General features: G+C 42.6%; 1 protein-coding gene and 1 pseudogene across 10 annotated transcripts; both read right to left on the minus strand.

Annotated features, from left to right (window-relative positions):
* Positions 1–17206: 17206 nt before the first annotated feature.
* On the minus strand, positions 17207–17615 carry LOC133090941 (small ribosomal subunit protein eS17-like; annotated as a pseudogene).
* Positions 17616–36276: 18661 nt separating this feature from the next.
* Positions 36277–476497, minus strand: PLPP4 (phospholipid phosphatase 4). Of its 10 annotated transcripts, none has more exons than XM_061192616.1 (9): positions 476409–476497; positions 471408–471642; positions 329279–329337; positions 203158–203266; positions 194237–194327; positions 189408–189471; positions 186965–187089; positions 141255–141425; positions 127544–129033 (listed from the first exon to the last, which is right to left on the minus strand). In XM_061192616.1, exons 4-9 carry the CDS (start codon positions 203161–203163, stop codon positions 128834–128836), a joined length of 657 nt encoding a protein of 218 aa, XP_061048599.1. In that variant the 5' UTR covers positions 203164–203266; positions 329279–329337; positions 471408–471642; positions 476409–476497; the 3' UTR covers positions 127544–128833. The 10 variants fall into 10 exon arrangements, with proteins under 10 accessions (XP_061048660.1, XP_061048599.1, XP_061048606.1 ...); XM_061192623.1 differs by having other exon boundaries at positions 471404–471642; XM_061192632.1 differs by lacking the exons at positions 471408–471642; positions 476409–476497 and adding an exon at positions 335027–335089.
* Between the last annotated feature and the right edge of the window lie 100219 nt (positions 476498–576716).

Here is a 576716-nt window from a genome sequence, read left to right on the forward strand (position 1 = left end):
GGTGGGACACCTCTTAACCCAGGTGAGGCAAAACTGAGCTAAATTCAGTCCAATTTCTTTTCAGCCTCTTCCATTAAGGTTTAAAAGATCTTGGGGTTCATTCTCTCCTAAAGTCTCCCAGTTTCAGTAGGCACTGTCATGCCCATTTTACAGATAAGAAAACAGAGGCTCTGAGAAGTTAAGGACTTGGTCAAGGCCATACCTCAATAAGTGCCAGAAATTTCCACCATTCCTACAAATTCAGAATTCCTAAAATAAAAATCATCCCGACCTACCCCTCCAACGAGACAGGAACAGCTGGACTCGACCCTCACCCTGTCTCAGCACACGACTCACCCTTCAGTCTCACCTAAATGAACGTTGACTCTTCTCTCCAAATTGCAGAGGGAGGCCTCAAATAAATTTCCAATCATCCTCTCAGTACGCAGAAACTACATAAGTTATATTTAATAGCATTAACCTACTTTATAATGACTCTCCAAAGCAGGAAACATATCCATGGAGACTAATTCTATTTGAATAGATTTTTAGAAAACACCACTAGATAAAAGAACAGACTCCAGTTTAGACAATACAGGAGATGAAAGAAAAAAAAAAGAATAAACTATCCCCTAATGAAGGGGGTGAGGATGGGGAAATGGAGAAGAAATAAAGATTGGAAATGTTTACTGTGCATAATGCTGATTTTAGATTTGGACAGGATCACCGATGTAACCATGTTATAAAACATCCCCCCAAACAAAACAGCCACGTTGACACAGCTGTGTCACAATGTCGTGCTTTGGATTAGGGACTGATTAGAAAGCAGAGGGTGAGATGGTTCAAGGGGCTGATTCGGGACACAAAGGATGAATGAGGTGAGCACTGGGGGGCTTGTTTGGATCGCGTGCTAGTTAATTGCTTGTCCTGGGGCTGCTGGCCAGACGCTTGGCCAGCGGGACAAGAGGACGTGCCTATATTTGATCTGGGTCCTTTCTAGTACTGAGTCAGGGCATGTAGCAGGTGCACAATGAATGCTTATCACGTGATTGCATTTCAAGCTCGGTAAAAGGGTACTTATTTCCCTTATCAGTTGTAACTAATAGTTCTACCCTCTTCTTCATGGTATAAGTTATAATCAGTTAGAGTATTAATAGCAAAGGATGAGCACAGAGAGTAAATAAGCATGAACATGATGGGCAGAGGGTACATTAGATTTAATTTTCTTTAATTAATTATATGTGCTTATGGGATACATAGTTCATTCTTTAGAGGGAGAAAAGGAGGAAGAGAGAGAGAATACGAATGAGAAAGAAAGTGAATTGCTAGGAGTGGCCTGTCTTGCCGTTCCCCAGAGCGTTTTCCAGTAAGAAGGAGCTGGGCTGGGCGGGAGCGCTGCAGAGCGTCAGGAGCGGGGGTGACAGTGGGCGTGACAGTCTCTACACTCAAGAAGGTCTCAGACTGGCTCACCAGCTCTAAGGGGGATGAAACTACCAGCCCTGTGGGTGGGATGATGTTAGGCCCCAACTCCATCCACGCAGAGCTGAAAGCAGGTCCAGGACACGGAGGTGATGGCCACCCAAGGTCATGCATGATCACTGGTCCATCCCATCACACCCTTCCCCAAGTGCAGGGACCCAGTCTTGCTCATCCATCTACCTTCCAGCCCCACACACAGCTTGGCTCAATGTAGAAGCCCATAAACATTTGTTGAATAAACAGATGAACAAGTGAATGAATGAATGAATGAACTGTTTGTTCTTACATCTGTGGTTAGTAGAAACCGCTCTTTTTACTTTAGGAGCCATTCTCTCTTGTTGTTTCTTTGAATCGTTTCCTCTGTGTTTTGTGACGTTGCAATGCACAACCGCCCTCACACCTTACATTCAAATCCAGCCTGAAATCCTTGTGCTGGGGAACAAACACAAAAACATTTTGAAAAACACTCCAACCCTAGGCCAACTGAAGTCCACCCATCGCGCGGCATGGCGGGAATGTATGTGGGAGGGAATTGATGTTTATTTATGCATCTACAATGTAAGTGGTTTATAACCTGGTTTATCCTCAGAAGTTTCTGGCTAAACTCTATCTTTCACGATATTCCCAGCCACAGAAATTCCCCCTTCACACACAGATATTTTGAACTCCTGCCCTGACCAGCTTTATGGATTTGGCATCCTTATAGCCAGACAGCACTTCTAAAGGGCAACGGAAAGAACACAGTGGATCTTGACCACCTGTCCTGCAGAGGAAGCTTTGATGAAACCAATCCAAGGGCGTGCTGGGGCTGAGAAATTTTCTTTGGGGCCAGAAGCCCATCTCCAGCCCTCTCTTGATAATGACATCTGGCGAGCGGTGAGAGGTGAGTTTATCCACTAGTGAGGCAGTGTAAAATGTCAGCTGGCCAGTCTGAACCTATTAAATAAGCTAACCCATGTCACATAACATCGGCTATATGCTAGAACTCTTCTAAATGCTTTGCACATATTAATGTATTATCTCATTTAATCCTCAGGATCCAATGGGCTTGTTCCCACCATCACACTCATGTTACCTGGAAGACACTGGGACCAGGAGCACTTGAGTCCATGTTCCTGTGCTATGGGTTGTAGGCAGTGGGGCCGGGAGGGGGACTGAGTTAGGTCACGGCAAGTTTGCATTGCTTCTCGTCAAAGGCTGTGTTGCCTTTCCAGCTACGACCTCTGGGCATGAGACTTCACCTCTAATATCCATTACTTCTGTTACATGGGGGATAATTCGACAATAATATCTATTTCACTAGGTTGTGATAAAGATGAAAATTAATCACAACTAGTGATGCTTGGCCCATAGTTTCTGTTTGAAAAATGGAGTCATTTTTATTAGGCTAAAGGTTGAAAATGGGATAAACATGAATTCCAACTTCTATTAAGTTTAATTTGCTTTATATATAAATACAGGTTGGACTAACTAAAAACAGAAACCTGCTTATATTGATTTTCCTTTAAAAATCATTTTTATAAAGTAAATGTCACAGAGCTATTTCTTATGACATATAGCTCCCAGACAGCTTTGAGTTTCCAAAACTATTAGTTTCAACATGTCAATACATCTAGCCCACGGGCAGGGAGGGTTAGTACTAAACTTGGTAGTCAGGTCTCTCTGTGGGGCTCTTTGGATTTTTTGTACAAAAAAAATCAAATTTCCTTCCTCCTTCCACATAAGAGGCTATTCCACTTATTGATTATCTAACGTGTCTCAGGAAAGCTCCTTTTCCCTAGTATTGGATGTGCTCCCCATCACAGCCTTGTGAGGAAGGCATTATTAATCCCATTTCATGGAGGGGAAGCCTGAGTCTCCATGTGGTTCCGTGACCTACTCAAGGTCACACAGCTAGTGAATGGTGGTGCTGGGGTCCCAGCTCCCTGCCAGCGCCCAAGTCTGTGATTCCTAAAATGTATCCTGTGCACTAGGCCAGGCTTTCTATAGCTTTGGGTTCTGAAAAATTGTAAAATCTTTGATGTTTAAGCCCCTTTCTGGACAAAAGATTTGGAAAATTAAAAATTACACACTTTCCTATCCTGTAATAGTAAATAGGCCAAACACGAACCATTGCTTCATGATCCAAGTTTATCATTATGAACTGTCATCATCCTATCTCACCATATAGAGGTGGGGAGGACCCACTTCTTCTATACACAATGCCTCAATTGCTATGATTTGGAATATTTTTGCCTTTATATTTACTTTATCATTTTTTGCTGGATTATTGTAAACTACAGACAATATGATGTATTACCCTTAAATATTTCAGTACATCCTTCTAAAAAATAAGGACCTTTTCCCATCTAACCATACCACCATAATTATAGCTGACAAAATGAATGTCATCCTACAGTCCATCTATATATTCAGATTTCCCCAGTCGTCCCAGAAATAGCTGGTCAAATTCTCTCTTGAAATTATTACCCATGAGAGAAAATAGCTGATCTTGTCTGAAAACTGGCATTTGGAGGCATGCCCCCATGCAGCGGGTCAGAAGAGGTTTGGATGACTCCAGGGAAAGCTCCTCGCTGAAACACAACAAAACCAAACCTCTTGGCCAGATAGAAGATGCACCTACAATCAGGCAGTGTCATGTGTACAAGTTAAATTTAATATTTAGAACTCAGTGGTGGTTTTCCCGGGGCTTGTTACCTATTGTAGCTGATGCTGACGTGTCTAACCTCTCCCGCTGCTGGAGGCATGACTCATCTTCCCCTCCGGTGGACACTCAAGGTCACAGTGAGGTGTCAACCAGGAAAGCGGGCAACCCCCTCCCAGCTCAGACTGCCCGCAGGGAGAAGTTCAAGGGCTGCCAGTGTTGAATCGCAGCGCTCTAGGTAGGAGGTACAGATGCTGCAGAAACCTCATCTGTTCTTCCAGCAGAGTGACCAGCCATCGGGTTTCCCTGAGGTTTAGTGGACGTGGGACTTTTGAAACAGACCAGGACCCTGTGGGGCTCCTGGGCACAAAAGCCCTTCTGTGTCCCCCATTTCTTGATTACAGGAAATAGGCTTCATTCAGCTTCCATGACCTTCCCTGAGCTCCAAAGGGCAGGTTCAAACAGTTGCTAATTAGGGAAGAGAGGGGAAGCAGACACAAGGGAGGAACAGTCAAGAAACAATAGTGCAGCCCTGGGGCAGGGTCCTGGTTCCCCCTCAAGGGATACACATCACAGTACCTTTGAGCTGTTTTGCAGATACTGAAACGCCCTCCAGGTGGGAGAAGTTGACCGTACGCTGCCGACCTCGGTCTGGTTTCTCAGACCCCTTGGAACCGGAAGGTTTATCATGCTGACTCTCACTTACCTCACCACCAACCAATCAGAGGAACGCCCACGAGCTGATCACGCCCTCTTTGAACCATTACTACAAAACTCCTCACTACGCCCTCCAGGTCAGGACACACAGTTTTGAGGGCATTAGCCTGCTGTGGCCCCCTTTGCCTGGCAAAGCAATAAAGCTATTCTTTTCTACTTCACCCAAAACTCCTGTCTCAGATTTAATGCGGTGTTGGGGTATAGAGGCCGGATTTGGCTTTAACACTTTCAGTTTTAAAACTGGGACAAGTTGGCCACTCTACTCGTGAGGGCCCTCTGTTGGTCTCTTGTGGTGAAGCTCTTCCCTTTTACTTGGGCTGACACTTCCATCAACCAGCAGTAGTTACTGACCCCTCTTTCACGTCTAGCAGAGTATTGGGGTGGGCTGTACAAAGAAGGGCGATGGGAACTGGCATTACCGACAACCAACTGTGTGGCCAGCGCTTCACAAAACCAACCGGTTCACCCGGTTCACCCCAGGTGTTACCTCTAGGGGGAGGGGAGTGGAGGTGCTTCTCTCCTGGTCTCCAGCCAGTCTCCTGCCTGGACGTTAGAATCACTTGGGCAGCTTTTAAAACAACGATTCCAACATCTCATCCCCCAAGAGTGGGGTGAAGGCCTAAAAAATGCTTCTAGTTGATCCGGGATACTCTTTTTCATGGATCCCAGACCAGACCTATAGGTTTCTCAATGCAAAACTCTAGGCAGCCAATCTAGTTGGCATGTACGAGAAACATGATTTGCCCAACTGACCTGCAAGATGGCTCCCTTCGAACAGAACCAGTATGAGAGCAGTCTTGCCAGTGAGGGACAAGCTCACGGTGGGGTCCAGGCACTCTGGGCTGAGATGCCAGCTCTTTGCAGGTTGCCCAGACTCCTTCCCCCACCAGAGAAATGGGGAACTCCTGGTCCAGCTGGCTCGTTATTGAGCCAACCCTAGGTGAGTTCCTGTGGTCATTCGCAGACAAGCCAGCTTGTTGCCCCACCCTGTCTTGTATGAAGAAGTGAAAGTCACGGGCTTCCCTGGTGGCGCAGTGGTTAAGAATCCACCTGCCAGTGCAGGGGACATGGGTTCGAGCCCTAGTCCGGGAAGATCCCACATGCCGCAGAGCAACTAAGCGCATGTGCCACAACCACTGAGCCTGCGCTCCAGAGCCCGCGAGCCACAACTACTGAGCCTGTGTGCCACAACTACTGAAGCCCACGCGCCTAGCGCCCGTGCTCCACAACAAGAGAAGCCACCGTGAGGAGAAGCCTGCGCACCGCAATGAAGAGCAGACCCCGCTCGCCGCAACCAGAGAAAAGCCCACGCGCAGCAGCGAAGACCCAACGCAGCCAAAAAATAAAATAAATAAAATAGATAAATTAAAAAAAAAAAAGAAGTGAAAGTCACAGTGAGTGCCTGTTACATAATACCCACACCCATGTCTCGAATAAAAGTTGGTAAAATATGACAGGGTCTCATGAGAATATAATCAATAAGGTCAGAGAGACAATAAACGATGTAGGAGTGAAGAAGCACAACAGAGTCCTTAGGGCTGGGGTGGGTCTGGAAGGCTTCGTGGAGGAGGTGGTGTGGACAGGAGAAGACAGGTCCTGCTCAGAAGAGGATGGATTTCCCCATCATAACAGAAATTCATTTGGAGGAAAAAATAGGAGTGTCACTTCATTTTCAGACTTGCATTTTAAGGTCACTGACATTACCAGTGAATATAAAACTTAAAAATTAAGAACATAAACCCCTGAGTTGAGCTACCTGTGTCTAAGTCTGGGTTTCTGGTTATGGAACCATGGGCAAGATACAAGCCTTGTCTATAAAACTGGAATAACAATAACAATAAAATCTGCTTAATACGATTGTGGTGGTGGTGATCAGATAATGCACACGGTGTGTGCAGTACAGAGCCTGGGACATAATAAACTCCCAGTAAGTGCTGGTGCTGATTACTGCTATCATTATTAATCAAGTGCTTAACAAGTTGCTATAATAACCTGGGTCCCATATCATCTCTCAAAATATTAAGGAACATTCTCGGTGAAGTCATTACTCACAGAAGATGGCTCTCCGTTAGGGTGATGGGGACATAGCTGACACTGACATTCTCCCCACGTTTTGAGAATCATCAGCTTAACTCGAGATCTAGCTGATGTTTTAGTTTGCCAAGGGGAAGAATAAAATAGCACAGATTGGGTGACCTAAACCAAAAAAATTTATTTTCTCTTAGTTCTGGAGGCTGGAAATTTAAGATCAAGGTGTTGGCAGGTTTGGTTTCTCCTGAGGCCTCTCTCTTTGACTTGTAGACAGCTGCCTTCTCACTGCGGTCTTCCCTGTGTGTGTCCATGTCTTAATCTCTTCTCATAAAAACACCAGTAGGATTAGAGCAGAGCCCACCGTAATGGCTTCATTTTAACTTAATTAACTCTTTAAAGACCCTATCTCCCAATACAATGACATGCTGAGGTACTGGGGGTTAGGGCGTCAACAAATGAATTGGGCGGGGGGTATATATAATCAGCCCATAATGGCTGAGTTCTGGTTTCCATTCTACTTCTATCGATACAGAGCAAAGGGAGGTTCCAGTGGCTTTTTTATTGCCTGATTGGGAGAAAATCTGGAATCCTTCAAGCACACCTAACACATGGTTCCATATGCCCACTCAGCCTGGTGAGTCTGTCTGAAACACTCAAGAGCCACAAACCAGCAACAGTTTCCAGCATAAACAAAGTAGTCACTTCCAAAGTGCTTCTGAGAAGTGAAAATGAGTTTTTAAATATGAATCATTTGTTGAACACAGCTGCTAATATGTGCAGCCTATACTTCTCATTAATGGATGGGCTGAAAAACGAATTTATAGCCAGTCTTGCATAATGAAATAAGTGTACTCTTTATAATTACTAATGATTTAGAACAGATCATTCCCTTGCTTAGTAAATGGTATTTTCATATTTTTATCTTAAGTAAAATAAAATCATGTTAATGATATTCAACCAAAAGGAAAAGCAAAATAAAGTTGGGCTTTTTTTTAAGGTTTTGGGTGCACATGTGTGTTTTTAACATGCTTTCTCAACTTTTATATTGCTGACAACCTGCGAAATTTTATAATAAATTGTTGGCTTGTGGTGTTCAAATGTAGAAGAGCTATCCCAAATTATTGAGTTACTAAAATTTGGTCTTGCAGGCTCTTTTAAAGGTTTGTTTTTTTTTTTTTTAAGGTACTTGGATCTTCAAAATGTTTAATTTACGTGGCTGTTTTCTCCAAGGCAGCATAAAAAAGAAAATGAAATTCATTAAAAAAAATTTTCTACCCTAATAGCCTGGAGTATTCACTTTATCGTCACCAACACACACACACACACACACACACACACACACACACACACACAGAGCTCCTCTTAAAAAGTAATTAAGAGCTTAGAAAGCCTAGAAAGTGAGGTTTGATTCCAGGGTTATTTTGGAGATTCTCTTATGTTCTTTTGCTGGCTTGAAAATGTTGCCCCAGTGAGGACCAAATGGTGCACATTAGGCCTTTGGGTATCCTGATTTACTTATGAAAAGTATTCACCATTGATTATTTTATTCTTTTATCCAATTTTCCTTTTTGGGAAGATCTCTGATGTAGATTTTAAGTGTACCGTTTACCGGAATCTAATTTATGGCCAGCCGTGAAGATTGGTATCTGCAAAAAAAAAAAAGCTTTGTGATACAGGCTTAATTTACATGGCTTTATTGAGTTATAAAGTATAGATTAGACCTTAAAGCATAAATCTCCCCAGTGATGGGATGGCCATAAAGAATTGCTGTGCTCATAAAAGTCATGATATTCCCTTTGTCTCATTTATATTATGTAAATCATTTTATGCTATCGCACCATTGAATACACACACACTAAAATGTTGTTGGGATATTTAATCAGTAACTCCCTATTTTATTTGGCTAACATAATTCTAGTCTGACTTGCACTAGAGAGGCAGAGAGAGTGGTGGGAGCAGCAGTGTGGTGCTGGGCTCTGGGGCTGAGCCATGTTAGGTGGATGCTTTGATATTGCATCACTGCTGGTGACCTTTCAGGAGCTCCAGCTTCCATGAACTTGCTGACTTTTAATGAGTCTGCAGTTGCCCTCTCAAGTCACCAGAATGATGCAGTCTATCGATCAGCCACCTTCATAAAGGTCACCTGTCATGGGGGAGACTGTGTAGGGATGTGTAAGTGAAAGGTGGGGTTTCCCAGGGGCGGTTCAGAGGTAACAGGACAGAATGGTAGTCTCAGACCCAAGCCCTGGCATCTGACAGATCGTCTTTGAGCTAGGACCACCTTGGAGGGATTAAGAAATTCATCCAAAGCCACACAGATAGTAGATACCTACTGCACAAGGTAGTGAGGATTAAATGCCACCAATTGTCAGTTCCTGGCACATTCAGTAACGTTGGCTGTTATCGTCCTTAATACTGTGATGTTTACAAGGGCACAGCTCTATGGAAACTTAGCCATCATTTGACATCAGAAACATCTATAGACAAGTTAGTGAGACCAACTGGTTTGTGATCAGTTTGATTCTCTCTTGCCAAATTTCCACTTCATTTTGTGCTGGGTAGATACACTTAAGCACGAAGAATTGGAGATACTATAATTTCTAGCGTCTGCAAGCTGTTCCAAGCCTTTCAGAAAACTTGTGATTGCCAGTATTCACCAATTAAGCATCCTGCTCTGATGCCCATGATCTGAAGAGTTTCACTTCTTGGCAAAAGTAGCCAGTCTGTGATTTGCGGGACCAATGTCCACCTGCTGATCAATGCAGGGGAAACATCTCTGACCAGGCAGCCTTTGCTGCTCTGAAGGCTGGACTGGAATCTTGGTCCTTTACAGTTGGACCAGCTCTAGATTTTAGGGCTTCCCTCTCGCCTGGTCTCCCAGTAAGAAAAAGCTATTTTCCTTCCACAGTGAGGGGTGACTAAAACAGAGAAATAAGTTCCTTCTCTATGTACAGATGTCGGGACAAATCATGAAAGGGAAATGTGGAGAGCTGCGGGCATGAAAGCCGAGGGGTCCCCCAGCAGGCAACTCAGCAGTTCCCTCTAGCTGGGTCCTGCGTGGAGCCTGTGCAGTGTTTCCGTGGGGTCCCACAGAGCATCATTTATCAAGGCCAAGGCTGCAGACCTGCTTCTCCCTGCTGTGATGCTGCCTCCCCGCAGCTGCCTCCGGAGTCTCAGCCCCTGTAGCATTTCTCTCTGCTACAGTGTCTCAGGGTTCAGACAACTCAGCCATACTCTGTAGAGGCTATCTCTGTGGTTGGAGTGACTGCAGCTCACAGCTCATGACACAGTTCCTGCTGAGGGTCCAGGGGCAGCTCTGGTGCCTCACAGCTCCTTCAAAGAACCAGGCATAGCTTCCTAGGCAGCTATACAGCATCGTCAACACACCTCTTCCTGCCATTCCTTCTTGCTCTGCCCTGAAGCCTCACTGACTTGGTTAAGACATTCCTCTTCTGTTCCCTCCCTTGCCCCACCCCTGGGGGCTCCTAAGGGAATTTGATTTCCAGCCCTCATGTACTTTGTCAGGCCACTGGGAGCAGTGCATCTGGGGAGATGGAGAAAAAGTCAACTTTTTATCATTTTTCTTGGCAGTCTACTTGTATGTGCTGGAGATTACCCCGGGACCAAGGGTAAGAAGCAGGAAGGCCAGAGCAAGAGTGGGAGATAGGAGCGGGCCCTAAGGGCATGTTTCTGACTGCAAGGAGTAGAGTACCTGAAAGCAGACTAAGTGCAGTTTGAGCAGCAAGGGCTTTCTCCCCCTACATCGTAAGAAATCCAAAAGGAGCTGATTTGGGGGGGTTTGTTCAGCAACTCAGGGGTGTCTGAGGTGGTGCCTCTGCTCTTTTCTGAGTCCAAACGTCCAGAAGTAAGAGTAGGGTGAAGCTTCCTCTCTCGGGGAGGGAAATCTTTCCAAGAAGACTCTCAGTATATTTCCTCTGAAGTCTCTGGACCAAATTAGGTCCCATGACTGCCAGTGGATCAAGAGCAGCTGGAAAGTGAGTTTCTGGCATATTCAGCCTAGTTTATCATTGATCCACCAGCAAGAAAATACAGTGGGGGCTGGCGACTGGGGAGGCGACAGACAGCATTGGTGCTGGACACTGTCATTTATGAGGGCTTGAGTGGTGGCATCATATTTCTGCCCCTCTACCCCAATACACTCTAAGAATATTTTTGCAAATGTCTATATATCTTTCTCCCTATCCGCTCACTAGGGACACTATATTAAATCTTGCAGCACAGCTCCGTGTGTGCATGTATGAAAATTCTGTGTAAGATGTGGGTTATATACACATACAAGAATTAGCTTCATTTTCAAAGAAGAAACAAAATAGCATACCTAACTAGTGGTAGAAAATAAACACCCTTATCCCTTTATTGAATCAGAGGATTTGGACCTGGGATCTGCTATGAATTTAAATGCTTTAGCAAATTAGTAACCACAGTGGTGAGAAAGCCTAGCATCTCTTCCTGATTCCTTTCACCACCAGGCAAGGAGCCCAGCTTAAGATGGAGATGTGCTGCTATCATGTGAGCCAGAAAATGTCTGAAAGGAAATATAGAAATGTGTGAACCATAGAAAGTATTTTCTAAGATGTTATAAACCATACCACCGAATTAAAAATACCTAAGGTTATCCAAGGAAGGAGAAAGGAACATACTTGGTGACCATTTTACAGATAAACTAACTGAAACTCCTTGGTGGTAAGTACTTAGCCTAAGAGCTAGCATGTTGATCTGTCTGGTCCCAAGTACTGTTTTTTTTAATCACATCACCCAACGAAAACCTACCACTCTAAGGATTAACAGAGATTTTCTTTAAATTCTTCAAGTGTGTAGTGAATGTTCTATTTTACGTAAATTATATTTGAAAATTAGACCCAGTAGCACCTGTCGTTCTTTTTATTTTTTTATTTTTGCACATGAGATGTAGTTTGATATTTATGCAGTATGCAAATGACAAGGCACTTTATGCAGTATGCAAATGACAAGGCACGTCAGTGCTTGGCAACTGTGTCTCAGTCTGCATGATGGCTTCCTGGACTGTTCAGCCAGGCTCAAGCAGCTGCAGCTACCTTGGGACAGAAAAGCACTCAGTCTTACCCACCAGAAAGGGGATGGACTCAAAGGAGGCTAACTCATCTGCAAAGTTGCCAATTTTCACTTGATAAACCAGGCATAAATGTGCTGGATAATAACACCCACCTGCTCATGGCCAAAGTCACAATTTGAGAGCTCTTCTATTCACTCCAAATTTCTAAAACTCAAAACATCTATCTGTCACTTTTTTTGTTTATTATTTCTGAGGCAAGATGCATATAGTTGTTCACAAAATGTGTGATTTTTCTACAGAAAATCATCTGGCTGGGCAGGTAAAAGCTTTTTGGAGTGGGTGACAATCTATTGCTTGTAGTAAGTGAAATTTTCACCTTCTAAAAGAATAGGGTTGTTCTAAGAAAGGCCCTTCTGTAGCACCTATTTGAATTCCCTTGCTTTGAAGCTAAAGGCGCTAAGGCAGTGAAGGTGAAAAATGAACATTAAAAGCACACACAAAGCTAGTACTTAAATTGTCCTCAGAATTCTCATAACAAAATTATGTATTACCCAAGATATTGTAACTTCATTGTAGAAAAATTTAATATGCAGAAAGAAGAAAAATAAACTCACCTCTAACTGCTCCACTCTTAAGTAATTATTTAGAATGTTTTTCTTGCAATCTTTTTTTTTTTCTATTTTTACTGTCAGGTTTTCCAAGACTCCTAATTCCTATGATATATTCTTACTTAGGTACCAGGATCATTAAATAAAAGGATATGTAAAGTAGCTACTAAAATGTACTATAAATAGAATGATTTTTTAAATTTAATTTTTATTTTATATCGGAGTATAGTTGAGTTACAATGTTGTATTAGTTTCAGGTGTACAGCAAAGTGATTCAGTTATACGTATACATATATCCATTCCTTTTCAGATTCTTTTCCCCTATAGGTATTACAGAATACTGAGTAGAGTTCCCTGTGCTATATAGTAGGTCCTTGTTGGTTATCTATAAATGGAATGATTTTTACTGGAATAGTATTGTGTTCCTAAGGTTCTCTCTCTGCCTGTTGTAGATGGACTTTTGAAAATGCTTTCTCCAAATCAATTAAACATAGTTGGGTATTAGCATGTCAGCAGGACTTATTTTAACACGTCGACTCAATCCAAGGGCACAGGGTCGAGAGGCTGTACTCATAATTAGAGTCTGCATTGTTCTTTCTGAAGCACATCCAAATCCATCACGTCATTTAGTCCTTTCACAGACACTCTGAGCCAGGTACTGTTGTGACCTTTTTCCTGAAGAAGGACCTGAGACTCAGGGAGCAAGAGTTGAAAACTCATGAATGTCTGGAGGCCACGCCTTTGGACTCCGAGGCATGACCTTTACGAGCATTAAGGGGGTTGTCAATTGGACCTGAGGTTCTCGTTCTTGGAACCCTCCCAGCAGAGGTGAGGCTAGGGGGCAGCAGGAGGTTTCCTGTATTCCTGTATTTCCTGTAATGGGAGGTTAAACTAGATTATCTCTCATGTGCCTTCATCCTCTGAAAGCCTATAATTGTGTGTTCTCACCCCGTCTAATTAGTCCCAGTGCCGGGATGATAGATGGGCACTGAGTGTTCAACAAACAAGATGTTCTGTTCATAAAACTAGGTCCCATGTGGCCCAGTTTCAGAGAAAGAACTGCAGCCTTGTAGGGGATTTGAGTTTGTTTAGGTCTCTCTCAACCACTCATGGCAAAGTGGCAAAATCCACAACTTTTTATAACTTCTCCGTGTCCTTCTCTCCTCTGCTACCCCCAAATGCTCAGGGCTTTCTCACTCTCCTGCGTCAAGAGTGCCCTCACCCCACGCATGCAGTCCTGTTCCTGCAACGCCACGTGTTTGTCCCCCAGTCATGACCCATTTGACCAATCACATCCTTTCTGTCCCCTTGAAGCTACCTGGGGGGTACGTTCTGTCTGATCTCTTTTCTTAGGAGGCTCTGCATAGATTTTGCCCTCTCTGCTCTCAGAAATCAGGGAGAGGGGTGAGGACAGAAAAAGCCATGCTGGCAATTCTGAAATTGTTATAGGTAGGGGAAGGATGAAGTCTGAAAATCCCCACACATTAAAAATTGTGTGCCCTCTCACACAAAGGGAGGTATTGTCCCCGTGGTCGGTGTCATGCACGAAATGTCTAGCACCCTGAGTGCCCATGGTACCCCAGAGCCATCAATCTGCCATCATCCGCACAGCGAGGACCTTCCAAATGGGCTGCCCCTGCAGTGATATTACAAATGGAAGAGAAATGGGGGCGGGGAGCCCACGTGGGTGAAATGGAAGTCGCTTTGACCTCCGAGGCTGGCATCTGCAGTCCAATCGATGGTAGTAGCACTGACGCAACTTTGACGTGAGGAAGACAAGCACGTCTGCAGTAAGGCTGCATCTGTAACCACAGGGATGAGGATGGCATCTAACTGCTCAGCTCCCGTAGCAGCGTGAGTGGACTCTGAAAGTCTTCATTAACCGAGGCATTAAGATAATGGAAAAATAATGACACACACAAGACAATTGCTTTCATTATAATGTAGGAATTAAATCAGAACATCTTTTTTCCCACCACCCCCCCCCATGTGTAGTTCAGAGAAGACTCTTTCAGCTCTCTCTCAGAATGAGGAATGTTTAACTAAATTCTATAACTTTAGTTCATTATCTACGAAAGCTTAGAACTTTTTTTTTTTTTTTTGGCCACGTGGTTTGTGGAATCTCTGTTCCCCCACCAGGGATCGAACCCGGGCCCTCGGCAGCGAAAGCACGGGGTCCTCACCACTGGATCGCCAGGGAATTCCCAAAGCTTAGAACTTTATAGATGTGGCAAGATGGGTTAGCTTCCCTCTCTGCCCCTTTTCTGCCAACCTGCATCACTCCTGGCAGAGTTCCTGGGAGTCTCTCACAAGATTAATAAAAAGATGGAAAACTTTTTTTTGGTGGCGGTGGGGTGGGCAGCATAAAAGCACATTAGAATTAAGCAGGTGCATTTATTTGTCCTCTAAAAGATCCAGTCTGAAAAATCAAAAGGAGCCAAAGCTTCCCACAGCTAAGTGCTTGCCACCTCCTCTGCAGAATGGAGCCTAGAGCGATGCTCAGAGCCTGAGGACTCAACTTACAAATCTGGGATGCAGCCAGGAGCCCTAGGGTGAGAAAGGACCGCGGGTGATCATGGTGGTGAGACAGAGAAGGAGCCTGGAAAGAAAAGGAAAGTCCAGGTGTGCACCAGGTTGAAGTGTTTGCACTGCCCTTTGGACACCGAGTGGGTAGTTAGCCAAATGTAAGGGGGTGGTTCAAGTAATGCATGTACCTAGGGCCCTAAATAGCCTTATAACTAAGTATGTTACAAGCACTCAGTTGCATAAAGTTTTACTCCATCAAAATGTTAAACTAGAAGAGCAATAGTTTCCCTTGAAAGGGGCAGGGGAGATAGGATTAATATTTTAACAGCCACATTGTTGGTGGTGGTCCAGTTTTGCTTTTGTGATCCAGCCACAAATCTTTGATGACAGCTCTGGCTCTGCATTAGTTGACTTTATGACCTCTCGTGGGTCAATTGTATCCTCCCCCAAAAGATATATTTATGCCTTAACCCCTGGTACCTGTGAATAAGACTTTATTTGGAAACAGGGTCTTTATAGATGTAATCAAGTTAAGATGGGCGTCATACTAGATTAAGGTGAACCCTAAATCCAATGGCTGGCGTCTTTATAAGGAGAGGGAGATTTGGAGTCGGGGACACATACAGGAATGAAGGCCATGTGATGACGGAGGCAGAGACTGGAGTGATGCAAGCCAAGGACTGCTGGCCATCACCAAAAGCTGTGAAGAGGCCAACAAGGATTCTTCCCTAGAGGCTTCAGAAGGAGCACGGCCTTGCTGACTCTTTGATTTCAGACTTCTGGCCTCCTCAACTGTCAGAGAATAAATTCCTGTTGTTTTAAGCCATACAGTCTGTGGTGATTTGTTATGGCAGCCCCAGGACACTGACACATGACCTTAAGGTAATTGCTTAACTTTTCTGATCGCCTTCCTCAAGTCTGTATTAGGATGGTTCCCTCTTTTCTACATTCTCATAGCTTCCTCTGTGAACTTCCCTTGAAGCCACATGCAGCATTCAGCAGCCTTTCTGTTCTTATGTGTCTAGTTCTCTTTCCAGAATCAGTCAATAGCTCTGTGAACGCTGGGCTAATGTATTGATCTCATTTATTCCTCTGTTCCTGTGGCCATCCCAATGCCAGGAACACACTAAATGGTTGGGGGTAAATATTTGGAGGGGTTTGTATAAACATTAATAGCAATGCATAAGAGTGTGTTGTAAGGATAGTAGCAGAACACACCTGGCTAGTGATTGTTTTATAAGTAAGGCTAAACTAGGACATTGGGCTGTTACTTAACCCTGGGTGGTGGCTGAAACGAAGAGAGGAAAAGGAGGGCAGCAATCAGCGAGCTGTTGGGGTGTGTATGGAGGTTGTTCAGGCTGAAGACTCCAGAGGCTGATACAGAATGTCCTCTGGGAGCAAAGGAGCGGCCAAGCGTTAGTAGCTCGGCCAGTTTTATCTCCACAAGGCCACACATTGTCAGGCGTCTTCACAAATGATTCACCTCCCCAGGCCTTTAGCTTACGCAACCCACTCAAGGATCTTAGGAAAGTGCCCTGAGGACATTGGTCATTAGAGGACCTTCACCCCAAGAGTAAAACTCTCCCAACTCTGCCATACATCAGTTTTACTAAACACAGATTGATGAAAAGATATGTTGGAAAGAAAGTAGAGAGCTATGGGACAAGCAGAGGGGTCTAGTCAAGACTCTTGGATAGTATGAAAAGGTCCAAGAAGGTAGAAAGTGGTCCACCTTGAACAGGTTATATTATCTGGCTATTGTCCATGCAGGAAGATGAGACAGGGGGGCGGTTAGGATAAGGTACTATGTCCCAAGCCTTTCTCCTTTAACTCTTGCATTGGTTGAAATGTTTCCTCATTTTATTTTACAACGGTAGGGAGAGAATTTAGGCACAGAATCCATTCTCTTAGCCGTGTTATTTCAACCTGGTTTCTGACAGTGAAAGAGTGTTTTGGTTCCTGGGACAAGAATCTATTTCGTCTTTGCCCCCAGTTGCTGGCGCAGAGCTAAAATTCTTGGATTCCCTGAGTGTTAGGGGGGAGAGGAGTGTCTTCTGTTATTCATAATAAGCCCCTTTTAACCATATCTGAGTTTATGTTAATGAGGTGACTCTTTGTTTTTTTTTTTGTCCGATGTTTATTCAAAATAATACAGCGCAGTAGAAAGAGTCAAACGGCTCCACGTGGTGTTTTGAAATTCATCCCACCTGTTGGCTGAGTGACCTGCAGGTTGGACAGACTGCCAAAGTCTAAGAACTTCAGCATTTTCTCAGTGTCAGGTTCTACTTCAATGATTTCTTGATCCAGGGCTGAGACCTCAGGCACGTAATCAATCTCTCCTCTCTCTCACCTCCTCCTGCAGCTTGATGGAGATAACGTCTCACTGGACCTCTCTGAATCTGCTTCATCAGATGTGTGACATAGCCTGCGATCTTGCTGCAGAGCTTCTTGCTGGGAATCATGCGATCTCCTCGCACATGAGCTTGTTGGTGTGGAAGGCATTGCCCAGGCATGTGTAGTACTTCTCGACAACGACCCGGGCCGCCTTCTTCATGGTTTTGGCGTGAGAGCCGCCCATGTTGGTGGGTCCTTGGTAGAAGAGCAATGAGGTGACTCTTTATGGACCCCTAGATGGTTTCAGGGTGGAACTGGCTGCCAGAGGAACCAAGCACGCGGTTAGAAGGTTGGAACTTGCAGCCCACCCTCCCCTCCAATTCTGTGAGGGGAGAGGAGTTAGACATGGTGGTCAGTCACCGATGGTCAATGATTTAACCAACCATGCCTGTGCACTGGAGCCTTCATAAAAATCCCTAGGTGATGGGGTGTGGAGAGCTTCTAGGTTGGTGAACATGTCGGAAGTTCTGGGAGGGCGGTGCACCCAGAGGGGGCATGGAAGCCCTGTGTCCCTATAGACCTTGGCCTAGGCATCTCTTCTAAATGGCAGTTCCTGAGTTATGTCCTTTCATAACAAACCAGTAATAGTAAATAAACTGTTTCCCTGAGTTCTGCAGGCCATCCTAGCAAATTGTGGAACCTGAGGAGGGGGTCGTTGGAACCCCTGAATTACAGCCAGTTGGTCAGAAGTATGGAAACTGGCGTCTGAAGTGAAGGCAGTCTTGTGAGACTGAACCTTTAACCTTTGGGTCTCTGCTTACTCTGGGTAGTTAGTGACAGAATTGAATTCAATTATAGGACTACCAGCTGGTATCTGGAGAACAACGGACTAGGTCGTTGTGGGAATAAACCCCACCCATTTGGTGCCAGAAGGTTTGTGAGTACAAACAGTTCAGAGTTTCTGACAACAAAGTGTTCTTATCATCATTATTATGTACTATTATTAATAAATAGTATTTGTAAAGTTTTTTTATAGTTTACAAAATATGTCTAAACAAACAATATCATTTGATGCTTACAACACAGTAAGGTTGTATTATTAGTACCCGTTAGTATTATTGCTTTCATCTCCATTCTCCAGGCTCAGGGTTGTAAAGCTCATTTAGTCCAGGGTTTGTGACCCTAAATCTATTATTCTTCTCCTAGTGCCTCTCGCAATATTACCCCAACACCTAGTGGCTAATCCACTACTTCTACTAAACTGCAGGTGTTAGTTCAGTTCTTCCAAATGCCAAGACCAAGATGGGATTAGCTGTGCCTGACCACCTGTGAAGGGGAGGTAGCTGGGAGACCCATAAGTTGCCTTCTTGGGTCTGACACCCGTGAATGAGGTGGGAAGGAAGAAAGGTAGGGTGGCAGAGTCTTAGACGACACTGCAGTCCCAAGAGAGTTTTAGTAAGACAGTGGGGTGTTCTCAAGCTCAAGTGTGTGTGAGAGGAGTCCTGCATCTTGCAGGAACGGGTCTGTCTTGGTTGTCCCCGACATGCTCGTTGGCTGGGAGCAGCCTGAGAGAAGTGAAGTGTGGCTTCAACAAACTCGGGGCCAGATTCAGGGCCAGCAGCTGGGGCTGAGTCGATTTTGCTTCCAAAGAAGGAGATCTGAGGGGCCTTCTCTGGGCTACTATGTTCTGCTCTATGAGAGTGAGGTAAAAGTGTTGCTGTGCGGACTTCCCTGGTGGCGCAGTGGTTAAGAATCCGCCTGCCAATGCAGGGGACACGGGTTTGATCCCTGGTCCGGGAGGATCCCACATGCTGCGGAGCAACTAAGTCCACGCGTCACAACTACTGAGCCTGTGCTCTAGAGCCTGTGAGCCACAACTACTGAAGCCCGAGTGCCTAGAGCCTGTGCTCCGCAACAAGAGAAGCCACTGCAGTGAGAAGCCCGCACAACGAAGAGTAGCCGCCGCTCGCTGCAACGAGAGAAAGCCCGCGGGCAGCAACAAAGACCCAATGCAGCCAAAAATAAATAATTAAAATAAATAAATTCATTAAAAAAAAAAAGTGCTGCTATGATATTCATCCAGGAGAGGCACATGAGAAAAGTCAAGCAGGAGGAAAGAGGATCTTTCTTTGCAGTTCTCAGCAAAGAATGCAGTCCTAAGGGAGGAATCGAGTTTTCCCCTCCCAATCAAATCTGTGAACACCTTCAGGCTGAAGGACAAAAGTCTCCCCCTCACTTGCCAGAGATTTGAGTGGAGTTCATGTTTGTTGTTGGACCCTACGTTGCAGCTCTTGGAATCAACTCAGCAGTTTTGCTGATTTTCTCTCGATGAAAATTTATAAAGAAGATCCTGAGTGGTTTCCCTTTTTCTTCCTGGTAATAGCCTTGAGCAGTGGGAAGGAAGAGGCTGCAGACGTCTGAGTGTGGGACTAACTGAAAGTATCCGCTGCAACTAATGACACGAATGGGGATGGAATAGGAATCTCAGAATTCTCAGAAGTTTGGCCAAACTTTTTAAAATAGGGGTTTACACCCGCTGCCTCTGCTTTTTTGCTATACACTCACTTCTCAACTCCTTTTACTCTGTCTTGGATTTCTGAATTACTCTACTGAATTACTCCCTGGATGTCACAGACGACTTCCTGCGCACCAATAGGAACAACTTTTATGTCTATTACTGATACAAGTGTTATTATTATCATTGTGATTTTCTTGTTGTTCCCAAGGGGGAAACACCTCTTTCCCCCCCGCCCCCTCCTCCTCCTTCTCCTCATGGCCAAAGCCACGATTCTGCTCCAAACTTCAGGAGAGCCAGGCTCTGGCAGCCAAATGAAGCACAAAAAGCATTATTCAATGAAGAAATGCAGGGCTTTTTTGTACTGCATATGTTTTGTGATGGGCGGGGGGGATGGTCAGTTTGTGTTCAGATGTATTTATCTCCAAGCTCTCTGGGATGATTGAAAGAGCTCAGCAGGGAGCTGAGTTGAGTCAGACTCAGACACCAGTTCCTACTCCCGTCCCATCACTTCCTTCCATTGTGCTGTCTTGGGACATTCTTCAACTTTTCTGAATCAATATTTCTTTAGTTGCAAAATAGGGGTGATTCCCAACTCACAGAGGTCTTAGGGAGATTTGATATAATAATATTATGTGATGACATGATACTATGTACTGCAAACATGGGAGGCACCCAACAGCCAGGACTGTTGTGTACAGCTGCACAGGTTGTGCACTGTGCAATGACAAGGGTGCCATTTACACAGTTTCTGCATCACCATTTGCAGCAGCCCCATCCCCTAATGTCAGTTCCCTTCATCTCCTTTCCTCTAAGTCGGAGTAAAGATATAGTGAAAAGATTACAGGGCAACTTTATAACTATACAGCCAGAACAGATGCATTAAAACAAAAAGTGATGCTCTTCTGCTTCCTTTACTTGACAAAAGGGAGTCCATTCATTTATTGGCTCAACATTCAATGATCACTTACTAAGTGCTAGGCAGGCTAGACCCACAATAGGGGTTTCTGTTTCATTTCTGTAGAGTTTTTTATACCCTTTCCCCGCTGTATCCTCACCCCAGAATGAAAGCAAAAGCTGTTTCCATCCAAGACCATGTTACTTGTTCTGGGGTGGGGGGGTCTCTTCCCAAACTCAGTCTGTGTCTCTTCTCTCACCAAGAGATCTCACACCAAGCCCCCCACTGTGTGCCTGGTCTGTCGGTCCTCAGGGGACAGAGAGATTCGGGGTCACTGAGGTATTCAGTGCTATAGAAACTGAGCACTAGGAAAGCCTGCAGAATTCCACACGGCTTTGACTTTCTGTCTCTTATGAGCCTGGCCATCTGCACTTACTCATGTTTCTTCCTAAAGCTGTCAAGAGATGCTTGCAGTCAGGACCTTCTTTTCAGACATTAGTCAAATGTGTGAAAGCTGAAAATAAATAATATGTTTTGGAAGAGGGCTTCTGTTCTCTGAGAGATAAAGTATGAAATTTCTACTTAGACCTGCATTTTAGGCATGGAAAAATATAGGCAATATTTTTCCTCCATTTTGTACATGCTCTTCAAAATCAAATATATATTGCTTTCTATCTTTGTCTCAATTGCAATACACTTATAAGATCAATAATTCTTACCATTAATATCAGACCTTTAGTTTTTCATTTCCACTAATTTTTTAACTTTTTATTTTATTGAAGTTTAGCTGATTTACAATGTTGTGTTAATTTCTGCTGGACAGCAAAGTGATTCAGCTATACATATATATGTATCTATATTCTATTTCATATTCTTTTTCATTATGATTTATCACAGGATATTGAATATAGTTCCCTGTGCTATACAGTAGGGCCTTTTTGTTTCTCTATCCTATGCATAATAGTTTGCATCTGCTAATCCCAGACTCCCAATTCATCCTTCCCCAACCCCTCCTCCCCCTTGGCAACCACAAATCTGTTCTCTGTGTCTGCGAGTCTGTTTCTGTTTTGTAGATAAGTTCATTTGTGTCATATTTTAGATTCCACATATAAGTGATATCACATGGTGTTTGTCTTTCCCTTTCTGACTTACTTCACTTAGTATGATAATCTCTAGGTCCATCCATGTTGCTGCAAATGGCATTATTTCATTCTTTTTTATGGCTGAGTAGTATTCCATTATATATATGTACCACACCTTCTTTATCCATTCATCTGTCAGTGAGCATTTAGATTGTTTCCACTAATTTTTATATAACAATTTAAAAATGCAATTAGGTGCATAAGTACACACGGATGTAGAAAGACAGCACCCAAACCCTGCTGGAGCTTGGCAGGTAGTGCCACCATGCTCAGTCCTACCTGGTAATTTATCAAACACTCATGTGATGGAATATTATACAGCCATTAAGAAAGATGAAAAGATGTGCATGCATTTATACAGAAAAACATGTACAATACACTATTAAATAAAAAGCTGGCTATAAAACAGCATATACAATAAAATCCCATTTTAATTGTATACTGTTATATAGGATATAAATAGCTAATATTTATTGAACGCTTACTAGGTACCAGGCACTGATTTAAGATTTTACTCATGTTATCTCATTGGATCCTCCTAAAACACTGTAAGGAAGATACTGTTTTTATCCCAATTATACAGATGAGAAAATTGAATCAAAGTTTGAGTGAATTGTCCAGATCACAGAGTCAGTAAGTAATGGAGCGCTGACTCTGGACCCACATATGCTCTTAGCCACCAGGCTATACTATATAAACCTCCTCAAAGTTGAAAGCAAGATTAACAGTGGCTATTTCTTGCTTTAAACCCATTCTTGAAACGGGTCATTTTCTTCTTTAAGCTTATCTGTTTATATAAAACCCATTTTATCTTATATAAAATCCATATCTTATATAAAATTCATATATATACAGATAGAATTATATATGTACATAACATATTTATATATAAATATTTGTATATATTTATATATAAATATGTTTGTACATAACATATTTGTATATAACATATAACATATGAATGTCTTACACTGGAAAAATAACCAGTTAATAAGAATTAGAAAAAAGAATACAATCTGTGAAAGGACTTTTATAAATCTTTATTTCTGTCTATTGAGCTCTAGATGTATTTCAGGGCCACTTTGCAGCATTATTCATCTGCCTGTAATCTTTTTAAATACTCCAAGGCCTAATTGTTTAGTTGCTTAATGAAAGAGATTCCCTTTGAGATTCTCTAACAAGCTTAATAATGCCTTTCAAAAAGAGCTGAGTAACCAGTTAAATGGAATTATATAGGCATGACTATTGGCTGTTTTAAGTCAATTCTGGTATTTTCTGACTTTGTAATTGGTTGTGCCTTTTCTGACTCTGGGGCAAATGAACATGTCATACTTCTCAGTTTGTCAGCACAAAAGAAAATCGTTGTAAAGCTTTGCTTCCTTATATATATTTCATTGTGAGATATTAGAAAACATGCCCTTTCAAATGCTGAACAGACACTTTTACAAAAGGTCATGCTGACCATTGGAAAATTAGCTGGTGAATATAATTCCATTTGCCTTAGTAGTTCAATTAATCTTACAGTTTTAGGGTATGTGAGTACGGTGGAGGGGAGCAAAATCAACACGATGCCTGGAGTACAATCTCTGAATTTGAAGCAGCACAGGTTTCCTTAGGATCAGAGGAAAATGTCTAGTGAATGTACCAGAGCTGTGGCTTTATGGAATGTTATCACTCGGGAGGTCTGTCCAGGGCCATTACCCAATAGCTAGTTATCTCTGTTCAAGCTTAGAGCTTAGATCTAGGAGTCTGGCATCATCCTTTGGCAGGTTACACTTGGAGACAGAGAATTCTCATTCCCTGGTCCCAGCTTTAGCTCATTTATCTTTAAGGTTTATTGACAGAGATAAAGGACAATTGCATATTTTTAAAGAGGATTTTGGGGCATGAAAATACAAGGTTCTCAGTATTGATGTTTTTTATCACAGCAATTGCTTTCTTAATGCTGGAGGAGATGTGGGTATCAGCTGGGTTCCCCAAGCGAGAAGCCTGCCCAATAGTAATAGCTGCATTTATACTTCCGCCATAGAAGTCATCACAGACTGCCTGGTATTCGCTGTGTGTATGTATAGAACACAGCTTTAATAATAGTAATAAGAGCAGCTGTAATGATTTCCTGCTACGTGACGCTCGCTAATAAGCTCTTTACATACGTTTGTTTCGTTAATTTCATCCCATCACCTGATGAGGCAGATCCTCCTTATTATCCCCATTTGTTCATGAGGACATGGGGGCTCTGAGAGGCGAAGCCACTTGTCCAAGGTTACAAAGCTGCTGCAGAGGAGCAGAGTCGAGGCTCATAACCACGTGTGCCCAACTCCAAAGCCCCTGTGTGTTAAATCTCTGTGCCACACTGATGTGGAGGACACCCAGGTGGGGTATACTGCAGCATGGCTAGTGCCAGGGGTTGATGAGGTGGGTGGGAGAAGAAGGGGTCATTGTAGCAGCAAACCTGGGAAGTTTGTTTCCAATTTATTGTTCCCCGCCCCCGACTCCTAACAACCCAATACAGTTCTGGGGAGAAGCCAGGGACCGACAGTCACCCTTGACTGTCAGAGAAAAGTCCTGCTGCCATCTGTAGGAGAGGAATTCAAGCAAATTGTAAGCTATTGTTGCAAATTCTACCACAGGTGTCATTTCATTATTTAAAAGATTGCAATCCAAGAGGAAGGTATAACAATTGTAAATATTTATGCACCCAACATAGGAGCACCTCAATACATAAGGCAAATACTAACAGCCATAAAAGGGGAAATCGACAGTAACACAATCATAGTAGGGGACTTTAACACCCCACTTTCACCAATGGACAGATCATCCAAAATGAAAATAAATAAGGAAACACAAGCTTTAAATGATACATTAAACAAGATGGACTTAATTGATATTTATAGGACATTCCACCCAAAAACAACAGAATACACATTTTTCTCAAGTGCTCATGGAACATTCTCCAGGATAGATCATATCTTGGGTCACAAATCAAGCCTTGGTAAATTTTAAAAAATTGAAATCGTATCAAGTATCTTTTCCGACCACAACGCTATGAGACTAGATATCAATTACAGGAAAAGATCTGTAAAAAATACAAACACATGGAGGCTACACAATACACTACTTAATAACGAAGTGATCACTGAAGAAATCAAAGGGGAAATCAAAAAATACCTAGAAACAAATGACAATGGAGACACGACGATCCAAAACCTATGGGATGCAGCAAAAGCAGTTCTAAGAGGGAAGTTTATAGCAATACAAGCCTACCTCAAGAAACAGGAAACATCTCGAATAAACAACCTAACCTTGCACCTAAAGCAATTAGAGAAAGAAGAACAAAAAAACCCCAAAGCTAGCAGAAGGAAAGAAATCATAAAGATCAGATCAGAAATCAATGAAAAAGAAATGAAGGAAACAATAGCAAAAATCAATGAAACTAAAAGCTGGTTCTTTGAGAAGATAAACAAAATTGATAAACCATTAGCCAGACTCATCAAGAGAAAAAAGGAGAAGACTCAAATTAATAGAATTAGAAATGAAAAAGGAGAAGTAACCACTGACACTGCAGAAATACAAACGATCATGAGAGATTACTACAAGCAACTCTATGCTAATAAAATGGACAACCTGGAAGAAATGGACAGATTCTTAGAAATGCACAACCTGCCGAGACTGAACCAGGAAGAAATAGAAAATATGAACAGACCAATCACAAGCACTGAAATTGAAACTGTGATTAAAAATCTTCCAACACACAAAAGCCCAGGACCAGATGGCTTCACAGGCGAATTCTATCAAACATTTAGAGAAGAGCTAACACCTATCCTTCTCAAACTCTTCCAAAATATTGCAGAGGGAGGAACACTCCCCAACTCATTCTACGAGGCCACCATCACCCTGATACCAAAACCAGGCAAAGATGTCACAAAGAAAGAAAACTACAGGCCAATATCACTGATGAACATAGATGCAAAAATCCTCAACAAAATACTAGCAAACAGAATCCAACAGCACATTAAAAGGATCATACACCATGATCAAGTGGGGTTTATTCCAGGAATGCAAGGATTCTTCAATATACGCAAATCAATCAACGTGATACATCATATTAACAAATTGAAGGAGAAAAACCATATGATCATCTCAATAGATGCAGAGAAAGCTTTCGACAAAATTCAACACCCATTTATGATAAAAGTCCTGCAGAAAGTAGGCATAGAGGGAACTTTCCTCAACATAATAAAGGCCGTATATGACAAACCCACAGCCAACATTGTCCTCAATGGTGAAACACTGAAACCATTTCCACTAAGATCAGGAACAAGACAAGGTTGCCCACTCTCACCACTATTATTCAACATAGTTTTGGAAGTGTTAGCCACAGCAATCAGAGACGAAAAAGAAATAAAAGGAATCCAAATCGGAAAAGAAGAAGTAAAGCTGTCACTGTTTGCAGATGACATGATACTATACATAGAGAATCCAAAAGATGCTACCAGAAAACTACTAGAGCTAATCAATGAATTTGGTAAAGTAGCAGGATACAAAATTAATGCACAGAAATCTCTTGCATTCCTGTATACTAATGATGAAAAATCTGAAAGTGAAATTAAGAAAACACTCCCGTTTACCATTGCAACAAAAAGAATAAAATACCTAGGAATAAACCTACCTAAGGAGACAAAAGACCTGTATGCAGAAAATTATAGGACACTGATGAAAGAAATTAAAGATGATACAAATAGATGGAGAGATATACCATGTTCTTGGATTGGAAGAATAAACATTGTGAAAATGACTCTGCTACCCAAAGCAATCTACAGATTCAATGCAATCCCTATCAAACTACCACTGGCATTTTTCACAGAACTAGAACAAAAAATTTCACAATTTGTATGGAAACACAAAAGACCCCGAATAGCCAAAGCAATCTTGAGAACGAAAAATGGAGCTGGAGGAATCAGGCTCCCTGACTTCAGACTATATTACAAAGCTACAGTAATCAAGACAGTTTGGTACTGGCACAAAAACAGAAATATAGATCAATGGAACAGGATAGAAAGCCCAGAGATAAGCCCACGCACATATGGTCACCTTATCTTTGATAAAGGAGGCAAGCATATACAGTGGAGAAAAGACAGCCTCTTCAATAAGTGGTGCTGGGAAAATTGGACAGGTACATGTAAAAGTATGAAATTAGAACACTCCCTAACACCATACACAAAAATAAACTCAAAATGGATTAAAGACCTAAGTGGAAGGCCAGACACTATCAAACTCTTAGAGGAAAACATAGGCAGAACACTGTATGACATAAGTCACAGCAAGATCCTTTTTGACCCAGGTCCTAGAGAAATGGAAATAAAAACACAAATAAACAAATGGGACCTAATGAAACTTAAAAGCTTTTGCACAGCAAAGGAAACCATAAACAAGACCAAAAGACAACCCTCAGAATGGGAGAAAATATTTGCAAATGAAGCAACGGACAAAGGATTAATCTCCAAGATTTACAAGCAGCTCATGCAGCTCAATAACAAAAAAACAAACAACCCAATCCAAAAATGGGCAGAAGACCTAAATAGACATTTCTCCAAAGAAGAGATACAGATTGCCAACAGACACATGAAAGAATGCTCAACATCATTAATCATTAGAGAAATGCAAATCAAAACTACAATGAGGTATCATCTCACACCGGTCAGAATGGCCATCATCAAAAAATCTAGAAACAATAAATGCTGGAGAGGGTGTGGAGAAAAGGGAACACTCTTGCACTGTTGGTGGGAATGTAAATTGATACAGCCACTATGGAGAACAGTATGGAGGTTCCTTAAAAAACTAAAAATAGAACTACCATATGACCCAGCAATCCCACTACTGGGCATATACCCTGAGAAAACCATAATTCAGAAAGAGTCATGTACCAAAATATTCATTGCAGCTCTGTTTACAATAGCCAGGACATGGAAGCAACCTAGGTGTCCATCATCGGATGAATGGATAAAGAAGATGTGGCACATATATACAATGGAATATTACTCAGCCATAAAAAGAAATGAAATGGAGGTGTTTGTAATGAGGTGGATGGAGTTAGAGTCTGTCATACAGAGTGAAGTAAGTCAGAAAGAGAAAAACAAATACAGTATGCTAACACATATATATGGAATCTAAGGGAAAAAAAAAAAAAAAAAAAGAGGTCATGAAGAACCTAGTGGCAAGATGGGAATAAAGACACAGACCTACTAGAGAATGGACTTGAGGATATGGGGAGGGGGAGGGGTGAGATGTGACAGGGTGAGAGAGTGTCATGGACATATATACACTACCAAATGTAAAATAGGTAACTAGTGGGAAGCAGCCGCATAGCACAGGGAGATCAGCTCGGTGCTTTGTGACCACCTAGAGGGGTGGGATAGGGAGGGTGGGAGGGAGGGAGATGCAAGAGGGAAGAGATATGGCAACATATGTATATGTGTAACTGATTCACTTTGTTGTAAAGCAGAAGCTAGCACACCATTGTAAAGCAATTATACTTCAATAAAGATGTTTAAAAAAATAAATAAATAAAAAATAAATAAATAAAAGATTGCATTTGTTTTCAGCGGTACAATTGGTATTTCTAATAGACAATGGCCCTTGCTCAGTCAGCCTGAGTCTGCCTCCAGGTCTCACAGAAAATTCAGAAAGAAATAAGCATAGTGGCTGTATCAATTTACATTCTCACCAACACTGCAAGAGGGTTCCTTTTTCTCCACACCCTCTCCAGCATTTATTGTTTGTAGATTTTTTGATGATGGCCGTTCTGACCGGTGTGAGGTGATACCTCACTGTAGTTTTGATTTGCGTTTCTCTAATGATTAGTGATGTTGAGCAACCTTTCATGTGTTGGTTGGCAATCTGTATCTCTTCTTTGGAGAAATGTCTATTTAGGTCTTCTGCCCATTTTTGGATTGGGTTGTTTGTTTTTTTGATATTGAGCTGCATGAGCTGCTTGTAAATTTTGGAGATTAATCCTTTGTCAGTTGCTTCATTTGCAAGTATTTTCTCCCATTCTGAGGGTTGTCTTTTGGTCTTGTTTATGTTTTCCTTTCCTGTGCAAAAGCTTTTAAGTTTCACTAGGTCCCATTTGAAAAAGAAAAAAAGAAAGAAAGAAGCAGACCCAGGGTCTGGTTAGAGAAGAATGAAACCAGTGGGAGGGGTCCTAGCCAGGCTAGGAAATCTGAATAGATTTCTCCAAAGTAAGCTTTCCTTTTTCTGTATGCATTTGCTCTGTATGATTTTAAGTGTTATGAATTGCTTTATAGTAACCACTATGGTTTTCCATATTTTTTATGATTAGTCTACACTACAAACTTCTGTTTGGTTTGATGGTTTGGATACACACACACACACACACACACGTACACACATAGAGTTTCTCATATTTAAACAGGGATAATAATTATCTTACAAATAGTGGTTAGGATGGGAAAAAAATATAGATCAAGTTCTCTAGCATAATGGGTGACACATAATTGTTACACAATTCCAAATTTTCTACAGGAACTAAATAGTATTTTATAATTAACAGAAAATAAATGCAAACTTTTAATTTAAATTTCTTCAGTTATTCCACAATTGAGAATTCAACTAATGGGTCTGTGTGTATGTGTCCCAAACGTGTACACACATACACACACACACACACACACACGTATATTGCTTGAAAGCATAAAAAGTATATTTTCTAAGAGCTGCTATTTAAGAGCTATCAAAGCTCCAAGAAAAGAGATCACCTTTTTATAAGTATTTCAACTTATCATGGTTACTTGCATAAAATATTTGTTTTTTAATGGATTTCCTGGGATTGACCAGCACTTAATTAACTTACTCCATCACAGAAGAGCATAAGGAGAGAGTGTTTGTCATTTTCCTGGGGATCTGTCACAGTTTTGTTGAGTTTCTTTTGGTGGCAAATATCAGAAACTCGCTTCAAATTAGCTTAAGTGCAGAGTGGAATTTACTGGAAGACACTGAGGTAGTAACTCCTGAAATCAAAGAAAAGGCCAAGTAACCCAGAGGTCAGGAGAGGAGGAGTGAAGGAGGAACCTCTAAACCCCAGTTTGTGGGCTTTCCTTCTGGAGCCTCATCATCCTCATCATTCAGCCCTCTTTTCCCATTTGCATTGTTTCTTGATTTCAGTGCTTGAGAGAGAGGAGCTGAGTGGTCCAGCTTGGGTCGGGTGTCCACGCCTACTCCCATCACCTGTGACCGGGAAAGCAGGGTCTCACTGTAGAACCATGGCTGCTGGGGGCCCATGCCCGTGTATGTGTGTACATGTTTTTGTGTAGGCGTGTTTAGGTATGTGTGACCAGGGGTGCCATGGTGGAGGGGGTGGTCCTCAGGGATCTGGGACTGGACTGACACCCCCAAATGTCTTCTCCACACACAGTTATTGCTCTAGAGGGGTAGAAACTTCCATTCCTCTTATATTTTAATAATATTGCTCCTAGGTCACCTCCCCTCTCTGGATCTTGGTATCCTAACCGGAAGTCGCATAGGCGATACCTAAGCACCCTTTGAGCTTTAACAAAGCTCACTAATAGTACTTCATCCAGCACCTGGGGAGTCTCTCTCAATGGAACATTCGGCTGGCCAGGGTGGGTGACGGGTTCCACTTGGAAATACCTACTGCCTTTTGTAAAGGGACTGCCAAGAATGAATCATGTTACAAATACGTCCTTTTAAAAGAATAATCTTTGCCATAGCATGCCTGTGATTGCCTGCATGCCTGTGCCCTGTCATCTTTGCCGAAGTCCACTTCCTGCAGTTAGCTAATCACCTGCCTGCAATGGGCTGGAAGGAGATGAAAGAGACTTACCCTTTGGCTGGGAGTCAGGGGCCTAGGTGTTGACCCTGCGTCTGCCTTTATTACGGATGGAGACTTGGTTACTTAGTATCAACTGGCAGGACTTTGATTTCCTCATCTGCAAACTGGGATCAGAATCTCCATCTTACCCAAGGAGTTGGGAGAAGGAATAATATATGTGAACATACCTTTGACATCCTAAAACTCTATGTAAATGTTAAGTCTATTCTCCATTTAAAAATCTGCCAACCCGTTATCTCTTGGGTGTGTTAAACCACATGCATCTGTGCTTCCAATCAACCAGAGACCCTACTTTCTCTGGGCCATGTGGCAGAGGAACAAAATCTGTGATTATTTTCTTTGAACTACTCTTTCATTTTAGAAACTGCGACATCTTCAGAGAAAATAAATATTCTGTGATATTCACAGCTGTACCCCTATGAGAGTAATTAAGAGACTCTCAGAGGCAAAGTTATATATAAAATATCCCCAGCAGATTCATTTTTCCACTGAACTATTCCATAAAGATGAGAATCACTCCTCACACTCCCACCCGCCCCTACCTTGTTCCCGTTCCCTGAAGACACAAAATCCTTGAAGTATTATTGAGGTTATTTATATTTCTTTTCAAATATGAAACTTAGTTATCTAGGCTCTTAAGATTTAATATTTACACGTAAAGGGTCACCACAAATAATTAAATATCATTCAGAAAAGGTGAATAATTTGTTTTCCTGCAAAAAATAGCCTTAAACCTGTAAAAGATCCTTCCCACTCTGAAAATAATTCATACCTCTTGACCCTCAGAAATTTCTGGCCATGGACTTGGGGTACATCCTTGAGTGATGGACCCATCTGTCCGGAACCGGCCCATCTCACAGGACTTGTGAATGATCATGCAAATCTGCTTCACAAGCCTCATTGGCGGGCAGCTGAAATTCCAAAGACAAGATCATTGGTAGCATCAACAGCTACAGAGGTGTTAAGGACAAGGATTAGAAAGGGCTTTTGTTTAGAGAGGAGGCAGCCATTGGTGACTTCAGAGACATCAGTCTATGTTGGCAGAATGACAGGGCACAGAAGCCAGAATGCAAGGACTTAAAGCAGGTTGGGATGTTGAGGAAATGGAAGCAGAGGTACCCATTTGCTTGATAGATACATTAGCAATGAAAGGAAGAAGAATAATAGAACAGTGGCTCAAAGGAGGTGAGGCATGTATTTTCTTAGTTACTTATAGCCAAAACATGCCCATGCTTCAAGGTCAAGGAGAAGGAGCTAGTGAGATCCACCAGCTGTAAGTTGTGCAATCTTGGACAAGATACCTGACTTTTCTGAACCTAAAAATCTTCTTCCATAAAATAGGGGTAATGATACTGCATATTGATACTATATATTCCATTGGTAATGAGGTAGTTTGTGGATACTTAGCTTTACATTGTACGTGGCACCCTTTAAGTGGTCAACAAATAAGAAGATGATTAACAAAGGGAAGGAGGTAGAGGAGGAAGAAGAAGAAGCAGCCAAGGCAGCAACAGAGAGGGAAGAGGAGGGGAAGGAGACTGTATTGGAGAAGCTGGAAAGGGACCACTGCAATCAGATGGGAAAAGGATGGATGGCTGTGTAGACAGAGATGCTCTCTGGCAAAGAGGGGCACAGGTTGGGAGGCTCCTGAGGGACATTCCCAATTTCCTCAACAAAGGACGCATGGTTTTCTTTGAAACAATAGCAAGAAGGGGACAATTAGGGGAGAGAAGAAAAGGTTCGGGATTACCTAAGTGAAGCACATACTCAGACTCCACAGAGGTGAACAAGGAGCTTATAGAGTAGCCACAAGAGTCCATTTGAATAAGAAGAAAAGTCCACATCAGAAGTGCAGGTAAGGGCAGAGCAGAAGGTCAAGGGAGAGGGGATAACGGAGTGGAGGTGAGGACAAGTCTGTCTTTCCTTCCCTTTTTTTGTCTTTTCTTCTTCCCTCTTTCCCTCTCCCTTCATCTCCATCCTTTCATTCTTTCTTTCCTTCTCCCTTAAGGGGTAATATACACAGTAGAAAGAGTTCTTAATTGTTCCTTCTTCTGTGTTTTCTATCTTCTTGTGAAACTTAAAGGATCGATATTCAGTCTGTAGGTTCTTGTGAACATACTGAGCTCTTTGGAAAAAGGAGCTATAAAAAGGGGAAATAATAGCAAAATTAATGTTGAAAGTCTTAGAGTATTAGCATTATAACATGCAGCCTGAAAATGGATCCCAGAGCCCGAGAAGCTTAGGTATGACAAAGAAAAATGTAAGCTTAATTGGAAATCTCTCCCAGACTCATATCTTCATGCACTATTTACTCTGTTTGGGGGCTTTCCTTGTGATTAGGCTATTAAAATGCAATAACTCTCCCTTTTCAGGCTACTGAGGCAATATCTTTTTTCTCAAGCAAAACATAAAAATAAAAGCTAGAATTAGAAACATGACTTTACATATCATCTAAAATATCTTTGAATGAATCTACCAATTTATTGAGGAAATGTTTTAGTGAGAACTGGCTATGTGCTAGGCATTGTGCATTTAATGGGGGGATAAGCCTCATGGTTCCTATAATCATGGGCACTCATCACCTTTAGAAGAGATTCCAATTCTGGACACCATGGCAAATTAACATAAGCCAAACCTTACTCTGGAGATTTTAAGGAAAAAAATCAAAAGACATGTGGATGGTTCCCAGCACTTAACATCAAAACCATGGAAAACCCACGAGAAGACAGAAGGTGGATGAGTCCTTGTGTGGAAGAAAAGTGACAGCCCAGATCAGGAGGATCCCAGGGATGTAGGTGGGAGATGTGCTTGGGAGGGCTGACGGAGTGTACCTTTTCCTTCTCCCACCTTGATCTCAGTGGACTATTGACGCTTGATGCTTTCGTGGCAAATCACCTCCCCAGCCCAGCACTTATCAGAGGTAGTGATAAGTGACATTGGGGCAGAGCTGGAGCCCCTCTGTGGTGATAACAAACATGGCAAGGCTGGTCATCCCCTGAATATTTCCTCCTCACATCCCCCAATCCCAAAGCAAAGAGAAACAGTCTTTGGGAAAGAGCAGTTCCCAAGGTTCTCTGAGGGTGCGGTCCCTGGGGGGTATGAGGGTGAGGAATAGGAAGGAAGAGGAGAAGCACACTGCGAGTGGCTGCTTCCTAATTGCAGAATCCGCCAGAGTCTGTCCAGGACCACCCCCTACCTCACAGCCTAAGCCTTTGCCTCTCCCTCAGGTACACATTACGTCAACCGAAATTCCCAAGGCAAGACACATAGTCGGGGAGAAATAACGAGACCTCTGCAGAGCACACGTACCCCGAAAGGCAACATACTGAAAACCTCTACTGGAGAATTTTAAATAAGCCTGATAAATATCATTTAAAAAAAGGAAGGAAGGATATTTGAAACACAAAGTAAGAACACGCAGTTGTGAATAAAAAGAGATGGGAGATCTTGAGCATGAAAAATGAAAGTGTAGAAGTGAAGAACCTAATAAATGAGTTGGAGAGCTGAATGGATACATCCAAAGAAGAGAGACTGATTCAGGAGAGAGAAATTAGGTGTGGGAAGTATGGGTGGGTAAAGGAATTAACTCATTTTATTTTTGTTTAGATATGCAATGACCTCCTATTACTTCTCCCATAGAAACCAAAGCATAGCCATGACAACCAAAACAAAGATTCTAGATGAGACCAACAAGACAAGGGGGAAGTAATGCAAGATGGATGAAAGTGTGTGAATGTTCTTCTAAGGGGAAAAAAACCACCAATAATAATAAAGCAAATAGCAGATAAAATCTAATTAATAAATTATATAATAAAAATAATGCATTTTGGTAGGGGGAGGGGAGATGGAATGAAGAGTGAATGGGAAGGAGCTGTTGCCTTATTAATCTTTGGGGTAAAAAAATACATTCTCAAGTGTATATAAACCATGTAAATCATTGCGAATGTGTCCCTTTGGATCAAATGAGCCTCCTCTGGGACCTAATTTCTGAAATCCATGTTCAATTTAAGGTCTTATTTCCAATGGCTCCCCCTCAAAATTGGACCCTTCCATACTCAAGTCACACTTTAGGGATCGCTGAATGCAAATTATAAAGACATTCTTGGGATATCATTTCCACTATTTTTTTCCAAATCTTCTCCTGGACCATTAGATTTTGGATTACAAACCATCCTAGGGAAGTTTCCATGCCTTTGGTTTCTGAGCCCGGTTCATTGAATAAGAGGATGATTCATAACTAGAATGATATAACTTCCACTCTGAAGGACCACTTGCTCCCATTTCTCCAGTTACCTGCCTTTTTCTCCACAATGGCTTTTATCACAGCTTTTCATCTGAATTCAGTTCATTGGTCATCCTCTAATTAGCCAAAAGTGTCTCATTATCAGCTCATGCCTGGTCAATTATCTGGTTACCTGCAGTATCAATCAACAAGACATCTCCTCTGATTTAATTTGTAGGCTCACAGCACTGAGACAGCATGGGGTCCTTTGCTGTCAGAGATTTATTAGGGCGAGAGGATTTATTGCCCTCTCAGCGATATTTCCTTCATGGTTACCAGCTTCTCATTAGAGTTGGTTAAACTGCCTTTGTGATGCACCCTGTAGCCTGGGTTTCCACTTGGAAAGGTATTTTTTACTCCAGGGGGACTTGGTGATAGCACCAGCCTGCAAGCAATAACTTCAGGAATCACATGGGAGAACACTCACCATAACAGCCTGGGGAAGGGCGATGGGAGGCCTGGAATCTCCTTTATGCTTTGGGGTAACTGAATTGAATGATTGATGCTTAGAAGGATCAAAATTAGACCTTGAATTAAGGTTTCTCTACAAAAGTGACATCAAATTTCTTGAGACTCACAATATTTTTTGTGGAGGCAGTAATTGGATAGGATTGAATCTTAAAGGACAGGCTTTTTAACAAATTGTGTTTCTCCGTTTGGGTAAATTTCTCCTCAACTCAAGGTTATAAGAACTTCTTTATGCATTCAGCTTTTACTGAGCACCTATTATATGCAAGATTTATGCTATGTATTGGGGATATTTGGCAAAGTATCTTGGTTTGTTTATCTGAAAAAGGACAGTAATAGAATTCTCCGAAGCTCTTCTAATAGGTAAGATCTTTGATTCTGACCATGCTCTGAGAAAGAATCAAATCAAAGCTGTACCTTCTCTTAGAAAAATTCCCTGAACAGATACAGTGCTGAATTTCTCAGGATATGCTTTTTGCTTATCTTACCCCATCACAACTAGGGAGTACCAGGGAGTGCTTAATTCAGACCTGGAATGGAATATATTATTTGAACTCTCTTTTTCTCAGCAGAGGTACAGGGAGCAAATCAGCCAAGCCCATGAAAGAATCTACAGTTGACCCTTGAACAATGTTGGAGTCAGGGGTACTCACCTTCTGCACAGTAGAAAATCCGCTTGTAGTTTACGGTTGGTCTCTCCGTATTTGCTCTGCATGCGAAGATTCAACCAACCCTGGATCGTGTAGTGCTGTAGTATTTCCTATGGAAAAAAATCCGTGTATAAGTGGACTCATGCAGTTCAACTGTGTTGTTCAAGGGTCAAGCGTATAGAACTATTTTAGGCAATCCGTTTTCTATTTATTTTTTGCTATGAACCTACTTCTGTATTTACAACTTTAGATTGAAAAGCATGTATATAATAGCTATTAAATTGCCCTTCTGCCTTTCCAAATTGGACAAATGATACTTTGACTAAAAAAAATAATGTGTGATGCTTTTCCATCCTCTGGGGGGCAGGGAGTGGGCCGGGGTGGGGGGGAAGCGGAAGTTAAATTCTAATAACAAGATACCAAAGGTCACATTTCCAGGCATGAGGCAAGCTCCAAGGACTAGCTCCCTGTCTGCAAGTAATGCACATTATTGTGAGGTCCTGCAGTTAGGATTTTAGGTGCCTTTACATGTTCCAAATCCACCAATGGTGGGACTGTGAATAGGTACGTCCTCTTTGGAAAAAAGTTTGGCATTCCTGTTACATTTGAAGATACACCTACTGAATGATCCAGAAACCTTATCATGAGACAAATACCCTAGAGAAACTTCTGCACGAGGATTCCAATGTACAGGAGCAAGAACGAGTTTAGCAGCAAAATGTAAACAGCCCGAATGTCCCTCAGCTCAGGGATGATAGAATGGATACATCACGTCATGGTTACATAATGTCCTACGACAGCAATCAGAAGAATAAACCTCAATTATGCACATCTGTGTGAATGAATTTCACGAGCATCATGTTGTTCACATATGGTAGGACGCCATTCATACAAAGTTCCAAACGAGAAAACTAAGCTATATTGTTCAGTGTTAAAAATATGAAGAAGGCCAACAAAATGATTACTATGAAAATCAACATTCTAGTTGTGATTAGGAAAGAGCACAGGGGTTTGGGGAGGCTAGGCAGGCAATATGTATTGTTTCTTGGCCTGGGTAGTAGTGGCAAAGGTACTTCACTGATTACTATTAAATTGTGTATATGTTTTTATGCACTTTTCTGTATGTCTGTTATATTTCAAATAAAGAAAAAGTATCTCCCTTTCTTGGAACTGTCTTCCAGTGCTTTTGACTTATGCCTGTCAGGGTTTTGTCAGACGTGCTTCCCTCTACCCCAGATGCCTGGGTATCTTCACACTGTCAGCCAGGGGCTGCTGCTGCGTTTAGCTGTGCCGCAGAAGGCAGAAACGATTAGCTGATGATGTCCTTCCTGTCATCAGCAGAGCTCACATTTTTCCTCGTGTCAGTGCCTCAAAGGATCCACGTTTCTCAGGAGGATCACTGTCCTGCACAGCCTGCAGCCCACTGACAGCTTCCAGGGCTCTGCCGACAAGGCGATGGTGCCCATACGCATATGAAACTATGGGGCGTAGAAATGCCGTGGGGAGAAGAGTAGGGTTCGACTGAAGGAGAAGAAGAACTAGGGGAGGGAGCTGCTGATTCCCCGCCCCGCCCCCCCACACTGCCATATGCTGCCAAACACTCCCAGGTGAAGAAACACATCAGAACTAACACAAAGGTGTGGTGAAGTTAATTGAGTTCATTCATTCATTCAGCAAGTATGACTGATTCACTACTGGTGCTCAGAACAGACCCAGCTGTTGGAGAGATTTAGAAACACAAACCATACCCTGGGGAAGTCAAAGACAAAATATAGACAGGCGAGCAGCTGCATCTTCTGATGCGCGTGATGAGAAACACAAGCAGGGGGTACTAACGGGAGATGGGGTGTATCTAACGGGAGGTGGGGTGTATCTAACGGGAGGTGGGGTGTATCTAACGGGAGATGGGGTGTATCTAATGGGAGGTGGGGTGTATCTAACGGGAGGTGGGGTGTATCTAACGGGAGATGGGGTGTATCTAACGGGAGATGGGGTGTATCTAACGGGAGGAAGGGAACGTGGAGGGGGCGCAGCTATTTGGTTGGTCCACAGACAGTTTGAACTCACTGTGGCCAAATCTTAAATCATCATCTTCTATCCCATAACCCCCTCCTCCCCCTGTATTCCCAACCCAGGGTAAGGCGTCCCCATCTTTCCTCATGAGAACTCAGGAGTGGGAAAAACCAAGCAGAAACTAGGAGTCATGTTTAGATGTGGTCTCTCGCCTGCTGTCTCCTTCAACAATCGCTAACGTTGGGCTTCAAGGACTGCCATTCGATAACATTCTTCTGGACCAGAGGTCTGAAGAAATGGAGAGCTAAAACAAAGAGTAGCAGATGGCAGTAGCACCAAAATCTCCTCTAGGGAGCGGCTCAGTAGAAGACATGAGGCTTTAGATCTGTGGACCAAAGAGACTTGCAAACACTGAACCTCACAATTTGTTAGGGTCACCCACTCAGTCACAGCAGTGGGGCAGGATATCCCACATGGATTGCCTGTCCAGGTAAGAAGACCAAGGGCATGGAGAAGCAGAGAAAATCTTGCGTTCCTAGTGCACAGGCTCACTCCCAAGGGAGAAGGGCTGAGCTGAGCTGAACTGAGCATGCCCAGTTCTTCCCAAATTCACCCATTAAATGTCACTCTACCTCCCTGCAGAAGGAATAGAATGCAAAAGGTGTGAGTCCAGGAATGTGCTAGGGAACCCCTTTCTCATGGAAACCCAGAGTGTAGAAAATTGAGTCCTATTTTGTGAAGGTCTCATGACTTTGTCTGCTTTTCTCCAAACCCACTGTTAAAACAACTGCCTTAATCCAGACTTTCTTTAGTTACTTGCCTGAATGACTACTTCCTGCCCAAGTTGATTCCTGAATCAATGTTGCAGACTAAACAATCTTTATAAACACCAACCCAGTCTCATCCTTTTCTACCTGAAAATACTTCCTTGGCTCACCTCTGTTTTCAAGATCAAGCTCAAAGTCATTTGCTTGAGACATAAGGTTTTCCTTTAATTATATTTTGCCAACCTGCCCAGATTCATTGTCTGGACACTTTGCCTGCATGTATACTTCATTCCAGCCAGTCCAAACTACTGGCAGTTCCTGAGACAAACTTTGCCCTTTCGTGCCTCCATCCCTCCTCCATCCTTCTGTCTGAAATGATGTCTTCTCCCTTCTCTGCTTCAGTAGGTGCTTACTTAGCCTTTAGAATAGTGCCACTCCCATTGACTGTCACTCAGCACCCTCTATCTGAATTAAGTTATCCTTTTTCTAAGCCCCACAGCGCCTTGTGTGTGCCTCTGTCATAGTAGATGTCTCACTAGTGCATTTTTTACTTGTTATTCTCTCCCTTTGAACTGTGAACTCATTGAGGAAGAAAACAACACTTATTTCTTGTATAACCAGTGCTTAGCCCCAAGTCTGACACAGATTTGATGCACAGAAAATGTGTGCTGAAATAAATGAATGAACATAATCTCTACCGGTCATTCTTGTTTTGATGTTCCATGATTTAATGAACCTCAGGCATCCTAGGAAATGAACAGAACAGCTACTAACGATGACCAGCTGGGAAAAAAAAATAACTGACGTCTGCACATCCCTTTCTAGTTGACAGAACCTTTTTTATTTCCTCCCTTCCCTGTTCCCTCTGAACAATCTTACCCTAAATTCAGGAGCCATAGAAAAGGGCAGAGAGAAAAATGGAGACAGTAAGTTTAACAAATGCTAATCACCTACGCCTGCTGACCAAGCGGCCTAGAGTCTGAGCACTTCTGTTTCCCAGCCAGAGCTCCTTCCACGCTGTGATGGCAACTAGCAGGAAGGTGGGGCAAGGTGGCTTCATGAACCGGTGGGTTCTCCACGCTGGGCATAACACGATAGCCAGGAGACAGGACCCTCGAGGACACTGTCCCCATCCAGCCCCAGGATGGCCCTTTTCCTACATGATTCCAGCCGATGTCCTGTAGACAAGTCCCTCCCAATTTTCATCCTCTTTTTCCCACACGGAGCTCTCACAATCGTGTGATGTATGATTACTATGGACCTCATTTTTTGTGTTTTATTTTTCGTGGAATAAAAAAATTGGAAGGAGACCCATGTACTCAGGGGAACCAGGAGTGGGACCCTCTACTCCGCACGGCTGGCTTCTTCCCTCCTTCAATCGTTCCCTAGTCTCCGTCTCTTTATGTCTGTGTCTCCCAATCTCACACCGAATGTTCCATATTCCTTTATAGGCTGTGTTTCTATCCATAAAACATAAACTACAAAACATCCTCAGTGCATTTACCTCTGGAAGCTCTCTTACCAAATATATTATATATGCTTAATTCTTAACCTATACATTCCACTGTTTTAACACAATAAATTCTCTTCTCATCAACATTATACCTAACTTTTGAATATACATGATCTCATTTAATCTGCTTAACAACCCAGCCTTGTTGGTCTTACTATTATTGCCATTTACAAATTTGAAACAAACTCAAGCTCTGAGGGAGTAACGGCTTTGTTTAAAGTCTCTGAACAGATAAGGCGTCAAAATGAAACTAAAACGGCAACAACCAAAGCAACAATTATGTATTGAGTGGCTTCTATGGGCCAGGCATTGTTCTAGGCACTTGAGATACATCAGTAAACAAAATAGATAATGCATAATATTGGGGAAAAGAGAATGTATTGTATTAAAATATTGGAATTTATAGGGTAAGAATCACATATATATATAATGCATTTGATAAGAGATTTTCTAGATCCCATCGCAGTTAAGAATTAAATACATGTAATGCATTTGATAAGAGATTTTCTAGATTCCATTTGTTTCTATTCAGACAACAAACATAAAGAAATTGTAGAGAGATTTAGAAGGCGATAGAGTAGGGCAAAGGGAGTGTGAAGTATGGGGGGTGGAGGCGGATTGTAATTTCAATCAGGGTGGTCAGAGTGGGTCTCATTGAGAAGGTGATATTGGAGCAAAATCTTGAATATCGAAAGGAAGAGTGCTCCAGGCAGAGGAAATAAGAGGTGCAAAGTGCCGAAGGCAGTACCAGGACTTTTGGGTTCGATGGAGGGGCGAGGCCGGTGGGCCGGAGCAGAGAGAGCAAGGGAGAAAGTTGCAAGAGATAAAGTTGGAGAAGTCATATGGGGTGATGACTACATAAGGGCTTGTGTCTCAGGCCTCTGACTCCAAGTCCAGAATTATTTTCACCATTTAACCAGAAGAAATCAGAAGGAGCTCTACGCATCAAGAAAGAGTTATTACAGTTGAATATAAAGATGGAGTCCAAGGTTTATCCTGGACCATCTATTCATCCACATGAGAAAGTCTGGATGCCATTTGGATTCTAATTACTTTCATATTCCATCAGGTTAAAGCAATTTATGCATTGTGGATAAAGCACTAGTCACTTCTGCATAACTTTTAATGAGTTTGACCTAGCATCAGCATGTATTTCCCCCTAGAGTGAACACAGTTTAAATCTTAAGGGAAAAGTAGGAAATATTTTGAAGTTTCTCCACCAGTCATTACAAGAGTTTATTGGGACCTTCAGTTTTCTTGCCTGTGCATTACTGATTTGAACCAATTCCTTCCTACGTTGCAGAAGAGCAAGAAGCATCGTCTAACCAGAGCTCGAATTTGGGATGTCCCTGACCTTCACTTCAATTTCATTTCCCCAGGGAAAGAATTGGGAGGTACAAAACTTACTTTACCATGGTGATCATAAATTGGCAGGAAGATTCTAGCTCCTAATGACAGCTGAATAAAATGATGTGCTTGTGTCTGTTGGAGAGAAATGCCTTTATGCACAGGCCCCAACGAGAAAGACAAACGCAAATTCACTCAGAGTGGATACCTGGGGAAAGTGGTTGCCTCCCAGCTCTAATAAGTTTTACTTTGCTGCAGGGCAGCCCCAGTATAGCCACCACACGGGAAGTCTTTAAATAAGCATTTGCACACAAGGCACACTGAGCCGTTGCCTTCAGTATTGACTTAGAGGTTTATGACAGTCTTAAAGGCGAGTCACAGCACACAAACTCCAAGTTACTCTGTTGAAAAGGGAAATTTAGAGGACAAGACACAGGCAGGATGGGGATATTTTTTAAAGCTTACTCTCAAGTATAAATAATTTATAAACTTCATCCTATGTAAAAGTATAATCTTTTCTTCTGTGGGCATGGGCTCTGAGGTCAGACTTGGGTTCAAATCCCAGCTCCATCTTTATCGGTAAAGAAGTCAGAACAGTGGTGACCTCCAAGAGGTGAATGACTGAGAAGGACCACAGGCACCTTTCTGGGGGGATGGAAGGGTTCTATCTGGGTCATCTATGCATGGATTCCTGCAAATGTTTACAGTTATTGAGTTGTACACTTAAGAATCGTGTAACTTACTTTATGGAAGTTATATCTCAATTAAAAGGAAAAGAGGGAGAGGAGGAGGTGGAGGAAAGAAATGGAATGAGCTTCCCAGAGCTAAAAGTGTTCAAGCAGAATATGGATGACTATTAGGAATACTATAAAGGTCTCTTTGCATTAAGACTTTAGGATTTAAAGATCCACGTTGGGCTCCTCACCTTGGTAAACATATAGAGGATATTCGGATTAGAGCAGCGCTTCGGGAAGAATGGTGTAATGCTGGCTGTTTTGTAAGGCAGAACTCGAGAGAGATTGACTGAGCAGGAGATTTCTGTAATGGTCTAGAGATTTCTGTAATAGTCTAGAACAGGGTTTCTTAGCCTCAGCTTTATTGCCATTTTGGACCAGAAAATTCTCTGTTGTGCAGGACTGCTTGTGCATTACATGATGTTTAACAGCATCCCTGACCTCCACCCACTAGATGCCAGTATCACCCCTGCAGTCATAACAGTAAAAAATGTCCCCAAACATTTCCAAGTGCCACCTCCCAAGGAGTGGGGAGCAAAACTGCCCTTGGTTGAGACCATTGTTCTAGAAGATCAGTAACTCCTAATTAACAGGGGGCAGTTGGGGAGGAGAACACCTGAATCCCCAAGAGGGTCTTTAAAACTAAAGATGTTCCCCCTCCAAGCCAGATACCAGGGTCAGCCAACTTGATTCTCAATCCCTTTCTCTGTGATCCAGCTTTAGCCAATAAGATATAAATGGCAATCTTTCTACAGGTGCTTTTCTTTTTTTCCACTGAAGTATAAACGTGATGGCTGGAACTTCAGCAGCCATCCTGCAACCATGAAATCAAAGTCAAGAGAATTCTAGATACTTTGGTGCTGACATTGTGAGTGACTGGATCCAGTGCCAGCTATCACCCATCTGCAGACTTTTCAGAATGAACAAAAAATAAGTAAATAAACCTGTTTTGGTTTACATCACTCTCGTCAGGATTTTTGTTATTTGTAGTCAAGAGCATTTGTGATCAATACCGTTTTTTTTCAGTCCTTCTCCACTTTCACCATGAGGATCACTGAGGTGATCCACAGTTACAGATAAGAATGTGTTATATGTCTCAGGAATGGAGAAAATCTTGGTCTAGTTTGGAGACTCCTAGCCCTAGCTGCAATCAGAATCTCCTTGGAAGCTAAAAATAATGATGATGATGATGATGATGATGCCCAGGTCCCACCCCAGACAAATTAACTCAGTCCACGTGGGTGAGATTCATTTACCATTGTGTTCAGCATCTGTTAGCTACATCCTTCTATCCAGATGATGGAGGGTCCAAGTGGAGTGATGATTCAGTCTCGATGTCAAGCTGAGGCCTGTTTCCCACATTCCCAGCCCCACTAGGCAATATGATGCTTCAGCTGGTCCACGCTCTCCTTCTCAGCTGCCATATCCCCCTCTTCTCCCTCTTACTGCACTGGCTGCAATCTTCTTAGTGTCAGGGTAACATCCTCCTGTGTGTCTGCTCCTGTGGGAGTGTGTCTTTACTGCATTCACCATCATTTCCTGTCCTGCAGAACACAGCATCTCACTGAGAGTGATCAGGAACCAGGTACCAAAGTTTGGATCTCTCTTCACAACCACTGCTTTTAGCCCCAAAGAAAGATGCTCAGAAGGGAGCCCCTTGGCACAAGTGATGTTCGCATGAACCCTGACTACAGGGACCTTATTTCTGCATCCCAGCCGTGATGGTCTGACATCTCAGAAAGAGGGGCAGGAGAGCAGGGTGCTTACGGGCAGGGCATGTCCGGATCCTGCTGTGAGCAGGAAATAGTGGTTAAGAGAAGAAGGTGAGATTGGGCAGCTCTGATTTCAAATCCTTCCTTTTTGTCCTGGAACAATTTACTCAACCCGTCTAAGCCTCACATGCCAAAAGGGAATAGATTACATAAACAATGCATGTCAGGGTCAGGTATATAGTAAGGACCTAGGGCACTATCACTCCCAAGGGCTGAAAATTCGGTCTTGGAGGGCACAGATCTTAGAGGTTACAAGGATCTGTGGTCCACCAAAGGGTCACAGTACATAAACAACAATTTAGCACATCTGTGGGATTAAATTTCATGGGGGGGGCAGTTAGGAAAATGCTATCATAAAAGGCTCCTTAAGGTGCGGGGGACGATAATGGAAAAAAGGCCCAGCAACACTGGATCAGAGCCTGTTGATTAATGTGTCTTTGGTTCCGAACCCTGCATCCTGCTGCTACCCACACCCCCCTCGCCGCCGTCCTGATGCAGGCAGGTTGCTGGCAGCGTGCTGGAGCGCTGAGCTGTGTCGGGCACCAGGTTCCATATCTCTCTTTGTTTCTTGTTTTACAAGCTGATGACCCATGAACCAGCAGAAAAAGCACTTACTTTGAACCTGATGGACTGTAGCTTTTCTAGGATTTATTTCCAGTCCTTCATCCGCATCCTTCACTTTATCTCGTATTAAGTTCTTTAGCTTGTACACTTCCCATGTGTTTTTTTTTTCTCCTGAAACCTCTTTTGATTGTCCTTAAAATGGCCTTTAAAAAATCCACAAGGATTTATTCCTCTCTTTGGGGAGCAGTCCCCAGAGCTCTGTGAAGTTAAGGAGATTGTTCAACTCTTACTTCTCCAGCATGCTACCGCAATTCGTAGGTGGAGGTCTAGTGAGTTTAGAAGTACAAGCTCTTTCCAAAGCATGGCCCCCAGGAAAATTACCTTGAGTCAGAAAAGCAGAAATCAAACGATACCCAGAAATCAAGAAGGGTAGATATCACACTGGACAAAACGCTTGCCCTTTCTTTGATAGGAATATGTACATTTACTACAGAGTTACAAATCCGCTCATCCAACAGCTCTATTCCATTTTCACGCTACTGCATGGCTTCATTTCCCTATTTGTTGCTTTTCCTAAGGGTTTTTTTTTTTGTACTTAACAAATCACATTTATCTAAGCACCTTATCATCTCCCAGGTTCTCACTCTCACCTTGCTGGGAAGATGCTAGCTATCTTCCCATGTTGATATTTTAAAATTCAGCATTAATTACAGTAATTCCTTCTTCCCATCCATATGGGCACATGCAGAAAGAAGCAAAAAGTTTGTTTTCTTTCCTCCATGAAAAGCCTAAAGAGCGTTTTTTGGTAGTTAACCTTGGCTAACTACCAAATTAGCCAAGATTGGATTTAATTTCTTGATTTGGGAGATTGCCTCAGTGCAAGAATATCTGTCTACAAGTTAAGGGAGTAAATAAGAGTAAATGTAGCATGCTTAAACATTCAGAATGACAGAGTTCTCTTTGTTGTTATTCGAACCAAAACCCAAAAACAAAACAACAACAACAAAAAACAAAGGAGGGAGGAAAGTGGTAGAACCATCACCCATTAGCTCTGTCCTAGTCCCAGAGATTCAAGCGCCAGAGTAAACATTAAATTCTGGAATAATGCAGTATGTTCTTTTTTCTTTATAGGCCATCGATGGAGGGCTCTGAAGATGCTCATTTCTAGAAAAAGAAATAGCTACTATCGACTTAGAACCATCAGTGTGCACCATCAGTGCTAGGCTCTCTGCTAAGCACTTTGTATGAATGATCACATTGCACTATAGCCGTGCTGTGTATGGCATAAATTCTGTTCTTATCTCCGCTTTAAAGATGAGGAAACCGAAGCTTAGAGAGGCTAAGGACGACCTTGCAGATAGCTGAAGGGATCAGGTCTTAATTACAAAGCCTGGATTGCAGCTAATGGTTTGTTCTCAAAGGCCAGGGCTGATGGTGATGATGGGGAGGTGTCCCCTCCCTCTCCCGCCTCCCGCACACCTTACCCTTTCCCCCCTGCTTGGGCAGCCCAGCGTAACCCGGGAGAACAGCACAACCCCCGGCAAACAGACACGTCACTGCAGTGCTGTCCAGACCAAGCAGGACCTGCAGTACAACTAGTCCAAGCTTTCACGTCTCAGATCCCCCTTCTGACCCCGCCCTAAGCTCCGGACTGCACACCCCACTCCCTTTCTCATTAAGAAAAAGGAGGTGATCAGGGAGGGACTCCTCCTGCCTGTTGCTCCACACCTGCCAACGAACCCAGGCTGCTGCCACACTCAAGGCTCCAGGACACAATGGTGACACGACTGTCCTTCACTCGGCTTCTGAGAGCCACGTCCCACATCCCAACAGTCACCTCGCTCTGCGGATCCCGTCTCAAAGATCCCCACCCCGTCCCCACCCTTCCCCGTCGCACGTCTGTAATTCAGGCCCTTGTCCACTCTAGGCTGGACCACCGTCTCACGCGGCACACGGGAGTACTCCCCTGGCCTCTCCTTGCACGACACCGTTATCTTTCTTCAACTCAGCTCTGGTCCCACCACTTCACTGCTTACACCCCGGCGGCGCCTTGGAGAGGAGGCATCCAGGAGACCTGTGGAGAAATAATCCCCGTACCTAGAAGGACCGCTTTGATAAATGGAAAATCTCTCCTCTGTCCGCTAGATGGCGCATCTAAATTTACAAAGCAAACCTCAGAGCAAGCCCTTAACTCAAAGCACGTATTGTCTACATTTTCTTTATAGTGATTACAGAATTTGTCACACACCACTCACTACAATGCAAACACTAATCATAAGAACACTTATTCAGAATGTCAATTCATATATACAGTCGGTGGTCAAGGATCCATAAGATCAATTTTAAGATCTGAGCCGGCAATAGGTCCCCCTACTCCATCCATCACCACACCATTTCTTTTGGTCCTGGGAGATACATTTCTTAGCTCTCAGCCTGCAGATGCCCAAAGTTCAGCCAATTTTGTAACCAGTTCTAAGCAAAAAAATTGGAACCAGTAATGGCTCTGCTTGACCCAAACTGTGGAGTAGATTGGTGTGACCTTGACATTCCCCAGGTCTCTTCTCTGATCCTGAACTTCCCCTCCCTCCATTCTAAGACCAAAAGCCTTTGTCTTTAGGGAGTCAATAAACTCCCATGCTGGGGCAGGTACAACTGTTTTTACTGCATAGTAAGTGGCGTTTATAGAAATATACTAATATGGTGTTCCAAGCCAAAAATCTTTTAAAATGATAATGAGACTATTTCTTTGTAGGTGGAGATGCATATATGACTCACTTCCATGAATTCTGGTCTGACTGTATCTTATTCCTTTCATTTTGTTTTGGTGCCTGCAAGAATGTCATCTGAATTCACTCTTAGTCTCAGTTCACTACATAATTCACTCAATTCACTACATAAACGTGAGCGCTTCTTTATGGTCACTTGAGGAGAGAAAGGTGCACCATTCACACTTTAAAGGCAGGCATGGTCCACTGTAGAAACTTCACACATTAAATAAGCCAGGTTTGCCACCATCAGCCCTAAGACATTAGCAACAGAGAAGCCCCGTGCAGTCAACAGACTATTGAAGGACGTTCTCAGACAAGACATCAATTTTCTTCAGCCATCACAGGGCTGGAGTTCACGGTGAGGTCAGTCCATCAACCAGGTTTTGCCATATGCCCCTGGAAGGTCACAAAGCTTATGCATAGTATTATAGGATAATACTGTAAATAGTATTTAGCTATTACTATAAGCTATTACCTAAAATTAGTATTTGTTTTTCTTTAAGACTCAACTTAGATGCCAGTAAATGTTTCCTCAGCACAGTTCAATTATCTACTACTACACTTAATGCAGTGGATCATAATTGTTTATGAGGTTGGTTAACCTCCGGAGGGCAAGGATTGTGCATTATTCCTCCAATTACCCAGCATAATGCCTGGAACATAGAAGGAAGTACAGTAAGCAAATGGATGAATTATTCAAGTAATAGGTAAAAAAAATAAACTGTACATTTTCTGGGGGAGAGGATCTGAGTCCCCATTTTTGTGGGTTGGGACATTTCCCAACTTTTATTTCACAGCTGATTTGTGTTTATAGGTTAAAGAAACTATTGGATTCCATCTATGTGACAAGAAATAACCAGATGACTTACTTAGTCAGTTTAATCAATGGCTGAGCAAAAAAGTAAAAATCATTCTATAAGGTCTCAAAAATTAATACATGATAACTTACATGACATTTTAAGTTACAAAATGGTCTCAAATATATATATATTGGCCATGCCAGACGGCGTGCAGGATCTTAGTTCTCCAACTGGGGATCAAACCTGTGCCCCCTGCAGTGGAAGTGCAGAGTCTTAACCCCTGGACCGCCAGGGAAGTCCCACAAATGTATTATTTCTTTCCATCTTACAACAACTCTATTGAATGGGTTAGTTCAGGGGTCATTTTACAGATGAAGGAATTGAGACTCAGAGACGTTAACTGACTTGAGTTAGTGAAAGGTGGAGTCAAGACAAGATCTTCTGATTCCAAATCAATGTCTGTCCTGTGACACCACTGAGCTCATTGACACCCCACCCCACCCCAGCCTTTCAGGTCTTGACCACTGGCTACTTGACTACTTTGGCCAGTGGACTGGCTGATTTGATCAGTTAGTGTGACAGTTCCAGGCAAATAAATTTGTTCTCCTCTTGGCTTAGCCATTTACAAGCTGTCAGACCTTGAGCAAGTCATCAAAATTTTGTCTAAGCCTCCAGTTTCCTGAAGTCGGGATGAAAGGGTAAAGTCAAGGTAAATGTATTACCTAACTCTCAGGTGGTTAGAGAGAGGGTTTAGCATCTTCCCTATCATCATTATAATAACAGCAATAGCTGCCATTTATTCCATTCCGACTGTGTACCCTCACTTGTTTTAGCCCCTGACATGTCGTAACTCATTTCACCCTCAAAACAACCAAAAGTAACGTAGGTACTACTATCGTACCCACTTTACAGATGTAGAAACTGAGGCATGATAAGGTTAAGTAACTTCACCACAGTTACACATCAAGTCAGTAGAGAAGGAAGGATTAAAGCTCACATAGTTTGAATTCAGAGTTTGTGTCCTATTGCATGCCAAGCACTTAGGCAAACCTAACCAGTTTTTTAGGGGAAGGCCTGTACCATTCTCATATTCATTGCAAAGGGGGCTTAGAGTTCATTTATCTGGAAAGATGAAAATTTGGGGGCCTCTTGTGGAAGCTGAGCCCTCATCCAAGTACACCCAAGCCTGAAGCTTAAGGGCACAAAGTGATAATTCCTGCCACTGCTGCAAAGCCATGCAAGCAATTAGTTCATATCAAGCTGTTATTAAGAAGTTATTTTTGTAACAAAAATACTGTCTTCCTTTAATTTCTATGTAAATGCAAGGAAGCCGACGCAAGTATAGTTTATTTAAAGATGTTCTTGTAGGAATTTAATTTATCCTTTTGAAGAAGCTACAAAAAGGAAAAGTATAGAGATGAGCCAGACAACTTGGACATGTTCTGAGCTACTGACAAAGAAAGGGCAGCTTCTTTCTCCCTTTGGATTCAACACCAAACACTCCTCTCACCTTGACCAAGGACAGAGCACACAAGTCTATGGTGGCCAGTGACACTTGGAGATAATACCCCAGGCATCCGTCCACATGGTACAGAGTTACCATAAAGTAAATCCCAGCACAAAACCAGTTGCCCTGAAATATTAGAACAGCAACTGCAAACGACAGTGCATGCCAGTGTGTTTAGAGTACCCTAGACTGGGGCTTGTTAAAACTAACGGGCAAAGAAATACTCAAGCACAAGGTTTGGAGAAGCAATATGGTATAGAAGAAAGAACATTGTACTTGGGGGGCAGAAAACCAGAGCCTGAGCCCAGGTCCACACTTAGAGATTGTGTCCCCTGGCTGTGTCATTAGCTTCCTTGAGCCTCAGTCTCTCTCAGAAAATAGAAATCATCTTAACTATTTCTTAGAGTTACTCTTTCTTTTGAAAAACATGAAATAGAGGGCATGAAAACTCTTGGCAAACTATAAAATACTGTTCAAATTGCAAGACATCTTTCATTCACTCCTCATAAAAAAAAGGAATCCCCTATATGAAGTGTCAGAACACCTGGAGGGAGCAGTACACTGACGATTATATGAATCCTGCTGTCCTTTATGTAGGTATCATTTCGTTCTTGTTATAGTGATTGGACCATGTACTTGAAGTTACATTCAAGTTATGCCACGCAAGTTATAGTCAGGGACGAATGTGTTGAGCAGAAAACTGTGTGGTTTAGTATTTACTGTGTAACAGATCTAAATTGGCAGTGAATATCTGGGGGGGCTGATTTAGGCTATTACGAGATAGCAGTGAAAAATGATTCAATCCCGTTGTAGTTCTGGAAGAAAAAGGCGAACTTCAAACATTCGTTTCTTAATGGCTTTTGATGAAGGCCTGATCACTGTTGACTGATTTTGATGCAAATCATTGACTGCTTAAAGGTTAAGCTGTATTATGCATCAACTTTACAATAATTTGTCATATATAATGCTATGCAGAATCAGGATCACCTTGGATACTCCTTTGAAAAGGCAAGGAGTCAGAAGTTATCAAGATCAGGTGAGCACTGGATATGAGTGATTCCTCCTCACTCACCAGCATGGTTTTTTTTGGGGGGCGATCAGCTGTACCTGGCTGAAATACACATGGGTTATGAAAATAAACATGCATGTGGGCAAACATGATCCACTGCAGATGAAAGATTTATCAGCTTGCCTCTCATGACCCATCTGGCAGCAAAATTCATGGCTGTTTAGAAGCTATAAATTTAGAAAAACCCTTTGTAGATGGGGACTCCTATTTACCCAGGCTGTATGTTAAGTGGCCTATGAAACTGCTGAACCATTGAGAAGCATCCTTTCCTGACTCTAATTTGTACACAGTGGCCCTACTTACTTGGAAACCCTCTTTATTTTCTGAGAAATAAATCCGTTGCGATACTTCAATAAACAAACAAACAAAAAATACTATTTAGATCCTGCAAGATGAACCAAATCGCACAGTGCCAGTTCCTGGGAAATGTTTACAGGAAAGGGACTTACTTCCTGTGTAAAGGGCCACAGGGGCCTCTGAAGAGCTCTCATGGCCAAGCTAGAACAATTTGAGAAACAAAAAAAGTAGTATTAGATTATAGCCCAAAGCATTAAACAAATATCCACAAGTCCATGTTGATAGAAGTAAATGATTCAATAAATAAATAAATGGGAGAGAATTTATTCCTTCTTTCCAAAGCACAGAGTGTGAAAAGGTGGGAAAAGAGTAACTTAACATTGGAGGAACCTGATAAACTTTTCCTTGGCCAGGCGATCAAGGTCAACATCAAGGTGACGTCATGTTGATAGTCTGTACCCTTGATACGATGTAATGAAAATGGCACGTTACCTCTGTGGTCTTCATCCACTGATGCATCCACCTCCATGTAGAACTTCCAGAGTGCCCATAAAAGGGAGGGCATCGAGACATCCTTCCTGTTCAATGCCTCAGATTGGAAGTGACACCTGTTATTCCCTCTTAGGGCCCAAACTAGCCACATGGTCCCAACCTACCTACACAGGAAGTGGGGACTGCCAGGGAGCTCATGGAGACTCCCGCAAATAGTACTGCTTCTGCATCTTTGGGTTTTGGAAGCAGAAGAAGTGGATCTTGTGTGTGACCATCTTATAAAACTGGCACATTCAAGCCAAATACAATAAGTTTAAATATTTATGGCTTCAGGTATCTCTGGGGAACAGCACTAAATCGGCCTGATAGATTTCTTTAATCCACCAAGCTGCAAAATGTTTGCCACTTCTTCACTTCCTATTCTCCTGGCACTGATGTATGTCTTGCCACCAAGTAACAGTTGCCTGCAGGAGTATATTACTAATGATGTAATTTGAAGCTTAAATTTTTATTCAAATGCTTACATACCTATGCTCTGGTATTTTTCAGAGAGATCCTGATAATTCTGAAACAGGATTTATTTCCTTTGAAATGAAAATCCACTTTTAAAACGGATTGAAGTTTGATCCTAAAATAATGTTTTGTCAATCAGCAAATAGCAAACATCACTCTCATATTTCCGTTTAAGCTGCATTTTCAAAATGTTTGAGAGCCATAGATAGCTAAAATTTAGTGCTTTCAATACCTTTTAAAAAATGATTGATCTTCTTCCATCCCTCTCTTCCTTCATCCCTTTCTTCTAGAATAATTCACTCTAAAAGTCAGGAGGGTCAGGGGACCACACAATGTGCTCTGGGTGCACCTTCAGAGCCTAGGTGAAAGATCAAAAACACTATTAGAATTCAACATGTTAGTGGTTGGAAAGTCTAATCAATCACCAAGTTGCAGCAGTTAGACCTGAAATAAAAGACTCAAGGTTTCCTTTAAGGTATTATTTCACTGAGGTCCAGGAAGCCACAGGATGGATCCACAGCCACAAGGTTCCTTTTGTAATTGGTGGATGTGGGAATAGAGACTGGGGTCTGGTCTTCCAGGCTGATGCTCTCTTGACTCTGCCACTGCTACCCTAAGAAGGCTCAAGGAGTGGGACAAAAGGACCATTTCCGAAACCCAGTGGGAGAGAGACTGTGCTGACTTAACTAACTCAAGTCATAGGCAAACAATGACTCAGGCACGAATTTCTCTTTATTTCTCTTGCTGTCAGACAAAAAACAAATCCAGACTTAGGTAAGGAAAGACTGTGTTTCAAACGATTATAGCAAAGAGAAGAGGGCTAGTGTTGTAGGAAAAGGGAAGCTATGGCATTAGGGGACCCCTACTGATAAGAGTAGATCTACAAGCAATAGCTCTACAAGCATCTCAAAGGCCATCTAGTAAAGACTTTCCTTTTTTTTTTTTTTTAACATCTTTATTGGAGTATAATTGCTTTACAATGGTGTGTTAGTTTCTGCTTTATAACAAAGTCAATCAGTTATACATATACATATGTTCCCATATCTCTTCCCTCTTGCATCTCCCTCCCTCCCACCCTCTCTATCCCACCCCTCTAGGTGGTCACAAAGCACTGAGCTGATCTCCCTGTGCTATGCGGCTGCTTCCCAGTGGCACATATATACAATGGAATATTACTCCGCCATAAAAAGAAACGAAATTGAGTTATTTGTAGTGAGGTGGATGGAGTTAGAGTCTGTCATACAGAGTGAAGTAAGTCAGAAAGAGAAAAATAAATACAGTATGCTAACACATATATATGGAATCTAAGGGAAAAAAAAAAAAAGGTCATGAAGAACCTAGTGGTAAGACGGGAATAAAGACACAGACCTACTAGAGAATGGACTTGAGGATATGGGGAGGGGGAAGGGTAAGCTGGGACAAAGTGAGAGAGTGGCATGGACATATATACACTACCGGACTTTCCTTTTATGGGGAGGAATAAGCAAGTCTAGAAAGAACCAGGTGTGGGGCAGTGGGATGAGCAGAGGTGAAGTCACTAGATCAGAGGATATTCTACCCTGAGGTCAGCCTATTCCTCAGGACGGGCCATTAAGGAGGGTGGTATGCTGGCTCAGGATGAGGGTGTGGCCGAATTCAGGGCCTTAGGGTACCAAGGGAATCAACCAAAATTTGGTTAATAAGCATTTTGTTCAGATTGATCACAGATAGTTCCGTTAACAATTATGAAGCAAAGAATAGAAATTTGGAGGGTCTCTGTCTAGTCCTGTTCTAGGTAAACAAGGCGGGCATCTGTGAGTATTATCTAAGCCCTATGGGGAGGCAAGGTTCCTGGCAGGAAGCCAGTTCTGGAACACAAAGGAGTGGGGAATTTCTTAACCATCTCTGTTTTCTGGGATTGCAGGGTACCAGTAAAGTCAATATTGTCAGAGCAAAATGGGGCATTTACTGGCACCATTTCTAAAGATTAACCCTCACTTCCCTGTCCCACAGCCCTTTCTGTGAAAAGTCCTTTGTTTTAAGAAGAGGAATTTATTTTGCAAGATTCCGCATATTAAACCAAGTCTAAAAGTGGGTCAGGAGGCTGCAGTGTCCCTCCTGGTAACTGAGACAGGATATTGATTTCAAAATATTGAGACCCAACCAATCGCATCCACCACTTCTCTCAAGTGACTCTTTTTAAATCTATTTTTTTCATGCTGCCCTCTTCTCTGACCTATGGATAAAAAGACTCTACTATGACAAAGCTAGAGGCAGAGTCTCCTAAATCTTGTGCCACTGAAGACCAATTACGTGGGACCTAGCAGTCCTTACCCAGGTATCAGCTAGTGCCTCCCTACCTCTCAGGGATTCTGTTTACTTGATTTAAACCCTCGATTTCACAACTCACGTGAGCCCTGATACTTCCCCTGTCCCGGTTTTTGCAAATTCTCAGAGCCTTCTCCCTCACAGACATTTGTCCTTTCCCAGGCAAAATCTGGACTCAAAACTCTGTGCATTCAAGACTCCCGTGAAAGCCTCACGGGCATGATGCATTGTGCTGGCCTCACAATTTTAATGAAGATTGAGGGGTACAATATACATCACACAGTCTTCCCCCAACTTGCTGTTTCTCAGTCAGGGAAAACTGTTTGTCCCACACCCAGATTTCTGTTTATTTCTTACTTTTCACAGAAAAAAAGTGCCAGCTTATTCTTTCCAAATGACTCACGGTTATACCAGATTTATTGGGGTGAAGCATGGCCAACTGATTGCATACATTTCCAAATATACACTAAAGCTTTGTTCTTCAGTGTGGTCCAGACCACCAGCATCAGCATCACTTGGAATCTTGTAGAAGTGCAGATTCTCAGCTACAGCCCAGAACTACTGAATCAGAGTCGGCATGTTAACAACATCCCCAGGTGATTATAGGCACATTCAAATCTGAGAAGTGCTGGTCTAGAGTCTGAGGTAATTTGGATCAATTCCTGTTACCAAGGAGTCAGCTGGTGTAGTGAGTAGAACTGTGTCCCCCGCAAACTGATGTCCACCTGGAACCTCACAACGTGACCTTACTTGGAATAAGGGTATTTGCAGATGTCGTTAAGGATCTTGAGATGAGATCATCCTAGATTTAGGGTGGCCCCTAAATCCAGCAACTGGTGTCCTTATAGGAGAAGAGAAAGGGAGGTTTGAGATACAGAGGAGGAGGTCATGGGAGAAGGAAAGTGGAGATTGGAGTGACGCATCTGCAAGCCAAGGAAAGCCAGGGCTTGCTGACTGCCGCTGGAAGTTAGGAGAGAGCTGTGCAACGGAGTCTCCTTCCAGAAGGAACCAACCTTACCGACACCTTGATTTGGGGCTTCTCACCTCTGGAACTGAGACAATAAATTTCCATTGTTGTTAAGCGTCCCTGTTTGTGGTCTTTTGTTACAATAGCCACAGGAAACCAACACCTGGTGAAACCAGGGCTTTACTTATGTGCCTCAGTCTGGGTTTTCTTTTCCACGGGGTGGGTCATCTCAGCCCCTTATTCTCCTCATCAGTTCTGAGCTGGTGCAAGCTTCCGGGTCTCCTGTAAGTGTGGTCTCACTGTGCTCACATACTCCCCTGCCCAACTTGACCACCAGCCTTTTCTCTCCTAGAGCCTCTTCCATTTTCTGACACTTTGTTTCTCCTCTTGGTCCTCAGCTTGGGTTACATCTCTCCCTGCTGCTTCTGCGTTCTCTGTCACTGAGCTTTCGTTTTCCCTGCATTTCTGTGCGGGTCTGTTAGAATCTGCCCCAGCCTGCATCCTTTCTATGTTACCTATTCTGGGTTGTTGTTGTTTTACAGAACTTTATTCATTTCCTTTGTGGATTTAAGTGTTTATCCAGAAAATCTTGTCCATTAGGCTGGAAAATATTGGACTTGAGCCAATTCCCTTATTCACACCGCCCATGTTTTTGTTTTTGTTTTTGTTTTTCTTTTTGGCTACACGGTGTGGCATGAGGAACTTCCCCAACCAGGGATTGAACCCATGCCCCCTGCAATGGAAGCACGGAGTCATAACCCCTGGACCACCAGGGAAGTCCTCACCTCCCCTGTTTGAGTCAGGGACAGGGAATCCTTTCTCTCTGGTACTTCTGCTTCTTTAAGCACCTCTAGACTGCACCACACACACACACACACACACACACACACGCACGCACACGTACACGCACACATATACACAGTAACTCCAAAGCCTTCCTTCTGAGATGAACAGTAGTCCATTCATCTTAATTCTTTATTTCTCTGCCATATGGGACATATTCAGAGTAAGCAAAGAGCAGTTTTTAGCTCATTTGTATTCTTTTGTTGGAAGATATTTTCTTGTTACCAAGACAATATTTTGTCTGGCCATATAAAAGTTCAAACAGTGCAAATTCACTTCTAAGATTAAGCAATTGAATATGGATTTATCCTGGTATCTTGTAATGCTTTTTGCTTTGGAGTTTATTGAAGAGTTCACACTCAGTCATCTTGCTTCACTGAGAAGTTCCATATTTGATCTTGATGAATTGATCCTCTTATCAGCAAGAATTGTCCCTCTTTATATTTGCTAATACTCTTTTTCTTAAAGTCTGCTTAATCTGATATTAACATAACCACACCAGATTTCCTAGGTTTAGTGTTTGCATAATATATTTTTCCAGCTTTTTAATAGTAATTGAAATGTGTTTACTGTTAACAGCATACAACTGAGTCTATTATTTTTTAATCCATTTGACAATTTATGTTTTTTAACTGGAATATTTAGTCCATTTGCATTTAATGTAATTATTGATATGGTTGGGTTTAAGTCTCCCATCTCAGTACTGGTTTGTAAGGCAGAAATAGAGACAAAGATGTAGAGAACAAACGTATGGACACCAAGGGGGGAAAGGGAGGGTGGGATGAATTAGGAGATTGGGACTGACATATATACACTAATATGTAAAACAGATAACTAACGAGAAACTGCCATATAGCGCAGGGAACTCCACTTCACTGTACAGTAGAAACTAACACAACATTGTAAAACAACTATACTCCAATTAAAAAAAAAAACTTGTTTTAATATGTATATAATTTATTTGTAGGTGGAATTTTTTAAAGTATTCACTTCTATTAAGCTTCAGTGTAAGCGTCACATTAATTATCAGGCCTTGAGAAACTGTAAAATCTTAGAGTCATAAATGATCCTTAAGATCATCTAGTGTTACTTCAGTTGGGAGAAGAGTCATACAGGGATATATCAAAATTTACAACTCAAATTTTACTGTATCAGAAATGACAAAATTGGATCCAACTTCTCTCTCTGGGTTGAGCTTACTCATTTTCTCTTGAAATAAGCAAAAAGAAGGAAATTCCATGACACCAGGAGAGCCGGAGAGCCACCAAAGGATTATTCTGCTGCTCGTGTCTTCTTAATAAAACAATATAATCCAATATCTAGAGATATCTGCACAGATTTCAGCCCTGTGATAGTGAGGCAAATATTTTCACATGTCCCAGCAGAACTGGACTCATTCATGTTTTTAGGGGACGGACAGAGGGTCAGAGTGCTACTGGACAGCATGACACAAACAACAACTCTATCACCTCATCCAAGACAGATAAAGGGCAGGTCCTGCTCCATCTTTCCTGGAAAACAGCTGGCACAGCTTTGCAAAGATTTCTCGTAGGAACTTTGCAAGCATCATGTGAACCATTTGGTGCAATAATGAGAAATTTATACTTCAGAGAAAGGTGGGCACAGGGCCTGATGGGACTTCCGAAAAACTATACAACCAGTCACAATTTACTGCTTCAATTTGTCTCTCATTAGCAAGGAAAACTCATCAATTTTATGATGTGTGTTAGGAGGGCTATAAAGTGGATTGACCATGGTCTCCTGCATTCACTTTCATTTTAACAGAAATGTGAACTCCCAGCCTTGTTCATTGCTCTCTGATACTAAATGGTCACTTCCCTTTTTACTGTCTTTGGCTTTCAGGCTTGGGTGAAGTTGGAAGAGTACCCAGACTTACTCTTAAACCTTGACAGGTGAGTGCAACTGTGGACCCGCCACCTGATCCCATGTGGTAATTGCACAGACCTTCTGGTAACTTATGGAAACATTTCACTGACGGGCTCCCGGGCCCCAGGGCCTTGAATGTCTGAGCTGCTGGCAACGGGACCGGTCTGCAGACCCCATGCACATCACTCATGCAACAAGATCAGCCTGTTCTTTGCTTTCTCCTGGTGAACATTTGTCATTTCACTCTTGACTACTGTTGGGTTTTGATGCCATTTCTTTCCCCCTTTTGCAAGTCCCAGATTTCCAATTTCCTAAGGATAAAAATCTGACCTAACAAATGCTAAATTGCCTAGAGTGTTTCTACCATGGAATCATAAACAAAGTTCTACTTCTTCAAGGACTTTCAAGAGCTGGAAGCTTCCAGATCATGTCGACTTGAGCCGCTTAAGGGTAGGGACAGGGTCTTGCTCAATTATGCATCCTTCACAACCTCCTTGCTTAAGGTTGAGGCTCACAACAAGTTTTCTGAATCAGATTTAGTACCATAATCCCAGCTGATAAAGGAGGATATTGGGGCTCAAAAAATCAACAGACTTTTCAGCAGATCAGTGATGGGAAAGTGCATTCAGGGTCCTGCCTGCTAGGGACGACTTTCATTCCAAGATTCAGCTGAAGTTCCACAGCCTCTGAGAAGTGTCCACAGCTTCTCCCATGAAAGGAACTTTGCAGCTTCTCCTCAGAGGAATGTTTTCAGCTGTAAAACGCAGCATTTGCTAAGCTGATGGTTACCAACTCTTCTTTGTCTTTTGCAATAGTCTTTTCTCCTTCCTGCTAATTCAGCAAATTCTCATTAAAAGGGAAGACTCTCTCCCCCGTTTCAGATTTTTGACCTCTCACCACCTTCCTTTTCGTGCCACATGCTAAGGATTATTCTCCCAGGCCAAGGAATCCTGTCTCTTCTGGAACAGAGGGTGGGCTGCCTTCTTGCCCACCACAAGCCTCTTGTTCAGATTCGATACTCCGGAGTTGGCATCTCTTTTAAGCAATCTCTGTGTCTCTCATTCCCTGCGGGCTGGCTTATCACACCAGTCAGCTCAAGGCTCTCGTCGACCTTCATGTTTGTTTTCCCACAACACAGTTCTTTGCTCTTAACTCTGTCCACAGCAAGCCGGCTGCTCTCGGGGGAGGCTTGATTCTCCCCTGCTCTGCTTCCTGTGAGGCCAGGGACTGTTTGGGCAGAAAGCTTCCTGTCTTAAAGCAGGAGTTTTCCACCTCAGCACAGGTGGCACGTTGAGTGGATCATCCTTGGCTGTGCGGAGCTGTCCTGCGCATCTGCGTATCGTCGGATGTTTAGCTACATCCATGGTCTCTACACACCAGAGGCCAGGAGCACCTGCCCACCAGAAAGGTCTCCAGACGTTGCCAACTGTCCCTAGGGGCAAATTTGCCCCTGGTTGAAAACCACCGCTTGAATGGAACGTGTCAGCTGCTCATTAAACGCAAATAAATACAGAAGACAGAGCTCTGTGATTTCCTACCTGTGTGGGAAGGACTGGGAACCAACCACCCGAGTCATGTCAGAAGAATAAGGCTCTGTGTTCAGGAAATCCACACGCACGTGTAACCTCTTTGTGTGGAAACACCAGTGTATTTTCTTGAAAACCAAAAAAAAAATCTTTTGTTAGTGTCTTAGCCCACACAGAAGCATGCTGAAGAAGAGGGCCTGACTCTGTGGCATAATAATAATAAGCTTTTGCGTGTAAATGGTATTTTAGAGCTTAATACAGCCTTCCACATGTATTAGCTCATTTTGGCATGGATCTTTGAGGTACTAAAGGGAAAATTATGATGACGATGGTGATGATGATGACGATTACACTGCTTTGTTAAAACCATCCTCTGGAAATTGAATTCAGCCAGTTTTAAAAACTTCTGGGACTTCCCTGGCGGTCCAGAGGTTGGGACTCCGAGCTTCCACTGCAGGGGCACAGGTTTGATCCCTGGTCGGGGAACTAAGATCCCGCCAGCCGTGGGGTGCGGCCAAAAAAAAAACCAAACCAGAAAAAAAAAAACCAAAAAAAACTTCTCCACTGGATTTATTTCCTTGCTAGACAAATTAAGAGCACATACATATTTTCTTTAATCATAAACTATGCAAAATAGAAATAACTTCATGAAATATTTGCAGACTCTATGAGGTTAGATCCTAATTGTTTCCCACTCTCTCTCCTTTTCCTATCCCAAATGGAAAAAATAATTTAATTACCTTTTGTTGGTGGAAAAAAATCCCCTTAGCAGAGTTATGAGCAGGAAGTGTGTTTTGCAATTCCAGAAGTTGCTTGGTAAGCATTTTGCATCCTTAAGGCCTCTTGATAATCAGTCTACAAAACAGCAAGTGTCCCAACAGCCTGGCACTTCCAGAGCTCTCTTATTATATTCCTAGGCTTCTTGATCTTACAAGCTCATCACTGATGTCCAGTTGTATTTTAATGTGTTCTCTTCCCCACTGCTTTCTACTCCCTTAATTAGACTAAGTGATGGGCTTGATTTGACGCTTCTCACCCAGGAGGGGATGTTGATCACAACCGTAGGTATTCTGAAATGGCCTTATCTTTGGCCCAGTGGGCCCATCTGCTACCTATAGCCTAGAGCATTGGTGAGATGATGGGTTAGGCCTCCCCAGAGAGCTGTGTGTCATCAAGTTCCCTCTGAATTTAGGAGGTACGCCTTGGGGGAAAATGGCTTGCTCTGTACTAGGAGTTGGTTGAGGTCACAAGCAGAATCATAATGGGGCTCTAATGGACTCAAAGCTATGCTTGGGAAAAAAACTGTTTTAATTGGCCATGTAACTGTGATGGGCGTAGGCTGAGCATCTGTAATTTGGAACTTGGAAGATCAAATTGGGCTGGCTGGTACAGATACGAGGGCACTCAAGAGAAGATGCTAAATGTGTGTTGGGAGGTTATGTGAAGGATGTGAGAACCTGGAATTTGACACAAATTTGCCCATGATGGGGCCTATCTTCTTGACACTGTGGGCACTGAAAGCTTTACTTATAACCAGAGGCAGTGGGACTGTAATGAAAATGTCCACCCTCAATTTATTCCCACATATTCTAGCTGCCCCAGAGGGTCCAGTCAACAACGAGTAGGGCAGAAGGACACATCCCGACCATCTGATGGAACTACAGACACCACGATAATCTAGCATGTACTCTGGGTGGCAGGTAAGGTGGAGTTCACTGTCAGAACCTGCTTTTGGAATCTGCAAAAACTTTCAGCCTTAGACATTCCAGAAATAATTTTTAAATTCCTTGGATGGCTGAGGAATCAGTCATGAATCTACTTCTTTCTTTTCAACAAACTGAATTCCCAGAAACCAGCTGTCCTAACATGGGGTTAATTTTCATTTCCTTTACTGTATTTTCAACCAAGTGGTTGTGAGGAGACTTGGAACAACCAACAATCCAGGAAGCTCCTCCAGATGGTCTTAAAGCTTCCATGACCCCCAGGCTCCAAGCCATTGCTGATATGCAGTGGACAGTCGTATCACATGATGAACAGACAGCTATCTACTTGAAATTGACTGTCAGGGAAGCAACAGTGTTTAGGGTGAAAGGAAATCAATTTTGAGAGCTCACAAAAATGCCAAACTACAAAAAAAAAACCCCAAAACAAGAAAACTATAAGTGAGCTGCTGCTTTCTTTGCACTGTAGTCCAAGCTGGAGGAAGGAGGGGTCCTAGTACTTCTCGAAGAAATTACTTCTCATCAGAGCTTTCCATCAATCATGCTGCCTGCAGTCAGAAGCCCGGCTGCAGTGGAGGAGTACAAAGTCTGCCTGAAACACAGAGAATCTTACAACTTGGGAATGTGCCCTCGGAGCTATGGATGCCAAAAACAATCATCCTTCACATTTACAAAGCCTGGTTTGGTTTGCAGAGAGCATCCTGGAACACTCCATCATTTAAAATGTAATCTGGGGAGCTGGGTTCGATGGAATCGCTGGTAAATGAATGGACATCCAAAGAGGGGGATTGTGCGCCTCTGCCTCTCTGAGGGAGAGATGCAGACAGCTGAGGCGTCTGAAGTGTGGATGGATTAGACTCATTAGCGGCTTCTGCTCCAAGGCGCAGCGTAAGTGTGAGTTGCCTGTGATTTCCATCCCTGTCTGCTGGAGGCCACTTAGCTTTTAGCTGCAAGAGGATTTTCACCAGGTGGGAGCTGGTGCTTCACTGCAGGGCTTTCTGAGGTCACCAGGTAAAGCTGGGAGCAGCTGCATGGCAGGCTTCCTGCTCTAAGTCCCAAGCAATCCCACTGCCCTAAAAGGAAAGCGTGCCCACGGGCGGATACTAAACACACTTGGAGCCAAATGCTGGGTGCCATGTGTGGATTTTTACACTGATTCAGTAGTGGATTCGGCGTGGGTCCTCACCACTGAGGGAGGTTGGTCCCATCCCCACCCCACCTAGCCTGCAGAGTGTGTAGTGGGGCGTGAGTTCTTCCTAAAGCAGGCGGGAAGCACAGAACGCCATATTAGACCTGGGTAGTAAGACAGGCCTGATGTGGCTGCCAGAGACTCAGTGGGTCCTTTTCTTCACCAGCAGAAATGCAGAGTTCCCAAAGCAAAGGACATTAATCCACCGGAAGCAGTCACCCTGCAGGACATTAGCCTAGCTTCCTGAATCCTCTCCTGAAAAGATGTGTGGGAGACACAGAAAAAAAGGAGGAGGTATTATAAGGCTATCTTCTCTTCTAATGGCTAATATATATGTTTATCTGGTCTTATTTCTTCCATTTTATCTTACAACTAAAGGAAGCTCACCATGGAAAAGTTTAAAAAAATACAGAAAAGTCAAAAGGGAAGAAGAATCTGCTAGGCTGCTCCCTATAGAAAACACAGCTGGATTTCATTTCTGTCTTTTCTCTATATATTTATATTTTATATAAACATTATATTCATATCCTGTCTTTTCTCTATGTGCATATGTTTATATATTTCAGAAATGCTCTCATAGGACACATGCTCATTTAACCTTGTTCTTTACAGTTTATAAATCTTGAGTATCTCTCCATGTCATTAACTTTAACGTAATGTATAAAGCTGGATGATATCTTAAGAGATTAATTTCTGTTTCTCCTCCCTATATTTCCCCATCCTTTCCTCCCTACCCTGGTCCCACCCCCTCTTAAAGCAGAGAGAAAGCTCTGTGTTTCATCCCAGTAAGAGTCTACAGCCAGAGAGAAAGAAGTTGCCATCAGAAATCTCCTGTCCTGGAATTTGCTTCTGAAAATGTCAGCCCACTGAAGGTGATAAGTGAGATGAGTCAGAGGGACACATCAGGTGAAAGGAGAGTCAGGGAGAGAACAACAGAGAGAAGAAGGGGTGGATATTAAGAGGCCTTTGGGACCTGTGGGAGCAGAGCCTGAGGAGGTGGCCAGAGCTGAGAGGGAATGGTCTTATGATGTGTTCAAAAAGACAGAATCTGGAGACAGGCTCCCAGCATCAGCAAAGAGACCTCATCCCTGGGTGGACCAAGGTCAGTCAGGAGCCTCTCACCTGAGGGGGCTGGTGTTCAGGGTAGAGGATGCTCAGTGGTCACCAGTGTGAAAAGACGATTGTAATTACAGCCGTCACCCTCCTGTTACCTCGCCAGCCATGGCACTGAAGACGATTCGGAGCTTCACCATGACCAGGGGGCAGAGTGGGCGGAGTCTTCAAAACAACTGAGGGACTTGAATCCAAAATTTAGGTTGAGTTAGAGTCAATAAAGGAAACGAGAATTCCTGTAGAGCTGGACTTTGAAAGCAGAGTCAGGCTCATTCTATGAACTTAACCCACCCATCCCATAATGTTCAGCACAAAGCGTAATTTTAATTTTCCCACCATTTGATCTCCTTAGTCTTATTTTGTTATCTAATTAATATCTTTATAAAATTTCTGGGACGAAGTGAGAGAGTAGCATTGACATATATACACTACCAAATGTAAAATAGCTAGTGGGAAGCAGCCGCATAGCACAGGGAGATCAGCTCGGGGCTTTGTGACCACCTAGAGGGGTGGAATAGGGAGGGTGGGAAGGAGACGCAAGAGGGAGGGGATATGGGGATATATGTATATGTATAGCTGATTCACTTTGTTATACAGCAGAAACTAACAGAACATTATAAAGCAATTATACTCCAATAAAGATGTTAAAAAAAATTTCACTTATCATTTTTTTCTTTCTAATTTCTCGTTCTAATTTTATGTGTTTAATCTTAACATTTCGTATCTGTATCCAGCCTGTATATACGGCAAGTGGGAAGTGTCCGCACCAGGCGGCCACAGTGAGGTTGGTCTGTGACCTGAGCAAGCCAGCCAAGGTCTCGTCCTCCCTCCAGCTGACCCTGCAGTGACCATCCCAGCCTCCGGCAGCAGGTCATGTTCTCTGCAGAGAGGAACGGAGAGGAGAGGCTGCCTGAATCACTGGCGAATCAGGCCAGTCCAGGCAAAGCCCAGATCAGAGTTCTCCCTGACAATTAACCCCAGGTCCTTCTTCCATTTCACCAGAAACCTCAGCCAGGAGACAGCGACTCCTCCCGCACCAGTAGCTTGGGATGACCGCAGGCTGCTGCACAGGCTGTAGAATGACTCTGATGGTGGCGCCTGGGTCAGCGAGGGCCCCAGCAGCTCCCTGGTGGCGGAAGCGTCCTATAGCAGCTGTCATGTCGCTGAGCGGGACTCCCACTACATCATGCTGGTTGGGTCGAAGGAGCAAAAACAAAACAACAGCAAACAACAGCAAAAAGGTCCAGTCCAGTGGCGTGTTTTCACATTTCCAGCTATTTAGACCAGTGATGAGAATATATATGATCCCCGGTACCCTTGGTATTTTCCCTGTCCGTCCACTGTACCTGGACTTGTGCTGGTCCCTAGCAGTGGATGTTCAGAAATCTCAGTCAGGGACAAGCTCTCCCCTGGGTGGGGGCAGGGAGGGGTCACAAGAGCCAACTTTTATTGAGAACCATGTCATGGGAGTAGCAGTCAGACCACCGTGGAGGCTGGAGAAGCAAAGACTTCTCTTTGGGGAAGTTGCGAGAGAGATTGGGCGGTAATTGCAGCAGACACGGTTCAAGAGAGGATTTACTTGGAATAAGAGTTTCAAAGCATTTCTAGGCTGAGAGGAAGCAACATAGGCAGAGAGAAATGTTGAAGCTACAAGGTCAGGGGAGGTCTGAGCAGCGAGGTGCTGGGGAGAATGTGAGAAAAACGGATCAAGAAACCCATTTTTCAGAGTCATCCTTGAGTCTTTCTTATCTGGTGGCTGCTGGCTACTTGGGTCACTTTCTAATATCTGTCACTTATTAAGAACATCATAATGAAGAGGGCAAAATAAAATTTAAAAGTCAAGACAGAATAAAAACCTACCTCTCCTCTTGTTTTGGATTGTGGTTATACGGATATATATGATTGTCAAAGCTCATTGAACTGAATACTTATAGTTGGTTCATTTTATTTTATGTATCCCAACGTAAAAATAAAAACAAACCTACCTCTCCTAGGAGCTATAGAAATATTAATTAGGAGTTCTATTGACAAACACGATTACAATAGTTTAGGGACAGTCAGAATTATAAGGTGTGAAAGCAAGAGTGATACAATGTTTTTATTTCCCAAGTATGATTCTAAAAATGCATATAGAAGCTGGAAAATCACCATTAATTCTGCCCTTATTGGTGTAAATTAGACAGGAATCTCTCAGTGCATGCTGAATCAATGTGTAATTTGCATTTTGTGATCAATAATACTGACAGCTAACGTTATAATGCTAGCTAACACTATTTACCATTTCTATAAGCCAGGAGTTTCAGGAGTATGATCTCATTTCATCCTCATTATGAGCCTCTGAAGTAATGGCATTTTTGTAATGGCATTTTCCCAATGAGGAACCTGCAGCTCAGAATGGCTATATTATTTGCTTGAGGAAATAACAGATCTAGGGTTCAAGCCCATCTCCGCCTGTGTCCAGAGCTCAAGATTTGAACCACTATGTGGCACTGAAATAAAAACTTCTGAAATTTTATTTTAAATGTAACTGAGGGAGGGAGGGAGACATGATATTCAAAGAAACCAAATGAGTAGTATTTTGGGTAAAATGAAAGACTTTGTAATGTGATGAATCAGATCATCTGTTGCATAAGTTAATACCTTTGCATCTGTCCATTTTCTCATGATGGGGCATATGCTCATGTGGCCAGGGCTAAGGGGAGGAATGGCATCTGTCCTCGCCCCGGGGCCTTTCCTTAATGAGGCAGAGATATGAATACTCAAGAGAGAATTTATTCTTTCAATAAACTTTAGTAATAAATCTACCTACAACTTCTGCTCATATCTCATTGGTTAGAACTGTGGCACATGGCAAAGGAAGTAGGGAAATATCACTTTTTGGAGCATATACTGTCACACCCAATTACATCAGTTGTTCTTTAAGCAGAAGGATACTGAGAACCTAGCTAGAAGTCCACGCCAGAGAGAAAGAGAAGGCAGGATTACGGGAAACCAGAGCACAGACTTGGGAGAAGGCACAGTGACAAGATGGCAGGCAGAGGGTCTGGGGTGTTAGGGCAGGAAGAACTCCTCGACCATCTGCCCTGGGTGCCAGCGCTGAAATGGAAGCTCTTGGCTGGCTCTGCCTGTCCTGGCATCACTTAGATCAAGATGTGGAGGCTGGGAAAGGAGTCCAAGTAGCCAAGTGTAGATAAGGAGGCTGTTCCAGGCTTAGACAGACAGCACTTGATGGGCCCACCAAAGTAGGTCTACATGAGTGTGGAGGGGAAAGCCTTCCTCCTCCAAAACAAATCCATGGTACCATTAGGAAGGAGGATGATGCCAAGAGGCCAGAAACCACATATATTCACACCCATTGTACACCTGTTTTGCTGGTGCATCGGGGTTGGAGGGTGTGTGTTTGTGCTCTGATGGTTGCATGGGTGAGTCTATTGGGGGAGCCAAGACCCTTCTTCTTAGGAGGTCAACAGGGTTGTAGCTCCTGCCCTGTGATGCTGCTCTCAGGTGGGTTGAATTGAATGGACTCAAACTGAATTTAATTGAGGACTACTGGTTTCAAAAAGAGGCAAAGCAAATACACTGTAGCATCTATCAAAGTGTGGTCAGTGGACAATTGCATCCGAATCACCTGGAAGTCTTGTTTAAAAACATTCATTTATTTATTCATTCATTGAACAAACAGATATTGATTTCATGTATGTGACAGGCATAGTGTGAGGAGCTGAGAACAAAACAGTAAACAAGGCAGACATCATCCCTGACCTACTGGAATATTCAGTTTAGTGAGGAAAAGAGTGAAAAGTAAAAGCTGTCATAATCAAAAAGTAAATAAAGCAACTGCACATTGTGACGTTGCTGTGAAAGAAGCAAATCCTGGTGGTGACCACACGGGACAGAAATCTACAGGCTGTCTTCTATTTTCCAGGCGCCAAGTCCCTGAGACCCTGTTAAGCCCTGGGGAAGGGAATGATCTTAACACAAACCGAGGTCACTTATCTCACCACCATGGATACCTTAGAGTCAATGTTAATTTGATTTACAAAACTAAAGGGACTTTTTTTTTTTAACATGATACATAAACTTCCCGTGTTTATCTCCTCTCACTAAATCCCACTAAACTCACTAAATTGCTGGTAGTAAACCACAAGTTCTGAGAGACTGGGAAAGAGGAAATAGCTTTTGAAAGATTTCAGTGTGTTTTTGGAAGATAGAACGCAGATGAAATAATGATAGCAGAGGGCAGGAAGTTACCACCTGTGTGTGTATGTTTTTCATGGAAGACGTACAGAGAGGGGAGGATGCTCATGATAAGAGAGTCAGATCATCCTACAGAACCTCAAGAAGCTCAAGCTTGGCACCACAGACTATGGGAAGCAGAGGGAGGACGTGGATCCAAAAGAGGGTGGTTGGTTGTCTTTGCACAGTGCAATTGTCCCCACACCTCCCACCACAAACTCCTCTCTGTCATCCCACACAGCCACAAACTAGCTCCACCTGTCTTCCTTCTATAGAAAATGGACTGCTTAGTATTTGGAGAAATGTATCCAGAAATCTCCAAGCTCAGGCACATCAGGAGGGAAGGAAGGAAGCATAGGGATACAAATAGGATGGAGTAAGTTAAGTCAAGGTCTGCATTCTGAACATTGGAATTCCCAGCCCGCCTGCCTAATTCTGCTCCCCTGACCCTAAATCAAAATATATACTTTCCTAAGCTGGAGATTGGCATATTAATTTAAGAAAACACTTACTGGTCCCAGAGAAAACACTTTAACATACCACCATTCTGAGTTCCCCCAGGGATAGCGGACTGACCACCCACATTGGAACCTACAAATTAATCAGCCCTCTGCCCCCAATCTAAGGCAAACAGAGATCTAAGTGAGTGTTTTTAGAGCTTATCCCTTAAGAAAAAGTGGGAAAATAGCAATTTGAGAAAAATGAAAGATGAAAGAAAACAGTCTGAGAAAAATAAAGGTGGAAGGAAACAGAGATGAAGCAGAAACAAGAGAAAAAAAATTTAGTTGAAGTATACTTGATTTAGGAAAGTTGATTTTTTTTTTTTTAAATACAGTTATTACTTTACTGTCCTCAGGGAGATGAAGAAGCTATCCTACCGATAAAACAAGAATAAATTGCTTTTAGAAAATAACAAATAGAAAATGAGATAAAACTCTTAAAAATGCAAATACATTAACCTAAAGTTTTTAAAAATCTGAGAAGGGTTTGAAGATAGTTTTAAAGAATAACCCAGAAGTCACCTAGGAAAATAAAACCAAAATATGAATAAAGGAAGAGAGGGGAAATGCAACGAGAGGATATATCTGTGAGGGTCTATGCAGTAGGAGTTCTGTTAAGAGTGAGGTCAGAGAAAACAGACAGGAAGAAATCATTAAGGAAATAACACAAGAAAATATCTCAGAACTAAATTTGGGTCTCCTGACTGCAAAGGTTTGTTGAGTGTCCAGGCCTATGGACAGCACAACACCCATAACAAGACTCATCATGATGATATTTCTGAATACTAGAATAAAAAGAAAACACTAAAAACATCCAGGGAGGAAAAATAACAGTCTGTATGCAAAGAAGCAGGAGTCAGAATGTTATCAGACCTTCCAGTAGCAATTCTGGGTGCTAGACAATGGTGAGAAATTCCTTTAAAAGATGATGAGGGGAGATTATTTTCAGCCTATAAGTCTACACTGACTCAAGGTTGAATGTAGAATAAAAACTTTTTTTGATGTGTAAGGATTCAAAGATTTACCTAAAGTGCACATTTCTTTAGAAAGCTGCTAGAGAATGTGCTTTCACAAAATGAGAGAGCAAACCAAAGAAAACACTGGAAGCAGAAATTCCAGTCCAGGGGAAGGAGAAGGGCAGTCTAGGAACAACCGGACAGAGTCCTAGAGAACAATCCATGGACGTTGGGACAAGAACATAGAGAGTTGTGGAAAAAGGTCCCCAGCAAAAACTGGGACTGACAGATTTTTGTTAGGGACTGAATGTTTTTGTCCCCTCCCCCAAATGTCACATGTTGAAGTCTTAGTCTCCAATGCGATGGCGTTAGGAGGTGGGGGCCTTCGGGAGCTGTTTGGGTCATGAGGATGGAGCCCTCATGAATGGGATTAGTGCCCTTATAAAAGGGACCCCAAAGGAGCTCTTTTACCCTCTCTCTGCCATGTGAGGACACCATGAGAAGTCGGCAGTCTGTAACTTGAAAGAAGACCTTCACCAGAACTGGATCATCCTGACACCTGTCTCAGACTTCCAGCCTCCAGAACTATGAGAAATAAATTTCTGTTGTTTATAAGCCACCAGTCTCTGATACTTTGTTATAGCAGCTCAAACTAAGACAATTATCCAATGTGTATGTGTATTTTTTTTTAATATGACACACCGTTAGGTGAGTTAGGAGTGAATTGGCAATAGAATAATAGAAAATTATGCAAATTATCAACTCCAAGGAAGACAGAACTCTATATAAGAGAGTAAACAGTCATCATGTCATTACTTGGTGCAGTAGTAAGCAATGCAGATGATCACAATTTAGGCATTTTAAATTTACGATATTTACCAGGAAGTGTGAAACAATTCTATTGGGACAACTGGAGGTGGTGAATTGCTAGTGATGGTAAAAGAGCTAATAGTCAATGACTACAGTAGAAAGTCAGTAAGTATTGCCTAACACGGATAACTGAGGAAATAGTACTGTAAATAAATTCCTGAATGTCATATCATGTAAATGCATTGCAGGCTTAACTCTTTGGTAAGTGTCATCACCTGAAGAAGATAGCTGATGTTAAATTTGTATTCAATATCTTTAAGCAGTAACTGCAAAATGTCAAATTGTGCTTTATTACCATCCCAACTTTCAAGAGCCACAGAATATTGACTACCACTACTTTCCTGAGTTGAAGTGGTGAAATCTAATTTTGCTAGTGTTACGGAACAATTTGCCAAGTGCGTGATAACTATGAAATGGAGATTTTACATTGTCCCCCAAACCAATTTTGCTTTGCCCTATTTGTGTTTCTGGGTATAATTTAAAAGGTTTTAAGTACTGAATCACCCCGTACTATTTTCAGTTCCTATAATATTAAGAAACAGGAGTATATACTTGACTCCCATTTTCCATGTGTTAATTTTTTTTATCGTGAGAAAGCCACACAATCAGAATGAGGACAGACTGAACATTAAGATTCAGCAGACTCAGTTTCAAGAGAAAGGTTGTAACAGAAAGAGGAAATAGAACAAAATTCACCCTGAGATAGCAAATGATCCAGTGCTAACTCTTTCCTCTGGCTGGTTTACTTTTGCAGTCGTCATTCTAGATGCTTTGGCCTAAAGGATCTTGTATGTAATTTAAAAACATCCTCTGTTCTTGGAACTGAGATAACTAATTTTGTATTTTCCATTTTGCAAGCAAAGTAGAAGAAGCTCTGGATGGAAATGAGGTGAATGTTTAGGCAAATATATAATTGCTCAGTTAGAAACACCTTCATCCAGAAAGATAAATCAACGTAATTCATTTTGGTGGCGTCTTCTTGAGCTAAATACATTTCAAAGTAGGGACAGGATAGGATGCAAGCTCTGAAATTGAAATGCAGAGATGTATTTGTATCAAAATCATTTTCTCTCCAGCCCTCTAAAATAGGAAGCTGCTGCCCAGAACAGACCAGAGAGCCCTTTGCCACAGAGCTGATGCAAATAGAAAAATTCAACACTTTGCCTTGGTATTCTGCTGCCAACTCTGACAAGAGGAGAAAAATCCACATTATATCCTAGACCTACCTGTATGAGGACTGCTCCAGGTTATCATTTCCTGGTTACATTTTTGGAGATTTAATTATCATTTTAACTTTTTTCTCCCACTGGGGAAAGGACTTTGTTAATTAAATGTTCTAATGAACTAAATGAAAAGTTTTACTGAAACTAAAATAAAACTATCTTTATTTAGGACTACTTTATTTAATGAAAATAAAATAAAACTAAAATTAAGCTAAAAGTTTTAATGAAAATAACAACTGAAAAACATTTGGGGTTGGGGAGGGATATTTGTCAAAGGCAGGGAAGACCTATGGACAAAGGAAATACTTTTGGCAAAGTCTGAATGCCCTCATATGAACTCAGTGAAAAGGAAAATGGTAATTATTTTACTGCCATTATTGTATTTTTTGGTTGAGAAAAAGTGAATTGCTGGATTTTTGTTCCTGTAATTCAGGAGATGGTTGCCAGCTGACAGGTATTAAGTCTGTAGGTAGCAATCTCAGTCTGGCTAAATTTTGTTGGATATTTGCCGCTGAAAATATTGACTATAAAATATACTACATCAAAGTTGAATAAAAACATCCATCAGTATTTCAGACAGGCATGTTATTGATAGCTTTCCTTCTGGAAAGACCTTGGCCCGAACCCTAGGAGAAACACTGCCTCCCGTGATAAAACAAGGAAGGATTTGACCACATTGCCTCTCAGTGTCCCAAAGAGCCAGGTGCCCAAGCACAAAATACCATGCAGTTGTCTGCCCCGACTTAAGATGGGGAAAGGCATGGACACGCCCGGGACACCCAGGCACTGAAGTGCTAGGATGAGGAGACAAGTTCCAGAGGGGCCCCAGATACCGGCTGAGAACGAGGATTCCAGCATATGTCTGGTGATGGGAACTCCCCTCCTGTCCATTGCGTTCCCAGTGGTGACCTCCAACTTGGCTTAAGGAAGAGACTTCCCCTCCCCACCCAGCCCTACATTTCCTCCCCACCTGCTCTCTCCACAGCCTGTGGTCAAGAGGACTGGCTTTGTACTCAGGGACCTGGGCTCCACTCTGGGTCTGCCAACTGTAGATGTTGTGCCCCAGCAGGTGACTTCAGCTCTCTTATCCCCTATTTCCTCATCTGTATAACAGGGAAGATGATTCTAATACCTACTGCCTGGGGTTAACATGAGAATCAAGGTGATGATGTGTTTAGCACTGAGCCTGGCATACAGTGTGAGGAGTGGCAGTTATTAATTGGTGTTTATCTATTGATGCTTTTAATTTTTGTTGGCCTCCTACTAAGTGGTCATGCCAGGGGACACGGAAATGAATCAGACACTAGTTACCATAGTTACCACGTGGCTCCATGCCTAATACAAGCCCTCTGACTGTTTGGGATGGAGACTTCAGGCACCATTTCAGGGCACGCATACGACTTCCCCCCTCAGGCCTCCACCCACCCTGTGTGTCCCACCCCGATGTCACAGCTGCACATCCCTCTCTATAATTGCTATTTGCTCTCCCAGCTTCAGAAAATCTTTTATCCGAGGGCTTTCTCCCCTCTCAGAGTCCTATGGGAATTATGATAAGTAGGTTCTGGAATTCATATGGTGGGAGAGGGACAGGTTCACAAAGGGAAGGGATGAGAGAGAGACAGAATAGCAGGGACCCACTTCAATAAGCTCTTGGCCAGTGCTCGTTGATTGGATTTAACAAATAGCTCTCAGAGAGGAAGTTTTGTTTCTGACTAATGGCCTTCATCCCATGCCAAAAATAATCAGGACCACAGACACAGTCAGCAATCAAATAGCAAGTAAGTATCCAGCCGCCGTCCACCCCCCTGTGCTGAAGGCATAAAAGGCCGACACCCGAGCGTGCCTCTGGCCGGATGGAAGTGGACCTCAAGCACACCACTCGGGAATTTTGCTGCCCGGTGACAGACCTTCTGAATCCATCCCAGCTTTCAGAGCTAAAGGTCCTCAGGGTCCTCATTATTTTATGCTGCAAAAGTATAAGTGCCCACAGAATAAGAAATGAGCAAAGGAGGCAGGATGGGAGTGAGGAAGATGTGTGCTTGGAGGTGAATGGGGCTAAACGGTTAACATCATTTAACTCTTGGGAGCCAAATGCATTTGGAAGATGGAGCATTTACGTGTCCTGATCTCTCTTCAGGATGCAGGGGGCAGATGGGCATGCTGAATCCACAGAAGCATCCTTTAGCCTTTGAGAGGCACTTGGGTCCAGAAGGCAAGAGTGTTTTCCCTACTGATCTCCATCCTCAATGAACCCACCAAGAGCCATCTCACTGAAGGGGGTCATTGAGGGCTTTCAACAAGCCTGCAGGAAGTCAGCTGCCCCCTCCCTATTCTGCATGCTGAGATTTGCCTGATTACAATTTCCTTCCTTTCTTTTTTAAGGAACTATAGCCCATACATTAACATCCTAGAGAGAAAATGAGCATATTAAAGGCTAAAAAAGTTATAAAGAAGTCTTCTAACTTTATTTAGTATAGTGTTTTTCAAACTTATTTGAACATTTGAACATAGACACGTGTGTGTGTGTGTGTGTAAGGCACCCATGAACACCCCACCTCTAGAGCACTATGATGTCCTGCCTAGGAGTGACAGCCAGAAAAGAGGGCTGTCCATGGTCCCACCACAACTGGTTTGAGCTCACTGTTGGTCACTGTTACATCCACTTCTCTGACCACCACACTGTCTGCTCCCTAAGTACCATCCTGAGCATCACTGAAAATAGTTTGCTGGGCATGGAATCCCACACAACGTACAGTTCTAGCCCCGACGTGATACTTACAGTCCAGCTGATACAACCCAGTAATTGTATAGATGAGAAAACCCCTAGAGAGGGGAAGCTAAGGTATTGGATTCTGCAACTCTTTTTCAAGTATTACGTTGATTGTTCTATTGTTTCTCCCACTTATTCCCCACCTCTTGTCCTCCTTGTCTGGGAGACTGGCAGGCCTGGTTACACAGCTCAGATCATCTGACATCACCAGACTCAATCGAATGCATTGTATATGTGTACCTTGCCATTTCTCCTCCAAACCAGCTCCACTCCCTATTCCAATCCTGGACTCCACTTCCCATTGAACACGACCACCATTCTTTTAATTACTTGTATTTGGAACACAAGAGCCATCTGGGACCCCTCTTATTCCTAAATGCCACATAATCAAAGATACAAAGATGCAAAGAAGTAGAAACATGAGGAGGTTTGCACATTAGGAAGACCACTCAGGCTACAGTAAGAAAATGGCTGGGGCTGGGGCTGGTCTCTCGACAAGAAAGCCTTTCCCCCAGGTACCCGCATGGTTGAATCTCTCACTTTCTTTGAGTCTCTGCTTAAATGTCAACTTGTCATCTTCTCAGTGAGGCCTTTTCTGACTAGATAAAATAGCCATCTCTCCCCATTCCTCTTACCTGGCTTTATTTTTCTAAATGTCACTTATCAGCACCTCCCGTCACATACATTTCTTTGTTCATCTGTCTTTTCTCTACCTGCCTGCGTGACCTTGTAAGCACAGGGCTTTTTCTGTTTTTTATACATTGCCATGTATCTAATGCCTAGAACATACTAGCTGCTCACTAAGTTTGTTGAACAATGATCTAAAAAACATTCTTGTACTTAACCTCTTTTTTAGGGACATCAGGGTTTTTCTAAAGAGTTTGTGAAAATTCAACTTTACTCATGATTTCCAAATTGTTTTCCAATGTGGTTGTATTAAGTCACACGCCTACAGACTGTGTTGCTCATTTCCTGCATCTTTACCAACCATTGATATTCTGTCTTTCTAACTTTCAGCAATAAGGGTAATGATTTTTAGTTATATAGGAAGAATGATTACCAAGTATAGAAAATATATACTATGTAATACTGGAAGGAAATGTAACAAAATGTTAACAAAATAGTAATCTCTGGGAAGTAGTATTATGGGTGACGGCTAGTGGGGCAGAGTTATAGCTCACTGTATAAATTTCCCTGTTTCTATGTGTTTTCCCCATCTCTCTTATCTCCCTGGACCACAAAGGCCATTTTTCCTTACCTCAGGCCATACTGAAGAGGAACAAAGCCTCAAAGGGGCCTCTTAATAAGATATGGAAATAACCCAATGTCCATCAACAAATGAATGGATAAAGAATGTGTGATGTGTACAAAAAAAAAAAGATTTGCAGTTCTTTTGAGTTAGTATTCACAGTTACTCATTAATGGTAAACACAGTGAGGAATCAAACAGGCTTAATTTTATTCTGCCTCATGTTTGTTCAGGCTTATTTAGCATCAGACAGATCAAAGCTAATGGCTACAGCTACGTTAACATCCACACACACGAGTGTACTTAAAATGAACACCACTTCCCTGGTTTGGAAACAGCACAAACCCCAAAGTGTATAACTCCTATGCCTATACAGTTAGCCTTTCAGGGGACTTTACCAAAGCATATATATGTTTTCCAGAGGAACTAGTGGTTCTTCATGTTATTTATTCAAATAACATGGCTTGTCTCATAGATAGAAACGGGCTTGGCATTATGGGAAAACCAAGGCTCATAAAACACAGTCCTTCCCCAAGAAACTTACAGTCTAGGTGGAGGGGAAAAAGCCACTCAGAGATAAGGAGTTAAATAATAACTCAGTGGTTAAAAACTGTACATGATGATGGGCATCATAGGCTCCTTTATAATTGTCTCCTCACATATAGACAAGTGTAAAGACAGTCAGAAAAGAGTGCTGTCATGCATGCTGGGTCATCTGGGGAAGTTTCCAGAAGAAATATGGACCCAACCTGCCCCTTGTTCTTTAATCAAGGTGTAAATTTCTTTTGAAGGTGGAAGTCAAAGACACCTGTAGGATAAGAAAGGGGTGCTGGGCTGTGCTGGAGGGACAGACGTCGGGATGCTAATGATCAGTGTGATCTTGGGCAAACCCTCCAACTCCTTCTTCATCTTTGGAAGAGAGATAAGAATCGTGCCTCTCTCTTGAATTTTGATAGAGGTTAAATGCGATAGCGAACACATGGAAACTCAGGAGCTCAATGCCAGCTACACTAACCACTCAATAAACAGTATTGATGCTGATTAATATTACTTTTCCACACTTAAACAGAGAGACAGAAGAAAGGAAGATTGTTTTTGTACTCTCAAATTCTTCAATTAAGAATGTTTAATTTTTGAGAAAAATGAATGGGAAAATTCCCTGTAGGCTCCACCTTCTTGCTGAAAAGGAATTATGTTAATTAAGCTTAGAGACAGATATAAAAGTTAGAATTTCAAATGCTGACTTCAACTCTTTCTAAGGCCAAGAGTACATTTTAAGTACATTTTTACATATATCATTTAAATATCATTTGTTATAGAAAATAAATGGGTAACTTTTAAAAATCAAAGCTTTGTTCTTGATATGATCATTCTTCTTAGCATTTTTCCTTAGCCACTGAAACGGTTTATTAAAATAAAATAGAGAAAGAAACAATTATGCAACAAAAAAGCAGCAAATTTTAAGAGGACTTGTTAGAGACAAATTAGAACATACTCAGTGGAGGGATCTAGAACCCATGGTATGAGAAATAGTTTCTAAGTTCAAGCATCTAGTGTAAAAAGAGGTGGCTTTAGGGCACTATAATCATCTTCCATTATTGACAAGCTGTTCCTTGGAAGAGGAAGAACGTTTGTTCTGCCTTATCTCAAGAAGCAGAAATTAGACCATTTTTTTTAAGTTTTAAGGAGACAGACTGGACTTAACATTTCTTTCAAAAAAAGGAGAAAAAGAAAGAGAAGGACAAGAACCACCCCCACCCCACTCGCCAAGTTTCTAACAATTACAGACAAATTCCTAGCTTCCCTGATAGACAGTGAAATGCCCTCAAAGAAGCCACTTAAACAGCTGCCAAGGATACTGCTCTGGCCTCCTCACTGGGGTCCCCTCCTCATCCACCCTGCCCTGCCCAACATCCTCTACACGACAGCCAGACTGATCTTTCAAAATGGAAATCAGACGGTTATATGCACTTAAAACATTTTAATCCAGTGGTGCACAAGATTATCTTCACATTAGAATCACGTGACCACCTTTAAAAATTCTGATTTTCAGGCAGTACCCCAGACCAATTAAAATCAGAAGCTCTGGAAGCAGGGTCTTGGACTCAGCATTTTTAAAGCTTGCCAGGTGACACCAATGTGCACCAAAGTTGAGACCCAATGGTTTAATCCAGATGCCCAGATCCTTACATGGTTACAAGACCCTCATGGAATAGCCCCCATTTGCCTTCCAGCTTCCTCTCCCATCCCACTCCCCAACTCTCTCTCCACTGGCTTTCCAGCAACACTAGTTTTCTTTCTGTTTCTCAATTACCAACACCCCTCCCATTACAGGACACTGGTACACGGGGTTTTTCATCCTTCCCTCCCCATTTGACCAGGCCACATTTCAGCTACAGCCCACTCTTCAGAGCTGATCTTAGGGAGGTCTTTCTATGTCCTCCCACTCTAGACTGGACTACCCTCTTCCCCACCTGTTACATGGCCTCAAAGCTCAGAAAGACTTGACCTCAGAGAACAAGTCGTGGTTATTAATATAAATACTTACCTTATGTGTGTAAGTATTTGATCAGTGATTGAATCTCACATTAAAATATAAGCTCCCAGGAGGGGCAGGAGCAGCTATGCATGTTTTGTTTACCCTCAGTCTCCAGCACCTTGTACAGTGCCTGGCATATGGTAGATTAGATGAATGAAGGAATGAGTCCTGTTATGTAATTTCTGCACAGTTTAGCATGACATAATTTTTATTGAAAAATTCTACATTTACATGTCTTTAGTTCTAACTCATGTGGCAATTCCCCCAGCTCTGTCGTCTCAACACCCCATATACAGTCATCCTTCGGTCTTCATGGGGGATTGGTTCCGGGACACCTGCCAATACCAAACTCTTCAAATGCTCAAGTCCCTTATATTAAATGGCAAAGTATTTTCATATAACCTATGCATACCCTCTTGTATACTTTAAATCACCCTTAGGTTACTTATAATAACTTATACAGTGTAAACGCTATGTAAATAATTGGCTGGTGTGAGGCAAATTCAAATTTTGCTTTATGGAACTTCCTGGAAATTTTTTCCCCAGTATTTTAGATCCATGGTTGGTTGAATCTGTGGATGCAGAACCGGCAGATATGGAGTGCCGACTGTTCTTCAAACTGACAAAAGGTTTACGCCAAAGAATTCAGCCTTTGGAGTCAGACCCACATGGGTATTAGTCAGGACTAAGCTACTTATTAGTAATTAGTGATTATAGGCCAGCAACTTACCTTCTCTGAATTTATTTCCTCAAATGTAGAAGAAGGAAATTAATATTCATTTCATAGAGTCATTTATTTAACTGAGTTACTTAGTACAGCGCTTAGCACATGACAGGTGTAGCGTGGATAGTAATAATAATGCTGAGAATAACTATCATTTTCATGTTCTTCCCTTGCTCAGGATTCTTCAAAGGCTCTTCCCTTGAATGCCAGATTGAAACTTACCTCTGACTCAGCTACAGAACCTTTTCATACGTGATCTTTGCTGCTCCTCACCTTGTAGTTTACAAGGGTTAGATGCTAACCTAACTAACTAACCAGCACTAATCGTTCTATCCCTCCCACTGCTTTCTGACTCCCACCCAAACATCCCTCATTCTTCACACTCAGCTCAAAGTCTAGTTTCTTTGTGAAACCTCCCTGGATCCACCCCTTCCCCCAGGAGGGACATTTCTCCTACATTCTTTCCGAACTAAGGCACATGCCACCACTAAGCAATGACCACGCCGTGTTGTTCTTGTTTTAGTGACTGTCTACTCACTGGATTGCAAGATCCCTGAGACTAGGGATCATCTCTGTCCACCATGGTACCCAGAGATCCTTGTGCAAGCTTACACTCTAGGCTCTTGATAAATATGTGTTGATGTAATTATTGCCCCTGATCTCAGGAACCAGAAAACAGTGATGCAGATGGTTCTGGAGAAAGTCATTTTTCTCCCTGACGTCTTTTATGACCCTTTCTAGAAGGGGCATCCTAGGGTCTGTATGTGCTATGAAGAAGTCACTGGCACCAACCGGAGGGTGTGCTGTGGCTCAGGCTTGGGTTGGAGTTGGGGATCTGTGACTCAGCAGACTCTGGAAGGATCAATGCAAATCTCTCCTTGTCCTGGAGAAATAGCACAAAGCCTGTGCCTTCCTAGAGCGTGGTCAATGGAGAGCATCCATCCCTCACGAGTGAATCACTCCAGAGAACCAAGGCAAGCCGAGGGGGGATAATGATATTTTTTCCCTGACATCACTTTTAAATATAACTCCCTTTGCAAATAATCAAATGGAATGAAGCTGCCCCATTTTAAAGCCAGATCTTCTAAAAAGTACTTTGAGAGAAAAACAGCAATTTTCAGACTTTTTCACTTACACACACTGCTCAGATGAAGACTGTATAAAACCTGCCCCAGCATTTACAAGTAAGTAAGAAATGGCTTTCTTGGCCAAGACCTAAGCCTGTGAGGCCTAAGCCTCCGCTGTGCCTACCTCCTAATGGGCTCAGAGGTGGCCATGTTCTAAGAACTCAAAAGAGCACAGATTCACGGTTTGTTGTTGTTGTCGTTTAGTTGTTCTAAAAAGATAATTTCTCCATGTTAAATCCGCATACAGATTTGGGCGATGTTACCATTAAGATTTATTTAGGTTCAGTAATGGAACCAGCTTAGAGTTGAACATATGCCTGCTCTAAAGCAACAATCACCATCTCCATATATCACATTATCAGAGCAGAGAGGACCTACCAGTTCGCCGTAATTTGAAAAATGGCCAAAACATGCATCTGCATTCCGTCTAGTATTTGTTGTCTTGGGTAGGCAAGCCAGAGTGCCTCTCCCCGGATGAATTAGCTCCATCATGGCCACTCCAAGCATTTGCTAGAGCCTTTGGCCTTTTCATCCCAGCAAAGGTGTGGGTCTTTTTGACATGTCGCAGGAAGCTCTGATCGCAATAGCCCAGTGGTTTTCAAACTAGAGCTCGCCTCAGAATCACTGAAGACTTGTTAAAACAACATTGTTGTGACCACCACCAGGGTTTCTGATTTTGTGGGTAGAGTAAGGCCTGAGAATTGGCAGTTCTAGTAAGTTCTCAGGTGAGGACAATGTATTTCTTGCAATCTTCCCAGGTGATTCTGAAGCTGCTGCTCCAATACTTGGAGAGCCACGGTACGCCTGGTACTGCTCAACCCTGACTGTGCATTAGAATCCCCTGCGGAATCTTTAAGATCTGGCAACCCGGAGCTCCTCCCCCTGCGTCTGATTTAATTAGGGCTAAAGGAGACACAGTAACCTGTCCTGACACAGTACCTAAACTGACCTGCTGAAATAGATGCTCGCACCACCTTTAAAAAATAAAAATAGATACAGAGAAGCACGCAAAACAAATGTGTAGCTCAGTGAATTATTAAATGGTGAGTATCCTGGTAACCACCAGACAGGTCAAGAAATTGAACTTGGTCAGCCACCCAGAGACGACCCCTTCCCAGTCACAGCCCCCTCCATCCTGACTTTTACAGTAATCACTTCTTTGGTTTCTTTTTGTTTTGTTTTGTTTTCATACTTATGTATCCCTAGACACTAGTTTCGTCTTGCCATTTCAAAAGTTATTTGATACAGCTTTTAAATCTCTTTTAATCTTCAGAATTACCTCCATCCCTTTCTTTTCCCTATGTTTATGTGTTGAAAAACCCAGGCCATTTAACCTGTGGTTTCCAACAGTCTGGATTTTGTTGGTTGTGTGCTTATCTTGCTGTTAGTATGTCCCTCTTTCCTATATGTTTCTTGAAAATTGCAGCCGGATCCAAAGGCTTGAATGGACTCCAGGTTGATCGCATCAGTAAGACTATAGGCGGGCTATGTTCTTTCATTAGGAGGCCACAGCTAGTGTGTCTCTTTTTGTGATGTTAGCAGTTATTTTTTTTATTTTTAAAATTTATTTTTATTTATTTATTTATTTTTGGCTGTGTTGGGTCTTCGTTTCTGTGTGAGGGCTTTCTCCAGCTGCGGCGAGCGGGGGCCACTCTTCATCGCGGTGCGCGGGCCTCTCACTATCGCGGCCTCTCTTGTTGCGGAGCACAGGCTCCAGACACGCAGGCTCAGTAGTTGTGGCTCACGGCCCATTTGCTCCGCGGCATGTGGGATCTTCCCAGACCAGGGCTCGAACCCGTGTCCCCTGCATTGGCAGGCAGATTCTCAACCACTGCGCCACCAGGGAAGCCCGATGTTAGCAGTTATTAATCCATAATGCCTAGGTCTGTTCATTCCCTGGGGATTTCAAAATGGAGGTATTCTATCATTTCTTTTTTGCTTTTAATTGGAATGTTTTTACAACAGAGATGCTTTCCCTCATTAACTATTTGGTTAGCCAGTAGGACAGTTCATGCAGGAAAAGAAGAATAAATGCATCTTTCTTTCTCTTTATTGACCAGTTTTTAAGATAATGAAAGCCCACGAAGTTAGCCAGTTAGTTTTTGTTAAAACTATTATTGTTAACTCATGGACTTAAAACATATTTGATGGGTTTTAATTCATTTCAATTGTTATCCTTATTAGAGCAAAAATAGTACCACATATGTCAATTGGGAGGCTATTCAGGTTGGCTGATGAATGCTTTTGACGTGACATTAGTGGTCTTTGATAACTTTCTTGCCAACTGGCGTGACAATATATTCCAGGCTTACTGGCCTTTTTTTCTGCCCCAGACTTGGGATCAGTCAAGATCTCTTTTAATAGGGAATGAAATCTCAAGACTACTTGTGGGTAGGTCATGCTTCTAGGCTTTAAGTGGAAAGAGCTTAAATATATATATATATATTTATATAAATAAATATATATATATATTTATATAAATATATATATATATATATATATATATATATATATATATATATATATATATAGGGTTGGCCAAAAAGTTCGTTCAGGTTTTTCCGTAAGATGTTATGGAAAACCTGAACGAACTTCTTGGCTAACCCTATATGTATTTAAAAGATAAAATACTTCAGGAGATGATACAGATATGTCTAATTTAAATGAAGGACTATAGGGTCCTTTTACATGTAGATCTATATCTCTTTTTTTCCACCCTAAGAATCCTGATGAAATCCTCAGAACCAGAGGCTTATTTATTTGCTTCATTTCACAATATACACCCACCAACTTCAGAATACCAATACCAGTACTACAACTCCCAGTATGATTATGAAAAATAATTAAAGAATTTCTTACATATGCTCTTCTCACTCTCTCCCTTTTTAGAATAGTCGTACCATATCTACATTGTCACAGCAGATATATACCTGTAAATACTCTCTCCTTTTTAACCCTCATTTAGTATTCTTTCTACAAATAACTGTATACTCAATGCTCACCACCAGGCTTTATGTAAATGTATCTCTAGTTCCTTTGATGATCTGAAGCTCATTCTCTGGTATATTTTTCAGGAAGGAGCATGTAAACAATATTCACTGAGTTCTTGCATGTTGATAGTACATTGCTAGCTTTCTATTTATTTTATTCCTAAATCTTTCCTGAGTTTGGTGTTTCCTTTTGATTTTTTCCAATTTTACTGTATATTGTTATTTCATGTCATGTATCATTTTCCAAATGTCATTTTGCTCATTTTGAAATAGTGGGTTACAGTTTTCCGGGCTTGCCTTTCTGGCATGCGTTCATCGTCCTTAAGGATCTTATTCTGCTCCTTACTCTCAGTGTTTCTTCTATTAACTCTGAGTGGACTTGACCTTGAATTGTACTTGTTGCTCATTTTTATATGAATTTATTTTCTCCTGAACCTTTAGCAGGAGGCAAGGTTCAGAACGGCTTTTCTCATTTCTCAGAGTTCCTGCTTCTGTTTGTTTGTTTGCTTGTTTTTAAAAAGCGTGCAAACATGTGACAGCTGGTTTCCTGAACTTTCTCGGCGTTTTCCCCTCTTCCACCTCTATCTGGACTTTCTTCTTCCTTTTTCTCTGTTGTCCATATTCTGCTCGATTTTGATTCCACTCCCAGGTGTTTCTCTTCCTTGTGGGTTTCTGTCCTGGAAGGTAGCCCTGATAAATCAATTTCAGATTCATTCAAACTGCCTCATCTCCTTTCAGAATTTGCCAAGGAACTCCCCCATTTACTCACTAACAGTTTTATCCACTGTTCACAAATTGAAAGAATTTCATTTTGCAGCAAATACCCGCCGGGTATTTGGGGTTCTCCTCGTTCAAGACCTTCAGATGCCCCATTGTCTCCTTTCACTTCCTTCGATCATCACAGAAAGTTCTCTTAGAACATAGGAATACTTTTCTTTCCTCTGCTGCTGCACTCAAGAAAATTCATCATGACAGTGCGAATTCTATAATATATCCTTCCCTTGGAAAATATTTTAAAATAAGATTAGGAAGATGGTTACACTATAGGATGACAGCTACATTGTGGGATAGTCATTGAATCTACCTGAATGCTCACCAAGAAATACATAAAAGAAACTAAACCAAACTAAACTAAACTAGACACTAAACCAAAAACTCATGGACAATATTTACAAAAACATTAAGTGATAAGGCATCCCCACACACCCCATAATACAAGTAGATGGGGACAAACCTGAATTAGTCAATACATGCCCATTATTTTTCCAGGAGAAACTTGTTTGTGCTTCACATTTTAGAAGAACTGAAACATTTTAAGAAGCTTCCTTTTCTCAGGGTATATGCCCAGTAATGGGATTGCTGGGTCGTATGGTAGTTCTATTTTTAGTTTTTTAAGGGACCTCCATACTGTTCTCCATAGTGGCTGTATCAATTTACATTCCCACCAACAGTGCAAGAGGGTTCCCTTTTCTCCACACCCTCTCCAGCATTTATTGTTTGTAGATTTTTTGATGATGGCCATTCTGGGCATATACCCTGAGAAAACCATAATTCAAAAACAGTCATGTACCAAAATGTTCATTGCAGCTCTATTTACAATAGCCAGGACATGGAAGCAACCTAAGTGTCCATCAACAGATGAATGGATAAAGAAGATGTGGCACATATATACAATGGAATATTACTCAGCCATAAAAAGGAACAAAACTGAGTTATTTGTAGTGAGGTGGATGGACCTAGAGACTGTCATACAGAGTGAAGTAAGTCAGAAAGAGAAAAACAATTACCGTATGCTAACACATATATATGGAATCTAAAAAAAAAAAAACAATGGTCAGAAGAACGTAGGGGCAAGACGGGAATAAAGACGCAGACCTACTAGAGAATGGACTTGAGGATATGGGGAGGGGGAAGGGTAAGCTGGGACAAAGTGAGAGAGTGGCATGGACATATATACACTACCAAACGTAAAATAGATAGCTAGTGGGAAGCAGCCACATAGCACAGGGAGATCAGCTCGGTGCTTTGTGACCACCTAGAGGGGTGGGATAGGGAGGGTGGGAGGGAGGGAGATGCAAGAGGGAAGAGATATGGGGATATATGCATATGTATAGCTGATTCACTTTGTTATAAAGCAGAAACTAACACACCATTGTAAAGCAATTATACTCCAATAAAGATGTTAAAAAAAAAAAAAAAGAAGCTTCCTTTTAGCTGTGGCCAGAGAAAATTACATTCCACACCCAAATACACACAGCTGGGTATTGGGGTGTAGGGCGGGTAAGAGCTTTAATGGAGTTATTAAAGCTGCAGCATAAAAAATAAAATTCTCAATAGAAATTCTTTTAAGCTCATGAAATTTGAAGGAAACCAAGAATTTAAGACCCGTTTTATTGTTTGATTTCATAAAAATGCCTGGCGTGAAAGCAATTACCCATTCTTAATGCTTCAGAAAAGAAAATATTCACTTACTCATCTCGGATTTGGTGGGAAGAAGGCAGACAGTAGCCAGTAGCATCATAAGTCTTTGAGGGATCTGAACAAGCATCTTCTGAACATTTTAAGAGTTTAATGAGTGCTAAACTTCAGCCCTGAAGAAATGAATCAGAGAACAGTTTCATCTTTTGTAAATCTCGGTTTCCATCTGGAGTTTTTTTGCAGGGGGTAAGTAAACATCATCCTTTTTAAGAGCAGACAAAATCTTAATTGCCCGTTTGACCCTTGCACAGTTTTTCCCCAGGAGCAAAATTTAATGTAGGCTGTTTGGATATTGATAGCTTACTCATGAATATTCTTTGCGATATAAAATCAAGAGAGATCTGTGAACACTTCCGAAAAATTGCAGTCTGTCTTTGGAGAAAGAGAGCAAGCAGTACTACACCAAATACTAGCTGTGTCCCCAAAGTGACACTAAAACTTTTAAAGCTATGTTAATAAGGATGATGGCAAATAATCATATAAAGCCATTTACAACAGAAATCAAGATAGCAAAGGAATCTCTGGTATTTGATATATTTTTTAAAAGATTACAGCCTAGGGAGGACAATATAATCTAGTTTTCTGAGTTGGCTGCACCAGAGAATTGCTTGAAATGGGATCCACTTAGAATCCACATTTCCTGCCACAGATTATTGTCAGGGTGTTGGAGAGCAGTTTCCAATGTGTTCATTCATTTCTGTTTCCTTAGGACCTTGGACAAGGACTATCACATGATTTACAAAATCTTTCTAGAAGCAGAATGATGGTCCAGGGATAAACAATGCTTAAGGCAGAGGAACAAGAACTAGAGAAGTTAGTTAAAGCCACTTGTGATAAATTTGTAAATGATCGTCACGGCCAGATGGAGAAAGACAGTTGGCTTATTAGGATTCAACAGCTACATAGAGGAATCATCAGAAAACTGTGAGAGGTGCTGCAGCATGGTGCTTCAAAGCCTGTGCTTTAGAACTAGATGATTGGGGTAGAATTTTTGATCTACCGCTTGTGTGATCCTAGGGAAGTAACTTAACCTCATCCATCGTATTGGGATAATGATAGTATCTATCTCTTAGTGTGTGTGAGAATTAAAAGAGATGATGCTCATAGATGCTTAGCACTGGGCTAATTTCATATAATTTTTACACATCACTCAATAAACATCAAGGACAACCACGATAATGCCGACGGCACAAGTTGCCATCACAGGCTAGCATTGGATGCAATTCGGTAGGTGAGCTACTCTTATTTGGAAAGTAGAGAACACCCCAAACCCCTAAAACATTGCAATTGAAGAATTGTGAAAGAAATTAGGAAAATAAATTGTCTTATGTATAACAAAACTGATTTTCAGACAAGAACAAGAGAGTGAGTGGAGAACTTGTCTACTTAGTTTCCTAAGAATCAGGGGTCCATTTGACTTTCCCTACATGAAGCAGACTTGTTTGGGGTGTCCACTATTTTTTCCTCCCCTTTCTTCGAGGACACACAAAGGTGGTCATCTTTGTGCCACATCTCCCTGCTCCTCCCTGGCACAGTCATTGAGACCAGTGATGGACCCAACCAAGCACGGACTGGGCCAACCTGATCCTCTTTCCAGGACAAACTTGTCTCATGCCTGGATGCCATTTATCTCAAGCCGTTTTGCAAAACTCATCAGCAATTTCCAAACAAAATTAATTTAGATTTATAACTTTAAAAATACATACTTGGGCTTCCCTGGTGGTGCAGTGGTTAAGAACCCGCCTGCCAATGCAGGGGACATGGGTTTTAGCCCTGGACCGGGAAGATCCCACATGCCGCGGAGCAACTAAGCCTGTGAGCCACAACTACTGAGCCTGCGCTCTAGACCCTGCGAGCCACAACTACTGAAACCCATGCACCTAGAGCCCGAGCTCCGCAACAAGAGAAGCCACCGCACTGAGAAGCCAGAGCACCGCAACGAAGAGCAGCCCCGGCTCGCCGCAACTAGAGAAAGCCCGTGCGCAGCAACGAAGACCCGACGCAGCCAAAAATAAATAAAAAAATAAAAAATAAAAATACATACTTGTAGTAGAATAGTCCTAGGAATGAGAAAGAGGTTGCAACATTAGATCAGGGATAAAGAGTTCTAAAGCTAGAAAACCAATAAACTCAGTGCTGTCATAGGCATCCTGGGGGTGCAAGAGGTAAGAGAATCTGGCTGAGGAGAGCAGAGGAGGCACGAAGTGATGCGTTGCCAAGAGTTAAACTGACTGGTACAAAGAAGAGGTGAGAAATGGAAGCTTTACAGAGAAGTGTTCTAATTTCCCTGTGCTGAGGTCCTTTGCTTATTGTGATGAGTAGCTGGGAATGGCTCTTGGGAACACCCAATGTCTTCTACTCTTCCTGCAATAAACCCCAAAGGAGATTTGCTTATTTTTGTTCTTGGTTCTCCCTTTTCTAAACCTCCGTTGGCTACAGTAGGGAAATATTTTTAACATTTGAAGAAATGAGAAATGGAATTTTCACTTTGACTGAGGAATAACAAACTGTAGAGATTAAATGAAAACTGTAAACACCATTGAAGAGCCAGTCTTCTCCTTTATTGCCTTTTATATTTTTCCTTTCTTCTTCTTAGGCAGCTACAGGACACTCACTTCAGGAGCCAGAAGACTGTGGATGCTAAGCAATCTGGCTCCTTTTCCCTCAGACTCACAGAACTGACCCATTGCATCCTGCTCCCTTTATGAAGCAGGCGAGGGCCTTCACCATGGGGGAGTAGAACCACTCTGCAATGCAGCAGCACAGCCTGAAGGCTCCTGGCAAGATAAGCCATCCTTGTCTCCTTTCTTTCCTTTTGCTGAGTTATGACTCACATTTCATATTCCTTGCTCACCTTTAGCTATTGCTTTGGGCCGGTGATCTTATTATGTTATTAACATTATGACACAATGTCAAGATTTCGCCCTGGTCCTTGTGTTAGCTTAAGAAAAAAAGCTCTGAGCATCCCTTCCTTGGGGAAGTGTGACACACGTAGAATATGAGGGGCAGGAATGAGGACAGGAAAGCTTAGTTATTTACTGAGCGTCCACAAACTCACTGAGCTGGAAATGGCCCAGTTCAGAGAAATATTCAGGTTTATTCATACCCAAATGGAGATCACTAGGCTGTATAAAAGAGACTGAGAGTAGCCAAATGTCAAATTATACCCAACTGCCAAATTCGTGCAAAGACTACATCTATTGAAAAGATATGTGGGGCTTTGGGAATTGTATGATAATTAGTATTGCATAGAAAGAGCACTCAAAGAGCTAAGGTTTGTTCCTACTTACACAATCTCATAGCATCTGCAGTTTTTCCCTCAATTAAATCATGATTGTGCCCACAATGAGAAACCATGACACACATATTAGAATGGCTGAAAGTTTTAAAACTGACCATACCAAGTGTTGACGTGGAGGAACTGGAACTCTCATATACTCCTGGTGGGACTGTAAAAAGAATACAACTACTTTGAAAAACAGACAATTTCTTAAAAAGTTAACCATACACCTGCCATGTGATTCAGCCATTCTACTTGTAGGTATTTACCGAAGAGAAATGAAAGCATATTTCTATATAAAGATTTGTGCATGAATGTTCACAGCAGCTTTAGTTGTAACAGCCAAAAACTGGAAACAATCCAAATGCCTACCAAAGGTGAAAGGATAAACAAATTGTTGTTTGCCCATACAATGGAATTCTACTCAGCAATGAATTATTGATATATTCATCAACATTGATGAAGCTCAAAATAATTATCCTGAGTGAAAGAAGCCAGACAAAATAGCATACATACCATCCGATTCCATTTACGTAAAGTCCTAGAAAATGCAAACTAATCTACAGTGACAAAAAGGGGATCAGTGGTTGCTTAGGTATGTGGAGGAGAAGAGGGACAGGCAGGAGAGATTACAAAGGGGCAAGGAGAAACCTTTGGAGGTGATAGATATGTTCATTACCTTGATTGTGGTGGTGGTGTCACAGGTATATACATGAGTAAAATTTTTATCAGATTGAACACTTTAAATGTGTGCAATTTATTGCATGTCAGTTATATCTCAATTATTCTATTTTCTTTTCATTAAAAAATCATGTGATTATGTTCAACATCTGTCTCTCCTAGAGACATAAGCTCTTTGTGGGTCAGGCCTGGGGTGATCTTATTCACTGCTATATCTGCAGCAACTAGTATAGTGCCTGGCGCACAGTAGGCATACAATAATTATTTGTTAAATGAATTAATGGATGAACTAATTCCTACTTAGTCAAGGATTTGATGTTATTATGTCTTCTATTGTCAAGTCAGAGTTAATGGTCCTAATGATTTTTAAAGAACCGAATTGGTTATTCTCAGTTGGGCATTGAAAGATGGGCAACCTTACAGCTCATAACAAATATATGTTTGAAATCAGGGATCCTGATTTTAAAATAATTTTTGTTTCTGTTTCTGATTATAACATGATTATCATAGAAAGTTTGGGAATATAGAATAATAGAGAAACATTTTAAACTGATGTTGACTTGAAAACAGGATGTAGGACTTTCATTCATACTAGAAAATAAAGTCAAACAAATCACAAAGAATATGACACAGAGGACAGGACCAAGGTAATATCAAGGGTACCAAACAGAACCTCTCCCCATCCAAAAAATCCCCCAAAGAATAGAGAAAAAGATGAAGAATTAAGACCAAACATACAGAAATTACTTAAGTAATTAATTGTAAGTGGTTTAGCTTTACTTTTTAAAAAATACAAATGCGGAATCTAAATTAAACAAATAAACAAACCAAGCTCATAGGTACAGAGAACGGATTGGTGGTTGCTCAGAGATGGGGGTTGGGGTTGGGAGAAATGGGTGAATTGGTTTTGGTTTTGAATTTTTAATTTAAATAAATTGATTTATTTTTAGAAAACTAATTAATTAGTTAAAAATAATTGGATACTAGACTCATACAGAGCTGGGCCATAAGGACAGAGGAGGGACACACACACACACACACACACACACACACACATATCTCCACCCTCCATTTATTTTTCTTCTGTATTTTAAAATTTGACTCCCTTCTATGTGAGCCACATTCCAGAAAACTTCCACAGAAGCAAGTTAGGGTCCAGGAGCCTAAATTAGAGCTTTTCAGTCAAAGCTGTGTGACCTACAGCTGCAAGAAGAGGACTCCAAGTTCCTTTGGACTGAGGTGGGCTTCCTCTACCCCTTGAGCTGCAGGCAAACTTTCGATTCAATAAGTGGTGGTTGAAACCACTTTTTTCTTTCTTTTTTTCTTCCTGCTGAAACTGTACAAGGAGAAAAAAAAATAGTGGAAAAGGGATACCCACTTAAAACCTGGCTCTGAAATCAGCTTGTTATACAAACTCACTGTATGTGTGAGAATAGTCTCATGACCACAGCTGCACAGAAGGAAGGCTGGTCAAAGCAGTCCAGGGCTGGGCATTTGCCTCCCAGGAGTTACTTCATCCTGGGTGGTGTTTGGGGGGAGGGGTGCTTTTTTAATGTTTTCCTGGCCACAGCGCTTAGCTGCTTAGCCCAGGGCAGGGGTTGGGGGCGGGGGCGTGGTGGTGGTGGCTGGCACACTTTAGGAGCGCAGCAACTGAGCAAGAAGCCTCCCCATTAGCAGGCTTGATCGTTGTAAACAAATTATTTATTTAAAGTGAGGTTTCAAACTGTGTCCTGGTAGGAGCTGCATATTCAAGTATAAGGGGTTTGATTACAAGTGCTTCTTGAATGATTTAAGTATTTAAGCATTTGTATTGGTTGTAAAAATTTATATTTTTGTAAAAAGGAAAAATAACTGGCTTCTTCTGTAAGCCTGGGCTCCTCTACGGCCCCCAGGGGAAAAAAGCCCCCCTACAAAGGAGCCACATTGCAGTGACCAGATGGCCAGTCGCCATAAGCATCTCTTGAAGGATGACTTCCAGTGCCTGACCCAGAGAGAACTTCTCTGCTGCCCCCAACCAGCAGGGAGCAATCAGAGTTCTCGTATCTCCAACACCTTCACAGCCTAAAGAAGCCCACCACCCAAGGAGGGACCTTATTTCCCTTCCTTCCCCTGCCGCCTACCTTCCGTGGTCAGTTTAGAGACCCAGGATGACTGAACGTGGGCCTGGGCAGCAGCCCATCACCAGGCATTCCTTTGCTGCAATCACATCTATTTTTATGGGGAGTCACTTTGGGGAAAGGTAAACCATTGGCTGAGGGCAGGTAGACAGGCTCCAAATCCTCTTGCTACAGAATGGTTCTGGAGCCCACCCCAAACCCTCTGTCTGCCTCAGGGGCTCAAAGACAAGTATCCAGAGGGGCCTTCTCTGGGGTATGGTAAGGGGAGGTTTCATATTTATGAGCAGAGCAGGGTGGGGGATGCTTGGGTCACCATCTGGGGGTGGGGGCTCCAGCTGGAAAACATCCCTGTGGTGAAAATGAACCCAGCTGGTCTGGTGGTCAGTGGTGTGTTCTTTACAGACTCAAAACATTTGGCGTTCCACCATGTGTTACTTTTCTATGCTGTGTAACAAAGCAGAGGTATAGAGTAAAATAGAGGTAGTCCCTGTAAAAGAATGCATAGTAACCAAGGGTCCAAGTTTGATTTCAGGTGCCCAGGATCCCTAAATTATCCCCAGGGACTTTGGCCAATAGGGCGAGGATGGGAATGAAACTTCGCTTGGGAGGTAAATTCCTCCGGTAGTGAAAGTATTGAGCCCCATCAGGACCCTTGCAAAGTGCAAAGCCCCACAGTTCTTGAGCACAGGGAGGACTTGGCTTTGTTTTCTTCCTCTCTTCTCCCTCCCAAAAGGAGCTGCCATAGAGCTGGGGCCTTCAAGCAGGGCTGGGTGGAGACGGGCCAGCCCGATCCCTTCTTTTCCCCTTCCTTAAAGGACCAGAACAGAGATTGGCTGGGGCCGTTCTTCCATGCTGCCTGATGAACCCACATACCAGCCCAGGAGAGAAAGAATACATCCCTGCTAGGATGGCCAGGAACACAGCATACACCAAGTAACTCTCAGCCCCGTGCCTTGCTAGATAGCTTTAAACACAGGTGCCTAAAAACGTCTTGCTGGGATTCAAAAGCAGGTAGAAAATGCAGTGTGGAAAGTTAAGCAAGCTGTGGCTGAAATCATCTTCATCCCACACTGCTGTTTGGGGGAGGGATTTACAATGTGAGACTTTATAATATAGGGTTGTCGGCTGCCCTGCTGTAATTTATAACCCGCGTTTAATTTTATAACACTGCCCTCCGCCCCACGCCTTCCCTCCGCTGTTCCACTCTTTCTCGTCTCTGGCTCTTTGTCACTATTTGTTCATGAAATGACATCTGAGATAATAAAAGAGGATTCCTGCAATCTTCCGGGCAGACCGGTGAAGTGTAAAGGGCTCTGGATGGGTGTCAGGAAACCTGAACTCTGGGCCCTGTGACCTTCAGCAATTCACTTAACCTCTTGGGAATTCAATTAACTTTAATAAGGGAGTGGGTTATCTCCAAGATCCCTTGTAGCCCCCAAATCTATAACCCTATGTAGGGGAACAGGAAATGTTTGCAAAGAATAACGGTAGGGAAAACCAAAACTCCATTGTTGTGGAAGAATTAAATGAAGGGTTTGGGTATCCAGGATCACTAAGGAGGAAGTATTTCCCCGCCGAGGCATTCCTTGAGCTGCATGAATTATATTCTGAGAGTCTCCAAGGGCAAGTTCACACTACCATTCACCACCAGTACAATTAAGTCAAATTAGGAATATGCAAAGGTCCAAGGGTAAACTTAATTTTGATAGAGAACAGGAAGTTAATGCTATATGCCCTCCCCACCCACCTGGAAAAAGAAACAGATCCTGTTGTGAATGAACCTCTTGTTACTTTTTATGAGCGGGAATGTGAAGAGTCTTGCTTCTGAGATATTACAAGAGCGCCTCATTTCCTGATGAGGGTGTGTGTGGAAGGCTGATTAGCTCAGATGAATTTCCCCAGGACTGTGTCACGCTCGGCTTCTTCCTGCCTGGGTTACTTTTCTATGAGACTGAGATAGGCTGTCCTGTCTACAGGTTTATCGGGAAGGATGGCAGTAACCCATGTGCTTACGGACCATTAGAACAGCAAGACACCGGCTCTTCTCATTGATAAGTGATCAGTTGTAGAGGTTTAAACCAAGTTCACGCAGTGACTGAGTGTTATACTTGGAGAATCAAATGTCCTGATAGATGTCAAAGAACTTTTCACCCTGAAAAGTGGCGTTGAGATGTTAGTCATTATTTGGGGCCATTCAGTTCAACCCCCTTCTTACAGATGAAGAAAATGAAGCCCAGAGAGGGGACTGTCATCCTGAAGTCAGCAGCAGGAAGACAGCAGAGCCACGCCTGGAAGCTGGGGCTCCAGGGAAAGGCCGGAACCCCAGACCAAGCTCTTTCTCTGTGTAACCACGTAACGATATTGAGGACATTTTATCTTTTCATCAGCTTAAACATTTTGACTTCAAAGAATCTTAAATGCTTTCTTTGTGGTCCTGTGTGTTTTTGGGGAGGTGCAATTAAATTCTAGGAATTAAAACAAGTTAGAAAAGTAAAGCCTTGATTTGCCAGAAATCCTATGGAATGGGGAGTTTGGTCTAATTGAAGTTTATGGCATTTTTAATTTTACAACTAAAAGCTACCATTTTGGAGTACTTCTTTCATGCTAGGAGCGGTAATAGACATTTCACAGGCACTATCTTCACATAATCTTCACACAAACCCTCTGACGGTTAGCATTCCCATCGTACAGCGATGTTCATTCCAAAAATCGATGATCTGGGTTTCGTACCTAGGCCTCTAAGATGGTAGTTCTCCACTGGGAGGACAGCCCCTGCCTTGGGCAGGGGCACTGCCAACCACACTGGCCTCTTCCCTGGATGGTATCAGTGACCAAGGGAGGGCCACCTAATCTGAGCTAAACTACTAGCTCTCTGCCCCAAATCTGGGGCAAAATTACACAAGCAGGAAGCCAGCTGGAGTAAGTCATTCTCAGGGCTGGACCCTCAAAAACAGTCCCTGAGTTCCTACCTCTAGACCCCGGGGCTGGGCCATGGGCTTTGTCCTTCTCAGGACTGTTTGTCCCATTGTCCTTCAATTCCTTCTTTCCAATGATATGAACTCCTACCCCCATCCCTACTTTCGTCTTAAATTTTTTAAATTGGCTTCTTTTACTTGTAAGCAAAGAATCCAAAGTATCTATCACTATTACACAGGAATCCTTTGTTTTGCTTTAAAATATCAATCTTTGTAATAACCTTCTAAAATCTATAGCACCCACATCTCTGCCTTATTACATACAATAGTGAATATGTCAACATAGTATATTACTTAATGGAAAAATTTGGGTCTCCTAAAAATGAACGTAAAAGGCACAGTAAGTTAGGCTGATTCTTCGCTGAGCCCAAGACACAGAGTGGAAGATATTCTTGGGGAGGGGACATTTGTTTCTGTTTTTCTTTTCTGCTAAATCCCTAACATGAAACTTAGTGCTTTGCCCCAGTCCCCTGGGTCTCCTGGGTAGCCCTGGAGCCCCTGCTACAAAGCCCTGGGCAGACCTTCCCCCAGGCCCGGCCCTGTCCCCTGGTGCCCTCTTTGTGTTCTCCAGCTACTGCCAAGAATGACCCGCTTCCTTCCGTTCACACGGCCTCCGTAGCTATTGCTTCTCACCAGGGTCTTCAGCCTCATTGATCCTGGCCTGGAGTGGGGGTGAAGCACGCAGCTTATACAAGGCTGTTTCAGTGCTCTGGAAGCCAGTAGGGAGTTGCACTAACAAATAAGAGGAAAGCTACAGAGGGTCCTGGAGTCTCCTGCACAACCCCTGGTGCCACCGACCGGCCTGTGCAGGATGCATGGTCCTGATTTACCCAGCAGCCTTCACGCACGGCTGAGCCCATTCACTTCCCAGATTTTCACCCCTTTCCCAGCAGGAATTTAGAAGCTGAGTTATCCCAGGGCTGCATGGTGTTTGAGATTTTCCTGCACGTGTGCACACTCTCTCACCTATTCCTCTAGGTGGGCTGGAAGGTAACTCTTGAATCTGAAAAGATGAACCTTTTGCTCCAAGCTTCCTTTGGTGGGGTTGACTACTCAGTAGTACCCGTAGCTGCTCCACACGCCTCGCCTCCACCAGGAGAGGCATCCGGAGGGGCTCACACCTGTTCCAGACATATCCTGAGCACCTGTGCTGAGTGCCAGGTACTGAAGTAAGTACTGACGATGCCGGGGTTGGTAAAACACAGTCCCTGACCTCAAGAACTCCAAGACCAGGAGGCAAGAGAGGGAAATAAGGATTCATTGCATGACTGTGGACCACGTGTCATGTGAGAGAGGTGTTCGGGGGTTCTGACACACAGGCTGCAGAGAGGTAGAGGGGTCTCCTGGAATTCTGGAGAATTCTTCCTCTGCTGCCGTACAGTGTGCCCCATGCACCTGCTCAGGGCCAGCTGTGCTAAGGGGAGAGCTGCCATCCATCATTGATTCCTGTCACTGTTACGGAGTCATGCAAAATGCAGACGAGGATCTCAGCTCTCTGCCATTATGATTAATCAGTTGATGCCTATGTACCAGTCACATGAACATCACTCGCCCTCCCTCTGAGGGGAACCATGGGATGCGAGGCCTCATTTAGCTGATGGGAACATGAGCCCAGCTCTCATCAGGAAGCATCCCCGGCTGCTCTGAAGGAATCACTGGACCTCGTGAGGAGTTGATATGCGGAACACCATTAATTGATTCATTTTCCAGCTGCTTCATTGGTTCCTTTTAAATGCATGAGGCTAATAAAGAGTGCTTGCCATTCGGTGATTTTTCTCGTGGCCCCTTTTTGGCAGCCCACTTGGAGACATCAGTTACACAGCTTCCTCACTTACATCACAATCTAAGGTGGGAACAGATTCTGGAGAGAGGCGGGCTAGAGCTGCCTCTGTGACTGCAGGGCCTCTTCCTGAAAACACATGCGTGTGAGACAATCAGGCAGGGCCCCAGAGAGGCCCTGGGCAGAGGACAGTGAGTTTCCAGTTTCTCTGAGTCCTCTGTGGGAAAGTTCAGAATAATCCTGGTTTCCACAATAGTCCTGCTTTGTTTTCCCGCCTCCTAAAAATGGAATGCCCTCTTCCTCCTCTCTCTCTCAGCTTCCTTCCTCCAGATCTTTGTAAAATCGCTGGTTTAAGGTCAGCTTCCTGCAATAAAATACGAGTTCCAAAAGGGAAGTGTCTCCTTTGCCCTCTGCTGTATCCCCAGCATGTCTGGAAGTGCCTGGCACCTAATAGATACAGACCAAATAGTTGTTGAATGAATGAGTGACTCTTCTTCACTTTTCAACTTCAGCTCTCACCTCTGTGGGGACGACTCCAGCCTCAAACTTTCTCCTAAACAAAATCCCGCATCTCCAGCTGTTTGTCTGCATTTCTTTCTGCTGCCTGCTCACAGGCAACATGCTTGCAACAGAAATCTTTTTCTTTCTCTCCAAGCCAGCATCCCCAAATGACCTTCCTCTTTCTGCCGGCAACACCATCATTCACCCAACAACTCCCATACAAAACTTCAGGGTGGGGCTGCCCCCCCTCTCCTTCTGCGGACCCCAGCTTGTCCTAAAGCCTGCTTACTGGTTCACGGCAAGGTCTCCAGCCGCCTTCCCTTTCTTATCAATCCCAGTCGCATGGTCTAACTCAGAACCTCATTCCCTTAGATTTACCCTCTTACAACTGCCTCCTAACTGGTCTCATTGCTTTCCTCATCCATGGGACAATTTTCCTCCAGATCGGTATCCCCCAAATTCTTCGTTCATCTGCCACTTCTCTAACCTAATCAAAAGTCATCAGCCACTCTCCACTGCCTACTGTTTTGAACCTTGGCATTCAGAGTTCTCCATGGTCACCCTTTAAATCAGCTGTCCCCTACCTTTTGGGCACCAGGGACCGGTTTCATGGAAAACAATTTTTCCACGGACCAGGGTGGCGGGGGGATGGTTCAGGCGGTAATGCGAGTGATGGGGAGCGATGGGGAGCGGCAGATGAAGCTTCACTTGCTCGCTCGCTGGCTGCTCACTTCCTGCTGTGCGGCCCGGTTCCTAACGGACCGTGGACTGGTACCGGGGGTTGGGGACCCCTGCTTTAAATATTTTGTCCAGTCACACCTCCAGTGATTCCCAAGTTAGGGTCTTCCTTTGATCTAGCTTTATTTCCCAAACATGTTTTACATCTTCCCCCATCTGTACTCATGTCCTCTCCTATCCCTCCCCTAGGAGACTCTCTCCTCAACTCAGTCCAGGGAAATCTTACCCAGCCTTCAAGGCCAGCTCAGATCACACCTCCTCCAGGAAGCCTTCCCTCACCAGTTGAGCCCATAGCTGTTTCCCCTTCATCTGAATTCCTATAGCTCATGTACTCTGTACCCTCACTTGATCTTAGCACCCAGAGCTATGTGGACATAGTGAATCAGTAGTAATTTTGTCATGTGTTTTAGTCGTATCTCCCCAGCCAGCTTGTAAACTCCTTTTGAACAGGGCTCACGGCTCATGTTCTCTTATATTCCCTACAGCAGTTATCTCCTTGTTTCCCAAATCAGGACCTTGCACAGAGTAGGAACTCAGTGGGTACTGGTTGATTTTAAAGTAAGATAAGACTGAAATAAATGAACATCAGGATAGGAATCAAACTATGCATATTTAGGAAACGGCTTTCCTGAAGGTATTTTTAAAGCATTTTTCCCTCAATAAAATTGGATAGTTTAAACAGTATCAACAACACATATTAGATGTGAAATACACGAGCTTACCTTGGAATTTATTTCACTGTTACTAATTTATAGAAGAAAGAAAATGAGAGAATGTTTTAAATTCCAGTAACAAAGGTAGGTCATCAGGAAATCTATCTTAATTTTCCATATTTAAATCACCTCGTTTCAGCAATCACATGGTAGATTTAGTAACGATGAAGGGATCACATGGTAACTCTTTTGTAGTGTTTGTTTTAAATCAACACAAAAGTGTTGCTCATCTTGTTCTGATTCAAATAGGTTAAACTACATCAACTTTGGATTTCAGGAAAAATCTCCAATATGGTTCTTGACTCTAAAGCCCAGATTTGGCTCTCCCCCTCTTCCTCCCTCCTCTGGGATGAATGTGTGTGTCCCTCCCACAAATTCATATGATGAAGCCTAATCCCCAAAGCGATGGAATTAGGAAGTGAGGCATTTGGTTGGTGATTAGGTCATGAGGGTGGAACCCCTATAAATGGGATTAGTGCCCTTATAAGAAGAGAGCTCACCCTTCCTCTGCTCTCCACCATGTGTGGATACAAGAAGACAGCTGTTTGCAAACCAGGAAGCAGGTCCTCACCAGACACAGGCTCTGCCAGCACCTTGCTACTTTCATCTTAGACGTCCCAGTCTCCAAAACTGTGAGAAATAAGTGGTTTTTGCTTCAACCACCCAGTCTGTGGTATATTTGTTATAGCAGCCTGAACTAAGACAGTCCCCCTGTCCCCAAGCCTGTCCCCAACCTCTGCCATCTGGGCATCTTCTGACAAATAGTTTCCTGGCTCCGATCCCAGAGCTATAGCTAATAATCTCTTAGATGGGGCCCAGGAACATGCATGTCAAAATACTCCACTGGTGATTCTGATGAGAAATCAGCTTTGGGAATCCCTGATCTTCAGGCATGAAAAGGCTAAGTGGCCTCTAAGAGTCATGAAGTGGCCTACGAGGCTGTGCTGACCTCTGCCCACCAAGGCAGCCTCATTTTGAGCCACTACACTTTCTCAAGAGTGTGCATGCACATACACACGCCCACCTGTCTACTCACACCCCGGTGCCTCTGCTCAGCTCTCCACCTGTCTGGGTTACCCCTTCCCACCTTGCCCATCTACCCAGTCCCTTCAGAGGAAACATCACTCCCTTTGTAAAGTTCTGGAATGCCCTCTAGTGGCTCAGAGCCCTTGCTCCTCTGTGTCACTGCTGCCCTTTTGCACCTCTGAGTGGACATCCTTTATTCGTGTATATGTTCAAAAAGCATCAGTGGAGCGCCAATTGTGTATCAGGCCCTGTACGGGGGCTGGGAATAAGGAGCTAAATAGGACGCCGCCTCTGGGATCAAGGAGATTAACCAGAAAACCCAGGATGAGATTTGCAGGCCTTAATTCCCTCACACAGAGAGAACAGGAGAGAGCAACATTTGGTCAGACTTTGGGGTGAGACTTTCCTTTTTGAAAAGTTGGCTCTTCAGTTGAGGTTTTCTATTGTATTATTTTTTTTGTTTATTTTCATCAAGGGAAACACATAAAGAGTCAAATAGTTTCCAAGATGTGCTATGGAAGGCTTTAGATTCCTGTCCCCCCACCATTTCTTGTTCATCTGAAGAAGGCACATCCACTCCCTTTAGCTAAGTCTTTTCATTTTTAACCTCCATGTCTTTAGATAACATACTTGAATTGCTATCTTGTGATTTTTCAGCTTTTGGCATTTTTTAGTGACTTCACATTAGAGAAGATAAGACTTTAGTCCTAATGCCCATGCGTGCCCCTTGTATCTTCCATCCTCCTGGTAGAGTTCTATTGTGGATTTGATTTGATCAATATCCATTGTTTACAATATTACGATTTTATAGCATAGCTAACTCATGACCTTTTTTCCCCCAGAGTTGGTATTATCCTTTTTCTTCTTTAAAAAATTGCATAATAAAAAATTGCATAATAAGTTATCATCACTAATTTAAGATCAAACTCATAAACAATTGTCTAAATATCTTCCCAAGAAGTCCAGATGCATTCAGCACTTTTTCAAGTCCATCTTCCTAAGGAAGCTCTCTCCCAGGGCCTTCAGCCAGGCTCGAGGCTGGCCTGGTGGTCCTATGTGCCCAGCATCCAACTGTCGTCTTGGATCTCCTTGTATCAGCAACCTCAGGACTCCCTTCCCCTCTGTCATGGGTACCAGTATGGTAAGCATACTGCTTTCTGTATCCCACGTCTTCCTCTGCTTTGATTTATGGCCCCATTTTGGAAGAGCACATTCTCTGGGATCTTCCTAAAAAGGGTGCCTAGAAGGTAAAATTTCTGTGGCTTTGCATGTCTGAAAAAGTCTTTCTTCTAACATGACACTTAGTTGATTGCTTAGCAGTTGGGTCTCCAGCTCTACTTTAAATGGCTCCACTCATGCCATCTTTCACAATCCAAATGCTCCAGTCCTTGGGAAAATATATGTAGGAACTAATTCATAGTAGAGTGATAATTGCAAAATCTTGGGATAACCCAAATGTCCTTTTAACAGGCAACTGTTAAAAAATAATGAAAGATTATTAATCCATTTAGTCATTTCCCCAGCTAATGCTTATTGAGCATCTACCATATGTCAGGCAAGGTTCGATGTGCTAAAGACGTAACATTGAACAAGACAGAAGTTCCTATCAGCAGGTAGCTTACACTATCTGCCTTTTTCTCACTGTTAGGTGTATCTTTCTATATCCTAAGTGGAATCTGATTCTTGAATCTTTTTCAAGTCGAGGCCAACTGGGAAAAAACAAGAGTCAACCTGATTTCCATCTTACAATTGAAAGTTCTACTTAAGCCACATTTCATTTCCATTTATGTAAACATATAATTTCAATAATAAAATACCAAATACTGACATTCTTCACTATCTTTTTATTTATTTATTTACTTATTTATTTATTTATGGCTGTTTTGGGTCTTCGCTTCTGTGCGAGGGCTTTCTCTAGTTGCGGCAAGTGGGGGCCACTCTTCATCGCGGTGCGCGGGCCTCTCACTATCGCGGCCTCTCTTATTGCGGAGCACAGGCTCCAGACGCGCAGGCTCAGTAGTTGTGGCTCACGGGCCCACTTGCTCCGCGGCATGTGGGATCTTCCCGTACCAGGGCTCGAACCCGTGTCCCCTGCATTGGCAGGCAGATTCTCAACCACTGCACCACCAGGGAAGCCCCTTCACTATCTTTTGAAGGTCAATAACCTTTCAATGATTGTTAAAGATTTAAAGATTTAATACATTTTACCTAGTGCTTTTGTGTAGAGTGAATATTCAAATTGTAGACTCAAATTGGAGGTTAATTTATAGTTGAGTTCACAGCATAAAATCTAAGCATCAATTTCAAAATTTTCTTTGTACTTTTAACCTGCAATTTAGCAAGGGGTTACTATAAGTCTGGAAAGATATAAGAAAGAAAGAACTGAAGGAGTATCCTTAGAGGCCACAAGTGTCAGGCTTTTCTTTGGTTTCCCAAATGAAAATGTAGTCTTCTTGCTAAAGGTGAAAGTCCTGCAGTAACAGACATACAGCTCAAAGAGGCACAGAGAGAGACAGGGGTTCAAACACACTGTTCAAAAATATCTGCTAAAATTACTCCTGATTTAAACTTATGCTACCACTTCCTGAATAAATACTTATTTTTGTTTATGCAATGCCTAATTATTATTGTGGCTAATATTGTGAGCCAGGGTTTCTCAGCGTCAGCACTATTGACATTTGGGGCTGGATAATTCTTTGCTGTGAGGCTGTCCTGTGCATTGCAGGATGTTTAGCAGCCCTGCCTCTACCCAGTAGATACGAGAAGCACCCCTACCACTCTCACCGTGACAACCAAAAATGTCTCCAGGCATTGCCAAACGTCCTCTGGGGGAGGAGGACAAAGATAGTTGAGAAACATTGTTCTGAACGAAGACTTTGACTATCATCTGCTTGTTCTTTGCAATTGCATGTCCTGCTGGTAGTTAGAAAATAAGACTGCCATGTATGGTTAGACAGGTTACTCACTGCGTAAGGGCAACTGGCCAAAGATGTAAGGAAAAGCCAAAATCGAGCCCTTGCTCTGCTTGCCATGTCATGAGTCCTAAAATGGGTCTCTGTCCTGGAGGAAGAGACCTCTTTTTTTTTTTTTTTTTTTTTTAATTTTATTTATTTATTTATTTATGGCTGTGTTGGGTCTCCGTTTCTGTGCGAGGGCTCTCTCCAGCTGTGGCAAGCGGGGGCCGCTCTTCATCGCGGTGCGCGGGCCTCTCACCATCGCGGCCTCTCTTGTTGCGGAGCACAGGCTCCAGACGCGCAGGCTCAGCAATTGTGGCTCATGGGCCTAGTCGCTCCGCGGCATGTGGGATCCTCCCAGACCAGGGCTCGAACCCGTGTCCCCTGCATTAGCAGGCAGACTCCCAACCACTGCGCCACCAGGGAAGCCCGAAGAGACCTCTTTAGAACTCATATATAGGTGCCTGTGGGCTATCTTTTATTAGCAAAATTAAAAAAGTAACAGGAAGACTAGAATGTCAGATGCTAAATTCATCTAGCCCAACTCCTTTGGTCTTACAAATTGGAAAACTGAGGCCCAGGGTAATTCTGGAAGGATAACTTTGTGGAATGTATGCAGCCTCTAATTTAGACAGAAAACTTGGGAAAAGAAGGGAGACGCTAATTATACTTTAGGGAGCTTGAATCAAACAGGGAAAAATCTAACGTACATTTTGGAAAAGGGCCCTTGCCCAGGTGCGGGAGGAGGCACAATCCAGTTTACATGCAGGTACAAGACAAAGAAGAGCTAACCCTTTGTATGAAAGATGGTGCAGGCAGGAGGAATGGGATGTAATGGAGCACACAGAAAATGTCCCTGGAGAAGAACGTGCTGATGGCCACTGCTGCACTGAGATCAGTTCAAAACCAAGACCAGGGTCTGATTCATTTTTGTGGCCTTTGGGTTTTCTCCTGGCCCATATTGGCACAGATCGGAAGCACAGCAAAGCACAGTTGTTGACTGTGGAGACCCCTGAGGCAGAAACAGGAAGCCCTCCTGGGGCAAAGGGCAGGCTGTCCAGGAGGAGACAGAGAGTTCCAAGAAGCCACTGCCTCAGTCTCCCTGACCCTCGGAGAGTTCTCCTTTCTGTATAAGAAAGCACGGCTAAATACCACACCCTCTCTCCTCCAGATGATCCACCCACTGAAGGTGATATTGCAAGTTGTATTTTGCCACCATCTGTCCTGGTGAGCCTGGCTGCACCCACCTGCCCCTGGACTCACTAGCTGGAACCAGCCCTCCCCAGGACAAGGAGGGCTCTGGGTCTCTGAGCCCACTGACCTCCTGGAACCTCAGCATGTGGGCATCTGGCCCAAGCACATGCCATTCCCCTTGCTCTTGCAGGTAGGTCGACTTAACCTTGGCCATGGGCTCATCCCCTCGCACAGTCCCAGCGAGAATCCTGACCAAATGCATGATAGGGGTAACGGAAGCTGTAGTGAATGGCACATGCTCTCAGAAGCTGCCATTGACACGTTTCTCCTCTCTGGGCTTCTGGCTGCAACCCCATGGCAGGTGTCCTCCTTCCCTCCAGTCAGGGAACTCACAGCTTCATTGGTTCCTGTCTTTCCTGTTCCTCAGGCGCAATATTCAAATATTTAGGAAACAACTATAATGCACCAACTAATCAGGAGCGGTGCCCATAGGACTCTTGCTCAGTCAGGTGTTAATTCACTAGTGGCTGGATTACATGGAGGTGCTGGGTGCTGGGGACCATCCCCATTAGCACAGGAGTATTTCAGGGTTTTACCCCTGGTAGAGTCTTACCAGTAGCTCTCAGTCTCAGATCTCTCCCTCTTTCTTGGAAGTGCAATTCGGCTCTGCTGGGCTCTTGCAAACTCACAGAGGTATCTGTAGCTTTCAACCGGTCCTCTAAAAGCACTTCAAGCTCTAGAGATTTCACACTCCTTCGGAGGTGATGGAGTCTACAGATGACCCCACCACAATTTCCCCGTGCAAGTTTCCTTCCTACAGAGCACCTGCTATGGCACTTTTTCAGGAAGAGCCCTATAATACAGCCCAGGCTGTTAACTCCTCTTTTCTGCCAAACTTTACAGACATTTCTGCAGGATCTGACTCTGTAACAATCCATAAGGCACTAACTACAGCTATAATTAAATTGGAAAAATCAATCCAGCCACAGCACGCAGCTGGGGAGGGATTCATCTCTTGCAGCGCCCCCAGTGGGCTCTAACCCTCCTCTGGCTGCCATGGCAGGTGGCAGAGGGCACTATGTCAGCAGCACAGAAGCTCAGAGTGCACCTCTGGCTGTTATTTCCACGGTAGAGGTTTGGGAATCAGTCATCTGAGCTGCAGCGACAATGACATGGAAAAATCGTCCATAGGGTAAGTGTCGCCAAGATGAGAGACGCTAAGGCTGGAGCTCGGAGAACTCGGCAGTGAGGGTGTAAGATCTGGTGCCCGAAAGGGACCAGCCAGGGTTGGGTGTGCGACTGGGCAGAGAGGGTGGGAGACCCGGAACCAGGAGAACGAGGGAAGAAAGTGATCCAGGCCAAAGTGGGGGCAGAACCCCCAGCACTTCAGACTGGGGTTGTCATCGGTAGAGACTGCCAACCAGACTAATTAATTAAATCTGCTTGACATTTAAAATTTGCTCCATATCTGCTTAAGTTGTGTATGTGTGGATTATTCTACAATGTAAATTTTATTTTCAATGACTCCATCTGTTATCTTTACAAAATTCTGGAATTAAAAGAAATCTCCTCGGATATTGTGAAGATGAAGTAATAAACTGAATCTGCATTTGGCACAAGTGCTTGGCAGCCTGGACTGGAAACAGCTGGTGACCACTTGCCTCACGTCCACTTTCTCTGTCACCTGGGTTGAACGGTTCACCATCCCCCAGTCCCCCCAGGATATGTCCATCTGGAACCTATGGCGGGTCCTTATTTGGGAAAACAGTCTTTCAAAAGTAATTAAGTTAAGGATCTCAAAATGAGGTCATCCTGGATTAGGATGGCTCCTAAATCCGACGACAAGTATCTTTAGAAGAGATAAGAAAGGGCGAAGCTACGAGTCTACAAGCCATCAGTTGCCAGCAGCCACCAGAAGCTAGAGGAGAAGCATGGGACAAATTCTCCCTCAGAACCAACCCTGCCAATACCTTGACTTCAGACATCTGGCTTGCAGACTGTGAGAGAATAAATGTGTTGTTTTAAGCCACCCAGTTTATGGAAATTTGTTATGGCAACCACAGGAAACTAATATACATGGTAGCTAGTGACATGGTGACATGGGGAGTGGCATCTAATGCTAGTTTTGGAGTCACAATTATCTGAATTTGGATTTTTATTTGTGTCTCTGCCATTTTCTATGTATATGATTTTAGACAGATGATTTCTCAATGTTCCCTTCTGTGCAGTGGGATAGTAAATAGTATTTATGTTACAAGGTTGTAAAAATGAAATGAGATGCAGCCACATAGCACCTGGCACATAGTAAGTACTGGATAAATATTAGGTTATTATCACAAACTTATTATTAGAAGTTGGTTGAACACCCAAGTTAATGACTAGTTAAGGGGAAGACAGGAAAAGATACAAGTTACTTCTGAAGTAGGCATTCCAGAAAGAGGTGATGGCTCCTCTTCCGGGAAGAAGTAGGGAGAGAGGACATTTGGGAGGAAAACTGAAGAAGAGAGTCCATTGGCTGTGTTTGAAAAGAGGAGAGAAAAGAGAAGACAGAGGAGTAGCTGGGAAAGACATGGGGGAAGACTGGTTTTAGAATAAAACAACTATTGCTCTTTTGGAAGATGAATGGAGGGTGTCGCTTTGTGTTTAGGAGGAGGATGGAAATGGAGAAACTATTCTTTTAGAGGACAGAGGGAGAAAGGCTATAATTATGAAGGGGGTACACATATCCTGCATGCTGGGTGATTAAATAAAACATGCTTTATGGAGGGAATGAGTAGGAGAAGCCCAAGGAAGGGTGAGCTTCCTAATCAGGATGCCACCTGGCAACAGCCCATCTCCTGGGCTAGGGGTGATGACAGGTCACAGACAGATCTCCAGGCAACTGCCCAGCATGAGGGAAAGAGCACTGCTTGGGAATTTGTGTTGGGCAGAAATTTAGAACCCACCTCCCCCATAAAAGGATACAAATGTGTTCATCAGGTCTCATCAAGATTGAGCTAGTTCTAGAGGTATATTTTTGACAGCAGAGAGGGTGTAGTGTGTTCTGGAAGAAGAGAACAGGCTGGACAAAGATAGTGAATGAATCAAAAAGGAAGGGGATACAGGAGGAGGGTGCAGGCATGCAGGATGTGTACAGGGGAGTAGCAGGAGAGAAACTGGGGCACCCATCACTTCTGAGCAAGGAGGTACCATGAACAGTGCTCAGGAAGGTCAACTAGGCAGCTCTGTGTAGAAAGAATGGGAGGGGAAGGAACCCTCATAGTGTTTTATTAAAAAGTTTACGTTAGTGTCAATTTTTAAGAATCAAAAAGTTTTCCTTAAAAAGCCAGATTACTGGCATCAAGAGAAATCAGAAGGTCTGACAGTTTTGGGTCCATATTGTGGTCTGGTCTAAGGGAGTTTGAGGCAAGGGGCTGTTGATGCTTTGGAAGGCTCATGCTCTCTTTGCCATGGCCCCATCTTACCCACCACTTCACTCATTTACATGACCTGCTTGGGCCCCACTGGCCAGACACAGAAAATGTAGATGGCATAGCACTAGGGGCAAAGTAGATGTCCTCACCCTCTCTCTCTGCAGGCCCTAGTGCTGAAATGCATCTCTGATTGTGGCAGCTGATTGATAGTGTTATGCAAGCCTTCTTTACCCTTAACTATTTTTGGTTTTGTCTACTGGTTGTATGAATTCTTGAGAAAGGAGTGCTAAAATCTCCAATTATGGTTGTGGACCTATTTCTTTAATTAGTTCTGTGAATTTTTGCTTAGTGGATTTTTTTGAAATTTTGTTACTAGGGGAATAGACATTTAAGACTGATATGTCTTCCTGACAAATCAACCCTCTCATCATTAGTCTGTCTAATATGGACACTCTAGCTTTCTTATAACTATTATTTGCATTATATATATATATATTTTATCCTTTACTTTTAGCCTATCTGCCTTTATATGTAAAGAGAATTTCCTGTAGACTGCACATAACTGAGTCTTACTTTTTAAATCCACTCTGACAATCTCTGCTTTTTAGTTGGAGTGTTTAAAACATCCATAATAATGTAAGTATAGATAAGGTTGGGCTTAAGTCTCCATCTTCCTTCTGTTTTCTACTTGTCCAATATGGCCTTTGTTCCTTGTTTCTAGTTTTCCTGCCTACTTTTCTATTAATAGTATTTTTAGCATTCACTTTTATCTCCTCTATTGGTTTATCAGCTATATCTCTTTTTTAAGTGGTTGCTCTAGGATTTAAAATATGTATCTTTAACTCGTCATAGGCTACCCAAATAGCATTATACCACTTCATGTATAACCTAAGAACTATGTACTTCTATCCCTCTAACCCCTTTGTGTTGTTTGTGCTATTGTGTCACATGTTTCTCCTACATATGTTATAAAACCCACAATATATAATAGTTTGCTTTAAACAAAATGTAACTCAAAATGGGTCACAAATTGCAATGTCAAAACTAAACCCAAAACTTCTAGGAGAAAACATGAGAGAAAATTTTTGCCACCTTGGAGAAGGTAAAGATTTCTTAGAATACAAAAGTATGGTAGAGTACCTACCATAAAGGACAAAAATTGATAAATTCACTTTATTAAAATTAAAAACATTTATTCTTTGATAGACACTGTTAAGAAAATGAAAAGGCAAGCCTCAGACTGGAAGAGATTATTTGTAGTATGTGTACATGAAAAAGGACACATAACCAAAATATATAAAGAACTTCAACAACTCAAGCAGACAAATAAAATTAAAACTCAGCAAAATACTGAGAACACAGACACATTTCACACATACAAATACACACACACACACACACAAACATACAAGAATGGCCAATAAGTAAACAGAAAAATGCTCAGTATCAGTCATGATACTGAAGTACAAATTAACACAATGATATACAAATATGCCCACTAGAATGGCTAAAATTTTAAAGATTGGCAGTACCAAGTGTTGCTGAGGATTCAGAGCAACTGGAATTCTCATACATCAGCAGTAGGGATGCAAAATAGTACAATTTAGAAACCAATTCCAAAGTTTTTTTTAAAATAAAGTCAAACATATACATATCCTGTGACCCAAAAATTCTACTCAATTTGCTCAAGAGAAATAAAAATGTATGTCAACGAAAAACTTAAACACAAATGTTCAGAGAAGCTTTATTTATAGTAGCCTAAAACTGGAAACAACCCAAATGTCAGCAAACAGGTGAATGGATAAATGCATTGTGGTATAGTCCTACAATGGAATACAATCAACCATAAAAAGTAGCAGCAATAAAAGAACTGATGACAATCACAACAACATAGGTGGCCCTCATAAAAGAATGCATGTTATATGATTCCATTTATATGAATTTCTAAAACTGGCAGCACTTAACTATGGCAACAGAAATTGGATCAGTGGTTGCCTGCAGGATAGGGATTGATTTTGAAGAGACACAAGCGACTTTCTGAATGATGAAAATGTTCTATATCTTTATTGGAGCAGTTAGATCTATGCATTTGTCTAAGCTTACAGAACTATATACTTAAAAACTGTTCATTTTATAAGTGTATATTATACCTTAGAAAAGTTGATTTAATAAATGTCCCTCCCATCAGAAGAGCCTACAGCAAAAGTATAGTTGCCAAAGGAAAGACAGATGCAAATGTGTCATGTTCAAACAGCAGACAGCAGGAAAGGGACTTATCCATCCCCTTCCAGCAAGTAACTAGCATCCTGCAGGGCATGTTACAACAGGCAACAACTTCCAAAGAAATGACGTGATAAAAGCATGGTCATTTAGAGGATATGCTTCGAGCAACTGCATAGGCAACATCCTGTGGCCCTAAGGAAAGAAGTGGATATTTCTACAGGGGGAGTGTGGATGGGTCGTGATGGTCTGGGGCATAAGGGAGGCTCCATTTCTGGGGAAAAGAAGAGTCCAGGAGATCCAAACTAATTGTTGTTGTTGGTGGTGGTGGTCGTGTGTGTGTGTGTGTGTGTGTGTGTGTGTTAACCAACTTCTTAGGAAGAAAAAACTGCAGTCAGAAATTAGAGCTCAGAGACACAAAAGACCCCAAATAGCCAAAGCAGTCTTGAGGGGAAAAAACGGAGCTGGAGGAATCAGACTCCCTGACTTCAGACTATACTACAAAGCTACAGTAATCAAGACAATATGGTACTGGCACAAAAACAGAAACACAGATCAATGGAACAACATAGAAAGCCCAGAGATAAACCCACACACCTATGGTCAATTAATTTATGACAAAGGAGGCAAGGATATACAATGGAGAAAAGACAGTCTCTTCAATAAGTGGTGCTGGGAAAACTGGACAGCTACATGTAAAAGAATGAAATTAGAACACTCCCTAACACCATACACAAAAATAAACTCAAAATGGATTAGAGACGTAAATGTAAGACTGGACACTATAAACCTCTTAGAGGAAAACATAGGCAGAACACTCTATGACATAAATCACAGCAAGATCCTTTTTGACCCACCTCCTAGAGAAATGGAAAGAAAAACAAAAATAAACAAATGGGACCTAATGAAACTTCAAAGCTTTGGCACAGCAAAGGAAACCATAAACAAGACGAAAAGACAACCCTCAGAATGGGAGAAAATATTTGCAAATGAATCAACAGACAAAGGATTAATCTCCAAAATATATAAACAGCTCATGCAGCTCAATATTAAAAAAACAAACAACCCAATCCAAAAATGGGCAGAAGACCTAAATAGACATTTCTCCAAAGAAGACATACAGATGGCCAAGAAGTCCATGAAAAGCTGCTCAACATCACTAATTATTAGAGAAATGCAAATCAAAACTACAATGAGGTATCACCTCACACCAGTTAGAATGGGCATCATCAGAAAAATCTACAAACAACAAATGCTGGAGAGGGTGTGGAGAAAAGGGAACCCTCTTGCACTGTTGGTGGGAATGTAAATTGATACAGCCACTATGGAGAACAGTATGCAGGTTCCTTAAAAAGCTAAAAATAGAATTACCATAAGATCCAGCAATCCCACTACTAGGCATATACCCAGAGAAAACCATAATTCAAAAAGACACATGCACCCCAATGTTCATTGCAGCACTATTTACAATAGCCAGGTCATGGAAGCAACCTAAAGGCCCATCCACAGACGAATGGATAAAGAAGATGTGGTACATATATACAATGGAATATTACTCAGCCATAAAAAGGAACGAAATTGGGTCATTTGTAGAGATGTGGATGGATCTAGAGACTGTCATACAGAGTGAGGTAAGTCAGAAAGAGAAAAACAAATATCGTATATTAACGCATTTATGTGGAATCTAGAAAAATGGTACAGATGAGCCGGTTTGCAGGGCAGAAATTGAGACACAGATGTAGAGAACAAACGTATGGACACCAAGGGGGGAAAGCGGAGGGGGGGTGGGGGTGGGGGTGTGATGAATTGGGCGATTGGGACTGACATGTATACACTGACGTGTATAAAATTGATGACTAATAAGGACCTGCTGTATAAAAAAATAAATAAAATAAAATTCAAAAATTTTTTTAAAAAAAAAGAAAGAAATTAGAGCTGAGACACATAGCCTGGCACATAAGTAGTCTCAATAGAACCTGCACCTAGTTCTCCTTCCAGAGTGCAGGTTCAGATGTTCTCCTGGTACCTCCATGATGTCTTTAGTAAGGACCCAAGTATGTAGATACAGCATCTGGGTGGACCCTATTAGTCTTATTAAATCAAGATTCTGAAAGTCATAGCTGCTTAAACCAGGTTAACTGCTACAAATTCTGTCTTAATAAGGCTTCTTTTTTTCTGAGTGGAATACAGGATATAAAGAAAAAATATGGATCTTTTCTGTTTTTTCCGTGGTTTCAAACTCAGGGCAGACATATCTATAGACCACATTAACTGGGTACAAGACTTTGTTCAATACAGGCATCACCCCCAGGGTGATTTTCCCCAGGGAAAGGCTTTGGAAAGCTTTCTTAATGTGAAGATGCTATAACACTCTTCAGCCAGCCTTGGGAATTGCAAATGCAGCCCAGAGATGGAATTGGAATTTACCTTCTTTAAAAAGATGGAATCCCAACACTTGTAGCTGAAACTGCAAAGAACTAACAGTCATCACGCAAGTCCATTTGATGGTAATTAATATTTATTATTTTTACTGCTTTGTGGAATTTCCTCAGACTTGTTTTCATCAGTCAAACAGTGACACTCCAGTCGTCTATCCTCTGACTTGACTAGGAATCAGTTCCAGGAGCAAAATACATGCTGGAAAGAAACACTATATCCCAGCAAGGATCCTGGAACATATGTTATAACGAGATTACAGTGGGGATGGGCTGGAGCTGAGCTTGAAGGCTAGAATATAGGTAGGCAGTGAGGACAGATGTGGTCTTCCTGATTGGGGGTGGGGGAAGGAGTATAGCCTAAGAAAAGCCACCTCTAATGACAATCTCTCCCATTGACCGTCCCTGCGGCATAAAGGCACCATCTTTCATGTGCATCTTATTTAGGCTAAGGGCCCAGGACAAAGACAATACATAGTCCAAATTACCACCTGTTATCACTCCTTAGAAAACAATGACTAGGGAAAGGGTGGGCCAATATTAACAATGGGAAAGAGGAAGAATTTTTTAAGCCAGGCTTAGATGGGTATCAGTGTGGGAGTCCTGGACAGAGAAGATCAGGGCACGGTCAGCCTGTGCGTCTCTACTGTTCTCCCCAACGGTGGAGTTATTTATGACTGTCTTCCCGCTGAGTTATAATCTCCTCCCACTACAGGGTCCTATTTTCCATTCAGCTGCTTATTTTCTGTTGAACTGTTGGGGCAGAAACAGTGCAAAAATGCACCCAGAGACTAGGAAACTGAGAACGTCTATTTCAGGTCATGACAAAGTAACTGGTAGCAGACTTATCTTCCCACCATGAATTACTAGAAAACCAAACAGAATATGTGAAACAACTGTTTTCAGACACTGGATAACAGGCAACATAAGAATGTGATCCCTAGAGAAGGGAGATAAACAAGGTGAACAAGGTAAGCTCTACAATCACCTTGGTTTTCTGCCTGGAGGCACTTTCCAGATCTCAGTACAGGGAGACAGATCCCAAGCAGAACGCAGCAATCTTGCTGAACTGAAGAGACAGAAATCATAGTTCGGGAAGACTGAGGCAGCTTTTCAGGGTAGAGTACTGGAGAGGAAGGAACTATGGAAAGCAAGAGTTCCAGAAGTCTGTCTAGGTATCCCTTTGAGTCTGACTGGATATTAAGCTGTGTGTTTTTAGAGTGAAACTCCACGGGACTGGGTAAGGAACAGCAACCTGTGAGCTGAGATGAACAATTCCCAGAGCTTACATAGGGCTGGGAGACACTTTAGTTCCACCAGCCAGAGTGGAAAGACCACAGTGAATACCCAGGGTATTTAATAGAGATTTTACAAGGGCCACAACACTTAGTAGGTCTAATTAGCCTTCGAATAAAGGCTACTTTAGGATCATTCTAATAAAACTTAAACACAAAGGATCTTCCAAAGGAACAGTTTGCTCTTCAAATAAGTTGACTGCCTGACAGAGCAAAGGCCAACTCTCTTTAAAGGAAGGCGACAAAATGTATATGCTCAACAAGGTAAAATTTACAGTGTCCAGCATACAATTAAAAATTACTAAACAAGTCATGAGGCAAGAATGGTGGCCTATAACCAGGAGAAAAAAAATTAGTTCATAGAAATAGAGAGTAAGAGCCCAAATCCTTTAGGTGTATTTTTGTCTCTTATCCAAATTCTCCTTTTCATAATTAGCAACTTACTTTACTCCTGTCAGACTCTTTAAATACAAAGCCACTCCTGTTTACCTACCATCTGATGTGCTTGACATGTAATTAACTAAAAATTTACAACAAGTCCTCAGAGGCCACCTGATAGCTTCTGCCTTGGAAGAAACAAAGGCTGGGCTTGCATGGGTGAGATAAAGAAAAGTTGCTCACCCCCAGCTGGTGACAATAATAAATACTAGATAAATTCTTTCCAGGGAGGTGATGGGCCAATTTCCTTTTCAGCTTCTCTGGGCTTTGTAAAATGGTCTCCCATTCCCACTTCCCCATCTCCATGCCTACAGTGATTTCAAAGCCAGTGAACGAGAACACACATAGCAAATATTGGCAAGATCCCAAAAGATGAAAGTAGGGAAAAGCAAAATGAGACTCTATTTGGATTGTACCTCAGTTTTCTCTATTATTCTTGGGGAACTGTGCCAAATGATTTCTTTTCTTTAAAAAGTACATTGAAAAGCAACCCAACATTCAATCACTATGATTTTACAAATAGCTACCTAGCACAGCCTGCAGGAAGTGGCAGTCACCAAGTACACAGAATATAGAGTGCGAAGAACAGGAGGGAGAAGGACATTTTCTCCATCTCAGCTTCTATGCGGTAGTTTAGGAACTTAGCTTTTGCTTAGCTTCATTTAACCAAGTAATCAGTTCAAATTTAAGCATTTATTTTAAATGTCATCCACCCCTGACCACCACCACTGGCACACACACAAGGCTCTTGATGTGTAGATTTTGAGTGTGAAAGCAAATCTCTAACTCTCTAACCCTAAGAAGGATGTTTGTCCACTCTTTGAGTGCGCTGGGCACACTGAATTGCAGGGCCATTCAACAGTTCCAAATGTTATTATACTATACATCCTGGAGTTGAAGTGGCTTCTGCTGTGCCTCTTAGTCATGTCACTGTGTGGGTAGCGGGGTTCTGGCCAACAATGACCACACACAGTTTGGGACTGAGTGACTTTTACAGCCATCTCACTGGGTTCTGAGAGCTCTCCGGAGCTGACAGCACAGGCTAATTAGAAAGGCAACTCAAGTAATTGACTAGATAATGAGGGGAAATGCCTGTGATTTAACTTTTACCTACTATTGTTCCCTGTGGGGTTTCTGAAGGGAAGTAATCACCTCCTCATTATTGCAGAGTGTCACTTGATGTGTGTTTTGTGGTTGCTGCCATATTTGTTTCTTCCTCTGAACTCTCCAGGAGCCTGAGTTACAGGCGTACCTCCTTTCATTGCACCTCACAGCTATTGCGTTTTTCACAGATTGAAGGTTTGTGGCAACCCTGCATCCAGCAAGTCTGTCAGCACCATTTTTCGAACAGCATTTGCTCACTTCATGTCTCTGTGTCACATGTCAGTAATTCTCATACTAATTCATACTTTTTCATTATTATTTTTGCTATGATGATCTTTGATCTGTGATCTTTGATGTTATTGCAAAAGATTACAACTCACTGAAGGCTCAGATGATGGTTAGCAGTTTTTAGCAATGACGTATTTTTAAATTAAGGTATGTACCTTGTTTTTTACAGTACACAGTATAGTGTAAACATAATATTTATATGTACTGGGAAACCAAAAAATTTGTGTATTGCAATATTCATTTTATTGCGGGGGTCTGAAATTGAACCCACAGCATATCTGAGGTCTGCCTGTATTTGTTCCCAAAAGGCTTGAGCTTCTCTCAGGTATCCCATTAAGATCACCTCAATTTCCAAGAGTCGAACATGAGACACAGACTCTAAGCAGTAAGCTAGTCTTACATTTTCTCCAGTGAATGAATTCCCTCATAGACACCCCCTGCGTGTGTCTGGTCTCGGCTTGCACATCTCCAGATAAGGAATGCACTACCTCACTTGGAAGCCCATTTCTCTACTAAGAAAGTTCTTAAAATGGAACTGAAGTATCTCTCCTACTTACTGGTTCTAATTCTTCCTTCTCATGCAAGAAACAGTCTACTCAGGTTTCCAAATGATGCCTCTTGTGTTATACTCTGCTCCAACCCCTTCAACCACTCCCCAAACCTGGTCACAGCCCAAGTGTCCTCCCCTCGAGACAGTGACACTGCAATAAAATTCTGACCCTCTCAGTTTCTTTTTCTTTTCCCTTCTTTTTCTGCTTCTTTTGTTTTTCCTCTATTCGTCCTTCCTCTCGTCCTTTTTCCTTCCTTCCGTCCCTCCCTCTTTCCTTCCTTTCTCACTAAAAAACATCAGACAGAGAAAGACAAATGCTGTGTGATATTACTGAAAAATACAACAAACTAGTGAATATAACAAAAAAGGAGCAGACTCACAGATATAGAGAACAAACTAAGGGTTACCAGTGAAGAGAGGGAAGGGTGGAGGGGCAACATAGGGGTAGGAGATTAAGAGGTGTAAACTATTAGGTATAAAATAAGCTACAAGGATATATTGTACAACAAAGGGAATATAGCCAATATTTTACAATAACTACAAGCAGAGTATAACTTTTCAAAATTATGATTCACTATATTGTACACCTGTAACTTCTATAATATTGTACAACTATACTTAAATAAAAATACACACACACACATATAAATACAAATTTGAAACATTGTTCAGAAACACCAATCACATGCCTCTAGTATTCCCCAAGTCTCTTTGGAAGTACTAGACTCAAATCTGCTAATGTGGTAGCTCTCTTGCTCCATAAAAATAGACTCTTGGATCCTATTTACTCAAAGAAGCATGGTGGAAATGTTGCTTTGGGCTCATATTTTTTCCAGAATGTCAGCCTCAAGCCCCCACTTTTCATTTCACTACACATCTCCTGAGCACGAAATAGAGCTGAGAGTCAAGAAATCACTTGGTTCAATTCAGATGACAAAGTTTTGGTCCCATACAGCAGCTGATAGAAGAAAAAGAGTTTTAGAAACATGAGGCCTTCTGATGAGTGTCCTAAGCCTGCACACCATAGCACAATGTGAAGACACGGCCTCTGAGTGCACACCAAGCTCGGTGACTCCTTCACCCACTAAATGGGGTGCTTCTCTTTTCATAAGCATAAACTGAGACCCTAGAAACTCCCCACCTGCCTGCAGGGGGACATGTCATTCACAAATCAAGGCAACTGTCACAACTCTTCATGGAAAACTAACATCATACTTGTAAAAATAATTCTCAAATAGTATTTAATGTGTTTCATCATTGCTTGTGATATTGATGGTGTATTAACTTACTTTCTTCTTGTTTCTTTGGAAAACAAACTACGAGGACTGCCTTTTCTCTTCATATCACATCAAAGTAAGGGTGGATTTAAATGTGTAGTTATGGATTTATATACACATATTTGGAGAAATTGGACAGCCGTATCCCTACATTTTCTAAAAGGACATAGCAGGTATCAGTAACAGGGTAAAATTGTGGCTCTGAGCCATCAGACAGAAATGGAAGTCATGGCCCAGCTGCATGTACACACTCAGGCTGATGAGGGAAGGCTGTGGAATTCTAACCAGCATGCTGAGGTGCTCTGCGTTCAGCCTGCATCACCCAAGACAGAAAACAGCGTGTTGATGAGGGAGAAAGTTGAATGACACAAAGTTCCACTGGACAGGCTCCAGGCATCAGCCAGGAGAACCGAGTGCCATGGCTGGCTTGAGGGCTGAAGCTGAGCCAGAAAAAGGACTAGGAGCAAATGAAACTCATAAAAGAAATGCAAGGCTCAGACAGACTCACACGCAAGAGAAAGGAGACCAGTGGGCAGGGAGGAAGCGGGCACTGTGTTTCAGGGCTTCGCGGTTACTGACCCTTGCTGAAAGCAGTGTCCATTTTGTTTGGTCACCTGGGATGCAGAATGAAACTAAACCTGGCTAAATAGGAAAAGGGAATTCACTGGTTCAAGTGACTAAAAAGCCAGGGGCAGGACTGGTTTCTGGAACAGATGGGTCGAGAGGCCCAGACAATGTCATCCGTTTTACTTTCTCTGTCTTTCGGCTCTGATTTCCTCAGTGTGGGCTCCACCTACAAGCAGATGCCCTCTTCTGCTGCTAAGATGGCTGTAGCTGTTTGAGGCCCCCATTGCATCCTCACAGCAATCTCAAGCAAAAGAGAACTTCTCTTTTTCAGTGGTTCCCACAGAAATCCTGAAACTGAGTCTTGGCAGCTCTGATTGGTCTGCTTCAGGCCACATGTCCATCCCTTAAGCAGCTGCCCTCTAGCAAATTATTTTCTGGGACTAAGATGAGCCAACTTCTTTGTTTCGATGTCTTCTCTGCTCTTCTTTTTCTTTTTCATTTATTTGTCAAATTAGTTACCCAAATTAGTTTGGGGCAATTTTCATTACCTACTGGAAGGCGCAATGTTCCAAAGAAGGGAAGATGTGTTTATGAACTGCGCTGAGAATGCTGCAGTGTACACAACCCAAACCTTGCCTTATCTTCTCCCTGCCATGACTCAGATTGTTGGCTGGTCTCCTGCAAACCCCAGATCCTCCACATTAAAGGATGAAGCCACTGTATTCTTAGTCTAATTTGCAATCATGGCTTTAACCCAGTGTAAGTTGAAGGAAGAGAAGAGACTAAGCCCTATGAGAGACCCATCGTCCTTGGGATTTAGAGAAGGACAGAACTTTAGAAGTCGTCTCGTTCAAAACTTCATGGTGGGTGATCGCTAATAGTCCCTTTCTCCAAGATTAGTCAGTAAGAAAAAGTAAAAATTACAGTCAGCATTTCTCAGGTACTTGTCAGCTGCCAAGGACTTTTACCTACATGCTTTACATGCATTGATTTGCTTAATTCTCATGTAATCTCTCAGATGAATACTATCGTTATCACCATTTTATGGATGAAGAAACTGAAGGTAAGAGAATCTAGGTAACTTGCCCAAGGTCACATGGTACAGGTGGGATATAAATGTATGGGTATGAATCTGTGTTTGAGCTAAGATCTGAATAATTCTAGAGGTGTCACTCTTACCCACTCAGCTATAGTTTTTCAACCAAAACTGAGTAGGACTGAGTTAACAAATATATAGGGAATAACGGACAATATTCTGAAAGACAGAAAGTCACATACCTGTACGACGTCATCGAGCACACACCTTCCACTGAAGTCTGGGTAAGACTTGGAAATTGTGAACTTAAGTGGGCAATAAATGTCAAGTTATTTTATTTTCTTTAACTCAAATTAATTTTGATTCTGAGTCCCCAACCCAATGCTTCTGGCCTGGCAAGGAATCCAGGCTCAGTGAATTGGGGGCTGTCCCTACCACCTCTGGGTAGGGCTCTGGGGGTCTTACACAGAGGAGAATGCTTAGGGGGTCCCATGGTTTCCAGTCCTTGCCAACCCACTCACTGCTCAAACCCATGTGGTTCCTCAGGTAGAGAGATTCTGCTGCCTTCTTACAGCCCTGGTATCCGTCAATCTTGGTTGAGGTTGAGGGCTCCAAGATGTGCGGGTCCCCCCTCTCCAGGCAGATCACACAGCCAAGCCTCCACTTCTCTCCCACATTACCCAGGAGGCTCTCTTCTCATCATTGAGACCATCATTCTCAGTCTCCACCGAATGTGAGCGCCACACGTACAGGAACGTCTGTCTGTTTTGTGTACTGACGTCTCCTCAACGCCGAAGTCAGAGCTCAACACGCAGACTTGTGCTGCTTCTGCCCCCCACCCCGCCCGCCCCCGAAAGCACTTCCTGCCTCCCTGTCCCCCCAGAACACCCAACACTGTCCCCACAGTAAACTAAGGCCATCAAGAGAAACAGGTTCTCGGGACCTGGGGGAGAAAGAAACCCAGAGTACAGAATGATAAAGGCTCTCATTCTTTTTGATTTCCCCTGCAGCAAAGACAGGACCCAAACTAATATCTGAATAAATCACTCTACCCTTCATGGATCAGCCAATGAAATTTCAGCACTGTTTACCTATGCTTTAGCTGTTGGGAAAAAGAAGAAAGACATGAGTGTGAAGACAATTATAAAGATTTCCAAGGTCTTTCTTACTGAAATGACAAAGTTTGAGAAGTTCCTCTCTCCAGCCCCAGGATAATGAGATAGCATTCGTACACTTAAAGGGATTTCTCTCTCTTTGGTGGAACAAAAGAGATCAGCTTTCACTGTGGGGGAGACTGATGAAGTTCTATACAAACTGCCAGGCTCAGCACCGTCAGTGCAGGTGGAGAGAGAGAGAGAGGGAGGAAGAGGTACCTGGCAGAAGGAAAGATAAGTGTAGAAGTCACAGACGTACACCAGTGTACAGAAATGCAGAAAAGACACTCTGAAGTACATAGAGACAGAGGAGAAGGAATCACTAAAAAGAAACTAGCAAGAGTTAGAACACACCAGTGCTGAACTGCAAATTAAATGCTCTATCATTCCCCAGACTTAACTGATTTCACTTTAAAGCAGTAGCTATACCACTTAGGCACCTTGAGAAAAAATGATTTCATTGAATGAGCTGTCTCACTGCAAACCTGCTTCAAGGTTCAGCCACTTAAAGAAATAATATATTTGTTATCCTTTGCCTGCCCTCATTTCCCAGGCACTTCTCCACGTGTACAGGCAGACTTCGGAGATATTGTGGGTTTGGCTCCAGACCACCACAATAAAGCAAATATTGAATACAGTGAGTCACTTCAATTTTTTTGGTTTCCCAGTACGTGTAAAAGTTATGTTTACACTGTTCTGTAGTCTAAGTGTGCAATAGCATTATGTCTAAACAAATGTACATATCTTAATTTTAAAATGCTTTATTGCTAAAAAATTGCTAACCATCAATCACAGATCACCATAAAAATATAATAAAATAATAATAATTTGAAATATTGCAAGAATTACTAAATGTGACATAGAGATACAAAGTGAGCAAATGCTGTTGGAAGAATGGTGCCGATAGACGTGCTCGATGCAGGGTTGCCACAGACCTTCAATGGTGGGAAAAAAAAGCAGAGCTCAATAAAACAAGGCATGCCTGTACTTGGTGTTTTGAATTCGCTCTCTCATAGCCCTTCGGGTATCAAATTAGAAACGACTCTGTCCTCTCCTTTTCTTGTCTTTCTGGCAAATGCCCCTTGGTTTTGTAAAAAATTAATAAACAGAAGCCTCAATTAAATAGAGTTGGGAGACCAGAAGGGGGAGCTATCACACCCTGTGAGGACAGCAGAGCCCAACAAGAAGAAGAAAGACTCTTCTTTCCTGGCAAGGACTCAGCCAGTGGAAAGCCATGACCCTTTGTTTACTGTGGCCCTCCCAATTTCCTTTCCCCCTCTATAAAAGTGTTCTCCTTCCTTTGCCATGGGGGGACTTGCCCGTGGCCTGCTGTGGTTGCAGACCCTGAATTGCAATTCTCTGCTGATCCTAAATAAACCCATCTTTGCTGGAGAAATACCTGGTGGTCTATTTGTTTCAGGTCAACAGTTTACAGGTACGTTTTAATCAATAGGCCTGCAGCTCTAAGTGTGCAATGGACAGCTTCTCGAAAGATCTTTGTAAATCAAATTGTAATATAGCAGCACTATTTACAATAGCCAAGACATGGAAGCAACCTAAGTGTCCATCGACAGATGAATGGATAAAGAAGATGTGGTATATATACATACAATAGAATATTACTCAGCCATAAAAAAAGAATGAAATACTTCCATTTGCAGCAACATAGATAGACCTAAAGATTATCATACTAAGTAAAGTAAGCCAGACAGAGAAAGACAAATATCATATGATATTGCTTAATACAGAATCTTAAAAAAAGGGACACAAATGAACTTATTTAAAAAACAGAAATAGAGTCACAGACATAGAAAACAAACTCATGGTTACCAAAGGGCTGGGGGGGGAAGAGGGATAAATTAGGAGTTTGGGATTAAAATATACACAATACTAAACATAAAATAGATAACCAACAAGGACCTACTGTATAGCACATGGAACTATACTCAATATCTTGTAATAACCTATAATGCAAGAGAATGTAAAAAAAGTATACATTTATATATATGTATAAGTGAATCACTTTACTGTTCACCTGAAACTAACACATTGTAAATCAACTATATTTCAAAAACATTTTTTAAAAATCAAATTTTAATAAATTATATCATATAAGGATGGGTTGGGGTATTAGTGTGATGATCAATACTTAGGTTAAGAAAAGAAGGCTTTTGTTAAGTTGATTGGTTTGCTTTGTTTAATGTAAATAACCTCCTTCAAGGTATCTGGGTTTGGTTGCTATGTTGTTTTGTTGTTATTTTTACTTCTCTCTCCACAGCTCAAATGTGATAGCTTTGAACCTTCTGAAACACTTTCAGGAGAACAAGCATTCTGTATTCTATAAGAAGGGAAGGCTGGTAGATTTTCTTTTATTCAAGCTGGCTCTCAGGGAACTATGGAGTAATTGGAATGACACGGGACTAGGAATCAAGAATTCTCTCGCTTTTAGTTGTGTCACCTCAAATAGGTAACCTAAATTTGATAAGCCAACCTTAGAGGGATAATGGTGAGAAAAAATAAGACGATGTGCCCATTCTTTAATTCAGCAACATACCAAGGGTCTCCTCTGTGCTGGGCCCTGGGGACAGAACTGTGAATGAGACAGAGGGGTGCCTGCTCCCACCAGACCTACACTCTGGTGAGGGCAGAAAGGAAAAAAAAAATGTATTTGTTTGCCAGGGCTGCAGTAACAGAGTACCACAAACTGGGTGCCTTAAACAACAGAAATGTATTGTCTCACAGTTCTGGAGCTAGAAGTCCAAGATCAAAGTGTCAGCAGGGTGGGTTCCTCTGAGGGCTGTGAGGGAAAGGGTCTGTCCCAGGCTTCTCTCCCTGGCTTGTGGATGGCCATCTTCACAGTCCTCCCTCTGTGTAGGTCTATCTCCAAACTTCCCCTTTTTAAAAGGTTATAAGGTCACATCATAAGGTACTGGGGGTTAGGACTTCAACAGATGAATTCTGAGGGATGCAATTCAACCTGTAAGAGTATATGAATAATATAATTGTGACATGAAGGAACTTAATAGGAGAATCTGAGAGAAAAATAATTATGTGTGTGTGTGTGTGTGTCAAGAGGAGTAGAGGACTGGCGTGGTGAGGGATGCTCGGAGGAGGAGGCATCTGAGACCAGAAGAAAAAGAGCCAGGCAAGGAGGAGCCCAGGCAGAGCTGCTGGGTGCAGAGGGCACAGGGATGCAGAGGGAATAAACTGCTCAGCTGGTTTATGAACAGAGCGGGGGGAGCCCGGAGCAGACACGCAATGAGGTGGATGGATCTCAAAAACAGACAGAAGTCAGAAACAAAAACCTTCGTACTGTGTGGTTGTATTTATGACATTCTAGAAAAGGTACAACCTTAACAACAGAAAGCAGATCCATGGTCGCCTGGGGCTAGGGACAGAGGAGGGCATGGCGAGCAGAGGAGAAAAGGAAACTCCCAGGAGGAGGGAGCAGTTCTGTATCTTGCAGTGGTGGTTACACAACCGTGTACAATGATCAAAACTCAAAAAGCTGGATGTTCAAAATAGGTGAGGTGTATTCTACATAAATAATACCCAAATAAAAAAAGAACACACGGTTATGATGTGATTCTTCTGTGTGATACTTACAGGATTTAAGCCATGTTAAGTAGCTCAAAATGGAGTCACAGCGGCCAACGTAAACATCCATGTAGTTGTTTTGAAACGTCTGCTGTAGGACTGCGAGTGTCTTAGAGGGATAAACTAAGAGTGCTATACCGAGATAAGAAGTCTGATGCACCACGGACATCACTGGAACACAAGGAACAACTGGTAGAGCCAAGACCCCTCCCCTGTTGCTCCTTAAAAAGAGACCCCACGCCACGCGGCTGGAAGGCCCTTCTGCTGGAAGGACCTGACTCCAGGCTGCTGGGAGCTGTTCCAGATGGAGCTGCCTAAGGCCCTGTGACCTGTGCCTGACCCGGGACCTTCGCTTGTGCTGAGACGCCTCCTTCCCGGACTTCTCCTAGGAGGGCTCGTTACCCCCTTTTCTATTTTCCCTACTCCGTCTGACCTGTGTTGTGTGCTGATTGGGTGCAATAAACCGTGTGAGTTGTGAATTAAATACTGACTATATTTTGTACATCTCCAGTCCCATGATTCTTTTTTTTTTTTCATGTTCCTACAAAACCTTATTTACAAAAGCAGGCAGTGGGCAGATCTGGCTCATAGGCTCACCCCTGTTATAGATAATTAAGGTGTTTTTCAGGCAACTGGGGTTTTGATAATGGATTTATCACTAACCTATTACTTGACTTTTTGGATAAGTCACTTTTTTTGGAGGCCTTGTTTCACTGTCTCTAAAATAAATTAAATCATTTAATGTGCCAGCTAAAACTTGGCACTTGCCATCTGCCTCTACAAGGATTAAGTCACTAGCCACTGCAGCTGCTGACCTTCAACACAACCTGAAAGGAGTTCAGGGTGGAGATCAGGAATGAGGCACTCTGTGCTCTGGGAAAAAACTGGCAGAATAGGCCTTCAGATAGGTATTTTCAGGAGAAGATTTTATGAGCCTAATTTCTTGTATCTTCTCATATCCAGAAAAGCACTAAAATCATTAACGGTGACATACGTTCCCAGCAACTAGCAGCAAGCCTTTGCCAACATGTGTGCTTGATGACACTATCCCCTTTTGCTAAAATCCTATGTAGACTGACCTGGCCCCTACCTCTTTGGAGCAGTTCCTCAGAGCTATCTGAAATGCTGTCTCCAGGGCTATTGTCCTCATTTTGCCCCCAGTAAAAGTTAACTCACAACTTCCACATTGTGCATTTTTTTTAGTCAACAAATGTGAACGATGAACCAGTGATACTGATACATAGGTTTCATGACGGAGATTGGTCTGTTTTCTTCAGTGCCAAATCTCCTAGAGCCCAGAATAGTGGCTAGCAGGTGAAAAGTGCTCAGATATTGGTTGAACTAATGAATAAGCTAAATGAAATATTAATATATGTATTAGATTTCGAATGTAAGGCCTGACACAAAGTAGCTGCTCTGACATGGAAGGTCGTCTGTATAACTGGCTTCTGGTATTTTCATCTATATGGTCTAAGCAGAGGCATACAGGAATAAAGACACATGTAGAGAATGGACTTGAGGACACGGGGTGTGGGGGAGGGGGAAGCTGGGACGAAGTGAGAGAGTGGCATGGACACACATACACTACCAAATGCAAAACAGACAGCTAGTGGAAAGCTGCCGCACAGCACGGGGAGATCAGCTCGGCGCTTTGTGACCACCTAGAGGGGTGGGATAGGGAGGGTGGGAGGGAGACAAAAGAGGGAGGGGATATGGGGATATATGTATACACATAGCTGATTCACTTTGTTATACAGCAGAAACCAGCCCAACATTGTAAAGCAATTATACTCCAATAAAGAGGTAAAAAAAAAAAATTATATCCGGACAACAGGCCTTAACAGGGACTGTCCCAGCCAAGTTCAGTCGCAGAATCAGCTTATGTCGCAGAATCAGCTTATGTCTATTTATGTTCCAATTTAATTTCTGCATTGCCTCCAAATGCCTTTTTTTTTTTTTTAAGATTTATTTATTATTTATTTATTTTTGGCGGCGGCGTCTTAGTTGCTGCATTCGGGATCTTTTGTTGCGGCACACGGGCTTCTCTCTAGTTGTGGCGTGCAGGTTTTCTCTTCTCTAGTTAAGGCGCAAGAGCTCAGTAGCACTCAGCATGTGGGATTTTAGTTCCCTGACTAGCGATGGAACCGGTGTCCCCTGCATTGTAAGGAGGATTCTTTACCATTGGACCACCAGGGAAGTCCCTCCAAATGCCCTTTTAAACACCACTGAAGCTCTCCAGGCTTTACAGACCCAGGCATTATTTTGAGAAGCACTGTCCTAGTTAGAAGTGAAATCCTCCTTTTTCTGGAACTCTCATACTAGTCACTAGATTGTTCAACTTTGGGGCTTCCTTCAAATGGTGGGATAGAAACAGGACACCTATCCAGCACACAGGTCAATGAATCAGTCTGCACACATCAACATCTGCTTCCTTTTTGACATTCCTGTAACCTGCCTTCACTAATCAAGGTCGTTTTAATTGTTGCTAGCAAAAACTCGCACGCCCTCCAAGCCACACTCAGCCTAAACAAGACGATTGCCGGAGCCGTTTGCCAGGTACTTGGTGTCAGGTCCAGTCCCATGATTCTTACCTGGCCTCAATGCTGGGCCCTCCAACACACACACACATGCAGACACGCACATGAACACAAACATGCACGTGCACACACATGGATACTTTGGCTCCCGAGTGGATCATGGATTGGGGGGCAGAGGTGGACGTGGTGATGCAGGTAGGAGGCATCACAGCAGTTCGGGTGAGAGAGGGTGACCCCTTGGACTAGGGCGGCAACAGCAAAGGAGGGGAGGAGTGGGCAAGTGAGGAGTGGCAGGTGTGAGGTGTATTTTGAAGGTAAAACCAAGAGGAGTTGCTTATGCATCGGACGAAGGGAATTGGGGAAAAGACACCATCAAGGGAGACGCTTGGGACTGGGGCTTCAGCAGATGAGTTGATAGTGGCCCTACAGGACACAGTACGCAGCACTGACTGAAATATCAACCAAAAATAAAACGTGATCGTTTCCGAGATCTTTCCCTCCCAGAGTAGAGGACACCCTAAGAACAGCCCCGTAGCACAGTCCCCTTCTCCCCTATCCTGTCCTCAGGGGAAAAGGGAGGCAGGAGCAGGGCTCCCAGCCACAGCGCCTGAGAATTGCTTGTGAGTCTTCACTACGGATTCTGGGTCCCTCCTTCCCCTCTAACTCAGGAGCTACAGGGTGGCACCAGGAAATCAGTAATTAAGAGAACAAGGAGGGCTTCCCTGGTGGCTCAGTGGTTGGGAATCCGCCTGCCAATGCAGGGGACGGGGGCTTGAGCCCTGGTCTGGGAGGATCCCACGTGCTGCGGAGCAACTAAGCCCGAGCGCCACAACTACTGAAGCCCGCTCACCTAGAGCCCGTGCTCCGCAGCAAGAGAAGCCACCTCAATGGGAAGCCTGTGCACCGCAACGAAGAGTAGCCCCCGCTCACCGCAACTAGAGAAGAGCCCGCACGCAGCAACAAAGACACAACACAGCCAAAAATGAAATAAAATAAAATAAAATAAAATAAAATGAACAAGGAAACCACCCCACCCCCGTGTACAGGTAACCTGAGGACCTGGAGAAAGGGGACAGGGGAAAATGCTGCGGACTCTCTCTTCCAAGCCCCCTTACTTCTGGGCTGGCCACAGGACAGAGGACACAGCGCTGGCCAGTGCAGAGGGACTCGGAGCACGCTCTCTCCGGGAGGGAAGAAGAGTCTCGCGGACCACAGCTTTCAAGCTGGGCTCCGTTTGCACCGTCTGCAACTTGCTTTGCCAGAGCCTGAATTAGTAACCCCTCACATCCAAAACAGACCAGGGGCTGGGGAACAAATGCCTTCATCCTTGGCCGTTTTATTAGTGCCTTGCGATGCTGCATTTCCTTCACCTTAATGGAGCGTGAAATTAAAATACACGGATCCACAAAAACACCTGCCTTTTGTGAACTGGCTCATACTGTTAATTATGTCTCCTAAGGATCCTGCCATACACTTCAGGTTATTACGTCCTTTGTGATTTTAATTACAATTTAATGAACGCATTTACATGGCCTGTCTTAGGACTTTCAACTGAATAATCATCAGCATTAACAACGCTCTGTTCTTTGTTACTTTTCAGAGTCCTTCATTTATCTTTAAATGTAAGTGTTTATATTAAATTTACATTTCATGGTCCAGAATTTTGTCATCATTAACTGAAGTGTAACTCTCTCACTTTCATTCTGCTTGCTATGCAGAGTATGGGGAAAACTGGAATCAAAGAGGTATACGGGCTGCATTGGTGGTTCTTTTTTTAAACAGTAGGTAGCAAAGGCTCCTTTTCCTGCTTTTTTATTTTTGACTTTATTTTGAAAATTACGAAATTTTTAGTTAGATCAGAATATTGTTTAAAATTTTACATGAATTTTGGCTCTGGATTTAAAATGACGTCTCATGAATTGCTATGACTTAGCTTTTAAAGTATCTCACATGTGTTTTCAAAGTTGCTTGTGAGTGTAACTGCTGCAATTTAAAAACATCTGACTTTGGAAGGATGTCACTCCAAGACTTCCCCTCCCCCGACCCCACAACAGGATGGTGGCTCCCTGGCTCAGTGCAGACACAGGTTTGGAAGCACCACAGCTGGAGGGCTGCACTGGGGCTCATTTGATAAGATCTTCACACACTCCCAGGCTGAGCCCGCAGCGGACGTGGCTGATCAAAGACATCCTGATGGTTCCAAGTGGCACACCCAGGGCAGAGCTATGCAGGTGACCACTTCTACAGCCACTCGAGTCTTTCCAAATGCAGTCTGTTCCATGGACTGCTGGAAAGTGACAGTCTTCAGACACCAGAAACGCTTCCCATAGCAGCAGGCCTGGGAATCTGGAGAACCACTTGGTGCGCCTGGTCAGAACTGAACGGCGGGACGCCCGCTGCTTTGAAGAGAACCAGCTGGCCGAGGAGCGGCAGGCTCTGTACTCAGACTAAAGACGGTTCTCGACTGGCCGCTTTTCAACAGTTCGAAGAGCGGAGCAAGAGACAGCATGTTGCTGACTGCTCTGGCGCCTTCTGCCCGCGCCGTCGTGCTGTAACGCCACCTGCCAGAGAGGAGTGGGGACGCGCCGCCACCGCCTGAAGAACCTTTCCAGCACTGGGATCCTACAGGGGAGAAACTCCTACCTGGAGGCTGCTTCTTACTCCATCGTCACCCAGCCGTTCCCTTGAAAGGATACGGCAGCCAGGGCCCTCAGAAAACTGCAGTGACCCCCTCCCCATACTTGGAATCTTTATTTTCATCGTGTTTGGTGGAAGCCTATGTGTGAGCTTATTCATCTCATTTCCTTCTAGATTCAACGATTCAAAAAGCCCTGGAGATACTAAGGCTGTATCTCCAAGTTGCAACTCCATTTCAGAGACATAAGCTGTGGTTGACTGTTCTGAAAGTTCTCAGCCTTTGCCCTCAGGCTCAGCATCTAGAATGACCACAGCCAGAGCTGGCGTTGGGCTGCCTCCTCACCCTGGCGGCGGATGTGAGACTCACTGCGGCCCCGAGTGACTTGTGCACTGAACGGGCAACGCCACGTCTTCCAGGTGGGACATTTTATTATGCTTTACAACCATGAAATCATAGGACGGTGGCTGTGATAGAAAACATTTCAGATGCAGGAATTGACCAAGCTGCGCCCGCCCACCCTTGCAGCCTCCTTCCAAACCCACAGGTCTCTCAGAGAATGTTCCTGGGTCCTTCCCTTGCAAACTCAGGAGAGCTGAAAGTAGACATTTAAAGTAGCAGGAACACCGTCGGCAAAATGGAAGCAGAAGGATAACTTGGAGAAACAATTGATGAGGAACACACTACAGAAAACCTCTTCTACTGTGTTATGATAGGTGGTGGAGCATGGCCTGGGCTCAGCGTCCCTCCTCCGAGGTCCCAGTCATACGGGGCCCTCGGTGATCCCCTCAGGGGGCAGGCTGGGTGCGCTGTCGGCCGTGGGCCTCTCATCTTTCTTCAGCGACGGCGGGACTCGTAGACTGACGTAGGGTTTGTGACAAGCTGTGTTGGCCAGAGGCGGGTAGTGCTGTCTGTAGCAAATGTAGGCAAAAATGAGGCCAATGACTCCACCAACAAAAGAATCTAGGACAGAAGAGCAAAACCGGGAGGAACGCGTTACGATTCATTCAAACGTGGCCAGTTATGTTTTCCAGAAAGCACTTTTCCTACCGGCTGCAATGACTGGTTTGCTGATTGGACCCCCTGAAAGACTAAAGGAAAGAGAAACCTCACTGGATCTATAGATCTTGCGGCTTCCGCAAACTCTTATCATTTTTAGAACTTAAACATCCCTTTTAAGTGTGTACTTGAGTCTTCTCTTTATATAATATGCAGCTGAACACAGCATGAACTCAGATTTGCATTCTTGATTTTGAAAATCAATTCTAAATTCTGGAAGAATTCCGGCCATCTCCATGGGATCTGGATACCCTCGGGGGCTGTCAATTCTTTTCCTTTAGCAAGTTCCCACTGGACTCCTGCAATGCTGCCGGTGCACCACAGAAACCCAGCGGGCACGCTGGCCTCTGCCTCACAGTCAGCGATTTCCCAGGGATGAAATGAAACTCCTGAGTCACAAAGTGAATGAAACATTTTATGATACACCAGGATTGGCAAACTCTACAGTCCCGGCGGGAGGGGCCCAATGCCTCCAAAAAGCTGCAGATTTTATCCAGTTGGAGGGCGCTGGGGGGGCAGACAAGGCAGGAGAGGGTATCTGCAGGTGAAACAGGTCCCTTCACCACCTCTATGGCGGCCCCTTGCCAAAAAGGGCATTCAGCTGGTTCCCAGTAGAGACCCCATGAAAGCAGCCCATCCCAACAATCTTCACTGTGTGTGTTTGTGTGTGTGTGTGCATGTGTGTGTCGTGTGCATGCATGCCCTTTAAACTGACTATGGGTTATTCTTGCCAAAAAGATCCTAAAATAATGGAAGACCTCCCCTGACAAGAGAAACTTTGCACTCTCATGAAGGTCGCAGCCAGGCTGAACTGTCATCCTCCATTTGGGGGTTTCCACTTTCACCTTCATTACCTTGTTGAATCGCCCACACCTGCTATGGGCAGGAAGCATCAGCCCCACTTTACAGAAGAAATTCAGGCTCAGAGAGGCCAACAGAACCTTCCACGGCCCCACCCCTTGTTAATGATGGTACTGGCCTTGAACTCTGGTGTCCCGACTCTGACCTGCACTGCTTCTCGGGGCTGTGCTCGAACCCTGGCAGGTTCATCCCAAGCTTTCTGTTGTCCCAGCTTTCAGAACACAGCAGGCCATGACTGAAGGGCAGTGCACCTGGGTTCAGATGGGGGACAACAGCTTTCCTTTACCAGTGCCGAGGATGTTAAGTCTCCAGACCCTTCCCAGTAAGCAACACACTGTGTACTGACCTCAGTTTAAGTCACAAGCTGACTCTCCTGTGTCCCCTGCAGGGGAATTTGGGGTGGCTATCAAAGAAATATATCTTCCAAGAAAACAAACTGTTCAACGCTTAGATATCTGCACCCCACTTATCAGCCCTTTTGCGATAGGTATTCTGGCTCCATCTAGAATAACTGGGATCATTTTTGAGGAAAAAGACAATATTTTGGTATTTTATTATCTTTTGAAGAATTGCTTCTACCTTCAGCATTTTTACTAGACTAAGAGTAAAATGTTTAAAATCACTATAATAAATAGCTTTAAGCTCTTTTAAATAAATATAGTAATTTAGTGCATGTAATTTTATTTATAAACAGCATCAAAACAGGTAAGGAACACAGGCATTTCTATGATGGCAGAATGAAGGTCCACTGTGTGCAGAACACGTGCCCAGACCCTGCTCTGGCACCTGAGGGTGGACACAGCTGCTAGTGATGGTTTCCCAAGTGCAGATATTGGGTTGGCCAAAAAGTTTGTTTGGGTTTTTCCATAACATCTTATTCCATAACAATAGATGAGGTTGTCCGCCTTATTAGATGCCTTCCCACTGCTCTTAGGGACTTGATTAAGCCCCTACGGCCTTCAAAGCCACATACCTGGTCCTGCCGACCTCCCAGCCATCCCCGTCCCCTCACTCTGCTGCAGCCACTGTCTTCCTTCTGTTTCTCCAATATGTCTGCTTCCTCCCCCTTCTCCCCTTCAATCCTGGGAATCCCTTCCCTTCATCTCACCTATTCAATTTCTACTCATCCTTCCAAGCTCAACTCAACATCCTTGTGCAAGGATGCATCACCTGACCTCCAGACTAGACCCTGTCTCCCAGGGACACACTTTCATTAGCCCCCGGGGGATAAGAATGGCAAATAGTACCGAGCTGTGCAATGATGTAATGTTTAACACTGGACTCTACACTCCACCAGGGCAGGGGCTCTGTCTGGGTCACTGGCTGTTGATTCCTCAGTGCCTGGAACAGCACTTTGCTCACCTTACGCAGAATTAAGTTGGCGGAAGGAAGTGGATGAATGAATACGTGCACAGCAACTGGGGGCTAGATTCTGGTTACTGCCCTGTGGTGTCCTGTGTGGGCCCCGTTCCCCTCTCTGGGCCTCAGTTCCCTCATTAGGAGCAAGTGCGTGGCCACTGAGAGGTCTTCTCATGTGAGTGTCCCAGGAATTTGGTCCCCAGGGTCAGCCTACTGAGACTGCCTTCAGATCATTTGGAAACTGCCAAGGCATATTCAGAAAGTAGGTCCTATCCTTGATTGGGATAACACATCTCTTACAAACAAAGGTCATTCTAACAGGTCAGAGAATGAACAACTGTAGCTACTTCCTCCCCACAGGAGTGCAAACACGGTGCGACTGTGGCCACCACCTGGCAGAAAAGCGAGGAAAACAGATTAGTGGCCACTCAGCCCTGGTGAGTAGCCTCCAAGGTAGGAGGGGAGGAGAGGACCATCGGAGAGACATCAGTGAGACCCAGGGGCCCATCCTTGCTCCCAGAGCAGGCATCTGGGGCCATGGTAAGGTATCCAGCATCTACTCTCACCCCCGGCCTAAGAATCCTCCCAGCTGAGGAATCCTCGACAAAGACACTGCAGTCCTGACCAGGGCAAGTCTCTGCACCTCGGAGCCTCAGTCTCCCTAGCTCTCAAATGCAAATCTCAATATCCACGTCATTGAGTCGTGACAATGATTTAATGAGAACTGCTTCTGAGCAGTATATCCCAGAGCACAACACAAAACAAGACCTTAAAATACATTGTCTAAGAAAACAGTGTCTATCGCTGTTACTCTGTTCCTCTCCGGCACTACTGGGGGCTTTCTACTCCTTCCCCACCCTTCTTCTCACACACCAACTCAGCCGTCTACAGTTGTCATCTCTTCAGCATGGCCAAACTTTCATAGCATTTTAAATAAACACGTGAACTTAAAAAACATTTGTCACCCAAGAAACTGGAAAGTGATGTGTACTATGAATTCCTCAATGGAGTCACGAGGCATAATTAATGCGATTAAATCAAATTCCTTAAATTGAGAAACTCTTCACACAGCCTGTGGCCAGCAGCCTGTGACATGTGCCAGGGCTTTTTCCAGTTCAAGGTCTTAGAGTCACACTATTGTTTCGTTTTTCCAATAGCCCCAGAGAACAGCCCCACAGGGTGTTACTTTTATTAGTATCTGAAATGATCCAGGACAATTGCATTTAAGCCATTGACTACTGAATAGACCACACAGCAAAACCTACAAATAATGCCATTTGACTTCCTATTTTCTGTGACAAGGCATTTTATTAGGTGCATCACTGACCAAAAGACATCATATCATTCTGAGTATATGTTCCCCAGGCTGACTGGTGCGGCAGCAAGCCAGAGAATGGTGATTGCTGCCAATGTTGTTTTCCCATTTAATCAGAGTAAAAAGTGGTATCATAGGTGCCACCACAGTTATCAGAAGTAACCAGGGCAATGAAAGGTCTAGCGAAGGCGCCTTCTCAGCAAAGTCATCCGGGGCTTTGTTTATCACAAAGGTGGTGAACAAGATTTACAAAATGACTTACTTTATGAGAGAGAATGCCACCAAGTGCCACTTGATGAAATCACATTCACATTCTGTAGAGCGTGTGCTGACAGAAAAGCAGGCAGGGGACAAGTGGGCCTTTATTAGGGAAAGAAACTACTTGGGATTGACTTCACCCCAAATATGGTAGCGTGGGACAGGGTGGGGCTGGGATTCAACGGGGGAACATGTGGAGCTCCGTGTCCCCGGGGTACACACGCTGCAGTCTCCTCACTCAGCCTTCATGTCATTCATCCATCACGTATGTTGCATGGGGATCAGGTGTCAGGCGTGATGCCCGGTCCTAGGACACGGGGCTGAACAAAACAGACATGTTCCCAGTCCTAGGGGAAGTGACAGTCTTACCAGTGAGCTGCAGCTATAGTGCACGCCATGAGGGAGAAGGTGGGTCTGTGAGATCAGCCAGCAGAGTGGCCTGGTTTGTCTGGACCAGTGGAGTTTCACTGAGGACAAGACCCACCGGCCAGCCCTGCAGGATAACCACGTGTGAACCCGGGGGTGGCGGAAGTGGAGGCAGGGAGGACAGCGCAGTCTTCTAGGCAGGGGAAGGAAGGGGCGTGGCAAGTTTGAGAAACTGAAGGAAGGTCCATCTTCTCTCAGGGGGTGGTGACATTATAAGTCTATAGGACGTAAGTTGACTAGGCTTCTGGTGTGGGCTGGAAAAGAAGGGTGTTCCACGTCCCCTCAGCCTGGACCAGGGTCCCCACTGGCTCTCTGGGCTGCTGTCTGTGCACCTCTCAGCCCACATCTATCTCTCGGTGTTGACTCCCTCCTTGACTGCCTCACCTTCGTTTCCCCAGAGCCCAGCAAACATTCAGTAAATGTTTGCTGAACTGAGATGCACTGAACAACATTTACAAGATGCACTAAAGAACAGACACCACCAGCCACAAAAGGCCACATATTGTGTGATGCCCGGAATATGCAATGTCCAGAAGAGGGAGATCCAGAGAAAGAAAGTAGATTCATGGCTGCCAGGGGCTGTAGTGGATGGAAGATATGAACATTTTCTGGAATTAGATGGTGGTGATGGTTGCACAACTCTGAAGATACTAAAAACCTTTGAATTGTGCACTTTAAAAGGGAGAATTTATGAATTATGAGTTATGAATTATACCTCAACAAAGCTATTTAAAAGGGGAGGTTAGAATCAACACCTAGTATGCTCCAATGGTAGTAGAAAGAGAGCTAGACTTTGAATCAGGCAACCTGGATTTGAATCCTTACCCATCAAATGGGCATGACCCCAACCCCTTCTCATGAGGTCAAAGGACAGGAAAGGGTCTCATGGAGTCTGGCCTACTGAGGTGCCAGCCCTGTTCACCTGCTCTGACACAAACAAGCAGAAAGGCTTCTGAAGATGTGCTGTCAAGTCCTTGGGAGGAACACATCCCTCTCTGTTGCCACGGCAACATCCAACATCACTCAGCTGGTGTGACTTGGGACCCTGTGTGCCTTGGGCTCTACGACCCAAGACTCTAGGGTAAATATCAGCTCTGGATAACTCAACAACCTCACATGATTGTTTCTGTTCTTTTTATTCTACTACTAATGAAGCGTCCTGTTTTTGTGACTTTGAGTTTCTATAAAAGAACTTACATAGCACAGAGAATGCACAATCCACCTGGTACACTGTAAGCTGGCAGGGCAGTGCCAAGTCTGTCTACCTCAATACTGTGCCTCCATCAGAGAATGCCTGGCATACAGGCAACATAATGAATGAGTGAATGGATGAACTGTAAAGTTCACTTCTTTTGTTCCTTTTTGAAGAGAAAGAACTTGCAAAGAATAATTTTAGTAAAACCAGTGTATAGAAAAAATGATACTAGTAAGAAAGGAATATGATTTAGTCAAAATCATTCATTCATTCATTCCACACATATTTATTGAGCACTGTTATGCATCAAGAATTGTTCCTCCAAAAGATACGCTGAAGTCCTAACCCCCAGTACCTCAGAATATAGCCTTATTTGGATATAGAGTCCGTACAAAGATGAGCAAGTTAAAATCAGATCAGTAGAATGGGCTCTAATCTAATATGACTGGTGTCCTTATAAAAAGGAGAAATTTGGACACAGGGACAGACACACACGGAGGGAAGATGATGTGAAGAAACACAAGGAAAATACCATGTAAAGATGGAGGCAGAGACTGGAATTATGCTTCCATAAGCCAAGAAATATCTGGGGCTAATAAGCTGGAAGAGGCAAGGAAGGCTCTTTCCTGTACAGGTGTCAGAGGGAATGTGGCCGGCCAACACCTTGATTTTCCACTTCTAGCCTCCAGGACCATGAGACGATTTCTATTCTTCCAAGCCTCTCAGTTTGTGGAACTTTGTTACAGCAGCCCTAGGAAACTAACACAAGTACCTACTAAGTGTCATGCCAACAAAAGAGATACAAATCCCTGCACAAAGAGAGAGTATATTCTAGTACAGAGCTCAGCAAACTATGTGCACCATTCATTTACATGCTGTCTATAGCTGCTTTCACGCCACCATTGCCAACTCGAGTAGCTACAACAGAGACTGTATGACCCACATAAAGCCTAAGACATTTACTATCTGACCTTTTACAGAAAAAGTTTGCAGACTCCTACTCAAGTAGATAAGAACAGACAATAATCAATACTAAGAAATGACTTAGTTTGTCAGACAGTGGTAATAAATGAGCAAAGGTGATTGTCAGACGGTGGTAATAAATGAGCAAAGGTGATTGTCAGACGGTGGTAATAAATGAGCAAAGGTGAGAGCCACAGGGAGTGTGGTGGACGGGCTGCGATTTCAGCAGAATGGTCACCTAAGACGGCCTCACTCGAACTAAGATTAGGAGGGGGAAGGGAAGGAGCCACACACACATCTGAGAGAAGAGCATTCCAGGCACGGGAGAGAGCCAGTGCAAAGGTCCTGAGGTGGGAAAGCACTGGCAGGAACAAGGAGGGGCAGTGCAGAATACTAACAGGGAGGCAGGAACTGAGGGACCAGATCTTAATGCCACTGCAGGACCTGGGCTTTGACGCTGACAGCAATGGGGGGTCACCAGGCGCTTTTCGCGGAGGTGAGGCACCACATGTGACAGGGCTTTAAAGGCTCGTTCTGGCTGCAGTGTGAGGGGCAAAGGAGGAAGGAGGGAGAATGGTAGCAGGGCTTCAGCAATAACCCAGGCAACAGGTGAGGGTGGACTACAGTGGGAAGAGGAAGTTGGATTCTGGAACTATTCTGAACATAGAGCCAACGGAAGAAACCAGAGAAAATCACAGAAAACAGAGGGGAGCATTCCCTGGAATAAATGAAGCCAGGTTGTCAATGAGACTTGGGAGCAGCCAAAACCTATCTTCCCTGGGAACTGAGAAATGAGGGACGCCAGGGCAGAGGGCAGAGGGCAGAGGGCCTGGCTGAGAAAGCCTCTCCTGAGGCCCAAAGCTCCCTGTCCAGTGGGTTCTGATTAAAAGGCAGGGGGCGGCCTGGGGCTGCAGACCACTCGAGCCCTCCCTCGGGGATGCCCTGGGTATGAAGGCAGAGATGGGCAGACTCACGGGTAGTCAAGGCTCAGAGGCCCCCAGACCCCAAGCAGCACTTGGCAGCTGAAGACAAATGTGAATGCAGACCCCACCCCCCGGGACAGCTGACTGCAAAGGGAAGATGAGGGGAGATCAGTTCACTCAGGACGGAGGATCTCGGAGTGAGAATCTCAGCGCTCTTGTTCTATGTAAGGCTGGTGGGTTTTGGTGGGAACGATGGTTTCGTTCCAAAGTCTCCTTGTCAAGTCACTTCATTTAGAAAATTTAGAGATTGCTTCTGAGAGCCCAAGGGAGGGAGGCCTGGTGAACAGTGTGTGTCCCTCAACTGTGTGCGTGTGCGCGTGTGCGTGTGTGCGTGCGTGTGCACGCGTGTGTGCTGCATGTGTGCATGTGCTGCGTGTGTGCGCGCACGTGCGTGTGTGTGTGTGTGTGTGTGTGTGTGTGTGTAGGGTGAACGTGGGGGGAGAGGAGGGAGCAGTGTGTCCCTCAACTGTGTGCGTGTGCGCGTGTGCGTGTGTGCGTGCGTGTGCACGCGTGTGTGCTGCATGTGTGCATGTGCTGCGTGTGTGCGCGCACGTGCGTGTGTGTGTGTGTGTGTGTGTGTGTGTAGGGTGAACGTGGGGGAGAGGAGGGAGCAGCCTCTACCTGGCTTTTTAGCGTGGCTCATGTACAGTCGGGCGCAGTGTCCCTGTCCCCAAACACCCCATCTGCAGAGACTGGAAACTACACATAAATTCATCTCACATCACAGACCCTTCACAGCCCAGTCAGAGAAACCTGGCAAAGGCAATGGCACCATCTTGAAATTTTCAGCCCAGTCAAGCATGGTATCTGTGACTGACATGGATGCGTTCCAGCCTCAGGCTGGGTGGAAACAAATGACTGCTTTCTCCCTTGAGACATGGTTTTCTGGATTATATTCAGAGGGAGGTGCTCTTTCTTATGACGAAACACTACACAGGCACTCAGGGCTGCTTAAAATGACCTATGATTAGAGAATCAGTGTTGGTTGGAAGGCTCCCCGAAAGCTGGAGTCACACAAGGAAAGCCTGGACCCAGATACAGGGATTTGAGGGCAGAGGCAGCTCCTTATTATGTCCATTAATGGAGAAAAACAACACACTCCTGCCACTTCCAGCTATAACTGCCCACTGACTGGAAACCACACACACACAAGGCTGTGAGTTGGGGCAGAAGAGGGTTCAATGAGGTGCTCTGTTCTTTCTGTGTGTTTTTCTCTACAGATGTTCTTCCCAGCATGGAAATTCCACAGGTTTTAACTCTGAAAACACACAGTTAATCACAAAGGTAAGCTTCTTTGTGAAGCACTGGCCCTGTGGTCGGCATCACCCATGGACTCTCTAGCTTCTGGTTGACCTGAAAGCCAGCATGTCACAAAGACGTGGAGAATCTTAGCCAGATAAAGATTTCTTATCCAGCCAGTGGTTTTATTTCTGAAGAGGTCCTGCTAAGTGTTTCGGTGCCCCTCCAGACCATGGCCTGTGCCCTCCATTTTCCTCACTTAATAAAACAACAGACTTGTGTGTTTGGAGTGGAGCTGGAAAGGCAGAAAAGACCAGAAGGGCGTCGATAACAGAAAACCACTATGAAAATGAACAGAGCAAAGTGCTTGAGATTATGGGCTATTTACTGTATATGAACATGTAATCGAGTAATTGGATATCCTTCCACATCAGGCGCAGTTGCTTAAATCAAAATTGGAATGGAGTCATAAAAATCTCATAATATTAATGTTGTTAACTAAAGTCTATAATGAGAGGTTCTCAGGTTGTGCTGCTGCCTATGGGTCTCCCCGTGAATTCTCATCATAACAGATGACCCCCGCCCATGGTCACTGGACACCTCAGTCCACCAAAGAACAACAACTTATTAATCTCGGTTGGGCATCCTGCCTCAAACATCCACCTGCACAGCAGTCGAAGGCCTCACTATCCATCCCTTCTCCAAGCTGGAAACCTTGGAAGCCTCTTTGATTACTCCCTTAATAAATGAGTGTTGAATGAATAAAATTTTCCACTCACTGAACATTGTGTCTTCTTAACACGTAATAAGGGAAAGAAAGATGGAGCTGAGATGTGGCTACAGGTCAGGCTTTCTCAATCTCAGCAACAGACATTCGGGGCTGTGGGGAAGGTGCTATCTTGTACACTGTAGGATGTTTAATAGCATCCCTGGCCTCCACCTACTAGATGCCAGTAGCAACCACCACAAACACCACCTCTACTTGTGAAGATGTCTCCAGTCATTGCTAAATGTTCCCTGGGAGGTTCAGTTGCCCCCATTGAGACCACTGGTATAGACAGTGACGGATGGCCTTGTAAAGGGGAATTCAGGTGAAATGAGCCTGACTCAGAGCCCATTAGAGGATCCAAGGAAAGGCACACTCCACTCCTGGCTGACTCCAGGGTACAAACTGAACAGACGATGGCACAGCTGAATGGATAGTTGGGCCACATCCATGACCTGTACCAACTGAGGCACATTCAGTTTTGGCTGCAGGAGTCTACCATGATGCAATTTTGGTTTGCCCCCCCATCCCAAGTATGGGCCTAAACATCACTGATCATAGATTCCCTTGCTTTGCTTTCCCATCAGCCCACAGAGCATTAATATTCTCCCTCTACTGCTCCAAGTTCCTTTCTGTGCCAGTTGGATAGAATGGGTGTGAAGCCCTGTTGCCAGCAGGCCTCGAGTGCACCAGCTGCATCAGAAGTCCAGCATCTCCCCAAAGCCAAGAGCTGTGATCCTTCATCCTTTCATGACGCACCAGCCACAGCTCGGTAATGAGGAACAAAAGAGCATTTAATAGAGGCCAACCTCACGTCTTAGGTTTTCAAGACAAGATCACTACACAAAAGCTCTTACTACCTTCCAAGATGAAGCCAAAATCTCTTCAACTCTAAAACCGTTAATCATTTCTCAGATCCTAAGTGGCTGAATAAAAGTGGAAACCAGGGATTCACAGCTTACAAACAGACCATGTTCCAAAAGCATGTCCACCTCGAAATCAGTGGTTTGGGAAACCCACACACCCTTCTTTAGAAACGATGCACTGAGCAACGACAATACCGATTCACATTTGTGCAATACATTTTCATTTACAAAGTACACTCAGATCCATTATTTCATTCAGTCTGTGAAACGGCTCTGGGAAATATTGGGGGATTATTGTTCCCATGTTCAGAAGAAGAAACTACAGTTTACAAGGATAAATGAGAAGCAGTCCATGAAATGCCATCTAGCCCATTACAGTTCTCATGGGGAAATGCTCTAATCATATGCGCCACAATGATTCTGTTGGAAAATATTCCTAGTTCCAAGGATGCAATGGTTATGCCCTTGTGCTGCTGGCTCAGCGATCCTCTCCCTGCCCCCCTCTCATTATGTGGCCTCATATATCCAGAACTTCATCCAAGTCACTGATAAAAGCAGAGAACAAGGGAGGGCTCAGGGTCCAGCCTATGGGCCTCGAGTGACTGCCCCCATCAGCATGGCCTCAAGACCCCGATCAGTGCTTGATGCCTCCACCTGTCCAGCGCATCAGCCTCCCTTTCCCCCTTCGCCCCCCAGGCTGAAGGTGGAGGCTCATGACACCCAGAGCGTGAGTTCCAGGAGGGTGGAGGGTGGAGCTGAGGCCAGAGAAGGCCGCCGGAGAAGGTGGGGCAAAGGCACCTCCAGCTAGCAGTTCCCTCACCTCTAGCCTCCACTGCCACCTCACTGCTACTGGAACACCAGGGAAGAGGTGAGAAGAGGGCGGTCAGAAAAGGGGGAGGAGGGGAATGGCGCCGGCTGACAGCAGGAGGACAGGAAAGGAAGAGCAGGTGGAGGCCACAGACCAGTCGTGGAGGCCATTCGTCCAGGGAAGCTGGATTAGGCACACTTAATTCAGTGCGTTTGCTGAAAGCTGACACAGTGGAGCTCTCCATGGTAATTCTCAGACTTCATCAGAATGAACAAACTGGCTTGTTAACAATGCAGATTCCTGGCCGCCACTCCAGACCCACCCCCAAGAATCCAGTTCCTAGCTCAGAGTGGCCTGACCCAGGTGATCTGAGGGTCGGCCTTTGGGAGACACAGCCCTAGACCCTGCGCTCCTGGAGGCCACACGTCCTGTGGACATCGCCTCTGCCTCTGCTCCCTTTCTCGCTGTGGCCGATGCTCCTGTGGTCCAGTCAAGCTGAGAGCTGCAGCTGATCTGCAGAGGGGCATGGCACGGTTTAGTTTTATTCCAGGAACAAGCCCCTCACTTGTTCTGTGTTATTTTGACTTTGCACAGATACCCCAGGACTGACACATACAGGAAAGCCTCACTCAGCCTTGCAGTGGCTGCTGGCATCCATCCCTGGGCTGGACATCTCCCTGGGCTGGACACGGTGACAAATACGTCCTTGTGGGATGGATCTGAGATGTGAAAGGAGCCAACCACCACTTGGCGTCGAGTCTGAGATGGAGGCAAGGGATCCAGCAGGGAAGTCCCATCTGAGTCTGTGACTGAGGGCCTGCCATCCTAGCAGGACGTGAGGGGTCTACTTGAGCATGAAGGAGGGGGAGGAGCTCCGATTCTGTCCCCAGCAAGGACAGTATGAAGGCCAGGACTCACCTGAACAGGTGCATTTTCTTTAAAGCTGTGTCTGCTCTGTCATTTCAGCCTACTCTGGCTTCTCACAGTGGGCACTTACCTGTCCCCAGTAGGTGCACATCTCCCCGCTTCCCCGCGGGAGAGAGGCAGACGGCACGAGGACTGGGGGGGCCCCAGGCAGGAACTCACCTTGCCAGTGATGCTTGTAGTCGCACATGCGGGACAGGGCGATCATCATGGCACAGTACAGGGGCAGGATGGCAGCACAGAGCCGCCAGCTCTTCCCCCGCCCACTCTCGGTGAAGCAGTGCAGCTTGCCAGCCAAGTAAAACGTCGTGAAGCCAAGTCCTGAAAAGGCAACTGCCGAAGAGAAACAGCAGGTGTTACTCTAGTAGATGGGAAGCAGCAGGGACACAGGGCACCCTGAGCATTCTGTCTGCCATCTTGCACACTCCCAGGGCCAAGGCCATGTTGGCACCAGGCACCACCTAGGCAATCTGTGCTCTTGCTAGAACCACGTTGGTATGAGAATGAGAATAGGTCAACAAGGATAATGACCTTCCAGGCTTGCATGTGATCAAAATCTATTCTATTTCATTCATTCATTCATTCATTCATTCATTAAACAATGACTTAATGGGTGTCTACTGTGTGCTAGACAGGCACTGATCAAGGTGGGGGGAATAAAAAGGTGCCTGAGTCTATATCTGGTCTCAAGGGCCTCACGGTCTGATTGAAGGTCATGGCCACGCTAATAGAGAGTTTTAATACAATGTGTTGAGTTCTACAAGAAAAAAGAGTGCATGCAAAACAAATGACTGTGATGACAGCATAGCTTTGAAGGGAGAGGGAAAATAAGGAATTTTTGGCTTGGTGGCACTCAGTAAAGCTGGAACAGCAAGTGCTGTGGAGAAGTGAGTTTGACAGAGAAGCCAATAATGACAAATTCCTTATTTTCTCTTACAAATTATGGTTATTAATTTTTAGAATTGCAAAGACAACTCATAGCTGTGCTGAATCCATTGTCAAAAGTGTGGAGTCTGGGGTAGTATGTGAACCCCAAGCTTTCCATCCAGTCAGGTTTAAACCACAGTTGAACTCAGTGAGTAAGGTGGGTCTTCTGTGGGCTTAGAACAACGGTCCTCAACCCCGGCTACACACAGAGTCACCTTTAAAACCTGGGAAGCTTTCAAAACTACTGGTAGCCAGGTCTCATTGTCAGACCTTCTGTTTGCACTGGTCTGGAGTGGACCTTAGTGGTGTGCGTGCGTGCGTGCCTGTGTGTGTGTGGACTCCCCAGGTGATTCTATTTTTTTAAATAATTATTTACTTATTTATTTATTCTTTTTTTTTTTTTTTGGCTGCGTTGGGTCTTCGTTGCTGCACGTGGGCTTTCTCTAGTTGCGGTGAGCAGGGGCTACTCTTCACTGCAGTGCGCGGGTTTCTCATTGTGGTGGCTTCTCTTGTTGTGGAGCACGGGCTCTAGGCGCACGGGCTTCAGTAGTTGTGGCACGTGGGCTCAGTAGTTGTGGCTCGCAGGCTCCAGACGCACAGGCTCAGTAGTTGTGGCACACGGGCTTAGTTGCTCCGCGGCATGTGGGATCTTCCCGGACCAGGGCTCGAAGCCGTGTCCCCTGCATTAGCAGGCAGATTCTGAACCACTGCGCCACCAGGGAAGCCCTCCCCAGGTGAGTCTAATGGCAGCCAGGAGTGAGTTTAGATGCTTTTGTTGAAGGCAGGGGCTACAGCTCCCACCTTCTCTGGACACCAGCCTATTCAAAACTTTCCTCTTGACGAGAAAATACTCCTGAGGCCTGAGGGGCAGAGCTCCTAGGTAACCAGCCCGCACAGTGATTCGGTAGATTTGGTAGACTGGGTCTAATGCCATAACACCAAGGACTTTAAGAGACTGTCTGAAACCTGAGCAGCGGCCTCGGCATCAGTGAGTTTGTCACAAATACAGAATGTCAGACCCACCCCAGACCTACTGAGTTAGAATCCGTATTTCACCAGATCCACAAGCGAGCTGCGTGTGCCCCGAAGTCTGAGAAGGTCTGGCCTACAGTACCTTCATCCTCTTTATACAACATCTCTGAGAGTCCATCTTCAGGAAATAATACAAAACTATGGAGAAATCTAGAAGATATTCTGCTCAAAGTTATTTATAATTACGGGAAAATGTAAAGATAAAGAACTGGGATATTTCCATTCAATGGATTATGATGCAACCATGAAAATTATTGTGATTATGTAGCACTACAGACAATACTTAGGACACAATGTTAAGAGAAAAAAGCAAGAGCCTAAATTGTAGGTTCAAGATGATCATGGTTATAGTACATAAAAATGAATAACCTGCAACTCTAACAAATTATCTCTGATAATGATGTGTCTTCGTAAACGGGATTCCCCAAGCATGAACACAAGCTGATACCAAAGCAGAACGTTTTCAGCATTCAAATTAAACAAGGGAACGGAGTTTTGTTTTTTTTTAAACAGGATATTAAGCCAGGTTTATCTCAGGAATAAAAATGAAGCACTTAAACATTTTTGAAGAATGATTTGTACTCAAACAGGAAAGCACTGCCAACATATATTGAATATTCTGTTTAAAGTAAAACTTTGCGCAAAACTGCATTGCCCAGGCCTGTTCTAGATTGTTTGCTATGATGAAGGGTATTAGATGATTCACAGGGTGCCCAAAGCGGCCCCATTTGGCCACCACCCTCCTAGCAAGTGCAACGGGCTCTTAATTGCCCATCCTCACCCACTTTGCTCTGTTTCTGCTCTCCGTTCACACTCTGCCCTGAGGTAATAGAGTGGGCGAGGGCTGGACACTTGGCTCTGGTGGGTACTGGCCTCATTCTGAGCTCTTACAGGAGGAGTAATGGACTTCGTTCAAATCTGACAGTTTAGCAGCCTACCCACCTAATTACTGCTACTCCATTTATATAAGCGTCTTGAGCATCCATGGATTTTGGTATCTGTGGGGCTCCTGGTACCATTCCCCGAAAGATTTTGAGGGATGACTGTACACTGAATGTGGCGAGCCTAAAAGATGTGCCCTGGGGCTTTGTAGGGTTATGGATGAAAGTTTCCAAGATATGAATCAGAGGAGAGGCAGCCCTGCGTGTTGCCAAGTTGTCATCTCTTGGGAAAACATTAAAAAGAAGGTCAATGAGCGTAGGGTGGATGTTGAGCAGGAATTTGTATGTGTCCCCATAAAAAGTGGTTTGGAGACTTTAAGACATATGAGTCCTGGCTCAGCAGCCAACAGCCTTGAGCCTCTGGGCATAGTCACAAGATGGACAAGAGAAGGGGCCGCTGAAAGCCCTCCAAGGTCAAGTCCTGGGGCAGGTGGTTTGAGGCCAGACCCTCAGCCTCCACCGGGTCACCTGCTTGCCCCCAGGAACTCAAATTTGGCCAGTTCTGACAGTGGAGGCTGTGGCTCATTCTTTGGAGAGCAGGTAAAGCATATTCTCTCCCGCTCAGTGGGACCCGCGCTGCAGTTCCTCCAAAATGGAGAAGCATCTACTTCTTTGAAAAGGAGGAGGGATTCAAAGGCATTTTAAAGGCTGAGTTCAACAGCCTAGATCAGCAGCAGCCAGTCTCACATCCGATTGGGCCTCCGGGCAGCATGTTTAAAGCAGCACTGTGCACCCTTGTCTAGCTGACATGATAGACTCTGATTCCATGCTAAACCTTATGCTTGTCACTTTCTCACTGATACTCCCACAGTTATTGAACCAGCATGATGTCCTTTGGTAAAGGGCTTCTGAGGCACTTCCTTCTGGCCCAGGAGGCAAGTCCCAGCTGTGGGCAGCTCAGGTGCTTTGTCAAAATTCCTGCTTTCCCAAATACCAACTGAATAAGAATTAGGCTCTACCAAACCATCCTGAATTCATAGGATCCCACAGTTTTTATGCCACCTCCTCCTGTGAGGCTGGGGGTTTGGGACCAGGATGTAACCTCCCATGAGCCTTCCAGCTCTGAGATCCTGGGACTTACCAAGGCTCAGATTCAAGTTCAACTGGGAGAAAAAGAAAACAGAAAGGTTTTTAAAGAAATTCGTTCCAATTCTAGCCAAACAACACCCTCTTCTCTTCTCAAAGAAACGTGCATTTGAGACCCTGAGGGGCTGTAGAAGTTTTTATGCTAGTGAGGGGCAGGTGAGATGACATTCGTTCCAAGTGACTGTCTTGCTCCTGAAACACGGTCCTTGCTTCCAGCATGATTAGGAAATAAAACTGAGAATTGAGCAAAGATGCAGGCAGAGCACTGAACATTTTGGAAGATCGGGATTATAAAATAGGATAAATGCATTCATATTTTGCTAACATTATTAACAACAGAAATATGATTAGAACAGTCCCAAGCCAGTGGTGTGAGAGAAAACTGAGAGTCTACCTCTCCAGGGGTAGAACAGAGTTTAGAACACACACACACACACACACACACACACACACACACACACACACACACATATAAGCACTCACAGTGATGGTGGGAAGAGCATATGTCCCTTCCTTTCAGAGCTTGTAGCAGGTTTTCTTGGCTGGAAGCAGCTGATTGTAAATATTTCTATGTTGATCTGGCTGTGAAAAGTAAAGATGCTCTTGGAGCCTCTAAACTAGGAAGCAGATGAAAGAGGGTGGCTTCCCCACCCTGTTTCTGGCATTTTCAGTGCTCACTTGGCTGTCATCAATGAGAGTCAATAAGCAAAGCATCACAATACAAGTTGCTGGTCCAGGTGGTGATGCCAGGCATGTCGCATTAACAGGTCTATCTCCCTGCCCAGTGATTGTGAAAGGAAATCACTGATTCTTCTCTCCAGCTGCATAGATGAATTGTCACAGGTTTACAACATTCCCTTTGCAAAGAAAGGTCTACTTACTGAGACAGCTTAGGTGAAAGAATGTTGTTTTGCTTTTTCCTCCCCAGTTGACTTTTCAACCAAGTGGAAGAGATTTGGACCCCAAGGATTGCAAGAAATAAGAAAACCAGCACCAAAGAAAAAAGTTTTAAAAGCAAACGAGATAAGAATCAGGGGGACAGACCCAGCTTTTTGTGTTGTATTTTTCACTTCTGCTAAGTATAATGAATTTCCCCAGACAAAGTGATTATTCCTGGTACCACAAATGGAATTGTGTTCTAATGACTTTGTACAAATTTTTCATTATATGATGCTCAAAGAGTTAGTATTTTCTTTTCCAAGAGGGAGAAGGGCAATACCAGGTGGTTGAATAACTTTTCATGTTGAAGGGTGTTTTGAGTTTGCCAGTGCATCTCCACAAGACCACCCAAAACCAAGGACGTGGGAACAAGCATGCCTTGTCAGCACCTTGCAGACCCCTGACAAGCAGCAGAGGGCTGTAGGGAGTCAGGGATCCAGGTTCCCACCTTGGCTCTGCCATTAACTGAATGCACGATCTTGGGCAAGTTGCTTTCCCTCTCTGGACTTCAGGTTGCTCTGCAAAATAAGAGGCTGAACCACAAGCAGCCACCACATCACGCCCGGGGGAGCCAGGCAGATGGGAAGCATGAGTAAAGTAGCTGAATGTTGAGTCATTTTTTTTTGCAACAGAAAACCCTCCCAGGTTCTATTGCTAGACGCTCAGATCCAGGAAATACTTCACTTCCAGAAAAAATTAATGGTTCATTTGTGATTATAAATGGCAACTAATACCTGGCCTCGCTGTTGGGAGACATCTGGGAGTAGTGAGGACTGGGGCAAACTAGGGAACATCCGCCTGTTTAAAGGTGCAGCCCCACCTCTGCTCAAGCTGGTGTCTGCCACATGGGCTCAGTGTTCCCAGAAGTTTTGATCTTGTAACAGAAGAAGGAAACCCTGATATTTATGGGAAATGTCTCCATTTTAAATATTAATAACTCATCAAAAATGAATACAGTACAGACCAGATGAACTCATCCACGGGCCAGCAGGGCTGGGGGCTGGGTCTGCAGGCTGCCAATTCGAGAGCTCACCTGCCTTCCGGTGCTAATGCTCCACTGTTTAAATGACCTCCTAAGCTTGCGCTGAACATCATGCACATCAATTCATCCCTTCTCTTCACACTAGAGCAAAGAAGCACTCGATAAGTTTGGGGTGGTTTTGTTTAAACCAGTAACAGCAACAAATTAAGTTACACAGGAGATTTGAGGATTGAATAATCCATTCAACAGGAGGGAGTATTGTGCGCTGTTGAAGAAAGCGGGCTTTTCAGGCAAACCGAGCATATGTGGATTCAACTCTGCCACTTTCTCCCATGTGAGCTCATCTCTGGGGGCCTCAGTTTCCTCACTTGTACAACGGGGTCAGTAGCACTCAACCCACAAAGCCATCTTGAGGATGCGTTCACGAGGAGCTGAGACACGCTTAGCGTCCTTACTCGGCGCCGGGTGACTGCTCTCCTAACGCTGCCGGCTGCCGCAGCGGCTGTGCTCCTGCGGTACCCGGCCGGGTCCCGTAAAGTTCCGTCCTCACAGAAAAGCCTTCACAAGCTCCACTCTTGCAATCTGCAGCTCTTCAGTTACACAACTGCATGCTTGCTTACAGAGACTTCTGGAACCGGGTTCTCAGCCGCTCACAATTCTGCAGCCCCTGTGGCTCTCAGCAGATGTAAAATGATCTTAGCTGGTCAAATGAACAAACTTAAAGCCTCAGTGAGAGGAGCCAGCGGAGATACTGTTCCCACCCCACTCTGCAGACGCCTGAAGCTCTCAGATGAGAGGGTCAGACAACCAGCAGGCCATTCTTATGCTACATGACCCATCACAGAGCTTGTTTCTACGATTCCAAGTTTCACTGTGTTGAAACCTATTTTTATGTCCCTGTGGCCCCAAATCCCTTAAGAGGACTAGTTTCTCATCCATAGTTTCAGTTTCATAGTTTCTCAATGCATAGTTCATTCTAGCTAAGATGCCCGTTCTGTTTTCTTTTTTATGACAAGCTATGTTGATTAACATTCTAAGTTATTAAGAGATTTCACTTTCAAAAAAGGATGAAAGAAGATTGCTACAAATCTTAGAATGCGGGTCCACAGTGCATCTGTAGCCTAACTCATTCAACCGAACAGGAAAGCCAGTTATTGTTCCTCATGAAATGAGTGACAGAAGATCATTAGCATCTGATGTAGCTACTTAACCAGAGTCATAATTTCGAGGGGAAATTCTGATAAAATTACAGAATAGACTCAGTACCCACAGTGATTTTTTTAAGTCTCTCCTTCTCTCTAATCCAGTAGTAATGAGATTGTTTTGCTCTGATGTAGGAGACAAAAAGTCTTTCTTGGCTGGAATGAAGAGAATTCTCAAAATCCCGGAAATCTTCTGAATTTCATGCCAATGATTCCTCTAAAATTTCTTTTAAAAACAAGAGTTCATTGCAATTGATATAATCCAGGGGTGGGGGGTTAAGTTTATTCATCCCTGCAGTAGAGTTGCCTGTGATTCCAGGTAGGTGAGAGTGGCCAACAGCCTCAGGTAGAATGACTTACTCTGGTACCATCAGCCTTAAGATTTAACAAGAGTTAAATCTTTCAGCTGGTGAGGAGCTGGGACAAAGGAGAATGGGTGGGTCCTAAGCTCCTTGGGGAAGGCAGGCAGAGTTTGAGGCTGTTGAAGCCAACACCACTTGACCGCCGATCCAGAGGGATGGAGAGAACCATCTTGGCCCACTGAAGGTAGCCAAGAAGACCTAGTGGATACAACCCCAGAGATGTAAAATGAATTGAGAACCTACAGTGAGGCAGAGGTGGAGTAGGGACTGAGCACAGGTAAGAAGTGCTCTTGTAGCCCAGCTGGATGGACCCAGGTAGGCGACCTGACCCCATCACCTCCTACCTGTGTGACCTAAGGGGAGGAGCTTAACTTCTGAAGCTCAGGCTTGCCATCTACAAGTCAACAGCTGTCCACAGAGCAACTGAGAGAACCAAAGATAGAGTGTCCATGGCACACTGGACAAAGCGCCTGGCACGCCTTAGGCCCTAAGTTAAAATCTGATCTCTTTTCCCTTTCATCTGTTTTTTCTACTTATGCTCTTTCTCAAAACCATGCTACCTCCCCACAGTGAATCTGAGAACATGGAAGAGGAAACAAAACAAATGCACATACAAAGATAACAAGGATGTGAGTTCCATGGACCAGAATGGCTCCATGACCGAGACACCAAGATGGTGTCTGTGTCTGTTGCCATTATATCCCTCACATCAAGAACAGTGCCAGACACATCATTGGTGCTCAATAAAGACAAGTGAATGAACAAATTAATGACATGAAGGGTAATATGAAAACTGGACCAGATGATGTGTACTCTTGGGGGCTCTAAGGAAACACAGTGATGAGCATCCCTTTTCTGCCTAACAAACTCCTACTCACCCTGCAAGTCTCTTTAAATGTCACTTCCTCAGAGGCCTTCCCTGGCCCCACCAGCAGGTGTAACAGGCTCTGACTGCCCTCTGCACCTGTCCTTCATAACACTTAGCACCACTCTTTTCATTTATGTGATTGTCTAGCATCTATCTCCCTTCCACTAGATTCTCAGCTCTGCGAGGGCAGAGGCTGTGTACCCTGTGCCTGCACTCACTAGGTGCTCAATAAATGTACATACTGAATGAATGGCTGAAGACCTGATAATCAGGGGAGGTTCCACAAAGGAAGAAGACAGGGCTGCATCCAATGGAGGAGAAGGGTTAGAGTCAGGCTTGGAACTGCACTGGCTCAGGATAACGTGAGAGAGGGAGGTGAGCTGGGCCTTCATTGAATTCTTCCTTATCACAGCCCACCCTCCAGACATATGGTATGTGTGTGTGTAACACACACACACACACACACAATTCCCTGGGCTCATCCTATGAGGATGACCCCAGAATCCTCCTGGAGCCTTCAGAGCAGGAGTCCCTCTGTTCTGCAGAGACTGACAGCCACCTCCCAGATATCTGGGCTAAATACTGGGGAAAAATTTAAGAAGCTATAGAAAGGGAAGCAACACAAGATTCTAAGGGTCTGAAGGAAGGGCAGGTGGAGTGCTGTTTCAATGAATGAGAAAAGAAGGAAAGTGGAAACTGTTTACCAGGTACCAGGAGTGTTCCATCAGAAGAAGGACAACAAAACCATCAGTCATTGAGAGCTTCCATCTGCCAGACTCTGTGCTAGGAAGCTTTCATTACCTGGCTTCACTGCATCCCTAGAACAACACAATGACGTAGATGTTGGGCCTGTTATATGGGTGAGAAATGGAGGCTCAGGTCAAATTACCTACCGAAGGTTAATGCAGTCCTTAAGAAATTGTGAATTATTTCTAAATAGAGAAAAAAAATCACAGATTTTCCTAGCATAGTTGTAGTTATAGCAATGCTAACTGCCTATTTGTTTTATAGCCCCTGTAGGCATGTGTCTATCAGGGTCACTGTTGAAGCCTTAGGACTCAGCACACTGCCTGGGAGGAGAAGTCAGCAAAACACGGTGACTGAATGAATATATAAATGGTAGAGACTATTTATTCTTTCACAAACATAACTTCACTCAATTAAGTACTCTGGCAAAAGGCCAAGGTCCTTGGGGACAGAAAGACATTATATGGCCATGAAAGGTCATGTCTTCCATTCCCTGTTTCTAGGCAGGGTGATTCTTCAGCCACCTGAGCCAGACGAGATTTCCATCTCATGATGCAAAGGATCGCTCAGCCTTGTTTAAGGAAGGAGCAATGGGGAAAAGGAGAAGGTACCAAAAAGCTCATAATTAGTCTGAAAGCAAATGTCAGAGGCAGGAAATACAAACAGAGTAAAGCAGACTGTAAATTCCTTGCATAACCCCAGTTTGCATCTCCAAAGAGGATTTTGTTCTGAAAAAAAAAAAAAAAGAACCAACTCAGGCACAATGTGCGAAAAGTGCAGAGGAAGCACGAGTGGTAGGGGAAGAAACTGACTTTGGGAGAAGAAGATGGTGGTCCTTTTGTCAAGCCCCGGAAGCACCAATCCTGGGAAGGAGCAAAACATCAGCAGAGGAGGATTAAGGGTTTTTAAATGACAGAAGCCACTTTGGCTCCCTCCATCCACCTTACACTGATCGATGAAAAATTCTTATTAGGAATCATAAATATTACTCCTTGCCCTAGAGAGAGCTAAGAACAGTCACCAAGATGGGATGTGATTTTGCATATCACAACATCCTAATCTACTGAAGGTCTAAATCCCCAGGACAACTTTTGCTTTTTTCAGTCTTGATTATATGCCACAATGACCTGAAACCTAAGAGTAAGCCTTCAAAAGGGAGAAATTACCTTTTCCCATAACACTGTTAGGGGAGCTGATAAAAGCATGGGCAGGATTCAGATAAAGATAACATTTTAATGGAAAATAATTTTATTTTACTTCTGACCAACGGCCTTAGCAGAACATAAATTTGATGGCGAGATTTGAATAGTAAGGTACACATTTGAGAAACAACTAAAAAGGCAGTAGCCATTACTTAGCCCAATATGCTCATCTGATTAGCCTCTCCACGGGGTGTACGGTCTTCAGGAGAAACCCTGGAAGTCTTAATGACTGCTACTGCCTAGCTGTCTTCTAAGGAAGTGGCCTCAATGACATCCGCCTTTTGTGAAATGTTATATCACCTGCAGCATGATTTGTCAGGGAAAACAACCCTTCTAACTTGCTCCTAGCAGCCTTGATTGGGGATCTCAGCCTGAACAGGAAGGGAATGTGTAAAATAATAGAAAAAAATATATATACATATATATATAATATATATTTTGCTCTCTGCCCCTGGTTCCTGGCACAGAGCTCCTAAAACCCTTGTAAATTCCTAAGTGGTAAGAGCACAAGAAGAATCTTTTGTTCTATTGAGGTGACTCTGGGTGGGCTCCTGGAGAGGTGCTGGTCACCAGAAAGACCAAGCCATGATTAGAAGCTTGGAATTTTCATCTCCCGTTCTCCAGACAGGGGAGAGGGACTAGAAGCAGTTCATGATTGATCAGACCTACATGATGAAGCCACCACAAAAATCCCAAAAGTATGGGATTCAGAGAGCTTTCAGGTTGGTGAACATATCCATATACCGGGAGGGTGACCCCAACTCCATGGGGACACAATGTCCTGTGCTCAGGACCCTCCCAGACCTCACCGTATGTATCTTTTTATCTGGATGCTCATCTGCAACCTTTATCAAATCCTTTAATAAAATGGTAAATGTCAGTAAGTGTTTCCCTGAGTTCTGTGAGCTGCTCTAGCAAATTAATCAAACCGGAGGAGGGGGTCATGGGAACCTCAGATTTGTAGCTGATTGATCAGAAACACAAGTGACAACCTGGACTTGTGACTGGAGCCTGAAATGGGGGCAGTCTGGTGGGACTGAGCCCTTCACCTGTGGGATCTGAGGCTCTCTCCAGATAGAGAGTGTTGGAAATGAGTTAAATTGTAGCACGCCCAGCAGAGAATTGCTTGGTGGGGAAACCCCTGCACATCTGGTGTCAGAAGCACTGTGCGTGTGATGGCAGTGTGATGGAAAAGAGAAGAAACACAGGAGGAAGACTGGGTTTTTGACACAGACTGTAAATGGGCTGAGCATTAAGAAGATCTACGAAAAAGTACATCAATCATCTACTTGAAAAAAAAAAAAAAAAAAAAGATCTACCACCTCCAAGGTAGTTGGCTCAAATGCTGACCACCAGGGCAGCCTGTGATGGGTGCTGACCACACAGCCCAATCAAACCTTCCCAATACTGTGTAAATGGAAAAGGGGAAGACAAATGGACTTCACATTTCTGCCCTACGTTAGGCTAGGCCAGTGTTCTGGTTACTGAAGAAAACTGCACCACCAGTCTCAGGACTGAAGCCCCAGGTGACATGGTGGCCGATCAGGTGGCTTCCCAACCTTCCCCCACATCCTTGTTTCTCTGACACCAAACTCCCATCACCAAAGACCAACCAGGCTCATCTCTCACTTACACCCCTAAGGAAACTGATCATAAATAGAACAAGAGCTTTGTTTAGTTGATGTACACAAAGGCTGTCTCCCCCTGTTATTACTTCAAAAAAGATTTGTTTTATGTTCATACGAGAATTGTGGATTTTTTTTAAGTTAGAAAGGCCATTTAAACTTTGGAAAGCAAATATATGGCATTTCATCTCCTGTGATCTTGGCAGCAAGGGACTTCATCCAGAAGCCAGCTTTGGACTCAGAAACTCCGTCAAGGCAGTGTCCAAGTAGCGATTTGCCCCACACAACAAGGTGAAATCCACCTTGGTGGCTTTTAAATCATTTCATCCAGGACAGCACAAAATAGAACAAAAAGAGAACTCTTCTAGGTGTTAGAAGATCTGGGTTTCAGGTCAGGGTGGTGTCCCCCCAAGTGGTCTCATCTGTTCACCAAATGGGGACAACAACATCACCGAACTCTCAAAACACATGGTATTGGTGAAAGTACTTTGTAAACAGAAATTCAAGATACAAATGGAAGGTGTTAGTAAAGCTGAGGAAACAGGTAACTAGAAATACTGAAGCTGATCTCGAGCCCAGATCTGACCGTTTCTAAGCCCAAGTTTAATCCTCTTTTCCCATACAGAAATATCCAGAAATTTCCAAACCCAAGACTTTATTCCCAGTGATGTGGCAGACTATATATCCTGATGGAAATAATTAAATGTTGGATGAAATATAAAACAAAAAAACAAGCTTTTAAACCTATCACTGAGTTGGCATTAAGAGAAGAATTACTGAAAGTAAGGTTTCCCAAAATGAAAGGAAAACAAGGGTCTTAGACACAAGGAAACAGCAAAGCCAGATTGTGCCCTGAGTGTGTCTGTGGAAACCTGCAGACCTTGAGCTTCACTTGGATGTCTCCCTGAGGCACAGGAGTGAAGAAACAAAGTCTCAGGCCTATCCAAGGTGGAAAATATAACAGAAGACCCCTGAATAAACCTTAGATCCTAAAGGCCTTAGATTAAGTAAGAAAGGAAGCTTGATTTTCAGAAAGAAACAGCAAGGAAATTTGGCTGTCTCCATTTTTCCGCTGTGTGGAGAGATTTCATAAATACGACTCTTGTAGGTTTTTGCTGTCCCGTTCATGCTTCTCATATGGTCCCCAAAAAACCTAAAGTGGAGAATTAATTTTGGATGGCCCTGGAGTAGGTAGTGCTCTCTGGAGGAATTCATCTTCAACCCAGACATCAAAATACTCCCCAAAATAAAGTTCTAGGAAAAATTAAAAGCCCAGCATAAGAAAACTCAAAACACAAAAGATTCCAGGGCATATATAGGAAAAACATATTCACAACAAACTTTATAAGGCACAGAATATAAAGTAATTACTTGAAATATGTTTAAGGAAATTATAGGGAAGCATGAAAATAAGGATGAAGAAGAAGCATTATAAAAAATAATGAAGCAGATTTTTAAAAAGACCAAATAGAATTTCTGTAAATTAAAAAAAAAAAGAATTTCTGTAAATAAAAAATGAGTATTGAACTTAAAATAGGATTAAATAATAAATAGATTAAATAGTAGGTGAGACAAAGCTGAATAGAGAATTAGTAAATTGGAAGGTAGGTTCAAAATTTTTCCAGAATGCAGTTGAAGAGGAAGAAGAAGAAGAAGGAGAAGGAGGAGAAGGAGAAGAAGAAGAAGAAGAGGAGGAGGAGGGGAAGGAGGGAGAGTGGAGAGGGGGGAGGGGGAGGGGGAGGGAGAGGAGGATTGAGAGAGAGAGAGGTGAAGAATATGAAGAGAGGCTGAGTGACAAGGATAATATAGTGAAAAAGTTCAGAGAGACATAAACTGTCAAATAAGAATTCCATATTTAGTAAAGTTATCTTTCAACAATGAGGTCAAACAAAGAAAATTTAGAAAAATCAAAAACAGAGCATTTACCACAAAAGATATATCGAAAGAAGGAAATTTAAAGGATATATTTTTGGCAGAAAGCGGAAAGGCTGAGATGGAAAAGAGAATGGTATGTATATGGTTAAACTATGCACAGGTTGGTGGTTTTGTTGGGGGAGAGAGAGGAAGAATCAGGCTAGAATTAAACACCAAAGAAAACTACCAGATATATTAGAATGCATTTATCAGAGCTAAAGCATTTAAAGTCTTTATGTTGCTCAGAAGAAGAAAAACAAAAATATTAATTAATTTGAGACTTTGTTAACTACATGTGTTAACCAAGAGGCTTGGTAGAACTTGCAAACAAAAGGAGGAAAATAATGGAATCAGAAGATGAAAATGGTACAAGGAGGAAGGGGAAACAATACATAATGAATGATATAAATAAATCCTAATATATGAGTAATAACAGCAACTATAATTGAAAACAGCTCCCCAGGTAAAAGTTAAAAAAATACATAGATGAAAAAATAGAGTACAAACAGTTACAGGACAGAAGAAGATACAAGAAGCAAACTTTAACAAATAGAAAGTTGGCCTCTATAATATATATATATATATATATATATATATATATATTTTTTTTTTTTTTTTTTTTTTTTTTTTTTCCCTGCATTGGGTCTTCATTGCTGCACGCGGGCTTTTCTCTAGTTGCAGCGAACGGGGGCTACTCTTCATTGCGGTGCGTGGGCTTCTCATTGCGGTGGCTTCTCTTGTTGTGGAGTACGGGGTCTAGGCATGCAGGCTTCAGTAGTTGTAGCACATGGGCTCAGTAGTTGTGGCACGTGGGCCCTAGAGTGTGCGGACTTCAGTAGCTGCAGTGTGTGGGCTCAGCAGTTGTGGCATGCAGGCTCTAGGGCACGCGGGCTTCAGTAACTGTGGAGTGCAGGCTCAGTAGCTGTGGCTCGCAGGCTCTAGAGCACAGGCTCAGTAGTTGTGGCGTACAGGCTTAGTTGCTCCGTGGCATGTGGGATCTTCCTGGACCAGGGATTGAACCCTTGTCCCCTGCATTGGCAGGCGGATTCTTAACCACTGTGCCATCAGGGAAGTCTCTGGCCTCAATATTAAAGTCAAATGTTCTTTATTGTAAAAAAACAGCACTAGAAATAAAAATGGTCATGGACTTAATTATAAAAGTAGTAGAAAGTATAATAGGAAGTATGACAATTCTAAACTATGTTTACACATCACTTCAAAATATAGGAATCAAAAATGGGCAAAATTACAAAGACTACAGAACTACAACATCTACTCTAACAGTGGAAAATTTTAATGTGCATTTAAATAAATTAAGCATAAATTAATATTAATACTTTAATTGTATAAACTAAGCATTAATTAATCATAAACAGAAAATTTAGAGAGGATATGTAAAATTTGAACAGCACAATTTACAAGCTTAGTCCAATGGACATATATACAACTTTATTTCCAGCAGTTTAAAAATTTACATTCTTTTTAACCATATGGAATACTTATGAAAACTGACCATATGCTAAGCCACAAAGCTAGCCTCAAGATCAAAAGATTGATAATTTTTGCAGATCACATTATCTGACCACAATGTAATTAAACTATAAATCATTTAAAAAATATAACAAGAAAAAAATCATGTTTAGGGTTTTTTTTTAAAAAAAAAAGCTCTTCTAAACAACTTATGAGTCACAGAAGAAAAATCAAAACTAGAAAATTTTCAAAAGTAAATTTAATGAAAACAATATTGATTAAAACTTATAGAACGCAGCTAAAGAAACATTTATAGGGAAATTTATAGCACAAATTGCTTAAGTTAGAAAAAGAAGAAAGACTAGCATTATTAAGCAATGCATTTAAGTTCACTTAATAAATTCACAAAAGAACAGAACACATTTAAAGTTGATGAAGGGAAATAATAAAGATAACAGCAGAAATAATGAAAAATAAAACAAACACGTGGTAAAGAGGCTCATAGCAAAAGTTGGCTCATTGAAAAGACTAATGGATTAACCTCTGGCAAGATTAGCACGAAAAAAATTTAGAGGAGAGAGAGAGACAGTACATATAAGTAATATAGAGATGAATAATGCAGATATAAATTGAAAACAAATGATATTATGAAATACTTTGTCAATACATTTGGAAGTTTATGTGAAAGAACTAAGTTCTAAAAATAAATAGAAATTACCAAAAATGTCTCAAGAAAAAAATTTTAAAACACAAGAATTTTATAACCTTAAGTAAACTGATTCAGTATTTTAAATTCTACGACCAAATATTTTATGGGCATATCTGCCAGACATCCCAAAAGAAAATAAATCATCTTACACAGACTCTTTACAGAGAACTAAAAATGAGGCAACGCTCATTTTAATGAAGCCTGTTAACGGTGCTGTTCAAGTCTTTTATATTTTCCCATTTATGTTTGATTTGTTAGTCACTGAAGTGAATATTTCAAGTTTCCAACCATTTTGGGGAATTCTGTAAGTCTTGTACTTCTTTTTTGTACTTCTGTCTGGTTTGATAATAGTGACTAGCACTAAGTAAAAAGGGGAATACATCTTCATCAAAGTGGGTTAATTACAGAAATTAACACTGGTTTAATATTTTTAAAGTTAATCACCACATTAACACATTAAAGGGAAAAATACCAACTTGTCAGATGCACAAAACTCAAAATTCATTCTTAGCAAACTAGAAATAAAAGGACCTTGATAAAGAATGTCTACCAAAAAAAAGTCATACTTAATGGTAAAATGTTTAAAGCATTCCCTTTGTATCAGTAATAAGACATGGATGCTTGCTATCCCCACTTCCAGAAACTTTTACGGGGAGGTCCTAGCTAATGAAGTGATAAGAAAACTAAATAAAAAGCTTAATAATTGGAAAGGAAAAAATAAATATTTGTAGGTAATATGATTCTCTTTGTAGAAAACCCAAAATCATCTATGAATAAGTAATGAGAATTACTAGGAAAGTTTAGTAAAATTCTGCACCAAAAAATCAATATACCAAAGTCAATTGTATTTCTGGACACTATAAAAAATTCGGATAGAAAATGTAATTTAAAAAATAATTTAAAAAATAAAACTAACAATACCAATAAGAATATAAAGTACCTAAGAATTAATGTAATAAATAATGGGCAAGTTCTTTAAAGGGAGAAGTATAAAATGACTAAAAGATATTATGACCTAAATAGACAAATATACCATGCACTTAGATAGGAAGATATCATTTCTCCCCAAAGTAAACCTTAGACTCAATAAAGCAGCAATCAAAATCTCAATAAGGATTTTCATGGAACTTGACCAGCTGATTCTAAAATACCTACAGAAGAGCAAAGGGCTGAGAAGAGTCAAAATACTACTGAAAAAGAACAAAGTTGGAGAGGGCAGACAATCCTCTAGTTCTAGTTATAGAACAACTATATTCCCTTACACCCTTGAAATTAGGTGTGGTCATGTGACTAGCTCTGCCAATGAAACATGAGGAGAACAGACCTTCTGGGAGGAAGCGTCAAGGGCTGACTCTTCACTCTCTCTTCTCCCCTCTGGAAGCACAGGGTGATACGGCAACGGAGCTTCTGTCTGTCTGGGCCCCGAGTGACTACAATTATACACGTAACATAAGCAAGAAACAACCCTTTTTGGTTTAAGCCACTGAGATTTATATTCAAAGATAGCCCACCTATCCTCGCTAACAGGGAGATTTGCCCTACTAAATTTCAAGTCTTTATAAAGCTATAAGGATAAAAACACTGCAGCATTGGTACAGAAATAAGCAAACTGACCCATGGATCAGAAGAGAGACAGCCAAGTAAAAGACCCATCCTTGTGTGGACACAAGATGCGGTAGATGTTGTGTTATAGATCAATAAATAGTGCTGGGAAAGATGGGTATCCACAGGGAAAATAAAATTGGACCAGTACTGGGCACTATTCACCATCAACAATTCCAGATGGATTACAGACCTAAAAGAGACAACAAAACTGAAAAGCAATTAGAAGATAACACAGTCTTAGGCTTGGGAAACATGTCTCAAAAGCCACAAAAAGTACTAACCATAAAGGAAAGAACGGATGAAATTGACTACACTTAATACGTAAAACTTGTTTCTTCCAAATACACAATAAATCCTGGATTGGATGTTGGCTTGACCACAGCTGTAAAGGATATTGGTGGTCAATGGGGGAAATCTGATGGTTTGCATATGCCATCAGATGAAAATTTACTCAAATGCAAAGATGTAAATTGTTAACTGCACTTTCATTTTGATCACACACACACACACACACACACACAAATGCAACTCAGTAGAACATGAACTAAGATGTTAAGGTTGGTGACCTTTGGGCAGTAGGAATATAAAGTTCTGTTTAAAAAAAAATGTTTGGGCTTCCCTGGTGGTGCAGTGGTTGAGAATCTGCCTGCCAATACAGGGGACACGGGTTCGAGCCCTGGTCTGGGAAGATCCCACATGCCATGGAGCAACTAGGCCCGTGAGCCACAATTACTAAGCCTGCGCGTCTGGAGCCTGTGCTCCGCAACAAGAGAGGCCGCGATAGCGAGAGGCCCGCGCACGGCAATGAAGAGTGGCCCCCGCTTGCCACAACTAGAGAAAGCCCTCGCACAGAAACGAAGACCCAACACAGCCAAAAATAAATAAATAAATAAATAAATTACTGTTTAAAAAAAAAAAAAAGTTTGCTTCTTTGTATATCCTAACTTTCTATAGTATGCATGTTGCCTCTGTAATAATAAAAAGTATTAAAATAAATGAATGAATAAATAAACAAAAGAAAGAATGAATATACAAACTGTGGGAGGCAAAAACCAACAAATAAAGATAATGAAAAAGACAAGCACAGAGAGGGAGAAGATGTTTGCCGCTCACATAACCAACAAATAACTAATATCCAGAATTTTTTTAACCCTGTAAGTCAATGATATAAAGGCACGCAACCTAACTGAAAAATCGGCAAAAACATGAATAGTAATGTCATATAAAGAGGGAAACTAAATTGCATTAAATTTATGAGAAGATGGTCCAGCTCATTAGTCATCAGGAAGATAGATATCACAACCCCCTGGAGCTACTATCAGACCCTCCAGATGGGCAAAAACTAAATTCTGACCATGCCAAGTGCTGACAAGGCTGTGGGTGATGAACACTCTCATAACTTGCTGGCGAGAATATAAAAAAAGTATGGCGTTATTTCTTCAAGCTGAAGATGATAAAATGCCCCAGAAATCTCACTGCCAGGAATACATCTGAGAATTATTTTTGCAAAAAGGAGTTCATAGCAACAATGTTCATAATTTTTCCAAACTGGAGATGACCCAAATTTTCATTAACATAGAATGATTTTTAAAAAACTGTGGTATAGTTATGTCTTAGAATGCCACCATACAGCAATGAACATGAATAAACTCCTGTTATGTACATTAATAAATAGAAGAACCTCAAAAACAACAGTGAGCAAAAGTAGCAAATCACAAAAATATATTCCATGTGACTCCATTTAAGTTCAAAACCAGGCAAAACTAAGCAATATATTACTTGGGAATGTGTGTGTGTGTGTGTGTGTGTGTGTAAAACCATCTAGAAAAGCAAATAAAATATTTTTAAAATTTCAAGACAATGGCTATACTGGGAGTAAGAACAGTAAGCCATGGGGGGGGGCGGTGTGGTTATACAGGATTTCTAAGGGTATAGTTAAATTCTATATTTTAATCCAAGTGGTGGGTACATGAGGGTCTGTTTTCTATTATTGTTTAACATTTATTAATATCATTTAACAGTAATAATATTATTGTATAATATTATTACAGATATTAATTATTACAGATTATGTTTTATGTGTGATTTTGTATATATCTTTCACTGTTAACTAATTATCCCTGTAAAACAACAGCAGGATACCAAGAAATGCATGTGGTCCAGGAGCAAATGCAGAATTAGAACCAGTCACCAAACTGTAATAGTCTCTGTGACAGAGACTATTCAGCCATTCATTTGGTCATCAAGCAAGTCAGGCCATTAAAAAAGGAACAAGTTCAAGTCCCCCAACCCTGGTCTCCTTTCATTGTAAAACTCAATTGTAAAAGCTCCACGATCGCAGGCAGGCGTTCTGCATGCCAAGGCTACGTGCGCTGGCTCAAGCAGCTCACTAGTGAACATGAACTACTGGATTTGGTTTTAGGAGATGCTAAGTGTCATGATTATGCAGGCTTTAAATTGCACTTTTATGATGACAGTGATTGTTTAGCCAGAAAACAGAAGCAATGTTCTTCAAGAAAAAACAACAAAGGAAGCCTACCCAAACATCACCTTATTATTCAAGTGCAATGAACTCCACCTAATACTTAATTATAAGAGACGTGTGGAGGCTCTGAGCAGAATAAGACATGGCACTCTCCCGAGGCACTTGATTGATTTCTCAGATTACAAAATTCAAGCCACTGAGAATTCTGAAAAATTGATTTAGCAAGAGTGAGCCCAGGGAGCACTCAAGGCTTGTAATGGGAATAAATACAGAATAAATGAAACTGGCCAGGCTGCCTGTTACAGATATTACACCATGACGTATTTCAAACTTTGCTGATATTTTATTTTTCCAACGTAGCTATTTCTTAAAGGTGAAAAGGCAGACCTCAACCCTTTTAGTCTTGTTCAGTGCAACACAGGCCTGCAGCTCTGTGCCATTTGTTATGATGTTTTGCATGATTTGCATGGGCTCAGAAATATGCTAAGCCAGGACTTGGATTATTTATTTTCTTTGAAAATTATTATCAAGGAAGCATGCCCCACAAACATGAACATAACATAAAATACTTTTGTTACAAAGTTTTCGAGGAAGGAAACAGCTCCTTCCTGCATGAATCATCAGTTGGAGATCTCTTCACTAATGTCTTGAATTAAACATCAGACAGGTAGATAGGCAAAGTAGCATCTAAGTGCCTGGGTTTGAATCCTAGCTTCACTACTTACTAGCTGTGACCTGGGGCAAGACACTTAACCCTCTGGGTCTCACCTGCAAAATGGGATTAATAAGAATATCTACCTCATGGGTTTTTCCTGAGGATTGAATAGGTTAATGCATGTAGAACATTTGACGCATGCCCAGAATATAGTAAAAGCTCAATAAACAGCTGTATAAAGTCAGTAGAAAGACTCTATGCTTAGTTTAATATGCTCTAAAGGAGACTGAATTTTCTGTGTCCCCACTATTGCAAATGGCAAGCTTAAATTTTATCATGTCCACACCATTTGACATTCTGCCCATGAAATCTGAACACACCTGCATCCACAGATGCTTGGACGAGAAATAGTTTAACTCTTCCCCTCCCACTGTGATTTCCAACATGAGAAAGAGAACAGTTTCTCCCCAGGACAAGAGAGCCCTTTCCCATTTGATGAAAAATTATTTCCAGGAATCTTTGCAAAAGCACGGATAACAGGAAAGGTGCCAGAAGCCTGATGACAGGGAAATATCCTGATCTGTCTTTTAAAAAATGCTTAAAGAAGAAATTAGATTCTGGAAGTTAAAGACTGAAATATCTGATATCAGTCTCTGGAAATATTCACAGAAGGGAGTGTTATTTCCTAACAGTGCTCACCACTTTCCTAAGGCAAAGATGGGTGAAAGTGTTAGTCATGCAAGCCACTAGCCTGCAGAAACAACAGATCCGGGGGTAACTACATCTATAACTTGGTCTCCCAGTACACAGAGCCAGTTACTCTCCTGGAAGAATCCCTCCTTTATTGTCTTTATCACCTTACAAGACCTTGAGGACAAATGCTGTCTTATTCACCTTTGTAGCCTCAACACTTAATTTAGTGCCTGGAACCCAGGAGGCAATCAATAAATATCTGCTGCGTGAATAAATGAGAAGTCAATAACCTGCGCAAGGTCACCGCTGGAAACGATAGATATAAGACTCAAAAGTACATCCATCCATCCGTCCATTCATTCATTCATTCATTCAGGCAAACAGGTACTAGGCTGGTCAGACCTCCCAAGTCCCATGCTCTTTCCGCCTGGCACAACGACACTCGGTGGGTCTTAATTTTAGTGAGGCATTTGCCAAAGCCACACCTGAGAGAGAACTTCACTAGGCTGAGCAACAGAGGGCTGTTCTGGAGTCTCAGTAGTTGACCTAAAAACAAAACTAAGAGTGCTTATGCCAACCTGACCAGGGGCCCTCGGTCTTATTTCCGTCCAAAGTCTTCCTGGACGATTTGGATAAAAGAGATTGAAAAGGGAGGTGCCAAATAAAGTCCCTGTGATGCTGACGAGAAGTCAAAGTTCTTTATACCTAAGCAGTTTCACAAGTCCTGGGTACAATGCAAGGACAATAGAAAATCTGACTCAGACACTAAGGAAAAAAGCCAGTTGGGGCCAGCTCACCATTTGTACGCTTCTACACTTTTCAGGTCAACCATAGTACAAAGTCAGTTTTTTACTCTAACTATGGGAGTAAAAGTTCTTCCATGGAGCTGGGTTTTCCCTTTTCTTCTCTAGAGGCAAAAATAAGTGCTTTGCTATTTGGGTTCTGCTTGGTTTTGGTGTCTCAGGTTTGTTTCTGCCTTACTAGAACTATTCTCCATTCCCTTCCACTCCCACCCCTCAAATTTCACACTCAGTTTAACTACCAGCCTCTGGGAGTTTATCAGCATCCCCAGAACTTCCTGAAGGTAGGGTAGGTTTGAGGGCAGGCAAGGAAGTCATATGCTGCCCAGAGTGGGCAGGCAGAGTTGTCTGCTACGGATCTAGGGGTGGGTAGGTGTTGGGGACACCGAGGGGGATGGCCAAGTCTGGGTCACAGCTCAGGCCACTGCACTGGTCCTCTCAGACCTCTCTCTCCACCTCTGTGATTCTCCAGGAATCTCAGACACCAACAGGCATCAGGAGGCCCCAGGTACACGGAATCCAGGTTGCTGTCAGGGACGGGTAATCTCCTTGACAGCAAAAAGTTACTTAATGTGAGTTCACTCAAAACCAAGAGCAACCTTTTATATTAAATAGTGTAAAAAAGCTTTTGTTGAGATTCAACTAAAAAAATTAAACTAAAACTTATAAAACTAATTTTATCTTATATTTAATAAAATGTGGGTCATAGTTGCAACTAAGCTAATTTTTAGAACAGAATAAGTCAAGTTTTGGGGGGTTTGACATAATTTAAAAAATAAAAGTGTGCAACCACAAAATACAACGTTTTTCCCTCAAAATCACCAGGAAGATCTTTTTAACAAAGATATTAGTAGTATTCACTATTTTTTTCTCAATTACATCTTGTAATCCTTTGACATTCAAATCAGTCTCTTCGGAAGCAACTCTCCTGGCCTCATTCTACTGGATTTGCCCCCTTCCAACTGTTAACTAGTCTAACTGTCTGACCAAGGAGCTCTGCAGCATCACTTTCACTGACTTCATGAAAGCCTGCATCTTTCTCAAGATGTGCAGTTTGACTTTGTCATCAACTTGCAATGTGTTTGCGTTGTACTGTCATATTAAAACACCCAATAAGCAGTGAGAACTGAGCAAGGAGGAAGAAGGAGGAGGAACAGATGTTTGAGAGGAGGTTAATTTGAGAGATGGTTGGTTCATTACTGTGTATTTCCTTTCATGGCATAATGACTTTACCTTCCCCATGCAACCAAGTAACTGCAAAGGATCAGATAATAATTTGAATGTTGAGAATCCCAATGTCCGCACCCTTCTCAAATGCGGTAGAGCTCTGTCTACACTGTATCAGTCATCAGAAGAAGAAAATTTTAGAGGTGGGGTCCCAGCTCCCTTCACTGCAGCATTCAAAGGCTTTTTCCTGCACCGATTCCATCAGCTCCAGCCTTTGTCACTCAGCTCCTTGAAGAGATCTGGAAATCAATGTAGCCGATGTGCCTTTCTAATCACTGATACAAGCCTACAGCTTTGGGGAAACGAGGCTCAGAGGTGAAAGCTGGTTGGTGTTTTGCACTGCTGAAGTAGGTCATGGATTCTGTCAGTTGAGTTAAAAAAAAAAAAAAAGAAGAAGAAGAAAAAAAAAAAGAAGCTGCAGCAGTCACTTGTCAGGACAGTCAAAATGGTCCATCTGGTCCACCAGCCAGACTGCTTTCCTGGGAATGAGCACTAAAGTATGTGCATTTGAAATGCAGGAAATGATGAAGTTCCTGAGACTTCGCAAGATACTCTTTGATGGCCAATGGTGATAGAATGAAGATAGAAAATATCAAAAACCTACAATCAAACCAGATTCCAACTTTCTACTCAGAGGAGGGATGATGCTGTATTGCCCTGATATTGGCTTCAGTGTTTCATCCATTAGATAAAGAAGTGAAAGGTCACTTAACTGTAGGTAGCCAGATATCCGAGTTTAGAGAAAGATGACTTTATTCCCTATGATAATGCAAGTTTTTGTCAATGAATAAGAATTTGGACTGCCAGGATTTTGAAAAAATGTGTGGACTTCATGAGACACACACACATACACATACATTTACTCAAAACAACACCACCTAGGGCGATAAGGTTGAGAGTTTTATAATGAAGCCATTATGTCAACAAATATTTATTCAGTTCCTTCTATGTGCCTGGCCAAGTATTACGCTCAGGTCTGGGGGATAATGAGACAAATTTGGTTCTTGGCCTTATGTAATCTAGAAATAGAAATAATGACAAACTATGTAAAGTGTTAGGAAAGGAACAAACAGGCTTTTGGAAGACAGAATGGCTGATAAGGCCAGGGAGCGGGGCACCACTTTATATAAATCTGAAAGATGAAAAGGAGCTATACAGAGCATTAGTGTGTGTCCAAGGTAGGAAACAGCAGTAGAAGAGGGAGAGCTCAGTACAGTCAAGGAACTGTCAAGTCAGTAGGTTGGAGTGGAGCACGGCTGACATGAAGCTAGAGGATGAGGCAGGGCCTAGATTTTTACAGGGCTTTGTGGAACATGAAAAGTCACCTGAATTTTATTCCAAGAGTTGGATTTTTATGCTAAGACTTTTAAAGAGAAGAGTAGCAGAAAATCAATTGGTTGCTGTGTGAATGACTGGGAAGTGAAATGGAAGACGGAAGACAGAATAAGAGCCCACTGGTCTGGACAACTGTTAACAGCAGACAGCAACTGACCTCAGGTCACCCTGCTATCTCGTAGTGTCATTTCAAATAGTGCTTAAACATAATCACAATTTACAACCTGCTTATTTTTCAAGTTAAAATAAACGCTATGGGAAAGCCTTCATCAATTACCAAGCTGTTCTTAAATATCCTTGAGAGTCACTAATAAAAATGTAGACAGTATGTTAAAGTGTCTGAAAATTTTTCCTATTGGTCAAATTTTTTAAAAATTGAGATTAAATTTATACACAATGAAATGCACAGATCTTAAGTCCTGAAAAACACAGACATTCTTGTAAGCAAAACCCCCCAAAAGATAGTTATAGCCTTTCCCACTCAGTTCTCCCCCAGCTTACAACCTCTCCCCCTACCGGGATCAACCACTCTGCGTTCTACTCCATGGACTAGTTTTGTTCTTAAACTTCATATAAACAGAACACTACAGTATGTATTCTTTGGTGTCTGGCTTCCTCTTCTCCATATGTTTTTGAGATTCATCTATACTGCTATATATATTAGTAGTTTGTTCCGTTTTATTGTTATCCATTCTCCTATTGATAAACATTTGAATTGATTCTGACTTGGGCCTCTTAGTAATAAAACTGCTATTAACATTTTATAGAAGTCCTTTTATGAACATGTGCTTTTCTCTTGGGCAAACACCTAGGAATGGACTTGCTGAGTCATATGGTAAATATATGGTAGATTTTATAAAAAACTGACTACCAGTTTACAAAGTGGTTATACCAATTTCTACTTCCATCAGCAGCACTTCAATCTACATCCATCAACATTCGATGTTGTCAGTCTTTTTCAATTTAGCCATTAGTTAATGGCTGTGAAGTGGTATCTTGTTATGGCTTTAATTTGTATTTCCCTAATAAACAATAGTCAAGCACCTTTTCATGTGCTCACCAGCCACTCATATATCTTCCTTTATGCAGTCTCTGTTCAGCTCTTCTGCCTACATTTTTATTGGGTTGTCTTTTTATTGCTTATCTGTAGGAGTTCTTTATATATTCTGAATATGAGTACACACGTCCTTTGTGAGATATCTGAACTGCAAATATTTTCTTTCAGTCTGTGACTTGCCTTTTTACTTTCCTAATGATATGTTTTTGTTTTTTTAAAATAAATTTATTTATTTATTTTTGGCTGCGTTGGGTCTTCGTTGCCACACGCGGGCTTTCTCTAGTTGCGGCGAGCGGGGGCTACTCCTCATTACGGTGCGCGGGCCTCTCACAGAGGTGGCTTCTCTTGTTGTGGAACACGGGCTCGAGGCGCATGGGCTTCAGTAGTGGCTCGCGGGCTCTAGAGCGCAGGCTCAGTAGTTGTGGCGCGTGGGCTTAGTTGCTCCATGGCATGTGGGATCTTCCTGGACCAGGGCTCGAACCCGTGTCCCCTGCATTGGCAGGCGGATTCTCAACCACTGTGCCACCAGGGAAGCCCCCTAATGATATCTTTTGAAGAACAAAACTTTTAAATTTTGGTGAAGTTCAATTTATCATTTTTTTTGTTGTTGGTGCTTTTGTGTTCCTTCTAAGGATTCTCTATCTCAAAGTACCAAAGACATTCTTCTACATCATCTTCTAGATGATTTATAGATCTAACTTTTAGTATATAATTCATTTTGAATTAATTTTTACATATAGTGTGAGGTAAGGGTCAAAGTTAATTTTTTTCATACTTTTTATTCAGGTTTTCTGGTCCATTCATTTTAATCTTTCCTTTTGCCACTGAATTACCTTGGCACCTTTGTCAAAAAATTTATTCCTATGTATTCATAAGTTGATGCTACTGTAAATGGTACTTTTAAAATATTCATTTTCTAATTGCTTCTTGTTATATAGAAATAAAATTGATTTTTATACTAATCTTGTATCCTATGATCTTCCAAGATCCTATTATTGATTCTAATATATTTTGTAGATTTCTGAGGATTTTCTAAGCAAATAACCATGTAATCTGCAAATAAAAACAACTTTACTTCTTCCTTGCCTTTTACTTCTTTTTTTGCCTAATTGTACTGACCAGGACTACCATCACAATTTTTAATAGATATAGTTTTATATTTATATATATATAAAATACTTAAATGAAAAGTTATAGTAAATGGACATCCCTTTATGTTGTTCCCAATCAAAACGGGAAAGCTTTTGACCATTAAGTAAGTAGCAGTAGGTTTTTCACAGATGCCTTTTATCAAACTGAGGAAGTTCCATTTTATTCCTAGCTTAATGAAAGATTTCATCATGAATGGGTGTTGCCTTTTCTACGTCTATTGATAACATGATTTTTTCCTACATTTTGTTAATTTGATCAATTGCAATGATTGACTTTCAATTTTTAAATCACCTTTGCATTCCTAGGATAAATTCCAATTCCTTTTTATATATTACTGGACTTATGTTGATAATTTACTAAAGAAGTTTTGTGTCCATGTTCATGAGAGATATTGGCCTATAATTTTTCTTCTCTGCAATGTCTTTGTCAGATGCTGTTATCAGAATTATTCTATAACCTTATCTATATAGTCTTACAGAACCAGTTGGGAAGTGTTCCCTCCTCTTCTATTTTTTTTAAAGTTTTGTGTAAGATTGATATTACTTCTTCCTTAAATGTTTGATGAAAGATACCAGTGAAACCATCTGAGCTTGGAGATTTCTTTCTACAAAGGTATTTAATTACAAATTCGATTCCTATTTCATCTTTGTATCAGTTTTGGTGAGCCGTGGTCTGCCAGGAATTTGACCATTCTAAATAAATACACTGTTGAATTTATTGGCATAAAACTGTTCACAATATCCCCTTATTGTTCTTTTAATGGATTTAGAATCTATAGGAGTAGCTCGTCTTTCTTGCCTGATACTGGGAATTTGTGTGTTCTCTCTATTTTTCCCTTGATCTGTCGTGCTAGGAGTTTATCAATTTTATTAACCTTAAAAATAACAATAAGGGCAAGTCTAATACCAGTTTCTCCCTCATGGCCAGAACTGGAAATCCTTTACCTACAAACAACTGCTGGCATTCCAAACAACTGCTGACATCTAAATCAATCCCCCAAAACTAACGCCAATAATCTTGGACCGTATGTACTCATTATCCTTAAATTTAATAAAATGTGACTCAAATTTTAAAATTAGCATATTTTGAAAGTTCAATGATACAATCCTCACAATAATATTATGAAATATTATTGTGTCCATTTCAAAGACCCAAACGTTAGAGAAATTAAGCAATTACCAAAGTCACAAAAGCTATTTTGGATTCACAGTCTTGTCCTTCTGATTCTAACACCCATGAACTTTCAACTCAACCATGAAGTTTCCATGAGCAAGTGATTCAGGATCATATTACCAACACTTGAGCAGCCTGCCTTTGGAAAGGTATCGTACCTCATGAAACAGGGCTAAATGCAGCTGGAAAAAGAAACATAACAAGAAAAAAATGTCCCTCAGTTTTTTTTTCACATGGCCAAGAAGGGTTACATTGTACTGAATAAAATGCTATTGTTGATGGAAATTACAGAAAGCAACATTTTGGCCAAGTTGAAATGAATGTAGCTTTTTTTGACTTATTGATGATCGATCATTCTCTTACTGGGTTTCTTCTCCAAATTGCCAATTGTTTATTTTTTTTAAATACAATTTTCAACCTTCACTTCAAAAATTATGATTGATGAGAATGGGAAATGTCACTGGCAAGCTTATGTCATGCTATATTTGATCAAAATCATGCCATTTCTGTTTATCTAATAATAGGTCCTCATAGAGTTATGCTTTCTCCTTTAATTTCTAGACATTTCTTTGAAAGGCATTTATTTCCTCTTAGTCAAGAAATACTAGAGTTTACACAGATATAGAGACCAGAGCTGTGGTTGCCAAGGGGGAGAGGGGGTGGGGGAGGGAAGGATTGGGAGTTTGGGATTAGCAGATGCAAACTATTATATATAGGATGGATAAACAACAAGGTCCTACTGTATAGCACAGGGAACTGTATTCAATATCATGTGATAAACCATAATGGAAAATATGAAAAAGAATATATATATGTGTAACTGAGTCACTTTGTCGTACAGCTGAAATTAAACACAACATGGTAAATCAATTACACTTCAATAAAAAATTTTTTTTAAAAGTGAGACCTAAAAAAAAAAAAGAAATACTAGGGTAACTAAATACTAATTTCAGTACTTATTGACTGTCCTATTTTAGAAAATGGAGAAAAATAATTTTCCTATCCATTATCTTTGCTCATAACTTTTAAAGATTAAAAAAAGGCAACAATTTCAGGGACAACCATTATAGGATCCATTATATGCTGTCCAGTCTTCCTGAGCTTCAGTTAAATACTGGACTTACATGTTAGACCTATTTATTCCTTGTGAATTTCTGTTATTCATTTCACCTGTTATTCAATGCATATAATGAATTATTTAATGCTAAAAACAATGTCAGAACAGTACTTATTCTTCTTTACATTTGAATTTACAATGGGCAAGAGCTTTCTCGTGTATTCTCTAGCATCATCCACTCTGCAAGAGAAACGAAGTAGACGATATGGAGAAGTGAATGTGGATCTTGATAAGCAGAGATGGCTACCAGGAAGAGTTGGGAAAATGAGTCCAACCTTGAAAGATGAGTAGGTAGGATGTACATTCATTTTCTGAACACTATTCTGTGCCAGGCAGGGTGGACTGTCAGAGAAGGCCCAAGGGGACATTTCCCGGAGGCGAAGAAAATGAACCACTGGCTAAGGCAGTGACTATGGGGTCTTGAGGCTGATTGGTTTGAAGGGTACATGCTGGAAAGGACAGGAACATGCTCTCCCCAAAGAGGGTAGGAGAGTGTGATGGTTAATTTTATGTATCAACCTGACTGGATTACGGAGTGCCCAGATATTTTGCTAAACATTGTTTCTGGGTGTGTCTGTGAGGGTGTTTCTGGATTAGCCTTTAGAATGGGACTCACATCATCGCTCCTGGTTCTCAGGCCTTCAAACTTGAACTGCAATTTCCACCACCAGCTCTCCTGGGTCCAGCTTGCAGATGGCAGATTGTGGGACTTCTCAGCCACCATACTCATGTGAGCCAATTCCTTTTAATAAATCTCATTATATATACACTGTTGGTTCTGTTTCTCTGAAGAACTCACAGTGGTTCAAGCATGGCTTGGGAAAATACCCAGATTAGAATTCCCCAATGAACTGTTAAATTGGTGAGTGACTGCAGTGATACAGATCCTTACATTCTCAAGGTTGGTGTCACAGAGGAACATTTAGGGCTGCTGGTGCCATCATGGATGACAGAACTGAAGAAGACTGTATAGTGAGTTTGGGGACTGAAGAGGTACAGAATCCAGGTCTTCTCAGGAAGGATTTAAATGAAAAACTGTAGGAGAGCCAAGCCTTCATCCCACCCACCTTTAAGCTGCACTGCCACTTCCAGGGCAGAGTGAAGGAAAGAGACAGCATCCCAAGGACCCATCTCTGGGTCTCACGGGCCACAGAGGCTCCAGCTCTTTCCAACACCGGAACTGGCAGGGGGCCACCGGCCAACGACACAGGCAGGGCAGTCTGTGACAGGCAGCTGTGAGGGTGCCAGGGTCACCTGGGCTCCACCCCTCCTCTGCCTCAGCCATCTACAGGCAAGGACAGTGCTGCTTGATCAGGAAGGACATACAGACTGCCTCTGGAAGAAGAAAAACTCCATCCAAGTGAGTGTTGCACATGTGTGGAAGAATTTTTGAAGACTTTGAGAAAAGAAGACATCATTTACCAACAATCAGGGGTCTAACTGTTCCAAATGTCGGGGACGAGAACGAAGCATCATGGACAGTCACTTTGCAGTGGGTTTTGTGGTTCTTGTTACCACATGAAAAGCTTTTACCAGTTAATTTCTCAGCAGCAATTGAAGAATGAGAGCACAGATGGGGTGCATGCATGAAAGGAACTGAATATACTTTTACAAAGTCACGAGGCTTATACAGTTCCTGTGTTGGGCCAAAGGCCTCCAGAAGCACCTCTTTTTTCCTGGGGGAGGTGGCCAGCTCCTCTGCAAGAACTTGCACTGCGATGCCTGTGCTATTCCCAATCCCAACTCTCATAAACAGACTGAAGGAGGCCCAGTAACCAGTGGTTCCCAGGTTGCCTCCAACTTTTTAAAACAACCATCCTAGCTGTACCCAGAGGCTTCCTTTGCCTCCATAAATTGTTATTTGCTTAGAGGACTGACTGGTACTTCTGTTCTTCAGCTTTAGCCACCATCCAACGAGGAAAACAATGGATGAAGCAGCAGGTGATGACTTCCAATCCCACGGTCGAAGGTCAGGCTATGTCTCTGGCAGTTTGTACCTGGGCCCATGCTAGCTGACATTCTGGCTGACCTCACTCTGGGTATCCCCGCCTCTGTGACCTTTCTAAGTGTGGTTACAACTGTTAACCAACCTTCTTGGAAATGAGTCTCCAGCAGGCCTCCCACTTCTAAGCCTGTTGCTGGCAGGCAAGGGCACCATGCTGCGGTCATTGATTTGGCCTTGTCCATAAGCCTAGCTTAAGGGAGGCTCTCTGAAACACACACTGGTTTTCAGGAATAATCTAAGTGGCACGCCATAATTCTTAAATACACAGCAGGCCATGATAAGAGAAAATTTTTTTTCAACTTTTTACTTTTGTTTTGAAAAATTATAAGACAGTGAGTTTCTGAAGTGTACAGATCTGTATGTAGAATCAAATTAATATCATAGGTGTAGACATGAGAACCACCACAAAAAAAATATGTTGACTGAATATATTGCACGACTCTCACAGTAAAACACATACCATGAAGGACATTATTAAGAATCTAATAATCAAACACACACCTTTCGGTAGAGAACTCAACTGGATGCATCTGTAGCCAGCTGTCCTACTGTATTAGAAACAAACGCATTTGCATAGATACATGCGGGGCAGACTTTGTTTCACTCTTGCCCTCCTATCTCCGCCAAAGAGAACAGAGACCAGCCTCTTCCGATCTTTCCCAGAGTCAGAGTTCAAGGGGGAATGGGCACTAAATCATCTCATTTAATTTTCCCCACACCTTAAAAGGTAGAGATTAGAACTCCCATTTTACAGATGAGTAAATTGAGGCAGAAAGTCATGAAGCAACTTGCCCAAGATCACATCATTACTAAGTAATGGAGCCAGGCCAAACTCAGGTCTGTCTGAATCTGAAAATAATTATTCTCTATCATAACCAATATAGAAATGTTCTTAAACATCAAAGTATTTATGTAGAGAAATCTAATGACTATAAAAGCAAATTTATCATTTTTTGCCCCAGGATAGGTCTTAAAATAGCATTCTTTTGACATTCAGCAATACGTAGTTATGAACATATAGAGAAAGAGAAAATAAATGAATGCTCACGGTGATTAGACTAGAAATCCAAAAGTCTTAAAATTATCTAAGTGTCCTGGCTCTCTTCTCCATAGGCACCAGGCAGGGATGCTTGGGGTTCTCCCCGTGAGAAATGTTCTCAGCCCCTCTTCTCTGGTCTTGCCTCACTCTTCCTTCAGAATTAATTGTCCCAGATGCCTCTGATTATGTAAGAGACACCATTTAGTTATTATGTACTTCTCCTACTTGTATATGCAGGCTTGTAATTAGCTACTTGAGTAATGAGTTGTTTAATGTCCATTGCTGTCCATCAGGGCTGCCAAGAATGGTTGTTCAGAATACTCACTGCCCAAGGGTGCCCAGCTGATAAGGGATGCCTGCTTTCTGCTGATGATACCCTGTACCTGGGACTGCATCTGCTGGGAGCAAGAGACACCTTTTCCTAATTGGCATAAGGCACCATATGGCTCACAGTGGCCGTGTCCTGTAAACGCTGCTAGGACAGGGATGGCATCTGTCTCCTCTTATACCACAAGCAGACCTGGCACATAGTAGGTCCACTAAACAAGTGTTGAATAAATGACTGAATCACTAAAGAAATGAGTGAATGAATACTTTCTGAAGCACTTAGAGAGTATTGGGAGTTTTACCTAAGATATCAATACAAAGGCCGGATCGTGAAATACATGGCAGCATCTCACTTGTTCTTATAGCTAAATCCTAATAACAGGAGGAAATGAATCCTCTGACCATAAGACCAAGAAATGGGGAGACACGGGCAGTTCTTCACTGGGCTCCCTGGCTCGAGCCAGTCAGCAAGTGCCAGTCACTTTTCTTCTTTTCCAGAAGGGAATAGTTTTGAAAGAAAATAAATGGAATCTTGTTTTATTTGTAAGATGTGGTAAATAATACCCAGGCCAAAATACTCAAACATTTGACCAAAAGGCCATATTAGTGAAGGACAAAAATATGAGCCGTATTTTTTTACAAAGTTACTAATCACCATGGGATCTGGAGTCTGTCAAGTTTCACCTAGCATCTAGTTAGTAAATGAACCATAAAGAAAACAAGGGTTCTTCCTCCCTTCCTCCCCTTCCTTCCTTCTCTCCTTCCTTCCTTTCTTTTTGATGAAACATTGTAGAGATCCTCATGGCCTAGAAAACTGAGGGAGAAAATCCTATGAGAGACAACCAATTGAAACTGAATCATTTATTGGTGGAAACAAGTACAAAAAGGCTCTCAAAGAAGTTTTAACTTCTGAAAACGTCTGCTTACAAAAGCAGCAAAGACTCTGGAATATCTAAGCTCTGGAGTAAAGAAGCTCGTTGGTCTCTCCTCCCAGAAGTCCCCAGTCCCAAGGTCCCACCCCAGGCTTCCAAGCAGAAAGGACCCTGTCCCATGGTGTCATTTTGGTCTTTGCAGGCATTAGCGGGATCCCCAGCTCTGCTGGAGGGGGCAGAGAGGGGATCCAGTCACAAAGCACCTACTGTGTGCCGGCACAGTACAAGGGGCTTCACAGCCTTTATCCTTTTCAATACTCACAACACCTCTGGGAGGTATTTTTAAACCCTCTTATAAAGCTGATGACAGAGAGGTTGAAAAAGACCCAGAATTCCATCACTCAAAATGAGTTATGAAACCCTATCCCAACTATATCCCTTCATCTTCTAAGAGTAAAAGAGAAGACTGAGCAGTCAAGGGTTTGCCATGAGATTACACTGCTGATTAGCAGGAGAGCTGACCACACTACCCTAACAGCTCAGGTCTCTTTCTTACTCTAGACAAAGGAAGGCAGGGGTGTTCCGAGAACTCAGCGTCGATGGTGAATTTGGGACCCATTTTTTATAGCATAAATGTAGCTTCATTTGAGTCTTTTTTCAATTAAGCTAACAAATCAATTAGTTCAATAAATATTTGGAGGCACCTATAATGAGCCATTCGCTGTGCTAGGTCCTGGGAACACATCAGTGCTGGGGATGATCAAGGTTCCTGCTCTCATGAAGCAGAGGCAGACAAAAAACAGGTAAACAACCAGGATGATGACGGACTCAACTATGTGCTATGACAAAGAATGATGATAGGAGTTTCGGGGTATTCAGGGTGGTTTTCTTAAACAAAGCCACCTTTAGGCTGAAACTCAAGAATAAGCAGGAGCTAGCCATGGTAATGTCTTAGTTTGAGTTCCCTCAGTATGAGACCCTGAGATGGATTCAAGTGCAAGTAGTTTAATAGGAAGATGGTCCCAGGAAACATCAGTGGGGAAGTGAGAGGTATGGGAAGGAAGCCAGCAAAGCGTGTGACATCAAGCAAGTTACCACTGTGGGCAGCAAGGGCTCAGTTCTACTGGGGAACTCTGGGAGACAGTGTAAAACACACACCTCAGACCTGTTCCACCTAAGGGGTAAGGTAGCTGGGGTATTTATACATCATCCCCCAGTAATCATTGGCTGTGGGCTACTAGGGCAGGGGTCCCCAACCCCTGGGCCACGGACCAGTATCGGTTCATAGCCTGTTAGGAACCGGGCCGCACAGAAGGAGGTGAGCAGCAGGCAAGCGAGCGAAGCTTCATCTGTATTTACAGCCGCTCCCCATCGCTTGCATTACGGCCTGAGCTCCGCCTCCTGTCAGCATTATGGTGAGCTGTATAATTATTTCATCATACATTACAAAGTAATTATAATAGAAATAAAGTGCACAATAAATGTAATGCGCTTGAATCATCCTGAAACCATTCCCCCTGCCCCGGGTCCTTGGAAAAATTGTCTTCCATGAAACCGGTCCCTGGTGCCAAAGAGGTTGGGGACCACTGCTCTAGGGGACAGGGTAAGCATTCATTCCCTATGTGCCCAGTCTGTCGTAAGCACAGGCAGAGAGGGTTCTGGCAACCACAGAAGCCCTCAGAGAGAGAAGCAGGTGCTGGTAGTTAGAAATTGATGTGTATTACATAGCAAGTGCTAAAGGAATATGAGTGGGTTCTGACAGCTTGAGTGTGTTCAAGCATTGGCTTGAATCATCCAACAACTGCACACACTTGGCTGCAGAATGATCTGTTTCATTTTCCTTCAGCAGACTTAACTTCTTAATTAAGTTGGCTCCAGCTAACACTCAAATGACTTTGCATTTTCCAAGCAGATGCCAACAGAGGCAAGAGAGATGGCCCCCAGGCCCAGTGGGAGGCATAAGGAAGCAAGTCTGGAATGAAATATGTGCTGTAGAGACCCTCATGGGAATAACGTATGTATGTTTATGAGTTCTACCCGAAAGGGAAAAGAAAACACACTGGTTCTAAGGATATGCACACTAGATATGAATCTGCGAAAACACAAAGAAAGGACCTGGGGTGGTTCTGAACCCAAAAGATAGTATTTCTATGGCAGGTGCCCCAGCTGAGCCTGGGCACCCACCTCAGGACTGGAACAATTTCCAGAGAAGGGGACTGTGGAACAGTGTTGTCTCATGATATCTATCTACCTACTTCCCTTCCTTCCTTCCTCCCATCTATCTATATCCCAGAAGATGTCCATTACAGAAGACATGTGGTCATTTGAATTTCTAGTTTTAGAACACACCTAACATCCTAAATGACTTCTCGGCTGAAATTTGGAAGATTGAGTTAAAAGCCAATGGTTTGAAACAGTGATAAAAGGAACCCACACGAAACAGCTGCCGATCCAACAATTCCTTTACAATTCAAGTCCATTCTATCACCACAGGCCAAGAACAAGATCTCTGATGGGCCTAGGGGCCTCACATCCACAAGAAGTCATTACATGAAATAGGAGGAGAGAGAATGAAGAGCATAGGACATCTCATAATGATAAAAGGGTCAAGATAACAAGAATATATAACAATCATAAATGTGTAAGTGCCTATAAAAAGAGCTCCAAAACATCAGAAGCAAAACCAGCAAAACTAAAAAGAGAAACAGACAAAATCTGTAATCATAGTTGAACATTATCAAACTCTACTCTCAACTGACAGAACGAGACAAAAAGAAGAAAAGAAAGAACCAAAAATCTCTGAATGACACCATCTTAACTTAATTGACACATATAGAATGCCACAGCCAACAAATTCAGAATATGTTTTCAGGTGTGAATGAAAGATCCACCAAGATAAAGTATATACTAGGCAATAAAACAAATCTCCATAAATTTCAAAAGACTGAAATTTTGTATAGTATGTTTTCTAGTCACAATTAAAACTAAATTAAAAATTCGTAACAATGAAATAGCTGGAAAAGCCTTCAATATTCGGAACGTAAAAAAATTCACTTCTAAATAACCCATAGGTCAAAGAAGGAACCACAAGGGATGTTAGAAAATATTTTGAACATAATAACAATAAAAATACAATATAACAAATTTTGTGGGATACAGCTAAAACAGGACTTAAGGGAAATTTATAGCTTTCAATGCTTACATTAGAAAGGAAAAAAGACTTTAAAAACTATTATTTCAATTTCCAACTTAAGACTATGAGCAAATTGAACACAAACTAAAAACAAGGAAGCAATGAAGATAAGAGCCAAAGTCAACAAAGCAGAAAAGACACAAAAATAGAGAAAATAAAGACAAAAGTTGATTGTTTGAAAAGTTTAATAAAATTGATAAACCACGCATAAAGTTAATCAATAAAAAAAAGGAGAGAAAATACAAGTTACTATGTCAGAAATGGAAGAGGGCCTATCACTACTGCACTTTCTAAACAGACATCAAAAAGTCAATAAAGGAATATTATGAACACTTTTATACTAACAAATTCAACAATCTAGATGCATGTACAAACTAGTTTAAAAACACAATTTATCAAAACTGAAATAAGGGAGTTCCACTTCCAGAATGGCACATGAGAAGCTCTGTGGACCCCACTCCCAAGCCAAACTGGAGAAAATTACTAAAAAAATAATTAAGTCTCTGGAAGTGGTCCTAAGAGCATACAGCAAATGAAGAAACATTAATTTAAGAAGATATACTAAAACTCAGTAAGGACAGTGAGAATCTGTGGCATCTGAACCTTGATCCATTCTTCCTCCTTCCCTCCCAGCCTAGGATGATGGAAAGTCCATTCCAGACGGGTACAGCCCAGAACACAGGGCTCCCTCTCCCTCTTCCCACAGCTCCTAGTCAAGGGCAATGTTGTCTTGCTGGGAGAGACAGGCTGTTATCACCTCCCAAGAAGACCAGAAGCTACTGTGCTCCCCTCCATCCAGTGCCCAAGTCCTAGGCATGAGCATCCCTGTCTTCAGCCCCAGAGACAAGGTTCGGGGAGAGGCAGACCTTAAAATAGAGAGTTCTGGAGCTCTTCCCAAAGGAACTGACTTTATCGAAACTTGGTGAAGTTCAAGCCTAAGGGTACTCTCACAAACATTGTATGTAAGGTTGTGATGAAAAGCAATTAAGAGGAGAACAGTAGCTTCACTGGAGATAGAAACTAAATGGTAGGCCAGCTAGTTTACCAGCAAGAACCAGGGAAAGAAGAAGGGGATGTTCATCTTGGGGGATGGACAAATCTCAAACATGACCTCAAAAGCTATCCCTGAAAAGGAGCTTGAATTTAATTGGATGAATCTGTGGAGCAATTTATGTCCCAGAGCACTGTTGAAAACAACAGAGCCATCAATCAGTGGAACCTAGCACTGGGGTGTGGTCAGGGAAAAACACAGTCAAAGAGAACCCTACTAAAACCACTGTCATCCCAGGTGAGTGTGCACATGCCCAAGGCTGCAGCCTCTGAGGAGCCACATCACACTGAGGCTTCCCACAGTGGGGTAAACAGACTTCACTAAAATAATCCAACCAGTCACTAAACAAATAAATAAGCAAACAGCAAAAACAAGCCCCAGAATGAGGAATGACCAGTACCCACAACTGCTCCAATATATTACCCAAACTACCCAATTTCCAGAAACAACAACAACAAAATTATGAGACATGCAAAGAAACAAGAAAGTCTTACCCATCCTCAGGAGGAGAAAGCTTACTGCTCGTAAGAGAAACCAAGAACCCCATTCCCCACCACGACAATGTCACCCCCAAGGGGACAAAAATTGGTTCCTGGGGAGATGAGAAAATCTTAGCTATTACAATTGCTTGTGGTCCTCCAGAGGGCCACAGTACATAAACAGATATACAATATATCTGTGGAATTAATATTTCATGGTAGAGAAGAGAAACTGGGTTGGGGGGGGAAGCCTATAAAATGAGGAAGGGTGATAATGAAAAAAGATTGAGGAACATCATCCTACAAAGACGTCTGATTCTTCTTAAAGCATCATTGCCTCCAAGGGTTGGGCATCCCCAAAGCAAGTCTTTCCAGCATTCAGGGGAGTCTTCATTTGAATGATGAAAAAGCTGCAAAGTGAGTGCAGTTGCTGCCCAGAACCTCGGAAATTGTCTTGGAAGTTTGAGATAAAGGATAATACAAAATTAGGAAAAAAGCCAGGAGAGGCTCTTGCCAAGTTTGATGCGTCCCTTGACATGATAGTGAATCTGGAAGCTTTCATTTCTCAGTTAGAAGACAAACCACACAAATGGAACTGACCTCAGACAAAACCAGCAATTCGTCCTGGTTGAACCAATGACCCAAAGCAGCCCATGCCATTTTATACCATTTTTAAAAGAAGAAGAAGCAGCTTCCCATCTACCAGCAAAAACCCTGGATAGCAATTTCATTTCATTAAATGATGCAAAACAAACAAATCCTGCAATGTCTTCTGCTCTCCTATTTCCTGTTTCTTTATGCAAAAGCCTGCCTAACCACTCCAAAAACCAGCTGGTTTATAATATTAAATATTCATGCTTGATGGAATTAAACCTGGCTGCTTAGCATAGATGATATCTTATGATAATTTCTCAATCCATAGTTACAACCCATTTAGATTTGTTCCACAAAAGCGAACTCCCAGACACTCAGCCTACAAAGACCCTTTGGTGTATGCACCCCACTCTCAAGGACTCCGTCATCAAAGTAACGCTGAGGTTGCATGAGAATCTTCTAACATATGGTGCCCCTGCAACTATTAGGTATCAGAGCATTATGATGGTATTTCTGAATTTAAAATGATAGGGGAAGGAAGGAGCAATAGCGTGATGACTAATTTTATGTGTCAACTTGGCTAGGTCATAGTGCCCAGATGTTTGGTCAAACACCAGTCTGGAAGTTGCTTTGAAGATATTTTTTAGATATGATGAGCATTTACAAGTCGTTGACTTTAAGTAAAGGAGCTCACCCTCCATGATGTAGGTGGGTCTCATCCAATCATTTAAAGGCCTTAGGAACAAAGACTGAGGTTTCCCAAGTGAGAAATTCTACCTCAAGACTACAACAGAGAAATCCTACCCAAATTTCCAGCCTGCCGGCCTGCCTTACAAATTTCAGACTTGCCAGTCCTCACAATCTTGTGAGCCAATTCCTTAAAATAACTATTCCTCTCCCTCTCTATATATACATATACCCTATTGGTTCTGTTTCTCTGGAGGACCCTGACTAATGCAAATAGGGAAACAAATTCTATCTTAAATGGAGCTAGAAGCACCTCAACTGCACCCCACAATACACGAGGATGGGAGGCAGCTGGCAGAGCCGGGGAAAGGCGCACCTCCACGCCTGCAGACAGTGGTGCTCATGAGAAGCGCTAATTCACCAGGCAGGGCCCTGCAAAGCTTTGAGCCGGTACTGCAGGAGGCAGGGGTGAGACGTGGGCTGGACAGCAAAGTAGCTGGGAAGTCCCCAGAGAGCAGTTAAACTCTCCAGGTCCCCACCCCATCCTCAAACCAGGACACTGTCACCTCCTCAACTTTTGAAGGAGGTAGAAGGTTTAACCATTCAAGGCTCTGGGCTGGGAAAAAGCAGGCAAGTAGAAAACAGGGCTGAACAATCAGACCGAAAACAGGGGCCTGAGGGAAGGTCTGCAAGGTGACCTGTGAGAAACCAAGCCCCTGGGCTTGGCTTCCAGAATGCCAGGTTCATGTACACCTGGCCAGAGACAGGGAAGGGGGTGCCTCCTCCAGGGAATGGAACGGCCTTTAAGTAAAGGCCAGATGCTAACACTCAGGGTCAACCAGTTCACTCCCCACCCACCCTTCAGTGAAGCCCACTTAAGGGGTTCCGTCCAGTTAGCTTCAGTGCTCCCACGTTAAATAAGAACATCCAGCCGAAGATCTCCAGATATTTAAGGAAAGCCAGATACCAAAAAACATGCAGATAAAGAGAAGGCGAGAGCAGCTGATACCTGCAGACAAAGAAGAAAGAGACACTGTACTTATGACAAAAGAACCCGACGTTATTTTTTTTTTAAATCAGAGTTCAGCAAAGAGCTTTTGGAAATTAAAAATATAAAAATCATAATAAATTCAGTAGAAGGGCTGGTAAAAAAATTTTTTTAAATCTCCTAGAGAGATGAACAAAAAGGCAAAGACAATAGGAAGTAAAATTAAAAGATAAAATCAACCCAGGAGATTCAGTATCTGCCTAGTACAGGATCCAGAGAAAAGAAATAGGGAATATAGAGGGAGGTACACAAAGTTACAGAATAAAAGGACCCACTGAGAGACCAGAACAGTAAATACAAAGAAAAAAGCCCCAGGAAGGCACATCATTGTGAAACTTCAGATGACCAGAGCTAAAGGCTCCTAAGAGGTTCCAGAGAGAGAAAGAGAAAAGCAAAATGAAAGCAGGGAATGTCATTGGGTCTCTCTGAAGCACACGGTAAACTAGAATCCTGCACAGAACTGATTTTCAACCTAGAATTCTACACTCAGCTAGAAAATAGAATAAAGACACTTCAAGCATAAATGACCCAAAATACCTAGCTCATGCGTACTCTCCTGGGAAATGACAGGAGAACGAGCTTGTCCTCCAGAGGCTTTCCCTGTTCCCCAACTGGAATTCCCAGCTCCCCAATCCCAGAGCACTGTGTTAAAGCACCTTGTATTTGCCCTGGTCCCAAACAGCACATGGCCACGTCTGAGCATCCGGTACCCTCCCCAAGTGCAAGCCTGTACCTACAAAACACTAAGTACTCAACAAGAATCTGTTAAATCACCATCGGCCAGATATGCCCTGAAATTTTGTCTGTCATTTAAAGAATGCATCCCACAAGCACTGATTATCCCATAAATGCCCCCTTTTTATACGATAATGGACTTGTTTTAAAATGAAACATCTATGTGCACAATTCAAGCGCACTGGTCTTGCTTTAGTAAAGCCTTTTTCTTAGACGTTAGTTTATTAGAGCAGTTTTAGGTTCACAGCAAATTTTAAAAGGTACAGAGACTTCCCATAGACCCCCAGCCCCTACACATGCAGAGCCTCCCTCATTAGCAACATCCTCCAGCAGTTGTTACAATTGACGAACCTACACTGACACATCGTAATCACCCAACGTCCACAGTTTATATTAGGCTTCAGTCTTGGGGCTGTACATTCTATGCATTTCAACAAATGTATCATGGCAGGCATCCACCATTACAGTGTCATACAGAGTAGTTTCACTGCCCTAAAAATCCTCTGTGCTCTGCCTATTCATCCCTCCCCCACTGGGACCCCTGTGGTAATGCTTTTCAATACTATTTGTTTGGAGTATGGGCAACATGTTTGCAGTTTTGTGGGCCAGGTCTCTCTGCAACTACTCAACTCTGCCATTGTAAAGTGAAAGCCTCCATAAACAATACATAAATGATGGGCATCTCTGTGTTCCAATAACACTTTATTTACCAAACGGGCAGCCCACATGCTGTCATTTGCCGACCCCTGGACAACAGTATCACTTTATTCATTCCCACCATTTTATAGAAAAGAAGTTTCTTAATAGATTGACTTGGCAATAGTAAGGTTTTTTGTTTTTGTTTTGTTTTTTTCAATTTTTCTCTCTGAAATCTATCCTCTTTCTGGAAGTTGAAACAACACCCAATCAAAAGCTGAGATGGTATGATGAAAGACAATCCCCTTTTCAGAATATCCCTGCTTTAAAGCCACATTGCCTTTCTCCATTTTAAACCCCAAGCTTCTCAAAACTCTGAAGGAAATCACTCGCTCTTTGAAACTGTGATCTCTGCTTTTCCAGCAAGCGTGGCTTAGGCTGCCTCACAGAGCAAGTCCCATAGCATGGCTACCACAGGGACGTGCCGTTTGCTGAAAGTCTGGCACATGAGCCCTTCAGGGCAGTGCCGTTGGACTGCTTATGATAAACTGAGAACAAGATCTTTTGTTTCCAAAAGTAATCAATGTTTGTTCTTGTGTTCAAAGAAAACCAACTGTTCTGCAGGACGACATGTGGACATCGACTACCTTCCAGTCCCCAACTACCTGTGAACAGAACAGAAGCAAACCCATGTTTACCTAGAATGGGGAGTTCGTCTCCGGAGATCCCGTGGTCCAGAACCCCTGTGTCCACTCACCCAAATGCAACCCACGAAGTTGATTTTACTGAAGGGAGAAAGAGTGTGTACACAAAATGGGAGTCCACTGAGGTCACCCCCTCTGAGGTCTGCCACCTCTTGGGAGGAGCAAAGAGTCGCACCAACCACTAGGCTTCCTATTAGCTACAATAAGAAATCCAGAAAACAGCACTGATGGTTTTTCTAAGTGGATGTGGCAGCTCCCTGCAAGGCAATCTCTGACCTGTCATAAAAAAGAGAAAGAGAGCAGATGAAAATACTCCCCAAAGCCTAGAGGCCGGGGAGGATTCTGCGTCTGCCAAGTAGTAAAAATCTGTAACATTATAAGTACATCTTAAGCAAAAGATAGTAATAGCCTCTGTCAAAAAACTTGTCTACCAAAGACGGGACATCAGCCTCGCATTCGACAAGGCAGCTGGTGGGCAGACTTGTCAGGAAACGCATTTGACAGGGGAGGGCGCGCCTCTGAAAGAAACACTTTTGTGGGTCCCAGCCTCTACTCTTTGTGGTCCAGCAGTCTTCTAGCTTGAGTTATTCACATAAGACCTATTTCCCTCCCAAGTTCAAACGCAACAGTAGCTACGAAATTGTGCTGCAGTCCTCAGTTAACCGTTTGAAAGCCAGGATTAAGGTCTTCCCACAGGGTTTCACTTCTTACTGCTTATAATTTTTGAAGCTCAGCACCAAGTCTTTGGGAGAACAGAACATGTCTTAAAACAACAGAGAACCTGAGTGACCCCACAAGGATACAGATGGAGAGCAGACAGAAGCGGACCCCAGGTGAATACCATCCCAGGTACCTCTAAACAATGCCAGCACAGGAATCCCTGACAGTAAGGAGACAGGAAATCAATACTGCAGGCATTCCTCCAGCTGGCACCTACACTGCCTCCGAAACAGACTCACTTAAAACAAAACATGACTTCAGAGAGGAAGAACAAACTTGGACAGCATTCCAAATGGATGCGTGACCTTAAATAACGGGAGTGGCTGGAGCCTAGAAGCACCGTGAACCCTACACCGTCATGCAGGCTGTGCCCCTGGCCATACTAACCTCAGAGGGCATTTTAGGAAGCACGCCCAGGAGCGTGCTTTCTCTCAATCTCCCCCGTGACTCCAAAGCCAAACCCTCTCCATGAACCAATGTGTTCAATCTAAGTCTCCTTTTTCTTTTCTCAGGGCTGCTGTGACAAATTACCACAAATCTGGTGGCTGAAAATAAAAAAAATCTTTCCCTCACAGTTCTGGAAGCCAGAAGTCCAAAATCAAGGTGTTGGCTGGGCCACGGTCCCTCTGAAGGCTCCAGGGGAGGCTCCTTCCCTGCCTCTTCCAGCTTCTGGCGGCTCCAGGTGTTCCTTGGCTTGTGGCTGCATCACTCCATCACTGCCTCTGCCTTCGCATGGCCTTCTTCCCTGCATCTCTAAGTCTCAGTGTTCTTCTGCCTTTCTCGTACAGGGACATCTGTCACTGGACTTCGGGCCCACCCTAAAGCCAGGATGATCTCGTCTTGAGATCCTTAACTTAATTACATCTGCAAAGACTTTTTTCCAAATAAGGTCACATTCACAGGTTCTGTGGGCTAGGACTTGGACGTATCTTTTTGGGGGCCATTATTCAACCCACTAAAGTCTCCAGTAAACTAGAGGAGAAAATGAGTTATTTATTTAAATGAACGTGGGCTGTGAACACCTCGTTGTATTTAATCACCTAAAGCCCAAGACACTACCATGTTAGAGGCTGGCATGAAGGTCAGCTAAGTGTCCTTGAACAAGTTGCTGAGTCTGTCTAAGCTTCACTGTCCCTGTACACAAAATGGGGACAACTGGACCTGGCAGGGCTGTGGCATAGGTTGATGGAGATCCACTTAGAGGGCCGGGCACCTCTACATGGTTGACAGGCCCTAATCTCTAATGACTCTGAGCAAAACGCCCAACAACCACTCTGCAGGAAAGGCCGTCCAGTTATTCCCTGATCCAGCCACTATCAGGGTGTGTATTAGGTACTTAGAAAAAAGAGAAAAGAGTAAGGTAACAGGCTCGCCAAAGCTAAACAACGATCAGACCTGTGGGGAATCAAGGACTCCGGGTCAGGAGAGCAGGCTGTCCTCTCCCAGGCAGTCACCTGTGGGCCTGGTTCCTCTCCAATGATCCCAGAATCGCCAACCTAAATATACAGCCTGCCACTGCCCGTGGACTCCCCAGGACACGAGCTGTGTCTCACTTATCTTTGTGTCCCCAACACCTATCACAGTGCCTGGCACCTCAGTCACTCAGTAAACACTGAGGAAACGAATGAAGACACAAACCAGAATACTCCGGGAACCTCAGCCCTGAGACTAAACAGTGCATGGATGACTGGGGTTTATTTGAAGCATGATACCAAGCACCTGACAGATACTGAATGGACTAAATAAGATAACGTACCTTAACATCTGGGCCTGGCAGACGCTCTAGAAATGTCAGTGACCCTCATCGCTTATTTTAACCCTCACTCCAAGCAATAGCGGAGGCCTTATTCCCACTTTACACAGCAGGCACTGAGGCACAGAGAGGTTAAGTCACAGCGCTAGGACCCGGCAGAGTCAGGATGTGTCACACTTTAAAGACCTGTACGCTTTGCACTATACCACACCGCACCTGGTTCAGGTTATTTATTCTTTGCTTAAGGCTGGTCCCAGCTCACATACCCATAATCAGGCTATATATTGGGGAGGGTGTATGTTCATTTATATATATATACATATATACGCTATATGTTGGTACACACACACACACACACACACACTACCTTCACTGAAGGAGTAAACTAGAGAGAACACTGAGCTGAAAGGCATAAGGTCCCAGGGAACATGGTTAATTCCCTTGCACTGTCAAGTTCTGATTGGTACTGCCAAAGGGTAAAGTGTCACATGTTACACTCTGCCGAGTTCACAAAAGCAACATATACAATGTTTTGTAAACTCCAGAGCCTTGTCCTCAGGCTTATTATTTCCTATTAAATATCTTGTTTCTAAGCCAACCAGTGAAGAAAAATGAACCGAGCTCGACCTCCGTGTATCAACTCTTTTCTCTCCACCTAAACTCCCAAAGAAAGTGATCAGGAGACATGACCCAGGAATTAGAGTGTCCCAGCCACTGAACTTACAGGAGGAATGGATGCTGGGGAAGCTTTTGCGGCCCTCGGACACCAGATCGGGGTCACCTGTGCAGTGCATTTCCGAGTTCATCACTCCATCTGGAAAGCAGCGGTAAAAGAAATCGGGGCGAGGTCTACAAAAGACACCATGGACATTTTCAATATAAAACGCTGCCATCACAAACAAACCCCAAGCTAACCCCGCTGTCCCCAGCTGTCCTAGCTCCTTCTTCTGCCATCAACAGCGCAGCCCGCCCCGCCCCCCCGAAGACACTATGGGCTTAGGCAAAACTCAGGCTTTGGGGTTAGAAAGATCTGGGCTGGAACTCCCACTCTGCCACTTACTAGTTTTATGACCTTGGGAAGGTCATGTAGCCATCCCCCACCCCAGCCTCAGTTTCCACATCTGTAAAAAAGGGAGATCAATACCTACCCAAAGGTGAGGTCCTGCAGGTCAAGTGAGATGACTTCCAGGAGCCACCTAAGCACAGGGCTGGCGGAGTAGAGGGTAGTTCCTGCCTCCACCTATGGGTCCGCTACTCGGAGGCTGCTTCCAGGGCCCAAGCCTCCAGGCTCCTCGTGGCCCTGTATCTTGAATTTGGACGGCCAACTGCCTGCCCTTCCTTAAATAGCAGGTCTCACTTAACCTCACTGAGAGGACCTGAAAGCTCAGCTCCAAGATGCAGAGCACACGGTCGCCAGGTCGGCTCCTGGTCCAGGTTGCGGGGGAGGCTCTACAGGGAAGCAGCTACAAGCCGGCCCCGAGGCCGAGCCTCCTGCCACAATCACGGCTAACATGTACTGAGTACGTACTGCATACCACAACCAGCACTAAGCACCACCCATGGGTGCATGTTTTTTTAAATTTTATTTTCTTTTAAAATTTTTCTTGGAGCATAGTTGCTTTACAATGTTGCGTTAGTGTCTGCTGTACAGTAAAGTGAATCAGTTATATGTATACATAGATTCCCCTCTTTTTTAGATTTCCTTCCCAGTTAGGTCACCACAGATCACTGAGTAGAGCTCCCTGTGCTAAACGGTAGGTTCTCATTAGTTATCTATTTCATACATAGTGGTGTATATAAGTCAATCCCCATCTCCCAATCGTCCCACCCCTCTTTCCCCCTTGGTAACCGTAAGTTTGTTCTCTACATCTGTGACTCTATGTGTCATACGATTCTTATGACAACCCTGGGGCAGGCCCTCGGACCTCCTTCATTTCACAGGTGCGAAAATGAAGGCTCAGAAAGATTACCGTACTGTCCAAGGTCACACACAACCAGTAAGTGGCAAAGACAAGCTCCGAACCCCAGCAATTGGATTCTTGTACCTACACAGCTCACCCCGTGCTTGTCCACCTCACTCAAGTGTGGATTCTCACACAGATGTGTGATGGTGAATTACTTCACATTAATTCAACTAACCTCTGCCGAACGCCTGCCGTGGACAAGGTCTTGCTAGCACTGTCAACACAATCCCCCTTTTCTGTACGTACTGGGTCACAGTTCACACAGACTGACTCACTGGTCCTCCAGCTCTGGGACCTGGGCCCAGTAACAATCTATCGGTATCTGTAACATATCAATTATCAGTAATCTATCAGAAATGCTGGCTTACTGTCTCTCCCCTACGTGGCTAGTGTTTCTCCAAGTGTGGCTATTCACCTACTGAACCAGAACCTCAGAGTGGACACGGCCTGGGAATCGGCATTTTATCAGACCCCACAGCAACTCTAAGCCTGGAAAGTTGCAAGGACACTGCAGCCCCAAGCCACGCACTGCCCGGTCTGTATCCCTCTTCTGCCCCCTCGATGCCTGGCCAGCACCGCGCACCAAGTATTTACATGATCACCGATGCTGAGGTTCCAAGAGGGGAACCAACCTGTCCAAGGCCAACAGCCAGTCAGGGCCAAGGTCAGGTCCTGAATTCGGGTCTTTTGACGGTTCGTCTCTACAGAGATTAGCTCACTTCCAGAGCAGTTGGGGGAGGAGGCAAGATAAATGGAGAAGAGAAATCACTTCCCAGGGGAGTAAGAGAAACGTGCCATGAGCCAAAGCTCAAATGCCAATCCATATTTCTTATTCCAAAGAGAACGATAAATAAGAAAGCTTATTTATTTTTTGGAGGCCGAAACTGGCAAGTGAGTGGGTGTCTGGTGAGGCGCTGGAACATCAGTGGATGGACCAGAGATGCCAGCAGTGGGCTCTGGTCCACAAGGAAGTGCACTCAGTGGACACTGCTTTACTATTGATGCCCTGCTTTCTGAAATACTGAGTTCGGAATTCAAAGGAGAGGAAAGATCTGTGTTGAGGACAGAAATCTCAGAAGGACAACAACTTAAGGGAAAACCAGAAGAGCTCAAATTTGTCCCATCCAGTGTCCTGTGGCCAAGGCTCCTACATAGACAACCTTGAGAATCAAAGTCACTATTTGTTTCTTTTTTGGAACTTACCTTCCCACTATTAATTTAATAGTGTTTGTGCAGACTCCATTCAAAGCAAGAGCCAAGGACACGGCTACAAAACAAAACCAACAGACAGAAAAATAACCAGCGGGCTCGCAAATCAAAACCATCATCATCATCATTATCATCATCATCACCATCACCTCTGTTCCGCCACACTACTATTTAATTTATGACCATAGAAATATGAGCAAATTTAAAAAGGGAGGCAAGTTTGAGCAGCTAAAGGAAAATGTAATTAGAACAGGACTTTGGAGAGTGACTCATAAAATTCCAAGCCCCTGTGACATGAAATTGATCTCTCCTCCTTGACTGAAATTTTCAATATCACTGAGAAGCCCATCTATCATGTTCTGGCCTGATAGGAACAGATTTAATAGGACAGCATGTAGAATCTCTTTTACTGGTAGCAAGAAACATAACTTTTTAATTTCCTTCTGGCAATCTTCTCAGACACAATTCTAATCAGAGCAGCTGCTGGAATCCTACTGCAAGTAGGACGTGCCCACTCAGCCATCACCTCCTTGTTGACCGTCTCCTGCCGACGGCTGTCCACTTGTTATCAAACAAATCACCGTTTCTGAGACGGTGAAGTGTCACCAAAACCTCGTTCGCTTTTGAAAAGATTTGCCCAGGCGGTGCTTCCTGCCACCTAAAACAGTAGGCACTTCTGGATTACATCCTTTAAAAATAGACAGCATGGGGACTTTCTCCCAGCAGCTTGGAAGGACTTTGCTGGATGAAGCACAGATCGTCCAAAGGGTGCAGATGAAATGAGTCATGGAGCTTTCCCTGCAAGGACCCTGCACCTCTCTCCTGTGTTTATCAAGACTGCACAAAAGGCAAGTCAATGCGATGGAAGGCCAAATGCTTTGCATAAGCAATAAAAACCTATTGATGCCCCGTTCCATTGCTTTGTTGAATAATAAAGCATATGAGTTACGATTTCCCTTTGGCAAGTATTAACTGTTCAATACTAGCTGAGATTTACGTAAGAAAATAGCAGTGGAGGGCCATTTTCGGAAAGGAGCTGCCTGGGGCAATTCATGGTCATCAAGGGAGACAAATGTGTTATTCTGCAAACAGAAAGTACTGTGAACAGTCAACAGTCACCAAGGGCACAGGCCACTGAGGTGGAGACAGAACCCACCTGCTTTTAACAAGTCATGGGAAGCAAAGAGAACGGGAGGGACCAGTTCAAATGAACACCTTTGTCAAAGGGAAACTAATCCCCTAAGTGTGGGATGGGCAGCACTGCCATGTCTGACTGTGGCAGCAAAGGAGGGATGGGCCACTGGGGTGGAGAGCAGAGCATGAGTCAGCAGCATGGCACCACCTTTAAAATACTGAGCACGCAACTGGGGTATATAAACTGGAAGCAAGAGTGGGGGGACTTGGAGAGATATGATTACATTCTGCATGCACAGACCCTTCCTTCCTAAAACGCTGGCTTCCCTTCTTTCTCACAAGCTCACAGCACTGCTGAGAGGTCTCCTTTGCAGAGAGGAGGGAAAATGCCCTGGGCCACCTTCACTGCAGAATTCTCCCAGAGCCATGACAATTAACAGGCTGTGAAATAGCCCTGAAATGACAGGGGTCTTCTCTTGTCAGGGCTAGTCTAGCGGGCTCACTGTGTGTTTCCCCAGAGGGGCCAGACTCCCTCTTATCCTGGTCCTAGCATGGCCTCTGCACAGAGAAGGTCTCTGGGAACAAGCATCACTAGCTGACCTCCCAATGCCCTTGGGGAACTTCAGAGACTGCTACATCAATCCAGAACACCATACACGTCCTCAACCTCGGCACCAGCTGGATTTACTGGAGCACAGAGCAGTTCTCTGAAAAGCTTCAAGTAGCTGAGCTAGAAAATGTGTGGATGTGATATAAGCACCAACAGCTGGCAGCTTCACTCTCTGATCCAAAAGCCTGAAGGAGACAGAAGAGAGTGGGGATCTGGAGCGACAATATTTAGGGTGGAAGTCATTGCAGCCTTCCGGAAGTAAAATGAACTGATTATTATGTTCATCTGAATGGCACAACCCCCAGGGGGACCAAGATAGGGGCCCTCTCACTGATACCAGAGGGAAGGCGGGGCTGAGATTAGATGCATGAAAGGCTGGCCAAGCAAGAAATGAATGGCGCCAGTCACGGGGGCAGGGGGTGGCTTGTTGATTAACAATAACCCAGGGGGTCTTGTTCCTAAGGGCTGTGTTTACAGCATCCCACAGCACTGCGGGCTGGAGAGAAGAGTCAGAAAGACAAGCCAGACTGTGTCTGATAAAGAAATTCAAAGCAGTGTGTCATGTGAGTTGGCCTGCAAGTGGCCTATATGGAGGGCACTCCTGCTTATAAGCACCCCCGAGGATTAAGAGGGGCTTTTGTTGTTGGGAATTCAGCACCACAGTCCTTCCAAAACAGGGTTCTCTGTTTTACAGACCTGGCTGTTCTGCAGCCAAATCCCTTAGAGCCCGATGCTGGGTGGGGCAGGCCTCACTTGTCCAAGAGCAGATGCACAAGGGGGCTGCTGGGGACAGGCAGATCAGGGGAGCTCTCGGGGTTCGGGTCTGCTGAAGATGCCTGGGTAAAGAAGGGACTAAACCACCCTCACTGAGAAAGTCCTGCATCCCAGCTAACGGTGGAAAAGCTACACACCTAGTTTTCTGTCCTTGGTTTTTAAAGATCACTCTCCCCAACCCCTACTTCCAAGGCTTCCTAAAAGCAGCAATTTAAAACAAACTGTGTACAATGGGAGGTTCCTCATCATTTTTACAAGGCAGGCTCTCATTTATCTAGGCAAACAGAACATCCAATAACTCCGCCTTCTCTGTTAACATATAGGAGGCCGGGTATGGGGTGCAATTTTGAGATGTCATCCTAAGGGAGATTTAGCTGAGAATGAAAGGTCTAGGGAAAGTAACTGTAAGCTACTCACTGCCATAACAACAGCCCAGCTCCAAAAGCGGGCAGTAAATTATAACCATAACCATGAAAGACAGTTCCTACCCACAGTCACATATCTTGGGACTCCGCGTCAAGGGAGCGACTAGAATAACAAGTGAAGCAGAGGGATTTCCAGGTCAACTGAGAGGGCTCCTAAAGGGACATCTGGGGGACCACAGTGATATCTGTCCAGATGCTCGAGCCACATGTGGGAGGGCACCTACGCCCTTCCTGGAAAACCTGACCTTTCCACCACCTCAGCTGAGGAGACAGAGACCATGTGACGACCAAAGCTTCAAACCACAGTTAAGCAGCCGGGGGTACACACCTGACTTCAGGGAAGGCATCCACAGGCGGGCCAGAGACTCGGGACTTTTGTGTCCAGGCTTGAGAAATGAGTTGAGCCCGAGTCTCCACCTGGGAAGTCTAGACCACGAGATGCAGTGAAACTTCGAGGTGGCACTGGAGCTGAACGGTCATACAGGTGTGGGCCAGGGGCACCCACCACTGCGAGCCCAAACCTCACACAGACCAAAGATGCAGGCAGCAGAAACGACGTCCAGACAGGAGACTGAGGCAGGGAGTGAGAGGAGAGGAAGGGCGCATCGCAGAGAGGAGGGGTCACGAGGTGACAGGGGCGCCGCCACCCCTCGTGGCCTGGATACCTATTCTGTCCCCATGAGGCTCCTATGTCCTTTTTTTCCCTATTCTTGGATGTCTGTGAGATTGCTTGTTATAGCCCTGTAACCAAACCTCTAATTTATTTGATGTAATTTCAGAGGAATTCTGTTCTTTTCAACTAGACAGAGGCTAACCAAAGCCTGATTATGTAAGAACATTCCCTGTCCCTTTACTGCTCTGCATTCCCTAGATCTCACCCTCACCCTCCTTCCCTTACAAAGAACAAGGGAGACCATGTTTCGCTACATTTTCATTTCCTCAAAGCCCAGTAATTAACAAACATAACCTTTACTGAAGAATCTCATATTTCCAGATTTACTACCTAACTGAATGGTGAGCCTATACAACACACCAACAAACACAATGTGTGTGACGGGTTGGGTAAATTTAATGTGTCATGTCAAAAAATAAACCTAATTCAGTTTTCCTAACCATCAAAAAGCTAAAAACCTGGCCTCCAGGTAGTTTATTTTGGTTGCTAAACAAGCCAAATAGTTTTGCTTTCTCTTAATGCTGTCATTTACTCAGTCTTTTGATTAATATGCAGATCAGAAAAAAATGGATTTAACCCTAAAAATGTCAGACTCATGTCACATGAAGATATGGCTCAGCTTGGGGAGAACTGATAACGATGGTGTTATAATCAATGGCAAAGATTGGAGCATTCTTTACATAATAACAGTTGATTAACTGCCAAAATGTCCCCAAACTGAAGATGAGTTATGGAGTTTGTTTCCAATTTATATTATATTTTACATCTGCTTTTGCACATTTTTGCCTCTAGGCAATGGTGATTGGTCAAGGAGTCTGTGGTTGATTTTTGAATTGCCCTTAAATATGGGCCTATTAGCCACAAATGTGGGGTTGGACAGTCAGTGGTGACAAAGTTTCAGATTCACTTTCCCTTACAGCCAAGAGCTGCCCTTGTGGTGTGCCAGGGAAGCACAGAGCTCTGATGGCGAGTCTGACACTCACTTTCAGCACAAGGGACAGCGGCAATGGGCTGACCCTGAAGATAAGGTACTTACCATCCGTGCACTGGTTCTTCTTAGGGATAAAAGTTTACCTTGTCTTGTGTTTCCAAACTTAATTTGACGAAGAGAAAAATCAGCTAGGTGCAACTGAGACTTTCAAAATCTAGTGACCTAAATAATTAAGTTCAGCCCCATGCCTTAAAGCAGGAACTGTGAATACTCTACCTAGGAAGGCTTCCTTAATTTCAGTCTTGTCTGTTCGCCGGATAATTTTCACCACACAAATAACAGCCAGAGGTGTGAGGAAAGAAATTGCCTGGAAGAAATAACAAATAATCCCTTATGAGGATAGCAGTTTGCTATCAGAGGGCTGATTATAATTAGCTCCAGTTAGCTTCGTTTAGACTCACTAGTTGAATGATCTTACTGAACTCCTGACCTCAAACGAAGAAGGATTTATATCTATACTTAGAGACTCCACAGACTTGAAAAGTCAGAGGTCTGATTATGGGTTATAACTGATTTGTAATTGCTGGGAGCCACGTTTAAAGTGGTGGTTTTTTAAACAGAAAAGAACAGTCCATAATTATAATGACTCATCTTTGCCAGTAACCCTCCTCCCATCCTCCCCTGCAGAGGCGTGGAAGAACGCTTGGCCTCCCATCCTCAGCACTCTGGCAACATGGGAGCACATGGGACTTCCTTAGAGTTGATTGATTCATTCCCCTTTGGTGTTCTTTTGTTGAATATTCATTTCCACTGCAAAGCAGAGGTTAGTCCTTCTCCATGAAGTCTCTCCTCTTCCCTTCCTCCATCCCCTTTCTTTCCCTGGACCAAAGCACTCAGGAGTGCAGTAAGTGCTTAATGAACCAAGCTGGTGGGATTCAGATGCAAGCGACACTCACTACTGAACCTTCTATGAGGCAGGAACTACACGTTTGGGTACCGTCAGGTACTGGAGTCTCTTAAATCCTCACGCTGGCTTTGTGACAATTCTTTGCCAGGCTTGGGGACTACAGGATGTGCCCAAGGACACACAGCTGGTGAGTAGCAAGGCCAGGCTCTGGAGGCCAGGTTTTCTGCCTCTCATGTCTAATCTTTACTCAGCATTCTATAATTAGTACATTGTTTTCAACATTCCAACAATCAAGAAAAAGTTATTTATGTTATTTCCTTATGATTATAACGTCTCAGGATAACAAGCAAAAGGGATTATATATCTCACAAATCTACAATCGGCTCACAGATGGTGGGAGCAGTGAGGTGTGTCACTATTAACCAACAGCGTTCCCACTTTGGGAAATCTCCACCTGGGCTCTAATTGGTGTCACTTTTTGGAGAGGGGCTTTCTAACAGGACTAAGGCATGGCTAGAAGATACTCTCCTTTTTTAAAAAACAGAATTCATCCAAATGCACACAGTCTTCCAAAATAATTTCAGATGCCCTGCACACTTGCTACAGCCAGACTGCCAGAGCTCAAAGCATCTTGGGAACTCCTCTTTGGGAGCTGTCTTCAGAGACAGTTCCTGAGACATGAAAACCCTTCTCCTTACTGACTGGTTTCTTTCTGACCACAAACGGTAGTAATCAGCTTGATGAGCCTCCTTATCGGCAGTGGCCCTGAATGACTTGGCTATTAAAATGCCACATCAGTAAGTCCTATCGCCATGGAGGGTATTCAGAAGACTGTGACACACGTCTAAGGGCAGCTGTACAAGAGAAGATTCAGAACTGAAGCAGAGGATTTCCCCAGGGGCGACTCAAAAAGGCAACACTCGCTTGTGAGTTAAGAGTTCCAGCAAGTCTGTGAGTTTCCACGCGTGCCTGGGTGGCTCTCACACCTGAATACCTGCTGGGCTTGTCACAATGCTGCGTCCCTCAAACACTCATATAGGACAGGTCTGGGAATCTACACTGTGTAACAAGCATCTCAAATGATGCCGGGGACTGAGAAACACTGCATCAGTTTTGACTCACACATTCAGTGTTTAGAGAACAATGGCTGAAGCCCCTGCTTATGGAAGTCCAAAGTTACGGTCGAGGTCAAAGAAGTCCTGAGCTTTCTGTCTCCTCCCACTTTGGGCACCACAGACCAGCCACCACCCCCAAACAGGAGAAAGCAGCTCACTGAACAGTGAACAGTGCTGCAATGACCCCACCGACAGTCAAACCTTAAATATGAGAAAGGAGAACTGAAGAAAATACTGTAGGACAATCCCAGCTGGCACAGTCTGAGGTTAGACAGAAACGGAACCCCAGAGAAAATATGATTCGAGAAGACTTTCCCTCCAAGGCTCCAGAGGCCGCCTACAGGAGATGATCCTGAGCAGGACTGTGGTGACCAAACAGGAGATGGGGCACCGCGTGGGAGACCGCGGCTCCAAGCCCGGGAGTTGGAGCCGGAGAAGGCATCAGAGCTGCCCAGTGGCTCTAAGCTCACAGCTTCAAGGCCAAGGGGGTCTCTCTTAGCACTGCTCGCGGCCTCAGCTCTCCTGCTCCTAATTACATCCCCACCCAGACTCGCCCAACCAGACAGCACTTTAACTCTCCTAGGTAGCTGCACATTGGTCTGTCTTCTAGAACCAAGGACAAACTGCTTCCTGGGCCAAGGCTAAGCACCAGGAGGGCCCAGGGCTTCCCATCTCACGAGCTTCGCAGGTGAGGAACTGCAGCCATCAGGCTAGGGTCCCAGCCCCCGCCCAGGCGGCCGCAACAGAAATGTCTGCACGTGACTGTCAGGGGTCTTTCTCTGCTCCTATCATCCTAATGGCATCTCGGTTCTGGTCTCGCTCCTTCTTCCTGGAAACATATCTGCCATATCCTTGGGCAGCGCAGTCCTCAAATCAGGACAGAGACTTACTTACATTTACCACCTGCTCCCCACAACTTTTTATAACCATCTTTCAACTAGAAGTTGGAATTAAGAGATGAGCCCCAGAAGCCAACATGTTAGGAAAACAACTTCCTCCGGGGCAAAAGCACCTCTGAACCGAGTGAAAGAATGAAGAAAAAAGAAGCACCCCACTTTCACTCAGCAAACCGGACTGAGTTAAACCGATGCCCGCCCCTTCCACGTTCTGACAAACACCTTTAGAAGGCACTGTTCTGCTGCCCAAGCCCATGGAGGAGATGAAGATGGACACAGAGACACAGGGATGGGAGTGGTTACTTCTACCTCCAAACAGGTGTGGAGATGGAGGACAGAAAGGGACAGGCAAAATTTCCCCTGGGATTGTTTCCCTTAGATTAATGTTTCCATGGCTTAAAAAAAGTTGGAAAATCCTGGGAATGTCCCAGTGGGAAGACAGTGAATTGTCTGTGCTTATTAAATGGGACCTGAGAGAGACCAGGACAATGAACTCCAGCCACTCACTGCTTCAGGATGCAGGGAACATACTGACCCTTCTCTGTGCTTGAGTTTTCCCCACTAGTTATGAGAACAGGGCTGCTCTTCTGAAAACTCACTAATGACATGGTCTGTTACAGGCACTTCGTGTAAATTAACTCATTCAATCCTCACAGCAACCCTATGAAGCAGGCTCCTTACTTAATGGATAGAAAACTAAGGCACAGAGAGGTTAAGCAACCTGCTAAAAGTCACACAGCTAATAAGTGGTAAAGTGGGAATTTGCACTCAGTCTGTTTAAATCAAGCTCTGTGCTTCTAACCCGTGCTGTAGCCATTCTCACCTCAGAAGCAAGAAGCATTAATAAAGCATGGTAAACACCTTTACTCTGGAGTTGGAGAAGGAAAGAACGGGGCTTGTTTCCAGGAACATGGATAAGTCATAGAAGTGTTAGTGGCAGCTGTCATGAATTAAGCACCTACTATGTATTAGGGCCTTTCCTCACATTGTCTAATCCTCTAGCTACTCCGCTGGGGGAAACATCCTCCTTGTACAGAAAACAAAACTGGAACTCAGGGAGATAAGGGAACACACAAACACATGCAGCTACTGGGACCATGACGCTCCAACCTGGGCTGCCGTGCTACCTGGGTTGGAGTCCTGAATCAGAGTGATCACCTTAGCCCAACAGCCTCATCTTACAGATGGGGAAACTGAGCGTGAGATCATCTTGTATCAAAGAACATCCTGTAAACTGCTAATTAAATGTGCTACACAGCACCCACATATCAAGATAACATACAAAAGTCATTAAGCAGAGCCTGGGATGTGGCTGGTTCTGCACGATGCTCTTCCACAGGCAAGGAAGCCAGAGCTCTGTGGAGCAAAATGAACGTGTGAAGCAAAATGAATATGGGGAACAGACCCAGATCTAGTAGAACCAGGCTCAAGCCCCAGCTCTGACATTTTTAGCTCTGCGACCTTGAGTATGTCACTTAACCTATCCACCTTTGAGTCTCAGTCTCAGTGTCCTCATCTATCAAATGGGTATAGTGATGATATACATAGCAAAGCATGGTTCTAAGGATTTAAATTCACTGAGTTGTTGTTGAATGCTTCTTACAGATCACACCCTAAGTGAAGTGTTGTAAGTCTATCACCCTATTTGAAGCTCCCAACACCCTGGGGAGGGACGAAAGTGTTGTTAAAGCCCCCTTTTACAGATAAGGAAACTGAGGCACTGAGAGGGGAGGTGATTTTCCCAATTCACGAAGCTAGTAATTAGCAAAGCTGGGAGTGGACCGAGGCAGTCCACTCTAGAGCCCCTGCCAACTGTTCACCCATGAGGCCCAGCAGAGAGTTAGTATCCAGGAAATTCTGATTGTTGTTCACCAGGGAAACCAGTGAACAGATGACCAATGCCAGGGTCCTGTGACCAGACATATGGGAATAGAGCGCTTTAAGCTCCAGCCCATCTGTGCAGGGAGGTCAGGCACAGGGAAGAGCCCTATTAGCCCAGGCGCCTTGCTCGTGCCCTACAGGACCAGTGTCTCCAGCAAGGGCCCTGCCTTGTGCATCCACCAATGAAACCAACACAGGAAGTGCCATCCGTCCCGGCCACTGCTACACGCAGACAGTGGGTAAACCTGGGCACTGATACAAGGCACTGTGTGGCCAGCATGCTTCTGGGAATCTGCCAAGCATGGAGCACTGTGTGTGCAGGGAAGGGCATGAATGTGCCAAGCTATTTTAACCACCGAAGGGGCTGAAGCCAGGGCACCTGATGTTAGGGTGCTAGCCAGGGAAGAGCTTGTCTCTGGGGTTCATCCACATCAGACAAAACAGTGGGCCCAAAGTGCCCTAATTCCCAGCACCTGACAGAAAGGTGTGCTGCACGGTGCTTCTAACAACTCAGGACGAGCAGACACCTGGGAAAGGCCCTGCTGTGGGCAAACAATTATAGCCCGTCACAAAGCCGAGAGTGAAGACTTTTCAAAGGTGTCTAAAAATTAAACTATCACAAGCCAGCTTTGTCTCCTTTCCTTCCCTCCTCCCCCCAAATTGACTTTATTTCCATCGTTCTTAGAAGCATCCTATTCCAGAATAGAAACCCCTGTTATCAAATCAACACAATCTCAGTAATATTCTACAGAAGTAAATCTTCTGGACATAACAGTATCATGGCCAGAGCAAAAAGAGGGGCAAAGGACAGGTCTTGGGTACATTTTTTTTTAAGCCAAGGAAAGAAATTGGGAAACACTTACCATTCCTTCAGTTCCCTACCTGAGTCCTGCCTGCCCTTCAAGGGCTTTCCTGTGACGCTGAACCATCTGACTCATGCTTATGTCTGTGTCCCCACTAGACCAGAAACCACACCTTATTCAGCTTCGCACCTCCACTACCCGCCGCTGGGCTTGGCTCAAGGAAGGTGCTTCGTAACTTTCCGCTGAATGAACTACTACTTAACTTACCTGAAGTTGTCCACAATCTGCCTGGATCCCTGCCACCCTCGGCCCCCTGCAGCACACAGCACTCCAAGCAAACGCCTATTCGTGGGGCCCACACGGCCCTGGCTCTGCTGTGCCTGTGCCTTTGCACCTGCTCTTCTGTGTGTGACACGCTGCACTCACCACCTGTCCAGCTCACCCGAGCTCCCAAGGAGGCAGCACAGGCAAGTGGCTCCAAGGCCGTCTGCGCTCTGACTGCTGGCATTCAGATCCTGGTCCAGCCACTGATGGTTGTAAACCCTGGATAAGCTGTTTAACCTCATGACAGTTTCATTTTCTCCACTGAAATGATGGGATAACAAAAGTGCCAACCTCAAAGGATTCTGAGAGAATTCACTAAGATGCTGTTTGTAAAATGATGAGCGCAGTGCCTGCATTCAAGAGATGTTGCCTGTTGTTGTTACTACCATGATGATGAGGAGGAGGAGGATGATAATGATGAGGGTGATGACGAACATCCCTAACAGTTTACCTGAGCCTCTCCTCTGGCTCTTTCCAGATTCCACTCTGCTTTAGAGTACCATGTCCCCCAGGAGCCTGCAGGGGTCAAATCTGATTTGACTTCCCATCACCTGCAGTTCCTATGGCTTTCCTCACCCACATCCAGCTCCTGGAAGTGTTCTCTGGACACACAAAGACACAACTACTACAGACAACAAAGAGGGTACTGAAAAGCAACACCCAACACCAAAGGAGTCTTCCTACACCGAAAAGTAGGCTTTCAAAGATGATCTGATAACCTCCACATGTTCAGAAAGGAAGCATGACCTCTTTTGAATAAGGGAGCAGCTGATGGTTGGGAACATCCAGGAAATGTTAAGTCAAGACTCAGTGTGTGAGAAAAGAGTTCTCAGCCTGCCTCTCTGGTCCACAGGAGCTCAGAGTCATCAAGGGAAACAAGCTCCTAGAATCAAATGGTCCAACCACACCCAAGTTTCATGTTGACAGATATAGTCACCACAGCTGATGGTGCCAAGGACAGAGGAAATGCCAGCCAGGGGCTTCTTGGTGATGTCATTACTCCTCACTTAATTCCCTAACATTCTGATGTTATTTTTGTGACATTTGAACAAGTAGCTCCTTTAAAACACACACACACACACACACACACACACGTGCGCAAATAGGCACAACTCCAGAGACACTGATTTCCCAAATAAAGAAACATCGGGGTTATAGCAGCTGCCTTTAAAAAACACTTTGGTTATTAGAAAGTTAGCAAGTTTGCCTTTATATTAAAACATTCTAAACAGAAGTAGAGGAGATCCCAGGATTCTGTTTATGCATTAAATAATGAAATTTGAGCTTTCTAAGGAAACCAAGCTATTTTTTAAAAACAGTGAAAATATGTTTTCTTACAAATTCTTCTATAAACACCAGAAGGTTTAAAAGGATCAAAAGCAGACAACTGATGTCTTGTATTAAACTCTTAATAAAACCCAGGAGAACAAACCTAATTTATGTGGTGACAAAGCATTTTTCATCTTGTGTTACACATCTTCTAAATGTATCTACTGCTTTCCTTGTGTTATTATGGAATCGTACTAAATCTTGTGACCAAATGAATGAAATTCATCAACTACTATTAACAAAACAAAAGGTTGAACTTATTTCATTAGGAGACTAGAGGCTATGAATCAGTGTTTGTGGCTGAATACCCCTCTATTCTCCAAGAATCACAGCACTGAAGAACTCCTTTACTGCCTCCTTCCCTTCACTGCCAGCATGCAAATGTGCTCCATCCTATTTGTGTCTGTAGCCAGAATATTTGTGGCGTTTTTATCTAGACTTCAAAACAATCCATTGTTCACAAATCTAGGACACAGCCACAAATTTCTCACAAAATCCCAAATGAACATTCACTCCAAATTGGGTTTTACAGCACACGAAATGTGAAATCTTTGAAAACGGAAACAAGTGATCAACAGAAGCTTCCCCTATTAAAACCATGGAGTAAACTAGTTAGACACACACTAGTTACTTTATTTCTAGGATTTATGGAAGATTTGAGTTAGAGCAGAAATGGAAAAAAATCTGATTTTAATACTCAAGTGTAAGGTAATACCCTACTCACAAGCACCCTACATTTTTCAATTTCCCCGATATTTACAAAAATCCAGTTTATTTTCCAGCAGAAAAGTAATTATGAAGAAGCAATTAAAATAATACTGTAATGCTCATGTAGTGTTCCGGGCACTTTGAGATGTTTGCAGACACAAAGATCTTTCCAATCATCACCGATGAACAAGATTTCCTCCACAAAATCAGAGGGATTTCTTTCACAATGCAAAAATATTCCTCATGTTCTCTATAAAAGCTCTGGAACAGTCATTTAAGTTCCCAGAGGCAAGACGCACAATGGCTGCTCAATAGGAATAAGCTTCAAGCTACAAGGCTGCCCATCCAGAAGCTGCATTATTGTTCTGTAACAAGAGGGAGCTTCAAAATCTCCTCTGCTACAGAAAGGCCTGAAGGCAATTCTCCAGGAGCCAGTGAGCTTCAGCCAGGAGTCCTGGACACTCGGCTCCCGACTGCAGGGCAGCCTCCTGGCCGCGAGCAGGGCTCAGAGCTGGCTGCTCGGATGTGAATCGTGGCTCTGCTGCGCTCTAGCTTGTGTGGCTTTGGGCAAGTTCCCTCATCTCTCTGGGATGCAGGTCTGCACCTGCAAAATTCGGGCAATAATGACATCTTCCTCACTGGGATACTGGGTGGGACTAAATGAGATAATCCTTTCTTAAGCTCTCAGCCAAGGGCCCGGCACATAGTAGAGGAAGTGTAAGAGACTGTAATCGACAAGGGGCAGAGCGAAGAGGTAAAAATGTCCCAATATATCCACCAGCTATTTGGGTGCTTGCCCATTTATCCTAGGACCAGAGATGCTGTCAGGGGTGAGTTACACATAGTGGTCTCATCACTGGTCAACTGACCAGCAAAACCCAGAAAAGTGGTTACCTGAGTACAGCTACATTGAGGTTTTTTAAAAAATAGATGGAGCAGGAAACTCTGTTCACTAGTTTCTCATCTTATTTTACTCTAAGTATTTGGAAACAACTCGGGTTTAGCTCAGGTAAGCAGGGCCCTTCTTTTCCAAAGTGTCGGGCAATTGCTTCTCACATGACCAAGCGGCGACCATCCTGATCTGGAATTGAATTTTAATTTGATGGGCAGCTCGCCTCTTTTTTTTTTCAGGCTGCTTGCCATCATCAGCAGGGGTTGGAAATGCAGAAATGAAAGCCCATTTGGTTCATACTTGGGAGAGTGGTCAAATCAGCCATGAAATCATGGTACTTACAAACATGAGGCGGGTAGGTATGTTGTCTGACTGCACCAAAGGATTTTTATAGAGCCAGATCTCCTCCGGCTGGATGACTCTCTGGAATGGATCCAAAAACTCCGTAAAACTGAAACAAAACAAAGAAAGAGGCGTGAGGGCTGAGCACTGGAGAAGGTGGCTCCTGCACACGCTCAGGTGGACGATCCGGCCTCTGGGGGAGCGGGGGGAGGACAGGCTGCCCGGCTGATGGTTCTCGGCCAGTTCCAACTGGGGAAAGAGGGAGGTAGTTACCGAGACTGTAGAATCTTCTGTCACCACCTGCCAGCGAGGACTAATTGTGGGCATAAGAGAACGGCTGTGAGGCTGACATACAAAGACTCTAGAAACCTGGGGATCCAAAGTGAACTGGGAGTTGAAGTCCAGAATGGTGGCTCAGACTGGGGCAAGGCAAGGCCAGCAGCACAGTTTCTGGGAACGAAATGGACTTGAGCTGGAACAAAGGTGAGGGAGCAGCAGGCAGGACTAGAGAAAGAACCGGTGGTGTTCTTCCCTCCACGCTACCCCAGACGGCACCCCGCCACCAGCACCACCACCAGGAGGCAGACTGAGCTTCAAGAGAAGACGGAAGGTAGAGACAGGAGAGAAACACAGAGGAGAGGAAAGAAGGAAGGGAGAGGGGGATGCGGTGTCTCCTGGGGCTGCTTCCAGGAAAGCAGACAGCTCTAAACATCCATCTCCTCAGCTCGCCACCTCCCGACCCCTCATACATCCTGGGAGCCCCAGACACCCAGGCGGATGAAGAGAACTACCACCAAGAGAAAACCTGGGGGGAAGAACAGAGACTGCAGGTCTGCTCTGCAGCTCTTGGCCATCGGGCCGCCTCCCAGCTCTCCAGCTCAGCTCTTGACCTGGTGAGTTCAGTTCAGAATGGCTTGAGATGTGGCGGAGAGAGCACAGGGGCCAGGTGACTCAGGGCTTGAGTGCCAGGCGAAGGAGTTTGGCTTTGGAACCAAGGATGAATTCGGCAGAGAAGTGTAGAATGAAATTTCCAATTCCAGATAGTGGCAAAGATGGGGAACTGGAGCAGAACAGAGAAGGGAAGGCAGAGAGAGTTAGGAGGTTATGGCAGCTGTCCCAGCAAGAGACGGCTGCAGAGTGAAGAAAAGGGCAGGACAGAATGGAAGAACGTGCACATGGGAGGTGGGGTGGTCAAAGCAGATTCCAAGGGCTCTGGCTTGGGCTTCCAGGAAAAGGTACCATTACCAGGATGAGGAGGAGGGGGATTGGGGATGGGGAGGAGTTGGAGGGCAGCTGTCATCTCCTCTAGGAAACCACACCCAGGTGACCAACAGTCTGGGTTTGCCCAGGACTCTCTTGGTTTTAGCACTGAAAATCTTGTGTCCCAGGAAAAGCCCCAGTCTTAGGAAAAACCTAGATGGTGGGTCATCTTAAAGCCATCCCAGCCCTCGGACAGAATCAGGGGTCTCACAGCCTTAGTTTCTACCCTAGACTTAGGCCTTTGTATGATCATGATTTGTTTGTATGTCCAGCTACACTGGGAGGGTGTAGAGGCTGGGGGTCACTCCAGGGCTGTGTCCTCAGAGCCCAGCAGGATGGGACTCTCAGCGACTGCAGAATCTGATGTCTGTTCAGGACCTTGAACAGCTGCCACAGAAAACACCCTCAGTCTGATCAGCCTCACGCTGAATCCTATCATGTACCTACAAGAGACCTAAAATTCAACCTGTCTTTTGTGTCTCTCTATACATATCCCTCCCTCTTTCTCTGTCTCTCTCTCTTCCTCTCCTCCCCTCCCTCTCCCCCCAGTGGAGGCTTTAAGTCCTAAAACTCTGTCCCTCTGTCCGTGTACTTATGTAATTTCAAGAAGAAAGCGGTGTCGGCCCCTGACTGTTTCATTCAGCACTGTGTCCAGAACATTTCTACTGCAGAATCTTACTACAAGTGCCCTGAGATCCCGTCATCGATGTGTAAGGTAACTTCTGCTAACGGCCCTCCAAGCCTCCTCCAAAGTGAGACACGGGGGAGCATGCCGTTTGGGCGCTGGGAAACCTGCTCTTTGCCCGAGCTCTGCCATTAAGCTGCTCTGGGCTTCAGAACAAGCCACTTCTCCTCACTGGGCCTCAGTGTCCTCACCTGCAACACGGGAGGTTGGGCTAAGCCAGAGGTGACAAATGGAGATGGGTCAGAACCACTGGAGACACCCTACCCCAGACCTACAGTCTTGGTATGGACTGGGCCTGGTATGTGGATTTTAAAACACTCCCCAGGTGACCCTGAAGGGCCCAGCACTGAACGGAATGATCCCTAAGGGTCCTGAGCCCTTGTCCTTAAGGAGAGGAGACTTAGAGATTTAGCTCTCCATGTTAACAATTCTTCCATCTGCTGCAGGACAGGCTATGGAGTCAGGCCCATCCACGTTCAAACTCCAGCTCCGGTTGTGTGGCTCTTAGTGAGTTCCTTAACATCTCTGAGCCTCAGTCATCCCACCTATAAAATGGGCACACCTTAAAGTGTGGGAGTAAAAATAAAATGAAAGAATATAAAGTACCTAACAGAGCATGAACAGAAAGCAGCATTTTATCACCCTTATCATTTTACCCTTGCCTCCATCTGCAAGTTTTTACTAGACAGTTTTCAGGCTTTTTTTGGGGGGGTGGGGGGGGTCATTTTGTAACAACCTACTCACTGCACCCCGGTGTTTTTAAAACATTTTAAATATAACTAAGGAAAAAGAATTTTGTTTTAGACTTGTTTTCGAGAATATACTTGTAAAAACCAAAGCTTTCAGAATACTCCAGTTACTCTGGCTGCATAGCAAATTACCCCAAAACTTAATGTCTGAAACCAATCATTTTGTTTTGCTCATGATTTCGTGGATTAGAAAACTGAGAAGGTCCAGCTAGGCAGAGTTCACTTAGAATCTCTCATGTGGTCACAGCAGTTAGATGTCAGCTGGGGCTGCATCACCTGAAGGCTTGACCAGGCTGGACATCAGGATGGCCTGTCACGTGGCCGCCGTGGGTGCCAGCTGTTGGCCAGGAGCTCAGCTGGGGCTGCCGCCTGGAGCACCTCACATACTTCTCCAGCACCGCAGTCTCAGCATAGTCAGAATTCTTCATTCTGCTGGCTTCATCCAGAATGCGGGTTCCAAGAGGACCAGGCAGAAGCTGAATGGCTTTTCTGACCCAGCCTCCAAAGTCTTGTGGCATCACTGGGTTACATAAGGTCAGCCCAGATTCAAGAGAAGGGACCCTACTCTACCTCTTGGCAGGGGTGTAGCAAAGTCCGCATTACAGAAAAGCAGGTAAGATGAGAGAAATGGCTGCAGCCACCTTCCAAATACAATCTGCCACACACAGGCTGTCATCACTGTAATGGTCCTGCAGCTCCCACTCTCAGAGACCCCAGAGCCTTGATTCCTGTGTCCTCCCCACACAGCTGGCCGCAGGGCCAGGGAGCCGGCACACCGCTGAGCACTGTCCTTCCTCACCTCCTTTGTCTCCCCAGGGACACTATCCTCATGGCCATTTTTTAAAGCCTCGTGCACCCAGCCTTTTGCACGATTCCTCACCCCACCCTGAGTGGCTGCAGCCAGAACACATCTGTCAAGCAAATTATATCCTCTGGGAGCAGCAGTACCAAGAAAGATAGATGTCCCTTCTCCAGCCATGCACCAGCCACAGGCGTCAGCTTCTGAGAATCCAGATAGTGAGGCAGCTACGCAGAGGACGTGGGTCTCAAAATGCAAACAGGAGCAGAGGTGGACATGTGGTGGAATGGAAAGCTCTGGAAGGTGTGTTCCTAAGAGAGGGCATGCCAGGCCTGGAAACATCCTGCCATGAGCTCTTTGTAAAGTGATTTGGAAACAAGGAAATGGAAACCCCGCTTCCACATGAGGAGTTCAGGCATGGGCTCTAACTGCCTGCTTGGCAGGGCTCACTACACACTGAGGACCCCCCAGCAGCAGCATGTACGATCAGGGCTTCCCAAATGTTAATGCGCCCGGGAACCACTTGGGGGTCTGGTGACTGAAGATACAGCAGGTCCAGGGATGGGACTGAGGGCTGGCGTCTCCAACAAGCTTCCCGGTGATACTGATGCTGCTGATCTGTGGATCAAACTTGGAGTCGCCAGAGGCCAGGGCATCAGCATCACCTAGGAGGGAGCTTGCTAAAAATGCAGAGTCTTGTGCCCCAGCCAGGATCTACTGACTCAGAATCTTCATTTTTAACAAGACTGGTGTGAGCGCTACAGTGGGAGACACAGAGCTCTCGGGGAAAGCCAGTGCTTCCCAACTTCGGCCATTTAAGAACCAAGTTGGCCGGTTTTGCCTGATCCGCCCTCCACCTGTACTGTGACTTTTCTTCAGACTTTGTAAACTAAAATGAGTTTATTCTAGAAGAAACTTCATGTCACTGCTGAATTATGAAATCAGGATTCCCTCCGTAAACAGCTGGTAAACGTCACAATAAATACAATGAAAACAAAAGCACGCTCTTAAATTCTACCTTGATGCTTTTGCCTCTGGGTGGAGGCCTGCCTTCTCTGTGAGGGTCAACGAGACCTTCCGTGATGGAAGGAGAGGAGGCGGGGCGCATGTGCCCCCTCCATGGTGTCGAGTCAGGTGGGTCACATCCATGTGTAATCTAAATCCACCTTGCAAAGCCCCTACAATTCTCTCCAGCACCACTTGTGTCACAGGAAAGGCAGAAAAAAGATGAAAAACAAAGATGATAACTCAAAAGCACAGCAATCTGGGGCCATTCGGTAGAGAAGAAAATAGCCCCACTGGTCTTAGTAATGCCTACAAGCATCAGCATACCCCAGGCCAGTATAATGACCAATGTCCTTGCGTTTTCAAGAAAAGGCTGAAGAAAGTGTAGCAACTCTTTGACCACTGCGAGGTGTGTAAAACCACTTTGCTTACTTTCATTTCCAATAAATACAATGCAGAGAAAAACATCTCAATGCCCAGAAAGGGTCTGACAGATCCACCGATGCAGAGTTCCTCATAGTCTGAGGCTGAGAATCAAAACTGTCCTCACTGTGAATGGCATTTCTGCATCACTGCAGAGACTCATGGAGAAAAGATTTGGTGTGATGATCAGTACTCCAATGACGTGGCTAACTGGCCCCGTTATCCATTTTCACTCCTGATAGGCTGAAGAGCAGAGAAGATTCCTAAGACATCATCAGACTTGATGACCAAAAGTAAACAGAAAGGAAGGGCTCTATGTGAGAAGGAAATCTAACAGGTCAGAAAGTATCATTTATTAATTGTTCCAAAGAACAGATGCTAGTTAATGAGACCACACAGGTGTGAAAGCAGTGTTTTCTCCATTGTTACTGATAAACTCTGATTCAGCAGCCAGGGCCAGTCCAGCCTCAAAAATAACTGACTTCTTCCCCCATCAAAGGCATTCACTGAATCTTAACTATTGTCAACAATACCACTGCACTTAACTGAAATTCCAAACTAAAATAAAATGTCTAAACTGTATAGTTCAACATGTTTTGATGTGGAAAGCATGGAGTTACTACTAAAGGAAACAGATAATTTTCTTTCGTGAAAATGATAACTGTCTGAAGTCAGGTAACTTGCTGCGGGATTTTGATCCAAGACACGCTCCTTTCAATTTCTTTGCTGTTTTAATTGGACAGTTATCTTAATCTAACATTATCTTCATTTCAAAGTTGGGACAGTGTTACTCCATTTTCTCCTTCGTTTTCTGATGATACAGTTAGAAGAATTTGGAAAACATACACTGAAAGTTCAGACATTCTTCTGACTTGATGCCGAGCAATTCTCTCTTCAATGCATGCATAGTTTATGCACAGTATAGATGCTTTAATCCTCCTTAGACCAGATTCTTATCTACACGCCTCATACACACACACATGCATGTTCACACACACACCAAGCCAGAACGTCAGTGAGCAGAAGGCAAGCAAAAGCAAGCAATTTTCTAAGATCCAGGGAGAGCCCAGCAAAGTCAACTGAAACAGAAAAGAGGCAGAAGGAGATCTGATGTTGACACAGAGTGAAAAGCAGGCAGAAGGCTAAAGGAGGAGTAAAGCCAACGCCAAGCAGATAAAAACATCCTGGTGTTCCAAGTAGGCAGCCAGTTACTCCTCCTCCCCAAATCACAAACACACGGCCTGTCGCCCTTCTGTGGTCCCCTGAACCTCACCAAGGAGAAGCGGATGCAATTCCAGTGTCATGCACTGCACCATGGGAGGCTCTCCAGGCCCAGCCAGGCATCAGATAAAAACATCACTTTGCCCCTTGGAGGATCCCCAGACCAGGGCCAGCTAGGGTAGCATTTAGAGTGGTGACAGATACACACCACGCTCACACACGCTCGCAAACACACATACACATGCACACACACACTCTCCTGGTGGCTAGTCCTGTTTGCATAGCTCACCCTCCCCTTAAGCAGCCTAGGATACATGTCTGCTTATAGAGGAAGGGGTGCAATAGGGACAGACAGTGGACTTCCATCTTTGCCTATTGCTTATTCATTCAACAAACATTTACTGAGTGCCTGTGATGTACCAGGTACCGTCCTGTGAACCCTGGTGTATAAAACACATACAGTCCCACTCTCGTGGAGATCACAGTCAAGGGTTGCTAAGTGCCACCTGATTGAGGAATGAGATGCCAAGGTCTTTAGTTACAGGTATCAGAACTCTGACTACACAGAAGCTCGCCACCCCACTCTACTTTGGGGGGGCCTCACTAGTTAGACCCATGAGATGGCCTCCAACCTGGAACTGCATGTGAGGACGCTGGGCCCCTAGGGATGTTCCAGGGTGTGAATCTATTGCTGTCCACCTGCTGAATGTAGCAAGGGATTCAGCCCAAATCTGGGAACCCAGAGGAATGGCCACTCTTGACATCACAGTATCAGGAACAGCAAGTCCCTGAACAAGCGACCACGATGCTACTGTCCCCTGTGCCTCTTCTGACTCAAAGTCAAGTTCTCAAAGCCCTAGGGTCTCCTCATTATCTAAAGGATAATGGATTCCATAGATTTGTCAATGACCTTTAACTCATGTACCTTGATAATATGCTTTTTTCAAGATAGGTTAACATTTCTGTCACATACTAGACTCAGATTTCAACATCCTTTCCCCCAACCATAAAAAACACAAGATTGTATGGGAATATGAACTAAATCAGACCATTAACTTGGTTCAAATCCCTGATTCGGCATTTGCCAGCTGGGTGACTTGAAAAAAGTCACTTAACCTCTCTGAGATTTAAGATCTCCCTCCTCGTATCCCAGGATGGCCGTATCTCCCAGGGCAGTAATAATACTGCTATCGTCAGCAGTAATAAATGTTAGGATCTGGCACAGCGCCTGGGGCACCAAAGGGCTCAGCCAAAGGTGGCCGCTGTTCTTGCAAACATGAACAAGAAGGATGCTGATGACATGATGACCGGCTCGAAGACGCTCTCCCCTCCCCCCTTCCGCCCCACCCAGGGCAGTGAGGTTGCATGCTGCAGGAAGGCGACTGGACAGCACAGGTGAATGTCAACAACTACCACATCCTTTAGCCATTCTATGAGGAAACAATGGCCCAGAAGGCCACTTTTGAACCTTGTGTGATCCGAATGACGAAAAAACAAGACACGTAATAAAGCTTTCCAGGTGACAGCAAAAAGCAGAGCATGTTTCTTAATTGCACTATTGACTTTTCCTCTCTAGTGGGCCTCTCTCATGCAAGAGGGAAAACACTTACAAACAGTCAGCAGAACAGGCAAGCAGCTCCACTGGCAGGGAGGAGGCATTGGGATTTTCCATTAGTCCTGGGGACAGGCCACTGAAAGAATATACTGATGGATTATCTCTGTGAGCCAGTAAACCGGAGACCAGCCACCGGACAGGACTTACCCTGGGTCAGGGAGCTTGGCCACCCCCAAAGACAAGGGTAACGATTATAATAATAACAATTTAACACATTTATATTATAATAATAAATACTTATCACATTTGGAGCCGTCTTGTGCCAAGTGCTTTACGTGGTGCTTTCCAACATTACTTTGTTTAATCTTCATAAGAACCCCATGAGGTAGAAATTACTGTTACAGTATTCCCATTTTAGAGATGAGGGTACCGAGGCTACAAGACATAGGGTGTCTTACCTAAGTCTGCACAGCTCTATGGGCTATAGGATGTCCACTATTCCATGTCTTCCTCAGCACATAGTCTGGAATTCTAAGGAGGTCAAGGAACATGCATGCACACGCACATGCACACATGCACGCACGCACACACACACACACACACACACACACCCCTCCCACCAATGTAATGGCATCTGCAATTATTTTATTAAGAGATATAATTTTCCACAATTAGAAATACAGCCTCACTCTTGGGAAAATGCAACATGTCGATCTCAATTCTCATGCAGTGTGAACGACTGAGATCAGATTCTTGCAGAGAGCAGTTCGCTGTTTGTTGTGAAAGAGAAAAGGAAAGAATAACATGCCGGGAAGGAGGTGGAAAGAGAAATGAAGACCCCAAGAAGCCACTCCCACCACCTCCCTCCTCCCTGTCATTCAGAAAAGCAGCTTCCCCGCAGCAGTAGACTTAATCAAAGCAACCTGCCCTTCACCAGGATGGAGGAGAATTGCATCCAGGAGACCAGCCGTGGACCAGACAAGGAACATCTCCCAGAGTCACCAGCACCCTCTTGGGATGGTCCCTCTTGCTCTTGCACAATAAATGAAAAGACTGGGGCTTAGCAAGTGTAACTGCCCACCGAGGCAGAGCCTGGATTCACATCCTCCTCCCCAAACTCTAAATCTAACGTCCTTTTCAATTGTGTGGGCACAGACTCCCGAGGGCAGCCTGGGTGAGCTTTCCAATCATCCCTTCCAGCTGTGGGACCTTGGTCAAGGCACTTCACCTCCTGGGCCTAAGTTTCCTCATCTATGAAGCGGTGCTGATAACAGCACCTACCTCAGAGGGTTGGTATGACTAGTAGGTGAATGACTAAGATGAAGTGCTGAGGGGGTGCCTGCATGGAGAGAGTATACTGTAGGTGCATTGTTGTACTACAGCAAAAAGCCGAAAATTAAGGCCTGATATGAGGTCCTCCCTTGACATCTGAAACCACAAAGGCTTCAAATGTCCTAACCACAAGTTCCCTCCCACTCAGCTCCCTCAGCCAAACAACGCTCCTTATCAAGGGGACCAGTTACAGCACCTGCTTATCCCCAAGCAGCAGGTTTCAGTCCGCTGTCAGCCCATGGACTTATTCTAACAAGCCAATCACATCCTCCTAAAGGAAGCAGGGGGCACCCCACCCCCTTGATACTACAAAGCCTGCCTCCCATTGCCCCCGGCTGTTTAGTGTGCTCCTGTGTGACCCTGTGTGACATGCAGTGGGCTGTGAATCTGTAACTAATAAACTGCTTTCAGCCTCATCTGTCCAGTGTTGGCTGTCATGAACGGTCAGGATCCCTATAACTCAACTCCAGGGCAGGAATCCCTCCCTCGACAAGGGGGTAAATAAGAGGTGATTAAAACATGTACTCCTCAGCTATGCCCTCCTAAATATGATGGGGTGGGATGGGGTAAGTGGTGGGACAGTGGAAACGTGTGGGCCAAGCCTGGAGATGTCCCCCATCTATCCAGTGCTCAGGAAAGAAGAGAGAGGACCAGGAACAGGCTGCATGGATAATGCAAAGCTACTGACTCACAGATGCTCTGCTCACACCAACTCTTCTTCAGCTTTTAGAAAAATGGCACTAACCTGCACGCCCTACCTGTGGTCACCAGTGCTGGGATCACAGACCCCTGTGGACCCCTGACACAGGCTATATGGAGCACACAGCATCCCCGTGAAGCATTCTTCCAGACATGTATACTCTGAACCTAATCAGAACTTTGGGCTCAACTGCCAGCTTGTCGGAAATACAGGGGCAAAGGAACAGACAAGCCCAGAAATAAAGTTGTAATGTTCCAGATTACAAGAATTGGAAGAGATAAGACAACCAAGTGTAACCGCTGTGCTCTGACTGGATCTTGGGTCAAAAAAATTTTTTTTCAACTATTTAAAAGAAACTTTGAGGATGACTCAGGAAATTTTGGAACTGGAGAATGAGCTGCATATTAGGTGACAGTAAGGGAATGTTACAATTTCCTTCAATGTGGTCAAAAATGTGGAAGAATGTTTTTTGGAGAAGGAGCTGAAACATTTAGGGTATTTAGGATCATGATCGTCAGCAACTTACTTTCAAATAGTTCAGAAAAGTATATATAGAAACATAAATACAGAGATAAAGCAAATAGGATAAAAGGTTAAGTGCTTAATCTAGGTGGAGTATATGGGGAATTGTTTTGCTCTCTCAATTTTTCTGTATATTTGAAATTTTCCAGGATAAAACATTGGCATAGTGAGGTCCTGGAGCAGGACCCTGAGTAGGGGAAACAGCACAGAAGGTAGTGTTGCCGTGAAAGTGCAATGGTAGCATCCAGAGCTGTGGAGTGACAAGCCTACATTTTACCCTTGCCACTTACTAGCTCTGACCTTGGGCTAGTGACACCTCCTCTCTGAGCCCTCGTTGCCTCCTCGGGGAATGGAGATAACCATACCACCTACCTGGAGGGCCATGATGAGGAATGAATGTGAGGACTTAGCATGGACTCAGCATAAGACCGGGCCGCTCTCTGCTCAGTTGTCACCTCCCCCAGGAGTCATCTCCAACAGCAGTGGCATATTCAAAACTACTTCTGCTTCACAGAAAAAGCAAAACACATTCGGACACGCCTGCGATGGAGCACAGGCATAAATGGAAGCTTACTTTGCAGAAGCACAATGTTCAGAAACCATATGCATCACCCCAGAAGTCCAAACATTTAGAGCAATTATTTCCAAACATTCCTACCGAGGGTGCCTTCCCTTTGGAAGGAAGCAACAGAAGACTGAAAATGTTTTAACTGCCTGCACTCAAACAGAAAATCCTGTTCTACATAAACTCAAGCTGCAAAAGCTAACACATCGGGGCCAGTTGGGGCTTCATGACCTAGGGCAAACTGCTGAATCCCCTTCCACATCTATAAAATGGGCAGAACACCCTGCTGGGATGTAGTGAGAATTTGGTATCATCATCAGGGCCCACAAGAAGCACTCAACAACTGGCACTGACACAGTAATCACTGAAAAATGCCAAATTAAAAAAAATCATTCCTAAAATACTTGCACACCGAGTAACCATGTGTGGACCTTATTTGGATCCTGATTCGAAGAAATCAGTGTTAGTTTTATTGGGTGTTACAAATGGTATTGTTGTTTGGGAGGGGGGCAGGCAATTGAAGGTTTTGCTTATCTTATTTTATTTTTTAGTTCTCACTGGTTAAAGTTACTTTTTGAAGTATTTAGATGTGAAATGATGCCATATTTGGAATTTGCTTTAAAATACTCCACAAAAAGACCAAAAGACAGGGACAGTAGAGGAAAACAAATGAAACAAAAGTGCTGATAACTGGCGGACAGTGTTGTAAAATTCCACAACAAAAAGGATTTTCTTTTCTAATGGCTTCACTCATTGACTATAAAGACACTTACAAAATTGTGTCTTACCAGCCAAAGCAACTGATACTCTTGGAAAGTATTATTAGCTTTGAATGGATTTCAGTAAAGTGTGACAATGGGAAGATTAATGCCAAAAATCAGAAAGAAGAAAGGAGAGAAATGGAGCAGCCTTCAAAAAGCCACATACCTGGACATACCTGGAAATCCTCAGGTTAAAGGTGCCCCAGAGCCTGGGGTGATGAGGAGCCCTCTCCCTGGCTCAGATGCTGCCTTGGAAAGCAGGTGCCTAATAAGTAGGATAATGAGGGGCCTGTGGAAATGAGCCCCGCAGTGGCCAGTGACTAGGGGCAGAGCCAAGCCGCTGCGTTTGGGATTCAGGGAAACCCGGCTGCCAGGACTTCTTGGAGCCCAGATCCCCACCCCAGCACAAGCTCCTCATCTCCCAGCAGGGCCAGTGACACAGAGCCCTCCAGGACTGAATATTCTCTGGGCCAGACACCCTTCCCATCGGAAAATGATGTTTGGTGCAGAGACCACTGTGCTGTATCTGAGCCACAGGCAAACAAAAGCCACTCCAAAGAAAAAACTAGTAAAAGATGCAAGTGGGAGAAAAGTGTATAATTTCTTTGCTAAGAGACCTCAGTCTCCAGTTAATCTTCGACTCTACAATGCCCAGTGAACCGTTCATTCCTGGATTAATTAGGAGTCTTTAGGAATTTAGCCAGAGCGTAAAGCACTCTGGAACATTCTACATACCCATCCCCAGACCAGGTCACAGAAAGATATCCCAGGACACACCACTGAGCAGAGAACTGGGGCAGAAGAAATGCCCCTCAACACTCAGTGCAAATCGCAGTGAAGACAGAACTTAATTTAAGAGGCTTCTGAGCTGTAATTTTAATTAAAATACACCAGCCAGAGAGCACTTGTTTCTAAACAGGAGACTGCGATATGTCTTTGAGATTTCCCCTCCCTTATAACCTCATCTGATTTCCCCTGGTGTCCGTTACCAACAGCGAAGGGCGGCATCGGGTCTTTCTTACCTGAGTCCTTTGCAGAAAGCAGCCAAGTCTTGACCTGGACTAAGCCCCTGACCTTCTCTCCACGACCAATTTTCCCTGGTGGAGGGATAAGGCCATGTTCTCCTAAAACGGTCTTCAGTGAGGCTGGCAGGCGAGAGGAGGCTGATGCGTGAGATGGAACAGCCATGAATCAAAAGGCTGAGGGCTGGGGACAGTAGTGATCAGATGAGAGGCTAATGGCAGGGCCCAGGTCAGGGTTGAGAACAGGAATGGCCAGGCCCGTGGTTTTTAAGCAGATAAAGCCTCGTTTTTGCCCCCAAAGTTTGTTGCTGATGGTGAGCATCACTAAGTGTTTTCGTAGCCACTTGCCCTGCAAACCCTGAGCTCCTCAGTACAGAGTCACATTGAGCCAGGGGCCTGTGGACATGGGCCTGACCTTGGACAGCTGGAGACACCCCCATGCTGGCGTCTGTGGCCCCAACAATGGCCAGCTCCTGAGTCAAGGACCAAGCCATGGCTTCCCCTTGGTATAACCGGGCTCTATGGCTGGGATGAAGCTGCTCACTCGAAATCTTCCGAAGAAGGTGATGAAGATAACCAGGTCCTCATCACAGCTGAAAAGATACAGCAGCACGAGGCAGAGTAAGAGCCACAGTGGAACATCAGTTCCAAGAGGCACCCTGGATTCTTGTCTACATTTTATCAGAGCTGTATTCTCAGGGCTTAGAACAGCACCTGGTATGTAGTAGGTGCTCAATAAATATTTGTTGAGCAAAGGAAACCATCAACAAAACAAAAAGAGAACCTACTGAATGGGACAAAATATTTGTAAACATTATGAACAATAAGGGGTTAATATCCAAAATATATAAATAGCTCACACAACTCAATATCCAAAAAAAAAAAAAAACCAATTAAAAAATAGGCGGAAGACCTGAATAAGTAGTTTTTCCAAAAAAGATATACCAACAGAAGACGGCCAACAGACACATGTAAAGATGCTCAAAATCACTACTCATAGAGAAATGCAAATCAAAACCACAATGAGGTATCACCTCACACCTGTCAGAATGGCTATCATCAAAAAGCCTACAAATAACAAATGCTGGCAAGGATCTGGGGAAAAGGAAGCCCTCGTACACTGCTGGTAGGATTGTAAATTGGTGCAGCCACTAAGGAAAACAGTATGGAGCTTCCTCAAAAAAGCAGAACTACCATATGACCCAGCAATTTCACTCCTGGATATATATATCCAGAGAAAATGAAAGCACTAGTTCATAAAGATACATGCACCCCAACGTTCATGGCAGCATTACTTACAATACCCAAGATATGGAAGCAACCTAAGTGTTCACCAACAGATGAATGGATAAAGAAGATGTGGTATACATACAATGGAATATTACTCGACCATCAAAAAGAATGTAATTCTGCCGTTTGCAACAATGTGGATGGACCTAGAGAGTATTATGCTTAGTAAAGTAAGACAGAGAAAGACAAATATTATCACTTATATGTGGAATCTAAAAAAATAAAACAAACTAATGTATATAACAAAACAGACGCACAGGTATAGAGAACAAACTAGTGGTTACCAGTGGGAAGAGGGAAGCAGAGAGTAGCAAGATGGGGTAGCGGATTAAGAGGCACAAACTACTATGTATAAAATAAATAAGCTACAAGGATATAGTGTACAGCACAGGGAATATAGCCATTATTTTGTAATAACTTTAAATGGAGTATAATCTATAAAAATATTGAATCACTCTGTTGTACACCTGAAGCTACTATAATATCATAAATCAATTATACCTCAATTAAAAATAAATAAATATTTGTTGAATCAAGACTAAACAAATAAATCCAGCTGTTTCAATAAAGAGCCAATCCTTTGCCACATGGAATCTTAAGTCAGAGGAAGGGAGAAAGAGAAGAAGGGAGAGAGAGAACTGAAGGAGGGAAACTGATCACTTTCTCAGCGCTTCCTACCTGCCAGCAGCCTGCCAGGCATGTCTTACACCTTCTCTCAATCATGCCTCACAACTGAAAAGGAGGCACTGTTACCCCATTTTCCAGAGAGAGAAACTGAGACCCAGAGAGTCTTCTTCACCTGCTCAAGGTCATTCAGCCAAACTGGAACCCAAACCCAGATCTTCTAACCATAATCCTGGGCTCTTTCCACTGCCCCCACTTTTGGAAACATGGGCAAGAGCACTCTGAGGGGGGCATGTGGCCACGGGTGGGTTGCAGATAATAACTTGGCTCAGTGGAGGGGACAGTAGGAGGGCCCAGGGCCTGCCCAGGTGGTACAGAGACACAGCCCGGTACTAGTTAGCAGCTCGTTGAACTAGGAATCAAAAGAGCTAACTAGCTCTGACTCTACCACTGATTACTCTGTAATTACAGGAAAGTCACTTGCCCTTCAATGTTGTTACTTCTTTATAGGTAAAATGGAAATTCACTCACTTATTCATCCATTCATTTGCAGTTACAGCAAGGTAGTTAAATGAAAAGCGCAGATTCTGAAAGAACTTCCTTGGGTGTGACCTTGGCCAAATCACTTTACTTCTCTGTGCCTCATCTGCAGAAGGATTATTATAAATGAGATGACTGGCACACAGAAAGCAGGCCCAATACTCATCACCCACTCCTCTCATTCATTCGGCAAGCATTGACATCCCACCCACTGAGTGGGTTTTGTGACCCTGGGCTCCTGGGACACATTCTCTTGTTCTTCCATCCCTCTCCCTGCTCACATTCTCTTTCTCAAGCTCCCTTCCTTCCCTCCAGGCCCTTCATGAATAATGTTGGCCCCGCAAGGCAAAGGCCATCAGGCAGTGGGGACCACATCTGTTCCCATGGCCAAGCTTGGCCCTGACTTCTGGCCTTCCCAAATTGACATCTCCAACCCTGAGTTCTCACTCCCCATCCTGGATTGAATCTCTAGTTGCTTATGAGCTGACAGCCACGGGTTTCCTTTTGGCTTTGGGAACCAGTCCCAGGCAGGCAGTAGCCACCAACACTGGGAGCCAGAACACCTATTTTTGGCTTAGCTGGTAAATCAACTCGAGTAAGTCTTTTCCTCATTTTTCTCATTAAGGAACTGGACTGGATAACTTCAGAGTTTCTGTCCAAATGCTGCAAATCTCCCCTCCCAAACAATGCAGAATTTAACAATTATGGGAACACCTACATTCCAGCTGTGGAATTATGCACTTAACATATATTATTTCATTCAGATGTTACCACACCCTACAAGGTAATTTTTTCCTATTAAGAAACTGAGTTTAGGGCATGCAAATTAAAACCACAATTAAATATCACCTCACACCTATTAGAATGGCTATCATCAAAAAGACAGAAGATAAGTGTTGGCAAGGATATGGACAAAAGGGAATCCCTGGGCACTGTTGGTGGGAATGTAAATTGGTGCAACTACTATGGACAACAGGATGGAAGTTCCTCTACATCTGTGACTCTAAGGGGGGAGGGATAAACTGGGAGATTGGGACTGACATATACACACTACTATATATAAAATAGATAACTAATAAGAACCTGTTCTACAGCACAGGGAACTCTACTCAATACTCTGTAATGGCCTATATGGGAAAAGAATCTAAAAAAAAAGGAGTGGATATATGTATAACTGATTCACTTTGCTGTACACCTGAAACTAACACAACATTCGTAAATCAACTATACTCCAATAAAAACTTTTTTAAAAATAAAACTGGTAAGCAAACAAACAAACAGTATGGAAGTTCCTCAAAAGAATTAAAAAAAAGGACCACCATGTTAACCTGCAATCTCACTGTGGGTATATATCCAAAGGAAATGAAAACAGGCTATCAAAAAGATATCTGTACTCCCATGTTTCGTACAGGATTATAAAGCCAAGATCTGGAAACAACCCTTGTCTGTCAATGAATGGATAAAGAAGATGTGATCTATATACACAATGGAATATTATTCAACCTTGAGAAAGAAGGACATCCTGCCATTTGCAACAACATGGCTGGACCTTGAGGACATTAAGCTAAGTGAAATAAGTCAGACAGAGAAAGACAAATGCTATATGATTTCACCTATATGTGGAATCTAAAAAAGCCAAACACATAGAAACAGAGACTAGAATGGTGGTTACCAGGGGCCAGGGAGGTGGGTGAAATGGGGAGATGTTGGTCAAAGGGTACAAACTTCCAACTATTAAGATGAATAAGTTCTGGGGCTCTAATGTAGAGCATAGTGATTTTTTTTTTTAAACATCTTTATTGAAGTATAATTGCTTTACAATGGTGTGTTAGCTTCTGCTTTATAACAAAGTGAATCAGTTATACATATACATATGTTCCCATATCTCTTCCCTCTTGCATCTCCCTCCCTCCCACCCTCCCTATCCCACCCCTTTAGGTGGTCACAAAGCACCGAGCTGATCTCCCTGTGCTATGCGGCTGCTTCCCACTAGCTATCTATTTTACATTTGGTAGTGTATATATGTCCATGACACTCTCTCACCCTGTCACATCTCACCCCTCCCCCTCCCCGTATCCTCAAGTCCATTCTCTAGTAGGTCTGTGTCTTTATTCCCATCTTGCCACTAGGTTCTTCATGACCTTTTTTTTTTTTCCTTAGATTCCATATATATGTGTTAGCATACTGTATTTCTTTTTCTCTTTCTGACTTAACTTCACTCTGTATGACAGACTCTAACTCCATCCACCTCATTACAAACACCTCCATTTCATTTCTTTTTATGGCTGAGTAATATTCCATTGTATATATGTGCCACATCTTCTTTATCCATTCATCCGATGATGGACACCTAGGTTGCTTCCATGTCCTGGCTATTGTAAACAGAGCTGCAATGAATATTTTGGTACATGACTCTTTCTGAATTATGGTTTTCTCAGGGTATATGCCCAGTAGTGGGATTGCTGGGTCGTATGGTAGTTCTATTTTTAGTTTTTTAAGGAACCTCCATACTGTTCTCCATAGTGGCTGTATCAATTTACATTCCCACCAACAGTGCAAGAGTGTTCCCTTTTCTCCACACCCTCTCCAGCATTTATTGTTTCTAGATTTTTTGATGATGGCCATTCTGACCGGTGTGAGATGATACCTCATTGTAGTTTTGATTTGCATTTCTCTAATGATTAATGATGTTGAGCATTCTTTCATGTGTCTGTTGGCCATCTGTATATCTTCTTTGGAGAAATGTCTATTTAGGTCTTCTGCCCATTTTTGGATTGGGTTGTTTGTTTTTTTGTTATTGAGCTGCATGAGCTGCTTGTAAATCTTGGAGATTAATCCTTTGCCAGTTGCTTCATTTGCAAATATTTTCTCCCATTCTGAGGGTTGTCTTTTGGTCTTGTTTATGGTTTCCTTTGCTGTGCAAAAGCTTTTAAGTTTCATTAGGTCCCATTTGTTTATTTGTGTTTTTATTTCCATTTCTCTAGGACCTGGGTCAAAAAGGATCTTGCTGTGATTTATGTCATAGAGTGTTCTGCCTATGTTTTCCTCTAAGAGTTTGATAGTGTCTGGCCTTACACTTAGGTCTTTAATCCATTTTGAGTTTATTTTTGTGTATGGTGTCAGGGAGTGTTCTAATTTCATACTTTTACATGTACCTGTCCAATTTTCCCAGCACCACTTATTGAAGAGGCTGTCTCTTCTCCACTGTATATGCTTGCCTCCTTTATCAAAGATAAGGTGACCATATGTGCGTGGGCTTATCTCTGGGCTTTCTATCCTGTTCCATTGATCTATATTTCTGTTTTTGTGCCAGTACCAAACTGTCTTGATTACTGTAGCTTTGTAATATAGTCTGAAGTCAGGGAGCCTGATTCCTCCAGCTCCATTTTTCGTTCTCAAGATTGCTTTGGCTATTCGGGGTCTTTTGTGTTTCCATACAAATTGTGAAATTTTTTGTTCTAGTTCTGTGAAAAATGCCAGTGGTAGTTTGATAGGGATTGCATTGAATCTGTAGATTGCTTTGGGTAGCAGAGTCATTTTCACAATGTTGATTCTTCCAATCCAAGAACATGGTATATCTCTCCATCTATTTGTATCATCTTTAATTTCTTTCATCAGTGTCCTATAATTTTCTGCATACAGGTCTTTTGTCTCCTTAGGTAGGTTTATTCCTAGATATTTTATTCTTTTTGTTGCAATGGTAAACGGGAGTGTTTTCTTAATTTCACTTTCAGATTTTTCATCATTAGTATACAGGAATGCAAGAGATTTCTGTGCATTAATTTTGTATCCTGCTACTTTACCAAATTCATTGATTAGCTCTAGTAGTTTTCTGGTAGCATCTTTTGGATTCTCTATGTATAGTATCATGTCATCTGCAAACAGTGACAGCTTTACTTCTTCTTTTCCGATTTGGATTCCTTTTATTTCTTTTTCTTCTCTGATTGCTGTGGCTAACACTTCCAAAACTATGTTGAATAATAGTGGTGAGAGTGGGCAACCTTGTCTTGTTCCTGATCTTAGTGGAAATGGTTTCAGTTTTTCACCATTGAGGACAATGTTGGCTGTGGGTTTGTCATATACGGCCTTTATTATGTTGAGGAAAGTTCCCTCTATGCCTACTTTCTGCAGGACTTTTATCATAAATGGGTGTTGAATTTTGTCGAAAGCTTTCTCTGCATCTATTGAGATGATCATATGGTTTTTCTCCTTCAATTTGTTAATATGATGTATCACATTGATTGATTTGCGTATATTGAAGAATCCTTGCATTCCTGGAATAAACCCCACTTGATCATGGTGTATAATCCTTTTAATGTGCTGTTGGATTCTGTTTGCTAGTATTTTGTTGAGGATTTTTGCATCTATGTTCATCAGTGATATTGGCCTGTAGTTTTCTTTCTTTGTGACATCTTTGTCTGGTTTTGGTATCAGGGTGATGGTGGCCTCGTAGAATGAGTTGGGGAGTGTTCCTCCCTCTGCAATATTTTGGAAGAGTTTGAGAAGGATAGGTGTTAGTTCTTCTCTAAATGTTTGATAGAATTCGCCTGTGAAGCCATCTGGTCCTGGGCTTTTGTGTGTTGGAAGATTTTTAATCACAGTTTCAATTTCAGTGCTTGTGATTGGTCTGTTCATATTTTCTATTTCTTCCTGGTTCAGTCTTGGCAGGTTGTGCATTTCTAAGAATCTGTCCATTTCTTCCAGGTTGTCCATTTTATTGGCATAGAGTTGCTTGTAGTAATCTCTCATGATCGTTTGTATTTCTGCAGTGTCAGTGGTTACTTCTCCTTTTTCATTTCTAATTCTATTAATTTGAGTCTTCTCCCTTTTTCTCTTGATGAGTCTGGCTAATGGTTTATCAATTTTGTTTATCTTCTCAAAGAACCAGCTTTTAGTTTCATTGATTTTTGCTATTGTTTCCTTCATTTCTTTTTCATTGATTTCTGATCTGATCTTTATGATTTCTTTCCTTCTGCTAGCTTTGGGGTTTTTTTGTTCTTCTTTCTCTAATTGCTTTAGGTGCAAGGTTAGGTTGTTTATTCGAGATGTTTCCTGTTTCTTGATGTAGGCTTGTATTGCTATAAACTTCCCTCTTAGAACTGCTTTTGCTGCATCCCATAGGTTTTGGATCGTCGTGTCTCCATTGTCATTTGTTTCTAGGTATTTTTTGATTTCCCCTTTGATTTCTTCAGTGATCACTTCGTTATTAAGTAGTGTATTGTGTAGCCTCCATGTGTTTGTATTTTTTACAGATCTTTTCCTGTAATTGATATCTAGTCTCATAGCGTTGTGGTCGGAAAAGATACTTGATACGATTTCAATTTTTTAAAATTTACCAAGGCTTGATTTGTGACCCAAGATATGATCTATCCTGGAGAATGTTCCATGAACACTTGAGAAAAATGTGTATTCTGTTGTTTTTGGGTGGAATGTCCTATAAATATCAATTAAGTCCATCTTGTTTAATGTATCATTTAAAGCTTGTGTTTCCTTATTTATTTTCATTTTGGATGATCTGTCCATTGGTGAAAGTGGGGTGTTAAAGTCCCCTACTATGATTGTGTTACTGTCGATTTCCCCTTTTATGGCTGTTAGTATTTGCCTTATGTATTGAGGTGCTCCTATGTTGGGTGCATAAATATTTACAATTGTTATACCTTCCTCTTGGATCGATCCCTTGATCATTATATAGTGTCCTTCTTTGTCTCTTGTAATAGTCTTTATTTTAAAGTCTATTTTGTCTGATATGAGAATTGCTACTCCAGCTTTCTTTTGATTTCCATTTGCGTGGAATATCTTTTTCCATCACCTCACTTTCAGTCTGTATGTGTCTCTAGGTCTGAAGTGGGTCTCTTGTAGACAGCATATATATGGGTCTTGTTTTTGTATCCATTCAGCCAGTCTGTGTCTTTTGGTGGGAGCATTTAATCCATTTACATTTAAAGTAATTATCGATATGTATGTTCCTATTCCCATTTTCTTAAATGTTTTGGGTTTGTTATTGTAGGTGTTTTCCTTCTCTTGTGTTTCTTGCCTAGAGAAGTTCCTTTAGCATTTGTTGTAAAGCTGGTTTGGTGGTGCTGAACTCTCTCAGCTTTTGCTTGTCTGTAAAGGTTTTAATTTCTCCATCAAATCTGAATGGGATCCTTGCTGGGTAGAGTAATCTTGGTTGTAGGTTTTTCTCCTTCATCACTTTAAGTATATCCTGCCACTCCCTTCTGGCTTGCAGAGTTTCTGCTGAAAGATCAGCTGCTAACCTTATGGGGATGCCCTTGTGTGTTATTTGTTGTTTTTCCCTTGCTGCTTTTAATATGTTTTCTTTATATTTAATTTTGGATAGTTTGATTAATATGTGTCTTGGTGTGTTTCTCCTTGGCTTTATCCTGTATGGGACTCTCTGTGCTTCCAGGACTTGATTAACTATTTCCTTTCCCATATTAGGGAAGTTTTCAACTATAATCTCTTCAAATATTTTCTCAGTCCCTTTCTTTTTCTCTTCTTCTTCTGGGACCCCTATAATTCGAATGTTGGTGCGTTTAATGTTGTCCCAGAGGTCTCTGAGACTGTCCTCAGTTCTTTTCATTCTTTTTTCTTTATTCTGCTCTGCAGTAGTTATTTCCACTATTTTATCTTCCAGGTCACTTATCCGTTCTTCTGCCTCAGTTATTCTGCTATCGATCCCATCTAGAGTATTTTTAATTTCATTTATTGTGCTTTTCATCGTTGCTTGGTTCCTCTTTAGTTCTTCTACGTCCTTGTTAAATGTTTCTTGCATTTTGTCTATTCTATTTCCAAGATTTTGGATCATCCTTACTATCATTATTCTGAATTCTTTTTCAGGTAGACTACCTATTTCCTCTTCATTTGTTAGGTCTGGTGTGTTTTGACCCTGCTCCTTCATCTGCTGTGTGTTTTTCTGTCTTCTCATTTTGCTTATCTTACTGTGTTTGGGGTCTCCTTTTCACAGGCTGCAGGTTCATAGTTCCCGTTGTTTTTGGTATCTGTCCCCAGTGGCTAAGGTTGGTTCAGTGGGTTGTGTAGGTTTCCTGGTGGAGGGAACTAGTGCCTGTGTTCTGGTGGATGAGGCTGGATGTTGTCTTTCTGGTGGGCTCGTCCACGTCTGGTGGTGTGTTTTGGGGTGTCTGTGGCCTTATTATGATTTTAGGCAGCCTCTCTGTTAATGGATGGGGCTGTGTTCCTGTCTTGCTAGTTGTTTGCCATAGGGTGTCCAGCACTGTAGCTTGCTGGTCGTTGAGTGAAGCTGGGTCTTGATGTTGAGATGGAGATCTCTGAGAGATTTTCGCCGTTTGGTATTACGTGGAGCTGGGAGGTCTCTTGTGGACCAGTGTCCTGAAGTTGGCTCTCCCACCTCAGAGGCACAGCCCTGATGCCTGGCTGGAGCACCAAGAGCCTTTCATCCACACTTTTGGGAGGTCTGACGTCTTCTGCCAGCGTTCAGTGGGTGTTCTGTAGGAGCAGTTCCACGTGTAGATGTATTTCTCATGTATCTGTGGGGAGGAAGGTGATCTCTGCGTCTTACTCTTCCGCCATCTTCTAGTATACTCTCGAGCATAGTGATTTTAGTTAATAATACTGTACTATATACTTGAAATTTGCTAAGAGAGTAGATCTTAAATGTTCTCACCACAAAAAAAGAAATATTAATTATGGGATGTGATGCAGGTATTAGCTAATGCTAATCATTTCACAATATATAAGTATACCAAATCAACACGCTGTACACCTTAAACTTACACAATGTTATATGGCAATTGTATCTCAATAAAGCTGAAAAAAGGAAAAAACCCTGAGTTTAAAGGTTAAGTAATATTGGTAAAAGGAGGCTAATAGTATGCTACTGAATAAATCAGCTATTGCTTCTCGCCTTAAATGACCTCCCAAAGTCCTTTATTTATTTTATCAATGGTATCATGTGCCTTCAAATGGATCAGCACCCAGTGCAACTGGTAATATTACCAACCAGAATGATCCCCTTGCAAAATACCAAAGGTGCGTCTATATCACTCCATGCCCAGTCAGCAGAAGAGTGGGTACCTTCCCACCTGTACGTGTAATTGCTTTGTTTAAAAACATTACAATAAAACTCCATGGCTGCCTCTGAAATATAAAAAATCAAAAGCAGAAGAGTTATACTCACCATTCTCAACCTGTTGGTCAACCTGCTAGACATATGAGAGAGACTTCCCCGGAATCTGCAGTCATTACTGGAAGGTCTTAATTGGCTTTCAAGATTTTGCACAGCCCTGCAAATTTGTATAATCAAGTTTGGGAAAGTGTGTAATCAAGCTGATTTATCCACAATCATCTCCCCCTATTATCCTCCTTGTTACCCCATTCTGCAATTACTTGCATGGAAAATTTTTATGTAATGGAGACACACAGGAGAAGGCAGCAGGTCCCTTCTGAATCCTACAGTGAGGGAGGGGCTCAGCTCTGTCCAAGGAGATTGGGTCCCTACAGGAGACGGCCCTGGGCAGGCTGACCTCAAGACAGGTAGGTTAAATCGGGATAAATGCCCAATGAGCCCTCGCTCCAAAGTGAGGGCTCCTCTCACCCTACACTCGCTTAGAAACTCACAACTACTTCCTCCAAGGGAGGACTCACCATGTCCAGTCAAGGAGTGACCACCACCAGACACAGTCCAAAGCAAGCCAAAAAGCAACAGTGAAAAATGATGTGCCCGTCGATACTTGTTACTGGCTCTGACGCTTGAACTCCCATTCTCTTCCCTATATTAATAGTAATGTAAAACAATAATATTATTTATAACATCTGGCATTCATGTACCACACACTGTTCTGGGCACTCTGAATGTACCATATGTCTTTTCAACCTCACAACCCCTATAGAGTATTTCTAGTACTATCCCCATTTTACAGATGGTCAAACTGAGGCTCTCAGAGGCCACACAGTATTAGTGCAGCTAGATCTCAGAGCCTGTGCTCATATACTCACCAAGTGGTCCTGCCTGATCAAAGGAAGGGTGGAGACAGAGGGGCCATGTTCATATCAAAGCATTAGCAGATCTTGATAAGGAACATTTGGGAAGAAGCAAAAAAAAAGTTTGAAAAACTGAAAGAAAGCCACTCACAGATGGAAGTTGGTGCGATCATCCTGATTTGAGGCTGCTGGCAGCACCAGTTGGATCTATGGAGGGCATGAGAAGTCCACAGACGGAGGCCCTGGTCTTAACTGGGCCACCAAGTGCCTTGTGACTTTGGTTTTTCCATTTGTAAAATGCTTGAATGGCCTCTAAGAAATACCATTTAATGACTTTTAGGGTTTGGAGACCTTCTAACAGGAGAACAGAGCAAAGTTAAGAATGCCCTGGGGCAGTGGTTCTCAACCCCTGCTGCATAGTACACTCACTGGAGGAACTTTAAAAAAATATCACTGCACTTGCCCTGCCCCAGACCAATTAAATCAGACTCTCTGGGCATCCAGGGTGAGGCGCCCCTGCTCTGGAGCCTCCTTACAAAGTGAGGCAGGCAGGAGGCAGCTCGGAAGGTCAACGGGACATATCTCTTCATTCTTTTCACTTTTCCTGTTCTTTTTTCTTTTGTTTGGATTCTCTCTTTGGTTTACCTTTACCTCATTTATTTCACTGCTGAATGAATCAATAATGGTCCTTTAAAAAATGTTACAAGGAATCCACAGTAACCAGCATCAAAAAACATGTGCATGTTTTGAGTTCTGCCCATGAATCCTTCTACATTATGAGGACTCCCCTTCTCAAGGAGGCCCCGTTAGTTGGGAGCTAAGCAAGCAGGCAGTGCTCTCTCCATCCGTGTCACCTGTTATGGGCTGAGACTGGTCTGGCCTGGCAGCAGGTCCCTAAGCCTTGGAGGCCTTTCCCAATGGGCAACACCAAGACTAGAGTTTGGGTTTGGGGAAGAGAATCAAAGGGGCCACGCCAGCCCTAATTCCGAGGGGCAGCTCCTGAGCAGGTGAGAAGAGGTTAGTGGATGTTTGCTGAGCCCGCAGTCTGTGCCAGGCGCTGGGGTCCAGCGTGAATGAGGCACAGCCCCTGCCCTCGGGGAGCTCACAGTCTAGGGGGAGGCACAGGCGTACAAACCGACTGTATTAGCTTCCTATTGCCGATGTAACAAATGACCACAAACTTAGTAGTTTTAAACAACACATGTTCCGGAGGTCAAAAGTCTGATGCAGATCTCACTGGACGAAGATCAAAGCGCTAGCAGGGCTGCATTCCTTTCAGGAAGCTCTGACAGGAAATGCACTTCCTTGCCTTTTCCAGATGCTGCCTGCCTAGGTAAAAGGAGAATCCTGTGTTCTCCCATTTTGTGTTGCTGTTGGTATTTATACGACATGCGAACACGCAAAGGAGAAAAAGAGGGACAAGAAGAAAATCCCCCAAATGTTAACATAGCTGTATCTTCTCAGTTGCTATTACAACACACTGTAAATTTCCACCGCGGCACTTACTACCACGCAAATGTTTGCTTACTTCCGGTGGCCCCGCCAGGCTGGGATCACCATGAGAACACAGCCCTTGCCTGTCTCTCCCCCTCCATCCCGGGGGCCGGAGCAGTGCCAGGCCCATGGTGGTGACCACGGTGGACGCTGACCAAGGATTCACGCCATGCCCAGCACGTCCTGAGTGCTTTATACGCATTAACTGCCTCAGTGCTCATGAGACCCCTCAGAGCACGCCCTGTTAAGTGCCCCTGTTTGCACAAGAGCAAACCACCCTAGCCCGCCTCTCTCAAAGGCACCCTCAGGGCCCTGGAAAGGGTCACTTGGCACTCTCCCCCGCCCCTGCTAACCGAGGCCAGTACTGACTCCGTGGCCTGTCCTCAAACAATAATTTCTCATTTATTCCAATTCTGACCTGGATAAATACTCTTCCCGCAGAACTTCCACAGGGATGAGGCTGAAACCTGGGCAGGAAGCGCCTCACGGGGAGGAGGAGGGAGCGGGTCTCTGTTAATGGTCGGCGCAGTGGACGCCTCTGCAGGACTCGAGCCCCGGGCTGGGGATGGTGCACAGGGAACCAGGAGGATGGCTCTGCAGAGCGGAAGAGTGGAGTTGCCACCAGCCCAGCATGGGGAGGTGCAAGGACGTTGGAACCATGTCAGTCTGGGTTAGAATCCGGGCTCTCCACTCAGAGCTGTGACCCTGGGTATGTCACCTCCCCACCCTGCCTCTTGGTGGAGAACCAGGGCCTCTGGACAGTGGGGATTAGCAGAGACTCACAAGGCAGCCGGACCCAGGGCCCAGGATCCACTGCCCAGTCGGTCTGTGTTGCCATCGTCCTCATTATTCCCTCACTCCATTCTGACCACACTGGCCTCCCTGAGGTTCCTTGAAGCTGCCAAGCAGGCCCGACGTCAGGAATTGTGTCCATGCTGCTCCCTCTACCAGGAATGCTCTTCCCGACACGTGCGCGGCTCACTCCTCACTCCTTCAGCGGCTGCTCAGGGAACATCTCGTCCGCCAGGTTTTCTCACGCATTTCTCCATAAATCAGCAACACCCCATCCCAAATCAGTCCTCTCTCTCCTCCTCACGCATATATTTTTTCTACTTTTCATCACCATCCAACAGACCGTATTTTTACTTGTATACTTATTAATCTGGTACCTTCTCACCAGATTAGGATGTAAACTACATGAGGGCAAGGACTCTGTTTTGTTCACTGCTATATCATCAGGGTCTGGAGCTCTGCCTGATGTCTAACAGGTGTTCCGAAGAATTTGTTGAGGAATGAATGATCCTTCTCTATAATTTCAGAGAAAAAAACCACTCACATATTTACTGATATTTCCTCTAATAAATGGTCTGTAATATTTCTGGCTACAGAAGAGAGATATAAAAAACACCTTGAGGAGACACACACACACACACACACACACACACACACACACACACACACACACACACACACACACACCAGACAACTGCGAAGGCCAACGGCAGTCAGGATGACAAGAGGCAACCCTCCGGGGCAGCACGAAGCCAACAGAGTTCAGCAATCTGATTCTCCCCCTTCCCTCTGCCCTGACACCTACTAGGCAGGGAAAGCTCCACGTGCCACATACACGGTGTGGAAATTTTAAGTCAATTTTGTTTTCCTGGACAGGCTCAGCTTATCCGGACAACAGAGTTCTAGCCACCTCAACCATGAGCAACACAGCTGAGAACCCGACAGCAGATGAGCCATCTTTTGTCAGGGGGCCTCCTGGGTCAAGTGCTTTACGGAACTGGAGATGAATTCTACATTTCACAGCTGAGGTTCAGAGAGATTAACCGATTGGGCCGGGGTCCCACAGCCAGCAAGTGGCAGCGGGGACTGGAACACAGGGCTGTCTGGCTTCCGGGTGTGTGAGGTCTTCCGTCACCCCACAATGCCTCGAGGCCCACAGAAGACCAACATCTGCATGTTAACAGTGCAGCCGAACTTGGCTACTTGCCATTCCCGGGGCGGGGGAGGGGGAAGTCCTACCAGAGTGGGTCATACACCGAGCCAGCGAAGGGTCAGCTGCCGACCCAAAGACATGGACGGAGGAGGTGGGGAGGGACCCTACGAGGCACGCACAACTCCGCGGCCACTGAATTCTACACTTACCAGATCCTGGAGGAGACACTGCTCAACCCCCAGACAGCAGAATCCCAGCATCAGACGCCCTTAGCATGGGAACAGACTTTAGTTATCTGCTACTTACTAGCTGGGTGGCCTGACACAAGGTCCTGGAGTCCTCATCTTCCCAACCGAGAAAAGAGGAGCACCAAACCCCACAGGGAGGCCGTGAGGACTCAGTTAAGCAAACTGCCCGATGCCTGGGGAGGGCCCTGGAGAGGTTAGCTGTTGTTATTATCATTAGCTTTCAACTCCTCCACTGTCAATTTAAAACTCCTCTCCCCAATTCAGCATTCACAGTCGATGGGAGACTCCTACCAAGCAAGCGGTCGTATGCACTTGGACAGCTCCAGTTGTTTTCACGCTTTTCCATTCAAGGAACCAAGGAGTCCCTTCTCCCTGCTGTTCCCTGCACTGCCCTGGAACCCCTGGGATGGTCCACACCCTCCTTTCTTGGCGGTCCACACCTGAGCGTGGTTTGGCTAAGCTGCCACAATTCCATCACCTGTTCCCCACAGGACAAGGTCTGCAAACCTGTCACTACCTGGTGGTAACGGGGGTACGAGATCCAACTGTGTGGAGTCCAAAACCCTAACCCATGTTCCAAAAATGGACATGCCCCCAACCAGGGCATCCACTGGGCATCCGTTGTGTGCCGGTCACAGTGTCACTGCTCGGGATGGAGCGTCCAAGAAGGCAGATACAGTCCCTGCCTTCCAGGAGCCCTGGGTCCAAAGAGGAAGATGGACAATCAGACAGACAATGGCCACGAGGTTTGGGGAGACTGTAATGGGGAAGAAAAGGTGCTATCTGAGCACCCAGGAGAGCCTAACTCACGTTATCTTGCAGACTCAGGGAAGGTTCCTCAGAGAAAGTAGGAGCCCAGCTAGCACCTGAACACCATGTGAGTTGGGTAAAGCTGTGGGGAGAGGGACGGCTGGGAGAAGTGCTCCAGGAAGGAACTGCTATGAGGCAGTATCCTTAGACCTGGAGGTCCTACTGCTGTTAATAGTATGTAAGGCATAATTAGTTTTTAAAATTAGCATCTAGGAAACCCACAGGCCTTACGAGGTCCTCTGCACACAAACTGCCTTCAAGCCAGGCCCCTCCCATCGCTGGCAGCTGTGGCTGGCTCTGCTGAAGTGAGACGCGGGACTTCACATGTAATCCTGTTAGGGCTTACCTTGTTAGTTTCAGACCCATCATTCCTGCCAAGATTTTTATGAATCTTGATTCTATTATCCTATGTATTAGCCTTCCATCCTGGTTTTGTTTCATTCGCAAATTTGATAAGCCTGCTTTCTATGTCTTTATCCAAGTTGCTGATAAAAACCTTGGACAGAGGAGGCCAGATTCAGAGTCCAGAGGCATGGCCCTTGACAGCATCGCCCAGCCATGTCCCAGATGCACAGCCACTGCCAGTATTCTCTGGATACACTACTTGTTCAACATCTAACTACTATATTAGCCATTCTCTCGTTGTACTCAAGGGAGGGACAGACTCAGTAACAAGAATTGCAATACCTCGCTCATAGAACTCAGCTATCAACACCATCCCTCTATAAGAAACAGAAAACAGTCAAAAAAGCCTCTGGGCACACAGAATACCCAAGCACTTAAAAACAGCAGAGCTATTCAGTCCTTCAAGCTAAACCTATTCACTCTTGTTTTATACACTGTTTAAGTAAGGTGACTCTCTCCTTTCAAAGCCTTAGCAGATTAGTAGCACCAAATCAGAAGTGGAAACATAACTTGCTTCAAGTAAGAATACTGTCTACAGCCTTTCAAGAACAGAGAAAAAAATTAAGCCAAAAGAAACAAACCACAGTAATTACAAAACCCAGTTACTGTTTGGGAAAGGGGCCTTATACCTTAGTACACCAAAGGATCCCGGGACCACCTGAGGGCCACTGGTCACCAGCAATGGGTTAAGTTATGTTTGGCATCCTTTGTTTCAGAATAAAGATAACAACTTTTTTAATGCATGATAATACAAGTGTCACTGACCTTGTGGGTAAACATATGTTCATTCAGCAAACTTGTCCTGCACTCCGAGATACACAAGTGTGGTGGAAATGGGTGAATGGTTGAAAGGCACTGCCAAACAGCACTGACCCCCAACAGGCAAGGTCCCTGCACTCACAGAGTGAGTTGCCAATAAACGGGGATGCCAATAAATAATGGACAACATCATTACAGATTAAAATAAGTGCTATTAAAAAATAAAATGGGGTAATATGATAATGTGATAGGATGGGGCATGAGACATTGAACAGAATGTTCAGTGGAGGTTTCTCCAGCAAGAGACATTTGAGCAGGAATGGTGAGGAGAACTAGCAGATCAGGCAGTGCAAGGAGCAACGTTAATTAGTACAAACTTTCTGGAGGGCAAGCTGATGAAAGTAGAGGGAAAAATGCTTTGACCCAGAAATTCCTCATCCAGGCATTAAGCCTAAGAATCTAATCAGAGATGTGCATGGCAAGGCATGAGCCAGGATGTTCAACACAGGGTTGTCTACATCAACTAAAAACCAGAGACAGACCACTAATGTCCAACTCCAGTCTGCTTATTGTATTAGATTATTTGCCTAATTTAATGGACTGTGTTACAGCTGTAGGGGAAGAAAAAACAATTTTCCCTCTACCATTCTGAGTTCTTGGCTGGGACCCCTATAACAAAAGACAAAAAAGTTAACAAGAGAAAAAGAATCAGAAGTTTATTAACATGGATACCTCATATATACACAGGGGATACCCAGGGAAAAATGAGTAACTCGAAGCAGTGGCTTAGAACTCCAGCTTATATAGCATTCCCAATAAACAGCAATGAATTAGTGAAGAAATGACAGGACAAATGAAAGAAGTTTTAGGCTTCTAAGGGCAGCAAACTGTGGGAAATTCAATACATAGACGGAAACTAATGGTAGATAAAGGCTAACTGTGGAGTTTGCTATGTAGACTCCTCTGGTGCTGTCTCCAGTGACCAATCTCTGTCTTTCCTGGTAGAGAGGGGAGGAAGGACACCCTTGAAAGTTAATGCCCTGCTTTTAGGAAAATTAGGGGAGGGCAGGGAGCCTTTCCTGCATCTGCCTCCTCTCAATTGCCCTCTTCCCAAAATAATCTTTATGCCAATTTTGGGGCAGCATATTCTGTCACCATTCACAGCTATTAAAAAAGCAAGTTGGGGAAGAATATTTATTGGTATAGAAAGATGTTGAGGGTGTAATGTCAAGTGAAAAAGGCAGCCTATAAAATTTTATTTCAGATGAGGCATACCTTTTGTGCATAAAAAGTATTATGTCTTACGGCATGAGTGGGGGGTTGGCGGAGCAGGAGAAGACTAAAAGAATACAAACCCAAATGTTAACTCTGGTTTTCTCTGGGTTGTAGGATCATAAATAATTCCATTTTCTTTCAATTTTTTTCTCTCTATTAAGTTTCCTGCACTGAGCCTACATGTGTCTCATAATTTTAAATAATCATTTATTTAAAGTAAAAAGAAAGAAGTCTAGCAAAGATAACTTGTTTAAAAGCTGAGGTCCTGGAAGACCTCAGCTCAGAGGTAATGCAACCACACAAAGCAGCTAACCCCCAAGAAGAGATGGGATGTAATTGAGCATGGGGTCTGCACATGGGGAAACAGGCATGAATCCACTAAGGACCCCTTACGAGAAGGATGTGCAGACAGCTGTGGGCGTGGGCCCTGGACGGGGGGTGGGGGGTTGCCGCAATGGAGACCTGGCAAAGCCTGGTGTGTGTCTGGACATTTAATCAAACGCACACAAGGCCACACTACCCCACTGCCACCTTTGCCACCTCCCTGCTTGTTCCTACAAGAGGGACAATGACAGAGCCCAATGAGGGGTCTGCCATGCTTCCCAGGGAGCTGACACAGTTGCAAACCCACAGGGCATCTCAGTGCAGCTCCTGGCCTTTTCTTCATTGTGTTTCTTCCTGGGGATGAAAAGTTGTCTTCCATTTAGTGACCCATGTTCTCCTGCAACTTTTCTTCCAAGCTTCTCTGTACATCTAAAGAACAAGCCTTGGCTTCTGTCTTCCTGTATGCAGGCCCAGGGGGGTCCCAGCTGGAAGAGCTCCTTCCTCCAGTAGGTGAAAGTGTGACCTGAAGTCACCTCACCACAGTTACGTCATTCACTCAGTTAATATTTCCTGAGCAGCTACTATGTGTCAGGTACATATCAGGGGTGGGAGAGAGACTGGTGAACACAAAAATCGAGGGTCCTCCTCTTGAGAAGCTTGTAGTCAAGTGGGAAAATGCTTTCATAACCCAAGGCCACACAGAGAAATTGCACCTGGACTTATTTATATCTGACATTGATTTGTACTTAGGACTTGACTCCGTTCAGTGTTAAATCGAACCCGGCTCAATCCGGAGTGAGCCCTGCTTTCTGATCTCGTGACGTAAGCAAGGACTTGTGATTTCCAGCATAACCAGCAGAAAAACCCAGAGCGATTTTCAAAACACCTTAGAAACAAACAAAAAAAATTGACAAAGGGAACACTTCTTTCCTGAGCACAATCTTCACAAAGTTCTTTTCCCTTCTTTTTCTCAAACTTGAAATAATTAAACTTAAACCAAAAATTATTCAACATACCTTTAGATTCTCTGAGAAGGAAAAAGAAAACCCTGAGGCAGTAATTGTAAGTGCTGACACAGCAGTGGGGAGATTTTTTTTTTAAAACACTGTTCTCCTGGATTAATTCAAAGCAGGCGGCTCACATTCTTGAGAAAATGAAAACCACAATTCACACTTTAGGCATAAAGTACACAGATAATTAATCAAGCTTCTTCCAAGGCTCCTGATGCTTTTTATGTTGGCTATTCCAAGGCAGGCACTATTTTCCAACAATGCCTGCTGACATCGAGGGAGAGGTTCCACTTGGTCAAGAAAGAAACAGTGATTACGGTGAACTGAGACACATAATTCTTATAAACAAACGTCTCTCTCAGGCAAGATAAGGTCAGGGTGATAAGAGGGCCATTGGAGAAGAGCACAGAAAAAGACATTTTGCTCTGAAGACGGGGCAAGAAGAAGGGAAGGGAAATTTCTAGATGAGCACTTGCGAATATGACGATAGCGGCTTACATCTGTGTTGTGCTCCCTGCATGCCAGGCACCGCTCTGCGAGTATTTATACCCTGTCAGGTTCTGGCAGGTACTATTTCTATCCCCACTTTGCAGATCAGTAAACTGAAGGAGAGGTTAAAGTAACCCAAGCCAAGATGGAGGCAGCACTGGACGTCAGGCAGTCTGGGATCCTCAACCCTGGACTCGGGTGCACTACAGGTTTGTTGTGACCAAGATCCACACCAGGCACGGTGGGCAGAAGGCCGCTGTGTGGGGGGCTCGGGACAAAGTAACCCCCACCCAGCTGTAGCAGCAGAGCAATGGGAACAGAGAGCACAGCCCGGCGGGCCTGACCTCCAATTCCACCACCGCTACCTGTGCGCAAATGACCGCGGACACATCACTCCTCTCCCTGCATTTCACCCCCCAACCCCCGCAAAGTGAAGAAACGGCAGCACCCACATCATGCTGTACGGATGCGATGAGCTAGTTGCCCACAGAGCATAAGAACGCCACCTGGCACAGGGTAAGCACTCAAAAAGAAAGAAGCTGTTGTTTCTCATGGCAAAGCAGTTCCAAGGGCAGGCCCTGGGGCTGAAGAGCCAGGAGCAAGGTCTACCGAGAGGAGGGCACGGCTGGCTGCCGGCAAAGCTGCTCCCTGAGATCCTCCACTCTACTTTGTCACCCCGCTCTGAGCGCTGCCATTCTTCCACCCAAGCCCTCAACCCCAACTGCATCCCCGAACTCCTGGCAAGTCCTCTTGCACTGGTAGGTCCCCAGGCCAGAAAGACTGGTCCGGCTGTATCCCAATATCCACGGGCTCTGCTCTCCACTGGCGACATGACCTGGGCTAGTGAGGCATGTGGCATTCTTCATCTCTGTGTCCAGGGCCTGGCACAATGGGACACAGTCAATGTACCTCTGAGGCTACAGGAGTGAAGGAATGGAGGGGATTTCAACGCTATCTTAAATGAGGGCAGTGGCTCCCTTATATGTCATCCACTCCTGCTCCCAGGACAAGGGAACTGGACCAAAGAAAGCTATGTGTCACCATCTACAGATACTCTGCCCAAGGTACAGATATTCTGAGTGTAACATGTGGTGCCCCCCCAGTTTTTAAAGCTGGACTTTGTAGAGAAAACACCTCCAGAAACACCCACCCCTGAACTTTAGGTTCTGTCCCTTGTCCTGACACTTAGAACAAAGTCCACAGGAAGCCTCAGGACAGGCTGACCACGAGGAGCGGACACCACCCTCAGGCATGGCTGGCTCGTCACCTCATGTTCTTGCGGCCTGGGGACACCTCTCTCTCTCTCGTCCTGTGGAAGTGTGACAAGTACGTGGGAGGGAGCTGTCAGGACTTCTTTTTTCCCAGCTTGATCGAGATATAGTTGACGTCGTGTATGTTTAAGGTGTGCAACGTGCTGGTTTGATAATGCATATACTGCAAAATGCTTACTGCAATAATGCCAATTAACACTTCCATCGTGTCACATAACCACCACTTCCTTTTTGTGAAGAGAACATTTAAGATCTACTCTCTGAGCAACTTTCGAGTATATAGTACAGTATCATTAACTATAATCACCATGCTGTACAGTAGATCCCCAGGATTTATTCATCTTATAACCGGAAGCGGGGGTGGGGTGGGGAGATGTCGGACAAAGATGTTGCTCCTTTTGAGCAACGGTGTGTTTTGATTTAAAAAAAAAAAAAAAAAGCAGCTCCCCCGCTAGCTGCCCCACAGAGGCTGTCGAGAAACACAGCTGCATTCAAATGACCCTGACAGGATGGGGAAAAGACGATCCTAAATGCGCAGGACCTGTGCCTTCTTAGGAATAGAGGAAGTCACACGCTGAGCAGTCCCTGGGGCCACGAGTCAAGAGACTGTGGTTCTAGGTTCACCTCTGCCGCTGAACAAGGAGGGTCTGATTAACGCCCTCTGTTTAAAAAAGAAAAGGAGGGGAAGACAGATGAGACAAGGTCTAGAGACTCTGCCAGGTCAGACACAGGGTAGAATATAATTCACTCTGTGGTGCCTTCTGGTAAAATGTCAGAGTTCCATTTGCTCAGTGTACGTCAATCCCCTTCATGTCCATAACTTCACTGAGGTTGTCAGGGTCATTTAATTACTAGAAAGCCTCACCACCAGTCTCTTCTCTTCCCCTCTCTACCCAAACCTGATGTAAATTGTTCCATCGCATTAAACACTCAATTTCAATGTTTCACTGAAAGCGCTCTCATCCCACTTATTAACAGCGTGACCCTGGGTGAGTTCTTTAACCTCGCTAAGCCTTAGATTTCTCATCCAAAAATATGAAGAATTATAAAATTCCTACCTTATAGTATCGTTTGAAGATTTAAAGAGTAAATTGCCTTAGTACACTGCCTGGCATACAGTAAGTGGTCAATAAATATTAGTTACTGCTATCATCAGCATCATCATCCCTGGAGCCAAACAACCCCAGTTTGCTATTTTTAGGAAACAATAAAAGGATATTTTGCATCAGGAAAAAAATCAAAGCATCTTTGTTTCTTGTGGGTTTTCATAAATAAGGTATTAATATTTTTAAAATCTAATTTAATATGTTCTCATTACATGACTGAAGATATTTTCACTGGTCCACAAGACTGAATTAAAACACAATACATCCATAAAACCAACTATTTCCATCATCAAAGAAAAAAAAAAAAGATATATGTGGGACTTCTATATAACTCTATTATCAGTATTATATACATTTAGTCAGAGCTAATATATTTAGACAAGATAGCACAGAAAAGCAAATTCTGAGCCAAGTCTTGGAAAATAGGTAGGATTTTAGATAGGCAGAAGAGGCCACTTACATGATGACTCAGAAAACCATAAAAATATTCATGTGTGAAAGAATCAATGGATTTTAATATAATATTAAATATAAAAATGCAAACATTGTATCAAAGAAAAATTTGAAAAATGTTTTAAAGAGACATCTAGTTCAAGATGGCTAATTGAACCCATACATTTTGTCTTTCTTCCCTCTCAAAACCTCCCTAAAAAGAATGAAAAACATAAAATCCATAGCTAGGCTGAAGAGCCTCAAGGGGTGCCAATTAGCAAAGCAGAATATGAAAAAAATTAAGGAAAAGATAAAGCATAAAGCATATGGGAAGAAAATAATGGATGATACAAGAAATGAGATACATTCCTGTTAAGGAGTTTAGACAGAGAGGGGTACACAAAATTCCATATACAAATTTCCTTCAAATCATTGGCAAACTCAGAAATTGCAACATGCAGGAGAAGACTACAAGGACCCCAATGGAAAGCAACAGTCACAGTCTAAAGAGTGAAGGAGAGACTTCAGCAGCTAGCTAGTACTAGGAGATAGAGTTTGGAGTTGAAGTTTCCCCAAGATACATTTTCTCCTGAAACCTCAGAAGGGCCAAACCACAGGAGTAAGAAACACATCCTAGGACTAAAGGATGCACCCTAGGATCTAAGGCAAAACCAAGATAGACTTATGCAAACACAGCCTAGAACCAAGGCTCCGAGGATTAAGGTGACCCAACAGTAAATTAACTGCACGCAAGAATAAAATTCAACACTCTTTAGAGGACAACAACAATCAAGCATCTCCACAATGTGTGATTCAGTGTCCAATATACAATTAAAAATTACTACACAAGCAAGGAAGCAGGAAAATGTGACCCATAATCAACAGAAAAAAAAAAAACAAACATAACCATGGATCATCCTAATGCTGGAAATAGCAGAAAAGGACTTTCTACTATAAATATGTTTAATTCTAGGGAAAGATGAAAAGAATAGGTGGACAGGTGGATAACATCACAAAGAAACTAAAACTCTAAAAAAAGAATCTAAGGGAAACTATATAACTGAAAAAAATGAACATTTGAAATAAAACATTTATGACATGGGCTTACCAGAGAAAAAATAGATACAGCAGAATAAAGAATTCGTGAATTTGAAGAAAAGTCAATAGATATTATCTTAAACTAAGTCACAGGGAAGAAAAATTTTTTTTAAAAAATGGAACAGATTATCCAAGGCCTGTGGAACAATATCAAATTGTCTGATACATGTGTAATAGAAGAACCAGAAGGAGAGGAGAGAGAGAGTGGGGCAAAAGAAATATTTGAAAAACTATGTTTTGAGAATAATTAATTGATGAAAGACATCAAACCATAGCTCCAAGAATCTCCATGAACCCAAGTAGGAAAAATACAAATAAGACCAACCTAGACACATCATAGCCAAACTACTTAAAACCAAAAATAAAGTCTTAAAATCAGCCAACAGGAAAAACATGTGGCATTTAGGAAAGTGACAAAAACAGGGGCAGCTGACTTCTCATCAGAAATAATAAAATCTACAAGACAATTCAAAGCCAACTCTGAAGTACTGAAAGAAAACTGTCTATCTAGAATTCTATAACCAACAAAAATATTTCAAAAGTAAAGGCAAAATAAAGACAATTCCAACAAAACCAAAGCCAAGAGAATTCATTCCTGGCAAACCTACCCTACAAGAAATGCTAAAGGAAGTTATCCAGGCTGAAGGAATATAATCCTAAAGGGAAAACCAAATATGAAAGAAGAAATAAAGAGTACTGGAAATGGTAGATATGTAGGTAAATCTATTTTAAAAATTTAATTTCTGTTAAAGCACACTGATTGCTAAAGACAGAATTTAAATATTTTATGGGACTTATACATAAAAGTGAAATCTATGACAATGTACCAAAGACATGGGGGAAAAACTCTTTTGAAAGATTTTTACATTGTATGTGAAATGGTATAATATCGACTTCATGGTGACAAGTAAAAAAAATGCATATTGTAATGTGTAGAGAACCTACTAAAAATTTTTAAGAGGTAAAACTAAAATACAATAAAGGGGATAAAGTGGAATACAGTAAGTCCTCTACATACGAACCTTCAAGGTGCGAACTTTCAAAGATGCGAAGGTGCGTTCCACCAACGTCAGGCGTGAGTGACATTGCATCTTGCCCTCTGTCTCCTATTGCTGACCATCCTTCAGCTATTCCAGCTCCCATCTCCCCTCGCTCCACCAGTCAGTAACTCTTCTTGCCTGTTTACTTGATGCCAGCCCCTATATGCCAGCTGTTGTACTGTACTGCTGTACTTTTCAAGGTACTCTACTGTAAAATTAAAAATGTTTTAATTCTTTGTGTTTGTTTTTATGTATTATTTGTGTGAAAAGTATTATAAACCTATTACAGTACAGTATTATATAGCCGATTGTGTTAGTTGGGTACCTAGGCTAACTTTGTTGGACTTAACGAACAAATTGGACTTAGGAACGCGCTATTGGAATGGAACTCATTTGTATGTAGGGGATTTATTGTAGCAGCAAGTGTTTGATTAGCCTAAAAGAAGAAAGAAAAAGAGGAACAAGAACAGATGGAACCAATAAAAATCAAATAGCAAGGTGGTAGGCTTAAACCCCACCATATCAACTGCATTAATTGTAAATGACTTAACCACTCCAATTAAATGGCAGAGACTGGCCAGACTGGGTAAAACTAAAAGATACAACTAAAAGCTGTTTACAAGAGTCATGCATTAAACATAAAAATACCGATAGGTTGAAAATAAAAGGACTGAAAAATACATTCTGTGCAGACATTAATCTCAAGAAAGATAATGTAGCTATATATTAATATTAGATAAAGTAGACTTTAAGATAAGGAATATTAACACAAAGATAGAAACTTCATAATAATAAAACGTTCAATTCATCAGAAGGAAAGAAAATTTAAGAACACTAACTAGAAATGTAGACGTAGCAATTTGACTTCTAAATCACTAAAGGAAAAAATGGGAGGTAGCAAGGAAAACTTAAGCTATTCAGCTAAAGCAAGAAACAAAAGGGGAAAAAACACAGAAATGAAGCACCACTTAAAGAAAACAGAGAATAAGTTGGCAGCAATACGATGAAATATTAGTTATCTCAAAAAATGTGAAAGCTTTAATTACCCCAGTTTGACAGAGGGAGCATATCTTCACATTAAAAAGAACAAATTAAAAAGAACAAATTTAAAAGAGTCAGGATTTGAATATCACAGCTAACTTGCTTTAATATATTTAGAGGTTTGTACCCACCATACAGAAACTATTCATTATGTTCAAACTATGTAAATTTACAAAAATTTACACTGTATGTAAATTTAAAAATTGACTATGTATGTGGCCATACAGAAAATCATAAATTATAAAACATAGAAATCACGCAAGCCACAGCCTCTGATCTCAATTCAATGAAACTATTTTAGCACTATAATTACCCCCATATTAAGACTAGGGAACTGAAGCACAGAGAGATAAAGCAACCTGCCCAAGTTCACGTAACTAGTAAATAGCAGATTAGTGCTTTGAACTCACTCAGGCATCCTGGCTTTGGATCCTGTAGTCTAAACCACCATCCTATGTCCCTTCTCAGGGAGAGGGGGCCATTTCCCCTCAGATATCTCAATAAACTATAAAACTACAATAATTAAAATGTTATATTGAGCAACCAGGCACACAGATAATCAGAATAGAATTCACTTGCAATCCATGGATATATAGAAGCTTGTATGTGATTAAGATGTCACTGAGAAAACAATGTCTATTTCATAATTGACAAACCACATGCAAGAAAAAAGTTAAAGTCTCTACCTCACTCCATAAATTTTAAAAATTCTCATACATTGAAGAATTAAAATTAAAGAATAAAAGTATACTAAGCAAAACAGAAGAATATTGACTCCCTCTTGCGAGAGCACCAGAATCACAACTGGCTGCGGGACAATCATCAACAGGAAGACACTGGACTTCACCAAGGAGGATACCCCATGTCCAAGGACAGAGGAGAAGCCACAGTGAGACGGTAGGAGGGGCGCAATCAGAGTAAAATCAAATCCCATAACTGCTGGGTGGGTGACTCACAGACTGGCGAGCACTTATACCACAGAAGTCCACCCACTGGAGCGAACGTTCTGAGCCCCACGTCAGGCTTCCCAACCTGGCGGTCCGGCAACGGGAGGAGGAATTCATAGAGAATCAGACTTTGAAGCCTAGTGGGGATTGATTGCAGGACTTCGACAGGACTGGGGGAAACAGAGACCCCACTCTTGGAGGGCGCACACAAAATAGTGTGTGCATCGGGACCCAGGGGAAGGAGCAGTGACCCTGGGGGAGACTGAACCAGACATAACTGCTGGTGTTGGGGGGTCTCTTGCAGAGGCGGGGGCTGGCTCTGTTTCACCGTGGGGACAAGGACACTGGCAGCGGAGGTTCTGGGAAGTACTCCTTGGTGTGAGCCCTCCCAGAGTCTGCCATTAGCCCCACCAAAGAGCCCGGGTAGGCTCCAGTGTTGGGTTGCCTCAGGCAAAACAACCAACAGGGAGGGAACCCAGCCCCACCCATCAACAGTCAAGTGGATTAAAGTTTTACGGAGCTCTGACCGCCACAGCAACAGTCAGCTCTACCCACCTCCAGAGCCTCCCATCAAGCCTCTTAGATAGCCTCAACCACCAGAGGGCAGACAGCAGAAGCAAGAAAAACTACAGTCCTGCAGCCTGTGGAACAAAAACCACATTTACAGAAAGATAGACAAGATAAAAAGGCAGAGGGCTATATACCAGATGAAGGAACAAGAAAAAACCCCAGAAAAACAACTAAATGAAGTGGAGATAGGCAACCTTCCAGAAAAAGAATTCAGAATAATGATAGTGAAGATGATCCAGGACCTTGGAATAAGAATGGAGGCAAAGATTGAGAAGATGCAAGAAATGATTAACAAAGACCTAGAAGAATTAAAGAACAAACAAACAGAGATGACCAATACAATAACTGAAATGAAAACTACACTAGAAGGAATCAATAGTAGAATAACTGAGGTAGAAGAACGGATAAGTGACCTGGAAGACAGAATGGTGGAATTCACTGCTGCGGAACAGACTAAAGAAAAAAGAATGAAAAGAAATGAAGACAGCCTAAGAGACCTCTGGGACAACATTAAACGCAACAACATTCGCATTATAGGGGTCCCAGAAGGAGAAGAGAGAGAGAAAGGACCAGAGAAAATATTTGAAGAGATTATAGTTGAAAACTTCCCTAACATGGGAAAGGAAACAGCCACCCAAGTCCAGGAAGCGCAGAGAGTCCCATACAGGATAAACCCAAGGAGAAGCACGCCGAGACACATAGTAATCAAACTGGCAAAAATTAAAGACAAAGAAAAATTATTGAGAGCAGCAAGGGAAAAACGACAAATAACATACAAGGGAACGCCCATAAGGTTAACAGCTGATTTCTCAGCAGAAACTCTACAAGCCAGAAGGGAGTGGCATGATATACTTAAAGTGATGAAAGGGAAGAACCTACAACCAAGATTACTCTACCTGGTAAGGATCTCATTTAGATTTGATGGAGAAATCAAAAGCTTTACAGACAAGCAAAAGCTAAGAGAATTCAGCACCACCAAACCAGCTCTACAACAAATGTTAAAGGAACTTCTCTAAGTGGGAAACACAAGAGAAGAAAAGGACCTACAAAAACAAACCCAAAACAATTAAGAAAATGGTCATAGGAACATACATATCGATAATTACCTTAAACGTGAATGGATTAAATGCTCCAGCCAAAAGACACAGGATCGCGGAATGGATACAAAAACAAGACCCACATATATGCTGTCTACAAGAGACCCACTTTAGACCTAGGGACACATACAGACTGAAAGTGAGGGGATGGAAAAAGATATTCCATGCAAATGGAAATCAAAAGAAAGCTGGAGTAGCTATACTCATATCAGATAAAATAGACTTTAAAATAAAGAATGTTACAAGAAACAAGGAAGGACACTACATAATGATCAAGGGATCAATCCAAGAAGAAGATATAACAATTATAAATATATATGCACCCAACATAGGAGCACCACATTACATAAGGCAACTGCTAACAGCTATAAAAGCGGAAATTGACAGTAACACAATAATAGTGGGGGACTTTAACACCTCACTTACACCAATGCACAGATCATCCAAAATGAAAATAAATAAGGAAACAGAAGCTTTAAATGACACAATAGACCAGATAGATTTAATTGATATTTATAGGACATTCCATCCAAAAACAGCAGATTACACGTTCTTCTCAAGTGCGCACGGAACATTCTCCAAGATAGATCACACCTTGGGTCACAAATCAAGCCTCAGTAAATTTAAGAAAATTGAAATCATATCAAGCATCTTTTCTGACCACAACGCTATGAGATTAGAAATGAATTACAGGGGGAAAAAAAGGTAAAAAACACAAACACATGGAGGCTAAACAATACGTTACTAAATAACCAAGAGATCACTGAAGAAATCAAAGAGGAAATCAAAAAATACCTAGAGACAAATGACAATGAAAACACGACAACCCAAAACCTATGGGATGCAGCAAAAGCAGTTCTAAGAGGGAAGTTTATAGCTATACAAGCCTACCTAAAGAAACAAGAAAAATCTCAAGTAAACAATCTAACCTTACACCTAAAGAAACTAGAGAAAGAAGAACAAACAAAACCCAAAGTTAGCAGAAGGAAAGAAATCATAAAGATCAGACTGGAAATAAATGAAATAGAAACAAAGAAAACAATAGCAAAGATCAATAAAACTAAAAGCTGATTCTTTGAGAAGATAAACAAAATTGATAAGCCATTAGCCAGACTCATCAAGAAAAAGAGGGAGAGGACTCAAATCAATAAAATCAGAAATGAAAAAGGAGAAGTTACAACAGACACCGCAGAAATACAAGCATCCTAAGAGACTACTACAAGCAACTTTATGCCAATAAAATGGACAACCTGGAAAAAATGGACAAATTCTTAGAAAGGTATAACCTTCCAAGACTGAACCAGGAAGAAGCAGAAAATATGAACAGACCAATCACAAGTAATGAAATTGAAACTGTGATTAAAAATCTTCCAACAAACAAAAGTCCAGGACCAGATGGCTTCACAGGTGAATTCTATCAAACATTTAGAGAAGAGCTAACACCTATCCTTCTCAAACTCTTCCAAAAAATTGCAGAGGAAGGAACACTCCCAAACTCATTCTATGAGGCCACCATCACCCTGATACCAAAACCAGACAAAGACACTACAAAAAAAGAAAATTACAGACCAATATCACTGATGAATATAGATGCAAAAATCCTCAACAAAATACTAGCAAACAGAATCCAAAAACACATTAAAAGGATCATACACCACGATCAAGTGGGATTTATCCCAGGGATGCAAGGATTCTTCAATATACGCAAATCAATCAATGTGATACACCATATTAACAAATTGAAGAATAAAAACCATATGATCATCTCAATAGATGCAGAAAAAGCTTTTGACAAAATTCAACACCCATTTATGATAAAAACTCTCCAGGAAGTGGGCATAGAGGGAACCTACCTCAACATAATAAAGGCCATATATGACAAACCCACAGCAAACATCATTCTCAACGGTGAAAAACTGAAAGCATTTCCTCTAAGATCAGGAACGAGACAAGGATGTCCACTCTCACCACTATTATTCAACATAGTTCTGGAAGTCCTAGCCACGGCAATCAGAGAAGAAAAAGAAATAAAAGGAATACAAATTGGAAAAGAAGAAGTAAAACTGTCACTGTTTGCAGATGGCATGATACTATACATAGAGAATCCTAAAACTGCCACCAGAAAACTGCTAGAGCCAATTAATGAATATGGTAAAGTTGCAGGATACAAAATTAATGCACAGAAATCTCTTGCATTCCTATACACTAATGATGAAAAATCTGAAAGAGAAATTATGGAAACACTCCCATTTACCATTGCAACAAAAAGAATAAAATACCTAGGAATAAACCTACCTAGGGAGACAAAAGACCTGTATGCAGAAAACTATAAGACACTGATGAAAGAAATTAAAGATGATACCAACAGATGGAGAGATATACCATGTTTTTGGATTGGAAGAATCAACATTGTGAAAATGACTATACTACCCAAAGCAATCTACAGATTCAATGCAATCCCTATCAAATTACCCATGGCATTTTTTACGGAGCTAGAACAAATCATCTTAAAATTTGTATGGAGACACAAAAGACCCCGAATAGCCAAAGCAATCTTGAGGGGAAAAAACGGAGCTGGAGGAATCAGACTCCCTGACTTCAGACTATACTACAAAGCTACAGTAATCAAGACAATATGGTACTGGCACAAAAACAGAAACATAGATCAATGGAACAAGATAGAAAGCCCAGAGATAAACCCACACACCTATGGTCAACTAATCTATGACAAAGGAGGCAAAGATATACAATGGAGAAAAGACAGTCTCTTCAATAAGTGGTGCTGGGAAAACTGGACAGCTACATGTAAAAGAATGAAATTAGAATACTCCCTAACACCATACACAAAAATAAACTCAAAATGGATTAGAGACCTAAATGTAAGACTGGACACTATAAAACTCTTAGAGGAAAACATAGGAAGAACACTCTTTGACATAAATCACAGCAAGATCTTTTTTGATCCACCTCCTAGAGTAATGGAAATAAAAACAAAAATAAACAAATGGGACCTAATGAAACTTCAAAGCTTTGGCACAGCAAAGGAAACCATAAACAAGACGAAAAGACAACCCTCAGAATGGGAGAAAATATTTGCAAATGAATCAACGGACAAAGGATTAATCTCCAAAATATATAAACAGCTCATGCAGCTCAATATTAAAGAAACAAACTCCCCAATCCAGAAATGGGCAGAAGACCTAAATAGACATTTCTCCAAAGAAGACATACAGACGGCCAAGAAGCACATGAAAAGCTGCTCAACATCACTAATTACTAGAGAAATGCAAATCAAAACTACAATGAGGTATCACCTCACACCAGTTAGAATGGGCATCATCACAAAATCTATAAACAACAAATGCTGGAGAGGGTGTGGAGAAAAGGGAACCCTCTTGCACTGTTGGTGGGAATGTAAACTGATACAGCCACTATGGAGAACAATATGGAGGTTCCTTAAAAAACTAAAAATAGAATTACCATATGACCCAGCAATCCCACTACTGGGCATATACCCAGAGAAAACCATAATTCAAAAAGACACATGCACCCGAATGTTCATTGCAGCACTATTTACAATAGCCAGGTCATGGAAGCAACCTAAAGGCCCATCAACAGACGAATGGATAAAGAAGTTGTGGTACATATATACAATGGAATATTACTCAGCCATAAAAAGGAACGAAATTGAGTTATTTGTAATGAGGTGGATGGAGTTAGAGTCTGTCATACAGAGTGAAGTAAGTCAGAAAGAGAAAAACAAATATCGTATATTAACGCATGTATGTGGAACCTAGAAAAATGGTACAGATGAGCCAGTTTGCAGGGCAGAAGTTGAGACACAGATGTAGAGAACAGACATATGGACACCAAGGGGGGAAAACTGCAGTGGGGTGGGGATGGTGGTGTGCTGAATTGGGCGATTGGGATTGACATGTATACACTGATGTGTATAAAATTGATGACTAATAAGAACCTGCAGTATAAACAAACAAACAAAACAACTAATACTAAACTTTCATTGGGTTATCTGTATGGAAATATGTTAATATAAATGTTTCAGACATTACATGAAATTTCTAAAAATCTTATATGTTCTGGTATAATGTTATAAGTCATAATCCTAGTTATTACTTTAAAATGTATATCTCAGAAATAACTAATTTTCTTGTCAACTGCATTATTATGAACTTTCATCAAATCTTTAACCGTGGTCATTTTTAAGTCTTTTGTCATTTACAGACAGTTCTGGGTGTACTCTGATGCTTTTGTAAATATGTTCCTATAAAAGGGTTTCATCTTCAGGAAATTCATGGAAAAGACTCTGACAAGTACAGGTTTCTGGTACCTGACTGTACTGCTGAACTGAATGAATAAGCATTTTCAGAACTCTAATGAAAAACTGATGAGCTCGTAAAAGTGCTAACAAAAGATCAAGATGGAAAAAAAAAAATTAATTACATGGGACTGAGTGAACTGATGAGGATGAGTATAATTTTTGTGACTTTCTGTTTGAATTTAAAAAAAGAAAAAATCCCACAAGGACTCAGAGGCAAAGAATATACAAATCAATTTTCACTGCAAAGTAAAGGAGCTGTTACAGTGGAGGATTACTGGACTGAAGGTCAATATTATGACATAGTATGAGCGTGTTTCATGTTTGGTAATTGCAATCGTTGCTTTTGTTGTGGTCATCCATGTACAATGCTTGGTGTCAGTCTATTTATCTCTTGTAAAAATAAAATACAGTGTGTGTGTGTGTGTGTGTGTGTGTGTGTGTGTGTGTGTGTGTGTGAAAAAAAAAAAAAGAATATATGCCCCATGTTTAACCTTAGGGAAGTCCAATGACCTCTAAAAGATGCATGGGCTATGTGTGTACTGAGGGGGATGGAGGGATGCCCAATGTCAGGACAGGTGTCATTGTCCAGGTCCTCACTGGAGTTGTGGGCAGAACATGTATGGCAGTAATAATACTAAGCAGTATTTAGGATAATCTGGAATCTTCCATTTGGACAAATTTTTCAGCAAATAAATCAGATCTGGATGTTAAAAAAAAAAAAAAAGAAAAGAGGCAATAATAATTCAAGTATAACCTTACATGTTAAAATTTTAAATTAAGACTACAATCATGATCAATCTGGATGAGACTTTTATCATTCTGAATTCAAAACCCAGCATCTGCTAGCAATTCTGGATCGGGAGGATTTATAAAGTTTTAGCATTTAATAATGTATATGTACATTTTCCCTGAAAATAGTCTTTTTTTTCCATTATGTTTGGCTTAGACCATAATCTGTTGTTGAATGTCATAACCTCACAATCAGAAAGTGTATATTTTATTGATATTTATAGACTTTTTATGTACGTTTCATCTTACATTTTCTTTTGATCAACGTGATTACTTAAACATGTGTCAGAAAATAAAAAAACAAAAAAAACAAAAAAAAACAGAAGAATATTTCTGTTTTAGATGAGAAAGGACTTTCTAAATAGAAGAGAAACTCTGAAACCATAAAGGAAAAGACTGATATATTTAACTACATCATTAAAATGTGCACAATAACAGAAATTGCAAAGAAACTTAAAAGTCAACCACAGAGGAAAAGTATTTGCAACTTATGAAATAAGAGGTCAATAACTATAAGGAATAAAGCGCTGCTACACATCAGTAAGATAAATTTGAAGATCCAATAAAAGCATGGATAAAGGCAAATACAAGATATTTCACCTAAAAAAATACAAATTTCCAATACATGAGTGAAAAGATATAAATGTTACATTCTCTCCCATGGTATAAATATAAAACATTAATAATATCCAACATTGGCAAGAATGTCAAAAAATAGACACCTTTGAACTATTGGTAGAATGTAAACCAATAGTTTGGGTGGCAATTTGGCAGTGCCCATCAAAATTCAAAATACATGTGGCCTATGACTCAGAAATTTCATTTGCACAAGTTTATGACAATAGTACTTTAACAGGTACATTACAATATATGCACAATTGCCATGCCGTTTGTCATAACAAAAGATGAAAACACCCTATAACTCCTTGTATAGGTTAATCAGGTGAACACCACACAGCCAGCAAAAAGAACAAGTACATCTATAGAGATAGAAAATATCTCCAAGATATCAATACATTAAGTAAAAAAAATAAATTACTATAGATAAAATGTGTTCTCAGTTTTTAAAATATATAAATATGTGTTTAAAAGTTTAACTTTAAAAAGTGAAGGGAATGGAATTAGCAGAGATAAGTGACGGAGTTCAGGAAAACTTACACTTTTTGTACTGTTTTAATATTTAAAACTATTTTATAATCTTAAAATAATGTTCAAGTGAGGAGAAACACATTCATTCCCATCACATTCACTTTGGTGGAATCCTTTCTAATATTTGCCCAAATCAGATATATTTCCAATAGTCTGGAAATAGGATATAGTCTGTATAGTGCTTTAACTGTTACATCATAAAATTTTACCCTGATTTTCAAAATGATTATTTTAATAGCTATATAGTATTTCTTTGTATCCATAATTTATGAAACCATTCTTCAAATGTTGACTATTTGAGTTTTAATTTATTTGTATTTGACAAATATATTTACTTTGCTTTGTATGAAACACAGCAATGAACATCTTTATACATGAGGATTTAGGATTTTGCACTTTTTACATCAGTGTTTCAACATATTTTTTGAGTTCTAAGTCAAAGGACAGGAATAACTTTATGACTGTCTATGCATTGCAATATTGCTCTTCAAAGCGGTTATGTCCTTTTACAATTCCACCTGCAGCATCTGATCATATCCATTTCACCTTGCACATCCTGCATGTTAATTCTTACCTTCTGATTTTCCTTTAAATATTTTAGTTGATATGAAATATAGGAGGGTTAATTTTTGACACATTCCCACTTCAGATATTTCTAAAACAATCACAAAACAATCATCCAGTATCCTATCTAGGATATTTCATTAGCTTCTTTTTTTCCCCATAACAGGAAAAATCTAAATCAATTTTTCTAATTATGTGTGAAAGTAATAAATGTTTACTGTAAAATAATTACACAACAAATGGTATAAAGAAAAAAGCAAATATTACATAATCCCATCAGCCTGAAATAACCACCATTAAGATTTTGTTGTTTATCTTTATAGCTATTTTCTTACAGACATAGATACAAATTGATTTTATTAATTACCACATTACAGTAGCTTTATGCATACTTATGTAACCTGCTTTTTATCACTTAACAGTTTATGGATTTCCTCCAAGCTAACAAATAGTTACCTACATTATCTACAAAACTACTTTCGGTGGCTGCATTCGTTCATTGTAGCCCATAAAAAGCTTGTGCTAATCTATATGCAATGTATTTTATTGTTTTTAGATGCATATTTTGCACTTCTATGGAAATCGAAGATTTAAACAAGATTGGTTATTTGTATTTTTGTTAGTTCCCTGTTCTGTCCACTGTCCTTATTATTATTTTTTTTTGGAAAAGCTCTTTTCTTCTCATACTGATTGGTAAGAGTTCTCTGTATTTGAGAAGCATTAACTCTAAATTCTGGAAATTAGGACAACAGTATCACTTCTTGGGGTGGGGGACTGCAAAGATTAAGTCATCTAGGGTGTGACAAGTGCCTAGTACAAAGCTGGCACCTGTTACTGTTGAAACTTGTTTCCTTTAACCAAGATGGAGAAACAGGTCTATTAAAGGATACCTACACATACACACATACCAACCACTTCTCTTTCTCAATGGCTTCTTGGACAATTATTCAGAACACTTTCCCCAAACTTCCTAAATCCCAGTTCCAGGTTCATCGCTGCTGTGGCGCTGAAAGCTACACTCATTATTATTATTACATTGTGACATTAGATATCTTTTGACCTGTATCTCGGCCTCCCCATAGGAAGGAAGAGAGATGGAGGAAGGAAAGGAGATTGGCTTAAACAACTACCATGTGTCACATATTACATACCTTCATCTTTAAGCCTCCTGGGCAGATATCTTGTCCCCACTTTACAGATGAGGAAGCCGAGGCACATCTTTATCATCAGCAGTCAGGATTTAACTCCAAAGCCCATGAGCTGACTTTGGTGCCATGCTGCCCACCCTGCTGCAGAGTAGGGACCCAGTTCTAGGCATCCTCATGTCATTCACCAGGGCCACCACATACTTTACACAAAGTAACTGATCAACGAATGGAGACTAAAGCAGCATACAGACTGCAGCTCTCTTTCAGAATTTGAGACAGACAAAAAGAAGCCAAATCCTCTTTAAAAACCTCAGATGAGTAACCTAGCATTTCCACTCCTCAGGACATACGCCACAGGAATTACAAATATATTCATTAAAAACAAAAGCAGCATTATGCTTAATAGCCAAAACCATAAATAACCCAAATATCCATAAATGATATCCATAAAATGAGTAAATGAAGAGGTACCGTCATGCAATGACATGCTCTACGGCAAAGAAAATTAACAAACTGCAGCTATGCACGACATGGATGAGTCTCAAAAGAAGCCGGGCACAAAACCCAAAAAAAGCCACAGAAAAAAGTACACACTGCATGATGCCATCTACATGGAGTTCAAAAATGCTGTTAGAAGTCAGAGTGCTGGAGACCCTCAGGGTGGCAGAAGGGGGCTCAGAGGGTGGAAGGTATTCTGGGCAGCTGTACAATTATGAATCATACACTTTTCTTTGTGTATATTATTTTTAGGTTGGACTAAAATGAAATTCCCGTTTCTGTAGGTCAAAACAGTCAAATATCAGCAATTTTATATGTTTCAAACTAATATTTCAATAAAAACACGTTCTAAAAACCCGTTGGAAAAGGAGAAAGAGGTATCTAGCATTGATCAGCAGACTGCGCCCTCTCTGCAAACCAACCTAGAGGCTCTGCAGCTTCTGACCCTGTTTCTTGCTCCTTTGTTTTTGCTGGAGACATAGTAACAACCTGTGCCTCACCTTGGCGGGACAATTTTTCACAGTCACATATTAAAAGACTGTGATGAAGCCGTCCCCGGGCTCCACAGACCCAGCCCCTCCCGGCTTCCTGCTCACCCATCCCGGGCATCTCCAAGTCCTGTACGAATTCACTTCCTCACTGTGAACCAGAGTTTCTAATTCATCCACAGAACACTAAGATTATATGTTTTAAAGAAGCAATATCACTAAGATGATTTTCATATTTAAAAACACAATCACAGAAAAATAGAGGCACGGAGCTTTTCCGAGCCTTGTGTGGGTCATAAAAGGCATAATCTTTATAACTAATTGAGATAACTTTATCCAAAAGCTATGAAACTAATGATCTCCTTTTATGGTGTTATAAGCATTTATCTCCCTGTGGAAAAACATCAACAATTCTCAGAATTCTGGATACAGCCGACTCATTTTACAGTGGCAAATAATATTTCAAACAGAAGGATGCTCCATTTATCAGATAACAAAGCAGACGCCTTCCCGGGCGGGGGAGAAGTGCTGGGCATACTTGGTCCAGCATGCACCAGCTTGGGGTGGAGGGGGTGTCTGATGGAAGAACTGTCTGCACCGGGCTTCTAGCAGAACTCTGTATGATGAACACAGACTCAGAAGTAAATGATATGAACACAGCCTTTTCCTTACACATTATCAAATGCTGTTAGGCTGATAACATTTCTGATTCAATGTCCTAGAATCACTGTTGTAAAAGGCCAGCAATTTGTCACCATTGAGAAGCTACAGGGCTGAGATACCCCCTAACACCTTCCATCAGACAGACAGCAGCCCACGCTGAGAAATGGGGGTACAGCTCACTAAATGAACTCATGGGAAGTTACATACCTCACTTTGGGGGGCTAAAAGGAATCATCTGAAATATATTTAAAGGAGTCTATTATTTTATAGAAATCCTGTAGTAAATCATTTGTAATAAGAGTATCATTAGCTACCTATGGCATTTCTCTTTAGTGTATATTATGGTTTCATCTTAATAAAAGGATAATAATAATAACATCACCATTTGAGACTCTCTCGTTTAATACTCGCGAGGCTTACATCCATGGATGCAGTTAATACTCCTGTCGAACCGATGGAGAAGCACAGACTGAATGAAGCAGGATAAATACTTTGCTAAAAGGCTCACACAGCTAAGTGGAAAACCCAGGATTCAAGCCCCGGTAACCCAATGCCAGAGGCCATGACTGTGACCACTACGCTACACTGCCATCCTTAGACACTACACATAAGTAACAGGAATTCACAAGAGTGGGACGAAGACACCTAGTTGTTGGTATACGTACCGTAGGCACTCACAGCACCTTATTTAATAAAACCCAATGAAGTAGGAACTATTCCCACTTCCCCCATGAAAAAACTGAGGTTCAGAGATTTTAGGCAACTTGCTAGTTAGTGGCAGAGCCAAAGTCCAAACCCAGACCTTCCAGCTCCAAAGCCCAAGGTCTAACATTTACACTTTGCCTCAAACAACTCTCTCTTTCTAGAGAGGGAGCAAAATTATTACAGGTGTATTTAGTTAGATATAATAGAATAGACGTTTGCTACTGGAGCTAATCAGTCCCCAAATGCAAAAAGTTTCCTTCTGTTCCACAGAGCTCACCTCCAATAGCAGCTGTCCTGCTGTTGGCATCTGGCAGCTCTGTCATCTCAACACAGAGCTCTATGCTCGCCATCAACAGAGAAGGACAATGACAGGCCACTGAACGGGAATGATGTTGCCTCAACCTGGAGGTGACACCTGTCACTCTTCCCATGTTCCCTACGGTCCCACCTAAAGGCAGGGGTTTGGGAACGTTAGTCTTCCGTGTAGCCAGAAAGGAGAAAAGAACTAGAGGCGACCCTTGACCACAAGAGGGTCTCAAGCTACTGTAAACTGCACATCAGTAGTTCCCAAACGTGGTGGAGAGAAGGATCACCTGTTGAAAATGCAGATTCCCGGGGCTCCACTCCATAGGTTGATCCAGTTAAGTCTGAACTGAGCCCCAGGTAATCCAGGTGCAGGTGGTCAGCAGACTGCCCTTCAGGAAGCCTTGCTCTGGATAGATGCAGAACACTCAGAGGTCTATAAACACAATCATCGGAAACTGAGTGCCCTCTGGGGAGCTCTCCCGAAGGTGCCAACCACCCAAGGCCCAGGTGGGAGAGTGCGGAAAGCAAAGAAGACAGACATGCAGACTCCAGACGTGTAACCTGCACGGAAGGCGGAATAAACTGTGGGCTCCCAGAGAGCACAGAGGGGCCCAGCAGCGGCGCCAGAGCTGTGCACGGTCACTCCCAGAAGGAAACAGGGCCTAGGTGCCCAAGGGAACTGCCGTTTCCGCTCACTGGGCATGTATCTGATCACGGTGCTTTTTTGTTTCAAACTTCCCAGGGCTCCCCAGTGAGTGCCTACAAGGGAACGTCCACGCTTCCTGACAGGGCACTGAGACCATCCGCGTTCTTGTCCCAGGATCACTTCCTGCCCCTCTTACCACCCACACGTTGTGCTCACACGTGGTGACCTGATCCCACCCAAAATGTGCCTCCAGGCTTCTGCTCCAGGACACTCTGTCTGCAGGAAGGTCCTTGGGCCCAGGCGCTCTGCACCTACCATGCACTGCTCAAGACTCAGGTGAGAGAGGTCAGCTCTAAGCAGCCTTCCCTGGCACCTGTCTCCTCCTTGTCATTCCTCCTAGGACTAATTAATTCCTCCAAGTAAAACTCAGCACTCTGCTCCAACTACCATAACCATCTCCCCACCCCCCAGAGTCTTAAACTGGACTCTGAAGGGTAATGAAGGAAAGACCTGTTAGCTACTGCCGATATCCCAAAAATCCTCCTGACAGCCAGGGCCCTCGAGCAAGTCACCTGAACCGGCTAAAGTGCCAAGTTTCCTTGTGTCTGTTTGGAATTACACATACTAAAGTTTACTAATGATAGAGAAAGAAAATTACTACTACAACTGCAGGCACCTAGAAGAGGCCAAATATGCATCTGCCGACTGGATGGGGAGGCAGGGGGATAACAAATAGTGGCTCCTGGTGTGCTTGCTCTGCCAGGCTTCGAGCTCCTTGGAGGCGCCCGGCCTTCAGTCCCCAACCATCCCCGGCACCTGCACAGGCCTCCTGCATAGGAAGAGCTCAAAGAAGGATGCTGGGTGGATCTGAGGTGAGGCAAACGCTGTTCCCTGAGCAGCCTGGCATCCTAAGCAGACCCCCAGCTCCTGAAAGGACATGCCAGACAGGGAGCCTCCAGGAACCACAGGGAGGGAGAGAGAGAAGGAGGGAGGGAGGGATGGAAGGACAGAGGGAGAGATTGAAGACCCCAGGTCCTGCCTAGAGGCCCCTTTGCTCTTACTTAGGGACTGCGGGCAAGGCAGAGAGAAGGCACACCCACGGGCTCCTTCCATCCTGCTGCCACCCAAGACGTCAGCAGAGGTTCTCTGAGTGTTTCTGCACCTGCTAAAGCCAGCACTGGACCTTTAGGCCCACAAGCCTCACAGCACTAAATTCAGCCTCAAAGCTACACATCATAATTTGATTTTTCCTAAACATTGATTCCTTAAACCAATTTATTTCCTTTTAGGTTAAACTTTACGTGCCAGCCCTAATTTTCGTTACTCGTTACTAATTTTCTTCTCAGTGGTTTGAGCTTCTCAGGCAGGACCAAGTACTTCTCGGGTGCTCTGTGGAGAGCGTCCCATGGAAAGCCTCCTCTTGGAACCCTGAATCATCAAACCTCAGCACTAAACCTCGTCTACAGACAGAGAACCAGTTCCTTAAGAGAACAAGGGAAAGCAGATATCCCTACTACCTATGGATCCAAAAATGCATTGCATTAGCACTAACCTCACATCTCTGGGAGCACGTGGGCACTGGGTGGAAGAAGTCTACTCTTATGCAGAGCAAATCTGATCAGAGAACAGGTGCATCCACAGATGATGTTCCCCCAGAGGCACAAGTTTGCAAAGACGTAAGGTATCCCCCCCCCCAAAAGATTATTCTCTTATCCTGAGAAATAAAGTAGCTATACCAAGCAGAACCAGATAGTATCAGCTAAGTTGGACCCCACAGCAGAGCAACTGGATTCGGCTTGCCCAGAGGGACTTCCTAAGCCTACTGGAGTGAAGCCCTGCTACTGAGACCACCACCTTCATGAGCAGAGGGGAGTTCAAGCCACTGAAGCTTGCCATCAGACCAGCGCCGGCAAAAGGAAGAATAAAACTCCCCGCGAAAGTCAGCCTCTGTCATTTCGCCAGAAGCTTATCTGAGAAAACAAAGGGTCATCTGTATCTGTGTGCTTCAAACCGGTTCTTCCGGAAGTCGTTATCTGCCTGATGATAACAGCATCTGAGCTTCCAAGATTCCCAGGGAGTCTTGCACAGATACCAAAGCTGGTCTTTGCAGGTAAAAGAGCCACAGTTGGACTCACTGTTAATATTTCCAATTTGATATGAAACCAGGGAATCATCCAAAAATGCCATCAGTGCCCAAGAGTATCCCTTTGGGTGATAGCAGATCCCCCAATAAGTAATTAATACAAAGGGGAAGTTTGGAGAAAAGAATATAAACTGCCTGGTTTTTACATAACATCCTTAGAGGAAGCAAGAAGCACATAAAATGATAATTATCAAAAATTCCCAAATCCACTGCATAGACCATTCATTATATATTTGTAAACATCTCGTAAATGTTTGGGGGGATGTTTGAGGGGATATCTGAAAACAACACAAATATTTACATATTATTGGACCCTTTTTTTATCTGACAATTCCCAGCGGCAATCAAAAGAGCCTGCGCCTCACTTTATTTCAGTATTACTCACACAAACATTCACCCAACAAATGGTAAATTCTACTGTGCACTGAACACTATTTTATCATTTCTATCACACAATAATTTAATGGGGCTTAACCTATCTGCCAATTGGAAACTGTCCCCAACTGACCACAAGGCAAGTACTAGTTTTAATGTATATTCCAAAGGTACAAAAATAGATTAAGAGGAGGGAAAAGTGTTTTTTGTTTTCCCAAGTGCATCAGGACCCACCCGAAGTTCTCCTTCCTTCTTCCCACTGAGTAACACTAGTGTTTAGTCAGAAGCTAGGAGAGGGGTCTTTTCTGCATCTGGGGGAGCTCACGGTTTGTTCTGGTGGTGTGAATAAACACTAGATGAATTTAGCCCCTCGTAAAGAAAAACATGCAAGAAAGGGCATTTCTTTGTATGTGTATACCCTGGGCTGCACGGAACAGAAGTCATCTCACAGCCTCCCACCTGCCACCAATGACTCCGTATTCGGGGCAGAAATCCAGAGAGGGGCCTCCTGTTTGGAATAGCTCAGTGGGCTTTAAAAAAAAAAAAAAAAAAAAAGTCAAATCCAGAAAGTTCATGCAACTTAAATATGCAAAATGTGTCTGAAAACAGCCATGGGCGCAGGAGGACAGAGAACCTGACCCCCTAATGGAGGGACAAGTGTAGATGTGGGTGCCTAGGTGACAGGAGATGACAGGAGGCTGTGAAGTGGGTCTGAGCTGGTGTTCTGGGCTTGGATCTGAAAGGCAGAGACACGACAGGGGCCGGGAGGCGGGCGGCGGGCGGCGGGTCCCCGGGGCGCACTGGGGCTCAGATGTCTCTGAGAGAACCTGCTCCAGCGCCCCCTGCGAGACCGCTCTTTCCGGGCACCCGCTGCTCGGGGCCCCACCGGGCATTCCGCTGCTGCCCTAAGCGGATACGGACTCGGCACAGAGCTCCGGGCGTATGAAGCCAGCACCCCAGGCTGCGGCCCCGGACTTCCGAGCCTCTGCAGCAACAGTTTTCCAGCGGGATAACTACGGCAAACGCCTCCAGCGAAAACGCTCACCCGGACCCGCGGCGCCAAAGCCAGGGACGCGCACGCGGCGGGCAATGAGCGATGCGGCTAGGAGCGAAGGCTGCAAACGTCGGGCTCGGAAGATCCCACACAAGGAGAAACTTCCCGAGGACGCCAACGAGGGTCGCGTCTGCGTCCAGGGAAGCAGCGAGAATCCCCCGGCAGGTGGTGCGGAGCCGGTGAAAGGCGCAGGCGAGGGGACCCGAGCGGCGGCCGGAGCTGCTCCCCCGCGCGACGCGGGTGACGGGAACAGGTCTCAGCCTCGCGCACGCGGGTCCCTTCACGCCCAGAGTCCCAGGAGGGAGACGGGGAGCGTCTCTCTTGGTCCCCTAGGACACATCCCTAGCGCGGAGAGGGGCCCTCGAATCCAGGCCCCGGCGGGACGCAAACAAACTTGGGGCGCCGAGACGCTCGGTCCGTGGATCCCCGAGTCCGGGCGCCCCCGCCCGCGGCGCGCCACTACTTACACGAAGACCCCGAAAAGCAGGGCTCGGACCCCGATCTCGATGGCCAGTTCTCGCATGGTGTGGCCGGAGCAGCTCCCGCGGCGGCTGCGGCTGGTGCTGTCCGCGGCTCCCCCGCAGCTCGGCCGGCTCCGGCTCTCCAGACCCGGGGCGGCGAGGGAGGCGCGCTCCAGGCCGCGGGCGGGGGCGGGCGCCCGGAGGGGCGGGCGGGTGGCGGGGAGGGCTCAGCCCAAACCTCCTGCCTCAGGCTCCGGGGCTCAGGGACGCTGCGCTGGCCGCTCCCACGCTCCCGGCCCCGAGCGGAGGACGCCTCGGGGACTCCCCGCTCCCCTGCGCCGGGCACCGCCTCCGCGTTCTGAGCCCTCGCCGTGCGCTCGCGGCCAGGCGAGGGAAAGCCCGGGGAAGCCCGGCCGCCGCCGCCGCCTCCCCTGCGCGCTCCCCGCCAGTGGGCGGCCCCTGGGCTCGGCGCCCGGGCAGCGCGCTCACTGGGCTCTGCCTGCGGCCCCTCTGCGTCTCCTCGCTCGGCCTCTGACTCTCGCTCTCGGGTCTCTCGCTCCCTGGCACACGCACGCACGTGGGCAGGTAGTAGGAGAGCGCTTTGGGAATTCTCTCCGGCTCCAGACAGCCCTGGCACTCACTGTTCGTGCCAGCCAGCGCTCCCTCCCATCCGTTTTCTGCCCTTCCTACATCTTTCTAACCTGGAATCATTTCTTTTTTTCTAGGAAGTTCCCCCGAGATTACTCGCAGGCTTTGCTTTGCCCTCAGGAAGAGCCAGCCAGACTCTAGGGTCCTGGCACAGACTGAGCAAAGGCGAGCCTGACTCCTTGCCATGCCACCAGCGCCAGGCCAGGGGACCCCTCCCGCGCAGCCCCCAGCAGCTTTGGACCGCGCTGTGAAATGTGAAAAGAGACTGGCACAGTCCCTACCCCGGCGATCAGTGTCGCTCACGGCTGACACAGCACTGTCATCAGCACCTGAGGCAGCAGGGGCTGCAAGGAGGACCAGGAGCCTCAACCTCAGGGTTCAGAGTCAAAGGCCAGATCCTCACCGGTGACCTGAGGGTCGGGACCTCAAGCCAGAGCCCAGCGAGGGTTAGGCTTTGCTTTCCCATCACCTGTCAGGACTGTGTATATTTCTCAGAATTTGCACTTGTCTTTATTAATTTAAACCAAATGGACATTCAAGATGCAAAACTCATATTAACCATAACCATTAGGTTGTCTCTGGGGGGCCCAGATCTCTTCTGGGTTTTGTGAGCTGGGAAAATGGATTCGAATGTGGTTCCTGGGGATGAGGAGCCATAGCTCAGCCTCAGACAAGAGGGAGAGTAGGAAGAAAGAAGACCTTAGGAGGAGGCCTTAGGCATCAGCAAAGGGCAAAGAGACCCTACCTCCAAAGGGACATATGATGGATCCAAGATTCCTGAGCCAAGACATCTCAGGGTCTAGGAAAGAGAGGCAGACAGATGAGGAACAATCCTGGCTCTGTGTGGAAGGGACTCCATCCCGGAAGCCCCAGAGGCAGGAACTGTATCTAGTTAGCTTGTCACTGTATACACAATGCCTGGCACACTGTGCTTGGTAAGTATTCGGTGAATGAATGAATGACTATATAAATCAGTCACGTGGGGTGTCAGATGTGGATAGAGTAGGAAGGACTTGGAGGAAGGAGGTGTGGGTCTGTCTCCTCTGTGCCTTGGGCCCTACAACTACCCTGGACACAACTGGACTGGGTTGTGGTGTAGGAGAGCCCATAGTAACTCAGTGAACTCCAATGACCCAGATCCGAGACTGTCAGGTGGCCAGGTTCCAGATTACTAACAAGAGCCCATGATATTAACACATCGCTTACCTATATGCATCAACTGAGCACAGCCTCTGCAAAGCCATGTGTTGGGTGTTAGGATTCATAATCCAAATCTGCCCTCAAGGAGATAGGCAGACAAGGAACCATGAAGAAACATTAAGGAACTATGCAAAGCAGTACCAATCAGTCCCAAAGGAGTGCTTCAGAAAACTGGATCACTCAGAGATCAGGGTTGGAGCCATTCCTTTGGTCTGGGGTGGCCAGAGCACAAAGCCCTGTCAAGGAGAGTTGGTTCTTAAAAGGTAAAGGAAATTCCAAGTGAGGGCAAGAGCACAAGTAGGTGAAGGGGGCAGAAGGTGGAAGGGGTTTGGAGGGCAGAGTGGATTGACCTTGTGGCAGAGCTGAAGGGTGGACCAAGGTTAAATTCATGGTGGAGACCTAATTGTGTTGGTCCTGCCCACCAGGGACTGTTATCAAGATCACAGAATTAGGGACTTCCCTGGTGGTGCAGTGGTTGGGAATCCACCTGCCAATGCAGGGAACATGGGTTCGAGCCCTGGTCTGGGAGGATCCCACATGCTGTGGAGCAACTAAGCCCGTGTGCCACGGCTGGTAAGCCTGCATTCTAGAGCCCGCGAGCCACAACTACTGAGCCCGCATGCCACAACTACTGAAGCCCGTGCACCTAGAGCCCGTGCTCCGCAACAAGAGAAGCCACCACAATGAGAGGTCCGCGCACTGCAGCAAAGAGTAGCCCCTGCTCGATACAACTAGAGAAGGCCCGTGTGCAGCAATGAAGACCCAATGCAACCAAAAGTAAATAAATAAAATTGATTCTTTAAAAAAAAAAAATCACAGAATTAGAATATTTGTGCAACATTTTCTTGATCATTTCTTGCTTTTATTAGAGATGCCTAGAGAAGGAGTTTGAAAAGGTATGTGACCTCACTGCTGCCATCATGAAGAAGTGACTTTGAAACACAGATCTAAAGAGCTGCCCAGTTCAACGCCCCATCTGATGCTTGAACTGATTCTGTGCTCTCCCCACAATGTGGTCATCCTGTACGTATTGGAAATCCTGCCACTGATAAAGAATTCACCCTTGAGGGAGCTTGTACCCTCTTCAGACAGCTCTGTTGAAATCTCTTCCTTATAAGGAATTACAACAAAACGCTGTCCTGTAACTTATATCAGTACATTAGTCCTGCCCCACCTGCTCCCACCCCCTGCCTGCTAGCTGCACAGAACCGATACAGTCAGAACTTCTGGGGTGCCAAGGAACAGATGGCTCAACCCAAATTCATTTAAAAAAAAAAAAAAAGAAGAATTTGAAAGTTCAGGGGAAGATCAGGCTTCAGGCACAGCTGGATTCAGGATCTAAGCAATGTCACCAGGACTTGATTCTTTCTACCTCTGCTCTGTCTGCACTGTATTGGCTTCAGTCTTGGGTTCCTGGTAGTTACAAGATGATTGCCAGAAATCCAGCTTTCCATGCTCTCAGGATCAAATTTAATGGGAAAGACCTCTATCTTGATGCCAGCAGTCCCAACAAAAGTGTCATTGAATGTCATTGGCACTGCCCAGCCCTGAAGCGATCACCATGGTCTGGGTATCATGATGGCTTGATTGTCTCAGGCCTGGGTCACATGCTTCATCCCTAAGCTGGGAGTGGAACCTTCACCCAGAGCCCCTGAGCTGAGAATGGGAGAAAGTGGACCCCCAAATACAGGGCTGATGCTTTGGAGGAGGGAAAATATTTGAGGTAGAGCAAACTAACATAGGCCAGGATACCCCCTTCCATGCCACAACCGTGCAGATTGCAGAAAACTAGCGTGTTTCCCTGAGTTCTTGTCCTGTCCCTCAGTCTTTAACCAGTAGAAGAGTTATCCACGATAAGGCTGCCCTGTCTTTGCTTTGTCATGCAGACTTACAGAACTGCCTTTAAACAAAGCTTCGATGTCACCCAGAGGCTCCTCTTCAGCTGCCCAGTCTCTTCCATCTCCACCCTTTTGGCAACTCTGTCATCTGCTCTAATAATCCCCTTTCTTGTTTACCAAAGTCAGCTGTCAAGGGAAAGCTCTAGCCTTGTTCATTACATAAACCTGGATCAGGATATTCCTTGGTGTGTCTGTCCATCTCTCTCTCTCTCACAGAGAATTTATTATTTAAGCTAGGTCCCTCTTGAAGGGCAGTCCCCATGAAAGGGACTAAAGATGCCATCCTCGGTGTTCCAAATCCCACAAAGCGGGAGGCCACTCCCATGGGTGTGGGGTGGCCAGCTCCAGCAGCTGTCTAGCTGTGAACATGTGCCAAAGGGTAGAGACCTTCGAAGTGCCATGGTGTTGCAGCAGCACATACAGGAGTGGACAAGCGAGTGAAGTAAAGCAGGTTAGATAAAGCAATCCAGCCAGTTGCCCAGCTTGGCAGCCCCTGCTGGGTCTTCAGAAGACTCCCATGGAACGTGATGAGTTCTCTAGAGAAGGAAGCATGGGTCAGAGGCTCTAGCAGTCTCAGAAACGTTCTATCATAAGACATAAACATGCCAATCCCTTACCAAGATAAAGTGAGCACCGTAACTGTAAAATGTGAGATTGATCTTTGAAAAATCACTTCAGAATGTAGACACTCGAATGGGTGCAGCTTCCCTCAATGCCTCTGTGGCTGCACACATTTTCAAAGTGCTACTTGGGGAAAATCTCTCATATTTCATATTGAGCTTGTGGGCATGCCAAGAAAATCACCCTCATCCCTTCGCAGTCATGCCTCTGCTGTTGGATTTTTTCTTTAAATTCCCAAATGGTATTGTCCAGTATGATGATCCCATATTGATCAGATTTTTGGCTATTTCTAAAAACCAAAGCCACTTTCAGAAAACACAAATTTGCAACAATTTCTTATTATGTCATTTCCAAAAGTTATACTTTGTATCTCAATGATACCCACCTAGCTGCTCTAAGAGTGTGGCCTGGAAACAGGTAGCCAGCATGGTGATCCTTCCCTATGGAGACCCACACATTCAGGCTTTCCACTGTGGTTGCCTGGTATGAACTTGCTGATGTGCCTAAAACACCAGGGATCAAAGAGGAATTTCAGAAGAGGTCATCAAGTTCAACTTGGTTCATGAATATCTTCCACAAGGGTCTCAATAAATATCTGTCTGCTTGAACACCTCAAGGGATGAGGAACTCACTCGCTGCTCATTCCATCTCTGGAGAGACCTATTGTCATTGACGTTTGAGTAGAAACAGACTTGCCTGTAGCCTACATCCATGGCTCCAAATTGTGCTTTGGGGACCACACAGAATATAGTCAATGCCTAGTCTTCTATGTTATGGCTCTTTAATTATTCTACAACTGGAAAGGAAGAGAGACAGAGATAAGAATGGAGGGAGAGACAGAGAGGAAGAGAGAGAGTAGGTCTTCTCTTTTCCAAGTTAAATATTCTCAGTTCTTTCACCTTCTGGTAGTAATATTTATAAGACCTCTGAGGATATAGCACTGCAGACCCAACACTGAAGTGCATTAAGCCAAATTCCACATAATAAAAGGTAATTTTCCTACTTCCTGGAAAGAGATAAAGCACACTGAAAGTGATTTAACCCTTTAATATCTTCAGAGTAGTTGTTAGGCCATCAAAGGAGAAAATGTATGAATTAATGAAGTCTTCAGGGAAAAACGTTACTTCAGTTCTTAGAAAGCTTTAAGTTAGAAACTTTCTTTTTTAGCAGGATTTTGCCTCTTATTTTCAAATTCATCATGTGAAAAGTCAGAGTAACACTACCTTTGCTTTGTCCAAAAAGAAATCTTTGTAAGGGAGCCACCAATAGGATTCTCATTGCCATAGATGCTCTGTCACAAATTAGAATCTTGGAATATTAGTGCAAGGGAAAAAAATTAAAGATTAAGAAGTCTTTGTTCTTAGTGCACAGCTAGTTCTGCTCCTTCGCTTGTGGGTGGTCCAGGGCCTTGCCAAGACCCCCCTCAGGGAGTCAGGGGCAGGACCAGGAGCGGAACCAGAACCCAAGTTCCCTCATTCACAGTCCTGTGCTTTTTAATGGCACCTAGCTGCATCTTGGGTGAAATCTGATTGTTATTTTGATTTGTGTTTCCCTGATGGCTAATGATGTTGAGCATCTTTTCATGTGAGTTTTGGCCATTCTTTCATCTTCTTTTGTGAAGTATCTCTGCATGTTTGTTGCCTATTTTTAAATTGGATTTTTGGTTTTTATTATTGATTTGAAGGAGTTTTTAATATATTCTGAACCCTAATCCTTTCTTAGACATACATATTACCAATATCTCCTACCTGTGCCTTAACTTTTCATTTTCTTTACAGTACCTTTCGAAGAGCACTCATTTTTAATTTTGATGAAGTCCAACTTATCAATTTCCTCTTTTATGGTTGTTCATTTGCCTGCTCCACATCTGTGAAGATTTTCCCCTACGTTTTCTTCTAGAAGCTCTATAATGTTAGCTTTTACATTTAGGTCTATGTTATGTCTCAAATTAATTTTTGCATATGGTATAAAGTAGGGGCTGAGGTTCTTTTTTTCATAAGGATATCCGGTTACTCAGTATTGCTTGTTAAGAATACTATCTTTTCAGGTTGAATTACCTTGACAGCTTTGTCAAAAACTGACAATTTGTATTGGTCCCCTCGATTCTTTTCATTTTCTCCACCCATCTCCTCGGGGTCCTGCTCTGTGCTAGCCAACACCAGGGGACTTGTACCAATGTTCATTACAGCTTTATGCATGAGAACCAAATATTGGAACCAGCCAAATGCTTATTAACAGGAAATGGATAAATGGTGGCATAGTCATACAATGAAATACCACTAAGTGATAAAAAGAAATGAGCTACTGATACATGCAAACACATGAATAAATCTGAAAAACATATTCTGAGCAAAAGAAACCAGACATAAAAGAGAACATACCATATGATTCTATTTATATGAGCCTCTAGAACAGGCAAACTGGGCTATGGTGATAGAGAGGGAAACGGTGGTTTCCTCTGGGTGGCGACGAGAAAGTGGCACAGGGGAACTTCCTGAGGTATTAGAAATATTCTGTGCTTAATTGGGATGCTGGTTCCATGGGTACATACATTTGTCAGTATTCATCCAACTGTATATTTTAAATCTATGTATTTAATTGTGTGTAAGTTATATCTTAACTTTTTTTAAAAAGAGGGAAAACAAAGGAAAAAATTAGGTCACAGGATGAGGAGAAAATTCTCAGTGGGATCCCCCAAGCAAACAATGCCAACTCCTCAGTTCGTCCAAGTATTCTGACTGCCATGGGGTCAGACGCACTCAGCACAACTGCCATGGTTGTCTTTCAGAGACCCAAATGGAAAGGTCTCTTCCAGGGAGTATTTAGAAGCTGCTCAAATGCTCCTTGCAAGGAGGCACTCAGATAACAGTAGAGGTTGTTTCCCTGGCTGCTGACCTGATCTGACTGGTGAGCTCAATACTCCAGCCAATTCTTCCCGGGCAACTCTTCCTTTGTTTTGAAATTTTTAGCCTTCATTAGCCGGAAATCTTTCTCCCGGGAGCTGCACGCGCTGGTCACCTTCTTACCTCCAGAAGGAGGAAAGGGCAGCTCCACGCAGCTCCCCACCCATGTTCTTGTCCTGTCAGGAAACTAGGCTGCCCAGTCAGTCCTTTCTCTCAACACCACCTCTTGCCTTGTGAGTGCTGCAAAAATACCCACCAAGGAAAAGAGAAATGTTTTCCTTTATGAACCAGATTCCTCCAGGTCATAACTGCTATCCTGGGGATGAAGTCGGCTGCAGGGCCAGGCCGGGGAGCAGTGCCTTCACTGGATAACTGAGATTTGGCCCTTCAAAACATCAACGCTTGCTAAAGGCTGTTATTTCACCATTATAGCTTCATTTGTGTAGCAAGGAAGTCTTTCCTCTTCAAAGATCCCCTTTTAAAGCATAAATTCTCCGAAGCAGAGTCATACCTCAGGCTGTTTAACAACGGCATCTTCTTTTTCATATGTCAATTTGCTGTTTACAACACACACTCCCATGCATTACCTCCTTTGATCCTCACCACAAGATCACACGTGGAAGAAAAGTTTTTATTATTATTATTATTATCTCCACCACTTTTTTTAGAAGATAAAGCTTGTGGTTATGTGGCTCACCCAGACCACCTAGATGGTCAGTTGTAGAGCCGAACTAAAGGGCAAGTCTTCCAGTAACAGGCTCCGTGTCCTTTCCAGCATGCCAAGGCCCCTGGCCCTCACCATCCAAGTGGGGATTGATGGGATGCTGGGAGAGCAGAAATGGAACACAGGACCGGCGCCTGGCAAAGGCAGGAAGGCTGCCTGGGGCAGGATATTGGAGAGTGAGCAGAGGGGTTGATGATAGGAAGGAAGGGGTGACAAGGCCCACCTTCACCTGCTCTGTAGTTTGGCATATATGTCCTCAGAGAACCTTAAACACACCAGGAACTCAGAACGTGCCTGTAACTGAAACTACTTCACCAAGTCTTCCAGGCCAGCAGGGTGAATCAATTATGATTCCTCTAGTAGCAACTGATAGAAAACCCAACTCAGATTGCCCTGGCCAGTGACCAGAGGGGATGCTGGGTTCAGGCTGTCTTTGCACACCACTCAATAGTACTGCTCTGTTGTCTTCAACTCAGATTTGTTCTCTCCTTGTTGGGCAGCTCCATCTTACAGCCTCCTAGGTTCAAGTTCAGCAAAGAAAAAAAATATGGGTGTGTGTATTTGTTTTCCGTTCTTGCCAAAGTCCTGAGATCTGCTCTGATTAGACCAGCTTGGGTCATGGGTCCATGACGGTGGGGGACTATGCTTGGCGACTGCGATTGGGATAACTCTGGGGCATAAACCCATCCCTTAAACCAAGAGGAACAAGAGTGGAAAGCGGGTAGAACCTTGAGCTAAAGTCAGTTACTATGGCCAAAGAAGGGTGAATGGATATCGAGAAGGCAGATTTCAAATGCCCACCACGCAATAAGATGCCCACCACATAGATCTCACTAGAAGGTAATCTCCAATAGGACAGGATCTTTTCCATGTTCACTGCTATGTCCCCTCGAAAAATACTTGGCACATAGTAGGTACTCAGTAAATAGTGATATTTATCATACAAATGAATAAATGAGCGAAACTCAAGCTTTCAGAGAAGCTGCTAAGTATGGTATCACACGGTTTGGTTTTGCTCATCACTTCCTTGGCCCAAACTAGGATTTCAGGAAAGAGTTGGGTGCAGAGCCACCTCCAGCAGCTATGCCTGTTTGTGTTACGTCCATCTGCCTGAAAGTCCGTTTGCCACTTGAGCTTAAAGCAGACAACACGTGTCTTTTCTATCATGGTGCAAGTGACATTGATGAGTTTCACAAGTTAATATACATATTAAGACTGCATCTTGGAGCCCAACTTCTAAAGAAATCTTTCCACCCTTCGTGTCCTTCGTTCTTCCTCAAAGAGCTTAAGGAGACCCTACTGCAAGGGGATAATGTGTATAGAGCAGCAGTGGACAGATATGCACACATCTTGGCACAGGGGCCCCAAACAGCACTGCCAGTGACCAACAGCACAGGCTTCTGGATTTCCAAAAGCTATTACCCTGTAGGTGTACAGCCTTTGCAGAGATGGAACTGAGAATAAAGGTTGCGTTACCTGACTTGCTACTCACCAACTTCTCCAAATATGACTCCCAAGGCCATGGAGTTCTCTAATCATAATGTATGGGATTTCAAGGATAACATGAAAACCCCATATTGTTTGTAAAGTTTGGAATATGTGTTTATTTTTCTGAGAAGAGGGTCCATAATTTTTATCTGATTCTTGTAAAGCTTCATAGGAAAAAAAATTCAAGAACCTCTGCTTTAGTAATTATCAGATCAAATCACCTATGACCCTGGTAAGCTTTGATCAGCAGCAACTCCAGCCTTGTGCCCCAGAGGCATTAAACAGCTTCTTTTTTAATGATTCCAATGGGATAACAAAGATTTTCTCTCATGGTCAGACTTGGAATCAGGTCCACCTGGGCATCTGATGTACCCAGCCTACATTTGGATAGGTTGAGGGCCCCTGAACATGAGGAAAGAGGAATGAAGTGGCCTGGGGTGGAGCTGTGTGTTCCATCCAGGGTGTCCCTGAAGGCTGACATTTCGAAACTTCTATAACTAGGGCTCTCTTCCCAAAAGGCATGACCCACCTTCACAGGATAGGTGTCCTCAGGGCTTTGTCCTGCGCCATCCACACTTTCTTGCCTAACCTTCTCCATTAAGACCTTAGAGGCATTTATGCAAGATTCCCAAGACTGGGTCAGGATAAGGATAACCAGTCCAAAAGAACTGGCATTTGATGACCAGCTGCCAATGACCACTTTCTGGAAGCCTCCTGACTCAGGGATAGTGGATGCCTGTCGTCTTTCTACCCAGCATCAATCTGTCTTTCTTAGGCGAATAGTCCTTGATTTTCTGGGGGAACAACTGTGGTGTAAGAGCCTAAAATGAAGATCCAATATTATGTGCTGTCTGGACATCTGGTGAAACCAGGAGGGCTTCAAATGGCCTAACTGCTCATTTCCCTCCCTGCTCTGCTCTTGTGGATAAGGCCCCTAGACAATGACCTCCTTGTCACTCAGGAACCAGGCACAGTTTCTGCTTATCCCAAGTGCCAGGTTTCAGATCCCTACCAACCTGCAAAATTATTCCAACAGGCCAATCACATCTTCCCATGGAAACTGGGGGTCACTCCACTTGTTCATGCTATTCCTGGGTGCAACCCTCATGTAGCCCTGTGTGCCATGCAGTCTCCTCCTTCCTGGGACTATGAGTGCATGTCACTACTAAACCACTGTCTACCTCACCTATCCAGTGCCAGGGGTCATGTGTCCTATGTTGGCCATCCCTATAACCCCAGGTCAGGAACACCTCCCTCACCAAAGAGGGGAATAGGAGGTGATTAAGACAATCAGCATCTCCACCCTCACATCTTGTGCTTCCAGTAAAGCTGACCTCACCCTGGCCTCAAAGATGTGCATTTGACTCAGGCCTGGCCAATCAGAATATACATTCTTTCGGCCACAGTGATTGGTCAGGGATGGACACATGACCTGGTTAGAACCAATGAGATACAATGCAACATCTCCTCCCACTGCTGAGAAAGGCACTTTTCTTCTTGCTTCAACTTAGACCTTGGAGGAGGTGGGACTGGAGCTGGCCCCTTTCACCAAAAAGATCCTGAGAATTATGCTAGTATGGAGGAGAAGAGGGATAAGATTTAGAGAAATCAGGCCCCACTGAGATTGTAAGAGGCCCTGGGGGAAGTTAGGCCTAAAGCTACTAATACTTGGACTTCCCACTTCTCTAAGCCACAGCATTCCTGGTTTTGGTTAAGACAGTTTGATTAGGATATTTTTCTGTCATCGAGACCTAACTGAATCATTAAAATCTCTTATATCAATCACAGAGTGTTTGCCAAATATCTACCATGTGTCAAGCACTGTTGAGGGATATGTGGGGGACGAAGAGTTATAGGGGCTACAAAAGTTTAGTGAGCGGGCTTCCCTGGTGGCGCAGTGGTTGAGAATCCGCCTGCTAATGCAGGGGACACGGGTTCGAGCCCTGGTCTGGGAAGGTCCCACATGCCCAGGAGCAACTGGGCCCGTGAGCCACAATTACTGAGCCTGCGCGTCTGGAGCCTGTGCTTTGCAACGAGAGGCCGCGACAGTGAGAGGCCCGCGCACCGTGATGAAGAGTGGCCCCCGCTCGCCACAGCTGGAGAAAGCCCTCGCACAGAAACGAAGACCCAACACAGCCAAAAATAAATAAATAAATTAAAAAAAAAAAAAAAAAAAAAAGTTTAGTGAGCAAGATCAACTCCCATGAAGCAAAAAGCCAATGACTAAGGGTTACATTCAATGGCACCAGCACTGGCAAGGATAGCTGAGAGTGGCTATTCTGTCCATCCATCAGCCGTAGAATAAAATTCCATTCCAGAATGATTCCCCCCTCTCTCCTTAGCCTCTAGCGATCCACGTGCATGACCAGGAATTGTCAGCAAGGGACAGTGGGAGGCAGTGATGTCACCAGGACAAAGCTGGCCCCTTCCCACTTTACCTGAAGCTCATCTCCTTATTCAATTCACAGGTCTGTTTTATAACTTTCCAGGACACAGGATGTTCTGACACTTGAATAATAAGTGATATTTACAAAATGCTTTCCCCTTCCCCACACCAAGGGTGCTAATGAGAATGGGTGCCATATCTCCCTTCTTCCCAGCCTTTGTCCGAGTAGTAAGGTAACAGCCCTCCCTCCCTTTTAAGTTCATCATCAGTAGATCTAGACAACAACAACATCCTTAGTCTACACAGAGAGAAAGCAAAATAGAGATGCCAACAACCCAGAAGAGTTTCTTTGGTTTTGTCCTGGTGAGTTGAAGCAGAAGGTTAATAACAGGACAAAGTCTCAGTGGTCCCACAAGGCAGGGCAGCCAGATATCCCTTTAATCATTATTAACAATATTAACAAATTGAAGGATAAAAACCATATGATAATCTCAATAGATGCAGAAAAAGCTTTCAACAAAATTCAACACCCATTTATGATAAAAACTCTCCAGAAAGTAGGCACAGAGGGAACCTACCTCAATATAATGAAGGCCTTATATGACAAACCCACAGCCAACATCATTCTCAATGGTGAAAAACTGAAAGCATTTCCTCTAAGATCAGGAAAAAGAAAAGGTTGCCCACTCTCACCACTATTATTCAACATAGTTTTGGAAGTTTTAGCCACAGCAATCAGAGAAGAAAAAGAAATAAAAGGAATCCAAATCAGAAAAGAAGAAGTAAAACTGTCACTGTATGCAGATGACATGATACTATACATAGAGAATCCTAAAGATGCTACCAGAAAACTACTAGAGCTAATCAAAGAATTTGGTAGAGTAGCAGGATACAAAATTAATGCACACAAATCTCTTGCATTCCTATACACTAATGATGAAAAATCTGAAAGAGAAATTAAGGACACACTCCCATTTATCACTGCAACAAAAAGAAGAAAATATCCAGGAATAAACCTACCTAAGGAGATGAAAGACCTGTATGCAGAAAACTATAAGACACTGATGAAAGAAATTAAAGATGATACAAAGAGATGGAGAGATATACCATGTTCTTGGGTTGGAAAAATCAACATTGAGAAAATGACTATACTACCCAAAGCAATCTACAGATTCAATGCAATCCCTATCAAACCACCAATGGCATTTTTCACAGAGCTAGAACAAAAAATTTCACAATTTGTATGGAAACACAAAAGACCCTGAATAGCCAAAGCAATCTTGAGAAAGAAAAACGGAGCTGGAGGAATCAGGCTCCCTGACTTCAGACTATACTACAAAGCTACTGTAATCAAGACAGTATGGTACTGGCACAAAAACAGAAACATAGATCAATGGAACAGGATAGAATGCCCAGAGATAAACCCACACACATATGGTCACCTTATCTTTGATAAAGGAGGCAAAAATATACAATGGAGAAAAGACAGCCTCCTCAATAAGTGGTGCTGGGAAGACTGGACAGCTACATGTAAAAGAATGAAATTAAAACACTTCCTAACACCATACACAAAAATAAACTCAAAATGGATTAAAGACCTAAACGTAAGGCCAGACACTATAAAACTCTTAGAGGAAAACATAGGCAGAGCACTCTATGACATAAATCACAGCAAGATCCTTTTTGACCCACCTCCTAGAGAAATGGAAATAAAAACAAAAATAAACAAATGGGACCTAATGAAACTTAAAAGCTTTTGCACAGCAAAGGAAAACATAAACAAGAAAAAAGACAACCCTCAGAATGGGAGAAAATATTTGCAAACGAAGCAACTGACAAAGGATTAATCTCCAAAATATACAAGCAGCTCATGCAGCTCAATATCAAAAAAACAAACAACCCAATCCAAAAATGGCCAGAAGACCTAAATACACATTTCTCCAAAGAAGATATGCAGATTGCCAACAAACACATGAAAAGATGCTCAACATCACTAATCATTAGAGAAATGCAAATCAAAACTAAAATGAGGTATCATCTCACACCGGTCAGAATGGCCATCATCAAAAAATCTACAAACAATGAATGCTGAAGAGGTTGTGGAGAAAAGGGAACCCTCTTGCACTGTTGGTGGGAATGTAAATTGATACAGCCACTATGGAAAACAGTATGGAGGTTCCTTAAAAAACTAAAAATAGAACTACCACATGACCCAGCAATCCCACTACTGGGACTATACCCTGAGAAAACCATAATTCAAAAAGAGTCATGTACCACAATGTTCATTGCAGCTCTGTTTACAATAGCCAGGACATGGAAGCAACCTAAGTGCCCATCGACAGATGAATGGATAAAGAAGATGTGGCACATATATACAATGGAATATTACTCAGCCATAAAAAGAAACGAAATTGAGTTATTTGTAATGAGGTGGATGGACCTAGAGTCTGTCATACAGAGTGAAGTAAGTCAGAAAGAGAAAAATAAATACCATATGCTAACACATATATATGGAATCTAAAAAAAAAAAAAAAAGGTTCTGATGAACCTAGGAGGAGGACAGGAATAAAGACGCAGATGTAGAGCATGGACTTGAGGACGGGGGAGGGAGGGTAAGCTGGGACGAAGTGAGAGAGTGGCATGGACATATACACACTACCAAATGTAAAATAGATAGCTAGTGGGAAGCAGCTGCATAGCACAGGGAGATCAGCTCCTTTGCGACCACCTAGAGGGGTGGGATAGGGAGGCTGGGAGGGAGACGCAAGAGGGAGGGGATACGGGGATACACACATGCATATAGCTGATTCATTTTGTTATACAGCAGAAACTAACACAACATTGTAAAGCAATTATACTCCAATAAAGATGTTAAAAAAAACAAAACAAAACAGAACCTAAGGATGCTATGTGGTTTCTGAAAGACTTCCAATAAGAATCATGAGCGTTGTCCAGGTTTGTGCTTCAAAGAGTCTATTTCAGTGATCTGGATTATCCGTGCCCTGGCAGAGCTGGGTTCCCCATTGCAAAAGTTCTAAGCCAGTGAAATGAGTTTGGAAAAGACGGAGAGAAATGGCTGGAGGGCCAAGGGGATCATTTTGGGAGGAAGGTTGTGCAGCCTCTGGGGTGTAAGCGAGGCCACACTCCAGGAGGAGGAGGGCTGCCAGGACAGGTGCAGCAGCATCTTAGCTGACAGCTCCCACCATCGCTGCGGGGTGGGGATGGAAGGCTGGTTTTAGGGAGAGCCTGCAAGACCAGATTAAATTAAGGGGGAAGCAGCATGAAGAGGAGGCACCCCCTTTTATCCTCAAAGCCCTTTTCAAAAACTGAATTTGAAAACAGCCCGACCTCCCGGGAAGTGCCATAGGGGAGCGCTTCTGCCAGCCAGTTTTAAAGGGAGGAGTGAGGCATAGGCACCCTGAAGGGGCCAGAACCAAGAAAGCGGCATCCTTTAAAGCAGGTGCTCTCGTGTGACCACCCACCACTGCTCCCAAGAGGTCAAGGACTTTGAAAACTGCCTTCAAAGGGAATAGGCTGACGACCATTCCCCACATTCTCCTTGTGGGGAAAAATGTGAGAACTTCTAAATTGACAGACTGCACGAGCAAACTCAGCCTCCAGAGAAATTAGGAAGAGCTTGGCCAGTGATTCTGGGATTTCAGCCATTCACTCAGTGTATCTCAAGTTGAGTGTCACTCAAGCAGCTGCAACCTTGCCAGTTCTGCAATATCAGACCAGACTCACCAGGGGGAGGTGGGAAAGGGTCATTGCTTTTTATTATTAAAATCCCCTGCTGGAGGACTTGTACACCAATGTTTATATCAGCATTATTGGCAATAGCCAAAAGATGGAAACAACTCAAGTGTCCACAGACAGATGAATGGATAAACCAATGGATATACATAAAATGGAATATTATTCAGCCTTAAGAAAGAAAGAAAGGCTGACACTTGCTACAACATGGACGAATCTTGAGGACATTATGCTAAGTGGAATAAGCCAAAACAAGAAGACAAGTATTATATGAATCCACTTACAGTAAGAGGTACCAGGAGTAGTCAAATTCATGGGGAGGAGAATAGCATTGTCTCGGGGTGGGGAGAAGAATCAAACATTAGGGTTTAATGGGTATGGAGTTTTGGTTTGGGAGGATGAAAATATTCTGGAGATGGATGTTGGTGATGGTTATATAACAATGAGAACGCACTGAATGTCACAAAACTGTACACTTAAAAATGGTTTAAATGGTAAATTTTACGTTATACCTATTTTACCACAGTGAAAAAAAAAAAATCCCCCACTGGAAGAATTTCCCATCTTGGTGTTTTTCCATCAACCAAAGAACCATGCACAGCAATGATTCACAGCATCCCTCAAAGCTAATACTATTTACCATTTTGTTCTCATTTCCATTCTCATCTGTGTTTTCAATTCCTCTTTTCTGTGCCTGACAATGTGTTCTTTTTTGGCAACTGACTTTTTCTAAATTGCAAGCGCCATGGAGTACACTTTCCACTGGATGTAAACAAACAAAAAACTGGGTTGTAATATCCTAACCCTCCAGGCTTCCTATTTCAATACTTTGGCACAGAAACTCATATTGGGTTAAACTTTTTAATATAGGATAATAAAAGTATAAAAGCTCTGATTTTTTTATTTTGGCTAAAGATTTTAGGCACACATAACTTTCTGCTTAATAACCTAAGAGCAATTTATCTAATTTTTCATAATATGCAAGGAATGAAAAGGTCAAATGGAGAAAGTGACTTAATGTTTTCAAAGCTCTCTGCACTTTATAAATTCATCCTTCATTTTAATGCCATCACTCATATCTATCTGGCAGCATTTTTTCACTTTCTTCCTTTCAAAAGGGAGGTGGTGCCAGCAAAAAAATTACACAGAAAATTCTAAAGCAATAAAGACAAAGGAACATCCCCCTTTAAAAGGAGACAGAAGGGAATTCCCTAGCAGTCCAGTGGTTAGGACTCCGCGCTCTCACTGCCGAGGGCCCGGGTTCGATCCCTGGTCGGGGAACTAAGATCCCGAAAGCCACAGGGTGTGGCCAAAAAAAGAGAGGCAGAAGCAGGATTTCCGGAAGTATCAGAATCACAAATGTGCTGATTAAAGATGCAGATGCCCTACTGAATGAGAATCTCTGGGAACACTAGCTCTGGATCCACTTTTTATTAAACAAGGTCCCTGGTAACTAAGGGAAGCCTGGACTGAGGCAAGATGGCGGACAAGACGCAGTTGGGTTTTGCTCAGGAGGGCTGCATGTCAAAAGGCTGGCTAATCAGGAGCAGACACGTGGGCCCAGGGCCTGTCTGGCTCCACAGTACCCCCCTGACCTGGGTGCCCATCCCATGTGCCTCATGGCCCCAACACCTCCACTTCCAGTATCCTTAGACACTCCCATTGGTTGGCTTTGAGTGGACAGTGGACCACTGCTCCCTCAGGACCCTTACTTAATGAGGACAAAAAAGTAATGGCCAGTCTGGGCAGGAGCCTCAACTGCCTTCCTTCAGCCTCCCTGACTGGTCTCACCACTGTGGGCATTGCCCTGACCAGAGCTGCTGCCAGGCCACACTTCATTCAACCTGAGCCCCCCTCCAGGCCTGCTGGAGTGGCTGCACCAGGGTGAGCGAAAGGACCTTTGTCTTAAGTGTTGAGTCTCAACTACTGCTTGTGGCCACCTTGCACTTGCAATGCCTGGCGTGGGCTGAGAGGGGCATGGCAGCTTCCGGTTTCTAGCACACCCTCTCTGCCCTTTAATTGCTTTAAGACAATATTTTTCATACCTCTGTGAATTATTTACTCATGTATTTATTTACAAGTACTTATATAGCACTCTCGATGTTCCAGACAATCTTCTAAGTGCTTTATAAATATTAACTCATTCAATTCTTATAAAAACACTGAAGCAGAGACCATTTACCCTTGTTAAAAACTGGGGCAACTGAAGCACAGAGAGGTTCAGAAATTTGCCCACAGTTGGTAACTGGCAGAACCGGTTAAAGCCAAGGCGGTCTGTCTTCACAATCTGTGCCAAGCTGTTTAAATAGGGTATATATGAGTTAAAAATAAAATAAAGCACTTCAGTAAAAACAAACAGTGTATTAAATTCTGGTTACTGTTCCCTGTCTTGAGGCTTTGTTGAAAGAGGAAATTAAAGAGCATTTTTGAGAGGTGTTAAAGGAAAAGGCACAAAACTAAAGCTCTCTCACTGACATCACTGGAACAGAAAGAGAACTGTAAAACAAGTAACTTTCTCATTTTGTGGGTCAGTGCTATTTAATGCCACCAAGGGCACAATTTATGGCACCTTTTAGGGAAACAACCGGCTGATAAATTATTGGTTTGTACTTAGCCCACCTGTGAATGCCAGAGAGCAGTTTCTTTTCTTATAGTTTAAACCTCTTCTTCATAACTATGCATGCTGTGGATTCACTGACAAGACCTTATCTTTTTTGTGCAAACTGACATCTTAGCCCTAGTCACGTGATGAGAATCTCTGCAAGTTGGGTCTAAATTGACAATGCTTTTATAGTTGAACATTTCCAATCAATGCACAGCCACCAGTTGGTCTAGGACAGTGGTTCTCAACACGTGGTCTCTGAACCAGCAGGAACAGCATCACCTGAGAACCTGTTAGAAGTACAAATTCTCTGGCCCACCCCAGATCTACTGAATCAAAAACTGTGGAATAGAGCCCAATGTTCTGTGTTTTAACTAGTCCTCCAAATTTGAGAAAACTGATCTAGAAAAATAATTACCAAATATCATGCATACTTTAATAAAAAATTATGTCAATTTCTTACCATGAGTTAGGTTTCTAAGAGCTTATCTGATATTAAATACTGGCTCTACATTTTACTGCCTATGTGGTTTTAGGCAAGTCATGTAACCTCTGTAAATCTCAGTTTCCTCTTCTGCAAAATGCGAATAATGAGACGATATATAGGGTGTTACCTGGGAAAAAATGCATCCAGAATGCTGACAGCACATAGAATATGACAAATGCTCAAGATATGTTTGTGTTGGTATTATTACTGTTAGCATCTTTATGCATGCAATAGCATTTGTTAAGGAGTATTTTAAAAGGAGAAGGATCGTGGTATGGGTGAGAATTCTCAGAGAGTATCCAGGCAAAGGTTGTAGCCAGATTCCATCTTGTTCAAAATATGTGCCTGCCTGGCCGAACTCTTCTTCCCACTGGCCTGATATTAGCCTGAAGCATCAGCATCCCTGACTTTGAAGATTCCTAGAATGCAGAGATGGTCCTTTCAATAGACAGTTCTAGCCAGACTCTTCTCCTACCAAGGAAGTATTTGAAAACAGTGGGCGGGGAGGGCCACGGGCTGCGAGAAGAACAGGGTAGACAGGGTTGGGGATGAGGAGGAAGATGGGACCATACTGGGCCGAGCCCAGCTCTTCCCCTCCCCCACTCCTCCCAGGGCCCCGCACCTCTGTCTTCCTGCAGCCACCATGGCCCGCCTTTAAAATGTGCTACTCTCCTGTCCCTGGACACAAACCTTTCCCTCCAACCCTCCCACACAGGCAGTAATTTTCCAACCAAAACTGCACTAAATCCCAAGGAGAGAGAAGGAGGTGGGGGAAGGAAAATAAACATGAAGATATCAGAGAAACAAATACAAACCCCAGAAGACCAGTGGTGCTCAGCAAGGACGGGGGTCTGATCCTACAACAACACCTCCACAAGTACCTGTGAATTGATTTTTTCCATTAAACTGGAATCATGGGCCTGTCCCAAGGGAAGTGCCACCAGCCAAGGGGAGCCCATGTTGATTTGCAGGCTTTTGCTCTCACATCTGAATTGCTAACCCTAACCTACATCTCTTCATTCTTCCCACTTGCTCCTTTTGGGCTAAGTTCAACCAACAGCAAGGAAGGTCAGGACATTTGCTGACCAACAGCAGATAAGGTCAGCAAGTTAGGTCAGAGGTGAGTTGACCCACAGCTGAAGGATGAGAAATAGTCCATCAGATGAAGGACAATAATAATGACGACAGCTGAGCACCTACGATGTGCCAGGAACTACGCTGAACACGTTACCTCCACCCCGCCAGTGAAGCCTCCTAACAAATAGACAAAGGCAATAATAACAAGAGCTATTGTGATCGATTGAGCACTCACCGTGTACCAAGCACTGGCCTAGGCACTTTACGTATCTTCATGAATTTAATTCTTATTACAACTGTATAAGCTATAGACCATTACTATGCCCATTCTTCAGATGAGGAATTTGAGACACCAAGAAGTTAAGAATTGGACCCGAAGTCACACAGGAGTAAATAGCAGAGGCTGGAGCTGCACCCAGGGACTGACCAGAAAACCCACCACCCCAAGCACTGAGTTTCTAGGAAGAGGGCGCAGCAGCCATCCAGGGGGAGCCGGGAGTGGTGCTGGCTGGCAGGTTCGCTAAGTGCTGGGCAAGTGTGGTGGTTTTCGCTTCAGGAGATGATTTGCGTGAGATGAAGAAAATCTGTGGAACCTGGGCCCACAGCACGTGCAGAAAAAAGAAAACAGTCTCAGATGAAAACAAAAGAATTGAGAGTGAAGAAGACGAGCTGCTCTCTCAGTAGCTACATCAATCAAGGGCTTCGGTAAAGAAGAGGAAACCAAAGTTCTTAGCAGCAATTCTTTGAATGGATTTTATAACATCGACAGAAAAGACAAAGAACCAGACTCAAAAAACAAAAATAAGCACGAACAAATGAGATCCAAGCAGCAAGAAATACACGGTGCCCACATACCAAAGAACAATCGGTTAGGACTCTATCCGTGGACCCTCAGCTGCACCCTGTTGGCTCTGAGTCACTTCCCAGGGTCCCTCCATCCGTGTATCATACTCTCAGGTGGGGCATCAGAGTGGCTGAGTCTGGACTAGGGACAAACCCTCGTTCAGCTTCTAGAATCTCTGGCAGAATCTTCTCTGCCACCAAGACGCACACAACGCAGGATGCCCTTCCTTTTCCTCCCAAATCCACGCCGTCCACAACAGCTGCCGAGGTCGACTTGTACAGATCCGCCCCATGCCAGGTCGACAGAGATCCTGAAGACCAACAAGCCCAGAATGAAAACAGCTAGCGAGGGGTCCAAGATAGAGGCGAACCAACATGCCTCTTCAGGAGATGGTTCAGCTTTAATGATTCAGACTGCTCTTGAAGCCTTCTTCCTTGGCGCCAGTGTCAACAGCCTTGTGAAAAGGTCCCCTCTACTCAGGAGGGCTTAAGACTTGAGGTTCCAATGCCCTCCAGGTGACAAGGTCCTTATCACAAGTGATGGCTGTGCAGTGGCCAAGGACAATGATCAAATGCTTCTGGAGTCAGTGGGCTGGAAACGTCTCCCCCTGATGACTGCCTTGGGCCCACCGCTCTTCTCTGTGACCAATGCTCAGAGGAACTGCAGCGGGAAAGTGCCCTCTAGAGGGGGACGTTCATGGCCATCTGCTGACCTCCTATCAACAGAAGGAGTCACCATGACCGTGGAATTTTTTTCTCCATCTGTGCAAAGGCTGGCACTGCATCCAAATTCCCCTGCCTCTGCTTGTGCCAACCTGAAAACCATGAACTCTATTGCACAGTGATGAGCTTTCCAAACTCCCAGGGCTCCCGTTATTGGAGATTCCTCTTTTTGCTTATTTCCAGCTTGACACTGCAGGGTCAGACAGCGAATCATTAAGCAGGACTCACGCACACGCCACATGCCTAACAGATCTGGCAACGGAAATCAAGACACAAACATGCATACGGTGGGGAGAGAACAATCACCACCAAGAATGGAACCAAACAGCTGACTGAGGATGACAGCAAAAGAAAACTCTTAATAGGGACATTTAATTTCAAAGGAAAAACTTCCAGAAGATTACAAACGTAATCATTTGATTTAACCATCTGCATTTGAACAGCTATGCATGAGCAATGCATTTAAACATTTATAAAATTAAGATGCTAAAATTAATGTTTAGCTATTATGGAAGTGCTTATAATTGTCTGACGCTCATTTCAAACATTCAGTGAAACAAAGAGAGCGAGGAAGATTTATTAGAGGAAAAGTTTGGGAGCTGTGAGCCCTCTTGTGGCCACAAAGCACAATGCAGCCAAGGCCTGCATCCCCACCCAAGCCCTTGGTCCTGGAGGAGGTCGAGTTGAGGGCCAGAGCGTTGAGTTTAAGGCCTGACTCCTTCACCAGGCCAGGACCTCTGATTCTAAGGAGACTGCTGGGCAGTAAGCAAATGCCCTTCCTTCTTTCTGGTACCATCAAGGACATTAGGAGAGGGCCCAAACCTCCCCACACCTCCACTGTTACCTGGTAACAGCACCTTATGATTATGGAACTTAGAGTTGCATTGATAGACAATATCATTTGATCTGTAAAGAAAGCACCATCATTCCCGCAGGCGCTGAAACTGAGGCTCCAGGAGACGATGTGACTTGCCTGAGGTCTTTTATTCTTCCGACCTGATTTTTATTTTTTTTAATTAATTAATTTATTTATTTATTTTTGGCTGTGTTGGGTCTTCATTGTTGCGCACGGGCTTTCTCCAGTTGCAGCGAGCAGGGGCTACTCTTTGTTGCGGTACACGGGCTTCTCATTGCAGTGGCTTCTCTTGTTGCAGAGCACGGGCTCTAGGCGTGTGGGCTCAGTAGCTGTGACTCGCGGGCTCTAGGGCGCAGGCTCAGCAGTTGTGGCGCACGGGCTTTGTAGCTCCGCAGCATGAGGGATCTTCCCGGACCAGGGCTCGAACCCGTGTCCCCTGCATTGGCAGGCGGATTCTTAACCACTGCGCCACCAGGGAAGTCCCCTGACCTGATTTTAAATGTCACCTCCTCCTGATTTTAAATAGTCACCTGACTTAAATGTCTTCCCTAACTGCCCTGTATAAAGTCACCCTAGCACCACCCACACCAGCTACTGTCAAACACTCCAACCTCTTTGCCTCCACTTCTCCAAATGGGGGTAAATTAACCCATCCACATCCTGGTCACACGCTGGCTATATGCCGCCCACACTAGAGTGGAAACTCCAGTGGGTCCAGATCTGTCTCATTCACCTGTGTGCCAGGGAGTATCCGAGGAAACATGAGTGATGTGATTAGTAAGGCATGTGCTGAAAGACAAGCACAGACCAGCTGACTCCAGACTCCCTGGAGAAACACACTCTCCCTCAGGGCTTGTTGGCTCGGTGCCAGCTCCTGGACACCCCACTGCGGGTCAGCCTGCAGACCCCTCAGGTTCCATGTGTACAAGGTTAAACTCTGCCCTTTGTCGCGCAAACTCAGTCCTCCTCCTTTACCCCACATCTCAGGTTGGAGTCACCACTCTCCACCCAGCTGTACAAACAAAACATCAGGATGTCATCTTGTCTCCTCTGCGTTTGAACAGCTCCTTCATCTCCCACCCGTATCTCACCAACGCCAAGTCCTGCTAATTCTACCTCCCAGCGTGCCCATCTGGATGCAACCACTGCTCTCCAACACGGGCCATGTTCCCTTGCACAGGTCATCATCATGAATCATTCGCATTAGGGCAGAAGCCTGCCGGCTGTCCTTCCCAGCTCCAGGCTGCTGTCCAGGTTGCAGCCAGAGGATGCTTCCCACGAGGCAGAACCGAGCTGGTCCTGTAACTTAGAACCCTCCAGGGCTCCCTATGGTCCAAAACGGCAAATATGCCCCCTTTGGCAGCCTGCTTGATCTAGCTCCTGTTGCTTCCCCATCCTCCTCCCCAACACCCTGCTGCCGCCTTACAGACATTCCCCCAGAGGCTCCTTACTGCCCGCCACTACACTATACCTTTTCAGGGCCGTTACCTTGGTAAATTCTCACAATACCTCTGCAAGGGAGATATTACTAGTCCCACATTTAAAATGAAGCAGCTCAGAGAGGCCAAAGTGACTTGCCTGGGGTCACCAGGCCTCTTTATTTGAAGTACGTTGTATTGTACCTTCCTGTTCCCCATCCTCATTACTGTCATTGACAGTGTTTGTCAAGCACCTACTGTATACAGGACACCATGCAAGATAGACTCCAGGGCACTCTCTCCACTGAGCAAGTCATAAAGCACCCTTGTTCACACATGGCTAGCAAGGCACTAACTGGAAACCACCCGACTCGTACACCTTGAATCTCCAGCATCTAGAACAGTGTGTAGCACACAGTAGTGCGCAATAAATACTTGTTAACTGAAAGATTGTCCATTCTCTTTCCCCTTTTAAAGGGCGTAGTTTGTAGTGTTTCTAGAGCCATCTGTCTTGTAATAAACAAAGCATAAGAAAATATGAGCTTTTCTCCTATTCTTCTCTGGTTCTTCTGGCTCCTATAGGCCTAGGAAAGATTTTTTTCATCTCTCCAGATAGAACATGAATTCTACCATCACACAAGTCTCTCATCCTATTGGCAAGTCCTATGATGACGTGAATAAAAACTGTGGTGAAGATACTAGAAAACGTAAGCATTCACAGAGTTGGCCCCGAGGCTGCCATATGGCAGGGACTTCAGGCGTGGCCTGTTTTGGGGTTGGAATATATACCTGAGCTCTTGCGAAGCCCCAGTAAAGCAATGACTGCAGGGAGGCAAAGGCAGACCCCAGTGGGAGAAATGTTCCAGGCAGCTGCTCATCCGGTTACAGGAGTTGTCCATTTACACTAGTTGCCGTGGCAACCCTGCCCTTTAAATTCAGAAAGTTTCATGAACAAGATCACCCCGGTGTTAAAGATTTCATGAAAAACAAAACGAAAAAACCAGTCTGACTCAACCCCGGGGTTGGGGCAGAGGGGTACACTTTCTTTGGAGGACTTCTCCCCTAAAGCGAGCCGCAAGATAAAAGGACTCTGAAGGCTGGTAAATATGAACAGGAAAACAATGCTAACTGCTTTCTTTTTTATCCCACTTATTAAGGATTTGTGAAAATCGAAAACCTTTGCTCTGGCATGCAGTTGGTTCAAAAACTACATTTGAATATATGAATGAAGAAAGGAATATTTTTAAATATTGACTTGATTAAAATAAAATATTATTTCAATTTATAAAAAGAGAAATATTTTTAATACTGACAATTTAAAATTGACTTCTCTTATTAATAGATATAGGTATAATATAGATATGTTAAAACTGCCTAGAAAAATAAAGTAGCTCTGAAGGTTGGATTTTCTGATGCATTGTAATTTATGATTAGAACATGAACATCGACTGATGGGAAAAGCTTGGGATTTTGGTCTAGGATCATAGTCTAGCAGTAAGCTATTTTTCTCATTTGAGGTGGTCATGATAATACATAAGACAGTATATGCTTAAAAACAGCTTGGAAAATCTACAGTGCTAAACCAATGCTAATAGTTTTTGTTTAATCCCATCTCACCAGACTCGGGTTCTTGCGTTTCTGCTAATTTGGACCCTACTTCTCTTTTACATGGTTATTAAATATTGCTATTCTGTTGCCTTAGGCAATCACCTCCAACCAGAGGGTTAGACCAGTGTGCATTCTGCAGAGGGGGTACCTTTGCGGGCACTTGGCTGCACATGTCTGTGCATGGGTGGACACAGCATCGGGACACCAGTCACTGGGCAGAAACCCCAGGCCATCCTGGCACAGGAAGCAAATACCTGGGGATTGAATTCTGAGCATTCACTGAGTCTGCTTTCGGGCAAACTCAAAATTGGAAATAGGAGGTTTCCGTGAAAACCCTTCCAGGCTCGTCTGGTTGAAATGTCCATTGTCACCTTTTCTGTGCACATGATCCACAAAAATTCCTTCTTCCAGATGCATATCAGTTTCTTGGCAGGTGACCATACCTAGGTGCCATGCATGATCTGAGGGACCTTCAAATCCTAACCAGACTGAAATGTTTACCCCCTCCACTCCCACTCTCCAACTGGCCACGCTCACCTGTTTCTTCTCCAGAGGCTGGAGTGAATGAAAATGGGTAGATGGTACCTACGAGCAAAAGAAGGCCTCTAACCCATTCATATCATCCTTTCTTCACTCATTAATCCATTATGTCACTAATACACTTATTCTATGAAGTTGCCAGATACCTACACAGTGATATGCCCCAGAGTAGGCACTGGGATCCTATAGTGAACAAGACCCAGACCTGAACTCTCACCTTTGCTCTCCATTCTCCCATCCCATGGGCTATGTTCTTACATAGCATGTTCCTGCCCCAGGACATTTGTACTTGCTACTTCCTCTGCCTAAAATGTTCTTCCCCCAACTCTTTGTAGAGCTCATGCCACCCCTATCCATCTAGCCTCAGCTCACAAGTCACCTTTCCAGAGACACCTCCCCTGATCACACCATGTAAGAGAAATTTCCTTTCTCCACCACCCTGCATTTATTTTCTTTATAATCAATGTGAAATTAGTCTGATTTTTCTTTGACAGTTTTGTCTTCTTCCCTGCTAGATCCCCAGCACCTGACACACTGCCTGGCATATAATAAGATGTAATAGATAAAATTTATTTAGCACTCACTATATACCAGTTGCCCTTTAGAGTATGTTATATACTCTCCCAATTAATCATCCGTACAAGCCTATGCAGTGGGTACTAATAGAGGCATAGGGAAGTTATGTACCTTGGTCATACAGTTAGTAAGAAACGAGGTTGGTTTCTGAACCCAGGAAGTCTGAGTCCAATGGCTGGGCTCCTAACCCCTACATCTGACAGGTACTGAATCTGTCACCCAGTGTTTTGAATGAATAAATGAATAAATATAAGAATGAATGAATGAATCTAAGACAAACATTGAACAAATAATTATTTGACATACACATAAGTACAAAAAGTGTATGCTATAATGTGAGTTTCTGATAGAGAGATCAAACCTAGTTTAGTGCATCAGGGGAGACCAGCCAAGGGAAGTGACACTTAGACAGTGTGGAGTACCAGTGGGAGGTAGAGGAAGAAGAGGGTCATTCATCAGGTGATCTGCTGGTGACACTGGAAACAGAAGGCAGCTGAACACAAGTGTCAGACCTCAGGTTCAGAATAATATCTCTCTGTAATGATGTGGAGAAACAGGCAAGGCGTATATCAAGGTAGGAGCAAAAATTGGTTAAGTTTTCTGGAAGGCAATTTGCAGAATCCATGCTATCTATACACAGTTTGCAGACTAAATGATACCCACTTTTCAACCCAGCAATTTCACTTTTAACTAGCTATCCTACCAATATACTTGCCCATCTGTAGAGAGGTGTATGTATAAGGAAGGTAGCCATTTAAATAGCCCAAAATTGAATAATGAAAAACAAATTTTTATCAAGAGGAAAATAGATTAAATATTTTTTGGTAACACCATATCGTGTGGAATATTCTGGAACAATTTTTTAAATGATTTTTGTCAAGATGCAATGGCCCTTTAACATCTACAAGACATAGTGCCAAGTGAAAAAGTCAAGTAACACTTCACCATGTACAGAAGGATCCTATTTATATATTTTTTTAAATACCTAGTAATAAACCTACCTAAGGAGATGAAAGACCTGTATGCAGAAAACTATAAGACACTGATGAAAAAATTAAAGATGATACCAACAGATGGAGAGATATACCATGTTCTTGGATTGGAAGAATCAACATTGTGAAAATGACTATACTACCCAAAGCAATCTACAGATTCAATGCAATCCCTATCAAATTACCAATGGCATTTTTTACGGAACTAGAACAAAAAAATCTTAAAATTTGTATGGAGACACAAAAGACCCCGAATAGCCAAAGTAGTCTTGAGGGAAAAAAATGGAGCTGGAGGAATCAGACTCCCTGACTTCAGACTATACTACAAAGCTACAGTAATCAAGACAATATGGTACTGGCACAAAAACAGAAACATAGATCAATGGAACAAGATAGAAAGCCCAGAGATAAACCCACGCACCTATGGTCAACTAATCTATGACAAAGGAGGCAAGGATATACAGTGGAGAAAAGACAGCCTCTTCAATAAGTGGTGCTGGGAAAACTGGACAGCTACATGTAAAAGAATGAAATTAGAACACTCCCTAGCACCATACACAAAAATAAACTCAAAATGGATTAGAGACCTAAATGTAAGACCAGACACTATAAAACTCTTAGAGGAAAACATAGGAAGAACACTCTTTGACATAAATCACAGCAAGATCTTTTTTGATCCACCTCCTAGAGTAATGGAAATAAAAACAAAAATAAAGAAATGGGACCTAATGAAACTTAAAAGCTTTTGCACAGCAAAGGAAACCACAAACAAGACGAAAAGACAACCCTCAGAACGGGAGAAGATATTTGCAAACGAATCAATGGACAAAGGATTAATCTCCAAAATATACAAGCAGCTCAATATTAAAAGAACAAACAACCCAATCCAAAAATGGGCAGAAGACCTAAATAGACATTTCTCCAAAGAAGACATACAGATGGCCAAGAAGCACATGAAAAGCTGCTCAACATCACTAATTATTAGAGAAATGCAAATCAAAACTACAATGAGGTATCACCTCACACCAGTTAGAATGGGCATCATCAGAAAATCTAGAAACAACAAATGCTGGAGAGGGTGTGGAGAAAAGGGAACCCTCTTGCACTGTTGGTGGGAATGTAAACTGATACAGCCACTATGGAGAACAGTATGGAGGTTCCTTTAAAAACTAAAAATAGAATTACCATATGATCCAGCAATCCCACTACTGGGCATATACCAGAGAAAACCATAATTCAAAAAGACACATGCACCCCAATGTTCATTGCAGCACTATTTACAATAGCCAGGTCATGGAAGCAACCTAAATGCCCATCGACAGACGAATGGATAAAGAAGTTGTGGTACATATATACAATGGAATATTACTCAGCCATAAAAAGGAATGAAATTGAGTTATTTGTAGTGAGGTGGATGGACCTAGAGTCTGTCCTACAGAGTGAAGTAAGTCAGAAAGAGAAAAACAAATATCGTATATTAACGCATATATGTGGAACCTAGAAAAATGGTACAGGAACCAGTTTGCAGGGCAGAAATTGAGACACAGATGTAGAGAATAAACGTATGGACACCAAGGGGGGAAAGTGGCGGGGGGTGGGGTGGTGGTGTGATGAATTGGGAGATTGGGATTGACATGTATACACTGATGTGTATAAAATGGATGACTAATAAGAACGTGCTGTAAAAAAAAAAAGAACCGAAACAGCCAAGACAATTTTGAAGAGGAAGAAGAAGATGTGGTAGTGATAAGGTGTGGAGACTTATTTATGCAATAACAAGACTTTAAAATAAAACTAGTGTAATGTTGGCATGGCAGTGGGCAAGTACTGTATGTCAATGTAACAGTTCAGAGTGCTCAAGAAATGACCCACATATAATGAGAACTTGGTGTTTTTATAAATTGGCATTATACTGATTAATCAGTATATTGTGCTAGATAATTTTGTATGAAAAAAATCAACTTAATTCTATATCTAGGACTCTTCTTGGAGTTTCAGACTCATACTCAAACAATGTATCCCAAACTGAACTGATTGTAACTTGTCAAACTATACCTTTTGTATTCTGTGTATCACTAGCAAAGAAATTTGAGAGCCAGTATTTATTCTTCTGCCTCCTAAATTTATCTCGCACATCCACGCAATAAAATATTTTGTAGAGTTTATCTTCTAAACATCTTGTGTTTTCCCCTTCCTCTTCATTCCTACTATTACTGTTTTAGTTCTGACCTGGGCTGCTGCAACAGCTCTGGCTCATACTTTTCTCCCTCAAATACATCTTACACATAGGCTTCAGAGTGAGCTACCTATGAATTCTAATCAGTCCATGTCATGACTCTACTAAAAATATTCTAAATTACTCCATTACCCCCAGAATAAAGTTCAACCGCTTTAACATAATATTTTACAAAAATGATCTGAATCCTAGCCTCTTCTCCAGTCTTACATCCTGCCTTTCCCTCTGTGTACTGTGGTGTTCTTGATCTATTGCTTTTACTAGCCCTGTCCATCTGCCTTGGAATACCATGTCTTCCTTTGCCCAGGTAATTTTTATTTGTCCTTTAAAACTCTGCTCAGAGTTCTTTCCATATGATAGATGCAGGTTCTTTATCCAGATATATGATTTGCAAATATTTTCTCAGTGGATAGTTTGCATTTTCATTCTCTTTAACAGTGTCTTTGGATGAGCCGGAGTTTTTAAAATTTTGATGAAGTTCAATTTATCAACTTGTTCTTTCGTGTATCGTGCTTTTGGTGTGGCATTGAAGAAACTGTTCCCTCACCCAAGAAGACTTTCTCCTTTGTTTCCTTTTAGAGATTTTAGAGTTTTGGGTTTTACATTTAGCTCTATGATCCATTGTGAGTTAATCCTTATATATGGTGTGAGGTATGATCAAAATTAGATATCTAATTGTTCCACACCATTTGTTGAAAACACTATCCTTTCTCCACTTAATTGCCTTTGCACCTTTGTTAAAAATTTATTGATTATGTATGTGTATTTCTAAGTTCTTATGCTCTATTGATCTATTTCTTTCTTTTGCAATTTCACTCTTATTAAGAAAACAAGCATCCAATTAAAAAGTGGACAAACGATTTGAACGTATATTTAAAATGGTACAAAAAAGAAAGAAATCGAAGCTATGCATGTGTGCACACACTGCACGCACATATACACACAGATATAAATGCATGTTGTGAAACGTTAGGGATGTTTGAAAGAACACTCAGCAAATTCTTATCTGTGATTTCCTGGGAGGAAACAGAAGGAGAAAAAAGATTCTGACTTGAAAAAAATGTAAAGAATCTGAAATGTTTGAATTTTTATAATGAAAATGTAGGCATATATTGCTGTGATTTTTTAAAAATCTCATGTTGAAATGAAAAGATAAAAGCTATTACTATAAACAGAAATTCCCCTGAGAGTATCCCCAGGGGGTTCGATAGAGGTGCCACCCAGCCAAAACCCTCCCAGCCACACAGCTTGATCTGAACCACCTTCCTAGAGTTTCTAGCTTGTCCTGATTTGCTTCCTCATTCACTTGGGTCAGTGGTTCTTGCATTCTGACCACTGGCTTATTCCTGACTCAGCACTTGAGCTTCATCCAGAGTTCAGAACACCTGCCTGTGCATCCACCATACAACTCTGGCCCTGATTTGCACCAGTCAATGTAGTTTCACTTTCCTTGTCCACAGGTTCCTGTACCCTCACCGGGAAGTAAGGTAAAGTGTCCTCCTCAGCCCTTTAGCCTCACAGCTGAAGAGAAAAGAAACTCAGCACATCCATAGATGAGATAAGGGCACATTCATGGCATTACCTGGTGATAAGGTTAAGATTAAGTTTTCCACTGGAATTTCCCCTTTCTCTGCTGTAATGCTAAATTGTCCATGTGGTTTCCATTTTCTTTCCAGATTAGCTCAACATACAAGGAAGCAAAATCATTTTTGGTTGGTTGAATTTTTAGTTGCATTAATAAAGTAACGTCTTAGTGAACTGGACTGCTTGGGCAAAGTAGTGACTACTTCTCAAAGACCTTGCCTTCTTAGAGTTTCTAGTCCAGTTTAGAAGACTGACACAGGAACACATACTATTTGGTAGGTGATGAAAATAGTCGTATGCACAAGAGCTGTGAATACAAACATTAGGGGTCCTTAGCTTAGACAGAAAATTCTGGGAAGGCTTCCTGGAGTAGACAGATGGGTGACGAAGAGTATCTTGGCAGAGAAAGATGAGGAAGCAGAGGGAAAATCATGTGTGAACAACTGGAGATTTGAAATGAACAGACTGACATTGCTCAAACATTGGCAATGACTGATGTGACTGCAGCGGAGATGGCACGGGAGAGAAAGGCAGGGCCCAGGCAATAGAGGGCCTAGAATCCAACTCAGACCATTTCCACTGCACCAGAACACGCCAACTGGCATTTCAGTAGTGACCCTCCAAACCCCTCTGATTTTAGCACCTTTACGTTGAGTCCATATTGTATTCAAATGGGTTGGGGGAGGGAGATGTCATAGTTGTTAAATATTGGTTAAAACTGTATTTGAAATTCTTGTTGACATTCTTTTCTAAAATAAAATAAAATGGTCCACTTCTAGAAAGTTCTAGATAATGAGCACCAGGATGACTGATTTTCAGGGCCAGCCTCCCACATATTGATATGGCTTACAGTCATAAGGAGGTAAATGCAGAGCTTGGTGATGGTGCCAGTCTCAGGACATGCCCTAAAGGATTTCTCTCCATCCTGCTGAATCTTGGGTTTGGAATGTGTTTATGCAGAGGTGATCTGTCTCTCTTTTCAAGTGAGAGAATAAGCACATGTTCCCTGATATTAGGATTCTGAAGTACAGCCTGGATATTGGTACTGTACCATGCTAGAGAATACTGATGCAGTACCAACTTGCCATGGTTAATTCCAAATGCAACACAGCCAGATTTGAAACCCAGATGATTCGGTGCACTACAGTTGTCCCTCGGTATCTGCAGGGGATTGGTTCCCTGACCCCCAGCAGACACCAAAATCCACGGATGCTCAAGTTCCTTATATAAAATGGTGTAGAAGCAATATTTGCATGTAACCTACTTCCTCCCATATACTTTAAATCATCTCTAGATTACTTATAATACATAATAATGTAAATAACGTAAATGTAAATAATGTAAATACTATATAAATAGTTGTAAATACAATGTAAACGCTATGTAAATAGTTGCCTGCATGCAACAAATTCAAGTTTTGCTTTTTTGGAATTTTTTTTCAAATATTTTCAATCTATAGTTGGTTGAATCAAGGATGTGGAACCTGCAGATATGGAGGGGCGACTGCACTGGGTTCAAACAGGCATTCTAAATTACATTACATTACATTACATTATATTATATTACATTACTACTGTGTTTTTTGATACAAAAAAAAGAATAAGAAAAAGACCCTACTGTTTTATTGCCCATAAATTTACTCTATTATCTAAATTTACTTTTACTTTATTTTTTTTAAATTCAGGTTTATTGAGGTATAATTTACATACAGCAAAATTTACCCTTCTGAAATCTAGAAACAATAAATGCTGGAGAGGGTGTGGAGAAAAGGGAACACTCTTGCACTGTTGGTGGGAATGTAAATTGATACAGCCACTATGGAGAACAGTATGGAGGTTCCTTAAAAAACTAAAAATAGAACTACCATACGACCCAGCAATCCCACTACTGGGCATATACCCTGAGAAAACCATAATTCAGAAAGAGACATGTACTACAATGTTCACTGCAGCACTATTTACAATAGCCAGGACATGGAAGCAACCTAGGTGTCCATCATCGGATGAATGGATAAAGAAGACGTGGCACATATATACAATGGAATATTACTCAGCCATAAAAAGAAATGAAATGGAGGTATTTGTAATGAGGTGGATGGAGTTAGAGTCTGTCATACAGAGTGAAGTAAGTCAGAAAGAGAAAAAGAAATACAGTATGCTAACACATATATATGGAATCTAAGGAAAAAAAAAAAAAAAAGGTCATGAAGAACCTAGTGGCAAGACGGGAATAAAGACACAGACCTACTAGAGAATGGACTTGAGGATATGGGGAGGGGGAGGGGTGAGATGTGACAGGGTGAGAGAGTGTCACGGACATATATACACTACCAAATGTAAAACAGATAGCTAGTCTATCTGGAAGCAGCCGCAGAGCACAGGGAGATCAGCTCGGTGCTTTGTGACCACCTAGAGGGGTGGGATAGGGAGGGTGGGAGGGAGGGAGATGCAAGAGGGAAGAGATATGGGAACATATGTATATGTATAACTGATTCACTTTGTTATAAAGCAGAAACTAACACACCATTGTAAAGCAATTATACTTCAATAAAGATGTTTAAAAAAAAAAAAAAATTTACCCTTCCGGGTATACAGTTCAGTGAGTTTGGATAAGGCCAGGTAACCATCACCACAACTGAGATACAGAACATTTTCATTACCCCTAAACATTTTCATTACCTAAAGGAAATGTAGGTCATCTCCTTTCCCCATTTCTGGTCCCTGGAAATCACTAACCCAATTTCTGCCCCTACATTTTTGCCCCAATTCTTAAGAAATAATATAAGAATCAAGTAAGAAATTTCAAATATTATAGAAAGGTATGAAAGGAGAGATAAAGGGTAATTTAAGAAACACTTTCTTCTTTTTTGTGAAAGTACTGGGGTTGGAAGGAAAAGTGGAACCCCATTGTTTTTGTCAGTTACTTTTGCTTTACTGCATAGTGGTTAGAAAATATAATCTTACACTTTTGACCTAATAGAATTTATTGAGATTTTCTCCATGATTATTATATGGTCATTTTTTATAAATATGAAAAGACCACTTGAAAATAAGTGTAGCCTCCATTAGCTGATATGCCAATGTGTATTAAATTGATCTGATTAATTTTAATTCCCAGGTTTTTTTTTTTGTTTTTTTTTTTAAATATTCAGTTTCGGGGTGGGGACCTTTTATCTTTAACAGGGAATGTGGGTGCATTTTTTTTTTTTTTTTTTTTAATATTTTTGGCTGTGTTGGGTCTTCATTTCTGTGCGAGGGCTTTCTCTAGTTGTGGCAAGCGGGGGCCACTCTTCATCGCGGTGCACGGGCCTCTCACTATCGCGGCCTCTCGTTGCAGAGCACAGGCTCCAGACGCGCAGGCTCAGTAGTTGTGGCTCACAGGCCTAGTTGCTCCGCGGCATGTGGGATCTTCCCAGACCAGGGCTTAAACCCGTGTCCCCTGCATTAGCAGGCAGATTCTCAACCACTGTGCCACCAGGGAAGCCCAATTCCCAGGTTTTTTAAATTCTTAAATATATTTTCCTCTATTTTACCTAATTCTTAAACTAGACTACTGTATCAAAAAGACCCCCAAATATACAATGACTCAAATGCACTAGAAGTTTATTTCTCACTCTCATAAAATGTCCTGGTCACAAGGTGGTACTCCTCCAGTCAGTGGTTCAAAAACCCAGCTCTTTCCACCTTGAGACTCCTCCATCACCCAAGGCCTCATCGTTGCCTTGAGGGAAGAGGGAGCAGAGTGAGTTTCTTGAAACTCTTGACCCAGAAATGTCTTACATCACGTTGGCTAGAATTCAGTCACATGGCCATATCTAGCTGCAAAGGAATCTGGGAAATGTAGTCCAGTTGTGTACTTGGGAAGAAGAGCACACAGATTCTGACTAGCAGCTAGCAATCTCTGACCCAATTGTGTATGCTAACAGGAGTGAGTTTAAATCTCTTTTACGTTTCTGTGTATTTCTCACTGTATTCCCTGCCCTTTATTCTTTATATAATTTGATGCTTTGTTATTTGGTACATGTATTAGTTTACTAATTTAGTGGCTTAAACAACACAAATGTATTATCTTACAGTTCTGGAGATCTGAAGACTCACTGGGCTAAAATCAAGGTGTTGGCAGGGCCCTTTGCTTTTAACATTATTAAATCACTTACTTTGAATGTCTTTCATTCAAAAATTGAATTCTTAAAAACCTGAGCCTGAGGTTTTCTTTCTTTAGTGAATGAGTTTGGCTCTTTTACAGTTACTGGTGCTGTTTTGCCTCATTCCATCATCTTCTTTTGTGTGTGTGCTTCTTTTTAAGTTTTCAGTGCTTCTTTTTGCTATATGGGTTATCTTTTCTCAGTCTTATTTAGAGCATTTGCTTTTTCTTTTGATATTTTTAAAGTCTTATTCATCTGCTTTTAGTTCTTCAAGTGGTTATATTTATACATTTATAAGTAAGCTTGAACGTCTCTTATTAGTTGACCTACCAATATGTGATACAACTATTTAATCCTCCCCATGAATAAAAACATTTCTCTCCTTCTTCTCATCTCACACACAAATACAGCCCTAATTTTCATTTACAGTATTACTGCTCTTTTCTCTTCCGGTTTTATTGAGATATAGTTGACACACAATACTGTATGTATTATGTATGTACAGCATAATGATTCAACTTACATACATCATGACATGATGATCACAGTAAGTTCAGTGAACACCCATCATCTCATATAGATACAAAATTAAATAAATAGAAAAAAATTTTTTCCTTGAGATGAGAACTCTTCTTAACAATTTTCGTATATAACATACAGCAGTGTTAATTATATTTGTCATGTTGTACATTATATCCCAAGTACTTATTTACCTTAAACCGGAAATTTGTACCTTTGACTGCCTTCATCCAATCCCCCCTCCCCTCATGCCCTGCCTCTGGTAACCACAAAACTGATCTCTTTTTCTGTTTGTTTGTTTGTTTGTTTTTGAAGTATAATTGACCTACAGTACTGTGTTAGTTCCTGTTAACACAACATGTGATTTGATATTTTTATGCATTTCAAAATGACCACCATGATAATTCTAGTTATGGTCTGTCACCATACAAAGGTATTACACTGTTACCAACTATATTCCACACACTGTACATTTCATGCCTGTGACCCATTTATTTTGCAGCTGGAAGTTTGTACCTCTTAATCTCCTTCACCTATTTCTTTGTTATTCTCATTGTTGCTATCACAGTATTGAGCACATTTTAAAGGTTTACGACATTTGCCCTCTACAATTATGGTATGCAACTTGCTCTTTTTATATGCAGCCACGAGCTCAATGCTCACCCAGCTCTTTTGCCACATTGTCCCCATTTATCTATTTTTGCCCAAGCTCCACCTCAAATGTGACCTGCTTTGCCCCTTAGATACCTGAAGAATTCTTTCTTTCCTTTTGCATTTTATTATCTTTATTGGGATATGTCTTAGTATTGGTCATTCTGTATTTTTTTATTTTTGGCAGTAAAAAAGACACAATGATCATTACTGCCTTTTTATCAGGAGAGGCTTCATTTTAGGAAGAAAATGGGTTTTTTTTTCCCCCAATATATCTTTGAATAATATTTCTGTTCCATTTATTGGATTCTTTGTCAAGGATGCCAATTATTCTGAATTGGATCATTCTGTTTCAATATCTTTGTTTTTATTCTCTGCATTCATTATGATAAGTCAGCTTTTTATTCTAGCTCTTATTTTGTTTTCTTTATTTTGTATTCTTTCTTGCGGGTTCATTATTATTTTAAGTTCAATATCTCCTTTATATATAACCCAATATCTACTACTATGTTTTATCTCTTCTTTAAGCTCTTATTTTATTGAATTTAAGTTCCTCTATATAGCAAAGCATTTGTTAGAAGTATCTTTCATTTCTTTCTCTTCCTTCTTTTGCATGTTTCGTCCTTCCCTCCATTTCCTTCTTCTCTGTAGCGTTATTACATAGTTTTCATGTTGGTTGTTTTTTTGTTGTTGTTGTTCACTCATTATGATTAAGATCTATATTTCAACACAGTGCAAGTGAATCTTTCTCAAGATCTGCTTATTTTCCCCTTAGAGATTCAGTTTGAAGACTGAAAACTTTATGTCTTTTCCTTATTTTTGATTTACTGAGAAGGAAAAGAATTAAGGAGAGCTTCCCCTGGGGCAGGGGGAGCTGTGGTAGGTTACAGCGCTCTGCTCTTCCTCTGCACATTTATTCAAAGTCCTGCCCTGGGGCTCACTTTCTAAAGTAGTTACTAACCCCATGGCTGTGGGGAGAACCTCAGACTTCAGGCACATTCTCTGATTCCAAATGGAGCCTTCAGCTTCCGACAGAGGTAATTAGGTCAGGGTCCACTTTCCACACTACTCCTGCCTTACCTCAGGAGCCATGTCCACTTCACTCTCAGGACTGGGGGTGAGTGTGTGTGTGTGTGTGTGTAGGGGGGAACTAGGCAAAAATGGTGAGTTTGGCCATGGCATTGGTCCACCGTTCACCAGGCAGGAAAGACAACATCTGCCCTCTTTCTATGGGCCTCCACCATTCTGACCCCAAGGGTTTCTCCCCAGGTTCCCAACGCTGAGAACTGAGGGAAATGGTTTTCCCTTCACCTCTCCTAGAGCCCCCGGTGCTTCCCAGGACCCCATGGAGGTCGCCCAACCATGGCTCTCTTCCCAGTGGGAGCCTGAAGCACCACAGCAGAGTCTGCCCCGTGGTGACCCCGAGCCTCTGCCCCCTCGTTCTGAGTGTCCTCTGGACTTGGCTTCAGCAGCAGGCACTGCACTCGGCAGCCTGCCCAGCTTCTGCCTCTAGCCAGGGGCAGCGGTCCCCCCGAGTACACCCATTGCTCTCTGCTGACTGGCTGACCTCGCACTAGCTTCCATACCCTGTCTCCTGAGCTTACTTCCCCAATGGAGACGAGTGGAGTGAGATGATTATTCTCCCCAAAGACACCAGAGCAAATTTTTAACATGTAAATCAGATTATGTCACTCCCTTGCTTAAACTCCTTCAATGGTACCTCCTGTCACATCTTGAATAAAATCCAAAAGCCTTACCATGGCCCACAAGCCCTCCACTGTATAGCCTCTGTCCTCTGCCCCCCATCATCTGTGCCTCTTGAAGGGGATAGGGTTAAACCAGGCCAAAATATGCACTTTGGCACAAAGATGACTTTGAACTGAAGGATTTGAGAATCAACAGATGCAGGAAGAGTTCTCTTACCTCACTTTTCTTCATAAAAGAGGATCATAAATTTCCTTTTGTGAAGGTGCCCTCCCCTCCTATACTTTATTACCGGAGATGGAGAGTCAAGCACCAAGATGAATCTCCATAAACGCACCTTACTAAAATAACCCTTACCTTCTGTTAGCTCCTCCCATACATTTCCTAGTCACTTCTTCACAGTTTATCATCCCTTGAAATGCAAACCCCCTTTCCTTTGTTAAAATGGTATATAAGCCCCTGAATCTTGGTATTTTTTTGAGTTTCATTTCTCTTCTGTATACTTCTGAGCAGGTAAAATATTAACCTGTTAATCTGTCTTTTCAGTTAAATTCACAGGCTCCAGGCACTGAACCTAAGAAGGTAGAAGAAAGTCTTCCTTCCCTGACACTCTCCTTGTTGCCTGCTCTAACCCAGGCAGGCCTGCCTTCCCCAGCTCCTGGAATGCAAGGAGCTCTTCTTGGCTTCTGCACAAATCCATCCCTCCCTCCTCATCTCCACCCAGTTCATCTCCAGGTTTCAGCTTAAACATAATAAGTAAGCCTCCTCTGCTGATCTCCATCACGACACAGTTTGTTTCCTCAGCACTTCTCAAAATGTGTTTTCGTGCTCAGTAATTGTCCCATTAGAATGCAGGCTTCCGAAGGGCAGGAACCAGGCCTGGCATGCTGACCACCAAATCGCACCAGCACCCAGCACCGCGCTAGGCAGGTGCTCAGAAACATTTGTTGATGAACGAATGCATTGCCCTAAGGAAATGATTCAGGGTAACAAGCCCCATCCACTCCCCAGGGCTGCCTTTGATGATTCCGCCATTTAAAGACCCACAATCCCAGAACCAAGTACACAGTTTCACAGACGCAACATATCTTTACCATTCTGTCACTGGAAGACATTTCTCCCAGAAAATCAGAGTGATAGCGATCTGCTTCCTCTTCCTCCACCTAGCACACCCCCCAGGGCCAGGGGTAGCTGCACGGTCCACCAGGACAATTTCCACTTCCCCTAAATGACAGGGCTAAAACGTCTTAGAGATTCTGAACACTGCCACCTAAAAGCCCTTCCTCGTGTAACTTTCCAGAGAAACTCAGAAAGAAATGTTACATTTTAAAGACATGGCATTTGCTGCCACAAGAGGATTCATAAAGTGAATTATTTAGCTATTTTCTGTAAAGCAGCCTAGAAATACCTTTGAGGCATCTGTGTTTAATTCTGCTAAGGATTAGCAGCCTGCCTAATTTCTCCCTTTCGTATTTTACTAACTTTTCCTTCTCTATTTATTCCATTAAAGCCTATAACAACATAAAAGATGAAAGAATGCATTCAATTGTTTTAAAATGTTAATTTCACCAAGCCTGTGGTGGCTGTTCAAGGTGATTTCTCCCTTAATGAGGAGATGAGTTGGTAAATTTCTGACTCCCAATGCAAACTGTTCAGTGTTCAGTTAGCAGCCTTGCTCATCTATGTGCTAATTTGATCAAGAGCAGTTTACATCACAAACCTACAAAACCTGGATTTCCTTCACTGTTGGCGACAACAAGGAAACCACTTGGTGTATGTAAATCAAGCATTTACTCCACTCTGAAAGGCAGAGTGTAGCAATCATAGGTGATGTGAGACAGTAGAAAGTCCATGCGCACAGAAGCTATGAGGATAGAAAGACATTCACAGTAGTAGTAAAAATAGGCAGAAAGTATCATTACCATGAGGGTTGAACTCCAGAAAAGGGAACAGTGAATGGCCACCTTGAGTGGGGGGATTAAGAATGTGACCTTGAGAATGACACTGGAATCCAAATGGCTTCCTGGTCCCCCTAGGAGGCCCAGCTCTACCACTGATTTATCTTTCTAATTGGGAAGTATACTTATAATCATGCACATTATTGGGTGTAACCTGAATGGTCCTGGAAAGTGAAAGATCCAAGCCAATGTCATGGTTCCATGAGGAGATCAGGTGGTAGGTACAGCTGGCTCAGGGCACACCTACCAATACTGGGAAGAAAAACACTCAAACGAAGGTTCAGCTAAGGGAGGGAGGGTAGCCTGTCTCTGAAGGTAAAAGAGAGCATATTTCAATGGTCATCCTGGAGAACAGTCTTCATTACGCGTTCAACAAGTAGCATCAGGCATGGGATTGGCAGGGCCACATGTATGACCCCACACACTGTGCAAAGACACAGCCCCACCTCCACATGCTGCTGGGAGCAGAGCAGTGACAGTGCAGAGTCCCTGGCCTCATGGAGCTTACATTCTAATGGGGGTCACAGGAAACAAACAAGTAAACAAACAAAAAAATCATAAATGTTACTGATCAGATTGTGATCAGTGCTGGGGAGAAGATAACACAGGATAAAGGTTCATGGCGGGTGTATTTCTTTCCTAGTGCTGTTGTAACAAATTGCTACACACTTAGTGCCTTAAATGAACACAGATTTATTCTCTTACATTTCTGAGGGGCAAAAGCCCTAAATTCAAGATGTTGGCAAAGCTGTATTCCTTCCAGAGGCTCTAGGGCAGAATCCATTTCTTTGCATTTCCAGCTTCTACAGGCTGACTGTACTCCTTGGCTCCTGACCCCATTCTCCATCTCCAAAGCCGGCAGCATAGCACCTCTCTCTCTCTCTCTCTCTCTCTCTCTCTCTCTCCTTTCCCTCTCCCTCTCTATCTCTCTCTTGTTATATTGCCTTTTCTCGCTCTGATCCTCCTGCCTTAAAAGGGTTACATAGTGATTACATTGGCCATCCATTTCAGGATAATATCTCCATGTCAAGATCATTAATTGAATTACAAAAGTCTCTTTTTGCCATGTAAGATAAATATTCACAGGTTCTGGGGATTAGGATATGCCATCTTTAATGAACCATTATTCCTTCTATCACAGAGCGGTCACCTTTCTGAGGAGGTAACACTCAGGCAGAGATTTAATTTATGCCAAGGACTCAGCCATAGGAAGGCACAGAGGTGGAGAATTTGAAGCAGAGGGTCTGAGGCAGAAGCAGATTGGCATGTTCAAGAGCAAAGACACGTGTTACTGGAGCTTGGGTGACAGGGAGAGGGCATGAGACAGGGTCAGAGAGGCAGAGGGGACCGTGGTGAGATGCTTGGATTTGACAGACAACTATCCAAGGATATTCAGCAAGAAAGTCACATGATTTGATTTATGCACTTTAAAGATCAAGACCATCTGGCTGCTCCAGGTAGAATAGACCACATGGGGCACAAACAGCAGAGAGGAGTTGAGAGCCCATCACAGTGTTACAGGCTCGAGATGAAGGTGGCTTAGGCTGGGGCGGTGACCGTGAAGGTGGTAAGAACCAAGTGGGTTTGGGACACAGTTTGAAGACAGAAGACCCTGAGCAAAGATTTAGGTGCAAGTAGTTAACTCGGGAGGTGGATCTTATGAAGCACAGTGAGAGCCTGGGAAAGTAAGACATGGAAGGGATGGAAGTCAACAGAGGCTGTGTTGATGGCTGTGGACATGGGGCTCAGTCCAGCCAGGGACTCCTCGAATCAGAACTGCTTCACGGAGGGTGAGGAGCTGGAGCATTTATCCTCTCACTCCTGCCCCCTACTGACCAAGGGCTACTGGGCCCTTCCACATCGTCCCCACACTCATGGCCAAAGAACAGCCTTGGGGACTGTTGGCAGGTTAGAGCACTGTTCCCCATGGCTTCCAGCCCAGGGTGGGCTGAGGGGAACGGGCGGGACACCCACAGCCCCTGTTACGCTCACAGGTCTTGCACTTTCCAGAAGAGCTGGGCTACTGCCCTGGTGGAGTAGCTGCCTTAGACGGTAACATGAGCTCTTCCGTTGTCACCGACGACGGGAGGGACAACACAGAGGAGTCGGGCTGGCAGATAGGAGAAGATGGGAGGTTCTCGTCTGTATTCTCAGTGACATGAGAACAGCTAAGGGAGTGGACAGGGAAAGGTGTTGGAGGCTTGAGGAAAGCACAGGTGTGAAATGGTCATCAAATAGCGTAGGGAGGTGCATCTACCTAGATCAAGAAGCAACGTGGGTCAGGATGGTGCCGAGAGCCATTCTGAGGTCAGAAACTGCCATCCCAGTTATGTGTCTTCTTCCAGCGACACTCAGGTGGCAGTAAACAGGAAGTCTGGTTTAATCAGGGCTGGAACACTGTCAGGTGTGTGTGAAGGGGGGTTGGGGGGCGGGACCAGAGAGTTAAGGCTTAGGCTTTGGCATTAGGAGGAATCCAGGTTTGGGGGGGCCTGAAATGTAGATGTTTTGGGTGCCCTCTTTAAGAGAAAGTTTACGAAATCACAAATATGAAATTAAATACAAAAGTGAATTTTTTTAGAATGAGAAAATAATAAGTTTGAGACTCAATACTTACTACAGACATCACAAAAATCCAGAAAAATAACATGATTTTTTATTAGCTGTCTAATAAAAGCTTGTATTACTTTGTATTACAACTTTGTATTACTTTCTTTCCTGTCCTCTTTTGCCTATTCATGTGACAATAATCTTAGAGAACAGAAAGATAAGTCAGTCTTTCCTCTAACAAGGTTGATTGATATCTGTTTTTTTTCTTATGAGGGTTGCAGAAATAAAACATGTGACTTCACACAGATATACTTACTGTGTGTAATACTGCTATAGGTTTTATGCTACAAATACAGAAAAAGTGATTCTATTATATATATCATGCCCATCAAAAAAATAGTGGATTTATAAGTGTTTTTGGTTTTTTTTTGCCTTAAAGTTTTATTTATTTTTAAGAAATCCTCTTCAATTACGACTATGAAAAATCCCTCAGATGTGTGCACATGTGTATATATGTAGATACATATGGAAAGTAAATTTATTTTAAAATATGCGGTAATGCTAAGAAATTACACCAAGCTATACTCATAAAGACATAATAAAAACATTAGCTCCTGCCTCTGTTTTTAAAAAAAGTCTAAATTTAAAATGCGCTTTCATTTATTGGAGAAAGTCCTCTGCAAGTTTCCTCTTGATGTCTGGAGCATCTGAACAAAGCTGATTCCATGGAACAAACTAAAAACTGAGGCTTTTAGCATCTTGCATGAATTTGCTTTGGGAAGAGGCCAAATTTGGGGGAAGAATTATATAGTCTTCTCTAGAACTTGACAGAATCTTTCCACCAAATTAAGCATTCACAACTCCCAGGAGTTTCTCCTTTGCCCATACACCGCATTTTTCCCCATGAATTCACCCTTATAAATCCACTATTTTTTATAAATGTTGTGTCATTGAGGATATTCTTTCCTCCAAGGCATCTACGAGAAATTTCCACAGACTGCTTTCTGGGTCCACACATTTTGAAGCTTGGTTCTCCCCCACTACCCAGACATTTCCTGTACTGGGCTCTGTAAGGCATGCTCATAGCACCATATGACCTCAGGCTCTGACCCCTTGTGTTGTGATGATGGATGGGTCAGCATAGAAGGCAGTAGGAATATTCCAGAAGCCACGTCTACATGAGGACAGCTAGTAATATCGTAACTATACACAGATGTTATCCCACTAACCCAAAATAAATGCATCGCCAACTCAACTTCCCCTTAGCCACATCCGAAAACTGCCTCTGGCCAATTCAACCCTACCCAACAAAAAGGCATTTGCAACAGAGGGGAAGTTTGAATAGAAAAAGACAGTGATTTTTAACTGATTGTGGTTTAATATCTCACTTTGCAAATTTTGCAATAATGTGTGACCTTTTGACCTTTCTAGGGCCTCTCCCAGGGTCCTGGAAGGATCCCCTGCAAATGAGGACCCCAGGACCTGGATGTCACTAGCTACGCAGTCAAACATCTCTTTAAGGCGTAACTGTAATAATGGGGCATCTTATCTCTAAGCTAGATGAGAAGTCTGGATGTAAGGGGTATTGGGCAGTAAAAACACCCCAGGGTAAATGTTAGAAGGTGTGGATCATGTTGAAAATTGTTGATGTGATGGCACTGGAGACAATGTGCTGGAAATACAGGTGAGATAGGTCTCAGGTTGAGATGCTTGAATCCAAGGTCTTGGATTTAGTGACATTTCAACAGAAACAAGAACTAGAGTACGACCATGGGAATCCTGGGGCTTACACAGGACGGAAGCAACGATTGCTGGATACTAACAAGACAAGGAACTAAAAAGCCAGACACTGCATGGATTCCAGAGCCGCACTGTCCCGTACAGCAGCCACTAGCCACATTTGGCTACTCACGTTTAAAATAACTCAAATTAAAAATTCATTTTAAGGGTCCACACTACTATATTGGAAGGTGCAGATGTAGAACATTTCCGTGATAGAACATTCTATTGGATAGCGCTACTCTAGAAGATGTTGAAATCAGTAAGAATTATGACCAAAGCGTTGGGGTATAGAAAAATGAACCAGGCTGCCTGAGTTCAAATCCTGGCTCCATCAAGGACCAGCAGTGTATCACCGTGGACACATTACTTAGCCTGTCTGTGCCTCAGTTTCCTCACCTTTAAAATGGCGATAATAATAATACTTACCTTAGAGGGTTGTTGTGAAGATAAGTTAATATAGCAAGCACTTAGAACAGTGCCTGGCACATAGGAAATACTCTTCAAGTGTTAGCTGTGATTATTATGTGCTAAAACCTGCAGTGAAGGAGGGAGTGTAAAAGGAGGGGGACCAGGAGGAGATGACGATTGCAGCATTGACTGACAGCAGTGAGACAGCCTGAGGGGGTGTGCTGGAGAGAAGCTGGGATTTTGAAGGGAGGAGGGCAGAGCCAGCAATGGGAGCGAGCAAGGCACCTAACCCTTCTCTGGGCTCCGAGGAATGCGGTACGAAAACAATAGCCCACTCCTGAGAGGGCTGTAGGAGAAGCCAGATACTCAGGGCATAGCTTAATTTCTGCTGATAGAAGAAGGTGGAAGAAACATTCAGAGAAAAGGTCGATGTTGTATGGAATTTTGCTGACGGTAATCCCAGTGTCCCAAATGGTCCTGGGGAAAAGCTGGGGAGGCAGGTGAGGTGGAGGACTGGGTCAAATGACAAAGTCCTGCCCGGAGAACTGTCACAGTGGCTATGCTCCCCCGGGAAGCTCACGCTTCCGGTGGTGACTGAGGCCTATCAGAGCATAAGGCATGAAGGCGTGAAGAGGCCTGAGGCTCTCCTGGGGGCAGGTGGGGACCCCCGCAGTCATCACAGCCTCCTCTGCAGGTCATTCTGGAAATTTACAATGTATATGGGACAGTGTCACAGCCAGAGGTGTGGAGCCCCAGGTGTCTTACTGTCAAAAATCAGGTGACCCTTCTGTTTTAATCCACCTCCCCATCTCCCCATCCATCCGTCCCCCACCCATCTGTCCACTCATCCATCTACTCATCCACAAATCCATCCACCCACCTATGCATCCGGCTGTCCACCCATCTGCCGACTCCCAACCCATCCCTTTACACCCTTATTAAGCACCTGATAAACGGAAGACATGAGGCTTAGCGTTCCATTTAGACAACTGAAGCCTTCTCATACTTTTTCATTTCCAGTTGCATTTTCTCCATTTCTCTTTATCATGATGGATTTTATGCATGTAAATCCCTTGTCTCATTTATAATTTCATTTTCAAGACCACAGTTCAAGCCATTTTTCTCCCCACAGAGACCTCCTTCTCCTCCACGCTATTTGCATTGCTTGTGCATGACTAACTAACTTCTCTAATCATAATAAGCCTCCTTCCAAGACTGTCAGCGTTAGGCAAGAATACATCATAAGCATTGTGTCGTTTCCTAAAATTTAATAAGGAAACAATAGCTTGGGATTTATAAGTTTTCCAACAGTACAGACATTTGCCCAGGGAGAGATGGATAAATAAACTCCAGTTCAGTAGCTAGAAAAAAAATGCATAAATAGAGGAAAGGATTGTTGAAAATATGTGCTGACTGACTCCAGCATAGTGCTTGGAGAAAAGATAATAGTAGCTGACATTTATGAAGCTCTTACTAAAGACCAGGTTCTTTGTATGCATTATTTTATTTAATTGTCACTGCACTAAAGGATAAATTTAGCAGTTACCCCATTTTTCAGATAGGGAAACCGAGGCATTGCTCAATGTCATAGCCAAGCATAGGCAGTGAAGCAGAGGCAGCTAGGAAGCCTGACTCCAAAGCCCATGCTCTCACCCCACTCTCCTACACGGAGAGTTGAGGCCTAATTGGAGACCAGGTATATAGTGGAAATAGCAATGCCTGGGGGTCAAGGGCTCCAGGCACGAGTCTCCTTCCTGCCAATACCTCATCATGTGACCTTGGATGAGTCACTTAACCCTCTGGTTTTCATTACATGAGAAAGCTGAGCTGATGATCTCCCGTGGCTGTTCCAGCCCCAAATCCTGGAATATCTATATTACTACATCGCTGGCTATGGAATTCATTTACAGCATTAAGCCAAAGTTGCTGCAAAGTTATCCAAGCAACCAGAGTCAGCCAGAGCAAGGACTGCAGGTAGAAATATCAATGCACCAACCATGAAACACAGTCTGGGCAGTTCTGTGTCTACTGAGGGTACCAGAGACGATCCCAGCCACGGAACCTGTGGCACCACAGCCCGTTGATGCCCAGAGGACCTTTCCAGGTAGCAGCTTTGAAGGAGGCACACAATCAGTCCCCAGCACAGACAGGACACTGAGTTGACTCCTCCGTTCAAAAACCTGCTGCGTACCTACAATGCGCCCAGTAGGCGACCAAGAGCTGATGACGCCAGATGACTGGATCACAGAGACAGGTGACAGATTTTCAGACACCAAACCCAGGGAACTGTAACACGCCCTGCATGGGAACATGCGCCAAAGGTTTGCAGACCCAGACAGGGAGCCCCTAATCCACGCTCCCGCCCGTCCCGCTGGCTTCCTCCAGTCCCTCAGACTCATCGGGCTCCTTCCTTCTGCTTCCCTCCACTGCTCTAGGGGCAGCAGTCTCCTTCTCATCCTCTGAGGGACAGATTACAAGTCTCCTCCTCGAAGAGGTCTCCTCTCACCTCCTTACCTCTGAGTTCCTTTATCATTCTCCGTCCTAGCATCCAGTTATCTTTATATGAACTACCACTGTTTAAACAATTTAAGATTATTTATTTACTTACTTTTTTGTCTAAAACCCTCACCAACCTCTCAGTTCTAGGAGGGCAGATGCTGGGTCTGCTGTAACTACTGTGCTATTCCAGTGCTCCAGCAAGGGCCTGTTACATCATTTCAAATGTTTTCTGAATGGACAGATATCTGGGGGGAGGCAGAGAAGGCTCCACAGGGGAGACATTGGAAAGAAGAGCAGGTTCCTAGGTGTGCATGGTGAGGACGGGGCTGTTCAGGACATCAGCACATGCAAAGACACAGGGTAACATCAAGAAGGATGATCCCAGGAAACTGCCTGATGGGGAATGAGGGACCTGGCCCCCCCTCTTAATACCTGTGGATCTAACCCTTGGAAGGACCTGCTCCTCCTTTTTCCTTCTTTAGGAAAAGGTTGAGTCAGTGAGCAAACAAAACTGCTAAAGTCTAAAATAATACAAAGTTAATAAAAAACAAGGAAATGATGCAAATTATGGCTTCCGATGCACGAGGAGGGGGGAACCTCACAGTTGATGAAAGTGCACATGACAGTGAATCATGATTTGTCTCCAGAATATTCTACTAAAAAAAGGCTATACTCTGTCTTGGTATAACTCCTAAAAGGACTGGCAGGCAGTCATTACCACATTAGTCTAATTTATACCAGCTAATAGGCCCACTGTGTTCTTCTCGTCTCAGATGAGATCGACTTTCTCAAGCACGGCTCTGACAAGGAAAGCAGCGAGACCTGATTCACAGGAGCATCGGCTGGCCCTCTCCTCAGCCCCTGTTATCCAGTGCCTTCTTCCCGTCTCATCCTGACTGCATTCCTAGGGACGGGATGATGATGCCATTCCGAGGCTGCACTGAGGACTTCATCTGAGTCACCAAGCATCACAGAAATGAGGTTTGTGTCACCTTCCTGTCTCCCCATAAATGCCGATGCCAAGTCTGTTCCCTCTGTCTTAGGCATTTGCATAGAAAGTGTACCCAGGAGCTTCTCGTTTTGAGGAGATTAACCCATGCTAATGACAAGGATGCCACATTACATCCAGATTAATTCCAAATATGCTCATCACACAGCTGGTGCCACAGTGCAGACACCAAAGGAATTAGTGATGATTAGACACCCTCCTTGTCAAGTGGAACTGGAGAAGTGATCATTACTTGGAGTTTATGCCTCTTCAAATGAAATGCATGAGCACCTCCTTCCGAATAGAAAAAGCTCCCGCATCTAAGCATTAGCTGCAACGTGGATTTTTGGCGATGCCAGCTCTGTTATTAACCATCCTAACCGAAATAGCTCATGGAACTAAGGCTGGAGCCTCCAGGAGGTCCTTGCTAGAACTAACTTTATGGTGAGATTGCTCAAAGAAGCTACAACATGTACCCCAGAGATATACTGTGTGCTTTGAAACACCCTTGATTGAGTACAATGAAGAGTTTCTGTTTAAGCAATAAAATGTTTTTCTTCCAGCTTTGAAACCTACTGTTGAAAAACTTGATTCTTTTCCCACTCAGTAGCACTTTAATTTCTAAAATTATCAATCCTCCTCCAAAGGGAAATTAAACTTTTGAATCAATTAGAAACGTATTAATCAGGTATTTCAATAAAATCCCATCCTTGTGGTTTTGGAGTGGTGTCTGTTTGTGTCTCTTGGGGCCATTTGACAGTGTGAAACACTCAAAAAGCTCCAGCTCAAAAAGCTCAGTCTAACAGCTGGCCTACACAAGTGACAACCAGGTTCTTTGAATTTCTAGGAAAACGTGGGACTGCTTTCCTGTTCGGTTGTGATATATTTTAGCAAACAACTCCTTGAACCAAATAGCTCAGGACCAAGGAATCTGTTTTCCCCCAAGAAGGCAGTTAGGAGACATCAGGGCCCCACTCCATTGTCACAGGTTAGATGGAATGATGACTACACCTCACACTGATGCTAATGTAAACAGTTCCACTGAATCTCTGCGAAGTCCATACACATCTAGGAGCATGGGATGTTTCTTCCAGGAAACTTGACTCTGCTAACATCACTGATTTGCAGGCATTAAACATACAACAGATGATTGTTCAAAGACATAACTAGTTCTCTCTCTCACTCTCTTACTGAGGCAAGGTACCTCAGTAAATGTATGGTGCCCTTTTATCTATTACTGAAACGACTATATAAGACAATGGTGAATACTTCTGTAATTTGGCCTATAAAGTGAAATGGACTGGTCTTCCATAAACTGGAGCCCCAGGCTAATGGGTTTACTTCATTCCAGGATGTAACTGCAGTAGTCAGCCTGCCCCGTGTCATGCGGTCCTGGAGAGGACTAGGGACCCCAGGCCCAGGGAGGCCAGTGGCTCTGCTGGGCTCGTTACTGCCCCCGGGCTCAGGGCTGTTCCACAGAGGACTGGCCTGTGAATGTGAGAAAGTGAGTCCAAGGGAACTCCCACCAGCTTCCCTGCTCCTACCTTACATTATCATTATTTTCATAAGATAATCATGCACAGAAAGGGGAAAGAAGACCTCAAACTATACAGAGAAATGTTTAAAATAAAAAAGGACCATTTGCTCTCCCCTCCTACTTCCAGTCCTCTGCAAACACAACCACTATCAACATTTCTTGCACATTCTTCCAGTAAAATATTAAAGCATGTAACTCTGTATATTTGCATATGCTTTTAAAATATTCAATTAAGGTTATGTTTATATAGAAATATATATATAAATATTTATATATAAATATATATATGCTGCTCTTGACTTTTCCCTTAATATATGCGTGGAAGATGATTTCATATCACATACATCTCTATTTTTTTAATTTATGTTTTATTTTACTTTTTTATTGTGGTAAAATATGCATAACATAAAAATTACCATTTTAAGGGTACAATTCAGTCACAATGTTGAATGTGTAACCATGTGCAACCATCACCATTATCCATTTCCAAAACTTTTCATCATCCCAAACTGAAACTCCATACCCACAAACGATAACTTCTCCTTCTTCCCTCCCCTAAGGCCCTGGTAACCTGTCTTTATGAATTTGTCTATTTTAGATACCTTATGCAAACGGAATCATACAATTTTTGTCCTTTTGTGTCTGGCTTATGTCACTTAGCATAATATTCCTGAGGTTCATCCACGTTGTAGCATGTGTCAGAATGTCATTCATCTTAATGGCTGAGTAACATTCCATTGTATGGATAAACAATATCTTGTTTATCCATTCACCTGTGACGGGCACTTGGATTGCCTCCACCTTTTGGCTATGTATTGTTGAATCCCTGCTTTTAATTCTTTGGGGCATATAGCTAGAAGAGGAAGTGCTGGATCACACGGTAAGTCTATGTCTAACTTTCTGAGGAACTACCAAACCATTTTCTACAGCGGCTGCACAATTTTACATTTCCACCAGAAATGTACAAGGGTTCCACCATCCTACATTGTTGGTGGGAATGTAAATTGGTGCAGCCACTATGGAAAACAAAAATAAACTAAAAATAGAGGTTCTTCAAAAAACTAAAAATAGAGTTACCATATGATCCAGCAATCCCACTCCTGGGCATATATCTGGAGAAAACTATAATTCAAAAAGATACATGCACCCCTATATTCATAGCAGCACTATTAACAGTAGCCGAGACATGGAAACAACCTAAATGCCCATCAACAGATGAATGGATAAAGAAAATGTGGTACACATATATATACAATGGAATATTACTCAGCCATAAAAAAGAGTGAAATAATGCCATTTGCAGCAACATGAATGGACCTAGAGATTACCATACCAAGTGAACTAAGTCAGAAAGAGAAAGACAAATACCATATGATATCACTTATATGTGGAATCTAAAATACGATGCAAATGAACTTATCTACAAAACAGAAACAGACTCACAGACATAGAGAACAGACTTGTGGTTGCCAAGGGGGAGGGGGTGTGGGGAGGGATGCATTTGGAGTTTGGGATTAGTAGATGCAAACTATTATATATAGAATGGATAAACAACAGGTCCTAGCGTATAGCACAGGGAACTATATTCAGTATCCCTGTGATAAACTACAACGGAAAAGAATATGAAAAAGAATATATATACGTATAACTGAAGCACTTTGCTGTACAGCAGAAATTACCACAACATTGTAAATCAACTATACTTCAATAAAATAAATTTTAAAAAAAGAAATGTACAAGGGTTCCATTTTCTCTATATCCTCACCAACAATTGTTATTTTCCATTTTTTGATAATATCCGTGGGTGTGAAGTGGTATCTCACTGTGGTTTTGATTTGCATTTCCCTAATGACTGTGATATTGAGTATCTGTTCATGTCTGTATTGGACATTTGTATCTCTTCTTTGGAGAAATGTCTATTCAAATCCTTGGCCCATTTTTGAATTGGGTTGTTTTAGTTATAGATGATGCCCACCTGCATTGGTGAGGGAGATCTTCTTTACTTAGTCTACCAATTCAAATGCTAATATTTTCCAGAAACACTCTCAAAGACACACCCAGAAATAACGTTTTACCAGCTATCTGGGCATCCCTTAGTCTAGTCAAGTTGATACATAAAACTAATTATCACAAGTTGTTTCTAGTTATTTTTGTCCATTATAAGCAGTGCTACAATGAGCATCCTTGCACATATGAATTAGCAAATTTTTGCAAGCATAACCATAGGGTGAATTCATACTCATGTAGGAACTTACCTGCAATGTACAGGAAAGTGTACATGCATTAAACATTTTGGTAGACATTACCAGATTATCCTCCTAAGAGGCTGCAAACATTTCCACTCCCGCCAGCGTTCTGAGACTGACAGCCACACAGCCTCCTTCCCCTGTCCTCAACAGCACTTCCTTTCATTGTTTTCCAATTTGATGGGTGAACAATGGCATCCCTTAGTTGCTCTGATTTGCATTCTTTAATTATGGAGTGAGGTTCTCACTTTCATTTTTACCCTGCCACTGCAGTCAGTGACAGGGGGAGGCAGCAGCTTAAACCCGAAGGTAGGACTAGAAGCTTCCTTCTCACCCCACCAGCAACCTCACCATGCGAGGCAAGTGGCAAGTCTGACTCAACTTTAGTTGTCAGAGACCAACCCTCAGGCTGTAAAGCCTCAGAAGCATCCGGAGTATGTCATAACTCTTGCATTTCCATTATAGCTCTTAGCACTCCAGGTGTGAGTTGGGGTTTCAGTGGAGCACGTGGCTGTCTCAGTGTGACTGCTCCCTCTCTCCTGAGAGTGGCTTCGTCGAGTCCAGTGAGGCAGAAGGTGATCATGGTTCCACTGCCGGTAGCAGCATGCCTCATGAGGACCTGCCTGCACGACTGAATGTTGTCAGGACCTCCTTTGACCAATAAAGTTTGAGTTTTGAATTCTCCCTGTGGTTGGACATCCATCTCTGTGAAGATTCTTAGCATGAGTCCCAGGCTAGCTGGTTTTTGGGAAATATTGAAGGCTGCTATATTAGTTTCCTGTAGCTGCTGTAACAAATTACCACAACCTGGGTGGCTTAAAACCATGGAAATGTATTCTCTCACAGTTCTGAAGGTCAGAAGCCTGAAATCAAGGTGTTGGCAGGAACATGCTCTCTCAAAGGCTTTAGGGGATAATCTGTTCCACGCCTTTCCCTTAGTTTCTCATGTCACTGACAATCTCAGTATTCCTTGCAGCTGCATCACTCCAATCTCCGCCTCCATCACTGTCACATGGCATCCTCCCTGTGTGTGTCTACCTGTGTGTGTCTCTGTGCAAATTTCCCTCTTCTTATAAGGACACCCGTCATATTGGATTAAGATCCTCTCTAAGGCCCTCATCTTAACTTGATGACATCTGCAAAGACCCCATTTCCACATAAGAGTCCATTCATAGGTACAGGGGGTTAGGGCTTCAACATATGTTTTTGGGGAGACATGATCCAACCCATAACAACTGCCTAAATCTAGAAACTTGTCTCTAAAATCTCACCTTTCCAATGTATTCTTCACATTGCCCCTTGAGTCATTTTTTTCTAAATGATAAGACGGTCCTCCCACTCCCTTTCTCAGAAATCTGTCGCAGCACCGGCCATCTGCAGGTTCAAATCCAACCTCCTTAGCACAGGAGGGCCTCTACTGTCTGGTCCTTTCAAATTTCTGCCTCTTCTCTCACCACTTCCCTGTCCATGTGCTCTTGCATTCCAGGAGCTCCCAGCCATCTGCCCTTCCCCAAACATACCCTGCACTTTGACTTATTTCTGTGCCCAAAATGTCCTTCCCTCATCCTCTCTACCTCATGAACTCTTACTCATCCCTCAAGTCCCAGAGGTTAAATTGAGTTCCCTGAGGAGTATGAAAAATATAGCAATTTGGTGATGTTAATTGAAGAGAAATCTGAAGAGCTTATTCCCGGAGGTGCTGGTGGCATAAAATTCAGGGGTAGCTTCTTCCTTGTGTGGGGAGGAGCTGCAGGGCACGTACAAGCGAGCCCCAGAGAGCACCAAAAGGAAGAACTCATTGTTTTCCAAGAGTTATGACAACTCCCTTGTCTACCTGGTTCTGTTCCAGTGTTTTCCATCTCAGTGAATGGCTCCACTGTCCCTCCTGGTATACAAGTCAAGAACTTAAATGTCACCCTTCACCCTGAACGTCTCCATCACCTCCATTTCTAAATCCAAAACTGCATCTTGTCACGTTTATCTCCTGAACTGCATTCAAAGGTCGGTATTGCTACTACTCTCTCAGTCCAACTTTCCATCATCTCTCACTGGTTACTTAACTGCTCCTCCGTCTCCATTCCTGCCCCCTCCCACACCGCAGCTGAGAGCCTTCCAAATGGAAATCAAATCATGTATATTGCACACATCCACACACACACTTGTTCTTGAAACCTTTTAACAGCTTCCCGTTGGTATTAGGATAAAAAAACAGGAATTCCCAGCAATGTCTACCAGGCTCTGCATAACCGATTTAAGTGCCTCCTCTTCAGACCCATCCTGACTTGTTCACCTTCAGTCAATGCCACACTGGCCTCGTCTCAATTCCTGGAACAAACATGCTCCCTCATACCTCAGACTCTTTGTACTTGCTGCTTCATCTTTCTGGAATGCTTTTCTCTCACCTTGAACCTGGTTCAAAGCCCATCTTTATCAGATCTCCATTCAAGGATCACTTTCTCAGTACATCCTTATCCCTCATGAATAGGTCAGATTTCCTTCTAGAGCCTCTCCATCACCATGTGCCTCTTATTTTTAGCACATACTATAAACAGTTTCTGTTTTAGTGTTTCATTGTTTGATTATCTGATACATGGTTCTCACTACACTGTAGGCTCCATAGGGCAGGCACTGAGTTTCTTCCTCATGACTTAGATCAGTGCCTGTAACAGGGGCACAGTAAATGTTTGTTGAATGGATGAATGACTATTATAAATGAATGACTGAACTCATGCCATTGTACTTGCCCTGGTGCCTACTTGATTGAAATTCCAGCATCCTGCACCAAAGAGCAGGGGAGACCATTTGTCTTAGGCAATGTATAAAGGAAAGTGTTACTGATCACCCAAATTGTCATAAAATAATCTCAGTAGGGCAACCACTGCAGCTACAAGGACGTGAGTGAACAAACCACCTGGGCCTGCCGTCCCAGTTGGCACTAGTTGAAAATGCTTCCCAAGCAACTTAAATGAAACTGTTTAGTGAGGTTGTTTGCACTGATCCATTCATTGGAACATTGGGGGAATGTCTTCCAAGAATCATGACTTCCATTTCAGCACAGGTAGTGCCTCTTCTGAGGAAATTGCCAAATAGACTTGGCTGCCTCTCCAGGCACCTGGTTGAAGATACAGAAATGATGTCCACGACATAGAAAAGGACCTCTTTTTTTCCTGAGTCACTCTCCCATCTCTTCCATTATGACTTCAATTATTCTTTCAGCATTTCTGATTAAAATATAATCACTTCCACATAGGTCCACAGGAGACAGAATTCTGGAAAAGAAACTACTCTTTCTGCATAGAAATAAAAGTTACAGAGTTTTAAAAGACACAATCCAGAGTTAGATACGTGGTATTTGGGCAGGACCCTCAACATGTGAAATCCTCATACTGTCCGACACACTGTACCCCAAAACATGCCCTGTGATCAAGAAGGCGGTGCATGTGTCCATTGCAGGAAACTCCATGAGGGCAGGAATCTTGGCCTCCACTGGAGGCTGGCATTTAATAAATGCTCAATAAATATTTACTGAATGACCACATAAGTGGCGACAACCCAAATATCCACCAATAGGGAATGACGAAATACATTAAGGCAGAGCAAGACGGTGGTACAAAGGTCAACTCTAAAACACGTGCCAAAATGAAAAGAACAAAAGCCCTGGAAGTGTGTGTATCTGTGTGTTTCTGTTCATGGGCACGGCTAAGGGTCCAGAAGAGTACACATCAAACTGCTAACAATGTTATGCCTGGGGAATTGGACAGAAAAGAGGGTTGAGCGAATAAAAGTTTTCCACTATTTACACTCTTCTGTTGGGTGTGAATTTTTAGCAATCAATGTGTATTAAGTTTGTAATTAAAAAGCATATCAACAATACAAAAAATGAAATCTGTTGCCTGTTGACTTATCAAGTGAGATCTCAGCTGTGCAAGTTTCCAAGTTTCCAGTTCTCTGAAACTGCAGCATTCCTTGACATTGATCTTTCTCTCTGGTTCTCCTGGGGTTCCAGGTTTGAATGTCAGCCAGGCTTGACTGTTGGCCACAGGACAAGGGTGATGCATGGGTAGGGATGGAGGTTTAATAAACTCAAGGCTGAGCCCTGGCCGATCACTTTGCGTGAAGCATCAGAAATCAATTTATCCACCTGAGGTAACTGGAAAAAAACACGTAGGTTACCTGTCACTGGAATTTTGAGATGAAGCTCTGGGATGAGTGACCCTAACCAACAGTTCCATAGTGAACACAATCTATCCACCAGGGAGGGGTTTCCCATAATAAATGCTTATTCACTTGGGAGGCCCTGGGCAGCAAACTGTAGCCAGGGTTAGGAAGGACATCAAGGGCAGTAACAGGTGACTGTAGGGTAGCTTACACCTCCGTTCCCTTCTTTTCTCTGTCATAACTCCTCTGAATCCTCCTCAGGGCTTCCTGCCCCCAGGGTTCACACTGCTCTGCTCTTTCCTCTTCAGTGACCTCCTCCAGATCAATCTTTTGGGTTCTTCTCCCTGTTCCAAGATTGGCCCTGGTATAAAATACTAGTTGGTAACTTCCTGACTATTTAAAATAAGCACTACAATCCCCCTTTTTGTTTATTTGAAGAAGTCTATTGCTAATTATGAGGGACAGATAGGGCATTGTAAAAATAGGCACTTAGAAGAATTACAAAACCATTAAGCAGTCTTTCCAACTTTGGTACTTATCGGAAATGCTCTAGAAACTTGCAAATGTCTCCATCCCTAAAGACTCCTAACACTGATATATGGTCACATAAAATTTTTCATGTACATTTAAAATTTTTTCACATGTAATTTAGATTAGTGAAATCACTGGAAGATTTTCTAAATTCAGTAGAAAGCTAAAACAGTACTGACAGTCCAATTAACTGCATTCCAGTAATAACATAAGGAATCTGAAAAGAGCAGGAAATAAGGCGAGGCCACAAAGGGAAAAAAAAAAGTATGTACCGTTTTATGCCTAAAATTTAGTTTAAATATTTTAGAAAATATTTTAAATATTAATTTTACTGTCCATTAGTGCATATTGGAAATACAGATCATTGGATATCCCTTAGTAACCCATAAATCAGCCTTTAATATTTAGAAATTACAGAAAAAAGGGAGACAATAAAATTCTTCTATTCTGTCATTAAATAAAACTAAAACACCAAAAATGTGAACACATAGGCCAAACAGTAGCCAAACAGAAAATGGTGTTGATGGCAGATGGAAGAACTTAACATAAAAGCAGCCCAGGGCAGCCTCTAGAGGTCAGAGTTGGAGGAAGTATCCCAAGGTCCTCCTGTCCATATTCCCCACAAGCATCTACTACAGCACAGGCTAACAGCACAGTAGTCCAGGAAGGAAAAGCAGAGTCAGGCCGCAGCCCTAAACCAGACTTGGGGCAGAGGATGCAAGATGGGATGGGGTCATGCAGGGACCATGGTCTTACACCTGGCCAGATTCTAGGGCACCAGAACAGGTAGGACTCAACAAGATCCCAGCTGGGAGAGGGCACCACAGGCTTCTGATGGCCTCCTTTCCTGCCTGAACTACCAAAGTTTCCTTGACTTGCAAATGGTAGTCCCACTCTAGCTAGAAAGAAGTGTGGGGGAAGGATAAAAGGGAATTCTTGGAAGGATACTGCAGTATCTCATGAGCTGTGGTATAGCTAAGGAGCCTGAAGTGCTCTCTCTAAATTTCTACATTAATACAACTTGGTTACTGCTGTACTGCCAACTCGATACTGATGTTAACCATCAGGAACTAGCACAGCCTCCACAGGTCAAGGGCTCAGTCCCCAGCAAGACTGCTCTCACTTCAGACACCAGCCATGAGCTCTGGGGTCCCCAGGCCACCTGCACTGCTGAACAACTGGCTACAAATTCAGAAGTTTCTTACGAACCATTCAGGTTGAATAATTCACTAGAATAATTCACAGAACTCAGGAAAGCACTATGCTCACAACTGCAGTTTTCTTTTAAAAGACTAACCAAATGAGAAGACATACAGGGCAAGATCAGGGAGGGCCTCAAATGCAGAGCTTTTATGTCCTCCCCCATGAGATCAGGGCACATCATCTTCCCCGCACATCTGTGCTCACCAACCAGAAAGCTCATCCAAGCCTGGGTGACCAGACTTTTTGTTGGGGTTACATTTGGCAGACATGACTGGTTGAACCATCAGCCAGATGACTGAACTTGATCTCCAGCCCACCTCTCCAGAGGCTGGGATGATATCACCTGGCCCCATGCTCAACCCTCTAATTACATGGTTGAGCTTTCAGGTGTGACCAGCCCCATCTGGAGTCATTTTAGCATAAACTGAGGTGTGGTCCAGTTGGCCACCGTGAATAACAAAGACATTCCCGCCACTCGGGATACTCTAGGAATTTAGATGCTCCCTCCCAGGAACTAGGGACAGAGGCCAAATTCTCTATTACACAACATCTCCCCATGACCTACTTCTGGTTCTGCATTTGTTTTCTCAAGAGAACAAATCTAATTGGGCCAGCTTGGGTCTAGAATTCACTCTTAGTTTAATAAACTAGAGAACCAAGGGGCAGAAACCAAGCTGCTAGCGTAAACTGCTGCAAGGGAGATTTCAGAGAGGAAGGGACAGCCCCCTTCCCCTCCCCCACCTCTCCTTATAGGTGTCTACTAGACCCTGATCAATAGCACCAAATCAACAGTCCAGCAGCCTGGAACCTGGGTTCTGACCCCAGTTACTCCCTTGAAAAAAAGGTAATTTATATATTATTAATGAAGAATTGAATATATCCTTAGAACACTGTCAGAGTTGAAATAAGCATTATAAAACCTGTCAGAAATGTGATAGAGAAAACTGTGGAGGCTAGAATTTTGCATGAGACAATGTATTTCATTAAAATTAGGACATTTTCTTCAAGTAATTGAAACCTTCTTCAATCTTGCTACAGCAACAGCAAGAATGTATTGATTGTGTGAAGTTCAGAAATTACATTTGGTCCTCAATTTTATAAAATAATTTAGGAAAATTTATATTAGGGAAACACCCATCACTCTCAAGATTCTGAATTCAGAAACAGCTGAGGATAAAGGAAAAAGATTGTACATGTTTGAACTACTGAAACAAATTTGTGTGAATTTATCAAAAAAGAAAGCTGAAACTATGAAATGGCATTGTCCTGCCTGAACACACAGAGGCAAATTAATATCATACAAGAATGGAGAAATCCCACCAAAGTGCTAATATCTGAAGACAGAAGGTTTTTTATGCTTTGACTCATGTTAATCATTTAACCCACAGAAACTGCTATGTGTGGTCAGTCCATAAAGTGAGTTGATAAGGAAGCAATATTTCCCTTTTAGAAACAAATGGACACAAAACACTTGGATGCTTGAATCTTGTTATGTTTATGACACACTTTCCCTTTTCCAACTTGTCAAGTCCACCTGGAAATAAAGATTGATGCCCATGTGGTACCCCATGAGCTCCTCAGCCTTTGCACTGGTTTATCTAACATTGACTTGTACAACCACCATCAAACTTAGTAAACAAATGGGATTTGGGAGGATTCCTTTCCAATGCTATAGTTCTAGAAGACTATCTACATTTTTCCCCTCATTCTAATTTTGAGGAATAAATATCAGGTTTCTATCCTTACAAGTTCAATGGATTGTTGGCCGGTCAAGAGATTGCCCAGGTGGGAGAGCTAAGGAGTGAGGACCAGAGCAGATAAGAAACTCCCAGCTATAACAGAGGTAGGAGCAAGGCACTGTTTCTAGTTTGGTCTCAGGTAGCATTACACAGTTGGCGGGATTTATCTTCAAATAGATACAGTCACATCACCTTTTCCTTTTTGCAGACAGGCTGGTTCTAACCTGTGCATTCATACAGAAAGTAAAATACATGCAGGGGGAAAGCAAAGCAATTGCAGAAAGCCAGGCGGTTGGTGGGTTGCAGGCCAGTGTCCACAGTGCTGATGCTAATTCTGAAGTAAAGGGGGCAGTCATTCCATCTTCGCAATGCCACCAGCCTTCGTGGGCCAGAACAAGCTGCTTTTCCTGCTCTGAAGCCATGCAATGCCCCATGCATAGGTGTTGGGAGGGGGGACATCCTCTCTTCCTCATATGTTGTCATGGCTCCCACCCAAAGCTATGCCATGATGTCGCATCACTTCATTCTTTCCCCATAGCCTTTCTCTCTATGACTCAGACAGTCCATGGGTCAGATCAGTCCCATCAATGTCAGAGACTCATCCCAGCCTAATCTTGTGTTCTCCATACAAAACCCTCCCACTCAACTAAACACACTCAGGCAAATGCCCTCCTGGGAGTAGTTTGTTAGGTGAATTATGGAGAAACACCTCCAGGGCCTAAACTCGAGGGAAAGGAGTAGTCTACACCCCACCTCGCCTTTGCCGTTCAGGCAGTCAAACCTTGGTCCTGAGCGAATCTCATTCGATAGGTTTGGGAAGGTGGCTAAGCACTGATACTTATTCATCAGAATGTCCTTAACTGATGTGAATATGCACCTATGGCCAAGAACCAATGCCTACGTGCTCCCTACTGCCAGGAGGAAGTCAGCATATTTTATCACATTAAGCCTTCTAGAAAAGAAAAAAAGATCATGAATACCAAGGATTGTTTTCAAACCAGCTAGCCATCATGTTAAACTATTAAATGTGAGCTCAAGACCCAGCAGAATTTGGGTCCCAGTAACTCCAATCTTCAGATGTTTTTGAACCATGTACCTAGAGTGAAGAATCTGCAATTCTCCTAGGGTGTTTGTCTCAGTTTCTGCATTGCTTCTGCATTGCTTCATCCACAATGAAAAAACTGAAAAAGCTGACTCATCTCAACAGAGTTCAGCGGAGGGAGGGGGGGGAGCAGTAACAGAACCAACATGATCAAGACCAAACTAAACTGAGAACCCGCAGACTATCAGAGCTTTAATGCACCCTCAGGGCAAAATCCTTCCCCCCCCCACCCCCCGCCGTGCATATTTTACCAAGTGACCCACTGGTCTTCATACTACACCCCACGCCATTGTTCCCACAGCTTCTGTAGATGCAGTTGCCAGTTTCCACATAGCATCCATCCATCCCCAGAAGGGCAGAAGAGAGCTTCCTTGGCATGCTTCATCAGGGACTCCCTTCACACATACATTTCACAGGCTCCTGGACATCTTCACAACGGAAAAGGAAAAAAATAGCCCCATCTGGCTATTTGGAAAGCTTGTATTTTAAAATATTTTACAAGAAATGGTATTTTAAAATAGCACTCAGCAATATTTTTAAAATCTTACAATCTCATTATTCAAATTTTTACAAATATGCCAGCAAAGCATTACCTTGCTCCAAGTGGCTCAAAGAGCCGTTAGAAGTGGATCTTGTCTTTTAACCTTCCTGTAAGTATATTTCTATTACCATTAATATCATAATGGTTCTATACCACCAGCTAATGTGATGTATTACGAAGTATGAAGAACTGAGTAATTTCCAGATTATGGGACTCAAATCTATTCTTAATGGGCACCTAAACATGTATTTATGTATTACCTCACAATAAATCACAGAAATGACCCAGAAGGTTTTAAGCACATATTTGAAAACTCCTAACAGCTCCAGAAACCTCAATAAATCTCACCGTACAGATTAATATGTAATGTTTCATTTGACTTACACATGAAAAATGTGTTTTAAATGCCTTCGGGTGGAAAAAAACCTATGTATGTCACCTTTGAGTTCATTTGTCAAAAGGAGAAAAGGAAAAAAAGAAAGACGTTCCATATTACTGAAAAATCTATTGATTTAATTTTACTTCTCATAAATTAGATATTCTATACAAAAAAAGGGAGACCATGCTTTGAGGAGAAAATTTGAGTTAATTATCCAGATAAATTAGTATCCATTTGAAATATTTAGATTATTAGACTCAATCTAAGGTGCAATGGTTTGAATTACTTATATAATATAATCACATCAGCTGTCCTTTGAGTATCTTTGTCATTCTCTGTTCTAGGAGTGCTCCAACTCTTGGCAAAACCATTTGTGGCCATAAGATTTTGGTGTTTTCTTAACTCTCTATCCAAAAAGGTCTAGATTGCTTTTTCTTTCATGGAAAGAAAGAAACTGATTCTGCTGACTGAAAACTAGAAATTGTCCTGCAGAAATTGCCTGTAATGAATTGTAGCTCATTAGTTGCAAATGGGTTTTTTCAGTGGCATGGATTTCCGCCCACTCTCTGGGCTTGTTCTTCCTCAGCCCGGGATGCTGGCAAGGCCCACTCTCTGGGCTTGTTCCTCTTCACCCCATGCTTACACCAGAAGAAGAACCTCAGCTTCATGTCTGGATGGTTTACACTAACCCCCACTAATTCCACCGTCCACCTTCCTCTACTCTGCACTGTGTCCTGGAAGCTCCTCAGGGACAGTGCCCACGGGACTTGCATTTGGTTCTCCCATGAGAGGCACTGCCAGGAAATAGAGGGAGGGAGGAAAGTGAGGCTGGGGTATCCATGCCCCTTGGCCCATTCTTGGTCTCTGCAGTTTGGCCAGGTCCCTCTACCGAAGGCCGTGGCTCCTGTTGGGAGGCCCTCTCCTCCAGCTTCAGCTCCTCCTTCTGGGCTCTAGCAATTGCCCTCTCAAGCCAAGGGGTGATAGAAACATACCAGGGTCCTGCACTAGCCATCAGTTTTTTCTCTTAACCCTGCTCACAGCTTTATAAACAGCCTCTGTGTTGGTCAATTTTATGTGTCAACTTGACTGGGCCATCGGATGCCCAGATATCTGATTAAACATTATTTCTGCATGTCTGTGACAGTGTTTCCAGAAGAGATTAGCATTTGAATTGGTGGACTGAGTAAAGCAGACTGACCTCCCCAATGCAGATGGGCATCATTCAATCCACTGCGGGCTTGAGTAGAACAAAAAGACAGAGAAAGGCTGGCTTTGCCCTCCCTCTGCCTGACTACAGAGCTGGGACATCAATCTTCTCCTGTCCTCCCTGCTCCTGGTTCTCAGGCCTTCAGACCTGGACTGGAATCTACGCCATTGGCCCTACAGCTCTCAGGCCTTGAAACTACATCACTAGCCTTCCTGGGTCTCCACTTTGAAGGGCAGATTGTGGAACTTAGCCTCCATAATCACATGAGACAATACCTTATAACAATGAGACCTTATTTGGAGATTGGGTCTTCGCAGATATAATGAGTTAAGGTGAGGTCACACTGGATTAGGGTGGGCCCTAAGCTAATGACCGGCATTCTTAGAAGAAAACACATGCACAGATGGCCATGTGAAGATGCAGGCAGAAATTGGAGTGTCACAGCTGCCAGCCAAGGAAGGCCAAGATTGCTGGCAACCACCAGAAGCTAGGATGAGACAAGGAAGGATTCTTCCCCAGAGCCCGCTGAGGAAGCATGGCCCTGTCAACACCTTGAATCTGAACTTCTAGACATCAGAACGTGACAGAATAAATGTCTGTTGTTTTGAGCCACCTGGTTTGTGGTACTTTGTTCTAGAAGTCCTAGAAAATGAAAACAGGGGTGAGCATTCTCCCACCACAGGAGCTTGCAGCCATCTCTCAGGACATGAGGCTGTCAGACTGTCAACATTTCAGCCACTTTAGCACATGTCCCGGGTTGGTAACTGTTGTATTTTGACACTTGTGTCTTCTCGCTGACAATCTCTCCGTGCCTATGTTCCCCCAACAGCTTCCATCTTTCTCTTTCTTCGCTTGCAGTCTCTCATGCCTTCCTTCTCTCCACCTGAGACCCTTTCCCCACTTCCTGGGAGAGGACAAACGGGGATCACAAGAGTCCCATAAAAGAGAGACCGCCATACCTGGGCAGTGCCTGAGGCCACAGACAGCAGCTCTTATCAAGTGGCACCACCCACGTCACATGTGCCTCCAGCCACCACCCTCCCGACGGGTTAGCCAAGCAAAGACTGTGACACCTGGAGATGATTTCTATTTTTCTCCTGAATTGTCACCTTTCCCCATTGAAGCAGGTGGCAGGAATGTGCCAGAGCAGAACGCAACCAGCCTGAAACATCTTGGCTTTTGTTTTCCCAAATCCTGGGCCCACCAAGTTGGGCAGAACTTGAGGAAGTGGCAGAGGGGCCCCAGAGAAGCAGGATGATGCAGTGAGGGTCTTCCCGCTGAAGAAGAGATTTCCTGAGGTGAGGAGGAGAGTGGCAGGGATCTGGCACCCCCCAGAGAGGCAGTCAGACCCGGGGGGCCCTGAAGGAGATGGTCAGAGGTGGCGAGGGTCCCAGCCTCCCCCCAGCTGCACACCCCCAGCACAGCGCAGAACAAGCCTTTGGCCTGAACGGTGACCTGGTCGGCAGAGGGACTGACGGCGGCTAGAGGCCCCTTCCCTTTCCTGGCTCCAGTCACAATCCTGGGAATAAAGGGAATCCCTAAATGACTAGGATGAGATTCCCCCAGCCTGGTAGTGTGAGAACTTAGAGTTTAGATTTGAGTAAAAAAATAAAGTGATATTTCTTGCACACCTGAGTTTATGGCCTAAGCAGCACTGTCTCCCTCTTCATTTCGATGAGGATTGAGATGGCTGAAGGATAGGTAAACTCTGCAATAAAAAGAACAGGAAGCCAACATTTCTTCTTCTGAATACGTACATGGCAGGAATGTGGGCATACGCTGAACAGAGGACATGTTCTAGAATGTTCCTAGGGACACTCTCCTTAACAGCCCCTAATCAGAAACTTCCCAAGGCCTACTGACAGCAGAATGGATCAATAAACTGTGGTGTACGCACTCGGTGCCACAGTGTCCCCAGTGAGAACGAGCAGCTTGCAACTACGCACAACGCGGACACGGCGCACGAGCAAAACGTCAGCTGAAAAACAGCCACGTGATTCCACTCATGTCAAGGGTAGAAACAGGCAAATGTGTCTATGCTGTTCGAAGGTAGGGGTGTGGCTGCCCTTGCAGAGAGGCAGGGACTACAAGGGGCCTTCTAGGATGCTGATTAGAGTTTACGAGAATGCCCTGAGCTGAGTTCTCATGATTTGGGCACTTTTCTCTATGTGTATTATCCTTCAGCATAAAAAAAATTTAAGGTAAGGAGAGGGTTTCCGACAGAGTGAACAGAGACAAGGATGGAGACAGAAAGAGATACACTGGGACAGATGAGGTAGACAGGGACAGGCAGGGACCAGCACTGACAGACATTCCACCCTCCCCAAAAGCTTGTGCTACTTGGCTATCATTGGGATAGTATTAGATAGATTGGCTTGGGGTGGGAGGCTTGGGGGCAAAAGACATGGCGTTTGAAAACACTTTATCTGGATTGACATTCTATTTGTAGGAAAAGGTTGCCACATAACTGGCAACCCACAAATGTAGCTCCCAGCCTTCCCTTTCCTCTGAACAATGGTGCTAAAAGTTCTGAATTTTATAATGAGCAGAGCAGTGCAAACTCTCATAAATACCTAGCGTATGAGAAAAGAACTTCTATATCCAGAGACAAACATTTGCATTGGTTCATTCTCAAGTGCGGTAAAATACATAGCTTGCAGTGTTTCTTGGAGGGGAAAATGATGTTCATTCATAAGTCAGAGCAATTTAATGACTGTTATAAATTGCTAAACAATTTTTTTTTCAAAAACCATAATATTGCTGGAATCGTGTAGAGGCATATAAAACTCTGCTCGGGAGAATTCCATTTTGGAAAGCTGTGCTATCACGTGCCCTGCCTTCCACTCCTGATGAACTAATCAGCATCCCACCCAACCCTATCCGTGGCACAAACGATCTTCAGACTTCTTAACAAAGACCCTCACCGTGGGTTTTTCTGATGGCCAGAGAACTGTTATTTTATCTGGGCACCTACAAACCTCCGGAGGATAGGGCCATGAATTATTCATTGCTGGTGTTAATGTACATCAAAAGAGTATATATTTGGACACGACCTTCATTACTTCTGAAGCATTTTTCCACTTGATTTATTACTCTCTCTTATATGAATGCATGTTCATAATCTACATTACCAGTCCTCTAATGATGCCATGTCAGATCCTAATGTCATCTCATTATTTCTGACACTCACAAAACCCACAACAGTAAAACCCAATTATAGACTAGAGAACTCCCAGAAGACCTCGCTGCTACCACAGCTAATAAGCTTCAGCATCATTATACTCAGAGACAGGCCCACACAATGGACATCTGTGCATACCCATCCTGGGCCCTGGACCCTTCCATTCACAGGAGTAAGGAGATCTAGCGTGGTAGAGCCGGCTGTTGGAAGCCATTCCGATCACCCTGGCAAAAAGCCATGGGATTCATCAGCAGCTTGATGACCGAAGTGTTGTGTTTTACTCCAGCACAGCAATCAGTTTTAAACAGTGGTTCCTTGGCTGAGCTGGGAGCACATTTATGGATCTGGCGGAGAGCTGGCCAGAGGAGAAATTTGGCTATGATCTGCAACGGGGAAGGGAAGCAGCACCATTACTTCTGGAAGGTCGTCATGGCTACGCAAGGGGAAAAGAGATGCTGAAGTGCAGGTGGGTTTCAGCTCCCCCTGCTCTCCCCTCAAAGTGCATCCAGCTCTTCTTCCCAAATGCCACCCTGCTGACCAACAGCACGTCCAGGCCCACCTCAGACAGAGACAAGAGACTTCTGCCCTGGCCTCGCCTCTGGGTAGCCCCACTCTAGCAGCGGGACCTAAGTGGCAGTTTCTCAGTTTTACCTGCAAGCTCCGACTTTTCCACCCAGGTTAGTACTTCTGGAGGGCTGGTTAATGACTTTTCTCTGACCTTCCAACTCTCCTTTCTAGATTCTCCTTCCAGCTTGAAGGACTGGCCTGATCTTGAAAGGGTCTTAAAGGACCCCTGGTCAGTGGGTCCCTTAAAGGACCCCTGATCAATGCAGGCAACCAGTGGGAATTCAACCCTTCAACAAATATTTATCTAGAATCTTCCATGAGCCAAGCACTGGGGATACAGCAGGGAAAAGACAGCCAGTCCTTGTCCTCCTGAGCCTGCACACCTAGTAAGAGGATATAAACTGTCATTTACTGGGAGCGTACACTGTCACAGGCACTGGGCTAAGTGCTTTACATAAAGGATTTCAATTAATCCTCACATGCACAAATTTGTAATGTAGGTACCATTACTACTTCCATTTACAGACAAGGAAACTGATGCATACTGAGATTAAGAAACCTGGATGCCACCAACTCCAGAATGCAAATTCTGATCCATTCCACTATTTAGTCTCCTTGAGCAGGAAGACCCGCCAAGAAAAAAACAAAAACCCAGGCAAGGTCCCAGGGCACCAGGCACACACAGCAAGAATAAGCCAGTGCCTGAGCAAACCTCTTGTCCCACGCCCAGTGCGCTTAAGTGACTCCCGTTGAGGAAAACATTAATCCTGGAACAATGCTATTTTGGCAGCTGGAAGAGGCCTGACTGGACAGTGAGGACGGGGGCCAGGCAGCTGCTGACCAGAGACAGCCTGACAGCGAACCAGGCCCAGGCCCATGGAGATTGTTTATTTATTTATTTTTTAATGCATAGAGATATTAAGTTACAAATCAAGCTCAAAATATATTACTTGATCTTTCCTATGTTAATAAATAAATGAGTGGCAGTATGAGCACAAAAATAACTGCAAGAACCATATGATATCACTTATATGTGGAATGTAAAATACGACACAAATGAACATATCTACAAAACAGAAACAGACTCACAGACATAGAGAACAGACTTGTGGTTGCCAAGGGTGAGGGGGGTCAGGGATTGGGAGCTTGGGATTAGCTGATGCAAACTAGTATATATAGGATGGATAAACAACAAGGTTCTACTCTAAGGCACAGGGAAATATATTCAATATCCTGTGATAAACCATAATAGAAGAGAATATGAAAAAGAATATGTATATACAACTGAGTCATTTTGCTGTACAACAGAAACTAACACAACATTGTAAATCAACTATACTTCAATAAAATTAAAAAAAATAATAACTGCAAGAATACCCAACTCATAACGGTGGTTTTCTCTGAGATAGGGAGAGGGGTGGTGAATTCTCACTTAGCAAGCCAGATATTTCATAATATGCAAATGTTTAACAGTGAGGATATATACTTCTGTAAGCAGAAAATAACAAATGAAGCAGCTAATAAGGCCAGGAGTTTATGTTGTAGTATCAGTTCAGTTAGAAGACTACGTGCCAGCAAGCCCCATCTGAGCCCAGTTGGAGCCCAATGGCCCAGACCATGCATTCCTCACTCACTGTCCCCTTCCCACTAGCTCCAGATACGTTCAGAGAACAGCGCTGAATCACCAATTGCTCCATGGTAATGAAGTCCAAGTTCACCTATAACTGATCTTGCCTTATACCTCTTTCCCAGTTCAAATCAAGGCCAAACCATTAATCATTCCAACAGAGCCCAGAAAATTGCACACACTGATCTTTTGAATTTTATCACCTGCTGCTCAAGGAATATTGAACCCTAAAGACTTGACAGCGATTTCATTACAATTTAAGAATATCATATATAACTTTTTTTGTGGTCCTGTCACAAAACAATCAGTAAATATGTATTATTCAAACCGATGTACTAATGAAACGGACAGGTTTGAGTTTGCCAATATTCTTCTTGGATTGATTTTACCTTTTTATGTCAAAGAAAATAACGCAAAAACTGAATTGAAACTTTGCAAAGAGACAAGTTTTCTTCTTTGACGGCATCAGTAAGAGCTAGGAGTCTAACCATACAGCTTGGCCTCATGAGAATTAGTCTTTCTGAAGTCAATAAGAAATTCCAGTTCTCAGGGATTCCCAGTTCCATTGTATAGTTTGGAGTGGCAAGAAAATAAGAACAGATTTCAATAGTAATTTCATCTTTTAGTGAACAGAAGTGCTCAACAGGCACAAAACTGTGGGTTGAGTCCCATTGGACTATTTGTGTCTTCCCAGCCACTGGACATTTGTGTCTCCCTTCCTTTGCCCTCTTGTCCTCTAACTCCCCACCCAACGACCCCACTCATCGTCAACCCCCAGGGGGACTATCATTCTGGGGAGCATTATAGGACCTTCAGCTCCCCTTGGACAGAATCAATCGGCAAATCCTTCCCAGTCCAACAGTTTCACATAGTTTGTACACTCTGTACTTCTACTGTTGAGAGCTCCTTGTAGTCAGACTATTTCTATCGCCTTTGGCCCCTGTGCCCAGTCTGGCACCCAACCCAGAGCAAACAGTCGATACTAGACAGTAACAAACAAAATGTGATGATAACTTGGATTCAATGTCCAGCCTTACCACTACTGGCTGCTTCACGCTGAACAGTCATCAGTTTCTCTGGAGCACTGTTTCTTCATCTGTAACATGGAGAGAAAAAAATAATCACGATCACCACACTATGTGACTTAGAATTGCAGGAAGATCCAAAGCTATAATGAATGGGAAAACAGTTTGTAAGGCATAAACTAATACAAACATTATGGGACTATTCAGTGCTCAATTCAAAGCAAGTCTGAATTCGATCTAAAGGGAAGAAAAAGCATGGTTTTCCAATCTTAATTCTAAATTGTTTCCAATTTATTCAAGCTCAAGTAAAGAATCCACTTCCATTTATTAATACAAAGCTCCTGTATGTGAATTTGAAATCTTAATAGACTATCTGTAAGACCTTGACTTCCTTAGCCAGCAAAATTTTTCCCAGTTGGTCTCTCAGAGTGTGTGTGTGTGTGCACGCGCGCGCATGCACGCGTGCGCACGTGTATGTATTATGCGTAGGGTATTATATTGGAAAGCTAAGAATAAATGAAAGGTCAGAAATTATGTTTTCTTCAACAAGAAGATTCTCTTTTCAAATTACTATAATGCATTCTATTTTTTCTTATTCAGAAGCAGCCTTGGGAAACTGTGTCTTAATACCCCTACAGAATTTTTAACAGATCTACTATGAGTTAATTTTCTAGAACATTTTCATCCCATTTTCCAGTTTTCTCCTCTTTTTACTACTTTCAACCAAAAAAGCAACAAACATGCATTTTATAGACTTAATTATCCCTGAAGCTTAAAGTAATCCGAGCACTTTCCCAATGCAAAGGCTAAAATTCCAAAAGCAATGATGAGTAAGTAGATGGGCTGCTTATGGGGAAACACGAAACAAAAATTATGCAGCCTTCTTTATACACCTTTTCCAAGCAAAATAACTCCAGGTTCTTTACCACATTATTAAAGTTACAAATTAATCCACCTTGAGGGCTTGGCAAAGAAGTAACAACCACAGAGAGAGAGGAGAGTGGGGTTAAGGATGAAATGAGAATGAAGAATGGTGAGGTTAGCTGAGGAGCTGATGTAAGGTCTGTGGCAGGATTCTCAAGTACAACCTCCTGCCACCTCCCGTGGGAATCACCTCCACTGAGTTTCTAAATTCTTCTTCCTGATGTCTAAGAATGATGGAAAGTAGACAAAGCAGCATTCAGTGTGACAGCTGGAAGGAATTCCTAATTCCTCGGCCAGCATTAGGAGTGAGAGGTCTTTCTACCAACCTCTGCTTTCTATGCTGGACTTAGCCAGTTCTCCACTTTGGACATGACCCTGCAACCTTTTGGTTAATGTTCATAAGGAATGCAGCTTCCCCATGTGAGAACTGTAAATTCAGTGCGAATCATAGCAAGTGTACACATTGGGGGCTGATAGCACATCAAAATGATGTGGGAGATGAGGGTTCAACAAGGTGATACATGCTCTGTTCTTTGCAAATGGCAGGTACTTGAGTATTTGCAAATTAAGCTATCTTGTTCCCCTCTTTTTAGTGAAATAAATGAACCACTAGTTACAACCCTAAATTATAGATAGTGCAGAATCTACTCATTATTTTTAGAATTTAACAGGTTGCCAATGTTTCGACTTACCACTTAACAATGTTTATTTAGATACTCAGTCCTTTATAATTTTTTATAACATTTAGGAAATTTCCAGGCTATAGGAAAAAATATTATATTCCATATAATTTATATTTTAGCTATTAAAATTTATGCTCCAATTCAAAGATTTCTGGAAAATATTATTAAAAACTAAACATTTACTAAGGCAAGAAAAAAACCTCAGCCTAGAGCCAAGGTACCGGTATTCCCAGACCCAGTTCTGTGCTTTAAGCAAGTCATTTCTCCTCCTCGAGCCTCCATGTCTCCATAAGTAGAAGCTGAAGTTTGGTTAGATCTAGGTCATAAATAAGCATCACCCTAAATAAATCAAACTTGGTATTGTATTGAAAGGATTGTGAGGCTGCATCCAAGCCTGGTGGGAAAAAGTGCAGAGATCAATTAACAATGTCCCAGATCAACAACAAAAATGTTAAATGGTGCAGGAGCACTGCCTTGGAGGTGATTGCTAAGATCTCTCCAAGGTCTAAAACCCACGCAGAATATGAGCTTGGGCATGTCCTTTAATGTTATCTTCTCCAGAAACCCAGTCTAGGCACAATCCCTTACAGCAGTGGTCCCTAACCTTTTTGGCACCAGGGACTGGTTTCGTGGAAGACAATCTTTCCACGGACCTGGGTGTTGGGGAAGGGGGGATGTGGTTCAGGCGGTAATGTGAGCGATGGGAAGCGGCAGATGAAGCGTCACTAGCTCGCCCGCCGCTCACCTCCTGCTGCTGGGCCCGGTTCCTAACAGGCCGTGGCCCACTGCACGTCCATGGCCGGGGGTTGGGGACCCCTGCCTTATGGAGCACAGAATGAGGGGAGGGACACTCGTCTTAGAAGACACCAGGTTGACTCTGGCCACAAGGAGTTCTGAGAGAGGAAATCCAGAGATGGGGCCAAGAGTGAGCATGGCCCTTCTAGCGGATCAGACTATGCAACCCCAAAATACACCACTTTGGTGTAAGGAGTTTTTGAGTTGGAGACTACCGAGAAAAAGCTAATGCCAAAAAAGCTCTCTGCCTGCCCCACATTTGCCTAAAAGCAGACTCAGACTTTTAATCACTGGAGAGAACTTACCAGCCCAGAGATGGCACCCAGAGGAATCTACATAACAAACCTTACCAAAATAATCCTTATTTTCTCTTAGTTCTCCCCACATATTTGCCTTCCCACTCTTTGCTACCCTTGGAAGCCTAAAGCCCTTTTCCTGTTCCTTGTCACTTCTCTACACGTTTATTGTTCTTTGCTCAGATGTTAACTATATAAGCCTAAGTTCTAACCACCCCTCTGAGTTACTCAGCACTGAATTTCTTCCGTGTGTATGCATATTGCACGTGCTATAAGCTCTGGTTTTCTCTTGTTAATCAGTCAGTTTAATTTCCAGGGCCCTAGCCAGAGAATCTAGGAAGTTGGAGAGAAAAGGGTTTTTTTTTTTCTCCTCTACACCCCCCAAAAGAGCCATCCTATTCAGGATCAAGAGCTCTGTTTCCTTCATAAGAAGTTGCATCTGCACCCCACACCTGGGCCCCGCTGTTTGGCCTGGTCCCTCCCCAGACTTACTGAATCTGAATCTTTGGGAGTGGCGCCCAAGAAACTGCGGTTCAACAAGCCCTCCAAGTGACTCTGATCCACCCTCCAGTCTCAAGTCTCAGGGGCACTATTTTCACGAACTCCAGGCTTGCTGGCTCCTCCCCCTTGACCTGATTGGAGGATCCCAAGATACAGCAAAGTTCAAACCTTTGGTCCCATCACTGCTACAAAATTAGTGAGCAGTGTGGGCTGGGTCCTCCTGTGTCTTTCTGTTCTTTCCTCTCTGTCCGTCCTCATTCCTTGATTCTGAATTGCCTGACTGTGCACCCAGCAAAGCAACTTCTTAGCGAGCCACACATCTCTCAAGTGACCAGAGAGCCTCCTCTTGTATGTTGCTATCCTTGGAAGAGCCAAAGAGCAGCATAGGGAAACTCCAGGGCAGGGCCCTCAAACTTCACCTGGGGAGCTTGATAAATATACAGGTTCCTGGTCCCATTCCCAGAGAGCCTGATTCCGTTCATCTGGGTGCATCTCTGGAATCTGCAGTTTGAACCAGTTCCTTGGGTTCCTGAGGAGCAGGTGGTAGAGGGACCACTCTCAGGAAAACCCATCACTTGGTGATCTGTCATGTGGAAACGCTGGAAGCAACATGTCCCCACCCTCCCGGAAATGAGTTGATTCGTATCTGATGAAATCCGTCAAACACGTTAATGTCATGAATTAATGACTTTTAAGCAATCTGTGTAGGTGGTTGCCCATGTCATCAGTCTTAATCCGCAAACACTGCTGAGTGCCTGCACACGGTAACAACGTGCCCAAACTCAAACATAAATCTCTCAAACGGAAGTTAAGGAGGTACGGAAGACTCTGGTGGGGATTATTCAACAACCCAAGGGGTAGCATTAGGTTAACAGGATTGAAGCTGAAAAATCAACTGGACCATCAGGAGAGCATCTGTCCTGCCCTGTTTAGAGCCACACCTGATTTCAAAGCCAGTGCAGGGATCTGGGATAGAAACCCCTCTTCTCTCCGAGGCAGGTGTGCAGCTCTTGAGGTCTGAAGTCACTCTGAAAAGGAGGGCAGTGGAACTGAAAGAATTCCCATCCCCCACCTCAGGCAAAGTGCTCACATGCCCAGCACCTCAAAGGTCGGGAGTGCCTGTTACTTGGGAAGACAGAACCCAGACATTTCAGAGGTCACAGGTTGTCTATCCAATACCCCTTCTTTGGCAGAACGTCCTTTCTTTTCTGAGGAAACTGGATTTGGGAGGTTGCTTTTCTTGCTCCATTTGTCAGTCCCGGAAGCTTGCGGGCAGCATGCTGGCTGCGGTGACGACGAGAGAGAAGATCTGAGAGCAGCTGGCCCAGGGTTCGGTCAGCACAGCTGGCCGCACACTGAACAGTGATCATTTAACAGCCTCTGTTCCAGGTACTGAGCTTCTCAAAGCCCATTCATCTCCACAGTCCAGATGTACAAGCTAAAACCGGTTACAAAAATACAGCCTGACATCTTTTATGCACAGAGGGCTTGCCATGGTTGTCAACCCTCCTGCTCTCCCCACTGTGGTCCCATTTGACTTCTGGATGACTTGCTCCCTCTCATCCTGCAGCGATGACACTGCCTCCATACAGCCTCCCCCCTCCTCTGTGAAGGGAGCAGTCTGTTCCTCCTCTTAGACTGACTTGATATTTTCTTGCACTCTAATTGGCTGTTTAATAATGTCTCTCTCAATTGGTCCACAGCTCCCAGACGGCAGGGACCTCCTTTTCATTACGTTTGTTATCTGTTTCCTCCTCTTCCTCCAGAGCCTAGCATGATGCTTACACATAGTAGGTACATGCATATTACATGGAAATAAATTGAATCTCAAATGAATATTGGAATTATGCACAAACTGCAGGATTTGGGCTTTGGGGTGCTGAGGAGGCTCAAACTAGGCAGCCCCAGGCAAGTAGAGGAAGAAGCTCCCACATAGAAATCAGACCCATACCCGGTACCCAGTGGGAATAAAATAAGTGCACACTCTCCATCACAAAGGCACTGAGTTTTCTGCAGAACGCTCATGCCTGCAAAGAGCTGCTTGGAGAAGGAGAGAAGTGAGTTTTCCACTTAACTGTTTCTCGCCCACATCCATCTCCAAGGAAAGAATGGGAGGCTATCTCTAGAAAATTACGTGAACTTGAATTATTCAATTGGCTCTGCGAAATTGGATTCAAAGGGGAAAAAAGTTTAAAGGAAATCATTAAGCATTAATATCCCAGGAAAATTACCCTAAAATAATACATTTCAGCCCAGCCTGAGAGAAATTTGCTGGATGGTGAAACCACAAGATCTTTACTGACTCATGAATGGAAATGATTCTGAAACACCTTGGAAGCGTGTGCAAAGTGCCAGAGTTCCGATTCAGCTGTACCGACAGGCCCGGAAATCTGCACTTTAACAACACTTGGTGATTCTGATGCAGGTGGCCAGGGAAATCAGCTTTGAGAAGCACGGCTGCAGGGCAACACTCCCTGGAACGCCCACAGCTCTGTGGCACGGTTCTTGCTGCACCCAGGGCTTCAAACTAAGCAGGAGACGTGGGGAGGGGTGTCACTCACCTCCTGGTTGAAGTGTGTGAATATTCGGTCAGGCAGAAATGTGACCGTGATGCTGTCCTCCTCCTTCAGAGGTGCAGAGGGCGAAGCACAGGGCCGAGTCAGGACTCTTCCCAGGGGCACTGGGAGGATTACTCCTACGTGTCAACTTGGCTAGCTGACAGTTCCCCGTTATTCAATCACACACTAGTCTAGATGTTGCTGTGGGGTATTTGGTAGAGGGGGTAAACATCTCCAATCTGTTAACTTTAAGTAAAGGAGACTATCCTTGATAATGTAGGTGGGCCTCATCCAACCAGTGGAAGGGACTTAGCAAAAACTGAGGTTTCCTGAGAAAGAAGAAACTCTTCTCAAGACTGCAGCATCAGCTCCTGCCTGAGAATTTCCAACCTGCCATGCAAATTTTGGACTTGCCAGCCTCCACAATCACATAAGTCAATTCCTTGAAATAACTCTCTCTCTCTCTCTGCATATACAGGTATGTAAATATATACATACATGTATGTTAATATTTAGATACATATGTGTACATGCATCTATTTGCATATATGCATTTACACACATGCATATATGTGTGTATATTACATATTTCATATATATGTATAGAGATAGATACAGATATAAGTATAGATATTTATCCTACACCCTACTGGTTCTGTTTTTTCTGGAGAACCTACTGGTTCTGTTTCTCTTTCTCTGCAGAACCCTGACTGATAGAGGCATTTTACCCTTTCCCACACCAAATGTATAATGATGAAGGCTCCAGGCTTCAGAAAGCAGAAAATGAACATGTAAATATGTCCCTAGAAGGGACCGCCTAAGAGAAGTGCAGGCTTAGGAGGCCTTTCCCACATCCAAGGGCTGCGGGAAGTTGGGGAGGCGAGGGCCTTGCTCCACTTCTTGTCTGCATGGAGCACTCCTGCTGACTTCCACAGCTGAATCTCAGCTGCTTCTCAGCCCTGCCAGGCCAGATGCCAGCCTGAACCTCCCCACAGCTGCCTCCCCAGGCCCAGGCCTGGAATCGTTTCCTGAATCCTCAGCACTCCAGGGACGGCCACCATCCGTCAGAGGGATGTATCCATCTCTTCTTGACCACAGACTCAGCCATCATTCCCACCATCACAGAGCACGGGTGCCTGGCACACCTGTACCTTACTGGGATTTTGTAGTCAAGTTTCCTTCTCTTCTAGAGTGACCCTGGGGGTCAAAGTCAGGTGCTAACTTGCAATTTGGTTGAGGTCCAAATCTGAACCAGGAGCTGGGGGCAAATGTAGAGCAGTGAGGCAGATCATATGCTCAAGAGAGACCCCAGAGATCCAGCATTCTTCAAGCTATTGTTCTTCATTCATCGTCACATAAGAAGTAATTGCCATTGCAGTGATTTGTAAAATGTCATTTCTTTTCAAATTCAGGTAAGCTCATAAATTATGTTTCTACAGAAATTTTGAAATGTCCGAACAAGAGAAGCAAAGTGCCTACTCTCCAGGGGATTATATTCTGGTGAGGAGACATGGACCACAGACAAATAAACCTGTCCCAGGTTGAGAGTGGCAAGAAGAAAATAAAATAGAGTGGTGTGATCAGAGAGTGACTGGGCAGGCAGGAGCATTAAATTTCAGGAACAGCTTCCATGAAAAGGTGACACTTAAGAAGCCAGCCACACAGAGACCTGGAAAGAGAGCTATTGGGGGGCGGGGGACAGAAAAAACAGTGTAAAATTTGAGACAAGTAGAGAGGTCAGCTCATAGCAAACTTGTATGCCAAAGTTTGCTTTGATAATTTTATAAATGACAGCACCAGGAGAGAAGACAACTTGGCAAATTCCTCAAGCTACCCCACAGAGCATATTGATTTCCCCTAATGCCTAATGTTAGGGGAAATGTCCAGCTAAAAAAGGCAATATGTCCAGCTAAAAAAACCTATATCCCTCAGCATCCCCTGCAGAGAGGAGTAGCCATATTTTTGGCCTATGAACAACCAAGTTCTGGTCTGTGACATACAGCAGAAAGAGAGTATTGAGTAGATGACAGGAGATAGAGATTCTGGGGAAGTTTCCTAGAACGCAGAAGGAGGAGCAGGAAGAGGCTAATCCAACTGATATGCACCTTTTACCCTTCTTATCCTTCTTCCTGCCTGGAACTTAAGATGTGACAGCTGAAGATCCAGCAGCCAGTTTGTGCGCAAGAGGCCACCTTAAGATTCAAAGTCATACACTAAGAATGACAGAACAGAAAGGTATAGGAGTCCTGGGTCCCTGATAAGTTCCTTTCATACGTGTACTTCCCACCTTATAGATTTCTCTTTAGATGAGAAAAATAAACTCCCATTTTTCTTATGACACCATTTTTTGAGTCTACATTATTCATAGCTAAATTTACTATCTTATTACTTCTCTTTTTGTTTTCAAGCTGGGTTCTGTCCCCAGATTACAGCTGGAAGCATGTTGAGCCATCGTGACCAGCTTTTATGCCCACTCCTGCCACTTGTGCTCTTCTACCTACTTACTCCTCTGACATCTGTGGACAGAGCATCTGTTGCACTGATTTTCCTCCTTTGGATGCTGTGGTCAGTGCAGTCACAGAGGGGACCCCCTTCCGGGAGGGGTGATGTCTCAGGTTTCTGGGTGGGGGTCCAGCTAAGCGGAACGAGATGGCCTCCTGAGACAGTAAACCCTGTGATCTGTGCCTGGGATGCCTCCTGGCATCCTCCAGGCTTCACCTGCACTGTACTCAATTCCAAAAACACAGTGATGAGCAAAGAGGAGGCCAAATCACATGGGAGGCAAATGCAGAATGGGTTTTTTTAAAATTAACACTATCTTATACATCAGGGGAATTAATTAAACATAACTATTTCCATCTGCTAAGTTTCCAGACATGCTCAAGAGAGTAACTCTTGCAATTTATCGGACATGCAATAAAAGCACAGGGAGAGAAGGCAAGAAGGAGGCAGTTTCAGGGCTTGGGAGGAGGCTTTTCGTGATGATGAGATTTTTCTGGGGTGGATATGGTTAGGCTTTGATTTACAATTTCTAATCTTTTCACCTCCCTGCACTGAATGGCAAGGTCTAGCATCAAGTAAACATTGAAGAGATGACTCAGCAACAGAGAGAACACTTTTAATCCAAAACCAAAAAATATACGCACAGCCTCAGGTTAAAGTTAAGAGATTTTGCTAAACTATCTGGTGAGAAGATGTTCTTGCCAAGTTTAAAAAAAAAAAAAAAGTTGGAAAGCCTTTAGGAGATGAGCCATTTTGGTTTGAGATTGTTTTGCAGACCACCAAGACCAGGAGGCATTAATCATATAGTAAAGGGTTTCTCTAAATACACCGAATGAAAATTAAGATCACAGGGGCAATTGTTGGTGCAGCTCAGTACTCGTTCTTTGAACTTGGACAGATCTGAGTTTGAAACCACCTTCCACCTTTTTTTAATCCATTTGTTAGCTGTGTGGCCATAGGCAAGGCACATAACCTTTCTAAAGCTCAATGTCTCCATCTGCCAAGTGGGCATAATGATAATAACTATGAAGTTTAATGTGCGAACCCAGCCCTGGTTAGTGATGTTCGTTGATTTTTCTTCGCTGGTTTATTTTAATGCCCTCTTTTGAGATAAGGACCTCCTGCTACAAAAGTCAAGCATCAAAGGCTAATCACTTGCTCCCACTGTCCCTGAGGCAGTGGAAGGGTGACTTCAGCTCAGCCATTCAGATGCCCCATCCTAAACCTGTGACTCAGGAGTGAGGGAAGTAGAAAAGGAGAGGGCAGCGTAGACTCCATTCTGTTGGTGACCATGGCTGCATCTCAGGTCCAGGGGCCACAGGCCATGTCCTAGGTGTCAGGGCCAGTGGGCATCCGGGGACCCTAACCAGACTGGAACTGTGGGTGACCATGTGTTCTGGCTGCCAACTGCCCTTGCTCCCGGCCATAACCCAAATGAAGGGGCCCTGTCTTCCCATTTTGCTTCCTGATCTCCTTCCCATACATTCCTTTTCTGCTGAAATTAAGCAGGGGTGGTTTCTGTTTAGTGGAGACCCCATCTGGTACAGCGCTCAAGAACTGTTGGGCTAATACTGTTGGGACTTTAGGGAGTTAACAAATGACATTTCTTTTCTTCTCCTCTGGAGTTAGGAACTCATTGAGAAATAAGACCCAGATAACCGACACACAGAGATCAAAATGCCACATCTACTCCATTCTCTTACTGTAAATGCTGGGCTGGATGGCATGGCTTTCCAGTGCGACTACAGTGAGGCTCTGAATCCTTTATTCTAGAAATAAACTGACAGCTCAGGCACACACAGAGCTCAGCACCGTGGGGGCCCCTCACCACCCAGGAGAAAGCAGAGGGTGGACAGAACACACCCTCCCTGCAAGCAGGCTGATCCCAAGAGGCGTGTGGTCATCCTCCAACTCGCGGCCCATGAGGGTGGGTCGGTCCACGACCTCCTGACCATTGCTCCAGGCAGGCTGGCGTTCCTCACCCAGAAGCCTGCAGCAAGGGAAATGGGTAAATGGCAGACCCTCGCTGACTGATTAGCGCATTTATCTAAAATATCATCTGGTTTTTAGTCATATCACTTCTGGCAAGCTTTTTCTTTTTATTGTAGGGTAGCAAATTTAAAACTATCACTGTGATATTGTGACATAATAAACATATATTTGGTCTTCTTCCCTGGTTCTTGGCACAGAGTTCCTAAAACCCTTGGAATTTTCTTAGTGACAGGGGTAATAGGAATGTCTTTTGATAACTTCAGGAAGGGGTCTAGTTGCCAGAGGTACCAGCCGTGTGATTAGGGGGATGGAACTTTTAGCTTCACCCCCTGACCTCCAGAAAGGGGAGAGGGGCTGGAGGTTGAGTTAAGAATCACCAGTGGTCAATGACTTAGTCAATTGTGCCTACGTAATGGAATCTCCATAAAAACCAGAAATAAAGGGGTTCAGAGAGTTTCCAGGGTGGTGAATGCAATCATGTCCCTCCCCAAACTGTGCGGACAGGAGCTCTTGCATTGGTACTCCTCTGGACCTTACCCTCTGCACCTCTTCATCTGGCTGTGCATCTGTATCCTTTGTAATATCCTTTATAACAAACTGGTAATAGTAAATAAAATATTTCTCTGAGTTCTGTGAGCTGTTACAGCAAATTAGTGGACCTGAGGAGGGGGTCTTGGGAACTCCGGATGTGTAGCCAAGTCACACAAGGTGTGGGTAACCTGGCGACCCACTATTTGCAATTGGCATCTGAGTCTTGTGGATCTGAGCTCTGAACCTATGGGGTCTGCTCTAATGCCGGGCAGTTAACGTCAGAATTGAATTCAACTGTAGGATACCTCGTTGGTGTCCTCAGAGAACTGGAAAATTGCTTGGTGTAGAAAACCCACACGTTTGAGGTCAGAAACGTTGTGAGCAGAGACACAGTTTTCATTTAATGCCTCACACCACAGAACTCAAAACCTCTGGCAGAAGTCAAAACTCCTGGCTTTCTATCTATTTCCATTTGAAAGAAAACTGACCACACCATATTTCTCTTAAATATATGCACACAAAATCTAAAAGCTGCCTAAATCACATTACCATAGAAATGCCTGCCTTGGATTTCTAGATCAGAACGTAGACCTCAAAGAAAAAAAAAATCCCAAATTCGGATCTCTGAAGAAAAAGTACAGCACGGAATTTCACTGTGTTACCTCAGTTACCTTCCTCCCTGATAAAACCCTTTTTCAGAATTCCATCCATATTTTAATATTTGGGTTTAAATTAATGTAAAATAATTTAAATATGATCAAATGAGGTCACTGAAAATTCAGATTCAAATCAAGAAACGTATAAGGAGGATTGAAACTGTCTGATATATGGAAGGCTAACTGAGACGGTATCAACCAGAGTTCCCCAGAGAGACCGAACCAGGGAGTAGGATATGTACAAATATACATACATGTACGTATTCTATATACATACAGGGATCTATTTTTTTTAATTGGATTTTGTGACTGTGATGCTTGGCAAACTCAGGCAGGATGCTACAGTCTTGAGGCAGAATTTCTTCTCCGGGAAATCTCCGTTTTTGCTCTTAGGACCTTCATCTGATTGGATAAGGCCCACCCCACTCTCTCCTTTACTTAAAGTCAGACTGTGGATGTTAACCATGTCTACAAAAATACCTCCACAGCAACACTTAGACTAAGTACTACATCCTAGCCAAGTTGACATGTAAAATTAACAACCACCACAGGCTTAGCAGAACCCAGCAATTCATTTCAAACATTTTCCCCATGCCATATCCAGCCAAGTGAATTATTTGGCAAGGTACATGGATCTTAAAAATTAATATAATTAACCATGTCCTCTATTTCATTCATTTTTGCCAATATACTTATAACTTTACATGTATGCACGTGTGTGTATATATATATATGTGTGTGTATGTACATATACACACACACACATATACATATATATGACCCAGGCATCCATTTACACACACACACACACAAAATCTGATACTACATAACTTTCAAATGTGTTTGCTCCATACAGCATGGCAAACGTAGTTAATAACACTGTATTGCGTATTTGAAAGTTGCTAAGAGAGCAGATCTTAAAATTTCTCATCACAAGAAAAACAATTTTTGTAACTATGAATGGTGATGGATGTTAACTAGACTTGTGATGATCATTTCATATTATATACAAATATCGAATCATTATGTTGTACATCTGAAACTAATATAATGTTGTGTGTCAATTATTCCTCAGTAAGAAATGTATTTGCTCCAAAATTCTTCCCCTGCTCATTGCCTCCCCAAACTGGCTGTATTTTAAGTGAACACTTTAAATTGTTTTCCTATGGATGATGCTTTTGAGTTCATTACATCTCCCTTTTTTTGTTATAATGATGATATTTAACTTGCATTTTCATTTCAAACCATTATGTAGTTATTGTTTAGAGCCTAGAAAACTAATCTGCTCCCTGCCTGTCCCTCAGCCATCAATGACTTTGCTATATTGAGATGTAGAAAGAGGGACACTGCTATCTCACATCTAAGATGTGACTATAGTGCCCCAGGACATTTATTGTGATTTAACCTCTTATTTAATTACCTTGGCAAATGTGATTAAAAAAAAACAAACTAGACAAGAAAATCAGTTCCTGCTTCTCCACGATAAACACAGGTAAGACTGCAATTACGCATTACTACTAAAATTCAAAGCACAGTGAGTGAGACTTAATAATTTCTGGTATTTGGGGAGGACTTGTTTTTGAAGTGAAAGAAAAACCAGTGGAACTGCTTGCTTAACCAATCCTCATCTATTTATTTTCTCCAGACTTTATTATGATCATTCTGCTAGATAATGCCCGGGATAAGCTATAACTCAGGGTGATTTAATTAGCTTTAATAATAACACCTGCCCATGCTTAGTCCTTCTGGAGATTCATTGCAACATCAGGGCATAAACTGGCAAAGGTCTACAATAGGGAATGCCTGGTTATAACTCTTACCTCTGGAACCTCATAAAAATCAAAGAAATATCACCAGCCTCTTCCATCTTCAGTTTCCAATGCATTATTCTCCCTAGACCTCCCACCAGGTCATGAACGACACCCTCTTTGGGTCCAGCTGATACTCAACACACTGACATTGTCTCAGAAACATACTTCCCTGTTTTTTCCCAAACCATGTTTCTCTCCTTTGAATTGGTATTTACGTAGGTCCTTTTCATCAGTATAAAAACTGTGCTAGTACAGACACCATCTAACTCTGTTTGCCTGTGAGTTGCCTTGAAGGAAACCAAATAGTTTGCCTGCCTCAGATCTCAAGAATGAACTTGGAACTCTTTTTGCTTCATCAGGGAATGGTCCAGATAATTAGAAGTTTTGTTTTGTTTAATAATTTGGGGTTATTTTATTTAATTATTTCCACTTGATCTGGAAAATAACCAATGAAAGTTTTTGCGACAAGGCAATATTTAGAAAGATTTACTAGTTTATACAATGTTTGTCTATGGTTTTAAGGAATTAAATAACTGGAGGATGAATCTGAAAACAGAATGGCTCCAGAGACCCTTATAATAAGTATATACCGTCCTAACTAGGACAAACTGCTTCCCTTAATTATTAAAATATGTTACATTTATTACATGTTTAGTCCCTCCATACCAGAGAGACGCATCACTGAATCAATAGTAGCAAAATATCAGACAACTAAGTTTGATGAGACACTCAAAGGACAATATAACTTCCAAATATTTTTTCACAAAATTTTGACACCTTTTCAAGTTGGTCAGAGAGCACATTTAAAATCTATATATATTTTTTTATTTTACTTTAGTAACTGATGAGTTGTCCACACTCTTGGAAACATGAGAGGGGCATAAAAAGTTCTTCTTTTGTAGCTATCAATATATCAGTATGTGAATCATCTGAGCAATAATCTATATTTTCTAGAATAGTCTCCTCTGTAATTCTTGGGGACAAGACACAGAGATTCTGTTTACAAAGAATTAGCTGCTGATTTTCAACAGTTGAATTGATAAGCACAACTAAACACAAATATTGTGCATGACAACAATTCTTCCTGAAGGATCTCAGCAAAAAAAAACATAGCTAGTGATGGGGAAGCTCAGACAAGGTTGAGTAGCTGGGATTGACCTTTCTTTAGGGGTACATATAGTGTTGGTAAAAAGTGGGTAGTCAGTATCCCCCTAAGAAAAAACAAAAGAGCAAAAAAATGAAAGAAAAAAAGGAGAGAAGGAAGGGAGGTGGGGAGAGAGCAGAGAGGCACAGGATCATCTTTTGCGTTATCACTGGAGGAAATCCAATTTACTTTTTGCAATTTTGAAAATAAAATTCGGGATAACATTAAGAAAGGAGAGGGACTTCCCTGGTAGCACAGTGATTAAGAATCCGCCTGCCAATGCAGGGGACACAGGTTCAAGCCCTAGTCCGGGAAGATCCCACATGCTGCGGAGCAACTAAGCCCGAGCATCACAACTACTGAGCCCACATGCCGCAACTACTGAGCCCATGCACCGCAACGAAGAGTAGTCCCCACTCGCCGCAGCTAGAGAAAGCCCGTGCGCAGCAACGAAGACCCAGCGCAGCCAAAAATAAATAAATAAATACAATTTTTTTTTTTTTTAAAAAAAGGGGAAAACATTTCTTAATAAAGGGAAATAAAGAATGAAGATCCTATGCCTGCCTCAGGACAAGTAGCTCCTTCTCCAAGTCTCAGGCTTCAAGTACCCCAGCATCAAGCTAGAGCCTTGTTTTCTGTCTCCAGAAGTTAACAGAAGAGAAGAGAAAATAAAAATGAAGATTAAAAAGGCACAAGTAAATGAGGGGCTACCCCACAAGAATCAAATCCAATCAAAGGAAAGCTGAAAGCTTCCAGAACTCCAACTCAAAGCTCTATTTAAAATAAAATAAGATTAAGACTAAAAGCAGATTTCCAATGAGCTTATCTCATACATTTTAAAGAAGTGTCAAAAATTAGTAAAACTGGCTATTTGGTAATGGTAAACAGGGAGAACTGAGGAAAGAGTTGCTTGGTTGAATTGAGTTTTAAAAATTTAAATACTTTAAAAGTATCAGTGTATCAGACCAGTGTATCTGAGATTAGAGGTCTGTCCATTCAATTCACAACCAATTCCCGCCCTCTCCTGCCCCATTATGCATGGCTTTAATCCAAATGCTTGGTTGTTCTTTCCCCTTGGGTTCATGTCACCCATTGAAAGGACTTGCCTAGATTAAGAGCCAGGTTGTATTTATTTGTTACTTACCTACATATTATGCACTGCCTCGTTCCAAATATGTATCAGAGACATCTTCCAGAAACAGAATATCAAAACCAGCTAAGTCAACCACCACAAGTAATACAAATACGGTTACTGACCATTAAGTGACCAAGGAGCTTTTCTGTTGGTCAAGGTAAAACGTGATGGGAAGGAACAAAATTCTCACTTGATCATTTGTCAGATTAAAACGGAAACATACATATCATCCTAGATTCCTCCGTATCCTTCATTCTTCATAACCAGTTAGGCAAAGGGTAACCACCCTATCTCGCTCTTTCCATCCCTCCTCTCCACTTCCACCACAATCGCTCCATCTCAGCCTCAGCACAGCTCCCCTTCAATCTTCCAGTAACCACTTCCCAAGCTTCCCGCCCCAGCGCCTTCCAGATGCCTCCCTCCACCTGCCAATCTGACCATCTGATCACGTCATTGTCCAGTGGAAATCCTCAGCATCTCAGCATCCTCAGCATCTACATCAAGCTTCTAATGCTGGGGTACACCTCCCCAGTGCATACTAAGCATCGTGCCAACTCTTAGTTCTACAGGAAGCTAAAGAACAAATACAGCACGTCGTCCTGAAGCTATGATTTTACTTAAAAACTTGGGAGGGAAAACTCTCTTTTAATGTATATATAACATGGAGTTACTTTGAAAAGGTTGTATAAAACTTTGGGATGAAACCGAAGACCTTAAAATAACGTTGTTCCTGGCTGGCTATATGGACTCAGCCTTCAGAATGTGTTTACTATTCTGTGCTGTGAGGCTGCTTCTGAGAAAATGTTGGAAAGGGTTTGGATATGACAAAAAGTCTGAACTCTATTTATGCCCTTTGACACACCAATCTCACTTACGGAAATTTATCCTATGGAAATCAGCAGTCATAGGCCAAAGATACAGGCAAAGGGTGATTCATCACAGCATTATTTATAATAGGTAAAAGTTGGAATAACTTAAATGGCCACCACTCACTTTTATCTGTACATGCAAGGAGATACTTTGTATCATTTTACAAGATACGGCAGAAATATGTAAACCGACATACAAAATATGTTCGGGATATACTGTTAAATGAAAAGTCTAATTCGAAAATAGCATTTTATTGTTCATACATAGAAGAACAAGTAACAAGACATAAGATTGGTCATCTTTGGGTGGAAGGGATGGTTGGTGATTTTTTTGTTCTTTTTGCTTAACTATATTTTTTTGTAATAGACATGTATTGCTTTTATAATAGACATAAATAAAGGGATTTCTCTCTGTGGGGAGTGGGAGGAGGGAAAAAACTCCAACTTTTTGCACGTGATCCACATCACTCGTGATCTATCCCCTGCCTACCTCCCTCAGTTTCCTTTCCTGCTTGCCCACCCTGGTCCTTCACCCACGGATAATACTGGAATAACTGTGGCTTTTCAAACAGGAGACATTCTCTCATACCTCTGTGCTTTCCAGGTGCTTCTGTCCCTGCCTGACATGTCCTTCTTTAACTTTCTAACTTGACAAACAACCTCTCCTGATGCTAACTGGCTTACCATTGTGCCTTCACGTCGAGAGAGAACATTCTGGCCACACAATTCAGTTGCCTGACACCTCTTCACAATAACAGTCCTTGGTGTCAGTTCATCAAGACTCTGCTTTGTGTGCTTGGTCAATGTGAGTCACTCCTGACAGGCAGTCACTCCAGGAGCTTCCCCACACCAGGGATTTTAGTTCGCACAGCTGATGCCCAGGTGCCCCGTCATGGTAAAAGCAGCAGATATCCTGTGAGCCTTGTTCAAACAGCCAACCCAGTAATCTTCATCCCTGGGCAACAAGCCACCCCAATATCATTCTTTTGGCCAGGCTGGAGCCCCAGTTTCCCACGAACGTCATGGATAATCTCAACAACTTAGTTATTTGATGAGCCAGGGAGCTTCAATTCAAAACCAGTAACAGAGATTTCATCATACTACAGATCAATGAGAGAACGGCAATGCCCAGAGATGTCTGTGTACTTTCATTCCTTCATTCAGCATATAGGTTTGAGCACTGAGTGTGTGCCAGGCAGTGTTTGTGTGTGTGTGTGTGTGTGTGTGTGTGTGTTTAATAAAGAAAACACAATTTATGCCCTCACTGTGGCTTATTCAGTCTAACATTTTGACCTCTCCAATGAAGAACCATATTTCTTAAGACAATCTTTTGTTCACCAAGCTGCCTCCAACTTCAAACACAAACAGGGGAAAAAATACATCAGGAGCAGACTTTGAGCAAGAATCCTGACAATTCTTTGTTTCTGGGAACTGGCAGAAACTGTACCAGCTTCCAAGCCTCCACGCCTCCTTGTCAGAAACATCATTTCTAAAGCTCCATCACTCTAATACATGATGCTGGAGGTATAGTTGTACACAAATAGCCTGCTGTGAGTAATGATCTTCAACCTGACACGTATCTGGCCTTAGTCATCTGCTGCATTTTGCTTTATGAAGCAGCAAAGTGTCTAAGGATTTCCCCTTGCTTTTAGAATGAATTTTTAACACATCTTCAGAAAGGAAGCCTTTGTCAGCACTGTTTATACTCTTGACCACTTTGGAGAGGAGAGAAATGGTAGCCACAGAAGCACATAACTCAAGCTAAAAAGATCCAAAGGGGGAATATAAAACTCGGGGATGAGACTCTTCTTTTTGCAGGTGATCAGGACAGATTTGAAGCCTCTGCCCAAACACAGCTATTGCCAAGTGTGACAGTGGACCCAAGTTTGCAACAGAGTTAATAGCCTAAGCTACATATTTTCAGTCCCAACTGAGTAACCAAAAGTAATCAATGGTGATTATCATAGAGACATCATGCTTATAGCTCAGTCTCTTGTCTACACTGCATCTGCTTCAAGAAGAATGAATATTAAAAAAAATTCTCAGTCTCTCTAGTAATCACGGAAATGCAAATTTAACACCAAGAGGTGTCATTTTTCACCTGTCAAACTAGTACAGATTTTAAAAATGCTATTACCCAGTGTTGACAAGGGTGTAGGGAAGGAAGCACTCTGACTTTCTGTTAAAGGGAGTGTAAATTGGTGCAGCTTTTTGGAAGACAATGTGCCAACACGCATTATAAACTTAAAATTTTGTATATGTATGAGTTTGGGGGTTTTTTACAGCTGAAAAAACAGAAAACCTAATTCCTAATGACTTGACCAATAAGGAAATTTATAACCTCACAAATCAAGTGTAGTCGTAAAGAGCTTCAGGCCTGGTCAATTCGGAAACTCCAGGACATCATCACAGACCCACGTTCTCACCAGCTCTCTGCTCTGCCAGCATTAGCCTGCTGGCTTACGGTCCTCACAGTCACAGGAGGGCTCCTGGCAGCCCACTTTCACACACCAATATCCAAGAGCAACAAACAAATAAAACCCTGCCTCTTTTTTGGTCTCTTTAACATGCAGGAAGTCTTCTCCAGGAGCCCCCTGGAAGACTACCCCCTTTACCATTCCACTGGCCTAATTCAGTGGTTCTCAAAAGTGTGGTCCTTTGACCAGCAGCAGCAGTACCTGGGAAAGTCTTAGAAATGCTGTTTCTCAGCCCACCCTGGACCTACTGAATCCGAAATCCTGGGGTGAGGCTGATTCTCTTGCTCCAGTTTGAGAACCACTGGCCTAAGCCAACCAATTTGACAAGGGGAATGGAATTACCATGGTTGGTTTTAGACTAATCATGATCCATTCCCTTGGCCTGGGGATAGGATGGGCTCTCCTGAGCACAGGATCTTGCCTCACTGACCTCCATCTGACCTGCCCACTTGCATGATGAGCCCTGACATGCTACATTCTGTAGCATTAGGATGTTTTCGGCTGTGAGGACAGAAAACCTAACCCAAATGTCTTTAACAATGAGGAGGTTTATTGACTCATATCATAACACGTGTTACACGTAAGGGTTAATTCAGATGTTTACCTCTCTAAACTGTAGGTAAGCTTCTTCCTCTTTTATTCCTCTTTCTCTTTGTGGGGGATGGAGGAAGGAGTGAGATCCTGTGCTGGTTTTTAAATATATCAACAAATTTTCTGATATTCCTCCATTCAAAAAGCAAAGCTGAATTCCGCCCTTATTGAGTGTGGGCTGTACTTAATGACTCACCTCTAACAGATAGAATGTGGTGGAAATGATGCCGTGTGACTTTCAATACTAGGTCATAAACGACACTATGGCTTTCTCCTTGCTGCTCTCCTTGGATATCTTGCTGTGGGGGAAGCCAACCACCATGCTGTGACTACCAAAGCATCTGGGGGAGAGGTTCATGTAGAAGGAACTCGGGCCCTCTGCTCACAGCCTTGCACCGCCTTGGAGGTGAATCCTCCAGGCCCAGCCAAGCCTTCAGATGACTGTGGCCCTGGCTGACAGCTTGACTGCAGCACATGACTCGTGAGACACCCTGAGCCGTACCATCCAGCTAAGCTGCTCAGTAACTCTCAACCCACACAAACTATGAAATAAGGTTTGGGTGTTTTTAGGACAACAAGTTTTGGGGTGATTTGTTGCATAGCAATACATAACTAACAGAAACCCCTAGTAGAATGACTTGGACTTCGGGGGGCCCACTGACTTCAGTTTTACTTTGCAACCTTTTCTTCTCCCCAGGATGTGTGTGATTCCCCGACAGGCGTGGGTTGGGGGTAACTTAACCCGTTTTCTTTCTGCACTGAGGCCTTGTTACTGGTTCTGGTCCATCATGTGGCAAACCTCTTCCTTTCTTGTGCTGATTATTTCTCTTTTAGATACCCTGGCGTCTCTTCCTAAATCTAATTTCTTTAGCCTCTTCTTGCCCTTTGCCACTTTTCTACATTCTAGCATAGACCTACTGGAAAGAAACTGCATCTCACCCTACGGCAGTGACTCTGGTAGTGGTAGAAATTTCTAGCCATGTCTCAAGGGTGAAGGAGAAGTTAGAAAGGCTTGTGATTGACGGCAAGCTTGCGGGTAAACTTCAAATCCCACCTCAGAAGAAGGGTGGGGTACCTGCTGAGACAACAGCATTTTCTGGACATTTAAAGCAAACTGACCTGCCCTTTCCTGTAGGTGACAGTTCTTCGGACTTAGCTAAGGCTGTGCTTCTGTTCTTCCCAGAGTAGAGGTGGCCAATGACTCCAGGTCTCTGTTACTAAAATGTGCCCATAGAAGCTTCCAGGCCCGGCAGGGTCAGGGGTACCGTGGGGAAAAGATGCAGGCCCATGTGATGCTTACACACTGCACAGGAGCCTGTAAACAACAAGACCCGTGTCTGGGGCGCTCAGACTGAAACCCAGAGCCTAAGTCTGTGTTTCCCAAAGGGTGGAAGAACTACCTGGGAGTGCTTGTTAAAAGCGCAGCTTCCTCGACCCCATCCATGGTCCACAGACTGCATCTCTGGGGTTAAATGTCTGCATTATTATTATTATTTTTTAAAGTTCCATGATGTATATTTAATACATTTTAAATTAGGGGGCTCATTCTGTCTTGAACACTTCAGATTAAGCACCCTGGACCACGCATTTTCAGAGTATTTCGTTAATAAGAGAGATTTTCAACAGGAATAAAAAGGTAGTTATGTACCTGGCCAATGAACAATGAGATTTTTGATCACTGTGAATTTCACATTTCACATATGCTGGTAGGTTACAACATTAATATTTCTCAGGAGCTTGGAAGAGAAACTAGTTCTCTGCCTCACTTAAATTTCAGATCGACCATCTACTGGTACATCTCTTTCAGAGTTCATCTCTGGCCTGTGTGTTACAGCCATTTAGGGTTTAATTGTTTATCTCATGCTCTCAGCACTCTATCTTGCAGTGAAGGCATCCCGAGAGGTCCACGTGTCTGAGACCACAGAGAACAGCGCCGAACTCCACTGGGAGAGGCCCAAGTCCCCCAAATGTCTGCATTATTAAGAAGCCTTTGGGCAATAGTGAGGCACCCTAACTTTTGAGAGCTGTGGCTATTTTTGTATGATTTACAGACAATAAAATGTATGGATCCCAAGTATTCTCTTCAGTGATTTTTGACAGTTGTGTACCCCTGTGAAACCACCACCCAAAACATGGTGTAGGACACTTCCATCACCCCAGAAAACCCTCTCTTGCCCCTTTCCACTTAACCCCCACCCCAGCACACATGACGCTGGAGTTTCCACCATCACAGAGAATTTTTTCCAGAACTATCGCTTCTGAAATGGTGAGCCTTAAAAAAATGAAAGAAATCTGTCATTTAAGAGCTCTAAATGAGCCACTTCTGTCTGGCAGGAGGAAGAGATTTCAACAGTCCATCTGAGGAGACTGTCCCATTTTCCTAGGAAAACCAGCCAAATGGACCTTTCAGTGATGCGAACAGAGAGCCTTCTGAATTGGCAGTGTGGTTGGAAATGTGACTCTGAGGAGCTAAACGTACTGGGAGGGACGATGTTGAAGGTCTCTGTGTTGGAGGCAGGGCTGCAGCTCTTAAGTGCTGTAGGAAAAATGTGCCAAGGACAGTGGAGGAGTCCCTATGACATTTGCCCTCCCCAAGCCCTCTGGAAGGGGGTGGTAAGGGCTGAGGGCAAAAGGTAGATGGGATCATTTTCATGAGAGACCTTGTGGCACTCTGGGCTCAGACAAGAGAACCCAGCATCCCCAGCAAGGGTGGCTACAGGAATGGCATTTTTTCTTATCATGCGTCCTAAATAATGTATTGCTGACATCTGGGGAAGCCTCTGATATTTGTATATTTATTTCATATCTGACCACCTCACTGAATGAAGTGTCTTGTCAGTTCTAGAAGCTTTCCACAAATTCACCAGGGTTTTCTAGATGCATAATATCTTCTGAAAATAAGGACACTTTTATTTTTTCCTTTCTAACTGCTATAATGGTTTTTTTCCCCCTGCCTTATCACTTTGGTTATTATTAAATTATTCAAATATTCTTTACAATGAAGATACCGGTGTTGAATTTTTGACCACCCTGAAAATGACAGATTTGGGAATAGAGCAGCTATAATCAGAATAAACAGAATAGAGGCCACATCAGCCTTTCAAGGTGTGATGTGGTAATGACTGCTGGGGAGTGAGAAAACAGAGAGAAGGGACATATCTGAGAGAAATTTTAGATGAAAAAATGTTGGATTGTGATAAGAGAAGGCAAAATCAATGTAGACCATGGCTCCGAATGCTGGTGGTTCCGTTGACAGTAACCATGAAAAGAGCTCTATTTTGAATCAACCCTGGTATCCCTTATAACTTATCTTAAAAGAGGTGAGAAGGAAATTAAGTATGCATTTCAGTTCATGGAAGACTTACAACTAAGAATTTGAGACAATTAGCAAACAGCTTTTTTTTTCTACTGTGTATCCTTGATATAACTCTTTTTTTTTTTATTGGAGTAAGTTGCTTTGCAGTATCGTGTTAGTTTATACTGTACGGCAAAGTGAAGCAGCTATACGTATGCATATATCCCCTCTTTTTTGGATTTCCTTCTCATTTAGGTCACCACAGAGCACTGAGTAGAGTTCCCTGTGCTATACAGAAGGTTCTCATGAGTTATCTATTTTATACATAGTATCAATAGTGTATATATGTCAATCCCAATCTCCCAATTCATCCTGAACCTGCCCCCCCTTTCCCCCTTGGTATCCATGTGTTTGTTCTCTACATCTGTGTCTCTATTTCTGCTTCGCACATAAGATCGTCTATGCCAGTTTTTTCAGATTCCACATATATGTGTTAATATACGATATTTGTTTTTCTCTTTCTGACTTACTTCACTCTGCATGACAATTTCTAGGTCCATCTCCATGGTATAACTCTTAACCTACCAACAAGCAAAACATGTTATAAGAATTACCACTTTATTTTGATTATTCCAGTTTGAAAAGAAATCTTTCTTTTCCTTTGGGATTTCAAATGCATCATAGAATTAGAGTGATGGTTAATATGACCACCTCAAGTCAGTTTGTGCCATATTAGCATCAAGAGTTCACAAAGAGCCCCATTTTATCATTAATATTTCAAATTTTTATTTATTTTGGCTCCTTCACCCAGCTCCTAATTCTATTCCCATTCCGCTACATTACACTCTTGTTTATCTAACATATAGCTGCCCTGTATGGCTTCATTTACACCTAGAGGCATTCTTAACAATACATTACTAGTGTGGATTATTCTTGTTCCACAAGCAGTATTGTGCTGGGTATATCATTTGGCTTTTTACTTTTTTCATTCAGTATTACATGTTTGAGATTTACTGATGTTAATATATATAAAGAGTATTGAGATTAACAATAAAATGAATACCTGGTGATCCATCACCTGCTGTTAGATTGTCAGTACCATAGAAATAAGGTGCCCCCAATCCGACCAAACTTCCTCACACAATAGGTAACTGAATCCCAAATTTTTGCTTATTATTTCCTTACCTTTCTTTACTGGTTTTTGCCATATATATTATATACTCCAAAATAATGTGTTATCTTGTTTTGCATGATTTTCAACTTTACATAAATGGAATTATATGTATTCTTTTTTAAATTTTTATTTTATATTGAAGTATAGTTGATTTACAATGTTGTGTTAGTTTCAGGTGTACAGCAAAGTGATTTAGTTATACATATACATATATCTATTCTTTTTCATACTCTTTTCCCATATAGGTTATTACAGAGTACTGAGTAGAGAGAATTATACGTATTCTTATGCAACTTTTTAAAATCAACATTATCTTTGTGAGATTCATTCCTGCAGATGGTTGTAACTGTTGTAATAACATTTTCATAGCTGTATATCATTATTTATCCATTTCCCATCCTCAGACGTTTGGGTTGTTCGCAGTTTTTTACTATCACAAAGCTGGTAGGAATACTCTTAAGCATATGTGCAGGAGGGTCTCTATGCCACAAAGTGGAGTTGCTGGGTTAGGAGTACACACATCTTCCACTTCACTAGATACCAAATTATTGTCCAAAGTGGTTGCAGCAGTTGGCACTCCCACCAGCAGAGAATCAGTATTCCAATGGCGCCAAGCTTCTCAAAGTCTCAACAGTGTCAGAGTTAAACTTGTGCCAATGTTGTAAAATATGGCTTTAATTTCAATTGCTAACCAATGAACTTGACAATCTTTTTATATGTTTATTCAGTGTTTGGTGAAGTGACTGCTCGAGGCTTTTGTCTTCTTTTCTGTTGGGCTTGATTGGTACATAGATGGTTATTTTTAACAGCTGTATGATATTCCTTTTTACATACTACATTTATCAATTCCTCTTATTGCTGCCTATTTAGTTTATTGCCAACACTTTGTTATTACAAACAACGTTGTGATAAACATCCTTGCACAAGTCTCTTTGTGAGGTAAGAAATTTCCCTTGAAGTGGAATGGCTGGGTCTTAGAGTATGTGCATATTCAGTTTCCCTAAAGGCTGACAAATTGCTCTCCCAAACAGCAGCACCAATTGACCATGCTCCTGCAAGGGGATGAGGTTTCCCATTCATTCTCCTGCACGTTTGCCAGCACTTGGTATTACCCACAAAGCAACTTTAGGTACATACTGTCTCATATAGTTTGTAAATAATCCTGGAAGGTAGAAAATTATTTTTCCAGTACTTTACAATTTGCAAAGCACTTTCATTTGCATTATCTACCCCGTTTTATGCTCAAATCCTGTCACTCATTCCCTTGCAAGTCATACGCAAAGAGCAATGTATTTCATCCTCTAAATCCCATGTGCTGCTTCACACTTTCACATAAATACAGGTGTCTTGCCCACCCCAAGTACCCCCCAAAATATTTCCCAAACGCTGTTCAGTCATGAGCTTTTCTTTATCCCATACCCGGGGGAAGCATATGAAACCAGAGATCGTTCTCTGTCACTGGGGTCATCAAAAGGAAGGATGTGACTTTGTCACCCTTTCCCAGTGGACCCTGCCTCCTCCCAAGCCACAGAAGGTGGGAGATTCCTCAAACATGAGAAGATGTCTGGATACTGTTCAGCCAAAGAGAAGGACAAGTTGCCCAGCAAATAGGTTATAAATAGGTCAGTTAAGCACACAGAGCTCCAGCCTTTTCTCCCTAAACATAATCTTTCTCTTCTTGTTTTCTTCACCCAATGTCTGGTGATGAGTTTGGGATAAAGAATGAGCGATAGTATCATAATCACTCAAGCATTCCTACCAATGGAAGCTCGCTCGTGAGCTGTTTATTTTTCTAGAGCTTTGTGACTGTGTTCCTTATGTTGGCAATATGTCATCCTAATGATTTTATTTTAACAGTAATGAATTATGACTCTGCTCCCTCAGCAAGGCATTTGGCATCCCATTTCAATCCCAAGTGAATCGGTGTTGTATTAATGAATACTAACTTCATCAATAACATTAAGGAATATAAAATGGTGTTCTCTAAGTCACTGTCATCTCTTTCTGTAATCTTTGCATTCCATCATTTTGACGAATAATCTCTAGATTTAGCTTCCTTTTTATTTACAAAACATCCATGCATGCCTGCCTGAATTATAACTTCCAGATTCCAATTTCACTAATAATTTTTGAGCACCTGGGTGGGGCCTTTTCACACAACAACCCTACTGTCTGTTACTGAGACAACCTGGGCTCGGAAAAGTGAAGTCATTTGGTCAAGGTCCTGGAGATGGAGCCAGGACTTTAATACTGGGTTTAGACCTCAAAATCTAGTGCTTTTTCTACTATGCCACACCCCAACCTTGTAGAGTTCTGCTGTTGTTTTTTAAGTTTCACATATACAATTCCTCAATTTTAATTTAATTTTCTTTATAATCCTGAAGAAATTTGGACGATATCACTTCACCTACGCTATTTGAGTCCCCACAGAGTGAAATCCAAGCCAACATTCCATACGGCATCTTGTCACATTCCTCAAAGGTGTGGACTGGACGTTGTCAAACTCAACCAGCTTCTGCTCTCCAAAAGGCAGGGTGGAGAGATTTCCACCACCAATCAGTTGCCTTAACGGACATTTTCATTCCCTTTCCCTGTGAGAATCAATTCCAATAAATCTGAATCTCTGGATTTCTAGCTACACAGCTTTAGATGTATAGATTCATGCTTTCGAATATATTAGGATTCTGTCTGGAGTGGGTGAGAATACCCCATATTTTCAGGTTTCAAGTTTCAATCTTCTGACAGGAATTTGGTTTTCAGAGCAGTATGGCAAACCCAAGGAATTTTGACTCAGATTCAGCTAAACCTACAAGACATCAGAACTTTAAAAGAACATGATGAATCATTTAAGATAAAGAGTCTGGGGATAGGCATAGTTAGATGTCATAAAATTGTCATTGGAACAAGTGCACTCTCTTAATTTTCTTTTCCTGGCCCCTGTGCCTTTATGATCGCTAGTCCCACTGTCTGAGAAGCAGCCCAACTCCTCTCTCCTCACCATGCCTCTATCTGCCTGTAAAACTCCCGGTTCAGAAGCTACATCCTCGTGACTGAAACCTTTCGGACATCCACACCAGTCCCTTGTGATAGTTTCTTCCTGTTCCCACAGCAGCATGTGCATGCCTGCCATCACTCATTCACCCAGCAATTATTCGCTGAGGATCTACCATGTATGTGCCAGGCACCACCCTCGGCCCTGGAATACATCCAGGAACCAACAGACAAAAATCTTGCTGAGTGCAGATTACACTTCAGCTGGGGACCACAAACAACAAACATAACCTGCAAATGAAATACAGCACACTGGACAGTGATGAATGCCATGGGGGAATTTAGAGCAGGGAAAGATGGGTCCAGAGCAGGGGGGTGAGGAAGAGCCTTCCAATTTAAAATAGGGGGTCAGGGTAGACCTCATTGAGTAGATGACATCTGAGCACAAAGCTGAGGGGGGATAGGGAGTTACCCATGTTGGGGAGGAACATTCCAGGCTGAGGACCAGATAGCAACAAGGGCTTAGGGCAAGAGACTCGTTTGGCTGGGGCAAAGTGATGAGCAAGACGGTGCTCACAGAGGCCATGGGGACCAGGCTGCCGCAGCCTGGCTGGCCATTCTGAGGGGTTGGGGTTTTGTGACAAGAGAAATGGGGAGGCATTAGAGGATTCTGAGCAGAGGTGATCGGATTCTGAATATCTTATCAGGACTTCCTATTGGATAGATTACGAAATATGATAAAGGATGGTCCTGGGGTACATTCCCCCATGACAGCCCTTATCACATTGGGTCATACGTGTTCATTTATGTGTCTTTCTCCCTTACTGGATTGTGACTTGGTTAGGACAGAAGCTGTCTTTGGATTCCCAATGTCCAGCCTAGGGCAGGACACACAGCAAGAAATGTGTGTTGAGTCTGATGGTTGGAATGAGTGTGTCTCAGCCATGAGTTTTATTAATGGACCGAGATGGGCTTTTTGGCATCACTTGGGAAAACAAGGCAGAGGCGGGGAGAGAATCTCCATCCAGCCCTCAGCTTCTCCTCTCTGGATAGGTAAGTCACCAGACACCACTAACACTGTTCTTCCAGGGGTGGATGTGAGAAGTGCTAGATACTAATGCCCTCTTTGTTCAAGAATGCGGTGGCAGATGGAATTAACTTTTTATATCTCTTGATACCTAGGGGGAGACATCTGTCTTTTCAGAGTGTTACAGTTGGAATTATTTAGAGCCAAAGAATTTCCCCAAAGTCTAGTTTCAGTCGAGCAGGCTGGCTGCATAAGACCTTATGAGGACTCGAGAAGGCTTTAATGCTGAGTGGGAGTAGCGCCAAGATGCCCACTGGACTGCCAGGAGATGCCCCTCTCTGGCAGCCTCAGCTCTCCCAAAAGCAAAGGTGTCAGGATGAATTACAGTTCCTTCTGGGTGCCAAGCACGTCCTCTGACCCTGTTCTGTTTTGTCCCTTCACTATCTCTGAGGGCAGAGCAAAAAAGCCACTGGGAACAGCATCAAAAAGAGTTTATAGAAAGTATATTTTTCAGAGACTGGAGTTAGAACAGGTGAAGCATGGAGTAAATATGGGCATGGTCCAAGAGTGACAGAAGGTGCTGTTCTTGGTCCCACCCCGCCCCCTTGCCTGTCTGAGAGGGAGGTCTGCAGTCAGGACTGGATTATCCAATGAGCAAAGGCACCAGCAAAGAAGGGAAAGTGAGGAGAAATTTTAAAATCCAGCAAGAAGCCATTTAAATGTCAACATGTATATAAGTGTCATGTCATTTTGAAAAATAATGGTTTATGGTTTAATGTCAGTCTTACTCTGAATTCCATATGCCGATGGCATGGTAAGCTTTTCAGTCTATAGAGTTTCTAATCTGCTCCCATCAACAAACCTGGAGGGCTTCTCAAAGCTGCATTATAGGCATAAGAAATAAAACCCCTTCATCTGATTCTAAAGGGCAAGCTCTTCTATGTGACAAATTCTATGAAGCTTCCAAAGACCAAGGAACATCTGGGGCTTGTCAGCGTTGGGAACAGGGTATATGGTCAGTTACAAGATGACCACAAAGCTATTCTGCCTGGCTCTCAGGACCATCTCTGGAGTCCAGTTGCCATCACATGTGTTTGAACTGCACGGTGATACTTGTCACCTTCCCCAAGATGTGCATGCAGTCTGTCCACAGTGGGCCAGGACAACCACTGTCCCTGAAGAGGGAAGGTATTCCTGCCCTCAGTGGAACTACCACCAAGTATTATTTATATAGTTCTTGCGCTCCTTGACACTTGCTGTACTGCATTATGCTATTTATGTTATTTTATGTTATGTTATTTATGCTCTTTGAAGCAGGGATGGATGTAGCACTCTGCCACCTTCCTCCCCACTCACCCATGATAGATGTTATATTTGATCACAGTGTTTTTCCCACTGAGCCCAGACTAGATCTCAACATTTTCTCAACACACACTCCAGGCAGCCACTACCAACTGGCCAACCAAATGGCAGTGGCATGTGACATGAAGCCTGTCTTTCACCCTAATTCTGATGGTCAGCTTTTTGAAGGGCAGGAACCATGTCTTCTGCATCTTTGTATCCCATATAGTACCTACCCCTGTCTCAGATACAGAAAGCTACCTAGACTAATTTTCCACTCCAGAACTTTAATATACATTCATCAAACCTTCCCCAACAATGTGGGAATACAGAACCAAATCAGACTTGGTCTTCCACCTCCAGAATCTTAAGAGTCATTCAACAAGCACTTATGAGACCAACTCTGATGACAGCATATATTATAGCATTGATTCCAAAGAAATTCTGCAAGGGTCAGTCTGAAAGGCCAAAGAGGTAGCCCCAGAAATTAGGTTAGTTAAGTGTAAGATGCTATTTTTAACAAATACAATTCAAATGTCCTTGCTCCTTGAAGAATTGCCTTCCAGAAGCAATACTGTCAGGCTTTGGGACATCCTGGCACCCTGTGATAAAATGACTTCAGGATGACATATATCATCACTAAGCCATTCCTTTCACATTTATTTTCCTCATTACCATTGTTAAGAAATTGAACAGGAAAGCCTTCTGCAACTGAGATAATGACTTTCTCTGAATCCTTTACACCAGCCGTAAGGGGCTACCCAATCTGACAGTCCAATTTGTTTTCACTTCTCTTTTAACCGACCCAAATAGGAGATAAGTTGTAATTTTTAAAAGTGCCTTACAACTTTTGTGAGCCTCATTAATAGCAGGGCTGATCCGCACATTTGCGCCGGCAACTGTTATTCCCATGGCGGCAGAAGCAGCAGCTCTCATAACACCCGATGACAGTGGCTAATGAGGCCCATTAATCAGTCCCCAGAGCTTTGGGGAACACCAGTGAAGGGTCTGTTGACCTTTGGAGCAGGCTGCACAGTCACTGTCATATTTTATGTGTCAAATTTCTAACGACGTTAGGTGTGGTTAGGGTCTTCACTCATGTTTTACTAATGGTATGCTCATGGTTTGTTACCCCTCCTCCCATTTTTTGAGTAGGGCAATGACTACTGGGGACAAATAGCCTGAACTTGTGCTTTGGATCCTCCTGGATGAGCTTACTTGTCTATATTTCTTTAGCATCGATGCTCAGATCAAGGGAATAGATGTACATGAGCACTCTGCATGGGGAATGGCATGTAGTAAACAGTGGTCACTCACCCAGCAGGCCCTGTAATGTTCCAGCCACCATCTGGTCAGACCCCAGCTCACCACAATGGCTGTTCAGAGATGCCTGGGGCTCCCAGTCTCTTCCTCTTTGAGTGAGACTTTCTGGGATTTCCATCACCTATTCTTTGGCAAGTCTGTGTCGTGGTCAAATTTGGGAATAAACTTAAGAATTAGATAAATCGTCTGCATTTCTGTGACCTTTGGCAAATTATTTCATCTTTCCAAGTGTTGACGTCCCCATCAATAATATGAGGATAAGAAAGTACCTGACTCAGAGGGCTGGTGGGATGCATGTAGTGACCTCAGCAGGGTTCCTTGAGTTGAACAGTATTTTAATCAACAGTTAGCTCTTCTTATTCATTAAATATTGTTCTTAATCAACTTGAATCCTTTTGGAAGCAAACTAAATCTGCTTGATCCATTAATGGACAAAGTGCCTTGTCACCTTGGGATAAGGTAAATCCCTTTTCTTGAGGGGATGGGGACAAAGCGACCTGTGAGGCTCTTTCTTCAGGCAGGAAGAGGATGGGCTAAGGTTCAGAGAGTAGCAACACCTCTTAGGAATATTTTGTGGGATTTAGAGCTGTTTTTGTAAAAGAAAATCTCTCTGGAACTTTTTTTTAAAATATTTATTTATTTATTTGGTTGTGCCAGGCCTTAGTTGCGGCAGGAGGGTTGCTTAGTTGTGGCATGCGAACTTTAAACTGTGGCATACATGTGGGATCTAGTTCCCTGACCAGGGATCAAACCCAGGCCCCCTGCATTGGGAGCGTGGAGTCTTACCCACTGCGCCACCAGGGAAGTCCCTGGAACTTTTTTTCATACTTTTGCTGACCCTGTACAGGAAGCAGTAGAGACAAAACTGTTCAAAAACAGGAAAGAAAGGGATAAGTGTTTTGATCAAAAGTACCCAAGCAATAAACCACTGTGCCAGATTTTCTGACTGCTAGTCCAATATTCTTTCCTCTAAACCAGCTGCTTCTCACTTGGAGCTTGGGCTAACATCAGAGAATTCTCAAGAGAGGACAGTTTCAGGAGGAATCAACAACTGCAAAGTCAGGTAGGTGTTCTGCAAAAGAGGTGTCGCCTTCAGTACCAGTGGCCAACCTTGCCGGGCACTCACTGTGTGCCAAGCTCTTCACCACAAGCCTTATCTCATCAAATGTGAACCATCCTCAGAGTTGGTACCAGCATTACCCTCATTCGACCTATGAGGACACTGAGCCCCAGTAAGGTCAAACTGGCTTGAAAGGCAAGTGTCCTTGCCTTATGCAAACGATTCCAGGGAAGAGAAGAAGAGGGAAGGCTGTTGAATCATTTTATAGGAACTTGAAAAGAAAACTGGACAAGAAAATAAATTACAGCCTAATCTTAGTTATGAACACAAATTTAAAATGCTGAAAAAAATAGAAGGAAATTGCATTTGACTCACACACACACATACACACACATTCTATTAAAACTTAGGGCCAACTAGGATTTATCCTATGATTGCAAGGATGGTTTGAAGTCAGAATATCTATAAATATAATCTATGACATTAACAGATTAAGGGAGAAAATGATAGGATTATCTCAATTTTAGTAGGCTACATGGTGGCCCCCCAAAAGATATGTCCTTGTCCTAATCCCTGAGCCTCTGAATGTTACTTTACTTGGAAAAAAAAGTGTTTGCATATATAGTTAAGGATTTTGAGATGAGGACATCATCCTGGATTATCCAGGTGGGCCCTAAAATCAATGATAAGTGTTCTTATAAGAAACACACTGGAAAGACAGAGCAGAGAAGATGAGGTGAAGACCGATTCTGTGACTGGAGTAACTCAGCTACTAGCCAAGGAATGTCAAGGATTGCTGGTAGATACCAGGAGCTGGGAGAGAGGCGTGGAATGGATTCTCCCTTAGAGGCTCCAGAAGAACCAACCCTGCTGACACCTTAATTTCAGACTTCTGGCCTCCAGAATTGTGAGGGAATACATTTGTATTGTTTTGAGTGATCCACTTTGTGGCAGTTTGTCACAGCTGCCACAAGAAACTAATACATCAAGGAATGAAGAAAAATCTTTTTCTAACATTCAACACTAGCTCATAGAATAACTGTTAAAAACTAGGAATGTAAGGAAAAAGTAACTTACAGATGGACCAAAAATATTTGAAACACATATCCAACATAAGATTAATATTCAAAATACACAAAGAATTGCAAGTCAATAAGGAAAAGACCAAAATCCTAATGGAAAAAAAGGTACTAAATATGAACAGACAATTCACGGAAGAGGAAACTCATTCAGCCTCACCTGTAATCAAGAAAATACAAATTGAAATACTAATGAGATTATTTCACACTCATCAAATTGGCTAAAAGTTTAAAATGAAAATATCAGTGTTGGCAAGTGTGTAGAAAACTTAACTCAGCAGGCCTGATTGCTCAAATCTTGTACATTCTCAGGAGGGCCTGCTTGTATGACTAGCCCTTGGCTAGCTCCTGGAAACTGACCTATTGGACATTGGACTATTCCCTATGCTACTAACTGGTAAGGGCTTTTTAACCTTGTTGCACAGCTTGTTTAGATAATTTATGCAAAAACAATGCGATTTATGTGAACAGCTTCTTTCCTTCTGCAGGTCTGGGGTTTCAGTAACTATGGTTAATCACAAAGGCAAAATGTGCCGTATGACCAGCCTTCATTAAAATTTCCAGACCCTTAGGCTCCAGTAAACCTTCCCTGGATACACAACACTTCATACATGTTGCTGCAGTTAGCTGCCAAAGGAATAAGCATGTCCTGTACAGCTCCAACGGGATAGAACTTCTGGAAGCTCACACCTGGTCTCCCCAGACTTGGCCCCAAGTGCCCTTTTCCTTTTTTGATCCTGCTTTGTATTCATTCACTGTAATAAATCATAGCCATGAGTAAAAACTACTTCTGAATTTTGTAAGTCCTTCTAGGAAATCAATGAACCAAGAAGTGGTCTTGGGATCCCTGAAAGAGTGAGAATGTGGAGAAACAGGACTTAATACACACAGCTGGTGTGCCAATCATTTCGGAGGGCAACTTGACCAGATAGGGAAGGTTTAAGATGTACACGTGCTGAAGTCTAGCATTTTCATACCTGTGTTTCCAATCTAGACAACCTCTCTCTCAGGGTCATATACAAAAATCTTCACTGCAGCATTGTTTCTAAAAGCGAAAAACTGGACACAATTTCAAAATCCACTGATAGGAGAACGGAAAAATAAACGATCATGGCAAAGCATTTCAAATGAATGAATAAGAGCTACATCGAAATGGATAAGCCTCAAAAACAAAATGTTATGTAACAGAAGGAAGCTGAAAAAAATATATGCATGGTAGGATACCATTTATGCAAAGTTTAAAAACATGTAAGATTAATATTTAAAGCATAAGAATGACACTCACCAACTTTATGACAGAAGTTATTCTTTAAGGAGGACAGAAGTAGGATGGGGGAGGGGCAGAAACTGGGATTTTACATAGATCTGCAATGTTTTATTTCTTACATCAAACTGAAATTGAGTTCAAACTGAGATCTGAACTCCAGCTCCCGAGCCTGGCTACAAACTTCACTATGTGTCCTTTCCTTTCAGTAGTGTGTTAATTAAAACCCAAGCAAATTAACTTAATCCCATCTATAGTAGCTCACGCAGAGCTCTGAATTAAATTTAAACAAAATGCTTATTTTACTATAAAAATTTAGCTGCTATTTACAAACTTGTGAGAACTCAGAATGTAATTAAATGTTGTAAATAGCAACTGAAGTCCCACACTAATGACAAAGACGTTATAGACAGACTTCAGGAGACAATAAAACTCGAGAGAAGGAACGGCTACTAAATCTCTTGAGCTATGGGGTATCTTGCTCATTTAAAATATTGAAGAAAAATAAAAGTAAAATCAATAGGAAGGTCTTAAGACATATAAGTTGGTCAGCTGAATATAAATGAGGAGGAGTTCTTAATTAAACAATTTGTATGTGCTGATAGGTTCATTTCATCTTTAAGAAACATAGATGGCTTCAGTTTGTCATTGAAACATCATAAGACAGAAACCAATATATTTTGTATTTAAAGATGAAAAGCCAGAGAAGAAGGATAAATATCAAACATTTGAGTTCTCAAAAAGAAATACACAGGAGATGTAAGACATATATGCTGATGCTGCTTTATAATTTTACCTAAAAACGTGGTAAGTGGGAGTTTGACCAGTTTTATTTTAACATTTTAAAGTTTTCCTCAATTAAAACTAGCCAGAAATTGTAAGAAACTGTTTTTGTGTGTTTTATCAACATACTCTTAGTTCAATTTCACAAATATTTTTTAAGGAACTACTTATAAGAGGAGCATTACTCTAGGTTCTGTAGAGACAAGAAATCCCTCTGTTATGATAATAGCAAAAAGCACCACTACTATCGCTACTCTACTGGATATCTCTCCATGTGCCAGCAATGCTGTTAGAAGATTTGCATACTTAGGAGGAAAGTGAAATATGTACGTGTGGAGGCAGAGACTGAAGAACATAAACAATAGTTAAGAAACTTGCTAAGACCACAGAGCAAAAATGGAGAGAAGTGTTCAGAGAAAGAATTTTAAAGTTTGAGATACTGAGAGTAGAAATGCTCTCCGAGGTTGTAAGGCTGCTAGAGTGTTAACTTTCTATTTTTGCTGTGACAAACCTTGTGGCTTAAAACAACAGAGATGTGTTGTCTTACAGTTCTGTGGATCAGAAGTCCAACATGTGTCTTACGGGGCTAAAATCAAGGAATGCAGGGCTGGGTTCCTTCTGGAGGCTCCAGGGGAAAATCTATTTCCTTGCCTTTTCCAGCTTCTAGAGGCCATCTGTTTTCCTCGTGTCCCCTTCCTGCATCTTCACAGTCAGCAACAGCAAATTGAATCCTCCCCACAACTGCGGACCCTGACCTCCTTTGCTGCCTCCGTCTTCCACCCTTAAGGACCCTTGGGATTATGCTGGGTCCATGCACATAATTCAGGATAATCTCCCTATCTTAAAGTCAGTTGATTAACAACTCTGATTTGATCTGCTCCCTTAATTCCCCTTTGCTATATAATGTAAAATGTTCACAGATTCCAGGGATTAGGATGTGGCTATCTCAGAGCAGGTATTACTCTGCCTACCTGATAGAGACTGCTAGAGAATACCGACCCAAACTAGATTAACCAAGCAGTTCTCTTTATTGGAAAGATGCTGTGATATCATAGTATTTTAATGGCAGCCCAGCCTCAAGGACAGAACACAACTAGGAATCCCTCTCTTCAAGTCTCTCATCTATGCTTTGCTATATACATCAGCAGGTCGTGCCTTCCACTGGAGACTAGGTTCCTTTTAACCTGGGGCCACTCTTCAGAATATGGCTGCCATATTCTGAATTTCACATCCCACCATTCAGGCATTAAGAGCCTGCTCTCCTTTCCCTGCTCTCTCTCTCCCTTGCTCTTGCTGTCTTTCAGTTCCAAGATATCAGGAAAGATAGTGCGTGGTCCATCTTGAAGCAAGGTCCTGTACCATCTTGGCTGGGGGTTCAAAAGTGCTGCCACATAGAACCACAGAAACAGAGTAGGAGTTGGGGTCAGATGATCGGTTCCCCCCAGAAACGATGGACTGGTAAGGAGTAAACAAACCAATGGATACCTACAACAGTGACTAAGTAACTCATCTTCCTGGCACTCAAGGACCACAGAGACCAGAGAAAGACACAGGAATTCACAGATTTCAACATAAGGGGTGAGTATGATCATCACAGCCTGTACAAAATCCTGTGGGGACTCAGAGTGACCCCTTCCAGCAGCAGAGCTCAGTGAGGCTAAAACATACGGCGGAGCGGGGCGAGCAGCCCGAGAGGAAGCTGGGTAGGAAGCTTCTGGCTTCCTGGATAGGATAGACAGGATAGGAAGGCCAGAAACAGATCTGAAAAGCCAACAACGAATAGAGGTGTTTCTTTTAAAATACGTGATTAGCAATAGATCGAACTTGTGTTTTAGAAAGATCCCACTCCATTGGTTAACCAGGGTTAACCAGGGTGTTGACAGCTGCTGGACAGGGCAAGACTTGGTCCAGAGGCACAAGTTAGGAAGCTGTTACCACAGTCCAGAGGAGAGCCCAGAAGTTGGTCGAAGCATTGGGATGGAGATGGGAAAGTATGGAGGAACCTTCAGAATGGAATTTCAGAAAGAGAGGAGAGGTGATTAAGAAGAGGAAAATAAACCAGTGGTGCCAGGCGGTGATTGTGGCTGGGATCTGGGAGCCTGACTCCAGAGCAGGGACATCCTGCTGTTCAGGAAGGAATTAAAGCTAAACTGATTTTTGGTGACTTTCAGTCTTTTCCAAGGGTGTGCTAGTAAATATTTAACTACTGGCTCTGGTTGGGGGAGGGCCTGATCTGTAGAGTTTACTGATTTCCACAGTGTAAGTACTCCTACCAAGGCCGATATCAAACTACCGTCATGAAGTCGCTAGATGCGGAGCTGGAAAACCAGACAGTAGCAGTGGTCCACATACCCCTGGCTTTTCATTCTTCAACATGATGCTCCTTTAAAATTGTTGGTCCCATTCAATGGAGAGGCAGATCTCTACATCAAGGCTTCTTAGCTGTACTTTGAAGGGATCTGCTGCTCACATACGTCTCCTGTCCAACCTTCTCCTGGCCTCCTCAGCAACTGAGCATCCAAGCACAACACAAAGGAGAGAAGAGAACACAGTAGGCATGCATATGTTTGGCCAGATATTGACAAGAGCAGCTAGTCAGTGGGTGAAGAGAGAGTACAGCAGATGAAATGAGAGGCGATGTAGTCAGCGGCTAATAACGATAAACTCAGAAGTCAGACCACCTGGGTTTAAACTCAGTTCCTCCCTACTAGCTCTGTGACTTTGGCCCTGTTACATAACCACTCTATGCCTCTGAACATGATCTGCAAAATGGGAATGTAACCAACAGCACCTTCTTCCTAGAGTTATTGAGTGGATAAGTAAAATAAGAAAGTGCTTGGTGCATAATAATCACCCGCTAATGCATCTGATGATAATGATAATAAAAACTCCATCTCACTTGTCTACACTGTATGCTGCTAATGAAGTTACAAACCAAAGGAAAAATGTCTTTCACTCTCTTATTGACTCTGATAAGGAATTGAATGGGGCATGGTCAACATCATGCTGGACACTGAGCCCCGTGAAGTCTGAGAGTTTGGGTATGTCTCACTCATCCCTTACTTCACAGCACGGTGTGGGCCTGGCCCATAAAAGGGGCTCAATAAACATTTTTGCTAACTAGATAGAGCGCTAAGTGCTGCAGGGTCTCTGAGTACGAGTATGATATTCCACTGACCTTCGGGGAGCTTATACCAGCACACTCTTCCAAGATGTTAATGACGTTTGTGTCTGCCTCAAGATGGAAGTCTCCTAAAAGCTAGCAGTGAGACAATCAATACCAAGGACTACCACAAACACATTTATCTCCAAAAAGCAAAAGCAAATTCCTCTCCAAAGCTTAAATGGCAGCTAAAGTGTTTTCTCTACTTTCATAAAAAATATCAAATGTCAGCCTTGTAAATACTTATGATCCTAAGCAGACAGTCATATTTGAACATCAATTGTTTAAAGACCATTCAAGTGCTTTTTGACAGAAATCTTATATTCTACACATTCCCTGTACACAGAAAAACCTGCCTTTATAATGTTTTCCAGGATAAGGTCACAAAGGTAACTAAATATGATTGTACAGACCCTTCCAGAGCTTCATTTATTCTGGCCAGTGCATTTGTAAAGGTTAGAAGCAAACAAGTTTCACTGGCAAGGAGGTCACTGTGACTCTTATTCATCATTAGATATAATTTGGGTTACAGTGTTTCCACCTCCCAGATGCATTTCCTGATACAACACAAGAAGAAGATGAGCGAAAAGGCAAAGAAGTCATCATAACAATAATGCTTGTTAAATGTTCCATCCAGGCGGGGGTGTGGCAATGTGCTTTGGTTAAGTTTATGCTCTTCTGCCAGTAACTACCTGTGACTTTAAATAAGTCATCTGGGCCTCAGCTTCTTCAATAGTAAATATATATATATGATTATATGAATATTAAGCATGTCGATATACTATTAATCATTCATTTAAGAAATGAAACTATCTCTGGATTTTTGATATACCTTTCCACTGTAAAACATAACGGTTCTATCAACTTGATGAGGGACATCTAAGAATCACAAGAGAAAATGGACATATTTTATTCAATTGCTCAAGAATAAGCCCAAAACTTTCTGAAACCGTGAGTCTCAAGTGTCTCATTCCACCAACACTCTGCCCAGAGCAAAAACGCCTGGGCATTACTTAAATTTCAGTTTTTGTCCATTTTTCTCTACTCTGCTAAAAAAATCAAGAGAAAAGGAAAAAAATGGAGGCATCTTAAAAGCAATCCGTGAAGTCTGTTTAAGAATCAGCTAGACTGTACAAATTTGTCAGAGCTCAAAGATCTGCAATCATGCACCAGGATTTCTTTGCCATGAATGGCCAATTGGAAGATCAAGTTATTCACTTAAAATAATACCTAACTGATATGGAATTTTCAGAAGATGAGGGGTTCTACTTAATGAATTTCCCAGACAACTGACACATAAAGATGAAACCCTTTATTTTTAAGCTTGAAGGATAGAACGCTTTCTAAAATAGATAGCCTACTTCCCCAGCTGCTTATACTGAGGATAATGAGCTCAGTTAAACCTTTCTGGGGATTCAAGTTCGGCATCACTGAATATCCATGACTGCACGAAACTGTGCTATTTATCACATCATGCTGTCCAACCCGATATGGCCAGGCACTAGCTCTCGCAGCCTGCCTTACAGCTACAGCCTGAACATGTAACCCAAACTCGGCCAATGGGACATCATGGGGGACTTCAGGGAAGGGGTGGGGACGGTTGATCATTTGTTCTTTTGCATGTTTTATTTTGGTTTGGTTTGGTGTCCAAATTAACAGAGATGAGAAGGAGATAAGGACTCTCTTCTCTTTGGGACATAATTGTGTCCCCCGTGAGGGGAGCCATGACAACACCCTGAGGATGGCAGATACCTGAGTCCTTGGAAGCATTAGTAAGCCACTGAATTAAGCCTGGATAGGACCCCACCTCCCCCCTACCCTGGATCTCTGGGTAAGTGAGAAAATGAGTGTCCTCTTGTGAAGTCGATGCAGGCCAGGGATCCTTTCCTTGCATCTAAGAGCACTTAGCTTATAGGCAAGGTCTCCAGGAAAGCCCAGATTGGGGTTCAGAGACAACCTCTTTGTGAAGCAGGTGACCCAGTGGCCCTTCTGAGTGTGTAAAAGACCATTCAGGGTGGTCTTTTGTTGGACTGAGAAGTATGAAAGAGTTTGTTTGCAGATGTTGATCTAGAACAAAAAGACTGCCAGCTATCTCTCCAGCAAAGATGGGTTTATTCAGCATCAGCAGAAAATTGCAGCTTGGGGTCTAAAACCACGGCGAGCCACCTGCAAGTCCCCACACAGCAAGGGAAGGAGGGAAGGAGAACTCTTTTACAGACAGGACAAGGAAGGTGGAGGATATAGTACACAAAGAGTCTGTGGCTTGTCATTGGCTGAGTTCTTGTCAGGAAAGAAGAGGAGCCTTTCCTCTTCCTGTTGGTCTCTGCTACCCTCACAGGGCATGAGAGCTCCCCATTCTGGTCTCCCAACTCTATTTAATTGAGGTTTCTGTTTATTAATTTTTAACACAGATGTGTGCTCATAGGCCTCCTGGTCACAAAAGTGACGGACAGGAGGGAGGGGCAGATAATGGTGTGGTCTGGTGTCCAGGTAACAAGGTGTGGCATAAAGTGTAGCCGTGAAGAGCTTGGGCTCTGGGCTCCAGCCGAATCCCAGCTCGACCCCGTACCACCAGTGACATAAGCCCCTGTGCCCCTTCCTTAAGTGGAAGAATGATAGTGCCCTCCTCACAGGGCTGCTGGCAGGACTGAAGGCTGGATTTCACTGGGTCGATCATGTCACGGATTGTAAGACACATCCCCATTTTAGAAATGTTGCACTGTGGGGGACGGGAGGAAACCATCTTTGGTGAAATGTGGTGAGTTTATGTATATAAAGTGTCTGGTACAGAGAGTGAGCCAAGGAGCGTTTGCTGTTCTCATCAGAGCCAGAGCAAGGGCCTTTCCCTCCAGCCCCGCTTGGGACCCAGCACAGAGTGGCTCCCCTGCGACCAGTGGTTTGGGCAGCATCAAGAGACCACCGCCAGGCCCGCAGGCGGTACTGCCTGCACTTCGTGGGAGCGACTCCGGGGGAAACCGGAAAGGCTTGGGGCCAGGCGGCCGAGGGAGGAGGGACACAGCAGGAGCTGGGAGGGGACGGGGCAGGGGCCAGTCCCTGCTGCTCACACAGCTTCATGTGTGCGTGCATGTTTTCCTGGGCTGTCGGGGGCCTAGCTCCATCTGCCCCCGTGTGAAATGTCCCCCAATCACACTACATGTTTGAATGCTGGTGGTGCTTTTTGACGATTCCTGGATTCCCTCCTCACTGCTTACAGCACCCCTTCCTCTTCTAATTGCCCTCTCTTCATCTTCCATGTCTAGGAGATCAGAAAACCCAGTGTCATCAACTTACTTGAGAAGCTCTGCTGTGATTAAAAAGAAATGTAGTCATTCCAACCCTCCATTCAGTCTCTCAACAGATAATTTTGAGCACCTACTTGTGCTAGATGCTGTCCAGGCACTGGGGACACAAAGGCACCAAGAGAGACCAGGCTCCTGCTCTGATGGGATTTACATTTTAAAGGGAAGCAGAGGTAGACAACATCTAATTAAAGTAAATGAAGAAGATGATGCAGGCGACTGTAACTGCTGGGTAGAAAGGCAAACAGTGTGAAGGATGAGAGGACGCAGGGTGGGAATCAGGGCAGGATGGATGTTGTGGATCAGATGAGGGATGGCCTCTCTCGGAAAGGCAACACGGGAAATGAGACCTGGAAGAAAGATGGAGCCTGGCTTGCAAAGGGCATGCAGAGATTCCCAGGCAGAGGCCACCGCAAGTGCCGACAGCAGGGACAGGAGGAAGTTCGGGGCATTTGAGGAGTGGGAGAGAGTGGCAGGTGGCAGTGAAGCAAGGGAGAGGCCTCATAAGGACTTGGTGTTACTCCAAGGCCAGTGGGAAGCCACTGCAGGATTACTTGTGGTGGTTCTGGTTTGGTTTTCAGTTCCTGAAAGAAATACAGTGATGTGTATTTTCGATAGACAGCTGTGGCTGCAGGCTAGAGAATGGACGGTGGGAAACAGGAGAGGAAGCAGGAAGCTCCTTAGGAGGCTTATACTCGCCCAGGTGGTCAGGACCGGGGTGGTAACATTGGAGATGCTGAGAAGTATTCAGAGTCCAGCTACATCTCGGAGGGTGAGGTTTGCGTGCGTTGTATTGTGTCCCTCCAGAAACATATGCTCAAGTGTTAACCCACAATACCTGTGAACATGATCTTATTTGGAAATGGCATCATTGCAGATGTATTCAACTTAAGATGAGGTCATACTGGATTAGGATGGGCCCTAAATTCAATGCCTGGCGTCTTCCTAAGAAGAGAAAGATGTGAAGACACAGAGAACACACGAGAGGAGACTGGGGTGATGCAGCTGCAAGACAGGGACGCCGAGGATGGCTGGAGCCACCAGAAGCTAAGAGGTCAGGAAGAATTCTCCCCTAGAGCCTGCAGAGGGGCACAGGCCTGTCAACACTTTAACTTCAGACTCTGGCCTCCAGAAGAGTGTGAGAATAAATTTCTGTGGTTTTAAGCCACCCGGTTTGTGGTCATTGGTTCTGGCAACCCTGGGAAGCTAACACCAGGTGGTAAGAGAGAAGAGCATGTTAGGAGGATGGCAGGGAGTCTTGTAGAGCTGTAGTAAAGGGCACACATATTTCAATGGTGGAATGAGCGTTCTATGGAGGAGGTCAGAAATTACACACTCACCTGCAAATGTCCATCCAATTCTTTGACGTGCTAATGATGCAAGTGGAAGTCACTGACTTATGGGACGCTGACTGTGTAACCAAGTCAAATGCACACAGCTGAGCGAGTCTCTCACGTCCACACTCTTTTTCCCGCTTCGTCACCTCTCTGCTCACTACTGCCAGCAAAGCCACCCTAACAAACTCATGCCCCTGGAAACAGTGCTATTAAATCTATCCTGAATAATGACCTGCAGAGCCTTATATGAGTTTTTTAAAAATTTCCCTCTTTTGAGGCAAAAGATCATTAGACACATTTTGGGGCAAACTACGAATCAGAGCTTTAAGATAAGCTGACCACTGAAGTGAGCTCCTAATGGAATGGTGAGACAAACCCAATCTGTTGGAACTTTGCAGGGCAGAACCCTTGGCAAGGCACCCCAGTGAACCGCCTCCCCAGTGCCTGCTCCCCTGCCTTGTACTGTGAGGAACTGTTTTTGTGTCAGCTCACTTAGCCGGTGGGCAGCTCCTTGAGGCCAGGGATCCTGTCTGGTTTAAATTAGTCTTCTTTTTAGCCTAGCACATACCTTTACTCAATAAATATTTATGAAGAGCACTCTGCTAAGCCCCAGGCATCCTTAATAAATAGTTTATGAATTGAATTAAATACATAACACTCCCTGGTAGAAATAAAATGATGTAAACAGATGGAGGGAGAGACAGAGAGGGAGGGAGGGAAGGAAGAAGGTGAGAAAAGGGACTTGCTCTTTGTTTGTAATGAGAAACAAACAATAGAAAAGTCTTCTGGGGAAGGTTGTAGGGACTCTATACCTGAAGAAGACTGAGACAAAAACAGATAGTGGAGAAATTCACCTTTAAGACACATTAGGCAGGACCAGGGGATCTCAAAGCCCCATCCAACGCTAGGCTACTGTGTTTCACTGAGGGAGGAAGGACAGAAAGAAAAGGTGTTCAAGAATATAGATCTCGAGAGGCGCCTTCAAGATGACAGAGGAGTAAGACGTGAAGATCACCTTCCTCCCCACAAATACATCAAAACTACATCTACATGTGGAAAAACTCCTACAGAACACCTACTGGACGCTGGCAGAAGACCTCAGATTTCCCAAAAGCTTTGTTTTTGCCATTTGTCCTAGGGTTCTGACTGTCCATTTTGGGTTTTGTTTTGTTTTGTTTTTAGTGTTTTTAGCACTTGATATCATTGGTGGATTTCTTTTTTCGTTTGATTGCTCTCTTCTTTCTTTCTTTCTTTTATTACTTTTTTATTTTTTTATTTTTAATAATTTTTTCTATTTTAATAACTTTATTTTCTTCCTCCCTTCCTTCCTTCCTTCCTTTCTTTTTTTCTCTCTTTTTCTCCCTTTTCTTCTGAGCCATGTGGCTGACAGGGTCTTGGTGCTCCGGCCAGGTGTCAGGCCTGAGCCTCTGAGGTAGGAGAGCCGAGTTCAGGACATTGGTCCACCAGAGACATCCCAGCCCCACGTAATATCAAATGGCGAAAGCTCTCCCAGAGATCTCCATCTCAACGCTAAGACCCAGCTCCACTCAACGACCAGCAAGCTACAGTGCTGCACACCTTACGCCAAACAACTAGCAAGACAGGAACACAACCCCACCCATTAGCAGAGAGGATGCCTAAGATCATAATAAGGTCACAGACACCCCAAAACACACCACCGGATGCAGTCCTGCCCACCAGAAAGACAAGATCCAGCCTCATCCACAAGAACACAGGCACCAGTCCCCTCCACCAGGAAGCCTACACAAGCCACTGAACCAACCTCACCCACTGGGAGCAGACACCAAAAACAATGGGAACTACGAACCTGCAGCCTGCAAAACAGAGACCCCCAAACACAGTAAGTTAAGCAAAACGAGAAGACAGAGAAACACACAGCAGATGAAGGAGCAAGGTGAAAGCCCACCAGACCAAACAAATGAAAAGGAAATAGGCAGTCTACCTGAAAATGAATTCAGAGTAATGATAGTAAAGATGATCCAAAATCTTGGAAATAGAATGGAGAAAATACAAGAAACGTTTAACAAGGACCTAGGAGAACTAAAGAGCAAACAAACAATGATGAACAACACAATAAATGAAATTAAAAATTCTCTAGAAGGAATCAACAGCAGAATAACTGAAGCAGAACGGATAACTGACCTGGAAGGTAAAACAGTGGAAATAACTACCACAGAGCAGAATAAAGAAAAAAGAATGAAAAGAATTGAGGACAGTCTTAGAGACCTCTGGGACAACATTAAATGCACCAACATTCGAATTATAGGGGTCCCAGAAGAAGAAGAGAAAAAAAAGGGACTGAGAAAATATTTGAGAGATTATAGTTGAAACCTTCCCTAATATGGGCAAGGAATAGTCAATCAAGTCCAGGAAGCACAGAGAGTCCCATACAGGATAAATCCAAGGAGAAACATGCCAAGACACATATTAATCAAACTATCAAAAATTAAATACAAAGAAAAAATATTAAAAGCAGCAAGGGAAAAGCAACAATTAACATACAAGGGAATCCCCATAAGTTTAACAGCTGATCTTTCAGCAGAAACTCTGCAAGCCAGAAGGGAGTGACAGGACATATTTAAAGTGATGAAAGGGAAAAACCTGCAACCAAGATTACTCTACCCAGCAAGGATCTCATTCAGATTCGACAGAGAAATTAAAAGCTTTACAGACAAGCAAAAGCTAAGAGAATTCAGCACCACCAAACCAGCTCTACAACAAATGCTGAAGGAACTTCTCTAGGCAGGAAACACAAGGGACGGAAAAGACCTACAATAACAAACCCAAAACAATTAAGAAAATGGTAATAGGAACATACATATCGATAATTAGCTTAAATGTAAATGGATTAAATGCTCCAACCAAAAGACACAGACTGGCTGAATGGATACAAAAACAAGACCCGTCTATATGCTGTCTACAAGAGACCCACTTCAGACCTAGGGACACATACAGACTGAAAGTGAGGGGATGGGAAAAGATATTCCATGCAAATGGAAATCAAAAGAAAGCTGGAGTAGCAATTCTCATATCAGACAAAATAGACTTTTAAAATAAAGACTATTACAAGAGACAAAGAAGGACACTACTTAATGATCAAGGGATCAATCCAAGAAGAAGATATAACCATTGTAAATATTTATGCACCCAACATAGGAGCACCTCAATACACAAGGCAAATGCTAACAGCCATAAAAGGGGAAATCGACACTAACACAATCATAGTAGGGGACTTTAACACCCCACTTTCACCAATGGACAGATCATCCAAAATGAAAATAAATAAGGAAACACAAGCTTTAAATGATACATTAAACAAGATGGACTTAATTGATATTTATAGGACATTCCATCCAAAAACAGCAGATGACACTTTCTTCTCAAGTGCTCATGGAACATTCTCGAGGATAGATCATATCTTGGGTCACAAATCAAGCCTTGGTAAATTTAAGAAAATTGAAATCATATCAAGTATCTTTTCTGACCACAATGCTATGAGACTAAATATAAGTTACAGGAAAAAAATCTATAAAAAATACAAACACATGGAGGCTAAACAACACACTACTAAATAACGAAGAGATCACTGAAGAAATCAAAGAGGAAATCAAAAAATACCTAGAAACAAATGACAATGAAAACACGACAACCCAAAAGCTATGGGACACAGCAAAAGCAGTTCTAAGAGGGAAGTTTATAGTAACACAATCCTACCTCAAGAAACAAGGAACATCTCAAATAAACAACCTAACCTTACACCTAAAGCAATAAGAGAAAGAAGAACAAAAACCCCCCAAAGCTGGCAGGAGCAAAGAAATCATAAAGATCAGATCACAAATAAATGAAAAAGAAATGAAGGAAACAATAGCAAAGATCAATAAAACTAAAAGCTGGTTCTTTGAGAAGATAAACAAAATTGATAAACCATTAGCCAGACCCATCAAGAAAAAAAGGGAGAAGACTCAAATCAATAGAATTAGAAATGAAAAAGGAGAAGTAACAACTGACACTGCAGAAATACAAAGGATCATGAGAGGTTACTACAAGCAACTACATGCCAATAAAATGGACAACCTGGAAGAAATGGACACATTCTTAGAAAAGCACAACTTCTGAGACTGAACCAGGAAGAAATAGAAAATATAAACAGACCAATCACAAGCACTGAAATTGAGACTGTGATTAAAAATCTTCCAACAAACAAAAGCCCAGGACCAGATGGCGTCACAGGAGAATTCTATCAAACATTTAGAGAAGAGCTAACACCTCTAATTCTCAAACTCTTCCAAAATATAGCAGAGGGAGGAACACTCCCAAACTCATTCTACGAGGCCACCATCACCCTGATACCAAAACCAGACAAAGATGCCACAAAAAAGAAAACTACAGGCCAGTATCACTGATGAACATAGATGCAAAAATCCTCAACAAAATACTAGCAAACAGAATCCAACAACACATTAAAAGGATCATACACCATGATCAAGTGCAGTTTATCCCAGGAATGCAAGGATCCTTCAGTATACGCAAATCAATCAATGTGATAAACCATCTCAACAAACTGAAGGAGAAAAACCATATGATAATCTCAATAGATGCAGAAAAAGCTTTCGACAAAATTCAACACCCATTTATGATAAAAAACCCTCCAGAAAGTAGGCATATAGGGAATTTACCTCAACATAATAAAGGCCATATATGACAAACCCACAGCCAACATCATTCTCAGTGGTGAAAAACTGAAACCATTTCCACTAAGATCAGGAACAAGACGAGGTTGCCCACTCTCACCACTATTATTTAACATAGTTTTGGAAGTTTTAGCCACAGCAATCAGAGAAGAAAAAGAAATAAAAGGAATCCAAATTGGAAAAGAAGAAGTAAAACTGTCATTGTTTGCAGATGACATGATACTTACTATACATAGAGAATCCTAAAGATGCTACCAGAAAACTACCAGAGCTCATCAATGAATTTGGTAAAGTAGCAGGATACAAAATTAATGCACAGAAATCTCTTGCATTCCTATACACTAATGATGAAAAATCAAAGAGAAATTAAGGAAACACTCCCATTTACCATTACAAGAAAAAGAATAAAATACCTAAGAATAAACCTACCTAAGGAGATGAAAGACCTGTATGCAGAAAACTATAAGACACTGATGAAAGAAATTAAAGATGATAGAAACAGATGGAGAGATATACCATGTTCTTGGACTGGAAGAATCAACATTGTGAAAATGACTCTACTACCCAAAGCAATCTACAGATTCAATGCAATCCCTATCAAACTACCAATGGCATTTTTCACAGAACTAGAACAAAATATTTCACAATTTGTATGGAAACACAAAAGACCCTGAATAGCCAAAGCAATCTTCAGAAAGAAAAACGGAGCTGGAAGAATCAGGCTCCCTGACTTCAGACAATACTACAAAGCTACAGTAATCGAGACAGTATGGTACTGGAACAAAAACAGAAATATAGATCAATGGAACAGGATAGAATGCCCAGAGATAAACCCATGCACATATGGTCACCTTATCTTTGATAAAGGAGGCAAGAATATACAATGGAGAAAAGACAGCCTCTTCAATAAGTGGTGCTGGGAAAACTGGACAGCTACATGTAAAAGAAGGAAATTAGAACACTCCCTAACATTATACACAAAAATAAACTCAAAATGGAATAAAGCCCTAAATGTAAGGCCAGACACTATAAAACTCTTAGAGGAAAACATAGGCAGAACACTCTATGACATAAATCACAGCAAGATTCTTTTTGACCCACCTCCTAGAGAAATGGAAAGAAAAACAAAAATAAACAAATGGGATCTAATGAAACTTACAAGCTTTTGCACAGCAAAGGAAACCATAAACAAGATGAAAAGACAACCCTCAGAATGGGAGAAAATATTTGCAAATGAAGTAACTGACAAAGGATTAATCTCCAAAATTTACAAGCAGCTCATGCAGCTCAGTATCAAAAAAACAAATAACCCAATCCAAAAATGGGCAGAAGACCTAAACAGACATTTCTCCAAAAAAGATATACAGATTGCCAACAAATACATGAAAGAATGTTCAACATCGTTAATCATTAGAGAAATGCAAATCAAAACTACAATGAGGTATCATCTCACACCAATCAGAATGGCCACCATCAAAAAATCTACAAACAATAAATCCTGGAGAGGGTGTGGAGAAAAGGGAACCCTCTTGCACTGTTGGTGGGAATGTAAATTGATACAGCCACTATGGAGAACAGTATGGAGGTTCCTTAAAAAACTAAAAATAGAACTACCATACGACCCAGCAATCCCACTACTGGGCATGTACCCTGAGAAAACCATAATTCAAAAAGAGTCATGTACCACAATGTTCATTGCAGCTCTATTTACAATAGCCAGGACGTGGAAGCAACCTAAGGGTCCATCGACAGATGAATGGATAAAGAAGATGTGGCACATATATACAGTGGAATATTACTCAGCCATAAAAAGTAACGAAATGGAGTTATTTGTAGTGAGGTGGATGGACCTAGAGTCTGTCATACAGAGTGAAGTAAGTCAGAAAGAGAAAAACAAATACCGTATGCTAACACATATATATGGAATCTAAAAAAAAAAAAAAAAAAAAGGTCATGAAGAACCTAGGGGCAGGACAGGAATAAAGACGCAGACCTACTAGAGAATGGACTTGAGGACATGGGGAGGGGGAAGGGTAAGCTGGGACAAAGTGAGAGAGTGGCATGGACATATATACACTACCAAACGTAAAACAGATAGCTAGTGGGAAGCAGCCGCACAGCACAGGGAGATCAGCTCAGTGCTTTGTGACCACCTAGAGGGAGGGTGGGAGGGAGACCAAGAGGGAAGAGATATGGGGACATACATATATGTACAGCTGATTCACTTTGTTATAAAGCAGAAACTAACACAGCATTGTAAAGCAATTATACTCCAATAAAGATGTTAAAAAAATAAAAAATTTAAAAAACATAAAAGAATATAGATCTCAGAGACGGACTTTAGTTTGAACGGACTTGGGGGCCAGACAGCCATGTGCCTGTGGTGTCCGCTTACTGTTCTTTGTCCTGTCTTTTCATACTGATCACTCGTCCCACTTTGGAATCACGTTTGTTTTGTTTGTTTTCTGGCCGCTCTACGCAGTACAAGCTTCACGCTTCATAACAATGTGCTCACTGCAGTACACCCAGCGCTATAGCAGGCACATGTGACAGCCAACATATATTTGTTGAATGAATGAATACATGAATTATTCTGTTTAAGTACTTAATCTCCCTAAGCCTCAGTTTCATCATTTGTAAAATAGGAATTATAGTTATATTCACTTCCCAAGAACTGATATGAGGGTCAAATGAGTGAAAGTATTTCAAATGCTTGACTTATAAAAAGGTATGCAATAGATGATGAATACCAGGTTATAACTAATATTGTTATCATTGACATTATTATCGACACAAGAGCTAATTTATTCAAATATTAAAGAAAAAGAAAAGCTAGAGCACGATTATAAAGGTAAACCACATGATAAAGAGACTTTTGGAGAAATGTTTCATAAGACGGGAGGCCTGTCAGATTAAAATGAAGGAACAGAGACGTAAACTGGATAAGGTGGGGGGACTTCCCATCAAGGAAGAAGAGACTGGGGTGCTAACCAGGTGTCAGAAGGAAGAGTGACCAAGGCAACACTGTCCCTTGGATGCTCCACTCCCTCCCTCAGCATCTCCAGGCACCGGAAGAGGACAGCAGTAGCTACACTTTGTCACGGAAACCAACACAGCCTCTCCCTGCCAGCCTCAAGCAAGGTTTCCTCCTTAACTTGAAATATCAAAATTCTCTTCTGAATCATCAGTTTGCCCTCTAAAAGTTGTATTCTCAGTTCTTGTCAAGTGCATATTTTCTCTTAACTTTCCATCAGGGTTTACCTTAGAACCACTCAACAGTTCCAGCAAGGCTTGAGAGGATATTGTTTAATCCATAGCTTGTGGTGTCACAACAACATACACCAAGATCCCAGTCATAATTCACACACGACTGTAGCTTGTCCGTCTCTTGTCAAACTATTTGAACTGCGGCTTGTACTTGAAAACATTTGATCGAGCACATTACCTGAGTGGCCCCTGGTTTACTAACACTCTTTGGAACACTCCCATGATCAGATTCCACCATGAACTTGAGATGTGGGATCTCCAAGCTGTTTCCTCGTTGTAGACTCCTGCACCGTTTGTCTTTTAGCTCCAGAACCATCTGAGACATCTCTCTGTGACATACTGAAGTAAAAATAGTTTTTGTCTTATCTCTTTAGTCTAGGGATCAGCAAACTCTCTGTAAAGCACCAAGGTAGTAAATATTTTAGGCTTTGTGTGCCAGATGGTGTTGGTCACAACTCAACTTTGCCATTGCCGCCAAATGAAAAGGGATGGCTGTGCTCCAATAAAACTTTACTGACAAAACAGGCAGCTATTGCACGTAGCCTGAGTTTTCCAGTCCCTGCTTTCTGTTTTGCCCCACGTTTACAGAGCCAGAAAACTAACGGGCTCTTCTGTTCTGAGAAACCAAAAGGAAACCTGTTCTAAAGGTAAACAAGGCAACTAGCTCATTTGCCACCAAATAAAGTATAATTGTCAAAAAAAGTTGCCCCACTAGTTATAGTTCTTGCTGTTTTGTTGTTTGCTTTGATCAATTATTCCAAGTACTTGATGCTACAGGAGCAGAACCCCTTTTTCACATGTTTCTCTTACATAGAACCTGATATATAAAGCCAAGAGAACGGATGAGGGGGCTTCTCCACGTGGTCTACATCTTTTCTGGTTTGGATAAATTCTTGAGTATTTGGAGATGCCCTGTGGCACCCCTGTTGAGTGTGACAAGCGCTGGTAAAGAGCTCAGAGGATGGGGCTCAGGGCCTGAGCTCTAGACCAGGTTCTATCCAGTTTCTTCGGAAACTGCAGAGGTATGAGAGGCAGAGCCCAAGAGACACAGAAGGTGAACTCGGCCCCGACATGCCAGATCCTGGTTTGGGTCCCTGAAGACACCCAGCTGGCCTTCTGTGGTCTGGGCCCAGTTTTCTTCCAATAAATTTCATTTTGATTTTTGCTTAAGTTACCTTGGCTGTGTGTCTGTTCTTTAACAACCAAACAATCCCTAAACAAATTAGCAGCAGAATTAGATTCAATGACATTTCAATTCTGTCCAGTTTATACTGAAAGAGACATCAAATGGGCCACTTGAGTTCTGGGATATAATTTCATCTGCAAATTCTTAAATTAATAAAATATCTTTAAGTCTCCCATAAGACAAAGCTCCAATATGTGGAAAGAAGACGATTTGGGCTTTTATGTATTTTTCTACAGCTGTTTATAGTTCAAATTCCCTTCTAGAATAGAAGTGAATCAGAGAATATTCAGTGCAAAGTTAACCTAGTGATACAAAATCAGGGGAGTGTGATTCATGAGACAAGGTTAAAATAATTAATGCTACAGCCAAGCTAAATAAAGAGTAAAGGTGCAGAGCTAAGCATGTCTGACTACCTGAAAGGTGTAAGCAACTGAGTGATGAGGTTTGGGGGATGGTGGTGAGGTGTGTTTGGTAAGAAGAGGGCAGGAAGGCTCAGTAAAAAAATGTCCTGAATACTGCTAATTCCATTAGAAGGTAGAATTATCCCTCTGCAGGAATTTGCAGAATTACCTTCAGAATTAACTGTGTGGTTTCTGAGGTTGATCTATATAAGCAGGGACAAGATGTGGGTTTTTTTCCCACCTTTATGGCTATCAATCTTTATTAATGCATCTAATTGAACGAAATAAAATTCCTTTCAAACGTCCTCTAATGCAGACTTTTCACAGATACTATTTCAATACTACGTCCTTTGCTCTCCATCCCGAGCCCAGGTGAGTACTGTCAGAAGATGTTTTCCTGCAGATCCTGCTCCAGGCCAGTGGGTCACAGGCAGCCTTTGGTTTGTTAGGTCAAAGAATGGTGACCCTCCTCAGAGTGAAGAGGTTTGGGAACCCTCTTGGTCCCATGAAGCTTGTTGGTCTACGTCTTCCTTCCCGCTGCTCCTCTTGACTCCAATTATCCCGGGATAGGGCTTCCAGGATGACACACCCTCCTGGAAGGCCAACCAGAGAGAATCTTCATGATCATCAGGCCGATCTTGTCCGTGGTGCTCAGCCTCTCTCCGAAGACAAGGCTGATGGAGACGTGTGAGCCCATCCCCCACCCCCCCGTGGTGTGTAACACTCTCTCACCTGGATTTTGAGAGGCAGCCATGGACAGAGATATGATCGCAGCCACCCTCGGGAGCTCATCCCACCACAAGGACACTGGCACCAGCAAGCCTACAAGATACGTGTTTTATTTTATTTTATTTTTAAACTTTTTCTTTTTTTGGGCCGCGCCCTGCGGCATGTGGGATCTTAATTCCGCGACCAGGCATCAAACCCGTACCCCCCTGCATTGGAAGCTCAGAATCTTAACCACTGGTCCGCCAGGGAAGTCCCCAAGATACCTGTTTTACAGCATTAGTTCTCAGTCACTGGGAAGGGGTGATGTGAGAGTTGCCCTTCTGGCACTTGGGTTTCCCTTGAAGACCGTGCAGTGACCTGACATGGCCCAGCCTCCAACTCATGTGGGAACAGAGCCATGAGTACCCAGGTGGCAGCACCAAACCTAAATCGAGAAGCCCTGTTTTAAAGAATTCATTCCTTGTGCCTGTGTGTAGCCCTCCAGAGAAAGGAGGGCTTAGATAACTCCCCTGCCTGGATTCAGGAACCAAAGGCTGCAGTGTAAGGCAGTGTGAGTGGAAGTGATTGGGCTCCAGGGGTCTGAAATCTGGACTCCTTACTAGCAATGTGGCCAGCAGCTCATTTTGACTTTCAGTCTCCTCATCTAAGGCATAGGACTAGCCAGGAGTAAGAAAACCAGGGCCCACGGGCCAAATCCAGCTGCCACCTGTTTTTGTAAATAAAGTTTTATTGGAACATAGTCACACCAATTATTTACATAACGTCTGGAGCTGTTTTTGTGCTGCAATGGCAAAGCTGAGTAGCTGCAACATAGTATGTCCTACAAACCCTGAAAGAATTACTGTCTGGCTCCTCATGGAAAAAGTTAGCCAACCCCTGTACTAAATGGTTTTTACAACATCTTCCAAATTCTCTGACTCTTCCCCAGGTTGCCACACACCAGGAAAGTGCTTCTGATGTGTGTGTGTGGGCACGCATGTGTGATTATACGAGAGAGAGAGAGACCTTTCGCACTTGCGACAATTATAGATGAGGGGGTGGGGTGTACTCTGAGACAATTCCCATGGGCGTGCTTATTTAGCCAACCAAGAAAAGGAAGATTCCTGCAGGACAGAGCAAAGTTCGTGGTTTCTGATGGGCCCAAGGAGAGAATGAATCTGTGCCTTTCCTCCAATAACACACGGCCTTTCCAATAATACCTAACAGGATTCTCTTTTCCTCAAGAATCAAAAACCCAGCCCATGGTCACTGCATCCCTACACAAACTCAAAGATGAAACCAGACTGGAAACCATCTTTCTCCTGGCTTTGCTCAGGAAGAGGTTTGGCCAATCCTGCATTTATAGGATGCTTTAAATTCCAGCTACTCAGGAATTGCAGATTTCTATTTTCTTCCCAGCTAACACTATTCACGAAGAACAGCCAACCACTGGATGGGCAGCCCGTTTTCATTAAACTTCCCCAATTATGTAAGAGGACTGCTTCTTTTTCAAACTATCCATGTGCACTGGATGTTAGGGATGATTTTCCACAGAGAAATCCAGCTCCTGGAGGAAGAAAGACACTGCAGCAGCCGCCGCTGCCACCACTCTTTCCGGTGCTGGTGAAATTATGAACTGACAGTCTCTGCCAGCTGATACTTTTCTGATATGGGTCATTTGTCATCTTGACAGGCGGACTGGAAAGGAATTGAATGATAGTTTTAATCCACGTGGTAGAAAGCATATTTGTATCAAAAATAAGTGTCTGCAATTATGAAGCTGTTAAAAAAAAATCATTAATCCCTAAAATCCTCCATCTGTCGTGAAACGGGCCTCATTTAGGTACTTAACAAAATTACAAGAACAGGTTCTGCTTCCACCGTTCACGTTTCCCTGGTGGCATCCCCCTTCTGCTCAACTGCATTCAGCCAGCAGCTTAACTTATACCTGCAAGCTTAGTAACCTTCAGTGGAAAGGGGAGCTTCCTCTCTCTCCCAACATCTATGTACCCATCCAGAGAAGACTCTGAATGGTCCTACTTGGGTCATGTGCCTATCCTTCACCTACCAGCCTTTCCATAAAGGATTCCTAATTGGCCGGCCTGGGTCAAATACCCATTCCTTTGGCAGGGATAAGGGATCCTGACTATAGGAGTAGGGTTGGGTCCCCAGGGAATGAGAAAGGCCCTCTAAGCAGCCAAAGCTGTACCCACCATGACCAATCATGCCAGACTCCAAACATGGTTTCCAAAGGCATCAGAAGGATGGGAAGGGGAGTTCACCGTACCAGCCTCAAAAGCACCACACAGAGGGTAACAATTCTGGAGCAATGTTGTAAAGTAGCTAACAAAACGTTCATTGTTTGGGGTAGTCAGACTTAACATTATCAGCAACCACACTAAATGCAGACTGGGATTTTCTTTTTTACTATGTTCACTGGTTTCTCTAGGTTCTGTATTATTCTTCTTTCTCCTGCCACCTTGATCACCCATTTCCCTCTTCATAATGAAAATTAATTCTCCAGTAGCTATACTGTATTCAAATGTTTGAGAAATCACAGGTCATCTTTCCTGGATTTAACCTTCTGGATGGGTAACTTTTTGTTGTCGGTTGACATTCACTTTGTAAAGGGTTTGTGTATAAGGGTGTTTATAGCTCCTGAAGGTCTCCTTATGGGGCTATCAGCAAGAATCTTGGGGGATGGTCTGTGAGTCATTCTGAAACCTAAAGGAATTCAAGGTGAAGGCACGACTGTGGGCCCAGGCTCCTACCGTGAGAGGAAGCTGACACACGGCCACAGGCTGCTAACACCCACTTCTCGGCTGTCCTCATTCCTGGTCAGAGAGAGCATTTTTACAACCAGAACTGCTCCCCAAGAGCAGGGATGCTCAGAGGTTTCTAGTAGCGTTTCTCCAACACTAACTTGTTAATATTCTCTGATCTTTGCTCCTCAAACAATCATTCCCCATACCAAGCTTAAAGAGACTTCATTTAAGCCCAACTCCCTCAAAGTGGGAAGGGCACATTTTCTCAAGACTAATTTTATTCGACTATGCCTTGTGCTTTTTTATTCCCCACTTTACTTTATTATCCTAAATATATTATTTTAGCATTAAGCACACCAGTAACTTGGGGTAAGACAATGTTCCTATGTAAAAATCCCAGCTGGATTTAGACTTTGGTGGTTTGGAAGAAAAATATTCTCATTCCAAAGTGACTTGAAAAGTCAAAGGCTTTGTGATAAGCACATTTGGAGATTTGCTTCCTAAAAGCCTAAAATAGTCTCTGCTACTCACAAAGTTCCCAAATGTATGTGAATAAAATATGGTGATTTCTCATGGGAAATATCCTCAAATGTTGTCCAAACAAGAACAACCTTCCAGAAGCCCTTTGAGGTTATGCAATTCTACAGAATCTCTAGCCATCAGACTCCGCAGGGCCTTTGGGATGCTTCTGATGAGTCCCACAATCTCCAGTTCTGAGGGTGTTAAGTACCTAGTGTTTGGGGGGCACTACAGAAAACACTATTTCTAACTTAATCCAGGCTTCAATTTGAGTTGTCAGGAGCAGACAAAATGCTGCAAATTCTTAACATATTACTTTAGATGATGTTTCTATTATGCAAGCTTGGACTTTTGCATTTTATCTTAGGATACTTTCCATACTAGGATTTTAGAATTTCTTAAACTCATGTCTTCTCTGGGTCCTCACTGCCAGTTGTTAGGGCTTTGCAAAGCCTCCCTGACTCTGATTTTCTTCTCCAGTCCCTCCTACAAACACTACTAGAGTTACCTTCTGGACACCCAGGAATGATCATCATTCTCCAGTTCTGATGCTTCTGCATTGCCTAGAGAATGACATTCAAACTTTGCAGCCTGGAACTTAACACTTATGGCCTAGACAGAGTGACAGGTAGATTTACCCTCCCACCCAAACCAACCAAAAAATGGATAGAATATAGGAAATAATAGTTTCCAAAACACTGGATATTAGGCAATGAGGGACAGTGATCTCTGAGAGACAGGAAAGAAACAGGATGAGCCCTACAAGTGCTCCAGTTTACTCTCTTGAGAGAGTTTCCGTACCACTGCACAGGTTGGGGACACCAAACAGCATCCGGCAGGCTCCCTGAACTCAGGAGACAGAGCTGAGAGCCCAGAGAGACCGAGGTGGCTATCATTCATAGGATGGAGTACCAGAGAGGAAAGAGCTTCACAGAGGGAGAAGCCTGGAGATGTGTAGAGTGTTCCTTCCCTTCACGTAGTCAGCTGAGTCCCGATCAGTACACGTGTGTGCAGCACCTTCCTGAGACTAGGAAAAGAACCACCTGACAGGATTAGTGGTAACACTGCCTAGCGCTCACACAGAACCGAGAATATGTCTGCCTCTCCTAGGCAGACTGCAAAAACCCCATGATTCATGAGACCTTGGGTAGAGAACACAGAAGAGTTTACCTTATTAATGAGAAGTAATTCAACACAGACTGAGTATGGCTCTGGATCTACCTAAAAAAATCCTTAAAAGCAATACCCAAAAGGATTGAACTGTTTCCAAGTAACCTAAATTTGTCACAGAACAAAACTCAATAAAACTTATAGAAAAGGAGGAGGAGGAGGAGAAAACTTCACCAAGGTACATCATAATCAAATTGCTCAAAGCCAATGATAAAGATAAAATCTTAAAAGCATCCAGAAGAAAAAAAGACATGTTAAATATACAGGATCAAAGATCCTTTAAAATTACAGCAGATTTCTTATAGGAAACAATGCAAGCAAGTAGACAGTACAGCACATCTGTAAAGAACCGAAAGTAAACAATGTTGGCCGGCGAAAAATATCTTTCAAAAGCAAATGAAAAAATACTTTTTAAGACATACAAAAGTAGAAAGAATATACAAACAGCAAAATCACACTACAGGAAATGTTACAGGAAGTTCTTCAGGCAGAAGGAAAATTACATCAGTTGGAAATATGAATCTATGCATAAGAATGAAGAGCACCAGAAATGGAACTTCCTGGGTAAATTGTACAATTTTTTCTTATTGTTTAAATTTGTTTAAAAGATAATTGACTGTTTAAAGAAAAATAATAATGTAGTGTGAGGCTTATAACATGTGTAAAACTAAAACGTATGACAAAATAGCAAAACGATCGAGGTAGGAGAAATGAAAGCAAACTATTGTCAAGTTCTTACATGGCATAATATCACTTTAATATAGATAGACTATGATAAGTTAAAATGTATACCATAAACCTTAAAGTTACCACTAAGAAAACAAAGAATTATAGTTAATAAGCCAACAGAGAAGATAAAATAGTAATTTTAAAAATTCAATGAATCCAAAAGAAGGCAGGAAAAAAGGAAAAAGAGAACAGTGAATACTGGGAATAGAAAAAGACAGCAAAATGACAGATTTAAACCCAATCATATGAACAATCACATTAAATGTAAGTGGTCTCAGTACTTTATCAAAAGGTACAGATTATCACATTAGATTAAAAAAAAAGCAAGGCCCAACTGTATACTGTGTACAAGAAACACATTTTAAATATTCAGACACCAAAAGGTTAAAAGTAAAAGGATGAAAAAAATATATCATGCTAACACCAATCAAAAGAAAGCTGGAGTGGCATATTTAACATCAAATTTTAGAGCAAAGAATATTACCAGGCACAAAGAAAGTCATTTTATAATGATAAAGGGATCAATTTATCAAGAGGATGTAACAGTCTTAAATATTTATGCCCCTAATAACAGAGATTTAAAAAACGTGAAGCTAAAACTGATAGAACTGCAAGAAGAAATAGAAACACTCACAATTATAGTTGGAGATTTCAATACCCCTCTCTCAACAATTGATTGAACAAGTAGACAGAAAATTAGTAAGGATATAGGAGATCTGAACAACACTATCAACCAACTTGATCTGATCCACATTTATAGAACATTTCATCCAACTATCATAGAATACATATTCTTCTCAAATGCACATGGAACAGTTTCTAATATCCTTAGCCATGAAAAAAGGCTCAATAATTTAAAAGGATTCAAGTCATTCAGAGTATATTCTCTAACCATACTGGAATTAAATTAGAAATCTATAACAGAATATCTGGAAAACCCTCACTTCTGCAAACTCTGCAGCCTGGTTTTTGACCCCTTCATTATACAGACTCAACTTGTGTTTGTAATAGTGCCTCCTACTGCTGTAATCATAACTGAAACTTATACAGTGCTTACCATGTGCCAGATTTAGTGTCCATAATGACCCTATAATGTAGGTGGTTTTATTCCTACTTTATAGGTGAAGAAACTAAACCACAGGACAGTAATGCAATCTACTTGAGGTCACAAAGCTAAGACATGTTAGAGCTGAGCTTTGCACTGAGGCAGTCCGGGTCCACAGTCTATGCTCTTAGGTACTACTCTCCTGCCTCTCAACCCCATTTCTTCTGAGCACTGGTCATTTCAAAGAGCTCCTGCTCCTCTCCCTTAGTGTCTCTGCTTAGGCTGTTCCCTCTTTAACACGTGTTCTTCCTGTCTTTTCCTGGTGGTCAGACACTGGCTCTTCTTGCCCTCTCCATTTGGGCATCTCTCAATTCCCAGCTCAAAAGCCATCTCAATTTCACCCAACAAGAGTTCTCTGCTCCCCACAGGTATAACACAATTTATTTTCTGAACTCCTAAAGTATTCAGTAATAATAGCCAATATTTTTCTGCATTTTCTATGGTAAAACAAGAGAGCTGGATCTATAATAGGAACCCAGGGCCCATAAGAAGAAGAGCAGAGGAGGGGCAGGCCGCGGCTTCTCTGAGTCAAGAATTAAAATATGGAGACTGGCAAAACCAGCACTCCTTTTTTAATCCCCTTTCCCACCAGGTGAGGCTGCTTCCCTAGTCTCACCTCCAGTTACTTCCTGGGCAGGTGTACCTAAGAAGTCCATGGCTGGACTAGCCACTGTTTCAGAAGGAGGTCACCTCCAACCTTTTTTCTAGTGCTCACCTGCCACCTAGGCTGAGACTGCCTTGTTGTTCCTGGATTCTCTCTTATCTACCTGGGAGTCCTGACGTTCTGCACAGTCTGACTCTGACTCCCAAATACCCCCGGTACTAGCCTATATGTGGCACTCACCATGTCACAGAGTGCCCTTTTCAAAATGCAAATCTCACTGTGTCATTTCCTGTTTAATACTTTTCAATAGGATAAAGACTAAAACCCTGTACTTGGGGTACATCTCACAGCATACTCACTGACCCTATGGAACCCAGACATACAGACCTCTCTCTCCATCCCCACCTCCAAATCTCTTCTCCTTGTTAATTCCTACTCTTCCTTTGGATTTCAGTTAAATCTTTTCTTCCTCAAGAAAGTAACCCCTGACCTGCCCAATGAGCCATTCCTCCATTATAATTTCCAAGAGTGTTACATGCCTACCCTTCCATAACCCTGGTCACAATTACAGTATTGTACTCACTGTATGATTTTTTATTAGTGTTGATCTACTCCACTAGACTGTAAATTCCTTGAGGGCAGTTACTCTGCTCACTTTTGCATCCCTGGCTTGTTGCTTATAGTTGGCCCTCAGTAGGCATTCACTCAGTAAGTGACTGAATAAGCCTGCTAATCCAAGTGCAACGTGAATGATACGGACTATAAAATAACAATATTAGCTTTCTCATCTTTCACTGGACATTTTTCTCTTTGCCAGGAAGCATCTGAGGGATGGGTCTGAGGGATCAAAGGGCTGGGGGGGCATCTGCCAGTCCTAGTTCTCAGAGAGACACAGTCCCTAATGTATTTTGGGCATGATTTCTTTTAACAATTATTCTTTGACTCCACATTAAATTGATCAAATACCCGTAGCTTTGATGTTTGGCACTATTCCACCGATGTAGTCTTACCGCGACGGTCTCCTGTCTGCCTCTGCGGCTAAACGGATTTACAAAGCACATCCTCCCTGGAGCTCCAGATTTTTGTACATGAAATTGGGCTGATGGGATTACTGATGAGTGACAGAGCACAACTGAATCAAAGTGGTCATTCCAAATGAGTGTAAACGCATTTAGGATTTGGAAAAAGCTGATACTGGCTTCATTTACGCCTCTCTTACCTTGAAGACAACAATGGGAATTTCATTCATCTAATTTTATCATTGTCAAGAAATAATAAGACTGTAAGTCTTAGGCCAAATAGATTTCAGGTAAACATTCTCTGTTCTGCACTGACCCAAAATCAGACTCTGCAGAGGCCATGGCCTTCCAGTCCTCCAACCTCCCAAGCCCCTTCTCCTGGTTCTCATGAGTTCATCTCATTCCAGTAGCTTTCAGGATTTGGGGTTGGGTTTAAACTAACTTCCTCCTGTTGGCATTTGTGTTTATTTTTTCCTTTCTTTAGCCCAAGGGATTAGATTGTGAGTTTCTAGCAATCTCTCATTTTGCTCTAACACCATTTGTCTGCATTGCTCCACAGGAGCGAGAAGCAGAATAGGGTAGGATAGAGGTTTCCCAAACAGAAGGGGCAAAGCGTTGCTCTGCATGTTCTGACCTCCCCACAGCCTGGTTCTCTGGTCTGAAGTTGGGGCACAGAGAAGAGAAAGAGCAGATGAAAGTTTCTCATGTTCCTCATTTCTCCCAGAGATGTCCTAAGGAGCCCCAAATCCCATAAAACTCCACCCCAAAACCAAAGCTTCTGGCTATAACCAACCACTGAACTGAGAAAGTTCTAGCATGTCCCAGAGTCCTGCCTCATCATGTGTGCATCAGGGTGCATCCTGTTAACACTAGTCCCTGAGTCACGTTCATTTCTGCCATCTCAAGGTTCCTCTTTGATATCCACTGCTTTCCCAGTCGTCTCATTGGATCCGTAACGCTCTGTGAAGTAAGCAGGGCAGGCTTTGTCATCCCCATCTTAGAGACACGGGAATAGGGCCCTGCAACAGGCCCCTGCTGCTTCTGTTCGCCCAGCCTCCCTCCTCCTCTTCTTCTGATACCGCCATCTCCCTCCCCTTAGGAAACATCTCTTCCCACATCACATTTGGTTTTTTTTTTTGTTTTTTTTTTTGTTTATTAATTTATTTATGGCTGTGTTGGGTCTTCGTTTCTGTGCGAGGGCTTTCTCCAGTTGCGGCAAGTGGGGGCCACTCTTCATCGCGGTGCGCGGGCCTCTCACTGTCGCGGCCTCTCCCATTGCGTAGCACAGGCTCCAGACGCGCAGGCTCAGTAATTGTGGCTCACGGGCCCAGTCGCTTACGCGGCATCACATTTGGTTTTGATGAAGCTTTGATCAAAGGACACTGCTACAGCTGCCTGTATCACTACTGCCTCCCTAAGCTACAAGAGTCATGACGAAGAAAAGCCAATGAGACGCCCTGTCTCCTGGAAATCTGAATCAAGCAGAGAAGTTCCAGGCAGAAGGCTGTTGGAATCAAGGGACAGCCCACAATGTCCGTTGCCAAGATCCCTGGAGTGACCGACCCAGTTGCTCAAATCTCCCCTTCTTCCTTTACCCTCCCCGTCTCCTCCTAACAAATCCTTTCCGTCCTTAACTTAATCACAGTTAGTTTCTGCCACTTGCAACCAAAGCACTCAGCAACAAGTCTGTAATTTGCCCAAGCTCTCAGTCTTGAACACAGGTTTCTTAACTCAATCTAGTGTTCTTTGCGCTGTGGCATGAACAAGTTATAAGTAATACTAATACCTTAACCAACACAGTGAAGATGGTAGGGCTGATACAATGAATATAAGTCTCATTCATTACCTAGGGTGGTGGGTCTCAACCAGGGGTAATTTTACCCCATTACCACCCCCAAGGGATATGTGGCAATGCCAGGAAACATTTTTGGTTGTCAAAACTGATGGGGGATTGCTAGTGGATAGAGGCCAGGGATGCTGCTAAACACCCTGCAATGCACAGGACAGCTCCCCCACTTCCATCCCCCCCAAAAAAGAGTTATCTGCCCTCAAAATGTCAGTAGCACCAAGGTTTAGAAACCTTGATCTGGAGAAAATGGAGTTATTTACCACATCAGTCAGGATAACACTCAGCAATGGCAAAAAGGAAAAAGAAAAAAAAACCTCCAACTCTTCAATAGCTTAACACTTAACTCATCAAAGGTTTGCAACTCACTGTTGCGAAGTCTACTGGTAACTCTCCTTTCTGTAGTGACTTGCAATCCAGATCAATCCATCATGGGACACAACCACTTCAGCACATGGTTTCCAAGTTGCTAAGGCAGGGGATGCAAGAGCTGGAGGCTTGCACGCCAGCTTTTAAATGCTGCAGCCTAGAAGTGACACCTGTCACTTCTACTCATGACCCAGTGGCCAGAACAAGATACCTAAGTGCCGGGGGCTGGGATACACAGGGTGGGGCTGGGGACAGTGCAATAGGTACTGAAGAGTAAACAATTCTACCACACAGCCCCTAGAGCCCAGCGCCGTCAGACTGGACTAGACACAGAAAACTATCTGCACAATTCATCACTAAGTGACACGGCTAGGACCTGAATACGTCCCGTGCAGTGCATTACTCAGTTATCTCCTAGAACTTAGGTTGTTTTGTTTTTTAACCTCAGGGAATTAATTTGCTGTAGCAGCCCTGACTGCAGCCAATGATTATTCTCTCTAAATAAGTGTCACTGAGGCCTGTTTTTGCTTTGTGGTGATCGGACTATGAACTTTGGTAAACAGGCCATAGCCAACTAAATTCCATTGATTTAAAGGGCATTTCCTTCCAAGAGCAGAGTCACATAAATGAAATTACACCTATACGTGATGCAGAGCATTTATGAGACCAATATATTTTCATTGCAAATAATTAGTTGGACTCAATTTATGCAGAGATGTCATATTGCAGTTAAGAATCTTTAAATATGCACGAGGTACAATTTCTCAGTCATTTCGGGCAGTGTTTCTTAACCGTGGGCAGAGTCACCCAGCAGCCTTTTCCAAAAACAAATGTCCAGGCTGATCCTCCAGATTTCTCATTCAACAGAGATATACTCATTAAGATAACTGTGGTTGCAAATAAAGAATCTGACTGTGGCTACTTGAAAAACAAAAGGGGAAGGGTTTCCAGAAGGATACTAGGAAGCTTACAGAACTGAGTTGCCAGGGCTTGGAAACGGCAGAATTGGGGCACTGCAGGAAACGCAGCTGCCAGGGTTCAAGATCCTTCTGAGGGTTTCAAGGTAGCTCACCCCCATCACCCACCCCTACTTGTAAATCTCCATGTAAGTTTACATTTCCCAGAAGGAGTTGCTGGATTAGCCTGGCCGAGAAGGGTATCTCCACCCCTGGATCAATCAGCTATGGTGGAGGAGGGTGAAAATCTTTCATTAAACTGTACAACCCTGATCAAGTTACATGACCTCTTCATGCCTCAGTTTCCTCACCTGTGAAATGGAGGTGATCATAGCATCTGTCCTGGAGAAGCTATTGTGAGTACATCTTGCAGTTCCAGTTGGTGCCTAATACTGTTGGGATCTAGAACATGTATAATTTGGAATTAGGATTGGGTGCTTTAATTAGTAGATTTACTGAGCACTTACAATGAGTAAACAATATGAAGACTTCTACTTGCATTGGCCCATTTAATTTTCAAGAGAGATCTACAGGCAGAGACCTCCTGTGTCTGATACCTTGCCTGGAACAGGACAAGTGCTCCCGAAATGTCGAATAAATAAATGAATGAATGAATGAATAAAAGAAATGAATGGTAGTGCCACTGCCAACTCCTCCAGCAAAGATTGTAGGTGGTGATCTGCACAGGTGGTGACCCCCACCTCTTCCATTGCAGACACCAGACCCTATTCATGCCCAGCACCTGCTGGCCCGGGGAGTACTGGGCATGTATAGGGTCCGGGGTCTGCAATGGAAGAGGTGCATTCCCCACCTCTCATGGGGCCACCATTCTAGTTGGCACCCCCCTACAGAGACCAATGGCCCCCCTCTAACACTTGTCCTCATTTTTCACAAATGTATTCATTATATATGAAAGTACAGGACTGTCAGTTTTTCTTTGATTTCTTGAAGAGTTTATGTGTGCGGCGTGGGATCCAAAAATGGCTCCAGCTATAATTTTATAGTGTGTCTTTATGCTTCCGCTCTGTGTGACTTTGGGATAATTATTTTCTTTCTCTGGGCCTCAGTTTTGCAGTGTACGAAAGGGGGATAAATAACTCAGCAGCTGTAGTATAGTTATGTGAGCAAATGTATGGTAAAAACAGCAAAATTAGTGTCAAGCAGTAGGAGTTCAATCAATATTAGCCAAAATTATAATAGTACTTAATAATCATTATTGAGATGATACCATAGCTGGTAAAGGAAACAGATGAAAGTAAACTAATCCCAAAGTAGTAATTTATTTTTAAAGCGGATCTGTTTCCTTGATGTTTGCTTTCCTTGAGATTTGCTCTTTTCTCCTCAAATATAGAACATGAATTCTGGAACGAGACTGCCTGGGTTTGAATCTAGATTTACCACTCACTAGCTATGTGATCTTGGGCAAAAGTTTAACTTCTTTGTACTTCAATTTCAATTTACATCTTAAGAGGCAATCATAAAAAAAAAAAAAAAGATGCAATCATATTAGTACTTAACTCATAGGATTGTTGTAAGGATTAGATGAACTAGTATTTATAAAATAGAATGATACACATTCACAGAAAGTACTATATAAGTTTATTAAATAAATGAAACAGAATGCAGGGGGAATTTCTGATCAGCTAGTATATCCAGGTAGATGGCTTCCAGACATGACATCTTGGTAAGGACAGTTAAACAAAGCTTACTCCATCTTATTTCTGGGCAAAGCATTTGATCAATTTTTGAATTTGGGTTTCAGAAGACTGTTACCACTCATGCTCATCCTGGTCTATTCAACTTGATGGAAGGTGAGATCATGGCGTCTTGTGTGAATCAAAACATCTTGAAATGCTTTGATCAATGAGAAGTACTAGGGTTCAGCAGTTTCCTGGCTTCAGTACAAAGAAGTGACACCTACTTCTAGTTGACTTTGAGGCAGTGAAATCTTTGGGCACAGATAACAAAAGGGCTCTGGGAGCCAGCAGATGGTACCTGGTAACAGCCCTTCAAGATGAGCAACAGCTGGAAAAGGAAGGTGAAATGCCACAGAGAGCGAGTTGTTTTGCATATGAATTGTTGCATTTCTGATCAAGTTTCCCTGAGGCTTACCAGGAGGAAGACTTGTAAAGCTTTCTCTTTAGGAGACAGTGCAGAGTAAAAAAAAATCCAGAGAACACTATCTTTCACTGTGGTTTTCTTTTTTTTAATTTATTGTGGCAAAAAACATAGCATAAAATTTATTGTATTAACCATTTCTAACTGCACAGTTCAGTAGTGTGAAGTATATTCAGGGTTGTGAAACAGATCCAGAACTTTTTCGTATTGCAAAGCTGAAAGTCTCTACCATTAAACAATGACTCTTCTCTTTTCCCTCCTCCCCCCTACCCCAGCCCCTGGCAACCATCATTTTACTCTCTGCCTCTATGAATTTGACTGCTTTAGATACCTCATATAAGTGGAACCATATGGTATTTGTCTTTTTGTGACAAATTATTTCACTTAGTATAATGTCCTCAAGGTTCACTCATTTTGTAGCATACGACAGGATTTCTTTCCTTTTTTGAAGCTAAATAGTATTTCATTGTATGTACATACCATATTTTGTTTATCCACTCATCTATACTACAAAGTATTTGGGTTACTACCTCTTGGCTCTTGCAAATACTGCTGCTATGAACATGGGTGTACAAACACCTGAGACCCTGCTTTCAATTTTTTGGTATATACCCAGAAGTGGGACTGCTGGATCATAAGGTAGTTCTATTTTTAATTTTTTGAGGAAACTCCATACTGTTTTCATAGTGGCTGTACCATTATACATTCCCACCAACAGTGCACAAGGGTTCCAATTTCTCCACAACTTTACCAAGGCAGTTATTTTCTGGTGTTTTTATAGTAGCCATCCTAATGAGTGGTGAGGTGATTTCCCATGTGCTTTTGATTTGCACTTCTCTGATAATTAGTGATGTCGAACATCTTTTCATATGCTTGTTGGCCATTTGTATATAATCATTGGAGAAATGCCTATTCAATTTTAAACCCATCTTTCAATTGGGTTATATGATTTTTTTGTTGTCAAGTTGCAAGAGTGCTTTATATATTCTGGATATTAACCCTTTATCAGATACGTGGTTTGCAAGTATTTTCTCCTACTCCATAGGTTGCCTTTTCACTCTGTTGATTGCATCCTTTAATGCACAACAGTGTTTAAGTTTGATGTAGTCCCCTTCCCCTTTTTTAGCTTTTGTTGGCTGTGCTCTTGGTGTCATCCAAGAAATCATTGCCAAGTCCAATGTCATGAAGCTTCTCCCTATATTTTCTTGTAGGAGTTTTATGATTTTAGGTCTTACATGTAGGTCTGTAATTCATTCTTGAGTTAATTTTTGTATATGGTATAAGACAAAGTTCCACCTTCATTCTTCTGCATTAGGAAATCCAGTTTCCCAGCACCATGTGTTGAAGATTCTTTCACCTCATTTTGACTTTCCTCATTAAGAGAAGGGGATCAGTAAGGCTGCTAGAGTTCTCTTAATAGATGCAAGAAGGCCCAACGAGTGAGGAAGAAATGAGTTTAATTCATGCCTCTCTCACTGTGAGCCTCTGTTTCACGGTCATTGTTAGACTTGCACTTTCAGCCCCAGTACTGACTTTGCTTCCAATCACCACTCTCAGTTCAGCCTTCTGACCACGGGGAATCAGGTTTGCTCCATTTGTTTCTCAATGACTTCTGAAACAATCCTCCATTCAATCCATAACCTTGAGAAGCCAATTTCCTTCACCAAAACTTAACTGAACAAGTTTTATTTCATCCTCTCGGTACTTACTAATCAGAATTGATTTTTTTTTTTCCCTTTTCCTAATGTTTGGGAGACTCCAGCAAAACATGTGTGATATTCTTTTTAAAGTTACATTTTGTTTGCTTAAACTCTGTCTCCTTGTGAAAACTATCTGTAGCAGCTCAATGTTTAATAATTTCATCTCATTTCTTGAAAGGTTAGTGTTATTTTAACTTAGTTAAGCTCATAGAGTATAAAGCCACCACAGTCCAATTCTTGTCAACTGGGCATCCATACACATCTCTTTTAACCATATTTAACTCACAAAGACGATAGCAAAATCATGCATTCCACCTCTCACCATGCACTTCATGTACTTATACCCTGAACAATTGAAAGCACACTCCCAAAAAGAGGATACAGAGCCCCTTTATCTATCTCTGAGTCATGTTCATTCTTCTTCTAGCTGAGTCACACTCCTCTTTTGATATCCTGTAACTTAAATACTGAGATATAAAGTTAACTGCTACATCTTACATAAGATGGTAGGGGCATGGGAAGGAGGGGTAGAAAATAATTAATACATACACAAATACAGGCATACCAAAATAAAGAAAAAATGCTCACAACTATTACAGCTTCTGCAACTGGTAAGAGCTTGTATAACTGTCTTCTTTCACTGTCTACTCTATATGCCTTTTGCCTTCAGCAAGTGTGTCAGTGAGTCATGATTCCTTGCCTGGGGAGGTGACCCAAACCTTTGATTCTGAAGGGTCTGGGCTCTTGGAAGTCCTGGCTTAATCAGATCCCTGTGGCTTTCCACTGACTTTTACTACAGGACACGGTAGTTCTAAGAGGTTCTGGGAAGTGCTCCTCTTTATCTCTGCTGCATAGAAGGAACCCTTGATAGTCAGGATCACTGACCCCAGTCGGTACAGAAACTCTCTTCTCTGCCTGTTGATTCACTGGCATGAGGAGCTTAAAGTAGTTGGCTGGCAGCCTCAATTTCCCATTTAATTGAACTGATGCTGTGTCTCCTGGTGGAAGCATTTGTCCCTTAGGAACTAAGATCTCTAGACCAATAGACCCAAAGTCTCAGAGATGGAAAGCAAATTCATTCTTGGGTCACTAGGAGTAATAGTGAGAAGAGCCACTTCCATATTCACCCTTTGATTCCCAGTCCCATGAATATTATGGGGAAAACAGAACATATGTGGACTCTTGATTTAGAGCATATCATCTCAGCCCTACAAGATATTTTCACCCAACTGGCCCTGTAAATGGATCTTCAAAAAGGCAATTTAGTGCCTATCAGGTCAGCAGCTTCAGGCTGATGTGGACACAGTCACACCAGTGAATTCCATGAACATGAGTCTACTGACACACTTTATTTGCTCAAACCCAATCTCATATATACTCCTTACAGTGGATGATGGAATGCTGCTATGCACACCCAACCTGATGGCTTAGTGGGCAACGCCCAGTTCATGATAGGCAGCTGGGGTCACATGGCCATTTGATGGCCTGCCATCAAGCATTTGGTATTGCCCAGTAGCACTTGTAGACACCTGTAATAAAGAACCACTTCCCTCAAGTTATCCAGTGCACTTAGAAACAACCAACCAAATCCATTATGCTCCATATTTTCACTAAAATGTTCTGTGATGACAACTACTTGGTCATCTATAAACCTATTGGAGCAAGTGAAGAAGTCTATAGAAGGTTGTTGACTTTGCATCTGTGATGGGTCTGAAGTCCCTGTGGGGTGGCAGGGATGGAAGTCAGGAAGAAAAGCTGGGCATGAGGAGGGAGAGATCAAGGATGCAATGAAGCCAGTAGAGATGATCTAGAACACACAAGAACAAACTGGGAACTGCAACACAACCAGAACATGTGTCTGTCTTTCACCGCACTAACCCTGAGGATGTGGTGACTGGCAGAAGAACCTGGTGTCCCCTGCTACAGAGTTGCACACGCACCTGCCCCAGGACTTGGAAAAGCTGGTGGAAGAGGTCTGGTGAGAGCGGGAGGAGCTATGGGCTCACCTGAAGTCCCGTGACAAAAAGGGAGCCAGTAACAAGATGAGGGGCCACCAGGTACTCCCTACACTGACCTTCAGAGGGCAAAGGCCATCACTTCACTTCTGCTCCTACATCCTTTGCGAAATCCTCTTATAGCCAACCCTAATCCAGAACCAGACACAGCAAGGAGGCCTTGGAAACATAGTTCCACCTGCTTTGACATGATATAGAGCCAAAACAAGGATGGAAATCGTTTCTTAGACTGCTTGAAATCTCTGGGAACAAATTTTCAGGAATAAGTTTTCTACTCAATGTCTCTTTCCTTCTTCTTTGATCCTCATATTCATTGGACTGCAGTTATTATGTTTGATTACTATGATCATCATCACAGCTAACATTTATTGCACATTTACTATGTGACAGATACTAGTCAACTACCTTGCATTCTTAATTCACTTAATTCTCACAATCATCCTACGGGGTAGGTTCTATTTTACAGATGAGGAAATTAAAGCTGAGGAGAGATGAAAGAGCTTCCCAAGATCATACAGAGGGTAAGAGGCTGGGCAGGCATCTGAACAGAGTCAGTCTGACTCCAGTGTCCTTTTTCTCAACCACTAAACTATAATATTCCTAACATCACACAGGATCCAAATATTAACGAAGACCTTAACACAAATGGAAAGCATAGAATCTCTCTATGAATTTGGTTTTGAGGAAAAAGGAACATTTTAAAGAATATTTGTAATCAAAAAATTCTAAATGATGCATCACTTATACTTAATCCAGGGGGTACCATAACTTGCTTCAAATCCCCAGAGGGGCATAAGATTGCAGCACTAGTTTCAAAAAGCATTATGACATAAAATAATATATTTGTATTCAAGCTGTGTCATCTATGAGAGCAATGCTAAAGTAAAGCAAATGAGGTGTTGTATAAACAAGGCAAGAGAAATGTATATTTACGTATTCTTTCACTCACTCCTTTAGCTAATATTTGGGAAGAGCACTGTGTGGGTAAGTGGTTGAGGGCATAAAGGAGACTGAAGCCCTGCCAGGGTGTCAAGTCTACAAGGGGAGACAAAGCATCGAGAGAGGGGATGTGGCATCTCCCCTACTAGAAACCAGAACGCCAGGCAGACTGAGTATCCAAGAGAAGGAAAAAATCAAGTGAACAAAAGTTTGGTGAAGGAAGAGAAATGCCATCCTAGCTTGATTTCCTTTCTCTTCACTTTTCCTTTCTCTTCACTTTTGGTATTTCATGGAAATCTAGGAAAGACAATGACCAGGGGAGTCATGAGATCAGGGTCCCATTTTCCTGTTTCTCCTGTAACTCACTGGGGATCTACTTCCATTCGTCTCTAGGTCTCCAACTCTTCAAATGGAGTTGGGGGAGGGAAGGTCCTGAGGATTTTCTTTCTAGTTCTGAAGTTCTAACAATCTAGCATTCTATGACACTCCACTTTTTTATACAAAGAGGAGCGGTCCTAACCCCACTCAGGAAGCACACTCTTGATGCTGAATTATATCGCTGAGGATGCTGCCACTGCTGTGTTCTGGCTGATTTTTATTCTGTCGTGATTTTTTTTTTTCAGCGTCAGTGATAGATTCACCCAGATCCACCATTACTCTGCCATTTTCCGTTAAGGCCACCAGATGGTTGAAATCACAATTCCATCTGAGCCCCAGGACAGAGCCAAGAGAATCTGGTCCCTGATCCAGCCCTGGGAAGAGAGCATTGTCCCCAGTGGGAGCCAGTAGCCCCAAACTATCAGTGATAGGATAGTTCATACATTAGGAAGACAGACTCACTTCACACATGAAGGAGCCGCTGGCAAAGTATTCTCAAGACCAGAGAAAACTTTGCAGACTGAATATAATAAAAGGGCATGTGATTCTTAAACATTTTTAGGACTGAGCTGAAAGCAAATTAGTTGAAAGTAATCTGAGTAGAAAAGCAAATGGCTTGAGCTATATATTACCAAAAGAAAGAAAAATGGTACAGATGAACCAGTTTGCAACGCAGAAATAGAGACACAGATGTAGAGAACAAGTGTATGGACACCAAGGGGGGAAAGCAGGGGGTGGGGGGTGGGATGAACTGGGAGACTGGGATTGACATGTATGCACTAATATGTATAAAATAGATAACTAGTAAGAACCTCCTGTATAGCACAGGGAACTCCACTTCGCTGTACAGTAGAAACTAACACAATATTGTAAAACAACTATACCCCAATTGAAAAAATAAAGGAAAGAAAGCAATGGTGTGAGGGTTGTGTGTGTGTGTGAGAGAGTGTGTTTTCTGCAGAGAGATTTTAAGATGCATAAGCATCCCAGCTCCACGGCTCCCATGTTAAGAACAGCCCCCGTTAACTGATCCCAGCCAGTAGACCAAGCATGTTACGTGCATTTTCTCATCTAATCCTTACATTAAGCTCATTTGTGTGCTGTGTCCCATTCCACAGATGAGGAAACAGCCTTAGGCAGGAGAAATGTGTGTCCAAACCCCATGGCTAAGGGAAGAGCTGGGATTTGAATCCAGGTCTAATTCCAGACACCTCTGTCCTTCTGTCTACTAACACTGGCCTTTTTTTTTTTTTTTTTCCAGAGAATTAAACCTTCCCTTAACTTGGGTATTTGTGCCACTAGACATTGGCCTTGGTCAGGTTGAAGGGGTGTGTTGAGATCTATGTTAATGTGTGTTGAACATGGATGAATGGGATGCACTCAATAACATTTACTGAATAAATACAATGTGCCTGGCTCTGTGCTAAGTAGGAGCTGGAAACTCAGAAACGCAAACAGCATAAAACAAAGAGGTCACTGCTGCACTACAGATACGTGTGGAAATTTCAGGGTGATCCAGATGACAGAGCGCTGAATTGTGCTTGGGTGAACTGCTGAGTCTCCTCAGAGAAAGCTCTCTTTGAAATGAGCCTCAAAGCACGGTAGGAGCTCACTACTGAAGGAAGGAAGAAGGGAAGTGTATTTAAGGTAAAACCTTAGGAAATAAAGGAAAGTCTGAGAGCGCCAGAGTCGGCTTCCCCTGCTTCCTGAGAGTCTGGAAACCTACCAGCTCTTGGCTGGTGTTGCGAATGGTCGGGTCCTCTTTAATAAGCCAGACTGACACCCAGTCTGCTCCTTTGCGGTGTGATGTGAATTAGCAATACTGAGGTGAGGCACCTGTGGCCTTGCTGGGCCATGAAATGAATCAAGCATGGAAAACAGTTTTTCTATCATCCAGCCATGAGTCAAAAAACGCTCAGTCCCAGAACATGTGGGCACCCATCATGTACTCTTTGAGAGCCGAGAAGAAAGGGGTCAGCGAGCGTTTAACATGCTAATAGGAATAATATCACAGCCACTCCACATTTGGAGCCCAGAAGAAGCCTCCTGCTCCAGATACGGCTGCTCTAAAAAAGAGGGGGGGAAAAGGGAGGAATAAAGAAGCTTGGAAGTGAACCAGCAAGGAACTGAGGAAATCATTACCTGAACTAAAGAATCCTGCTTGGTTCTCCTTCTGGCCCGGCTCTACCTGCATTTACAGAGCCTTGGAGAGGAGGCTTCGAAAATCTGGAATTATACTTAAAGATAAACTATGACTATTAAAAAACTATATGGAAAGAGAACTAAAATCAGGCCTCAAAGTCAAGAGAACTGTGCCATAATGTACAGTGAGAATCATTTGCACTATAATCTTTAGCAGCAGGTTATCAAGCTGATGTAGCCTTCTATAAACTTCTTCCTCCTCTTTGTTTCCTATGCTCGTTCCTTATCATGTCCCCAAGTCATCGGCAAATTTTCCAAGCACTTTCCTAATCTATCCATTGAGTAGCCCTGGCCCATTTTTTCAAGTTTTACTTCTTCCTTTAAACTCTTCTCGTTTACATGAGAAAGGATAGTGCTTAGTCACGGCCAACATAAGTGAAAAACTTGAAACCTTGACACTTAACAAATTCATAATTATGATTTTCTGTTTACCTCATCTCTCAGAATGGCCAGCACCCCCTTACCTCATTTTTCACAATGATGTTCCAAAAATATTGTTACTCAATTTTTTAAAAGTAAATCAGATCTTAAGTTATAGATGGGGATTTTTCTACAAAGAGAAAACTCTTGGTGAAGTATTTTATAAAGTAAACAGAATGTTCTATAAATGTTTGCCTCCTGAAAAATTCACTTATAAATCATATCTTAAGTGTATTAAAAAATCAATACCATTCTTTCTAAATGCTTCAAGTTTTGCATGAGCATGTCATACATATTCATTGATGGTTATCATTAATATTAAACCTTACAAAGAGCTTCATTCTATCAAAATCATGGCAAAGCAATACCAAAACAATACCAGCTTCCAAACAATACTAAAACAATACCAGCTTCCAAAATTCTATAAGAAACAGAAAGTGCAGGCAGGAGATTTCACACTGGGAGGAGTTTCCTTGTTCACTGAAATCAGTTGGTGACAGAATCATTTTTTTAAGGCACTTCTGAAAATTAAGCCAACTATAATTTTACCTACCTCAGAGGCAACTTTTTAAGGTAGTTACATTTTCAAATGAAATTCCATTTCTTCCCCAAAGTATACTCACTGAAACAATATAGAGAAAAAAGGCAACACACACAGATGAATTTAAATGAATCTGAATTAACAGGAAAGCTCTTGGCAATGGTGAAGATGCAGTATGTGTGGCAATTATTAGTTTATGAAGAAACTTTAAGAAGTAACCAGAGATAATACCCAGATACTCTTCCTGGAGACTATTATAAAGGGAGAAAACTGGCCTAGCAAAGTTAAGAATTATATGAAGTTTATTTCTTTTGTTTTTCACCTCACCTCCGTTTCTCTTTCCCCACCCTCTTTGGGACCCAATGTCTTGTGTTTCTGCCTAGAGTCCCCAGAAGGAGCCATTTAGATGAACCATTTGTGGTATTAAAATGTCTGGTGACACAGAATCACCTTGCCCTCCTTCCCACAGCCCGTCAAAGCTTCTCCTTGCACAGTTGTCCAAAGCATTCTGTCTAGAGCAGCATTGTCAAGAGTGTGGTCCTCAAACCAGCAGCACTGGCATCACCTGGGAGTTCGTTAGAAATGCAAATTCTCAAGGTACTAAAATAGGTACCTCAGAGGAATGTCTGCACTCCCGTGTCGCTGCCAATTATTCACAATAGCCAAGACAATGGAAATAACCCACATGTCTGTGGATGGATAAATGGATAAAGAAATTGTGGTTTATATAAACTATGGAATATTACTCAACCTTAAAAAAGAAGATCCTGCCATTTGCAACAACATGGGTGAACATCATGCTAAGGACATCATGCTAAGTGAAATAAGCCAGACTCAGAAAGGAAAAACAAAACCCTGCATGACCTCTCTTATATGTGGAATCTAGAAAAGTCAAATACACAGAAGCAGAGAGTAGAATGGTGGTTACCAGGGGCAGGGAGGTGGGAGAAATGAGGAGGTGTTGGTCAGTGGGTACAAAGTTGAAGTTATGTGGGATGACTAAGTCCAGGGATCTAAGTACAGCATGATGATTATAGTTGATGATACTGTATTGAATACTGGAAATCTACTAAGAGAGTTCAGGTGCTCTCACCACAAAAAAAAAGAAAAAAAATGGTTAATGGTGTACAGAGATGGATAACGTTAATTAGCTTGATTGTACTAATCATTTCACTACGTATTCATATATCAAATCATCATACTGTACACATTAAATATACACAATTTGTATTTTAAATAATTTATTAAATGCAAATTCTCAAGTCCCACCTTGACCCACTGAATTAGAATCAGGGCCCATGACACTGTTTTAACAAGCTTTCCATGTAGCTCTTATGCACATTAAAGTTTGAAGATCACTGACTTAGAGAAACCATCGGAGAGAGAATTCCAGCAGTGGAGAACACTGGATGAGCAGGAGCTCTCCCTACATGACCCTTTCCAACGAAGAGATTCTGGTCCAAAGCACTTTCACCCACTAACTGTAAGCCAATTATTGACATATGAAATGTAAAGTGAAAACACTGGAAAATGGTCTAAAATCTTACTGAATAATTTCCCTTAACTTTGGACGTGAGGATTCAAAATTAATGACTCAATGATATTGGAAATGAACAGTATGTCTCACTTAATTCTCTGTGTCTCCAGAGAGAGGCTAATTGGGACCTATAAATTGGAAGAAATTACTTAACGAGTTGATTAATGTTCTGAGAGAGGAGGCGCCCAAAATGGATACATACTGCTGATTTCTAAAAAGAGGATTTGATTAAAATCAATGGTTTAACCCTGCTGTAAACGAGCTGGATCAATCTCTGCTGTGGGGAGTCTCATCGATGCACAAGAAGGAAATTAGGCCACAGTCAGCAGGATTTCAGAGAGAGTCAGGGTTTGCTAAAAGACTATTTATCACCTGCAGGAATGTAAGAGCATAAAAGGAAAAATCAAATATCAGTTTCAGCCAAGAATAGATTTTCCTCTAAGTGGGAAAGGGGAACACCCAGCCCCTAGTCATCCAGAGTTAAATAAATTATTCTCCAAGGTTAAACTGCTGTCAGGCTATACTTTACAACCTGAACGTTTGCCGTGCCTTTTCAACAATTCGCACACACCTCGCCATGGGTCTGTGGGAACAGATGGGTGGGCTGGCATTGCTGAGTTGGGGCCAGTGCAGTGAAAGCATCATCATTCAGCAGTAGGCTCTCGGCACTGCAGATTCCCCAGGGGGCTTTGCACGGGCCCAGGTCTGTACCCCACATGCACACTCCCTCCACCACGGCCTCGGGCCACCTCCCACCTTCCCGGTAAAGGGCCCAGAACTCCCACCCCTCCAGTCCCAGGGCCCTGTTCAAGTTCACCCTGCTTCCCCAGGCTTCAGCTACTCCTGCTCCAACTCTGAGAGAATTCTTCTGCCTGGTAGAGAAGCTGACCTACATCAGAGAAGGGAGGAATCTAGGAGGCCAGCACAGTTAGAATGAGCAGCGTGGAGGACACAGGAACTCAAAGCTAGACCCGGGCAGGCCTGGGTTGGTATGGGAAGCAAAAGAGTGGTTCCCCCAGAGATGCCCACATCCTAATCTCAGAACCTGGGAATATGTTGGTTTTCATGGCAAAGGGGATTAAGGTTGCTGATGCAGTGAAGTTTGCTGACTTTGAGGTTATCCTGCATTATCTGAGTGGGATCCATCTAATCACATGGATCCTTAAAAGTGGAAGAAGAAGAGAGAAAAATGCAGTGTGGGCAGGACTTGACCGACGGCTGCTGGCTTTGGAGCTGGAAGAAGGGAAACATGGGGAAGCCTCTAGAAGTTGGGAAGGCAAGGAAATGGATTCTCCCCTAGAGCCTCCGAAATGAAGGCAGCCCTGCTGACCCCTTGATCTTGGCCCAGTGAGACCGACAAGGGACTTCTGACCTACAGAACTGTGAGATACTAAATGTGTGTTGTTTTAAGCCACTCGCTTTGTGGTCGTTTGCTACAGCAGTGATAGGAAACTCACATGGTCAGCGAGGGCTGAGGGGTCAGGCATCTTGACCTCAGAGCACTCTATGGGCTTTGCAGGACCTGCTCCAGCCCATGTCTCAGGGTTGGGTGGGCAGAGCCACTGCCTGTGCGGTGGAAGGAGTGGGGAGGAAGCAAGAAGGTAAAAAGACACCTGGTTTCTAACCGTTAATTTACCCCTGAAGTTTCACAAATGCAGAATTGGTGGAAATTCAAAGAAATAAGGTGAGCACCCATATTATTAACTGTATAAAACAGATTTGATTTGCACCTTTTAGAAAATGAAGCTGTGTACATTTGACTGACTGTTTAGAACAATCTTGACAAAGCAATCTTATTTTCAGAGAATGCTCAAAACATTATGGGGCTAGTGAAATTGTTTTTAATGTCAAAAGAAAAAATGAAACCTGGTATTTAATATTTAAAAAACTCCTTATTTTGTTAGAAACATTTTGACTTTAATAGCTAATTATATGTCATTCAGTATCTAAATATACAGTACTCAAATTTTTTTAGATTTGTGTAAATTCACACTTAGTCACCTTCCTGCATGATGGGAATAATAGAGATCCTCACAAAAGGGTAGATGTTGTACTGAAAGATATAAATAATAGAGGTGGGTGACTTTAGTGGCCTTTAGTAGGAGAAACGCAAGTGTTCCTCACCACACTCCATCCCTGTCAGCCCCCAGCGAAGAGGAGACTTCGTTAGGCCGCGTGCTCAGCCTCCAGGGCAAGGTCAATACCACCTTTACCTAGAGGGGCTGGATAAGAGGTCTCGCCTCTCACTTGTCTGAGCTGAAGGGTCCGTGTGCTCTGCCCACACAGCAGCCAGACCAGGTCAGCCCTGGGCATGAGGACCAACAGGGCTCTCTTGCCATTTCATTCTCTCTGGGTACAAGTTCCCCTGGAGCTGGTGGCAGTGTCGGGTTGGCTTTCCTCTGAATCAGTTTAGGTTTAGGAAACAAAGGTTCTCTATGTGGCCAAACCCATCTTATCAAGGAGATCTGCACTGGGTCTCAGGTCCAAAGGCCAGTTAACAATCAAGTATTAGCGGAGTGTATTAGTCAGGGTTCTCCAGAAAAACAGAACCAATCTATATATATATTTGAAAAGTTAATATAGGAATTGGCTCACATGGTTATGGATGCCAAGAGGTCCCATGATCTGCCATCTGCAAACTGCAGAACCAGGAAAGCTGGAGGAATAATTCAGTTCAAGTCTGAAGGCCTGAGACCCAGGAGCACTTGAGGTCCAAGGGCAGGAGAAGATAGAGGGTGAATTCACCCTTCCCCCACCTCTTTGTCCTATCGGGGCCCTCAGTAGGTTGGATGATGCACATTGGAGAGGACCACCTGCTTTACCAGGTCCACCCACTCAAATGCTACTCTCTTCTAGGAACACCCTCACAGACACACCCAGAAGTGTTTTACAGTTATCCGGGCATCCCTTAGCCCAGTCAAGCTGACACACAAACTTCACCACCACTCAAGGTGTTCCCCGCCACTGTGCTCCAATACGCTCTAGAAATCACGTGAAGGGGCACAGGGGGTTAAAGCCTGATTCAGGGGAGTCCTGAGACCGCAACCAACTTCCAGAAGCCATCCAACCTACCCCTCAAACTGTAATATCTGAAAAAGAGGGAAATGGGAAAGATGTGGGGAGAGAAAAAGAAGAGAGAAAGGAGGAAAAAAGGAAGTGGGGAAGGAGGGAGAGGAGGGAGGGAAAAGAGTCACTCTGACCAGTGGCCAGTCAGCCTCCCCACCATGGGAGTCTCACACAGTCTGCACCGCCTTCCGGACCCACGGGAGGACACCCAGCACTGCCCACCCCCCCACCACGTGTCAGAGCCAGGGTGCACACACACAAAGAGGAGGAGATGCCTGGGCACTGCTTGCCAGCACTTTTCCCTTTTTAACCATTTCCACAGAGAGCTTTTGAAACATTAGTAATTCCAATTCCATGGACTCATTTGCAGGTACAAAGTTCAACACGGCAGGATGAGGGCAGTGCATAGAACCCTGTGCCCAGAATTTTAATGTGATTTTCCCTAAGCGAATGAGCACCGAGAAGTGAGTTTTTCTTTCTCCTTTTTTGGAGATACTGAAGTCTCAGCTAGAGTGAAGTCATGGGCTATCGGCCCAGCGCATGCTCGGGAATATTGATTTGCTGGAAAACTGCAGCTTTCAAAATGGAAACCTGGCTTTAAGCAGGTAATGGTAAGCACAACTAATATACTTTGAGGTTTTGCAATACAATTGAGAGATGTGTCACATCCATCAGGTGATGCATGATCAAGTGTCACTTAACTTTTCAAAACTTCTAGAAGGGAAATTGTGTGGAAGTGAGGAGAGGCAGGAGTAGAGTTTTATGATTTATCAGACTGTGAGTACAACAGCTCAGTTCTATGTGTGTGTGTTTTCAGGGCTGGGGGTGTTCGTTAAGAACTGCTCCTTTCCTTGTGTAAAAGTCTTACCTCATGTCAGGAGGTCCACCTAAATGTCTAACCACAACCTATCCAAATGTGGAGCCTTTTGCCCCCAGAGAAGATATAACCAAGGTAATGTAATCAGTAGAACAGAAGCCATCTATGCCTCACCAAGCCCATAGCAGACTTCTGCTTTTTAATAGAGGCAGGCATTTATTATCATCGATTACTTGTCTTTTAATTTGATATTTAATATCTCTCCTTGTCTCTGAGGCATTCCAGACATACATTCGTTTCCTTTTCACTCTAAGTTAACATTATGCCTTTCTTCCAAGACCATCATTCTTAATCTCCTTTAAACACTTCGTGAAAGCAAACTATCTTTAGCCTTTCTGCCTAAAGTATTTCCGAGAGCGATCACAGGTTGTCATGTATCTGAACTTCGCTCCTCAACAATATGAGTTTTAGTGAGGCTTGCTTGCAGTCCTTGGGGCCAGGAACCTCATCTTTTTATACATTTTACAAAGCATCTTGTGAACTTAGAGCCTTCAATAAATTACATACTGCCACAGAGGTGATCACTTTCCATCTCCACTCTTGGGACTGTGGTCACCTACATTTTATGGACATCTCTTTTAACTAGGTCCATTAATTTTGCAGTAAGCATTCTAAGTGTAAATCAGCTCCTGTATGGCATGATATGCCAACTTTTCACAGGGTTTCTCTTTTTCACAAAGGCACCAACAGGACCCAATTTATAATATCCTTAAGTAAGACTGGATTTGGTGGTTGTTTTCATGCAGAAGCTGGAAAGCCTTTGTGGATCTCCCTCTATGCAGGAGCGACCTTTACCGGGGCTGTACCCAGTGCAGGGCCCCTATGGCTCCAGAGCCTGGGAGGTGGAACTCAAGCTAGATGAGTGTAATGGGGTTTCTGAACAGCAGGATTCCCAGAGGATGCCTTCCAGTGGGCAGCACGGGCTGAGCCCACCCACAGAACACTTCTGTTTGACCAGGGTTCAGCCTGGGCACACACCCCAGCAGCCAGTCAGTGGTGGAGGCAGAAGATGGGGATTGTTAGGGTCCCACCAGAGGGCCCTGGGGCTGGAGTTCAGTTCTCAGATAGATTTGGAGCTGGGGCCTCCTGCTCTTGGGTTACTCTTCCAAATCCTGAGCATTTAATCAACTCCCCTGACCTAAACCTGCCCTCAGGGTCTGAGTGAGACAGTCCCGGCCCAATAGTCAGGTGGCTTCTTGTCTCTGCTGAGCCTCCATGTGCCGTCTGTGTGGGAAGGTAACAGCACCAGCCTCAGAGGACAGTTATGGTAACACACAGACAGCGCCTGGCACAGACACACCCAATGCGGGTGACTTCTCGATGCTTTGCCATCATTTTTTTTTTTTTATAAATTTATTTATTTATTTATATTTTTTAATTTTTGGCTGCATTGGGTCTTCGTTGCCGCGCGCGGGCTCTCTCTAGTTGCGGCAAGCGGGGGCTACTTTTTTTTTTTTTTAATTTATTTTATTTTATTTATTTATTTTTGGCTGCATTGGGTCTTCCTTGCTGCGTGCGGGCTTTCTCTAGTTGTGGCGCGCGGGGGCTGCTCTTCGTTGCAGTGCACAGGCTTCTCATTGCAGTGGCTTCTCTTGTTGCGGAGCACGGGCTCTAGCTGTGCGGGCTTCAGTAGTTGTGGCTCACGGCCTCTAGAACGCAGGCTCCATAGTTGTGGCGCACGGGCTTAGTTGCTCCATGGCATATGGGATCTTCCCGGACCAGGGCTCGAACCCCTGTCCCCTGCATTGGCAGGAGGATTCTTAACCACTGCACCACCAGGGAAGTCCTGCCATCATTATTCTTATTGCTTCCGAGCCAGGCTCTGACTCCTGCTGCTGTTAAGTCTTCAACAGCTGGAAGACTGAGTCAGTCCTGAGGGTCTGTATTCCTGTGAAAGACAAATGGCTGGGCCCAGCCAGAAAACTCCCCATTCTGGGAACCAAACTGGCACATCTTCCGCAATGCCTGCCTCAAGCGGAGCCAATGACTCCTTCCTCTTGTCACCTGGGAGTCCTCTGGGACAACATCTGTCAGCTAAGTCTTACAGCCCTCTAGGGACCACTTTTCCTTTAATAACCAAGGAATAAGAACCAGAGCTCCCTGCCACATCACTACAAGAAGCCCCTCAGTGTTCCCAAGAACACCCAGGAAGTATGTGCAGGTCCCATAGCTCCACTCTGCCCCAGCTTCTCACCTGTCAGAGCCGGCTGCCTCTTACCTGCTTTGCCATCCTACCCCAACTCTCTTTTTAATCTGCCCAGTCCCCGTTTGTGAGCACAGCCTCAGAACCCGCAAACGCAGAGCTGCTACCAAAGTTTAAGAAGTCATATTACAGCCCTCTGAACCAAATATTTCATGGGGCTTCCTCATTGGCCCCTTTCCCTAAGCCCCAAGATAGCTGCCAGGTTGCCGGGGTTTACTCGTAATCCCCACACAAAACCTCCACAGTCACGTCCCTTTATTGAGTGATAAAATCTCTGCAGCCACCCACGCCTCCATGGAGTCGCCATCCTTGTACAAAGGATGCCTCGTGGCCCGTTCCCAACTCACCTTGTGGTTTCATCTTTTGCACAGCCAGACGCATCAAATAGTAATTTCCCCCAAAGTGGGGAGCACTGAGCCCTCTTCAAGCCTCCAGCTCTGGCAACACAAGGAATGTGAACGCTTTGAATATCTTTTCCTTCAAGGTTACGAGAATCTTTAGTCCAATAGGTGAGTAAGGTGCCCCCAGTGGCCCAGGGCAACTCCTTGACTTCCACCTTGTGGAAGGGGCTCACCAAAGGGGTCTCCCAAAACAAAGGGCATCTTCCCCAAAGACAGCTTTGTTTCCATCATAGATTAAAGAACCTTTTGAGGTTCTCACAATAGCACTTCCCCTGGTCCAAACCATTCATGGATCCCATCATTTTATAATCTGTTCTAATGTTCTGCTTCCAACTATGCCAGGATTTTGACACATTTTAAAACACACAACTCCTGCGTGCTTTCCCATGGTCTCACCAACCAAGGTCTTGTAGAACTTCACTTTCTGTAGATTGTGTTTAAACTGGGCATTTTAGAGTATTTTTTATTTATTTATTTATTTATTTATTTATTTTGAATTTTCAGAATCATTTTATTTGCATTTATTTCTGTTATTGGACACTCTTTTGTTAAGTTTATATACAAGGTTTGTTGAGTTCAACAGGGGGTTGATTGCCTGAACTACTTTTGGCATAAGAATAGCTGTATGGTTGACTTTTAAAAATTGAACAGATATATTATCCTGGCTAATAACTCTTACATTTAAAACAATGCTAGAAATTTTGAAACATTGGCCCTAAAATAAACATTTACGCACCACATGAGGTATGCTATACATACTAGATTTCAGGATGTTTAATTTTTAATATTAAAAAATACTTTTCTAAAAAAAATACTTTTCTGCTAATCTACAGAGGACCATGCTCTATGGTACTGAGCATTCAAAAAAATTATTTTTGTCTCAAAGAGGGCCCAGAATGAAGCATAATTGTGTTAAATTAACTAGGCTGGGGCAATGTTAAGGTTAAAACAACCCTATTTTAATTAGTTTTATTTGATAGGCTCACTTAACACATTAATGTGTGTGGCTAAAATTTTATATAAATGGAATGATATAGTATGTGCCCCCCCCCTTTAGAGTATTTTTTTAACCACATGTCCCTCCCCAGAGGTTCACTGGCCCTCCTGACACCCCCTCCTTATCCCACCCCAGAGACTGGGAATCACTTCTATTAGACTATGAGCTCCTCCGAGGTAGGGACCCTCCTCCACGCCTGTGGGCTCCACTCCCCAAGGGTGGTGGCATCCACTCCTCAATATTTGTTCACATCATTAATCTTTGCATTTCTTTCTATTCCCACTATCCCCACCTTAGTTGAATCCACCTTCTTAGCTCAGCTACTCACAGCAACAGCTACCTCGATGGTCTCCTGGCCTCTATCTTTTGCCCCTCCCCATTCTGTGGTCCACACTCTAGGCAAAGCAAGCTTTCTAAAATGCAAATCTGACCATGTTGCTCCTCAGCTTACATGCTGCAATGGGCTTACAGGACAAAGTCCAAACACCTGCTGCCATCATTTCTCACCAGTGTGCCCTTCCCCCTCCTTCCTACTCTATGCTTAGCCATGCTGGACCTGTTTTAGTTCCTCAAGTTTGCCATCCTCTCTCACGTCCCCCCCTCCAGACATGCTAGTCCCAATGTCTGACCTGTGGCAACTCCTCAATACCCATGTGGTAAATAGACAAATCAATCAATCAGCTAATTACTGGGCCACTCACTGCCTATCCATAGGCTGCCCGACACATGAGTAGCTTCTCAGTAAATGTCTGAAGGAGAGGAAGAGAGGTGAGATGAGGAAGGAGAGGGGTAGAGGAAGGGAAGAGAAGACGAGGGGTATGCTGGCCGATGAGAGGCCACAGAGGTCAATTAGTAGATCTGGGGAAGGTGAAGCATAGGATAAGGACATGGCAAAGCCAGGGACAGAACAATTGTCACAGACTGGGTGTCTTGAGACCTTGGCCAGTCCCACTGAGGTGGGTTCTAGTGACAGGTCTCAGCTGACCTAAGTCCCAGATGGTCCAGGGTGGCCAAGAGGGCTCTGCTCCCTTGGGTCTGTTGTTGGACCCCACTTATCCACACACTGTCCGTCCAGCAGAAGGACTCTCCCAGGCAAGGGCAGGGGTGGAACTGGGACTGGATAGATCCCTGACTCAACCTATAGGCTTGACTTTCACCCCCAGAGCTACATCAAGGTCTTATCCAGCTGGCCCTTCAACCAGGAGTTCAATGTCATTCTGACCTCAGAATCAATATGAAAACACCAAGGCAGAGAAACCAAAATCTAGATGGATATCTCAAGCCCAGCGCTTCAAACCAACATGAGGCAATTACATAGTCATGTTATTATACAGCAAACCAGCATGCCAACTCCGTGACCAGCTATAAATTTTGTTTTCCTCCTAGAAAATGTATTTTCTCCTGCCTAGTAGTAAACTTGATATCTATACATCAGTATAGCTTTCAGTCTGCATACATTTATACTTCACATGGAACTCACAACCTACAAGGGGAGACAGAAATGTAAACAATATATATTATCAGTGTGACAACACAGGGCCTATCCCATAGCAGGCACTCAATTAAAAATTAGCTGCAAATGAATGAATGAATGGGTGCTACAGAAAAGGTGGAATATAAGATCCAGTACAGCAACAAGAAAAGGCACAGTTCATACTGGAAAGGAAAGTTAAGTCATAGAAGACAGGTCAGATGCACTTGGGTTGTTATTTTCGGAAACTGGTAGAGGAGGTTCTAATTATTAAAGTGCTTATTGGAAAAAACTTGGACTTTGCACAAAGCTTAAAGAAGAAGACAATAAAAGCCATATATGACAAACCCACAGCCAACATCATTCTCAATGGTGAAAAACTGAAAGCATTTCCTCTAAGATCAGGAACAAGACAAGGGTGCCCACTCTCACTACTATTATTCAACATAGTTTTGGAAGTTTTAGCCATGGCAATCAGAGAAGAAAAAGAAATAAAAGGAATCCAAATTGGAAAAGAAGAAGTAAAACTGTCACTGTTTGCAGATGACATGACAGTATACATAGAAAATCCTAAAGATGCCACCAGAAAACTACTAGAGCTAATCAATGAATTTGGTAAAGTAGCAGGATACAAAATTAATGCACAGAAATCTCTTGCATTCCTATACACTAACAACAAAACATCAGAAAGAGAAATTAAGGAAACACTCCCATTTACCACTGCAAAAAAAGAATAAAATACCTAGGAATAAACCTACCTAAGGAGGCAAAAGACCTATATGCAGAAAACTATAAGACACTGATGAAAGAAATCAAAGGCGATACAAACAGATGGAGAGATATACCATGTTCTTGGATTGGAAGAATCAACATTGTGAAAATGACTATACTACCCAAAGCAATCTACAGATTCAATGCAATCCCTATCAAACCACCAATGGCATTTTTCACAGAACTAGAACAAAAAATTGCACAATTTGTATGGAAACACAAAAGACCCTGAATAGCCAAAGCAATCTTGAGAAAGAAAAATGGAGCTGGAGGAATCAGGCTCCTGGACTTCAGACTATACTACAAAGCTACAGTAATCAAGACAGTATGGTACTGGCACAAAAACAGAAACATAGATCAATGGAACAGGATAGAAAGCCCAGAGCTAAACCCACGCACATATGGTCACCTTATCTTTAATAAAGGAGGCAAGAATATACAATGGAGAAAAGACAGCCTCTTCAATAAGTGGTGCTGGGAAAACTGGACAGCTACATGTAAAAGAATGAAATTAGAACACTTCCTAACATCTTACACAAAAATAAACTCAAAATGGATTAAAGACCTAAATGTAAGGCCAGACACTATAAAACTCTTAGAGGAAAACATAGGCAGAACACTCTATGACATAAATCACAGCAAGGTCCTTTTTGACCCACCTCCTACAGAAATGGAAATTTAAAAAAAAATAAACAAATGGGACCTAATGAAACTTAAAAGCTTTTGCACAGCAAAGGAAACCATAAACAAGACCAAAAGACAACCCTCAGAATGGGAGAAAATATTTGCAAATGAATTAACTGACAAAGGATTACTCTCCAAAATTTACAAGCAGCTCATGCAGCTCAATATCAAAAAAACAAACAACCCAATCCAAAAATGGGCGGAAGACCTAAATAGACATTTCTCCGAAGTAGACATAAAGATTGCCAACAAACACATGAAAAAATGCACAACATCATTAATCATTAGAGAAATGCAAATCAAAACCACAGTGAGGTATCACCTCACACCGGTCAGAATGGCCATCATCAAAAAATCTAGAAACAATAAATGCTGGAGAGGGTGTGGAAAAAAGGGAACCCTCCTGCACTGACAGTGGGAATGTAAATTGATACAGCCACTATGGAGAACAATATGGAGGTTCCTTAAAAAACTAAAAATAGGACTACCATATGACCCAGCAATCCCACTACTAGGCATATACCCTGAGAAAACCATAATTTGAAAAGATATATGTACTGCAATGTTCACTGCAGCACTATTTACAATAGCCAGGACATGGAAGCAACCTAAATGTCCATCGACAGATGAATGGATAAAGAAGATATGGCACAATATTAGCCATAAAAAGGAACAAAATCGAGTTATTTGTGATGAGGTGGATGGACCTAGAGTCTGTCATACAGAGTGAAGTGAGTCAGAAAGAGAAAAACACCGTATGTGAACGCATGTATATGGAGTCTGAAAGAAACGGTACTGATGAACCTAGTGGCAGGGCAGGAATAAAGACGCAAACGTAGAGAACGGACTTGAGGACACGGCGGGTAAGGGGAAGGTGGGACAAAGTGAGAGAGTAGCATTGACATATATATACTAGCAAATGTAAAATGGATGGCTAGTGGGAAGCTGCTGCATAGCACAGGGAAATCAGCTTGATGCTTTGTGATGACCTAGAGGGGTAGGATAGGGAAGGTGGGAAGGAGGCTCAAGAGGGAGGGGATATGGGGATATATGTATACATATAGCTGATTCACTTTGTTGTACAGCAGAAACTAACACAACACTGTAAAGCAATTATATTCCAATAAAGATATTTAAAAAATATATTAGATGATTTCAAAAAAAGAAAAGAAGACAAAGCTCACCAACAATTTAGGTAGACAAATTAAATTTGAGTAGATGTGGAGAAAGTGGCTGAGCTGGGATGGAAATGAAGCCAATAAGGAAACTGGCCTGGGCTGGGCTGATGGATGAAGGGAAGGTACAGGGGTTGTTCCAGGAATGATGAGAAATTCAGTTGGCCATAACATGGAGCCTCCAATCAAAGGTATATTGTTGAGACTTGAAAAATACCCCAGACCTCATACTGATTCGTCAGAGAGAAAGATGGGGTAAAGGGGTATTGATGATTGATACTGCCCAACTCTAGTCCTGGGAGGCTGGAGAGTTTGTGTTGGCCTGGAATGCCCCACTATTACTCATGCATGGGTCAAAGCCCCTGCCAAATCATCAGGCCTCTCTAACCACAAAGACACAAGACTCCTGCCATCACCAGAAAGAAAAGAGCATCACCTAACTCTTAGCCAATCAAGTCCAAACTCACTTTTGGCATTGGGGGAGGGCATGTGTGGTAGGCAGAGTGATGCCCCCTGCCAAAGATTTTCTATGTTCTGATTCTGGGAACCTGTGAATATGTTACCTATATAGTGAGAGGGGCTCAGTAGATGTGATTAAAATGAAAATCTTGAGATGGGGAGATTATGCTGGATTATCAGGGCGGGCGCAATGTAACCACAGGGTCCTTAAAAGGGAAAAAGGGAGGCAGGAGGGTCAGAAGGATATGTGACAATAGAAAGCAGAATTCAGAGAGCGGTTTGAAGATGCTACACTGCTGTCTTTGAAGATGGAGGAGGGGGTCGTGAACGAAGGAATGCCAGCAGCCTGTACAAGCTTGAAAAGGCAAGGGAACAGATTCTCTTCTAGAGTCTCCAGAAAGGAACCAGCCCTGCTGACACCTTGACCTTAGCCCAGTGAGACCCATGCCAGACTTAGAATTATAAGATAATGACTTATCAGGTTATTTTAAGCTAGTAAGTTTGTGACAATTTGCTACAGCAGCCGTGGGAAACTAATACAGCACGTCTTTGTTTTATAAGACTGTCCCCACATTACAGGACACGCTGCATCCATGGCTCCTGCCTAGTGGGTTCTGGGAGGGCCCCATAGTCATGTGACAATCAGAAACACCCTCACGTTTTGAAACGTTCACTGTGGAAAGGGAGCATCCAGCCCATTTTAGTACAACTGCTCAGAGGACAGGCAAATATTTCTTTCCTGCCCCAACGCCTCAAGCTTTCATCACCCCTACCGCTTGCTCTCAGTTGGTGCCAATTCATCAGCTTAAAAGGCTCCTAAAATACCTTGGAGGTGAGCAAACTGGGGCTTGGTAGCAAAGGTAGAAGTACGAACACGTGGAGAGAGAGCTTTTCATCCATTTGATTCACTTACACACATTCACCTCTGTCTGTTTCTATGTGTGTTTTCAACAAAGTGCATGGAAATCGCTTACCGGGGCTTGCAGCAACTAGAGTGGGGGCAGCTAAAATGGGAGCAGTTCTGTGCCCCTAATCAGTGGAGAAGGAGGCTGGGCTCCCTGACTGATGACACACAGTCCCTATCAGCTCTCCTCCAGCAGTGAGCATGGCTGCCTAACAGGCTCAGAATCCAGATGGTAAAAGGATTTTCATTCTGGGCATGGAGAAACTGGTAAACAGCAGACCTAACTGGAATCGCTGTTGCATTGTCTTCTGGATGAAATGATGCCTTGTCAGTTTTCACTTTGGTTTTCCTCCCAGATCTGCACACCAGAGACCCCAGCACTGCTTCAGGTAGATGGCCGACTTCCCCTGAAAATGCCTGCCATTTGGACATCCCTCATTTGATAATATTCCAGATACCAGAGCAGTGATGTGCAGAGTTTCAGGTAGCTAAACTCTATCTTAGGCTTCCAAGAAAAGAGCTTCACTGATCACTCCATTACTCCCCATTAGCTTAAGAACAGTGCCCATTTCTCCCTCAGAGAGAAGCTTCACATCGGTAGGTAGCTGTTTCTGAAGGCCCATAAAAGGAGCAGGAATTCAAAGATTTTTTTTCTGTCTTCAGCCAACATTCGCTGTGTGCTTCTTTGAATTATTCATTATTGAAATTATGCCATCAGCAAAACCAAATCACCTCTGTTAAGGGAAGTTTATCTCTGTTAAGGGAAGTTTTAGTAAGTTGGAATATGGATTAGGATCCACTCCCCCTTCTACCCTAATTATTTTTTCCTTAACATCCAAACATCCCATGGTTCATGCTATAGAAAAGCAAAATCGGATTGATTATGTAAAGTCACTCACATATATTTTAATGTTCAAGGGTCAAATTTTGTTAATAAATGTTAAATACTTTTTCTCAACTTCAAGAGAATTTTCAGCTATGTTATTTTGTTAATCTTCAAGGGAAATGCCATCACCCAAGACATACAAACAGAATTTTTTAAACTTGGGAAAAGTCTTCTTAAGTTTCCAGAAAGAGTCATTGCCAAGTTCTCACTGGGATCCTGAGGTTGCCCTCTACGCCTCTCTCCATCATGCCCTCCTGAGCAGGCCACGCATTCATGCACACACAACACACACAACACAGAGTTGAATTTCTTTAGGCCTTCACCTTTTCTGCCTTCAGCTTTGATTAGAATCATGAGATTAGGAAAAGTATACAAAAGAGAAAATCTATCCTACACCATTCTTCCCACATCCCAAAGACCTGGCCTTAGAGAAAGACAATCTTTGTAAAAATGAATGAATGAATGATGCTGAAGCACAGAAATACCATAACGTTATGCATGCTCTACAATTCATGAGCTGTGTGACCTCAGGCAAATGGCTTAACCTCTCTGTGTTACAATTACCTTATCTGTAAAATGTTGATAATCATAGCACCCACCTCATAGGGTTGCTGTTGAGAATTGAGTGAATGAATACATGAGCACTTTTAACAGAGGAAGGGATGTAACAGGTGGACAGATAGATGATACATAGATTCTTTTTTTAATAGCTGAGAAAGTAGCAGACTTCAGAGATCAACCAGCCACTCAACAATGATTGATTCAGCACCTAGGAAGAGGCAGGCTCTGGGCTTGTTGCCATGGATATGATCAGATCATAAGCAGTCCAGCTTGGTTCTTACACTCACAGAGCCCTCAGTGCAGTCATCCCAGAAAGCACGGGGTCTCCATATAACTGACATGGTCAAATCACTGCTCTCTTGATGTGCATTGAGCAGGACCTGTGCTGTGGCTCAATTATCGGTGGAAAAAAACACAAGAGTAACAATATGATGGAGGCATCACAAATTTTAAAACATCTATCAGTCATTTTTTTTTTAATATTGTAGTTCACCTTCTCCTCTATAGCAGTCATTTTTCTTTGGTACCAGGATCAAAATTTGATCACAGTGTACCCAAGTTAAACATTCTTAAATGATATATTGCTATCATTCCTACAAATCCAGCACAAATGGTACCCGATCCAAGACATCGTCTCGAGTGCTGCAATTTCTAAAATGGAAAAGTACAGACAGCATTCATGAGGCCCCTTAGGGTCAGGCTTAAATTAATTGGCATCTCCCTTTCTGTTGTCTGTGTTAAATGCTGCTTCAACCAACCCCCAAAACCCATGATCAAAGGGTTTCTTCTGGAACAAGTCAGGATTATTACAGCAGAGGAATCATGATCTCTAAACCAGGCTCTAGAAGCTAGTCTTATTTTCAGCTGACAAGAATTCGCCACCGAAACAGAATCCTGTTTACAACTTATTTTACTGAACTCTTAGGAACCAATCCAGCAACGCAGAGATTCCAAAGGGAATGGCTACTGATAGGAGAGAAACTTGTCATTTTCTGCAAACAAAGCTTCAAGGCATATTTGCAGCCTTCTTTCTGAGCAGAAGTGAAAAGGCTTAATTTCAAAATGTGGTGTGATCACTTAAAGAAACCAGTCTCCTGAGTCCTTTCATTTGAGTTCACTACGCCAATCTCCCACTGAGTCAAAAGCCTATTTCATAAGAATTATCCCTCTGGTTTCCAAACGTCTGCTAATAATAATAAAAAGGGCTAATTACTGAGTAATTACTATAATGCAGACAAATTTTTATTGAAATATAATACAATTGACATATAACATTGTGTCAGTTTAAGGTTTACAACATGTTGATTTGATACATTTATATATTGCAATATGACTGCCATTGTAGTATTAGCTAACATCTTTATCACATCATATAACCATTACTTCTTTTGTGAAGGGAATAATTAAGACTTGTCTCTTAGCAAATTTGATGTTTATAATACAGTATGGTGTCTATAATCACTAACTATGCATTAAATCTCCAGAATTTATCTCCTAGTTGCAAGTTTATACACTTAAACATCTCTCCTACTCCTCCACCCCCAAGCCCTTGGTAACCACCATTCTGCTCTGCTTTTTTACAAGTTTGGCTTTTCAGATTCCACATACAAGTTTTGACACATGTATATCCCCAAGAAACCAACAACATGATCAAGATAATGAATGTATTCATCACACATTGCAAAAGTTTCCCTGTACTCTGCTTATCTCCCAACCGCCACCCATCCCCATTCCCCACAACCTATCACTGCTGTCATTCTAGATTAGTTTGCATTTTCTAGAATTTTATATAAATTCAATCATACAATATCATATTTTTTTTTTTGGTCTGGCTTGTATCACTCAACCTTTTGAGATCCATCCATATTGTTCCATGCATCAACAGTTCATTACTTTTACTGTTGAGTCCTACTCCATTAGACAGATAAACCACAGGTAAATATTTATCCAGTTACCTATTGATAAACATTGGGTTTCCAAACTTCGGCTGTTACAAATAAAGTTGCTATAAATACTTATGTACAAGTATTTGTACAGACATATGCTTTCACTTCTCTTGGGTAAATGCCTAGGAGAGAAGTGGATGGGTCACAAGTGTGCAATTAACTTTTAAACTGTCAAACTATTTTCCAAAATGGTTTTACCATTTTGCATTCCTGCCAACAGTGTATCAGAGTTCCACTTCCTCTACACCCTGGCCAACACTTGATATGGTCAGTCTTTTTAAATTTTGGACATCCTAAAAGGTGTGTAAGTGACATCTCGTGGTTTTAATTTGCTAAATGATAACATCGAGCATATTTTCATATGTTTATTTGCCATCATATATTTTCTCTAGTGAAGTGTCTGTTCAAATCTTTGCCCATTTTTATCGGGTTATTTGTTTCATTGTTGAGTTCTGAATCTTTTAAGTATACTCTGGACATAAATCCTTTATCAGAAAGTATACTGATTTGAAAATATTTTCTCAGGCAGTAGCTTGTATTTTCACTCTCTTAAGAGTGTCTATCAAAAAGCAGAAGTTCTTAATTTTGACAATGTCTAATTTATCAATTTTTCTTTCAAGGATTGTGCTTTTGGTGTCATTTTGAAGTATCTTTGCCTAATCCAAGGTCGTAAGTATTTTTATATATTTTCTTCCAGAAGTTTTATAGTTTTAAGTTTTACATTTAGGTTTATGATTCATTTTGAGTTAATTCTGTAGAGGTATGAGATAGGAATCAAAGTTAATTTTCTAAATAGGGCTATCCAATTGTTCCAGTACCATTTGCTGAAAAAGATTATCCTTCCTCCATTAAATTGCCTTTGCATCTTTGTCAAAAATGAATTGACCATATACATTGTGGGTTATTACTGGACTCTCTATTTTGTTCCAATCACTACGTGTCTGTCCTGAGACCAATGCCACGTTACCTTGTACTATAGCTTTAAAATAAATCTTGCAGTAGTGTAAGTTCTTCAACTTTGCTCTTTAACAAAGTTGCTTTAATTATACTAGATATTTTGCATTTCCAGGTGAATTTGAGATCCATTTATCAGTTTCTACAAAGAAAAAAAAAAACCTACTAGCATTTTGATTGGAATTGCATATCAACCTTTACAATAACAAAAAAGTGTCTGCTGGAGTTTTAATTGGGATTGCATTGAATCTATAAGTCATTTGGGCGTAACTGACATCTTAATAAATTCAGTCTTCTAATCCATGAACACAGTATAACTTTCATTTATTTAGATCTTTTGTAATTTCTTTCAGCATGGTCTTCTCTGTACGGATCTTGCCCATCTTTTGTCAGACTTATTCTTAAGTATTATTTCATATTATATGCTATTGTAAAAGGCATTTTTAGCTTCAATTTCTTATGGCTTGTTTCTAGTTTATAGACGTACATTTTACTTTTGTATGTTGATCTTGTATCCAGCAACCTTGCTAATCTCACCTATTAGCTGTAAAAACATTTTTGTAGGCTCCGTCAATTTTTCTACATATATAATCATGTCATCAGTGAATAAAGACAATTTTACTTCTTTTTTCTCAATCTGGATGTTTTGGGGGTGGGGGGTACTTACTGTCCTGGCTGGAATCTCCAGTTTAGTAGAAGCAGTAAAAGCAGGCATCATTGTCTCATTCCTCTTCTGAGATGAATGCATTTGATCTTTCATAATTAAGTATAATATTAGCTGTAGGCTTTTTGTAGCTAACTTTTACAAAAAGGAGGAAGGTGTCTTTTACTTCTAAGTTGCTGAGAGTTTTTATCAGGAACGGATGTTAGATTTTTTTCAAATGCTTTTTCTGTATTTTTAGCCAGTTAATATGGTAAATTGCATTGATTACTTTGCAAATGTTAAGTCAACCTTGGATTCCCAGAGTAAATTTCACTTGGTAAGGATGTATTTGCCCTCATCATATATTGTTAGAGTCAAATTGCTAACATTTTGTTGAGAAATTTTGCATCTATTTTCATGACAGTTATTGGTCTGTAGTTTTCTTTCTTGTAATGCCTGTCAAGATTTGGAATCAGAAAAAATGCTGACCTCACAAGCTGAGTAGAGAAATCTTCTGTTTTCTTTAGTTTCCTGGAAGTATCTGTGTAGAAGTGATATTTTTTATTCCTTAAATATTTGGGAGAATTTACCAGTGAAGCTATCTAGACCTGGGTTTTCTTTATAGGAAGACATATAACTACAAATTAAAATTATTTAAAAGATACAGAGCTATTGGAATTATGTTTCTTCTTGAGTGTATTTTGAGAGTTTTTGTCATTCAATGAGTTTTCCCATTTCATTTAAATTGTCCAATTTACTAGCATAAAGTTGTTCAAAATATTCCTATGTTATCCTTTTAGTATCTGTAGACTCAGGAGTCATGTCATCTCTCTGATTCTGAATACTGATCATTTTGCCTTCCTTTTTTTTCCCCCTGATCAATCTGGCTAGAAATTTATCAATTTTATTTATCTTATTGAAGATTCAACTTTTTGCTGCACTGTTTTTCCTAATTTTTTTCTATTTGGTTTATTTCTGTTCTAATCACTCTTATTTCATTTCTTCTGCTTATTCTGGGCTTATTTTGCTGTTCTTTCTCTAGTTTCTTAAGTTGGACATTTATATCACTGATTTAAAATCTTCTTTCTTTGTTTCTTCCTTCTTCTATTTTTCTGTAGACATTTAGTGTATAGACACTTAGATTTTCCTCCAAACACTACTTTAGCTGCATCCCAACTGATACTGATATACTGTGTTTGCATTTTTATTCAATTCAGAGTACTTTCTAATTTTTCTTTTGATTTATTCTCTTGATCCATAGGTTATTTAGGTGAGTTTTATTTAGTTTCTAGATATTATTGATTTCTGATGTAATTCCATTGCACTCAGAAAACATACTTTTTATGAATCCTTTAAAATTTATTCAGACTTGTTTTACACCCCACAATATGGTCTATTTTAATGAAGATTCTGTATACAATTGAAAAGAATGTGTATTCTGCTTTTGTGAGATAGAGTACAGGTTTCCCCTGCTATCCAAGAGTAGAGCTTTCCTATGAAACTTTTCCTAAGCCCAAGTGACATAAAGTGGAGAAGCAATTGCCTTAGGACACGTCTTGCTAATGGATGCATAAAATAAGTCAAGATAAGCACAGATGCTCACAGACACAGTTCAAAGCTATTGCAGCTTGATGCTGAGATGTTGAGTGTAGTTCCCAGGGAAGGAGCTTGGCGGGTGCCACTCTCATGCCCAGGGTACGCACTGCCTCTATACCAGCTCAATACAAAACAAGTGCTGAACACTATTTCCACTTTTCATAAAAGCAAAAGTCCTCTTCGGATTCCTTTTAGTTATCAGAAAGGTACTAATGTAGGTCTTTATAAAGCAGAGTAAAGTCAACTTTCAAAAAGCAGGGGATACCTATAGTCTATAAATATCAATTAAGTCTAGTTGGTTGATAGTGTTGTTCATGTCATCCATATCCCAGTTGATTTTCTACTTTTCTTCCAGTTATTGAGAGAAGAATTTTGAAATCTCTGATTATAATTGTGGATATGCCTACTTGTTATAACTTTAGTTTTTCCTTTATATATTTTGAAACTCTGTTAATAATTACACAATCATTTAGAATCCATATGTTCTCTTAATGAATTGACCCTCTTATCATTATGAAATGATCCTCTTTATCCCAGGTAATATCCTTTGCTATAAAATCTACTTTGGGCTTCCCTGGTGGCGCAGTGGTTAAGAATCCGCCTGCCAATGCAGGGGACATGGGTTCGAGCCCTGGTCCAGGAAGATCCCACATGCCGTGGAGCAACTAAGCCCATGAGCCACAACTACTGAGCCTGTGCTCTAGAGCCGGTGAGCCACAACTACTGAGCCCGTGTGCCACAACTACTGAAGCCTGTGCACCTAGAGCCTGTGCTCCACAACGAGAAGCCACCGCAATGAGAAGCCCGTGCACTGCAACAAAGAGTACCCCTGCTCGCCACAACTAGAGAAAGCCCGCGTGCAGCAACGAAGACCCAACGCAAACAAAAATAAATAAATTTATTAAATAAACAAATTAAATTAAATCTACTTTGTGTGATATCAATAGTACCACTGCAACTTTCTTTTAATTAATGTTAACACTGTATATCTTTCCATCCTTTTACTTTTAACAGTCATATCTTTATATTTTTTTATATCTTTATATTTAAAGTGAGTTTCTTATGTAGTTTGAGCTTCCTTTTTTATCCAATTTGACAATCTCTGTCTTTTAATTAGTATGTTCAGACCAATAACACTTAATGTGATTACTGATATGGTCTGGTTTAAATCTATTATCTTGCAATTAGTCTTCTGTATTATTGTTCTTTGTTCCATTTTTTTTTTCTGCCTTCTTTGGGACTAATGGAGTATTTTTATGGCTCAATTTTATCTCCTTTGCTGGATTTTTAGCTGTAACTCTTTGAGCATTATTTCAGGGGATACTTTAGTGTTTATAGTATGCATCTTTAACTTATCACAGTCTACATTCTACATTCAAGTAATATTATACCACTTTCCATATAGTATAAGGATCTTATATCTGTACATTTCCATTATGGCATTTGTACTATTGTTGTCATATAGTTTAATTCTACACATTATAAACACAACAATATATAGCTGGGTTTTTTGCTTTAAACAGTCAACTATCTTCTAAAGAGATTTTAATAATTATTTTTTAAATGTCTTATACTTACCCATGTAGTTACTATTTTTCATGTTCTTCATTACTTTGTGTAGATCCAGATTTTCCTCTGGTATCAGTTTCCTTCTGCCCATTGGACTTCCTGCAACATTTCTTGTAGTGCAGGTCTACTGCTGATTAATTCTTTCAGCTATCTCAAAAAGTCTTTACTTCGCTTCCATTTCTGAAGAATGGTTTCACTGGGTGTAGAACTCTAGGTTGATGGGTTTTCTCTCAGTACTTTTAAGATACTGTTTTACTGTCTTCTGGTTTGTATCATTTCCAACAAGAAATCTGCTATCATCCTCATCTTTGTCTCTCTGTATGTAATAAGCATACTTAAAGGTGCTCCTTCACAGGAATAACTTTAAAATACAAGTTAAAACTATAAAATATTATTTTTCTATTATAGTTACAAAGTTTTAAAGTATTGATAACTTAAAGTTGTGAGTACATGTACATATGCACTATCTGCCACTATTGGTGGGAGTATAAACTGGTACAGTTTTTTGCATGATAATTCTATATAATCTACTAAAATCAAAATGTCTGAACCTTTTCAGTTTTTCTACTAGGATTTTTTTCTCTATAGAGATATGTTCAACTGCTGTGCAAGTATACAAGAATGCTCACTGCAGCATTATCTAAACTCAAAATTTCAAAATACAAACGACTATAAACAGGAGATTTTAAAGATATATATGAGTTTATAGGTCAATGAAATCTATCCAATAAAACCAATGAACAATATTTATTAGCATAAAGTATGTATTAGTAAGGACATTTTTGAGTATAAATGGCAAGAGAAACACAATTCAAACTAGGATTGAGGGAAAAAAGAAAAAGTTATTGGCTCTTACAACCCAAGGAAAAGGAATCTGACGGAACAACTCAATTGTAATGAAAGAACAACCAGAAAGAAAATAGAAAGAAAAGCTGGAGGGCTCTGTACCAAACTATATAAAAGATTACCTCTGAGGTTTGGGACTGTGGAGAACTCCCACTTTCTCCTTTACACATTTCTCTAGGGTTTCAACTTTCATCATGTAAGTAGAAAAAAATCATATATTTCAAGATAAAACTTCACAGAAATCCAAAATCTCCTCATCAGGTTCTGGGTATGAAGTTTTCATATTTGCAATAAAACATTATTGAAAATGTTTAATTTTTAATATTCCAATCTAAAGGAAAACATGGAAATATTTTCTTTAAACCCTTCTGGAGTCTGGAATTCTTAAATGTACTAGCTTGACAACTCAAAGCATTGTCCTCCTTTATTCAAAATATTTAAAAGCATAGCTATTTGCCAAACTGCCTCTGGAAAATTTAAACCAAAAACAGTCCACACCCTGCAAGTTCTGAATGCTTCAGCAACACTTTATAGACAAGAAGGAATATATGCCCTCCCTCTCCATCTATTCATCCACAGAGCAGGACATTTCCAATAGAACCCATGTGTAACATGACGAGTCCTTCCTGAGATCATGCTAGACACACAGCACGTGAGCAGAGAACACAACCTCCAGCACAGCGGTGCCCACAGGGCTGTTCCATCCCCGACTTACAGGCCCCAACATGGCAGAGATGAGCCAGAATTTAAAATTTTAAATTACACCACATAACCCAAGCAAAGGGAAATGGTACATAGTTTCTTCAGGCCATTCAATTGAGTATGTGTATAGCAGTCTCCGAGCTTTCTGGGTTTTACTTGTTTGGTTTTTTGCTCTTTCATGTTTATCCATCATTCAGATGTTCCTAGCTTTCACCCACTCTATTAGAGTCCACTAACGGAGTCAGATACTAGTGGCTACAGAGTATTGGGGAAAAAGGGGAACTTTTCCTCCATCTTCATGTTTCCATGTGGAGGGACATCAGTTAGAGTAACACCCTCAGCCTCTCTCTGCCCCTCACTTTTTCCTCCGTGTGGGAGGAGGAGAGATTTCCCTGACTGGTGGGGTTGAGATAAAGACATGGGCCTTGTGGCTCTGCCCTTTGCTTTCCCCTCCTGCAGAGTGTAAGTGCTTTCATCTGCCCTGCACAAAGCTGTAAGCTTAGAATAGAGGTTCCGCCCATACAGGGAGGACCCGCAGTTTTCCAGTATGTCCCAAACTAGGTGGTTAAGCCCGCCCAATTTGGGGTTCACATTAGGAAGCACCTAAGCCACATTTTCCAACTGCTCTAAGAGTAATAAAACTGATATTCTCCTCTCCATCTGCCTGATTTCTCTATTTTAAATGGACTCAATTCAAGTGGGTAACTTTTTACCCAGACATCTCACTTCTAATAGAATTTACCCTGAGAAGCCTCTTCTATAAGTAAGCACAAATTACTCATTGCTGTTGTTTGAAATAGAGAACTACTGAAAACAGCCCAAATTCTATACACAGAAGACTGGTTGCATAAAATTATGGTACATCCACGTAACAGGGTTAATATTAACCATTTAAAATAAGAATGAGAAAGAGCTCTATAAAGTAATATGGAATAATTTCTAGGACTTATTATTAAATGAAAAGAGCAAGGTTCAAAAGAATTATTTAGTATGATTATTTCCGCATAAGAGTAAAGAGGAAGAATACACACATACATGTATGTACTTACTTCACTTCTTATAAGCAAACATAAGATTGCCCAGAATCTAATAAAAAGTAACCTATGGGGAGAGGAGGAACACAGGTAGAAAGAGTAAAGATGGCAAAAAGACTCTCTGACTACACCTTTTGTAGCTGTTTTTCTTTTTCAAAATTAATATTAAACCAACAGGATGAAAAATAAATTCTGAAGTTAAATACAAACAAATAAATTAACATAACTGTATATCAAATTGATAATAAAGCCACACAGAAAAAATAAGGAATTAAGTCAAGTAATTTTTTAGCACTGTCCTCTGACTGCATACACTCTGCAGGATATATTTTAAGAACAGACAGAAACCGCCCAAAAAGTCTTGAATTTCACTTGGTAAGTTTGCTATTGGTAGTGATATTAGTGTGGTAATCCTGAAACTACTTTCTGTATATTTAAAGCCTGAGCAAATTCGTAAATATATTGATTTGGGGGAAACCAGTTGTCAAAAAGGAGGAGGGAGATAACAAATATCAAATGAGAGAAAGTGAGGAAGAACCCTACGGTGATCTATTTGAATTAGAGGTATCACGATCAACTCAGGAGTTAAAGTATACATTTTTCTCTGGTCTGTCCACTGAAAGGGTCTAGAACCAAAGACACCCTTGTAGAAATAAGCACACCTAGTTCTTGTTCTAATTATCATTTTCCAATAACAGCAGCTGGGGCTCCTTGTAGAAATGACGGATTCCAGATCTGGGGCAGGGAAAGTATAAGATCAGCCTGGACCATCTTGTTGGGCAAAAAAACAAAGAAGAATGAATACTGCTCAAAGAATGATGGGATATATCAAAGGAACACTGCAGTCAGCTTGAAAGGGCTCCATTGGCCAAATCTAAAATAAACTGAGCATCAAAAAGAATAATGACACGTTGATTTAAAAATAAACCCATTAATCCATAATGCACTAAAAAATAAGCAAGGGAGCTCTTCTTTAAAGAAAAGTGTCAGCTAATAAATGTAAAAGGATAGAATTAGAAAACGCGGGCTTCCCTGGTGGTGCAGTGGTTGAGAATCTGCCTGCCAATGCAGGGGACACGGGTTCGAGCCCTGGTCTGGGAAGATCCCACATGCCGCGGAGCAACTGGGCCCGTGCGCCACAACTACTGAGCCTGCGCATCTGGAGCCCGTGCTCCGCAACAAGAGAGGCCGCGATAGTGAGAGGCCCACGCACCGCGATGAAGTGTGGCCCCCACTTGCCGCAACTAGAGAAAGCCCTCGCACAGAAACGAAGACCCAAAAACAGCCAAAAATAAAAAAAAAAAAACTAAATAAATAAATTTTTTAAAAAAAGATAAATGCTTCATTCTTTAAAAAAACAAAAACAAAAACAAAAAAACATCAATTTATATTGAACTAGCCAAAAACTACTGTCAACTTCCAGCCTGTTTAAATGTTCTGGTCAACATTCTCAATTAGCAGCATTTCTCATCCCTTATTATTTGATTTCTGTCCTATCTCCTCTGTGGGGCAGGAACACGTCTTCTCTTTTGTACCCTCCACGACCCTTAAAACCATACCTTACTAGCTCAAAAATGCTTAAATTCTTACTGGAGGAACAGATGTTTAGTAAAATTTGTACATTTTCTGAAGTTATTTGCCAGCACTAATCATGCCACCTAGCCAAGACACTCCTCACAGATTGGGGCATCATAACCATCTCCCTTTCATGAGGACCAAAGATCAAGGCTTAGTTCATCCATTCAAAAATATCCGTCTAACACCAATTATGTACCAAGTACCATGCTGGTGTCCTGGGGAAATAAGAGCAAACAAGACACAATCTCTGTTCTCAAGGGGCTCAATATAGTCGGAGAGGCAAATAGGTCATTATAATACAATATGATATATGCCACAATAAGAATAAGCACTAAGAGGCACATAACCTATAACTGAAGAGGGCTAGTTCTGTTTCAGAAGGAAATATACTTACAATGACCATCATCAGCTGAATACTATGAGAACTACAAGACAAACCCTATCTAATCAAGGCTGGCCTTAAATCTCTAAGACTACGGTTATACTGCTTCCTGTGACTACACCACATCTGGCTAGATCCAACCCTTCACAAACAAGGCAACCTGAAGCTTTGCCTATCCCCCAAAACATCCAGATCCTTCTCACTCCTGATGTGCAGGGGAGTTTGTCAAGAGTCTTCAATGCAGATGTGGAAATCCATCAGTTTCCCCAAAGATGCTGTGTATAAGAGCTGTGAGGAAAGGGCCCTCATAGCATGAAATAGGCACTGTTTATCATCTTCTCTCTACTATCAAAATAATTGCACAGTGCACAGCCTTGTTATTAAGAACTGGGCACCACCATGGAAAACATGTTGTTGGAAAACACCTGCATTGGCAAAGCAAAGATGAGCTGACCCAATTATTTCCTCCATCTCTAATTCTGCATGGGATATTAAGAGTGACTGAAAAGAACACATTGGCAAGAAATGCAGACAATTCAGCTTGGGGGAAAAAGTTGCCCACAGAACTCTATTGGGCAAAACTTTGAAGTATCATCTAATTATACTTTTACACACCCCTTCTTTCCCCATGAAAAATGCCAGGGGTGAAAACATGTCATCTAAAGCCTTTCACCGCACCGCCCCCCGACAATTTCTCCCTCACATCTGATTTGAAATTTTAAAAATTCTAATCTAGAGCTCTTTGAAGGATAATGATGGGAATGAGACCCTGCCAAGCACACAGGATGGGATGCAGTGAGCTATGACTGGAACAGATGGCTCTAACAGAAGCCACCAATTCAACGTGACAGCCCAAGATTAAATTGCTCCCTTTAAGTCTTCGGCAGTTTTGTGGCTCAATCCTTATTAACTTCTCCAGAAACAAAGAGACTTGGGTCTACATAAGCACCAACAAGGCACTTTTCAAATAACATATGGACTTGAACAAGATTTGAACTAGAAGAGGACACAGGTTCATCTGCTCTACTCATTCCCAAACTTGGTAGCACGAAGAATCACTCTAGAGCTTGGAAGTATCCCTATAAATTTCAAACATAGAGAAATGCAATATATTTAAATAGCCAAGTACCCAGCACAGATCATTTATGCATTTTCGTCATTTTTCCAGGTTTCATCTGGATTTTTTACACACAAAGTCACTAGAGATACATTTCAACTATCCTTTGTACCCCTCCTCAGTCTCATTCCCTCTGTTTCTCTCCAAAAACAACTATTATCTTGAAGATAATATGTTCCCTTCCTATATGTATTTTTATAGTTTTAGTATATATGTGTGTCTATAAACAACATACTATATTGTTATATGTTTTAAAATATACATAAATAATATAGTACTGTACCTATTCTGCAACTGGGATTTTTCACTCAACATTTTAGATTTGTCCACATTGATACATGAAGATGCATTTCATTTTCATTGCCGTGGTCATATTTTTGATATATCTCTTTTAAGCCACATCTTATTTCTTTACTTTATGTCTTTTTGAGTCTTTGAACGAAGAATTTTAATCTACTTACATTTGCCATGAATACTAACATAATTAACTTATACCTACAATCTTATTTTGTGTTTTTTATTTACCACGTTTTTTTTGTTTTGTTTTGTTTGCTACTTTGTCTTATACAGTTTCGAGTTTTATTTATTCTTCTTCCCATATACTGGTTTAGAAGTCATGCTTTCTATTTTTATTCTTTCAATAGTTACTCTTAAATTTTTAATAAACATTTAATTAAACAGATCTGAAGTTAATAAGTAACAATCCTGTTCACAATTAATACAAAGTTAGAACATTTTAATTGCAAACTCCCAAACCCCTTCTTCTATGATATATTTGTTGCCAATATCAGTGTTTAGATTACACTTATTTTAAAATCCCCACAAATCAGTCTTTTCTAATCCAACTCATATTTAGATTTGCTAACATTCTTATCAATTTCCCCATCAAGTGCTCCTTGCATCCTTCTCTTTCCGTCTGTACTGTGCTGCAGCAAGTGGGAAATATCTGTCATACATTCCTTTCAGCAGGGTTTATGAGGAGCAAACGCTCTCGGTCTTCGTATGCCTATAGGTGCCTTTGTTTCATCATTTCCTGAATAGTAATTTGAATATAAAATTCTAGGTCGGGTTCTATTTTCAGCATTAGGAATGATAGATGGCTGTCATTCTATTGTCTTCTGGCATCTTATTTCTGACAAGAACCTTACTATTAGTTTATTGTCATTCCTTGTAGATAATCTGTATTTTATCCCTAGCAGCTTTTATGATTTCTGCTTTGACATTCATGTTCTGTCATTTCACTATGTTGATGTCTGTGTGTACATACTTTTTATTTTTCCTGCTGGAGACTCATTATACACCCTCCATCTCTGCTTCATGTCTTATAATTTCTCTTTCATGTTTCCCTTCTCTTTATCGCTCTCTGCTACATCCTGGATAATTTCCTCAGCTCCTTCTCCAAGTAAGTAAGTCTCTTTTCAGCTGTGTCTAACCTACATTTAGACTCATCATTTGAGAGACTTTTTCCCCCTGCCATGGCTTTATGTTATTTTCTATCATCTCTAGTTGGTTCCTTTTCAATTCTATTTATTTATCATACTGTCCTACTTTTGCCTTATGGTTTCTAGCTCTTCTTTTATCTTTTTAGATATCTGATTGTGCTATTATCTCTAGTTCTTATGGTGTGAATTCTCCAGTGTGGTAAGTTTCCTTCATGGTGTTTTCTTGTGTGAGATGCTTATGCTTTAAATGGGGAGCTTACCTTTAGTGACATCATTTTCCATGAGTGTCCTAATGCTCTGGGCAGTGTCCATTTTCTCACAGATACTTCTTTTCCCTTCTACCACTCCAAACAGAGGCCCACTTTTCTTGCTGCTTCCCCATAAAGGTGAATGGAATTTCTCATACCCCATTTCATGGCTCCCAGCATTTTACAGACTGCTTTATCTTTCATGGGCCTGAGACTTTGTCTCTTATCCTCTAGTATGTGTTAAAACCTCAAGATCCAGTCAGGAGTTTTAAAAAATTTGATTCTCAAGCTCCATTCTAGGCCTTCTGAACCAAAACTCTGAATGTGGGACCCAGAAGTCTATTTATCATGTTCCCTGGGTCTAGCTACCCTAGTTATCTGCAGAGCCAGGATGAAAAGCTTTATTTCCTAAGAGAATGTTAGTGGCAGAAAATACTGGGGAGCAATTTCATACCTTCATGAAACTTACTCTCTCAGTCAAAAGAAGAAGAGTAAAGTATGGTTTAACAGTCCCCCAATTACAAGTAATGAACAGTAAGCATGCACTATAGGCCATCACTTTCCTGGGTGATGTTCCTTCATACAAAGGTTTTCCACTTAACCAGTCTGCTCCATTTTGCCAGTTTTTTCACAGAATAATGCTAGAATCCTCTAAATTATCACCAGCAAGAATCCATTTGACACAAAAAGGAAATTTTTTTCTTAAAATTCCTACATGAAAAAATTAAATATCTTCAGCCTCTACTTTTGCCTTTTACCTGGGTATCCACATTATCTCTATGGCTAGTTACCTAACTTTAATTTTTAAATGACTTACTCACAGGTTTAATTATAGTCTGACCTTCTACAACAAACTTTACTACCATTGCTTCATATAAATATCCGAATAAAATCTGAGATTATAAGAAATTAGATTTCACATTTAGTGAGACAAACCAAGTGACCTTTTGTAACTTGTAAATAAATTTTCTCATGCTACGTATACTTTTTCCCTAACTTTTGAAAACATTTTCATTATATTATGCAGCATAAGTTTTCAGGAGAATTTAAAGTCTATCATATTCTTCCCATGATCCTCTTCAACTTCATCCCTTTCCACTACCTGACTCTGGCTTCCACCACATTGAATGACCTGCAGATCCCTGAATATGTCACTCTTTAATGCTTCTGAGCCTTTACCCTCAGTGGCTCTGGCCAGAGTGCTTTGGTCCTACACTATCTCATCCCATTTCTCCCACCACCACCACCTCTACATATACACAAACACTTCATTATCCAGCACCTCCCTACCCATCCTTCAAAACAACCTACATATATCTACAAATATACATCTCTTATAGCACTTTTCACACTCTGCTACAATAATTAATTGTTACTCTCAGTACAGTATAATCTCCTTGAGGATAAGGACCATGTCTTATTTAACTTCCATGAGTTATTCGAAAAATGAAATGTTTACTATGTAGCTACTACATGGCCAAGCCTTGCTAGGCAATGGGGATATGATGTGAGAACCCAGGCATCCTGACCACATGGCACTTGGAATCTAGTGGAGGAGAAAGATAACAGAGTAACCACAAATATAAATGTGTAATTATACACTGAAAATCCTATAAACAAAAGCACTTGAAGGCCTCAAGGCAAGAAGGGGTATTTAAGGGGAAGAACAGAAGGCAAGCATGGCCGGGGTCCCAGAGCGAGGGTCTGGGCAACCACAAATGAGGCTGCAAAGGGGCAAAGGCAGGTCTAGCAAGAGGTTTTAGCCCTGCAGCAGGTCACAGGGGGCAGGGGTGACCTGCTGACTTGAATTCCAGTCCTTAGTATAGTGCCTGAGAAATAATGTCTCAATAAATGTTTGCAAAAGAATTAATAATCCATGGACAAACACAAAAATCGACCTTGAGTTCAAAGCCACGCAAGGCTGAATTATAACCTCAGTTTGAGAAAAATCAATTCTCAAAAACAAATAATACAGAAACCTATTCACATACTCATTTAACAAATATCTGTAGGGCCATCACCTTGGACAAGGTATTGCAAGGTGGGACATAGCTATCAGAATCCCATCAACGGTGGCACAGAGACACTTTTCTCTTTTTTTCTGAATTTTATTTTATTTTTTAATAAAGCAGGTTCTTATTAGTTATCTATTTTATACATATTAGTGTATAGATGTCAATCTCCCAATTCACCCCCCCTCCCCCCCACCGCTGCTTTCCCCCCTTGGTGTCTATACGTTTGTTCTCTAATCTGTGAGAGACATTTTTCTGAAACCCAACAATTCCCTTTCATTTTATTTCACTTTTTTCAGTTACATTTAAGCAAACTGAAATTTAATAGCTTTTTAAATAAAAAGAAAATATACCATAACCCCGTTTTTCCCAAAATATTTTTGTCCATTTGTTTGTACCTATGATGTCTGTCAAATACTAATGAAAGTTGGTTATCTCTAAGGGGTGAGATTTTCTTAATGATTTGTTAGTTTTCATCTTTGTATTTTTCTGCATTGTCTGACTTTTTAGTTTAATGAGTTCGTATAATTTTTACAAAACAATAAAGTCACATTATTTTTAAAATACTGAAGAAAAAGGGATTCGTTCTGACCACATCTGATGTAGCCATATAAATTGATGTCTGTCATAGAAATTGAGAAAGAAATTTTAATCCAGCCAGGTTAGATAACTAGTGCAAAGTCCCACAGTTAAATAAAACAGCTAAGATAGTCCTTGTAAGGAATTCTGCCTGTTCTAAAAAGCAGAGAGATCCAAGAATTTGCCACTGAAAGGCAGAAACCACCCTCCCTTTTCCTCCTCCCTGCAGTTCCCACAATCCCCCAGTTACACAGGTGAGAGCCTCAAACAGGAACACACACACCCCTGCGGCACCTGCCACATTCTTGAGCTCCTTCTGTTTAGGGAACATGATTTGAAACACGCTGAATCTGAACCAGTGACAATTAGTCATATGCGTGCATTCCACAGGAACCCAGTGTGGGGATGAAGAGGTCAACCTGTGACTAATTTTCTGTTACAATTCTCTTCTTTACCAAAGAATTTAAGGCATGTGCCTTTGAAAGAACAGTTGAAAGAAGGGGCAAGAAACCTCATATAACGTGCCTCACATTATTTTCTAGCACAGATTCTACCATGCTCCAGATGAAAGAAAGTCCCCGTACATACAACATTTCTATTCCACTTCTACTTTTCTCTTTTAAAAATAGATAATTTTTTTCCCTACAACATCAGCTATGCAATAAGATTTGCTGTATTCAACAAACACCTGTGACATGCCTAAAGGATTCCAGAAACTGTTAAGTATGGAGAAATCAAAGATAAAGAGGGCACTATCGCTGCTCTCAATAAGTTTACAGTCAGAAGCCAAACTTTCTATTATAAAAAGTATCACTAAACATTATTACTACCCTACTGATTAAAGATTAGAAAATTCTAGAAGTCAATTCTAGATGCTATTGCAACTATCATCTTAAAAGTAATTAATGTGCAAAAGAGGCCTAGACTAGGTGTTTGGCCTTTAAAAAAAAAAAAAAAAAAAAGATATAGAAGCCTGGTGTGAGAAAGGTTACCAAAAGAACTACAACAATTTATGAATGACAGAAATCCAAGAGACCCATTCTGAAACTCTCTTTCCCGACAAGAACATTAGTCACTGGACAGGAGGGGGAAGCAGTGTTCTGGGTTAAGATATACTTTTTGGATCACTATTTATGGCATGTGGAAAATACACTTGCCAAACTTGTTCTTCCCTAAGTAGCTTTTTCTTATGTCTTTCAGGTGAATCAAGTAATCACTCTGCTTTAGCTATAAAGTTGAAATAAAATTGGCCCCAGTCGGTTAGTGGTAAAACACTAACTCCCTGGAACTCAAGAGGTATCTGTCTGGGAGTTACTGCTACCCACCTAGGAATAATTGTCAACTCCCGTAAAAGAGATAAAAGAAAAATCAATACAAAATAGGTCATGGAGAACCTTTCAGACCAAATGTGTCCACCCAGGCCTACATCTCATAGCTAGAAACGGGTCCATGAAAAGTATGGGGATGGCCAGGCACACAAAATTTGGCCTCTTCTACACCTAGTAGAGGTATTTAATTTCACCTGTAGAGACACATCAGTATAAGCTGTACGTCCCCTACTCTACAAACCTGTCCAATGTGCTTTATGAAATCACCCAAAGTGTCTTAATGCAGAAAAAGAAATCCATAGTGGCACTGGAGAGCTATAATAGGCTTTCAAAATTTGAACCCCACAAAATTATCCTTTAAAACCTTCACAGAAAACCAATTCATTTATTTAAAACTTGTCTCAAGCCACTCTTTCTCAACAACCTTGTTTTATTAGAAGAATTAAAACTTATTAAGACGGTTAGAATAATCAGCTTTCCACAAACACACCCTGAGGATTTGAGAGAATAACCATTCTAATATCCCATTAATGTTTATTCATAGTTTATGGTAATTTTGTAAAGTGAATATTTAACACAGTAAGAAAATATTCTTTACCATGTCAAAACTGTAATCCCGAGTGGTTTCATACACACGAAAAAAAAAGAATCAACTTTTCTTGATGAAAACTTGAACACAATGTAATTTTTCTTCCAGAGATCCAATAAACAATCATCACTATTGCATGTCCCCGTTTCAACTCTTCCTTGAAAAAAATAACAACAATAAATCTTGCAATTAAAATAAAACTATTCCATTGATTTGGGGAAATTTGATTTCAGATATATGGAGTATTTTAACTGGGTTAAGGAGAGTCTGTATCTTAACTTTGCAAGGTCCCCCTTGATCAAAAGGCCCTTAAGTCAGCAACTCTCGCAGAGTTGGAAGACCCACAGGGCACTGCTTAGCAGAGGTCCGGAGAGTAAGAACTCCAGGGAGTACACACCAAAGCCCCAACACAGTCTTCAGTTCTCAAGGGTAAAAACCCAGCCCTTCCTCCCCAACTGCTGCTTTTCTTTACTGGTTCAATTGTCCTCTCTGAGACCCTAGAATTCTCAGGAAAGGAAGATGGTCAGAGTTTTTCTTGAATGACATGGTGAGAAACTTCATTTCTATTCCTCCTCCCTCAGACCCAAATGAAAAAGTGAAGACTCAGACTTATTTCCTAAAAGCACATTTAAGGATGTGACCTACATAATACTCAGGTGGAGAGAATACATCTGATGTTATCCAAAGCAGGCCTTTAGTATTCCTCTTCCCAAAAGTTCCATAGAGAGAAAAAAAGAGAACTGGGCCAGTTACTTACAAAGAAAAGGAGGGAAAAAAATTAATCACCTAGAGGATAAAGTTAGGGACTCTGAACAGGTATCCAATTCCTCTATGGGAAGAGCCTGACTTAAAACCACCCATTCAGTCATTCATCCATCCATTCACTCACTAAACATTTCTTGACATCTACTCTATGCCAAGTCAATGTGCTGGGCCCTGAAAAGCATGAGACAGGTCTGCCTGCAAAGAGTTCACAGTCTGGGGGGGAGGGCCAGACTAGCAAAAAAATTACAGTCCAACGTGATGTGTGCCCAAGAGCAGACAGTGGCAGCCCCAAACCAGGGATGACTATTGGAACCTGGGAAGGTGGTGACTCATGAGCTGGGATTTGAAAGAGGAAAATAGTTCATCAGGCGAAGAAGGGAGGGAATGGGATTTCCATGGAGTGGAAGGAACAGTGCCTGAAATAGGTTGTACAAGGGCAGAACAGTCAGCAGCCCAGGAGAGAGAGGAATGCAGGCTCTGGGTCCATCCTAGTAACACCACTGGTTTATGACCTATGAGAAGTTTGGGCAAATCACCAAACTCAGTAGTCTGCACCTCTACCTGCACATTAGCTTCAACCCAGAAGCTTAAAAAATAAAAACCAATGCTTGGGTCCCACTCCAAACCGATTATATTGGAATCTCTAGCTGTGGGGTCCGGTCCAGACATCAGTATTTTTAAAACCATCCCAATTGGTTCCAATGTAGTATGAACCCCAAGGGCTCACTGTAAAAATAAGTTAATTTTTAAAATCTAGCCCCATGGGTTGTCATGAGGATTAAGTGAAATAATAAATGCTTAGTGCCTAGGGGGTATAAAGATGATGATGGATTATGTGGAGGGGTCAAGGATGGAAATGAGACTGGAAATAGACCAGAGCCAGATCATCATGACAGCTAAATCATACCACATCCTTCCCTCATGCCAGGCCCCATCCTAAGCTCTTCACAGGTGTAACACAGGCAGTCTGGCTCTGCGGACCAGGCTCTTTCACCACCTCTTTCTACTGCAAGAGGATAAAAGGTCCCAATTCACATACAAAGGCTTTAGGGTGTATTGTGTGGGTATTGATGAACCATATTATCAGGGAGTAATGTGATCAGAATTGAATTATTTAAAGTCATTCTGACTGTAGTGTAGACAATAATTTGAAAGGGAAAGAGACAATAATTTGAAAGGGGCAGGAAAATGATTCTATTCCATATATATAAGACAGAGCCTGGGTGGATCTATAGGAGGAGAAAAACAGCTCAGAAACTCAGAGCCTGAAAGAAAAAAAAAAAAAAAGGCACAATAGGCTGGTAGATTTTCTCATTTTACCTGTGAGACTTCATTAAGACAAAAATGTGTTCTGAAACACAAATATGTTCCATTTTGACCTCTTACCTCCTGTGCAATTTTAGTCCTTAACATTAATGTCACCTGAAACATTTTTAATCATATCTCTAGAAAAGTCTACGAATAATACACTTAGCATACTTCCATCAGCTTTCAAGAATTTTGTCTATTCAAAAGGTTTTTTAAATGCTATTACCATCATCTTCCCAGAGAGTTTAATTTAATAATTTCCTCTATGTCAGAGTCTCTTTAATGAGCAATTCAGATTTAAACTATTTTTCCATTACTGATGTATTAATGAGATTACTGTTGTCAAACTCTGAGCATATATTCTTCTACTACAAGATAGGTGTTATCATTCATATTTTACAGATGACAATTAAGCTGGTTATCCTTTAGAGAGGTTATAGTTACTGAAAGAATAAAGTACTCAAGTACCAATTATTTGTATGCATCTCTAGGAGTTCAAAATTATTACTTAACTCCAGAGAATAAATGTGGCAACTCAGTCTTTTCCATTCATTAAATTCAGTCTATTTATTAGGTAAAATAGCTGGTCTATTTATACGTAGGAAAAATGCCTATGGTTTAAGTAATTCCTTGTACTTAGAAATATACTAAATATGAAATCTGGCACATTTTCCAATTTTTATTGTAAAACACACATAACAAAATTTACCATCTTAACGATTTAAGCGTATAGTTCACTGGTGTTAAATACATTTAAAATGTCGTGCAACCATCACCACTATCCATCTCCATAACTCTTTTCATCTTGCAAAACTAAGATTCTGTACCCGTTAAACAATAACTCCCCATTCCCCTCTCCCATGGCAACTACCTTTCTACCTTCTGTCTCTATGATTTTGACTACTCTAAGAATCTCATATAAGTGGAATCAAAGAGTATTTGTCTTTTTGTGAGTGGCTTATTTCACTCAGCATAATGTCTTCGAGGTTCAGCCATGTTGTAGTATGTGTCAGCATTTCCTTCCTTTTTAAGGCTGAATAACATTCCAGTGTGTGTGTGTGTGTCTGTGTGTGTGTGTGTGTGTGTGTGTGTGTGTGTATAACAAACTTGGTATTTTTGTAGGTCAAAAGTAGACATGCTGACAATCTCATATGGTTCAAGCTAATACATCATTATATTAATATGATACCATTCAGGATTGTCAGTACTTTAGACTAACTCTTGCTCTTCCTTGCATGTAGCAGGTACCATCAGGCGGAGCAAGCTGGATCATGGTAACAGCATCTGAGGCCCTGTTTGTGGGGATGGAGGCGGAGTGCAGCCCTACAGTAAAAGTATAAGAAAGGCAGAGTCAGCCTCAGCTTCCCCAGCTTTGGCTCCTGAACTGATTAGACCTCATGTGTCTTTATGTTCCCCAAGAATAAACGATCTCCTTCCTTGGCTCTTGCCAAACATGACCAGCCTTTGGCTCTGCTCCCTTGTTGCTGGCTTGTACTTCTCACTGCCTGATCCACTGCCCTCCTCCTTCTCAAAGGAGGGTCCCACAAATGAACTATTGATACCATTGCAGGTTGGGTAGATAAATGCTTTAAAATAGATTGGAGTAATAATAAATCTAAAATAGAATTTTCATTCCTATACCAAACCTACTTTCCAATGAGTAAGAGAAATATTTTAACCCGAGTCACAAAGTTCTATCAGAAAAGGAAGATGAAAATATTTAGTAAAGAATAAAGCACTCTACAAATACTAATGGTTATTATTTCTATCATGTCCTTGACAACAGAATAGAAAGATTTTCAGCCTGCCTTTCCAACTATGCTCCAAAGTCAGGGTCAGAGAAAAAAAAAAAATCTAAATGTACATCACTGGGATACACTGTAGTACAGGAATCCATGTCATGGAATTACCATATAGCAATTAGGTGGATCTTTATCCTCCAACATATAGAGAGCAACAATGCATACATAAACAATCCATGCATAACTCTGCAAAAAAAAATACACATTAAAATATATGTACTTTATATGTGTATGTCTCTATATCATTAAAAGATCTTAAAGGCTAAAGAGTAAATACTTGAAAGTAGTTCCCTGTGAGGAGAAAAAAAGAAGCAAGAACTAGAGAAGGGAATTATCATGTGTTTCTTCAACAATGTGTAAGAGAAAAAGAGAGGAGAAACCATGGATTAAAACAGACAAGAGACATATCAATTTATTGCAACATGCAGACCCTACTAGACCCCGATTTTAACAAAATTTTAAAGTATGAGACAATGAGGAATCCATACACTGGACATTTGCTGATAAGGAATTACTGTTAATTTGGGAAGATATGATAATGGATTGGAGTTACTTTTTAAACCCTTACCGTTTAGAGACACATTGAAATATTTACATATGAAGTGGTATTTGCTACCAAAATAATCTAATGGCAGGTATAGATAAAACAAGATAACCTGATAATTATTGAAGCTGGGTGATGCTACACATTAGGGTTCATTACATTATTTTTCTATTTTTGTGTATGTTTGAAACTTTCTACAATAAAATGTCAAAAAATCCTTCTTAAAAATATACCTGGGTTTGCCACCTTCCTGGTTGTGTGACTGGGGCAAGCTATCTAACCTCTGTAAGTTTCTGCCCCTTTTTCTAAGAAGTGGGGATAATGTGGCTTGGCCAGGAGTAAACTCTCAAGAAGCTTGGACCTCATTGCCCTGTTGGACACTCCCTCACCGAAGGGCAGTAGTAGCTATTTTATAGCTATTTGTCATCTCTCTTTGAATGTACCAGAGGAAACGCAAACCTAACATGTCTGAAAATGAATCATCAAATTGGATGGAGGGAGGTAGGGAGGGAGACAGGGAGGCAGGGAGGCAGGAAGGCAGGAAGGAAGGAAGGAAGGAAGGAAGGAAGGGGTAGTTTCTTCCTCGTAGCTGGGCTTTTCACGACAGCTGTCAGGAATGCTTCATCTCTGATCTCTGAGTTGCTCAAAGTTTAGACTTCAAGTACAAAGTCATTATGAACTAACTTTTCTCTGGCTTTAGCATCCCCATTTGAAGGATCTCTACGACTACGGAATCTGTTAATGGGAGCTTTGTAAAATGCATGCTTCTCATTGAAACCGGCTTCTCTGTCTGAGAAGAGTTCTATGCTCCATATCCTTAGTCTTTGGCAAGAGTGAACATCCAAATTATATATAACCCCAATAAAAGAATTCATGGACTCTATGATGACTTTATTGTTGTTTGATCATGACCAAGGGTGCAGCAACATATGCTTTTACCATTAACTATTTCATGCCCATCTTCATAAGATCCTAATCAGGTTGTAATGACCATATCAGAGACTTTCCCCACTCAGGAGCCATATTATAATAAAAAAACAGGGAGGAGGGAACATCCCAAGAGACTGTTTTCTCCATAACATCTTTGAAATCTGAGCAATTTAACGAGACTGTAAGCACATTGCATCGAAATGTGGTCTCCTGATGGATTTCATACTAGCAATAATTCCTCCATCACGTTCAGTAATGGGCACCTTTCCACGTCCTCAGGAATAAACAACATGCTTCTCGTGTGCATAAATTTGTTTCGGATCCATTAGCTCCTTGGCCAGTGAATGTATTTATTTCTAAATAGATACACACACAGTAATTTTGCTGCACCATTAACTCACAGAGGAACATAAGGGCTGTCTTTCCATAATATCCTTTTGTTCTTTTTCTATGGTATGTGTATCAAACAGCCCATACCTTGCATTTACCCAGCACTCCGCTTCTCCTGGGTGAGGTTTCTATGGCTAAGAAAAGCATCAGAATTATAGAATCATCACACCTGAAAGCTAGAAAGGACACTAAAAATCTAGTTCATTGCTGTTGTTTTGCATACAGAAAAGTGGGGTGCAGAGAGCTGGACGGTCTTGCCCACACCGGTAAGGCTGGTCAGTGATAAAATCAGGGCTAGAGTCATACCTTTAGATTCCTAGTTCAGGGCTCTTTGCCCCGCACGATGTGAGTCTAATGTTCTTGGACTTCAACCACTGAAAACAAATTATTCCCTGATCTTTAGAAAGCAGAGTCTCTCAGACCATTCAGGTGCCAGGTAATGATTTATGAGAACACATTAAGCACTCAGACCATTCTCAAAAGCCCACACCAAAGCTCCATTTACATCAAGGGAACAGCTCAGTGTGGGGACAGATCTCCCCAGAGGATCTATTCTGTTCCGGCTGGTCTCTGTAAGGCCTGGACCTTTCAGAGAATCTGTGCAAAATCCTGACAGTAGCAAGCACGAAAGCCCCTGAGAGAGACCCAACCCAGAACACTGTGCTGACGTGCCAGTGGACACTTGCTCTAAAACTGCAAGCACACGAAAGCTTGACATTGTAAGCACACGAACACCTCATTTCTTTACACATTTATGACTTCCACCTCAAAGTGGGTATGAGGTGCTTCGTCAGGGTGGATAGTGTGTCCATTCTCTTAATTAAAAGTAATCTCTGATATTATTGGCAACCAATAAGAGTGACCAGTGGGTGACCAGAAATTAATACATTTAGAATTAAAGTAGCCTCTTCCCCACCCGCCCTCCACCAGACCTGCCCTCACTTTCTACCATCAGTCAGTAGCATATCCAACCACCAGGTGCCCATGCTTGAAACCTCGGTCTTGTCTTCCACCTCTCTCTCACCTCCCTCCCGCCCAGTCTGACTCCATGCCACACTGACGATCGCGAGGAAATGTGTCTTGATTCCTGCAGGGGTTGTGATCCCACCCTCTACTCCTCACCTTCCCCCTTCCTAACAGGACCCTGAATTTTCCATTCATGCTAAGGAATTGGGTGGATCTGGCCAAATCAGCCCCAGGAGTGGGCATCAACTGGTGTAAATGGTGAGCATGGCTCACCCTTTCTGGCTACAGCAGTCTTTAGGAGACGGGCATGAGACCCAGTTCTGGCCAATGAAATGTGAAGAAATGTTTGCTGAAAGGCTCCTGGGAAAGGAGCATCCTCAGTCTTCCATGGGAGCTACTGAAATGAACACTTTCTCTCCCACTGGACGGATGAGGGAGCACTGGTTACTGCTGGTGGCCAGCTTGCAGCCCCCTGGCAGGCAGTCTGGAGAACACCCAACTGGAAGAGATCAGAAATATAAAAAGGAGCCAGGTCCCTGGTGACACTGTTGATTGATCAAGCTTTGCCTGATGACTGCATCACCTCTGAACTCTTTACTTAAATATATCTATAACTTCTCATTATTTTATAAGTTAGAGTTGGTTTTTCTGTTCCTCTCAACCAGAAATAATTCTAAAACAAATCCATTCCCTTCTCCTCATCCACACTAACAGTTCAGGCCCTCATCTGAATCATGATAGTATCCTACTTACTTTACCTACCCCTGAAATACCTACGCTTTCAACTGTAATTCTCCCACACAGAGCTTGGAGAATGATATCTAATTATGACATTTATGGAACACTTACAGGGTGTCAGGCACTGGTTTGAGTATTTTATATGCGTAATCACATATGAGCCTCACAAGAACTCTATGAAGTAGGCACTATTATTAATCCCCGTTTCACAGATGAGGAAACTGAGGGTTTGAGAGATGAAGAACTGTGTCCAAGGTCACATTATTAACTAGTGGAAAGCCTAAAGTGGAACTCAAGTCTGCTTAACTCCCGAGCCTTGATCTTAACCCCTGTGGTAGTCTCCTCCTGTAAAAGCTCCAGCATCTCCCTGGTACCTACTAAACACAGTAAAAGCTCCTAACATGGCCCTCAAGGCTCTTCCCAACTGCGTCCCAAAACCACATCCCTCTAAGATCCTAAGGTATGTCCAAAACAGATGTCTCCCTGCATTCCTCCAGGGCACAGCCTCATACCTTTTGTTGGGTTAGTCCCTCTGCCAGGAACGCCCTCCCCACGCCTCCTCTGTCTGCAAAATGCCCTTCCACGCGCTGAGAGCCGGATCAAACATCACCTCTAGACCACCTCTTGCGCCAGGACCCAGGACACTTTGGGCCTAAGTTAGGCACTGACTGGTTACAAAGAGCAAAAGCCCTCTCATGCTACCTGAGGTAAAGGAGACGTGCACACAGGGGACACTAGGGGGTCTCACCAGCTTCTAAGGACAGGAAACAAAGCACAACCAAGCCACACAGGGACCCAAGCCACCAAGTAGGGATTCAAGGCTGCTGGCTCCCCCAAGGTCACCTGGACTCAGCTCCCCTGCTCTCCCCTCCCTTCTTCTCTCCCGCCTCCACTGGCATCCTCAGCAAAGCTCTTACTCTCTGCCCATGTTCCCCCCACCTCTAGCCTTTAGTCTTTCTCTGGCCCCCAGTCTAGCTCCCACTCTCCTGGGAGACCACTGTCCGCCACCACCTGACCATGTCTCTCTGTCACTTGTTCAAATTCCCAGAGAATCTCATTTTCTCAACCACCAATGTTGCCTCCTCCTGGGTCAGGTGCACCCTTGGTCCAGTCAACTGTGGCTACTGGGTGGTGCCCTAAGACAAGTCCATCTGCCCAGGTCTGCCTTGCAAGGGGGACTGTGGGTATCCTGCCCATGCCCCCTCCCCCGACCATTCCTGCACACACTGATCCCATGGCATCCTACTGCCAGCACCCGAAGCGCTCTCCTGAGGGCTTTCTCTGGCTGCCTCACAGAGAAGGTCAGATGCGCTGGAGGATGCCCCCTCAAAACTCTCAACCAGTGACTGGGAGTTGGTAAATAACTCAGCTCTAGAGCTCCGTGAGGATAATGACGTGGGGGGTTCTCCACACCGTCTCAGAACTGCCCAGCAGAATCAAGCCCCAGATGCTCATGGCAGCAACCTGCTTAATAGCACACCCTTTATTGGCTGTCTTCCATGTCTCTCGTCCCACACTTACAGGGCTCCTAGGATCCTTAACTAGGCTATTCTATCCTACGATTTGTCTATGAACCTACTGCCTTTTTTTTTTATTCATTTATTTTTTAAAGTTTTTTTTTTTTTTAATTTTTAACATCTTTATTGGAGTATAATTGTTTTACAATGGTGTGTTAGTTTCTGCTACTAAGTGAATCAGTTATACATATACTTATGTCCCCATATCTCTTCCCTCTTGCGTCTCCCTCCCTCCCACCCTCCCTATCCCACCCCTCTAGGTGGTCACAAAGCACGGAGCTGATCTCCCTCTACTATGCAGCCCTACTGTCTTTTTTAAACACCAATTACATGTTTCACTTGCAAGTAACATCTAGACACTGTTGTGCAGTATGAGATATTGCAGAATACTACAACCTGTTAAATCCTGCAAACTTTTAATAAACAAGCCTAAAGCATAATTTCACTTTAACTGTATCAAGAAAAGTGTGACTTTTGCCCAACTCCTGAACTCTCCTCAGTGGTTTATTTATTAAACAGGCACCATTGAAATATTTGCACTCATTCTTATAAACTCTATTAGATAGGTAATTATCTTTTCACTTCCCAGCTCAAAATACCATAAGGCAAATTTGCTGAAAGGTGCAGAGGGCAGGTGAAGGCTTCCTTTCACCCATGTGCTGTTGAGTAATAAAACTGGCAGGACAATTTAATGTCCATCATCCTAGAGCATATGTGCAGAAAATTGGATGCTGGCTAAAATGGAAAACAGACCGATGGCTGTAAAGAAAAGTCCCATGGGCCCACGTCATAGTTTTAATTCTTTATTTTTTAAAATTGACATATTCTGAATGAGTTACTAAATTAAAATAAACCTACCCTGACTTCCATTTCATCTTTACATGGACACATTTAGGGCTGTTGGGAGGACAATATAAAGAGCTAGACTCACTGGTATATATACCCTGGACTCTCTCAAGGAATTAGACTCATGGATTTTTTTAAGGAGCATAGATGGAATGAGAGGCAGTACCACATACATAAGAGTTCACAGCCAAGTCTGAAGCTGGCACCACCACCAGCAGCCTCAGCTTTCTCATCTATAAAGTGGAGATTTGACAGAATGCCTAAGTCATAGGGTTATTGTGAAGACTGAACAAGATAATGGCATGTGGAGTCCTGGGCACATGGCAAGTGCTCAGAAATAGTCAGAAGAAGGAATGGAAACCTGTGTACAGTAAGAAAGGAGGGAAGAATTCATTCTTCAAGCTTACTTTTCATCTTCACTCCCTTTACAGTTAGTGTTGCTGAGGGGTCTCATTCATGCCCCCATGAACTTTAGGCCCGAGCATCTACTAAAGTTGACCACGGTCATACACTATGGCACCAAGTTCACTCCTAGTATATACCCAACAGAAATGTGTACAGATGTTCACCAAAGACAAGTGCAAGAATGTACATAGTAGCACTTTTCATACTATCCCCAAACTGGAAACCACCCACAGAGTAGAATGGATACTACCCAGCCATCAATAATAAAAAAGAGAAACTGACTACTCCATCAATAGTAGAATGGATAAACAAACTGTGCTGTACTCACCAATGGATGACTATCCCACAGTGAGAATGAACAAACTACAGCCACAGGAACCTGGATGAATCTCACATGCACACCACTGACAAGAGAAGCCTGACAGCCAAGAGGGCACAGGGCCTGATCGTGTTTGCATCATGTACAAAAATAGGCAAACCTGTTCTAATCTACACTGTCAAAAGTCAGGAGCGTTCCTGACTGGGGATAGTGACTGGAGGAGACCAGAAGAGTCGCTGGAGTGATGGTAATGTTGTCTTATTTGAGCGGGGTGCTCAAGAAAGGGTAAATACCCTTAGGGAAAATTTGAGATGGACATTTAGAATTTGTGCTCTTGTTTGTAAGTATGTGATACTTCACTATATGTTCACCAAATAAGTGAATTGCACCCCCTGGGCTCAGGAATTGTGCCTTCCCAAGGCATGGCTGACTCCTGTACAGATACAGTAATGCTGGTAGAGCATTACCGGGGACCTGGATGATCCTCGTAGGTTGTCTACCCACTGCTGACAGCTGGTCCTCACTGTTCACCTTTCTACAGCTGAAATTCGAGCCTAACTAGATACAACTGCATTATACACTGTAGTCAGGACATTGACCTCTAGACCAGGACCGGGGACACTTGGAAACCGTCTCTTAGCCAAGATCCAAGTCCTCTTACCCCCCCATTGTCCTCCAGATGTGTGGCCTGAAGGACAACACAGAGATTTTCCAAATCATTGCTTCAAGGGACACTGCGACCTACTGAGCACCAGGCATATGGCGCATTAGTCATTTTATCTGGAGAAGATAGAAACAGCAGTGAGGCTTTCCATACAGAAGACTAAATTTGGGATCTTCTGGAACAACAAATGTGTATATATGTATAGTTTTTATATATGAAGTTATATATAGTTATATATTTTTATATCTAAATATATACAGGCATACCTCATTTTATTGCACTTTGATTTACTACGCTTTGCAAATCCATTTCTTAAAACGAATTGAAGGTTTGTGGCAACCCCACATTGTAAGATGATGGTTAGTATTTTTTTAGCAATAAAATATTTTTAAATCAAGGTATGTACATTTTTTTTAAACAACGCTATTGCACAATTAACAGACTACTGTATAGTGTAAAAATAACTTTTACAAACCAAAATATTCATGTGAACTAGCTTTACTGTGATATTTGCTTTATTGTGGTGGTCTGGAACCAAACCCACAATATCTCCAAGGTATGCCTATATTGTTTTAAATAATTTTTCTATGGTTTTTCAATCTGAAATTGTTTATGGCCTCAGGAAAGCAGTCTTTTAAAAGTCCTCCAGGGACACTAGAAAAATCATTTTGACAACAGACAATTCTTAGTAAAGAAGCACTTCCAAATATACTTAATACTTTTTGTATCAGTCATTTCCTCAGTGATTACATTTATTCACATGGTCACACAGACTTTTGTGGAAAACATATTGAATCCTGTCATTTTTCCCCCAAAAAATCTTTGATGCCCCCAAATTCTCCCAGAGTGAGTGAAAAATCCCTTGGCATCCCAAAGTTGCTAGAGTTCAGTCCCCATCCCCTGACCAAGGCATGTGGACAGTCACCAAAAAGCTACAAGTAGCAAGAGCCTAGAGCCCTCGGAGGGAGCCTGGCCTTGCAGACACCTTGACTTCAGCCCAGTGATACCAATTTCAGACTTTTGGCCTCCAGAACCATGGGAAAATAAGTTCTTATTGTTTTAATCCACCAAGTTTGTCGTAATTTGTTACAGCAGCAATAGGAAACTAACATATAACCCAAGACGGCATTTGTTTTCTTTTTGGTGTCTCTCCATGATGCCAACTTACTGAATTTAAATCAATTCTTTCTTTCAAAAAAAAAAAAAAATATTTAATAAAGTAGAACAGTTGAGAAGAAAAGGTCCTACTTTATTGGACTCCTAAGCACAGAATATGGAGAGAAGGACCATATTTGGGGTTTGAGACTGACTGCCTGTGTGACCTTGGATAAATCACTCTCTGAGTCACTTTTCCCATTTATAAAATGAAGAAATAACCTCTAAAATGATGATTCTATAAATTCAGATGATTCTATAACTCTACATATCTTTTACTTAACTTTCAACTAATTTCGTAGAAGTCCCTAGGCAATCACTGATTTAATGTCACCTCCTAAGTGCAACCTCCTCTGGGAAGCCTGCTCTGATTCACTCTCTTCTCTATACTCCACTGGCTCTTGGACACATCTCCATTTCAGTATTTATTGCCCTGTGTTCTAGTGATTTGTCTCCATACCCATCTTCCCCACTAGATATGTGTTACTGGAGGGCAGGAGTTGCATTTTGCTCGCCTCTGCATCTCCAGTGCCCAGCTGAGTAATGAATGGGCCAAGAAACTGAGTTGTGAGGAAGTAATGACCTCTCATGCTACACAGCTGACTGATGAAAATGTCACAGGACAGGGCTGAACACGAGATTCCTGGAGCCCAAGCATCTCCCTCAGGGGAGCCATTCATCGAATAAGTCCTGGCATCCAGATTGCATTTTATGAGTGTTTTATGTGTTTTCATCAGTGCAGATTTGACTTGTTTGATCTGTTTAATGAGCTTAAGTCATAATTCAAAAGCCATCTTTGATAACTTATATGCCTGAATTTCATAATTATGATCAATACATCCATACTTCAGAATTTCAAACGGCTCCTAGAGAAGCTTTCTTCTCCTGGCTCATCAAGGTTTTAGAAAGACTTTTTAAAAATCTTGCCATTTATATCCATAACTTGAATCTCCACAGGTATAAATTCAATGATAACACATGAAAAGTTGTACAGGAAAGAATTTTTCCTGGAGCCCGGTTTATTCTCTCCCCTCTGCTAGTTTTGGTCTAGTCTTTGGGTGGAAGTGAAGGGCTCATCATGGTGGTCGATGCCCCAGCTGCCTCGCACTGTCAAGGAGACTTGCCCTAGTCCAGTAAACAAATGCAACCTGCAGAGATTTTGACTGGAGCACCCCATTTTTGGCTGAATCTCAATATAACTTAAAGACTTTTCTAAAGCCGGTTGTCAGCATCATAGTTGGTCCTGAGCACAGAAGCCATTTATAACAAGAATTATGGAGTCTGATTTGGATTTCCAAAATAATTAGACTTCTCTATGAAAATCTATAAGCTTCTAATAAAACTTAATTTGTGAAGTTATCTGGTGTTATTTTATTAATCAAAATCACTACAGGTACCTTCCTATTCCTTTCGGAAGGTAAACATCAACATGGGAAGTCAGAATAAGAGCAGATTCAAAGGCCTGATGGAGACAGGATTTACCCCAGGCCTTACCTATTCTGAGACAATGACCAAGTATGCTTTTAACTGCGATGCATTCACAGCCAGCAGGAACCCAGGGCCCTCTCCTCCTGTCTGCAGTAACATTGCTCAAGATTCTGGCCCGTGGAATTGCTCCTCATTTGCAAATGATAATTTTCATGTTTACAAATGGTAACCATCTACATGTAAAACTTAATGGATTATTGGATGCAAATATATAGCCCTCTAGATGCAATTTTCCAAATGTCTCTTTAGAAATTTAAAGGACTCTGCTGCCACAAGTCCAAAATTCTTTGATACCATTTCATTTTACCTCATAGCTTTAAATATGTTCTCTGCAATTATCAATTCCTTTTTTTTTTTTAAATCTATACCCATACGGGTGACTGTCAAATTTTGCCTTTTAGAGCCCAGGTATTCTGTGATTCAGACTAAAATGCTTCTAATGTCAGCAAACTTTTCCTAATTCACAAAGGGGAAAACAAAGACAGGCACAATTTTCCCAGTTTTACACTTTCATACAAAATTATCAGAAGTGCTATTGCTTAAAGGACAGCAAATTATTGAATTACTAATAAACAAATACTGAGGGAAATAGTGTTTCAATCAAATGATTAAAAATCAATGTGATTTTTTTTTCATTGTTAGAGTTTATTGGAGAAATTAAAATACTACCAGGAAGTAACCTGGGGAGCATCAATTCAGAGTGATTGGAGTTGGATAATGGAATTCTGCCGTGTCCCCCACAGTGACCCACGGACAGAGCCCCCTCACTCTTGGCCAGCGCTGAGGACTCATGGACAACTCCTGCTTCTTGTCTCCACCCTTAACAGGTGACGATGAAGACTCACAAGGAATCACATATTTTAGTGGCCTATATGGACATTTCAGAAACCCTCCGGTCACACTCATGGGAACAGTGGGTGCTGAAGGTGGAAGGAACATGAGAATACATCATGTCCAACCCACCCTTCCTCATTACACACGTGAGAAAATGAGACCCAGAGAGGTGAAGTGACTTGCCCAAAGTCACACAGCAAGATGGCTTGAACCCAAAACTCCGAATGCAAGTCTAGTAGCGTGGTGAGCCTGAGAGGATAAAAAGACCACATCCTTCACGTTCATACAGACCTGGGGTGAGTTCTGGCCCTGCCACCTCAGCAGCAATCATAATAAAGGCAACCAACATTTACTGAGCTCTTACTCAATGCCAGGCACTTTCTGAGTGCTTTAGAATTTTTTTTTTTTTCACACACACACACACACACACTGTATTTTATTTTTACAAGAGATAAATAGACTGACACCAAGCATTGTAAATGGATGACCACAACAAAAGCAACATAGAATTCTTGCTACATTTAATTTTCACAACAACCCTGTGAAGTAGGTACTATTATCTCCATTTTACCAAAGGGGAAACCAAGACACAGAGTGATTAAGCTAACTCCCCCATGGTCAGATAGTCAGGAGTGGATGCAGGCTCCCAAACTGCAGACCCTGTGATGTAGAGAACATTTTAATTCAACCTAATTTGTATAGCACACCAAAAATGAGTGAGGCTCTGTGGAAGACACAAAGTTGAAAAACTTTCTGCTGTCAAAGGTCTGCAAATCTTTGCTGAATGCCTGTGAAACTTGTCAGGAAAATCGACAGCTGTGTAAAAGGGTATCAGCAGAAATCACCACAGTGGATGAACAATGTTTCTCCTCCCAGGTGCTCAGGAGGTTGGTAGGCTGTGGCTGAATAGGACAGAATGGGCAGGAATAGGAAAGGGCAGGAGCTGGAAAGAGGATGTAGGAAGAGGACTTTCCAGCTGTCTTGAAGAAAGAGGAAAGAGCTTAAGAAAAAGAAAGCACCGGGCCTTCGTAGATACACAGAAAGCAGAACTTGTACCCTGAGTAGAAGATTTAGGTAGAGATGTGACTAGAAATACATGTAGAGAAAAAGAATGAATCAGGACTCTGGATGCCACGCTTAAAAGAGCCTAGATCGTTTCCTTGAGGCAACTGGGAGACAACAGAGATGGCTGAGCAAGGGATGATTTAGAAAGATTAATGTCCCTGCATTGTGCAAAATGCAGAGAGGGTGGTGAAATACAAGGTGGGCGACCAGCGTAAGTCCAGTAAAACAGATCAGGCATAAGCCAGGTTGGCGAAGGAGGGGAACAGTAAGGAAGGAGGCATGTAAGAGGTGCTGAAAAGAATGTTTTGGCTCAGAGGCTAATTGGATGGGGAGGACAGAGACAGAAAACAGACACTGTATTTTTTTTTAGGTCCAAATGACTGGGGACATTAATCAAAAACACTGCAAATTCAAGGAGAGTAAATACAATGACTTCTGATTTTAAATGAAAAATGTCCAGGATTAAAAGAATCTCATTTATTCAGAGCTTGCCATGGGTCAACAGCATTGTAAGCCCTTTATGCACCTTATGTAATTGTCATGGAAGCTCCATGAGATAGGTATATTATCCCCCTTTTACAGACCGAAGAATTGAGGCCAACACCATGTAGGGAGTGAATGGCAGAGGTGAGACTTGAACCCAGACCATGATTTTGCATTCGACTTCCAAGTTTCCAAGAGAAGATTGGTGATGTGGGGCAGAGACCTAGAAGAATAATCAGAGCTAAAGACAGAAATTTGGGAGACAGAAATTTGAGAGTAATAACGGCAGCCTGGGAAAAGATAGAGAGTGGAAGTGGAATCCAGGAGCAGATCTTTGGCTGGCCCTTTGTTTTGGTTTCGACTGCAGATCTGAAATCAATAAACATGACTAACAGTAGCCTGTGATAAATGACCTAAATTCAGAAACTGACTTTGAGAAATAAAGAGGCCAGTTCTTTGTTTTCTTCCCATTCCATGCACTTGTCATTTTCTCTCCCCTTTTCACACTGCCAGAGATCTGTTTCACAATGATCAGAGATTCAATGGTCTGAGTATAATCAGGAGAGAGAAACCATACAGTAATTTGAACAGTAAAAGGTTAATGTAAAGGAGTACTAACTATAAAAGGGGATTAGATTTACAAGAGACCAGCTAATAAGAGGGGAAAAGAACTTTAAAAAATATAGGACTAGCAGAGAGAGGGAGAAGCCACCACCTCTAGAGTTGAGGTAGAGCATCTCTCAGCTCACCTCAGAGCTGGGATCTGACCGTGTTAGAAAGGGCACAACTGTGGCTCATTGGATGGCAGAGAGGACATTGGTGGGTGTCTTCAGGGTGCTAGAAAAACTACTTCACGGGGAAGTGCCTCACCAGAGGCACTTTTGGTTGAGGAAGAGGTGGTGGGGGCAGCTGCTGGCTGCTGAATGCTTTCGGCTGTGAGTCCTACAGGAGTCGGAGGCATTCTACTACAGAGCCACTGGCTACTGTGTACTACAGAGCTGGGCACGGAGGAGCCGCAACCACTGCAGGGTTTGGCAGCTGCAGGAGAGGCACGCACCGCTAGCATGCCAGATCCAGGAGGCAAAACCCTTTCCTCCTGCAATGTCTCTCCAGCACCCTCCACTGCCAGAACTTCAGAGTCAGCTGGCTCAGGAAAAATAGTTAAAGGGCCCAGATCCATTTTCAGAGAGCAAACAAAAAGGATGAATTTGGAGGATATGCAGACAGGTAGAAAATAACAGATGGAAAAAGACAGGCCATGCAAACAGTGAGTATAAGAATCAGCAAAAATATGCAAGGAATATTACAGCGAAAATGAGAATCATTTCATAATGATAAGGTGGCCAATTCATCAAGACATAATTCTAAATGTGACACACCTAATAACAGAGCTTCAAAACACATGCAGCAAAAATTGACAGAGCTAAAGGGAGAAATAAATCCACAATCACAGTTGGAGATTTTGTCATTCCCCTCTCAGTAACTGATGGAAAAAATGGACAGAAAAACACTAAGGATATAAAAGACTTGAATAACACCAGCTAACAACTCAACTTCACTGTCATTTCTAGGACATCCTACCCAGCAACTGTAGAATGCACAATCTTTTCAAGTGCACATGGAATAGTCATATAGATAGACCCTTACCCCAGACCAAAACCAACTGATGAAGCAAGCAAAAATGAGAAATAATTCTGAGGACTTAACACAAATGACAAGTAATATCCAGTAGACCTACATGGCACACATCCCAGCGAACAGAGACAGAAACATTCTTTTTAAACCACATGAACCAGTACCAAAAAAAAACCTGACTGTGGTAGGCAGCCTCCAGTATGGCTCCCAGTGATCTTCATCTCCCAGTAATCTCATCCTTGTGTGGTCCCCTCCCATTGAGTACAGGCTGGACTTAGTGATTCCCTTCTGATGAACAGAATAAGATGTGATGGTGTATGACTCAGGAGACTGGGTCATAAGAGGCTGTCTGGTGTTGCTTTCACTCTCTCTCTCTCTCTGAACACTCCTTCTAGGAGAAGCCAGCTGCTATATGGTGAAGCCCACCTGGTGAGGAACTGAGGCCTCCTGCCAACAGCCATGTGAGCAAACCATGGGAGCTGCTCCCCCATCCCCAGTTGGATCTTCAGATGCCTAGAGTCCTACCAACAGCTTCGAAACCTCATGAGAGGTCCTGAGACAGAACCACCCAGGTAAGCTGTTTCTAGATTCCTGACCCTCAGAAACTCTGAGAAAATAAATATTTGTTGTTTTAAGCTACTAAGTATTGGGGGTAATTTGTGACACAACAATAGATAATGCCTAAGCCACTAGGGAAAAAAAGTCCCCAAACTGAAATTTATACAATCTACTTTGCCTAACCAGAAAGCAATACAATTACATATTAACAACAAATCTTTCTTAGAATTTTTAAACACTTTAAAATAATTCTTGGTTAAGAAGGCTGTCAAACTGACATTATAAACTATTTAGAGATGAATGAAAATGAAAACACTACATATCAAAAGCCATATGGGATGCAGCCATATACATGAAGAAATATTTCTAGCTTAAAAATCTAGTATTTATTAGAAACCAGGAAAGACTGAAGGGAAATGAACTAAGCACTTGACTCAAGAAACTAGATGAAAAGAAACCAAAAATAATACACTCCAAAAAGTTAAAAGGGGTTGGTAATTAACCTTAGAATGTAAAGTTATATGTTTTAAATAGTAGACTTAGTCAATAAAACCAACATTCTTTGAGAAGACCAATAAAAGAGAAGAACTTTTGGCATTTCTAATTTCTAACTGGCAAAAAAGGGAGAGAGAAGATGTAAATAAACATTAGGAATGCAAAGAAGAACATAGGTTGAATCTCTTTACTTGGAGTTATTTTTTTAAAGACTGTCTATAATTATATGCCCAAAACTGGAATATGCAATTAAAATTATAATTTTCTAATACTGTCCAATAGGACTTTCTACAAGGATGGAAATATTTTGTATCCACACTGTCAAATATGTTAGCCATTGGCCATGTACAACTCTTGAGCAACTGATATATGGTTAGTACAACTAAGGAGCTGAATTTTTAAATTTTATTTCATTTTAATTAACTTAAATTTAAATAATCACATATGGCTGGTGACAACTGTAATAGATAACATAGTTCTAGAAAAAAAAATTATGGAAGTTAAGAAGTAGAAAAATTTACTTAGTCCAAACACTATGAAAGAATTTGAAAGAGCAGTCAAAGATATACTTTAAAATATATTCCGGCCTTAGATGTTTAATAGGTAAGTTCTACTAAACATTCATAAAAAATGTTATAGATTTGCGAAGTATAGAAAGATCCCAAAATTCCCAATTATTTCTTCAAAGTTAACTCTGATACCAAATTCCAACAAGAAAGCATGTATACACACAGAGGTATAAATAGAGCTAGAGATAGAGATAGATATAAACTCAGTAAAACACAATCCCAACATCTCAGTGACTAGGAGTCAGCAAACTACAGCCTATACACCCAACCTGGTCTTTTACTGTTTTTGTATGGTCCACAGCTAAAAATGGTTTTTACCTTTTTTAGAGGTTGGAAATTTAATTTTGCTACAGACTTGATCATGTTTCTTAATGAGTTCAACATAACATTACAAGGCAAAACAGTACCTATGTGAAACATATACAAAAATTAATTCACATCTCATTACAGCCATATGGGTTGTACATATATGGAAACTGAAGCACAGAGAGGTAGAGTAACATGCCTGAGGTCACACAGCAAATTGCTGTCAGAGACAAGAGTGAAACACAGTCTGTGCTCTTAAACACCATGTTCTGGGTTATGCCACATAAACATTAAAAAGCAATCTACTTAGACAATAATAAAGATATGAATGAAGAGCTAGGTGTGCATATCAGAGTGGGGGCCTAAGAAGAAGGAAAACGTCTTAGAGGAACGTACTGCCTTGAAAGATTAGGGTCACATTCTGTACCTCTACTATAGCAGATATTACATGTCTGTCTCCCTTCTAGACTGTGAGCTCCTAGGAGAGGGGAACTTCCTAATTTATCTGCCTTCCAAGCAATGAATATGCTCAATTCAAAGCCTATGCTCATGGATAGCTACCAGTATTTGGCAGTCCCTATCTGTGTGAAAAGACATTTTTAAAAGTGAAATACACAAAGCCTTACTGCAGATCAGCATTAACAAATAAACATTTGTAATTGATTTGATCACAGGAAACATTACTTTTGAGCTCCAATTAAGTGAAATATTACCTCCTTAAAAACAATTCCATTCTTCTCGTTAGGACACTTGTATGACAAAAAATTATACTCTATTATTACTATTAATAATTACGTTTTGGATTTCATCAACAAAAATATGTGGAAATTTGTTCTCTTTTGTTTTCTGAGTACTTACATAATATCCTTGATTTCACCTTTTGGCCAGCAAAGTCTAAAATATTAACTATCTAGTCCTTACAGATGAAACTTGCCGACACTTCATTTAAACAAGTATCGTTCATCTTCTCCCTCATGCTCCCTGTCCATTGCTGATTAGCAGTATGCTATGCTCATCACAGTTATGCAGGCTGGCCTTGTGCGCAAGCTGGCCTTGAATGTTCTGGTCACTAAGTTAAAGGGAGAAAAAATAGCCCTGGACATCTTGCTGTAACAATAAAATGCTTGGCCCAGAATTGTGACATTAGTTCCATTTCCAACTCATTGGTCCAAACTACTAACATGGCTGGACCCAGTTCCAAGGGATCTAAGAAATGCAATCCCACCATGTGCTCAGAAGTCTGCACTAATAACACATTTGTAGTGGGTTGAATGGTAGCTCCCAAAAAGATATGTCCATGTCCTAATCCCCTGAACTTGTGAATGTGACCTTATTTGAAAGAGTAATTTGTTATAGAAGCCCTAAAAAACTAATACAACATCCTATAGAACTATCTCAAAAATGAGTACAAATGCAACAATCCTAAATTCTGGCAAATCAAATCCAAGAGTGTACTGGAACAACATTTTTAAATGGTTAAGAAAGGCTTATTCTGGGTTCAACATTGTCTGCTGATGTAATTTACCACATTAACAAGCTACAAAAATAAATCATCTCAATAAATGACAAATAAATTAATAAATTTAAACACATATCCCCAATAAAACTTTTAATAAACTTGAAATAACAAGATTTTTTAACTTTATAAAACTTTCAACCAGAAACCTTCTACTAACATCATCCTTAATGATAAAGATGTTAGAGAAAATCTAATTAAATCAGGAGTCAGAGAAAGATGCCCACTGTTGGCCCTACTATTCAATATTGTACTGGAAGTCTTTGCCCACACAAGAAGAATTAGGGGAGAAAAGAACTATTAGTATTGGAAAAAGAGATGTCATAATTACGACCATGTGTTCATCAACTTAGAAAATCCAGTGAAATCAACTAATATTAGAATTAATTACAATCATTAGAACCAAAGGAATTTCAGAAAGTGGCCATATCCAAGGCCAACAAAGTCACTAGAAAGGTAATTAGAAATTTCACGGGGAAAGATTCCATTCCCAGAAGCAAACCAAATTGTCAGATATCTAGGAATAAATTTATCAGGAAATATATAAGACAAAAATGATTAAACTAGAAATTTTTTTATTAGAGAAAAGAATTACAATGATCCTGAACGAAAAGATTTAATACTGTTAAGATTTTAGTTTAAAAACTTATCTATAAATTCAAAGTAATTCCAATCAAAATCCCAAGAATTTATTATGTCAAGCTAATACTAAAATTCATGTCAAGACACCCAAGAATTTCCAAGAAAATAGTTTTTAAAAACAATGAAGGCACTTTCCTTATCAAATGTGCTAATAAAGTTATAGCAAATACAACTGTGTAACTCTAGGACAGCAATAAACAAATATATAATAAAACTAAATAGAGAGATCAGGAACAGATCCATATACTAACAGGAATTTCGTATCAGATATAGGTGGCTCTTCAGATCAATGGCAATGAAACAGACAATTCAGTAACTGTTACTGCAGAAATCAAATATCCATTTGTGAAAAAATTAAAATATACCTACCCCACATTAGTCAAGCACAAAATTCAAATGGGTTATAAAAATAGTAGCAGAAACTCTAGACCACTGCATTTATGACCTTGGCAGAGTAAAGAAATATACAAACCCCAGAAACTATAAAGGAAAAGACTGGCTTATTTGCTCACATAGAAACTTAAAACTTGATAAAAGATTCTGTAAGCAACATTAAAATATTAGAGAAAGATGAAGAGAAAATAACTGCAAAGAATTAAAATTTACAAAACATGAATATATAAAATTTATTATATATATAGCATTTCTCTAAGTCAAGAAAAAGACAAACAATAGAAAAATGAGCAAACATAAATATCTAAGTCCCAGAAAGAAATAAAACCAATAAACTTCGGAATGATGTCATACAGCCATAATAAATTAAATGCACATTAAGAATACAAGAAAAGCATTTTGTCACCCAATTTTACAACATTTTTGGGTTTTTGCATTTTTGTGGGTGTGTGTTAACAAGGATAGTCAGATAGATATTCTCATGTTTGGAAGGACAAGTTGGCAAAAGCATTATACTCTTTCACCCAGTAATTTTACCGCTAAAAATCTATCATGCTGAAATATTTTAAAATCTCTTTAATGATTTATGTTAAAATAATTTTCTAAATTTTACATAGAATAATGAGAAATTTGACTAAAAATAGTCAACTGAAACAAATATTATAACTACCAAAATGTGAGCACTTGGAGAAATGTCCATAACAAAATGAAAAGCATGATATCAAATTATATAATAATGGATATAGTAATACTGTAAGTAGTATTGTTAACATTTGTTGAACATTTACTAAGAGCCAAAGACTGTTCTAAGCCCTTACTATCTATTAACTTATTTAATTTACACAATCCCAGTATGAAGTAAACACTACTTTAATGCCCGTAAAGAAAAACTGATGCACTGAAGGTTTGGGTGGACTCACTTATATGAAGTAACTAGGTGGTGTCTGCAAACACTTTAAGTGCTCTGAGTTTGGTTAATGAAGGTTTTCAAGTTGAGATTGTAATACTGTCACCTCACCCACCCCCATCGACTCGGGGAGATCTAGTATCCTTGCCGAAGTTGAGAAGCAAAGGATAAACCAACAGAGGTCAAAGTTCTGTCTGCCTTCCTAGAGGGAGATGAGGTCTCTTGCTTGGTGACCTGGGAAATAACAGGTGGAAATTCTTCTGCCCACCTTCAGCTCACCTGGTCTGCCAGGTGAGAGGAGACTGAGAGACACAAAAGCCATCTCAAGGCTGAAGTGGCTGCTTGAACTTCCTGAGTGACGGGCACAAACACGTATCTGGGTCCTCACCTCCTAAAAATAACACCAGCCCACTATGGTTACACAACCAGGCTGACCCTGGTAGAACAGTAGGGGGAAAAAAAAAGCTGTGGAACCGTCTCCCACCCTTTTTTCTCCCTCCCTGATCTCCCAAACAGTAGTCTCCATCCTTAAGGACCCCCAACACTCACAGCTCTGCCCTCACCTGCCCAAATCACTCAAGAAGGAAGCACAGAATTTTGAAACTTTATTATCACTCAAAGAAATATTTGCATAAGATAAAAAAGAATGGCCCTGAAGCAGACAGGGCTTAACGCAGGAGAATTATTCAGCAACGGTAGGCTTTCTGGCATCAGTGGGGGAATACTTGAGACAAAGACCTTCCCAGTCTCTGTCCCCACCCCCATACCAACTGAGTTGTTGCTGACACAGCTGATCCTGGTGGCACATGATTCAATTAGTAATCGTATCTGTTTCTTCACCTCCTGAAAAGGTAACCTGATTTCCCTGCAAGTATAATATAATATACTTCATCATTAAAAACTCTAGAAGCCCCCATGGAATAATTAGAGAGTATGAGAATAGAAACGTGAACATATCATGATGGATGGCAGAGCAGACCAGCCCTGAAAGCACAGCTGCAAGAAAGGTGTTGATGTAATTGATGAAACTAACAGAAGCACAGGTCAAAGGCTGGTGCTGTATTTGGGCCTCTAAAGGAGCAATTCAAGCTCTTTAAGGGGCAATTTAAAGCTCATATCAGAGTTGCACTAAAACACTGTATGTTCCATGGCTCCTACCGATGTATGACTTGGCCAGTTTAAAATGTGAAACATCCCAGACAGTCCAGCTCAGGTACAGACCCTGGAGATGAACTGCTGAAGGACACTGAGCTTATTAGCTACAGCCACAAAGCAGTTTTAATTAGAAAGTAAAAATGGCATCTGATGTTAAAACCTAAGATCCCCTGGCAGGAGAGCATTAATGAGGCTGGGAAAGAGAAAGGATAGAGCAGTGACTGAGAGGAGACACTGGGTGTGTGCACGGTGCTGCATCACGGATGGATCCCACCTCCTTTTAGAGAATCCTGACTTACCACACAATTCATCGTCTCAACCTGCTGCAATGTGCACCTACTATGTGCCACATCATGTGCTGAGAACTAAGCCTATAGATGAACGAAACAGATGTGGTCCTAACCCTCTGGGCTTAGTCTACAGCGAACTTTTTCTGTAGAAGTACAGACAATAATTTAGGTTTTCTAGGCTGCACGGTCACACCTTAGTAGCCCGATAGTGCTATATGTAAACAAAGATAATATGTAAATGAACAGTCATGGCTGTGTTCCAATAAAACTTTACAAAAGCAAGTGGTGGCTGGATTTGACCTGCAGGCAGGCAGTAGTCTGCCATCCCCAGGTCTAGGAGGCCATTCAACAAATACATAGTTAAAACTGTAATAATTGGAGCCTGCTATGTGCCAAGTACTGTTTGACATGCTTTATGATACTCATTTAATCCTCACAACCCTCTGAGCTAGTGTTATTATGCCCATTTTACAAATGAGAAAACTAAGGCATAGAAATGTTGATAATGCAGCCACGATCACACAAGTAGCAGATAGGATGAGCCAGGGTTTGAACCCTGCAGGTCTAGAGCCTGCACACGTGAGTACTGCATTGCACTCCTCTCCAGCACCAAACTGCCTCTTAACAAGGATATGGTCAGGTGTGATTAAAACGTTAGGAAGAAAAAGAATAGGATGGCATGAAACAGGTGGACCTATGTTCGATGGTCTAATCAGAAAATGGTTGAGCCTGAAGCATGAGAAGTGGTAACCCAGCAGAGGGGGGAGGAGAGAACATTCTGGGCACTATTAGTTTTATTTTTTTAAGTTATATGAAATAGAGGTTTTATTATAATTTTTTAATTGAGGTATAGTTGATCTACAATGTTGTGTTAGTTTCAGGTGTGCAGCAAAGTAATTCGGTTATACATACATATATATCTATTTTTTTCAGATTCTTTTCCCTTATAGGTTATTACAAAACATTGAGTATAGTTCCCTGTGCTATACAGTAGGTCCTTTTTGGTTATCTATTTTATATATAGTAGTGTGTACATGTTAATCCCAAACTCCTAATTTATCCCTCCCCTCCACCTTTTCCCTTTGGTAACCATAAGTTTGTTTTCTATGTCTATGGGTCTATTTCTGTCTTGTATATAAGTTCATTTGTATCATTTTTTTCAGGTTCCACATATAAGCAATATCATATGACATTTGTCTTTCTCTGTCTGGCTTCCTTCACTTAGTAAGATAATCTCTAGGTTCATCCATGTTGCTGCAAATGGCATTATTTCATTCTTTTTTATGGCTGAGTAATACTCCGTTGTATAAATATACCACATCTTCTTTATCCATTCCTCTGTTGATGGACTTATAGGTTGCTTCCATGTCTTGGCTATTGTACATAGTGCTGCAGTGAACATTGGGGTGCATGTATCTTTTCAAATTATGGTTTTCTCCAGATATATGCTCAGGAGTGAGACTACAGGATCATATGGTATAGCTCTATTTTTTAGTTTTTTAAGGAACCTCCATACTGTTCTCCATAGTGGCTGTATCAGTTTACATTCCCACCAACAGTGCAGGAGGGTTCCCTTTTTCTCCACACCCTCTCCAGCATTTATTATTTGTAGACTTGTTGATGATGGCCATTCTGACCGGTGTGAGGTGATACCTCGCTGTAGTTTTGGTTTGCATTTCTCTAATAATTAGAGATGTTGAGCATCTTTTCATGTGCCTTTTGACCATCTGTATGTCTTCTAGAATAAAAAGAAACAAGGACAGTTTAAGAGACCTCTATTCATTTTCTGTTGCTGCCGTTCAAATTATCACAAACCGAGCAGCTCAAAACAACACAAATTTATCATCTGGCAGTTCTGTAGGTCAGAATCCAGGGCATCTGCTGGCTTTTCTGCTCCAGGTCTTACAAGGCCCAGATCCAGGTGTCAGCGAGCCAGGCTATTATCTGAAGCCTGTGAGAGTAGAATCAGCTGCTAAGCTCACTCAGGTCTTCAGCAGAACTTGCTTGAGGTTGGAGGGCTGAGTTCCTGTCTCCTTGCTGGTCATTGGTCAGGAGCCTCTCTCAACTCCTTAGGCTGCCAGGATTCCTCATCCTGTTGCCCTTTCTGTCCTTAAACAGTGCATTGAGTCCTTCTCACACGTCGACTCTCTCTGACTTCTCCTACTGCATCCCTCCTGCCCCCAGCTGGAGAACATTTTCTGCTATAAATGGTTCACACGATGAAACTGGATGAGAGAGGCTACTCTCCCCATTTTATGGTCTGTAGCGTTAATGACACCTGCAAAGTCCCTCTGACGGTGCAACAAAATATATCACAGGTTATATGGATTAGGGTGTAAATATCTCTGGAGGCCCCACTGCCTACCACACAGGCAGAGGGAACAATACACGCAAAGGTCTTGGCATAGAAACTAAAATAAGGTCAGTGTGGGCAGAGGAGAGCAAGTGGGAGAGCAAGGAAGAACTGGGCCGGCCCAGGCTGGAGGGGCGGCCAGGGCCTGGATGCCACAGGCCTTTCAAGCCACGATAAGAAGTTTGAGATTGTCTTCTATGTGCTTTGGAAAGCCATGAAAGGCTTGTAAGCAGGGGAAATGTGGTCTGATTCATGCTTTTTTAATGATTAGCAGCTGGGTAGAGAATGCATGGGGGAGGGGCAAGAACATAAGTGGGGCGACCAGTTCGGTGGCTACTGGGTAGTCTAGATGAGAGACGGTGCTGGCCTGTGATAATGGCGGCAGTGGAGCTAGAGGGAAGGAGGAGATCTGAAACATGTTTTAGAGCAGACTTGTTGATGGATTGGATGCAAGTGGCAAAGAGAGGGGTGTTAAGAGTAAGAAGGAAAGACAGCAGGAAGAACAGGTTTGGGGTTGAAGATCAAGAGTTCAGCCATGGACACATGTTGCTGAGATGGCTACTAGGCATCTAAGCAGCTCTATAAAGTAGGCAACACATGTTTTTGGAGGCAGGCAGACGCCACAGTGTTCTACCCACCCCAAAAGATTTTTCCAGCAGTCACTATGGTTTGAAATTCTCATCACTGGCCTCATTTCATTAGGGAAAGGTTTGGGGTCTCCAGGAGGGTACTGTCAAATGGCCTATAATGTGCTCCACACTCTCACATAACATTACAGCCCCATGTCTGCAAGCTCCCTGCTTAGGAGGCTGTGAGCCGGGAGCGGGGGAGGAAGGGACAGGCTGGGACATTTTTGATGACGAGAGACAAGCCCAGGGCAGGCCCTGGGAGGCGGCTGGAGCGGGAGGCATCTCAGGAGGAGACTGTCAATTAGGGCCTGCATGAAAGATCTGCACCAAACCACTTTCTGTTCAGCTCGAATCCCTGACTGCAGAGACAAAGATGTCAATTAAAGAGAAGCACCTGAGATTTCTGTGAGGTGCTTGTCATCCACAGAGGGACAGGAATACTAGCTTAGGCAGCATCCATTTCCACTGCCTGCCAGAAAGGTACATACACAGGCTCCCCTGAGCACGCCCTGGGGCTGATCAAAGAAAGTCAGCATGAAGTGGCACAGGTCTCAGCACACAGATGTGTCTGGACGGGCATCGAAGTTCCTATTACAGTTCCCAAGAATTACTCTTGATCCTCTCCTCCACCTGAAGATATGGATGTGCCATCTCCTGCAGAAACTTCCTTCCTTTCAGCCCAGTGCAAACTTAGGAGTCAGACTACACGGTTTTGTAGCCCAGCTTTGCCATTTACTGTGTAACCTTAGGCAAGTTGCTAAACGGCTCTGTGCCTCAGATTTCTCATCTGTAAAATGGACATGCAAAAGGAGGACTGGTGAGTCCACTCCTGGGATAGCAATGTGAGGAGCTCTGCAGACCCACTCCCCAATGAAACAAGCATAACTGATGAAAACTATTTAAAAACAAACAACCATCTAAAGTCTCTGAAAATTGTCCTAAGGGTACATAGCAAGTGAAGAAACACTTATTCAAGAAAATCTACTACAACTCGCTAAAACTGTGAAAGGCTGTGGCACCTGAGCCACAACCCCCTCCCTCCCTCCCTCCCAGTTCAGCCCCCACCCCCACCCATCCACTCTGGGCAGCTGTGGCCAAGAAGAGGGCGTCCTCTCCCCTCAGCTCCTAAACAAGGGGTACAGGGCACTGGGAGGAGCAGATTGCCGGCGTTTCTCTTGCCTCCGACTCCAGCTGAAGAGGCTAAATTCCTGGTGAGTTCAGCCAAGAGCTCGGGGCTCCTTTCCTCTGCACATCTCCCATTCACAGGATGGATGCTCTAACCCGAGCTTATCAAGCCAAGAATACCGGGGCCCCAATTGCACCTGCCCCCTCCTCACTCAGAGGGCAGAGACGCCATTCTGAGGGAGGCAAGCTGAGAAGACCAGAGGCTACTGCCCGCACCCAGTGCACGGAGTGGTGCTCAGAGCTTCTGGGCGAAGAAGCAGTCCCCAAAGGAAATGATTTTATTTGAAACGGAGTGTGGGAGCGTTCAGGCCTAAGGGTGCTCTTGGAAACAATGGAGATTTTGATCATCAGAAAATAAGAGGAGGCTGGTAGCCTCTCTCATTTAATTGCAGGAAGCTAAACCACAGGCCGGCTAGTTCACCAGAGAGAACCAGGAAAAGAGATAGCTAAGAAGAGCCCTACTGAGGTCAAAGCAAACCTCAAAGACTGGCCTCAAAAACTACCCCTGCCCTAATTAAATTGTGTCAGAGATGGAGCAACTGATGCCCCAAAACACTGTTGAAAACAATAGAGCAATCAGCCAGCAAATAATGGAGACTAACATCTGGATGTGATACCAAACAAGGCAACCATCTTAACAGAGAGATGGGGAGAGACACAGTCAAAGAGAGAGACCCCCGCTGAAACCGCTGTCATCCCAGGGTGACTGTGCACACACCCTTTGCTCTGGAACTCAATCATTTCACTTTCTCTCTGTGGATAAAGGAGGTCAATAATTTAAATGAGTACTGCAGAGATTAAGAGTAATTCTACATCACCAACACTAATACGTATAAAATAGAAAACTAATAAGAACCTGCTGTATAAAAAATTAAATAAAATAAAATTCAAAAAAAAATAATAAAGGCACATTTCTGATCATCTGTATGGCCAACTTAGAATACTCCCCTTGGTTTTGAGGCTTTTGTGTTCTTTATGTCATTTTTATCAAATCAAAGACAAACAGAATTATGGCACTTTACAAATAAAAGCATCACAGTTCTTTAAATGGGTAAAAGTGTTAAAAATATTTTTTAAACATTTAAAAAATTTTATTGAAGTGTTGTGTTAGTTTCAAGTGTACAGTATAGTGATTCAGTTATATATATATATATATATATATATATATATATATATTCTTTTTCAGATCCTTTTCCTTTATAAGTTATTACAAGATATTGAGTATTGTTCCCTGTGCTATACAGTTGGTCTTTGTTGGTTATCTATAAAAGAAAAAAAAAGAATAATTCTACATCACCACATTCATGGAATTATGCTCAAATTAGACAATGTTTGGTAAAGCACTTTGCAAACTACAAAGTATACCACATGTGTTGGGTAGCATTATTACTTACAGGGCAATCAACATAAGGCAGTAATTAAGATGACAAATTCCAGGGTGAGGCATGTGGGTTCAAAGCCCAAAGGCATTGTTTCTTGACTTTGGGGGTTACTTAGCTTCTATGAGACTCAGTGACCTCATATATGAAATATGTTCTGTATGTCATAGAGAACACACATAAATTTCTAACACATTGCCTGGTACCCAGCCAGCGACAACCAGTGAGAGTTGTTATCATAAACATAAACTAGCACTAATATCTGACCATGTTGCTTTAGAAGAAGAATTTACTGGGACCCCAAAGCCAAATCTGAAAATAGAAAATTGACACTAATTCATTAACTTGATGGAAACAAGTAAGATCTAAGGAAAGATGTACCAGCCACTTTTTAAAAATTCAGCCATTGATCTGTTAGATGTTGCTGGTAAATTTCCATATTCCCAAGAAGGTTTCACTTTATAAAGATAGTTCTAGGGTGCATCTGAAGGGTTTTTGCTGGTGGTATACAATGGTGTACATTGTAGTGCTTTTGATTGACATTAGAAAGACTTTCAACAGTTTCTCAAAGGCACGAAAGGATTATTCTTTCATCCTTCAACTTCTATTTAATAGAGATCATGAGAACATGATTTAGCTGGAGCTGTGTTGCTTCTGGTGGAAACACTGGGTGTCCTTTTTGAACTTATACCTTAGGTTGGTCCCTATCTGACCACTTTGTTCTCTAGATGAAACGGTGACCCAGTCTCCATAGAAGAAATGATCTGCTGGTTTCAACCAACTCAAGAGGAAAGCAACATAGCTTTGTTACATTAATATTTTTTTTTAAGCAAGCTGCCCTAGGGGTTTTCTTTTATTGCAACCTCTAAAATGGATTTAATGTCTAAATGTTGACCTTTACAAGGTAGCTTGTAGACAGTATCCAAATGCATATTTACTGAGACATACCACCTACTATGTGTGCACTGATTTTTTTAAGCCACAAATTCTCTTTAACTTTACCTACTGAAAACATCCCCAGCAAAATAATGCTTCATTCTTTTTGCACCTCCAAATCCTACAGTACAAAATGTAAGTGAAATTTGTATGCAGCATAGTGGGAGTCGGAGTGGATCTGACTTTTGTTATAAAATAGTATCTTCAGTTCTTGTTGTTAAGTAGCTTTTCCCAAGAAACGTGTTAAATTTATTCGAGTACAGAGTACATTCATACCCAAGTGATTTACATTTTCGAAGCATATAAATCACTGTCCTGTGCTCTTCAGCTAAAAGTTAGATCTCGGGGTCACTGCTGTGGCTCAACCTACCATCAGGTTCCCTCCCCACCCCGACCGCCACAATCAAGTTGAGGCTTCTGTCATCTCTTGTCTGGACTGACACAGCAGCTTCCTACCGGACTCCCTGCTGCCAGCCGCAGGCCCCCTAAGCTGGAGGAAAGCTTTGGGGGTGGGGCAAACAGTGGGTGCAAAGTATTACTCCTTCCCAGTGAATTCAAGAAAAGCGAGATACTGTGAACAGTGAAGAAAGGATTCATAGGCACATGTTCAATATTCCTTCTACATGTGAATTTTTATAAGTAAAAATGCTCGTCAACAAGCAACTTTTCATTCTGACCAGCTGGGCGCCAGCAAGAGGTTAGGTTTCTTCTTAGTACAAATGTTGTGAAATTCATTTAAGTAAAATAATGCTATTTCTCTTTACTGAGAAATTTATGTTGAACTCTACTTTATGCCCAAAGGCTACTAATGCTCTATTCCCACATCTGAGCTCTACCTGACAATGAACTGTTCAAAAGCAGGTGGCCACAGGCTGCAGGGTGTTTACAAGGACGTGGACTGCTAAACTCTTAATACCCATCAAACTTGATGAGCCACCTAAAGTAGCACTCAGAAGTAAATTTTATATTGTCCCCACCCGGGAGTGGGAGGGAAAATGGAAAGTAGACTGCACACACCACTCTTGTTCTGCCCTCTTGGGTTCTGACCAGTGGTGTGCTGGACTTAGGTTATACCAGACGAGAGAGGTGACCACTACATTTTCAGGAATTTTGTGAGCTAAATTTTAACCACAGTCATTATTTAAAATCCAAGTTATATAAATTTACAATTAAACAAATTATAGAAAAACAAAGGCAATGGCTTCTCAAAACTCATCACGTTCTAATTATTTTACTATCCTTTACAATCATCTATGCTCTTGGGGTTACTTACGTCTATTGTATCACCACAGAGAGAATGCTCTAGAAGGGTGTGCTACTGTGCATTCTTTCCCAACTCCACCTTAGGGATGAAATCAAGCCGAACCCTGTGGGGCTCCTGGGCACAGGAGCCTTTCTGTGTACCCCGTTTCTTGTTTGTAGGAAATAGGCTTCATTCAGCCTCCATGACCTTCCCTGAGCTCCAAAGGGCAGGTTCAAGTAGTTACTAATCAAGGGAGGGAGGGGATGTGGGAGACAAAGGAGGAGCAGTCAAGAAACAATAGTACAGCCTTGGGGCAGGGTCCTGGTTCCTCCTCAAGGGATGTACATAACAATATCTTTGAGCTCTTCTGTAGAACTAAAACCCCAACCAAATGGAAGATGTTAACTACTTGACGAAGCATTCTTCATTCCAGAGAGGAGGTCACAATTCAATAACCCCGAGAGAACCACAGAAGCCCATCATGAGACCACCTGACACAAGATGATCTCTAGATTGAAGGAATGCAGGCCCTGCAGGCACCCTGATCCTTATCATCAACCCTGCCCCTTGACTATAAGACTTGTCACAAACCACCACCTCCCCTTCCCCAGGTTGGGACACACAGTTTTGAGGGAATTAGCCTGCTGTGGCCCCCTCTGCCTGGCAAAGCAATAAAACTATTCTTTTCTACTTCACCCAAACTCTGTCTCCGAGATTCAACTTGGCGTCGCTGTACAGAGGCTGATTTTTGGTATCAGGGACAGCACGTTGGTAGCCTGAAATCAGCCAGGTGGGAATAACTACCCCACAGAAATCAGTAAGTGACACAAATTAGGGTTACCCATGCCCCTTCACCAGAAAAGGTTGTTGAACATTTAGGGGCACAGCACTGGCTCTCACCTACCTCCAGTGTAGAGCTGTCAGGCAGGAGGCCGCACATCCTCCTCATAGCAGGTGTAGCTCCTGGAGACGGCGATGGGCTCAGGAAGAGTCATATAACCCAAATAGGGCCGATCAGAGATCTTTGGAGAGGAGTTCAATGCAAATAACGGCAGAGTGGGGATCTTTCTCTCTCTGAGATTATAAGCTGGAGGTACATTTAAGCCTGGAGTTGCTGGGGATCTTCATGTGGAAGGAATCTGTCAGAAAAACCACACAAAAGGAAACCAGAATGAGTAAGAGAGAAGGGGGGTTAGCCGTTGTGACATCATTTGAGCACCCTGATCCAGCTCTACCTGAAATTAGGCAAATTCCTGGAGTTTTCAGATACATGAGTGAAAAAATTCCTCTGGGGCTTGACAAATTTTAAGTTCTTTGTTTCTGTCCTTTATAACGTAAAAACTTCTGACCTACATACTTTTCTTAGTAGGATTTAAGCAGACCATTGGGCTCTGGTTTAGGTTTTGTTCTTATTAAGCAAATACTGTCAGCCTCTTTCCAGGAAGGAAAGGGAAAGAACAGAGCAGACAGCAGAGCCAGCCTCCTGCCAAAAAAATGCAACCTAACAACACACCTATTAATGCAAAGCCTCTTAGTATGCCTTAAGGGAGACTCTATTTTCAATATCCAGGGACACAAAATGCAAAAAGTCAAATACATTCCAAGCACTAAGACCTCTGGATCCAAATCCCACCCCCAAAGTTTCAGATTAAGTAGGTCTGGGATGTGGCAGATGAATTTGAATTTCTATCGAGTTCCCAGATGATGCTGATGCAGCTGGTCTTGTGACCATACTTTGAAAACCATCATTTGTACATTAGAAGTATAAACATAGAGATGGAAGACACCAGTTTGGGGGTGTGGGCTATTCTCCAGATCCTATCCTCCCTTCTCGGATCCCAACACACAGGGTGGGGTCCCAAGAGCCATGTTTGTGCTACTTGACTCTGCCACTTGTTCAGAGCTGATCAAAGTTGGACCAATTTAATGATTTTTCCCAAGAACTTGAAACTTAGAAGAGAGACAGAGACTACAAGTCATTGTAGCCAAGTCTCAAAGGATCAGCTTAGAAAGCTGATCCAGAACTCCTGCTGCTGAGGCATCACTGTGTGTTAAGAACAGAGGCTCTGCAGTCAGCCTGCCTGAGTTCTAGCCTCTGTGCCCCAAGTAGCTCATTGGCAAACCAGAGGTGACAATAGTAAGACCAATCTCATGGGGTTGCTGTGAAAATTAAACGCAGTTTTGGCCCAGGGCCTGGCATGTAGGGAGTGCTCAATAAATGTCAGCTACTAGTACCCCAGTTGTTGTCATCATTCCATCGGGGAACTGACAGGGCCCCTGCCCTTCCTTCAATTCTGTGAGCTCTCACAGCAGCCTTCCAATATACTCCCTTCTCTTAAGTTATTCAAAGTGGGTTCCTGTGGCTTGCAATCAAAGGAACTTAAGTAAAATACAATTATAGAGAAAAGCTTTTAGACTGCCTACCCTGGTGCAGCATCATCAACCAGCAGGTACCAACCAACCCAGGAAATCACTTCCCCCTTGCTAACACAGCCCGCCCTTCATTCAACAGGCATTTATTGAGTGGCTCTTAGATGAGAGGCACTGCACCAGACCCTGTGGGGAAAGCACTGAATGAGTTTCCAGCCTCGGAAGAAATCAAGGCTTGCACACATTAACTGAGAGGCAAGGTAGGAGGCTGAGGTGGCCATCAGAAGATAGTAATAAAGGTGCAGTGTCACCACTCCCACTCAGGACCACTGGAGCTTAACCCGTCATGGGAACGTGGGGAGCCAGTGTAAACTCAAGACAGCAGAGGTATCCCACCCAAGAGGCTACAGAGTCGGAGTACTGATACATGAAAGCCCATCAGTCACTGGTGAGGGCTGCTCCCAAGGGCATTAATTCCCCAGAACTTTCCACCTGCTCTGTGGGTGACAAAGCAGGCTCGGGCCAAGAGAAATCACCCAGGCAAAGAAACCCAGGTGCTGGCAGTTAGGAGTCAAGCCTTGTGCACTCAAGTGGCAGAGCCGGGGGATCTCAGTGGGGCACCAACGGCATCTGCGAGGCTTCGTGTGCAGAAAGATGGAAGAATGAGCAAGAGCACAGCTGAAAAGAGCTATTTCTGGGTGGAGCTTCTGCGGAGGGACGGCTGCTTTTCCTATGCTTTGCCTTGTTGTGCCACTGGACTTGCAAAAAATACGTACATTGATTTAAAATTTTTTTAATTTATAAAGAAAAAAAGGAGCCCACTGCCCCCCCCCCACCCCAGCCTCCTCATTGGGTGACTCAGCATTTCGTGGAGTGTGATATTCATGATACTAGTGGTCTCCAAATGGATGGTAGGAGCAAAGGATGAAGCTTTGTTACTAGTAGTTCACTATTTATTTCACTGTGCACCAGGAAAAAACATAGCTGGCACATAAAATCTATGATTTTACAGTCATGTTATTGCTTGGGATGAGGCTAACTTTTTAAAGTAAATAGTAGTATGGGTAGTGTAGGAATACCAAAAAAATCATGGAGGTGGTTGGTGGTCATGTGACTAGAGCCTAGGAAAACGTTGCCTTGGATAATAACTCTGAAGGAAGCATTATTTCAGGTGTGGCAAGTTAAATGGAAACTTGAAGGAAATAGGCGCTTTAATCTCAAACACAACTGAAGGTGGGGTGGGCATTTAACTGAGGGCAGAGGGGAGTCTGGCCTGTCCAGCTGCCTTTGACACCTCAACCCCACTTCAGACACACCTCTCCATCATCCTGACTCTCCCCTGAACTCTGAATACCTATTCCAGTAAGATAGATGAGCCAGGGGCATACCATGGGGAGAGGGGGCTATTCAAGAAAGGGGACCACACTTCTGGGACTTGGTTGCCTCCCTCAAGGCCTGCTAGAGGGTGATGTCATGGAGTAAAAAGAGTGTGGACTTGAGGACCAGACACAGCAGGTTCAAATGGGCACCAGCCCCTGCAGGAGGCTTGGGCAAGTCACTGCCCCTCTCTGAGCCTTCGTTTCCTCAACAGTAAACATGGAGTACTCTTGATATGATGTGGTGAGAAGGGCACTTTAACTCTGTGGTCTTCCTCCCAAAAGCCCACAGCCCTAATCTAATCATGAGGAAAACATTAGACAATTCACGTTCCCAATTAAGGGACATTCTACAAATACATGACCAGTACTCCTCAAATCTGTTACGGTTGTCAAAAACAAGGAAGGTCTGAGAAACTGTCACAGCCAAGAAGAGCCTACGGAGACCTGATGGTCAAACATAATGTGGTTTCCTGGATGCTTTCCTGGAACAGAAAAGGGATAATAAGTAAAACAAAACAAACAAAAAAACACTAACAAAATCTGAATAAAGTATGGACTTTAGTTAATAATGTATCAATATTGATTCATTCATTGTGACAAATGCACCACGCTAATGTAAGATGTTAACAATAGGAGAAACTGGGTCTGGGGTACATAGGAACTCTCTATCCTGTCTTTGTAATTTTTCTGTAAATCTAAAACTGCTCTAAAATTTTAAAAATGGAAGCACACCTCCTCCTTCACAGGGCTGCTGGAAGGCTCAAAGAGACGTCATATGGGACGTCATATGGGAAGACGTCATATGGGAAGTCATATGGGAAGACGTCATATGGGAAGTAAACATACCCAAGGCTCTCAATAAATATTAGTTTCTTTAAGAAGCCGTAAGACAACTGGAAGTTCCAAGAACAAATCTTGGTTTAATGGGAGCTCAATCAGTCTTCCCATTTTACCCTTTCTTCATACTTATTTATCCCCACATTATTCCTTTTTTTCCACCAAATTCATTATTTAACCAGTCTTAGATACCAGCACCCATTTTTAAGTTTGTTTCCAGAAGTCTCTCATAACACTAAATAATAATAATTGAAAAATGAATAAGTAAACAAAGGTTAGCTTCCTTTTACTTGTTGAAACAAAAGCAAACTGGAGGGTGTGACTGTACAGACTATCCCATACCCCAAGCCCAAATTGTCTCACAATCTCATTCGGGAACACTTCAGGGCAGTTCTCAGACACGGAGCAGAGAGCCCACAAATGCCCAAGGCTAGCGGGATGTCAGAGTGAGGCCGCACTCTATTTACCAGCAGAAAGGAGCTGCTTGTCCTCTTAAATGCAACAGGGAGCTTGACCAGAAACAAGCCAACCCCGAGAAGGGCTGCAGCTGTAATACCTCCGGCCGAGGCCTGTGCTGGGCCTGCTAGGACAAGCCAGCTGATAAATGAAATCTTTGTCTTCACACAGACCCGCCCCCAGGCAGGGGAAGGGAAGAAAGTCCCTCACCCCTTGCAATATGAAGCCTGTATGAATGCTTCAGAAGACAGAGAGATAGCCCAGGACCCTGGCTCAAAGCACTGATTTGAGGCTAACGTTTCTCTATTGAGCGCGCAGACTGCGTTGAGCCCAGAGCCGCTCAGGAGAAAGGGAAAATTCATCTGCTGATTACATAAATTGACGTCTTAGGATCGCCTTGCAAAATCATATTTTCAGTATAGATTCGTTGCTTGCTTTTTTATAAAGGCTTTCTCCCAAGAACACTTGGCTGTATCTTACTCCTTCCAAAAAGTGAAGTCTGCCTTGTCTTTTACTGGTTGAGGACTACAGGGGCCTGGAAAAGGCAAGTGTGGCTCTCAATCCATGCCTGCCCCTGCGTGCTGAAGCAGACTGGAATTACAGCTCTGGGTCAGTCAGTGGCTTTGCACTCCAGCTCAGGTGCTGGGGAACCGTGGGGCGATGGGGACACGGGAGAGGGGCTGCTGCAGGGGCGATGGAGGAGGTGGGTGGTCCTGGGAGCTGCTTAGGAGGGCAGGCCCCTCATTCGAGGGCTCTGTGCCATGGCTGGAGGGCTGACAGCCTGCCATCTCCCCGTGTCCTGGAGCTCTGAGGGTGGCCTGGGACGCAGACCTTTACTTCAAACCATGTTGCAGTATCCTCACCTTCTGCCATGAGGTGAACAGGCCAAAGGCAATGATAAGACGCTTCCACTGCCAGCCTGCGGTGCTGCTCACAACAGCCTGGCGCTTCAGTGACCGTCACCCAGCTGGGAAAGGCCCAGACCATGGACTCAGCGCCTCTGCAGCATTTCCCTCACTAGCCTATAATTAAAGGAACACAGAGACAATAAGTCATAAAAGGAAAGATTGGTATAGTTAAATACTTTACAACTTTAAAGTCTTTATGAAAAAGGAGAGTATAAATACAGTTAGAAAGCAAGCCACAGCTAAAGATAACTGCAACTTATTTCACTGACAATATCTATTGCCTATAGATGTTGATATGTAAGGATAAAACTTTTATCCTTACAATCAATAAGAAAAAAACACAACCCAGAAGAGAGAGCCTGAGTTGCCAAAAAATATATGAAATGATGCTCAGCCCCACTAATACTGTGAGGTTAGCAAATGGCATCCAGGAGATATAGGGTGGTTAACAACATGGGCTGGCTGAGCCCCAGAAATAATAATAGCAGACTGAGCAGGAGAAAGGCCCCTCACATGGTTTTGTATAATCTCAGGAAGTGGGGGGAGGGAGGTCCTCCCCTGCTCCCCTCCAGATACCCTTTCCAGGAATACAATGAGGTTTTCTTTCTTTTAAAAAAAAAAAAAATCTGAAGCAGCCATGGTAAAACATAATATTTAAGAAACTTGTGTGGTGGGCACATGTATTTATTTTCTGAAAATTTTTTGCATGCTTGAAATATTTTATAATTTTTATAGAGCTCATAAATGATGAAAAATGAATGAAATGATGACATTAAAAACAAAGATAAAGTCAGAAGAGGACCCCACGATGCAGAAGCAATTCCCTTGGGCACAAACCTCGAGGGGGGTACAGTCAGCCTCCCCTCCCCACTCCAATGGCCACGTACCTTGCTTCATTCCCTGGGTTATGCATGACCTTGTGAGGGGGCCTTTCTCCTGCCCAGTCTGAGGCCAGTTTGGGGACCCGCAACCCATGTTCCAACCATACTGACTCTGATAACAGGACAGAAGGACTGAAGTTTAAAATTTTTGGTATAAAGAAAGTGTGTAACTTTCACATTAACCAAGCCCTGATGTTAATAAGAATATTCATTACTTATTATAAATGTGGATACTGGGAAAGGGCATGACCTAAGTTCTTATCATTTATTACAGACTGTCTTTCAGAAACAAGACTTTCATTTAAATTTCCTGAGGTTTGGGTATGTCTCCATTTCTGATATTTAAAAAAAAAAAAAAATTCACTGTGAATACAAATCAGTTCAGGTTGGGTCAAAGATAATTATATTACTTTCCAAAATATCAAAGATTTGTGCTTTTGTATCCCATGAGATACCTGATCACAGCAACCTGTATTTCTCTGTGATGGCAATTAAGTGCAAGTAGCAAGAACCTATAATTTTAGCCTGAGAAACTGACTCAAATGGGTGAAAATGTTTATTTTTCCTTTGCTCTTTCTATGGGTTCACATAATGAATTAGATGCAGGGCTCTCTTTCTTGATTATTGCTTTAGAAAGAAACTGTCATGCCTCTTTACTCATTTTCAAAAAGAGATGATAGCATACTTTATTATAGGATTTTTATGTATTGCTAATGTCTAGAAAACTCAGATTAATTCTCTCTATACAAGGAGAAATTGAGTGAGTTGGATATCTATAAAAGTCCATCAATTGTGACCTGAAAACTTTATAGAAGAGGGCACACAGGACCCAAAGAGAAAAATATAAATCTGACACCAGAGACATAAAATCATACCCAGAGGTTTATCTAAGATTGATCTAAGAACCATGGTATTCAATAGGTAATTTTTTAATACTAGGTAGTATAAATTACCTATAGGAGGTGGAAGACATGTGAAAAAATAGCTAAAAATATACTCTGAGATTTATACAGCATAAATTATTTATAGGCATTTAAAAGCCAGTCTTATATAAACGTTCAGGTGTAAGTTTTGAAGAGTCTGTGATAAAATATCACATCAGTGGTCACGGGACAAGCTCTAAACCTCAGGGAACTTCAGTGGAAGAACACTGGACAGTTTTTGTTTGCCTGGCATGCTTTTCTGACTCCCCCTCGAGAGAAGCCCATTCCATGGAGTTCAGGTAAAATGAACCCTTACTTACTTGCATAAGATGCTGGGTATCTGATGCTTGGCCCTCCAAATCTAATCTCCACCCTTCCCCACCCTGCTCTGAGCCCTGGGAAGCTGACCAGTCTGGCCTGTGTTAACAGTTCCCTGGCATTCTGGCTTCCAGTTGGCCCGGCCCCATGGGAGTCACCAGTAGCAGAACAAACGCAGGAGGAAAGTGAGGTCGAAGAGTTTATTCCCCAGCTCCTTCCCCATCAGGTGCCACAGCCAAAGTCCCCAGCTCCTATCAGAGGTACTTCCAACTTCCAGTAATTGCCCCCTCCTTGCTCTTCAGGCATAGGGGTGGTGACAGCAGCCTAGAGTACTGTATCATCCCTTTTGCTGGTTTCCCTAAATCCTCCCCTATACCACTGCAAATGATCCATTTATGAGCCATCCATTTCCTGCCAGGTCCCTGGTTAACATCCTTGATCCTCCCCTTCCAGCTTCACCAATGGGCTGAGCCCTGGAAGTTCTAGAATAAGATCATCCAAACAGCTGGTGCTCCCAGTAAAGAGAGAGCCTCTCTCTTGATTGCTGTAATCAAGCAAGAAACAGGTTTGGATCACATTTTGGAAGAAAACTCTAGTAAGAGAGTAAAGGAAGATTAAGAAGAAGGCAAAACTTGAGGCAGAAAGACTAGATTTTTTCATGGCTACTACTTGCCAAGTACTATGCTAGGTCCTAAGAATGCAACATAAGCAAAGACAGTGGAGTCTAGAGTCTAAAGAACTCATTGAATCTGAAGTGTTTTTATCACCTTCAGCTGGACTGAACTTCATTTGGGACATAACACCATTTACAAAGTCACCCAAGATTTAAATGTCCAATGCAGAAGTTTCTGGTTTATTTTCCTCAGGTCATATTTAGATAGACCAGAATAACCCAGTTTTGGAGGTACAGTTCTTCTGCAGTCATTATAACAATGATGCATTGTCTAATTTAATCTTCATGACAGCTGGAGAAGGAAGGTTTTGTTATTATCCCAATTTTACAGAAGAGGAAACTAAGGCTTAATATTACACAACCAAAAAGTAGTAGGAATGCACTTCAAACCCAAGTAATTCTGACTCCCATCCTCCATATCTTTTATTTTTTTCTCACTGAAGTATAGTTGGTTTATAATGTTGTATTAGAAATTAAGAATGCAGCCTTACCATTAGGGGGAATCGAACCCTGCTCTCCTGAGTGACAAGCAGGCATACTCACCACTATACTAATGAGGAAGGTACTCCACCCTCCATATCTTAACCTCTACCCTACAGTACTATAATCTTTTTTCATGATTATCTAATCCAATCAAAATGGAATCTTCTAATCACTTAAATAAAAATTAATTGCGCTTCCCTGGTGGCGCAGTGGCTGAGAATCTGCCTGCCAATGCAGGGGACACGGGTTCGATCCCTGGTCTGGGAAGATCCCACATGCCGCGGAGCAACTAGGCCCGTGAGCCACAATTGCTGAGCCTGCGCGTCTGGAGCCTGTGCTCCGCAACAAGAGAGGCCGCGATAGTGAGAGGCCCGTGCACCGCGATGAAGAGTGGCCCCCACTTGCCGCAACTAGAGAAAGCCCTCGCACAGAAACGAAGACCCAACACAGCAATCAATCAATCAATCAATCAATAAATAAATAAATGTTTTTTAAAAATAAAAATAAAAAAAATAAAAACTAATTACACCAAGGAATGATTGGTAGGAAAATGGTAAACTCCCATACCATTCATACCTCAGAAAACATTATCAAAATTAACATTCATGTACATTTCAACATTAACATAGCAAACCAAGGTGTTATTCATACCATTCCAGGAATATTGTCACATATCTCAACAAAGCATTCTTAGTAATGGAGTCCTAGCACTGTTTGGGGAGAATCTCATCTATTTTCGATTGTATCCATAAAATCATAGAGACAGCTGGAGGCTCTTCAGTTCAATCAGGTATTAGCACTTGGTGTTTAGCTGACACTTCATTATCATTAGTTATGACTGAGCTACAACACACTTTTTAATGAGTGCCTACAATATTCTCTTTATTATTTGCATTTACCATCAAACCATGGTATTGTAAAGCACAGCACACTCAGGTTTTAGTAAGACGTGTGCATTTAGCTTCGATTAGAGCAGCTTTTTCTGCACCTGCCTCTCATCACACAGGATAGGGACTCACTGGCTTGTCACCAGAAACTGAGCAATGACATTTAATTTGGAGAGTCTCACTTCATTCAGATGTCCAGTGGTTATGAGTGAAGACATCGTCTGGTGACAGAGAAGGAACTAGGTCCAATCAGAAAGGAGAGAAAGACGTTTCAGACACTTGCCTTCCAAGTAATGAAAGTACTCTGAAAGGACGCTGGCCTGGGAGAGATGTCATAACCACACACAACTGCTCACCATTTCCACCATCTGCACTGGAATCTTGGGGTGCCTGAAAGGCACAAAAACAGGAAAACTGGAAATATGAAAACCTGGTTGTTTGGGCTAAATTGGGTAAGTTAGCAAACAGACGGTAAGTGGCTCTAAAGGGCATGCGCCTGTGCGCACACGTAATAATCAAAGATCTCACAGGAGGAATGAGTCAGAGTCCAAGTGAGCAAAACAAAGTTGGGCATTAGCCCAGGGTGATGGATCTGAAATAGTAAAGGCACGTGAGATCAGCAAGGGTAGGAAGGAGATAGTAACAATTCCCCACAGGCTACAGAACCAAGACAAGATGCTCAGAGAGCAAATGGGAGTGACCAGCACCAAGGAGACCAACTCTTTTAAGGGAATCCATCCTGGTCCAAAACCTCTTATTTCCCAGGACTTGGCTGACCTAGATCTGCAGGCAGATAATCTGCTGAAAGTGAGGAGTCTGGGGGACTTAAAACGTGGCCTTACACTGAGGTTACTTTGTACTTGCTGCCTCTTTCTTGATCCCAGGGACCCTTAAGCCCTTTCCCTTCTCTCTCTCAGCACCATATTCTGTTATTCACATTGGCTGTCTACAATGACCTATTTAACTGGTTAAGTATTCAGTGCTTTATTTCTCTATATGCCAGGTATACACAGCTTAGAACCAATTTTTAACCTGAGATGAAGAAAGTTTTCATTATGATCTACCTGAAATAACTAGCAAGGGTTTGCCAATTACCATAAAATGGAAATTCAGCACTAACAGGCTGACTGTGGATTATAAAACTTCCTTTAAAAAAATAAATAAATGAAATCAAAACACTACTTTAGACCATCAAAAAGAAGTTGTGATGGTTACTTTTCTATAACAACCTCACTGGCCATGGGGTGCCCAGGCTAAACATTATTTCTGGGTGGGTCTGTGAAGGTATTTCCAGATGAGATTAGCATTGCAGTTGGCGGATTCAGTCAAATAAATTGCCCTCCCCAAATATGGGTGGACATCCAATTCGTTGTGGACCTCAATAGAACAAAAGGCAGAGGAAGAGGAAGGAGGAATCCAACCTTCCTTTATCTGCTCCCACTGTTGAACTGGGACATCTCATCGCATCTCCTGCCCTCATGTTAGGATTTACACCACCAGCTTTCCTGGGTCTCCAGCTTGCAGATGGCAGATCATGGGATTGTGGGACTTCTCAGCCTCCATAGTCTCATGAGCCAATTCCCCATTATCTAAATATAAATATAGATACATCTCCTATTGGTTCTATTTCTCCAACGAACCCTAATGCAGAAGCCAAAATTTTACCTGAGTCTTTACGTTTTTTACTCTATTTATTGCCAAAGCCATGTCTATATTATCATATTCTAGGATTTTTATATAACTATCTTCATTTTTAAGAAAGATACATGGGGGCTTCCCTGGTGGTGCAGTGGTTGAGAATCCCCCTGCCAATGCAGGGGACACGGGTCTGATCCCTGGTCCGGGAGGATCCCACATGCCATGGAGCAACTAAGCCCATGGACCACAACTGTTGAGCCTGTGCTCTAGAGCCTGCGTGCTGCAACTACTGAAGCCCATGCGCCTAGAGCCCATGCTCTGCAACGTGAGAAGCCACCACAATGAGAAGCCCATGCACGGCAACGAAGAGTAGCCCCTGCTCGCCGCAACTAGAGAAAACCCACGTGCAGCAACAAAGACCCAATGCAGCCAAAAATAAATAAATTAAATTAATAAATTAAAAAAAAAAAGAAAGATACACAATTGCAGTCACTGGAAGGTAAATGGGAATAAAAATGAAATAGGTCCTGCCTATCACAGTGTCCAGAATTTTCCATAAACCCACTCTGTTGTGGTTGCCAAAGTCCTTGTTCCTTGTCAACCCCAAGTCAGACATCAGGCCAGAAAGCGTTCACACAATATGCACAGAGACATTGTTAGCAGTCAGGTAAACTGAAGAAAAGGTGAAAATTACTGATTTTATAGATGCAAGTATTAGGAAACTTAAATAAAAAGTTATACCTAGTGTGGGGGAAAGAACTTTTAACTAAACAATTGCATTTAGGTTTATTATAAAACGTAGGGAAAACAGGGTCAGTATATAGTAAAATCAATAGATAAATCCAATACACATTAAGCTCCAGATTGCATTGAGATTATTTTTCAAATAAGAATTCCACTGCTAAGAGATACACGGGAGATCTATAAAACAACAACAACCTGTTCAATTGCAAGGTGACAATGATTCTTTGAGCTAATATAAAGCCACAGATATAATTCCAAGCTTAACACAGTAATGAAATATTAAACACCATGAAGTAAAATGACTGCTTGTTTCCCGTGCACTTTTTCATAATGTGTTTATCTCCAAACCTGCTTTAAGCCCCAGCACCTGACTCATTGGCCATCTGCCCTCAGTATCCTTGATAATCACTGGGAAAACAGGACAAGAGCCAGCAAAACTCACTACCATCACCAATTGCCTAGCGCAGCAATTCCTACCTGAAGAATGAATTTCCAAGGGTCCTTCCTGGGAGGGGAGAAAATAAGGATGGAGAGAAATTCTTTCTAAAATTTAGCTCTGAGATCCAGAACTTACACCTACCCCAGGCTCCATTATAAACCTCTTTTCCTGTAACTATGAAAACTGTACTATCTTCAGGCAACTCAGGGACCTGGAGACCTCATAAAATGAGAGCTCTTCAAAGGTCAAGTGCTGCATAAATCTCCTTAAGCTTGCAGCACTCATTCCAAAATGTTAAGTTATTATAAATAATCCATGGAAGACTGACCCACATGCTCAAATGACATTTGTTGAGGATCTGAATGTCTTTGCCATTGTTATTCAAGGAGGGTCTCAGTATAGTCAGGCAAAACGTGCAGGTCAGAGACAAGAAGATCAAGTGTGACAACTCTAGAAGGCTGAAAGGAAAAAACTGAGCATGCATTTAGAGGTTGGTCAACATGTTCGTCATGGAATTTAAAGTCCAGGTAGAAAGGGACCACCCCCCCCACCTCCGATTCTAGATGAAGTCTTGCAGGAAGTAGCTTGGAGAGGACCCCTGATGACTTGTGAACTTGGCTTACATGAGCACTCCTTTCCATATTTCAACTTATGCTCAAGTCACTGCTGACCATTCTCCATGTTCCTACTATACTTTTTAAAATACTCATTAGCTTTCTAATGAGGAGATCCTATTGGGTCTGTTCTCTGTGCTGAGAGAGATATTTTATATTCGGATATTTTAGGAGTGACAATGTTCTTTCAAACCTGGTTGGTGTAAATATTATATTTTTGACTGATGCAGCTCTAAGTTTGTCTTTTGTTTGCCTAGCCTGACAGTTTAATTGAAAGTTCTTCTTCCAAATGCAACTGATCAGAGCTTCTCACTCGAGGGTTCCGTAATTGGTTAAGCATATACCTCAGTAATTTTAAGCGCCTGCCTCACCTCCTGGTGTAGAAAAACTCAGAAACCGCTCAAGAGCTCTAAACAGTCCTGCGTTCACTGTGCCGCCTCCTTCACTGTGAGGACAAACAGCATCTCGCCACTCCGTTTAACTCAAATCAGTGACACATCTCAAGATTTACGCTCCAGGCAGTGCTCTTATCTCCCACTTCACACGCACGGCCTGCTTAATGGCGAGATGAGCTATCCATTTGAAGGTTTTAAGCGACTTGTTTACCTTCACGCTTTTGAAGAAATGATTCAGTATTTTGCTTAGGAGCCAATCGCATCCCAAAGAAACTGCTTTTTTTCCTGTGAACTTGGAGCAAATGTTTCTCTCGGGTTCTGACTGAATTCAGACTATTATCAGTGGGATACCAACAAAGTTTGGAGCAAGATGTTTAAGAGACATATGGAAAGCATCCAGAAGAAAGTAATGAAAATAAATAAAAGGCTGCAAAAACAAGACTGATAAAAGGATAAATGAACTGAGACAAAATGTCTGGGAATGAATCCCTTACGCTACCTGGCTCACTAATGCAAAAAATGTCATGTGCTTATAAACATTCATTTACATACGCCACTTAGTGTCTATTCAGAAGTCTTTCTGTCCCAGGTCCATAACACCATTGTCATCAATCTTAAAGATGCACTGGTTTCCCCTGAGTTTATAGGAGTGTACCACATGTATTAGAGGTTTTGGGGCAATGCGACTGCTACTCTCAAGAAGTTCAAAATTTAGGAGTTATCTCAAAATATGACGAAGTGAAAATAAGGTCTTAGCATCAAACTATGAATAGTGAGTGAGGACCCCAAGGACAACAGAGGAAAGATGTCATCTTTCCTGTTCCAAAATCAACCACTAAATATATACATTAACCAGTCATATGTGTGCAGCTCTATACAAGGTACTACAGTCACCTTCAGTTGTTATTTTCATTTTTAAAGATTATCCCGATATTCCCATTTTGATGCTGCCCTTCTGAAACAGCAACTAGAACAGTTCCTGGCATGCATAGTTAGTGCTCAGTGAATACCTTGAGAATAAATAAGATGGTGCATGAGTGACACACATCTTATTGGGAGCTGATTATAGTTACAATTGCCACAATGCAAATTTCAGAGGAAGAAGCAGATAATTTTGACCAAATAACAAAATTACAAACAGTTAAATATTTTGTTCAGAAGCTTCTACAGCATGTGCCCTTTTTCTTAGCATTCTATTCTTCAAAGCCATCTGCAGCAAATAATTAGACCAAAGACATCTGAAACCCAATGTGTGGACTCCCAGTTAGATATGAAAAAGGAAAGGCATTTTGTACTTTATGCCTTACCTTGAAACCTACAAAAAAAAATTATTTTTAAAGAAAGAACAAAGAAAAAAGAAGAAAACTCCATTGTTAAGGAAATGAGGTAATAATGGTCATAACTCTAAAATACAAAATTTAAAGAATAGCTACCAAATACAGTAAAATATAGGCCAGATAAAGCAGGACTCCGAGGGTTAATACATAACAACTCAGATCCAGAGTAGAACAGATCTCCCAGAAAGTGTTATCGAAAGATTTACCCATTGGACACCAAGACGGGAAGGGCCTGGCCAGCCTTGCGAGAAGCAAGGAATGATATTCCTGTGGATTCTCAGAAGGTGAGTGCCAAATGGCAGGGGAGAAGGATCTAAAGAAGGAGCCATGTGAAGAGCCATTCTGACTGAGCCAGAGTGCTTCATCTGGAGGGCTGGAAGGAGAGAGGGAAGGCAGGGATCTCCATCCACACATGGCTCAGAAGGCCTGTGACCTGAGGGGCTCCACCTCGAGCACACTGCTCCCTCAATGCCAAAAGTAAAACAGAAACACGTCCCAAAGATTGAAAACCTAACAGAATGTGGTATCTATATATGAAAACAGTCCTAAAATAAGTTTTGAATAGTCCTAGCTCATTACCCCCACCCATGCCCTACTATTTAGCAGGGATGTGGGAGAAAGAGACATTCATGTACAAAGATGAGTAGTAACAAGAAAGAAACCAACAAAGAACAACAGAAAGTCAGGAGGGTGACAAGATGCAGAGTGAAAAGAAAACAACGCAAGAAAAACAGATGAAGAATGTATATGATCAGAATTAGCCTAAAAGACAGAGTTTAGACAAATAGTTCTACATAAATTCAAAAACATGACAGATAACCTCATATCTCTGAAAAGGGCTCAAATAAGACACACATAGGAACACAGAAGAGACAGACAACAGGAGAAAATGCAAGCTAGTGGCAGAGCTCAGAACATAAGTGAGAAATATTTTCACAGAGATTTGTTTTCCTTAAAGCTATGTTAGAAGCCACAAAAAGAAAACCAATGTGACTGAGAACAGAAACACAGAGAACACTGGGGAATCTCATCTTTAAAAAAGGAACAAAGATACCAACATTATTAGAAGATAGGACAAAGATTCAAAATACACATAACCAGTAAACCACTCCTCCTCCCCACCAAAAAAAAGCAAGAAGATTTGAATAGGAAAACACTATCTTTGGTACTTTGATACTACAAATTATAAATAATACTAACATTTTTAAATCCTGAAATTTTAAAAAATGATTTAAATTTGAAAATCAAAAGGGCAACAGATCCAGCAAAACTCAAGCAGAATAAATACAAAGAAAACCACACATAGGTACAACATAGTCAAATTGCTAAAAGTCAAAGATAAGCAGAAAATCTTGAATGCAGCCAGAGAAAAAAGACTTACTACATACAACGAAACAATAATACAAACAGCTGGCTTCTCATCAGAAATAATGGGATTCCCAAACAATGGAATGACACCTTTAAAGTGTTGAAAGAAAAAAAGGGTCAACTGAGAATTCTATACCCACTGAAAATAACCTTCAAATCATTGTAGTTTTAGCATAAGACATACACATAAAGCAATGGAACAGAATACAATGTCCAGAAATGGACCTATACATACACATAACTGATATTTGATAAAGGCACCAAGGTAATTTAATGGGAAAATAGAATCTTTCAACAAATAGTACTAGAACAATTTGATACCCATATGGGAAAAAATGAACCTTAACACATACCTCACACCATATACAATGATTAATTTGAAATTGATCATAGACCTAAAGGTAAAAACTAAACCATTAAGCTTTTAGGAGAAAATACAGGAAAAAAGTCTTCACAATCTTTGTATAACCAACCAATTCCTAGAACACAAAAGACATAAGTACAAAGAAAAAACAATGATAAACTGACATCATCAAAATTAAAACGTATGCTCTTAGAAAGACACTGCTAAGAAAATGGAAAGCAAGTCACACCAGGAGAAAATATTTGCAAAAAATGACACCATATCATGTTTTAATTCTAAAATTTAATTATTATTGATAACCTATTTTACATAATTTATAATAATTATTATATAATATATTTAATACATAATATAGATATTTATGTAGTATTTGTTTTCTATTATCCATTATATGTATTTATTCTTATTTATTTTATATTTACTATATATTTATGATTATGAAAATAAGATATATAATTCATAACATATCTTCTTTTAAAACCCAAAATTATTATTCTGTCCAAGTTTATGTATCAAATTAACTGTGTCCAATAATTAAGATAAATGAATGTAAAAATGCAAATTCATGTGCCAATATGCATAAATACAAGCCTCTAAAAATGCATGACTGTTTTACATTGCTTTAAGTGTTAGTGTGTGGCCTTGTCAGATTAACACTGCTGCAGAATTTAAATTTTTAGCATCATAAAAAGTATACTCAAGTGATTATTCACATTTAGCTCACGGTTTGGAAAAAGCATTATGATCAAATACTGCTGTTGCACAAAAAATACACACAAAGCACAACTATTGAACAAAACATCGCTCTTTAATAGCATCACTTTAAGTGCTGGGCCTCAACTCAACGGAGCAAATTGCGTTTTAACAATAAAATAATGACTGCCATCCTAGAATTGCCAAACATTTATGACTTTGAGTACATTTCACACATCTTAAATAATAATCATTACCCTCATTTTCCACACGGTAACCTTCATTCCATGTTAAGTACTTACAATTCAAACTGTCTGCTGCCAACTGCTCTACTTGTCTTTGACAACATCAAGTCCGGGATCCAAGAAAAACATATTTGAAGGACTCTACCAGGTATTAGGAATAGAAAGAGAGGCTACAAATACATCTTTGCTTCCTCCACCAAAATACTACTTTTCTCTAAACTACTTGAGAATTTCATTTTTTAATGGCTTAGGTCTGCTGTAGCATCATCAGGTGCCTGTGGCCCTACTACTGAGCAGAATACCTGGACACTGAGACACGCAGAGGCCGGGAGGAAGGAAGCAGCAGAATGCTGTGGAAAGAGGAGGGGCTCGGGGCTGAGGGCCTGAGTTTACCAAGGGATTCAGACAAATGTCTTACCTCTTGCCTCAGTCTCCTCGTCTGCAAACTGGAAACCACATCTACCTTGCACTGCTAGGTCAGGAAATCTGTATAGCAAATATCACACGTCTAGAAAATAGCCCCCAATTTAATGTTAGTTCCCTCCTTCCAGCTCCCTGTCTTCAAAGGTCTTAACAACCATGGAGGAAGGAGAGATTATGGTAATCATTCGGGAGAAAAAATCTTCCAGGTAAATCTCTACCTTTTATCAAAACATGTTCAGGTACATTAATTATCAATACTTAAAGGTTTGAAATGAAACCATTAAAAGTACCTAGAAAAAAATCAAGGTTGCAGTTTTATCATTCTAGAATGAGAAAGCCCTTTCTCAAGCTGAATAGGAAAGGTAAAACTAAAGAAAATATTGATACAATTGACCCTGTAAAAAAATAAATAAATATTTCCACAGGCAAAATTTTAAATTCTCAAAGTCGAGACATAAAAAGCAAACTGGGAAAAATATTTGCACTACAAATGACAAAGAGCTAATATCTTTAGGATATAAAAAACTCTTCAAAAGCAATGATAAAAAGACAAGCACCTTTTAGGGAAAAAATGAGCAAAGGACAGGAAAGGTAATTCACTCAACATTCAACAAATATTTGAGCTCCTTCTCCTTCTGTGTGTCAAGCTCTTCTAGGAATGGAGAACAGAAAAGAAACAAAACAGATGAACATCTCAACCTGCATGAGCTGATCTTCTAGTAAATAAAGAATAAATACAAGTGGGGAAAACAAAAACCTTAACAATTAAGGGAATGCAAATTAAAACAACAAGTTCTCATTTCTCTTGGCAAAGATTAAAATATTGTGTAGAGGGCAGTAGAACAATATGTTTTAGAACCTTGAAAGACTGCACACTTACTTCACAGAAATTCCTCTTTTAGGAAGTTGTCCTAAGGAAGTCTGAAAGAATGCGGGTACAAGGATATATACACTGCAGCCTTGTTTTTAATATGAAAAACTGAAAATAACCCAAACATCCACCAAGATGTTGATTCAATAAATTACAGAATATCTATACAATGAAATACAATGCAGGCATTAAAAAATCATAGCATTAACAAAGTATATCCACAACAATTGTTATATAAAAAGAGCAAGCTTCAAAAGTGCATATATTATATGGTACCATGTTTATGTTTAAATATATATATGTAGATTCAGATATTTTTATGCATAAAAAAGAATCCTGAATGACTATACATCAAAATATTAAGAGCAGATATCTTTGGGTGAAGAGTCTATGGGTGTTTTTTATTTTAAAAAAATTTTTTTTTAATAAATTTATTTATTTAGTTTTGGCTGCGTTGGGTCTTCGCTGCTGTGCGCGGGCTTTCTCTAGTTGCGGTGAGCGAGGGCTACTCTTCCTTGCGGCACACGGGCCTCTCATTGCAGTGGCTTCTCTTGTTGCGGAGCACAGGCTCTAGGCGTGCGGGCTCAGTACTTGTGGCTCGTGGGCTCTAGAGCGCAGGCTCAGTAGTTGTGGTGCACGGGCTTAGTTGCTCCGCGGCATGTGGGATCGTCCCAGACCAGGGCTCGAAGCCGTGTCCCCTGCACTGGCAGGCAGATTCTTAACCACTGTGCCACCAGGGAAATCCTATGGGTGTTTTTTAAAATATACATTTCTATAAGTTCTAAAATGTTTGCAATACACATTATTATAATCAAAAAATGCTAAAACTATTTGCACTGGAATTTTTCTAAAACTTAAAAAAAAAAAAAAAAAAGATGAACAATGGCCAACAGCGTACACATTCCTGGAAGAATTACGCTCAGAGCAGTAAGAGTCCACTGATTAATCTGAAGCACCAATACCCAGAAGTGCCATGTCTCTCTCCTCTTTTCTGGCAAGCAAGAGATGTCTTTGCCATAACCAATTCATGGGAAATGCCAGCCTCAGTGACCAAGAAAAACCAGACTCTGAGGACAACAGAAGAGTCTGTGCTCTACACAAGATTTCCAACTGGAAGAAAAAGGTCCCCAAGGGACCCAGCCAGTCGAGTTAAGTGAATATATAGTACCTGTGAAAACAGCTCTCCACTCCTGGCCATTAAATATTCACCACATGGACCATAAAAGCCCAAGTAATTGAAATTGGAACTGCTTTTTATCCGTGGCACTCAATTTTTAATATATAAAATCCAGCTCTAAATCCCATTTATGGAAATCTGTTACAACTAAATTACAAATCGCACAGTGGTCCATGGAGCATCTGTACTCTCAGTCTCTTTAACCAGGAAGCAATGAAATTAATTATTTTTATTTCAAACTCATTTAACTTTCTGTCACCAGCAGTAACATTTATACCAACCACATCAGGAGTCTTTCAGGTTATCAGTGTTTCTGCCTAGTCTCTTCCCATTTCAATTTTTCATCAGAATAAAGCCCCTTTATCTCCAAAAATATGCATATCATATTCATAACTAATGCCTTTTTTAAAATAGCTCTTCTGACCCACCTCATTAACGGTGTAAAATTCACTGGTCAAATACATATCATTAGCCAGTGAACTACTATCCTTTTTGCAAAGCATATATATTCAAAGGGTTTAATTCAAAGGTGGTTTTTTTTCTTTTCCCAAAAGGTGCTGCTGCTCTGCTCGGTAACATGCTTGATAGTTTGCTAGAAAGGAGAATTATTAGACAGCAACAACATAAATTAAAAAGGTGGGAGGAAGGCAACAGGGATGGCTTCACCCCCATTTCCATCCATCTTGTGCTACATGGTCTTTGCACTGCACTCCACGGTGTGCTTGGCTACTGAGAGAGGTAGACACATCAGCACCAGAAGTGGGAGGAGCTGGAGTTGCCCCTCCTCCCACGTGCAAACTCAAGAGCGGATTCTGCCCGACTGACCAGGGTAAACTAAGCTGGTACTTGAATGGGCCTGACAGCCTCCTCACCAGCTCTTGCCTCAAAATTTGTTAACTCTGAGATACCTGGGAGAGGCAGATTGGAGCTGGAAGACCTGGTTTCTGGTCCAAGCTGGGACAAGTGTCCAAGGATGTGATCTTGTTCTGTGGGCCTCAGCTTCCCTATCTGTAAATTGAGGGGATTGGATCCAGATGCAAACTGGGATTTTTCTACCTACAAACTGTGGAAAGTCCAAAGCTACGCCTAAGATTTCCACAAATTTTCAGAATGGTGGGAATTGGGGAGTCACGTTCTTGGGGTCACCTCTGGCTTGGAGCTTCTGCACCAGACCAACCCAGATAGGGATTTCTGAAAGCACCCCCAGGAGTTCTGCCAATTGGCCAAGACTGAGAACCACTACATGAAAGAATCACTGCAGCCCCTCCCAGCTCTGGCAGCAGGGGCTTGACTCTTGCTTTATTGAATTTACTGCTCAAAAAGATCTGGAAAAAAATTTGTCACAGTGACCCAGATTAAAGACAATCCTCTTGAAAAGATGAGAGAACAAGAAAAAGACCTTCCAGCCAGCATCAAATGCAGAAACAAAGGTGGCCGCATCCATATCACATAGCAGAGGCTCTGGGAATTGGTCTGCCCAAGTGGTCTGCAGGACATAACAGAGAAAATAACCCTGTAAATGCCCTGGCCGCTGCCAAGACCAATCCCCCAGCTCAGACCATCCTAGCAGTTCTTCCTTTGCCTAGAATGGCTCCAGTTTGCATCTAGTGATCCGGACTTCTCCCAGGCTTCCCTCTTCTGCCCAGTACTGTGCCCTTGGTCCCACACAAATCTTGCCCTCCAGAGCCCCCAGTGTTAAAACTTTGAAAAATTATGCTGGTATCTAACTTGTCACAAGGTCTGGAAAAGAGGAACAGCACAGAGGAATACTGAGTTCATCCAAAGACACTATCCTCTTCTGTCCTTTCTTGGGAAAACTCCACAGTGTCTTGGAAGGAAACTGGCCCAAATATCAGCTCACAAGGAAGATGTCCCACAAGGAAACAGCACTCTCAAGATAGGATAATTTGAGGAGGGTTTATTTACAAAGGCTCTACTTATGAAGGTGTGGCTAATGTAACCAAAAGGGATAGTGTAATAGCAGCTGAGCTGTTACAACCCCAAACCTGAAGGACAAAGAAGAGGTAGCTATAATTGGAATATATACATTTTATGTATTCTAATATATGTTATTATATATGTTATATGTAATTACTATACTACACCAATATATTATGATTATATATAATTACATTTAATTATATTTTATAATTATAAAATATATAATTATATTATATATAAAACACTATTATATATAATACATATTCCTACATATTCCAATTGTAACATATATAGGTATAAGTATACCTATATATATAGGTATAGATATGTTCTTACTCAAAATGCACACCCCTATTGAACCATGTTAGCACATGGTTTCCATGTGCTAACATGGAAACCATGGTGTTGCCTGGCATTACCCATCACCAACATCCAAGGCAATAGACATCATAGTTTATTCATTTCAGGTTCAATAATGTGTGGATCAACCCCACCTAGAGATTCAAACCTCAAATATAAATATTTTGGACATAAGAACCAACAGCACATATTCTTTGTTTCTCCTAATAGACTGATCGGTTTACTGGTTTCTGGTTTATGATTTAAATACCGATATAAGATATCCAAAAACATACAGACTTACTTGAAAACTGTGCACAACATGACATTAACAGTCACATCCTTTGATCAAGGTGCGTCAAGAGCACCTTGATATAATCTTAAAAGTAGAACAACAGTAACTACCTGCCCACATATTGTTAGAGTTGAGTTTGCCCAGATTAGCTGCATATAAAGCCATCTGTGTATTACCCTTACTCCCTACCTAAAGATTTTTGAGTTTTCATGATGATGTTATTGAATCCATGGCTTTAAAAGACACTAATTGAAATACTTCACTCTGCCTTGACATTCTCTATTTACATTTAAACTACCTAGAAAAGTGCTAAAAATCCCATTTCCTGACCTACTCCTCTCTTGACCTTCAGATCCAAATGTTTAACTGCCTGCTAGAACTTTCCACCTTCCCCTTCCATTTTCCTTTCCACACAGGCTGCAATTGGTTCATTATGTCTCTCCCACTCGACTGTAAGTTCCCCAAGGACAAGGACTCTGCCTGCCTTACTCACCATCATCACCCCAGCACCCTCCTGGGTGCAGCACACATAACAGAAGTTTAACAAATATTTGTTCGACTAATCTTAACTCCTAAACTCTCCTTCTCCAAAGGAGAAACTGACTACAATATTGTGTATGAAATACAACACAAGCGTTTGTTTGCAATGTGTATATCTTCTTTGGAGAAATGTCTATTTAGGTCTTCTGCCCATTTTTGGATTGGGTTGTTTTTTTGATATGCAGCTGCATGAGTTGCTTGTAAATTTTGGAGATTAATCCTTTGTCAGTTGCTTTGTTTGCAAATATTTTCTCCCATTCTGAGGGTTGTCTTTTTGTCTTGTTTATGTTTTCCTTTGTTGTGCAAAAGCTTTTAAGTTTCATTAGGTCCCATTTGTTTATTTTTATTTTTATTTCCATTTCTGTAGGAGGTGGGTCAAAAAGGTTCTTGCTGTGATTTATGTCACAGAGTGCTCTGCCTATGTTTTCCTCTAAGAGTTTTATAGTGTCTGGCTTAACATTTAGGTCTTTAATCCATTTTCAGTTTATTTTTGTGTATGGTGCTAGGGAGTGTTCTAATTTCATTCTTTTACATGTAGCTGTCCAGTTTTCCCAGCACCACTTATTGAAGAGGCTGTCTTTTCTCCATTGTATATTCTTGCCTCCTTTATCAAAAATAAGGTGACCATATGTGCATGGGTTTATCTCTGGGCTTTCTATCCTGTTCCACTGATCTATACTTCTGTTTTTGTGCCAGTGCCATACTGTCTTGATTACTGTAGCTTTGTAATATAGTCTGAGGTCCACATGCTAACACATGTATATGGAATCTAAAAAATAAAAAAAAAAAGGTTCTGAAGAACCTAGGAGCAGAACAGGAATAAAGATGCAGACATAGAGAATGGACTTGAGGACACAGGGAGGGGGAAGGGTAAGCTGGGACGAAGTGAGAGAGTGGCATGGACTTATATACACTACCAAATGTAAAACAGATAGCTAGTGGGAAGCAGCCGCATAGCACAGGGAGATCAGCTCGGTGTTTTGTGTTCACCTAGAGGGGTGGGATAGGGAGGGTGGGAGGGAGACGCAAGAGGGGGGAGATATGGGGATATATGTATACGTATAGCTGATTCACTTTGTTATACAGCAGAAACTAACACACCATTGTAAAGCAATTATACTCCAATAAAGATGTTAAAAAAAAAAAAAAACAACACAAGCAGCCTACTAGAAATCTCAAAGCAGACACAGCTCTGCAAAAGAGAGGGTAGAAAGAAAGAATGCTAAAGTTGGTGCTTTCTTGGAAACAATTACTAGCTATTTCACCCAGAAAAAGAAACCCAAGTATCTTTAAAAAGTGGAACCATTGGGCTTCCCTGGTGGCGCAGTGGTTGAGAATCTGCCTGCCAATGCAGGGGACACGGGTTCGAGCCCTGGTCTGGGAAGATCCCACATGCCACGGAGCAACTAGGCCCGTGAGCCACAACTACTGAGCCTGCGCGTCTGGAGCCTGTGCTCTGCAACAAGAGAGGCCGCAATAGTGAGAGGCCCGTGCACCGTGACGAAGAGTGGCCCCCACTTGCCACAACTAGAGAAAGCCCTCGCAAAAAAAAAAAAAAAAAAAAAAAGTGGAACCATTAAGAGAAAGAAAAGACAAACCAGAGACTGGGAGAAAATATTTTCAAAACACATACCTGATAAAGGACTGGTACCCAAAATATACAAAGAACTTGTAAAATTCAACAATAAGAAAACAAAAGTAAACAATTTTAAAATGGGCAAAAGATCTGTACATCTCACTAGAGAAAGTATACAGATGGCAAATTAGCATATGAAAAGATGCTCCACATCATATGTCATCACAGAATTGCAAATTAAAACAACAATGAAATACAGCTACACACCAATTAGAATGACCAAAATCCAACACACTGACAACACCAAATGCTGGCAAGGGTGGGGAACAACAGAAACCCTCATTCACTGCTGGTGGGAATGCAAAATGGTACAGTTTGGCAGTTTCTTTCTTTTTTTTTTTGGTTAGGTCTTCGTTGCTGTGCGCGGGCTTTCTCTAGTTGAGGCGAGTGGGGCCTGCTCTTCATTGCGGTGCACGGGCTTCTCATTGTGGTGGCTTCTCTTGTTGCGGAGCACGGGCTCTAGGTGCATGGGCTTCAGTAGTTGTGGCACACAGGCTCAGTAGTTGCGGCACGTGGGCTCAGTAGTTGCAGCACACGGGCCCGGGAGTGCATGGGCTTCAATAGTTGTGGTGAGAGGGCTTGGTTGCTCCGCAGCATGTGGGATCTTCCCGGACCAGGGATTGAACCTGTGTCCCCTGCATTGGCAGGCGGATTCTTAACCACTGCGCCATCAGGGAAGTCCAACAGTTTCTTACCCTTATCATACGATCCAAAAATCTTGCTCCTTGGCATTTACTCAAATGAGGTGAAAACATGTCCACACAAAATCCTGCACTTGAATGTCTGTAGCAGCCTAATTCATAATTGCCAATAATTGGAGCAACAAAGATATCCTTCAATAGGTGAATGGATAAACTATGATACATCTATACAGCGCAATATTATTCAGTGATAAAAAGAAGTGAGCTGTCAAGCCACAAAAAGACATGGAGGAAACTTAAAATATATCTTTCTAAGTCAAAAAAGTTTGAAAAGGTTACATACTATATGAGTCCAACTATATGACATTCTGTAAAAAGCAAAACTATACAGACAGTAAAATGATCAGTGGTTAACAAGGGTTTGGGAAGAAGAAAGGATGAATAGATGGAGCACAGGGGATTTTTAAGGCAGTGAAACTATTCTGTATGATACTGTAACAGTAGATACATGTCGTTTTACATTTGTCAGTACCCACAGAACTACAAAACAAAGAGTGAGCCCTAGTGTAAGATACGGACTTTAGTTAATAATATATCAATACTGGTTCACCAGTTGTTACAAATGTACCACATTAACACAAGATGTTAATAATAGGGAAAACTGGGGCATAGGTGGGTGGGTGGCATAATAAGGGAACTCTCTGTACTTTCAGCTCTGATTTTTCTATAAATCCAAAACTTCTCTAAAAAATAGTCTCTTAATTAATTTTTTTAAGAAGTGGGACCGGAGCGGCTCTGTTTTCAAAGGCCCTCACCCATGGAGCTACACTCTTCCCAATGCATCACATACACACTCACGACTACATCATGGTGTTGGAGAAAAATATTAGAAGACCAGGTAGAAGGGACTTATATTAGGGTGTCCTTCTCTTACTTCGGTAACTAAGCCCTCCTGGGAGGCGTCTCCCCAGAGCCAGGAGGGACTGAATTCCATGGGTTAGCATGATGGAGAATGAAATGGTTACTGATGTTGGGGCTAGAAGTACCGGGGAGACCAAGATAGGATACTTGGAAGACCTCTATCTATACCAAGACAGCAGCAACAAATTCAAGCCCTTTATTCCTCAACCTTTTTTTTTTTTTTTTTGGTTTTTCTACTACACACAAGCCTTCCTTTTATTTCTTACAATATGACTATTCCTTTTCCTGTTACCTAGAGAAAGAACTTTCTGGACCCCTCAAAATAGCAGCATATTGTTTAGGGATGTGGGTCCTGGAGACAAAGAAACCTGAGTCTGAAACTTGAGTTCAGTAACTCTGCCATTTCCTAGCTGTGTGACCATGTAGAGTTTATTTAACTACCTCGTCTATAAGATGGAATAATCATGGTGCCTCCATCAGCGGGGGGAAATGAGATAATGCATATAAAGGACTGAGTCCAACAACAGCTTAGAAGCAACAGCATAATAAGTAGAAGCTATTATATTTATTATTCCAAATTCCATACTTGTTCTCCAATGCCATGAAGCCTCTTTGCAGCTGACAGATGGTAATGATTAATGCTAGAAAACAATCAAAGATATTATGGTCTCTGATGCTGCCACTTCTATCTGATAGCAAATGAATCTCATACTATGTTAACCCTTCAGCCCATCACTTGTAAGGTACCCTACCCCAAATTGTACTTCTCAAATTCTGTACTTTCAAACCTCCATCTGGTATCTCTACACCAAATTTTTCTTCCCACTTATACCTACTAAGAGCCAACTCAATCTATTTGAAAAAAATCAATAAATTTGTATGATGTAGAAAGTGCATCAATAAAAGACACTACAGTTAACGCCCTCAAATGTTAGGAGGTGTTTACTCTAAGCAAAATTACAGAGCAAGATAAGTTTGTTCTCAACTTTTCCTCTTTTTCAGGGGCCACCCCACCCTCACCAGAGCCCTATCTAAGCTAAATGCCCTGGTGAGGCGGTAGCTGATAATGTTTTAAGATGCTGGGCTTGGGCTTCCCTGGTGGCGCAGTGGTTGAGAATCTGCCTGCCAACGCAGGGGACACGGGTTCGAGCCCTGGTCTGGGAAGATCCCACATGCCGCAGAGCGGCTGGGCCCGTGAGCCACAGTTACTGAGCCTGCGCGTCTGGAGCCTGTGCTCCGCAACAAGAGAGGCCACGATAGTGAGAGGCCCGCGCACCGCGATGAAGAGTGGCCCCCGCTTGCCACAACTGGAGAAAGCCCTCGCACAGAAACGAAGACCCAACATAGCAATCAATCAATCAATCAATCAATCAATAAAAAATCTAAAAAAAAAAAAAAAGAGAGAAGAGAGAAAAAGGACCAGAACATAAAAGCACCCACTTTAAAAAAAAAAAAAAAAAAAAAAAAAAGATGCTGGGCTTTCTGGGGAAATCTGCTCATAAATAGGGCATTCTTAAGAACCGAAAGAGCCTTTGGATTTTAAGGAATGAATCTAGCTCTCTAGCTACTGCTTGGGAGAAATCTAGGACAGGAAAACTTTTCTGGTATCTTTTGCATCCTACCAACATGACTGTCTAAAGTCAACCTGTAAAATTTCACCAAAATGCCTTAAAAAAAGCCCAGGCCACCATAGCTAAGTTCACAAAAATTTCATTCCAGAATCATAACACTGAAAATCTTCCCAACATGTCATCGAATTAGTTCTCTTCTGACCAAGATTTCTCCTAAGCTCTCTGGCCATGTGGCTGGTGAGCTAACTCCAGAAGGTCTGCAGATATCTGATTAACCCTACAGGTGTTTCAGATATATCTGGGACCCACAAAAGCAATTAGAATAGCAGGGGATGTCTGCTTAACTTCATTATTACTGGTGCTCAGCCAAAAAGAGAGTTGCCATACCAAATATTAATGAAAAGTAGTTCGAGAACAGGAAAATGCAAATAATGTTTCAGCTGTTGGTTTTCTGTCACCAACGCAGCAAAGCTGAGTGAAATAGCAAATCTTTCTCTGCCAGTCACTTCAAAGTGGCACAACTGCCAGGCTAACCAACTGGAACTTAGAGCCATGTTTTACTGTCTCCTGTCTTACCCATTAATAATAGCAGGAGGACAATAATTCAAAATAATTACAGAAGTGAAAGGTAGTAATTAGCAGTACAAATTACCTATTAAGTGATTCAGAAATTTCAAAGTGAGAAGATGACCTTTTCACTTCTTATCTGGCAGTGATAAATTGAGTTCTGATTTGAGAAGAAAAATAAAGCCCTCTAACACATTATGGATTTTCTTCACCTTCCAATGGGAACTTAGCCAAGTTAATTAAAAATACGGTAGAAAGCATGAGTTTCAGGATGTCCCCTGGCAGCTTTCTCACCTGCCTACCTGGAAGGGCTACCTCCCTCTCCAGCCCATCCTCAGCAACTTCCCTCATAGTTATGAGAAGGAAAAATGGGAATTCCTACTGCATAATATTTTATTTAATTAGCAGATGATCTAATAAACCTGTGTTGTGACAACATTTCCCACTCTAATTAAAAGTTATTGGCCGAATATCCACATGCTGGGTGTTCATTGATTCCTCTAACAAATAATTTCACTTCACAATAAACATGGCATTGTAGTTCTCATCTTGGATATTTTCCATCTAAAAATGGTGCCAAGTTATTCTTGCCATTTTACCTGCTGAGCAAAATTACACACATTCCACCATGAAGAGCTAACCATATCACTCACCTCTATTAACCTGAAGTCAAGCTAAACACCTTCAATTGCTACTTCTCTTGGAAAAGGCACCCTCGGCTCTACAACTGCGTATTCATTCTATATGATAAAGTCTCTTTTGTCACCTTGCTCCTGACGCGTTTGCAATCTGGGCTACTTCTTTACAAGTCAAGGTATGAAAACCTTTTTCTGCACTTTATTGTGAGGCCCAAGACTGTGACATAAGAAAACACTGCCGGAGCAAGATGGCGGAGTAGAAGGACATGTGCTCACTCCCTCTTGCGAGAGCACCGGAATCACAACTAACTGCTGAACAATCATCAACAGGAAGACACTGGAACTCACCAAAAAAGATACGCAACATCCAAAGACAAAGGAGAAGCCACAATGAGAGGGTAGGAGGGGCACAATCACAATAAAATCAAATCCCATAACTGCTGGGTGGGTGACTCACAAACGGGAGAACACTTATACCACAGAAGTCCACCCATTGGAGTGAAGGTTCTGAGTCCCATGTCAGGCTTCCCAACCTGGAGGTCCGCCAACGGGAGGAGGAATTCCTAGAGAATCAAACTTTGAAGGCTAGTGGGATTTGATTGCAGGACTTCGACAGGACTGGGGGAAACAGAAACTCCACTCTTGGAGGGCACACACAAAGTAGTGTGCGCATCGGGACCCAGGGGAAGGAGCAGTGACCCCATAGAAGACTGAACCAGACCTACCTGCTAGTGTTGGAGGGTCTCCTGCAGAGGCGGGGGGTGCCTGTGGCTCACGGTGAGGACAAGGACACTGGCAGCAGAAGTTCTGGGAAGTATTCTTGGCGTGAGCCCTCCCAGAGTCCACCATTAGCCCCGCCAAGGAGCATGGTAGGCTCCAGTGCTGGGTTGCCTCAGGCCAAACAACCAACAGAGAGGGAACCCAACCCCACCCATCAGCAGACAAGCAGATTAAAGTATTACTGAGCTCTGCCCACCAGAGCAACAGCCAGCTCTACCCACCACCAGTCCCTCCCATCAGGAAACTTGCACAATTCTCTTAGATAGCTTCATCCACCAGAGGGCAGACAGCAGAAGCAAGAACTACAATCCTGCAGCCTGTGGAACAAAAACCGCGTTCACAAAAAGATAGACAAGATGAAAAGGCACAGGGCTAGGTACCAGATGAAGGAACAAGATAAAAGCCCAGAAAAACAACTAAACGAAGTGGAGATAGGCAACCTTCCAGAAAAAGAATTCAGAATAATGATAGTGAAGATGATCCAGGACCTCGGGAAAAGAATGGAGGCAAAGATCAAGAAGATGCAAGAGATGTTTAACAAAGACCTAGAAGAATTAAAGAACAAACAAACAGAGATGAACAATACAATAACCAAACTGAAAAATACACTAGGAGGAACCAAGAGCAGAATAACTGAGGCAGAAGAACGGATAAGTGACCTGGAAGACAGAATGGTGGAATTCACTGCCTTGGAACAGAATAAAGAAAAAAGAATGAAAAGAAATGAAGACAGCCTAAGAGACCTCTGGGACAACATTAAACACAACAACATTCACATTATAGAGGTCCCAGAAGGAGAAGAGAGAGAGAAAGGACCAGAGAAAATATTTGAAGAGATTATAGTTGAAAACTTCCCTAACATGGGAAAGGAAATAGCCACCCAAGTCCAGGAAGTGCAGAGAGTCCCAGGCAGGATAAACCCAAGGAGAAACATGCCGAGACACATAGTAATCAAATTCACAAAAATTGGGGCTTCCCTGGTGGCTCAGTGGTTGAGAATCTGCCTGCCAGTGCAGGGGACACGGGTTCGAGCCCTGGTCTGGGAGGATCCCACATGCCGCGGAGCAACTAGGCCCGTGGGCCACAACTGCTGAGCCTGCGCGTCTGGAGCCTGCACTCCGCAACGGGAGAGTCCGCGATAGTGAGAGGCCCGCGCTCTGCGATGAAGAGTGGTCCCCGCTTGCCGCAACTAGAGAAAGCCCTTGCACAGAAACGAACACCCAACACAGCCAAAAATAAAATAAATAAATAAATAAAAATTAAAAAAAAAAAACATTAAAAAAAAAATTATAAAAAAAAAAAAATTTCACAAAAATTAAAGACAAAGAAAAATTATTGAAAGCAACAAGGGAAAAACGACACATAACATACAAGGGAACTCCCATAAGGTTAACAGCTGATTTCTCAGCAGAAACTCTACAAGCCAGAAGGGAGTAGCATGATATACTTAAAGTGATGAAAGGGAAGAACCTACAACCAAGATTACTCTACCCGGCAAGGATCTCATTCAGATTCAATGGAGAAATCAAAAGCTTTACAGACAAGCAAAAGCTAAGAGAATTCAGCACCACCAAACCAGCTCTACAACAAATGCTAAAGGAACTTCTCTAAGTGGGAAACACAAGAGAAGAAAAGGACCTACAAAAACAAACCCAAAACAATTAAGAAAATGGTAATAGGAACATACATATCGATAATTACCTAAAACGTGAATGGATTAAATGCTCCAACCAAAAGACACAGACTGGCTGAATGGATACAAAAACAAGACCCATCTATATGCTGTCTACAAGAGACCCACTTCAGACCTAGGGACACATACAGACTGAAAGTGAGGGGATGGAAAAAGATATTCCATGCAAATGGAAATCAAAAGAAAGCTGGAGTAGCAATACTCATATCAGATAAAATAGACTTTAAAACAAATGGGGCTTCCCTGGTGGCGCAGTGTTGAGAATCTGCCTGCTAATGCAGGGGACACGGGTTCGAGCCCTGGTCTGGGAAGATCCCACATGCCGTGGAGCAACTAGGCCCGTGAGCCACAACTACTGAGCCTGCGCGTCTGGAGCCTGTGCTCCGCAACAAGAGAGGCCACGATAGTGAGAGGCCTGCGCACCGCGATGAAGAGTGGCCCCCGCTTGCCGCAACTAGAGAAAGCCCTTGCACAGAAACGAAGACCCAACACAGCCAAAAATAAATAAATAAAAATTAATTTAAAAAAAAAAAAGGTATTGTGGTGGACAAGCAATTTCCAAACTGCCTCTACTAATGTTAAGTGGTAGAATAATAAATCTAGAGTATAGACTCAAACAAAATAAAATATTTAAAAAAAAAAAAACAAAGAATGTTGCAAGAGACATGGAAGGACACTACGTAATGATCAAGGGATCAATCCAAAAAGAAAATATAACAATTATAAATATATATGCACCCAACATAGGAGCACCTCAATACATAAGGCAACTGCTAATAGCTATAAAAGAGGAAATCGACGGTAACGCAATAATAGTGGGGGACTTTAACATCTCACTTACACCAATGGACAGATCATCCAAACAGAAAATTAATAAGGAACCACAAGCTTTAAATGACACATTAGACCAGATAGACTTAATTGATATTTATAGGACATTCCATCCAAAAACAGCAGATTACACTTTCTTCTCAAGTACACACAGAACATTCTCCAGGATAGATCACATCTTGGGTCACAAATCAAGCCTCAGTAAATTTAAGAAAATTGAAATCATATCAAGCATCTTTTCTGACCATAACACTATGAGATTAGAAATCAATTACAGGGGAAAAAAAACCCTCAGAATGGGAGAAAATATTTGCAAACGAATCAACGGACAAAGGATTAATCTCCAAAATATATAAACAGCTCATTCAGCTCAATATTAAAGAAACAAACAACCCAATCCGAAAATGGGCGGAATACCTAAATAGACATTTCTCCAAAGAAGACATACAGACGGCCACGAAGCACATGAAAAGATGCTCAACATCACTAATTATTAGAGAAATGCAAATCAAAACTACAATGAGGTATCACCTCACACCAATTAGAATGGGCATCATCAGAAAATCTACAAACAACAAATGCTGGAGAGGGTGTGGAGAAAAGGGAACCCTCTTGCACTGTTGGTGGGAATGTAAATTGATACAGCCACTATGGAGAACAATATGGAGGTTCCTTAAAAAACTAAAAATAGAATTACCATATGACCCAGCAATCCCACTACTGGGCATATACCCAGAGAAAACCGTAATTCGAAAAGACACATGCACCCGAATGTTCATTGCAGCACTATTTACAATAGCCAGGTCATGGAAGCAACCTAAATGCCCATCAACAGACGAATGGATAAAGAAGTTGTGGTACATATATACAATGGAATATTACTCAGCCATAAAAAGGAACGAAATTGAGTCATTTGTTGAGACGTGGATGGATCTAGAGACTGTCATACAGAGTGAAGTAAGTCAGAAAGAGAAAAACAAATATTGTATATTAACGCATGTATGTGGAACCTAGAAAAATGGTACAGATGAGCCAGTTTGCAGGGCAGAAGTTGAGACACAGATGTAGAGAACAGACATATGGACACCAAGGGGGGAAAACTGCGGTGGGGTGGGGATAGTGGTGTGCTGAATTGGGCGATTGGGATTGACATGTATACACTGATGTGTATAAAATTGATGACTAATAAGAACCTGCAGTACAAACAAACAAACAAAACAACTAATACTAAACTTTCACTGGGTTATTTGTATGGAAGTATGTTAATATAAATGTTTCAGACATTACATGAAATTTCTAAAAATCTTATATGTTTTGGTATAATGTTATAAGTCATAATCCTAGTTATTACTTTAAAATGTATATCTCAGAAATAACTAATTTTCTTGTCAACTGCATTATTATGAACTTTCATCAAATCTTTAACCGTGGTCATTTTTAAGTCTTTTGTCATTTACAGACAGTTCTGGGTGTACTCTGATGCTTTTGTAAATATGTTCCTATAAAAGGGTTTCATCTTCAGGAAATTCATGGAAAAGACTCTGACAAGTACAGGTTTCTGGTACCTGACTGTACTGCTGAACTGAATGAATAAGCATTTTCAGAACTCTAATGAAAAACTGATGAGCTCATAAAAGTGCTAACAAAAGATCAAGATGAAAAAAAAAAAATTAATTACATGGGACTGAGTGAACTGATGAAGATGAGTATAATTTTTGTGACTTTCTGGTTGAATTTAAAAAAAGAAAAAATCCCATAAGAACTCAGAGGCAAAGAATATACAAATCAATTTTCACTGCAAAGTAAAGGAGCTGTTACAGTGGAGGATTACTGGACTGAAGGTCAATATTATGACATAGTATGAGTGTGTTTCATGTTTGGTAATTGCAATCATTGTTGCTTTTGTTGTGGTCATCCATGTACAATGCTTGGTGTCAGTCTATTTATCTCTTGTAAAAATAAAACACAGTGTGTGTGAAAAAAAAAAAAAAAACACAAACACATGGAGGTTAAACAATACGTTACTAAATAACCAAGAGATCACTGAAGAAATCAAAGAGGAAATCAAAAAATACCTAGAGACAAATGACAACGAAAACACGATGATCCAAAACCTATGGGATGCAGCAAAAGCAGTTCTAAGAGGGAAGTTTACAGCAATAAAAGCCTACCTCAAGAAACGAGAAAAATCTCAAATAAACAATCTAACCTTACCACCTAAAGCAATTAGAGAAGAAGAAAAACAAAACCCAAAGTTAGTAGAAGGAAAGAAATCATAAAGATCAGAGCAGAAGTAAATGAAAAAGAAATGAAGGAAATGATAGCAAAGATCAACAAAACTAAAAGCTGGTTCTTTGAGAAGATAAACAAAATTGATAAACCATGAGCCAGACTCATCAAGAAAAAGAGGGAGAGGACTCAAATCAATAAAATTAGAAATGAAAAGGGAGAAGTTACAACAGACACCGCAGAAATACAAAAAAGCATCCTGAGAGACTACTACAAGCAACTCTATGCCAATAAAATGGACAACCTGAAAGAAATGGACAAATTCTTAGAAAGGTATATCCTTCCAAGACTGAACCAGGAAGAAACAGAAAATATGAACAGACCAATCATAAGTAATGAAATTGAAACTGTGATTAAAAGTCTTCCAACAAACAGAAGTCCAGGACCAGATGGCTTCACAGGTGAATTTTATCAAACATTTACAGAAGAGCTAACACCCATCCTTCTCAAGCTCTTCCAAAAAACTGCAGAGGAAGGAACACTCCCAAACTCTTTCTATGAGGCCACCATCACCCTGATACCAAAACCAGACCAAAGATATTACAAAAAAAAAAGGAAATTACAGACCAATATCACTGATGAATATAGATGCAAAAATCCTCAACAAAATACTAGCAAACAGAATCCAACAACACATTAAAAGGATCATACACCATGATCAAGTGGGATTTATCCCAGGGATGCAAGGATTCTTCAATATATGCAAATCAATCAATGTAATACACCATATTAACAAACTGAAGAAGAAAAACCATATGATCATCTCAATAGATGCAGAAAAAGCTTCTGACAAAATTCAACACCCATTTATGATAAAAACTCTCCAGAAAGTGGGCATAGAGGGAACCTACCTCAACATAATAAAGGCCATATACGACAAACCCACAGCAAACATCATTCTCAATGGTGAAAGCATTTCCTCTAAGATCAGGAACAAGACAAGGATGTTCACTCTCGCCACTATTATTCAACATAGTTTTGGAAGTCCTAGCCACAGCAATCAGAGAAGAAAAAGAAATAAAAGGAATCCAAATTGGAAAAGAAGAAGTAAAACTGTCACTGTTTGCAGATGACATGATACTATACATAGAGAATCTTAAAGATGCCAGCAGGAAACTACTAGAGCTAATCAATGAATTTGGTAAAGTTGCAGGATACAAAATTAATGCACAGAAATCTTTTGCATTCCTATACACTAATGATGAAAAATCCAAAAGAGAAATTAAGGAAACAATCTCATTTACCACTGCAACAAAAAGAATAAAATACCTAGGAATAAACCTACCTAAGGAGACAAAAGACCTGTATGCAGAAAACTATAAGACACTGATGAAAGAAATTAAAGATGATACAAACAGATGGAGAGATATACCATATTCTTGGATTGGAAGAATCAATATTGTGAAAATGACTATACTACCCAAAGCAATCTACAGATTCAATGCAATCCCTATCAAATTACCAATGTCATTTTTTACAGAACTAGAACAAAAAATCTTAATATTTGTATGGAGACCCCGAATAGCCAAAGCAGTCTTGAGGGGAAAAAACGGAGCTGGAGGAATCAGACTCCCTGACTTCAGACTATACTACAAAGCTACAGTAATCAAGACAATATGGTACTGGCACAAAAACAGAAATACAGATCAATGGAACAGGATAGAAAGCCCAGAGATAAACCCATGCACCTATGGTCAACTAATCTATGACAAAGATTACAATGAAGAAAAGACAGTCTGTTCAATAAGTGGTGCTGGGAAGACTGGACAGTTACGTGTAAAAGAATGAAATTAGAACACTCCTTAACACCATACACAAAGATAAACTCAAAATAGATTAGAGACCTAAATGTAAGACTGGACACTATAAAAGTCCTAGAGGAAAACATAGGAAGAACACTCTTTGACATAAATCACAGCAAGATCTTTTTTGATCCACCTCCTAGAGTAATGGAAATAAAAACAAAAATAAACAAATGGGACCTAATGAAACTTAAAAGCTTTTGCAAAGCAAACTACAAACAAGATGGAAAGACAACCCTCAGATTGGGAGAAAATATTTGCAAATGAAGCAATGGACAAAGGATTAATCTCCAAAATATATAAACAGCTCATGCAGCTCAATATTTAAAAAAACAAAAACCCAATCAAAAAATGGGCAGAAGACCTAAATAGACATTTCTCCAAAGAAGACATACTGATGGCACATGAAAAGCACAAGCACGTGAAAATCTGCTCAAAAACACTAATTATTAGAGAAATACAAATCAAAACTACAATGAGGTATCACCTCACACCAGTTAGAATGGGCATCATCAGAAAATCTACAAACAACAAATGCTGGAGAGGGTGTGGAGAAAAGGGAGCCCTCTTGCACTGTTGGTGGGAATGTAAATTGATATAGCCACTATGGAGACCAGTATCCTTAAAATACTAAAAATAGAATTACCATATGACCCTGCAATCCCACTACTGGGCATATACCCAGAGGAAACCGTAATTCAAAAAGACACATGCACTCCAATTCATTGCAGCACTATTTACAATAGCCAGGTCATGGAAGCAACCTAACTGCCCATCGACAGACAAATGGATAAAGAAGATGTGGTACATATATACAATGGAATATTACTCAGCCATAAAAAGGAACGAAATTGGGTCATTTATAGAGACGTGGATGGATCTAGAGACTGTCATACAGAGTGAAGTAAGTCAGAAAGAGAAAAACAAATATCGTATATTAACGCATATATGTGGAACCCAGAAAAATGGTACAGATGAACCGGTGTGCAGGGCAGAAATAGAGACACCAATGTAGAGAACAAACGTATGGACACCAAGGGGGGAAAGTGGTGGGGGGCTGGGGTGGTTGTGTGATGAACTGGGAGATTGGGATTGACATATATACACTAATATGTATAAAATGGATAACTAATAAGAACCTGCTGTATAAAAAAATAAATTTAAAAAAAAAAGAAAAAAAACACAGTGCCACAGGGTTGGCACAGAAAGGTGATTATCTCTTTAACACAAAGGAGCAGATGAACATAGTGATTCACATTATACCCATGTGGCTTCTACCTGAGAGCACAACTCAGAATCACCAAACTTCAGAGGCAAAAAGGACCTAAAATGTAATTTAAGTCAAACCTCCTTGCTTATAAATGAGAGACAAAGACTCATAGTAGACATGGGTTTTGCCCATCACCACACAGCTATCTGGGGGCAGAGCCAGCCTAGATCCCAGGTCATCACCTGGTTCTGGGTCCAGTGCTCTTTGCGCCCCCTGCTGCTCTTTCAAAAGTCTCCCCCTCCATGAGCTGGAGATACAGTGCAACACTCATTATTTGCAGATTTCATATTTGCAAACTCACCGTATTTGTAACCCCAAAATCAATACTCCCAGCACTTTCACAATCATTCATGGACATGCACACAGAGCGGCAAAAAGTTTGAGCCACCTGACATGCATGTTCTCAGCCAAGGTCAAACAAAGAAAGCTACCCTCTGCCTCCTTGTTGCAGCTCTTCTACTATAAACAAATGTCCTTTAGGTGCCCTATTTCATTCCACTTTTTTATATTTTTGTGCTTTTTGTTGGTGATTTCACTGTTTAAAGTGGCATAGTGCTGAAGCATTGTCTAGCAAGCGTTTCTAAGGGCAGAAGGTTGTGATGTGACTTACAGAAAAAACATGTGTTAGATAAGCTTCCTTCAGGCATGAGTTATAATGCTGTTCACTGAGTTCAGTATTACATAATCAACAGTCTATATTAAATAAGATGTCTTTAAACAGAAACACACATAAAGCAAGATTATGTATTAACTGGTTCACAAAGTTCTTGTGACCCGAGGCTTGAGGAGCCTAACCCTGTATTTTCTCTAGGAGAGATGGTTCAGTATTTGCTCTTTCAGTGTTCACTGCAACTTTATAGACCATAACTACCACGAATAACAAGAATCACCTGTATACTTGAATAGGCCATCAATACAGACAGGCAGACCAAAGATCAAAAACATTAAAACAATACAGGAGGGACTTCCCTGGTGGTCCAGTGGTTAAGGCTTCGCCTTCCAATGCAGGGTCTACCGGTTCGATCCCCGGTCGGGGAGCTAAGATCCCACATGCCCCGCAGCCAAAAAACCAAAACATAGAACAGAAGCAATATTGCAACAAATTCAATAAAGACTTTAAAAATGGTCCACAACAACAAAAATAATCTTAAAAAAAAAAAAATACAGGAAAGGTAGGAAGATCCCAAGGTCACGGGCAGGTGCATCTGGGAGATGAGGCAGAGTCCCTATGGGTACTCACTCTTGTCAGCGGGTCTTGGTTTGTAAGTGTTTATTGGGCAGAACCAGGTCCCTCAACTGGGCATCATGTATGTGCATTATATATCTATTACTGAGCATGTAAGAGACCTGTATTAGAAAATGAATGATCAATGATGACTTCTGAGAGCAAGCAGAGCAGCAAGCCTAGAAATTCAAAAGAGCAGAATCACAGCTGATGTGTGCGTTAGCCTCTCTGCCTCAGACACCCTCTCCCACAAATACTGCCAGGATTCACTCAGGGCTTTCTTTTAGCTGAGTCTCCCATGACCCTGGCGGTGGCACTAGTCTTTGATTCTTGCAAGAAAAGCAGACTGAGAAGCTGTCTCCCAGGAAGTCACAGTAAAAAGCAGGGTTTTTAAAAACCACATTGATGCTCAACATTTAAGTGCATGTTTCCAAAAAATGTTAGTACACACACACACATAATATGTGGAAGAACATACACCAACTATCAGCAGTGGTTTTTTATGGAGAATAGAATTACGGGGGGTTTTCACTTTGTACATTATTTATTTCTGCAGTGTTTGGGTTCTTTGTGAAAAACATTTATTATCTTTTGCAATGGACTGAATTATGTCCTCCCTTAAAAAAATGTTGAACCCCTAACCTCCAGTGTGACTGTACTTGGAGATAGGGCCTAGGAGGAGGGGATAAAGGTTAACTGATGTGATAAGGGTGGGGCCCTAGTCCAGTAGCGCTGGTGTCCTTATAAAAAGACAAAGAGACACCAGAGCTCACTCTTTTTCTGCCATGTGAGGACACAGCAAGAAGCTGCCTGCAAGCCAGGAAGAGAGCTCTCACCAAGAACCTAATCTGCTGGCACCTTGATCTTGGACTTCCTGGCCTCCAGAACTGTAAGAAAATAAATGTCTTTTGTTTAAGCCACTCAGTCAATGGTACTTTGTTATGACAGCTGGAGCTAATACATCTTTGTAAGCAGGGGAAGAAAAGATACATTTAATAAATAAATACACACCAATTTTCAGGGCTCAGACAGACACACTCAGTGCAGACCAACCTGCAGTTCCTGTTTTACATTTAGCAAACATATGACCCCAATGAACTATTTGAAAAATATCATTAAATCCTGAAAAGTAACATCTGTACAGAAGTTAACAGCCTCTGGGCTTGATAATTTTTTTTCTGCTTGACAATGTTTTTCCGTATGGCTATTTTGTGAAAATTGAGCTCAAACATATAATGAAGTCAATTCCAAACAACTCATATAGTTTTCTGTGTATTCTGTCACCCTTTAAAACACTCCACAGGCAGAATTTCAGCTCTACCATAGTCCATTCCAGTGGCCACTCTGGAAATCTCTGCAATGGTCATCAGCTGCCCTCTTCTTCCATCCAACACAGGTGGCATCTAAGTAAGGCCTGGGAGCTTTGGAACCAGGCAGCAAATGCATGCTTTTCAAAAGAAACCAATGCATCACACCCATTAGGATGGCTACTATCAACAACCAGAAAACAAAAGTGTTGGCAAGGATGTGGAGAAACTGTATCTCTTGTGCACTGTTGGTGGGAATGTACAATGGTGCAGTCACTATGGAAAACAGTATGGCAGTTCCTCAAAAAATTAAAAATAGCAACAACTAGTAGTTGAGTAATCGGGACACATCAGGATCACTGGGCGGTGGGGACTCGTTGCCAGACCTGATCCTCCTGGTGAGCATTTCTCTGCTCAGGGCCGCAGACCACAGACCAGGGACTGGGGACCCGGGACCCAGCAACATTTTTCTCAAAAATCCCTGGGCGAGGTACAACTGCCGGGGGGGTGGGGCGGGGGGACAGATTCCTCCCTCCCCATGCTGGGCCGGTACTGGGCACCAGAATTCGCTTCCAAGGTTCACCACAGGCCAGCCTCAGCTGGCGTGAGCACATGGAGAAATTTTCACCATCATCTTTGGTCAATATCACAACCTTTGTGCATGCATGAAGAAAGTTTCTTTTTTTTTTTTTTAACCTCTCATTGCCACTGCATCGAAGGAACATCCATAAATGAGACGAATAAAAATACGGTAATATTTAAAGTTTAAAAAAAATTAAAAATAGAACTACCATATGATCCAGCAATCCCACCTCTGGGTATATATATCCAAAAGAATTGAAAGCCGGGTCTCACAGAGGTATCTGTACATCCAAATTCATAGCAGCATTATTCACAATAGTCGACAGGCAGAAGCAACCCAAGTTTCTCTCAACAGACGGATGGATAAACAAAATATGGTCTACACAGTCAATGGAATGTTATTCAGCCTTTAAAAGGAAGAAAATCTGACACATGCTACAACATGGATGAACCCTGAAGACCGGCTGGAATAGAGGTAATAAATACCAGGGCCATGCAAGGGCTCCTGGGGAAATGATATTGCCCTGATTCTTGACTTGGATGCTGGTTACACAGGTGTGTTTACCTTGTGACAATTCTTCAAGCTTAAGAGACTGAGGGTATGTATGAATACTATACTTCAATTAAAATCTTTTTCAGAAATTCCCAATGTGAATGCAAAACTTCAAGCTACAGCCACAGTGGATCAACTGACCAGAAGCCAGGAGGGACTGAGAGACAAAGCAGAATGCAGGCTTTTGGAGATTCGATCATTTCCAGATTTTCAAACAATAGGTATAGATGCCTCTGAGCCGCGGAGCCGGACACCACACGCTCAACCAGATGTTCTCAACCCTGGCTGCATGTTGGAATCACCTGGGGAGCTTTAACATCCCTGGTGCCTGCGACCTGCCCCTAAAGATTGTGCTGTAATTGGCCTAGGCAGCAGCTTTGACATCAGATTTTCAAAGGCTCCCGGGTGTTCTGTGAGCATCCAAAGCTGAGAACCACAGCTCCAGGGACTGGGTTAAGTCCTTTACATCATTACCTCTAATCCCTTCACTCTTCTACAAGATTACAAAATGAGGCTCTGAGAAACTGTCATTTTCCAAGACCACACAGCAAATAAATAGCTAAGATGGCTTAAAAGCTCAGGCGTGTCTGTCTCCAAAGACTGCTACATCCATAATATTATCACAAGTTGTTCAAAGGCACGAGTTTTTCTTAATTTGGTTTGCAAACTTTCCATGTGTTTTTCATCTGGGTCCCTGCTCTTACCCCTGCCAGCCTCTTGGTACTATATCCCTGCTTAAACGTGGTCTCCGGAGAAAAGTTTTCCCTCTTCTTAGTCCCCCACCCACGTACACATACCACCCCCAGCTGTCATTTCCGTAACAGTTGAACATGGCCCAGCAACTCGTTGCTTTCCCTGTTTTGTTTTCTTCCCTATTAAATGGTGACCTCCAGGAGAGCAGGAATGCAACTGTTTTCCTCCCTAATGAACTCCCAACACTTAGCACAGTGCCTGACATTTCATAAGGACTAAATAACTCACTGTTGAATAATAAATGAACCACTCAAAATCGTGTCACTCAAAGCCTGTGGAAATGGGGCATCCTACCTCTCGTGGGCCCCCTAGAGGCCCACTGAAATGAATGCAGACCTCCATGTGAACACTCTGGAGGACCCAGGGTCATTCACGGTGAATACAGAGGCGACAAGAGAAAAACAAAAGGCAGAGATCAAAACCTAGAGGTGGAGACAGCATCTCATCACAGGCAGGAAATCGCACATCCCGCTCCCATCTGTCCCCAGACGATCTTGTTTTGTCTGTTCCCCACGCCTCTCAGTTTATCCTGGGGCTGGAGAGCAGACAGGTGTTGCTGATGCTCCATCCCAGAGCTCCTTGGCCCCCCTAAGCTCACCTGCAGCTGTTGCAGACGGATTTCGCCACAAGCACCTCTTGTGATCTGGTCCCACGGGAGCTGGCTCCATTGTAAGCAGATACAACCCAGAAGAGTGAGGGACTTAACATCACCACCACCCTCCCCTGGACAACCAAAGGGAGGGAGAGACCAAGAACAAACACTCCAGCCCCACCCCCGTCCTCTGCCAGCCTGATCTTTTAGAGGTTCTGCAGAGGGTCCCCACGGGATCGAGACCCTGGTGCCCACTAAGGCACCCGCTCACTAACACGCTCTATGGGCTCGTCTCCTTCCCTGCTTCACTTTCCCCACTTCCTCCCCTGTGCTTCCTGATATTAACACCCAAATAAACCACCTGCACTCAATGCTTCTCTCAGGATCTGCTTTAGGGGGGCCCAAATTAGGGCAGGTTGTTATTTCCACTATACAGGTAAATAAGTGAAGGGGGGAAGTAGCAGAGTCTTGCTTAAAGTGAGTTGTTTTCTTTGCATTTCCCACAAAAGCATAGGGATTCCCACACTGCTTAGGGATGATCTCTCATGCAACTCAGAGCTCAGGAGGCAACTACAGGGCAGCCTTCACCTCAGAGCAGAGCGGGGAGTCCCTGTCCTTTGATCCAGGTACAGACAGCCCACAGGTACCGCAGAGATGCCAGGGTGAGCACGCCCCACCACCCACGGAGGCTAGATTCTCAGGGTCTTAATCTCTGCCCAGGAGGCACTGGCACAAACTAGCACTGTTCACATGTCCAGCCAGATAGCAAAAACTCCTGACTGCAGAGAAGCAGCCAGACTATGAGGAGTCCCCCTTCTGACAACCGCTGTGGCCACCACGCACTGCCTCCCCCAGGCCGCAATGCCCTCCCCGTCACTGTGAGAACCAGGATCTGAGTGCCAATGCACAAGAACCCTCATGGGAATTCGCTGTCCTCCTAAACACATCCAAGTTAACTGGGTACGAAAACCATGTTCTGAAGTCCTTAGGGATCCTAGTTTAGTCCAAAGTAGAAATTCCCTCCCCAGCGCAGGGCAGAAACTGGTGTCCCCTGGGCTGTGTCTGTCCCATGTGTTCATGAATGTGTTCAACTTTTGGCTGGATAAGGGTTATAAAATGAGGTTTCCCATGAAAACAAGAATTTCTAGTTTCGCTTGAAAAAAATCAAAGGATCTGGCCACCCTGGGCCCACACTCCCACCTGACAGGTATTGGCCAGAACCAAATGGTGGCTGCTTTTCTAAACTGGTCAGGTGCCTTCTGATTTGCCTCAGTCCCCATCCCTTCTTATAGTCACACACAGACCACTTCTCTCATTCTAAACATTTCCATTTGGAATCTGCAGAAGTTTTGGTGTGTGTCACCTTTATGTGTACACACTGTGTCATTCATGCCACTTGGAAATAGATAAAATTATATTTTAAAAAATTATGTCCAAATCAAACATTTGCTGAACCCACCTTGGAACTTTGAAAATACCTGCACTCTATTATCTTTAAGGCCCTTTCTACTTCTGAGATTCTACAATCCTAAAATGCAGGCTACCTCTTAGTAGCTGCTGCACACACTATTTTGTTGCTCTCTTGTACTTTTCAGTAAAGACTGGGCTTCTCTTTAAGTCAGAGACCAGGGTCTTTCTCATCCTAGATCACATAACAAAAGGACACATAACTTTGCAACACTCATTACTTGGAGAGGTGGTTAAGAAAGACATAGAAAGAAAATGCTACAGAATCCTATACTACAGAAACAAACAATAATTAGATGTGCATTCAGTACCAAAATAGATTGTTAAAAAACAGCATTAAAGAAAAATGTACGAAACACAACAAGATTTATGGAACCGTACCATGTAGGTAAATCAAAGTGCATACAAAACAATATTAAGTATTTCCAAGGATACGTACGAATGTATGTCATTGACCCATTACAATCACATGGGAAGGGAATGGGGGAGAGTGGGGATCAAGTTGGAAAATAAACAAAGCATGCGGGCCTTGCCGAGAATGAGGCTGACAATGTCCTACTACAGTGACATTAAAAAAAATACAACTCAAAGCTGCACATGAGGTCTAGAAAGGGAGGGAAAAACACTGACAATTCACGAAGTTCTACCTCTGCAACCTCCTTGAAGGAAAAAAAAAGAAGATATTTGCTCCTTTTATGTTCATTTTTTATTTGCAAGTCACTGCAAAGAGACTGAGTATCAAGAAATTAGCAATAAACACTTGAACCACTAAGAGTGTCCAAATGTGTTAACTTAAGGACACAGAGCTGAAGAGCCAATCTGGTATGAATCCCCCAAATTGCAGATACAGGCAACACGACAGCCCCATGTCCCCCAAGTCACTGCTTGACCAGCCACACTTGGCCATACATGGCACTACTCACCCTACTATTTACCTTTTACCTTTTTTTTCCAAGCTATCACTTTTTGAACTTAAGTACCTACTTTAGCCACGCCCTAAATAATAACATGCATGAAATTATGGTTTTGGTGTGCCAGTTTTATTTTCTTGTTAAACACTGAAATATACATAAAACTTTCAAAATCTTTAAATGTCACTTATACTATCTCAATATGCCTAACATATTGGGTAATGCCAACTATTGTAATCAATAAACTAAAAACACATAATGGCTCAAACACAGTCAATGTTTATTTCTTGCTCACATGGCAGTCCTGGGCAGGTGAACTGGACAGCAGGACCATATTCCTCTACACAGCCCGGCTGTGCCCTCTTTAACACAGGGCTGCTGAGGTCACCCTATGCGTCATGTCCACTCCAGCCAGCCTGCGAGGGAAAAGAACGCCGGAGAGCAGGCTGGGGTTGCCATGGCCAGGCCAGAAGGGGGCGCCCATCGTGTCCACTCAAATTCCTTGGCTAGGATCCAGCCCCGTGTTACACCTACCTTCCAGCAAGGCTGGGGAATGTGGTGTAGCTAAGTTCCAGGAGAAAAAGAGAAAACTGTAAGCTGTGTTACAGTGCATTACATATAAATCTATTCCTCACTAGTGTCTGGGCATTGTGAAGGCAGGGAGAGATTTTCACCTCTGTAACTTCTCACGGTGCCTGACCGTGTGGTTAAATGAGTATTCTACGGCCGACGGAACAATCCTTTCAGGACACCTACATTCCAGTAAACAGCAGAGAAGATGTTGTTCCAAACTGTCTTTTTAGTTACAAGAGCCAATTCATTGGGAAACAAGAGGAACCATTAGCATCCAGAGCGCTTCAAGTAAGACCAGATTCTGTCTCACTGTCTTTCTTAAGCCAAAGCAAAATTAAGAAACATCGTCATATCAGATACTCTCCAAAAACACACAAGGGATGATGCTAGTGATTTTCTTCTGGGCATCAGGGAAAAAAGGTCAAGAAAACCACCAGAAGAACAGAAAAATGCTTCCACTTGGCAACAGGAAAGAACAGAGATGAATGGATTTAGAATATAAAAGGCACCTTCTAAAATCAACAAATTCCTTTTTTGCACAGTGAAAACTCAGAGTTGAAATGCGGGGGAAAGAAGGGAAAAGCAATTTTCTTATAAATCACTAAGTCTGGGAGGAGATGAAGTATTACACTATAACATTTCAAATGGTGTCCTGGGAAGAGGCTAGTAAAAATAATTTATAAAAAGGAAATTGAGGAGAGAAAAACAGAAACTAACACCCCAAAGCAGATACTGTCAGCAGTGTTGGAAGAGTCAATAATTATTTACAGTTTAGCAGTTGTATGATGATAAATAGCTGATGATACAGGCTTTATAAGCATATCAGTGTTTATTACATGAAACATGTTGTCAAATCATTTTCTAGCACAGACGTGAGACAGGAATAAGAAGTGTATCTGTTGGACAAAGGGTTATCGTCTGCCCTCTGCACCAGGTGCATGCGAGAGTGTATCAGTTTTCTACTCCTGCTGTAACAAATTACCACAAATGTGACTCAGAAAAACACAAATTTTTTATCTTACAGTCCTGCATATCAGAGTCAGACACAGGTGTCTCATGGCTAAGGCCAAATTGTCAGCAGGGTGCCTTCCCATCTGGAGGCTCTAGGGAGAATCCATATCCTTGCCTTTTCCAGTTTCTACAAGTGTCTGCATTCCTTGGCTCATGACCCCATTTCCCCATCTGCAAAGCCAGTGGCAGCAAACCGAGTCCTCCAGCTGCCTTCCCATCTCTATGATTCCCTCTTCTGACTCTCTCTTTCACTTTTAAGGGCTCTTCTAATTACACTGGGCCCACCCAGGTAACTCAGGATTATCTCCCTATTTTTAGGTCAGCTGATTAGCAACCTAATTCCATTTGCAACCTTAATTCCCTGTGGCCATGTGTTAAGGACTGAATGCATCCCCCTCGGAATTCACATGCTGAACTCCTAAACACCCACAATGTGATGGGGCGGGGGGGGGGGGGGGCGGGGGGGGGGGGGCCTTTGGAAGGTGATTAGGTCATAAGGGTGGAGCCCTCATGAATGGGATTAGTGCCCTTATAAGAGGCCAGAGAGCTCTATTGCCCCTTCCACCATGGAAGGATACAACAAAAAGTCTGCAACCCAGAAGTGGGCCCTCTCTATAAGCCGACCATGCTGGCACACCCTGATCTTGAACTGTGAGAAATGCTTGTTGTTTAAGCCACCCAGTGTATGGTATTTTTGTTACGGCAGCCCAAACTCCCTAAGAAACCCTGGAACTTAACATAATCACAGGATCTAGGGATTAGGACATGGACATCTTTGAGGGGAGCTGTTATTCTGCCAACCACAGGGATTATGTTGAATGAGCCACAAACCTTGCTTTTATGACTCCTTCAGGTAAGTAAAGGAAATGTAATGAATTCCCCAATATTAATAGCCACTACCAGTTACTGAGTACCATGCTCTGTTCTGAGCAGTGTATGTATTTTAACTATGGGGCTGGAAAACTACAGCTCACCACCTGCTTTTGTAAATAAAGTTTTATTGGAACACAGGCATACTGTTTATGTATTGTCTCTGGCTGTTTTCTCGCTATTAACAGCAGAGTTCAGTAGTTGTGACAGAAAACATATGACCCACAAGCCTGAAACATTCACTATGGCCCTTTACAGGAAAAAAGTTTGCCAAATCCATGTATTAGACCATTAAATAACCTTGTGAGGTCAGTAGTCTTATTACGATTCCCCATTTTACAGATCAAAAGCCTGAAGCACAGAGAGATAAGGTAACTTGGCTCAAATCACACAGCTCACAAGCAACAGAGTCAGAATTTGAATCTCTTAATAATGCCTCTCCAAAACAACCATAAGCTGAAGCCCCATGGATACACGCCAGTGCAGAGGCTACAAAGGAAGCAGAAACCAGTTTGGAGGGAAGGAATAAAGTGCTCATTTATGAGGCTCCATCTATGTGCTAGGCACTGTTCTAGGAACTCTGTGAACACTATCTCATAAGAATCCTACATAGGTATTATTATTCTCATTTTAGAGATGCAGAAACTGAGGCTTATAGTCCTACAGCTGGTGATGGCAGGGGCAAGGTTCAGGCCCAGGTCTGTCTGACTCCAGAGTGTCTGCTCTCCCTACATCATGCAAGAGAGACCACACTTCCAGGGTGGGAAATCAAGGAAGGCTGCCAGGCCGGTTATGTGTGAGTTGGGCTTTGAAGAATGAATGGGATTTTGAGATGCAGGGCTGGGGCTAGAGAATGGGGTGTTCCAAGGAAAAGGACAGCAAGAAAGAAATCTTGGAGGTGAAAAAAAATCACTCAGCATTTTTGGTGAATGGTGAGGAGGCTGGAGTTGAGAACTTAAACAAGGCAGCAGTGGAGGTAGGACTGAATCGATAAGAGAGCCTACCTATCAGGATCTTAAATGCCAAGCTAGGGCATGGAATTTTATCTGAGGAAAGAAAAGATGTTCAAGTTGGAGTTTATTTGTCAAAGTCTATGGAAAGAGATCTAAGGTGATGATAGAAATGGAAGGAGAAGGAAAAGGGCACTTTGTTAAAGAAGAGTCACAGGATAGCCACATGAAAGAAAAGGGCAAGGAAAACAATGGTCAGAGGGGTTTTTGGGCTTGAGGCTGAGTGAACAGGGTGATGCCATGGATAGAAAAAGGAGATGAGAAAAAGCTCGCTGTGGAGAACAGCTGACAGTTATTTTGGCTTTGGTACTTCTGTGTTCAGGATCCTAGCATTACCTCCAGGTGGGTATACCCAGCAGAAGCTGGAAATTCAGAAACAGAGCTCAAGGGACATCCCTGCGTTAGACAGAGCATTAGATAGAGGGGTCTGTGCGTGGAGGTCATGGCTGAAACTGTGGAACTGGACGTTTCTGGTACAACCGTCATTCTCTATGATCTCTGCAAAGGCACACAGACTCTGTGGGTCCTCATCAGCATCATCTTTGATCTCAGGAGTGGAGAGCACCAACTCATATGTAACATTTTACAGAAAGGCTAAGCCACTCAGAGTCCCCAGTAAAGTCCATGTGGACTTGTGAGAGTAAAACCAAGGGCTCCTCCTCCAGTGCTCCTTTCTCTATATTCCACCCTAGGCCTTGACTAATCTTTCCCCCTGGAAGCACAGTTCAGTCCGTGCAATTGGCTGATGCAATTCTGGAATCAAATATATTCTCCGTAGAGGATCAGGCTTTTCTACACCAGCTCTTTTACTTTGTGTATACTGTAAAACGATTGCTCTGCTCAGATAGGATGATTAACTGATGAGTCTATGGATGAATCATGAATTTTTAAGTTATTAACAATGTGTTTAGCATGTTTCACTTGTATCAACATGCATGTAAACTTATCATCTCAGTCTGTCCTTGTGAGACTCACACTGTAGGGTGAATACCGGGTCATTCCAGTTTTACAAATGAAAATAAACTGAGGCCAGGAGCCTCTATGTGGCTCCCCAACGCCACCTTGTGTTCTGTCCTTTCCCCTGTGCCAGAATTTCCAAGTCAGCTCCCAAGGGTCAGGAAGGAAGACTAAGCATCTGAGTGCTGATAGAATAGTCGGGTGCTATAATGTGAGTACTGTGGATAACAGGTGCTTTAGACCATGCACTGGTCTTCCAGTAAAGGTGTTTTTTAAAGAACAAGACCATAAAATTCTAAAAGGAATATAACAGTCTGGCATTGATTGGCTTGCAAGCTATCCTCTGTTGCCTTGAATTTAACAAGAATAAAGTTTTACACCAAATGCAAGATTTTGTATTCGTATTCCCTTGTGCTCTTTTTAAAAATGTCCTTCATTTATATTAGTAATAAGAACATATGTTCTAAATAATTCCCAAGTGGACAACTGATCAGAAACAGCTAACCAACATAATAGCATGACAGTGACTTCAAAACACATTGACTTAGGAAAAAGACTTCAAAGGGAAAAAAATTTTTCAAAGGAAACTGTTATATTCAAGCAGTCAGAGAGATTTCTGAATCCAAGTCTTCTGCATTTAACAGATGACTTGTATGCCTTTAACGTCATCTAGTTCATCTCTACCTCATGTTAGACAAAATTAAGTGAAAGGAGGTATAGAGTAAAACTCAAACGAAATATTTTGATGACCAAAGTGTGCAGGATGGGGAAACACAAATTTATCCATTCACAGGCCCAGTGATCACCTGGCATAATCCTTTGAATCAGAGTAGAACAAATGGGTCAGAGTGTGACATCAGCTTTCTAACAAAGTTGCCCAAAGATTAAGGGAGCTTCCTGGGAGCTGGAAAATTCTCTCTCACTGGTAGTGTTCAGGCTCATCAAACTTGCTCTAAGGATAATTCAAAACTTAGAGGGAAGTTGGACCAGGTGACTTTGGAGATGCTTGCATCACAGACCTTCTCTGACTCTAAGGAGAACGGGATTCCAAATGGCGGCTCTCAAAATTATTTTGATCTATGACCACTTGTTAAGGAATCTCTGACCCTCTAGGAATCCAGGGCTGTAATTTTAGAAGGGATGTAGTCATTCATCCCACATGTATTGAAAACATACTATCTTCCAGGTACCATTTTTCAAATTGTTGATTCAACAAATATTTATTGAGGGTTTACTATGTGCCAGACATTGTACTTGGCCTTGGCAATATAGTGCTGCTCGTAGGGATGAGACAAATACATGAATAGGATAGATTTAGAGATTTATAAGTATTATAAATAAATAAAATAGGGTGATAATGATGGCAGCCAGTGACTGAGGGGCTCCTCTGGATTAAGAGCAGGCCTCCCTGAGGTAGCTGTCTTGGGGCTAAGAGGTGAAATATGACAAGAAGTGAACACCTGGAGAGCAGGAACCAGAGGAAGAAAGAGCAAGTCCAAGGCTCTGAGGTAGGAACAAGAAGGAGGGTCTGTAAAAGGGAAAGGGTGGCCAAGTATAAGGAGAATAAGATGAAGTGTGAGCAGGCATAGGAGCCAGGTCAGGAAAGGTTTGCAGGCCATGGTAAGGGGTTCAGACTCTATTCTATGTTAGATGGGCAGCCAGGTGAAGATTCTAAGCAGAGGATCCCACCAGCTCCTTCATTTGGGATTTCATGAAAAACTGTGTAGAGATGCCTTGAACTTGAAAATAGGTAAGAGGGACATATCTAAAAAGAGAGCGGAGAGAGGAGTCACCTCAACTCTGAGCAGAGGGGCGTGGAAAGGTCTTGGGAAAGGGCTGGAAGAAGACAGGAGAGTCTGGGCCTCTTCAGGAAGGAAGAGTAAGTCTACAGACCTGAGTTCAATCGGTGATCAGAGGCGGCTCTGAATGAGGTGAAAACGTGGATCAAAAAGAACAGGTTGACCCAGCTACTCCGAGAAGCCTGGGTCCAGAGGTGGGGAGGGGAGTTTGGAAAGAGGAGCCACCTCTCCCTGGCCAGCGCTCCGGATGCTGTTTTAGCCCCCTTCTTGGGCCAGGCTCTGACACAAATGCCCTGAATTCTAACCCCCTCAGTTCCAAAGCTCCGGAATCCCCTTCAGCCTGTTTTAAGTTCCTTTAATGGGGTCAGAATAGGAGAGAAACCACTGTAGAGAGAAGTCCAAAGATGCCCCACGTCATCACTGCTCCTTGGCTACCGAAAACATTTCCCCCAAATGATGGAAGGAGTGACTGTGCTTTAAAAAAAAAAAAAAAAAATCCATTTGCTCTTTATTTAATATCATAAAGAAATGTATGTCCCCACACCTGAACAAGAGCTGTCATAACCACAGTGCTATAATTACTTCATGGCCACAGAAATACTTGACCCATGAAACTCTTGGAGACGTGCAACAGCAGAAGAAAGGCAGGCTATGAACTCAAATAGGCTTGGGTTTGAACACTGAGCTTGAAAGCCATTTGACCGTGGGCAGGTTACTCCACCTGGCTTAGCTTTGGTTTCCTCTTCTGTAAAATGGGGATAATAACATCAGCTCTCAGAGTTGCCGTGTGGATTGGATGATGTATGGAAACCCTGAGCACGGGACCTGGCACAGTACAGCAGCTCAGTAAAACTTGCTTCCCTTTCTTCCAGGTGGGATGGTAGGCAGTTCTTTGAGTTAACCTGTTCTTTTCCTCTTTCTGTAGACATTTTAAGCCAGGTGAAGGTGAAGAGAGACACCCTGGCATTGCTACACAAAACAAGGCTGAAAAATAATTAACTCTGCATGCCTAGCAGCCTGCCCAGCACAGAGTGATCATCTTTGTTGTTGTCTCTGGTGCTGGTGCTGACGGGCTAACACAGAAGCAAGATGTCAGATCACAGCAAGCTCTTCCCTCCCGTGAAAATGTCTTAAATTTGATCCGAGAGTCAAGAAGCCTATCTCTAAGACCAAAGCAGAACTTTCTACATGGGAACAAACCACTCCCAATTATACTCCTGGCCCCCTTACTTTTGATTTCCCTCACTTCTTAGAGCTCTTGAGAAACCTTCCAACCCCTTAATTAGGGAGCCGGAGGCAGGTTTACGCAATCAGATCCTGGCATCCCCCAGTAAGAAGGTTAAGAACACCAGAGGGGAGGCCACAGAGACTTTTTCCCATCACAAAACTAGGCTGCATTTGTTTCTTTCATAGGAGCCAGGCAGCCACATGCCAATTCCCATTGGCACTAGGTGTAAGACTTCATAACTCAGTTCGTACTACTAGGCACTGGGGTTAACTGATCTAGGAAAATATCTCTTGCCAGCCCCCGTGTTTTCCCAGTGTGGGTCTTGATCAGGTAGGAACTGCCAGGCCGTTGTTGAGACCTCCAGTATTACTTGTCAATGTTGAATTAAATCACAGAGCAGCGGCTTCAGCAGAATCTCCTTTAAATAAAAGCATCAAGTTAATAACAAACAACGGAAGGAAGAAATTGTTGACCAAGTTTGCAATCCCAAGAGGTATACTCATTCTGCTGCAAAATGAATGTAGGAAAGCATATGAATTTTAAAAGCCAAGTGAAGCTAGTGTCTTGCACAATGAAACACAAGGGAATTCCTCACAGATGGATCCAGTGAATGATAGGATCTTACTTCTTTGCAAAATAAGGGAAGCACCCATTTTATCACATTCAAGGTATTATTTTAATATTCATTTACTTCACATTCTGTGAAGCCATTATAGACTAGGCTTCAGTATAAGCAAAATAGAGATAAGGTTACAAATGTAACCTGGATTCAGTGCTGGATTTTATTTGCATATCAATCCTGGGTGATTTTATTGGAGTATAATTGCTTTACAATGGTGTGTTAGTTTCTGCTTTATAACAAAGTGAATCAGCTACATGCATACGTATATCCCCATATCCCCTCCCTCTTGCGTCTCCCTCCCACCCTCCTTATCCCACCCCTCCAGGTGGTTGCAAAGCACCGAGCTGATCTCCCTTTGCTATGCAGCTGCTTCCCACTAGCTATCTATTTTACATTTGGTAGTGTATATATGTCAATGTTACTCTCTCACTTCATCCCAGCTTACACTTCCCCCTCCCCATGTCCTCAAGTCCATGCTCTCTGTCTGTGTCTTTATTCCTGTCCTGCCACTAGGTACATCAAAACCATTTTTTTTTTAGATTTCATATATATGTGTTAGCATATCATATTTGTTTTTCTCTTTCTGACTTACTTCACTCTGTAGGACAGACTCTAGGTCCATCCACCTCACTACAAATAACTCAATTTCGTTTCTTTTTATGGCTGAGTAATATTTCATTGTATATATATGCCACATCTTCTTTATTCATTCATCTGTCGATGGACACTTAGGTTGCTTCCATGTCCTGGCTATTGTAAACAGTGCTGCAATGAACATTGTGGTACATGACTCTTTTTGAATTATGGTTTTCTCAGGGTATATGCCCAGTAGTGGGATTGCTGGGTCATACGGGAGTTCTATTTTTAGTTTTTTAAGGAACCTCCATAATGTTCTCCATAGTGGCTGAATCAATTTACACTCCCACCAACACTGCAAGAGGGTTCCCTTTTCTCCACACCCTCTCCAGAATTTATTGTTTGTAGATTTTTTGATGATGGCCATTCTGACCGGTATGAGGTGATTCCTCATTGCAGTTTTGATTTGCATTTCTCTAATGATTAGTGATGTTGAGCATCTTTTCATGTGTTTGGTAACAATCTGTATATCTTCTTTGGAGAAATGTCTATTTAGGTCTTCTGCCCATTTTTGGATTGGGTTGTTTCATTTTTTGATATTGAGTTGCATGAGCTGCTTATATATTTTGGATATTAATCCTTTGTCAGTTGCTTCATTTGCAAATATTTTCTCCCATTCTGAGGGTCGTCTTTTCGTCTTATGTTTTCCTTTGCTGTGCAAAAGCTTTTAAGTTTCATTAGGTCCCATTTGTTTATTTTTGCTTTTATTTCCATTTCTCTAGGAGGTGGGTCACAAAGGTTCTTGCTGTGATTTATGTCATAGAGTGTTCTGCCTCTGTTTTCCTCTAAGAGTTTTACAGTGTCTGGCCTTACACTTAGGTCTTTAATCCATTTTGAGTTTATTTTTGTGTATGGTGTTAGGGAGTGTTCTAATTTCATTCTTTTACATGTCGCTGTCCAGTTTTCCCAGCACCACTTACTGAAGAGGCTGTCTTTTCTCCATTGTATACTCTTGTCTCCTTTATCAAAGATAAGGTGACCATATGTGCGTGGATTTTTGCCTAGGCTTTCTATCCTGTTCCATTGACCTATATTTCTGTTTTTGTGCCAGTACCATACTGTCTTGATTACTGTAGCTTTGCAGTATAGTCTGAAGTCCAGGAGCCTGATTCCTCAGTTCCATTTTTCTTTCTCAAGATTGCTTTGGCTATTCGGGGTCTTTTGTGTCTCCATACAAATTTTAAGATTTTTTGTTCTAGTTCTGTGAAAAATGCCATTAGTAGTTTGATAGGGATTGCACTGAATCTGTAGATTGCTTTGGGTAGTATAGTCGTTTTCACAATGTTGATTCTTCCAATCCAAGAACATGGTATGTCTCTCCATCTGTTTGTATCATCTTTAATTTGTTTCATCAGTGTCTTATAGTTTTCTGCATACAGGTCTTTTGTCTCCTTAGGTAGGTTTATTCCTAGGTATTTTATTCTTTTTGTTGCAGTGGTAAATGGGAGTCTTTCCTTAAATTTCTTTTTCAGATTTTTCATCATTATTGTATAGAAATCCAAGAAATTTCTGTGCGTTAATTTTGTATCCTGCTACTCTATCAAATTCATTGATTAGCTCCAGCAGTTTTCTGGTATCATCTTTAGGATTCTTTGTATAGTATCACGTCATCTGCAAACAGTGACAGCTTTACTTCTTCTTTTCCTATTTGGATTCCTTTTATTTCTTTTTCTTCTCTGATTGCTGGGGCTAAAACTTTCAAAACTGTGTTGAATAATAATGGTGAGAGTGGGCAACCTTGTCTTGTTTCTGATCTTAGAGGAAATGGTTTCAGTTTTTCATCATTGAGAACGATGTTGGCTGTGGGTTTCTCATATATGGCCTTTATTATGTTGAGGTAGGTTCCCTCTATGCCTACCTTCTGGAGAGTTTTTATCATAAATGGGTGCTGAGTTTTGTCAAAAGCTTTTTCTGCATCTATTATCATATGGTTTTTTTATCCTTCATTTTGTTACTATGGTGTATCATATTGATTGATTTGCATATATCAAAGAATCCTTACATTCCTGGGATAAACCCCACTTGATCATGGTGTATGATCCTTTTAATCTGCTGTTGGATTCTGTTTGCTAGTATTTTGTTGAGGATTCTTGCATCTATGCTCATCAGAGATATTGGCCTGTAGTTTTCTTTTTTTGTGACATCTTTGTCTGGTTTTGGTATCAGGATGATGGTGGCTTCATAGAATGAGTTTGGGAGTGTTCCTCCCTCTGCTATATTTTGGAAGAGTTTGAGAAGGATAGGTGTTAGCTCTTCTCTAAATGTTTGATAGAATTCGCCTGTGAAGCCATCTGGTCCTGGGCTTTTGTTTGTTGGAAGATTTTTAATCACAGCTTCAATTTCAGTGCTTGTGATTGGTCTGTTCATATTTTCTATTTCTTCCTGGTTCAGTCTTGGAAGGTTGTGCATTTTTAAGAATTTGTCCATTTCTTCCAGGTTGTCCATTTTATTGGCATAGATTTGCTTCTAGTAATCTCTCATGATCCTTTGTATTTCTGCAGTGTCAGTGGTTACTTCTCCTTTTTCATTTCTAATTCTATTGATTTGAGTCTTCTCCCTTTTTTTCTTGATGAGTCTGGCTAATGGTTTATCAATTTTGTTTACCTTCTCAAAGAACCAGCTTTTAGTTTTATTGATCTTTGCTATTGTTTCCTTCATTTCTTTTTCATTTCTTTCTGATCTGATCTTTATGATTTCTTTCCTTCTGCTAACTTTGGGGGTTTTTTGTTCTTCTTTCTCTAATTGCTTTAGGTGTAAGGTTAGGTTGTTTATTTGAGATGTTTCTTGTTTCTTAAGATAGGATTGTATTGCTATAAACTTCCCTCTTAGAACTGCTTTTGCTGCATCCCATAGGCTTTGGGTCATTGTGTTTTCATTGTCATTTGTTTCTAGGTACTTTCTGATTTCCTCTTTGATTTCTTCAGTGATCTCTTGGTTATTAAGTAGTGTATTCTTTAGCCTCCATGTGTTTGTATTTTTTACAGATTTTTTCCTGTAATTGATATCTAGTCTCATAGCATTGTGGTCGGAGAAGATATATGATACGATTTCAATTTTCTTAAATTTACCAAGGCTTGATTTGTGACCCAAGATATGATCTATCCTCGAGAATGTTCCATGAGCACTTGAGAAGAATGTGTATTCTGTTGTTTTGGGGTGGAATGTCCTATAAATATCAATTAAGTCCATCTTGTTTAATGTATCATTTAAAGCTTGTGTTTTCTTACTTATTTTCATTTTGGATGACCTGTCTATTGGTGAAAGTGGGGTGTTAAAGTCCCCTACTATGATTGTGTTACTATCGATTTCCCCTTTTATGGCTGTTAGTATTTGCCTTATGTATTGAGCTGCTCCTATGTTGGGTGTATAAATATTTACAATTGTTATATCTTCTCCTTGGATTGATCCCTTGATTATGTAGTGTCCTTCTTTGTCTCTTGTAATAGTCTTTATTTTAAAGTCTATTTTGTCTGATATGAGAATTGCTACTCCAGCTTTCTTTTGATTTCCATTTGCATGGAATATCTTTTTCCATCCCCTCACTTTCAGTTTGTATGTGTCCCTAGGTCTGAAGTGGGTTTCTTGTAGACAGCATATGTACAAGTCTTGTTTTTGTATCCATTCAGCCAGTCTATGTCTTTTGGTTGGAGCATTTAATCCATTTACATTTAAGGTAATTATCGATATGTATGTTCCTATTACCATTTTCTTAATTGTTTTGGGTTTGGTTTTGTAGGTCTTTTCCTTCTCTTGTGTTTCCTGCCTAGAGAAGTTCCTTTAGCATTTGTTGTAAAGCTTGTTTGGTGGTACTGAATTCTCTTAACTTTTGCTTACCTGTAATGGTTTTAATTTCTCTATCAAATCTGAATGAGATCCTCACTTTAAATATGTCCTGCCACTCCCTTCTGGCTTGCAGAGTTTCTGCTGAAAAATCAGCTGTTAACCTTACGGGGATTCCCTTGTATGTTATTTGTTGCATTTCCGTTGCTGCTTTTAATATTTTTTCTTTGTATTTAATTTTTGATAGTTTGATTAATATGTGTCTCGGCTTGTTTCTCTTTGGGTTTATCCTGTATGGTACTCTCTGTGCTTCCTGGACTTGATTGACTATTTCCTTTCCCATGTTAGGGAAGTTTTTGACTATAATCTCTTAAATATTTTGTCAGACCCTTTATTTTTCTCTTCCTCTTCTGGGACCCCTATAATTCGAATGTTGGTCGTTTAATGTTGTCCCAGAGGTCTCTGAGATTGTCCTCAATTCTTTTCATTCTTTTTTCTTTATTCTGCTCCCTGGCAGTTATTTCCACCATTTTATCTTCAAGCTCACTTATCCATTCTTCTGCCTCAGTTATTCTGCTATTGATTCCTTCTAGAATATTTTTAATTTCAGTAATTGTGTTGTTCATCACTGTTTGTTTGCTCTTTAGTTCTTCTAGATCCTTGTTAAATGTTTCTTGTATTCTCTCCATTCTGTTTCTGAGATTTTGGATCATCTTTACTAACATTATTCTGATTTCTTTTTCAGGTAGGTTGCCTATTTCATCTTCATTTATTTGGTCTTGTAGGTTTTTACCTTGTTCCTTCATCTGTAACATATTTTTTTGTCGTTTCTTTTTTTTTTTTTTTTTTTTGATGGCTGGTGCTGTATTCCTGTCTTACTGGTTGTTTGGCCTGAGACGTCCAGCACTGGAGTTTGCAGGCAGTGGATAGAATCGGGTCTTGGTGCTGAGATGAGGACCTCCAGAAGGCCTCACTCTGATTAATATTCCCTGGGGTCTGAGGTTCTCTGTTAGTCCAGAGGTTTGGACTCGGAGCTCTCACCACAGGAGCTCGGGCCCGATCTCCAGCCTGGGAACCAAGATCCCGCAAGCCTGTCGCTGAGGGTTTCCCCCGTCCCCTTAGGTGTCCGTGGTCCCCCATCAATGCCTGGTAGGTGCCCTAGTTGTGAGGAGACGCGAATTCTGCGTCCTCCTAGTATGCCATCTTGACTCCACTCCCTCCTCTTTTCATTTTAAGATAAGAATCATTCATAAATAATATTAGGTCAAATTTGTCACTAGAATGTCCAAAAGATCAATTTGGGGTATGAACACTTCTCAAACTACAGAAACATAAACATGCAACTTTCCTTCATTGGTTAAGGTTAACTGAGTTGCTGTCTGGCAAAAGGAAAAGGAGAAAGTAACAGTATTTTATAAATAGTTGCTTAGCAGAACATTAATGTTTTCAGTTAGTGATAGGGATTGTACCATCAGATTTGAAGGTGATCTTAGTCCAAGATCTGAAGATGGTTTGATTAATTTACCCAAGGTTGCAACTGTTCTGAGGCAAGAAAGATAAGCCTTGGCTAATATGTCAAGGAATAGGCCATAATAGAAAATGAGGATTTTTCTGCATGTTGAGCTTTTACCCCTCAAGTATAGCTTAACATTCCATGTACATTCAAAAAGAAAGATTTATGATAATATGAGAAAAATCAATCTGGGCTCTGGATTTTGTTCAATTTTCTGCCTATGTCATGGAATCTTTTGCCTGTAGGAATTCTGAGGCCATAGTTTTTTCTTCAGTTGTTTCTCGAATCATACATAACGTGTGTATTCTGTTGTCTAAATCACCTACGATAATCATGTATAGGAGAATTTTAAAAGATTTCTCAAAATAAAGTCTCATTTTCTTAAATAAATTCTAAGATACAAACCATATAGTATCAAGATAAACTCAGCAGCCAAAGTCACTGAAGTAAGTCAGAGATGGTTTGGTTACAAATCCTGGGATGATAAAATAAATTTAGCAACAAGAACCACTAAAACCTGTTAGAGACCAAATCATTGTAGAGACAGGCTTACCTAGAAGCAAATGTAAAGGACAAATAAAATTTGTACACAGGTTGCCCAATAAACGTGTCATAGGCCCAAGGAACTCATGGAATGCTGCAAGTGAGAACCTTCAAAATTATTTTGGTGGAACCTGTCAAAAGATGTGAAAGGATGAGACCCATCATTTAAAATCTGAATCTAAAATGCTGAATTTATACCACTTAAGTAAGGGGGAGGTCACATGAGACTTCATTGAGCAAAGGTAACTACTGATCTTCTACAGGGTTTGGGGGAAAAGGCAAGAGTGGGAAGATGTCAGCCTTGAAATGTTTTTTTGCTGGATGCAGATGCTGGAGTGGATTGACACCAGTATAAGAAGGGTGCTCACTGGAGTGAGTCCACTGCCAACTGACTGACTTCCATTGCACAATATTGTCCCTGATTGGCTGGCTTTCAGAGATATGCTCACTGAAGCAAGTTGTCATTGATTGATCTAAAGCCAGTTCTGGTGTTTACTGGTTACCATGGCTATAAAACCATCCATCTTTTTTTGAGAGTATGAAGACTTCATTCTCAGTCTCTGCCAACCTCTTGATTAGGTTCACAAAAGAATTAAAAGGAAACAATATTATTAACTCCAAGTAGATTATACCATCTCTTCTCCTTGTCTCTGTGACTGTCCACTATTTCCAAAGGAAATGAAATAGACCTGGTCAGGCTTGTTTTCCACAGAACCATGTTGCTTGCTTTATTGCTTCCTATGATCTCCAGATGATTTCCGATTGATTAACAATTTCTTTCTGCTTTTTACTATGGTCCCATGCACAACTGATGATAAAATAGGTAGTTTTTGTTTTCCTTTTTCAAAGGAAAACTTAACTTTTTTAGGCCTCCTGGACTCCTGCTGCTCTTCTCGCCTTCTTCTAAGTAGTTGTTAGCACCTCTGCATTTGGGAGCCAAGTCAATGCATATACAAGTCAACCAATTCTGCTAATGTGAATATGCCCAGCTTTTCAAAATGGGTACTTGCTGGATGGGACATATTCAGGCAAAATAACTAAAAATGCACAGCTATCAATACATGTTTCCAATGCCAAGGGAGTTGCAGAGACATTAAATACTAAAAAAGGTCAGAGGTAAGAGTGACACTGTGCCCTAGGTGATTAGGGAAGGCTACACAGAGGAGATGGACTTGATCTGGTTCTAAAAAAATCTGTTAGTATTTTAATAGGCAGAGAGGAGGAAGCATTCAACATGGATGAAAGAGCTCTCTAAGTAGTCAAGACAGAAATTTTTTTGATGTATTTAAAGATAATGTGGAGGGGTTCAACTTCTAGGTACTATGTAGAAAGTTTTTTTTTTTTTTTTGTAGAAAGTTTTAAGAAGCCATTATCCTCTGTCTAACAACCAAATGAGATGGACAAGCTATAAATGCATACTGAATTAAACTTTAACTCCAGTTAATGACCAGCCATTCAGAGGGGAAAAGAAACCCATGGCTGCTCTCCTCACTGGCTGAGCAACAAGAAGAGGATGAATCCTCCAAGGGTGGGAGTAAAGAGGAACCAGCCAAACCTTGAATGAACTTCTAATGGGCACGTGTGAACTGGAATGACAGATTTGAATTCCAGGAGTCCTGACCCCAGAACAGGTCTTCCTCTACCTGCCCATTCTTTTCCACAGGTCCTCACTCAGTGCTCAGGGCTGTGCACTAAAGCTGGGGGCAGAACAGAACTAAGAGATATTTCCCCCAAGGCACACAGAGCCTCCTCCTGCAAGACAGCCAACCACTGAAAGGTAGCAAGGAGAGCAGGGTAGCTGAGAGAAAGCAATTCCTTCGAGGAAGACATGAAGGGCCCTCAGCTGGAAAGAGCAGGGACAGGAAAGAAGAGCTGAGAGAAACCTCCCTAAAGCATTCTGGAAAGCAGACAGAAATCTCCCAATGTGCAAAACGCACAGGGTAGGATTGGAAAACAAAGTGAACTATCTAGAAATCCAAAAGGAGGGGACTGCAAAACAGAGTGCTCCTACCACTAGGAAAGCAATCAGTTCAGCTATAATAAACAATGAGATCTCTAAATCTTAGCAGTGCTTAGATCTCTAGCCCCACAGAGGAGAATGCCCCAATTCTCCTCTCAAAATATTGAAGCAAGTGATGAACTGAAACAAAGCTGCAGAAAAGTCTAGACCTGGCTCAATACCTGATACCACCATCCCACGCTAGCAGCCTGCAACAACAAAGTACACGTCCTTTTCTGGAGATAGATTTTGTTTACTTCAGTCTCTGCCGTTATTTTATACAACATATCTACCATACATCAAAAAATTACAATACACAAAATTACATCAAAAAATAGTCAACAGGACTTTCCTGGTGGCGCAGTGGTTAAGAATCCACCTGCCAATGCAGGGGACATGGGTTCGAGCCCTGGTCCGGGAAGATCCCACATGCCACGGAGCAACTAAGCCCGTGCGCCACAACTACCGAGCCTGCACTCTAGAGCCCGGGAGCCACAGCTACTGAGCCTGTGTGCTACAACTACTGAAGCCCGCCGGCCTAGAGCCCATGCTCTACAATGAGAAGCCCGTGCACCGCAACGAAGAGCAGCCCCCGCTCACCACAACTAGAGAAAGCCCGCACACAGCAATGAAGACCCAATGCAGCCAAAAATAAATAAATAAAATAAATTTTTTAAAAAAATAGTCAACAGATGCAGACAGATGGGCCAGCAGTTGAAATTGTCAGACATGAACTTTAAAATAACTATGATACAAAATCCAAAGGATCCAGATAGACAACATACAAACATTTTTAAGCTTTTCATCATCTTTCGCTAATTGGTTTTCTTCCCTTTAACTTAGGTCAGCTTCTTTATTTTGTATATTTGAAGATTAATTTTAAAAAGCACACATTTCTAACAAGCCAAGGAAGATTATGTATGCTAGACCTAAATTATCTTGGGATACAAATTATAAATTTTTACAACTTTCAGAGTAAAAACATTTGGACAATAATGCATCTGTATCTGAGTTCCTGTAGTGAAACAAGGATATGCGAAACCCACAGTCTCTGTAGCCTACATTTATAAGGAATTGACTGCTCATGTCTTATCACATAAAGTAGCTAATAACTCTTATTAATAACTCTTGTTAAGTCTTTAAATGATATATTGGCAGTCACATAACCAGTAGTTATCACTCAAACCAACTCTTAAACAGATAGGTGTATTATCAATATGCAAGTGCTTCCTCTGCTTCATTAATGACTAAAATGCAAAAAAAAAAAAAAAAGTTTTCCACTCGATTTTACTTTTTAATCAAGGATAAATTAGGGAGCAAGATGGTCAACCTTTGTCCTGGTTTTTAGAGAAGAAAATCATGACTTTGCAATAGTTAAATTCACTGAGTATGCCAAAGATTAATTAACTGGCACCATTAAGTGAAGACCATGTTTTACTTCATTAAACTCCAAACTTACTGAGGGTAATATTTCAAGCCTATGATTCTTCTGTCTTCCTCGCCTAAAGGCCTTTGGAAGTTTTATAACATATCAACCCCAGGCTGATTAGTCAGATTTTTCTTTCAGAATTCATAAAGATAGTTTATATTTCACCTTGCACATTATTTCTTTGCATCTACCTTTCCTAAAACGGATTCTTTACTTTTTATCTTTAAAAAAATCTGATGAAAAGTGTGACATAAACACACACCTAAAAATTCAAAACTGATTAAGAGACCAAACCTTAGTATTTTGTTAATTACTACATAGAAACAATTTCCCCAATAATTGATAATTATAATTGGAAGGAAGTAGAAAGGAAAACTCTAAATATTTCAAAAAATAAGCTCTCGGGCTTCCCTGGTGGCGCAGTGGTTGAGAATCTGCCTGCTAATGCAGGGGACACGGGTTCAAGCCCTGGTCTGGGAAGATCCCACATGCCGCGGAGCAACTAGGCCCGTGAGCCACAGCTACTGAGCCTGTGCGTCTGGAGCCTGTGCTCCGCAACAAGAGAGGCCACGATAGTGAGAGGCCCGCGCACCGCGATGAACAGTGGCCCCCGCTTGCCGCAGCTAGAGGAAGCCCTCGCACAGAAACGAAGACCCAACACAGCCAAATAAATAAATAAATAAATAAATAATAATTAAAGGTGCTAATAATTTAAAAATAAATAAATAAATAAGCTCTCAAAATAATTTACAAAATCAAAACAATTTCACCAACCATTCCCAGACTTATTAGTGTCATGAAATGTCTTTTATTGTTCCTTTTTTGTTTCATGCCCTAAATCAGACCTCTCCTCTCACTTCCCTTCATCAATGCACCCCACAGAAAACTGGGGCAGCCACTTGCTTAGAAAACACTTCCCCTCTGGCCCTAGATACACTCATTCTGATGGCTTCCATGGGTGACCATCAGCATCCTCTCTACGGGAGAGAATGGGGAAGATAACAGTCTCCAAACCATTTTCCCCTTACTGTCTGTCCCCCTAGGCTGTCACTTGGTGACATCAAAAACTGAATGCAGTGACATAAATTTTTCTTGGGCTTTACGAAAACTGAAGCTTATGGGAATCCCAGAGGTGCTCTGAAATGACCCGGGGTCGAATGCGAGAGAAGGAAGGAGGAGCCTGCACAGAGACAGGAGACAGAGACTGAGAGAGAGCCAGGCAGCGCAGGAAAGAGAATGGTCTTCTCATTAAAATCAGACCCCCAAAATATTCTGAAACCTAAATTATAGGATAACATATTCTTAGGAAAAGAAAAGTTTACTTACATTTTTTTCCATTTCAAGAGGTTTACCTAGTGTCCATATTATTCATGAAAACTATAATCATAACATGCTTTTAAGAGAGGGCTTAGGGCTTCCCTGGTGGCGCAGTGGTTGAGAATCTTCCTGCTAATGCAGGGGACACGGGTTCGCGTCCTGGTCTGGGAGGATCCCACATGCCGCGGAGCAACTAAGCCCGTGAGCCACAACTACTGAGCCTGCGCGTCTGGAGCCTGTGCTCTGCAAAAAGAGAGGCCACAATAGTGAGAGGCCTGCACACCGCGATGAAGAGTGGCCCCCGCTTGCCGCAACTACAGAAAGCCCTAGCACAGAAACAAAGACCCAACATAGCAATCAATCAATAAATAAATCTTTAAAAAAAAAAAAAAAAAAAGAGAGGGCTTAGCTGAGTTATCAGCTGCCAAATGTCAACTACTCTTTCCTCCTCCTCTCAACATGCAATTTTCTTTTTTTTTTTTAATTAATTAATTTATTTGTTTTTGGCTGCGTTGGGTCTTCATTGCTGCACGCAGGCTTTCTGTAGTTGCGGCAAGCGGGGGCTACTCTTTGTTGCAGTGCGCGGGCCTCTCGTTGCAGTGGCTTCTCTTGCTGTGGAGCACGGGCTCTAGGCACTTGGGCTTCAGTAATTGTGGCACGCAGGCTCAACAGTTGTGGCTCACAGGCTCTAGAGCACAGGCTCCGTAGTTGTGGCACACGGGCTTAGCTGCTCCGCAGCATGTGGGATCTTCCCGGACCAGGGCTCGAAACCATGTCCCCCGCATTGGCAGGTGGATTCTTAACCACTGCGCCACCAGGGAAGCCCCCTCAACATGCAACTTTCATCAACATTTCATGTTTTATTCTATCTGAGACAGAGAAGGGGAGGATACCACTCAGGAGGGTCCACACGTTAACTAAGACTGTCCTGAGTTCCATAAACGCTGAGAGACTAACCAAAAATTTCCCTTTGTGTCCAGACATGTGCCATTGGGTAAATGTTCTGCCTCCTTCCCCCCACCCCCAATGTCCACCTCACTCATCTTGAGACCCATCAGTTTGCCCCAGAGCCTGCTCAACAGTCTTCCTCACCCTTCACTTCCTTCCCCTCACTGTAGTAATCCCGGACAGCCATGACTGAAGGAAGATTCTTTCTAAGCTCCAGACTTTCCAAGGAAGGGTGTGGCATCGGGAGGGACAGAGAAAAGTAGAGAATGCATGAGTGTAGCTGGCAATAGACTAGTCCTGAGGGTAGAGCCAGGTACAGAATCTTTCACACCGCTTTTTCAGTTAAGAATCTGGCTAGGTTGGTTGGCACTCAGAGTGCTGAAGGTGGACCTTATAAAATAAGGGCATTACAATAAAATGGACAACGTGGAAGAAATGGACAGATTCTTAGAAATGCACAACCTGCCAAGACTGAACCAGGAAGAAATAGAAAATATGAACAGACCAATCACAAGCACTGAAATTGAAACTGTGATTAAAAATCTTCCAACACACAAAAGCCCAGGACCAGATGGCTTCACAGGCGAATTCTATCAAACATTTAGAGAAGAACTAACACCTATCCTTCTCAAACTCTTCCAAAATATTGCAGAGGGAGGAACACTCCCCAACTCATTCTACGAGGCCACCATCACCCTGATACCAAAACCAGACAAAGATGTCACAAAGAAAGAAAACTACAGGTCAATATCACTGATGAACATAGATGCAAAAATCCTCAACAAAATACTAGCAAACAGAATCCAACAGCACATTAAAAGGATTATACACCATGATCAAGTGGGGTTTATTCCAGGAATGCAAGGATTCTTCAATATACGCAAATCAATCAACGTGATACATCATATTAACAAATTGAAGGAGAAAAACCATATGATCATCTCAATAGATGCAGAGAAAGCTTTCGACAAAATTCAACACCCATTTATGATAAAAGTCCTGCAGAAAGTAGGCATAGAGGGAACTTTCCTCAACATAATAAAGGCCGTATATGACAAACCCACAGCCAACATTGTCCTCAATGGTGAAAAACTGAAACCATTTCCACTAAGATCAGGAACAAGACAAGGTTGCCCACTCTCACCACTATTATTCAACATAGTTTTGGAAGTGTTAGCCACAGCAATCAGAGAAGAAAAAGAAATAAAAGGAATCCAAATCGGAAAAGAAGAAGTAAAGCTGTCACTGTTTGCAGATGACATGATACTATACATAGAGAATCCAAAAGATGCTACCAGAAAACTACTAGAGCTAATCAATGAATTTGGTAAAGTAGCAGGATACAAAATTAATGCACAGAAATCTCTTGCATTCCTGTATACTAATGATGAAAAATCTGAAAGTGAAATTAAGAAAACACTCCCGTTTACCATTGCAACAAAAAGAATAAAATATCTAGGAATAAACCTACCTAAGGAGACAAAAGACCTGTATGCAGAAAATTATAGGACACTGATGAAAGAAATTAAAGATGATACAAATAGATGGAGAGATATACCATGTTCTTGGATTGGAAGAATCAACATTGTGAAAATGACTCTGCTACCCAAAGCAATCTACAAATTCAATGCAATCCCTATCAAACTACCAATGGCATTTTTCACAGAACTAGAACAAAAAATTTCACAATTTGTATGGAAACACAAAAGACCCCGAATAGCCAAAGCAATCTTGAGAACGAAAAATGGAGCTGGAGGAATCAGGCTCCCTGACTTCAGACTATATTACAAAGCTACAGTAATCAAGACAGTTTGGTACTGGCACAAAAACAGAAATATAGATCAATGGAACAGGATAGAAAGCCCAGAGATAAACCCACGCACATATGGCCACCTTATCTTTGATAAAGGAGGCAAGCATATACAGTGGAGAAAAGATAGCCTCTTCAATAAGTGGTGCTGGGAAAATTGGACAGGTACATGTAAAAGTATGAAATTAGAACACTCCCTGACACCATACACAAAAATAAACTCAAAATGGATTAAAGACCTAAGTGTAAGGCCAGACACTATCAAACTCTTAGAGGAAAACATAGGCAGAACACTCTATGACATAAATCACAGCAAGATCCTTTTTGACCCAGGTCCTAGAGAAATGGAAATAAAAACACAAATAAACAAATGGGACCTAATGAAACTTAAAAGCTTTTGCACAGCAAAGGAAACCATAAACAAGACCAAAAGACAACCCTCAGAATGGGAGAAAATATTTGCAAATGAAGCAACTGACAAAGGATTAATCTCCAAGATTTACAAGCAGCTCATGCAGCTCAATAACAAAAAAACAAACAACCCAATCCAAAAATGGGCAGAAGACCTAAATAGACATTTCTCCAAAGAAGAGATACAGATTGCCAACAGACACATGAAAGAATGCTCAACATCATTAATCATTAGAGAAATGCAAATCAAAACTACAATGAGGTATCATCTCACACCGGTCAGAATGGCCATCATCAAAAAATCTAGAAACAATAAATGCTGGAGAGGGTGTGGAGAAAAGGGAACACTCTTGCACTGTTGGTGGGAATGTAAATTGATACAGCCACTGTGGAGAACAGTATGGAGGTTCCTTAAAAAACTAAAAATAGAACTACCATACGACCCAGCAATCCCACTACTGGGCATATACCCTGAGAAAACCATAATTCAGAAAGAGTCATGTACCAAAATATTCATTGCAGCTCTGTTTACAATAGCCAGGACATGGAAGCAACCTAGGTGTCCATCATCGGATGAATGGATAAAGAAGATGTGGCACATATATACAATGGAATATTACTCAGCCATAAAAAGAAATGAAATGGAGGTGTTTGTAATGAGGTGGATGGAGTTAGACTCTGTCATACAGAGTGAAGTAAGTCAGAAAGAGAAAAACAAATACAGTATGCTAACACATATATATGGAATCTAAGGGAAAAAAAAAAAAAAAAAAAAAAAAGAGGTCATGAAGAACCTAGTGGCAAGATGGGAATAAAGACACAGACCTACTAGAGAATGGACTTGAGGATATGGGGAGGGGGAGGGGTGAGATGTGACAGGGTGAGAGAGTGTCATGGACATATATACACTACCAAATGTAAAATAGATAACTAGTGGGAAGCAGCCGCATAGCACAGGGAGATCAGCTCGGTGCTTTGTGACCACCTAGAGGGGTGGGATAGGGAGGGTGGGAGGGAGGGAGATGCAAGAGGGAAGAGATATGGCAACATATGTATATGTGTAACTGATTCACTTTGTTGTAAAGCAGAAGCTAGCACACCATTGTAAAGCAATTATACTTCAATAAAGATGTTTAAAAAAAAAAAAAAAATCTAGAAACAATAAATGCTGGAGAGGGTGTGGAGAAAAGGGAACACTCTTGCACTGTTGGTGGGAATGTAAATTGATACAGCCACTGTGGAGAACAGTATGGAGGTTCCTTAAAAAACTAAAAATAGAACTACCATACGACCCAGCAATCCCACTACTGGGCATATACCCTGAGAAAACCATAATTCAGAAAGAGTCATGTACCAAAATATTCATTGCAGCTCTGTTTACAATAGCCAGGACATGGAAGCAACCTAGGTGTCCATCATCGGATGAATGGATAAAGAAGATGTGGCACATACATACAATGGAATATTACTCAGCCATAAAAAGAAATGAAATGGAGGTGTTTGTAATGAGGTGGATGGAGTTAGAGTCTGTCATCCAGAGTGAAGAAAGTCAGAAAGAGAAAAACAAATACAGTATGCTAACACATATATATGGAATCTAAGGAAAAAAAAAAAAAAAGGTCATGAAGAACCTAGTGGCAAGACGGGAATAAAGACACAGACCTACTAGAGAATGGACTTGAGGATATGGGGAGGGGGAGGGGTGAGATGTGACAGGGTGAGAGAGTGTCATGGACATATATACACTACCAAATGTAAAATAGATAGCTAGTGGGAAGCAGCCGCATAGCACAGGGAGATCAGCTCGGTGCTTTGTGACCATGTAGAGGGGGGTATAGGGAGGGTGGGAGGGAGGGAGATGCAAGAGGGAAGAGATATGGGAACATATGTATATGTATAACTGATTCACTTTGTTATAAAGCAGAAGCTAACACACCATTGTAAAGCAATTATACTTCAATAAAGATGTTTAAAAATTAAAAAAAAAATTTAAAAAAAAAAAAAAAAAAATAAGGGCATTAAACCAGAGTCCCCTTCCAGCTCTAATATTTCGACATTCTAGAATGCTGTTCTCTCCATACCCCATGGCTCAGAGTTTGGCATTTAGTGTAGGATTGGCAAATTTAACAAATAAAAATACAGAATACGCAGTTAAATTAGACTTGCATTTAAATGACAATTATTTTTAGTATTAAGTATATCCCATGCAATATTTGGGATATACTTATACTTAGAAAATTCTTTATTGTTTATGTGAAAATTTAACTGGGAGTCCTACGTTTTATCTGGCAACCATAACTTAGTGGATAAATCATAAATAATCATTAATATACACCACACTTACTGAGCACTGACTATGACTAGGGCATCAGATATATAAGAATTACCTTATTTGACACTAACAGCCTTAGGAGGGAGGTAAATACAGAGGCTTCCAGGAGTGAAGTGCTGAGCTGGAGAGCAGTAATGCTAGGATAGAAGTCTGGCGGACAACATGCTATTTACAGGTTATTATTCACAAATTATTGCAATATTGAAAATGTATCAAATAGCTTTTGAACAATATGCACAGAACTCTATTTGTCTTTGGGAAGGAAAATTGGGAATCAGAGGTGAGAGAATTACTTCTCACTGCTTTCATCTGTACTGTTTGGATTTTTTTTAAAGCAATGTATGTACAGGTATAACCTACATAATTATTTTCATTTAAATAAAACTAAGCCCCAAATAAAGATTGTTGCAATATACAATTTTGGTAAATAGATTTTTATCAACCTTAGTGCTTTATCAATAATAGTGGCAATACCTATTATTATAAATATGTTGATTTTATTTCTTTTTGCTGGAGGTAGATTCCTTCTTCAGAGCACGGCTCTCAGTTACTCACAGACTGTTAACACAGTCTCACTTTACCATTCAAGGACCCTAACCAGTTAAGTAAGGAGAAAATGCCTGTGTAGCCTGAGATGTAGGGTTTTCTGTGAGCTCCACTGCCTGTGTTTCTCCCTGAGGCAGTAAGCAGCTCTTACTTGTATGAATAACTTACCCCAGGGAGTGCCCCAAGGCAGAGGCAGGAAGCCTCTCCACTGCATCCCAGACCCACTGGGCAAAGCCTTTGATCTTCCTCTACTGACTCGAGGGGGTCTTATCAGTGGTTCCAAAAGTCAGATGTCACATCCCCCCAGTCCTAATGGCCATGGTACCCAGTGGATTCAGCTCCACATTTTTGAGGAAAAGATATTTCCATGAAAAAGGACCGTTATGGTGACAAAGCTTTCTCCTAAGTGGACTTCTATCCCTCACTGCTAGGTACCTCAGACACACATTTCCGTAGTCAGAGAATAAATAATCACTTTTTTGAAAATTCTCTGCTTGCAACACTTACCTCGTAATTTTTGCGATGCCCCACTTCACATCTTAGAAACCAGACTGTCAACATTGCAAGGGGCAGTGGATAAAGGGAAATGAGCATTTTTAAAGCATTTCGGTAGGTGTTCCTTGGAGCATGGTCTGTGATGCCTTTGCATGCACAGCACACAATTAGCAGCTACTGCTCCTGCCCGCACAGGCAGGAGGCACCAGGTAGTGCCCTAGGCGCTTGCAAACAACAGCCTCAGAGGAGGCACCACAGGCAAGCTTCCTCCAGGGCTAACTGGTAAAAATTAAATCCCATTAATAAAAAAGGGAATATTCAGTGCCCACAAAAGCACCAAATGGCAAAATGACAGTGAGCTTCTCATGTATATTAAAGTGGAGAATATAAAGTGTGCAGGGAAGAAAAAAGGAGAAAGTCAGTGCCTTCTCCAGGACAACGGAAATCATGTGAAAAGCAGAGAAATATGGACCAGATTGCTCTCCGTTAGTATCCAGGCCAATCTCACATGTCAGAGACACCATTCAGGTAACAGGAGACCTGGTTTCTCTCCCAGCTCTGCCACCACCTCCCTGGGAAGTGCTCGGATTGAGCAGAGGAAAGGAACCTATGTTCATATGTAAAATCGTGACCCTCCCAAGTCCAGTCCTCACCCTGCTTCAAGGTTTTCATAGCACTGGCCATCATCCAGCATACTACATATTCAGTTGTCACCTGCCTGTCTCTCCTGGTGCACCATTAAACCCCAGGAGAGTAAAAGCTTTTATTGTTCGCTTCAGAATCCCCAACTGCTAGCACACAGTAGGTCATCCATAAACGCATGTTGAATGAATGGACTCACCCCTTCATTCACTGAGTGCTCATCAGGCACGTGGGGATTTTGCTGAGTGATCTGCATACAGCTGATGAATGGATAAAAAGAATATGTTATATCCATATAACAGAATATTTTTCAGCCATAAAAAGGAATGAAGTGCTGATCCATGCTACAACATGGATGAACCTTGAGAACATTATGCAAAGTGAAAGAAGTCAGATACCAAAGGCCACATATTGTATGATCCATTTAAATGAACTGCCCAGAATAAGCAAATTCATAAAGACAGAAACTAGACTAGATTAGTGGTTGCCAGGGGCTGGGCAGTCGGGGGCTTGGGAGGATGGGAGGTGACAGCTGAAAGATACAGGTTTCTTTTTAAGCTGATGAAAATGTTCTAAAATCGATTGTGATAATAGTTTCAGACCTCTGTGAACAGACTAAAAACTACTGAATTTACATTTTAATTAGACGAATTGTACAATATGTGAATTATATATCAATATGACTGTTGAAAAATAATACTAAAGCTGACCTCATCATCACACCAAGATCCATACTCCTGCCTTTCTTTGTACCTCACCTCCCATTAAATTGCCTTTTCCAGAAAAAACATACTAATAGAAATACTAATGACAACATAGTTCTTCAGTCACCCTCCTGTTTTTCTAAATCAATCCTCATGAAGCATGAGATGGCCCCGTATGGGGCTCATTGCCTCCGGTGAGTCCCTGTGTCCTCACCATCCCTCTTTCCTTGCCTGCAGGATAGAAGCTGGACTAACCTCTCCAACGGAAGGATAGAGTGTTCCCACCTGACTGTCACAGAAGGAAGTGCAGAATGTAAGATGTAATGCTCTTGGAAATCTAGAGTTTCCTATCCAGTGAATACATAATTTTAGCAAGCAGAAAGTTTAATTTGATTTTTAACCCACTTGGCGAGGAAGTGATGAAATGTTGCCAACTGTCATATGGCCAGCTAAGTTTTCAAAAGGAGTAAAATAAAACCACCACATCTATTATTTCTTAAAATGCAGAGTGATTCTTAAACTTAAACCCCTGCTAGACTTTCCTATTCTCTGCCCTCTTCAATCCCTCCATAGCATTTTTAAATACCTACCCAGGTTCCAAACAATCTAGAATAACAGCTTTTCATCACCCTGTTTCCTTACTCTCCAAGCACTATCTACAGACATGGGTTGACTTTGTATCTCCCTGAGAGGGCAGGAAGAGGCCCCATCAGAGCCCCAAGCAGTCTCAGAGATGATCTCTGAGTCAAAACGCAAAGAGCAGCATGTTTGCATCCCAAGAAGCAATAGCTTTGAGAGTCTCCTTGGAACTGCAAAGAAAGAAAATGCTGCACAATGGAAACATAGATTTTATAACAAGAGTATTCCACTTTACTGACTTGCAGAAAGTCACAGTCTTTAGAACCAAAAGAAAAAAAACGATTTTATTTTGTTTACCCCTATTTTTGAAGGGAAAAAAATAACTTATTTCCTTTTTCCAAAGGCACTGAAAGTAATTAACAATGAAAACATTGGGAATACATCAGCTCTGAAAGATTCCCAGCTCACATGGTAGGATCAAAACAACAGATCGGGTCACACCTGAGACTGTGGGATTCCAGAAGGTGGCAGTTGTGTCTTAGCATAAGCATCCCGAGGGCCCACTCTGTGCTCAGCTCTGTGCTGGGCACTGGAGACCCCACATGCTGAGAACTCTGTCCTCCATTCACGTTCACACAAATGCTGAACTATGGTTTATGATGTATCTATAACACAGCATGAGAGCAGGGTTTCTCAACCTCAGCACTACTGACACTTTGGGCTGGATCATTCTTTGTCATGAGGGGTTGTCCTGTGGATGGGAGGATATTTAGCAGCATCCCTGGCCTCTACCCGCTAGGTGCTAAACAGCACCTTCCAGAGGGCAAATGGGGCTAAATAAAAGTTGCTTCTGGCTGATTCAAAGAGAGAACAGCAAAGAAAAGAGTATTATCCTGAAGAGCCAGGGGAATGTAAGGAAATTTTAATAAGCTATTGAGGGTGGCCCAGGCAGGAGAGTCTTATTGTTAAGTGCATCTAAGTAGTGCAAAGTCTGGTTGGCCCAGCTTCCACTTGGTGGGAGTCAGGAGCCAGGAAGGCAGGAACTCCTCCTGTGGGTGGGAGCTTGGGCCAGGAAACTGTTAAGCTTTCCTCTAATTCCAAGTTTGTATAACATGATCCTTTCCACCCCACCCAAACCAAGTTGTCATACTACTGCTGGCTGGGAGGAGCCAGGTTCAAGATGCACAACCATCTCTGCCTGTGTGGAGTCAGAAGTGCTTTCAGAGGTCGGTATAAAAGGAGTGGAGAACTTCAAAGAATGCCACCCCACTCCCCATATATGCAGTGCCCAGGGCCTCATAGCATCTAACAGCAGCCCAGCTCTCAGAGGAAGAAACGTCAAAATGTTACGCTCAATTTTACATTCAGTGCCTTGAATCTTCTCTTTAAATGAAATGAACCAAAGGAGGGGGAGGGGTCCATGCATTAATCTTCAACTCACAAAGGAAATACATAAGGAGCGAGGTAAGTGCCTGCTCTCCTTTTCCCAGAACAGCCTCCCAGGGCCAGGGAGAGGGGCTGCACAAACGATCCATGAACAAAGGCTTGCACTGTTATTAGAAGGCCGGTTTATTTCATTCTTAGGAACATGCAAGAGATCCACATCTCTGATCTCCAAGGTAGTAAAAAGAGGAGGTGAATGATAAAAGCCTAATTTAGCCAGCTCAGTGAATGAATAATCATTGCAAATGAAGCAGTCACACCAGGTAATTAAATTAATTTGTCTCCTAGACATGATTCACCAACTCTCCACTGACAGAGTTGCCTTCCTAGATTTGACTTTTATTCCTGGATCTTCTTTGGATGTTGAAATTACTTCTTAGCTTCTTATTCTCAGGTAGTCAAACTAAATATTTCTCCAATGATTAACATTCAGCAAATATCAGAGCTCCTAAGATGTATTAGGCTTGGAAAAATGATGAAAAAGACCCAGGTCCTTATGCTCATACAGTTGCATGTCTAGCAGGAAAGACTGATGTTAAATAACCACAAATGTGTTGGGCACAGTGATGTAAAGAACAGACTACTATGGGAACATCCATCAGGGAGACTTCATTTAGTCTGGGGAAGTAAGAAAGCTTCCTTAAAGAGATAAGACCTGAGAATAAGCAGGTGTTAGCTGAGCAAAGGCAGGGGAGAAGCTGATCCAGGTGGAGATGGCAATATGGACGACGGTGCTAAAGTGGAAGAGAGCATGTCTTGGAGGAGGAGATGAGCAAAGTCCATAATGGCCAAAGTGATAAGAGCATGGAAGGACCCGGGCATGAGATGAGGCCAGAGAAGTGGGCAAAGCCCAGATCACGCTGGGCCTTAATTAGCGTGGGGCCATTGAGGGCACAATCTCTGGCCTCAAGAAGTTCACAAAACAGGGGGAAAGACAAAGAGACTAACTACCGTGATGCCGTAAGATGAAGGTGTAGTGGGAATACCAAGGAAAGAAGGACAAGTTGGCCTGCTGGGGTCAGAATAATGAGAGGAGGTAACACCTAGGCTGGGTCTTAAAGGATGGACCTAGGTTTTTAGGTGGCTGGGAAAAAGGGAAGGGAAGGGAAGGGAAGGGCATTCTAGGCAAGAGGGAAACTGAGTACAAAGGCATGGAAGACATGCTTGGGCAATGTGAACAGTTAGGTGTGAATAGAAAGCAGATGGTAAAATCGTGTGAAAAAGAATTAGGCCTCATTTTCTAGTATTTTATGGTCATTATAAAACTGAAAATATCTGAGTTACGCTGATATCCCTATGCTTTGTGTTTTACTTTCAACATCCCTCAGCAATTTAGATCATGTTTATCAAGAAAAGCTACATTTCTAGCTTTCAAGAGTATAGTAGGCTATTCGCAAACATCCCTTCCATCACTGTGACTGGCAGTAGAAGAGACATACCCAGTGACAGACTAGACAGCGTGTGCTGGCTCTTACGAGCTGAATGTGCACTTTTCCCAACTCCTCATTCAGTGACATCTCACAGATAGACTGAAATCAGCCTTAGAGGAGTATTTACACAGTGCAAGTTGGCAGAAGCACTTTCTTTAGAGAGAGCCAGTTGTTTAACATTTATTAGCAAACCACTGGACATACCTCATTAAGATATGTTCTCTTGAGAACAAAATGAGAATTCAAGGAAGACTCAAATCAAACATGCATAATATCCCCTCTCAAGAGTTGAAGTCAGGATGGAGAAAGAAAATTATAACGCTTTTTGTGGCTTTAGTTCTACTCTACCCCATTTAATAAAGCAGACTTCTTTCTGAAACACACATCCTTCTTCTCTCCTTCCGAAATCCAATGTGAGGAAGTGCTGGGGAGTAGTACTAGAATCATATTCATAGATGGAGCCAGCATATTCTCATTAGAGAAAAGCCTTCTAACCTGTCCCCCCAAAAAGGAGTTTCTCTATAGCCTGAAATCCCCCTACTTGGGTTCACTCTGTGGAGGATAACATCCTTTTCTTTTAAAACACAAATACAGGGCCACACGTTCATTGGTTGGATCTCTGCTGTGAGGGGGTTCAATAGTTCATGATAAATAATCCACTCCAGGGGCTAAAGCAATCTGGAACCCTGAGTTCTTGGGAGTAAGAGGATTCACTTGGAAAGGGTATGAAGAACTATAGACTAAAACTCCGTCCTTCACCCTGTGCTGGCAGTTCCACCAGGTCCAATGAGTGGAATGTGGAGACCATTTCAGTCCTATTTCTTCAGACCTTCCCACTGACTCTTTGCATTTTCGAGTTAAAACTGTAACTGCTTTAAAGTTGAGGAATGGGAAGGAGGAGAGAAGGACTGGGAATGAAGGTTACTTTTATAAATTATAGTTTTAATATTATTACTATACAGCACCTCAAAGATCTAACTTACATGACAATCAGGACAAAATTAAAAGAAAAAAAGACCTCTTTAAGTAATTATCTTTTTTTTTTTTTAGACCAGAGGCTCAAGAACAACATAATTAGATTTTTCCACGGCCTGGAAAGAAAGGTACACTCAGTTAACCACAAAACGTGCCTCTCTGAAAAAGTCACTGCTGCTGACTGCCACACCAACAATTACAAGACACAATGTCTTCCAGGGTGTGAGTCCCTGAACATTTGTGTCTGCTCACTGATGCTACTCTTATGTCAAAGACCACTTTCACAAGACAAGGCACTCAACATCTTTTATCAAACTAATGATCACTTAGAAGTTACGGTATATTTTTGCAGCTGTAAAGAGCTATTTGGCCTGAAAATTCCGGATTTAAACCATGCTGATCCAGGAAACAGATATTATGAACAACAGTATATAGTCAGCTAATATGTCCTAAGGTTTCAGGAACAGTTGGTCTAACCTTACTAGTCAACGAGGAGTAACTGACTCACTTTTCCGGGGTACATTAACCCAATTTGGACACCATGGAATGCCGGAAAAATAATTCTCCAGTACATTAAACAGTCTCCTGGATCTACTAAAGTGCACTTATTCACATTTATTTCACATATATTGCCCATTTTTGTCACTGCAATATGCCAGCCAGATTTTTTTAATGATACTGTGAAAATGGAAAGCATTTTTAAAGGGAAAGATCAAAAATACCTCTCCAATGGGAACTTTCAACTCTTCTCATCACTTTCAATCCAGCTGAAACTGAACTCTGAAACTCAGCTCTCCAAGGATGGCCCCTGAGGCCTCCCAAACTCCAGTCCAGAAACCCACCATCCACATCATTCTCCTGAGTTTTTCAGCAGCATTTGATGCAATTCACACATTCCCCGCTGCCGCCACCCCACCCACACCCAGCTCTCACTCCCCCATCCACCCCCAGGGAAATTTTCTCCTCCCCTAGCTTTTGAGAGCTTGTTTCCTGCAGCTGGCTCACTTCGCACTCCTTTCGTCCTTCCTATTTTTTTTTTTTTACATTTTTATTGGAGTATAATTGCTTTACAGTGGTGTGTTAGCTTCTGCTTTATAACAAAGTGAATCAGTTATACATATACATATATCCCCATATCTCTTCCCTCTTGAGTCTCCCTCCCTCCTACCCTTCCTATCCCACCCCTCTAGGTGGTCACAAAGCACAGAGCTGATCTCCCTGTGCTATGCGACTGCTTCCCACTAGCTATCTATTTTACATTTGGTAGTGTATATATGTCCATATATACACTACCACTCTCTCACTTTGTCCCAGCTTACCCTTCCCCCTCCCAGTGTCCTCAAGTCCATTCTCTAGTAGGTCTGAGTCTTTATTCCCGTCTTGCCCCTAGGTTCTTCATGACCATTTTTTTTTTTTTTAAGATTCCATATATATGTGTTAGCGTATCATATTTGTTTTTCTCTTTCTGACTTACTTCACTCTGTAGGACAGACTCTAGGTCCATCCACCTCACTACAAATAATTCAATTTCGTTTCTTTTTATGGCTGAGTAATATTCCATTGTATGTATGTGCCACATCTTCCTTATCCATTCATCTGTCGATGGACACTTAGGTTGCTTCCATGTCCTGGCTACCATATGACCCAGCAATCCCACTACTGGGCATATACCCTGAGAAAACCATAATTCAAAAAGAGTCATGTACCACAATGTTCACTGCAGCTCTATTTACAATAGCCAGGACATGGAAGCAACCTAAGTGTCCATCAACAGATGAATGGATAGAGAAGATGTGGCACATATATACAATGGGATATTACTCAGCCATAAAAAGAAACAAAATTGAGTTATTTGTAGTGAGGTGGATGGACCTAGAGTCTGTCCTACAGAGTGAAGTAAGTCAGAAAGAGAAAAACAAATACCGTATGCTTCCTATTATTAATTCATTTTCCCTGCCCTTTCTGCTTTCTACAGGAAGACAATCCCACAGTGGCTCTGACCATGACCTCTACCATTGTCTCTCTCTACCACTGTTTTTCTGTTCACTCCCTAGTTCACGCACACAGTCTCACCTGTTCCCTAGAAACCCAATGACAGCTCTTTTCAATGCCCCTCCACCCTTTAAACTTCATCTGTGCAAGCCCAGCTAATTGCCTTCCCCACACACAGCACCTCCAGGCTTCCCGGTGTCTGCCTCACCATCCTCCCAGACACAAAGCCCAAGGGCCCACTTGGACTTGGCTTCTCCCTTGAGATCCTTTTCCCAGCACACCTTTCATAGTAGCCCCTCCTTTCTATTTCCACCACCCTTGCACTAGCTGCTCTAGGCCACTGTGATCCCCAGCCTGGTCTCCTTTTCTTAACCGGTCTTCTTGTTATTCTCTCTAAGCCATCTCTGAATGGCTGCACTTAAAACTAGAAGACTGACTAAAAGGATAAGCCAGGATGGCTGCCAGGGTCGTTTGAGGTTACTCAGGGCTGCAAAATACCCCCTTAAACATCCTCCATGAGCCTCCATTACCTACTGAATAAACTGTCCCCGCTCTTCCCCAGAACTCAAGAACCTCCGAAATAAAGACACAGTCTACCTTCCCAATCTTATCTCACATTATTCCTCTGCTTTAAAATCTGCTCTAGAATATATTATTGATAGAAAACAGAATATTCAGTCTCTGTTTGCTTTTCCCTTTATGTGCCTCCCTGGGCTTTCCTTTGCACAGGCTCCATCTGGGCTGGGGCCACCCCCATCATCACCCCCACCTCTTGAAAGTCCACACATCCCTCAAGGCTCAATTCCAAGTGCTCTCGTCCATGAATCCATCCCTAAACCTCCATCACGTTGTGAATGCTGCTTCCCTTAAATCTCATATGCCTTTTCTTTGGACTAAAGAGTTCTGTTTATCTTTTAGTCCCTCCTAGACAATAACCTTCTTGAGTATGTCTTGGTCCTCCTTGTCCCCTGCAGTATTTTCCTCGGGTTAAGTGTTCAGTAAGCATTGTTCCATGGACATAAGGCTCATTCAGAGGGGTTCTCTTGGACCAAATATTCGTGGAAAGTATCCAAAATGGAGATAAGCCTGTTGATGGCTATGCAAGCCATGGCCCAGCATGAAGTGGATCATCTACTTCATACCCTTGTTTTTCTGTCCCCATTAAGGATTCATGATATGCTTTGCTCTTTGTCAGTACAGAGAATGGTATCTCTACCTCTTAATTCTGAGAGTGGACTCTCTTTTTAACAATTTTTTAAAAGCCTGTTTTACTTGACCACATTATTCAAGCATTTGTTTTCTTCTGTTTTGAGCAGAGTTTATCAATTATAGGCCACTTTCCCTTTCTCTACTTTTATGATATTCTTTATTAATTTATGAAAATATAATGTGTGTCTTCAAAAGAGAGTGAGAAAGAAGAATCTGAAAGAAAAGCAAGCATAGGAACTCTTCCAGAAGTTATGGACTTTTAGAAGTTGTGACATAAGGTTTCTTTTCAGTAAGGAACAAAAAGTCTTACAGATAAAGCAGAAAAGAAAACCTTGATAGGAAACCTTATTATGAGAATAAAGAAAGAATGACAAATATTTCATCTGAATTTTAGTCAATTTCAGACATGGCTACAACTCTTTGTTCATATCTCCTACTCATATTCATACGCCCAAAAGAAGTGTGAGATTGCAGGGAACCGGAGATCCCTCCCCACCCCCAGCTCATAAGGACAAAGAGCAAAAGTCCTAGAGGAGGAGGAAGAAAGTTATCAGGACAGGCATCATTCCTCCTGCTCCTCCCAGACTTGCCTGGGGTCTGACGGGTTTAGGGTTTATTTCTTGCACCACTGCTCAGTGCAGCATTTGTCTCTAGGGTCTCCATGTCAGTCTACCCCAGATCACACAGACACACAGACACACACACTCTCCTCCTCCAACCCTGGGTATTCCCAGTGCTCATCATGTGTGTATCCCCAAGGAAATCAGGATTACGGTACAGAGAAGGGATGAAGGCAACCACAGTTAAGATGAAGATTCTGGTAAAAGAATGACTGCCTGCTTTGGAGTAAAGACCAGCTGGCTTTAACTTGTAAATTGTATCCAGCAGGGGGATTAAACACATGTACGCATGCACACACCACCACCACCATCTTTCTCACATTCTAGGGCAGAGGCAGCACTCAATTTGAGACAACGGTTTAGGAAAGCTCACTGATGGGTCTTCATCAATGGCAGGGCCTACACTGACATGGAGAAGGGAACCCAAGGAAGAGCTAACTCGGGGGGGAGGGAGGGGGGACAGGGAGCCCAGGGGTGGGAAAGGGAGGAGGTCCTGAAGAACAATCAGGAAGACCCCAGCAGACCTTAGAAACTATGCAAAGGTGCCAGGGAGAAACACAGGGTTGGCAGGCTGAGGACAGGGATGCTCACTGTTTTCTTTGTCGTTATTTCTTATTCTGTTTTGGGCTGTAATCCCCCCATCACCCCAAACCTTCAGTGAGAGTCTGTTAGCTCAGCCCAGGGTAGTAGAGCACCATTCATGCAACCCCCTGGGTGACAAACCCTGGGAACACCCAACAGAGAGCAGTGTAAGGGAAGGGAGCATTCTCAGGGTGAGGGAGCCCCTGCAGGACTCAGGCAGATACCAGCCTTCTCCCAGCCCGTTCCCACCACATTCTACCACCCCATCCCCTGTCAGCACAGCATGTGCACATACGGTCCCCCAGCTCTGCTGGGACTCAGCTGTCCAAGTGCCCAGAATTCTGAGAGTCGTAGGATAAAACACATCTGTAGCCCTTGCTACTGTACCCCGCATTCTCTGATCACGGCAGGGCTTATCAGCCTCCTGAACCACACACAGTGGAACAAATTCTAAAACATTCTGTTGGCACAGTGGAACTACCTCCTTCCAAAATGAGCTTGTAAAAAATCACTGTAAGTGCTGGAAACCTAATGTACGGCATGGTGACTATAGTTAATAATAATGTATACTCGAATTTGCTAAGAGAATAGATCTCAAGTGTTCTCACCATGCACAAAAAACCAAAATAACTATGTGAGGGATGGACATGTAAACTCACTCTACTGTGATGATCATTTCACAACATATACATCTATCAAACATGTTGCACACCTTAAATACATATAATTTTTACTTGTTAATCGTATCTTAATAAAGCTTAAAAAATAACTGAGGCTTTTAGCTATCAAAATCCTGGCTCCCCATCTTCACCTCCTTGGCCCCCCCACCCTCTGGCCAGATTGCTGCATCCTCCACAAGGCCACCTCTGAGATCATCCAAGCTTTCGGAGAATGGTTAGTCCGGTCATGACCCCTGGCCACGCTCCAAAGCCAAAGCTACTTCAAGGTCACTCAGATTCCAGCAGCCCCAGGGTCCCAAACTCTTTTCCCAAATAAAGGAAGAAAGGAAAATAGGACAGGAGAGAGGGAGAGGGAGAGGGAGAGGGAGAGGGAAGGGGAGGGGGAGGGGGAGGGGAGAGGGGGGAGAGGGAGAGGGAGAGAAAGGGAGGGAGGAGGAAGAAAAAGAGGAAGAAGGAAGGAAAGGAGAGAGGAGGAAGAGAGGAATGAAGGAAGGAAGGAAACAGGAACTTCGTGGAGCCTGACTCAGCGTGACTGATTCCCTGTGCCCACCTGGAGTGTCCAACTCTTTTATTTGTAACGAATTCCTCCTCAGCCTTTAAGACCCAGCTCAAATATGACCTTCTCTGAAGCCTTCCCTGACTTCTTCAGACAGTTCAGTGCTGCCACAGACCCCAAACTTCGCTCTTCTGGCACTGACCATTCTCATTCTAGGTCTCTGGGCTAAAAGTCAGAGGACTGGCTAAAAAACCTCTACAGTATTTCTAACTGTTGAATACTGTGAGCATATGAACTACACGACTTCCAAATCACATGAGCCAAAGTCATAAACACTCACTCGTGGCTGTGAGGTCCCCAGCCCTGAACATGCTACTGTCCTCTGAGATCACAGAGGAACGGAGGAGGCCTGGACTCCCAAGCAAGGCTGGGGGGCCTCCATGCATGCAGCTTAGCTTCTAATGGGCTCTCCCACCTCCCTGGAGGCACCACCCTGGGCGCCGAGGTGGAGGAGGGAGCCGGGTTTGGGCAGAGCCAAGCTCAGTCCAAGCTCGGTCTACTCTAGCGGAGTGTTGTGGTTAGGGTTAGCAGCCAAGGGGGCAGAAGGCAGAGCGGCAGGCAGGGGGGTGGGGGTGAGGGGCCGCTGTGCAAATCCATCCGATGCCCGTTGTCACCCCCGGTCCCTTCTCTGCCCACCCATCAACCAGCCGCCTCTTACGATCGTCCACGTGCCACCTCTGTCAGGACCACCTCTTTCAATGACTTTGCGGGTTTCCCTGGCTGAGCCCCAGCAGGCCCCCAGGCCCCCAAATCAGAGGACGTTAACGATTGGTTGTTTTCCTGTCTCCATGGAGACTCAATTGGTTTTCTGGAAACAGCCACAGACTCTATGAATCAATTCTGCGGGTGGTGGGGGAAGGTGTATTTTGCCATGATTCTCTGAGACAAGCACCTGTGTTTGTGTTTCCTCTCAGATGAAAGCAGATGACAGTTGCAGGCTGCTCTTCCATTTATTACTTTTCTTAAATATTTATTTGGCTGCGCCAGGTCTTAGTTGCGGCATACATGTGGGATCTAGTTCCCTGACCAGGGATCGAACCCAGGCCCCCTGCATTGGGACCGTGGAGTCTTAACCACTGGACCACCAGGAAGGTCTCCACTTACTAATTTTCACATTTTCTTTCCACAGCCTGTCATCCAACCCCAGACCTACTTGGGTGCCTGTGCCCCTTGCAAGAGCCCTGGGGTCCCGGAGGTGTAGGGAGGATACATCTAAAACAGAGGTCGAGACACCAGGACTGGAGGCACATGTCACCTGCCCTTCCCAGTGTGGTCTCCAGCTCTGTGGTGTGCAGCTGGTGTCCCTGCCTGCCACTGGTGCACAAAGATCCTGGGTGTCGGCCCTTGGCCTCAGCGGGCCATCAGGAACCTCAGTTTCCCCAGGGTACTGTGCTGGTTGGGGGCTGGCCCCCTACCGTGTCTGAAGAAGAAACAAACGTTGTTGTCCCCTGCCCCCCAACACAAAAAAATTCCCCACCATGGGACACGTGTGACCTCACTGAAAAAATTAAAGGCACTGTCTCTGCCCTCAAGGTTAAAGACTACTTTGGGTAGAACAGTGAATACTGTAACAATTCTCAAACAAAGGAGTCTCAAAGGTAAAATTCTTAAAAAAGAACAAAACTACAAGTTCTTGGGGAAAACTCAAATTATCACAAGGACAAATAAATAAAAGCTAGAAGACGAGCAACTCAACGTAATTCCAATTAATTTGAAGGTTTAAAAGGGGTCGATCATGTGAGGCACTTTTTCGAGAAGGCTCAGGAGATGGCGGAACAAGACATAGCCACAAAGTCAGACCAACCACAATGAGGTCAGCTCCAACAATACTGGAAACTTGCTTTCCTTTGATAATAAATGGCCTCTTCTGTGATGAGACCTGGGCTGGTGGGCAGCTTTCCTAAGGCCACCAAAAGCCAAGCACTTGGGAAAGAAAACCTTGACCAACAGTTAATTTGGGATCATGAAAGAAGCTTCATTATGGCTTCCAAAGGAAGAACTGAGCACCAACTAAGTATATATGTTGAAACTAAAGCATTTATTGCATTAGGGAAAGCAGCCATTCGGAATCTGCCACTTCATATATTTGCATGTATTTAGAAATCCAAATATCTCTGGCACATTCACTTTTTAGGTTTACAGTTTTACATCTAAGAGCCTCTTAATCACAGTATTAATCATAGACTTTAAACTGGTGTTCATATTTATGAAACATGCGCATCGGTTTTCCTCTGGGCTGCCTCTGGTCCCCCGGGGGTCTGGGAAACCACTGGGAAGCCGTCCTGAGCTGCACTGGTAAGAGCAGAGGTGTCCCCAGGCCTTTGCCCCAATGCCTTTCCTGGAAAAGACTCAGAGTTTGGGTCTCAAGGCTACTCAAAATATGAACCCCACTTCCCTTCCCCTTGGATCTAATTCCAAAAGCCAATTGATCAAGCCCAGAACTGCAAATTGCTTTGGCTTTTTCTACTCTGAATTCATTTTCTGTGATCTTATATATAGAATGTGGAAACCAAGGATAATGCCTGTAACAATCATAATGGCATGACTTGGGGCCAGTTAAAGAGATTCGAGGAATTTCTGTCTTAATATAACAAAACTTTGCTTGAAAGTATGCAAATACACACGCACGTATGTGTGGGCGCCCACATACACGCACACACTTTAATGTCTTGGCTGCAGATAGACAAGAAACCTGGCAGTCAACTGGTTTTCTATTGAAAGTCACGCAGTTTTCCAGCGTCAATGTGTGCACACACTCCTACTTAGTTAAAAGGGACAAGTATTTGGTTTACTATTTAGTATTTATCTAGAGGCTTTTGTCTTGGAGTTTAAAAACAATTTAATTGCATTAATTAGACTTCAAAGCAGTGCTGAAATACCTTCTGAATTTTTCTGAAGCCAGAACAAAAGAAAGTTGTACCCCGAGACCATTCTTGAGGTCTCCGAAGCAAAACGATTTCATCTAAAATTTAAACTAAGTTAGAAAAACATTTCAAAAAGTTCACAAACCCCAAAATAACTGAAAAGGCATAAAAAGGAGAAGAGAAGCAAAATAAAAGGACAAAAGTAAAATCTGTCCTAAGAAGTCGTATCTCCAAATATGAGGCATTTTTATTTGATAATATTGGTTACTTTTTTAGAATATTCTTTAAAATAGTTATCCGAATTCCTAGATGATAACAAGGTTCTTTTGAGGCTGACGGTAGGAGTTCAGCTTATAAAACCAATACACAACCAGAGCCACATCTGCTTTTGTGTTTTAGGCATGAAAGTATTTTAATATCTACTCTGAATGCATTATCAACCTAGCAATGGAGAGGAAAACTCCTAGATTCAAAGACTTCCAAAGTGAATACAATCCCATCATATGAACTTAAAAAAAACGCAGAAAGTTTCTGTTTCACTATTTCAGTTCTTTGAGTTTTATACCTTGGCTCTCAGGCATGGGCGATATCCACAGCAAGAATGAATTGGAAAATTAATTCACAAGGTACCTTTCTCTGTTATGAACAGGTTTTTTTTTCTCCTAAAGACATGGCACACTAACTCTTCTTTTCAAGCAAATTTAATTGCAACACCTTTAATCAAGCAGTCTATAACTTTGCTGCCCAGAATATAACTGTAAACTTGAAAGGGGCCCCCCAAATGCCCACTGGTAGCTATTGAGCCGAGGACCATTTCAGAGCCTTCAGCAGCGTGTTCTGCCTTCCCAGCAGGCTCCCATCAGTTCATCTGCTAGTCCTTGCGTACATCTAAGTTGGTCATTTTATCTATGTGCATCCCACATGGTACTTGCCAGGGAAATGCAAGAGAAAAAACTTTCCTGCTCCCATCCTCCCTTTCTGGAACTTGGCCCGATTAGAATATTGCTTCCTGATCCTCCCAATAAGCTAAAACCCCAGAGGCACTTAACAATTAAAAGAAGAGACCGGAGGTATTCGTTTGGAACATGTACATTGTGTATAAAATCTAATTGTTCTTTTTCATGATCTCCATATTGCTAACATTGCCCAACTAGAAATGGAAATTGCCACATAATTTAATCTGTGCAGGATTCTTACCTTTATGCAACTAGAAGAGAATAAATTGAGAAGTTTTTATTCTTTTTTTTTTCCTCCCCTAAAAGAAGTAAAAACTTTAAAGCCGCTAAGAGATTTCAAGTTCACACTGAATTCCTTTGGGCTAAGAGATAGAGGAGATCATGAGTAGGCATTCACACATCCTTTACAGAGCTATTCAGGCAGGATCAAATTAGGTTGTTTGGTTTTCATGGCCCCCTCAGGGCTTAGTTCTGTTTAGCATCATCAGGCAAGGAAATTATTATAACTCGGCAAGCTCAGTCTATTTCCAAAATATTATTCCCCTAAGGTCTAAATACTGGCCATGGAGCCTCACCATCACATTACCCAAGTAAAAGGCTGGCTGCCCACCCCACCTCTCTCCCCCAGTATATTCCTTTTAAGAAACCCTAGCCACGTGTACTGGGTAGATACGTACTAGGTGGACACCACTTGAATTGGGCAGGCCTGCACACCCTCTTACTTTGTAGATTAACACCAATAATAAAAGAATGGCATTCAATAATTAAGTACTTGTCATGTGTACTTTACAGTTATTCTCTCATTTTTTTTTCCCAACAACCCTACAAGGTTAACACTATTGTTATCCCTATTTCACAGATGAGGAAATGAAGGCCCAGAGAGGTTAAATAAGTTGCCACGGTCACACAGCAAGTAAGTAAAGAGCAGATCCGTGGTACCAACCCAGGCCTCTTTAACTCCAAAGCCCTGCACTTGCCTCTACTCTGCCTCTTGTGGTTCCCGATGTGCCCACCAGTGTCCCCCAACTGTCCTTGCTCTCCCTGCGCTGGCCTCATGACCTTCAGAGTTCTTGCATACCTTCTTAGTCCATCCTGAAAGTTACCTAGGGTCTCCCCAGCTACATCCCAAATTCCATAGCCACTGGGCTACTGGGCATCCCAGCCTGGCCCAGGCCCCAGAACGTTCCATCCTGTCTGCTGTGCACATAACAGTCCCCACAGTTCATCCAAGACTCTGGAAACTTCATCATTATGTTACCCTATTGAATCCCTCACAATATCCTGAAAAGGTTAAATAGGTTTGTCCCAATCTTAGACATTGAAGCTCAAAAGGATGAAGTCAATTCCACCATAGGTCATGCAGCTTATTTAGTGGTGATTCCTCAATTTTACCCCAGGATTTGCATTGTTTTCCCCTTTACTCCTTGGCACACAGTAGGTCTCTGATAAATAGCTGTTGATGAACTCACAGGGACCCCATTCTCTCCACCATGACTTTTCCATTTGTAGTAATTTTCATTTCAGAAAAAATTTTTAAATTCTCAAAAAATATTTGCTCAACTACGGTAACAAGCACCCTCCAAATTCCAGTGGCTTAACCCAACAAAAGTTAAGTTCTCACTCATGCCAAGTCCACTGTGGGTCCAGATGACTCCCCAAGGAAACTGTCCACCATGTGGTGGCTCAGCACTGACCTCCATCAATACATTCTTCCACAGATGCCTACATGGGGGTAAGAAGTCATGGAGAACAAGCATTAGCAATTAATGCTTCCACCCAGAAGTGACACACTTACTGTCACCCAGAGTCTGCTGGCTACAAGAAGTCACATAGCCATGCCCATCTTCAAGAAGGCAAAGAAATACAACCTTCCTGTTTGTACAAAATGAAGGAAAACCAGCTGTCAAGAAAGCAGTAATAGCTACTATAAACATGGAAAAAAGAAAGATTTGAGAGGCAACATGATTTAAGAAGTAACAAGGTCATGCAGCTAAAAACTAGCAGAGTCAGGACCCAAACCCAGGCTATCTATCTCTAAAATCTGAGTCCTTAACTAACACATAATTCTCAAGAGAAGTGTATCCATTTCATATGCCATAATAATTTTGCATGAACAGTAAGCACTTATTGCTTGTTGGCTGACCCCGCTCACTTGTCTGGGGTTTGCCCAGCTGACAGCTGATCGAGGCTGACCTCGGTTAGGAGGACTTGGATGACTGGACTCCGCTCCACGTCTGTCAGCCTCCAGCAGCCTGGTGTGGGCATTTCTCATTGCAACGGCAGAGGCCCAAGAACAAGCAGGCCCAAGGCAAGTCATATGGCTGAGTCCAGAGTCAGGAAGCGGGGAAGTGAGGAGGGAGGGCACTGTAATATTATATAGCAAAGGGAATGAAGAATTAGTGGAAGTATACGAAAGCTCATTCTGTAAAAGGCCATATGGTAAATATTTTTGGCTTCTGGGACCATACTGTTTCTGCTACCACTACTCAACTCTGTGACTGTAGCATGAAAGAAGCCCTACATCATAAGTAAACTGATGGGTGTGACTGTGTTCCAATAAAACTGTATTTAGAAAAAGCAGCAGCAAGCCAGACTTGCTCTGAGGGCTGGAGTTTGCCACCCCCTGAATTAGAGCCACCACTGCAATCTTCCACAGAGGGTTCTAGTCCTAGTTCTGGAACTATCTGGTTGTATGGTCTTGACAGCATCACTTTTTTTTCTCACCTGACCTTAACCTTTCCATTTACAATGTGAGGGAGTTGTTCTTTAGAACGGTAAAACTCTTAGATTCACAGTCCAAATTATATTATCATGTAAACCAGAAGGGATGTTCTGAGGTCTAGCTGAAGAGATTATTCTCAGACTAATAACAGAATATGTATTATTTTTTGTCCTTAGTATTATTGTTCACCTGCAAAGGCTAAAATTCTATGATTTTACTTGTACTAGAGTTACCATGCAAAAAACACTGATCAATAGCAATACAATCTTTAAAAAAAACAGCAATATAATCTTAGCTCCATCAAAGTCAAATAGATTTTTTTTCCATCCATCCAAGCAGGAAGTCAGCCAGATATATGGAATGAAAAACAAACTGACACTTTCAATGACAAGTGGATAGTAAAGCTTTATTGATAACAAGAATAAAAAAATAAAATACTAGAGAGTCAACTCTGGGTGACATCAGTGAAGGTTAAAGAGAAACATACAATTAACTGATCCAGAAGGATTAAGCTACAGTGAGGGACACATGAAACAGGAAGCAGGGAACGCAGCATTTAACTGAAGGTTATTCCGTTTATCATCTTCTTTATTGGCACCTTGAAAGCATGTAATTCAGTACACTGCAATATCGCAGGAGGATATTTTTGCTTTTTTCCCCTCCACTAATCTTTGCTGCCAGGCTATTGCCAGAATTACAAATAAGAATATTTATGTTAATAGCAGCTGTGAAGAGAAAGCGCATATGAAATACTCTGTAACTATCCATAAAATCAGGGCAACATGCAGAGCTTTGCAGACATCTGACCTTCCGAAGCTTTATATCAGTAGTTCCCAACCAGGCAGGGGAGAGGGGGAGCAATGCTGGCAACCTTTGGAGATATTTTAATTGTCCTAATTGGGGAAGTGCTACTGGCATCTAGCCCATACAGGCCAAGGATGATGCTAAATACCCTACAATACATAAGACAGACACACACAGCAAAAAAATTATCTGGTCTAATGTGTCAAAAGTGTCAAGGTTGAGAAATATTCTTTTCATAGACGAAAAAAGCATCAGCTGAGATTGACAGCAACTTTCCAAATCACTGGGAACTCCAAATCATGATCATACATCCCACAAAAGCAGCATGTATTTTAAACCAGCCCCAAGCGACTTTATTTTGTAGCCTAGCAACATTTCAAGCCAGGTACTTGGTGTCAAAAGATTCCACATAAGTGCTAGAGAAAAACACCTTTCCAAAAGGCAGATCACAAATTCCAAAACCTGTCCCAGAAATGATAAATGGTTCAAAATACTGAAAAAACCACTGGGATTAATATATTATTTTTAAGTATAATAAATGCCTTTGTTGCTGTGTTATATAAAATAGTCTTTCTTAAATCTACAGTATTAAAAGCACTGTGGATATTTTCTAACCAAAGAACATCAAATGTGGCAGGAGAGTCTTCATCTCATTTGAATTACGTCTTGACAATCACATGCAACATCAGCTTTTACTGTAACTTGCAATGTATCTCCAACAGGATATAATTTATCAGTGGGTCAAAGAGCTGGAAAATTAATATCTGTTTAGCTAAACACATCACATCTGTTAGCAAACTTGTCCAAATAATTTGGCATCGTTGCTTACAATATTTGTAGACAGAGACCATTTATCATTTGGATTATTTCTAGAACCCACAGGCTTGTTTGCTATGCATTGCATAGAAATATGTGGGTACTTGCACACATGCACACACTTTATATGAACCCTCTAGAATGCTTTGCACAAGTTGGTTGGTTGTTTTTAAGTGAAGGGAGCACAGCATCACTTCTGCGACTTCCCTTTAGTTCTGTTTCTCCATTGCATTGTCCTTCCACCTTGCCAGCCATTGGTGTCATTTCCTCTTCAGTTCATTCCTAAACAACCCCAGGTAATAGGTTTTCAGCAACAGCAGAGGAGACTGTTTAGGATTATGTCCCAGGGACTGATAAAAAGTTCCTGCATGTATACCCTAGCCTTTCATTAACTGCAAAAGAGCTCTCTATGTCTCCCTTCAGGGGCCTTCCCAGAGCAAAAGCATGTGTCCTAGTGGTGAAGAGCATCAGCTGGGGTGTCAGGTCCACCTCTGTTCAAAACCCACCTTGACCATTTTCTGGCAATGACCTTGGGCAGATAGCAGAACCTCCTTGATCCTCAACCCCCTAGATGAAGTACAGACAAAACTGCCCACCTCCTGGGAACATTCTGAGGATGAGATGAGGTCACGCTTTGAAAGTACCGAGCTCAGGGTCCAGCACACAGCCCTTCATAAGCTCCAGGTGTCATTAGTAGATGAAAGGAGTCTGCAAGCTATTCCATCAAGTCCATTTTGAGCCTGCAGTTTGGTCCTGACTCTCTGCTCAGTGCCAAGGACAGTACACATGAGAGAGACACATTCTCCCCTCACATTGTTCACGGTGTCGCCAAGGAAACACACTGGCACAGGTGAAAGAGCAGGAGAACAGGCAGGGGTGATACGTGTTGTATGGCACAAAGCAAGGATGCTGGAGATCAGAGAGCAGGGAGCTCAGCTGGAAATTTCAGGGAAGTTAACACATCGGAAGCTCTCAGCCCAGCGCATGGCCCGGAACAAGTACACGAGGAACGCTGGCCATCATTATTATCACTGTCATCCGCTGCAGAGGGTAATGGGACATGTGCCTCCTCCATCACCAGGATTAACAGCTGCTGCCACGGGGCCACCAACTCCCATCTCTTACTGAAGGACAGAGGCTCTGCAGGAAACTTCACTTCACTGCTGCCTGCTTGCCTGGGGCCTTTTTCATTATCCCTTGTTTTCTTCTTTGTATTGCTTGCTCTCTCTCTTCCTCAGCTTTTGGTTTAGTGTGGGAGTTATTTGATTTATTATTTGCTAAACAAGCAAACCAATTTTTTTCCTTGCTAAATTTCATAATTTTACAAGCGCTGACGAGAGTGTTCACAAATACCACAAACCGCCTCCATAAAGCCTTTAAATCCATTCGGACAGTTTCGGGATTGTGCATCATCTAGCAAAATACATTGGCTTTATGGTGTTTTATCCTTTTTATTTAAACTTTCCTTGTTTCTTATTTGCTTTGTCTTTTTTTTTAACAAAAACCTTAACACTAAAGAAATGAAGCTGCCAGCACATAGTTCCCTAGGCATTTGGGCTCCCTTATTAAATTCAGAAAACAGCAATAATCATCCAAGTGATTTAAGTTGCACGAAAAGTCTTCCACAGTTATCTGTCCCATCATCAACGTTTCCCACTGCCAAGGACCCTAGGTCAGCCTGGGTCCCTTATTTGGTCTGGGCATTCTGGAAGAAATATATTAGAGCTGGAAATAAACATAAAGATGACCTGTTCAAACGCACATTTAACAGAGAGGAAACTGAGGCTATGAAGAAGTGACCTAAACTTGGAAGCAACCAAGATGTCCTTCAGTCAGGCTCCAGATTGCCATGCTGGGCACAGCGTCTCTGCACACGGCCCACCGAGGCTGAGGTGTCAGAGCAGCCTTTTCACACTGGGAACCCTGACCTGAAGCGCCCCAGTGCAAGGCCTCTGCACACGGCACCCTATGAGCAAGTGAAACTAGACAAAGCACAAAGGAAAAGAAAAAAAACAAAACAAAACATCTGGCCCTAGTCCTGTGTCTTGATTTAAAAATACGAATGCTGGTTTTAGAGACAAGATAGAGGAGTAGAAAGTGAGCTCACCCCTTCTTACGGAAACCTCAGAATCACAACTAACTGCCGAACAACCACCAACAAGATGTCCCTCAGTAGGTGAATGGATAAATAGATTCCCTGTGGTACATTCAGACAATGGAATATTATTCAGCGCTAAAAAGAAATGAGCTATCAAGCCATGATAAGACACAGAGGAAACTTAAGTGCATATTACTAAGTGAAAAAAGCCAACCTGAAAAGCATAATTAATTCTGGAAAAGGCAAAACTATACAGTTAATAGAAAGATCACAGGTTGCCAGGGGTTAGGGGAGAGGGAGGGATGAATAGGCGGAGCACACAGGATTTTTAGGGCAGTGAAAATACTCTGTATGATATTATAATTATGGGTACATGTTGTACATTTGTCCAAACCCATAGAATGTACAACACCAAGAGTGAACCTTACTGTAAACTGTGGAATTTGGGTGATAATAATGTGTCAATGTAGGGTCGTCAATTATAACAAATTTACAGTCTGAGGGGGGATGTTGATAATGCAGGAGGCTGTGCATGTGTGGGGACAGGACACATATGGGAAATCTCTGTACCTTCTGTTCAGTTTTGCTGTGAATCGAAAACTGCTCTAAAAAAATAGAATCTTTCAAACAAAACTACACTGTACATTGCTATGCATTGATATATCCACTCATTGATGACCAATACAACACTACTCATTGGTCCCTAGGGGAAAAAATAAAAATAAAAACCAACCCTCCTCCAACTAGAGCTTCTATATCTACAGACTTTGCCCCTAATCTATCCCTTCTTCTCGGCTAGCCTATTGGCTCCTTGAATTGAAGGTTCTTTAAAAAAAAAAAATTCCATGTGGCGAGAGCTTGCTTTTTCCTTCTGACATCCGGGGCCTGGAATGCTGGGTGAGGTCAAGTTAAGAAAGGTTTTTCCAGACTCACCAAGACCTCCCTTACCTCGACCTTACCCAACATCCCAAGTATCAACCTGCGCTCAGACTTCAGGGGATGCTTAATTCTAGCAAGCATCACCTGATCTCTTTCTTGCAATTGACAAGAGAACGGATACTAGGACTAATTCCACATACTAGACCCTGTTCATGCACCACTCCAGACCTTCCCACCCACCTTCCTCTCTCCCCACCCACCCCCTCCCCTCCTGCTCCCCAGAGCCTTCCTAAGGAGGGTTCATGCCACTTTCTTAGCTGTACAGCCCAGCTCTGCGGCCACCACCTTTGCTGCCATCAATTAGGAGCCCCTTCTAATTGACATCAACTGACAAAGTCTGCTCGGCCCACATGCTGGCCAGACCAGACCACAGAAGCTCTGTCTCTCCCAGCACCTCCCTGGATGGGCCAGGAAACACAGCTCAGAAGTGCAGGAATGTTAACGCCCAACAGCCGAGAGAGGAAGGAGCCGACTGGTAAACTCCTCACCCTTCTTTCCTGCTTTGGACGGTTCTGAGTTGAAGTGATTCCCATGCCTCTGTTCCAGCGATGTCCTGCACTGCTGTGTTTCTTACAAACTCTGACCCACTGTGTCAAACACCAGCTTGTATTTACTGTCATTGTATGCCTCTCTCAATTCTCTTTTTCTCCTTGGGGTTTCACCATTCTCCACTTCCCCACCAAGCTTTCTCTGTAAATGGCCAGGCAGTAAACACTTCAGGCTTTACAAGCCACATAGTCTGTCACAACAACTCAACTCTGGCCCTTGTAGCTTGAAACCAAGTGCCAATGCGATTCGTTAATGAGTGGGTGTGACTGTTCAAGAAAACATTATTTATGGATGTTGACATTTAAATTTCGTATAATATTCACATGTCACAAAATATCTTTTCTTCATTTTTTTTCAGCCATTTAAAAATGGAAAAACCATTCTTAGCTCATGGATCTTATAAAACAGACAATGAGTGGGCTGAATCTGGCACGTAGTTTGCCAACCCCTGCTTTAAATCACTGAGCAGTTGGCTTTCTTAGCTCACAGACTATACAAAAACAGGTGACACAGGCCAAAATTTGCCAGCCCCCACTGCAGCCTGTGAGCTTTGCTTCAGGCCTGTTTCCTAGAGATCCCAGGCTAAGACACTCCATAGTCATAATCCTTAGGTGAATTCTTTAAATAATAATAAATTTTTTTTAAAAATTTTTTCTTAATAATGTTCTGCACTGACCCAGGAGCCTGAGTTACCAGACATGCAGCTCCATCAAGAAAGCCAAATTCTGAAAGACAAATACCATATGATATCACTTATATGTGGAATCTAAAATATGACGCAAATGAACATATCTATGAAACAGAAACAAACTCACAGACATAGAGAACAGACTTGTGGTTGCCAAGGGAGGGTGAGGGAGGGAGGGATTAGGAGTGTGGGATTAGCAGATGCAAACTAGTATATATAGGGGATGGATAAACAACAAGGTCCTATTGTATAGCACAGGGAACTATATTCAATACCCCTGTGATAAACCAAAATGGAAAAGAATATGAAAAAGAATATATATATGTATAACTGAATCACTTTGCCAAACAGCAGGAATTAACACAACGTTGTTAATCAACTATACTTCAATAAAATTAAAAAAAAAAAAAAAGAAAGAAAGAGAAAGCCAAATCCCCTGCCTCCTTCCAACAGTCGTCCTAATGACTGAAGCTCAGGGATGTGGGAGATAGGCCTCCAGGGTTTCTTTTGTGCCAAATACTACCTTCCATTCCATTTTTCTTTCCTTGGGCATAGTTCTTTACTCCCCTTTAAGGTCAAGGAACATGGATTAAATTTTTGTATCCTCTACGGGTACCTCCTACACAATGAGTATTTATTGCTCACTAAACGTGTGTTGATTCTGCATCAGAGTAGGAGCAAGAAGACAGATTTCATGATGGGGTTGGATTTCTTTATCAGAGCTGCCTGAGGAGAGAGCAGGTTGCCTTCAGGAGAAGTGAGTTGCTCATCGTGTTAGGTAATCAAGAAGAATCTACAAGACCACCTGGCAAGGATGCTAAGGATTCAAGAATTTATACTTCAGGTAGATGGTTGAACTTCATTCCAGCCCCGAGAGGCTGTGATTCCCCACGTTAGCAAAGGAGAGCCAACTGTCTGAGATGCGAGAGAGAGACAGAAAAGACTATTGGGACACTTTGCTCTGCAAATGAATAATAATAACAACGACCAACACAGACTGAACCTATAATGTGTTCCAAGTACTGTGCAGTACTAATCCAAGACCACACAGCTAGAAAATCAAACAAGAACTGAACCCCAGTCTGACTGACCCCAAAGGCCATGAGGTATCCCACTTAATCTTTCTCCCTGAGTGAATGGTTGGCTCACACCACAAAGTCCTATCATGTCTTGATGGGACCATATTGTCTGACCACTTAAAAAATGACATTAATGATCATGTCTTTTCTTGACTAAATTAAGGTCCATTATGATGCTTCTACTCTTGAGAAAGAACATATCAGAGGATCAAACTACTCCTCAACTTAAAAAATAAAACTGCAAAGAATCACTAAACAATAAAATTGCAGAGAATCACGAGTGTTATGGAACATGGACTCTCCCCAGGGAACTGGGAACAGCTGGCAACAACTGCATCACAGCCCACCACTAATTAAGAATGTTTAAATGGCAGCCTGCATCTCAGGGGGCCGCTGCAGCCAGGAACCATGGCATTCCATCAAGCCTGGAAACAAGTACTTTGTCCTGAACCTGATGTGTAATTTATGTGAGCAAAAATGTGTCTCCTCTCCTTCCAAAACAGACAAGCAACAACACGGAGCCCCAGCTGTGCACCTCAGCCCCTCCACAGAGAAATACTATTCCTGTAATGGTCTAATTTTGTTTCAACCTGGAGCACATTTTACAACATTGCTCCTACATTGGACGAGGGCCCCAGACCTCCTGCCAACAGCGAGCTGATGTGCTGCTTGGGGGAGCCGGAGAGAACAGCTATTATTTCTGCAGCCACTCAGCCCGCTGCGTTCTAACCAGCCGCATTAGCCCAGGGGGCATGAACAAGCACCCTGCCCCATGGCTGGCCAAGGCTCGGGGACACAGAAACAGGCCGAGACTATATCACAGGGCATTTGACTTCCTGAGGCCCCAGGACCCTTCCTACACTCACAGGCTCACAGTCTTCTCACCACCTGGGCATCACTTCCGCTGCTGCTGTCTGGGAGTGACCTGGAAGGGAAGTCCTCCGAGCCTCACTGGCATTCCCAGATCTGCAGCAAGACTGCTCTGAAGGAGGCATAATGAGGCAGCTTCTCCTCTGCATTAGCTCAAGTCACTGTGGTGACCCAAGAGCAGCTCTGGCAGCCCATGCATCTTGCTACCCCAGCAGAGGCAGTCACCTGCTCCCCCTCCTCAGGGCTCCTCCACACCCAGCTCTCATTCTACGATTGCCTCCATTTATGCTGCTCTCCATGTCTCACGTTAAAAACTTCCCTGGAGAAAGGGTTCGATTTGTCAGTTTGTCACTTCCAACACAGAGTGCCCTATTGGCCAAAGTTCTTGAGCCAGGTCACTTGCAAGGCCACCACTGGCCTATACACTGGTTGTTTTCTTCCTCCTTCATCTCCAGACCACACTCCCATTTCCAGGCTCCTGCCCCCACCAGAGGCAACCACTCTAAACTGCTTAATGTGCATCTTGTGTGTGTGTGTGTGTGTGTGTGTTCTTGCAAAACGACTATCATAATTATATATGCATTTTCATAAAACTTCATATGTGCATGCTATATCTCTCATTCTGTTTCCTGAAATCCTGGTTATCATCTTTCAGGGTCAAGCCCCACTTCCTTCATGAGTGTGATGAAAGTACAGATACTCTTACCAGAAAAACATGTGAAGGGAAATAGAAAATTTTGCACACAATTTCAGGTTGCTCACACAGGCTAAGGCCATCTGTGGACCGCTGAGGGTGAGGAACTCAGGTTGGCGTGAAAGCCTAGTCTGACCAATAGTAGCCAGTTCACATGGCACAAAAGCAGGAATCTGCATACAGAGAACTTCCTGCGGCCCAATCTCCTCCAAGAGGGCATGGCCATGGCAGCCACTCTGAGTCCGATGGACTTCCCTTCAGTCTGTTCCTCAAAGGAAGCAACGCTGCTTACTACCCACACCTAGTCCCATTCTGAAATGCCCTCCCAGCTGCTCCTATTCATACCCAGTACCTCCTTCAAAACTCAGACTCCTCCCAGAGGGGCCTCTTCCTCATCTTTACCATGTGTCTTCTCCGTATTTGTGTTGCACATAATTTTGAATTCGTTATCAGGATGCTCAGAAAGAATCGGAAACAGCGTTCTTAAATTAGGTTTGCCCCACAATCAGGCTGTAAACCTGAAGAGACGAACCAGTCTATCATGGATGTGGGAAGAGGTAGAGAATGTTACTCACCTGAATTCCGGGCTGGTGAGGGAAGAAAGGGGGTGACAGCTGATTCTCAGGAGAAAGATGAGGAGAGATGAACCCCTTTTCCAGGAGGCAGTGGTCGGCGGGAAGGTCCTGTACCAAGAGCTTGGCTATGTAACAAACCACCACAGAATCAAACGGCTTCAAACCACTGTTTGTGGCATTACTTCTCACAGTTCTGTGCATTCACCTGACTCCATCCGGCTGCTCTTACTTGGGTCTCTCACACAATTGCAAACAGATGTTGGCTGGGGTTGGCTGAAGGGTTCACTGGGACAGATGTTCATGTGACTGGTTCCTGCCCACAGCCGGTGGCTGCCCAGCCGGTCCCCTGTCTCTCTACACCCAGCCAGCCTGGGCCTCCCCAGGGCATTGTGGTCTCCGGACAGTGTGACTGCTTACATGACAGCTGGTGTCCTTAAACCGTGCCCCACAGGGTTGAAGAAACAGGTGACTAACAGAAATTCTTGAGCACGCGTTCCAAGAAGGCAGAAAACGAAGCAGCTGGTCCAAAACCCCTCCGCTTATAACAGGACAAAACTGGCCGGAACCAGTTGAAGCCAAGATGGCGGATCCGAGTCTGCGCAGAACAGCCTTGCTCGCGGGATGGGCGGCCTCTGACGTCACAGCCCGGATTTCCACCGCGTGTTTCATACCAACGCCCCATGAAGGAGCACATGTGACCCAGGAAGAAACATGCCGCCTGCTTGCACCTGAGCGTCAGAACCCGTCACTTCGTTAAACTTTGTAAACAACTGCGTTTTTCCTTGATTCACCGCCCCCAAACCCTAACCCTTAAATATCCACCTCATCTTTCTACCGCGGACACAGATTTGAGCTGCGCCTCCTGTCTCCTTGCCGGTGGACCTCACAAGGAAGGTTCTTCCTTTCTCAAAAGCTGGTGCCAGATGCGCGATAGGCAGGGAGCCCTTTGCTCGGGGTTGTTTCCCAGGGCTGTCGTAACAAATTGCCGTAAACGGCGTGGCTTAAACGATAGAATTTCATTCCCGAGGCTCTGAAAGAGAAGACCTCCTTGCCTCTTTGTAACTTGTGGTGGCTACACTCCCCAAAGGGTCAGTCACCCCTCACTGGTTCCTTTGCCCAGAGTCGCAAATGTCAATCCAGCGACACCGGGTTGGGTACAGCAGAGTGGAAACTTTATTCACTGATCGAGGAATGGAGAAGGGAGGGCTTCTGCTTTAAACACACCTTCTCCCAGAAGGGCGGGGAGTAAGGGAATAGTAAGGGGTAGGAGGCAGACCCGCCTCCAGGGCTCTAGACAAGGGGCGGAGACGGCCAGGGGCTGCCGGGGCATGCGCAGTCCTCCAGGCTTCTTTGCACACCGCACTAATTGTGCCTAGGAGCTTACAACTCCCCCATCCCGCCCCCCCTCGCCCCGTGGAGATCTCAGACGCCTTCAGGCCTCATCTGTGCAGGTGCGTTGCTGCGGTCAAGTCAGCGCCGGTTTGGGGCGGTTGATCACTGCAAAGCTCTCAAAGCGCAGCTGCAAAACATCTCTGTCAAATACCAGGTACTTCTGAAATAAATACAGAAGTAAATGAAGGAAAGGATCCTTCAGCCCTCAGGGTCTATCAGCAATTCTCAGAGTTCCTCAGCAGGCATCACTCCAATCTCTGCCTTCATCTTCACGTGGCTTTCTTCTCTGTGTGTGTCTCTCTGTGTCCTCTCGTCTTATACGGAGACCAGTGGATTTAGGACCCAATCTAACTAAATCCAGGATGATGTCATCTAGATACCCTTAACTAGTTACATCTGCAAAGACCCTATTTCCAAGTAATTTCTGGGTGGACATGAGTTTTTAAGGGACATTATTTAACCCTCTACAGCTGGTTTCCCTCAGAATAATATTTTTCATGAAACCAAGGCAGAAGCTGCAAGGCTTTGTCTGACCCAGCCTCAAAAGCAATCAGCAACATTTCTATTGATTATACGTGAGCAACGGGGCGAGCTCTGATTTAAGAAGAGCCCAGGGCTTCCCTGGTGGCGCAGTGGTTGAGAATCTGCCTGCCAGTGCAGGGGACACGGGTTCGAGCCCTGGTCTGGGAAGATCCCACATGCCGCGGAGCAACTAGGCCCGTGAGCCACAGTTACTGAGCCCGCGCGTCTGGAGCCTGTGCTCTGCAACAAGAGAGGCGGCGATAATGAGAGGCCCGCGCACCGCGATGAAGAATGGCCCCCACTTGCCACAACTAGAGAAAGCCCTCGCACAGAAACGAAGACCCAACACAGCCATAAATAAATAAATAAAAATAAAACCCGAAGTTTAAAAAAAAAAAATTTTTTTTTGAGCTTAAAAAAAAAAAAAAAAAAGAAGAGGAGCCCACACCGGGCATAATACCAGAAGCATGGTCCCTTGGGATCATATCTGGAGACCAACATCTATAAGAAGGACCAGGTAAAAGGGGAAGTGAACAGGAGGGACAAAACAGAGGGGAGAGGAGAGATGCTTAGGACTGCCATAGTGGGAAACACTGGGACAAGGGAAGCAGTGCATTGCACTTGACTTCCAGGAAAGGTCTGAGGACATAGAAAGAGGAAGGACAGAGAGGCTTTTCAGGAGCCACCATCTGGTATAATAGAAAAATTGTGAGTGAAAGAAATATTTAAAAAGGATTTTTAAGAAGTCTCACTGCACATCAGGACTGTCCTCGCCCCTTTGACATTTCTCAAGAGACTGGGTAAAGATTTGAATTGCCTTCATTTATGTTTTTCTGCCTGGCTGTTAGTTTTCACACATGATTTTCTGCAAGCCAAGATCACAAGATTCCACTGTTTTTATACAACCTACATCTCTCTAACCCTCTTAGTAAAGCTAGTACAGGGCTCTGCCCATGGAATGTAATCAACAAATAATGACCAGTTTTAGAGCATTTACAAGTTTAATTTGGAGAGTGTACATTTGAATGCTGAAACCAGGATTTCTTTTGAATAGGAGTATGTGCATGAACTTTCAAAAGAATACCAACCAAGTTTTTTAGTTTTTCCTCACTGTAACAAGTTTCAACACGGGTATTGTTGGATTTTTATAGTTTGAGGATCATTAAAGGTGATGTTTGGCTTACTGCCTTTGCGGGAAAGTTTGGCTGGAAGGTTCATTTTATTGAGCAATAGATCTGACAGTCTTCAGAAAGCAAAAGACTCAGAAGACGTAGGCAGTGTTCCCACACAGGCTGCAAAAAGTACTCCCCACGATAAGCCCAATAATTCTTCCAGCTCAAGAAATTTTTAGAGGGTGACTAGGACGCCAGGCAGCAAGTGGGGATTTTATAGCTGCAGGCTTTCCAGCTCTAGGGAACTTAGTTAATCAGAGAAATTAAGGACTGAAATCACTCAGATGATGTTTAGACCCCAACCAATGAAACAAACCAACCATGGGAGGGAGCCTATGGAAATACTTCCTATTTCAACGTAGTTGATATAATCTGGGTACCAAAGACTAGGAAATGACCTGAAATGAAATCTCTCTCCGCACAACCGGCACGTCCTATCTGTTTTTTTTAGCTAGTATTTGTTGAAGACTTACTATGTTATGCATTTGATGTGCATAATCTATTTAATCCTTACAACACTCCTATGAAATTGGTACTAATGAAAAGAAAATGTACTGGGCTGGAAATTTGGTTGGGGGTGGGTGGAATAGTCGCTGCTCAAAAAGATTGTCTTGCAGTGAAATGTAAAGAATGGTTTACATATTGTCTGGATGTTTAAAACTATAAGAATAAAATAAATCAAGAATATAGTTTGAGTTTTAATGAATCAAGCCAAGGGCTCAAAGAGGATTTAAACACAAGTTTAAATTTATTTATATGTTGAACTTATAAGTATCCAGATCCACTTATGAATGTATATGTTCTTATCCCTACAATCTTGGTGTAATGGAAGCCCCTCCATGTATTAATGACATTAAAACAGATGTGTGTAAATTAAACACCAATTAAATATGGAGGGAGATACCATTTCATATCCACCGAGATGGCTAAATTCAGAAAGACACAATAACAAGTATTGGCGAGAATTGATGAGGTCATATTTAAAATGGTACAGCCACTTTGGAAAATAGTCTGGATGTTCCTCAAAATATTAAATATACAGTTACCATATAACCAAAAATTCCACTCTGAGATATCTACTCAAGAGAAATGAAGACATATGTCCACACAAAGGATTGCACATAAATGTTCATAGCAATATTATTCATAATATCCAAAAGGTGAAAACAACCCAAATATCCACCAACTGATTAATGGATGAACAAAATGTGGTGTATCCAAACAATGGAAACTTATTCAGGAATTTAAAAATATGAAGTACTGATACATGCCACAACATGAAAAGCCTTGAAAACATTATGCTAAGTGAAAGAAGCCAGTCACAAATGACCACATATTATATGATTCCATTTATATGAAATGTCCAAAGTAGGGAAATTCATAGAGACAGAAACTAGATTAGTGATTCCCAGGGGGAGAGGGAAATGGGCAGTGACTGCTAATGTGTATAGGGTGTCTCTAGTAGGAAGGTAACGAAGGTGTCCTAGAGATTGTCATATGATACTTGCACAGTTCTGTGAAAATACCAAAACCATTGAACTGCATATTTTAAAAGAGTGAACATATAGTATGTGAATTATATGTCAATAAAACTGTTCTTGAAAAAAAGAAGAGAAAAGAAAGGAAAATATAAAGAAATATGTGGTTTTAAAAGTGCCACTTGGGGGACTTCCCTGGTGGTCCAGTGGTTAAGACTCCGCACTCCCAATGCAGGGGGTACGGGTTTGATCCCTGGTTGGGGAACTAAGATCCCTCATGCCGCACGGAACAGAAGAAAAAAAAAGGTGCCTCCTGGGGGAAAGTCTGAGAACAGAATGGATTCAGGTTTGTAAGCCTTATATGTATACAATTTGGGGAACCGTCTTCAAGAAAAATAATTTTTTAAACACCAATACATTGTACAAGGTGCATATGGTTAACAATACAGTACTGTACACTTAAAACTTTGTTAAGAGGGTAGAGTTTATGTTATGTGTTTTTTACCACAATTTAAAAATGCAAACACAAAATTCAGTACAAAACTGGATATTTAGAATGAGAAAAGAAATGACAGATTATGAATTTTTAAAAGCTGGAAACCAGCCAGAACCCATTTATAAAACCACATTTTTTATTAGCGAACTGCCTGCTGTATGTCTACAATCCTATTTTCCTCCATTGCTGGCTGCATAGTCTTTGTTCACTTTTCCACAAGACAATGATTTCCATCAATTTCTACAGTGAGAATAGGAAGCATTCAGTCTTTCCTCTAGCATAATTGATACAGCTTTTTATTATACACGTATCCCAATTTCCCCCTCCTAAAGATGTTTCCTGCCTTCCCAGGACACCCTCCCCAGAGATGGAGGACAGTTTTTATCTTCTCTTTGAGCACGACTTCACCCCCTGCACTTGAACTTTCCAACACCAGCCAGGCTAGGCTGGTGAAGACGTGCTGAAACCAGCACTCCCATCCTGAAACCAGCACTCCCATCCTGCCCAGAGAAGAATGAACAAATCAGCTGTCCTTGGAAAACGATTTGGCAGTAGATATCAGAGATCCCTCTAAATTCTACCTCTGGGAATTCCTCCTGAGAAAATAACTTTAATGCACAAGAACAATCTAAATGTCTGATATAGGCAAGTAATAAGAGAAATCATATTGCATCAAGTGTTGGCACCTTTTAAAATGGTCATTAAAATAATGTAAAAACATGGGGGAAATTATAATACGTGTGATATTGCATAATTATAATAAGCCATGAGGTGATATAAAATTGTGTACACAGTATGAACTAGATTTGTTTTTAATCCTGTGCATAAAGAAAAAAAGATTGGAAGGAAATGCATCAAAATGCTAAAAGGATTGTGTTGGGAGAGGCTTATGTAAATTTTCCTTATCTCATATAAATTTCATAGTGAAAATAAGGTTGCCTAATAATCCTGTCTGCTCCCTGCCTCAGCCTGTAGAATTAATGGTCCTAAATATTAGCAAAGCAGCTGGCTCCTTAGAGAGGGGCACTATGATAAATAAATGTAAAGTATCATTATGAGTTTCTTTTTAAAGCTCTTTTAGCAAAATGACTTGTTTACACATAGCAATATTCTGGGTGGAAAAAATCAATGTAGTTAAATATTTTCACCTCTGAAATTGCCCCACACATAGTATCTAGCTTTGCTCCTATGACTGGAACCTCTGTTCAGTGACTCCTGAACACACAATTACGGAGTCAGTGTCTCCATGCCATCTGCTGCGTGCTCTGCAGACTTGGAAATCAGAATGACTCAACAAGAAGCACGCAAAGCTGCCAGGAATTGTCAGAGGTGCGTGTTATTGTAATAACAGTCTGGCGGCAGCAGTGGAGCAGAGGAAACAAGAGTTTGTTCCTCTAGTCAGGGCGTAGCAGCTGCTGGACCAGAACTGACGGGGGAAGGAAGAAAGGACAGGATGAAAATGCAATCAACAGTCGGCGATGAGCAACTTGCAACTTGGATATTCGTAAGGAAAGCATCTACACTTTAGGTTGTGGTCCAGTCATGTTTTAAACACCTAAATGTCACCGTAGAGAGAGAATTCCATGCAAGTCCAGTTCCTGTTGGACTTTACACCATGGGCTTCCTAGCAGAAACAGCCCTGTGATTTGAAGGAGGTGAGAGCCACATGTAGGAAGCTGATTCCACAGGCTCATGGTAGCCTTCCTACATCAACACATGCAAACCAGAAACAGAGCTAAGCCTTGGCTATGGAGTACAGTGGAAAGAACCCCAGGCTTTGGAATTGGAAAGACTGTGGTTCAAATCCAGACTCAGCCACTTCCTAGCTGTGTTTCATTGACAAGATGCTTAACCTCCTCCAGACTCAGTTTTAGCATCAGTAAAATGGGAATAATAATTCCTGCTTTACAGGATTCTTAGGAGAATCATAAATGATATTTGTAAACGTAAAAGTTACCATATGACTCAGCAATTCCACTCCTAGGTGTCTACCCACACAAAGACTTGTATATGAATGTTTACAGCAGTTTTATTCAAAATAGCCAAAAAATTAGAAACAACCCAAATGTCTATCACCTGATGAACAGATAAAATGCGGTATATACAAACATTGGGATATCATTCAGCAATGAAAAGCAGTGAAGTAGGGACTTCCCTGGTGACGCAGTGGTTAAGAATCCGCCTGCCATGGGCTTCCCTGGTGGCGCAGTGGTTGAGAGTCTGCCTGCCAATGCAGGGGACACGGGTTCGAGCCCTGGTCTGGGAAGATCCCACGTGCCGCGGAGCAGCTGGGCCCGTGAGCCACAATTACTGAGCCTGCGCGTCTGGAGCCTGTGCTCCGCAACAAGAGAGGCCGCGATAGTGAGAGGCCCGCGCGCCGCGATGAAGGGTGGCCCCCGCTTGCCGCAACTAGAGAAAGCCCTCGCACAGAAACGAAGACCCAACACAGCCATAAATAAATAAATAAACAAATACTTAAAAAAAAAAAAAAAAGAGTAAGATTGCTTTAAAAAAAAAAAAAAAAAAAAAGAATCCGCCTGCCAATGCGGGGGATGTGGGTTTGAGCCCTGGTCTGGGAAGATCCCACATGCCGCGGAACAACTAAGCCCGTGCACCACAACTACTGAGCCTGCGCTCTAGAGCCCGCGTGCCACAACTACTGAGTCCACGCGCCACAACTACTGAAGCCTG

The sequence above is a fragment of the Eubalaena glacialis genome, chromosome 1, assembly GCF_028564815.1.
Source record: "Eubalaena glacialis isolate mEubGla1 chromosome 1, mEubGla1.1.hap2.+ XY, whole genome shotgun sequence".
Classification (NCBI taxonomy): domain Eukaryota; kingdom Metazoa; phylum Chordata; class Mammalia; order Artiodactyla; family Balaenidae; genus Eubalaena; species Eubalaena glacialis.

Coding starts and splice junctions, on each gene's coding strand:
- PLPP4 (XM_061192606.1), bottom strand. CDS start 259,922: ATGCGAGAACTGGCCATCGAGATCGGGGTCCGAGCCCTGCTTTTCGGG. Junction 187,090..189,407: donor ATTAAATTAATAGTGGGAAG/GTAAGTTCCAAA, acceptor TGTCTTTTGTAG/ACCTCGCCCCGATTTCTTTT. Junction 141,426..186,964: donor CCCCAGCATCCATTCCTCCT/GTAAGTTCAGTG, acceptor TCTCTTCGGCAG/TTGCCTTTTCAGGACTTGGC.